This window comes from Thermobia domestica, chromosome 4, assembly GCF_964235325.1.
Source record: "Thermobia domestica chromosome 4, izTheDome1.hap1.1, whole genome shotgun sequence".
NCBI lineage: Eukaryota > Metazoa > Arthropoda > Insecta > Zygentoma > Lepismatidae > Thermobia > Thermobia domestica.
The window spans coordinates 246,674,240-247,250,955 of NC_137457.1; the positions used below are offsets into that span (position 1 = coordinate 246,674,240).

The 576,716-nt window shown below is 35.4% G+C and overlaps 7 protein-coding genes across 8 annotated transcripts in view; 5 read left to right on the forward strand and 2 right to left on the reverse strand.

The window, feature by feature from the left end:
- Positions 1 to 8,764: 8,764 nt before the first annotated feature.
- Positions 8,765 to 257,246, reverse strand: LOC145683956 (uncharacterized). Of its 2 annotated transcripts, none has more exons than XM_081755672.1 (7): positions 256,567 to 257,246; positions 166,475 to 166,589; positions 64,130 to 64,232; positions 41,787 to 45,262; positions 30,365 to 30,532; positions 28,754 to 28,960; positions 8,765 to 9,383 (listed from the first exon to the last, which is right to left on the reverse strand). In XM_081755672.1, exon 4 carries the CDS (start codon positions 45,158 to 45,160, stop codon positions 42,140 to 42,142), a length of 3,021 nt encoding a protein of 1,006 aa, XP_081611798.1. In that variant the 5' UTR covers positions 45,161 to 45,262; positions 64,130 to 64,232; positions 166,475 to 166,589; positions 256,567 to 257,246; the 3' UTR covers positions 8,765 to 9,383; positions 28,754 to 28,960; positions 30,365 to 30,532; positions 41,787 to 42,139. The 2 variants fall into 2 exon arrangements, with proteins under 2 accessions (XP_081611798.1, XP_081611797.1); XM_081755671.1 differs by having other exon boundaries at positions 64,117 to 64,232.
- An 8,306-nt stretch (positions 257,247 to 265,552) lies between these two features.
- LOC145683086 (uncharacterized) lies at positions 265,553 to 266,914 on the forward strand. Its single transcript, XM_081754444.1, has one exon. It carries the CDS (start codon positions 265,553 to 265,555, stop codon positions 266,912 to 266,914), a length of 1,362 nt encoding a protein of 453 aa, XP_081610570.1.
- Positions 266,915 to 267,442: 528 nt separating this feature from the next.
- On the forward strand, positions 267,443 to 268,144 carry LOC145683087 (uncharacterized). The gene has a single exon (XM_081754445.1). It carries the CDS (start codon positions 267,443 to 267,445, stop codon positions 268,142 to 268,144), a length of 702 nt encoding a protein of 233 aa, XP_081610571.1.
- Positions 268,145 to 268,201: 57 nt separating this feature from the next.
- On the forward strand, positions 268,202 to 269,254 carry LOC145683088 (uncharacterized). Its single transcript, XM_081754446.1, has one exon. The coding sequence runs from the start codon at positions 268,202 to 268,204 to the stop codon at positions 269,252 to 269,254; it is 1,053 nt and encodes a 350-aa protein (XP_081610572.1).
- Positions 269,255 to 443,307: 174,053 nt separating this feature from the next.
- Positions 443,308 to 458,330, forward strand: LOC145683089 (uncharacterized). Its single transcript, XM_081754448.1, has 4 exons — positions 443,308 to 443,422; positions 449,127 to 449,251; positions 454,632 to 454,734; positions 458,154 to 458,330. The coding sequence occupies exons 1-4, from the start codon at positions 443,351 to 443,353 to the stop codon at positions 458,328 to 458,330; spliced, it is 477 nt and encodes a 158-aa protein (XP_081610574.1). The 5' UTR covers positions 443,308 to 443,350.
- Positions 458,331 to 542,251: 83,921 nt separating this feature from the next.
- LOC145683958 (sodium channel protein Nach-like) lies at positions 542,252 to 554,843 on the forward strand. Its single transcript, XM_081755676.1, has 5 exons — positions 542,252 to 542,557; positions 544,540 to 544,593; positions 546,861 to 546,966; positions 548,050 to 548,156; positions 554,250 to 554,843. The coding sequence occupies exons 1-5, from the start codon at positions 542,449 to 542,451 to the stop codon at positions 554,363 to 554,365; spliced, it is 492 nt and encodes a 163-aa protein (XP_081611802.1). The 5' UTR covers positions 542,252 to 542,448; the 3' UTR covers positions 554,366 to 554,843.
- The window catches only part of LOC145683957 (uncharacterized), a 263,383-nt gene continuing 234,585 nt past the window's right edge, over positions 547,919 to 576,716 (reverse strand). Inside the window, exon 11 of the mRNA XM_081755673.1 lies at positions 547,919 to 548,105. The gene's annotated coding sequence lies outside the window, so the exon portion shown is untranslated. The remainder of the gene's footprint in view (positions 548,106 to 576,716) is intronic.

The following is a 576,716-nucleotide window of genomic DNA, read 5'->3' on the forward strand; positions in this document are numbered from 1 at the left end:
CAGTTCGCGCCAAGTGGGCTTTGTGGTTGACAAACACCGTGTGCGTGGGTTTTCTCGGGGTTCTCCTGTTTACTCTCACTTTCTTCATTCCACTATTTCACTCATTCCTCATCACACCGTCCCCCTTAGCCTCGATGCATAATCGTGGGATGTTAAACTGAATATTTCACTCCATTTTATTATTACAGAGCTATGGTTAGAAGGAAACATCTTTATATAGGCCTATACAGAATGATGATTATGATGACGTGTTCTGCCTGAAGGCAGGTCTTTGACCTGCAGCAGCTCCCTGTGAAAGGTTAACCCATGGTGGTTTGCTATTGCCTTCCATGAGATGAAAATGACGTCCTAAAGACGAGGTCTACAGTTTAAAGTGAGATCCGAACCACTCGTATCCCCATCGAATCTGGGATGCCTTGATTACAAGACGACGAGCTTACACATTTATCCACCGTGAACACCCTGCTTTATAGAATAATAAACTTAAATTTATATTTTTACTGAATTGATTAGTGATGCACACGACACAAATTTTGAAGTTGTCTCGACTCGAAACTATTTTGTAAAAGTGATATCTCGTCTCGAAAAATGTATGTTTCTATTGCAAGAATTTTGTATCGTCTCGAATCTTTTCGTAAAAATTATGTCTCGTCTCGTCTCGATCGTATACCTAGGGTGATGATTAAATCAAATATTTTAATTGTAACTGTGCCAAATATTTTGATAAGCACTTCTGGAAGAGGAACTAGCTGAAATAAAAGAAATCGTTGAACAAAGTTTTCTCTCCTAGTTATCATTGTTATAGTTTTTTTTTGTTTTTTTTTTTTTGCACAAGTATCTTCAGCCTTGGAAGGAGAATAATTATTCATTCTTACTGAGAAGGATGGGGGCGCAAAATGTTAAATATTATAACACTTGAGACATAGTTTGTACTAACAATAGACTGAAAGCAGCTTATTTGTTGTCTTATATTGACAAAAATACTTTTGTCAACTCGTCTCATTGAAGTAAGACAGAAATATTTCCCTTTCAGAAAGATGCGCCCCCGTTCTGTATTCGCCCCTGGTTCAGTATCGTAATGTTCTAGTAGGCTCGGCTGTCAGGTCAGTCTTTAATGTGGCATCTAGAAAATTAAGTCATTCGCCTTTTGGTTTCTCTTCGTTATAAAGCTTAATAACGAACATACGTGAATATACTACCGTAGAATACGAAGAGCTACCACCGCAACGCATTTTCAAAAGCGGGATTAAATGAAATGGACCACTGATATGAGAATTACGAGTCGGTACTCTAACGCTACATGGTAATATTTATTTTAGCAGGTGATATTTGTTGTAACATAAGTTTGCTGAGTTAGTATCACTGGAACTTTCAAAGCCAGACCAGTGGATGGAAGAGTAGTGGGGAGGATGTCGGAATACGAAGTGCTCCGTAGCGATCTGCGCATCTTGGTTTGAAACTTGTCGAGTTATAGGCTGCAACGTTCTGTTTACAAACTTGTTCACTTATAATTAGTTCTGATGGTAAAGTATTACCGCGTAACTCGTAGTAAATGACACCTTACTGATTTGTTAGTAATGTTTGTAACTATTAAATTTTTTAATGCTATGTCAAATGTTGCATGTAAATAGAACAAGTAGCAGGTCGTAAAAAAACCTAATCCGTATCTAAAGTTATTTCGTAAAACAATAGTGAAATCAGTAAACTACGAAACAGTGCGCCCCAAATCCTTCCCCTACGACCGGAAACATAACTATTTGTCATTCGTCAGTTCAGTGACTCGAATCTTTTGACTCCATGATCTAGACCAGGAATAAAAATTAGCGATCTTAATTTAAACTGAAATGTGGTTAATAATTCAGTGATATGAATACAGGACCTGAGATGGGTCCGGAAACCCAGCTCTGTGGAAGTGTCATATAATGGAAATATGTTCCCAATGTCTGGGACTGGATTCCATATTTTTTTTTAATCTTAATAAATTTTGAATGTTTATACCAAGTGCGTCAAGTGACGAAATGGAAAATATATATATTATGAAGAAACTATTTTTTCTTTCGTCTGTAGTTAAGACAAACGATTAAATACTCTCTTGGACACAAATCACAGTGCATAAAGAGAGTTGATAAAGGAGTTACTATCGACGTGAGAACAAGGACTCATAAAATTGTCGAAATTTCTCCTCTTAGGACAGAGACTCAATAAAAATGCTACCAAAGTGCTTTTTTTTAATGGTTAACCAATGTTTTTTATCTTCTTTCGCATTGGTATGTACTCGTTTAGTACTGAATCTGAAATATGTTCAACGTTGACCTTTGATTTGTTTTTCTCTTCGTCTTTCGTTTTGTCAATTTTTTTAAACGTAATCCAACTTTTAAATGTGTCTACAAAGAGAAATGTGTTATTCGATATTGTTGAAAGTAACAGATTTCTGTGCATGCTTATGAAACATGTTTTTTTTTTTTTTAATTCATGTATCAAACTTTTTCTGTTATGTCAAATTAAGTTTTCTTTTCTTGAAATGTAATAAATGTCTATAGAAATGTAGTTAGGTTAGTTTAATTCCACTAAATGCAACCTTAAGCATACATTGTCCTGTATGAATGTGTGTGTGAGTGAAATGTAGGTTTAGTATTAAGTGCACCAATTCTTTTGACATATATGTGTGACTTATTATAATTAATGGTAGTTGGCAATTAAAGTTGTTGAAAGTCAATACTAACTTAAGTTGGCTCTATAAAGGAAGCAAAAAGGACCGAAGTAGCTCGAACGAATGATCATCAAGGGAGAACTGTGAAAGTCAAAATCTTCGACAAATATATGTTACTCTGATTTTTTTTTTTTTTTTTTTTTTTTTTTTTTTTTGTGGTCGATTCTAGCATGCCGTCCACTTCATCGTTTATACTTCAAGTACTGGATACTCGTCAAGAATTTTGGCAATGTTTAATAAACTGTTAAATTAAACTTTTTCATCTATCTCGGAGCTAGATCGGGATAATTCGGTAGTTGGAGTTAAATGGATCTAGGTCTGAGAGGTATGGGTTAACGTGTGTCTGCCTTAGATCAGCTTAATACCAAATATTCACCCAATAGCTATTGGAAATGATCCCAATTCGATAATTATTCACTTTCCTTTACCATATTTCTCAAAAATATCCAGTAACAGTTTCCCTCTTTTCTCATCTTCTTACTTTTCCTCTTTTTCTCTCTTCTTTTTTTTCCCAACTTTCTCTTCTCTTCTTTACTTCTTCTATTTTTTAATAAAACTGAAAAGGGGGTCGTGACTGGGAATTCCATATATAATAAACACGGTCATGTATTTATTTTATGTTCTTCAGAAGTCCGATAAAGAGTTTTCTCATTTTGATTGAACCTTGTATGTTCAAAAGTAAGACATGAATTATATATTCCTATTAAATTAGACATAAGCTGATAGCTTCATGAATATCCCCCCCACGAGGGGTGAAGGGTTCCCACTCACGACTTACTCCATGCATCTCATTTGCACAATACAGGGTTTCCCAACCTTCTTTTGTTACGGAGTTTTCTTTTTCCTTTTCTTTTCTTTCCCTTTTCAAACTACTAAAAAAGAATTAACATCATTATCCTGCCATTACCTGATGGAAATAATCCATTCCTTATCCTGATCACCAAAGCGCGGTGGCATATCCTGTGAGCCATTTGATCTTTGTAAACATGAACCAAAAGTAGGCTGAATAAACCAAAGATTTTTTAGTAAAAATGTGCTGATCCTCTCTTCTGATTTTTTAAGTTGGAACAGAAGTGCGTCTAAGGAATGCCTAGAATGGCACGTGCCTCGATTGATCAATCAATCAACTTTTTGATGATTGAATAAAAAAGTAAAGAAATAAATATTAACATAATAAGTAGCGAAAATAACAAATAAATGACGATGCATGGGACGAAACACTTTTTGTCTTTCGTAGTACATAGCGGACTGCACCAGTATCGGGGAATGTATCATCTTCATTTATCAGCTTCGAAGTGCTTAATGGTTTCCATATAGGCGCTAGCACTCTTCTCTGTTTCTTCAAGCTCCTTAGTATAAACTCAATTTATCGAAACAGACTTCAAGTACAAATTTTGTAAGTATGAAATATAAATCTTTGATATGTGCAAAACTGGTACGTGATAGAATTTTGTTTCACTAGTTTTTTCCGACTTCAGCGCCCAAAAATACATAAGACTCAGTTGATCCAGCAAGCCTATGTAATTGATACCTCTGCTATAATGGACTGTATATAGCTATATTTATATACTTATACGCAAAGAAAAAAGTTAAATCTCAGACCATGTCTTCTTATATTGATACAGACACTCCTAGTAATAACACACGTTCCTAACAGTTACGAACAATCTACTTTATTATCTTGCAATATTTGGTTATATTAATTCGATTTTTACCTATGTTCTTATTATGAAATACTTACCTATGAAATACATATAGCATATATGTATTTCAAAGCTATATGTATTTCAACGCATAAAATTTACAGAGTAATAAGAATTTCGTAAAATAGATTATTAGAATTCCATAATGTCCAACATTTTGATTAGTTCAAAACTATATGGATTAAAATGTAGTTTGTATAAATTATGAATACGAAAACACAAATACCTAAACGGTGTTCATAAAGCAATAAATTATCGGAACCATCTGCAGGTAAACGCAATTAAGCAGAAATAAAGTTGTAGTATGGAATATATAAACTTAGTGACGGCACTACAGGGGGCGAGGAGGGGCGACTGCGAATCCAATATTTTTCTCGGCCCCCTTTGACCCCATTTTTCTATGTACAACCGGTGAATAATAATAATAATAATAATAATAATAATAATAATAATAATAATAATAATAATAATAATAATAATAATAATAATAATAATATGTACAACCAATAATAATAATATTGAAAGCAAAACAAGCGAAGTTGCCTCCCCAGCCCAAAATTTTTCTTGTCTCCCCTTCTTGCCCTCTACTATTATAAGCCTAGTACCGACACTGTGTAAACTTCAAATGAAATTACATTAATAAAAATAATAATATTGCCTGAGAGAGAGTGTATCAATAGAAAGCTTCTGTAATGGAACAGGCAGTTACACATGAAATATCCACAGCTTATTTCATCTCCTAACAGATCACATAAATTACTTTCATACCATTTTGTGTAAAAGTAAGAAATTAGATGTATTACAGTGTATTTTTCTCCAATTGTTCTAATTTTTGAATTGTCCTGTAAAAATATAATTTTATTTTTAAATGCTGATATACGAGATAAGTTAATAATGAAGTAGGTTTCTAAGGAGCAGGTAAACAAGGGTATGTCACAAGTATGCAATATTTCCAGAACCCAAACAACAGGAGTGTGTATATGCCGTAATCGACCGTAAGTAGAAGGTCAAACTAGCCCAAGATTTAGTATGGCAAGCCGACTATTTAATACGGAGGCCGCCACTCTTTCAGTATCTTCAGTCAGTTTTTAGTGGCAGTGACGATGAATGCTCAACTAGGTCTGTTACTTGAAATGTTACTCTATGAATTCGAACTTGGGCATAGCGCTGCTTGAGTAATCTAAAACATTTGTCATGCCAAAGCGGAAGGTGCAGTGAACTACAACACATCAATTCATTGCTTCCAGAAATTTTGTGCAGGTTGTAAAAATGTCAAAGATCAGCTAAGGTCCGGCCATCCTAGGCATCGGATTCTATGGTCATATGACATGGCATTGAGGAAATTCCATCCACCAGCATACGACGATTCTCAAGCAATTCTTCTTTTTCCGTTCACTGTAGTGCGTCGCCTTCATGGATTCGGAAAACCCACCAGGAGCTGCCGTATTATGCCACATAACTTGATCCCAATTTAGGCCCACACGAGAGTAGATGTGTGACAACTGCTGCAAAATCCGTGTTATATACATTTCCTGAAACAAATTGTTACATGCTATAAAAAGTAGATATTTTTTCGAAATTCAGGTGCGCAAAAACAGTAGTTAAGCAAAGGTCAACTTCCAGAACTGGTCGTCAAATAGGTACGTCTGCGGTGTAACTACGAAGGCGTAATTCAATTGGAGTTCATTCCTAACAGTCGTACCATCAGTACCGACCTTTATTCTGAACAGTTGGAGCAGATACACCAAAAATATTCTGCGGTGGTGAAACGAAGTTGCGTCCTGCTGCAACAGAATAACAGAAAACGACACTCGGTTCGAAAAATGCAACAAAAGATACAGAAACTTAAAGGCATTTAACTAATGGCACACCTGGCACAGAGTCCTGAACTTGTTCCTGGGGATTACTACAGTGAAACCTTCCTTAATAGACACCTCCATAATAAGGAGAAACTTTTTTTTATCAGAAATAAATATATATTATTATTAGAGAGAACCCACCCTTTTATGGATACTCTCAGATACGAACATAGTCTTTTACCTCAAGTGTTTTAGACACTTCTTTATAATGGAAAAGAATTATTCTCAGTTTATACTTATTTAGCCAAGAAAATACTTTCTACAATTTCAGAATAAATTTTCAATTGATCTCTTCAAGTAATCCAGCAATTACAAGCAAATTTCCATGAAAAAGAAAAGGTCCGCTGGACTACATGACAGGAAACTATAGCACACTTTCTGCAAGAAATTCATTTATTGTAATAATTAATTAGCATTACCAACATTTCCAGTATTATACAATATTGTTGCATGTTCTTATTGGGTTACTTTTACTTAGGGTTGGTAAGCGAATTAGGGAACTTTTATAGAAATATAACTTGAGAAAAAACATATCACACAAGCATTATTTTGCAGTATTGGTAAAACACATGTTTTACCAAAATTTTGTTTCTTTACAAAGGAGGATTTGCCTCTCATTCGTCCAGTAATTTGAAAACTTGAGTACACTTTTTCCATATAGCTGATATTTATATTTATAACCAATATATTTGCTGAATACTGCACACAAATGCATCAGCTGTAACTAATCTAAATCTGTCAAACCACTCTGTAATGGACACCTTTCGTTTACAGACAACTAATTATGTTCCATTGATGTCCACTGTACCTGTTTCGGCTCATGGCTTACTTCTTGAAGTCACGATGCTGCACTAATCAGTAGGAAGTGGAACTACCAGTGACCGACTTCTCTGCCTCTAAGAGCAAGACAACGAGGACATACATACAGGAGTGTTGTATACCAGAATATTGCAAGGCTTACGACCCACCTTGTATATACTGTAGATTCATATTGCATTCAATTTTTTTTCTTTCTGTTGTTGTTGAAAACTGTTTCGATTAGGGACTTTTTTTGCTTAATTATTTGCAGATGCACCTCAATTTGAATTTAGTTAACTTGCAAGAATATGTAAAATAATTATGTAATTATTTAATGATAATTTTCCTTTGATATCCAAAATAGGTTAAATTAACAGATAATTTTCAAATAACTATTTTTCTAAAAATCAGTCGATAAAAACTTCCAGGATTGAGGATTTTGGAACTTCTGAATAATAATTTAATATTTTGACTTGAAAGATTTAAGGGCAGTTAAATAACCTTCCAATGTTAGTATTTTTTTTTCATACACTCTTTAAACAAAATTATTATAATAAAATTAACGGAAATAAGATGTTTAAAAATATTCAATTTGTCGTTATTTTCAATTAATATTACAAAATAAACTTTTTGCAGTGTATGCCAGAGTTCCTTCATAATAGAACTAGTGTATAAAGAAAATACTGTTAAATTTGTTATATACACATATTACTATTCTTTCCTATTAAATAAGAAACATTTCATTATGTGCAGAATTTACCTTCTCAAAAAAAAAATCATGTTACTTTCTAAGTTTTGCTCTTACGTTTAAGAATAATTGACACTTCGAGGTTCGGCACTATGATACCATTGCCATTCTGAAGGATTATCAAAATACCTCGTATCAACTTTCAACCGAACTCTACCTATATCTGACACTTAATTCGATAGAAAAGACCATATTACCACTAAAGGACCATAAAAGTATCGTTACTGAAATGTTCGTGCAAACCAGAAACTTTGCATGTGTGAAGTATAATACGTTATTACATTCAAAACAGTGCTTTGATCATTTCACCTGTGTAGTTTTATTTATTTTTACTTTCGCATTGGAATGAAAATTGGTATTATATGCATATTTCACATATTACAATACAGAATGGTACAATTGTCATTCTATTGAAGTAGATATGTTAAGCGCTTAGTGCACAAAAACTTGTTAAACAGTAAGTACGCTAGTTGTAATACAAGTGCATAGTATCATATAAAGTTGCCAGGGCACAATCACAAAATGTTTAGCGCATTCGGCATTGAAGAGCATGTGATTCGGGCCCCACGTTAAGCATTAAGTTTAAGTCTTCATTAGCTTCGGGGCTGAAAGGGAGCTAAACTTTAATCACCCAACCAACAGAATTTTTAAATTTTTCAAAAGTACAAAGTAACAGTTATAATTCTGGCTACACTGCACTGGTAGAAAACATATGGTTTTCAAAGTTATGATCGTTGTGTTATTATAAGCACTAACGAGTTAAGACTCATGCGAATGAAATAGCAGACTAACAAGAAGTATCGAAAAGTAATAAGTCATCGTAACAGTAAAATCCAAATTAATGCCACATTTTATTTAAAACATTTTCACATTGATAAAATTAAATAAATATATATAAATAAATAAAATCACTTCTATAAAGAAAAAAAAACTATATTGAAGCAACTTCTTGTATTTTATGATTGAATATAAAATTTATTAAACTATAAAGAAATATAACTTCTATAAACACTTTTATTTTAATGCCACAGATCTTTCAAAATGTTGAAATCTGTTTTTTAAAATTACAATAAATTACGTACAGTTTGACTGTAATGTATACAAAATCTAAGGCCAGGCACTGGAGCCTCAATCAACTACAGTTCTATTAACTTTAAACACTAGTCCAGTTTATGCTTGTTATTAATACATTGTGCTTTGTGCGATGCGTAAATAAAACTGTACAATACACAAAACATTCTTGACAAATAATCAATGCAATGCTTCATAATATGCATTAATAGAATGTATAATGACTAGATTTGCACAAATCTTGCTTCATTTGTTTCAAACTGTGAATTCTGCTCAAAATTAAAATTTATTATTTAATGTATGTGTCAGCTTTCTACGATTCAAATAACTACTTTTGTTGTAGTTTTCCTCAATGTTTCAAATCCTCTTTCTGAAAGTATATATACATTTAATAATATAGTCAAGGTTTCGTTTCTTCTCTGAACATTCTCTTCGATGATAAACAACTCCAATTAAATATCGCATCTAAGGTCATCAATCTGGTGCAAAGAGATCTGAAAATGAAAATATTTTATTATTCTTCAATTACCAAAAGTAAAATACATATATGGAATGCAGATGACATGTCTAAACAGTGAAGAAAAAAACCTGATCCTGGAAGTCCGAACACTGGACATGAAATTGTGTAGGTTTTTTATGTTTAAAGATCTAGGTAACTATGCATATATTCTTTTGATCAATAATATTTAATATGAGTTCCCAATTTTGATTTAAATAACCTAGTACAGTATTTTATTTATTTGTTTATTTTTAAAGTAAAGTTCTCGCATTCACTTATACGTCAGGAACACATTTTAATATATACAGAAATTACTAACTTTCTTAATATTCCTATGTAGATAATGGTTAAAGTATCGAAATATCGAGCTGAAATATTTTCTGTACTGGAATACTAGGAAGATTAGTATTTTTTACATATATTCTTATTAAAGCTATTAACTTTCAGCGCTATTCTTCGGTTTGGAAAATGTCACTGCGTGATTACTGCCACTGCGTCATTTTTTTCCCCACAAGTGTACTTTCATTTGATGATTTTCTTTGTCGTATGGAGTAAAATAAGTGCTTCTTTAATTTCAATAACAATTTGTTTACCAGCATGCGCTTACTTTCTTTATATACCTGAGTATCCATTTGTTGCTTAATTTATGACGGCCAGTGTCTGTAAATGCCTAAACAAGTCCAATGATGTTTCGAGATAAATATTGGAGTTAAAGTTTGTGTGTTGTATTGTAGCTCTTCATATAAATTTTTGACAGCATATTGTTTGTGCAAACAAATCAGAGGAAGGGTATACTTCTAAATAGCGCTTGCCTTGTAAATACATAGTATAGAACGAATGAAAATCCGAGAGATTTTAAAATTATAATTATCACAAAATTACAACTGTGAATGATAAATTACAGAAAACAGCACCAATAATCTACAAATGTTTTTTTACTGTCGTTCTAATGCTTTTCTTTTACGATATTTTGGTGTTGCTGAAATTATTTGTACGCTTGTAAGTTTTGTGAAGTAGGGTTTTTATGTAGGGAATTCCTTCTTCACTCTTACAAATTACTTCTTCGTCATTTTATACAGAAAACGAAACTGTTGATTGAGAGAGATATTAAGCACTTCCTGAATTCTGGAGATTAAAAAAAGAAAGAAAAAATGAATAAACTGGAATTGTTATGTGTTATTTGTGAATTTTACTAATTTTTGGGAAACATAGAAACACGATTTTAATTAAACGGAAATGTTTTACCCATTATAGAATAAAGATTCGTGTGTTATGTAAGTATGGTTAATATTGTTTCATGTCTGTAGTTTATTATATTGCTTGGATACAGGAGTTCCATGTCAATAAAATCAAGTTCCGGAGAATCTACCTTAAAAGTAAATATGTTTTCAGCATGAAAATTAATTCTTCGCAGCTTTTCAAGATGAATATTACCTATGAGATTTTTTATATCCAATTTCCATTAGGTAAACACTGCAATAATAAAAATAAGTCTGTTAGCCAAAATTGGAGCAACTACAGGTAATTTACGACAATATTTCGTGAACCCCCGATATCTTTTCTGACTTAGCCATGGTGAAAATCGCAGTGAAAAAGACAATGGTACTTTTAGACTCCTTTTAAATTTTCAAGAGATCCTTTAATTTAGTACAAGAAGCACTTACTGCTACAACGATAACATCATATATACTTGGGCAGAAAGTGCTTTAATGTATGTACTTTCCCAAGAAAAGAAGAAAAAGAAAAAAATCGTTAATAATGATGACTTACTTGTTTTATACAGATAATTACAAAGAAAAGCTGAGATGGTGATGGAAAATAAACGTTTCCTGTTTACAAAATGAGGTTTGATTAATTTAGATAATACGAACCAGGTAAATAAAACGAATATTAACAACGAATAGTAAAACGAATTATTGTTTTCGTTTTACTGCTTAGGATAGAAGATATCTATAACAAAATAGCAACTGTGAAATACTCTGTTTCATTAATACATACCTGCTACTGAAGATAAATGAGAAACCCAGCAAAATCTTCTGGGAATAAGTGGAGGGAATTACGACTCTGCAAAAAGTGATTACTATTCAACCTAAATTGTACAGCGCAAATTTTTCAGCAATTTATGACCAATACAACCAAATATTTTGAAGGTATGGGTGGTCGGGTATTAAGATTTTCTTCTGATTTGGGGCTTTACGATGCAAAGTTTTGTGACAGAATAATCAGAAAGTTCGGAAAAGTCAATATATATATATAAATATTCCTTCAAAAGGTTTATGCAATTTATCTTCGAGATGATGCCGGAAAGGAGCAAGTTCTCACGACTATTAATTTTCCTACAAACATTTCTCAATTAAGATTTGTTTTGAAGATGGTCAACTTCTATTTGTCATCTTCCATTCCTTTCTAAAAGGATCGCATCGTTGTTTCAAGTTACTACGAAAAGAGGACAGTTGGGATTGTGTCATTCCATTCTTTTAGGGAGAAATGGGAGTGATGCTGATGACGAATGTTTCTTTGAACAAAATCGTAGAGATATTGTTCCATGAAATTGATTATCCGTTGTATACAGTGAATTCCTCACCACCTTCTTTTCTTCACCAAACAATTCAATTTGGACAAGAGGCTTTACAACGGTTTTTGAAATTAAGATGTTACACAGATTTCGTACGAACGTAAGTTCACGAGTTTGATTGTGTCTAAACTAGTACGATGAATTTTTGGGATGAATGTGAATTTACGGCGTCGAGAAAGGTTGTGAAATTATTTGTTTCTATTAATAGTTATTTCGATTTATTTTAAACCATGAAAAGTGCAGATTCCTGATTTTATTTTTCATTGTGTAAGATAAAGTGAGATTCAATCAGTTTTAAATGTCATTATTTTAAAAAAAAATCTTGTACACGATTTTTGAAAGCACGCGTGTAATACGATTGCGTATATTTGAAAGAATGTTCGAAAGAGTCATAGATTTTCTGTAATGAACGTACATTTACAACTTCTGTACAACGACCATTTCGATTTATCAACAAACACTATTTGCCTATTCAGAGATTTGGTGGCTTGATATAATGGAGACATAAGGGGTTTACTCAGAGATTGTAAAGTTAGGAACACATTATCGAATGACCTGAAGAAATACATAGAAATATATTTTTTTAAACAGTACTTAGTAGCAAATAAATAGATCATAGCACTGACTGCATTTAGACTGTAGTCAAACTTTTGGTATTTTGCTTATATCAAAAGATTCTGATACCCAACAAACAAGAATTTGAATACTGAACTTAACATAAACGAAATAAACGACCATATTTTAGATGAACTCTTTAGTTTTCTTGAATGTTTGAGTATCATCGTAGTTACTGTTAACAAACTATTTTTTAATGAAAGTACATTTCTGAATTTTAGTAAAACAAAAAGAATAAACCCCTTACACTAAATAAAACATTAACACGATATTGCAGTGCATTGTCCATGTGGAGGATGAAACTCATTTGCCATTTGTGGTCATTTCTCATTCAATTTTGGCAAAAGTTCTGTATCCAAAAGTACGAAAATAATCGCCTGTAACTGTATGACCTTTCGGAACAGGGTGTGATAATACCACTACCTTGAAATTTCAGAAGATAGCTTAACAGCACCTTCTCATTATATGCCACCTGCCGAATTTTTGGGGGGTTGGTGAATCTGTCTTTTTTCTCAGCATCGACTGTTTTTTTTTTTTTTTTCTAGGTTGAATAATTTGAATCTGTGATTCATCCATTGTCACAACACTTTCCAAGAAATTGCGTTCCTTTCTTCTGAAGCATATTAAATTTGCAACACTTCATCGAATCCTTGCCTCTTTTTGATCATCATTAAGTATTTATGAAACCCGTCGAGATGAAACTTTCCTTAGACCCAGTTCGTTTGTAATTATTCGTTTTATTGTTCCTATTTTTAGACCCAGTGTATCACAAATTTCCTGAAGATGACACTCCTTTCTTTACATAATAACATTTTCAACACAGGCAATGTTAGCGTCGGTTTATGCTGCTTTTATACGTTTAGACCACTGCTCATCTTTCACACTCCTTCGCCCTGCTATGAACTCACTTCTAAGAGTGCCAATATTATTGCAAGAGCACTATCACCAAACACACACACGCGATACATATCGGCTGCGCAACGTCCATCTGCGTTAAGAAATTTCACAGTTACCTGTGGCTCTTCAACTGAAAATTCAATGACCCCAGGCAGTAACAGAAACACGTCTTATTTGTTCAGGCACTGTGACTCAACTGCTACAGTATCACAAGTTCCGTTTAGATTCTATCATCTGACTACAAAGCTTTCATTACACTAAACACCCATCTGATATATTCATTACTGACTGGTATAGCGAGAATATGCTGCATTAGGTTAGGTCATCTGCTTTCTCGAGGGAACGCACTTCATAATTTAGCGTTATTATGATTTTCAATGTGAAATATCGGTATTACAGATTTCAAAACAGAAAACTATTTCTATGAGTTCCTTCCCATTTCCATTGAAACTAATTGTAAGTTCCATCCCAACCTCTGAAAAATCGTTCATTTACAACAAGAGTGTCGGTACTAGGCAAGAATATAGGCCCAATAATGAAAACAATTTAAACCTAACCCTATTGTTACAGAATAATCCTTGTAAATATCAACAACTAAGTACATATGTTATAAGGTACAATGATATAGATAATTAATTATGCTATATATAAGGTAATTTCATATTTAAATCTGCAGCAGATTTAGTTCATTGGTCCGTAGAATGTATTTTGAACTCTAACACTTTGAGCGGTGCCCACAGATCGGCAAACATAAGGACTTGGTTTAATATTTCTTGCAGTGTATTTATAAGGCGTTGGGAAACAGAAAAAGATGGTAAAATGAACAATTTTTACTTCGAATGTGAACACGTTTTATGAACAAGAAAGTATGATAGTATCTCAGCAATAGTCTGTACAGGATTATTAATGCGAATATTGTGTACAAACTTGTTCAAGGTAAAGCACGATACTTTATTTATTTATTTATTTATTTATTATTATTATTATTATTATTATTATTATTATTATTATTATTATTATTATTATTATTATTATTATTATTATTTACAAATCATGTCTTGATTGTAATTCTGTACTACCAGAAGCCCAGGAACAAAATCTTTACTCACGACAAAAGAACAAGAGTTGTTTTATGGACTCGAAATAATTCCAATAGTTTCATGAAACACAAATGTTATCTACGATACTTACGTGTATATATAATATATATGTATATATTAGTTGTTTTGTGTTTTTATGTTACACCAAGGTTAAGGAAGAAAGGACCTGACTATTAGCATGGGCTTCAAATGGGGACTGGAGATTGAATAGGTGCGGTTGGAAGCTGCATGATGCAAGAGAGGCCTTCATGGTATAAGCTACTAACCACCAAAACCATCTCACTTCTAAGCGAGCTAGATTATGGAAGTCCGCCACTGACTTCGATTTACCTAAAACAGTAGAGCCTCCGAAAGTATGTTTGGTATTAAAGAACAAGAAAAAAAAAACAGTTCTCTACTGAGAACACCCAAAAAGGATTAGGTTTCTCTTTTTCTTTCTTTTTTTAAAAGAAATATTATAGTTACAAGGGAAAGGGAGTTATTGATTGGGAAATGCTTTGTATTTAGTCCTAAATGATGAAGAGGATTGTATGTATCAATGATATGCAGATTTATAGTTAACCTGTTAAACAATTAACGTCTGATTAAAAATTAATAAATTACTAGCTGAACTTGCGCTGTCTACTCACCATATCGTTCTGTTATGACCATGAATCTCCTTCCCACTGTGCATGTCTCCTTACACAAGTAAAGGATAGGAGACTTACAAAGGAAGTGAATTGCTATGTATAGCTGTTGGAGTGAGTGTATCAAATTTGTAGAAGTAACACGATATCAAATGGAAATATTTTTTTCTAATAAATCCATATCCGTCCGAGTACGCCTTATTGTGTCTCTTGAGGTCCTTGAAGTTCCCAGCATGCAATAAGTTTTGCCATTAAGATTTGAGCATAGCGCTTGCGATGTGCGTCAACCCGCCATATATAACTTCTCTACTGGTTGCCTAACAACGTAGTTTCGGCCTACAACAATCTTAATCTTATGGGCTCAAAACTGACCCTAAAATGTTGAATAGAACAGTAACGACACGGTTTTTGAAATTTGAATGAGAACGGGACAAAATTTGGAATCGACCAGTGGAAACGGCACGTTTCTAGCACTTGTGGTTTTCGAGATCTCATTATCGAAAGGATTGCGGACAAACATGTAAACCTAACATTTTAATGTATAGATACGTTCTGTTATTTTTTAACTTAAATAATTAAATTTTGCAGGATTTAATTTTTAGTTGATAAACGTAAGAAAAATCCTAACGAAATATGAAGTCTTCAAACTGCCTGCACGTTAGCGGCCAAATAATTTGGAGTTAGGTACGAGTAGGACACAGTGCAGCTATCGATAGCTATTAGCCTAACTGTAAACTACTAGAAATTAGCGTAATTGAGACACCAAGACATCTTGCTTTTATAATGAAGATTAAAAATAACTGAAGTTTTTCGCCTAGATGTTTATGCAACTCAGAAGTCTTAAATGTTTTGAAGTTTGCATATTAGCGTTACTCACAGATTGATATATTTTTGCTTTATTATAATAAGGATTTTACATATTATTATTATTTTTTTAATTTATTAATTTTGACTTTTCAGCCCTATTTCCATATTTAACACATTTTTTCTCTGCATTTATTATTCCTTTCCTTTCCTGCACTTCTACTGACCTATTCGTCCCGTAAGTTCTATCTTGCTTTAATTAATTGCGTCTACTTAGAGTTCGGTAATCTGTAACGTTACCACGTGACCCTCCGTTCCAAACTGATGACAACCTGAATGATTCTCGTCTTTTTCTCCGTCATTTATTTCTTCTTTTCTTTTCTTCCTACTTTTAGGCTTTTTTTCTTATCTGATGAAGCATCTTAGCGAAGGTGCCCATAATGGAGCCTTTTTTTTTTTCAAGTGTTGTTGTTATGTTTTTACAATTTTCTGGTATGTTATGCACTATATATTCGATTTTCAAATATTTTCTATTGTGTATAGATATTTCTGTGAAATAAGTATTACTTTCAATGACTACTTGCACCTTCAAGCTATCATAGCTTTTATAACATAGGTATATGTCACAGTGGATCGACCTCTATCGGAAAACTGATTTTGTTTTCTTTTGCTTAACAGCTGCTGCAAGAACCCGTTGTTGTCGGATCCTAATTCAGAACCTGGATAGAAAGAGTAAGGACCCATCGTTGCTATGTCTTAATTCAGAATTTCGATTAAAAGAGAGGGGCAGAATCCTTACTCAATTCCCCGATATTTATCCTCTGCTGTTATATAAGACCGGAAAACCATGAGGTAATGAGGGTTGCATAGACGCAAGATGTTATCAGAAATCGCGAGAAACTTGTATGTTTTCGTATACATTTTCATCCATCCAAATCTGACCACCCCCTTCCCATCTCGAGCAACAACAACAACAAAAAAAAAAGAAAAGAAAGAAAGAAAGAAAAGAAAGAAAAAAAAAGATTCGTACAGGTTTAGATTTGGTGAAGATCTATTTGTATAAAATTTGGAGGTTCTAGGTCACTCATTTCTATGCGAGAAACTGATGACTGAAAGACAGATACACACATTATTATTATTTTATTATATTAATATAAACTGCAGAGTAATTTGTATAAATATACCGATGTATTTCTATGACTGAAATTATGCTTGATGTAATATTATATATATATACTAGCTGAACCTGCGCTATCTACACAGCGCATCATTCGCATATGAGCATAAATCTCCTTCTCATTCCTCACAATATATGTACATGTCCCTTTTCAGACACAAGTGATGGACGTCTTGATTTTAAAAAAATCGGCAAGAGGAGATTTTTTCGATTATTTTTTCTCAATATCTCGCACCGTTTGCAAGATTTGAGCCTACTTCCGGTTGTAGTTTCTAATTAATGTATGACCAATGTTTTCTTTCTTCTTGCATGCAGTATGTAATAAGCAAATACATTACATATACAATTAATTATGATGTCAGTTATATATGGTGTTCATTGGGCAAAACACTCAAAAAATAAAGATTTATCTTAAGACTCGAGAAATGGTTCTCCTTCCTTTTTCACTATTATTTGGCCATGGAACAAACGCCTGAGACATATACAGCCCCAATATACAACATTGTGGTGTTGGAATGTATAACGCATAGGATATGATGCTTTAGTTTTTTTTTTATTTCAACGTTTCCAGCGTACCCTAAAAAATGTAATAAAGAAATAATGGCCATGTTTTTTTTAATATTCAATTAGAATTGGACAATCTACGCAAAATTTCCAATCGATCAGTGAAAACGTCATCTTTCTAGAGCCTGTAGTTTCCGAGATCTCATTGACGAAAGGATTGACCACAAACATAAACATAGTTTAAAAGAATTCGGAAGATGGAAGCACAACTCACATGCATTGATTTTAGAGAAGGCTTATTAAAATACAAAGGCTTTGAACAATAATTTTATATCATAAACTCTATGAAAAAAAATATAGTTAACTAATTTAAACTATTTAAAGTACAAATACTTAAAATGTTTGTCTCTGTTAAACGTGAAATCACACACAACCGTAAATGAAAGATTTGAAAGCTAAAGTTATAGGTTGGAGCTCAGGCGCTTTTAATTAGCTGCAGAAACTTAACCTTCCAATCAGTTATTTACGTTTTATATATACCTTCTTAACTAATAGAATCGGATATGTTTACATTGGATCTGCCATCTTCCGTCCTATTTTTCCATACTCCGGAGTTCCACAGGTTTCTGCACTCAGCCCACTTCTCTATATAGTGTACGCCTCCGATATACCACAACCTACACAGAATGTGTACTTATTTCAATACGCGGATATAATACGGCGTTTCTAGTTCTGGGCAAGACCATGAAGCAGATCAACACAACCTTACAATCAACTCTAAATAATTTTATGCAATGGTGCAACACATGGCGACTAACTTTAAATGCCTCCAAAACACAAGCATTGGTATTTCTACCTCCTAAACGCCGCTCCAAGGTTCAACGTGACCCTCGCAACCTTAATATATCTCTACAAGGCCATCTACTTCTACCAACACCTACAGCTACATATCTCGGGGTTGTTTTTGACTCTAAATTAAGCTGGAAAGCTCATTAGAGAAAATAACACAAAAGGCCACTTTGCGGCTCAATCTTCTACGGCGTCTAACAGGAACTACTTGGGGTTTACACGCACCTCTCTTAATCAACACATACAAAATGTTCCTTAGGCCCATTTTAACATTCGGCCACATTGCTTGGTGCAATGCTCCAACAAAGTTTTACGACCGATTATTGATACTAGAACGCCATGCCATTAGACTTGCATATCGCATAAAATTACCATACCCGAACTTCATGACATACGAACACATCAACTTTCCTCACCTTATTCAACATCTTGCAGATCTCCGTTTGAAATACATACTCTCTCGCCTACCAGTTTCTCACCCATTACTCCTAGATACTTTACAAGCTGATGCACCGCATAAATATCTGCATACACCGTTAAACGTTCTCCTCACGCTATACCTAAAATCTGCACATCCTACAGCTGAAGAACACGACATCTTTCATATGTATCCTATACCAGATCATCTTCATAATTTGTTTCCATTTTAGGACTATGTCCAAATTCAATACTAACCTTGGGCTTTCCCCGTGTTTCAATCAGTCTCGAGTCGCCCCGAGACAGAAGAACTAACATGCATTCGTGTATCTAACACTATGTTTGTGACTGTGGCGTGTACGCACTGCATTTCATTCTATACTATCATGTTTATTTCATAAAAACACAACGCACTGCTTCCATGCCAAAGTTCCATTCTGTTTCTACCTGCATCATTTATATATGTTTTTGTTTACTTATATGCACATTTAAATTTACTCACTCACTTAATGTTTTGTTTATTGTTACTTTCAGCACTATTCGTTTATAAAACTGCACTTAGACCATCTTATATGCTATAAACCCACCAGTGTCGTCAATTCTGTGCCAAAGAGAGAGCGTACGGCTAGGGTTAGGAGACACTCTACAAGCATACAATTTTGAAATGAAAATAGATGAATAAAGCTTGCATTACCAATCCCTAACCCTGTAAACTTAAAAAAAAAAAAAAAAAACGATTTTAATTGCTATTGTAGCATTTATATATATATATATATATATATATATATATATATATATATATATATATATATATATATATATATATATTAAAAATGAAGGATATTTTTCAAGATATTCCGAAATTTCTTTATGAAAAAAGGCATTTCTATGATTCTCCATATCACTGTTTTGAAGTTAAATATTACAACGTTAGAAAAATTTTCGTAAAAGTGTTTATTTAAAAAAAAATGATAAACTTTAAGAAAGCTATTATAGAAAATAATTGTTAAAAGATAATAAAAGTACAATAGAAGAATCAAGAAGTTTGTTCGCGTCAAAAGTTTAGTTTTCTTTTCTCAACCCTGTAACTAATTAATTCTATGGCCTTTCCGCATTCGCAAAAGCTCTCCATTGATTTTTGTTCTTACGCAACTAGATCCAGTTTCTACTTTGTATTCTTATTTCTACATCCATCTTAATATTGTCGTCCCATATACGTCTAGGACTCCCTAATGATCTTCCGATTTTTGGTTTTCCAGTTGAAATTTTGAAAGAGTTTCTACTTTCTTCCATTCTGGCTACATAAGCTACTCACCTGGGCCTCCAAGACTTAATGACCTTAACTATGTTAGGTAAACCGCATAAATTATGCAGCTTGTCATTATGAAGTTTCCCCAATTCTTCATTCCCGTCTGTCTGCGGTCCGAATATTCACCTTAGGATTTCATTTTCAAATACTTCTAGTCAACCTAATATAGCTATTTACTTTGACGGTCGCGGGAGGAGGAGGACATAGAAAAAATAAATAAAACTTAATAACTCTTGAACCACTTGACCAATCTTGATCAAATTTTCAATGTAGATGAGGTTCGGGACCGGGATGATTTTTTATCATTTCACTTTGACGGAGCAACGCAGAAAAGGGGATGGAGGGGGATATATACAAAAATCAATAAATATAAAAACAAAAGTGACTCTGTTCGTGAATTAATCACTTTTGAACCACTCGATCGATTTCAATCAAATTTTCAACATATATGAAGTTTAAACCTGGGAAGTTTTTTATCATTTTATTTTGACAGAAGATCTTAGGAGAGGGGGAGGAGAGGAGGGTAAATATATGAAAATGAATAAAACTTAATAACTCTTGAACCACCCGACCGATATCGATCAAACTTTCAACATAGATAAGGTTCGGGCCTGGGATGTTTTCTTCACTTCATTTCTACAGTGCAGCGAAGGGGAGGGGGAGGGGAGATATATGTACAAAAAAAAAAATGAAAGTGATTTTCTATGTGACTTCACTCTTGAACCATCTGACCGATCTCGATCAAATTTTTAACATTGATTAGGTTTGGGCCTGGGATGGTATTTATCTATTCACTTTGACGATAGAACTTAGGGGAGGAGGTAGGAGGGGGAGATATATAAAAATAAAAACTTAATAAATCTTGAACCACCAGACCGATCTCGATCAAATTTTCAACCTAGATTAAGTTCAAACATGAGATGATTCTTGTCATATCACTTTGCCGATGTAACTTAAAGGAGGGGAAAGACATTTACAAATAATCGAAAATGACCGATATTAGTGTCGAATCTACAGTTTTTGATGTCGCTGAAATGAACAGTGACACTCTTGATGCCATTTAAATCCAAATTGAGCCCCGCAAAAATTGTGGGAGGGAAGAGGGATATATATATTTTATAAAATAAAATATATAAATATAAAATAAAAATTACCAATATCAGTGTCGAATTCATAGTTTTCGGAGTCGCTGAGATGAACAATGACACTTCTGATGCCATGGCCCGCAATATGGGGAGAAGAGGGGATATATAAAAATCATCGAAAATGAACAATATCAAGGAGCGCTTTAGTAATAGTAAAAAGTGACTGACTAACGAAACATTTTACTATTTTTTCTTAATTTAACCCAGTGAAGCGGATAATTGATGCTAGTACGTATATAAATTGATTTATATATCCAATTTAATTACCAAGTTATTAGAAAGGATTTTATTGAGTGGTTGCAGTTCAACTGTCGACTATTCCACCACTGTCAACTCTTTAACAAAATGGGCATCTCAGAACCTAGACATCATGTCTATGGCCTTGGATAGAGCAATTTACAAGTCGAAGATGATAACATGCCACCTCAGATCAATAGATAAGTTTTGGAGATTTTCACCTCTAAAGTTCATTTTTCCACTCTTTCGGCAGCCTGTGACTCTGAGCCTAAACGATTCCGAGGAAATGTTTACTAGATTTTTCTTCTTTCTGTACGTAGATTTACCTCCCAAGCGTTGTCAACTGTACATATTAACACTCTGTATTTACAAAATTACTATATATGGTAAAAGAAATAAAAAAGAATCATGTAAATTTCATTGATGTAGTTGATGTTATTTATAGAAGTATGTCGTCCAGTTGTATAAATGTTCAGTGTATCCTTTGTGTTAGAGAACAAACACCTTATCTAGTTACTTTTCATGTGTTAAGATGCCAAGAACCGACGACACGTTGCCACATTGGACAGCAATAGCATGCGTTGAATTAGGAAAGATGTTGAACGAACATCTCCAGTAACAATAGAAATGCGTCTGCCTACCTCTCTAATAAAATCAAGGCTTGTAAACCTCCAAGCACCACTAGTCTCAATGGCAATTGGAGCAAAACTGAATTTATCAAGGAAGTTGTTGTATTTTGTTTGGTTTTCTACCTTTCTACGACTAGCAACAGCTGCGGCATTCATTACAGCTAAAGGGAGACTTGAATGGGCAAATGTATTTGGACATGTAGTCCCATACTAGTGATTTGCCTCTCATCCAAGAAACTAACGTCATACCATCAGGTCTTTTATCATCTGAACGACAACAACCTGCAGGTCACGCATGGAAGGAATTCCAGCTGTGGTAAGGGCTCGTAAAATGAAATAATTCACAGAGGAGTGTCTAGCGTGTCTGCCCATGCTCTTCATGCATGAAAGGCCATGCAGGCCACGTTAGTTAACTTGATCCCTGAAATGGACAGCGATGTAGCGTACAAACAGCTGAACCTAATCTTAAGGCGACAGCGATTCGAAAGGTTTCATTAGTCATATGAAGACCTAATGGTGCGGAGGATATTGCATTCAACCATGCCCAGCATGTAGGGATGAGGCAGCAAGAATCCTGGCTTTATCTTCTGGAGCAATAACTGATTGTAAGAGAAGTTCATGGAAATGTGCTGCAATTGGTGTATACCAAGATGCCTGAGAACACTTTTTGTTAATTTCTGGAAGGTCTGTGTCTGTTAAATTTTTCTATTTGCTAGAGCCTTCATGAATTGTACCATCTGCGTCCAGGTGGTAACCTTGCGGAAGGAGAGCCTCGACTAGACAAAGAGATCCGTGGTAGGACGCTAAAAAGGTAGGAATCGCTATATCCACGGATCGTCGAATACCAAGATTCCCTATCCTACAGGTAAGGATGCTTGAATCCAAGATTCGTTGCTTAAGGAGCAGTTCAAAATTGACTCCAGACCCATTTTAAGGAAAATATATTTCACCAGTAGTAGAGTCTCATTCCAAGATGGAAAGCATCATAAAAAGTAGTTTAAACGAGGGACTGACAAAGAGACACGTAGAAGAAAAAAAGCTGCATGGGCAGAAATCGAAGCGAGATAAGTCAAAAAAAATTCTAACTTGGATATTTTGTTTAGCAGCACATTAGTGAATGCTTTCTTTGTGAAAGCGGCGCCTAGAAGACAAGCAACCTTGTTAGTTAGGAGACGTATTCTTGGGGCAGCTTCGACAAATTTTCTAAATAATAAGTCGAACGAAGAACAGAAGAGGAACTCTTGTGAAGGGAGAAGTCTGCTTAGCTAACTTAATAATAATAAAAATTGTAATACTTTATAAAGTAATTATCACATGTCCTGCTAAGATATTATTTTTCAGTCATACTGTGATATATTGTCAAATTATTTTTAATTAGTCATTATTTCAAACTTCAAATTATTATTATTTAAAATTTCCTATAACTAAATATTTTATTTTGTTTAATATTGAACGGAAATCGAAATCCAACAATGTACCTAATTTGAATAATTTGATAAAAATAATTTGAATAAAATAAATAAGAACTGAATCATGTAAATGATGGTCATTCACAACAAAACAAAAGCATATCTATATATATAAAAGAGAACGCACAAAATCCTTTGTCCGCTCATCACGCTAATACGGCTGAACCGATTTCTTTCATTTTTGGGGGGTTGTTAGGATTTGGACCCTAGATGGTTTTTATCATATCACTTTAATTTTCAATTACCAGTGTCTTGAGATAATTGACCAATCAGGTGTCAATACGTACAAAAAATCCTTTGTCCGCTCATCACGCTAATACGGCTGAACCGATTTCTTTCATTTTTGGGGGGTTGTTAGGATGTGGACCCTAGATGGTTTTTATCATATCACTTTAATTTTCAATTACCAGTGTCTTGAGATAATTGACCATTCAGGTGTCCATACGTACAAATCCTTTGTTATTAGTTCATCATAGGTATAAAAATAAACGTATTTATATGCAACCCGCATGACCCTGTGACTCGGCGGGTTAACATAACTGACAGGCGCTATAAATCACTTGAAAGCGAAAAAGTAAAAATTATCTAAGTAACAAAGTTTATTGCGTTCGGGGATGACCGCAGCGAAGCGGGGCGGGTTGGGGTGACCGCAGCGAAGCGGGGCGGGTTAACATAAATGACAGGCGATATAATGTTAACATTAGTGCAATCTTCTATGGTTTTTATCATATCACTTGAAAGCGAAAAAGTAAAAATTATCTAAGTAACAAAGTTTATTGCGTTCCGGGGTGACCGCAGCGAAGCGGGGTGAACGCTGCTATCTATATATATAAAAGAGAACGCACAAAATCCTTTGTCCGCTCATCACGCTAATACGGCTGAACCGATTTCTTTCATTTTTGGGGGGTTGTTAGGATTTGGACCCTAGATGGTTTTTATCATATCACTTTAATTTTCAATTACCAGTGTCTTGAGATAATTGACCAATCAGGTGTCAATACGTACAAAAAATCCTTTGTCCGCTCATCACGCTAATACGGCTGAACCGATTTCTTTCATTTTTGGGGGGTTGTTAGGATGTGGACCCTAGATGGTTTTTATCATATCACTTTAATTTTCAATTACCAGTGTCTTGAGATAATTGACCATTCAGGTGTCCATACGTACAAATCCTTTGTTATTAGTTCATCATAGGTATAAAAATAAACGTATTTATATGCAACCCGCATGACCCTGTGACTCGGCGGGTTAACATAACTGACAGGCGCTATAAATCACTTGAAAGCGAAAAAGTAAAAATTATCTAAGTAACAAAGTTTATTGCGTTCGGGGATGACCGCAGCGAAGCGGGGCGGGTTGGGGTGACCGCAGCGAAGCGGGGCGGGTTAACATAAATGACAGGCGATATAATGTTAACATTAGTGCAATCTTCTATGGTTTTTATCATATCACTTGAAAGCGAAAAAGTAAAAAATATCTAAGTAACAAAGTTTATTGCGTTCCGGGGTGACCGCAGCGAAGCGGGGTGAACGCTGCTAGTACACATTATATCAAAAATATTTGTATTTTTTTAAAGAAAAGATATCCTTCCTAGGTTCACTAAGCTGTACAATTAGTTCCCAACTTACTTGAATATTGATACCATACAGTAATTCAATAAGGAGTTGTTCAAATTTCTGTGTAACAAGTATTACCATGTCAACAAATAAAGTGTTACTATGTAAAATTAAGATAACAACAATTAGACTCAAATATCTCACTATTATATGACAATTTCTTTGTATTGGTCTGACTTCGATTGTGTACGAAATTGGATAAGTAAAAAATGTATAAATGAACTTAACGCTAACACGGAAGTCTCATATATAGGTATCAATATACAGTGTATTTGAAAAAGAACTCCCTAGTTTTAATGTATCCTAGAATCTGTACAAAGTGACATACACTATTCTAGTTTGTGTTGTTTGATTCATCAACTCTCCAAGTTTGGCTGCCCTGCAGTTGGCAGGTCTGCTTGACCTTGAGATGGCACCAGTGCTGTTTTTTTTTTCCTCAGTTCAGTCTAGGCAGGTGTGCAGGCGTGTAGAAGAAACAATAAACGGTGACGTTTACTATGACATGCTGACAGAGTACGTCTTTTTCCAAATGGACGATATTGAGGCGGAAAAGGGGTTTGTGTGTTTTCAACAAGATGGCGTCCCACCTCATTACAGTAACCATGTGCGTGCAGCTCTTGACACTCGCTTTCCAGGAAGGTGGATAGGCAGGGCTGGCCCAATACCTTGGCCACCACAAAGCCCAGACTTAACCCCACTGGACTTTTTCTTTTGGGGCCACATAAAAAATGCTGTGTACAGTGAAAAGATCAGAGACATCAATCATTTACGGGAAAGAGTTGTCACGGCGGTTGGGACAGTTACACCTGAAATGTTGGTGAATACGTGGCGAGAAGTGGAATATCGTCTCGACGTGAGCAGGGCCACAAATATATCCCACGTTGAAGTCTACCAACATTAAACAAAACTTGAAGAAATTCTCTTTCATATGTACTCATTGATGTAATTTTTCATTCATTTCCCAATTAAATTTATACTTAAAACTAGGGAGTTCTTTTTTTAAATACCCTGTATAAAGGTTAAATTCATTGTGGAAAATGTTTTTCTTTATTTATTTTTGTAGTTGTTAATACAACGCAAAGAATTGTTGTAATTTTATTCCAAATTGAAGGCGTAGAGTTACTAAAATTTTGCAGGATTGAATATTGATCCTTTTCTACTAGGGAACAAATATAATAATGTATGCCAACTTTAATTTAAATTACCTCCAACATTCCAAGATACAAAATTATCAGAATAAAAATCTTTACGCTTTACCTTGCTTTCTATAATAAAGAATGATTATTATGATAATTTTAGGTCCCTGGTGATGGAAGAATTGGTAGAATGAACATAAGCAGGAAGAAAAGGAAAACCCGAAGATCTCCATAGACACGATGCTTCACCAAATTCACGTGATTCACAATTGAATCAAGGACCCTTTGCATCAGAAGAATTGGTGGAATGAACATAGGCAGAAAGAAAAGGAAAACGCGAAGAAGTCCATAGACACGATGCTTCACCCAATTCACGTGATTTACAATTGAATCAAGGACCCTTTGCATTAGAAGAATTGGTGGAATGAACATAGGCAGGAAGAAAAGGAAAACGCGAAGAAATCCATAGACACGATGCTTCACCAAATTCACGTGATTCACAATTGAATCAAGGACCTTTTGCATCAGAAGGGAGCGGCACTCTATCATTGAGTAAAATAGTCATGGTTCGTTCTTGTTGATTTAAAACACTGTACTTATTTACATTTATTACAAAATTGTTATAAAAAATGTGCTTAGTTATGTACAGAGGTGAGTTAGAAGCTTTCACAGATGCTAAAGAAAATGTTTCTTAGATTTTTAAGAGCTGCGTCGAGTTTATGTTCGACAACTTCTTGTTTAATAAGAATGAATTTCAGTAATAAATGTTAGCTTTGTTTTAAGATTTAAAAAAGGACAAGCAATCTTTATTTATGACTTTATGTAGTTTGCAGTGTACATGGAATAAATATATTCTAGCCCCCATCAAAATGCTGCTTTCATTAGAAAACTAACATAGAGCACACCAAACTTAATATAAGCATTATAAATGAAGCATTTATAAGTGTCTTAGATAGATAAGGATTTCGTGCGATCGCTGTACTCACAACTAAGTTCCATAAGTAATCAGGCAAAGAAAAATAATAAGAGTAAAGCACGAAACACAACTTTAGAATTTTATTTTAAAAGTGAACTATATTTGCTCAGTTAATAATAGAAATATCGACAAGGGTTTATTTATTTATTTATTTATTTATTTATTTATTTATTCTTTACCTTCTTATACAATACTAAGGTTCAGAAGAACTGGACTTGGCATTTATGCAGATTCCGAATCACGCCGAAATTTGAATTCGGTGCAGTTAGCAAAAGCATAAATCATTATGCAACGTCATCTCGCACAGAACAAGGACTATCAAATCACATTATCTGGAGTCCAAGATAGCTGACGTAGAGGATAGTGCCATGAGGATTGGCAATAAAGATTTATTAAATTACAGTGGATATACATATGCTGCTTAACTTAAGCTTCTCGTCCAGTATGAATATTCTTTACTGGTGGGTAAATAGTGTAAGAAGATGTAGTAAAATCAAATATTAGTATGATCCATTTGTAATTGTCTCACTTCCTCTTCATTTCCTATGATAGTGAACACACATTTGCTACAATTTCTTTTCAAAATAAATTGATGAACATAAATCAGCATTTATTCAAAATTTACTTTATTCACAACTAAGCAATTTAAGCACATTCATACGTTTTTTTTAAAGCACATATTCTTATAGTCAATATCCTGGATATTAAAATTTTGATTCTCAAGATTCTTTGTACTGCATACAGTGATGTAACTAAAGGCTTAGCGGCCTCCCCGCAGACAGCGTAGAGTGGGGTCCCTTCTCTACGTCCCACTTCACGATTTGGCGCCCCTTGATCGCTTGGGCCTCCCGCAATGAGGGGTCTGCGGGGCCCTTATTTACACCCCTGACTACATAGCATAAAAACAAGACAGTATATTTGTATAAGTATATTTGTACAGTACATCTGTAATAAAGCTTTCCTGGTGTCGTGATGAATATAGTTGTTCTCGGACAATCAGCAAGGAGAATTCCACGTCGTCCAACGTTTCGAGAACTGACAACATTCTTCTCGAAACGTTGGACAACGTGGAATTCACCTGGTTAATGCCCGAGAACAACTATATTCATTACGTTTATAGTTTCAGTTAGAAATTATATTGATTACACAATATAATAAATATAAATAAAGATTAATGTTCAAATATAAACACTTGTATTAGTATTTAACAAATACTACCACAGACTCAAAATACATTTTTATTCATTATTTTTCTTTACTTATTTGTTTATTTTAGCTACTTACTTGTTTGTATATTTGCTTGTCAAATTTCAGGCAGAATGTATTTACCAGAAACAAAATAAATATCTTTGTAACTGTAATGTTATTTGTCCTTTTTCCTTCTAATTGGTACACATCTTATTATTACAGATCTTGATAACTTTGTTTCTATTATTTTCTTTTTTTATTAATATGTTCGCAATAATAGTAGCGAATGTTTTGCGTATGTGCCTGAAAAAGAATACATTTAAATGTATTATTTTCATCACGTAAAGTAAAATAAATTTTGAGTGTTAAAGTAAAATAAATTAAAAATACTGATATAGTGTCTTTTGTTGTCGGTGTATGTAAACACGTACATATTTGAGGACACACAAGGTTAGATTTAGAGCAGTGCTCCTGCATGGGATATATCAAACCGAAATAGGTACCAAAACCACTCAAATAGACACTATTTTATTCTCATTACTCTCTTTCAAATGTAATTTTGGAAGGAAAGAACATCAAATCTTGTATACAGAAAACAAGTGACCAGATGTTTAATCGACTTTTAATAAAAGAGAAAGGGATGAATAAGATATGCATTAAATTTTCTCTCTAAGATCAATATGAATAAGCGGAAGTAGGCTGAGTTCAAGTCCCAAGATTTCCGTGATCGTCAACATATACACATATATAAATATGATAGAGTCACACTGTTTAATTCATAGAAAAATTTCATATAGCTATTGTGAAAATGTGTGTGTGTGATAATTCGAATGACTTTTTTTCTGCAATTTGAAGAACTCCCGTTGTTTCACTTGATGAACTTCAGAAGATAATACCAAGAAATTTAATATTTTTTACACATTCTGTAGAGTTATTATTTATGACAAAATTAGGGCAATTTAAAGTTTCTATGTTACGAATGGGTGGAAATATTTGCATTTAGTTTTACTGGTATTCAACGCTAAATTGCTGTAATAAAACCAGTTTTTTAGTTCACTGGATATATTATTAATATTTCTTTGTAATTCTGTCATCTCGTTTCCTTTAACTATGATATTCGTATCGTCGGCATTTAAGATTAAATTACAATGTTTTTTTATGTTGTTCGGGAGATCATCAATATAAAGAAGGAAGAACCGATACCTATGGAACACCAATATTTATAACTGATGGCTTTGATGATGTTTTTTTGACATACATACTTTATCAATGTATGGAACTTCAACATTCTGTTTTCTATTTTTGAACGTATGATTGGAACCAGTCATTTCCAGTTCTTATGCCATACAAGTACAATTTAGATAGTAATAATCGGTGATTAACGGTATCAAAGACATTTGTTTAAAAAATCCCAAAAAAAGAAAGAAAATGATTATTCTTTATTGTCAGTAGATAATAATATATAAAAATTAAGAACATGAAGAAATGATTGGAAGGAGATATTACGAAAAATACGTAAGCAAGTAAGTTTTCATTATGTATTACATATATAAAGCGTTTAATTTTTTAATAAATTTCAATAAGTATTTTTTTCTTAATACATTTTAAACAAGCCACAGAATGTCAACCAACCGTATCGTGAAATAAGTCCCGAATTAATATAATAATTATATATCATTATGTTATTACTACTTCTTATTAACTTACCATCAACTTCTTACCAAGTTTTTATTGATAAAAAAAATCCAGCGAAGTGTTGTAAGGAATCACAAGAATTCCCACAAGACGACTGCATCAAAGTTGGACATGATTCTAGTTATGTATTCTTCTTACCTACACAGTAAGATAGATACATTCCAAGCTCTTCTGAATTCACTAAAAAAAATATGAAATTTATTACTCTACGGTACATGCAAAAAATACTGAAAATAGAATATATATATATATATATATATATATATATATATATATATATATATATATAACACATTACATAGAGATGTTTATCGTTGAGTGTATTATGTGTACTAATCGAAAACTATTTCTAATATAAATAATGTAATGTTTTCATTGTAATTGGAAACTAATTCTTGTTCTTCAAAGCTTGCGGATTTCTTCTGAAAAATTAGTAACAGCTTAAAAGAACAAATAAAATGAATTGAAACATCAAGGATATAAACAGATTCAATATTAAGGAAGAGCAGTGCAAAAATACCCTGTCCTTTTTTAGCAGCTGCAATTAAGCTGGTCAAGTGATAGTACGACTACGGAATGAAGAGGTCAGACTTTGTATTCATTTGTTCAGCACGCGAAGTTCGTCAAATCAGGTTGGTGATTTTATTATGCTAACATTTAATGAATTTTTAGTTACTGTTTTCCATTTGTTATTGAATAAATTTTTGGTTTTAAGACAATAAAAAAATCCTTTAAAAAACAATTTCTGAGTTTCAAACAATATTCTTAAATCCGAATTGTTGCACTGAATGTCTTTTAAAGTTGTTTTAAGTGTCCAAAAGCCGGGTGTTCTTGTGCTTGCATCCTCAACAGTTCTTTGAGCTTATTTTTAAATAACCTTCATGTTAGTTGCATTTTATGTTGTCAACCTCTGATTTTTTTTCCTTCAAATCTATGTAGTAGCTGGTAAAATAGATTTGTCTATATGAAAATTTGTTTTTAACTGATTATACAAATTCATTGAGTTGAGTTGATTTTGAGTTTAACGTCCCGTTCAGCAGCGAGGCTATATGAGACGTGGACCTACTGAGTAACGTGGAATCTGAACCACATGAGCTCCTGCCGGAAATCGATATACAAATTCAATAAAGCGTGTGTAAGATAAAATGTAACTGGTCACAAAGAATATTTTTAATTTCTTAAAAGACACTTTCAACACACTGCGTTAATTTAAATGTCCCGAAAGCTTACAACACTCAGATATACTTTCATCAGTCAATATTCAGAACTATTTTCATCAGTTAAGTGTGAATATGAAGAGAATGATTTCTTTTTGAGATTATTTACAATTGGTAATTGAATACACCTAATTACCTGATCAAATAATCACTATAAAAAGAAACAATTATTCTTACGTCTTCCTATACTTCTCTTCCCGTCAAATATTCAAATCTTGCCAGTTCTCGTGATCGATTTTGCCCTTGTTTAGTACTCCATTTTTAGACTGATGCGTGGACGATTATTTAAATATTAGATTTTTTGGGTTGCATTAAACTTCTGTTGTATTTGATTATGATAGTATGGAAATTTTTGGTTAGATTGACCTGGTCCAAATTTACTGTAGATTGTTTTATAGAAATGTGGAACACTTTAAAAACAGTTCCCTAAGTGGAGTTTTACTATTATGCCAAATATGTCCTTTTTCAATGACATGTTAGTTCTCTAATAAATCGTTTGTGAATTCTGATATTTCTGTGTTTTCATTTTCTCCTGCTAAGCTCCTTAAATAACATATTCCTCCATATCATTGCTATGAAGTTACATATGCATTAATATATGGCCTCGTACACCCTACTCACGCCCTTGTATTCTTGATAACTTCTATAATTTATAAAATGACATTTGTAACGTGTGTTAATGTATTTAAATAAAAATTTTGTATACCTAACCCGTCGTTATCCGGCAAGGCGTAACTACATAGCACACACCCCACATTTAATACTATTTATGAAGGTTGATTTTATACGTAATAATTAATTTTAAAATTAATCGACTCTCAACAAATATACTTCTAATTGTAAAAATAACCTCAAAAATAAATACTATACTTTACTTGCAATCTTACGGTAGTAGAACTTAATTCGATTAATTCTTCGGACCATCAAATGAGGAAAAAATGATAACATTCCCATAAATTCTTTCTAAACTCATGTATTATATATCTCAAAACTAATATATATATATATATATATATATATATATATATATATATATATATAGATAGATAGATAGATAGATAGATAGATAGATAGATTGATGCTACAAAGAAACAACTGAATATTAGACCCAACACTGAACTAGAAATATGAATATTAATGTCATAGAATAAATACATAAATTCAGCTTACCAAGTCACAGATGAATTTCTACATACCACATACGACTACCAGTAACAGACTTCCAATTATGTTGGTTCTATAACCATATAACGGAAATAGATTGTACCTCACTAACTTTACAAAACTATCAATATATAATACACAATGTAATTGATTTTCGTTCAACACCATGTACAATTTTCCTCACTCGATATAATAAGAATTAGATACTGCCGCGCAGATAACTAGAGTAAAAGTGAAGCTGCCCATTCCCTTTTCCATACACAGAGCTAACTAGTTCTTATAATTGCCACACTTTGAGCTACTGGTCTGAACAGCTTTACAAGTAATTGACTTTAAAAAAAATACAGTCTACTCATTATACATTTCAATTCTTTTTAGATAAAAGGAAAGAAGGGGGAACTAAGGTAGGTGAGATTTCGTATTTCAAAGATCTCCTTAAGGTGCTTACGATGGCTAGGAAAATTGGAATACCTGTTTTGATTTTCCTGATTTCTCTAATTTCTTCTCTAATGTGTTTTGATCTGGTGTTCCTGATATCAACAAGGATAAAAATGTATCGTTTTCTTTACCTAGTTTGTTCTTTTCATTTATTTATTTATTTACTTATTTAGCATCAAAGTGATTTTTAAAATATGCATATATTTCTTTATGGATAAACTGAGATATGAGGTAAGTTCCTTGTAAACTTTGGTAACAAACTTATTATCAATCTTGTAAATTCTTGAAACTAATAAATTCATTCTATTTTATTTTTATGATTTAACTGTTCGAGTAAATGTGGTAATAATGAATCATCCTGATATGAAAATGAAGTATCATCTACTATCGGACATATTATATACATTGTACAGGTAGAATTGTCAGTATGTTGCACTATTAAGGATTTATTACTATGTTGGTAAGTAAAAGAGACAAGCGATTTCTCATTGCGAGACCATCACTTTGTTAATGGAAAAATTTCTTTCAAACAAGAAACAATTTGTTTCGTGGCATACCTGTAGATTTTTTTTAAAAAATTTCATCTATTTTTAAATCACTGAACTTGTTTAATCATACTTGAGTGCACTAAAAAGTTAAACCTACTTATACAGAAAATACATTTATACTATGGCAAACTAATATCTTTTAACTGAGACAATACTACACAAGACAGCAAACTTATGTTGCTTAATCTTAACTATTGTTTAAGATGGACTGCAATTTTTATTTATTTATTTACTTCGATTAACATGAATTTGCACACTAGTAGCTAATTTGTATGTGGGAACCGTCTGCCTGAGATAATAAGTCTGATAGAGCATTATCTTGTGAATTTTAGGTAGACCTAAATGATTAGAAAAGTGAGACATGAAATAGTTAACTACCTTTTGCTCTGTTCATTAATTAAACAAAACTAGTCTAACACAATTTATCTTTTTTTTTCATCTCTTCAAGGGGTTTTTATTACAATTCTATACAACTCGAATTACATATATATATATATATATATATATATTTAGAAATTTTTCATTCAAATAATTTCCTTGTCTTTTTTTTATGCATTTACAATTATTTCCAACTCAATTTCAACATTTTAAAAGTTAACAGCAGCAATTTTTTATCCTCACTTCACCTTACAAATTAATAAGAAAATTACGGATGAAATTGATTACATTGACTTGTAGTAAATGCTTAGATGGCAAGAAAACAAGACTAGAAAGACGCTAAAAGAAGGACTTCTCGTTCAAGAATTATATGTTCAGAAAATCTGATATATTCAAGTACTTATTTGAGAATGTCCCCTCAGCAAATTATTTTCCCCTCACATCAACAACCGACTGAAGAAAACACTCGGAGTGCTGAAAGCTTTCGGTGAGTTGAAATTAATAAAGGGAAAGTAAATAAGCACAATTCTACGCCGAAGTAGTACATAGTGTCTTGTTAATACACCATATGGAGCTCGAGTCTAAGGTCGGTAATTGTGCATGAATCCCTCAGATCCTTCCGCGAGTGGTGCTCGGTGCTCGGTCCTATTCGCGGTTGCACCTAAAAGAAAAATGATTTTCTTGATATCTAGGGATGAAATTCTGAACGATTTTGTATACTGAAAGATGTCAGTTTTCACGTTTTCCGATACTTCTACGAGCATAGAAGAAAGTTTTTGTGTTAAAATCGGTTTACTTTCCTTCTGTAGTAATACATGAGGAAATATAAAAGATAAAGAACAAATAACGAACAGTTTTATCCAATGCTAACAATAGCAAGTAAATTTTTCACCATTTATATTTATGCTTCTGTAGTAAACTTTTCTGTCACGTGACTCAAAGAACACTTAATTAAAGTACTATTGTAGTAATTCCACTCAAATATCAATAAATGTTGTACTCATTTTATCTCAAAACAGAAGATTTAAAGATTTACTTGCCTTGTATTTCGCGTGTCTACTTCATATTAATAAATGTTATATTCGTTTTATCTTAAAATAGAATATTTAGATATTTGCTTGCCATATATTTCGCATGTCTATTTCATACCACATAACCAATAAATGTTGATTTTATTTTATCTTCAAATAGAGCGTTTAAAGGTTTACTTGTGATGTATTTCGCATGTCTACTTCTTTTCCTCTACCTGCTTTTCTTATAATAATAATAATAATAATAATAATAATAATAATAATAATAATAATAATAATAATAATAATAATAATAATAATAATAATAATAATAATAATAATAATACACAAACTGACAGGAAGCTGGAATTTACATTGCTGCATAAGCCCAGAAAGTGTTAAAAACTTCGATACACGATACAGGCCTCAATAAATAGTGAATCTCTATCTGGAGGTTTGAGTAGCTTGAGTGGATGGCCTATATGCACTTTCTTAACTATTAAAGATCAGATAATGGAGTTTTGCAACGTACAAGTCTGAAACCGAGAAAGCAAAGAACTCGTATATGACTTACTCATATTCTTCAGATTAGGAGCTAAAGTAACAGTATGATTATGAGTAGCATTATAAATTTGTACAGGAATATCATTCAGTTTAAGATATATTATGCAAATTTAAATGAAAAATGACAAGTCTATGAGATAAGTTCAGTGCCCATTAAGGTTATATATAGGTATGAAAAATAAATCTGAAAATACAGTCAAAAAACACTGAATCGTCTTCAAAGCAAAACATCCATTTTCAAGCGTTTCAAACAGCAAAACATCATGCATTAAAGAATTTTGTTAGGAGCCAAAAACAAAATTTAGAAACCGTTTCTTGCACAAAAAAAAAAAAAAAAAAGTTTAATAAACTTAGAAAGAAAGTACTTAACATAGATAAACGTTGCTTAAACAACAAAATGAGAGAGACTGCTTTAAACGTACAACAGTTGTTACTACTATTACTACTACTATCACTACTGCAACTACTACTATTACTACTAATACTATCACTACTACAACTACTATTATTATTACTACAACTACTACTATTACTACTACTACTACTACCACTAATAATAAAAATATCACATGTTGACCCAATAGAAACACCGAAATTAGTTACCAAACTTTGCCAAACAAAAGAATACAAAGCGTGGCCCTTTCTTTACACAGGAAGTCCATATTATGACGTTGACGATAGTTAACTCAAACTAACACATAGGTCAAGATATTTCTGCACTGCTCTTCCTCAATTAGTGTGCTCGTTTTTATATCCTTGATGTTTAATTATTTTTATGCCTATTTTTATCCTCCATGATTAAGTGAAAGTCGAAAGTTTGTTTAGCAAGTAAGAATTATGAAGAATTAGAAATTAGATCTGAGTGAATTAATTCATTTTAATTTAGTTTTATCTTTGTGTAGATGAGTTTGGATATGGTACTGTTAATCCTGCAAAAACATTTAAAAGTGACACTACATTTGCCTGCGATTTAGTTTGTATAAAGACTTTTAAAAAAGAAGAAAAAGAGATAAACCTTAACGTTGTTGAATACCTGCGCCATATTTATTTATCAGACGAATGACAGTATATGAGGGATTTTTTCTGTTTTCTTTGCAATTATCTGGAACTTTAATGGTTTGATTTTACTGTTTATTCTTCAAATCTATTTAAATAATCTTTGCTTGAATTGAACAGAAAGAATAGAATAGAATATCGTTATTGTGGTCAAGCCTAAGATTAAACAATGGGCAACGTTAAAGGATTACACATGCATGCTTTAAAATATTGCACTAGCAACTTTCATACTTTACAATAGATACATATTAGGGATGGCCAAAATTTCTTCCGGAATCGGAAATTTCACTTTCGGAATTTTTTTGAATTTTCGGATTTTTCTGAATTTATCTGAAATCCGGAATTTTTTAATTTCTGATTTTTCTGAATTCTGAATTTTTCCGAAATCCGAAATTTTTCCGAATTCCAGAATTTTCCAATTTTACTTTCCGGATTCCGGAAAGTAAAACTTCCGGAATTGGTTATCCCTAATACACACACACACACACACACATATATATATATATATATATATATATATATATATATATATATATAATTTAAAATATCACCAGTGAACAAATAATTCTTGCGCTTCAAAAAATTCATTAATATTATAAAAAGACAATGCCATTAATTCTTTAAAGACCTTATCTTTAAATTTATCAGGCAAATAATGAATATAAGTTGGTAACATATTCACAAAAGTTATACCAGCAATAACATAACCGTCTTTAACTCTAGATAATCTGCTGTAAGATGTATCGATTAGTTTGCTCGATCTTGTATTAAAGGGTATGTATGTATATCATGTCAATATAACATAGTTAGAACATTCTGTTTTGTGTAGATCAATACTAGATAAATATAAAGATTGATTACAGTCATTATCTTTAGTTCAACAAATGGTGGTTCACAATGTTCATTATAGAACACAACACTAATTATTCTAACAGCCTTCTTTTGCAATTGTAACGCATCATTTAAACTGCTGTTACCCCAAAATATTAAACCATGCGCAATTATACTTTAGAAAAAAATGTAAAATGCAGTTTCTAGATAATTTATTGGCACTGTAGTTCTTAAGGATCGCAACAAACATATTCTTCTTGATAATTTACGACACGTGTTGTGTATATGCTTCCAGTGCTTAAAGTGAGGCAGTATGAGCCGGTTATGCATCCGAAAGTTCGAAAAGCGGCTGGTATGGCATAAAGGTAAAAATAACTGATTTAAATTGCAATTTGCGTGCAAAAGACAACACAGTTTACACAGAAACACGATGTTAACATTGAGTCAACAAATATGTATGTACTTTCAAATATTTCGTTGCTGCTGCTTTGAAAGTGAATAACAATTCCCTATCACTCTATTCAATGACAGAATTTGTGTTCTTAATTTTTTTCAACATTTCGGGGAGCAATTCTACCCCCTCAAAAAAATCTAACTATCTTACCACTCGCCTAAGATGTTTAACCTGGATCCGCCCCTGGCATTGACAGGACTTTTTTTTTTAAGAAAAATCAAAATTATTCTTTTCGCATTGTCTGGACTTCTGTGTTCACAATTATAAAAAAACTAGTGTTGATCACGAGACGAGACGAGACCAGAAGAAGATTTTGAAAATGGAAATGAGATTGGAAAAAATTATTAAGTACTAGTGGAATACAATGTAATACAAAGCAAAACAATATTCATTGAATACTAGGCTGATGATACTGGGGAGTAAAATATTTACATTACTAGTAAAATATTTACTTATTATCTCTCTTTCTCTCTTCCCATAGATTCTCACGTCAAAAATGGTGCAAAAATGTCAGGAGTAGAGATGCTCTTTAGGGTTATGTCGAAAATACTGCTCTTAAATGGCCATATTTGTTCCATACCTTCACCTCATCTGATGTCACTTTAAGCACTGTATGCTTCCCAGATCAACTTACTATCTAACATGATGTCAACAACTTTTATGTTGTCCATACTAATGTTAGGGTAATCTGTAAGTGTACAAGAGCACAAGTGTTCAAATTAAATTTGGTGCAATGTTGGAACATAGTGTTTGAATAAATAAAATAGTTTATATACAGGGCCGGTTCTACCATATGTGCAACACGTGCATTTGCATGAGGCGGCAAGTTTCGAGGGGCGGTAAAATCTTGTCATAATTACATTATTTAATTTTTTTTTTTTTTTTTTTTTTTTTTGGAAACAGACTTCATGATGTTGGTAGTTAGTTAAATTTATTAAGTTGACCTTCAATTTGAATACTACATTTATAAATCATGTTTAGGTTGCATTAGTTTAAGGTCACATGGACAGTGCTACAGCAAATGTTCAAACAAATTCCAGCATGAAGTGCATGATTGTTGTCAAATACAGCAACTCAATTCTCGAACAATAGCGAACACCTGTTCCATTTAGTTAGTAATTGCAGTTTTAATATGAAAACTAGTCTTGTCTTAGTCACAAACAATTTCCTTATCATTGAAGGTGGAAAGTTTTTTTTTTCTAATTTTTTAACAGATGTAGAAGCAAAATCAATGAATAAAGATAGAAGAGCTAGTTGCACTGGAATTACGAACAGATATATTAAGATTGATGCTTGACATTGAATTCTATAAAAAGAATTACAATCTTTCCTCTGCAGATGTATTTGCTTTATCTTTCACTAACATAATTGATTATTATTTAAAGAAGAAAAAAGACACAACGAGATTGTATTTGTAGTGTTTAGGTCTTTCTGAGTGCAAGTGCACTTTCCCTCCCCTTCGTTATTCATGATGGGATACCACACTTAAAATCGTGGCTTTTAAAATTTGATCTTTCTCTAGAAAGGGGGACGGTAAATAATGCCACTGCACGGGGCGGAAAATTATCTAGGGTCGACTGTGTTTATATATACATAAATTTGATGTTATGACAAAAAAATATATATGAACTCCAATGTTACACATTATCTTTGTTTTTCTTTTAAATCTATATTTTTCTATATTTGAATTTTAAAAACTTAAGTTAATGTGTAATATTAGCATTTATTTATAATTTCTTGTGACAAATCAAATTTATACACAAAATATTTTATTTTGCCACAAATTACGTTCCAACAGACAAGCGATCATCTTATTCGTGTTCCTGTGCTCAGTAAAAATAATAATCATAATAATCAACCAATTTAAAATTTTGTCTGTCTATTTTAACTAATTAGAGACTTCTGAACATGAAAATAGCATTAAAAATTTCCGAAGTTTTGTGTGACAGATGCGAATTGGATTGTGAAAAAACTTTAAATTAATTCATTTTGTTGATACACAATTTTAAATACGTCACTAATTTATTTATTTACCAATGGAATCAGATTAGAAAATGGATTCATCTTACAGAAGGTAATACAGAATGTAATAAACCAATGTTGTTTTCTTAAAATCAGTCTTTGACCTAAATACGACTTAATAAATATCTATCTATCTATCTATCTATCTATCTATCTATCTATATATATATATATATATATATTTCTTCTGACAGTTACTTAAATTTGTTTTAATGTATTAGATAAAAATTGAAATGTTATTCTAAATTACAATTTTGATTTAAATTACAGCTTAATGCTTAGTAAGATTCAGATTTTTCACTATGATGTCCAGTCTAGAAAAAATGTTAATGAGAACTTAATTCTTTACAAGTTCTGTGCTACAGCTTTAATCAAAGAACGTATATATTCCGAATAATTAATGTACCCGTTCAGCTGGTGAGGATTCTTTCAACTTTGAAAGCAGGTGAGAACAGGTAAAGGTTTTATAGCGAACCGAACTTTAGGATACCTTATATTAGATTTTGTTCTTTTCGAATGTCCTCCAATTTGTGTTAGACAAAAACATGTCTTCATTTCGGAGGAAACAAAGATTGATTCCTATTGAAACCACTCGCCTAAGCCGAAATTTCCACAATAAATATCCGCGCCAGGTTCGTAGAACAATAAAGCGATAATATTTGCTACTGTAATATTCTCTTATCTTATTTTCCGTAGTTTGAAGCTGTACTTTTTTTTTTCTACTTGCCTATTCAGTTACATGTTATAAGGTAGAAAAATAACTTATTATGTTGCTTTCGTCGAAATAACTTCTTGAGTTAGTGGATCATACATTTGCTGACGCCGCGTCGTGTAAATATGATGTTATAAATAAATAAATAAATAAAGTGTTAGCAAATACAGTGCTGAGCTTCTCCACGACGTTTATTTCTTTGGAATAATTTCACCCTTGTGAAATTCTCATGTGGATCAGAAAGCAATGTTTCCACCTGGGATATTGTAATAGTTCAAAACAAAAATGGTTTCTCTTTTTCCTTGTATATACATATTATACTTTTGACTGATTCATTCAATGTTTAGAAGCTTTCTCGAGTCGATGGTGATAGAATAGATTAGGTCTTTTAGAAGGTAATCTAAAACCTGTGAGTACTTTTTCTTTTTTTTTTTAAGTGACGGGGTCCAAAATATTAATAATGATAAAAAAAAAGGTATGTTATCTTGCTGATTTCATACATTTCTCTCAATTTTCATAAAGTTTTCTCTTATTTACAGGTCGACTGACAGACCTTTGAGTCCATTGAAATGAATAAAACAAGGTACAATGCATTAAAATATAATAATTCTGCTAGCAGAGGTAGACAATTAAGTGAAAATGCCTGCATTTTGGATATATATATATATATATATATATATATATATATATATATATATATATATATATATATATATATATATATATGTATAATGAAGGGAGGTGGAACATTTTTATGTCCATATTCATCAACAGTTCATACAATTGATTTACTTTCGCCTTTTCCAGCCATGTGGCAAAAACCTTGTTATCTAGTGATATAAACATTTAGCTTTCAAGTCACGAATGGTTCGTCATCGGAGTGTGTACAAGAGAAAGAGAGAAAACTAATATTAAAGGCAATATAGTAACGTTCGGTTGTGTATTAGTATTTGCCATTTATAACGTATATTTCCTTTGATAAAGCACATATTACTTATATAATTTACTGAAGGTTGAAAAAATTAATAAATTGAACTTACCTTCCAAAAAATATTCCGTTCAGTCGCTGCATCATGAAATGCACATCTTTTGGTAATGCATTGACATTATTTTGGCTTTATAGATCAAATAATAAATGACAATGGTTTGGAATTTAAGGTTTATCCTCTTTGCTGTCTTTTACCGTAGACACAATTGTGCCAGTGCTAGAGGTGCTCTGTGAGAAACGTTCTCTAAATCTCTCCTGGAGAATATTTAAAAGACGATTGTTTTAGGAAGAGAAATTTAGAAACGTACGACGTCTCCTTTAATTTTTCTTTTTTAATAAAAGAGAAACTTGTAAACATTTCATTTATTATGTGCTGCAAAGTGAAAAATGTTTTTGGTTCTATGCTCAAGATTGCTCATTCGCGTCATCTTGAGAAGATTTAGCTAGCAAGAAAGAAGATTCTAAAGTGCTCTTAGTATCTTTATTAATGGTACGTACACTGGCATTTACTTGTAGATTTAATGTAGATCTATAAGCCTCTTTAAGCCGTGCTGATTGATCTTCAAGATTACGTTTCAAATTTTCAATAGTTTGCAGTAATATTTGTCTTCTAAAAATTGTTAATTGTTGTTGAAATTTCACTTTTTCCTGTTGCCTTTGTCGTTGTTCTTCTTGAGCTTCTCGAATTTTCGCTTCTACTTCTAAACGTTCTTGTCTAATCCTTGCTACTTTCTCCTCGAAACTTGATTTCACTGACTGTAAGGATTTTCTGGTCTCTTCTCGAGTGGCAAATGAATGATGTCTATACAATGGTTTGGTTCTAGTTTTAGACGGTGACTGAAATCTTCCTAACGTATTGCACGTGTAAATTTTTCTCTTGAGTGGTTCACTCTGAGGACAATAGGAAGAATTTCCGACGTTACTTATATCAATCGAACGAAAAGTCATCAACTGTGGTTGTTGAGTATTCATCTCTTTAACGTTATGCTTATGAGATTGCGGATTTTGCACACTAATGCGGTGACGACTAGATGATGATGATGATGATGATAATGATCTCTTTAATCTTCCCGAACAAGAAGCATGATGTATATTTAAATTCGCTCTTTCAGTGATGGTTTTCTCGTACCGTTCATTCACTTTTGGGCTCGAAAACTGTGAGGAAACAGATTGCAATAATTTCCTATCTTTAGCACGACACTGTCCATAGGATATCACTTCTTGTTTGTCTGTTTTATGATATTTATCGAAGTCTGTCAATGACTCTAATTCCAACCTGCTATGTTTCATTTTAAGAAGTATATTTTCCGCTTCACGAATTAGTTCCTTGTATTTTTGATCAGCTTCTTTGTCAGCTTCTATTAATTTTATTGTTTGGTCCACTGTAGATGTGTCAGACATTGTGTTAGAATGTACAGGCCTTAATTTATCGTTTGAATTAAATTTACTTTCACGATATATTTCATCTTTCATTTTTCTACTTTGACTAGAACGCTGAAAATCACTTCTTAATTTTCTCTTAGAGAATCCATTTCCCCCAATCTTGATTTCTGCAGCAATATCATGGTTTGTCTTCTGGAAAATAGACTCTATTTCCTTTGCAGCTGAAATTGAAAATAATTGTGCATCTGTGTCTCTTGATGAGGGTATTCTTTCATGTTCTACAGACAAGGCGATTTGTTGACATCCTGGCTCATGTTTTACAGAGTTAGAATTATTGACATCTTTCTTAATTCTACTTGGAACTACTTTATAATTTCTATTGATTGGTCTCTTATTATTTGACTTCTGAACTTCATCGTTATTAGTAAATTTGACTTCTATTTGACTAGAGGGAGATGTGTGAATATCTTTTCTATCTTTTGAATTACGTTTTCTTTGAAAAGCATTCGTTTCAGTTTCAGAAAAATTAACTTCATCTTTACGCTTTGACACTTGAATGCTAACCAGAGGAGATTCTCTTAATGTTCTCTTTCGAAATGAATTAGTAGTGGCTGAACGTTTCAAATATGTTCCTTGTTTATGATTTAATTCATTCTTTACCTCGCTTTTAAAGTTCTTTTCATATAAGGCTTCCTCACAATCAGTAGGTTCACTATCACTCAATATATCGGTCTCCTTCCCACAAATGTAATTTTCATCTTGTTTACTATCCCCAGTTAATATAGTGTCCTTTGTTACGTTACTAGAAGCTGATGTCATCGAAGAAAGACTGTCGTGTCCTTGGGAATTCGCTCCCGCATCACTACAAGTTCCAGTCTTTTCTAAACAACACCAAGATTCTTCCTCTTCTGGAACACTATTACATCGAATGAGTAACGAAGAACGAGAAGATTGACTCGCTTGTGTCAGTTCTCCACTTGAATTTGCAATATCTTGAGTTAAAAGTTCTGCCTGGCAAGGAAGAGTTACGTCACTTCCGCTATATGAATTTCGTCCACTCGATGAATAACTAGATCCATGTGAACTTTTGGAAGATTCATATTGTTTGCCACTGGCATCGCACTGTCCATCGTTCACAAAATCACCCACTTCGGGATAGGAGAAGTTAAACGCAGTTCTGTGTCCATGTTTTTCTTTCTCGTTACTTACCCCACCCATCCAAGGATTTGTTCTGATACGATTTCTTTGCCTAGGTGAGTAAGTTTGCTTCAAATCATGGGAGTTCTCGAGTTGAACAAAAGTTGTTCGGATAGCATTAGACCGTCGATTTTCTTCTACGGACTCTCCTCTAATGTACTGTGTAATTCCTTTATTAATTTTTACATTAGGATTAGGAACAACAACTGGCTTGTTTTCAACATCTGTTGTTATAGTTCGCAGTTTCTCAGTCGGCGTAGCACAGTTTGACTCACAAGATTTATGATCTACATAAACATGTGAACCAATTTTCGCCGCGCTTGCCTTACGTCTATCACATAATCTAGATTTAGTAGGAACTTCAGAATCCGTTGCTTTATCACAGAAAACAAAACGAGATACAGTTGGTGTATGGGACGATTGAAAATAGTGTGTTCCAGTTCGCAGATTAATATAATATTCAGGTGGTACAGAAGCATCTGGAGAATTTCCACGTGCTGACGTTCCATCCGTAGAATAACCAGTACAGTATGCTGACTCAGGAGAAGATAAATTGCAATAATTCTGAAGAAGTTCAGACGGCTGAAATGAGTTGGATAGGGAAATTAGTGTACAATCACCATAGGAATCAGCAAGTTCACTAGAAGACTTTGGCGATATCTTTGGGAACAAAGGGCTTGTTGGCGAATTGCCAGCAGAATCAAGAACAGGTCTGTCTGGGATGGACACCACAAAATCTGTTCCTTTTGTACACTTTTCCTTATTTGATCTCTTCTCTTTAGATCGTTTCTTTCTTGGTTTTACTATATGTGCTTCCATCCACGATCTTAACTTCATTCCAAACATTTCGGTTGAGCTACAAATTGCCAGTACTTTTAGTGGGAGAACTACAATCGTGGAGAATGAAGAAAGGTGTTGTATGTTTCATTATGTCCTTTAAACGAAAATCTGAAAAGAAAATGAAAGACACTATGAGTTCAATTAAATATTTCTATTAAACTAAAAAAAAAAATACTTTTTAAAGTAAAAATTCAAGAAAAAACTTAGCATATATAAAGCGAAAAGACAGTAAATAAAAAGTTATATGTACCTAGGTAAATCATTGAAATAATTTTCAGAATACTCCCTAAAACATATTTACATTGGCAAACAAAAGGAGCAATACAGTAATATAAGTATGTAATTCAATTCAAAATATTACTTTAAAAAGATATGCAGCTTAATGCATTCACAAGTGGAATAAAAAGTGTGGTAATTTTATGTTTTAATCACTATTTGTATTATGTTGCTATAGTCTATTTCTTTCTTTCATACGGACACCTATCGTAGCTTTTAAATAAACACATCAACAAAATTTTACAAATATTCTGAATTTACAACATAAACGTTTTATCTTATTTGCATGAAAATACATAGGTTGCCAGCCATGTTTCTTAAGTCGATATGGTGTTATTGTTTAGCTCTTTTCAATAATCCCCTCAATGCAGTATCTTCTTCAGAAATATTTGACACATAATCAGTGGTGCATTTAATCATTTAACATACGGTTCTATAATCAGTCTAGTAAACTGTCTTATATTTTTATTATAGATTATATTTTTATTATTATTTATTTCAATAAAACTAGTAACGGTGATTAGGATTAACCCATGTAACATATTAATATTGATTTTCAAAAATAGTACTAGAGAATTAATTTTCTATCATAGTGCTGGGTTCAAACGTGAAGAGACAACTTTAACAATCGGTTCGGACAAATCGACTGAATAACATCACGGTACATAAGAAATATCACAGCTTCAAGAGAAAAGTGCTATAGTGCGAGTACGGATACACAAGGATAAAGCAGCACATACTTCGCAATTTCTCTCCAAGGTGTGATTTTGTATTTTCGTAGGTGAAAATCGATTTCCTGTATCACCTCAGTTGCTTAGCTATCATGACAACTAAGAAATCTTACCACATTTTTTTATACGAATAATCAAGAGTTAAGTATCTGCGTGTCATTAAACTACAAATTAACAACTGCATGGTGCTCTAAAAGCGTATTTCATAGTACTACATTAAAAACTCTACGTTCTACATCAGGAAGGACATGAATGGAGAACATATAGTCAAACTGGATTATGTAATAACTATTAGGGGTATGTGAGTTCTTGGTTACCCTATATATATATATAAAACAAATATTGCAGATATGTTAATTTTTTCATGCATTAATTGACTGTAAGCGTGCAAATCATAAACGAAATGATGGTATTAATAAGAAAATAAAATAAATAACAATGTCAACGTTCCGTCACACATACTGGAAGCAAATAAACCTTGTCTACTGGATTTTTTTTAGATAGCCTTACTTTCTGAACTAATTTTGGAGGATATCGGAAGTTATGTTGACAAAGGAAATGATGTCGAAATTTGGAGGAATTCGGAAGCTCAGAATAACATCAAAGTATTAAAAAAAGATTCACTACTTTCCCCGAACTTTCAGGTCTCTAGAAGCCATCTTTGTTTTCTCCAAATAAAATATCGCAGTCAAGAATTAATCATTTTTAGTTATTGGTTTCTTTGAGCAGGAATGAATCATATAAAGCTATTATTTTCCTTGATCAACAATTAATCATTTCTAGCTATTGGGTTTCTAATTTGAATGTGCGACGGTTTCATACGGTATATTTAGCTATAATTCTAATTGATCCAGCGAGTAGGTCATTCTTGTCGGGCTATAACAGGAAACTGAATAAAAAAATAAAAAAAATAAAATAAAAATAATTGTAGTAGTTTTAAAATGATAAGAAAATAAAGACAAATAAATAAACAAGGCAAATAAAAAATGCATATAACAGGGCAGAAGTGCAACCATTAAAATTTGAGCAGAGTGGATGGTCTAATGGTTCTCTTTTAGAAGTTTGATGCGAGCTGTATGGAAGTTAAAATGAGTGCACATGTCCAATGGCCAGCTGCGACAATGAGAAATTGGCTACATTGCGATGCAATAGACACTTTGATCGTCAATTTTCTCAATTTGTGAACAGTTCATTATCGAAATGAAATAAAGAAAGCGAACTTTGACCCAAATGTTAATTATGTTCAAAACTTAATTCCCAATTCCCCAGTCGTTTTTCCATGAAAAAGCAATATGCAATGTCGACTTCATTTTTCTCTTTATGGATTAATTTTTCAAAACGACATTACATGAAGTGTGTATCTGCAGCTGTAATTAGAATCGTATATTATCATGACTAATAAATAAGGAGTAGAATGCATTTCAATGCACTAAATCGTTAGGATGCCATACCACCTCTGGTTTTCAGCGAAGAAGACATACCGCTTCTGGTTTTTCAGTAATCAAGACATACCATCACTGGAGAGCAGATGCTAAATATCTTTAGTAAATCTATTTTTATACACAGTACTTGACGAATAGCTTTGCACGTAAACAGATTTTATTTCTTATGTAGAAATAATTTCTAAGTTGACAACACCAACATTTTCGTTATCTTTTTCCTATCTTTTTTTTTTTTTTTTTTTTTTTTTTTTAAATGAGATCTAGTTTATATTTTGATGTGCCCTATTGAATTGTTTCCTTCTTATGTATGTGTGTGTCTCCTTTCTTGAATGCATATAAATATCGTGTTTTGAGCATAGGCGGATTTAAAGATTGTCTGCTAAGGGGGGCGGATATTTCGAGGAGTTTGGAATACCCGTTTCTCGAGTAGGGTCCGGGAGTTTTCCGCAGGAAGTTGTTAATATAAAAACTCGGTTTTTGAGCATTTTCGTGTATAATTTCTCTATAATACAACATAAAAGGATTTTTTTTTCCAGAAAGTTATTGGTGATAAATCAAAGTTTCTCCATGCCCCCCTCCCCCGTAACTACAGAAAATCTCTTCAGTGGTCTTCAGTCATTATGTAAATAGAAATGCAATCTTTTAGGCAACATACCCTCACTGTATTTTAACATTTAGATAGCCGGTATGTCAAGTCAAAATCGTAATAAAACATACCGCCTCTGTTTTTTTCTCCACTTTGAACACTGGTTAGCATGCATGATTTTTGTAAGCGTAGCTCCTGTTTCGATGCTTGTTGAAGGCACAGAGTTTTTGACCCAACATCTTAAGGCAATGGGAAACTACTTGAATTAAAGATAGTGAACTCGGGTTCAGAAACATAGTAATAACGATAGTGGAAACCGATTAACTTAAAATATTAGTGTAACTAGTAAATAAAAATTAGAATATGATTCTATGCACTGAATTGTTAGCGTGCATGATTTTTGTGAGTGTAGCCCTGTTTCGATGGTCATTAAGGGCACGTATCTTTTACAGTTATGAATCAGCATCTTGAGGCAACTGGAAAGCTATTTGAATTAAGGATAGTGAATTCGGGTTTAGAAACTCAGTAACAACAACGATGGAAACTAATGGATTGGCCATATGTTATCCAATTGAACACCTTTTCACATTCCGATAAAAGGAATGACTAAAGCAAGCTGAGAAATGTGATCCTTTTCTTGAAACTACACGGATATAGAGTTGGCACTTTCTAGAAAAAGAGACTGCGGAACATACGAACAATAAACAAACAAATGGGTTTCGTTTCACAGATGTAAAACTACAGTAGACTTCCAAACTATGCAAACTGAATACTGGAGTAGATCTATAACTTCCAATAGAGGGATAATATGAGAGATGGAACTTGTTCTTCTTACACTGAATTCATATCAACAACAATTTGTTTCTATGTCTTACAATATTATCACTATACGGGAACCAATATTGAAAACGAAAGTTCTATTTATTACTTCTCCTAATTCTAGCAGAAGAATAAAGCTAAGATAAAATTTATTCTTCAGATATTGAGCCCTTACAAAAATCGTTTGTTGCCTCATATCACTGTTTTGCTCTAGAATAATCAACATTAAAACCGAAAGTAATAGTAGATTTCTATTATTTCTGCTTGCAATAGAAGAGTAAAGTCGAACATGAAAACTATTTTTCCTCTATTTAATCCTAAACATGCTTCTTGCTATTTATTACCGTTTTTTCAGTGTAGTGACCGGTATTGAAACTGAAAGTCATAAATTTTCACCACGTCCAGTTTCAATAAAGGGATGAAAATGGAGATAAAACTGATCTTTGAGGCACTGAATCCATACCAGAAAGTTATTTCTCGCTATATTTTACTGTTTTCGCACTATAATGATATGTGTTAAAAGCAGAAGTACTAGTACATTTTACCACTTTCACTTTTAGTATAGTAATGCAGATCGAGATAGTATCTTCTCTTGGGACGCTGAATCGATTCTAAGAAACCGCTTGTCCCTATCTACTTCCGCTTTTATTTTATGAGAATCAACGTTAAAATCGGAAACGTTTGACTTCTTCTGGTTTGAAACCAGAAACAGTTAATTTGAACCACTTCCGGTTTGAACAGAGAGTTAACTGACGAGTTAGAACTTATTCTGGCGACGCTGAACCGATTCCAAAAATCAACTTCTCGATATCTCTTACCATATTTTCTCTGATACCTGTCAACAGGCAGACAGATAAACGGACGGAAACAGTCGTTCTGTAAGACTTTCGACACTGAATGAAAGGCATAATCCGGAAATCTAAAAATACATTTACTCAACAGTGGTGGTGACGACAAGATTGATTCCATGACATCGACTGAATATATAATTTTATGTTTTATTTTTTCTATTAGGTTTGAAACAAGAAAAAGACATTTAACTTTTCATTCAGAAGTCAACCTAGTATTCATAGGGTGCTAACTTTCACATATATGGCTATTCAAACGATATGAAAATCTGCTCAGAATACAATTCATTATGTTCACGTAATTATAAAAGTGTCAGTTTAATATTCAAGATTCTTGATTGTCCGAACAATTATCATGAGCCCACTCAAAACAAATCATACATTGAAGCCACGCTTGAAGTAATTAGGCTTATTGAATGGTAAGTTGACGGTATGAAATTACAGTTTTAATACACTCTAAAATGGCAAAATCTGTGTAACAAAGAAAACAGTATCGAATATAAAAATGTAAAGAAAGCACATGTGTAGAAACTGCCTACTTACATATGCACGAACCATTGAAAAGCTGAACATTTACCTACACAAATTGCAAGTAATCATGCAAGGATCTCGAATGTTCAAACAGTTTTCATGAGGCCACCTGAGACAAATCTTACACTGAACCCAGTCTTCACGTGAAGGATTTACATATTTCTCGTCAGAAATAAGACAATTATAAGTCATATCTGTAGAAGTGACCGTTGCATTGCATTTCTTACGTGTCTCCTTGTGAGATTTCTTCGTCTGGTTGGGCTGTTGTTCTTTAAGAGACTTCTTCACAGGAGTATTTATTAGCACTTTGGCGTGGTTTGCCTGACGTTTCTGTGTTGCCTTTTGATTACGTGGCACTGGTGTTACATCTGCAACACGAACGACTGATAGCGGAGAATCATTATGAGTTTCTTGAGATGAAGTACCTGTAATAGGTACAAAAGGCTCGGCCAGATTATTTTCCTGTTACAAGTTTTCTTTTACTCGAGTTTGATCCCTAAATGTGGAAGCTGAATCCTTTTGGAGAAAATTTCATTCTCAGTGACTGTATTAAGTGGTGCTAGACATCATTAAATACATTCTCATTTATTTAGTTAACTCCACACGTTGTCACCGAGCAATGTCTTCATCGGGTAATAAACTTCTTTCAATAATATTGTATTTCTGTATAAATATAGCCAATTAATATCTTGATAGATTTTCTGAAAGCAAACCTGCCATGAGCAAAATATGCCTCAATGGAGCATGTTTATTTACACGACCAAACATCTTTCGAATACTACTTACATTGTATGTCTGTGTATTGGGAGCGGGCAAAATGAAACAGTTCCACTTTGCCCGCCGCCGGGGACGCGGCACTAGTCCTAGTCGTCACGTAATGAAATAAAACATGCAATATTTAGATTGGGAGATTCCCGACGAGCATGCACGAAGACAACTCCATTCGACAAAAGTAACCGTTTGGGAATCGATTTCAAGTCATGGCATCATTATCATCATATCAACCTCTCTTTTGGTTTGATGCAGCTTTCCAGCCTTTCCTATCCTGGACCAGACATTTCACTTCTTTGTAGCTTTTCTTCCCCATATCTTGTACTATTTGGTCTATATATTTCAATCATGGCCGCCTTCTATGTATTTTCCTTCTGCAACTCTCTCCATAGCTAGTAACACGATTCCTTCATATCTCATAATGTGTCCAATCATTCTATCTCGTCTTCTCGAAATATTCTCCAATATACTCGTTTTTCTCCAACCAGTTCCAATACTTTCTCTTTTGATAAATTGTCCATCCATCTACTTTTCATCTTTCTTCTAAAGCTCCACATTTCAAATGTTTTTATTGTCCTAGTGTTTACGTCTCACATCCACATGATGACACACTCCACACATACGCTTTCCTCACCCTTTTCTACAATTCTATGCAGATGCTTTCGGTTAGAAATATCTAAGTTTTTCTTCAAATGTGTTCTTCGCCTGGGCTCTCTGGATCTTACATCTTGTTTGCATCTGTTATCCCTCGTTATTTTACTCCCTTATCATGGACCCTATTTCCCCAAAGAGGAAACACAACAACTGTAATAGTTAAGCGAAACCAAGAGCAGATAATAGTACGATTTCATGCAAATTACAGCCGTTTTGTGATCTGTATGATACTGATTTCAATCAGCAAATTTTTCAACAAGACAGAGCTACCACTCAGATAGGCCAGGGGAATAAATCAATGTTACAGGCACTGTTTCCAAAGAGACTAATTTTCCTTTTCCTCCTAGAAGTCCAGACCTAACAATAGGTGCTTTCCTGTAGGCAATGTTAAAAGAGAAATGCTTCAAGTCCGTCCCACGAACTGTGGAATATCCTCGTTGCGAACACTCAATCAGTAATTGTGGAGATATAACCCCTAAACAGTATTCCTGTATGTTGTCAGCAATCATAGAATGCGTGGAATGTACAATTATCCATGACGGGCGGCATGTAAAACATGTCATTTGGGATAAGTACTTGTATAAATAAACTAAAGGTATTACTCCGTCCTGTATAATTAAGTTTTATCTTAATTGGTAAGGCAATTATTTTAGAGCATCAATTTTTAGGTTTATAAAAACAATTCGTGCTTCTCGGTTCCCTGGAAAATTGCATATAAGGTAACTCCTTCCATGCTGACTCTGGATTTATTACTTAAATAATTAATATTTTCCTGACCAGAGTATGTACTTCTTTATTAAAATTTTACAATGCAACACTCCACACACTTGCTTTCATCAGCGTTTTCTTCAGTACTATCCTGATGCTTTCGGTTAGAAATTTCTGAGTTTCGCTTCAAATGTGTTCTTCGCCTGAGCTACTCTGGATCTTACATTCTGTTTACACCTGTTATCCCTAATTTTGCTAATAAATTTTAATAAAGAATATTAGTAAACAAGTTCATACTCTGATCTGAAAAAAAATATTAATTATTTTCTGCACATAAGAATTTACACTTACTGTCTGGATCAAACCTCTTGACGTTTAAGGCGTACCTTCTATTTTGTAATACCCATTGAGAGTTGCGCGAGGTTGTCTAATACTCGATGCTTAGGAGAAATATTATTTGCACTCAAATATGTCTTTGTTCATAGAATGTTAGTGTATGTTTAGGAAAAAAGAAAATTATTTCTAAGTAATTAGGGGAGAAAAGCAAGATTCTACGTACAGTGGTTCATTATTTTATTTGTAAGATTGTTTCTTCATACACAAGTCTATCTAAACCAGTGTTTTTACTTCGTTCTTCTATCTGTGTTTCATAATCGAAACATTTCACGTTATACTTGTACACGAAAGGAAATTAAATCCGACAACGTCGCTCTTACGTGCCATTGGCTTTCGCCAAACGTCAAAAGGTTTTGAATCAGTATACCTAGCTTTGTTCAGTTTTATGTCGATTGGTAATATGTATCATCTTAGGACAAATTGTTTGTTTCGTTAAACGCGAATAATATTCTATAATTATTATCATAACAAAATTATTAGCATTAATAGTACCGTAAGAGTATTACTTTGCACAAGATTTAAGCAATTTTAAATAAAATCGCAAAGATAATCGCATGTAACTTACAAATTTAGTGATTTAGAACACTCTATTTTAAACATATAATAGCTAGATGTATAAGGAAAACATTAGTACAAGTTAATTAGTAAACATTTAATATGATATGACCATAGTTATTGAAATATAAACTTTGGTGCAAAGTAACCCCATAGGTGGGGTTATTTTGCACAACATACAAAAATGTATGTTCAACATACGAACATAACGTTCCTATGCAATGTTTTCCCTTCAATATTTATACATTTTACTTTCTACACAAAACTGCATGCAGTCTACAAATATTGATATTAGAATGATGGTACTTGTCTGGTACTGGCACAGGAATCACATTCTAATAGTTTGGCATATGTCCCACAAAAATGCCAACTCAGGAAAAGAAAAAAAATTCCCGTGAACTGATTTGTCTTGGTTATTCCTTATGTCCAAGAGGACATCCCAACCATAATCAGTGGAAGATTTACGGGGTTTGGGACTTTCAGGCTGAAGCCCACCCAAATTGTATGATTTCTTTTCTTTTTTAAAAAATCTAATGTTAGTCATTCCTATGCGTATAAGCTTCAATCCTCCCTCCCCAAAAAAGTCTAGTGAATTCTAAAGAAAAAACGAAGCATTCGTAAGTACTATTGTGAGTAAAGCCCCTCTCAAACTGCTTTTCTGGATCCGCCACTGTTCGTAATTTATTTTCCAACAAGAAATTCATTCCGGCATCTACCTAAATAGGAAATTTACCTAAATTTAGAATACAGGAGGTTTCAGTAGTAATAATTTCCTATCTAAGCGGTATTTTGGACCGGTGCAAAGTAATCCCAAGTAGAGGTTGAAATCGCCTTCTCCCAGTTTTACTGTTTTATGACTTTAAAACGTTTCACATTTCAATTTCAACTATTGCATCAAAGTCTCATTATACACAGTAGTATTCTACGAAACTGACTTAACTTTGATGGAAATTTTTGTACGTGTTATCTTTCAAATTTTGGCGGCCTAGTGACTGCTTTCCATACCTCTATAACAACGAACCCTCCCCGTAATTAGAACTGATGTTAATCGCCAACATTATAGCCAAAATACAGTTATATGTTTTATCTTACGGTGGCAGTTGGAACTTCCTCTTTACTGTTCATGGTTTTACCTCCCGGTGGGAGCTCATGTGGTTCGGATTCTACGTTAATCAGTAGGTCCACGTCTCATATAGCCTCGCTGCTGAACGGGACGTAAAACTCAAAATCAATCAATCAATCAATCAAATGGTTTTACCGACAGGGATTGCGAAACTCTTTTCATATTTTGTGCAAAGTAACCCCTGATGTGCAAAGTACCGGTACCGGTATATGTTACAATTTAAACACCACTCTTCTGGAATATAACCTGACTTATATAAATTATTATTGATCTTTCTTTTATCGAAATAACAGGAAAAAAAGAAAGTAAACACAACCAAAAATAAAAAAGAACTACTAACTTTTACTCGTATTTACACAAAACACGTAATACTTAAATAAACTCACTTTGCAAGTAGATAACCTTGAAGACAATTTATGCCTGTGACATCTATTACCAGTTAAGAGAAATTAGCCCAATTTTTATTGAGCCATTTTATGTAAAATATAATTCCAATGTTGGCAATAACCGAACTCTCTATAACATTAACAGCCATTTATCTTGCAAAGACAGTTTTTCTTGTTTCTTTACTTGTCTCAGCAATAAGTTCAAGGTTAATTATTACCGAATTCTAAAAGGCCAGACGACTTTCCATTGAGTTTTCTAAGTTTGCTTATTTTTATACAAACTTTGTTCAGTAGGTCAGACAGAAGTGGAGAAAAAATATACTAAAGGTTAAGAACCAGACTAGGTTATTACTCTCTTTTTCTTATTATGAAAAACGAAGGTTAAATTCTGGCTCACCACTTTTAACCGTATTAACCTAGGAAGTTTTCATATTTAAAACTATTCTTGCACATAGAAGGGTTGTAGTTATAGCACAACAAAGAGGAAGCGGGGCCAAGGGCGCCGATTTCTCTGTCAAATTGTGGGGGCCCATTCAGATGCAAAAAGCATATAAGATGATTTTAAGACAAATTGTATTCAAATTATACCAAATATTGTAAATTTATAAATACAATGAGGGAACCCACATGAGCTTTGGGGGCACCGGGCCCCCTCGTCCCTCCCAGGATCGGCGCCCTTGAGCGGGGGTTCACTTTTGAATTATTTAATGTAAATTAAAATAATTTTCATTTTGAAAATTGAAAAGAACAGTATACTCGTGTCAAATTGCATGCAATATGGGCATCCATGGACATTACTAAATATACAATTAGGTGAATCGGGACTGCATAGGACAGATCGCGTGCAATGATTATACAAGGTGTAACATAAATTCATGGCCAAAAGTGACGAGGTGATTGGGGACATCCAAATTAGTAAAAATGTTCCTATAAACATGGGTCCGATGCCACTTCGTTTCCGAGATACAGGACGTTCAAATATCGAGTCACTCCAATAGTTCACTATGGGAAAGTGAATGGAAATGTTCAATATTACAGGACTAATACAATCAAGTGGAATTATGCCTGTGCAAATACATTTATACTAACATAGAGAATGAAACTAATAAACATTTGAGATTATTGGGTTGTCAGTGTTGCCAACCTGATACAAATGAAATGAAATGAAATCTTTAAGTTTTACGTCCCACGCTTATGCCGGTTAGACTAAAGGAGACGGTAATGATGAGAAATGAATGAAAGGTGGAATGAAGGAAGGGGAAGAAAACGGGAGAACCCAGAGAAACCCACGAGCACGATGTTTGTCCACCACAAAGTCCACACGGTGCGAGCTGGGATCAGAGTTGGCATGGGTCAGTGAAAACTTGACCCATGACCCACTGACCCACCACTCACGGTGACCCACGACCCACTGACCCACCATCCACCATGACCCACCACCCACCGTGACCCACTGTGACCCACTATGACCCATCACCAATGGTGACACGGTGACACACTCTGACCCACCACCCACCGTGACCTACTCTGACACACCGTGACACACTACCAACCATGAACCACTCTCATCCACTTTGACCTACTCTGACTCACCAAAATCCATCGTCATCAAATCTGAACACGATCCACGGCCTCTTCTGAACTGACTAAAGAGTTTACACTTGTAATAAAACAAGACTGTGAAATTGTCACTAATCGGATTTTGAATTTCTAGTCAATCGCTCAAGCACCACTCTGTTACAATAACAGTGGATCTGACCTTTACGATATAAAATGGTAAAGTGTTTGTCAGTGAGGAAATTGAAACAGTTCGAGGTGGGGGGAAATTAGTGTGTGCCTAAAATATACTTGTACTAATAGAGTATTCTTGCAAGTGTTAATTTCTGAACGCATTCCACAAGAAACTTTTATTCGCAGGAAAATACCCCTGTACAATATGGAAAAGATTATGATTTCTCAGTTCACAATATTTTTCTCACAAAAGACTTGAAAAATCAGTTGTTCATAGGGTATAAAGGTGTCGGGTACCCTATGGGGAGCATCTCCATAAAGCATGCTCATAATTATAATTTGTGTAATTACTGAAACACCACGCTAAATTTAAGTTACAAATATGCATAATTGCTATTATTATGAATATTTATTCAAAGTAGTTTACCTAAAGCAAAGAAGAGACTTACTAAAAATTAGGTACAAAGTTGAATAACACAAATAAGCCATTAGTAATACAAGTATACATTTTCCGTAACTCGTAATTTTGAACCTTGAAACAAATCTCAAATCAGATTTATTTCCTGTTGGTAATTTTTGGCGGTAAATCAACCGCAGTAGAATGATGTCCATCCTTCAGCCAAGAAATAACTAGCTCGTCTACTTTGAGCATGTCTAGCGGTGGGCCATTAACATTGATGAGCAACAAGTTAGACAATGTTTGAGCACTTAGTCTATTTCTAATATCAGTCATCTGTAAATTCATAAGGGGAAATACCCGTTCGAACTCTGTCGTGGAAATTGATAATACTTCTACCCGATTTCTGCAACTCCTCATCGACAATCTGCTTGTTAGACTTAAGTCTGATAACGATTTTTCTTGGTCAGGTTTGAAATACTCAGCAAGTAGTATCATCTCTCTATCACCATACATCTCTCCCATATCGACCATGTCAGTTGGCAATGTCGACCCATGTAGAACAGAAACTTCATCTACCACGCCTTTGATAGGGAATCTTGTGAATAAATTATCAATTAAAGCTTGATAAACTGATGATTTCTTATTTGTTTATAAATTTAATTTTTGTAATTACACATGAAGGTTTGATACCATTACCAAGTTCCCTCCCCCGTCTAGAAAGCGAAAGGGAACGAGGTTCCTGGAAAGTGTTCAGAGGTGAATGGGAATTTCCCTCCTTCTACAACTTCAATTACCACACTGCTTTTTGCCATGTGCCAAATTACGATGAATTTCAATTAAATTATCATAGCATAATTATTTCCTTGTTGAATTATCAATACTTTTCAGTGGAAAAAAGGATGAAATTTCAAAGTTTCAAATCAAAGTAAGTAGACCAACGTAAAGGGAAAAAAGTGTAAAATTTTCCGTACAATTATGCGTACAATCCAAGCTTCAAATTTCCGTGTAATTAAGCTTACAGTACAAATTTTATGCCTATTTTTCTCACAACTTTATGGGTTGATTGCCCTGTGCTGTAAGTGCTCCATATAATAAACATAAGCTTCAGCAATTATTATAGTAGAAAACAATGGATATATGAAGCCAAGCACTGTATTTTTTGTTTCTGATTTTTTCTTAAATAACATCGATCGTTTTCGATCATGTTTTACAAACCAACTCACTACCAATTTTCCATGTATAGAAAGTGCCCCCTCCCCCTTACATAAAGGAGAATTTAAAAAAATGCTAGGACATATTCTGTTTATTTTCAATAAAGAGTTAATACACTGAATTTTAGCTCCATAAGTTTAACAGCTTGCGAGATGCTTTTTTTGGTGCAAAAATTCGGATCCTCACTACCCCCTTAGGATATTATACATTATAATGAAAGCAATATAACATCCCAGTTTGGATTAAGGCCTAACTATATACCAAAAGTAATTTCATTTGACTTTTCAATTTGACTGTGATGATCAGGTACACATAGTTACATTCAATTTTTTATATAACAATTTATATATTTCAGTGATTCAAAAATTTATTTTTTCCAGTAGTTAGCTCTAAAAACTCACAGGTCTCGAAAGCCAAGTTGTAGTGTAAGTCCTATTCCTATTATTACTATTAAAAATATCAATATCCAAAAGTGTCTGAAGTTCTTTTTTCACTTGGTTCGATATAGTCACCTCAGGTAAGTAGACAGAAACAAGTGGAAAAGGAAGGGAAATGAAGGTCTTGAAAGTAAAACGGAGGCAAATTTACCAGTCTTCAGAAGATACTGTCTACAATGCAGTGAGCAGAGAGGGTCGGTAGATCATACTGAGTCGCTGGGTCACGGTGGGTGGTGGGTCGCAGTGGGTCATGGTGGGTCGCAGTGGGTCACATGCTGTTGACCCACGACCCACTGACCCACTCAGAAAACTTGACCCACTTGACCCACTGACCAACTCCATCTCTGGCTGGGATCGAACCAGGGACCCCAAGCACCGGAAGTGAACGCTCTACCACTGAGCCACCGCGCACCAACCTGATACAAAGTGTTATGTTTTCAAATAGCACTAGACGTTCACACGAAGTGGGCGACATTGTTACCCAATAATACTACTTTGTGGTTTTTAACATTTAATTACTTTGTGGCTTCATACGTAAGTTTATTCTCATGTGCATTCATTTGTAACAACACAATAACACTTTTATTCAAGAGTTGTAAACTATGAACCATTGTTTCTTATTGTGCGCCGTTAATTGACTTCATACTTGGACGCCTTGTCTTTCGAAAACGAAGCGGAATCTGCCCCATGTTTAGGAACGTTTAGATCTCAGCAATCATATGCTAACGTGTTGATTCTAGTGCTATTTGAAAAAAATAACACTTTGTATCAGGTTGGCAACACTGATAACCCAATAATCTCAAATATTGATTAGTTTCATTCTCTATGTTAGTGTAAATGTATTTGCACAGGAATACTTCCATTTGATTGTATTATTACTGTAATATTGAACATTTCCATTCACTTTTCCATAGTGAGCCATTGGAGGAATCGACATTTGAACATCCTGTATCTCGGAAACGAAGTGGCATCGGACCCCTGTTAATAGCAGGGGCGGATCCAGGGGGCGATCGCCCCTCCCAGAAGAGGAAACTTTCTTATTTTATATATATAAATAAAACCCATTCCAAAGTTTGGAGCCCTTGAAAGCAGCAGTATGATAACCCATCGCCCCACCCAGAAGTCAGTCCTGGATCTGCCCCTGGTTAATAGAAATATATTTTACTTATTTGGATGTCCGCAATCACCTCGTCACTTTTGGCCATGCACTTATGTTACACCCTGTATAGTGCGAAAAAGCTTTAAATCAAAATCAATAATGAAATTTTGAAAGCCTAACATTCTACACCATATGAAGTAGCTAGTATGAAATAGAATGACCATAACTTTGACATGTTTTCAACTCAAAAGTACCAGGTGGCTCAAAAAACTAAATACAATGTTTAATTGTGAATATTCTCAAACGGATTGACGGTAACGCTCTCGTTTTTGGTAGTATTATAGTTTAGTGTTCTGTTATTAAATTATATTCCGATAATAATTTCATTTTCTTCTCTTGTATAGGTAGCGTGAGTGAAGCAACACGGCTGAAAGGTGAACATTTGAAGAAAGGAAGGCAGTATTGAGGTGGCACATGAAGTACGAAACCATCAATAAGATGTAACAACAATGGTAGAATGAATTTGGAACACAGTCATCGACTCGCTTAACACCTACCTTAATTCGTGATAAATTTGAAGCCGGAGGTTGTATTAAGGGACCCACACACTATCAGTTTAACTGAAGCTAAACCTGATCGTGACGTAAGAACTGAATGAAAAACTGGGCAAACTGAATGAATTCGTTCAGTCCCTTCATGCGGTTTTGGACTGAACAAACGAACCGTCTTTTGCTACGATAACTGTGTTATTAACTGAAGGAAAAACATAGTTGTCTCAGTTTAGGTCCTGTCATCATGGCAGCTAGTATAAGTGAGGCATTGTTGGCTTTTATTGAAGCCTATCGTGCTCATCAGGGACGTACGGAAGGGGGGGACACGGGGGTCCGGACCCCCCCGAAATTTCGACTTTTTAAAAATTTAGCCTAATTTTAGGGGCAATTTTAGCAATTTTAATATAAAATAGCTTCATATTTAGTTTGAACCCCCCCCCCCCGAAATAAATTCCTGGGTACGCTACTGGTGCTCATCCCGAACTTTGGGACATGTAACATGTGCATTATGCGAAGAGGGGAGATGTATATTCCATTTACAAAATAAAGAGCTGGAACCTCAGGCGACACGCCATACTGTTATTAAAAAAAAGTAAACAACCTACGGTCGACATTTAGGAAGGAACTGCGGAAAGTGAGCGAATCGAAGAAATCGGAGACCGGGGGTGAGGAAGTGTACGTTCCAAAGCTTTGGTATTTCAAGGAACTTAGAAGTGCACTCCACAGAACATCTGATGAAACTGAAGCAACTGAAGGAATTGAAGAACTGAATTCAATTAACTGACGATACTCCACACACTATCAGTTCAGTTTATCGTACGATCAGTTAAGTGAGTTTCTAGCTCAGTTGGACTGATCAGTTTTGATAGTGTATGGGCCCTATTACAGGTATGCACATAAACTGTTCTGGACGACCTGTCTCAGCAACAAGCCCTGCTAACTGTTGTACTGTGTTAGAACAGTTTACTTGCTCACCATAGAAGTTTGTGAGATAGTGTATCCTTGAAACCAGTATGAGTCAAACTATCTATGGGGACAATAAGTTTTATCTCCAACAATATGGTGCCTCACCCCAATAACATAATCTTGTCAGGAAGTTTCTCAATGAAAGTTTACCCGAATGAGAGATAAATCAAAGAAGGTTTGTCAAAAGTATCCTCCACGTACCCCAATTCTCACTTCTCTAGACTTTACTTATAGGAGACAGTCAAGAACGTTGTTTATAGACACAATCCTCGTACATTGCATAACCTACATGCAACCATCCAACGTTTCTGTGCACGTTGGAGTCGGTAGTTCGTGCAGCAGTTCACTGTATTGATGCTAAGTTGCTTATGGTAAATACTTTCACACATAAACTAATATGGTTCTTCATCACTCATTGCAAGCTAATAACGTTCATGAGTTTTGTGCTGAATACTATTGCATGTAGAGTCTGCAGAAATATCCACAGCTATAATACTACTGGCATCATAGATTTATGGGGGTATGAAAGTTGAAGTTTGTGATTTTGATGCCATTTTTGGGACGTAATTTCTCAGGAGGGCAAAGTGCTAAAATTGCTGTTTACGCCACAAAAAATACTCTGTATGCTAATAAACTATTGCAATAATAATAATAATAATAATCTATATATATAAAAGAGAACGCACAAAATCCTTTGTCCGCTCATCACGCTAATACGGCTGAACCGATTTCTTTCATTTTTGGGGGGTTGTTAGGATTTGGACCCTAGATGGTTTTTATCATATCACTTTAATTTTCAATTACCAGTGTCTTGAGATAATTGACCAATCAGGTGTCAATACGTAAAAAAAATCCTTTGTCCGCTCATCACGCTAATACGGCTGAACCGATTTCTTTCATTTTTGGGGGGTTGTTAGGATGTGGACCCTAGATGGTTTTTATCATATCACTTTAATTTTCAATTACCAGTGTCTTGAGATAATTGACCATTCAGGTGTCCATACGTACAAATCCTTTGTTATTAGTTCATCATAGGTATAAAAATAAACGTATTTATATGCAACCCGCATGACCCTGTGACTCGGCGGGTTAACATAACTGACAGGCGCTATAAATCACTTGAAAGCGAAAAAGTAAAAATTATCTAAGTAACAAAGTTTATTGCGTTCCGGGATGACCGCAGCGAAGCGGGGCGGGTTGGGGTGACCGCAGCGAAGCGGGGCGGGTTAACATAAATGACAGGCGCTATAATGTTAACATTTACTGCAATCTTCTATGGTTTTTATCATATCACTTGAAAGCGAAAAAGTAAAAATTATCTAAGTAACAAAGTTTATTGCGTTCCGGGGTGACCGCAGCGAAGCGGGGTGAACGCTGCTAGTAATAATAATAATAATAATAATAATAATAATAATAATAATAATAATAATAATAATAATAATAATAATAATAATAATGACATATTACATGGAGAAAAAAGTGACGACATGATAAGGACGCGAAGAAAACACTCGCGTGACGATGGTCTTAGCCCCAAAGAAACTTAAATATTTTGATATGTTTGATGCTAGATCTCAAAAACTACGCATGGTTCAGCAGTTAGGCCCCCTCAATATTTTGAAGTACAAAATATTCAATATTTTATTCTAATTTATTTACTAACGACAGAATAACATATAAATAATAATTACGCTATTTGGAGTATAATATTCAGGCTATGAAAGGATTATAAGGATTATAACAGACTGTTGTTGATATACCTCAGGGGGTCCGTGAAGGTAATCAGAAAGCTAACAAATGGAATCGAAGATAATAAACAGGTTGGGCTTGGTAGTACCATTTAAATCACTTTCCTTGATGTCTCCCCCCAAATTTTACATGCCAGAGACGCCAGTGCCTCACTTTATTCTCCATGTAATATCAGTCATGATTTTTTTTGCAATAGTTTATTCACATAAAGAATTTCTTTGTGGTCTAAGCAGTTTTTTTTTTTTAGCACTTGGCCCTCCTGAGAAATTACATCCCAAAAATGGCATCAAAATCACAAACTTCAACTTTCGCACCCCCATAAATCCACGATGCCAGTAGTATCATAGCTGTGGATATTTCTTCAGGCTCTTTACATGCCACACTATTCAGCAAAAAATTTATGAACCTCCCACTTTATGCCATTCCAAAATACAGCCCCTTTAAATGTGTAATTTTCGGTACTTTTTCTAGTGATTTCATGTATTGGTTTGCAACCCTGCACATTTATTTAGAAGCAAGAGTATTTGTTCTCCGTGTACCTCAGTCTCCCCCCTAAACATTCGTTCTTGTTTGGAGTTCGTCTGATACGTACGTCCTGAGCAAATGTAGTTTTTGTAAACGCTTGCAAATGCAAAAAATGGCAATCCACCGACAACAAAGATGGCCGCCATTCAGGAACACTTGTGCATACGACATGAATGATGTTGTTGACCTTTTCATACACAAGGTTTGTCACACTGAAAGTTTTATAATTTTCAGAGATGGTCGAGCAACCACTTCTGGACCACTTCGTATGGATTGACCCATTGTGCTTAAATTGATTTTGTACCTAAATGTTTCTATTGCATCACTAAACTTAGCATGTACGAATGGTTACACAAATTTACATTTTTTAAAATTTTTTACAATATTACCTTTAATATGTTTTTGGAATAACAAATAAATAAATAAAAAAAAATACTTTATAAAATTTAGTAAAATGTGAACACACGTTTTGTTCTTACTGAGGATGCACAGAATTAAGAAGTAAGCAGGCTGCATATTCTTCGATATTCGTGGGATTTTTGATACAAGTATTGTCCATTTCTTGGAGCGAAAGGTCACAATCTGCAAAAAGAAAGGAAATATGTTTTCAGTAACAATGTAGTAACAGAAAAAAAAAACAATATTACAATTGAAAATATTCTGCTTTATGTTCTTTTTATTTTAATGAGGTCATAAAATATAACAAAAATATAAATAATAAAAGATGGTGCAAGGCACAATACTAATCTATTTATCGATTTCATTTCTTGATCACTAATTATGACATATTGTAGAATTGTTATTGAAGCATTTGTGAATATTCTTTGCCGTTTTAGGAAAAAAATCATTCAAAAAAACCGCAACAATCAAGACAATACATTTACTTATAATGGGGAGGGAGCTTCATTTGGATACTGTTTGCTAAAGAATATGCCCTGCACAAAAGTAACATGTAATCTCAGTTCATTTCACCACTAAGGGATAGTTGGTCAAATGGAAAATAATATGGCTTTGAGGAAAGAAATAGCGATTTGTGAACTTTTACTTACAAAACTCACTGGTGATAGAAGCATGTGATTCAATCAATAAAAGTGAAGAAGACAGACCTCCTAGAATCCTTCATCCGACGACCAAATAGAAGATATGTGAAGTATGTGTTGAGAACGATGGGGAAACTTAGCTGGTTGGAACGATAGATCAATAACTAATATTAGGATTATATTAGAGAAAAATATAGTTGAAGATAATTACAAAGACATTAGAAAATAATTGGAGAAAGATTTTTGTTCTGAGTTACGTGCCGTGATAGAAGTTATGGTTAAGAAATAGGATACTCTTCCTCAAATACAAATCCGAACAAAGACAATTTTCTCCCTATGCCTGTTGTTGTTGTCTGTAGTGATGTCTATTTATCAGAAAGTGAACCAAAGCGTGAATAGCAGACGGAAGTGTTCTTCTTCTCCCTTTCTGTCTCTTTGTTACATCCTCTAACGCTGACATCACTACCTCCGCTACTTTAATCATTTGAATTGGAGATTAGGGCTGAAGGTCTTATTCAATTCACAACAGCAAAGTGTGAGGGTGTATTATACATATTATACACGTGAAGCTTACTGAAGACGCAATAGTAACAGTAACAAAAATCAACAGCAGCGAAACTTCTGTGGACAGACCATCTGGCAAAGAGTTTCTTCTTACACCTCACCCGTCTGCAAAGATGCCATATAAGTTCTGGAGCAGTGGCGTAAAAGCCGTACCCATTTTTGCTGTTATACGTATTGATATAGCCCTACGTAAAATGTCACAAATTTTAGATATGTGCCCCCACAATGAAGAAATGCAATACAACCATGAGCCATTTAGGTCTGTAACACTGTAAAAACTTTGGGAACGTTGCAAGCTTTTCTTTTTCTCATATTTAAAAGTATATAAAAGTAAAATTTCATTATTCGTCTTCTTATTGATATTTTAAATAATTAAACTAAACATTGGAATGCAATGTTTTATTTGCTTATTTATTTATTTATTACAAAACTTACTTCAAAAGTGCAAAAATGCCTTTTATTTATATTATTATTTTCTGATTGTTATCGTCGACTAAAGAGGCTCCTTTCCTTAATTTGCACGTAGACATCCCAAAAGTCCGGATTACTACAGCTCAGCCCACGCAATAAGTCGTAATCTCAATGACTTACTACAAATACAGGATTGCCCACAGGATGAGAGGAAACAAAATTTTCGTGACGAGATACGGGACCAGAGGCGACTCGTGAGGGAAGTCACACTGGCAAATGTTCAAGTTTTCTTTCGCTTGAAACTAAACGAAGAAAACTTGCTTAATGCATTAATTATTGTATACAACAAGTAATGTCTCAGAGGATTTTTATTACCTTAGTTTCAAGCTACAAAACTTTACTTTCTACAAGTGTGACTTCCCTCGCGAGCCGCCTCTGTACGGGACTAGACGAACCCCTTAAAATAGAAACAGATACATTTTCCGAAAAGAGGCAACCTCAACTCATCTCTCACTCAAACGTCCGCTGCGCCACTGCCCAGGACCGTCTGATTAAGTTCTTTCAGAAATGTCGGGTTTTACATGGTTACTTTTGTCCATCTTGTTGCAGCAATAGCTATATCATTATTGGTACAATTCAGCTTGGTCAATAGCTCGTATTGTCAATGAGAACTTACAAATACTGGCGCCTATAAAACGTAATGAGACAAGGCTCTTGCAATAGACACTGATTAGTGTTGGTCTCTCGTCTCCTTTCTTAAATTTTGCAGAAACCTCGTCTCGACTCAATTTCCGAAGAACCTTTTCTCATCTCATTGTCTCGTTTTGTAAATTCATTAACAAAAGTTGCGCTATTTTTTTTAACGCATCTACTGTAGAAGTCATCAAAATCATTTCACGCCACGGGTAATCCACGAAGGATATGATACAAGAAAATTTAAACCATATTTATTACTAGCTGAAATACTAGGCTTGCACAAGAGCAGATTTATGGAACATATTTGATGGTATATTTGGACTCTCTTTTCTCTCTTACCATTTATATTTAAATAAATCTAAGTGAAATATACCATATAAAGAAAGGACGTTAACATGTCAACCGGACATCCGAATCAAACCTAGTCCATTCGATAAACACAACAAAGATGTGTTCATGCACAAAAAATTAGGTGCCATGGACAACGGATTAAGTCCCTGGGGCCCATTAACCCTGTATCTTCATTAGAAAATCGTATAGACTCGCAGTGAAATCGCTATTCCATCAACACTGTTCATTGGAAAGTCGCGGTCTATAGTTCATTCTCTTCAGCATGAAACAAGCTTCACAGAGGTGCTATGTATTGGGGCCCATAATGTACTTGATCAGGGAAAATCGGGAGAATGTCGGGAAAATTTCCTCCAGAAATCCCTCCCATCAACTTTGGACTCCTCTGGAGTGACTCCGGCTAAAAGCACACAATCCAAATGTATCTCTAAATATACTATAGGGGTTAGAAAATGTGTATACCAAGTTTTCTATTGATAGACGGAACAGATATGAGGGGAAAATGTATATTGCTATACAGGTAAACGACCTGCTGCAGATGGACCAAGCTCATAGAAGATCCAGATACTAGTTCGACGAAGGCTCTTTATAAAAGCCGATTTGTGTATCCTTTGTGAATTCATGTCAAACACATTTCGGGAATACATTGGTCGAATTTGAATTCAACGCGAGAAGCTGACCGTTTTACGTTAGTAGCATGCTCTTGTTAATAATAAAATCTCAGGTAAGAATAATGCATATTGTTTCTGGCCAGTCGTTAATCCGACATTTCGATCTCAAGTTATGACCATTTTTGTCCCGTTGCGAAAAATTTTCGGTGACCTCTATCTCCGAAACGTATTTCCGGATACTTGCTCCTATTCTGAAATTGCTTCTTTGGTCATCGTCTATCATCATTCTCAGTTTGTCCCCAGATCAGAGAAACACCCTGTATAGCTTTTGGTTGCAATATAAGGGTCATCAAAACAGAGATGGAACCAGTTCTTACGACGCTAAATCCATATTAAAACAATTTTCAGTATCTCATATATTACTTACAATTATTACTATATAGAAATCAATTTTAAAACCGGAAGTTGCACTAGTTTGTAGTTCCGGTTTCAGAAGAACAATAAGGGCTTAGATAAAATTTATTCTTGAGATTCTGAATCCATATCAAAAAACAATTTGTTGCTATCTCCTAATATTATTATTACACAAGAATCACCATTGAAACCGAAAGTTACTCTAACAAGGCAGGGTACCCAGGTGTAACATGCCGATTGTGATAAGATTGCACAGACATAAAGAACATCGAAAAAGAAGCGACACGTATTTTTTTATATCGGCCAACAAGTACATTGAAAGGGTAAAATAGAGGCATGAAAATGGGGTCAAAATCAGATTATGTGGAATATAGCGAGAACGAGAAGAGATATCGGAAAAGTTTAAATGTACGAAATACTACCCATAGTCAATGCAATTCAGTGAGGTAGAACGCACCCATGAGAAGAGAGCAGAACATCCGAAAATGGCCCAATCACGTGTACAACATTGTCACAATGTGTTACGGAAATGAGGGAAAAGGGTGATAAGGAGCAGGAAGAAAGAAGAAACGAAAACAGAAAATACGTGTTTTTGCTTTGGGTGCATATGTTACCCGTATTCGAAAGAGACGCAGATTTTTCTCAATGCCCGAAGATGGGATAACACGCAGGAAGGATGCTAACGCCGTTCATATAGACAGCCAGCAAGACAGCACTGCGCGGTGGGTTGCATATATCGCGTAATGAGAAGAACTATGAGATGCATGTTGGAAACGAAAATATGTGTAAGCAGTAGTAACACAAAAACAAAATTGTTACTATTACTGCTATGTTGTACGCGTATTTTCGTAGTGGTATAATGTTGATACTCATGTGTGGTATTGATATTAATGTTGTTGTTTATCTTACGTATGTGAACCACCTGCTATTATTACATTCTACTGTGCTATGAATTTTTGTTCCCATTACCCGATATAGTAGAAGAAATAAACGAGAAAAAATGGCCTAACCCGGAAATAATTGCAACACAAATGGTTTCTTTGTCTATCACTTCCAAATAGTGTTGCTAATAATATATTGAAAATCCGCTTTCGTAATGCTTGGGGAAAGTCCGCCATCTTGGATTCAACATGGCGGCCACACCGAGACATCGACTCACACTTAAATGACAATATCTACTCACAGCTTTAAGCTGAAAACTTCGTTCCTGCGCCATTTTCAAGATAATAGCATACCTTAAGGGATGCAAGTTTGCATGCCTCTATGTACCACCGCCATATTGAAAAATGGCGGCGATTATTAAAAATATAGTTTCTTTTTCAATTGGCAATAATGTTTTATTGGAAGATAACTCAGAAACTAACAGAGATATGCAGAAATTTCTTGAAATAAACGTAAAAGCTCATGATCTTAGCTTTCCAACGAGGGTACTTATGTTCGTTTATCTTACAAAGTAATGGAGCTAGTCGAATTTATGTGGCATTGGGTGTGCGATTTTCGATAATATGACTTTTTTCTCAGGTTCCTGCTAGAAGCTAAGTAGACGCAGTATACGGATTGACCAGTAAATAATTGCAACACAAATAATTTTTGAACCAGGATGTGTAACAAGGTGTATTTAGCTACATATTAAAAATCTTCTACTCACCTCCTTGGGGAAAGTCCTCCGAAATTTCGAAAAATATGACTTCTGAGATTTCGTTCAGATGTCGCTACAGATCGCGATAATCCATCATTGAAATGAAAGAAGATGTGAAAAATTGCTCAAAATTACGATATTTCTTCAGTCCTTGTTATGGTTAACGCTACATGTCTATTTGAAAGACAAGAATTAAAACAGTGTAGCAACCTCTTCACTGAAAAAAATGTCCTCGTCTTTACAAAGTTTACACCGTTTTCCACATTATCACAAGTTTCTTCCAGACAATTGTCACTAATTTATATTACTAATAGATCATGTTTCTAGCATGAATACTTCATGTCTCTATTGTTTTCATGTATGTGTATATATAATGGATAACAATTAAAACAGTGTAGCTATCTAATCATTAAAATGAATGATCATCTTCATAAAATTCTAGAATTTCTTTACACATTGCACAAGTTTCTCTCACATAATGCCCACATTCAATGTACAAACTATATCTACTTTGCACCGCATACGTGTATGTTCATACCTTATATGCATATTCAATACATAAAAACTACATTAATAACTAAAACCAGTGTGCGAATTAGATAATCTATATTGGGGGGGATAAAATTAGGCCAAAGGACATAGTCTGAAGGTTCAAATTTCAAAATGAGACAATAAATGCCTTACCTTCCATATATATATATATATATATATATATATATATATATATATATATATATATATATATATATATATATATATATGTGTGTGTGTGTGTGTGTTTGTGTGTGTGTGTGTGTGTGACATCTGTAATAATTAATTTAATAAATCTACCGACAATAACTATGCACATATATATTGTCTGACATACACACACCCCACTAAACCTTTCTGAACGTGTTTTAATATTGTACCCACTCTTGTCCCCGTAGCTCTCTAAGGTTTATTTATTTAATAATTTGGCTCGAGCGATAGCCATGATCACAAGCATATGTTAATTTTTCCACTCATATTCAAAGCTTCCACTTTGTATTAATATATACAGGTTGCGAAAAGAAACCTACTTCAGTCTTGTGAAAACCACTAAAATTATCAGTTAAACCGGACATTTTTTTTTTTAAAGAAAATCTAGATATTAGCCTATCAAATAAGAAATGGATTGTTGCTGGACCCGATTTCTCACATCAAGGTCAAATCGAAGGCCAAATATTTAAAATCTCTCAATTCAAATTTCGAGCTTGTGCTTCTACTTCCCGCTAAAGCTGTGCTCATCACGACTTTTTTCTCCAAATATCGATTCCGTGATGGGCACTGAAAGTCAACACTTAAAAATTATTTTACTATTAGGTTGAAGATGAGTTGATTCACTATGGGCTACGTAATTCAAATAAAGTAAAACATTACACTGAAGTTTTTCAGACAACATTAATTGCGTGGACAGCAAACTGTACAGCCAAAAGATGGAAAAATGAAGGGTTAACTTTGAAAAAAAAAAAACACTCCAGTTGAAATGCTTATACAGACACGGACAATGACACGGAGAACCAGTCGTATTAACAAATGCTGAAACAAATCTTGAATTATTCGCTTATTCACCTAAAAATCACCTTCCTTAACATGTCTGCTCACTAGGAGCGTATCCCCCAGCGTGTACGTTAACATATACTTACGAGAGAATACCTATATCTCAGATTTTGAGTACAGTTTCAAAAGTTCATTTCCGTAAACTGTAAAAGCAGTGATTACTATGCTAATTATCACAAATTAAATGCAACTTTTGAGTTGCATACACACAACCTACTAGGGAATGAAGACCATGTGCTAAAAAAGAGTACACTGGAAAATGAAATAACATGTTATAACAAAAATTAAAATAAGATGATAATCGATACAAATATAGAGGATGAATATGACATATCTGAACTTTGCCAAGTATGGTAGAAGAAGCTATTTGTTTACTTCTTCTTAGCCAACCGCTAAGAACATTTATAAATCTATATGTGGCTTTGTTATACGCAATTAGTACATTCAAATTCACAAACGATGACGAACTGAAGGGTACGAAGGTACAGTTGCAAGTAACAACCGTAGTCATAATAATATAATTCTACTAAACAACGTTGAAAATAGTGGGTAATTAGGTGGTAAGTAGAAATTACCAAAACTGAACAGTTTACATCGATCATTTCGAAATACAGCTAGAAGATTAAATTTACAAGAAATAACACAAATCAGTGAAATTTGGAGTTATACTAAGCATAGTTTGAGGGGGAAAGCGAGCATCCCCGGTGGGGATACTTCAGCTGACTTCTTTGGGGGGGAACAAAATGTGATTGAGGGGGAAAATCCCCCTCATCCCCCCCGGTAATTCGCACCCTGACTAAAACTAATAATTTTCATTTTCAAAAACTTCAGTTTTGTCTCACATTATCAAAATATTTAACCAGAAACTGGTCACAAATTGATGTACAAAACTGTCAATACTCCTTGCATCAACACACCATACTGACATAGTTTTCTGCGGATATGTATATTTAGTAAATGGCAAATAAGCAGCACACCAACTTAATTACTAAAACAAGTCGTCTTCATTGTCAGAATGTTCTGATTCCCTTTCTACATTATCACAAGTTTGTCACAGACACTGTCCACAAAATGATGTACAAAACAGACCATACTTCTTGCAAGAACACTTCATGCTTATACAATTTCCATGACAATTACAATGAATGATTTCCAATATATTATCAGGAGCAGGTTTCCTGTCCATCATCACTGGAAAATACATTCCCTTATGTAGTCGCCATCCCCAATCTTCTGGTCGCATTTGAGAGGATAGACTCTTCCATTCCATGATTTGGTAGTAAACACGCAGATAATGATATTTAAGTGCATCAGGAGTAGGGGGAAGGTTTTTTGGTCGTACAAAATCTGTTGCTGTACTGATTTTGCTAGAAAACATTCTTATTCTTAAAGCAACAAGAGATTCATCTTCCTTGCATTTATACAGCCTTGCTGTTGCCTGTTCTCCAGCACGAATAATTTCTTCTTTAAAGGCATTTTTAGAATTAAAAATAGAGATGGATTTCTGAAAGGCCTCGTCGGAATTAGCTAGTTGTAATGCCATTTGTTTTCCTTTTCCAAAAAATCGTGATGTTGTATCACAACCAAGAAATACGTGGATACATAGAAAATTGTTACAGAGTTCGCCAAGGTCTGTTTTCGTAGATTTAATGTCTCAAAGCCTAGTTTCTGTTTTATAAAACAAAGCATTCGTGTTTGACGGTGATAGACTTAGGAGAAGAATGAGCAGATCAGTATCATTTCCAACAACACAAGTATCTTGGTTTCGTGACTCTTGAATAGCTGTGTTGACTATCAGTGTGTCAGCATCCCTGTCTGAATACAAAACTTGAAATCCAACAGCAGAAAGCTCCAAATCCAATTTTCGAATTAGTCTCTCCCTTTTCATAGAAAGTTCCATTTCTGGAGAAAGGAGAACTTCAGGAGCGCTCAAACCTCTAGTTCTCCTTAGGTGTGTGTAATCTTTTATCGATGGACCACTAATGAAACCATCGAAAATAACTGAAGCGTCACTGAAGTGTGTCTTTATGTAAGAAACGTAGGACTCAAATACTGTTTTGAATGTATGATTCACTGGCCAATTGACCTGGTGGAGCAACCACCCACCGTCAATCACATATTTACAAGACGTTGGTGTATTTGAAGGTGAACTTGTCATTTTCCATAAAGCATTAGCCAGAGCTGATTTATTTGCTGGTCGTAGATTCTCATAATCTTCAAATAAAGTTCTTGGAACAGAACAAAGCTCATAGGAGAAAACGTCTTCTAGATTCATGTTTCCTATCATAGCAATAATTGATAATCTTTGGAAAAGCTTGTTATGTTCCATACTGATTGATCCGGTAATCGTATGTATGGATTTCTTGTCTGCCATTGTAATGGCTTTATCCTTCTTCGAAAATATGAATGAGTCTGACGAATTTTCCTTCATTTTCAGTAAAATATTTTGTCCAACACATTTTGCTTTATCAACATTGACACGATCTTGGGCAGTTAAACCGTTCGTAATATTAATAAGTTCCTCTTCAGTTCGGAACGGCTGACATAATGTTAAGAAATCAAGTTTTTTTTTTTAGTATCAGCTGCATCCCTACTCATCCTCTTCAATGAAATATCTCTATGCTGGTTGGTGTGCTGCTTATTTGCCATTTACTAAATATACATATCCGCAGAAAACTATGTCAGTATGGTGTGTTGATGCAAGGAGTATGGACAGTTTTGTACATCAATTTGTGACCAGTTTCTGATTAAATATTTTGATAATGTGATACAAAACTGAAGTTTTTGAAATTGAAAATTACTAGTTTTAGTTATTAATGTAGTTTTTATGTATTGAATATGCATATAAGGTATGAACATACACGTATGCGGTGCAAAGTAGATATAGTTTGTACATTGAATGTGGGCATTATGTGAGAGAAACTTGTGCAATGTGTAAAGAAATTCTAGAATTTTATGAAGATGATCATTCATTTTAATGATTAGATAGCTACACTGTTTTAATTGTTATCCATTATATATACACATACATGAAAACAATAGAGACATGAAGTATTCATGCTAGAAACATGATCTATTAGTAATATAAATTAGTGACAATTGTCTGGAAGAAACTTGTGATAATGTGGAAAACGGTGTAAACTTTGTAAAGACGAGGACATTTTTTTCAGTGAAGAGGTTGCTACACTGTTTTAATTCTTGTCTTTCAAATAGACATGTAGCGTTAACCATAACAAGGACTGAAGAAATATCGTAATTTTGAGCAATTTTTCACATCTTCTTTCATTTCAATGATGGATTATCGCGATCTGTAGCGACATCTGAACGAAATCTCAGAAGTCATATTTTTCGAAATTTCGGAGGACTTTCCCCAAGGAGGTGAGTAGAAGATTTTTAATATGTAGCTAAATACACCTTGTTACACATCCTGGTTCAAAAATTATTTGTGTTGCAATTATTTACTGGTCAATCCGTATACTGCGTCTACTTAGCTTCTAGCAGGAACCTGAGAAAAAAGTCATATTATCGAAAATCGCACACCCAATGCCACATAAATTCGACTAGCTCCGTTACTTTGTAAGATAAACGAACATAAGTACCCTCGTTGGAAAGCTAAGATCATGAGCTTTTACGTTTATTTCAAGAAATTTCTGCATATCTCTGTTAGTTTCTGAGTTATCTTCCAATAAAACATTATTGCCAATTGAAAAAGAAACTATATTTTTAATAATCGCCGCCATTTTTCAATATGGCGGTGGTACATAGAGGCATGCAAACTTGCATCCCTTAAGGTATGCTATTATCTTGAAAATGGCGCAGGAACGAAGTTTTCAGCTTAAAGCTGTGAGTAGATATTGTCATTTAAGTGTGAGTCGATGTCTCGGTGTGGCCGCCATGTTGAATCCAAGATGGCGGACTTTCCCCAAGCATTACGAAAGCGGATTTTGAATATATTATTAGCAACGCTATTTGGAAGTGATAGACGAAAAAACCATTTGTGTTGCAATTATTTCCGGGTCAAACCGTATATTGCCTCTACTAATATATGCAACCCACTGCGCAGTACTGACTCGCTGGCTGCCTATACGAACGGCGTTTGCATCCTTCATGCGTGTTATCCCATCTTCGTGTATTGAGATAAATCTGCGATTTTTTCACATATGGGTGATGTATGCACCAAAAGCAAAAACATGTATTTTCTGTTTTCGTTTCTTCTTTCTTCCTGCTCCTTATCACCCTTTTCGCTCATTTCTGTAACACATTGTGACAATGTTGTACACGTGATTGATCCATTTCCGGATGTTCTGCTCTCTTCTCATGGGTGCGTTCTACCTCATTGAATTGCGTCGATTATGGGTAGTATTTCGTACATTTAACCTTTTCCGATATCTCTTCTCGTTCTCGCTATATTCCTCATAATCTGATTTTGACCCCATTTTTATGCCCCTATTTGACCCTTTCAATGCGCTTGTTGGCCGATATAAAAAAAATACGTGTCGCTTCTTTTTCAATGTTCTTTATATCTGTGCAATCTTATCACAATCGGTGTGTTACACCTGGGTACCCTGCCTTGTAAGTTTTATTAATTCATGTTTCTACTGAAAGAATAAGAGGTTAGATGAAATCTATCCTTGAGAATTGAGATACTGAATCCATATTGGAAATAAAGTACTTTGTCGCCTCCTATGAGGATCAATATTGCAACCTAGTCGAATCAAGATATCACTGAGGAACTAGTATGTGAACTATCCAAATATCCATCTTTCAGACCTCCGGTACTTGCACAATCATTTTTAGAAAGGCTGTTTGGGAGTACTTGATCACTCTCTGCCTACCTCTCTAAAAATTGGAGTCCAAGTACTGGAGCATTCTTAAACATGGATATTTAAATAGTTCACATACCAGTTCCTCACTGATGTCTTGACCCAACTACAATAGGTCCCATACTAATGGAGCTATGAACTTTCAAAGTTCACTTCTTTCACGATTTCGGCACCCCGCAACTCCGAAACTTTTGAGCACAAGTCCATATGAATATGTTTTTTTTTTAATTTTATTTTATTGAGGAATCTATTCTCAAAATATTCTGACACATTTTTGTAACACCCTATATATATATATATATATATATATATATATATATATATATATATATATATATATATATATATATATATACAGTATATGTACGAGCAACCATCGCTTCCTTTGTTCTCTATACTGTTGAACACACTCAATATAGATATAATGTAAACAAAGCACAAGACTTAGGAATAAATTTCAAAGCCTGAATAACGTGTAATCTATAATGAACTCACTGTTTTCAACTTAGTTCTCTTATTTACAGTTCACTTGCTTATATCATGTTAAGTGTTGTGATTTAAATATTTAGAGACGCTCTGTCGTTTGCGTAGGCCAACTCAGGGTCAAAGACAAATGAATTACTACGTTGCTCTGTAATTTCTTGCTCTCTTATTTGGGTGGAGTTGCAGATGTTCTAATACTACATCTTATCTCATAAAATGTTGATTTGGTATAGCCTACAAGTAGAAAACAGTGTGGACCATAATATTACAATATTGCCTCTTGGTTTACTATGCAACAACAATAAAAAAAAATAAACCAATTCTGGTAAGGACACACCCAAACTCTTAATTGGTCTTCCAGCAGAGTTGTAGGATTGAGTTGCATTTTCCCACAAAGAAACGCTTTTCAGGTTGGAAGAAAGAAATATTAAAAAGTAGAAAAACAAAAGAAAAAGTATTTGACTCTAGATATCAAGTTAATAAAATGTGACTAATTTGCAAAGTAATGGGAAAAAGAATTGATTAAGTCATTAGCGAGTTGGTGTGCTAATTATCTTGGTGTGGTCTTTAGGTGTTAATATCAGGTGTTAGGTGTTAAATAAAATTGAATATGACATATGCATGTAATCAAAGAAAAACGGTGGAACTAGCTAATGTAAGTAATTATAAATGTTTAGCCACAACATAATATACATTAAATTGAATGTCCGAACGCCAAATAATTTTGGCTATAGCAAAGTAAACAAATACATAAATCTATACAAATAAATATGAAAGTCACTAGGGATGCGCACGAGACAAGATTTGTGGCTGTCTCGTCTTGAAAATGTGCTGTAAAAGTGATATCTCGACTTGAAAAATGTATATTTCTCTATTGGAAGAGCTGTGTCTCGACTCGAATTTTGTCAGGAAAATCCTGTCTCGACTCGTCTCGTGCGCATCCCTAAAAATCATTATGTTTGTGACTTAATAACACTTGAACCACGAGACCGATATCGATCAAAATTCCAACATAGAAGAGGTTCGGTCCTGGGATGGTGTTTATCATTTACTTTGACGATGCAACTTAGGGAAGGAGGAGGGGGTGAATATTTAAAAATGATCGAAAATAACTGATACTAGTGCCGAATCCATAGTTTCCGGGGTTGCTGAGATGAACAGTAATACTTCCGATGCTGTTTAAATCCAAATTCAGCCCGTAGGAGTCCCGGGTTCGATTCCCGGCGGGAGCTCATGTGGTTCGGATTCCACGTTAATCAGTAGGTCCACGTCTCATATAGCCTCGCTGCTGAACGGGACGTTAAACTCAAAACAATCAATCAATCAATCAAATTCAGCCCGCAACTTGGGGGAGAGGCAGATAGATATAAGAATGATCGAAAATGACCGATATTAATGTCAAATCCATAGTTTTCGGGGTCACTGAGACGAAACAGTGACACTTACGATGCAGTTTAAATCCAAATCCAACTCTTTATGTCCAAAATGAAATTATTCTCTCCGTGCGAAGAACGAGTATTTTCCTGGTAAGAAATAATTCACAAATTCCCAAGGATCATTTCCTTTTACATAATACTGGAACAAATTAGATAGACAATTTTATTGCTAAAGATACATTCAAACAAGATAATACTGCAGGCGAGACTTGTTTAGGTTAAACATGTTAACAATACAAAACTATTGTTACTGTTTAGTGAAGATCAAAATCAGAATTAATACGCAAGAGATACATAAATACTTTTCATTCCGTATGCACAATACTGAAAATTTAAAAAAGAAAAAAAAAAGACAAAGGAGAAAACTAAGAAACGAAAGGCAGATGCAAACGTAAAGATGGAAGAGAATGTGGAAAAGGTGTTGTTCACTATAAATGAGATGGATACTATAAGAATTAAGACCTCAAATTACACAAATACTTTATACGAGCTTCGTCACAAGCATTTCTATTTGCTTCGTGTTATTTTTGTTGTCATGATATACTTCATTAGCATCTACAGAAGCACTTCGGAATCCTAGTTATTTTCAGACATCGACTCCAGCTGTTCTGTAAACTGTACTGAAGCTTTCGAGGTTGGAAGTTGTTGCCTCTGCATGTAAACAAGCAGTTTTTCACACACATTCTGTAGGCTGACAGCCTATATCCGTCTTTTTATAGAATATATTAATTAAGTTTATTTCATTGAACACTAAGGATATGACTTTTTCACATTGTAAAAACTTAGAGTACCTTATATTGGAGGTGGAGAACTGACATGTGCAAATGAATATCTAGGGGCCACGGTGGCTCAGTGGTAGAGCAGTCACCTCTGGTGCCTGGGGTTCTTGGTTCGATCCCAGCTCGTGCCAATGAGCTTTGTGGTGGACAAACTGCGTGTGTTTTCTCGGGGTCCTTCCGTTTTCTTCCACTTTCTTCATTCCGCTATTTCATTCATTTTTCATCATCACAGTCTCCTTTAGCCTAGCCGGCATAAGCGTGGGACGTAAAACTTAAAAAGATTTGAAGTGAATGTATATAATGATTATGTTTTTGGTTGGTTTACTGTTTGATTTGAAGCTTAACATCTTTATCGGCACCTAAACTGCTGTCTCTGACGTGAGACGTGGATCTACAGCTTAAGTGGAGCATAGTTAGATAAAGTCCTCTAGGGATTTGAACAAGGGTATTCTAGTCACATAGCCACGATGAAGGTCTTGCTATATCATTAATTATCATTATCAATCTATTCCCTTAATCCAGGTCTTTATCTTCTAGGTTTTCGTTGTAATGCCAACTCGGAAAGAAATTTTCCCTTAGACTGTATCAAGTGGCGGCTTCTGAAGTGTAAAAGAAGTGGTCTGCATCCAAAAAAAAAATTAACTATTTTGGCAGAATATGAGGGCTACTATTTATATTTTGAGCGTTGGCAAGACTGATTGTAGTTAGGCACTTTTTTTTTTTTTTTTTTTTTTTTTTTGTTTACATACCAACATTTGACACTGTTGACCATAACGTACTTCAAATATTTGCGTGTGACAGAAAAATAGAATTAACTTGTGAACATTTTCGTGCGATGATTTATTACGATTTTCGACGAGAATTATCAAGACAAGAGTGCATCGATCAACTTACTTCCACATTTGGCGATGAAGCCCCATCCTTTGCTACTGTGAAACGCTCGTATAACTATTTTACTTTTGGCCGCCGTTCGCTCACTGACGAAATTCGCAAAGGTCGTCCAAAATAAGTTGTTATTCTAGAAAACATTGATGCTGTGCAAAACCTAATACTGCAAGATCGTCATGTGACATACTGTGAGATTGAAGCAACCCTAGGCATTAATCCCATCAGCATGTATAAAATATTACATGATCATTTACCTGTGAGAAAGGTTTGTCAAATTAGGTGGAATCCAACAAGAACACAAACTCAAAAAGAAGCTCGTGTCGATTGGTGCACACAAATACTCAAGAAATACAATGGAGGTACACCCATGTCCAAAATTATTGTCGCATGTCTATAAATATGTTGTTGTAGGAATATAATTTGACAACGAATTCGCCCGGTATTTCTTATAATATTAGTATTTGTATAATCGGCAAAGGCATGTATGTGGTAAATTTCATATCAAAAGAGCAGTAAATAAGAACAATAAAACGAAAATAAAACTTTCTTGTCCATTTAGCAACATTTTGGTTTATTCATTCTAATTTTCATATTTATAATTCTTTTCTTATGAAATTTACCACAAATATACATTTCCCGATTATACACATAATATCAATATTAAAAGTACCCTGAAAAATCATTATCAAATGATATTCTTACAAGAAGACAGTTATAGATATGCGACAATCATTTTGGACATGGGTGTACTTTAAAAGACGTATATAAGATTGTAACAGGTGACAAATCATGGATATATGCTTATGAGTCGAAACGTAAACAGCAGTCGACTGTATGGGTGTTTCAAGATGAACCAAATCCAACCAAAGATGTTCGCGCTCGAAACATATCGAAACAAATGGTCGCCTGTCTTTTCGGGAAAACTGGTCATGTAGCAACTGTACCTTTAGAGGGACATAGAACGGTCAACTCTGATTAGTACACAACAATTTGTTTGCCGGATGTCTTTGGTCAAATACGGAAAACAAACAAGCGCCGTCGGATCATTCTTCATCAAGACAATGCGCGCTCTCACACATCTCGTCCAACAACCGACAATTTGAACACTCAAAAATCGAATTGATGAGTTGTCCGCCGTACAGTCCTGATTTGGCACCCAATGACTTCTTGTTCCCGAATGTCAAGAATAAATTGCGTGGACAACGATTTTCGTCGCGGAAGAACCCGTTGATGCGCTCAAAAACCATATCACGGAGGTGTCTCAAGAAGATTGTAAAAAATACTTTGACAAATGGTTCGAACGAATGCAAAAGTGTATTGATCATAAAGGAGAATATTTCGAAAAACAATAAATCAATTTTTAATAACAAATTACAGTTTTTTAATTGTTAGGCTCAAAATATAAATAGTGACCAGTGAAAGTAGGTATGCGCATAAGGGAGAAAAACACGAGAAACAAGCACCAACGTGTGCTAGATTGTCACTACAAGCTAATTTTGAATTTCGATAGCATACTAATTAGCAACTCCAGTTCGTGGTTGAGAAAATGGACTTTCTGGTGCGTCAACACCGTATGCATGGGTTTTCTTCCGGTTCTCCCGTTTTCTCCCACTTTCTTCATTCCATCATTTCTTTCATTATCTTCATCATCACTGTCTCTCTTAGCCTCGGAGCTTATTTGTGGGAGTTAAACTAATAATAATAATAATAATAATAATAATAATAATAATAATAATAATAATAATAATAATAATAATGAGCGACACTGTTTCTATGTTTACAGATGACTTGCATGTTCTCGCTTACATAAACAAGTCCACTCTTCCACTCTCTACTGAATAGTGATGAGCAAATGCAAGACCAAGACCCGGGTGGTCTTGGTCTTGGTCTTCCATTGGAACGTTTGGTCTTGGTTTTGCTGCAAGAGTCTTGCAAGTGTTTAGGTCTTGGTCTTGCTGCAAGAGTCTTGCAAGTCTTGCTTTTAAGAAGTCTTACGCTTTTCATATGTAAATTTTACTCTGGATAAATTCTACAATGCGCCAACAGTAACGGAAATACAATGTATGTTTCTAAATGAAATATAGTTTACCTTCGTGTAAGTATGATGATAGTATACAACATAGGTGATAACCTTTATTTTTTTTTCAATGGGTCCCAACGCTTCACTACTTATAAGATAAATTACAACGTTTCGTAATCTTTATATATATATATATATATATATATATATATATATATATATATATATATATATATATATATTTGGGAAACGCATGAAAGAAAATCAAAACGGCACAGATTACTGAAATACCATAAATTGCTAAATTATTTTTACACTCTAAAGGCGTTAGATATTTTTTTTTTATTATTATTTTCAACTAAGATTAGCTAATCTTCGTATTGAACAAACTTCCAATTAAATATTGAGATTTTATTTTACTGATTCCAATATGTACTCTATGGAACAGAAACATGGACATTATGCAAAAGTGAGGAAAAAATATTGGAGGATTTCGATAAAAGGAGAGAATTAGCTGGGTTGAAAGGAAAACGAATGAGAAGGTGTTAGAAATAGTAGCAGTAGGGAAGAAAAGAAGAATTTTAGATGTAATTAAGAGGAGGAAAAGGAACTGCTTGGGGCATTGACTGAAAAGGAACTTTATCGGAGACGTGCTAGAGAATATGGCGAAGGAAAGAGAGAGAGGGGGTAAAGGAGACTGTAGTTGAAGGAAGCTGCTACGTCAAGACGAAGAGACTAGCTGAGGACCACAGTGTATCGAAGCTTCTGAGAATAATGGCAGAATAGCCAGCCAATAATGGCAGAATAGCTATGATGATGATATGTTAGCAATATTGGCCAAAAAAGAGAGAAATATTAAAATAATAATAATTATAATCAAATCTCTTAATATTTTAGTATAACTTGAGTAAAAACCGAAAACGACTCAACTGTTCATGTCTTTTGTGTAAACTCAACTTATACTTTTGACCTATATTATTATAGAAATACAAAAACAGTGTTAAACTCCGAGTTATTTGAAATAACTGTACAAAATCACTCTTACTTGTGAATATGGGTTATTTATTGTTGTATAATGTTATATCGCTCAATCCTCGTGTGCTATACACCTGAGGAGACTAAGGCACCCGCCTCTGAAATCAAACTTGCGGTCACATACACAAGTTTTTGTCAATGCCATGAAAATGTTACCATATTTCGATATTAATTTTTTGAGCACACATTAAAAATTTCCAACGGATGCTTGATCCTTGGAGCCAAGACCATACCCATGTAGTCGGTGCCTATGGTATACGGAATTACCGATGTTCAATACTACATTTCTCTTTAGTTTTAGAAGAACACCACTAATATATTTTGAAATGTAATATCTAATTTTACGTGCCACGATTATGCACCGAGGCTAAGAGAGACGGTGATGATGAGAAATGAATGAAATGGTGGAATGAAGAAAGGAGGAAACGGGAAAACCTCGAGAAAACCTACGCACACGGTCTCTATCCGCCAAAAAAGCTCACAAGATGGATCGAACCCGGAACCCCAGCACCAAAGGTGAACGCTCTACTACTGAGCCGGTACTTGTGCAAGACTCTTGCGCAAGATTCTTGGTCTTGGTCTTGCATGCAAGACTTGCAAAAACTGCAAGACCAACACTCTTGCGCTCATCACTACTACTGAATTAATAGGTTTTGTCGGTAAATTTTAATAGAAGTGAAAAATATGTTACAGAAATGGACTACCAGCATACCATATCCAATTTTCGACCTTTTAACAACAAATTTCTAGCGACTACGAGCGTGTTAGGGTGCGGTAAAATGGAGTAGAGTAGAGTAAGATAGATGTGATTAGGTTAGGTTCTTTTCTTTTTGACGCGTAACACTTTTTCCGTCCAAAAATGCTTATCTATTCTTGATATGCACCGTTTATTACAGGAAGTAAACTAAAATGAAAATGAAATGAAATCTTTCCGCCTTACGCAGGGTCATTTTGAAGTATGATTAGCGTCATACTAAAGGCCTGACTACTGCAGGAAACATATGTTAGCCGAACTCTTTAGTATGGCACGAATCACATGTCACAACGACTCTGCATAAGGCCCTTTTAGTTTTACGTCTGACGGTTATGCTGGCTAGGCTAAAGGAGACGGTGATGATAAGAAATGAATGAAATGATTGAATGAAGAAAGTGGAAGGAAACGGGGAACTCCGAGAAAACCACGCACATGGTGATACGGTGTTTGTCCACCACGAATCTCACTTAGCGCGAGCTCCGTGTGCGCAGGTTTTCTCGGGGTTCTCCCGTTTCCTGCCACTTTCTTCATTCCACTCATTTCATACATTACTCATCATCACCGTCTCCTTTAGCCTAACCGGCATAACCGTGGGACGTAAAACTCATGGATTTCATTTCATTTACTTAGCGTGAGCTGGGAAGGAAGTAGACTATCTCTCTCTCTCTCTCTCTCTCTCTCCATATATATATACCCATACTACAATTTTATATAATCAAATCCATAGCTGTGATTGGCTTGTAAGTTAGCCCTATTAGTCACTTATTCACTCATAAAAACGATTCACCTCAGTAACTGCAATCCGAGTATATAAAAAATGTAGTAGTTTATTGTATGATTTCGTTATATTATAGAATACATAATTTAAACTTACAAAACATATTAAAATATACTATACATCTACATAAATTACTAAACATCTTCCAGAACTTAAATAGGTCATTTTCTTGATTATTTGGTTAATAATCACTTTCTACAGGACTAAACTTATGACATGTCTTTATAATATCAAGACATATACTGTCCAACAACCGTTAGAGTGACTTCTATTACTGTCAAAAACATTAATTTTAATGAAACAAAGCAAATAGAAAACACGTAACAGGAACATTATCAGTATGCAATCAGTTGTGAAATTAACTACTAATTTTACCATAGATTAAGGACTATGGTTTGAGAAGATTTCTAGTAATATTTCAAACGCACCACCAGATTGCTTGTATATGATTCTACAAATAGGGATTCGTTCTGTTAGAAATTAAATTTGCATAGCTACTGTACTTTCTAAGTCTTGGATTATAACTGTCACAACATGTGTAAAACAAAAAAAAAAAAAAAAAAAAAAAGTCTGGAAGTGATCTTACAATTGATATTACAGATATTAAAATATACGTTTATATTAACTACCAAACACTTTCAAATACAATAGATACAATAAATAATTTATCTGCTTTTAATGGTCACCACTTCTGCTACAAGCTTAAACTTAGGTCACGTTTCTACTTTCAAACCATTTACTACGAACACGTATCGCACAATTTTGTGGTAAATCGTAAAAAAAATAAATGAAATGAGGAAGAATGAGAGAAGCGAAGGCCTTCAACTTCTGCAAAAGATTTGCCTTGGCATATACAGTGGAACAAGGCCCAAGAATTGTTTTAGGAGTTTTCTTACGAACGAAGTTATGAATAATGCTCTATAAATATTCTATTTTTGAGTGCCATACACGCGACGAAGATTTTCCTTAGCATAAAAGATAAATATACAAGCACACGCTTCGTTAGAGGGAAGGAGGAACATGTCCCACCCAATAATTTTATGTGTCATATCTAAGGTTGCCAACTGGCCGGTAAGACCGGAGATATAAACTGAAATACTGATGTCGTCATTTCCTTTCCGTTACAATGGTGATCGCCAGGTTTTTTTTTTCTATACAACCGTGTAAAACCAATGATCTATTTTAAAGTGTAGTACAAACAAGGACAACGGCTGTAAATTTATTTACAAGTAGTTGAATATACCCATGCTTCGCACGGGGGCTGTATTTGGAAGTCAACGCCCGTTGGAGTATCACCATTGATCTCAGCGACCGCGAAAACTATGGATTTGATACTAATATGTCATTTTGGGCTATTTTTACATGTCTCGGATTCCCCCCTACCCACTGACTCCCGGCCCTCATGCAATTGTAACTAAATTTGCAAGTCATCGCTAATGGAAGTGTCACCATTGATTTCAGTGACCGCGAAAATTATGGATTTGACACTAATATTGGTCATTTTGGATTACTTTTATATGTCTCGGTATCTCAATCCCCCCCCCGGTGACCCCCGGCCCGGAGCCGAATAGCGTGAATTTGGAAGTTGATGCGATCGGAGTTTCACCATTGATTTTAATGACCGCGAAAACTATGAATTCGACACTAATATCGGTCATTTTCTACTACTTTTACATGTTCCGGTAAACACCCCCCTGGTTCGAATTTTGACAAACATGTTTAACTCTGGTCTGAAGCCTGGACCAAGGTATTCGTGACTAAAATTTGGTAACTCTCAGTCAATTTGTCTGGTTCCAAAGCCGGTTCCGGTAAACGCCCCCTGAAACCCTCTAGTTCGAAATTTGAAAAAAGGCTTCGTCTTGATCTGGGGCCTGGGTCAAGGTACCCCTGACCAAAATTTGGTAACTCTCGGTCCAGTCGTCTGGTCTCCAGGCCGCACACAGACAAGACAGACAAACACACAAACAAACTCTTTATTTTATTTATATTAGATTATAAAATGTTTTACCGACTAATACAATTGGTGGGAAAGGGTACAGATTTAGAATATGAACATGCGTTTAGGTAATTACGAATAAAATCAAGAAAATTCATAAAGAAAGAGTAATATCTTAGGAACTTATTTCTAAAAGCGCCATATCTCTAAGTGATAAAGCAGAAATCAAATAGGCCTAATTAATGAAAACGTCATTATTATGTAATTCATCTTAAGCAATTACACACAATGTAAACTCCCTAACGTGCAGATTGACGAACTGTCGGCACGAGAAAAACTAAAAATATACGATTTTTTAAAAGAAAAATCTTTTAAAAGAACGTTAATTCTATAGGGACATTTACTTTTCTTATGTTCATTCTTGATAATGGAAGTACAATGTCTACAATGTTACAAACGAAAGGAGAAAAAAAAGCAAGCCTTCGAAAATTTTCAATCCGGAACATCAGTGGATGTAGGTCAGATATTTTCTTATATTCCCCATCAACTTTAGATTTTAAAAATAAAAAGCATTTAGAAACAGTACAATAAGAAAACAACCAATTATGAATGTATCAGCATATATTCTAAACAATTCTTAAACATTAATCCTGTTTAAGAATGCAATGTTATAATACTTAAATAATTGTGGAAAATTTTTGATTCAATAATATAATTATTATCTGATTATGAACAAGATTAGTAAGTCTGCAATTGTTTTCCCTTTTTCTTTTTCTATATCTCTGTTTCTTAGTTTCACTGATTCTATTTTAAAAAAGAAATATTTCATTCACTGTAATGTTGGCAATTCCGAAATATTTCATCACTGTTTTCGCTTTGCAGTTAGGTCCTTTAGGTATTTAGGCTACTCCTTGTTTAGAAAATAAAATGGCGATCGCCATGGCAACGAAAAGGATGTGACGTCACACTATTTCAGTCTATTGCTGCTAGTTTGATGAAGGCAGATCTTCATCATGGGGCTGGCAACTTAATTTTCACGGAAGATAAAGAAGAAGCCATTTGTATTCGATGTGTAAAAGGGAAAGTCGTCGTTGCCATAGAAACTACCGTTTCCATAACAACGAATCCTGTCACTGCTTGTCAGTCTAAAACTGTTTGAAGAAAAGAATAAGTCGTAAGTGGGAACCCTTCACCCCTGGTGGGGATGTTCATGAAGCTATCAGCTTATGTCTAATTACGTTGGAATATATTAGCCGTTTCTTAATTTTGAACATACTAGATTCGATCGAAACGAGAAAACTTTTTATCGGACTTCTAAAGAGAATGAAATAAAATAACTAAATACATGACCGTGTTTATTACATCTAGGATTCCCAGTCACGACCCCCTTTTCAGTTTTATTAAAAAATAGAAGAAGAAGATGAAGAAAGGAAAAGGAAAATAGAAAAGGAAAGAGGTAAAGTAAGAAGGTGATAAAGAGGAAGCTGTTACTGAATATTTTGAAAAATATGGTAAAGAAAAGTGAATAATTATCGAATTCCAATAGCTATTGGGTTAATATTTGGTATTAAGGTGATCAAGGGTAGACACATGTTAACCCATACATCCCCGATCTAGATCCATTTAACCCTAACTACCAAATTATCCCTATCTAGATCTGAGATAGATGAGAAAGTTTAATTCTACAGTTTATTCAATATTTCCACTAATATCCAATATTTGAAAAATAAACGACGAAGTTGATGGCATGTTAGAATCGACCACAAAGAAAAAAAAAATCAGAGTATTACATATTCGTAGAAGATTTTGACTCTCACAGTTCTCCCATGCTGATCATTCGTTCAGGCTACTTCAGTCCTTTTTACTTCCTTCATAGAGCCAACTTAAGTTAGTATTAACATTCAATGAGTTTAATTGATAACTACCATTAATTATAATAAATCACACATATATGTCAAAATAATGGATGCACTTAATACTAAACCTACATTTCACTCACACACACATTCATACAGGACAATGTATACTTCGGGTTGTATTTAGTTAAATTAAACTAACCTAACTACATTACTATATACATTTATTACATTTCAATAAAAGAAAAATTAGTTGGACATAACAGGGAAAAAATTTAATACATGGAAAGAATGTTTCATTAACATGCATAGAAATTCGCTAATTTTATCAAGACCAAATAACACATTTCTCTTCCTATATATATATTAAAAGTTGAATTACATAAAAGAGAATTTGACAAAAGGAAAAGGAAAAAAAATGAAAGACAAAAATAAAAAAATTCAAAGATCAATACATTTAGGATTCAATGTAATGAATATATATATATATCGTTGCGGAAAAGAAAGAAAAAAATAAATAAAAAAAATATATATATATATAATTGGTTAATCATTCTAAAAAAAAAACACTTTAGTAACATTTTATTAGGTCTCTGTCCCAAGAGGAGACATTTCGACGATTTTATGAGTTTTTGTTCTCACATCGATAATAGCTCCTTTTTCCAACTCTCTTTTCGCACTGTGGTTTGTGTCCATGAGAGTGTTTAATTGTTTTTGTTTTAGCTATAGACAAATAGTCGCTTCATATTACATATATATTTATATTTCTCATTTCGTCACTCGACGCACTCAATATAAAATTTCAAAGTTTATCAAGGTTAAAAAAAATTTTGAATCCAGTCACAGATATTGAGAACATATTTCCATATTCCGGTATTCACATTAAGTTATCAACTAAATTTCTCTTCATTAAATTTAAGACCAGTAATTTTCTTTATAGTATAGATCTTGTAGTCAAAAGATTCTAGTCACTGAATAGTTAAATTTCTGATCGTAGGGGAAGGATTTGTTTCAGAGTCTACTGATAGAAGATTCGTTGGTGGGGCACACTGTTTCGTAGGTTATTAATTTCACTTTGATCTTGCGAATAAATTTGGATGAGGATTAGGGTTATTTTACTTATCTTACGACCTGCTACTCGTTTTACTTACATGCGGTATTTAACATTATATTCAACTTTAATAGTTACAGACATCAGTAACCACTCAACAAAATGTAATTTATTACAATATACGCGGTAACACTATATGTCACAAATAGTTGGTAAAGGTCGGGTGTCAAAAACCTTTGGCAACCTAAACAAAACCAGGGTAAATACCGAGCCCATTACATACATACTCGTATATATATATATTCATATTACTCAATACAATAAATTTTACTTTAATATCCATCGTAGTATTTTGTCGACGTTTAAATTTTACATAACCGTTCATATTCGACAAGTATTCATATTTTATAAATATTTATATTTTATTGGCTCAAAGACAAAAAACAAAAACCCTGACTATCAAAAATTCACTTTTTTTTTTCTTTCTCATAAGGTTGCAACATTGTAATTTATATGTATAAACCCGATAACCAATAATCATTTTCAATTTACTAAAGATCCGCGTAGATATATAAAAAATAGTTAACATAAGAGGTGGAAATGCAACAAAATGAGCAGGCACGTAACTTTTAAAACTATGTAAGCACATATATAGATGTATATATAAAAAAAAAATCAATGTTATTGGAAACTAGTGGGCCCAGACTAATAATACATACACACTATATGACCAATCAATAGAAATAAAAACCAGTAATCAGTTGTCAATGGATATAATTTGTATGATCCATGAATAACGAATGTTTCTAGGAATCCGAAAGCATAGTGTACCTTCCCGTCAATTTCTCCAGTGGTGGATTGAATATCGCGAAAATGGTCCCGAGATGTGCTGCAATACCTCCACGAATTTCATCCCTCGATGTCTCAGTTAGTACATACGATCGAAATAAGTGATATGGAATATTGTACATTTTCATGAGTTTCAGAAACCGGGGGGGGGGAGGTTGAAATTTTAAAAAAAAAATCTCGAAGTAATGAAGACAGAGAGAGATAGAGAAGAAGGAAGACGAAGAAATAGTGGCGCCAAAGACTTAAGTGGGAAATAACTAACGCTACAAAGACGAAAGTCGAATTTCTATCTCAACAAATCCATAGCCAAAATATTCTTAACATGCCAAAAGGGTGGTCTACTCAAATACGTAGACTCAAGGAACGCCCTGCTGCCAAGGATGCAAGTTCTGTGTCCATCAGATCCCAATCCCACAAGAATTTGGTTGTAAGATTGAAATCCGATCCCCGTATCCGGCCCAAACCAGCAGGTTCCCGGAAATCGTCCGGAAGGTTAGAGAAGGCGCTAATTTAGAATTTCAAGAAAAAAAAAAAATCATCCGACCTCTTGGAAACTAGAAGATTCCAGAATAGTAATGAAATTAGAGTAATAGCTAAGATATCCCTAATGAGAATTTGCCAAAATAAAAAAAATTAAATAAACTGAATTTTGGATCGGTGACTTCTATTGCCAAATTTCACCGATGGCTACCCAGCGCAGACATGCCACCGTCTGGGACGTCGTTAATTTCCCTCATCTAATTAAACTAAGAAAAGACATGAAAATACTTAAGGGGACTAGGGGTCGACGTCCGGGTACGCTAAATTTAGTAGCAGTTAATTTAATCGGATAGTCCGAACTGAGTTATATGAACACTGCACAATAACTAAATAAGGTAAGCGACAAAAAAAAATCTCTGAGAGGCAATGAATGTTAAAGATATAAATGACCGAAACCTGTACTTTTCGATGATCACAGAATATAGCAGTTGGTTTTCTTAATTATCATTTCTGTCAACCTTTAGAAGTAATTCCCACATGATGCTACCCTATCTATTGAAAGTTTTAAGATTCCGGGGCTATTATCATGAGGTACATAAATGCAAAGTAAGACACAATTCCCAACTATAATTTACTATCCAAGTAGCAAACTCGGTTGGATGAATGCACTGGTGTGGAAGTCAAAACGCGAGAGATTTTTTTTTCTCTCTTTCTTTCTTCGTAAACATATTCATATTTTCACTATATAAAATTCACTAGGCCTATCCATTTAAATATAGGGGTCATCATTTCATTCATATTATATATCATATTATTAACATTTCATTACATTCATTCATTATCTACTAATTTCCGCACGAAATAATATTTTATAAACACCCTATTTCGTACATTTTCACGCAGGCCATACACATATTTACATTACGCAGTAATAAATATATATATATATAACTATCACAATCTATCACGCTCAAACCACCACACGATCACATTCATCGAACCACGTACTCTTTATTTCGAAGCACCCAAATTGTATTTACCTTGCAGGTTTAAAAAAAAATCATACATGTATTTACGGAAAGTTAAATTGTCAATGATTAATCTATTTCTGATTTGTTGATAAAACTGAAGCAACAATGGAATTTTCGACAGCCACGGGAAAAAAGAATTTAATACTACATTTTGAACCAAACAGTAACAGCATATGGGCTTTACTTCTATTAAGAAAATAGGTATTCTTTATTTCGGCGGATATTTCAATTTCTACTGACCCTAGCAAGCTGAAATTTTCAGTACAGTAAGATCTCATGCTATTTTATACGAAGGTATACTCATCTGACCCGAAATCCATGTCCAATGAAAGTAATTTTTGAATAAATGACTAAAATCCAACAACCTAGATCACTAAGTTATGCGATGTCGTATTGTCAACAAACAATTGAGTACCGAAACCGGACGCTGTGGCGCTGTAGTGGAGGCATAATTTACCGTGTACTGAAATCTATACTTGTACTCATTAATCAGAAATTTAATATTTACTCTGGTTTATTTCTGTTAGGAAAATGGTACTAAATTAACACATATTTATACACTGTCCAAATCGAAAATTCACACACTCACACAAAACTACTAACTACATACACCACTGCTAATACTATACATAAAACAACTAACTAAACCAAACATGCACCATTTAGTTACATGCATGTTGACAAAATAAATACTCCCTTCTGATATATACCGTCGGCTCTATTAAATTTAGAGGGGGCAAAATGAGAAAGGTAAACACTAGGTCCAATTGACCTGACCAATTGTTTACATAATGACTACCAAAAGTTGATGCCCGGGGGGCACCTTAAGGAGGTTTATGTAGGGACCCTTCCCCTGAAAGGGGAAAAGGCCCTAAAACGAACAATAACTAACCCATTCCCCCGCTAGAACCGGTTCAATTCAGAAAAGGGGATAGGAGCCCTTTTGAACTAACTTAAGCTGCCATTATGATTATTTACAGTACTATTAAACCTACTACATACATGCAATTACGAAATAAATAATAATAAATCACATTTACTTAATACACGACCAACATGCACTAATCAGGTCGTAATTTCCCTAATCCCTAATTGAATTTGGAATAACAAGAAAAAAAAGTAAAGTCACTCTTTCACTTTTGCTGTTATAGCTGGGCAGCAAACATGGCTTCCTGCAAACCGAAATCCTGAATCAGATATTTTCCCCTGGTTTTGCAGTTCTTTCAACAAAAATATGGGTTTCCTGGCTCCCGATTAATCACATGACGTTTACGATGACATTTAGTCTAAATTTTACCTGTTTTACACTCGAAATCCACGTCTTTACCAGCCAGTATAGCGTAGTTGATTTCCACGGCTGTGCTCGTAGAGTCGTTCTTGATTATTCCGATAACATTGCGCCGAAAAAGCCAGAGGTAGGAGAATTCCTCCAATCAGAAAGAAAACTTTAGCCGCGGAAATTACAAAGCGAATGGAAATTTGGTAAATCCAGATATAACCGGATCTGAAAGTGACTAAGGACTACTGAGAGGGGGTGAGGGAAAAGGTTAGGTACCTGACTAAATTCTACATTGGTCTGAAATTAAGAAAATTTATATCCAATGACAGAACTATGTTTCGGTATGACGTCAGAATGGTAAACCTTGAAACTTTTCAACTTATATATCAGAAAATGGGATTTACACTTAATCAAAATGTAAATAAATATATTATACAGTGGGAAATATGGTTATTAATGAAACCTTTCGATTCATTATATTTAATTCGAAGTAAAGGGAGTAAATAAATTGTGTAGCTAAACCGAAATTGAATAAAAAAAATTACTAGGTACAGGGTGCGTAAAAAAAAATTGCCATTACTTTCAACTGTAATGGTACATTACAGTTTTCCCCGGCCCATTAACAAAATTTTGTTAGAATAACAAAATTTTGCTAATTGGGAATACTAACTACTGATGCTTGTTAAATTAACACACTCATTCATCTCATTCAAACATTACCAGTCACACTAGGACAGTATATTATATCTACTTGGGGTATTGCGCGAGTAATTCATTACGTTTATCTTCTGTACAATTGAAAATCTTTAAATTTCGAAAATTGTGAGTTCCGATACTTTTTTTTTTTTTTTTCCAGTAGTGTTCATATAGCAATAGAACGGACAGAAGTTCTAACTGAGAAATCGACAGATACAACTCGTAAGGCTTCAGCCGTCGACTAGTATATCTGATGACATTAGTCCGCAGTTTCCCGTCTATCACTGCCATTTAATATTGTTCTAGGCTCACCGTTACCACGCACTTGCGAAGGGACTGAATTCTGGGGTCGATTTACATTATTGTTACTATTATTGTTATTATTATTGCCCTGACTATTACCGTTCTCCCTTCTTCCGTACGTCCTGTTAAAATTCCTCCTGGTGTTATCGCCCCTATCCGGGTTCGATGCCATGTTGGTACGGTCATAGGGACGATAACTCCGGCGATTGTTGAACATGGGCCGATTCCTAAATAGTCGCCGGCCATTATTGTTGTTTTCTGAGCCATACCCACTAGGATAACGAGATCCAGCTTGGGTATAACTCAGGAAATCTGTCTGGCAACTTGCCGTTACCTTCGTCTTCATCGGTTTTAGAATTTTTGCCTGTCGGGCGAAGTATCGTTTTGGTGGACCACCAACTTCCTTACCGCACAAGGCAGCTAAACGTGAGGTGACTTCTCGCACCGTTTGGCACAAGTGGGACGCTATGGCCCGGGACTCATCAGGTGGAAGAGCGTTAACTATAATATCTACCAGTTCGGCCTGAGAGGGATGTTCAGCTATCTGATAATATAGTTCAATGATTTTCCAAGCATAGTCCAAGAGGGATCCATACTTGGAGCGATCATACCGGAGTGATTGTAAGTTTCTTTTTTGGAGTCGTTCGATGTGCTCATTACAATATTCTTCTTTGAAAAGAATCAAAAAATCACTAAACGTTCGGATTTGGTATTTAACCGAAGCAAACCATGCGCCCGAAGCGGCGATCAAACATTTTTCAACTATCTGCAGGCGTTCCCCATCAGTAAGTTTATACATGTCTAAATATTGCTGTAGTCTCCGCAGGAAAACTCGAGGTAACCCGTTAGTAATGTTCCCATCGAAAGTGGGAAAACGTTCAATATCCCGGAGGGAAACTTTAGAGCTCATACTATACGGGGCAGGAAAATAATCCAGTGGAATCAACGCGTTATCCTGAGCAGTTGGGGTTGTCACCGGATTTGCCACCGACGGAGTGGTCACTGAACTGAACGCTCCCATATGACCAAGAGAGGTTTTGTAATTTGTGTTGACCATGTAAGGTTCAAACTTAGGACCCACCACGGTAGTAACCGACGGTCCGGCACATCTCCTTTCCCCTCCTGGCAGCACGCTGTACGATTGTACCATTCCAAAGGTAGAGTGAGCATTTACGCTAGTGACTGTTGTAGTCACAACACTCGACTGCATCGGTACATCAAAATTACTCAACCATGATTTCGAGGTTGGCTGATGCGGGGGGCAATACATTGCTGTGTCCCGTGCATCAGGCAACACTTGACTCTTACCCGGGAGGACGTTACTTGTTTCTGGGAAAATTTTCCCTGGAGAATCGCCATCAGGAAAAGGATAGGAGATATCAGACTTGGCGATTTGCAATTTAGTAATATTCCCCTTAATACTGTCTACTTCGGTTTGAATTCGACTAATTCTTTGGTCAACCGACTCTAGTTTAGATTCTATTGATAGGTCGGATACTACAACATTCAATCTACTTATTTCAGCCTGCTGCTGTTCAACTTTTTGTTCGATGTCACCAAATCTTTTGTTTGTACTCTCAAACCTTATATCTATTTCGTTGAATTTCTCATTTGTTTCGTCTCTGAGCTGCTCGGTGGACTGTTGGGCCCGGTATCTAACCTGCTCCAGTTCAGTAGATGTTTGCTCTTTCAATTTGCTCATCGAAGAAGCAAAGTCCAAACAGATCTGGTCAATTTTATTGTTTAATACCTCGAATCGAGCGTCGGTCTCTCGTTTCGAGGTATCAAACTTCTCATTTATTTCACGTCTCATTTCTGCATTCTCACGCCTCATTTCTGCATTCTCACGCCTCATTTCTGCACCGTTCTGTTCTATTTTAACTTCCATGTTAGAAAATTTTTCATGCATCATTTCCATCATCTGGCGAATTAATACAGACGCGTCAGACCCTCCAGATGACATTCCTTCCTTCGGGTTTGCCGTCTGATCCCGAGAATCACTTTGATTTCCACTCTTTTCCTCATCGTCGAGGTCAGATATCTCCGCTGGAGATATTTGGCCTCGGTCCTTTTCACAGTCCTCACAATATTTTTCTATTTCGCCGGTTTGAACTTTTTCTGCATTTTCAGCAGTATCGTCCAAATTGGAACAAGCAAAGTGGATCCATTTTAGTCCACAACCGGTACATCTTATAAGTCTCCGCGGGGCGCGAGATCTTTTCTCTTTTTCGTTTAATATGCATTGAGTGCACGTGACATCACACTCGTCCTGTGACACAACAACCTTTTTTGTTGCCATAGTTTTGAGACACTTTACACTTTACAAAAGACAAGATATATATATCAGAAATACACATATACTATAAAATACTTATTCGCTATCCAGACAAGTATTATTCATAAATTAAAGGACTCCCATTCTCTTTCCTTCCTTGACACCCTTCTAGCGTTTAGTTCTATTTTAGAAAAATTTTGACACTCCTTCTCTTTTTCCCCCTTAGAAAAGGAAACAAAAATGACAAAGTAGCCAACGACTCTACTTATTTCATTTGACTATAAAATTTCTCTTATTAATTTCAATGTTGTAATCAATTCAACATGCCTTCAACCTCACTCTTTGACATTCTAAAAAAAAATTTCAAATCTATCGGTTGCCATTCAAACTGAGATCCGTTGCCATGGAAACAAACGTTGCCATAACAACCATTCTTATCGCGGTTCACCAACTCAAACTGATTGGCATGATAACTGGTATTATTCAATAAGCATTTTCAGATCCGTTACCACAGTAAACATGGTTACCATAGCAACAATCCTGTCACGGTCGCCAATTTAAAACTGTAAAAGGGAAAGTCGTCGTTGCCATAGAAACTACCGTTTCCATAACAACGAATCCTGTCACTGCTTGTCAGTCTAAAACTGTTTGAAGAAAAGAATAAGTCGTAAGTGGGAACCCTTCACCCCTGGTGGGGATGTTCATGAAGCTATCAGCTTATGTCTAATTACGTTGGAATATATTAGCCGTTTCTTAATTTTGAACATACTAGATTCGATCGAAACGAGAAAACTTTTTATCGGACTTCTAAAGAGAATGAAATAAAATAACTAAATACATGACCGTGTTTATTACATCTAGGATTCCCAGTCACGACCCCCTTTTCAGTTTTATTAAAAAATAGAAGAAGAAGATGAAGAAAGGAAAAGGAAAATAGAAAAGGAAAGAGGTAAAGTAAGAAGGTGATAAAGAGGAAGCTGTTACTGAATATTTTGAAAAATATGGTAAAGAAAAGTGAATAATTATCGAATTCCAATAGCTATTGGGTTAATATTTGGTATTAAGGTGATCAAGGGTAGACACATGTTAACCCATACATCCCCGATCTAGATCCATTTAACCCTAACTACCAAATTATCCCTATCTAGATCTGAGATAGATGAGAAAGTTTAATTCTACAGTTTATTCAATATTTCCACTAATATCCAATATTTGAAAAATAAACGACGAAGTTGATGGCATGTTAGAATCGACCACAAAGAAAAAAAAAATCAGAGTATTACATATTCGTAGAAGATTTTGACTCTCACAGTTCTCCCATGCTGATCATTCGTTCAGGCTACTTCAGTCCTTTTTACTTCCTTCATAGAGCCAACTTAAGTTAGTATTAACATTCAATGAGTTTAATTGATAACTACCATTAATTATAATAAATCACACATATATGTCAAAATAATGGATGCACTTAATACTAAACCTACATTTCACTCACACACACATTCATACAGGACAATGTATACTTCGGGTTGTATTTAGTTAAATTAAACTAACCTAACTACATTACTATATACATTTATTACATTTCAATAAAAGAAAAATTAGTTGGACATAACAGGGAAAAAATTTAATACATGGAAAGAATGTTTCATTAACATGCATAGAAATTCGCTAATTTTATCAAGACCAAATAACACATTTCTCTTCCTATATATATATTAAAAGTTGAATTACATAAAAGAGAATTTGACAAAAGGAAAAGGAAAAAAAATGAAAGACAAAAATAAAAAAATTCAAAGATCAATACATTTAGGATTCAATGTAATGAATATATATATATATCGTTGCGGAAAAGAAAGAAAAAAATAAATAAAAAAAATATATATATATATAATTGGTTAATCATTCTAAAAAAAAAACACTTTAGTAACATTTTATTAGGTCTCTGTCCCAAGAGGAGACATTTCGACGATTTTATGAGTTTTTGTTCTCACATCGATAATAGCTCCTTTTTCCAACTCTCTTTTCGCACTGTGGTTTGTGTCCATGAGAGTGTTTAATTGTTTTTGTTTTAGCTATAGACAAATAGTCGCTTCATATTACATATATATTTATATTTCTCATTTCGTCACTCGACGCACTCAATATAAAATTTCAAAGTTTATCAAGGTTAAAAAAAATTTTGAATCCAGTCACAGATATTGAGAACATATTTCCATATTCCGGTATTCACATTAAGTTATCAACTAAATTTCTCTTCATTAAATTTAAGACCAGTAATTTTCTTTATAGTATAGATCTTGTAGTCAAAAGATTCTAGTCACTGAATAGTTAAATTTCTGATCGTAGGGGAAGGATTTGTTTCAGAGTCTACTGATAGAAGATTCGTTGGTGGGGCACACTGTTTCGTAGGTTATTAATTTCACTTTGATCTTGCGAATAAATTTGGATGAGGATTAGGGTTATTTTACTTATCTTACGACCTGCTACTCGTTTTACTTACATGCGGTATTTAACATTATATTCAACTTTAATAGTTACAGACATCAGTAACCACTCAACAAAATGTAATTTATTACAATATACGCGGTAACACTATATGTCACAAATAGTTGGTAAAGGTCGGGTGTCAAAAACCTTTGGCAACCTAAACAAAACCAGGGTAAATACCGAGCCCATTACATACATACTCGTATATATATATATTCATATTACTCAATACAATAAATTTTACTTTAATATCCATCGTAGTATTTTGTCGACGTTTAAATTTTACATAACCGTTCATATTCGACAAGTATTCATATTTTATAAATATTTATATTTTATTGGCTCAAAGACAAAAAACAAAAACCCTGACTATCAAAAATTCACTTTTTTTTTTCTTTCTCATAAGGTTGCAACATTGTAATTTATATGTATAAACCCGATAACCAATAATCATTTTCAATTTACTAAAGATCCGCGTAGATATATAAAAAATAGTTAACATAAGAGGTGGAAATGCAACAAAATGAGCAGGCACGTAACTTTTAAAACTATGTAAGCACATATATAGATGTATATATAAAAAAAAAATCAATGTTATTGGAAACTAGTGGGCCCAGACTAATAATACATACACACTATATGACCAATCAATAGAAATAAAAACCAGTAATCAGTTGTCAATGGATATAATTTGTATGATCCATGAATAACGAATGTTTCTAGGAATCCGAAAGCATAGTGTACCTTCCCGTCAATTTCTCCAGTGGTGGATTGAATATCGCGAAAATGGTCCCGAGATGTGCTGCAATACCTCCACGAATTTCATCCCTCGATGTCTCAGTTAGTACATACGATCGAAATAAGTGATATGGAATATTGTACATTTTCATGAGTTTCAGAAACCGGGGGGGGGGAGGTTGAAATTTTAAAAAAAAAATCTCGAAGTAATGAAGACAGAGAGAGATAGAGAAGAAGGAAGACGAAGAAATAGTGGCGCCAAAGACTTAAGTGGGAAATAACTAACGCTACAAAGACGAAAGTCGAATTTCTATCTCAACAAATCCATAGCCAAAATATTCTTAACATGCCAAAAGGGTGGTCTACTCAAATACGTAGACTCAAGGAACGCCCTGCTGCCAAGGATGCAAGTTCTGTGTCCATCAGATCCCAATCCCACAAGAATTTGGTTGTAAGATTGAAATCCGATCCCCGTATCCGGCCCAAACCAGCAGGTTCCCGGAAATCGTCCGGAAGGTTAGAGAAGGCGCTAATTTAGAATTTCAAGAAAAAAAAAAAATCATCCGACCTCTTGGAAACTAGAAGATTCCAGAATAGTAATGAAATTAGAGTAATAGCTAAGATATCCCTAATGAGAATTTGCCAAAATAAAAAAAATTAAATAAACTGAATTTTGGATCGGTGACTTCTATTGCCAAATTTCACCGATGGCTACCCAGCGCAGACATGCCACCGTCTGGGACGTCGTTAATTTCCCTCATCTAATTAAACTAAGAAAAGACATGAAAATACTTAAGGGGACTAGGGGTCGACGTCCGGGTACGCTAAATTTAGTAGCAGTTAATTTAATCGGATAGTCCGAACTGAGTTATATGAACACTGCACAATAACTAAATAAGGTAAGCGACAAAAAAAAATCTCTGAGAGGCAATGAATGTTAAAGATATAAATGACCGAAACCTGTACTTTTCGATGATCACAGAATATAGCAGTTGGTTTTCTTAATTATCATTTCTGTCAACCTTTAGAAGTAATTCCCACATGATGCTACCCTATCTATTGAAAGTTTTAAGATTCCGGGGCTATTATCATGAGGTACATAAATGCAAAGTAAGACACAATTCCCAACTATAATTTACTATCCAAGTAGCAAACTCGGTTGGATGAATGCACTGGTGTGGAAGTCAAAACGCGAGAGATTTTTTTTTCTCTCTTTTTTTCTTCGTAAACATATTCATATTTTCACTATATAAAATTCACTAGGCCTATCCATTTAAATATAGGGGTCATCATTTCATTCATATTATATATCATATTATTAACATTTCATTACATTCATTCATTATCTACTAATTTCCGCACGAAATAATATTTTATAAACACCCTATTTCGTACATTTTCACGCAGGCCATACACATATTTACATTACGCAGTAATAAATATATATATATATAACTATCACAATCTATCACGCTCAAACCACCACACGATCACATTCATCGAACCACGTACTCTTTATTTCGAAGCACCCAAATTGTATTTACCTTGCAGGTTTAAAAAAAAATCATACATGTATTTACGGAAAGTTAAATTGTCAATGATTAATCTATTTCTGATTTGTTGATAAAACTGAAGCAACAATGGAATTTTCGACAGCCACGGGAAAAAAGAATTTAATACTACATTTTGAACCAAACAGTAACAGCATATGGGCTTTACTTCTATTAAGAAAATAGGTATTCTTTATTTCGGCGGATATTTCAATTTCTACTGACCCTAGCAAGCTGAAATTTTCAGTACAGTAAGATCTCATGCTATTTTATACGAAGGTATACTCATCTGACCCGAAATCCATGTCCAATGAAAGTAATTTTTGAATAAATGACTAAAATCCAACAACCTAGATCACTAAGTTATGCGATGTCGTATTGTCAACAAACAATTGAGTACCGAAACCGGACGCTGTGGCGCTGTAGTGGAGGCATAATTTACCGTGTACTGAAATCTATACTTGTACTCATTAATCAGAAATTTAATATTTACTCTGGTTTATTTCTGTTAGGAAAATGGTACTAAATTAACACATATTTATACACTGTCCAAATCGAAAATTCACACACTCACACAAAACTACTAACTACATACACCACTGCTAATACTATACATAAAACAACTAACTAAACCAAACATGCACCATTTAGTTACATGCATGTTGACAAAATAAATACTCCCTTCTGATATATACCGTCGGCTCTATTAAATTTAGAGGGGGCAAAATGAGAAAGGTAAACACTAGGTCCAATTGACCTGACCAATTGTTTACATAATGACTACCAAAAGTTGATGCCCGGGGGGCACCTTAAGGAGGTTTATGTAGGGACCCTTCCCCTGAAAGGGGAAAAGGCCCTAAAACGAACAATAACTAACCCATTCCCCCGCTAGAACCGGTTCAATTCAGAAAAGGGGATAGGAGCCCTTTTGAACTAACTTAAGCTGCCATTATGATTATTTACAGTACTATTAAACCTACTACATACATGCAATTACGAAATAAATAATAATAAATCACATTTACTTAATACACGACCAACATGCACTAATCAGGTCGTAATTTCCCTAATCCCTAATTGAATTTGGAATAACAAGAAAAAAAAGTAAAGTCACTCTTTCACTTTTGCTGTTATAGCTGGGCAGCAAACATGGCTTCCTGCAAACCGAAATCCTGAATCAGATATTTTCCCCTGGTTTTGCAGTTCTTTCAACAAAAATATGGGTTTCCTGGCTCCCGATTAATCACATGACGTTTACGATGACATTTAGTCTAAATTTTACCTGTTTTACACTCGAAATCCACGTCTTTACCAGCCAGTATAGCGTAGTTGATTTCCACGGCTGTGCTCGTAGAGTCGTTCTTGATTATTCCGATAACATTGCGCCGAAAAAGCCAGAGGTAGGAGAATTCCTCCAATCAGAAAGAAAACTTTAGCCGCGGAAATTACAAAGCGAATGGAAATTTGGTAAATCCAGATATAACCGGATCTGAAAGTGACTAAGGACTACTGAGAGGGGGTGAGGGAAAAGGTTAGGTACCTGACTAAATTCTACATTGGTCTGAAATTAAGAAAATTTATATCCAATGACAGAACTATGTTTCGGTATGACGTCAGAATGGTAAACCTTGAAACTTTTCAACTTATATATCAGAAAATGGGATTTACACTTAATCAAAATGTAAATAAATATATTATACAGTGGGAAATATGGTTATTAATGAAACCTTTCGATTCATTATATTTAATTCGAAGTAAAGGGAGTAAATAAATTGTGTAGCTAAACCGAAATTGAATAAAAAAAATTACTAGGTACAGGGTGCGTAAAAAAAAATTGCCATTACTTTCAACTGTAATGGTACATTACAGATGGGTAGATAAAAGTTTTGAACCTAATGAAAACTTCGTGTTTATATATATACACTCGTGCTCATAAATTAAGGATAATGCGGATACATGGTGAAACAACGTTCTCGTGGGCGGTTTTCGGTTGGAAATCTCCTCGGGGTATGACCATGCGGTGCATTTGACCATTCGGTGCGGTGCATGCGGTGCGGTCGTCGCACGGTAGCGCTGGCAGCATTCCAAATACGCAGAGGTGTGTTGGTGGATGTCAGAGTACGGTGCAGCGTGTGAGTTGCAGATGTTGTCAGACGTGCTAATGGTGACTGTGTGTTGAAAATGGCTCAAAGAACACATATTAATGACGTTATGAGGGGTAGAATAATAGGGCGACTGGAGGCTGGTCATACACAGCAGGTCGTAGCACGGACCCTCCGTGTACCACAAAGTGTGATCTCAAGATTATGGCAACGATTCCAGCAGACAGGAAAGTGTCCAGGCGCTACAGTACGGGACGTCCACAGTGTACAACACCAAAAGAAGACCGATATCTCATCATCAGTGCCCGCAGACGGCCACGGAGTCCAAAGGGTAGCCTTGCTCGGGACCTTGCCACAGCCACTGGAACAGTTGTCTCCCGACACACAGTCTACAGACGACTGAACAGATATGGTTTATTCGCCCGGAGACCTGCGAGGTGCGTTCCACTGACCTCTGTTCACAGGAGAGCCCGTAAAGCCTAGTGTCAAGAACACAGTACATGATGAATGGAACAGTGTCCCAGGTTATGTTCACGGATGAGTCCAGGTATAGTCTGAACAGTTATTCTCGTCGGGTTATCATCTGGCGTGAACCAGTAACCAGATACCAACCCCATAATGTCCTTGAAAGGGACCTGTATGGAGGTAGTGGTTTGATGGTATGGGGTGGGATTATGATTGGTTGACGTACACCCCTGCATGTCTTTGGCAGAGGAACTGTAACAGGTCAGGTGTATCGGGACGTCATTTTGCATCAGTATGTTCGCCTTTTCAGGAGTGCAGTGGGTCCCACCTTCCTCCTGATGGATGATAACGGACGGCCCCACCGAGCTGCCATCGTGGAAGAGTACCGTGAAACAGAAGATATCAGGCGAATGGAGTGGCCTCCCTATTCTCCAGACCTAAATCCCATTGAGCATGTCTGGGATGCTCTCGGTCGACGTATCGCTGCACGTCTTCAAACTCCTAGGACACTTCAGGAACTCCGACAGGCACTGGTGCAAGAATGGGAGGCTATACCCCAGCAACTGCTCGACCACCTGATCCAGAGTATGTCAACGCGTTGTGCGGCCTGTGTACGTGTGCATTGTGATCATATCCCATATTGATGTCGGGGTACATGCGCAGGAAACATTGGCATTGTGTAGCACATGTGTTTCTCAATTTATCACCAATACCGTGGATATCACCAATACCGTGGTACCGATATGTTTCGTTTGTTCGTATGTTGTGTTTACTATGTGCCCATGCTATTAGCGCCAGTTTTGTGTAGTGCCACGTTAGGTAGTACCACAATCTGCAATTATCCTTAATTTTTGAGCATGAGTGTATATATATATATAGGGGAGAGAGAGAGAGAGAGGGAATTAGAGAGATGGCAATAATTGTTGAATTATTCATTATTGAAGATGTTTCATTAAATCTTCAAGTACCTAAGTCAAACCTACGAAGGCAATGATATCATGATGCTGACCATATGAGTGATAAAAAAAATGTTCAGTCTCTTATAGAAAAACAGCAGCTTGCACTGTACGTGTACTGCAGTGGCAGAAATTTGATTATGAGGGATAGTGTTGTTGCATCACATACAATCAAAAACTCAATGCAGTGGATTAATGAACTTGGCAATATTTTCAGTCCCCCAAAGCAAGAGCTAAATTTGATCATACTCAGGAAAAATGTATGTAGTCCTAAGAAAAACAGTTTGAAGATAAGTTCTCTATGTCGAACTCGGTAGCTGCGTAGAAAATATCAGATTGAAGAAATGAAATGAAATCTTTAAGTTTAACGTCCCACGGTTATGTCGGTTAGGCTAAAGGAGACGGTGATAATGAGAAATGAGTGAAATTGTGGCATGAAGAAAGTGGGGGAAACGGGACAATCCCAAGAAAACCCACGAGCACGGTGTTTGTCCACCACAAAGTCCACACGGCGCGAGCTGGACTCGAACCAGGGACCTCAAGCACCGGAGGTGAACGCTCTACCACTGACCAGATTGAAGAAGCAACATGTATATACAGTGACTCAAAAAAGTATTCATACGCACAAATTTTTTGACGTAGGATTATATAGAAAGGTTAAATAAAAACAATGTTACAATCATCTGAAAATATACATAATTTATTATGTTTGTTTGTACAAAAAATATCAAAAGAAGAAATATTTAGATAACAAAAATAAATAAATGTACTTTCTCAACTCAAAAAAAGTATTCATACAGCAACACGAACTACAAATCTCGACGAGTTCTAAAAATCTGTACTAGAAAATCGAGTGTTTAATACTCTGTATGCATACTTTTGAAACAAATCATTGCCTCGAGACGCCTTAGCATGGACCGAACAAGCGTCTTGGTCATTTCTGGGTAAATCTTAGACCACTCGTCCAAAAATATCTTTTGTAGTTCTTCCTTGCTTGAAGGACGGCGTTTCTGTACTTATGGGTGGTGTTGTCGAGATAATCCCACAAGTGTAAGATAGAATTGACATCTAGGCTTTGTGGAGGAGTCAGAAGCCGTTGTGGAGCTTTGTATAGTAACAATTCCCTAATTTTCAAAGCGGTGTGCTTAGGGTCATTGTCCTGTTGGAAAACAAAGACTCTGTCAAGACCCGACTTCTGCACACGGTTTGATAAGTTAAGGCGCAACATACTAATATACTTATTAGCATCCATGAACCCTTCAATAAAAACTAAGTTTCCCACTCCAGAAGACGCCATGCATCCCCAAACCATCACACTTCCTCCTCCATGTTTTACTGTAGGGATAATATGTTGCGTTTGCAATTCACTGTTTGGCTTTCGATATACCCATATTTTGTCATCTGATGCGAATATATTAAACTTCGATTCATCGGAAAATACAGCAGTATCCCAAAATTCGTTAGGTTTAGTATGGTATTCGTTGGCAAATTTTAGGTGCTTTTGTCGGTTTACTTCTGAAATGTATGTTTTTTATTTAGGCTGTCCTAGCATGAAAATTGGCACTATATAGTATATTTCATATAGTTTGAGGATTCACAGTACAAGTAGATGTTGACGCGATTTCTTCAGCCAAAGACACAGCACTTGTGAAAGGTGATTTTCGTGCTAAATTGACTACTTTCCGTTGGTCGCGGCGTTTAAGCACTTTTCGGCGTACTAATCTTCGTCTATTTTCTGTTGTTCCAGTTACTTTATACTTCTTATGATGGAACTACAGTACCAAAACTAATTGAGAGAGTTTTTGCAATTTCACGATAAGACCTACCTTCTTTATCAAGAGAAACAACCCCATCACGTTGCGGCAAGGATAGTTCACTTTTCTTGCTCCCCATTTTGACTACTAGCACTCACAACAAGAGCAGACTAACAGACATACAATGAGCTGCAGGTAACGGATAATGCAGGTACAAGTACGATTGCTCGAGTTGAAAAGTACAAGTGTTCAAGGCACAGAACAGGATAGCAGTCCCTCTGTATGAATACTTTTTTGAGTATCATAATTAAGTGATTCACATTGTGTTCGTCTCCTTATAGTCTTGGCTGATTTTCAATTCATGCAACTGTTAGTGCTCTTCCTTCTCTTTGTTTCAATATAACTTAATTTTCTGCTCCCTCATATAACTCGCTCATGACGAAATTTTTGGGTGTATGAATACTTTTTTGAGGCACTGTATATAATTAAAATGCTACAGTACCAATTAAGAGCGTTTTTTTTCACAAGGCTTTCATTCCCATCCGTGGATGGGCGGGCCGCAGACGGTTATGCCGTCTCTATGGCCAGTGATTGAAGAAAAGGTTTGACGAATGTATATGAGATGGTTCTCAGGCTGTTATGCAATTAAGATGCAAATACGTCATCTAAGAAAGAGTTGTAGAAGCAAGTCGATGATGGATGAGTAGGGAGTGGTGCATAGTTCGGGAATATGGTCGTGTTCAGACGGTGGAAGCTAAATTGCAGAGATATCCATGTGTGGGATCATGGATTGTGGATGTGGACATAGTGGTGATAGATACGGCGAAGTGGGTTGTGCGTCTCAGGCGAATTGTCCTGTTCGTAGATGACCAGGAGATGATCTATAGGCGGGTATGCGTATCTGGGTTGCGTAGGTGTTTGTTCCAAGAGCTCGTTAAGTAGAGGATGGGCATTTGAAATGCGTTGAAAGATGTAGCGGCTGCGGATGCGTCGGAGATGAGGAAGAAGTGTAGGCATAGTGGTGCGGCGGTAGACCTCGGCAGTAGGTGTGTGCTGCGGTAAAGAATATGCTATGCGGAGTGCACGGCGTTCGAGGATTTGGATGCGTGCATAAAAATTGGTAGTCGCTGATAGCCAGGCAAGATGGCCGTGTGTCAGTGCCGGTCGGACGAAGACCTTGTAGGTGTTGAGAAGCAATTTGGCGTTTAGACCCCATGCAGTGCCTTTGAGATGTCGAAGGAGATTAATTAAGGCGACGGCGAATGTTTGCTTCCAAAGTACGAAGGTGGGCGTTCCATGTAAGGTGTTTATCAAATGTGACACCAAGGTATGTTAAGGTATCGTGGACCGAAAGACGAGAATCTAAGAGGGTAATCGTGAGGCGCTCAGGATTGCGAGTAGGGCAGAACTTATTCCTCTTGAGGCCAAATAAGGTCATCTGGGTGTTCAGTGGATTTAGTTTAAGTTTCCATTTGAGGCTCCAGGCAACAAGATTATCCAGCGCACGTTGAAGGAGATGACTAATTTGGTCAACGGAAGACCCAAGTGCGAGATATGCCGTATCGTCGGCAAATTGGAGCATATGGACTGGAGGCGGAGGTTGAGGCATATCAGCGACATAGAGTAAATATAAGAGAGGTGAGAGCACGGAACCTTGGGGAACGCCAGCACGAAGTATGAAGGTTGGAGATTTGGTATTATTAATCTGGATATAAGCCAGTCTATGGTGGAGAAACTGAGCTATGATCCGCACGTAGGGAAACGGCAGAAGGGAGGTAAGTTTGTAGATTAGTCCAGCGTGCCAAACAGTGTTGAAAGCCTTTTCGAAGTGATACGAGGACGGATGGGAGGCGTTTATTAAAATGGTTGACCAGTAAGGAGGAAAGTTTGACAAGTTGATCGTTAATGCCAAAGGAAGGTCGGAAATCAGCTTGAGTAGGTGGAATGATCGCCCTTTCTGTAATGTATGGCTGCAGACACTTCATAAGAATACGTTCGAATGTTTTACTAAAAGCATTCGTGAGACTGATCGGTCTATATGATGCCACGGAGGAGGGGTCTTTTTGCGGTTTTAAAAAGACCACTATCTTAGCAAGCTTCCATGCCGTTGGAAAATAGCCGGTCGCAAGTATGGTGGAGTACAGATGAGCGAGTAAGAGCAGAAAGACTGCAGGCGCATGGAGAAGTTGACGATAGAAGATGTTGTCATTGCCTGGGGCGGTATTGCGACGGTATTTGAGGACGTCCAGGATTTCGGCGGAAGTAACGGGTGCCAGTAGTGGATCGTCGGGTTGAGGGAGTTGTGTGAAGTTTGGCTCAAAGCGTGCTTGTTCGAGATCACCGACTGTAGTTATGTGCCGATCACTAGGATGAGTAAAGATAGGGGAACAGTGTGTGGTAAAAACCGCTTCAAAATGGTTTGCAAAGAGAGTGGCTTTCTCCAAGTCTGTTGTAGGGGCAGTGCCATTAGTAAGTAACGGATATTGTGGGCTATGCTTCTGAAATGTTAGTCGTTTGAAGAGGTTTCGGAATCGAGTTGGGTTGCGCTCATCCCGTAGCTGGTTACATGATAGTCGCCAGTTCAGTCTCTTCCGTGCAATAATATAATGTTTTGCCATGCGCTGAAATTGACGATGTAAGTGTAAGAAGTGACGATCATGGGTGCGGTGATATTCGGTCAAATACTGATCGGATCGTGCGAGGATATCTAATACTCCAGAAGGAAGATTTGGACGGCTCTTAGGTTGTGAGTATTTTGGAACGGAACATGCAGTACTGTGGGTGATTGCGGTCTCAAGTGTAGTGCAAAGCTGATCGACGTTGGCTATGGAGTCCAGTGTGGGAGTGAGGTTGCCGAGGTCAGCTGTGATAATCTCTTGATAACGATCCCAGTTTGCTGCAGTAAAGTTATATTTAGGAGTTGAAGTGATGTCATCAGTTTTTGGTATAGTCTGGGTGAGAGTTAGAAGGATCGGAAGATGGTCACTGCCCACAGAACCAAGAATTTCCACGGACGTCCGAGATAAAAGATTATTGGACACTATGGCTACATCAGGGGTGGTATTGCTAGCTGGTCGAGTGTGTTGAGGTAGGGGAAGAAGAGTGCTATGGGTAGTTGCTAGGAAATCAGTAAATCGCTGTCGTTGCTCTGCAGTTCGAGAGGCGTAATTAATATCTGCTAGAACAATATAGGTACGGAAGTTCAAGTCAAGATAAGTGAGAAAATGGTACGGTAACGGCTGGGTAGAACGGACGTAAATAGTGGCAACTGTGAATGTAATAGACGGAAAGTAGATGGTTTGGATCACATGTTCATAGTAGCGTTGTGGATTAGGGGGTAGAACAGGACGCCGTGGAATAGAGTGTTTAACCGCTATAGCTGCGCCCCCGCGAGCTGGATGGGTCGATAGATCTGCGCGTGTAAGATGATAGTGGGGAAAATAATAACGTTCGCTGGACTTTAAGAAAGTTTCGTTGAGTAGGATACAGTCAACGGTATGTGCAGCCGCCATGGTTTCTAAAAGGACTCGATTGGTCCGTAATGATCGGATGTTTGAAAAGAGTAATTTAATTGGCCGTTTCCCCTGTGTGCGGATATTCATGATGGAGTATCAGAATGGAAATGAAAGTAAGTTGAAAGCCCAGAGTATGTAGCAGCCATATGGAGGTGGAAGATGTCATGGGCTGCTTTCGTGGCATGATTGAGAATAGCTTCCCGTTGATAGGGAAAGGTATTCTGGAGAACGAGAGAGATCAATTGTAACATGGTTTCAACTGTAGGTGGCGGTAGGAGTGAAGTTTGGGTGCCTATAGAGACCTGGGTTGCCGGATGAATACGAAGAGGCACTACGGTTTCCGGTTTATCGGGTAAAGGCTTCGGTTTCTGGGGGCATTGATACGAGTAAGTTGGATGAGGTCCACCACAGGTGTTGCAGTTAGCAGGTTGCTGTAAGTTAGGACAATTTTTCAGCTTATGGGTGCCTTTACAGTGTGGGCAGACGGATGGTCCTATGGTGGCAGCGGTAGATATAAACGCCATTCTGGAGAAGTTCGTCAATAAGCGTCTGGTCGTCTGTAAGTAGGCGCACCATGTAAGTTGGACCAGTAGCATTCTTAATACGTAAGGCTCGTGTCGGGTGGTAGCCGTCCTCTTTCAGTTCGTCCAAGATCTCTTTTTCTGTTAGGCTGGGATCTACACCACGAATCACCACGGATAATAGGGGTGTGCGACGTGGTGGCGGTGGAGTTTTCTGAGTGGGCGTTTTCAGAAGAGTAATCTTTGCATTGGTGCCAAACATAGCTGGTCCGACCTTGTAAATTAGATGGTCATATAAGCCAGGATTGGTTGTTTTTAGTAAGATGCCATTTTGGGTTTTGATTAGTTGCTGAAGATCAAGGCGTGTACAGTGTCGCATGAGCTGGAGGTACATTGGTTTGATGTTGAAATACTCTGGTTTTATATTACTGAAGAGAATGGTAAAAATAGAAGTAGATGATTGATCTATGATGATAGGCTCCTCAGCGGATGAGGTAGAAGCAGAAGCTACTGATGGTTGTGGCGGTTTAGGCTTCGGTGGACTGAGGAGAGCCTCAGTATATTTGAGCTTCTTGATGTGAGTCGGTGATCGGGAACGATCTCTATCTCGAACAGGAGAACTAAGAGAGACAGAAGATACTCCAGAGGAGGTGCGTTCTCGTTCTCGTGGCCGTGGGCGACGATCCTGAGGTGGCCCCATAACAGTTGCAGGGAGAGTATGACGCCCGGATGTATTGTCGGCAGGATTAGGAGGTCCCGGCATGATCAGTAATCGATAGGCGAGTGCGTAAACACCGAAGTGTTATGTCGCCAACTAGTTGATGTTAGTAGGTGCCTGGTGTTTCGCACACTAAAAGTGTAGCGTCCCATACAGGTATGAGTGGACTTGACAACCTCTGTTAGTAAGAACAAGCCCTAGCTATGAATGTGCGGCTCGGACCGTGAGGCCGATGTCGATTCTAAGAATCCTCCGCAAAGCGAATACCTAACTAGAACAAGAATCACTGTAGATAATTAGTACGACAATAGACCAACAGATGGCTATAGTCGCCATGTGAGTATCACCAATTAAGAGCGACCGAGCTCTAACCTATAACCTTAGCTTTCAAACCTTTGATTTACGGTTATTTGTGATTTCACGTTTATAACAAAGACAAATATTTTTAAAAGAGTGTACTTTAAATAAATTACTTAAAGAAATATTTTTCAGAAAATTTTTATCCTTTTAAATTATTGTTCAAAGGCCTTTGCCTTTAATAAGCCTTCTCCGAAATACATGCAAATGAACTGTGCTTCCATCTTTGGAGCTCTTTTAAACTACGTGTATATGTTTATGGCCAATCCTTTCGACAATGAGATCTTGGAAACTACAGGCTCTAGAAAGATGACGTTTTCACTGATCGATTGCAAATTTCATGTAGATTGTCCAGTTCTAATTGAATATTTAAACAACATGGCCACTATTTCTTTATTTCAAACCTTTGATTTACGGTTATTTGTGATTTCACGTTTATAACAAAGACAAATATTTTTAAAAGAGTGTACTTTAAATAAATTACTTAAAGAAATATTTTTCAGAAAATTTTTATCCTTTTAAATTATTGTTCAAATGCCTTTGCCTTTAATAAGCCTTCTCCGACATACATGCAAATAAACTGTGCTTCCATCTTTGGAGCTCTTTTAAACTACGTGTATATGTTTATGGCCAATCCTTTCGACAATGAGATCTCGGAAACTACAGGCTCTAGAAAGATGACGTTTTCACTGATCGATTGCAAATTTCATGTAGATTGTCCAGTTCTAATTGAATATTTAAACAACATGGCCACTATTTCTTTATTACATTTTTACTGGTACATTGGAAGTGTTGAAATTTAAAAAAAAACTAAAGCATCATATCCTAAGTATTATACATTCCAACACCACACTGTTGTATATAGGGGTTGTATATGCCTCAGGCGTTTATTTCATGGCCAAATAATAATGGAAAAGGAAGGATAACCAGTTCTGCAGTCTAAGATGAACCTTTTTTTTGGGGGGGGAGGGAGTGTTTTGCCCAATGAACACTATATATAACTGACATTATAATTAATTATGTATGTAATGTATTTGCTTATTACATACTGCATGCAAGAAGTAAGAAAACACTGGTCATACATGAATTAGAAACTTCAACCGCAAGCAGGCTCAAATCTTGCAAACGGTGCAAGATATTGAAAGAATAATCGAAAAAATCTCCCCTTTGTGGTACTCCTTGCCGATTTTTTTTAAATATCAAGAAGTCTTTTACTTGTATCTGTAAGGGGACATGTACAGATGTTGTAAGGAATGATAAGGAGATTTATGCTCATATGCGAATGATGCGCTGTGTAGAGAGCGCAGGTTCAGCTAGTATATATATATATACACATATATATATATATATATATATATATATATATATATATATATATATATATATATATATATATATATATATATATATATATATATATATTACGAGAAAGCTAGTGGTTTGCTTCAGAATTTCGAAAATGGAGCTACTTATCTTGGCTGCATTATAGCTCTTGAATTACTATCCTATCTTGTATTCAAGGAAGGATTGTTACCATGTCAGAAGTTTTAAAATCTGTGGAATTCATCTCAAAGTGACATTAGTGATTTGTATTCAGAAGTTCTCTGCGGTAGTTGCGAATTGCGAAAGAAAAAAAAAAGTTGAACTTCGTCTTTTCCCCGTAAAGAAACCACCAAAAAGATTTACAAGACCTCAACCTGTTCATGAATATAAATCTTCAGAAGACAACTATAGAGGAGAATACTATGATACGATGGACTCAGCTCTTTTGGAATTAAAGAATAAATCTGAGCAGTAAGGAATTAAACAAACTTTAATGATGGAAAATTCACTAACAAGGGAGAACTACGGTGATCCGAAGTCATACCGAAAATTGACACATCATCTTCGGTTGAGTTGAGTTGATTTTGAGTTTAACGTCCCTTTTCAGCAGCGCGGCTATATGAGACGTGGACCTACTGATTAACATGGAATTCGAACCACATGAGCTCCCGCCGGGAATCGAACCCGGGTATCCCGCACCACAGGCGTGTACGCTAACCACGGAGGAGCTCTACACATCAACTTTAGGTTTAGAGTTGTTTCTTTCCTGAAGAATACGGGAACATTGCCAGTATTAATAGAACGCAGTGGTTGCATTGCGTGAAATGAGCATTCAACAAAGAAGTCTAATTTCAAGGGCATGCTTCTTTCAATGCTTATGGTTTTACCAAATTCAAGCTATGAATCAGAATGAAGAGTCCGTGCTCTTCGCCACTTGGAAACATACTTGCGTTCTAGTTTGACCTAGAAGATTAAATCATGTGGCTGTTTCTTATACTTCTCAGTAGCATACCCACGGAAAATTTCGGAGTTTAAACACCCTCCGAAAAATGCGCGTTGTAAGATACATGTTATAAAAATCGCCCTTGTTCCTGAGAAGATTTCAAATTGAGTGATTGAACGTCCCATGCTGAAATTAGTTGTAAGCCACTGATACTCATCAAAATCTTTGACAGTGCTGACAACAAAAAAGTTGATGCATTTTTCTTTTTTGATAACGTAGATGAATGCCGATTGGTCTTTTGGTAAATTCACTGATCCTTTTGTATTGAGTGTATATTATTTTGACCTCAAATAACATGTTTTTCTTTCCAGGTAGAGCCTTTCTATTTGAACTGTGCCCTTGCTGGCGCTGCTGTCAATGTGTGATTTCCCGTACCTTCCTCAAAAGAGGGACAAGTTGCTCCGGCCGCGATCTTTCGATTATTCGATGCGGAAGCGTTGCCACAATGAATTATTTCACGGACTTCACTGTACTCTGTCTTGTTAGCCATTTTAAGTAGCCGACGATCTTCACTCGTCAAGACCAAACGACTGAATGACAAAATTGGCAACACAGCTGAGGTCATACACTTCTTTTCGCTACGCAAAGGGAGGGTTTCATCCGCCAGAGGGTGACGGGGGTGGGCCGAAGTATACTTTGAATAGTTTCCGAGGGCACAGGTGAAATAGACAAGCTCTAATACAACCAACTCCGTAGAATTGTGCTAGGCCTTGGAGACTATATATGCTGGCAGGAGCGAACCTAGGGTTTTATTTCAGGGAGGGAGTGATATTTTTCAGAACATCTCGTTTTCTATGTTTCTCATATTATATCTAATACTTTTAATGTCTTTTCCAAATTTCGAAGGGAGGAGGACATATCTGCCAACCCCTCCTGTGTACTGTGTACTTGTATGCTTATGAAAGACAGTTTTTTTTTTTTTTTTTGCACTACATGAGTTACAATCAATTAAATTTCTTCTATGAAATTAAGCAAAACTAAACCACAGTGTGCAGTTAAAATATGACTGTCGCATGTGAAGTGTAGTATGTTCCAAGACAATATTTAAAAGTTAACGATTTCAGTGCATACAAATTGAATTTAAGAAAGAAAGAAAATATTAAAAATGCTGGTTCAAAAATATTGTTTCATTAATTACCTCTTCGTTTTAAATATGTTATACACATTATACTTGCTTGACACACATGAAGCCGAGATAGATCACCACAAATATGTCTGTTGCGTTTAGTAGTGCCCACGATACAAGATTGTGACTGTTTAGTCTCGAGAAAGTGTCCTGAAACTGCATCGAAAACTATATCTGTTTCTATTGTAAGTCTTACGCTCTCACCCTTGGTGTCAGCGGTCCCGGGTTCGATTCTCAGTGGAGACACTTGATCGGCAAGGTGTAAAAGTCTAGTTTCAAGTGAGTGAGATTTTTCCAGCCATTCTGAGTGAGTTTTTCCCTGTGTTTCCCCTCATGTACACCAGGCAAATGTCGAGATGGTACCTAACACGAAGGTCCCAGGCTTCTTCCTTCCTTCTCGTTTCTCCACTTTTCTGGGTAGTGTGATCGTCAAAGGACGTCATCCCTCATATGTAACGGGTTAAAATGGCTACAGATGGCGAAAGCTCAGAAATACATATAATTGCTAATTCTATTGGAAGTCTGAGCTCCTTCGTGGCTAAACGGTTAGCATACGCGCCTTCGGCGTGGGAGACCAGGTTCGATTCCCGGCGGGAGCTGGTGTGGTTCTGATTCCACGTTAATCGGTAGGTCCATGTTTCACATAGCCTTGCTGCTGAACGAGACTTTAAACTCAAAAGCAACTCAACTCTATTGGAAGTCTCTGTCTCTTCTCGTATTACGATATGAAAATTACGTCTTGTCTCATCACCACTGGCGCAAATCTCGGGGGGATGAGGGGGACATGTCCCCTCCAATCTTGGAACTGGGGGGACTGTCCCCCTAATAATCCGATTTGAAATGTGTTGTTTGGGGGGGGGAGAAAATGTGATGATTTGTGTCCGATTGCCACAAAGGAAAGTAAGATGAAATTTATGATCCCTAGGGATGCGCACGAGACAAGATTTGAGACTGTCTCGTCTCGAAAATGTGCTGTAAAAATGATGTCTCGACTCGAAAAATATATATCTTTGTATTGGAAGAGCTGTCTCGACTCGAATTTTATCAGGAAAATTTTGTCTCGTCTCGTCTCGTGTGCCCCATCCCCCTAGAATAAGCCTGAAATCTACCCGCCTCCAATGTTGAAGACAACTCTCATGCTTGATCCTCCACAGGATTGTTTTTTAACTTCACAAATATTTTGAGCTTCACTTAACAAAAAAAAAAAAAAAAAAAGAGAGAGAGAGAGAGAGAGAAAGAAGAAACGGTCTTACTTGTCCCCCCCAATGTTAAAGACAGATTTGCGCAGCTGCTCATCACGTGGGCATCAGTAACCAGTAACTCTAAGAAAAACATATTTCCTACTGAATTTCAATCTCATCTTTTTATTAGGTGGATGTAACGAAATAATATGGATTTTTTTCTTTGACTTGCCTTCTTCAATAGTTAGTTTGAGCTTAATCTTGATGATGATTGATAATTAATCCTTCAAAAATAACCCAGAATACTTCGTTGACACATACCACTACTTCGTCCATATTGACACATACCACTGTTCAGACAATTGTTTTCGGTATATATGCTTCTTGACTCTAATCGAAATACTAACCTCTTGCCATTACACAGTAGGCTATTAGGAAATACTTGTCCAAAAGCTTGCAGAGGTCTTTGCACACCATGATTTCAAAATCCTAATTTTCGTCAACAAATTGTTATGTTGTGTAAAGAAGAGAGAGAGGTAAAGATGAAGGTAATCAAGTCACATAGATTAGAAAAATGAAATGAAATCTTTAAGTTTTACGTTCCACGGTTATGCCGGTTAGGCTAAAGGAGACGGTGATGATGAGAGATGAATGAAATGGTGGAATGAAGAAAGTGGGAGGAAACGGGAGAACCCCGAGAAAACCCACGAGCACATAGATTAGAATTATTATTACTCGCGATGCGTTACTTCATACAGGCCAGCGCTCATCTACCAATTTTAACTTGTAACAACTTTATTAGGCTACGAAACAAAAGGTAATGTACCTTCATTTTATACAGTAGACACTATTAGTAAACATTTTGGCAAGCATATTTTGAAAACAATGTATGCTAAATATCAGCCGCTTACACTGCTGAGGACAATGATGGAATAGTGCATGGTGCGTAGGTTGCACTACTGTATATCCCCTGAAATCGCTTCTACTTCACGACGGATTAATGCAGCGTTTCCCAACATTTTTCAACTTGCGGCACACTACGGGTGTAACTTAGATTCTCGCGGCACACTTATAGATATTATTATTTGGAAATGTAAAACACAGTGGTATTTTTTCTGTGATTACTGACCTCATTCTCACAGAGGTCATCACTGTTTTTTCCCTGTCGTAAATCATTATGCTTTTTTTCATTTTAATTTAAAAATAGAAAGCAATTGCAATGAAATACTGGACTCAGGTTTTTAAAAATACGCTTTTTTTTAAAAAAAAAAAAACTGTATCGAACCTTTATTAAGAAGGAAGTGCACTAAATAACGAACGAACAAACAAATCTCTTTTACTTTTAAAATACAAATGTAGGTAATTTGTCTTAAGGATTGAATGATATTTTAAATTTTCAAGTTACGAAATAGTCTGCAACAATAAAGAAACGATAATGGTCATAACAATGATAACAAATACTTTCTTCAATATTAGAAATGTACAGAAAAGTAACACGGTAAGAAACTTAAAATTGTAGATTCATAGTAGAGGTTCATAGTAATGTGGAATACAAATAAACATTTTTACCTACGTTTTGCAATTTGATTGCTATAGAATTAATACTTTTGTTTCGATTTCCTCGCGGTATACCAGCAGCCCATTCACGGCACACCGGTTGGGAAACACTGGATTAATGTTTGCAAATTATTGGCAAAAGCTTTATACTGCTACTGGTTAGTGATATCGTGATATAAGTATTTTATATTATTAGCTAGCATGATATAACCGCTCATGGAATTGCAAAGAATTTACACATTCTTTGTTGCCTAGTTGGAAGACCCGTGTTCGATTCCCGGCGGGAGCTCATGGGGTTCGGATTCCACGTTAATCAGTGGGTCCACGTCTCATATAGCCTCGCTGCTGAAAGGGGCGCTAAACTAAAATCAACTCAACTCAACTCTTTGTTGCCTAGAAGGTACGTGTAAACGTAGAAATGTGTAAGTTTCAACTTCACGCATGGTTATGTCTTGGTATCTGCTAATATAAAACTACTTATATTACGATATCACTGATCTTTACCCTACTTTCAAGTGCTAGGCATGAACTGCTGGCTACCGGACTATTTACGCTGTATTACTTCAGTCTTTGCTAAATATAATATTCATATTTTGCTGTTTATTTCTTGGAAAGTACGTAACAAGGTTGCCAAAAAGAAAACTGTCTTTATTTTTAATAATAGGTAACAAGAAAACCTTTAAAAACAGCTTTGACAAGATCTTTTTTACGTATTTACCAAGCTTCTTAGCTAAGAGAACAAAGCCTGAAAAATAATTCTTTAGAAAGGAATTTCTGGAAAAATATATATATAAACTGCCGGAGCAGGTTTATTATTTTTTTTTCTTTCGATCTTACAACATTTCTTTGGTTACATACATAGCTGTGAGTTATATTCTCTTACAATCTATTTTATGTAAAAACTTGCCCAGGCTTAGTTTATTTGTCGTTGAAAACAGCTTGATGTCACCTCTAGTCTCGTCTGTGTCATGGAACACATGGTATCGAATATCTCAGCCTTGTACGAAAAGCCATCATGTCACCAAGAATACAACCTGTTTTAACTAAAAGCCTGTGACGCTTTACATAACCTTTTTCACAAAACCTAAGAAATAAAAACCACAATTATACTTTATACCAACTATGGTACACAGATAACTGTGAAATGGCATAACTGAAACAAATGCAATGAAAATTTTGAAACCATCTTAACTACAATCACCAATTTAAGTTATGACACAGCTTTCAAGCAAGGTTGCCGATTTCTCTGTAACTATGGTGGGTCATTCAGATGTGTGTTTGGTTGCAGACAAGGGTCTAACAAGGGAATTATCTTATATTGATAGTAGCGTTGCCCAATCAAACAATGTGCAATCGATAGAGGAGTGAAAAAAAAGTGAGAAATCCAAAGTTTTACGAGCCGACACCCAGTAACACAGGAGATATCGAGGAAAAAAGGATCTAGAATCATGTGAAGTTAGCAATGTAAAAGACATACTGACACAGAAAAAACTTGAAAATGATTAAAGTAATCAAAATATCATTTGCACAACAGTAGAGTAAGCAAACATTGTACCCATCTTCCTCTCCTTCTCCCAAGTTGCAGTGCTGAATTAGAATTTAAGCTTCATCGGAAATGTCAGTGTTCATCTCAGCAACCCCAAAAACTATGGGTTCGACACTAAGATCGATAATTTTAAAGATATATCCGCACTTTCTTCCTACAAGTTGCACCTTCAAAGTGAAATGAAAAAAACATCTCAGGCCCGAAACTCATCTATGTTGAAAGTTTTTGTCGAGATCAGTCTGGTGGTTCAAGTGTTGTTAAGTTACAAATATAGTTACTTTCATTTATATATAGTTGCATTCTTTCATTTCTAGTCTAGTTAGTTACATTCAAGTATACTTTCATTTATATATATATTTATAAAAAAAACTCAGCTATTGCTTCTGCACTATTTCAATGGTTCGTACTTTAATACATCCCTTCCTCAACCATGGTTGCGGAATTGATTAAACGTAATGTTCTTGTATTAAATAAAGTATTAAATAAATTTATTTTAAATATATCTTTCTCATTAATTTCAATTAAGTTGCTTTTCAAAGATCCTTTATAATTTCAGTGACGCACTATGGGCTATAAGCCATTAACTTCTATGGCCACCCTGCTACAAACTACAGACTTAAATATTCGATAAAGTATTTCAGTAGTAAGTAGTTGCTCCAATACCAATATGAACGTATTTACTTCCAACGGTAACAACTATGTTAGTAACACTAAAATTATTATTAATAATGATAACGAGTAAGTAGTAGTTAATTACGAGTATGACAATTGTTTGCTACAGAAAGACTTCTGTACAAGAAATATATGTGTAAAAATAATTTACTTCAAAACAACACAAGGAAAGCAAAATTTATGACGTACATAACTAAAACATAATATTATGTTACTAATATAAGGTCAATGGTGTGGAAATAGAGAAAAACAGACATTATGAAAGATCTGGGAATCACATTTGGTAGAAAGTTAAAATTTCGTCAACATAGAAATATATCATGGAAAGAGCAAGAAAGGACAATAGGCTTCATTTATTTATTTATTTATTATTTCAGAACGATACAATATGTATTTATACAAATAACTTGTAAGAACTAAGGTTCTATAATATGAAACAGTATATCTAAAACTTTGACTAACAGATTGACAGTATTCTTCTTACGGACGCTATGGTAGCGCCACAAGAGATTTTTAGGACTTCTGCAGTTTAGGACTTCTGCCGTTTAGGACTTGTGCCGCGAAATGATTTTTAAGACTTCTGCCGTTTAGGATTTGTGCCGCTATATGATTTTTAGGACTTGTGCCTTTTAGGGCTTCTGCCATTTAGGATTTGTGCCGCGAAATAATTTTTAGGACTTGTGCTTTTAGGTCTTGTGCCTTTTAGGGCTTCTGCCGCGTCCCCTCCCTGCCTTGATTTATATGCGTCCCGGTTTTGAAAGTTTAAATGCAGACTGGTTATCTTATAATGGATCGGGGATCCTTGCATTACAAACTTAATCCGTTCTGTAACACTGTTCGGAAACGAAATTATTTTTCTCATGTAAACAAAATCCGTGCTATTCACAGAAACATTATACCATATGTTTTTTTAAAAACATTTTTAAGTGTTTTTCTGTGATAAAGAATATAAAATGAAAATGAAAATTCTTTTAAAAACAAGTTACACTAAAGTAAATAAACCAGTATGAAGGTTAAAAACGACAGAGTTTAAAAAAATGTAAAAGGTAGTTTTTGAACACAGAAGAATTCTCACAGGTAATGGTTGAGGCAAAACATGCGAAAGCACTACTAGGTGCTTTAAATTGTTGCTACAGGTACGTGTGTGTGCTAAGGATGGCCAAAAATTTTCGGATCCGGATGTCCCGGCTCCAGTGAGATCCGGATCCGGATCTTGCCGGATCCGGACCTAGCTCCAGATCTCGGATCCGAATCTCAGATCCGGATCTCGGATCTGGATCCGAAATTCGAATCTCAGATCTTGATTCGTATCCAAACCTACATCTGAAATTGTGATGATAAAATTGAATATCTAAAATTCGTTAAAACTTTTTTTTTAGGATTCACTGATATAGTAGGTCGCTATGCTTTTAAATGTTTCCATAACACGTTTGTGTTACCTTTGTTCTTTATTTTATTTTAACCTTGCAATATTTACATGTTGCATTTTCTGTCGAAGTATCTTTAGTAAAATGTTTCCCAGTTTGATTTCTTCCCATTTCAGAGTATAGTGAACTGTCTGAAAACTGATGTAAATGGTAAAAAATTCTTCTGTTTAGCTCCTCTTCGAAACTTAATGTTCCAGCTTCACATTGAAAATATTTATTTTATTCTTAGAAAATAAACTTTCTTCTTTTCTCATATATAAATGAAATATCTTTTAGATAAGGCCCTTCTAATCGCAGGGATAGTAGACAAAACAAACTCTTTATGAATAGTAGTTTCTGACTCACGAGTCCAACCACCAACAAATGTAATAATGAATATCTTTCACTTCGAAGGTATATACAACAAAAAATATAGACTGGTTGGCATGGAACAACAGTAGATTTTTAAACATGCACACGAGAATTTCAGGAGAGCGATATGGTTGTGTTCGTTGTATGACTTTATTACCTAACTTATGGCTTGCCCTTCTGAGGTCGAGAGTTTGTTGAAGGAGTAGATATGAAAGAGATTTCTGTTATTTTTTCTTCACCCTCCTGGCTTCTTTAATCATACATTGCAGGACGTAACCAAAACATATCCATCCATCGTATTATTGAAGCGTTTTGTGTTTTGTATATTAAAGTGTTCAAAAATATTTAACATATTCGCGTTTGTTCATGTGATCTCAGGTTCAATTCTCGGTGGGAACATACATGAGAAAATTGAAAGCTGGAACAATATGAAAATAGTATATAAAAGTCAGGAAATTGATATTAAAACTTTAGCTATCTGTTGGGACTTTAAGGCTGTAGTTAAATTAACCCACACGTTTCGTGAAGATATATTACGTCGTTATTGTTTATTTACTATAAGCTACCAGATACATCCTCAGAGGCCATTTTACACTGTAGTAATCAACAGATGAAAACATTGAAAAAGGAATGAAAGGAAGGACTCCGGAGTCTTAGATCAAGGTACTAACCTAGCATTTGCCCAGTATAACTGAGGAACAACCCTGCAAAATCCTCAGTCAGGATGGCTGGTCTCCGAATTCGAACCCGGTATCATCTAATTGCGAAGCAAGAATCCTAACAAGTAGCCTGAGCTCGCTCCGTATTATTATTATTTAATTAACGTAATGTTTTAAAATTAGTGCAAATTAAACCGTACTTTCTTTATTGCTGATGTTATAGTTAATAAGCCTACATGAGACATGAGTCCCCCATTAAGAAAGAATACTAGAACTGGAACTCAGGAAGTGAGGGTAAAGAGATTAATAAGGATGAGGAAAGTATGTACGATGCAAAAACTGAGTAATTATGACTTCGTCACAGATATATTCACTTACATACGTCAATTAATATTTCTCTGATATAGTGCACTCTTAATTTCTATAGTGGCAGGAAAATGGCCCTCTTTTGTAAACGAACGAACACACTAAGCACGTGCGTATAGGCGCAATGTCCGTGCAAAAAAACATAGGTAAACTAGAAAAAAAAAGGGAAAGCGAGGGGAAAATGATAAACCGCCCTTCAACTTGAAAAAAAAAAGAAAGAAAACTAAAAATAACTAAACTTAGAGCTACAAAAGACGCGAGGCGAATTTTATTGAAAAGATTGTTTTTCCTTAGTGATTAGTTGTGCTAACTATGAACATGAATTAAAAAGAAAACAAGTAGCTAGCTCTGAGTTTCCCAAACTAGTTGAAAAGAAAATATTGGATAAAATTTAATAATAAAGAAGCCATTTATAATAATTAAAACAAACTAAATTCTTGGCACGACAGTCCTTTGGTTCCTACCAGCGGGCTTACGTTGAAAGTGGGGATGTGTAATCAACGCATCGACACCCGGCTTTCTAGACTGCAGTCCGCTACATTTTACTTAAGATAACTCCCCAATTGTCCTCACGATGCTGGGTCAATATCGAAATTGTTGAGTGCCTCTCCGGGAATTGAACCCATGACCACGGGCACCTAAGTCACGCTCTCTGTCTTCTATAGACGAAAAGCTATAGTTACCCACATTGTCTAATACAGAAATAAGTTCTAATTCTCTAATAGCTGCTGATGGTAATAGTCAAGGTTCACCGAAGCATAATCCCAAACCCAAACTGAGATACTGATGTCACTGGAATGCCTGAAAAGTCATTGTGGGTAAGTGAATTGGCCACTTGTCAGGATGAAGGGCGATGGTGATGTGAAATGTGGGGCTGTCAGAGGTACTACTTATGATAATTGGATTTATAATATAATATGTTGCCATAAACCCTCTTCAGGAACAAAACTGTTAATCTTAGCATTGAAAATGTTACATAAGGAGTTTTATTGCTATCATTAGGTTGCATTAGGAATTATCGGATTTATTTTAACGCTTAACTTTTACATCTCTTCTGATTTACGAATATTTAAATCGCGATTATCCCCTTAAGGTCAATTAGTGATATTTTCAATCATTTCGAACCAACTTTATATATGGTTAGTCTTGTTATACGGGAATAATTGAGACCAGAAGCAGTCTACAGGCTATGTCCAAAAGAATCTTGGCCGACCTCCTGATAAACCACGTTTTTCAGCAAGGTGAATTGTGGCAATCCGATACCCACATGAGGAAATCTTCGGTTCAGTGTGAAAGCTTCCATAAGAACCAGCACTCTAATCAGTGAAATGTGCTTTGCTAATTTTTATTCAATGTGAAAGTACCTAACTTTATTGCTAAAAAAGAAAAGGCATTTATTTCAAACTAGTCGCCATTACAGTTTTCGTATTTGAACACAACACTTATGAAAAGTCATGTTAAAGCGCAACTTGTCCCTGAAAAAGAATATTTATCTGTTTTTAGCTTCTCGTGTTCCCCAAAGTACCGGTACATGCGGAATTAGTGCTCGCTTTCCACTCGCATTACCTAGGTAAAACGGCTACGATCTTGGTACTAGCACTTGTTTCGGTGTCCAGATCTCAAATATTTATCTTTCAGCCTGATTCTATGTATGAATCCAAAATTTCAAATCTAGATAAGGGACACCAAAATTCATAGTTTATTCTCGGTGCTCATATTGTGATTTACTAAATAATTATTAAATCTAATTGTAAGGTATACATTTGATATTTAGAGCAGACTGAGCATGATAAATATACGTAAAAACTAGTCAATACTTGTCTTAACTGTTTGTTTTCTTAACTGTCAATGAAATAGGTGTATTGAGGAATTTTAAATATTCGAGTTTTGTATTCCGGTTTCAAATATAAATATGTGTGTATTTCATCTCGGTCCTGCAACCGGGTGGACCTAGATTCGACATTCGAATTCTCATCCGGGTCAAATCAGGTTATTTTTAGTAAGGCAAGCATTTGATCTTTAGTGTAGAATGAAGGAGACAAATAGACTTGTCAATATCCGTCTTAATTTTCTGTTTTCTTCTTCACTGTCAGGACTTCGTGAAATTACTTTCGGTGAATTTTTGATATTCAAGTTTATCATAATTGGGATGTGGGTTTGGATAAGAATCAAGATCTGAGATCCGGATTTCGGATGCAGATCCGAATTTCGAACCAAGATCCGAGATCCGAATCCAGATCCGAGATCCGGATCCAGATCCGAAATCCGAGATCCTAATCCAGATCCGAAATCCGAGATCCGGATCCAGATCCGAGACCGGACCCAGATCCGAGATCCGGATCCAGATCCGAAATCCGAGATCCGGATCCAGATCCGAGATTCGAGATCCGGATCCAGATCCGAGATTCGAGATCCGGATCCAGATCCAAAGGATCCAGACCCAATCAGATCCGGATCTTCGGATCCGGCCAGATCCGGATCCGGCCATCCCTAGTGTGTGCTCGTATCCCCATATATTGTTCATCGTAACCCAAGGTGGCGAAAATTAATCATGATACTTGTTCGTAAACCAAACTTTTCACGAACCGAGGGTTTCGTAAACCTTAAGTTCACTCTACATATTTGTTTATATCCTAATTCTTCAATATTATAATCATTTAACAAAAAGAAAAGGGTAAAGATGATGATGACAGACTTTATGGAGTATAACAAAATGATAATGTGTGAATGTAAATCCCCATGGATACTAGTATCACATTGTAGAATTATCCGCATCCATGAAGGTTTGTCTTTCTTAAAAACTCATGAATACGGGATGTAGGCGAATGGAAAACGTGGGCCTACTTGAGAACATGCATCAATGATGAACTTGCTGACCATTCGGCCAATTAGTTTGAGAAAACCTGACATGCAAGTTACCCTGTAAACGATTTATGGTAATAAATACCAGCAAGAGATCGTTTTCAAGATATGCATTTATTTACAATAAGCTTCTACTACATTTACTCTTGGTTATCTTGCTGACATTACTGAAGACTCGTATATTTTTCCCGATTCTTCAATGTTTCCAGCTTATCTTAAGGCAGGAGAAACGACTAGAAGGTTCTCTTGGTCAAAGAAGAGCAAAACTGACAATACAAATATTCAATTTAATGTATTCAATACATCCAACTTGCTAGGTATCTGTTTATTTCTTCTTTAGTTTAATTTTCTATTCCATAATGTATTTCTATGTAGCTTAGATGAAATCCTAGCCACTTTAATACTAAAAGATCAGTCTTTCGATTCACGATCAATACAAATCATTTTCCTGTGAAACCATGATTTTCAGACATTTGTAAATAATAATAATAATAATAATAATAATAATAATAATAATAATAATAATAATAATAATAATAATAATAATAATAATAATAATAATAATAATAATAATAATAACAATAATAATAATAATAATAATAATAATAATAATACAGAAATGACCACAGCATTTTACAGGTAAGTTTGAGTTAAATTTTTCTGTTTCGCGCCGTTATGTCCGGTTATGAAGGGCAGCAGGCCATACTATAAACATAGACTCTAAACCATGATATAGGCTTGGGGTCAGTGAAGTTGGCGGAAGCAAAGACCATCATTCAAGCTCAATCCTCATGCACTCTGTTCCTCACCACACTTTCTCACCTCCAATAGAGTTGCATTAGAAGACAACGTCATCGGCTTCGGTATATTTGACACGATTAGCTATTTATTACAAAGCCTTGACTTCTCCGATAGCGGAATTCCGTTTGCTTATTTGATTTATGGTCTATTCTACACATCTTTTCAATCTTGACACTCAAGATTCTTTTTAAGTAGTATTGTTCATCAAGAGTTGCAGAGCTACGTAGGCCAAGTCAGGTTTTCCCCAACAGATGTGTCGCGCAGCCCCATAAGATGTGTCTCGAAGTTTTAGATTTTACAAATAAATTGTATGCTTCCGGAAGGCCTCTCAGTCTAGAGTGCCCGACACTTAAAATCAGTTTTGAGACAGGCTGTATCAGTCAATGTTTGCATTGGTAATAACAAACATTCAATATTAACGTGACCTGCTTATTTTGACAGTCAAGAAAGGTTTGGAAGCACTGGGTCAAGTAACGAAACCATTATGAAAACCTAAATATAGCTGTACCATTATGTCGCAAAAAGCTGATTTCATAAAACTGTCAAATTAAACTGCCACTCTCTGCTTCCTTCACTCAATTTCCGAGTATATGTTTGTATTATACGTAATGTAAGAGTATTCTATATTCAGAAGTACTCGTATATACTTGTAGTAATATAGAGAATTCCAGTTGAATTTAACAAAAGACATTTTACCTAATTAAAGAATTTTCCAATCTGCATTCTGCTCAAAAGAGAAGAATATTATGTTATTATACTAGTGTATTTCACTCACTACTTATTACTGTTGTTAGATGTTCCTTCGCAATCAGGTACGCACCCAGAATATTTTGTTGGAATGGGTCTAAGCTTTTCGAAGGGTTCCAATACTATAAGTATACAAGTCACTACGTCTATGTAATATTGAACGGATATTATTTTGCACCCGAAAAGACGGTAAGTAATTGTAAAACACTTCCACTTATATTTTCAGAAAAAAAAAATATAGGAACTATACATTGTTCGGCGTAAGCTCTAAACTGCGATAAACAAAGCCACGTGAAACTAAATCTCGCTGATTTGCGGTTGTCCTACCGACGCTTGTACTCCTCCGCAAAACAGTTCATGTGATTGGATCATTACTTTTATTATGAAGCTTCATATAAAACTGTTATATTATTATAAATGGCAAAAATATAATACAGATTATCTAATAATATTGCAATCGAGTGTGGCTCTAATGAAACAATAGAAATAAACACTAAGCATGCGCAGTAATTATGGCGCCAACTCAACTGTGGACGGGTGTTCTGCTTTTAAAGTCTGAAAGATGGCTGGCATGAATCTCGGTTCCGCGAGTGTTGTGGTGAAACACCAACAAGGCAAACCTTTACTCACTAAGCAACAATTGTTTACCACCGAAATTCAAATACTTTTTTTTTTTTTTATCTTTCGAGCTTTTTTCCTTTCTTGTCTCCTGCTGCTGTCAGTATCTGGACAACACGAGACAGTATTGTCAAAATCCATGTGCATAACTTGATCCTCCCCGTGGGGAGTGGGAGTGATATATCACTAGCCAATCATATTTGTGACAAGCGGAAGGATACAAATATTTTGTTTATCGGAGTTTAGAGCTTACGCTGAACAGAGATTAGGTTGTTTTTTGTAAAATGAACAGTGCAGATGAAGTGTATAACATCAAATTTTCAGGCTACACAAATCAATCCCGTGCTAAACAACGTATAGTTTTATTGAAAAAAAGTATACAAATATACGTTGAATTATAGTTTTTGGAGGAATTCGGACCCGGTGGGTCCCCCTCGTGGCTGCGCCCCGGTTCATGACCAATATTGTACACACAAAGAATGAAAACATTATCTAACACGAAGGGGAAGAGAAGAAGAAATAAACCTCACTGAAAGATGAAATGAAATGAAATCTTATAATTTTACGTCACACAATCATGTCCTATAAGTTGAGTGAATGATAGTGAAAGAGCTGATGGAATGCGAATGTGGGAAAAAACGGGAGAACACCGAGAAAACCATTGGATACGATGTTGTTCACCACAACTCAACATTTTATGGAGTCGAACAAGGGACCTGTTGCACCAGAGATAGCGCTCTACCGCCACTGACGGCATTCAACCACCGCACCCCTTAACTCTCAATAAATACACTTACAATGCAGTTTTATCTATTGTACGTAAACCTGACAATGTCTTGGTAGCCTGATCCTCAATTGTCTCCTAAGAATATAATCTGGCGTATAATAATTTATGTTTTAAGAAATGTGAAAAAAGCCGTTTAATCTATAGAGAAAACATTGACTAAGAAGAGAAAGATAATGCCTGATTTTCACATGTCTTGAAGATTTATGTAATACATTTAAATAGAGAAAATATGTACACCAGAAAGTAATAGAATTCCATGTCGTAATTGAACACAAGAGTAAATTTATAATATAGAAGGGAAAGGTTAAAATAAGCGTTGTATATCAACAGAGGAATATGTCATATGGAACTTTCCATAACAACATCCAGTTTGCACAACACCACCAGCCCACACAATTCCAATTTTCTTGTTTGCAATGATGTCAACAGGGAGAAAAATGAAACTTCTCTTTAACAATTTCGTAATATTTTCTCCTTTATTAAGTGGGACTTGCTATTCAATCTTGTTACTCTAATTTATTTATACTATCCAGTAACAAAGTGATATTTTCGCAAATCGTAGTGAAAGGGCAAAAAATTCTGTACTATGTTATGAACAATAAATATCATCTACATGTGATACGGACAAGCTACAGTATTAAATACAATTTTAAAAGGTGTGGTAATGCATTTGTGGCAGAAGTGTTAACACAGTTACTTAAAAATTATGTTAAAGAGATGTATAACAGACGATTGCTAATAAGTTAACTGTTTCTATGAATTCATTCGGTAAATTTTTATTAGCTTTACCAAACACTGTCTATAAACTAACAACACACTTGGTAGGTTTTATGTAGCTATTGGTTGGCAAGAAGTGGTAAAATGCGTTGGCTCAACTTAACTTAATGCAAGATGTGTTGGCCGACCAACAATTTACCCAACAGTTTCGACTGCAATTTTGGAGCTACGTTGTCAATTGATTTTTTTGGCGCTCAGGAAAGCAGTCAACATTAATATTTGGTTAGCTTGCGTTTCCCAGTACTGCCCCTGCTGTCTTTACTACTAGAGTATGTTCTGTCAATATAAAAATAATAATAAAACAATGGAATAGTTTGAAAGATACACATAAAATTTAAAAAAAAAACGTGGTACCTAAGTAGAACAATTGCTATATATTTTTATCAACAGTATTACAATATTTAAATTATCCCCAATGTATTATATATATATATATATCCGTATCCGTAATAATATCGACCACGCCTAAAGGAAAACAGCAAATATTCGCCAGTGTACCTTGCAATTGGAATGAGGTTTTGGATTTTTGAAGCGAAATTGTAGAATTCAAATTAAGTGTTAGTGAGAATACAAAGTAAGTGTTAGTGGTGACATCCATAAATTACATGTTGAATAGCTATAGCCGGTTTCTTGCGACAAACGATGGAGAGATTTCTTGGACGATCTAAGGCAGCGTTTCCCAACCTTTTTCAACTTGCGGCACACTACAGATGTAACTTGAATTCTCGCAGCACACTCATATAGATATTATTATTATTATTATTTGTAAATATAAAATACCGTGGTAATTTTTTTTCTGTAATTACTGATATTCTTTTCACAGAGAAGGAAGCTCGATCACTTGTTTTCCTCCGTGGTAAATCATTATGCTTATTTTTCATTCTAATTTAAAAATAGAAAACAATTACAATGAAGTATAGCACTCAGGTTTTTAAAAATACGCTTTTTTTTTTCGAAAACTATATCCAAACTTTCATTAAGAAGGAACATCATTAAAGAACAAAGAAACAAATCTCTTGTACTTTTAAAACATAAATGTAGGTTATTTGTATCCATGTTTGCTTTGTCGAAAGGATTGAATGATATTTTAAAATTTCAAGTTCCGAAATAATCTGCAACAATAAAGAAGCAATAATGGTGATAACAACGATAACAAATACTTTTCTAACATTAAAAATGTACAGAATATTAACAGAGTATGAAACTTAAAATTGTAGATTCATAGTAGAGGTTCATAGTAATGTGAAACACATATATACATTTTTCCTCATAAATATAATGCGAGACTCAATGTCTTGCAATTTGATTGTAATAGAATTAATAATTTTGTTTCGATTTCCTCGCGGCCCATTTGCGGCACACCAGTGTGCCGCGGCACATCGGTTGGGAAAGGCTGATCTAAGGAGTCGGTAACTGACATCTTCCACAACACCCACCTGCGGAGTCCGATGCTTCCCTGTTTCACTCAGAAGCGATCCTGTTTCTTTCAATTTATTCACTAGCGACCATAGTATGTTCCTGTGTGGGGCAGAACGTGAGGCAAATTTGTTTCTAAATGCCCTTTGCGTAGCAACAACAGATTCCGTTGTCCAAAAACTCTTAACGATAAACTCTTGTTGTTCCAAAGAGTACACTATTCTTATTGTGTCCTGATTATACTCACACAGTGGAACAGAACTGTACAGCACTATTCCCAATACAACGGTCCAGTTTCCTGTTCCTTAATGATGTTGGCGAGAGTGCCATCCAACGAAGAAAACTCAAATCTCCACACCACACCGCACCTCATTCCAATTGTAAGGTACACTGGCGAATATTTGCTGTTTTTCTTCAGGTGTGGCTGATATTACCCGGACGAATTTAAACCAGTAAATCTCCCATTTTTCCTTGATCATTTGTCACAAACCACATGAAAACTGGAATTCAGTTAGAAATTCTAGACCCAAATGAAATCAGTGAGTTTTTAAAAATCACTTTGTATATATATATCCTGTAATGATGCATGATATGTATAAACTATTGCCTAGTTTGGAGCCAAATTTTGAGCCTACGCTTATTAAGTTGATCTATGAATGATGAATGATTAAGTTAAATGAGTTCTGCGTTTATGGTTTTGTTCAAGATTTAATTTGTAGCAGCGAAGCTATATGAGACGTGGACCTGCAGCTTCACGTGGGATTCGAACCACATGAGCTCCCACGCCACAGGCGCTTAGGGTTTTGTTCAAGAAAATCGATTAAATCTCACAAGTACGGCTTTAGGTATACCCTTGAAATTTCTCACTTTGCAGTAACTTTTTGAATACCTTTCATAAATACACTACTTTAAAAAGGAAAATATGTTGTTTTTAAATAATAGCCTCTAGTTAACTTAACTCCGTACGAAATGAATACTGATGTGGATAAGTTCCCCTGCTGAAATTCTGTAATTTTCAGAATACCAAACTACAAGCCTTACTAAACAAACCGTGTTGGATGTTAACAATTTACACTAGTCGTCACTTTGATTTGTCCTTTAATCACAGGCATAGTATACCATAGCGTACGCCATCGGAGAAACTCATCTAATCTTCACCAAACTTCGCACGTTGGTTGACCAAAATTCATACGTTGAAAGATGTTGAAGAACTTACTACACACATGAAATATTACTATGTGTAAGACTTTGGTTCTCGAGTTATGGTCCATCAAAGTTGGAATTTGGATTAATCATTAAAGAAAAAATAATTAGAAAACGAATCTACATGATCCATGAAACTTATTTGACTTTGATCAAATTTAATGTTCTAACAAACCTTGGCAATTTTAGTAAAGATATGAAATATTATGATATACCAGTATTTCTCCTGAGTTAAGAGGTACAATTTGGGATTTGGGCTTATGAGTTAGTTTTTTTCTCTCTGTCTCCAAAAATTTGACTAATTTCTATTTAGAACAAAATACGTAGAACAAACCTGTTTTTAACGATAAGTATGAAGGGAGACGGTTGATTATTATGAACTGTCATAAATGGAGGGTGTATTTAGAATAAAAATTTACTAACAAAATCAATGAATTAACTTTTTTCCCGCACCGAGAAACTTAACTAGTTTTATGTTTTGTTTTCAAAATTTGTGTTATCAAATCCTGGTTATGATTTTAAGAATGTTATAATTCTCATAATGCAAAGAACCCCAGATACAGCTGAACGCCACCTTCCGTTCGAATATGTAACAAACCTAAGAGATTTAATAATAATAATAATAATAATAATAATAATAATAATAATAATAATAATAATAATAATAATAATAATAAACATCTAAGTAATAACAAGAAAGGCTGACAGTGATTGATAAAAATTTATCCACTAAAATGACGTCGTAGTGCAAAGTTATATGCAGTTTCAACATTAAGTATATCTATGGATGTATTTCATATTTCGCTGTATAACTTAGGAACCCTGTAGAAGAAAGAACGTTGAACTATTGACAGCTAGGTCGTACTATATGAAAAATATTTATGTTACGTATTTGTCTGAATGAAATTCGGAAATACTATTCTGAGAGTAGCATTTCGGACTTTAGGTGGCTACGTGTGAGTTTATACAGACGTTTGAGATCACTGATTTTACGACGAGTGCCAGGTAGTTGAATATTTACTATTCGTGTTTAGTCATCGTACGTGTGCGGGGTATCATAAAACGTATTATTACAAGGAAGCAGTTTATAACTGAGTTTAGCCAGGATAGGTTTGTAGGAGCTACCATTGTCCCGATAGGTGAACAATATTCCATTTTAGAAGAAATTGTTGACTTGTAAAACATTGTTAAGGAAGAGAAGGTTCAGTATTTCTGTTAATTTGTAAAGAAGTCCTAGAATGTGCATAGATTGTTAGTTATGAAATATGAATAATCATTGCAATGCTCCGATGATAAAAAAGCATAACTACCAGCACTCCCCCATACCTGCCTTAGACTCGGAGCACTATACGGAGTACAAACATGGATCTAAACTTTATATGATTGAATATTTACTACAAAATTATAAAAGCTAGTATTAGTATCAATGCAACTTAAAATCAGCATCATGATAAATGACATTATTATACTGTATTTCTAAAAAGTACTGATAACTATTCAAACACTATGTAATATAGTAGACTTACCTATTACTTCACAGGCACCATGTAATTAGTTATTGTATCGGCACAAAAGTAATTGCAAATTTATCAACAGTGGTTCCATACCAACGTAAACAGTAATTATAAGATAACTCCCGTTAAACTATGCTAACCTGCGAAACGGTACAGTATGAAATATCTCTTCCTGAAGAAAATATATTCTACAGCCACTGCTAGCATTACGTACCGAACTTCAACACAAAACCAAGAACTTTAAATAACTAAACTACTTTGTTTGCTAAAGTAAAATTCTTTTTCCTACGAAAGTTATAAAGCAAAGGAAATAAATGTTTCCTTTCGGAAGTCACAAAAATATCTTGGAATATTTAGGCTACCACTTGTATTTCGTATGTTAATTGTATTAAGTAAAAGCATTATATATTCCCCTTTTCATGTTACATTTGTTTATATTTAAAAGTATTCGCTTGTAACAGTATTAGCAAGTAAAATTTACTTTAAAAGGCACGCTTGAAAAAATACCTCATTAAGTTATTCTTGAGTTATATAATATTCACGAGTGCACTGGCGGGAAAATTATCTAATGGAAAACCTTAAATAACCATCCAGAGAAGACTACATTAATCTCGGTTTTAATTAAGTAGTATATATAAATATAAATCCTATCGTAACTAAAAGATTTAACATACTGTTGCGAAGATGGAACGAGTCACGAATTTAATGACCCGCAACCGGGAACTAATTTACACCAGTGACCCACTAGACTCGTTAACCCCGGACAGAATCGTGACAGAGTGACCCGGACGGGCCCATGATCAGCAAACGACGAAACATCGTCATATGCATGGAGAGTATGTATTAGGCTGGTAATGTATTTGTAACAAAACATGATTATTACTTCTTTCTTTTGTGTTCTCACTAAATCTATAATATTTTGCTGTGCGCCTGTGTGTGTGTGTCAAAGTATTGCACTAAAAGTTAACTACAAGGCTATAAACGCGTACGAATCACAGAAAAACAAAGCTATGTGTTTTCTTCTTCTTATGAGACATCGTCAAAACGTAATCGAACGAGTTAATATAATTTGCCGTGTAGATCTAAGATGCATCACTAAGTTAAAACGGTACTTTATTAAATCTTTCTGAATAGCCTGTGTTTAAAACTACTGCACTGTTTTCAAGACTAATACACACGAAATCATTTTTGAAATAATCATTATAAAATGCTGTTTTGATCAAAGAAATGTTACACACAGAATCACAGAAAACATGCGCATTAGCCACTGTGCCATGAGCAGGAAACTACATTAAAGGCTCACTGAAAACCAAACAACAAATTCAAATACCAAGTCTTCCCTTTTCAGCAATCGTTGACATAGTCCTCAAGACGTGGTGGGGAGGCCTCAAACACTCAATTTAGTATCCTTTCAGGATAATTGTGATCGAGGTACACATATATTAATATAGTAATCGTTTATTAGGCTCACACAAGTTACCGTAAGACTCATAAGATCGTAACATTGTTAATACATCTGCTGTCCATTGCTTCTTCTTGAGCGAAAGCAAAAGAAATTTTTTTTCAATGGATAGGTAGAGCGATTATCTCGGCCGAATTCGTTAATGAAGTAAAAATCCGTTACATTTTCACTGGTAACGATCAGTGCCGAATTGGCCAAGTAGAGGGCCCTTGGCGCAGGTTCTTAAAGAATCCGTATATATATAACAGTGAAACTTCTCTAAAGCGGACAGCCGTGGGGAATCAAAAATTGTCCGCTATAGAGAGGTGTCCGCCTTAAAGAGGTTTCAATATTTTCTTACGTAAATTAGTAATCAAGGTAATATATAATTAGAAAAAAATATTTTTGTATGAATCGTGTATTTACGAATATTACCAAAATGTTACGATATCTGCATTACCCTCCGCCATCCAATACTCTATGCTCGAGGCACAATATTGAAATAAGATGCTATGGTTCTCTGCACTTTGAACTTATCACTACTTACTACGTTTTCAGTATGTCGCTTTAATTTGTTGGTTAATTGCAGTCCAGAAGTGTCTTTTTTGAGACAATATGCATAACCGCGGGCAAAAATACCAAACTTGTCTTCTACTTGGTCAGAGATTCCAGAGGGACAGTAGCATAACATGTTATCCCAAAAGTCGGGCAACTGTCAATCACTTTTGTGTCTAAAATAGCTTGGGTGGGAGTGCGATGCATGCAAAATACATGAGAGTGTTGCTAAACAGAGACGCTTCATCTGGGTTGCTGAGCAGACAGTTGAGGAATCTAAACGTCACATTGCTTCTTTGGTAACATATATGAAAATGAATTTTTACTATACTTTTTAACTTGTTTCTAGAGAAAGTGTCCGTAATACGGAGGTAAATAATACCTATAAAAGACAGAAAAGACTGTCCGTGTCCGTACTAGAGTGTCCGCTTTAGAGAGGTTTGCCAATATGTTTTTCTCTATTGTATTGTTTGGGGATTACAAAACGTGTCCGTTACGGGAGGTGTCCGCTTTATAGAGGTGTCCGTTAGTAGAGGTTTCACTGTGTATATATATAACTTCACACGTCAGTTGCAAAACATGGTAAGTGACAAAATCATATTTTCTGTATAGAATAAATATTATAGTACAAAACAGATTGCTAAAAAAAAGTTACAATAATACTGAGACAATCAAACGTAATCTTAAAGTTACTTCAGTTACTTTGACAGTTTTTCACTTGATGACGCAATCAAATCAATGACTTTTTTCTTTGTCTACATTCTCAATAAATCTTTTTCTGTAAACATAAAAAGTAAACGAGACAAATGATTTTGGCTTATCGTAGTTTTAACAATTTTCAATTTAGAAAATGCCCTCTCACATGTGACTTGAGTAGATGGGATTGTAAGAACAAACTTGAAAGCAGTGTACACATTACTAAACAAATCATTCTGTTGTGGAAGCTGAAACAAAAGAGAAAATGTACATGATAGACATTTAAAGTATTTTGATGATTCACATTTTCATTTTTTCCACAGTCACTTTGTGTGTCGGATTCATTTCCGCTTTGAGACTCAGGTTCTCTATCATTCTGATTTTCATTAGGTTCTGGCTTTGGTTGGTAATGCTCTTCTCCACGTCTTTTAGAAGCTATCATATTGACTAGCACATGCTTCAATTCTAGAAGTAGACAATTCCGATCATTACCGGTGACTTCAGCAATTTTCACAAAAAAAAGGATCTCTAGGGATGTCAGAAACATCAATACTAGAATTTTCGCTGTATCTTTGGGGATCTAGCGAAATTTAAATCAAGAAGTAAACCTTTGTTTGGCATAAATCTTGCTAAGTAGGAAGTTTTACTGGCTCACGGGGCCGTATTGATATTAGCAAGGGGAGGGGGGAGGAGACTTGTTTCAGAAAGATGAACTTAGGCTTCCGCAACCTTTTTGGTAGGTAGACTCAAGAAAGCATTTACGATAGCGAAAAATCGACCAAGACCTATAAGTCCTGCGCCTCGTGATCCCTGAGGGATCCCATGGCAATCGCCAAGTAGCCAATGTAGCCAGTCCGGCACTGGTAATGGTCACCGTACTCTAAAGATGGCTATCCATATCCATTTTCAGCTACTGAAGCAAGAATTGTATAACTGTAGTGATAGAAGTTATACATCGCACAGTTAAATGACTATGTAAGTTTTACGTTTTTCTGGCATGTTATACGTTTTTTTCCTCTAAAACGAGTTCTTCCTGTTATTTTAATAAATAAAAGAAATAACAGTCCTGAACACTTTTAAAATGTTTTTATAAGTTAGTGGGAAAAAAAAAAGAGAAAACACATTGTCAACAACGCAACCCAACGATTTCACGTAGTAGTCAGAGAAAAAAAATACAAATTGCTTGTTTATCTTCTATCTAACTGGCAATTCAATCTTATGCTTCAGAGAATATTGGTTTTAGCACCTTAACCTTCGTCTATCAACACCGCTTCGATCATATCGCAGTTCTACTAATGACAGGGACGGAAATATTCAGCTATAACTACTGATACTTCTTTACTATAAGTTGTCTTAGGGGGAAATGAAGACTTTTGACTAGGTAATAAGTTATTTAAAACATATTTTTTCTTCAAGTTACGTCAACTGCTCATTGTTAAATGGGATACTGTCCTTACAATATTTAAGTCTCTTTAATAAATAGAGAAACATTAATTCTAGGCACTGCAACAAGTAGAAGTCTCTCGCCTGATAATTATATTTTGAGTCAGCATATCGACCTTATCAGTATTGTTTTTGCTTTACTAGAATGCAATCCAGTACACTATAATTCGAGTTCAGGTAATCTTTTAATTGCTTCATGATATCCAGTTCACATTGACAAGTTTGTACCCTATGGAATGCAAAAAAAAAATAATAATAAAAAAATAAAATAAAATAAAAATAATAATAATAATAATAATAATAATAATAATAATAACACGCACAGAAATTACGCGTTTTAGTCACTCACACAACTCAAAATACTGCAAAATGTTTCCCTAGACTGCTGTACAAATTCCATAGCTTGAGAAGCCAAAAATTATCGCCGTAGAAATAAAATTCGTCGTCATCTTGTCTTGTTCTATTATAAGGGAATCTAGCTAACATTGTTACTTTAAAAAAAAAAAAGTATTATAAATGAATTGCTTCTTTTAGAGTTCAAAAAACATTACATAGAAACATTTTTTGTCGAAAATATCATTTCATTAGAACATAATAAATGATAATGAGGAGTTACTTTATTACATAAGTTTTCGAAATAATTAATAATTAATTAATGGAGAAAAGTTATATTTAAAATTGAAACTGACATGATTATATAAAATATTGCTACAGACATAAAGGAAAACGGAGGTCAAAATATAGAACGTAATTTGAAAGGACACAAAATGCGAAATTCTCACTAAACTGTGAGAAAATTTTAATATTTTTCATACAGATAGTTTTGACCTGGAACCCTTTAATCACTAATCTATTATTGCTGAAGAATTTTCAATATCTTGCTTAAAAGAGATACGTCAAGTTTTGTGATCACCCATGCTTTCTACCTTGGCTAATTCCTCTCTCTCTCTCTCTCTCTCTCTCTCTCTCTCTCTCTCTCTATATATATATATATATATATATATATATATATATATATATATATATATATATATATATATATATATAATGTTAGGTTTATATGTTTGTCTCCAATTATTTCAACAATGAGATCTCAAAAACCACAAGGGCTAGAAACGTGCCGTTTTCACTGGTTGATTCCAATTTTTCTGTATATTGACCTGTTCTATTGGATATTTTTGAAAACAAAAAACATGGCCGTTATTTCTTTATTACGTTTTTAAGGTGTACACTGGAAGTTTAAATTTTTGAAAATATAAAGCATCATATCCTACGAGTTATACATTCCAACACCACATATTTGTATATAGGGGTTGTAAACCTCTTAGACGATTTCTTTCACGGCCAAATGATAATGATAAACGAAGGATAACCATTTCTCCAGTCTAAGATGAATCTTTATTGTTCAGAGTGTTTTGCCCAATGAACGCCATATATCACTGACAGTTAACTGTGTGTGTAATGTATTTGCTTATTACATACTGCATGCAAGAAGAAAGAAACAGTGATCATACATGCATTAAAACTCCAACTGGAAGTAGGTTCAAATCTTGCAAACGGTGCGAGATATTGAAAAAAATAATAAAAAAATCTATCTTTTACGACATCCTTTGTCGATTTTTATCAAGACGTGTTTCATTTGTGTCTGTAAAGGGACATGTACAGATGCTGTGAGGAATAAGAAGATTCATGCTCATATGTGAAAGATGCCCTGTGTAGAGAGCTAAGGTTCAGCTACTCTATATATTAAAATGCTAGATTTATATCTTTGTCTCCAATCTTTTCGACAATGAGATCTCGAAAGCCACAATCTCTAGAAACGTGCCGTTTTCGGTTACATATTTTGTGCCGATTACAAATTTTGTGTAGACTGTCCAGTTCTAATTGAATATTTAAAAAACGTGACCGTTATTTCTTTACTACATTTTTTAGGAGTACGCTGGAAGTGTTATTTTTTTTAAAAAAAGTAACGCATCATACCCTATGAGTTATGCATTCCAACACAACATAGTGGTATACAGGGGTTGTATATGTCTCAGGCCAATGATGGCCATGTTTGATGGCCAATTGATAATGAAAAACGAAGGATAACCATTGCTCCAGGGTAAGATGAATCTTTATTGAAGAGTGTTTTGCCCAATGAAAACCATATATCACTAACATGATAATTAATTGTGTATGTAATGTATTTGCTTATTACACACTGTATGCAAGAAGAAAGAAAACATTGGTCATACGTGAATTAGAAACTCCAACCGGAAGTAGGCTCAAGTATTGCAAACTGTACGAGGTATTGAAAAAATAATCTTAAGCAAATCTCCTCTTTATGATACCCCTTGCCGATTTTTATCAAGACGTCTTTAACTTGTGTCTGTAAAAGGACATGTACACATGTGAGGAATGACAAGGAGCTTCATGCTCATACGGAAATGATGCGCTGTGTAGAGAGAGCAGGTTCAGCTAGTTAACAGTTAAAAGTAATTGAACCTGAAAACCAGTAGTGATTCATGCTTCCCAAAGATTTCGTTCAAGGAATCAGTTACTTGTTTGATCGCAAACTGGACTGTTTTATGATAGTTGGTAAATCTTATCTACCTGTCAATGAGAGGTGATTGCTAAACGGATGAAAATTGAGTTGATCGAGAACTGGAATATCCCAATCATAACATAAATATGTACTTAATTGACACATGCACTCATGTATATTTCTTTCATTTTTTATGTAAAATGCTCTGGAATACAAAAGGGTAGGAAAGATTGCTTCCTCTTTCCCTCCCCCATACACACACACACACACGGCCACCACTAATTAATTGCGTCAGTTATCTAGTAGAGTATAAGATGCTATATTCGTGAGACTGAGAAGAGCTTTTCCGTGGCTAAGCGGTTAGCGTACGCTCCTTTGTTGAGGAGACCCGGGCTCGATTCCTGACGGGAGCTCATGTGGTTCGGATTTCACGTTAATCAGTAGATCCTGTCTCATATAGCCTTACTGCTATAAGGGACATTAAACTCAAAATCAACTCAACTCATGAGACTGAAGGACGTACTTTAATCTACTCACATTTTTTAAAAAAAAGAAACATTTGTTTAGGAAAATATATGCAATCTTTAGAACATTAACCGCATTGGACTGGTTTCTTATATTATTTACTTCGCGCCTTATACATTCCATATAACAATATTTTTGGTAATAAAGCATCCAAAACGATTAACAGAATTGCTCATCAGCATAGATACACAATTACTGTATACCTTCCTCACTTTCCCTCCGGTTTAAATAATTGACTGGACTTCGGATGATACAAATAACTCAGAAGCTAGAACAGAACAGGAATTCACGTTTTTCCTTTTTCCTTCTTTTTATATTTTCCTTTTCCTAAATCATTTAAGTTAATGCAAGGCTTGTGAAACTAAACATAACGAATTTAATATTTCCGCTCTTAATGTGAATGTTAAAATATTTAAATGTATTAACGCATTAGGGGAGTGAATTGATTAAAATTTTAAACTGAGCCAAAGACAACTTCGTTCCATGATCATGAGATTATAATTTGACTATTTAGTTTTAAAATTATAATCATTTTCAATGTTTATACATTATTAAAAACATGCAGTTTTTATTTTCGTTTTCCATGTCCAGTCCTTTCAACACTAAGATAATCCATTTTGACTGTGAGTGATAAGTTCTATTTCTAATTGCGCTGTTTCTTCCATGCTCTGTCATGGAATGCACTTTTTTTAAATACTTTTTTGATACTTTTCATCGAATTTTAAAAGTTCGTTACTACATTTTTCATGCCTGTGTGTGTCTGTTATTTGCGATTTTTTTTTTCAATTTTGAGCCCTCCATTCGACAGAGCATTAAAAACTATCTAAACAATGATGGAATTTTTTTTGCGTCTCTCTTACCGTTCTCCCAGATATTGACAAAAATAAGTTCCGAAGTCGGGAGATTTAAGGAGACATATCTGGGAAACCGTAAATCATAGAAAGATGATATTTTGCGAATTTTTCAATTTTGTGCCCTCAATTTTGAGCATGTGTCTTCGTAAAACAACATATCATAGAACGTTTTAACAGAACTCTTAAACAAAACATGTGGAAAAAAATTTAGTACTCAAGGAAAGTATAAATGGATAGATACATTACAAGAATTGTTTAAGGAAAATGAAATGAAATCTTTGAGTTTTACGTCCCGTGGTTATACTGGTTAGGATAAAGGAAACGGTGATTACGAGAAATGAATGAAATAGTGGAATGAAGAAAGTGGGAGGAAATTGGAGAAAACCCACGCACACGGTGTTTATCCACCACAAAGTTTACTTGGCGCGAGCTGGGATCGAACCAGGGACCCCATGCACCAGAGGTGAACGCTCTACCACTGAGGCACCGCAGCCCAAGAATTGTTTAAGGAGTATAATAATAAAGTACATAGAACGATTGGTATAAAGTCTGTAGAAGTTAACAAGAAAATTTAATTCTTTTTAAGTTCGCTCTGGCAATGCTCTTGAAGCATTCTCAACATTTAAAAAAAAAATATATATCGTTTCTAATCAAGAACACGAGGGCGTTCAAGTCGATCTAGTACACAGCAAAAAATGAGGTGTTGAAATACAAAATAACTACCACTTTAGCGTGTTACTTGTGTGTCAATTCAACACCAAACACATCGCCTTCACAACATATCAGAAATACCTAGTTACTACCTGTGAGTTTTTGCATTGTTTTTTATTGTTTGGTATGAGCAAAGCGTTGCGAAATATATTTCGCATTTATGGCAAGAAACTAATAACATTCTATGTTTTCTGTAATCGGTCACAATAATATTGTTGCAGACTTGTGAATCCTCTGACAACAGTTACACAAATAGCAATGCTTCAATCTATTTTCTTTATCTGTTATTCTTGTATCTTAGCAAGTGTGAACAGAAGATGGCAGAACTGTTGCCTATGTAACTGTAGTCAGACGATTCGCAGATTTACAAGAATGTTATTGTGACCGATTACGGAAAACATAGAACATTATTCGTTACTTAGCATAAGTGTCAAATATATATATTAAGAAAGGAAAGAATGAAACATGTCTTTTATTTTCCATATAACCTTTTACTACAGTTATACATTTATCCTAACATTTAACAGTTGACTATAAGGTTTCGACATAGAAAGATCTGTCAGTACCTCTGAACCATTCTAGGACAGTCTCTTTCAACTCAACATCATTGTGGATATGTTGATCTTCCAGAATTTCTCTTAGGGTTTCAAGCAGGGGGATCATTTGGCATTAACTTCGACTATACAGGGGATGTAGTAATAACTCCCAACAGAATGCGGAAAGCTCTTTTGGAACCAAATGTATATTCTCAAACAGAAAATGATCATGGATTATTGTTTTTATCGTTTCTAACGAAAGATTATATACCTTTGCAATTTCACGACAAGTTATGCGATGATTGTCAGTGATAAGGTAGTCAACGTGCTGAATGTACAGGAATAATATCTGTTGGCTGGTATCCACCATAATCGGTACCGTAACAAACGTACAGTCATCTTTGAAGCGTTTGCACCATTCAAATGTCTTACTGCGACTGAGTGTCTTATCTTCGTATTATAGCTGAAGTTCTCTGTAAATTGCTCTCATGCTTTCCAGCACTAAAATCCTCGTCACTTAGCGCTGTTCCGTTGTTGTGGCCCGCCATCTTGAATAGCGGTCTCTCGACTGGCGCGCGAAATGAGTGCAGCCTATAAGTAGCAGGACATAGCTCCCAGTTCGTACTACATACATTACTTCAACCCTGGGATTCGATTTTAAACCTGTGAAAATAAGTTCAGGACTGACTTGAAGGCCTCTCATACAACTAAGAGGGGAGAAGGTAGAAAAGGTTATAGTTTTCGGTACCTAAGTAGTACTATTATAGTTTTCGGTACCTAAGTAGTAGTATTAGTGAGAACATGAACAGTGATGTGATGCTAGAATTTTCGACAGGAATACGCTTGACCATTTCCAAAAATATAGCGCCCACCTCTGTATACGCTCGTTCATTCGTAAAATTAAGGTGAGTATACGCTGAACTATGCCCCCTATAAAAATATTGTGTGGGTGTACACTGTATACTTCGTAGACGCCTCTTTAAATCTCTGGACATTAAAGTGTGAATGTGAATGTGAAGGAATGAAAGCCAGCATAGAAAAAAAAATCAACTGAAACACCACAATTCTTAGTCCCATGGTTATGTCTTGCATGTTAAAGGAGACTGACAATTAATGGAAGTGAATGATCATGAAAGACTTAGTGGAATGACAATGTAAGAAATCGGAGAAAACCCGATCTTGTCCATCACATATCTACATGTCCGGAATCGAACCAGGAACCCCTCGCACCAGAGATGAGAGTTCTACCACTGAGCCACCGTACTCCCCTAAAGAATCGAATATAGGAATTACAAAAGAAATATTTAGAAAGAAAAATGTATTAAGTAAAAGAGTTAAGAAAAAAATACAAAATCTTTCGTGTTGAGCATTGTACTCTATGGAGCAGAAACATAGACACTACACAGAAACGACGACAAATGTTTGGTAGGATTGTGCGAGACACAAGACAAAACTCTTTCACTAGAAATACATACTTTTTTTTTTTTTTTTTTTTTTTTGAAACGAAACATTACTTTGAACAGATTTTCGATGCGAGGTTTGCGTCTATTGCATCAAAACTGGAAGTTTTCGAAATGTGGGTGATTGAGAAAATTAGCTTAGGTGGAACTGAAAATAAATTAGAAGAATGCCAGGAATAGTAAGAGAAAAAAATTAAGATGATATTAAGAAGATGAAGAGAAAGTGGTTGAACAATGGATGAAAATTAATTGTATTATGGTGCAGAAGATACAGTGGCACACAAAAAGAGAGAGAATACAGTTGATGGATAGTGCTAAAACAGAAAACTGCTCCTTCAAAACAAAGAGATTAGCTAAGAATCGTGGTACATGGAACCTTCACAGTTTGATTTAAAAGATCTAATAATAATGAAACAATACCTATACACAGGTTGACTCAGTTATATTGAGATGAATTTGAATGTGCCTGTTATCTATTAAATGCGTGTTTCCACCACCACTTGTGTTCAATCTGCAGGTCACTTCTACTGACTAGGATTGGCATAGAAGTTACCATTGCAAGATACTGCGTTAGCTGGACCATGGGTATTGTAATGCACTCCTCTTTACAGGCTTTCCACAGATCGATGATGATGGGGACTTGATCGAAGAACAGACGCCGCTTGAGCAGTCCGAAAGCACAGCAGTCCATTGAGCTGGAATCTGGTTTCTTGACAAAAATATCAGAGAAGAAAATCACTGAAATTCCAGTTTCCTGTTCCATACGGCAATTGAACTCCAGCGATGTTTTCGCCATGTGGCTGGATGTATTGTCTTGGGGCAGTCCAACCTACTTCAGCCTTGTTCATACTATACTGGGAATTCATGCTGATACATTTTAGCCAGGACATGACTCTGATAGTATGCAACACTGATTTTGACATTTGCTTCACCTTTCGAAGACGCAGTTTGTCCTTGTACGAGAAACAGGCCACAATCATGAACCTTCCAGGGAAAGGGTTCTAGCAGCTCGTATCGGTGTGGTGTGCCCAGGATTCTATGTCGCATATTTCCGTATAATACGATTTACAGTGCTGTGACCTACATCAAGATTACGCACTTCACACATTACATGTGACGATACGCGACGCCTGAACTTAGTGCTGGAAAGGGCCACAGTGAACTCTTTTCATAATTTGTTTCGGCAGCATCAGACGACGCTCGACCACTACTACTGAGTGTGAAATACTGTTGCTTGCCTCGTGGCAATCTCAAGACGATGGGTTGCGCATGTACGGTACAGTTGCACTGGAATTTGGCTCAATATAACTGAACCAACCTCTGTATTTTGATATTTTACCAAAGGACATGAGAACTATATGGAAGAATTACAAATTGAATATCCATTTAGACATATAAGTTCTACGTTAATCCAAAAACGTTAGCTTAGTTGTACAGCACTAACCCTTGGTGTATGGAATCTCTGCTTCGATTCCAGCTCAAGCCAAGTGGTCTTCGTAACAGATAAAAACACGTGGAATTTCTCGGGGTTCTCCCGTTTTCTCTCTCTTCATTCATCCATCATTTCATTTCTGATCATCATCATCGTCGTCGTCTCTCTTAGCCTCCCTGCATAATTCTGGACGTTAAATTAGATAATTTATGATGATGATCAGAAAATGATGATGATGATCAGAAAATGATGATGATGATCAGAAATGAAATGGTGGATGAATGAAGAGAGAAGAAACGGGAGAACCCCCAAACATCTTCTGATATTTCATATCAGAAGATGTTTAATTTTCTTACTAAAACAGTAGGTGGTGCTTAGACTATATATTCCTTTCACAGAAAAGATATTTTCCTTTCTACTACTTTTTTTGCGCAATTCGAAATGAGTTTTCTTTTCATCACATAAGAGTGTCAAATTTGAATGCAATGAACTCACATGTATTAGAATATACATTCTTTCCTTTCCTAACCAGCTTCCAAGCATTTCTCTCGATGTAGTGACTTACTGTTAATGAGTATGGACAAAAGACTCTCTGTACACACACACATGACAACTTCTTTTCTAATGCATTCACAAAACAAGCTTCTATGCTCTTCCTTCAATGTACAGCATCCCGGTATCAGAGATTTCTCTTCTTCTCCTACAGCGAAGCACTTCACTTGTAATTAAGGACAAGCTTGATGCCTAAAGACCTTTCAAAATGTGTGTTAGCATCAATGAAGCGAAAACATGTCTTCATTTATAGTTTATTTGCACAGAACAAAAGCTGTTTATTTATTTCTGTCTTTTATGTGGGTAACAAAATATTTACACACACGAGTTGCATTCAAGAAGTATAGTTTCTTTTTCCTGAAAACACATATTCTTTTTCCATGACTACACTCTATGATACTCTAACATTTTTTTACATTCTAAAAATGGGAATTGTTATTAAGGATTATTTATTTCCGAAAAATGTGTACTTCTCTTCTATGACTACCATCTATTCTTTACACTCTAAAAATGGAAATTGTTACGAAGCTTAGTTTAATTCTGAAAACCATGTATTCTTTTCCTACGATCTAAATTCTTACATCTTTAATTCCAGAAATGGAAGTTGTTGATAAGCATAGTTTATTTATGAATAGTACATTCGCTTGTCTCTGACCATCATCTATCCTTACATCTTTATATTCTAAAAATGGGAATTACTATTACATCGTCAATTGTTCTTACAAAATTGCCACACTAAATTCTGGGATATTGTAAAATCATGTTACAACAAGTCTGGATATGTTTGCGCTCTATTAATAAAACTGATTTTAGGATGCAATTAAATTTCGGAGCGAGAAGAAAAAACACAAATTCACTATATGATCTACTGTAAATGAATATAGAGGTAAATATCTGTAAAGAAGCCATGCATCTTCAATTCTTTTATACACCGAGCTCCTTCGTGGTTAAGCGGTTAGCGTACGCATCTTTGGCGTGGGAGACCCGGGTTCGATTCCCGGCGGAAGCTCATGTGGTTCGGATTCCACGTTAATCAGTAAGTCCCGTCTCATATAGCCTCCCTGCTGAAATGGCCTTTAAACTCAAAACCAACTCAACTATTTTAGACATCATATTTTCTTTCCTAATTTCAGTTCAAAATACAGACGAAATTCGGATATTTATGACGAGAAACGGTACGAAAATTGGATGAGAAACGTTTACGAGACGAGACAGGCTCAATTTTTTGTCTCGTGCGTCACCTTATGTTTCATCTAGCCCAGGGTTTCTCAACTTGGGGGTCGCGAAGATAAGCGGAAGAGATAAATATATTCAGAATCTAATACCGGAAATTATTTTTAAATATTAATTTGAGTTTTGTTCTGACAGGTTTTTTTTTTTATTTTTATACCTACTGTTAAGAACAAAAAAAAAAAAGTCTGCTAAACATTTTCAGCCGATGCTGAATTGCTTAAAAATCAATTTAAATGAAAAAGGTACGGTATGAAACTAATGAGAACTGCATATTGAAATACCAGAAAAATACAAATGTAACAAAACCTGCACATTGAAATACAATTAAAATTGAAAGCCTATGAGATACCTGAGCATGGTGTGATTTCACCAGTGCTGCAATGTCCGATTCAATCTTCGTGACGCACATTATCAAGTCATTTCAAGTCAATACTCAATAACTTTTTTTTTTAAATAACTATTCAAGTTTTTTTAACCAAAATTAGAAATCACTTTACTTTTTTATCATATGACCCAAAATTAAGGGTGTTATGAACTTTTAAAATTTTCAAACGGCCTTCATTTCTAAACAGTATGACGGATCGGATTCGATATTTGTAATATGAATGAACTGACCAAATTTGGTTTTAATCTATTCGCTTTTAGGGAAGTTACTCTATCCACAAGAAATAGATTCTACTATTATACAAATAAATGGATATCGTGAGATCTCCGCAATAGGTATATTAAAAATCCCATGCCAGCTTATTACAAACCAGAAATTATAACGGGGTCACTGGCAAGAGAATGTGATTAAATGGGGGTCATGATAGGAATTAGATTGAGAACCACTATTTTAGCCTCAAAATTTCGATTTTTCACGAACCTTTTTTTCGCAATGAGAGAAAAGCAACTGACCATCCTATCCCTGCTTTGTAGAATGACAGGTGTTCCGTCTAGTTGACAGGAAAACGAGCTAAAAACCTGGCTTCAGAAGAGACACTCGTACACAAATCAAAGCATATTTTTACTGATTATCCATGAACTAGAATATCTGGCAGTGTAGCTGAGTACAGTCAGATCATTCCTAGTATTGCAGACGAAGAATGCTAATACTTGAAGGCCATTTACCACAATGGCATTGAAGTTGAATGTTCTGATAAAAATCAGAAATATGAACAACTTGTTGTAACTTAATGAAATCAACATAATTGACATTTCTCACTTCTTACATGGAGAACAGAACATTTCCTTTAACAGTACAATATTCAATAAAAAAAAGTCCAGTATTTTATTTCTTGTGTTAAACAGTGTAAGTAGTCTTACTTTAAAAAAAAAACGAAAAAAAGACTTGTAGCTTGTAAGTTCTCAAGATGGTATTAACCTGAGATATCCTGTCCATTATCATTTGTACATCTCCTGTTAGGCCAGTTTCCATCGCTTATAAGTAAGAAATAAAACAAAAGACTACTACATGTGGGTTGTCAAAGTAGTTCAGATATACCAGGTTCGTATGTTTATCACGTCTTGTTCGTAGGAGGCGCTGAAATTTTACACGTTGATTGTTATCAAGCAATTTACAATTTTCTGCTAATATTAAAGACCGGAGATCAAGCTTGATCTAACGCATTAGCATGCGTAAATTCAAAACTTCTATTCTTGCCTTTGAACAGTGTGGCAAAAAAAAAAAAAAAAAAAGTCACTTTCACTTCCTAGATTAGCAAGAGTGTCTCAACATCGACACCAAATTTATTTGGTTGCTCGTTTATATGTCCGTGTTTACGATTTAATTAACTTGGTTGAGGGGAGGGGGAAGAAAGTTTATCCCCACAAAAACGAAAAGCCTTGCTATTGAATTACCATCCTGATTATAACATGACTCTGAATATAAGACGATCCACTGTTTCAAAGAGGCTTTTTGAGAATCCTTTTAATTTTAACAAAGTCTGAATAATTAAAATTACACTTTGTTTTATTGCCGACTAAAACTACACGCCGAGCAAAACAATATGTTTGTTGTAGAAAATTAATAACGTGTAACAGTTTCGGCAAACTATCCACGTGGCTTCACCAGACACTACCTAAAAAAATAGATATAGTGATAGTATCTATGCAGCCAAGTGGATAATTGTCGAAACTGTTACACGTTATTCATTTTTACAATAAACGTAGTGTTTTACTCAGCAAGTAGTTTGAATCACATTTAAGTCTACACTGTAAAAAATGAGGTGTTGAAACACACAAAATGACTACCACTTTAGCGTGTTACGTGTGTGTTAATTCAGCACCAAGCACAACGTCTTCCGAGCATATCAGAAATAACTCGTTACTACCTGAGAGAATTTGCATTGGTATTTATCGTTTAATATGAGCAAAGCTTTGTGAAATATCTTTGGCACTTATGCCAAGTAACGAATAATGTTCTATGTTTTCTGTAATCGGTCACAAGAATATTGTTGTAAACCTGTGAATCGTCTGACAACAGTTACAAAGGCAGCAGTTCTGCCATCTTATGTTCATATATGCTAAGACACAAGAATAACCAATAAAGAAAACAGATGGAAGCATTGCTATTTGTGTAACTGTTGTCAGATGATTCACAGGTTTACAACAACATTATTGTGACCGATTACAGAAAACATAGAACATTATTCGTTACTTGGCATAAGTGCCAAAGATATTTTGCAAAGCTTTGCTCATATTAAACGATAAATACCAATGCAAATTCTCTCAGGTAGTAACTAGTTATTTCTGATATGCTCGGAAGACGATGTCTTGGTGCTGAATTAACATATAAGTAACACGCTAAAGTGGTAGTCATTTTGTGTAGCTTAAACACCTCATTTTTTGCTGTGTACTATTTAAATTTTAAAGCAAAGCTTGTACAATGAAAAGCATTACAATTGTTTTATTGGTATAAAATATCTTAAGTACACCGAAAAAATTTAACAATACCTACTGTGAACTTAAGCCAATTATTATTGGTTGCCTATATAATGGTATTAAAAATACTGGGAAACGACGATATCGTGATTTTTTTTTAAACGGTAGTTTTATTTTAGGATACATGCATTTTTACTTTCACAACCTCTTTTTATCCTATTTAATATCAAAGTAACAATGTCTATACCAATTGGGTATATTTTAACATTCAGTATAAGCTATTATTATGCAATGTCCCTTCCTTTTGTATTGCCTTATTTTTTCAGAAGGTTCAATAAATAGCATATTGTGACAAAACGCTTTTCATATGTATTTACTTTTATAAAATGGAGCATAATAATCAAAACTGTTGTATCCCCCAACTGGGAAATACGAAAGTGAGGAAAATACCAAAACACGAATAGCAAAATTCTGACACAAAGCAGAAAATCAAGCCAGAACCACAAAGAGCCTATTCGGTTTCAATGATATAAACAAACTTTGGGGGTGTGGGGTGAAGATGGCTGAAATTCAGCTTAAATACAGAAGAGACTAATTAGATTCTATAGTTGAAAAGCAAATTGTCCTAAAATGGATGGAACATAGTCAAAAAACATGAAACATTAATGTCAATGGGGAATCAATGAAAACAGATAATGCCTCCACTTTTCTCATAAACCAAAAGAGGGAGATGGCTGAAATTCGGCTTAGACATAGAATAGACTATGTAGATGCCACATTCAGAAAAAAATATCCTAAAATTTAATGGAACATAGTCCAAAAAAGCACGAAACATGAACATGAAGTCGATGAAAAATTTGTGAAAAACATTAGGTCGTCCATATAAAGAGATATAATGAAGAGCTAATTGGAAAAAATATAATGAAGAGCTTAAATGATATATAACATGTAAGGTAAATATGGATAGAACATTGTCAAAAGTCAAGTTGTTTCACTATAATCAATAATAATGATGAAGTATATGCATCTTCTTCGAATTGTCAGGGTGTCCCGCGCGCAAGTTATGTACTTGAAATATCTCACATTTTGATTTGGAATCTCCAAACTCGATTTAGCACGCAACGTGACTTTTGACCTGTTCACGTGACATAGTCTGGTGCTTATGGCAAACAGGATAGGCCCTAACCATGACATTTTTGAGTCCTTTGTTTGCGATTGTTATTCTCTAGTATCCCAATCAGATCACATGAAAAACGAATCTTTGCTGGGCACTGTTTACATACAGATCCTTGCAAGCATAACACTTATAGTTTTGTCCCAAACATTCATATAGAGCATTCTCGTTTTATCTGGCATCGCTTATGCCCCAAACTTCTTCCAACTTGTTCTGGTTAAACAATAGTAACCCATGCGTCTGAAGCCCTTATTTTAATGTATTTATCCGGAAATTCTCAAAAATCTCTACGTGCAATGTCGTAGTTGATCCCAAGTCTATATAAAATCAAAGAATTTATACCAGCAAGTTCGAGTACATTATAGAACGTTTGTGCAGGCTAGTGTCTGGATGGTGCTTTTATTGTGTATTCCCTGGCCACTTATACTTCAATGTACGCCATATTTAGTTGTCTTATTTAAAAATTACTATATCAGGTTTCTTTTTCGTATCTGTACCGATTGTCATAATTGGATGTATACTGCTCAAAATTAAAACGTTTCGTTATCTTTGACCTGATATGGTGTTGTGGTCCTTTAATTAGGTTTTAGTACAACCTACTACAAACTCTTTTTGTGTTTCCATTGCACAAACCGGTACTTTTCGCCTAGGCTTATTACAATATTAACAAAACTCGAGCCCTCTTTCTGTACGCTTTCAGCTAGGGACAAATGAGTAAAGAAATTGTCATAAGTGACATTCCTCCCTTTGTTAATACAGTAGAGCGTCGATTATCCGAACGTCGGTCAACCGAACGACCGCTTAACCGAACTGTGTACTCGCTCGCACCTGTTTAGATACTGCCTTGCGATGGTTTGAAGCCCAAGATGAAAGTGACCACTTTCAGATATCTGTAATGAAAAAAGTACGTGACTTAGCTGCTCGTAAGCGTGTAGGCTTGCTTAGACAGACCAAAATGAAGGATTTTTTTTAAACGTTAATTTTGTGTACTGTGTGTATTGTTCATGCAAAATGCGTATGTAATATGTACATATTTTTGTTTAATAAACTGTACCACATACTATATATTCCTACTAAAGTTACCTTTGTACGTTACTTTGTAATACTTAAAGAGATGCCTGTTTTTATGAATAAATTTACTGTACAGTACTTCTTTTTGGCAAATAAACATGTACAGTTCGATTATCCGAACAAACCAGTTTTCCGAACACCCATGTCCCCCAATTACTTCGGATAATCGACGCTCTACTGTAGAATGATCAAAAAGCTTTCTTGTCACATAGCCAGCAAGATGTTCACTGTCTGTATAATTTGTCCTTTTGTAAGCATGGAAATGCGCTATTGCTTGGTGCATTGTGTGCCTACATCTCATAAAATAATATATTTTTTTGCCAATACTTGTTTGGCTTTCAGACATAAATTGTGTAAATTTGCACAAACATTTTGAAGAAAACAATTTTTCGTCCAGAAATATACGCACTAGATATGTACTAGCAAATTCAACTCCGATACTTAACTGTTCCACATCTCTGTTATGTGGAGAATTTGATAGTTTTCTTTTTTTCTTTTTCTTTTTTTTTTTTATGTTGTTGACTTCAAATCAAGCCTTAAAAATATACTAATAATAACAGGCTTTCCAATACTAATGAAAAAAATATAGGAAACCACGACGAAAAAATATAGGAGGTTTCGTGAAGCTGTGAAAAAGGAACATTTCAATTGTCCAATAGATAGAAATTTAAAAAATAATCACATGGAAATTACACCAATTGTTATATGCATTCTACTCTAAATATAACTAAATGGGTAATTATCTCATTGAAAAATTTTATACGAGTGTTAGTGTTCTCGTACGTAGCTCACCAGTACTAAACAACGACCATAAGGAAAGTGTAAAAAGGATCTGTATTAGAAAATTAGTGTTTGTAATTATACGTCTTCAAGACGTGAATAATTTTATCACTGCAGCTGGCGCTTTTAAGGTAAGATTTGACTATCTGTAACATATATTCTGTACAATTATTTACCTACATTTAGTGCAAAAAATATTGATACAACTAAATAAATTATTTATAAGTCTTTAACCCTTAACGAGTTTTCGTTACCATTTGGCTCAATTTTTTTGATCTTGCCTATTGCGTTTGAAGAGTATTATTTTCAGGTATTATTCGTTGTGGTTATTTGTGTAAATACTTTCCGCGATGGTAGAGCAGTTATTGCTCCCTGAAGACAACTCTGGTGAATTTTACGCGGGAAGTAGTCTGCGGATATGTTGTTTTGTAAGCAATGCCGGAAGAAGGGTTAAAATCACTACTCCATAGACATTTTTAATGATTATGACGAAACAAGTTTATATTTTGGGTATTTATTCCGAAGTTGATCATCCATCTAGTTTTTGGCTAAAAGATTAATAATTGGTTTCTTTCTGTACCAAACTTCAATATTTAATTCACATAGTATTGCCGAGCGAGCGTTAGCGAGTGAAGGGGGGTTAGAGCCCCGCAGGGCACGTTTTCTGTCTTTATTACAGCTAAATGGGAAGGGGAACATGCGTTATAGAACCCTGCCGCCATGTTGGTTATGTTACTTACCGTTACACTGAAAAGTACAGGGTGCGGCAGCGTTCATAGTAGGATATTAAAAACACACCATCCGGCAGTAATTGTAATTTATTTATTACCTCTTATGTCAATTAATAGTTAAAGATATGCCATTTACTAATGTGTAAGTCATTGTCCATTGCGTGGATTACTTTTTAAATATGACTTCTGTCAAATGATGCGCCTTCTCCACAACGCATTCATCTAGGCGGCGTTGGAAGCTTTCCATAGCTCGGCGTAACGTATTCCCTGGAACATTGCCGACGGCAATTCCGATGCGATCCTTCAACTCAGGAATGGTGGCACAACGTGTTTGGAACATTTCTTGCTTCATGTAGCCCCAAAGGGAAAAGTCTGCACATGAACGATCAGGTGAGCGAGGCGGCCAGGAAATGTCACCAAAACGGGAAATTACTCTACCTGGAAATGTCTGTCGCAAGAAATCCATGCAAATTCTGGCTGTATGCGAGGTCGCTCCGTCTTGTTGAAACCATAATTGTTCCACATCCACATCGACCATACCTAATTGGGGAAGAACGAAGTCTTGCAGCATCTTTAGGTAGCGTTCACTGGTGACAGTTACAGCCACACCGCTGTCATCCTCAAAGAAGTAAGGGCCAATAATCCCAAAGGAAGCAACTCCACACCACACTGTGACACGAGAACTGTGCAAGGGCTTGATGTGCAGTTCATGCGGGTTTACATCACTCCAATAACGCATATTCTGTTTATTCACTGAACCACATAACTCGAAATGAGCTTCATATGACATCAGGATGGTGTGTTCCATTTTGTGGATTTTGGCGAAGGAGATCACGCATGGTCAAGCAGAATGTTTCTCGTGAAACCCAATCGCGAGGCCTAATTTCCTGAATAATCTGCAGCTTATATGGGTGAAAATGGAGATCTTCGTGCAATATTCTCCTGAATAAACGATCGGACATATGCACAGTTTGCGAATGACGACGAGCAGATCTTTTTGGGCTACGCAATATTGCTGCACGAACATTTTCCACGGCTTCTGGTGTCCGCACAGTTCTTTCACTCCTTCCAGGTTTGCCATTGCAAACAGAACCTTTTGTTCGAAATGCACGTACCCACCTCACAATGGTCCTCCATCTGGAACTTTCCCATGACGTCCCAAGTTGAAATGTTACCGAAATAGACGCTGGGTAGCAATAACAGAGTAGTTATTCTTGAAATAATTTTCAATTGCAAAGGCACAATGCTGTGCACTTCACCGCTCCACATCACTGTCACCCTCGAAATGGGAGCTCATTAGTACACGAATGCGGCATTCATGCGGTACGTGATTGTACTACGCAGGTCAAATTACGCTATGAACGTTGCCGCACCCTGTATAACTTTTCCCACACTTCTTTACAGTAATTTGCTTAGCACATTTTCTACAATTTATTTTTAGATTTATTAAGCCATGATTTTTACTTACTTTTAATAGATTTTCGTGATTATCACCTTATTTTTCACAAACTGTAATAATGTTACTTCATATCCAGGGCTGTTTGTCTGTATACCTACAGCCATGTTTACAAAACAAATGCTCATTACATTCCCACAATCTATCATGTAATAACCTTGCGCCAAGTAGTTCCTTCCGCTTGCCGAATGATTTCATGTTTAGAACCCCTTATATAAGAAAATAAACACAACTTTCGCTCACCTTATACATTATCAAGCACACAAACAAGCAAATTATTTATTTCTTCCCAGTATATTTTCAAAATTTTGCTAGAAACGGACGACCAATTTTGGAACTTAACTCATTTTTTGTTCCATTTTGTAGGTGTATGAATACTTTTTGCGCTAACTGTATATTGTTTGGTGTAATTGAAAGGACGAAACACACAAGAGTCTCCCTTCAACCACCTTACTGTGGAGACAAAAGGCCCTCCAACCACCCACACCTTACTGCCTTATTTCCACAAGTGCAAGTAGCAATGCCACAAAAATATAGGAGGTTTCGTTAAAATATAGGAAATATAGGCGTTTATAGGAAGAGACGCAAATATATAGGAAAAATAGGAAATATAGGAACATTGGAAAGCCTGTAATAATCTATCGAAATCTATCACATGACATTTCTTTTTTGAAAACGACATTCTCCACTTGTCCTACTACTATCAATTTCTAATTTGCAAATTTTCCTTCACATTCCAATTTATCAATGTCGTTGAAAGAATCAGGATTTCTAGCGTCGTTAAATATTTCTTCTCTACAGACATGATATATACATATAAATGCTACCATTATTGTAATTAGCAAAAAAAAAAAAAAAAAAAAAAAAAAAACTAATAGCTAGTACATACTGTGTCGTAGACAAGACTAAAGAAAATTCTGAATGTTGGACCTCAACGAAGAAACAGACTGGATATTATGAGGTGAAGGTTTGACGAATTCAGTAACAGGTAGAAAATATATAAGGATTATACCAAGCTGGACTCTAAGACCACGGAGGTCTCTGGTGGAAGGGACACGTCCCCCCAACATTTTGAAGTACTAAATATTCAATATTTTACTCTAATTTATTTTATTTACTACCGACAGAATATCATATAAATAATTATATTTATTTGGAATATAATATTCAGGCTGTGAAACGATTGTAATCGAGTTCTTGATATACCTCAGGGGGTCCGTGAAGGTAAGCAGAAAGGTAAAAAATGGAATCGAAGATAATAAACAGATTGGGCTAGTAGTACAATTTAAATCACTTTCTTTGATGTCCGCCCCTTCCCCCCAAATTTTACATGCCAGAGACGCCAGTGTCTAAAACTGTTCTACAACAACAACAACAAAAATGGATTATATATTGGGTTAAAAATGACCCGGCCGCGTTCTAGTATAATCATAAATTATCTTAGCTTTTCACAAACAAAACAAACTGTGTGTATTCCTACCCAAATGCATAAAACTCATAAAATCCTATCGCGGTACTCAGGTGCGCACCCAGAAATTTTTCTTCGGGCGGGTTCAAGGTCTGGGAAGGGGATAATCAAATACTACAAGCCACTATACTTCTATGCAGTATTCAACGGGTATTATTCTACACCCGAAAAGATTATAAGTAAAATACTGTCACCTTTATTTTAAGATAAGAATGATAGATTGTTTTTATAAGAGAAAGAGTACAGACGAAATGTAAGATCAAATTTTCATGCTACATCAATCATTCTCCTGTTAAATAAGTATAGTTTTATTGATAAAGCCTACAAATATAATTTGAGTTAGGAAGTTTGGGATTCCTGTCCCGGTGGAACTCCCTTCCCTCTTCTGTGGATGCGCGCCTGGCAGTGTGAGTTATGTGAAAGGAAAGAAAACCGAATTGGGGAGAAAATGACCTATCCGCAGTTTTAGTTTTTAAAATACTGTAACTGTAAGTTTTTTTTTAAATAAAAAAGTATGTTAGAAATTCAACAACAAGCAAATGAAACAGGTAACTTTTATTTGTTTATTTTTATTGTTGCATCATCCAAACTATGTGTGCACTTTCTTCATTGAAATTCAATGGGCATGAACGTAAGAATTATATTACCAAAGTTGTATATAAGAAAAAGTTTACCGAGTCGAGAAATTCTCTTCATGCAGAAAAACATTTTTTAAAAAAATATGTTCAATGGTTCGTTTGTGATAGCAGAATCAAGAGATGCCTGTTATTTGTATATAGAGAGATTTGCCTTAATACAGTAATATACCAGTATAACGAAATTTTCGGGAGAACCTCTGAAATCAATTTATACTGAAATATTGTTATACTGAAATAAGACAATTCTAAAGAATTCCACTGTTATGATTCATCACAGGATCTTTGCGTATTACTTGATCATAAATTTATAGACACAAAGCATGAAATATATTCATATAAATTCAATAACGAAAGTGTGTGACAGTGTGAAGTGTAGTTTCTCAGAATTCATTCATCCACTCATTGTATAACTGTTTGGGACAAAGGCACATGTTAAACAATTCTTAAAGAGAGGAATATTACGTTAAAATGGTCATACACATAACAAACGCAAATCCTCAACAAGTGCAGTTAATTTTATAATAGTATAAGACTTAGTTCCTTATTTCTTGTATTGGAAGGAGTGCAATATTCACTTAATGAAAAAATGAAATTAACTCTTTAGGTTTTACTTCCCACGGTTATGCCGGTTAGGCTAAAGGAGACGGTGATGATGAGAAATGAATGAAATGGTGGAATGAATAAAGTGGGAGGAAACGGGGGAACCCAGAGAAAATTCACGCACATAATGTTTGTCCACCACAAATCTCACTTGACGCGAGCTGAGATCGAACCAAGATATACATACACCAGAGGTGAACGCTCAACTACTGGGCCACTGCTGCCCATGTACTTAATGGAATAATGCTCCTTGGTTATTTTCAAATCGCTATCCTACTCGACCGATTGTGTACATATATGAAAAATGACTATTATACCATCTAAATAACAATGTAATAAGAAACATATTCATATTATAAAACAGGATTAATATTTCTATATTTCAAAAAGAAATAAAGTTAAATATATGCAGAAACGCGAAACTTTCATTCGTTTAAGTCAAAGTTTGGAATTTGTTGAAACATTATAAAATGTTTACGTTAGTGGACAAAGGAAGATGCTCACAAATAATTTCCCAATTCCATATACTGTATTTCGTTTACTGACATGATCGTTACAGCGACGTTTTATTGTAGTACGTAAATTTCTGTGTTTTGAATCATCTTTATAGTTTGCACACACACAAACCCAACTGTTTTCCTCGGTCAAAATCTCGGTATAGATTATTCAAGAAAAGTTTGTGGCGGTCATCCTTGTGACGCTTGACAATGGGAAGTGGATAACGCGTCGCAGGAGGAAACATTACGTCCATTGACAGTCCGCTAACCCCTAGAGGCAGTTTGACTGCTGATAAGAGAAGTTGATTTAGTTTATGATTTAACTATATTGTAAGGATTCCCACATTACAACAGACGCACGTGTCAGCTTAACACGTGCTGATAATTATAAACAATCTAAGCAGATAACAAGCCGACACGGAAGACACCGAGGAACACCGAAAGCAGACGGACCTCACGGAAGGACCCGAGGAGGACAAATAAAAGGAGGCCCACCGAAAGACCCAGCATCAGTTAACCAACTGATCGCCTAACCTTTACCTTCCAATGTCGCTATGGACTAGGAGCACCTTTTCCTTACCCTATGTCGCACTGGACTAGGGATCCCATTTTAAGCTTATAATTTAATTCTAACCTACAACCTGCCAAAGTGTTTTGTTAACTACCATGAGTGAAAGGGGCACCCGGCAAAACATTTAGTATTCCTTCACTTGGTCATTGAGGAAGGAACATTGAATTAGAGACACTTGTATTTATTAAATTTTGTAATAAAACTTGGTGAAAGGGAAAAGACACCCGGTCTATCATTTAACTCTACTTCCAATATTATCAATGCAGAAAGATATATTAAAATACTTCTGCCAAGGATGAAACATTGTTTTGATTTGACTTCTGTACTGGAACGAAGGAGAAAGGCAATATAGAATACATATTTTTAAGAAGTGACATATATTACAGTAGATATCTATCCGTTCATTATACACGCCCATCATTAATGTAATCAGGCCTTTAATTATAAAACTCTTTTTCTTCTTTCTTTGTAAATTTCCTGTGAGAAAGTTGTTCGGATTCTCACGACTATAATATACTATCTCTCACTTTCCGAATACTATAATTTTAATATTCGTGCTATATACACATTACCCAACGCGCATCGCTTGCTTTATTAAAGGATTAGCTGTGAAATTAAAGACTTTTCGCTGAGTAAAGAACTATGATGAAATAATCTCAATTATTGTTATTATGCTGTTATTCTGCGGGAACATATTTCTGCATATATGGAAATAACATTTTTTTAAAAGTTAAGTAAGTATGGTAATAAATCTAAGCTTTGGTAACACGAATTTTATACTGGATTCTTGCATAATATGCGCGATTATTCGTAATAGATTATAAACCTTATTACTGACAGAAGTGGAAAATGTGTAATCGAAACACTACGTATTTGTTAGAATGGTTTAGAAACGCAAGTAACACTTTCCAGTAGATATCGAGAAAACACAAAATCAACCCAATAAAGATTTGAAACGCCGATATACGTATATCACAGAGTTAATAATGGTTAATTCTGAAATTATAGGAGTTTCAGTGATGCTACGTTAATATAGCTAACATGTACGTTTTATTGAGTATCCCACTAAAGAAAATTTCTACACATGAGGAAAATACGAGTACAGTAGTTAATGTCAATGGTTTTACAAAACATAAAGTTTTACATGTAAATGTTTTACACGTTAAAGTAGCCAATGATCTCAAAAGCAATTGCATTTACTTTTCTGCCTAATGTTCTAAATTGGATGTTCTAAAAATGGCATCCACAGAGGTGTCTTCCTGTTCTGCCTAATGACCCTCCAGCACTTTGTAACGCATTTTTTATTTAATCTTATCTGTAGGCACAACAGGAATTCCTGTTCTGCCTAATTCATGCAAAAAGGGATATTTAGATTTGAGGGAAATTTATTAGTACCTATTTCCCCTTGATTTTCAAATATCATTCAAGAACACTTTAATAAAACTTCAAGGCACGAGTGAGGGCTAGTTAGTTAGATTGAACACGTGAGTGGAACGAATTGTTTCATGTGTCCAAATACCCCTAAAAATCATTTTTAGTATAACAAATGTAGGGAAAATGTCCGGTATAATGTAAAAAGCAAAACACCACAATTACGTTGAATAAAATGATTACACAATTTATTAGAGATAAATACTTCCAAATATCTACAAAGGAAACTTTAGAAGAACAAAGTTTCCTCTAGAATAACAAATTAAAATATCGGAAAGGAAATACAGTTTTTAACTTCTTAAAGTCACATATATATCTTTTCAATTTGAGGGAGAACAAAACTTCGAAACTTCGAAACCCACACTAAACCCACATACAACCTTCATTGTTATAAATGTAAACTAAGCTACAGCGTCTACATAGGAAATCAAATCCAATTGACCCGACTCTAATCTACTTTGCAAGGACTTGATTCTCTGCTGAATACGCTTATATTTTAGTTTCTGTTCTCTTGGTTTCTTCCAACTTCTAGAAGCATCATTGATCTTTCATTTTCGTTCTGCTCTTGCTGTAAACGCTGGACAAGGTTAAACATATTCGGATGTTCCTTTATCAGCCTTTTATTAAACTACGAATGCCAGCCCTCCACTATATTGATTGTCCTTTCTTCTCCGTTGTCATAATGGTTCCATAGTTCACTAGAAAACATTTAAGAGAGCATTAGTATTGAAAAACACTAAACAAACAAATTATAACGTTTACGAATACATAATTGTCTGAAATATCTGTTGAAGTTTCAACGAGAAGCGCATCAAGTTTCCTGCCAAAATGTATGAAATTCAGTGTGCAGTAAACATACTGAAGGTTTTAACACAGGGTACAAAATCGCAACAGTCAAAGTGAGAAGAGACAGATGTACCAAAAAAAAAAAAAATCTCTTCACACTGAAATGTATCGACATAGGGAGCTCAGATATTTGAATATCCATAATTATTACACTTACACAGCTAACCACTACTTCAGCCATTAATAACATATAAAATGTAAGTAAATTACATATGAATTACTGTAATTAATTTGCGGGCTTTTGACAATGGTGTCAGTGTCACTTTATTCAGTGACAATCAGAGCAATTTTCGAAAACTATATGTTGAAGGAAACACTGGAATTGATCAACATAAGCAAACATATTTGTCTCTCTTTTTTTATTGCAATTTTTGGACCAATATACTAAACCCAAATCGGTAATGAGGAAAAAATATTGCAACATTAAATTACATGTGTTTTATATAATTCGTAAGAAAAAGTAAACCTAACTATACAGTACTTACGGTGTGAACTTGGCGTCTGCATCGCCCAACCACGTTTCAACCAAATAATCGTGAAAGTCTTCTCCATTCGTCACTTCTGGTGCATCTTCTTGTATATGTAAGTACACATCACCAATTTTATCAATGTGTACAAGTAGTAAAGCACTAGCTCGTCGTATCTACCTTCTAACTTGCATACAGTGGAAGAAACAACCACGAATAGTAGCATTAGAAAAAGATCTAAATAGAGCACTGATAGCAGCCCTTTCAAAGTCCACAACAACTTTGGCACGATGCAAGATGAAACCATTATCAACAGCCTTCTCCTTAATTAAGCACAGCATTCTGTAGTAGTCGTCCTCTTTTTGCTTGGCAGTAGACAAAATAGAAATGGAAAGACCTGTCCCAAATATTTCACGTGTAAGGTGTAAAGTTGATGAATTAGACGTGGAGCAGCTTTAAATGTACCATCCATAAATAATGTGTCCCCGCTTACAAGCTTCTGTAAATTTTCTGTAAATTCTTCCACTATACTCAGTGCATCTGAAGAAAAGTGCAGTCACTGGGTTTATCTTCATTGTACCGTCAAGATATGCAAGGTAGAAGGTGGATACGACGAGCTAGTGCGTTACCACTTGTACACATTGATAAAATTGGTGATGTGTACTTACATATACAAGAAGATGCACCAGAAGTGACGAATGGAGAAGATTTTCACGATTATTTGGTTGAAACGTGGTTGGACGATGCAGACGCCAAGTTCACACCGTAAGTACTGTATAGTTAGGTTTACTTTTTCTTACGAATTATATAAAACACATGTAATTTAATGTTGCAATATTTTTTCCTCATTACCGATTTGGGTTTAGTATATTGGTCCAAAAATTGCAATAAAAAAAGAGAGACAAAAATGTTTGCTTATGTTGATCAATTCCAGTGTTTCCTTCAACATATAGTTTTCGAAAATTGCTCTGATTGTCACTGAATAAAGTGACACTGACACCATTGTCAAAAGCCCGCAAATTAATTACAGTAATTCATATGTAATTTACTTACATTTCATATGTTATTAATGGCTGAAGTAGTGGTTAGCTATGTAAGCATAATAATTATGGATATTCAAATATCTGAGCTCCCTATGTCGATACATTTCAGTGTGAAGAGATTTTTTTTTTTTTTTTTTTTGGTACATCTGTCTCTTCTCACTTTGACTGTTGCGATTTTGTACCCTGTGTTAAAACTTTCAGTATGTTTACTGCACGCTGAATTTCATACATTTTGGCAGGAAACTTGATGCACTTCTCGTTGAAACTTCAACAGATATTTCAGACAATTATGTATTCGTAATCGTTATAATTTGTTTGTTTAGTGTTTTTCAATACTAATGCTCTCTTAAATGTTTTCTAGTGAACTATGGAACCATTATGACAACGGAGAAGAAAGGACAATCAATATAGTGGAGGGCTGGCACTCGAAGTTTAATAAAAGGCTGATAAAGGAACATCCGAATATGTTTAACCTTGTCCAGCGTTTACAGCAAGAGCAGAACGAAAATGAAAGATCAATGATGCTTCTAGAAGTTGGAAGAAACCAAGAGAACAGAAACTAAAATATAAGCGTATTCAGCAGAGAATCAAGTCCTTGCAAAGTAGATTAGAGTCGGGTCAATTGGATTTGATTTCCTATGTAGACGCTGTAGCTTAGTTTACATTTATAACAATGAAGGTTGTATGTGGGTTTAGTGTGGGTTTCGAAGTTTCGAAGTTTTGTTCTCTCTCAAATTGAAAAGATATATATGTGACTTTAAGAAGTTAAATACTGTATTTCCTTTCCGATATTTTAATTTGTTATTCTAGAGGAAACTTTGTTCTTCTAAAGTTTCCTTTGTAGATATTTGGAAGTATTTATCTCTAATAAATTGTGTAATCATTTTATTCAACGTAATTGTGGTGTTTTGCTTTTTACATTATACCGGACATTTTCCCTACATTTGTTATACTAAAAATGATTTTTAGGGGTATTTGGACACATGAAGCAATTCATTCCACTCGCGTGTTCAATCTAACTAACCAACCCTCACTCGTGCCTTGAAGTTTTATTAAAGAGTTCTTAAATGATATTTGAAAATCAAGGGGAAATAGGTACTAATAAATTTCCCTCAAATCTAAATATCCCTTTTTGCATGAATTAGGCAGAACAGGAGCTAGGCAGAACAGGAATTCTTGTTGTGCATAAAGATAAGATTAAATCATAAATGCGTTACAAAGTGCTGGAGGGTCATTAGGCAGAACAGGTATTAGGCAGAACAGGCAGACCAAAGGAAATTATTCCAGAGGCTACAATAAAGCGAAAATGCTACACAATGGTTTATTATCCTGAGATCTCCTTCAGATGCTACGTCCAACCAAAAATATTACTATATAATAACAATGTAGATAAATTTTGGAGCATATCATTTATCTATGAATCTATCTAATAGTCCTTCCATATGACAATTCAAGTCAGTGGATATAATGCTAGCAGCAGCTATTAACACTGATCTAAGTTATGTATATGAAAAGCTCTCTAAATAGCTTCTATTCATATACATAACTTATATCAATGTTAATAGCTGCTGCTAGTATTATATCCACTGACTTGAATTGTCATCTGGAAGGAATAGATGTGACTGTTAGATAGATTCATAGATAAATGATATGCTCCAAAATTTTACGAAAGCCAATTGGATTGGATACATCTTGCGATCAGAAATTGTCTTCTTCACACTGCCATAGAAGAGAAGATGGGAGGGAAGCGAGGAATAATAATAAGAAGAATACAGCTGATCAATGATTTGAAAAATAGGAGAAAATATTGGGAGTTAAAGGAGGAAGCTGTAGATCGAGAAACGTGGAAGAAACATTCCAAGCCCAAATCTAAAACTTAAAAAAAAAATCCTCATTAGTCCCAGGACTTGTCAAAAAGCAGAATACTTATAATAATAATATGAATATGAATATAAATAAACACAATTTAAATGCTACCATAGGAGCAAATAAACACATATACATATTGATAAAGATGTCACTTTTCTTAGACCATGATATAACTTTTACTGGTGTTAATAGATGCTGTTATAAAGGTAACCAAGAAAGTTCTGTCGCCTTTTCACTCACCACCTTCGAACATCGATATGTCACCTAAGATCAAAAACAGACCCCATGAGCATTGACGACCTTCTGCCAACGTAATGGAACGCCATGGATTCCATCGCGGTAGAACTTGGTGGGCTGTGAAGCGAAGAAGGTATCAATTTGCACCTCAACTATGGACTTGAACTGGCATCTTCAAAGGTGATTGTCCAAGGAATGGAACAAAAGATGCAAATGACGGTTTAGCTTTATAGTATCAACGTCTACCGGCTTTAGCTGTCATCTGGCGATAATCGATATAACTGCACGATGGATTCATAAAGCAACGCTCGGGTTTAAAGTTTATCTTATAATAGTGGTATATTGTCAAATTTTGGTTGGCCTTATACTTTGAAGGAGATTCTTTTTATTCTTCCTTTTTCATGTGCTTCTATTTACTTACCTGGGATAAGTATATCTTCAGGCGCTTTTAGTTATTGATATTCGTAACTGTACTAATAGCAACAAAACTTACTACTTGGTTTTCGGGCTGTAATTCAACAAGGAAATAATTATATGTGATAACTAAATTGAAATTCAAGGTAATATGGTCCACGAAAAACATTTTACCATTTTATATCGTAAAGGTCAGATCCACCGGTACTGTAACCGAGCGGTACTTAGGCGATTGACCGTAAAAATTCAAACTCCGATTAGTGATAATTTCACAGCCTTGTTTTATTAAAACTATAAACTCCTTAGTCAGTGGAGAGGAGGACATGGATCATCGGTCAGAGTTGATGATGGTGGTGGTGGGTCCGAGTGGGTCACGGTGGGCGGTAGGTCAGTTGTCACGGATCAAGTATTCATTGACCCACATCATCTCTGGACATTTAGCCTCCGGGTCACTACAAGTCCACCAACGAACTGTTCGCGTAGTCGTGACATCCTCACCAAAGGCTTGGCATATCTTCCGCCCCCGCTACAGCGGCGTTTGAACCCAGTTTGAACTAGTGGTGGGCACAAAAACCGGTTTTACGGTTTTCGGTCTTTAGAAAAACCGAAGCCGTTTTTTTGAAAATTTTCAAAAAACCGGTTTCGGTTTTCTCCAAGAAACGGTTCGGTTTTCACCGAAACTGGTTTCGGTTTTCTTCAAAACTGGTTTGGTTTTCACCGAAACCGGTTATCGGTTTTCTCCATAACCGGTTCGTTTTTCACCGGATTTGGCTTTCTTCAAAACCGGTTCCCTTTTTTTTAATTTGTTCTATTTCTGACCAGAATAGTGTTTAATTGCTCTCCGGAAACCGAATCCGTTTCCACAGAAATAGTTTTATGTGTTTTCCAAAAGTTTTCACTGAAACCAGTTTCGGTGAAAACCGATATGTCGGTTTTCAGGTTTCCGGTTTTTATAAAAACCGGTTTTGCCCATCCCTCTTTGAACTCGTGTAGCATACACACCCTTATGACGCACTATGGAGATCCCATGTTCACTCCGAGTCACCGGATTTGGTGGGTCATGGGGTTAATTGTCTTTGGGACGTCTAGGGATGACTAACTTCTGAACCCATTAGATCATTGATCATAGCACTTCACAAAGCGACAAGTATTTTGAAACTCATCATATTTACGCTCATAGAAACTGTTAGAGAAATAAGAATATTTCTAATCTAATGTAGTTAAATTTGCACCGGTATCTACCTTGACATCTCTCAGAACGACAGAAGTGTAACTCATATAACTGATTTTTGTATGTACGATACTCGTAAACCCAAGTTGGAACAATAAAAGTATCGTTGATTTCCAGTATTTAGATTTTCACTTATACGAACTTGTTACAATCACAAAACTGTGTTTACTATTTTGTTTTTAAGTTTATACACATTTTTTCCGACGACATGTGACATTGCGGCCGTCAATTGATTGAAGACATTATATAACGATATATACTCAAAAGAAACCAATAATCACTATCTTAAAATTATAAGAAAATTACGTCATAGCCTACCTGAACAGGAAAATGAAATGTGGTTATGCAGCAGTCTCCATTCATAGTTACAGCAGTTTTCTAATAATTCGACTGCATAGAATAGTTCGTTAATAGTCACAACGTTTAACATGATCTGAAAAAAAAATATGGTATCAATATTTTAATATTTACTCAGGTAAAATTAAAAATAGTAGCAAATAAAGCCACACTAAAGTATAGTATTATTAAGGACTAAAGTATCTTTTAATATCTGTATAAAACAAACCGCATATTTTCTAGAATGGGAATTCTTTTAAGGAAAAATGATCTGAAATCATATACGTTTAAGTGGCATACTAAAAATAAGATTATCTTCTTCCATAACACATAATGTGAATCGTTTAAACCAGTCACTTGAAACTGGATGATCTATGACGTCACACCCTGCTATGACAATACGTCACCAAGCTAAAAACTGTATGGCCAGTCACAGCCCTTCGCGGTTGTAACACCAGGAAGTTGGATTTTAAGTCCAATATTCAGTTGCTGGAAAACATTTAGGATGCAAGATCTATAAGAAAGTCGTAATATATATATATATATATATATATATTACAAAACATGTTACACGCTTCGTACATGTCCTCCCCGCTGGTTTAGTGGCTAGCATGAGCATCTTTGGTGCATGTGGTTCCCAGGTTTGATTCCCGGTGGGACAGCACAAAAAAATATTTCACAATCATTCATTTTGATTAATAATTCCTCTCTTTTTGCCTAAAAGGCATAATTGTATAAGGTTAAACTAAAAATTAATTTCATTTTACGCTTCGTACACTAGCATTTTCCAAACTTTTCCCAAGTGGGGACCATTTTTATTAATATGTTTTACCGATCACCCTGCTCCTGTCCCCTTCCGTAGCAAGTTTGTCATTTTTAAGGAATTTAGCTTATCAAAACTCCATTATATCTTTGTCCTCTGTATGTCCGTGTCCGTCCATTCGTCAGAGAGACAAAAAACCTTCAGGTTTGCCATCAATTTTGGCCACGCGTACAAGGTCAAAAGTCAGGAATACAGCTGGTTGATAAAGGTGATAATCAAACAGGAAGTAGGCCCTAGTTTTTACATTCATCACTATAGAACTAAATATACAGCGAGAAGCGGTTTCCTGGACTCGATTAAGGGTCCCAAAATATACATTTGATCTTCAATCATAATTCTCTGCTGAAATCTCAAGTGATGCAAATCCACTTCAACTTTCGGTTTCAATATTGATCTATATAGAGCAAAAACACTAAGACGTAGGCAGTAGCCACAAGCGTACTTTTTTTCGGAATCGATTTATCGTTCTAGTAGGTGCCACCCGTATCCAAACCGGACGTGTCAAGAATCTCCCACTTTAAGTTTTAACATTGATTGGTATAGACTTAAAATGGTAGAAGCGGTTTTCTGCAATCAAGAGTCCCAAGAATATTCCATCTCCACTCTACTAAAAACAAAAATATTTCAAAATCTATCACCACTTCCGGCATAAATATTAATTGCGAAAATATCACACCATACAAACCAAACGCTTTCGCGCGGTGTACTGCTATTTTTTATGATTTTTTGAAGGCATCCCAAAATACTTAAGTTTGAATTAATTACAATTCTCTTAATTTTAGAAGGGTATTAATGGAAGAAAATGCATATTAGTATTCTCCTTTTTGAAAAGTACGGAAATCAGAAGTTATCAATAATATGCCTATTTTATAAAAAATATATCTATATAACAATGAAAATTTATATAATTTTCATCTTATTAACTTATATAATCTACACATGTTTGAGATTCTCAACTATAGTTTGTGATAGAAAATCCATGAGCTTTTTTTTATTTATTTATTTATTTATTTTTATTTTTATTTTATTTTTTTTCTTACCTGTCTTTACTAATGTTCAACCCAAAGTTAACAATTTGAGGGAAAGGTCGCTAAATCTAGAGGATTTAATTTCAAGATATTTTATTCCGATTGGCGACTTTTTTTTTTTTTTTTTTTTTTTTTGAGTGAGAGGATTTTTAAATGGCGATTTGGTGATCCGCTACAAATCGAGAAACTTTTGTGCCGCGAACAATTTGTCCCTCTATAACGAAACATTGTTACTTTGAAGTAGTTTTGATATATTCTCCCTTTCTTTCGTCTTTGTTTTAATCAGCAGGCGCAACAACAAGTGTATAATTATACCCGTCTCCACCGTCTCGTTGTTTTCTCTTATCATTTCTCCTCTAACGGAGAACAATTAAGGCGTTCTGGGTAGTAAGGACGAACTCTACATCGTTTTCTTTTTAAATTTTATTTTATTATTATTATGTACCCAAAGTTTAATTTGATTTTCATTTTAGTTTTGTGTCCTTTTCAGCAACGCGGATATGAGACGTGAACTTATAACTTAATGTGAGGTCCGATACATCCCACATAGCACAAGTACGTCCACGGGATGTCCGAGACTGAGCCCGCAACAGACGACGGGACATCCCGGGATATCCGAATGTGCTCCCGGGACATCCACAGGATATCCGCGGGAGATCCAGATGTCCGCTAATATCCCGGGATACGGGATATTCAACGGGGCCACGAAGGGATGTCTATTTGTTTTCCCTCGGAACTCCTGTCCCATCTGGGACGTCCCGTGGACAACCTACATGGGAACCCTTCAGGACGTCCATGGGATGTCTTCTCATTGTCCCGATAATCCCGGGAACCGAATGGGATGATTGGGATCAAAATGGGACATCCCAGGGACGTAGTGTGCTATGTGGGATATGAGCTCCAGCTGGAAATCGAACCTTGTTCTTCCACAGCAGAAACACATACACTAACCGGTTAGCCACGAGGGAGCTATATGTACCAAAAGTAATAATAATAATAATAATAATAATAATAATAATAATAATAATAATAATAATAATAATAATAATAATAATAATAATAATAATAATAATAATAAATATAGGAATATTTTACTGATTTCCTTCTTTATGGAGATGGTCTAAAATGAATTTTTCACAGAACAAGTCCTTCTTGAATTCGCTTTTTCTACCCGGAACGCCTCAAGTCCAACCTTCAATCTCTAGTTTGCAGAGCTTCCACTATAAGCCACAAATAATAAAACACCATTACAGATAAATAGATAATAGACCGAGTAGCTTTAAAACCGTGAGTTAAAGTGAAGTAGAAGTTGAGATGTTTTAACCTTTGTGAACTTAATTTTTAAGCATTTTAAAAATAGTATAACGTAAATACCATACTTTACAGTGTTAATTGTGTCAAAACATTATGGATCCAGTTTTAGTGACTCAAAAAAATTGGAGTGATTCATCTCTCATTAAGTGACGTTGTGCCAACACTGGGCTCAACTTAAGAAGACCACAAGAGAATACCTCGAAGACCACAGTCTGGGATACGATGCGACTCCACTACCATTTTTCATTATTTTTTCAATGACTACGGATTAAAAATACAGGTGTACGCGCACAGACAGTATGTAACAAAACACGTATTGAGAAAGAAATAAACGCAGGTCGTACGAAATGTATAGACCATATGATGTTTTCTCTTTTGCTGAACAATAGTGTCCAACTATGCTGTGAAAGGAGTTTTCCTCCTATAAGGGACAGAATTTATCACATGAATGTTGACATTTATTGATGTCTCGGTTTGTAATTTGTCCAACTTCATTACTATGCAGGAAATAAGACAAGCTAACATGTCTATACAAGCTTGTATATTGTCCGAATGTTTTCGTAAGTATGCGTGAATGTGCGTATAAAAAGATGGCTGGCTCACTCTTAAAACGGTGTTTGGTTTATATGAATGTTTGTATACTAGAAAGTTAAGAAATAACATACATCTACAAAATAAGAAATGAAAAAGAAATGCGCCTCTTTATAAATAACATCTAATACAAAACTAACTTTTACTTTTAAACAGAATTCTTAATAATAAGCTAAAATATATATTTTCTAACTAATTAATCTATGGCCTATGGAACCCGGAGGTTCAATGCCGCGTTCACAAAGCTCTCCACTGACTTCTATCCTTAGCCAAATCGTCCAGTTTCTACTTCCTCGAGATCCATCTTAATATTGTCCTCCCCTCTCTGCGCCTAGTGTCTTCCTAATGGTCATTTTCCGATTGGTCTTCCAGTCAAGACTTTGAAGCGTTTCTACTTTCTTCCATTCTAGCTACATGATCTGCCCACATAAGCCTTTTAGACTTGACGACCCTAACAACGTTGGGTAAACCATATAAATTATGTAGTTCCTCGTTATGGAGTTTCCGCCATTCTCCATTCCCGTTTCTCTTGGGTCCAAATATTAGTCTCAGGATCTTTCAGTCTATGCTCTTCTTTCCAAGTTAGTGTCCATGTTCCGCAATCATACAGAAACAACAGACAGGATTATCGTTTTATATATTTTAAGTTTCAAATTCCTCGACACAATTCGCGACAAGATATTTTGAACTGAATAATAACACGAATTCCCCACTTTTTAATCCACATTTAATTTCTTCATGAATATGGTTTTGTCTGTTAATATTAAAAGATGTATTTTCGGTATACTTAATAATAATAATAATAATAATAATAATAATAATAATAATAATAATAATAATAATAATAATAATAATAAACCTTCCCAGCGAAAGCTCATGTGGTTCGGATCCCACGTTAAGCTGTAGATCCACTCTCATATAGCCTCGCTGCTGAAAAGGACGCTAAATTAAAAATCAAATCAAACAATAAACCTTCGTAGATAGTAAACGAAATCACGCATTAGAAGTTTCAATTTCGTCCGGTAGATGTCAAACTCTAAAGAATGCTTTCTATGATCTAACGGGGCGATGTGTAACTTCTACAACCTTTGTTTCAATAGTAGAAATTGGGACATGGCACATGGACATATACCGTTAAAGACACCGTTACCTTCGATGTTAATGGAATGGCTCTATTAACAAACTCTAGGTAAATAATCGCTCTAGTTATTTATTACAAAAAAAATCCAAAAATTCAAAATTATCGTATGAATAACGGACGGATGGACGTACTAACCTTATAATATTACGAGGATCATCCAGAAAATAAAGACCATTTAATTGTACAAAATGAAAACACAATATTTATTGGGGAAAGACAATTCTTTACATATCTGTAGCTTCCTTCACTTTTCTACATAATCACCACATTCATTTAAACATTTATCGCATCTGTTCACGCGGGTTCAGAATTCGCATCTTATATTCTTCTGCCGCCAGTTCAAGGTTAGTAACTGTCTTTTTTGATCGGATTGTGACTAGTGATGGATGAGACCTGGATGTCTCTCACCAACCCAGAGAGCAGCGCGCATCATTTGAGTAGCATCATACCTCACCACACGCACACACACACACACACAAAAAAAAAGAGAGAGAGAGAGAGAGAGAGAGAGAGAAAGTTCAAACAGACACTCTCAATACAAAAGATCAAGTGTTATTTTAGTAGATTCCATGCCAAAAAGTACTACGATCAATGCAAATCGTTATTGCTAGACTACGGCGCACCATCCAAAACAGTAAGCGAAGAATGCTTTCTGAAGGAATTGTGGTTCTTCAGTTGGAGAATCCAGTGATCACCTGATTTAATAAACTGGCAGCAGAATAGTATGTATAGAATGGTAATTTTGAAGCACGTGAACAGGTACAACAAATGTTTAAACAATGGTGGTGATTATGTAGAGAAGTGAAGGAAATTTCAGGTATGTAACAAATTGCTTTTTTTTTTCAATAAATATTGCGTTTTTCATTTTATATAACTACGGTCTTTATTTTCTGGATGAGCCTCGTGTAAGTCTCACTTGCATGATGATAATCCATACTATATTACAAGAGCAAAAGTGGCTCAGTCGCAAGAGCAAGACATAAAAAAGTTTTTTTTTTTTTTAAACAGTATCCTAAGGGAGAAAAGGGTTTATATTAGTTTTTAACAAAAAGAAAAAGAATGTATCACAAATCTCTGAAATTAGAGAGACAAAACTCGGTATATGAACTCAAAAAAAAAAACAAAAAAACAATAGTGTTACAATGTTTACGAAAATTCCGCTCCCAAGGGAAGGAGTTTCTATTAATATCAAAATGTCCGACTTTATATTCATAAAATCGTGAATGTTAGAATTTGCTGAAATTGGAGGTGTGAAAATTCAATATATAAACTTTTCCTTAGAAACGAGTTAACACATATTTGACCGTTTTCCAAAAGGGGGAATCTCTACAATATTCAATTAAAAATTTCATTATCTTTTTGAATTTCGGAAATGTTTCGGAATAAAATTACAAATTGGAGACAGAAAAGATTATCACTATTCTGGCTGTACTCAGAGGCGGATCCAGGACAGACTTCTCGGGGGGGGGGGGTGCGGGGGGTTGTAATACTGCTACTTAGAGGTACTTTTAAGAGCTCCCAACTCTGGGATGAGTTTTATTTATATATAAAATAAGAAAGTTTCCTCTTCTGGGGAGAGAGTCGATTGCCCCGATCGCCCTTCCCCCCGGATCGCCCCTGGCTGCACTGGCGATAATTATATACGTATTTATCAAAAGCATTCGACAAACGCTCAAAATCCAATTGCATATCAAAGTCTACTTGTCCTGTTGTGCTCTTTACCTTTTATTATGTAAACGCAAGATTATAATATTGACAGTACGGTCATCTGAACTTGATACAATTACAGACTATTGTTTGATACTTTTTTCTTAACGTACACATTCTGAGCAACGTAGTCTGTCAGATAAGAACGATAATTTTGTCTCTAAGCAAGTGAGCAGCTGCTATCACTACCCTATTTAATGAAGTCTATGTTGCCCTGCCAAGTGTTGAAGATAAGTTACTGTTATTTTCCAGCTGACCTGTAGCGCCCTAACCATACAATCGCTTCTAATTGTCGGCGCTTTGATCTCATCACACTAAAAAGCCGCCCTAATGCATATGCTACAGCAATTCCGGAAACTATAATTCAGTTGGAAGATTCTCAGAATCACCTAGGTGTAAAATAAAATCGGCTTTGGTGAAGCCACAACATACGAGGGCTATCCAGAAAGTAGATTACGTTTTCGTCTGTGTACGCTAGGGCGGGGCTAGCGCGGCCATCTTGGGGTCAGAGCGTTGCGCAGCTCAGTCGGCATCTAGCCGTGCTAGTGAGAGGTTCGTGCTGTGCTCCGTTAAGATACTGTGACGGTTTGAAATGTCTGCGTTAATTGAAAATCCCGCGAGCTGCGAGGTGCGTGCAGTAATAAGGTTTCTGACAGCAAAAAACTGTAAACCGATAGAAATCTATCGGCAGCTGTGTGAAGTGTATGGGGACAACATTATCACTGAAGGTGGAGTGCGACAGTGGGTCATAAGATTTAAAAATGGCCGAACCAATGTTCACGACGAAGATCGAAGTGGGAGACCCAGCAAAGTGACTGCCGAACTTGTCGAAAAAGTCGATGTTAAAGTCCGTGAAAATCGAAAGTTCACAATAACGGAACTTTCTTTGAGTTTTCCCACAAATTTCGCGAGGTTTGTTGCACGAAATCATCAGCGAAAAGCTTGGTTACCACAAGTTTTGTGCAAGATGGATTCCAAAAATCTTGACAGAGGACCACAAAAATCAGCGAATGGCTGCAGCGTTGCACTTTTTGGACGCCTACAATAAGGATGGTGACTCTTTACTCGATCGCATCGTTACTGGTGACGAAACATGGGTGAAACACGTGAACTGTGAACGAAATTGCAATCAATGCAGTGGGGGCACACAGGTTCTCCCCAAAAACCCAAGAAATGCATGCAAACAATGTCGGCAAGGAAGATGATGGCGACTGTTTTTTGGGACAGAAAAGGTGTGATTTTGGTGGACTTCCTGGAAAGAGGCACTACAATAAACGCTCAAAGGTATTGCCAAACTCTGCAAAACCTCAGAAGAGCAATTCAAAACAAGCGCAGAGGAATGTTGAGCTCTAAGATCTTGTTGATTCACGACAACGCCCGGCCCCACACGGCAAATGTCACGCGTGAAGTTCTTGAATCTTTTCAGTGGGAGTTGTTTCCTCATCCGCCGTACAGTCCCGACCTGGCACCGAGCGGCTTCCACCTATTCCCAGCAATGAAGAAGTGGCTGGCTATGCAGCGTTTTGATGACGACGAACAGCTGCAAGAAGAGGTAACGAAGTGGTTGAAGTCGCAGGCGGCCGAATTTTTCGACGAAGGAATTTCCAAGCTCGTACATCGCTACGATAAATGCCTTAATTTGAATGGTGACTATGTCGAAAAGTAGTATTTGTGTGTGGCTTTCATCTGTATATAATAAAATTTGTTTCCTATACTTTGTTGATTTTTTATTCCAAAACGTAATCTACTTTCTGGATAGCCCTCGTAAAATTGTGGACGAAAAATTTCCGGCTTTCTATTTCATTTAATATGTCTACATATAGATGCAAAGGAACTAACATACAGACGTTGCGGATAAATATGTTTTCTTTAATTAATTTTACAATGAAAGGTAAGAACTAGTGCACTCACCTACGTATTTCATTTTCATATTTAAAATTGAATCTTTGTAAACTTATTACTGATCTCGTACAGACGTACTGAAATATGTGTTCGAAGAAAATCCATTCAAATATTATATGTATATAAATCGAAAGAAATATTCCATATCATATTGATGGGTTAGTAATAGTTATTCAGGGTTTAAGGAATATGAATAAAATCGTTATAGACGTTTTCGAAAACAATAACTAAATAGAACTCGCCTCCCTTGAATGTGCTCTGCGGTAAGACTTAACGGAAACATTAATGAAATGAAATGAAATCTTTCAAGTTTTACGTCCCACGATTATGCCGGCTAGCTAAAGGAGAAGGCGATGAAAATTAAGAAAATGGTGGAATGAAGAAAGTAGAAGGAAATGAAAGAACCCCGAGAAAACCCACGCACACGGTGTTTGGACACCACAAAGTTCACTTGGCGCGAGCTGGGATCGAACCAAAGCTCCAGACATAGATGAACGCCCTACCACAGAGCCACTGCGGTCCCAGAGACACTGATGATGATGAACGAAATGGTGGAATGAAGGAAGTAGGAGAGCCCCAAGAAAATCCAGCTCAAAGTCAATTTTGAGCATGCTGGAATCGAACCAATTACCTCGCGTATTAGAAGTACGCGCTCTACCACTGAGCCACCGCGATCGCAATTTTTTTCTTTGGAAAATATAATTAACTTTATTGCATTATAAGTGTGTTCATGAAGTATTTATTCGCCTTCCCCGCTAGTCCTGTGGCTAGAACGCGCACCTTCTGTGTACCGAGTTCTAGGTTCGAGTGTCATTGGAAACAACGCAAATATGATGAAAATTACTAGGTTTTTAAAATATGAATGTAAAGAAGAATTAAGAAACTAGCCTGGTCGAGTGGAAAATGAGTGAGGAAGTGTTAGGAATAATAGGGCTGAAAAGAACGATTTTAGACGTAATTTAAAAAAGAAGGAAAACGGGTTGGGACATAAGCTGACAACAAACTGTGTCATAAGGGACATGCTAGATGACATGGTGGAAGAAAAAAGAGAGAGAGGTGATATAATATACATTTCATGGATTATATTTAGAGATAAAATTGCAAGATCAAGACGAAAAGAACTTGGAAACTTCTGTTCCTTACAAGTGACCTTATATACAACTAATAGTGGAACTAAAAGCGCATCAAAATACAAACGCGAAGGAAGGTAACTTATTATTTCCATTATCTGTATCATAAAAGTTTAGTTGTACAAATTATATTTTCTCTCTAGCCCTATGTCATTAAGAGGTTTCACGAGTAATATATATTTTTTTCTTCTGAAATCTAAATATATTCTCTTTTTCAAAGCTTTTCACATCTACATGAGGGTGGCAAAACATATGTCCCTTCTAGACTATATTCTGTAATAGATCAATACGAGGATGTCAGAACCTGAGAAGTCATTTTTATAGCTCTTTTTTGTAGTATGTTTATACGAGAATGGAGAAACATGAGATCACTTTTTGGATACTTTCTGTAATATACATATGTAAAAATTAGAAATGAAATTAAAAATTATCTGAGTGGGGGTTTTGGGTTCGTTTTCCGGGTGTCACCATTGCTATCATGTGCACCACCGTTAATGGCTCCTTTCTCTGAATTAACTGGTTTATGACTCGATAAAGACTGATTTCACGGTTTGGAAAATCCTATCTCCCCGCGGTATCCCAGGGCTTTAGGGAAATAAGATCCCCTAAACCGAGAGCAAACGAAAATTAATTTTATTCGCACCTGTATCCATGTATCCACATGCTGCAATGCTGAAAAAGAATCTTGCTCTAATTTCTAGTTTGTAGGGACGAACTAGACTGATTTTCACTTCCCATGAAAATTAAATAATAATAATAATAATAATAATAATAATAATAATAATAATAATAATAATAATAATAATAATAATAATAATATTGCAAGAAATAAACAAATATCTTGAATTTAAAATTTTGATTGAAAGATCATGAAAATCAGTTCAATTCAGTCCATGGCAGATAGAATTAGAAAATTGCCTATATTGCCTTAACAGTTTAACCTTAAAAAAAAGTGTTACCGTTTAGGTTAGGGATGTAATTTGTTTATGAAAGAAAAAGTTCACGAATTTTAGGTTAACAAAACAATAAAAGCTTTAATGAATAAAAACAAACAAAAAAATGTTTAGATAAAAAAAAATCGAGTATGATGAAAATTAACGCTGCATTTGGAATATTGATAACAAGTGTGAAAAATAAGGCAGAAGGCCTTAGCACCAAATTAATTTAAGTGAATTACATCTGTTTTCTTTCTTGATCTCCAGCTTGAATGACTTATTACCAGTAACTTGACATACATAAACAAACTAGTGAGATCGATATACATAAACAGTTATGTCTGAAATTTACGATTGATTATCCTTTCATAACGAGTACAATACAAGCTGGTTAATTTACGACCTTACATTTGAAAATACCTATTTACGTAACATTGGATAATAAAAGATTAGCGTTGATCAGCTGATATTTTATGACTAATAATATTCCTAAAATTATTAATTTAAGATTTGTAAAATGTGATGGAATCTGAATCTTAATTATCTACGATATAAGTAAAATTAATATAAATATTCCCGAATAAGTTGGAATACATTGAAGTAGCAATAAATCGAAATAAGTTGAAATAGGTTGAAATAAGTTGGACTAAGTCATGACTTTGATTTAGAATTTAGTGAGAAATTTGAGAGAAAAGTCGAATGAGCTAAAGAAAATGAGTAAGTCTAAGCCTGACTTCTAATTGTACTTAGTTATCACTGAAAATTAGAGATAATTACACCTGATATTAAATTTGATATCATCATAAACAACAAGAATATTTCATACATAATATCAATGTGATTAATATTGTGACTTAACCATGCATAACACATATATACACACATATTAGCGAATATAGCAAAATATAAAGACACAAATATACACAGATAAATCATAGATATACGTATGCATAAATACACAGAATACAATCTATACTAGAATATTCATAATAAATGCAATGACGTCATTTGAAAGAAATTTGTAGACAAATGTATCTATTTTTCATGATTTCTCTTATGTTGCAACAGTAACATACGAATGTATCCGTAGGTTGTCGTAATTAGTCTGGTCTATGCGCATAGACTCCTGATCGCTATATTGGCTTGAGGATCAGAATAATTCATTCGATGCGGCTTTGCTTAGCCTACTTCATGGTTATTGCCAATACATACTTTTCATGATAGAATCTAACAGCTGTTCCGTTCTTAATAACGGATTCCGTATCTAAAAAATAAATAAATAAATAAATAAATAAATAAAACTAATCGTGAGATTATTCGCGTTTTTCTGATTAGTAATTAACATTTAAGCTCTCTACGTCGAATACTTTCATTGAGACATGATACAGATTTTTATAAAGCTCCTATGACCATATTGATTGAAATGAATTTACTCAGTTACCAACTCCTTTGTAAATGACTCTACAGACATAATGATTCCATACAATTTAAACAATACACGGATTACACTTTTAAAAAAAACTAGCAGCGTTCACCCCGCTTCGCTGCGGTCACCCCGGAACGCAATAAACTTTGTTACTTAGATAATTTTTACTTTTTCGCTTTCAAGTGATATGATAAAAACCATAGAAGATTGCAGTAAATGTTAACATTATATCGCCTGTCATTTATGTTAACCCGCCCCGCTTCGCTGCGGTCACCCCCGAACGCAATAAACTTTGTTACTTAGATAATTTTTACTTTTTCGCTTTCAAGTGATATGATAAAAACCATTATAACGCCTGTCATTTATGTTAACCCGCCGAGTGACACGGTCATGCGGGTTGCATATAAATACGTTTATTTTTATACCTATGATGAACTAACAAAGGATTTGTACGTAATGGACACCTGAATGGTCAATTATCTCAAGACACTGGTAATTGAAAATTAAAGTGATATGATAAAAACCATCTAGGGTCCAAATCCTAATAACCCCCCAAAAATAAAAGAAATTGGTTCAGCCGTATTAGCGTGATGAGCGGACAAAGGATTTGTACGTTCTCTTTTATATATATAGATAGATATCAAGCTTGGTTTTTAATTATCTCACATTAAAAAGAGTGCCTGTCAATGGCTTAGACGCATTTTCACTGCTTACAAATTTAAACATTCTAATTTGAATACTTAATAGTCATATATTATCAAGAATTGCACAATTCGAGCCACTAAAAAGTCTACATATATTTTGTTTACATCTAATTTATCTCTTTTTATCCTCAATTATGCTTCATGAGTGACACAAAAACAAAAACTATAGGGATTAATATATCTTGAATGAGAATGATGCGGTCACTAATATCACATACTATATAAGTAAAATTGGCAAAGTGTCTCTACAGTTCAATGTAGGCTGACTTTAAGGTAAAAAAAAAAAAAATCTAATCGTTGATAGCTCAAGTTCGAATTATAATGTATATTCTCAATGCGATGGAATTATGTTTGGAAGTCTAAACTATTTCCGGTCTTTAATTTTCGTAGAGAGAACGTCTTGCATTCTTACTTAATGCTGAGAATTTTTCCGTTTTCTACAAAAAAAAAAAAAAAATAATAATTTAGATGGATCCTACCTTTCGCCGTCACCACTGCCTTGACCACTTTCGTTGCTTCCACGGCGCTGACCATAGATACAGAGGTCCTTACGTCTCCTCTTTCCATGCCTGCGCGTCGAATGTCTTGGATCCTGAGTCCTGTCCTCAGACTTCTCCTGAGTCTTCCTTCTGAACTGCCAGGGGCGACGTCCATCGGAATAAGCACTGTTCCGCTGATTCATCTCTCCAACAATGCACTTTTCTGCACTAAAAATTCCAATTATTACACTGCACCATCACTCTTTGTGTCGTGAGTGTTGTGTCGCACGGACTAATTATATGAAATGTTTTTATGAAGTGTTCTCGACAATTCAAACTAATTTCGTATTGTTAGGGCTAGTCTAATTGCTGTTGGAAAGTGTATAGGCAACGTTCAAGTTTGTTTTCACGTCTAGTTGGTAATCGTAGCGTCTTAGCGAAATCAGTTTATCAACGCGTGCCGTGCAAGATTTTTCAGAAATGTATGTGTAAAAATAATATCACTCACACAAAATGCATGTAAACGCTTACGTGATTTCGGAATTCAAAGTTTTTGTTGTTTAAAAGAAAATATAAGTATAAATGTCTATACCTTAGTGTTGCTGAATTGTCGGCCACCGGGCTACTTGTTAACCTAGCCTTGCATACTGTTTCTTAATTGACGTTTAACTTAGTGTAGTGTGTGTGTGTGTGTGTGTGTGTGTGTGTGTGTGTGTGTTCCGGGTAAAAGTTTTTTTTTTTTTTTTGAACACACTGCTTCTTGACTACGATTCACTGACTGACTGCAAATTTCGAATTCTCAACTTCTCGATTGTTTAGGACACGCCTCTAACTGCGTTTTTGCTCCCCCTAATTTTCTTTCATTGGTCAGATTATTTTGGTGTCCTCAATTTTTATTTCCTTGGTCTCCGCCTATTTACGGTATTCGAACGTCGTCTCTCCGACGTACGTGCTTTCTTCAAATTTCACATATTATATAGAAATTTTTTATAGGGGTTGATTCGGCGCCTCGTAGTCTCGTGCGTGCTTTTGAACCAAGTTACAGACCTGTGTCAAAATTTTATCTAGGTTCTACGCGGAGCCAAAGTGACGAGTACGCTAGGGCTGTTCCGATAATCGAGTAATCGATAACAATTCGATAAAATTTCAAAACCGTTTCATCGATAAAGAATTTTAATTTTATCGAATTATCGAACTTTCGAGACTCTCGAAATGATCGAGACTCCCGAAATGTTCGAGACTCCCGAAATGTTCGAGACTCTCGAAATGATCGAGACTCTCGAAATGTTCGAGACTCTCGAAGTGTTCGAGGCACTCGAAATGTAAGAAACATTAGACAACTTCGAGACACTCGAACTGTTCGAGAGTCTCGAATTGTTTGAAAGCAGCAAATACAGAAATATATCAGTATGATCGCATTTGTCGAGTCGCTTGAATATTTGAAAAGTTCGGGATTATCGGAGTGTTCGGAAGAAACAATGTATTCGAAGTTATCTTAGTTGTATATAATATGTATTACATATATGAAGAATGTTCATTTTAAAACTTCTCTCCTTAGCAATGAAGTGAAGGAAAAGTTTATCCCCACAGGGTACATTGCTTAAGCAGTCTGTCAGAAGAGAGAAAAAGGAAGAGAAAACATGCATCACCCGAATGGAGTTGGAATTTACCTAGTAAGACACCATTAGTCTACTAATAGTCACTTTGCCGATTGCGCCAATAACGGGACAGGCAGAAAAATAATTTTACATATGATTTCGAGGGTTTAATTTAAAGTTCTGTATAGAGACAGCTACTGATATAGGTAGAGGTAAGGAAATTCGATAAGGCTGAAGACTTATCAAACTCCCGTTTCGAAAATTTACTATCCGGCGCTCGGATGCCTTCGAGTATTTGAGATTATCGTGAAACAAACCTTGAGAATTTTGGGTACAAAGCTCCCTATTACAGGCCGTCCTGTCTGTCTGTTTGTATGTGGCATCCGACGATAACTTTGGGTTGCCATATTTTGAAATTAGAAAAGCGGGGGATTCTAAACCGTAAGTACTCATGTGAACTTGTGTATTACAAATACTGACGATCCTTCTGACAATTTTTTTTAGTGATTTCTTTGTTAAGTGACACTTCCAATGTACTTTTCTAACAAAACTAAAGTAAAGGAAATTTAGTTTTTGCCTTCAATGTTTTATTAAGTTCCACAAATGTGAGTCTCGAATTGTAAAGTAAGTATTACAGTAAGATATCTCTAATAAGGATATCTTTAAGACAAGTTTTTTTTTTTTTTTTTTAAGCAATATATGGCAGATGCTCATACGGTTTTCTCACTAAGAAATACAAAATAATTTTTAAACTTTTATCGTAAGAAAGCTAAACATATTTAGGAGTCTTGGTCCATCTCTTATAAAATTTCTAATCAATTTTAAAGATTGCTACTTGAAATCGTACTAACATACGAAATTACCACAGTTTCACAATATATGAAATACAGTATAAACATTTTAAAAGAAAAAATACTAATAATGAATTTAATCTAAATAAAATGCTAAGGATGCCGTAGTTCAATTTGCAATCATTTCTGAATATATAAAGACTAGTTGAACATATAGATTACGTAACAACATAGACCTGTTCAGTTGAACTGGACAGAATGTTATCAAAGAAATACGCACCCATCAGATCATATATTAGTATTCATGGGTTGAACCAAAATGTGTCTGATTATGCCAAATGTTTTTACATTTTTCATTCCCTTTAACTTTTTTTTTAAAATCTCGATTGCATAAAATCTTATCATAAAATTCTACGCATGATACGTCTTTCATATTGTACAAAACCAGTAGTAATAATTTGGCAATTTCTACGTTCATCTTGTTTCTGTCATCTGTCCATTCGCGATTGACAAAGAAATGTAGCGGTTTACGTTGAATATAACAACACTTTATCAACCAAGTCGTCTTAGATTTTTCTCCAATCCAAAAAAAAAAGCGGGTGCTTTTACGTGATTAAGAGATGATTAAGCGGGAGCCCAATATAAGACCTGAAAATCTGGTGGTATCCGCTAAAATCAGGTAATATGCAACCCTATGTCAGGAATCGCCTCCCAAACGTTGGCGGTGTTGTTTTGAAACACCCTGTATAAAATAATGCACCACGTTATTCTGAATTGATGCAAAACTCTTACGTTTTTAAAACCTACATTATTCGTCCAGGAAGCAATCTGCCTCCACCAAACGACGCTTCTGGATCCGTTAGTGTGTGGATTCATCATAATGTATATACAAACCGACTGTATAGAACATATGCTACCCATTCACTGTCGAGGAAATAGATTTATTTCCGTTTTTCATCTTCATTAAACTTAGTGATGATTTCAAGATTTCCCCCGGTAGGCTTACCATACGTCCTAGATTCAAGCTTGTGTCCGGAAAATTGTCTGAGATTAACTAATGCCCGAAATTTTAGGGAAAATGGAAGACTGGGAAATTTCGCTATGTTTGGTCAAGTGCTTGGCTTGCATTTCAGTCTTGTTCTGATATTTATGAAAAAAATTAAAATAGCGATAAGGTGTTCTTCGCAAGAATATTTACTCAGGAAAATAATTAAGACAATAATATAAAACTATATTTTAAGTATAGAAAATGAGCATAAGCATTTTTGGAACTTAAGATTATACTTTTCTTAACTTCTCAATAAACACACAACATTCTTAAAAATATACAGAAATTATGGTAATCCTGCCCCGGGAGATTTTGAATACACGGAGGGTGAAAGTAGCAAAAATACGGGTAAGCCACGGTGAACATGAACAGAGATATGTTTGGGGGGGAATATTCCTCCTGAACAACCACCTGAAATCACCACTGATTTGATTAACATTTATTTTACTGAAAGGCTAAAGGGGGAGTTTGCGCCGAAAGCATCAACATATCTGATTGCGACAATGTGTGAACTAGTGGCCATTAACAGAAAGCAAACACGACAGAAGATAACACATTTGGCTTAAAAATAAAATTTTGCTACAACATTTTAGCAACACCGTACGCGATTAATATGGTTGAGGTGTTGGGCGTATACTATATCGTATGAAGAGCAAATTACCCTATTTGTATACCCTATAAGACCGCATGTCTGACAACACTGATACCATATCTGTCAGCAAATAACAAACAAGAGATAAAATTCAGGAAGAAATTAAACTTCCTTTGTGTGCGTGTGCGTGTGTGTGTGTGTGTGTGTGTGTCGGACGAAAAAGCAACCCCTTTCTGTACGCTTTCCTTTCTTCTCACAAATACAACTTTGCAATAACTTATCAGATGAAAAAAAAAGTTTGACTAGTTTGGCTGCAAGAAGAAATCATTGGAGAGGTGAAGAAACCGAACTGCCCATCACTACTTTTGATAATACCCGAAACTTCGATAATACTCGGAATTTCGATATTACCCGAAACTTCGATAATACCGAACTTTCGATAATACCCGAAACTTCGATAATACTCGAAATGTCGATAATACCCGAAACTTCGATAATTTCAAATACTCGAGCGGTTTCGAGTAACCGATGACAATTCGATAAATTTTCACTCTCGAAGTTCGATAGGTCCTCAGCCTTATCGAACACCCCTAGAGTACGCGCGTTTGACAAATTCACAGAGATTATTTTCCACTTGGATTTCTATTCAATATGTGCAGACTTTATCTTTTTTTTTTTTAATTTCACAAAAAGATGCTAAAAGCTGTTTTGTTTTCCTTCTTTTGAGCTCACGGAGGGTCCTCTGTACTTTTTTTTTTTTTACGCATGTGACTTAGGCAGCGTGAGTATTAAGAAACAATAGAAAGGTCTTTCAAATGTCATCGCCGCAACGACAGGTATACAGAATAAAAAAAAGAAAACATCTTACTCTTGGATAATGACGGAAAATACAGAATGTCCTTTGCTTCTTTAAATACACAAAATGAAAATGATATTCACTAAACTTGTTCATAATTATATGCAAAATTGAATTAAAAAGATTTATTTAAAAATTAAATAATAAATGGTAAAGATGCAACTGTCACACATATCTATGCGAGAATGGTGAAACATGATATCACTTTTTGGATACTTTCTGTAATATATATATCTATGCGACAATGTTGAAACATGAGATATCACTTTTTGGATACTTTCTGTAATATATATTTATAAGAGAATGGTGAAACATGAGATATCACTTTTTCGATACTTTCTGTAATATATATATCTATGCGAGAATGGTGAAACATGAGATATCACTTTTTCGATACTTTCTGTAATATATATATCTATGCGAGAATGGTGAAACATGAGATATCACTTTTTGGATACTTTCTGTAATATATATATATATATATATCTATGCGAGAATGGTGAAACATGAGATATCACTTTTTCGATACCTTTTGTAATATATACGTATATCTATGCGAGAATGGTGAAACATGATACCACTTTTTGGATACTTTTTGTAATATATATATATATATATATATATATATATATATATATATATATATATATATATATATATATATATATATATATATATATATATATGCCAGAATGGTGAAACATGAGATACTCGTACCACTTTTTGGTTACCTGTAAACTGGGGTTACTTGGAAAATCTGGGGATATTTCGAAAACTGACATCTTTTGTGTTATAGATATGGTATAATAATGAGAGAAGTATGACAGACATCTCGTTTTCTTCTAGACCAATGAAAAGTAGGCACCTAAAAGAAACAATGTAAGTGCTGTGTTTTATTTATAGACTGGTTTAAAATTTCTCACAGCAATGATACATTTTTTGTGTTTATAACGATATTGTATATCTGTGCGATAAATTATTTCCAGTTTCTTGTAGTTATTTTGGACAACGCTGCTTAAAAGTGCACAATTGTTTTGATAAGAAGACGAAGAGGAAATGTAGAATATATGTTGATTTGATATTGATAATCAAGTAGTGTGAGTTGTTGAAAGGAAGAGAGCTATTTTGCTTGGTTGCTATGACAACATAATAATAATTTTTCATGAAGGTTACAACGACTCACCAAAGGTAGTCATCAACCCTGGTTCGGCTAATAATATAAGTATATCTTTAGTGGTAGTGATCGTTTACACCTTAAAATATCTTCCGTAATTATATTTACTAGTATTATCACCTTTTCTACTGAAATTACAAGTCCATGATAAGTATTAGATAATTTATTCGTTGATTCTCTTTTAACGTATATTCACACAAACTGACTTGCAATCAAAACATGTCCATTGAGTATCTATAAACAACTACATAGCAACCAACTATACAATAATAATGTATATTTCTTACATATTAAAAACATTCTTCTTTTGTTATTTTTTTAAGTAACATTATATCAGGTATAGTGCTTGTGTAGAAGCACTTTCTGCCCAAGATACAGGTAATTATCGACCGATACAAAGTATCTCGTTGTATAAAATGTCGCCCGATAATGGGACTAGATATAAAAGTTACAAGCGAGCTTGGCTTTTATATTTAAGAACCACTGGTCCGTTTATAATAATGATATTATATTAATTGTGTCCTTTTACATTTTGATCGCCCCTCGTATATAACTTCATTAAGTTTCCTTCATATAAATACATTTATAATAAGTCTTTTATTTCATTAATATTTATCTTTCATTACAAAAACGTCGTCGCTTACTAATATAATCAACGAAGGGTGCGAAGTCAAAAAATGTAAGAGATAATTACATTTTAAAACACATTACAATGATCAACAGTTTCAATCATTATTAAAAACGGTGATGTTAAAAAAAATTGTTTGATCTTTCCAGGGCGCATTATATAACAACTACGTTAGATGATGTTTTTAATGTATACATCGTATCAATGAGGCGTCAGAATACAGAAGAATCTTATTCGAGTAACATATAAGGTGGCACATGAAGACAGTCGTCGGATAATTAGTTTAATAGAATGAACCTTATATTTAACATAATCTTTGACAATTAAGTTTCAACACAAATCAATATAATATAAATAACCTTTGCTTTTTATCAATTATGAATCGAACTATAATTCTTCACATTAACAAGAAAGAATTAAAATCATTTGAAAATTATCATTTATTGAAACAGACGTAATAAAGTATCTACGGGTCCATTACCTACTCCTTTAATGTGTTGTACTTCAAAGTCATAAGGGTTGTTTTCATTATTGACATTAACACATAAATTTGAAGATAAATGTTCATAAGAATCTATAACTGATATGGGTTTAACCCTTACTACATCAATTGCAGTCAGTTTAAATTAGTACTTGCATATGATTCTAATAAAGTACATTGTACTGCACAATCGTGATTATGTTCCGCATTATTTTGTACATGAATTGCGTCATTGTTTTGATTTTGATACGAAGTGCCATCTCTTGAATTACGATTACGTCTATCCATGTAGTTTACTGTATTTCTGGAATTTCGCCATGTATTTCGTCTATTTTTGAATCTACTTTGGTTATATGGTCTGACATAAGGATTGTCACGATTAATTAGGTTAGGTGGATTCCCAACATATCTTTGCCTATTTTGCTCGTTCTGATTGTTTAAATTTGTTCGAATTAGGTTATGTTCCGTATTGTCTGCATTACGGATATTTAGATTCCGAACAGGTACAAGGTGATCTGAATTATTTTTAATTTTGCCTAATCCCGCTTGATGATTCTGTGCATGGTATTGAGTTTCATAACATTGGACAAGCATTAATAGGTGATTAAAACTCATGCATTGCGTAGAAAACAGGATTTGTTGTAATTTAAACGGTAGTAGATTTCGAATAGATGCAATCACTCTAGATTCCGATTGCAACGGATTTACGACTTTTAATTCGTTATACGTATTTACAACAAAATCAACAACAGATTTGTGCAAGCGAGGATTAAAAGGTTGGTTTCTAATCGTGGCATCTCTGTTTGCAAGTAAAAAGTCGTTTTCGTAATTTGCAATCAGCGCGGCTTTGAATTCCTCATATGTATTGACATGATCCCGTACTGCTTTAAACCATAAAGAACATGGTGGGAGTAATAAATGAGGGATTAGTTTCATATATTGAGATTTATCTATACACATTATACTGCACTCATCCTGAAATTTTTCTAGGAAAGAAGTAGCATTTTCATTACATTTACCACTAAACTTACTCATAGCACGTATTTCGCTCATTTTTACACTTAACTTTACATTCCTTTCACCGTTTCGTGTTCGTGTTGAGTGACAATTTCTACCTACTGCGTTATGCGTGGTTCCGCCATCTCTTTTCCGCCCATCTGTATTCCTTGGATGAATTCTTTCCAAAATAATGTCCTCATCGGATGGATTACTTGAAGAAGAGATAACGTAAGGTCCACGTTGATCTGCTGCGGGTGAATGCGAGGTCATCTCTTGTGAACAAGGGAACTCCAAACGATCATTAACCATGTTGTTGTGATATGCGTTGTCCTTAGTCTGTAACGTCCTAATTTCCTCTTGTAAGGTAGATATCAATTGAGTATTTGCACGTATTTGGTTAGAATTATCTGTGACCTGAATCTTTTGCTGACGAACAGAAGATTCTATTACTTCCAAATCCTTTTTTTACACAATTGACTTCTTGGATTACATGGTTGTAATTATCCTGGCAATCTTCAGATAATCTTTTTAGCTTTTCATCAAACTGTAATGTGATGTCTCTCACCGCCTGGATAATAGATTGTTTCGTCTCTTCTGATTTTTGATCTATTTGTTCCAATCGTCTACTTAATTCTTCATATTGTCTACTTGATTCTTCGGATTTTTGCTGGACCGTTTGTTTTAATTCGTTAGACATCTGAGTTAAATTTTGTTCCAGTCGTTGTTCTTGTCGCTGTAATGCCATTAAAATTTTGTCTTCTAATGTCAACATTTCGGGTGTAATGGGAGCTATATTTTGCTCGTTGTTAACACTGTCAACAGTTTCATTTTCTACTCTCTCACCGATCATAATTTTTCTTGTGATTACTCTGCCACTTCTGAGAATAGTTGAGTTCGTATTCATGAACCTTCTTACTGAGGTAAATTCACCCTTACTTTAGACTTCGGGATATGAATTTACAAGAGTCCCGGGTGAGGTAAACCAAAAATTTTACAACGACTCACCAAAGGTAGTCATCAACCCTGGTTCGGCTAATAATATAAGTATATCTTTAGTGGCAGTGATCGTTTACACCTTAAAATATCTTCCGTAATTATATTCACTAGTATTATCACCTTTTCTACTGAAATTACAAGTCCATGATAAGTATTAGATAATTTATTCGTTGATTCTCTTTTAACGTATATTCACACAAACTGACTTGCAATCAAAACATGTCCATTGAGTATCTATAAACAACTACATAGCAACCAACTATACAATAATAATGTATATTTCTTACATATTAAAAACATTCTTCTTTTGTTATTTTTTTTTAAGTAACATTATATCAGGTATAGTGCTTGTGTAGAAGCACTTTCTGACCAAGATACAGGTAATTATCGACCGATACAAAGTATCTCGTTGTAAGGTTTCGAGAATAAAAAGTTAATCGTGTTCTGCATTTGATGTGTCTAATTCTCAATGCATGCAATCAGTAGTTTTTACAAGTACAGGTAAATAAAATTAAGGTGTTTAGCCTTGTTGACTTATATTGCAAGTCGGAGTGTGGGCATATATAACGAAATATAAAATATAAACGTCATTTATCGTTATTTTTTTTTTTTTGAATTTTCTGTAAATTGTCCCTGTGTTTCCGTAATGAAAAGTGATTTTTACCTGGCTGTGCTAAATATAATTGCTTTCAGAAGTTTCCTGATGAGACGAATTAGTTTTACATTTATATTTCCTTTCTGGGATAATCTGTGTCCATTTTTTATTTCCTTTTTTCTACTAAATTGATGATATTGATAAGGGGATAGACAACGATATTGAAGTTTTGCTTGAACTACCTACAACCGCGGAAAAGTTGTTTTTTCCATATGACTGCAACAAAGAATTTCAATATGTAAATTTTTTTCCTTATCGTACTGTGTTACATTATTATTTTTATAACAGCACCATATGATATTTTTGCAAAGAGTTACGTAAATGTACACTTGTAAAAATGGTACCATTCGCCATTTTCTACCAATGTAAGGCCATTTTCTAAAGTAATGTAAGGCAATTACTTGTGATACATACATAAATTTCATAAAATTATGTAGAGCAAGTTTTAGTGTCTTAAAGAAGTCTCAAGAGCTTATGCATATATTGACATTTGCCAAGAATTCCCTTGCATTGTTTGAAAAATACCGTTTATAAAAGCATATTGCCAAAAAAAAAAAAAAAAATGTATGGGCCTTCAGGAAGACAAGCTTACCACTGTAATTAGTTAAGACTAGTTAATTTATTGTGTTTAACTAAAAGGTTGTAAAAAGAAATCTTTTTTAATTAAAAACAACCTAGGAGCACATTACTATGAAAGAAATATAGGCATGTTACATATCAATCTTCTCAGGAAAGTGTGATCTTGCCAGTGGTTCTTTCCAAATAGTCCCACCTTTCACACAGCTCTTACTACTATGGAAAGACATATTTCCCAAGTAGCCTTAAAAGCGAGGCTACTTGGAAACAGCATATTTTAGCTCCTGGATGGCTTCAGTCTCAGTAAAATTTTGTAATGACTGCAGGAAAAGGTAACATGGATTGAGCTCTAGAAACATCACAGGAAAAAGAAAACTTAATTGCAATAAATAACAAGGGGCAGTATGAAAAAGAAAAAAAAAACTTTCCAAGTAACCCCAGTTTACGGTAATTTCTGAAATATATCTATACGAGAATGGCAGACAAATAAGATGTTACTTTTGACTACATTCTGTAATAAACCTATATCTATACGATGATGACAAAGCATGTCATTTTATTGACTATTTTCTGAAGTGTGTCTATATGAGAGTGGCAAAACGTAAGATGTCACATTTTGACTATCTTCTGTAATATGCCTATACGAGGATGGCAAACTTATACCAATTTTGGCTTTTTTTTTTTTTTTTTTTTTTTTGTACTCTATCTGTAGGGGTATGGCAAAACATAAAATGGCACTTTTTGGCTTTTTTCCGTAATATATATATATATAGGAGGATGGCAAAACATGAGATATCGTCACTCTTTGGCTGTTTTCTCTAATATATCTATCCGAGAATTGCAAAATATTCACTTCCTGGATACTTACTAGGATGGCAAAACATAATATATCACTTTTTGGCTATTTTCCCTAATATATTTATAGGAGGATAGCAAAACATGAGATGCCACCTTTTGACTATTTTCTGTAATATATCTATACAAAGATGGCACAATATAGTTTGTCATTTTTTGGCTAGTTTCTGGAATATGAGGATGCTAGAACATGGGATGTCATTTTTTGATTATTTTCTGGAATATATCTATGCAAGTATGCAAGGATTGCAAAACTTAATATGTACATTTTTACAGGAGAGTAAAGCACCTTTTTTCAATGAAATTTAAAATACTTTTAGTTCGGCGGTGGAAGCGAAAACTATATATGTAGACTGAATATAAAATCCGTGCTAAGTTCCAAAATGAAAATACTGAGTAAACAGCCCAGATGTTTCTTTAGAACTGATGGAATATAATAGGCATGCGCATTCTTCTGGGGATTATTTGAACTACTTCCACAGTGAATAGGCCTACTAGATAGCCAGTTTTTCACTGAGTAGTGTTAAGTACATAGCATGGATTTTTTAATATTCAGTCTATATATATATAGTGGTGGATCAAGGATATGATCAAGAGAGGGGCTAAACCATAGTTTGCAGCTTTATCCAGTGTAAAGCACGATTGAAGCTCATTTTATCCTGTGTCTACCTGTGCGTCAAGGGGGAGGGCTAAGCCCCTATAGCCCCATTAAATCCGCCCCTGCAAATTCTGGGGGATGAGGAGGATATGTTCTCTCCCATAATCCGATTTGAATGTTTTTTTTGGGGGGGAGGGGAAGAGAAATGTGATGATTTGTGTTCGACTGCCACAAAGGAAAGTGAGATGCAATTGATGTCCCTTGCTGTATAACAGGTTCACATCAGAGATCAGATTCACCTACCGTAATATGAGTCTCATCTCTCCCCGCAAACTCAGAATAAGTCTCAAATCTGCCCGCCTCCTAATGTTGAAGACAACTCTGCTCCTCTGATCCTCCACAGCATTGTTTTTCAACTTCATAAATATTTTGAACATTGCTTAAAAAGAACAGATTACGAGAACGGTCTTACCCGTCTCCTCCCCATGTTGAAAACAGATTTGCCACCATGATAATACTGCTCAATAAGATTTTTTTTATTAAGCCTTTATCTACTTTTTTCCAGCGGATGTTAGTGTGGCTACCAAAGAGAAAAATCTGAAAATGGCCAAATTGGCATATAATGTTTTGGCATCCTCACCCCGACTAAGTTTTAAATTTCGTTTTTATTTTACCTTTTAAAAATGTTACCTTACATAAAGAAGTCGGACAGAAGGTGCCATTGTCTTAAAGAAAAGATTGAAATGGTGATGCCTGTTTGTGCAGAATAAATTTGGGAATTGTGGAAGTTGTAACTAACCCCAGTTTTCCACAAGTGCATCTTCATTGACGCCCATGACAGCCAATGGCGCCGATTTCTTTGTAAATTTGGGGGGAGCATTCAGATACAGAAGGTATATATATGAGGATTTTAAGACAAATTGCATTCAAATTTTGCAAAATATTGTATATTCATAAATACAACACGGGGGCCCACATGAGCTTTGGGCGGGGGCTCCCTCGGCCCCCCAGGATCGGCGCCCTTGATGACAGCCGAAGAATATAAAGGCAGAGAGTACTGTCATTGAAGTTGACTACTACGAAACTGTAATTCAAAATCAAGAAAAATAAAAGTAATATACTGTATATTAATCTTCCAAGTCCTTGATTAATCATAAATACTTGTGCCTTTAAGGAAATTACGTAAACCATTTAATCTTTTGATATATAGAGAAAAACAACATTATTCTATTAGGTCAAATCTCTTTTCTCTCTCTGCAAGCGTTTTGAACAACCATATTGAAGGAGACATGAAAGAAAGAAAGAAAGAAAAAAACCTGAATACGTTGATTCACTCACTCTAGTCTTTTTATGGCTATCAATACTGGTTGACCCAGTTTTGTTGCAGCGAACCAAACAAACCTTTTTGTGGGAAATAAAATAAAATAAAATAAAAAATCTTGGAGCACGACGAGATGTGGCAATCATGACACATACATAAGAACGAGACACAGAGAGATGTGAACCATGGACCCTCACGAATTAGCCTATATAAAAAATTAGATACATATTTAGAAAGTGGATACATTGAGGATTTTGAACAACAATCATTTAAAAAGTTAATGAGAATAATCCACTGCTAGGGAGCAAACACATTTCAGCCATTAATAAAAAAAGTGTAGGTAAGTGACCAATATACAGGGTGTTTCAAAACAACACCGACAACGTTTGGGAGGTGATTCCTGATACCAAGATAAGACAAAAAGTACAGACCAACCTAGGAGCACAAATGCTTCCTTTCGGAGTTATAGGCTGCCGAAAACATGGAAAACTTAACTATAAGGCCCATAGCTCCAAAACTATGGGAACTACCTTAGTCGGGTCAAGACTTCACTTAGGAACTAGTATATGCTCTATCCAAATATCCAAGTTTCAGAATCCTGCAGTACTTCCGCAACAATTTTCATAGAGGTAGTTGGTAGGTACTTCAAATTAAATACTGTAGCCGAACTCCTTGTATAAAAATTGTTGCGTGAGTACCTTAGGATTCTGAAACATGTATTTTTGGTTCTTGAAATGTACCCTTTTGATTCTTAGACTGAACATTAATCTAAAAGAGAATAGATAAAATTCAAGTGAACTGTAGGGGAGACCGGGACTGGTTGGCAGCAGGAGCTGGTTGACGAACTGCATATAACTGCTTCATTAATTAACATAATGAGCTGTTGCTGCTGTCATAAAAGAGCGACCTATGGATGCAGTTGCCACCTTCATATGTAATTTGCAACTTGCGGATTATGGCGTCTATTAGATAAAGAGTGTTTTTGCCAGTCTGAAGTATTTTTTTTTTTCAGTTCTCCGTTACAACATCACAGAATCGTCACAGAGGTAAATAATATAGCATTAGTTAGATCTGAACTTTGTTTTTATGGATATTCAAACAATAAAACGTAAATGCCAAACAATTGCTGAGTAATTACGACTTTGTTGCACAAAATGGGTTTGGGGTTGGTTGGCGTATAGCATTTGGGGTTGGTTGCCAAGTGCGCCAACAACCCCGTGTGGAATTTTATTTCATTTAACTTTCATTGTTACATTGTTTGTTTTATTGTTATGTTGCTTACAGTTCTACCAATCTTTTACTTCAATGTTATAGAATAGCATGCACGTATTGGATTACTGTCAAAATTTAGAAATCGAGATAAGACTGTATGCCGAACTCTGAATTTTCTAAATAGACCTAATTCTCAGGATCAAGAATATTTTGTATGTGCTCTTTTGTAACAAAAATAGAGGCCTAGCTATTACTTTTTCTTTCTTTGTGGAAAGTAGGAAATAAACTGCATTTCTCAATAATTCAGCTAAAACATATCTTAGCTTCTCTTAGCTACTTTGTGAACAGCGGGAAATAAACTACGTTTCTTGATAATTCAGTTATTTTAATTACATTTTGAAATAATATGGAGAATTAACCTACACCAAATCATATTAAAACTGATGTGGTTTGATAATCTTGTAGCTTTCAATGTCATGACAACCAAGCTAGAATGAAAGAAAGAAGTTTTCATATTTCATAATGCTGATTGTTTAAAACAGTGTGAATAAAAGTCATTTCAAACTTCAAATAGCCTACTTCATTGCAATATATATAATAGAATTTAGAAAAATAACGTTTATTTCTAACAAATCCATTTGTGTGTCTGTGTGTGTGTATGTGTATGTGTGTGTGTGTGTGTGTGTGTGTGTGTGTGTGTGTGTGTGTGTGTGTGTGTGTGTGTGTTTTGCTATATTTAAAAAGTATGCCAACTAGCTCCACAACTTACTACGGGTCAGTTGGCATACTCCATTTTAAAAGAAAGAAAAATTTATTTCTCAAAAACTGCAAGCAACAAAACAAAAACAAAAATTGAATTTATTAGAGGAAACATTGGTCTGTCCGTACACATCCATTGCAATACAGTGCACCATCTGCTCATAAAAAAATTAAGAATGAAAAGTTCACCAACCAGCCCCGGTCTCCCCTATATAACACACTGTAGGTGAGAATCTCACAAGGGTATAGATTATACCAGTGGTTTCGAACGTTTTTTGACTGACTACAAACTACTGAAATGTCGTGACAAACTATTTTTTTTTATTAATGATAATAAACATTAAAAACTAAGTTTCTATAAAGTTAGTAACTGGAAGTAGTAGTGAGAATTGTTGCTACAACTGGAAACTTTCACTGACACACACTGTCTCAAAATTGATTTAAACTAATTATTAAACGCTTCAATATTTTTAAATTCTAATATTTCACGACACACCCCATGAGACTAAGCAACACAGCGGTGGATTATACAGTTTAATAAGGTAAATATTTATACAAATTCTAATAATTTGTATACCAAGGTGGATGTACTATTTTAAAATATTCTTCAAAGTCTTTAGTTAGTAAAAAATACATAAATAATAAACTAGTATGTATTTTAGTATATTAATCAGTACTATTATATAAGGTTAAGATGTTCAGTGTTAAGATGTTCATCTTGTAATGTAATAGACACATAAATGGAAACAAATTGTAAGTTTCTAATTGTATTTGTTACTAGATACAAATATATACTCTGAAATGAGACCTCTTAAGGGTCTTCACTACAGCGAAATTAAACTACCACTAATTTTAGAGTTTTTCGGTAATATCTTCAAAACAAATAAAAAATATTCGAAAAGCATAAACGTAGTGAACTAGACAATACGATTTTGCATGTGGTACCGTTATCACAACTCATCTATCTGCTTTCGATTTGCAACTATAGATAATATAGCTTTTTTTTTTTTTTTTTTTTTTTTTTTTGCGGGTTCTGTAAATAGGGGCATACCAAAAGCAGATAGGTAAATTGTGGTAAAGGTATCACATGCAAAATCGTATTGTCTAGTTCACTACGTTTCTGTTTTTCGAATATTTTTATTTGTTTTGAAGATATTGCCGAAAAACTCTAAAATTAGCGGTAGTTTAATTTCGCTGTAGTGAAGACCCTTAACACCAGTCAAGTCCTGCTGCCAGTCTAATCCCAGTTTCATTAACTGAGGTTTTCGTTAGCTTTTTGGCATCTTTGTCTGCCATTGCTGAACTCTGTCTACTAGGGATGGCCATTTCCGGAAAAAGAGTTTTCCGATTTCCGTCTTCCGTTTTTCCCGGAAAATTTTCTGTCTTCCGATTTTCCGGAAAATTTTCCGTCTTCCGTTTTCAATTTTCCGGTTTCCGGAAAAAATATTTTCCGTTTTCCGGTTTCCGGAAAAAATATTTTCCGTTTTCCGGAAAATGTGGCCATCTCTACTATCTACTATACCTGTGGATGGCAAGAACTTTGCTCCTCGTGTGTGGTGTCCCTGGTTCGATCCCAACCAGCGCCAAGTGTGTTGTGTGATGAACAAACATCTTGTTCGTGAGTTTTCTCGAGGATTTCCCGTGTCACTCACTTTCTTCATTCCACCATTTCATTCATTCTCATCATCACTGTGTCCTTTAGTCTATACGGCATAACCGTGCAGGTGCGCACCCAGGAACTTTTTCCGGACGGATCTAAGCTTTGGAAGGGTCCAATACTACGAGCCATTACGTCTATGTAGTATTGAACGGGTATTATTACGGATACGCACGAGACGAGTCGAGACATGATTTTCCTGACAAAATTCGAGTCGAGACATCACTTTTACAGCACATTTTTGAGACAAGACAGCCACAAACCTTGTCTCGTGCACATTCCTAGGTATTATTCTACATCCGAAAAGACGATAACTAATTGTAAAATATTTTCATCTATATTTTCAGGGGAAAAAATGATAGGACTAGATTCTTTTCATAAGAGAGAGAGAGAAGATCAATTATAAGATCAAATTTTCATGCTACATCAATTATTTCCCGGTTAAACACGTAGAATATAGTTTTATTAAGAAAGTATACAAACGTATGTTGTGTTATTAAGTTTTGGAGGAAGGGGTCCAGACACGGTGGACCCCCCGTCGATACGTCCCTGTAATAGTTGTACGTAAAATTGTAAGATTTCATATACTATTATATAAAACAGTAGAAGTGAGTAATTCCTCATCGCCCAGGTCATATTACTATAGGGTATGAACATGAAACTTGAACAGAATATTTCTTTTGTTACGAAAGCAAAGGAAATATATATACTTAGAAAGCTAAAGTGAATTCAAATCTTTTGTTCCAGTATCACGTTTCAGTACCAGAATCTTTGTAGTTAGGAAGATTAAACTAAGCATATCAACTCCTTATTAAAATAATGTCATTTCCTACTTTTTTCTTTCTTCGCATTGAAAGAGATGTTGTCTGATGTTCGTTATCGCATCACGGGAAAGTAGTTGAAAACTTTGAAAGATAAGACAAAAAATATAGACCAACCTGGATGCACAAATGCTTCTTTTCGGAGTTATAGGCTGCCGAAAACATGAAAAAAAAATGAAATTACAGGACCATAGCTCGAAAACTATAGGACCTACGGTAGTCGGGTCAAGACTGTACTTAGGAACATTTTTTATAGAGGGAGTTTGGCTACGGGCATATAATTTGAAGCACTCACCAACTACTTCTATAAAAAATGTTGCGGAAGTACCTCAGGATTCTGAAACTTGGATATTTGGATAGGGCACATACTAGTTCCTAAATAAAGCTTTGACCCCACTACGGTTGGTCCCACAGTTTAAGCTATGGATCTTTAAAGTTTATTTCTTCATGTTGTCGGCAGCCTATAACTCCAAAAGGAAACATTTGTGCACCCAGGTTGATCTATACTTTTTGTCTTATCTTGGTGTAAGAAATCACCTCCCAAACGTTGTTTATGTTGTTTTGAAACACCCTGTATAAGAAGATTGGAAGGAGTTTCGATATGATGTCCTTAGTAAAAATAGGAAGAACATGAACCAGGGTTAGACTAAAGGTGCAGACGCGCCCACAAAAGAAGAAAGCTTCAAATTTCATTCGTACAGTTGAATCACAAAGTATTTTTTTCTTTTTTTAATCAAATGAGTGAATGGGCGTCATAGTACTATTAAAAAGCAGAGAACATATTCATCCAAGGAGGTAATGAAACGCGAGTGACAGTTGGAGGCACCACCCAAGAGGAGAGCAATGAATTATTTATGACTTCCGAGTCTGTCGATGGATCACTGAGAATTGAAAATTGTCTACGTACTACGCCCCGTTGTAAAGAAGGAAAGATATTCATCTGGGTGGTTCCATAACGTCCCATAATCCTCTCTTAATGGCACTATCTTCTGATCTTTGGCCTCCAACTTTACATTAACCTATAACAAAGCACAGTAATGTTCATATAGTAAATATAAGTGTGTTAATTATTAAATTCATGCTCTCGTTTCGTAAAAGGGAGTGTTCGTAGTGGTAGTAAGTTCGGAACCCCGGGAGCATGTATTTTTGGCGTTAATGTGACATCATGATACAATTGTGGAGCTATTCGAGTTAGTAGTTAATGAACTACGTCTAGAAAGGCAAAAATATTGTTGAAAGCCGCCGCACTAACCACAAATCTTCCAGTTAAATATAGGCATCACACTTTGAAGACTGTAGTGCCAGAGTGTTCGGTTTTTGTTTAGTCTCTATATTTAAGTCTCACGTTTATTTCTAGTAGTAGCAGGCAAACAAGAACATCGATAGTGTAGTTGATAGTATTTTAGGCATACGTACTACTCGTCAAACAAGAACATCTATAGCGTAGTTGATAGTATTGCAGGGATACGCACTACTCGTCAAACAAGAACATCGACAGCATAGTTGGTAGTATTGTAGGCATACGCATTACTCGTCAAACAAGAACATCACTAGCGTAGTTGATAGTATTGCAGGGATACGCACTACTCGTCAAACAAGAACATCGACAGCGCAGTTGATAGTATTGTAGGCATGCGCATTACTCGTCAAACAAGAATATCGATAGCGTAGTTGATGATATTGAAGGCATACGTACTACTCGTAAAACAAGAACATTGATAGCGTAGTTGATAGTATTGCAGGCATACGCGTTACTAATGAAACGAACATTGATAACGTAGTTGATATTGCAGGTATGTGCACTACTCGTCAAACAAGAGCATCGATAGCGTAGTTGATAGTATTGCAGGCATACGCACTACCCGCGAAACAGGAACATCGATAGCGTAGTTGATAGTATTGCAGGCATACGCACTACCCGTGAAACAGGAACATCGATAGTGTAGTTGATAGTATTGTAGGCATACGCACTAGTCGTCAATCCATGACTATGCGTGCACTGCCACTACTTGCTACTGCATTCTCCTCCCATTACTGTTTTTCTATGCTTTCAAAAAAGCGCGCCCTCTCTCAGTAGGAAAACATAGTTATATAATGTGTTTTCTTCCTTTTTATTGTTCCGTTCAGAGGGATTTTACGAGACATAACTTGCCAATTAATTGCTTTCAATTTCTGTCACAGTGGGGGGTTAAAAAATAAAAGGTAGCCTACTATTTTATCCCACAGTAAAGAAATTAAAGGAGAATTATGTCTCACAATCCAATGTACCTCATGGTTATGACATATCGAACTTTTATAACAATTTAATTAAAATACTGACCAACAACCAACTTACACTATTATAACAATTATTATCAATAACACTTCTAATTAAGGTGACTAAAAACCTCAACTGAGGTAATAAGAAGAATTAAGTTAAAATTCGTTCTTCTTGTAAACGAACGGGTTAATTGATAACAAGAATACAGGAAATTGACACATACCATTTAGTGGCGTAATTTAGGACGTGCTATTATCTAGACATCATTGCGCGTCGGTAGATACTTTTCAATGTTTTCTTTCTTTATTTGTAATCATTTCTATTTTGTTTATTTATTGCTTTCATGCAACTGTTAAAATATAACATTGGTAACAGAAGTGCCATCCTCTATGTCAAACTATTAGAAAATTTACAGAAAAGAATTTAATGAGTATAGGATTATACTTTATTAGGCCACGTAGTGATGAGCAAATGCAAGATCAAGACCAAGACCCAGGTAGTCTTGGTCTTGGTCTTGCACTGGAATCCTTGGTCTTGGTCTTGGTCTTGCACATCCAGTCTTGGTCTTGGTCTTGCTTGCAAGAGTCTTGCAAGTCTTGCTTTTAAGTAATCTTATGCTTTTCATACGTAAATTTTACTCTGGATATAAGGGAAAATAAATTCTACAATGCGCCAATAGTAACGGAAATACAATGTATGTTTCTAAATGTAATATAATTTACCTTCAAGTAAGTATGATGCTAGTGTGCAACATAGGCGTGACCTTGATTTTTTTTTCTAAATGGTGTCCACGCTTTACTACTTCTAAGATAAACCACAACGTTTCGTAATCTTCTTATTTCTTTTAACAGATCCAACACTCCACTTGTTCCCAAACTGGGGAGGTTACCTCTGAGACGCATGAAAGGAAATCCAGACGGCACAGATTATTGAAATACCATGAATTGCAAAATTATTTTTACACCCTAAAGGCGTCAGGTTGCTCTTTCCTTTTCTACGACGATTAGCTAATCTTTGTATTGAACAAACTTCTTTGGGTTGAACAGGAAACGAATTAGAAGGTGTTACAAACAGTAGTAGTAAGGAAAAAAAAAAAAAAAAGAATTTTAGATATTGTTAAGAGCAGGAAGATGTTGGCTGAGGATTAACTGTATTATGAGGAACGTGCTAGAGGGTATGGTGGAAGGGAACAGAGGGAGGGAAAGAAGGAGACTAGTTGAAGGAAGGCATTAAAACTGAAAATTGCTAAGTCAAGACAATGAGACTAGCTAAGGACTACCGTACATCGAAGCTTCTCAGTTGCAGCAAGTGAAAATGAAATGAAATCTTTAAGTTTTACGTCCCACGGATATGCCCGTTAGGCTAAAGGAGACGGTGATGATGAGAGATGAGTGAAATGGAGGAATGAAGAAAACCCACGAGCACGGTGTTTGTCCACCACAAAGTTCACTTGGCGGGGGCTGGGATCGAACCTGGGACCCCAAGCACCAGAGGTGAACGCTCTACCACTGAGCCACCATATAGGCTGGGAACACATTCACTCCAGCGACATTTTTACTGAAGCCAAGAAATTCATGTGAAAGATATAGGGTCTAGTGATTTTTCCCCTTTCCACATTCTATAAAAAAAATCAAGTAGTACCGGTACTTCTCCAAGACTCTTGCGCAAGTCTTGGTCTTGCAGGTATGGTCTTGGTCTTGCACCCCTTGGGTTTGGTCTTGGTCTTGCATGGGGATTCCTGGTCTTGGTCTTGATCTTGCAAAAACTGCAAGACCAAGACTTGCGCTCATCACTAATGGCCATGAGCAGGATAGGCAGGGCCGTAACTTGTGGGGGCAGAGGGTCAAGTGCCCCCCAGGGAAGCTCCCCACTGGTCGAGGGGGCCCCATTTTAAGACAAATTTTTCTTAGTCCATATACGATACCAACATAAAATTATAAATGAAGTATCAAACAGGTTTACTACATTACATAAACAAAACAGCACACACAACGTAAATAAGCAAAACTGAGTCGTGGGTCCGTTACAGTAGAAAAATGTCTACTATTAGGGGCTCTAGAAAAAATATTTATTCATATGGCTTTGGGATTTGTTAACATTGTCCCCTTAATTTGTCGTGTATGGAACGGACCCAGAGGAGTAGCTAACGACCCCGCAGACCTTGCTGAGCGGGAGGGCCCACAGACTTCGGGGCCCATAAAGAGTAAGAGAAAGTTGGAAAGAGGGGCCCAAGAATTAGAAAAACAACTTTTTCTACGGGGCCCAAATACGCGTATTAATGCTTGCCCCCCAGAAAAAATTCTAAGTTACGGCGCTGAGGGTAGGATTAACATACTCTTGCATAATGATGCTCACGAGATGACGCGCGACGAGAAATAAGGTTTTCTCGTCTCGTCTCGCAAACTTTGCAAAAGTATAATCTCGTCTCGGTTTTCCAAGAATTTTTTTTCGTTTCATCTCGATTCTCGAAGAGTTTTGCTTGCTTTGTCTTGACAATGTTCTCGTTTTCTTTTGTAAATTATGAATAAAATTTATGCCGTGATCTTAAAAGTTCGTCTAGAAGTTATCAGTATCGTTTCGAGTTACGAGACATTCACGAACGGCATGATATAACAACTTTTAAATCATATTTATTATTATAGTATATTATCTAATAACTTGCGAATCTTTAAACGTCAATAAATGTTTTTTCATTGTCTTTGTACAGTCATTTTTACCATTTTATAATTACTATGAAAAAATGAAAATGAAATCTTTGAGTTTTACGTCCCACGGTTATGCCGGTTAGACTAAAGGAGACAATGATGAATGATGAGTAATGAATGAAATGAAGAAAGTGGGAGGAAACGGGAGAACCCCGAGAAAATCCACGTACACGGTGTTTGTCCACCACAAAGTTAACTTGGCGGGGGCTGGGATCGAACCCGGGACCTCAAGCATCAGATGTGAGCGCTCTACCACTGAGCCACCGCGGTCACAAAGAAATTAGATCACAACACACACAGTGCAGCAACAAAATTACACGAAATACCAAGCGCACGAGCACACGTCAAGTAATCCCGTCGACCCACCAGAGCAAGTTGAAAGTTGTTACTCCACAGAAAGAAACACTACAGGTGGATCTTTCCTGCCAGAGAGCGACGTAAAAAAAGCGGAAAATATTGAAATTAAGCTTTAGGCGTCAATACTTTCCGCGCGTACTATATATATATATATATATATATATATATATATATATATATATAGACCCCCTATATATATATATATGCATATCTTGTTCAAAGGAAAAAGTTAAGATCTGGGACTTCCCTTGCGTACGCCGCTACTCCAAATACCACGTATACGGTAAATACACAGTAAGCACGTATCAAATATGAATTACTAGAAGTTGTTCTTTTTTTTCAATCAATTTTACCCTTATTGCTGTCAAATGAAACAGGTGTTTGCCACCTTTCTTTTTGTCAACCAAACAGGTGCACGATACACTGTACTGAACAGTTGACATATGTTTATAAGGACATAGAGAAAAAAAATATTAAAAGAAAAAAGACAGAGCAGACATTCTACATTCTCCCTCCTTTAGCTGTGTCATGTGGGACAAGAACAACCTGTCACGTGTCGCTTAACTCCTTGCATCAATATTGCCTGTGTTCGCGAGTCACACGCTGAAAAAAAAGGAAAAAATACCAGAAATGGGGGGGGGGGAGAGAACACACATGGCTTTTCAAAGATTGAAGATAATGTCATCCCAGCAGTTTAATTTCATTTCAACTCGAGTATTTGTTTTTTTTTCTTCTTCGCTGGATAGCTTTGTCACGGAGAGAGGAAATTCTTAACAGAAAATCTGGAAACACACTTTTAGTTGGAGATCTTATAGTTATTTATGTCCTGTATATGCTAAAGAAGACTCGTGATACATGAAAGGATTGGAGAATTTACGATTGAGGCAAGAATGGGAACAATACTGAGAAATTTCACAGACTTGATGTTATACGTTACGTACACCACAAACCTCACAGCCTGATTCAAAAACAAGTAACTTATTGCATCAGAATTAATCACTGTTTCGCTGCCCTTTAAGGCTTCTTTCTTATAAGCTGGCATTGAAAGAAGAAATAATGATCAGTGAACGTTCCCTCATAGCTATATAATTTGCGCATGCGCCTTTGGTGCAACAGACCCTGGTTCGAAACCCGGTGAAAGCTCATGTGGTTCGGATCAGGCCCTTATCCAGCCAAAAATGTAGAGGGGGCCCGGTAGAAGTTAGGGGAGGGAACAAACCATTTTATACAGGGTGTTGAATATACAATGCAACCCAGAATTTGGGATAGTAGAACTTCTGAACCTGAAGTGATACACGAATAATGGTTATACCAAACTGAAGCCTTATTCATGCATATTTTAAAACTAGGACACAACAATTGAAATGCACTAGGAACTACAGAAAGTTGCCAGATGTAACCAAAGTTGTAAATCTTTTTTCTTTTTTTTCAAACCATGTAAATTTACTCATACGTATGGATGTTCTGTTGTTAATTTTCAGTTTGTTTAATTGGAGTAGCTTGAAAACTATGGAGCAGAAAAAAGAATTTTTCATTTCCATCGATAGCTAATCGGATGAGGCCTCTGTAAGGGGGAACTAGGGAAATCGTAGTTTTCATAAATTAACCCTGTGAATTGGCAACTTTTATGATGTTTCAGTGCAACAAAAGGTGTATTAAGGATCTGTTTGCATTATGCAATTCCTGAAAACAGTGAAAAACAAAGTTTGAAATTATCATGATAAAATTTTTACTTAGTTTACATGCACCCGGCAACACTGCTATTCATTTCTATGGGGCTATTTAAAGCAAGAGGTATACAAGAACAATTCTCGAACTATTCAAGACCTGGAAACGAACATTAGCAGTACCATTGAGAACATTAACACGTCTAATCTTCGTAAAGTTGCTGTCAACCTAATGAAACGTGTGAACCAACGTTTGAATCAAAACACGGGACATTTCCAGCATCCGCAGTAGTGCTGGTAACTCATTTCTGATAGTAGCAGTAAAGTTAACGGAAAATATCTATGAATATTAAGATCAAGAACGAGAGATGATCTACTGTGAAATAAGGATTTAAACTTTACTTAGGCTCTTGTTTAGGATTAACTTGCGAAGTTGCCCGTCCGTTTTTATCAAAATTTTGAAAATTTACCTAGAAGAAATGAATAATGTGACTGCTTGTGTACTTGATAACATGTAAGTAAAGCGTAATTTATGTGTAATATCTTTTGATAAGCGGTATAAACAGTGGTGCCCACCCACCCCTCATGTCCATGACGCACCTCCCCTCAATTGCCTATTCGTAGGTGTTCTTCCATGAAAAAAATCTTTTTGATTAATTTTTACACCCTCTCAAACATATTTATATAGATTTTTAACCCCCCCAAATATTTCAATGACGCAGTTTGCGTCATAACGGTTGGATTGTGGATAATTTTCAGGTAAACATGGCCGAAAGTGTACAGGGTCTTTGCGCTGGATGTGAATTAACAGTACTAACATTTGTAAAACATGATGTTGATAGTGAGGTTAATCTTTTGAATATGTGTAAAATTCATGGGTTAATGAATGCAAGAACAAAGACCACCTCTATGTGCCTCCTGCGTGGGAGACCAGAGTTGGATTTTTAGTTAGAGTTCATCTAGCTGGAATCCCACGCTAGTTCAGGTCACATATAGCCTTAGTACTGAAAGGGATGCTAAACTCAAAATCAACCAACTAACCACTATAAACTGTAGGTTCCGTTTTATGCATCCTCGTTGCTGACAAAGGACGTAAATGCCAATCAAAGAATCATATAAATTTATCTGAAATACCTAGTACAATGCTCTTAGTAACAGGAAATACATTTCTGCAGAATATTTGTTATAATATGTGCAGCAAAATATTATTTTTAACATGATACACCTTAGTTGAATACACTTAACATCAGCGATTAACAAGGGTACTGACTCCATAGAGAAACAAACTCTTTTGGACGAGTGCGGTAACTACTCAAACACAGCTAAGTGAACTTCGTCATTCTGGAACTTCGATTCACTTTAAGTGGGCCAAATACTTGGATATCTGAAGGTGGGATACCGGGAGAGTATGAAGGGTGAAGTAATCAAACCAGAAGCCATCAATGATAGACAATGTGGCATTTGTAGTTTTTAGCCTCGCAGTGCCATGGAACAAAAGAATACCATTCGATACTGAACCACATCGTTTCTGCAGAATCGCTTGTTTCAGTTTTTCGCACAAAACTTTCGAGTAGCTCATAGTATTTAAATTATAACATTTTTTTAAAATGTAATTTTTAAAAATTGACCCCTTTTGGTCGCAAAACAAAATTCACACGACTTGCACTTTAGCAATGTTTCATTATATGAGTGTAGTGAACGAACCACCTGAAGGTGGAGTATCCTCGTTGTTTAAGCTTCCCACTCCACTTGTACACATGTGTTCGACTTATACAGTCACCACCGTATCGGAATGTCATGCGGTGATGAATTAAAAAAAAAACAAAAAAACGAAATGAAATCTTTGAGTTTTACGTCCCATGGTTATGCCGGCTAGGCTAAAGGAGACGGTGAAAATGAGAAATGGATGAAATGGTGGAATGAAGAAAGTGGGAGGAAACGGGAAAACCCCAAGGAAACCCACGGACACGGTGTTTGTCCACCACAAAGTTCACTTGGCGCGAGCGGGGATCGAACCAGGGACCCCAAGCACCAGAGGTGAACGCTGTACTACTGAGCCACCGCTGCCCCTCGTGACGAATTGCTATCAATCTCATAACTTAATAGAACTCTAACTACATTTCACTAATCCATATTTGAGCCAACCTGTAATGGCCCTACTATGTATATATTAAAATGCTAGGTTTGTATGTTTGTCCTCAAAGAAAAGTTTATATGTTTGTTTCCAATACTTTCCACAATGAGATCTCGAAAACCACAAGTGCTAGAAACGTGCCGTTTTTACTGGCCGAGTCCAAATTTTGTGTTAATTTTCCAGTTCTAATAGAATATTTAAAAACATTGGCAGTATTTATTTATTACATTTTTAGAGGTACATTGGAAGTATTGAATTTTTTTTTTCAAAAAGCATCATATCATACTAGTTATACATTCCAACATTACAAATGTGTATAAAGGAGTTGCATGTCTCTCAGGCGTTTCTTTTATTCCGAAATGATAATAAAAATGAAGGATAACCATTTCTCCAGTCTAACGTAAGTTGACTCTTTATTGTTCGGAGTGTTTTGCCCAATGAACACCATATATAACTGACATTATAATTAATTGCGTATGCAATGTATTTGTTATTACTGCATACAAGAAGAAAGAAAACACTGATCACACATGAATTAGAAACTCCAACCAGAAGTAGGCTCAAATCTTGCAAACGGTGCGAGATATTGAAAAAAATCTTCCCTTTATGGTACCGCTTGCCGATTTTTATCAGGACGTCTTTCAGTTAGTTCCGGAAAGGAACATGTACAGATGTTGTGAGGAATGACAAGGAGATTCATGCTCATATGTGAATGATGCGCTGTGTAGAGAGCTCAGGTTCAGCTGGTCTCATTGAATTGTTTCCCAGTGTCCCGTGTCTGATGAACGTGTAACAAAGCCTCGCCTGTCAATACTCTACAATGGCACCACATATAACAGTTACAGACATATTTTACAGTCCCTTTATACAACTTTTCTGGTTATTTATTGAGCAAACCATGTATTAACTAATTATTATTCATCTTGAACTCGAAACCATATAAATAATTTAATATATGATGCGTGTTATGTATGAAACGACGAAAAGACAGAATCAGTTGATTGTACGCTAGAATCCATAACGAACTTTGAAATACTTGTCCTTAAAAAGAAAAGAAATAGAAAGAAATGAAGAAAAATAATGGAGTGGAAATGGAAAGCGGTAAGGATCAAGATAGAGCTTCTTGGCTCGCAAGACGTGCAAGAAAAATGTCTTTTAGCTGAAATTAGTTATTCAACAGTTTTAGATTTCAGAAAAAACAAGGTTGATGAAAGAAGTCGTTGTTTCTGTGCAGTCACACTTGACATTCTCGGTTTTTTGTGTGTGTTCTTTTTCAGTGTCTATCTATCTAAAAATAAAAAAAGAACAGATTAAATAAAAAAAACTACTACTATGACACAATACAATCTTTGTCCAAAATCAGAAAACTTGAAAGTTCAAAACTGTAGAAGGGATTTTTTTTTCTAAATAGAGAATCATATGTCAGAAAGCCGTAAAAGAAAGGATATATTTAATAAAAAGAATTATATATATATATATATATATATATATATATATATATATATATATATATATATATATATATATATATATATATATATATATATATATATATATATATATATATATATAATCTCTATTATAGATCATATGAATGAACTAGCGGTCACATATGAAATATACATACAGAAGTCAGTAGCGGCTTTTTTCACGTTTGATGATACCGAAGATTGATAAACCAACTCCATTCACTATGTAAATAGGAAGAAAGTTTTAACGGAGTGGAACACTTCCCGTAATTCATAATTGCTATGACAAGCTGAAAAAAGCTTAAATCTCTTTGGAACTGAGAAAAGATGAGTGAAGTTGCCTCAGCAACTATATATATATATATATAAAATGTCGGGTTAATGTCTTAATACAGTGGTTCCCAAGCTTTTTTTACTGACGACATACTTGATATTGAAAACCCACGAAACAAACACAATTATTTTAATTAATCTAATAATTATATAAAATTGAAAGTGACTATGTTTGTGACCTCATAAATCTTGAACCACCCGACCGACCTCAATTAAATTTTCAATATAGATTAGGTTCAGGCCTGCGATGGTTTTTATCATTTTACTTTGACGGTAAAACTTACGGAACGGGTGAAGAAGATATATATACTGTATATATATATATATATATATATATATATATATATATATATATATATATATATATACTTAACTAGTGAACCATCTTACCGATCTCGATCAAATGTTCAACATAGAAGTTCGGGAATAGATGGTTTTTATCATTTTACTTTCACGGTAGAACTCAGGGGAAGGGGAGGGAGGATATATATATATATAAAAATAATCGAAAATGACCGATATTAGTATCGAATCGATCGTTTTCGGGGTTACTTGAGACGAAGAGTGATACTTCCGTGCTCTTAAATCCAAATGCATCCCCCATTAGTACTATATGTCCAAAATGAAACGTATTCTCCCTGGAGCTCCTTCGTGCTTAAGCGGTTAGCGTACACGCCTTTGGCGTGGGAGATCCGGGTTTGATTTCCGGCTGGAGCTCATGTGGTTCGGATTCCACGTTAATCAGTAAGTCCACGTCTCATATAGCCTCGCTGCTGAAAGGGACGTTAAACTCAAAATCAACTCAATTCAACTCAAGTATTCTCCCTGTGCCAAGAACTGGCAATCTACTAGTAATACTATACACTATAGTAGTGTAAGACTATTAGGGGTCTAAGTTTCTATGAAGTAGTGACTCTATGCTGCCACTGAGTACTCTATGCTGCCACTAGAGACGTTGACTGGTACACTCTGTCTCAAAATTGATTGTCACTAATTTATTAAATGGCTCATGATTTTTAAATTCTAGAATTTCGCGACACACCATATGGAACTTATTGATACGCAAGTGTGTTGCGACACACCGGTTGAGAACTAGTATTTGAATACATCAGCTATCATAAGCGAGCTTAAAGAAAATCAATAAGATGTTAGAAAAGCTGAGGAAGGGCTGTGAAAAATATGGGATGAAAATAAATGTTAGACAGACAAAAGCCATGGTGATTGGAACGAAGCGTGTCAAATATAAGTGGGAGGGGAGAAAATAGAACAAGGGAATAGTTTTCAATACCTGGGTAGTATTCTTAGTAATAACATGAAGTGCGAACGTGAAATAAAAGCAAGGATAGGAATGGCGAAAGAAGCCTTAGGAAATAAGAAAAGTTTGTTTTGTGAAACCTTGAATAAAAAGTTGAGAAAAAGACTCATAAAATGCTTCGTGTGGAGTGTTGTACTGTATGGGGTGGAAACGTGAACATTACGTAAAAGTGATGAAAAACGACTGGAAGCCTTCGAAATGTGGGTGTGGAGAAGAATGGAAAGAATTAGTTGGGTCGATCGGAAAACGAATGAAAGGATATTAGAAATGGTGGGGTATTATTGAGAAGAGTAAGAGAAACTGATTGGGACATTGCCTAAGAATAAATTGTATCATGAAGGACGTCCTAGAGGGTATGATGGCAGGAAAGAAGGGGAGGGAGCGAAGGAGACTACAATTAATGGATGATATAAAAACAGACAGATCATACGTGAAGACAAAAAGGTTAGCGGAAAACTGTGGAATATGGAAGCTTCTCAGCTGCGGCAGGTATAACACAGAGAACCTGAAAAGGTTGATAATTTGAAGTATTCTGACGAAAGACGCTTATTGCACCAAAGATATCAGGTCAAAAGTTGCCAAAACCAAAAAAATATTCAACAAGAAAACATCACCCTTAACTAGCAAGCTTAAGAGTCTTCATCCCGACGAAATTAAAATACCGCTAATTTTACAGTAATTATGTGATATCTTCAAATAGATAAAAGATAATCGAAATGTGGAACAAGAGCGTCCTAGATAATATTATTTTGCGTAAGGTACCGTTTTGGCTTTCTGTTTTCAGCTGTTTTCAAACGCGAAAATAAATGCCGATTTTCAAAATGGCTCGAAATCGAAAGCAGATAAGTGAGTCGTGATAACGGTTTCTCATGTAAAATAATATTGTCTAGGGCGCTCTTGTTCCACATTTCGATTATCTTTTATCTATCTGAAGATATCACATACTTACTGTAAAATTAGCGGTATTTTAATTTCACCAGGATGAAGACTCTTAATATTGGACTAAAGAGAAAGTTGGTCAAGTGCTATATACGGAGTATTGGACTGTATGGTTCAAAAACCTGATCATTACTACGGAAGTTAGAGAAGAAATATTCAGAGAGCTTCGAAATGTGGTGTTAGAGGAAAATGGAGGAGATAAAATGGACACCAACAAACGAAGATATTTTGAAACGGGTAGAAGAGAAGGGAACGCTTTTAGCTAGCATCCTTCGTAGGAAGGCCAATTGGATTGGACACATCTTGTGAAGAAATTGTCTTGTTCATACCGACATAGAAGGAAAGATGGAATAGGATAGAAGAGCCAAATGCTACATGACGTGAAAAAAATATGAAAACGTTCGAGATTAAAAGAGGAAGCTGAAAATAAAGAAACTTGGAACAGTCAGGACAGGACCGAACCGAAAATAAATAAATAAGTCTCATTAGTACCAGGTCCTGCCAAAAGGCAAAACACTTAATAATAATAATAATAATAATAATATAATAGTTACAACGAAGTTTAAGTACCCATCATGTCATACTAGTTAAAAGTAACCATATGCTTGGCTAAATTTCCAGTGGCGCATTCTATACTAATTTGAGGATGGTAGCTAAATCCAGGAAGGTTGTTAGAGGCGGGGATCACACGACGATGATCGTCAAACAACCTTAGAGTATGAGCTATAATTACAGTACTAAGGTTAAAAAATTTTTAAACAAACAATTTATACAAAATGTTTTCAACAATTGTTCAAATCATTTTAAACAAAGATTTGAACTTGATAAGCCTGCACTAAGAATATCCTTTCACCAATGACTTTAATTATGTATGGATTGTGGCTACAAACTCTAACGTTCAAAGTGTCAAAAAAAAAGTGTTATATCAATCAGTTTTAATATCAAAATATAACAAATTCTTGTTGTATAGAAAAAGTTGATAAGCAGATTCTACACTAGCTTCTAACGAAAAAATGCACATCATAGTATAATATATATATATATATATATATATATATATATATATATATATATATATATATATATATATATATATATATATATATATATATATAGTCCCTCTCGAGGCAAAGAGGCGTAGGCCCTATCTCATTTTCTTAATTTTTCCAGACGACAAGTTTAAACATTTTCTTATTGTTTATTCTATCGTCCTTTTAAAATTTCGTTTGATATCCTTCGTTCAGGTATATAACTTTTATATGTAACTGTATATAAGGTAGGTGCCGGTAAATACGCCACGTGAAGGATGCTGAATTGTTTACGGCCTTAATTTTCATGAAATACAAAGAACAACACATGTGCGTTGTAGAGTAGCCTTTACCGCGTGTAGAAAAATGTGTGGCAGTGATACCACTCACTTCTGTGTTGTACCCAAAGTAAAAGAAAAAAATGTGTAACAAAGTGCAGTATTTACCAACACGTGCAGGTAATTACGCCCAGTCTAAGATACTACTAGAAACCTGTAAGAAATCTTGCAACTGCTTTCATTCGTCTGTATTATGCGAACTCAAATATTACTACACAATATCGGTGAAGCAAAATAATGATAAGAAGCATTACAATAAAAAGCAAAGTGCGAGATGAAGATAAAAAGATGAAATGGAAAAACGATAATCTTCAAAGTTAACAAGTTCCAAATTGAAAAGTTTTAATCCATAAGAAGATTAAAAAAACAGTGTCGCTGTACTGTTTCTTTAAAAAAAAAAAAGAAGGAAAAACTACACCGATATTACATGGAACATGTGGGACAAATGAAAACATCTTTGTCTTCTGCAGTCAGTCCTACACATTCCTCGTGAACGTATTTTCCACACACACTACAAGCTCGCATAACCAGGACATCATCACAGTCACACATAAAACAGTACCACTCTTCTTTTCCTACCGAACTTGGAGAACTATACATATACATCTTCTCAAGCTTCTTTGCTTGTTTTCCTTTTCTCTGCGATTGCCTTTGTTCGTTTCCTTTCTTCATCTCAACACACAGTTGTTTTGTCTTGTCGAAAATCTTTTTTGATGACTTCCTTCTTCACTACGTTGTCACATTTGTTTTCATTGTCTTGGGCGAATATTAAGCGTGAAAGAATTAAGGCTCGGCTGTTCAGTATACGACACCTGAAATTCGTACCCTTTTTCACTCTAGGAGTCACCAGCATTGAAGTGAAGCTTTCGTCAGGGTCAAGGCCAAGAGATGGATCGGATTTTTCGGGTATTTTCTTATGTGATGATAGTTGACTTCAGTGGCGGCTGATGGATTGTGGTTTCGGGTGTTGCAGTATGAACGATAAGAGACAGAAGATATAAAGTTGACTCACTGACTAATCAGCATAACTTTAGATGCAAATGCTATGTGACATGTTATATTAAATAAAATTCTGTTTTTAAAAAATAAAAAAATGAAGAACATTTTATCCGATTAAGCACCTTAATTAATTAGTAAGTTCATTCTCCTCTCTCTGATTGGAGCAAATCTGTCTAATACATGCTGGTTGAAATCTGTCTAATACATGCTGGTATTCTTATTGTCAGGTCGTTTTCGATAGAAAGCATAACCAATGGTGATAACCTTTCTTGGGACATTCAATTTCTTGAAAGTGTCAATTCTTTTCGATGTGGAAAAAAGTTTTTCTTATTTTGCTGACGCCATAGGTAGAATTAATATTAATTTCAGAAGCTTTGTAGATTCACTAAATATTTTTTCTAGATTGTTGCGAACGATTCATTCTAGCAAACTCAATCCCTGACAGTGATCCGAATTCCTCTTCAGCGTTGTCTGAAGAGAGTTCGTAGCAGAGATTAGTGTTATAAAATAATGTACATTGAGCACACTTTATTCACAGTTTATCCAGGAAAATTGAAAATAAACTGAGGAAATGCACCTAGTGCAAACAACATTACTGCCATAAGATATCTTGTAAATTTAAACTGGATTTTTTTTTTCGAACACTCTCCTGAATTGCCCTTTGCTTGTTTTGTCTAAGCCTTAATTCCAAGTTTTTCCTGTTGAAAGCTGGTCAATGTTTTTTGTAAGTTATTTACAGAAGTCATTGTATACAATTCATTCAGAATTTGTAGGTTATTTACAGAATTAAAGCACACACAATAAAATTAAATCTAATAATTAAAAACCAAAACAGCTGATACAAAGAGGTACTGGTATATGAATTCCGAATGTCACATATTCATACATCAACACACACACACACATCTGCGTAAAAGAAAAAAACTACATTCCAAATCATCCGTCTTGGTTGTTACGCAATACACGATGAACATAATATACTTCCACATGAGACGAAACAATGCTTATTAATGTCATATGTTCTGGAAAGGAAACCTCGAAACCCGCCAGATGTAGGATCAGCATGTAACAGAAGCCAAAAATCAAAGAACATCAAAACAAGCAGCATTGCTAGTTCTACGCCCAGAAATGTTAGCTGGGAGGAGTCCAAAGTATTTGAGGAAGGTCCAATACGTCTACATAATATGGAACCTGTCTCATACTGCACCCGAAAAGACACTAAGTAATTCTTAATTACTGTCACCTATATTTTTAGAAAAAAAAATGAAATGAAATCTTTGAGTTTTACGTCCCACGATTATGCCGGATAGGCTAAAGAAGACGATGATTATGAGAAATGAATGAAATGGTGGAATGAAGTAAGTTGGAGGAAACGGGAGAACCTCGAGAAAACCCACGCACACGGTGTTTGTCCACCCCTATATTTTTATAAAAAATGATAGAACGATTATTTTTATAAGAAAAGAAAGAGTACATGATGAGGCGTAAAATAAAATATTTAGCCTACATCAATCATTGCTCTGTTAAACAAGTGTAGTTCGTGAGAAAAGCCTACAAAAATATTAGTCAAGTTTTGAAATTTTTCGGAGATCCGGACCCGGTGCCCCCCCCCCTCTCGTGGGTACGCCCCTGAGCTTGCTAACTAGTCCCAAATTCAATGTGGCGTTCCCCATCATACAGTTTTATATGGAAATTATCAAGAGTATAAAATATACTTATTTTATAAAAGAAATATGTATATACTAAAATACTATCCACAGGGGTGGGCGATAATACATACTGACTTATTAAAATTTGATTCACAAATTACTGTAGAAGAAGCCTTCATTATCAATATAAGCAAAGAATTAACTTGTAAATGCGGGTCTATTTTCATTTGTTTTCTACTCTACTAGGTAGGCCTATTTTCTTTCTTATTTTGTAATTCTGCAATCACTTTTTTTAATTGTCATTATATTGATTTGCTTCAGTATGGTCCCGTAATTTAAAAATATGAATGCATAAAAACAAATTTCATTTGTTAATTGCTAGTGAAATAAAATTCAGAAATCTTATTTAGCGCGAAAAACCTTCTCGTTCACTGGAAACCGTGCTGTGTTGCAGAAGCACTGCAACGACCAATCCCTTTAACTTCTGAGATAGGGGAAAGGAGACTTAACATTTGCTCCAATTGCCGCGCTGAAGGAATCTGGTCGTTGTATGCTCGCTTCAACATAATATAAATTAGAGACTCTGTGACGGATTATTTTTCGCTTTTTAAAACGGATTAACGGAACGGACAGTTACAGAAGTAAAAAATATGTTATTTAAAGTGTATATATGCGAGTATTAAAAAGTATTGTTTCTGTTCTTTACTACTATTGATAATAATATTTTTTCTTGAAATACTTTGGTCGTTGCGCAACGCTGCAACACTAACAATAGCCGCCACTGGTTGACTTTCTCCAGGAGCGAATTCAAGCCTGGAAGATAATCTCGTCCAGGATTTGCGCATCATCACTATTTTCATAGGTAGTGTCAGCCATCCGTTCTACTGCACTGGCTATGACAGCTGTTCATGAGATTCCAGAACAGCCAGGCTGGGTTCTGGTACGGCAAGTAATGGGGCTACAGGGTCTTCCTTTCCTGGTAGCATTTCAATCTCATGTGTATCGATGGCATACGTGCGGCGCGCACTGCGTGCATATCCCCTACATTGTTGTAAACAATCGGTAATGTTCTGACTTAGCACGGTGCTAAGAACAGATCATTACCTAACGCCTTCCCACGGAATCTTTCCGAAGCAAACAACGCTGCACGGTGTGACGGTTTCATCGCTGTCTGCCGGAGTATTAGTGAAATCTGACTTATCCAAGCCCGTTGCACATACTGGAGGCACATTCTAGCGGATTTTGTCGGAAACGTCCCAGCACTGAACACTTGGCGTATTTAGATGCACTGGCGTATATACGTGGAGTTACCTTATCAATCGATATGTCATCGATTGATTGATTGAGATTTAATTGGGATGTCAGCATCGAGGCTATTTGTCCCCGTCACGATCAACATGACTCATCAAAAATACGGACTGCCCCTAAATGAAATGCAAAAACGAACATATCAAAATATAACAAACAGAAAACTGCTGCAAGATTGAATTAAAAACCTAAGGGATAAAATACTAAATATATGAGAATAACAAATATTTAACAATACCAAGAAATAGGAAATATATATAACAATAACAATAAATAGTAAAAACAATACAAGCTAGAAGGAAATAAAAGTAACAACAATAAATAAAAAAAGCAGAGGACTAAAAAAAAGCTCAGAGAACGTGAGCAATATTACAAGCGCGCATAAAAGCAAGTACACACTCAATAGTATCAATGCACTGTCATGTGTAAGCAGTCGTCCCTGACGCTCTCTGAGATCTGAGTATTCAGAACATTCGACAAGAATTTGCTGAATACTCAGTGGGACAATACATTCCTCACAATACGCACGATTCAAATCACGCAGCAAATAACTGTGTGTCAGATGAAAGTGTCCGATACGGAAATGTGTCAGGAACACTTCATCTCGACGCCTAGGACGAGAGGATTTTTGTGTATATGACATCGAGATGAACAAAGAAACTCGAGAAAAAAATATTATTTTTTGTAAACCTAAAAATTGATGTTGTATCCTAACCACGGCACCTGTTAACCTTTAACGGTTCACTACCTTTTCTGTCTGCTTCCAGCACTGCTTGCAAAACAACATATCCACAGACTACTTCCCGCTTAAAATTCACCAGAGTTGTCACTAGGGGGCTACAGATGCTTTACCATCGCGGAAAGTATGTACACAAATAATCACAACGAACAATACCTGAAAATAATACTCTTCAAACGCAACAGGCAAGATCAAAAAATGTATAGCCAAATGGTAACGAAAACTCGTTAAGCGTTAAATAGACACTGACAAGGGCGCCGATTTCTCTGTAAATTGGGGGGGGGGCATTCAGATACAGAAGGTATATATGTAAGGATTTTAAGACAAATTGCATTCAAATTATGCCAAATATTGTATATACATAAATACAATAGGGGGGCCCACATGAGCTTTGGGGGGGCGGCCCTCCCAGTATCGGCGCCCTTGGACACTGATACTAAAGTATACATGAACCATACTTCTGATTATAACATGAGCAAGACATTATATAGGACAGTTAACAAGATGAAATTATGATTTTCTAAACTTTAAATTTGTGTTTAATTATAAGTGTCCAAAGACAAGATTTAACAAAATAACATGCTTGACGGTAAATTCTAATGCGTAAGTTTTGAGTAAAATTTTGATGGCGTTAAAAAGCATTTTGCTCGTTTCTAATCTTAGGGATTAGAGGTTAGGAATTAGATTTCTGGGCTTTCGGCATCTATGGCCACGTATAAGGGATGACGTCTCTAGGCGATCACACTATCCGACGAAAGGGAAGAAAGGAAGCGGTCTGGGACCTATAAGTTAGGTACCACCCCAGCATTTGCCTGGTGTGAATGAGGAAAAACCAAGAAAACCTCACTCAGGATGGTTGTCCTGGAAAAGCTTATTACACTTTTTCGACCGAGCGTCTTCACCGGAAATCGAACAAGGGACCGCTCGAAACAAAGACGAAAGTGTTGGCAACTACGCTACACGGGGCCTATGTAGCTAATCTGATACAGTTGGTAGTTTCTATTTTGCTAGAATATACTAAACACAATATATGAAAAATATACATTTTTAACTAGTAGATTATATGTATATATCTTCGATTTCTCCTGTGTTGCTCATACTACTTCTAACGATGAAAACTTCCAAGAAATTGATTTCACGAAACGCACTTTGCGTACTTATTGAAATTACATTTTTTTATCTCTATATTTTCTTCCTTTTTTAACCAGATAATAACAGACAGAAAACTGACACCTAAATTGCAGAGGGAAGAATGTTGATTTGCGAGTTTACTATGGCACGTGATGCATCTCCGAGCATGTTCCATACCCTACCTATCCTTATATGATGCGAATAAACTTCGTTATGGGAATATTATTTCTGTTTTCGCTCCACTGATGGTAGTTGATTCTTTCTTCCCATTTTTTTTTTCTTTCCATCCGGATAATGAGAAAGTCCTTGATTGTTTCCCTCAGAAAATTACATCTGTGATTCAGACTGAATATCACCTATAGGGACATAATTGGAAATTATATTCTTCTTTCCAGGCAAAAAAATAATATAGAACATTCTCACGTCACTATGTAATGTACACAATTTCCCGTGACAATACACGGTATTAACAAGGGTTCTTCACTGAATCATCCAGCTCACAATTTCAGTGTATTATATGCTTGTGTGTGTTTTTTTACCTTTATATATGAATGCTTTATCTCCACACTAGTTGAAATGCCTGTTCTTCACACGAGGAGAACAGGATTGTGCTTTTCTTTATATTTCACTTCCTCTTAGGAGAGCTATTTCGATGAAAATGTAATAGGACTTTTGACATATTAGCTGTTTTCCGAATCCCGAAAAAAGCTGACACTAATCTCTGAAAAAAATAGATTGGACACTAATCTTGGTTATTTTAGACATTTTTATTTTTCCACCCCTTTTTAAGCTCCCATATCAATGGGGCTGAACTTGGCCTTAAATGGCATTATAAATGTCACTATTTATTTAAAGATCGTTTTCGACTATTTTTACATTTCAAGCCTTCCCTTCCATAGGAGTGTCACTGGAGACTAAACCATCACCATCGGAAGTAGGGATGGCGTGAGTCAATAAAAGCTTGACTCAGCGTGACCCACAACTCATTGGACTCACCACTCACTGTGGCCCACTCTGACCTACCACGACCCACTGTGACCCATGATCCAGACCCTTCCCTCCACTGACTAAAGAGTTTACACTTGTAATAAAACAAGCCTATGAAATTATTACTAATCGGAGTTTTAATTTCTACGGTCAGTCACTCAAGCACCGCTCTGTTACAACACACGTGGATCTGGCTTTTACAATATAAAATGGTAAAGTGTTTCTCATGGGCCAAATTACGATGAATTTCAATTTAATTATCATTCATAATTACTTTCTTTTGAATTACATATACTTTTCAGTGGAAAATAGAATGAAATAGAAAAGTCTCAAATCAGGGTAAAGTAAGCCAACGTAAAGGGAAAAAAGTGTAAAATTTGACTGTGGCTCGAAAGCCAAGTAAGTAGAGTCCTGTTGCTATTAAATTACAAATATCAATATCCAAGAATGCCTGAAGTTCTTTTTTACACTTAAATATACTCATCTCAAGTAAGTAAGTAGAAACAAATGTAAGAAATGAAATAAAATCTTTGAGTTTTACGTCCAACGGTTATGCCGACTAGGTTAAAGAAGACGGTGATGATGAGAAATGAGTGAAATGGTGGAATGAAGAAAGTGCGAGGAAACGGGAGAACACCGAGGAAACCCACGCACACGTTGTTTGTCCACCACAAAGTTCACTTGGCGCGAGTTGGGATCAAATCAGGGACCTCATGCACCAGAGGTGAATGCTCTACCACTGAACCACCGCGGTCAACGTTTTGGACGGCCATGGATTCCATCGCAGTAGAACTTGGTAGGCCGTGACGCGAAGAAAGTATCAAGTGAATTTTGAACCTCTACTTGGGATTTGAACTGGCGTCCTCAAAGGTTACTGTCCAAGGAATGGAACGGGTTATAATCGGATAGTGTAATGTCCGGAGAGTATGGCAGATGCAATTAGTGTTTCCCATCCAAGGCGTAGAATGGTGTCCCGGGTCATCCTAGCCACGTGGGGTTTAGCGTTGTCCTGTAACAGGAGGACCCCTTTGTGATTCAGAAGTGCTGGCTCCAGAGTTTTTAGTTTTTCTTGAACGCGGCTCAACTGCTGACGATACACAGTTGCATTAATGCTCTGTATCTATTTTGCACATAAGTATCTATTTTGCACAATTTAACTCAATACATACGTAAAGAACTGAATGTAAATTATCACATTGGAAACTTGCGATCTCTTGTAAAATAAGAACGATAAAACATAGAACATAACATATAACATAGAACTATACAATGATGCATGAAACACAATTAAAAAAGAAAACACGTATGATTGGTTTCAGATTATTTTGTATTATTTCTCACACCTTTGGATAGAGAAAGTCGAAAATTATGCATCAGCGTCATTTTGGTTTCGGCTTCAGTCGTAACCACGTCTTTTAGTGCAAACCAACTATTGTTTAATACAATGTTTAATACAATTTCATTATCTTATAACAATTTGTAGGGCAGTATTCGATATGGCTAATAAGACTGCTGCATATCTTTTAAAACCACAAATGTGGTTATAAGACTAGAAAACAATGCGTCCTTGACACATAAATAATTAGGTAAATAGCTAGTTATTTTACTAACGTAGTTTTCTTTCAATTTCTTCCTAAGTACAATTTTTTGGAAGTGACGAAGGAGAGAGAGAGCCGGATGGCCTCCTGTTATAACTCGGTGTTCTCCGTCTCATCTCGAAAATATGAGTCGAGTCGATATTATACCTTTTTAAATTCGAGATGGGACGAGAAATTTCTTGCGGACAACGTTGTTTTAGTGTTACACGATTTATAGTGTTACACGAAAACTATGAATTGATAGAGTAACTGTACGAACACAATAAAGAACAATTTTCAATATTTCAAGATATGCAAGTAATTACACGATATACAGGGTGGTCCAAAAGTAGGTATACACCCCTGCATTGATCAGATATAACATTCTAACTTATGGGTTTATTTGCCACGGCTGTTCCGAGCTTAAGCTATAAGTAAAAAGGCTTTAAGAATAAACAATAAAGAAACTAAGTCTATCTGACGGATAACAATAAGAAAAAAAATGAAATGAAATCTTTAAGTTTTACGTCCCACGGTTAGGCTAAAGGAGACGGTGATAATGAGAAATGAGTGAAATGGTGGAATGAAGAAAGTGGGAGGAAACGGGAGAACCCCGAGAAAACCCACAAGCATGGTGTTTGTCTGCCACAAAGTCCACACGGCACGAGCTGGGATCGAACCAGGGACCCCAAGCACCGGAAACAATAAGAAATTATATAAAAAGCAATGAGTCAATCAGTACCGGGCTGTATACCTACTTTTGGGCCACCCTGTATTTCAACAATAAAAATGGTTTCAATGTTATATGACACCCTTCATGGACATCTCAAGACCTGGAAGGATTCTGATAGTTTCCAGATCAAATGAAGAAAAATAAATCAAGGCATTAATTTTGTACATAAATTTACAAAAACAAGACAAAGAAGTATTTTCGACACGAGACAAAAAAAAAATAAAAACAATTCTTCTAGAATCGAGGAGACGAGACGAGACTTTTACAAAACTCAAGAGACGAGACAGACTTATTTCTTGTCTCGTGAGGAACACTAACCTCCCTACATGGACGCCCATGATCAGAAGTCCACGAATATTAAGTTAGTACTCACAAAACGCCGCATTACCATTAATTCGAAACAGCACTTCACCCTATTGTAATAGTAATTAGTGAATCTGAATGTGTTGCAAGCGACCAATTAATTTGTACGGTCACTTGATTCATATACAATTGCCTATGAATAAAACAATATAGCAAAGAAAGCAGTGGTACATACATACATAGCAACACACATGCAATAAACTCACTTTTACTACCTAACAACAACCTGACAATTAAATGGTTGTATAGGAACAATCCAGGATATAAATTGCATGCACCTCATTAGAATTCACTGTCTGCTCAAGACCTGAATTTCAATACGAACGACGTCGTATTTCTTGAAAATCTAGGACAAATCTAACAGCACAATAAAATGTGGTTATTATTGCTAAATGGCACATAAGAATTAAATACATGATATGAAAATACTGTTCTTAGGCCCAGATGGCTAGTTATATATCTCCGAGATAATTTTGATGACGATGACGTATGAACACATGTCACTACACACTCTGGTATGATGAGAAGACACTCAAAGGCGCTGGACGAATGAAAGTAAACATAATTGGCCTTATGCAGAGTCATTTTGACGTATGATTAGCGTCATACTAAAGGCCTGACTACTACAGGAAACATATGTTAGTCGAACTCTTTAGTATGACACTAGTCACGCATCAGAATGTCTCTGCATAAGGCCCAATGAATTCAGTGAATAGGTCTACTATATGAGTTGGCTTTTAAAAGTAGAGACAAAAGTCAAATCTTTCAGGTTAACGTCCCATGTTTAGGTCCATTAGGATAATGGAAACTGATGATTAAGGGACTTCAATGACGGGGGCTCAACGGTAGAATTTTCACCTCTGGAGCGTAGGATCCCAGGTTCGAGCCCAGCTCGCACCAAGTGAGCTTTGTGGTGGACAAACATCGTGTTCGTTGTTTTTTCAAGGTTCTCCCGTTTCCTCCCACTTTATTCATTGCACTATTGCATTCATTCCTCATCATCACCGTGGGACGTAAAACTGAAAGATTTAATTTCATTTGCAAGTGAATGATGATGGAAGAATCGATGGAACGACTCCGGAGTACCCCGAGAAAACCCATGGATATGATATTGTCCACCAAACACTTCCTTGGCCGGTGATCGAACCAAGAATCCTACGTACCAGAGGTAAGCACTCTGCCACTAAGCCATCGGGTTCCCTTAAAAAGTAGTGAGACCAATGTTCTTGTGTCAAAGAGGTGTACCTCAGCACTACAAGAGTTCCACAGCTGAAATGAAGTGTGGTGAGTGATAACGACTGTGTATTATTCGGTTAAAAGCAGAAATGCTGCAAAATAAAGGATGAAAGTGGAAAAGCCATAACAATACAGCAGCGATTCCCAATCTTTTTCAACTTGCGGCACACTACGGGTGTAACTTGAATTATCGCGGCACACATAGATATTATTATTATTTGCAAATATAAAATACCACGGTATTTTTTTTTCTGTGATTACTGATCTCCTTCTCACAGAGATGAAAGCTCGATCACTGGTTTTCCCCTATGTTAATTCATTATGCTTATTTTTTATTCTAATTTTAAAATAGAAAACAATTGCAATGAAATATAGGACTCAGATTTTAAAAAATACGCTTTCTTTTTCGAAAACTGTATCCAACTTTTCACTAAGAACGAAGATCACTAAATAACAAACGAACAAAAACAAATGTCCTGTACTTTTAACTTTACTGTTTTAACCAAAACCGGTGCATATTATTGCAATCACACAGCTTGCGATGTGTCGAAGTTAAAACACAGCTGTTGAACAAAGTGTTGTTCTGTCATTCACGTGCGAATGAGTGTTCTATGAACGTTCACTTGACGCGTATCGTACAAGTGCTTCCATTTCTCGGTCTTAGTATGACTCTCAATTGAAGCGTAACATAGCAGCTAACCGTGGAAATGTGTACGAGTATTACAATTACAGTATTTTTTTCCATGGTGGAAATTCATAGTAATGTGAAAACAAAATTATACATTTTTTCCTGTCTTGCAATTTGGTTGCTATAGAATTAATAATTTTGTTTCGATTTCCTCGCGGCACACCAGTGTGCTGCGGCACACCGGTTGGGAAACGCTGCAATACAGCATGATTCAGAAAGACAAACAGCGTGAGTGGACTGAGTGGCACGTGAGTGCACTGTACAACAATATTTTTAGGGGCTTCGTAACGGTCTCCCCAGCAAAATAAAGTTTCCTTTAGTGCGAAGCACCATGACACAAGAGAACTTCGGAGAGCACGGTGGCTCAGTGGCAAAGAGCTTACCTCTGGTGCGTGAAGTTCCTGGTTCTATACCCGGTCAAGTAAGTTAGTGGTGGACAAACCGGCTATCTACATGTTGAAATACAGTGAGGGTATGTTGTCTAAACGATTGCATTTCTGTTTAAATAATGACTGAAAACCCTAGGATAACTTCTATGTAGTAACGGGAGGTAGGAACATGGAGAGACTTTGATCCCCCACAAACAACTTTCTGAAAAAATAAAAAATAAAATCCCCTTATCTTGTATTAGAGAGAATTATACACGAAAATACTCAAAAAAAAATCGAGTTATCTTAATTTCCTGCGGAGAAAATCGCGGACACTCCCACTCGACTGAGGAATATTTCAAATCCTGAAAGATACGCCCCTCTACAGCAGATAACTCCTAAATCCACCCACGCTCAAAACATGGCATTTATATGGATTAAGACACGAAGATACACACATACATAAGAAAGAAACGGTTCAATATGGGACATCAAAATATAAACTAGATGGACTTCTTTGAAGACACCTCATTTTAAAAACAAAAGGTAGGAGAAAATATAACAAAAATATCGGTGTGGTCAACAGAAATTATTTCTATATACGAAAATACAATTGTTTTACGTGCAAAGCTATTCGTCAATTAATAGTCTATGAATAAAAATGGATTTATTAAAGGCATTTAGTATCTACTCTTCAGTGACGGTATGTCTTGGTCACTGAAAAACCAGAGGTGGTGCCTTCACAGAAAAACCAGAGGGGTATGGCATAGTACCCCATACCGTGTCACTTCGACCACCGGAGGGGACGCGGTGGCTCAGTGGTAGAGTGTTTACTTCCGGTGCTTGGAGTCCCTGGTTAGATCCCAGCTCGCGCCGTGTGGACTTTGTGGTGGACAAACACCGTGCTCGTGGGTTTTCTCGGGGTTCTCCCGTTTCCTCCCCATTTCACTCATTTCTCATCATCACCGTCTCCTTTAGCCTAACCGGCATAACCGTGGGACAAAAAAAACTCAAAGATTACATTTCATTTCATTTTTTCGACCACTGGATTGAAGAAGTGTAGCAGGTATTCTACTATGCATACAGCCACTTACGAATTATAATAATGTTGCCATTCCTTTTCATCCAACCCCTGTACCTAGGTATAATCAAGATGATTCATTATTCAGTTTTAAATTATATCAACCATTGTCAATCCACTGATGGATGAAGGTCTCTCCAACTCTTCTCCGCAGACATCTGCCTTAGGTCATACCTTGCAGTGATTCTTGGTTTCGTCATACACCTTTATGTGAACGTTTTCTACGTCTGCCAATCAAGAAGTGCTTTTATCCATCGATAATTATTTGTTCTTGCAACATCTCCAGTCCACCGCCACTTTAATACCGATATTAGAATAGGCAAATGAAATCTGCCCAACAGTTCTTCCGTCCATCCGTTATTCTACACCACAACTATTGAACGAAAGGATTTTTTAAAATTTTTTCTTGCAATAGATAGTTAAACTCATTATCTAGACCAAGTTCGTGAATGGAGATATTCCGTCGTCCGTCCGTTACTCCACACAATAATTCTTGAACAAAGTGAAGTTTTGAATTCTTTTTCTGCAATAGATAACTAGAGTGATTTTCCCGGTTGAGTTCGTTAATGGAGCCAGTCCATCAACATCTTAAAGGGCAACGGTGGCTATCCAATCCATATTTTATTCATTCACTATCGCGTGATCCTCTTTGCTGTCTTTATCAGGAGTTTATTTTCATATTAATTTTCGTCAGTCCTGTTCTCCTTCTGACCTGTGTAATTCTTTTTCCTATCTCTGTGAGTGATTTTTAACACACACTTTTTCACACTTACTATATTGACATTAAATGATATTGTTTAGGTTTTCACATCTCCTATGTGCTTTTGTTCCTCATTTTAATAAGCATAAGAAACAAAGGAAAACCTATTGTAGCATAAATCTCGCGTCTGAACTAAAGGGTAATGTTATTTCAGAAAAAGAAATACAATAGTCATTTGAATACCAATCTTATACGGAAGGTGACGTTCTATTACCAGAAATGCTATACAGTGTGTTATTGGCTCATAAATTTACAGGAACAATAAGAATCTTTGTTGTGGGAAACAAATCGAACTTTCGTATTCAATTTTTTTTATATATAATATTTAAGTTTTCCTGGTTGAGAAAGTATACACAATGCATATTCTGTATGTTGTGCATTCTTACATGGTTTCCATGTAAAGATATTCAAATCATGACTAACAATTTTTATGTTGCGTATTTTGTAACTTTCTATTGAATACTTTTATTCACGGAAGATATACATACTTGCATAGGATTATATCTACAGAACAACTGACATTCACTCCACCACTGAACATTTTTCCCTTTTTAGTAGAAGAGGAAATGTTTGGGTACAATTATAGCGAAAATTTCCTATTTCACCCCTACCTTTTCAATTTTCCTATCTCGAATCATCCTTCATCCTTCAAAGAACAGCGTGTTTATCGCGAGTTAAGCAATTAATTTTCTTCACTTACATGTCAGAGGCAAATCAGGGTTGGCAGCGAAAACGGGGTGCGAAAACTTACTTGTGAGTAGACCTATGTTCTGACTTTAGCGCAGTGCAAAAAATTAAGCACATTTGCCAAGAACAACGATATTCTTGATACTCTGACAAAGTGCTCCGTAGAAAGATCTAATATACTAAAAACGAACCTATTGATTTCCAAGTCACTATCAAACGACTTTGTTTGTGGTCCTTGACGGATCATAATATCGAAGAGCTAGTGCCAAACATTGAACTAGTTGCATCTGTGGATAGTGTTTTACAGGTCCTAAAAGATTGCAGTTTGAATAGGAAGGGCGGTTCCGTGGGTGGAGCAAGTGGGGAGTTTGCCCCAGACCGCAGCCTATATGGTGTCTCAGTGGTAGAGCGTTAGCCTCTGGTGCATGGGGTTCCTGGTTCAGAGTTGGCGTGGGTCAATGAAAACTTGACCCACGACCCACTGACCCACCACCCACCGTGACCCACGACCCACTGACCCACCACCCACCATGACCCACGACCCACCGTGACCCACTCTGACCCACCGTGACCCACTGTGACCCACCATCCACTGTGACCCACTCTGATACACCACCCACTGTGATCCACTCTGACCCACCACCCACCATGAACCACCCTCATCCACTTTGACCTTCTCTGACTCACCAAAATCCATCGTCATCAACTCTGAACACGATCCACGGCCTCTTCTGAACTGACTAAAGAGTTTACACTTGAAATAAAACAAGACTGTGGAATTGTCACTAATCGGAGTTTGAATTTCTAGTCAATCGCTCAAGCACCACTCTGTTACAATAACGGTGGATCTGACCTTTACGATATAAAATGGTAAAGTGTTTGTCAGTGAGGAAATTGAAACAGTTCGAGGTGGGGGAAAATTAGTGTGTGCCTAAAATATACTTGTACTAAAAGAGTATTCTTTCAAGTGTTAATCTCTGAACGCATTTCAAAAGAAACTTCTATTCGCAGGGAAATACCCCTGTACAGTATGGAAAAGGTTATGGTTTCTCAGTTCACAGTATTTTTCTCACAAAAGACTTGAAAAATCAGTTGTTCATAGGGTATAAAGGTGCTCGGGTACCCTATGTGAGAGCATCTCCATAAAGTATGCTCATAATTGTAATTTGTGTAATCACTAAAACACCACGTTAAATTTAAGTTACAAATATGCATAATTGCAATTATTATGAATATTTATTCAAAAGTAGTTTACCTAAAGCAAAGAAGAGAGTTACTAAAAAGTAGGTACAAAGTTGAATAACACAAATAAGCCATTAGTAATACAAATATACATTTTCCGTAACGTAATTTTCCACCTTAAAACAAATCTGAAATCGGAATTATTTCCTGTTGGTAACTTTTTGGTGGTAAATCATCCGCAGTAGAATGATGTCCATTTCTTCAGCCAAGAAATAACTAGCTCGTCTCCTTTGAGCTTGTCTAGCGGTGGGCCATTAACATTGATGAGCAACAAGTTAGACAATGTTTGAGCACTTAATCTATTTCTAATATCAGTCATCTGTAAATTCATAAGGGGTAATCCCCGTTCGCACTCTGTCGTGGAAATTGATAATACTTCTACCCGATTTCTGCAACTTCTCATCGACAATCTACTTGTTAGACTTAAGTCTGATAACGATTTTTCTCGGTCAGTTTTGAAATACTCAGCAAGAAGTATCATCTCTCTATCACCATACAACATTTTTTCCATATCGACCATGTCAGTTGGCAATGTCGACCCATGTAGAACAGAAACTTCATCTACCAGGCCTTTGATAGGGAATCTTGTGAATAAATTATCAATTAAAGCCTGATAAACTGATGATTTCTTATTTGTTTATAAATTTAATTTTTGTAATTACACATGAAGGTTTGATACCATTACCAAGTTCCCTCCCCCGTCTAGAAAGCGAAAGGGAACGAGGTTTCTGGAAAGTATTCAGAGGTGAATGGGAATTTCCCTCCTTCTTCAACTTCAATTACCACACTGCTGTTTGCCATGTGCCAAATTACGATGAATTTCAATTAAACTATCATAGTATAATTATTTCTTGTTGAATTATCAATATTTTTCAGTGGAAAAAGAATGAAATTTCAAAGTTCCAAATCAAAATAAGTAGACCAACGTAAAGGGAAAAAAGTGTAAAATTTTCCATACAATTATGCGTACAATCCAAACTTCAAATTTCGGTGTAATTAAGCTTACAGTACAAATTTTATGCCTATTTTTCTCACAACTTTATGGGTTGATTGCCCTGTGCTGTGAGCGCTCCATATAACAAACATAAGCTTCAGCAATTATTATGGCAGAAAGCAATGGATATATGAAGCCAATCACTGTATTTTTTGTTTCTGATTTTTTTTTCTGAAATAACATCGATCGTTTTCGATCATTTTTACAAACCAACTCACTACCAATTTTCCATATATAGAAAGTGCCCCCCCCCCACATAAAGGAGAATTTAAAAAAATGCTAGGACACATTCTGTTTATTTTCAATAAAGAGTTAATACACTGAATTTCAGCTCCGTAAGTTTAACGGCTTCCGAGATACTAATTTTTTTTTTCGCAAAAATTCGGATGCTCACTACCTCCTTAGGATATTATGCATTATAATAAAAGCAATATAACATCCCAATTTGGATTAAGGCCTAACTATATACCAAAAGTAATTTCATTTGACTTTGCAATTTGACCGTGATGATTAGGCACACATAGTTACATTCAATTTTTTATAACTAAGCGGTTAGCGTACGCGCCTTCGGCGTGGGAGACCCGGGTTCGATTCCCGGCGGGAGCTCATGTGGTTCGGATTTCACGTTAATCAGTAGGTCCGCGTCTCATATAGCCTCGCTGCTGAACGGGACGCTAAACTAAAATCAACTCAACTCAACTCAATTTTTTATAAATAATTTATATATTACAGTGATTAAATTTTTTTTTCCAGTAGTTAGCTCTAAAAACTCACAGGTCTCGAAAGCCAAATTGTAGTGTAAGTCCTATTGCTATTATTACTATTAAAAATATCAATATCCAAAAGTGCCCGAAGTTCTTTTTTCACTTGGTTAGATATACTCACCTCAGGTAAGTAGACAGAAACAAGTGGGAAAGAAAAGGAAATGAAGGTCTTAAACGTAAAACGGAGACAAATTTACCAGTCTTCAGAAGATACTCTCTACAATGTAGTGAGCAGAGGGGGTCGGTAGATCATACTGAGTCGGTGGGTCGCAGTGGGTCACGGTGGGTGGTGGGTCACAGTGGGCCACGGTGGGTGATGAGTCGCAGTGGGTCACATGCTGTTGACCCACTGACCCACCGACCCACTCCATCTCTGTCCTGGTTCTATTCAAGCTCGTGCCAAGTGATCTTTGTGGTCGACAAACACCGTATTCCTGGGTTTTATATGGATTCTCCTATTTCCTCCCACTTTCTTCATTCCACGATTTCATTCATTTCTCATCATTATCGTCTCCCTTAGCCCCGGTGCATAATCGTGGGACGTTAAACTAAATATTTCATTTCATTTTTTTCCTAATCTACTGTATATGAGTGCGATGCCACAGCCTGTTTAAGAAAAGTATTTTTTTTCTGATTCATTCTTTTAAAAAATACTTAATGATGAAACATCATTTTATAAGGCACTTTTACAAGTGTGTCATCATTAACACCATTAATAGAGTGAAATAGTGTGACATTACATCCTTCTTGTTGCTATGGTGATCGTTATTTTATTCCAGGGAATGGAACTTTTTTTTAAAAAAAAAAAGAAAGAAATAGAAACAGCAATTAGGTAGACAAAAAGGTATCATAGTAGCTACTACGTACTATGTATATGACAAACCTTGAAAATGAAATCAGTAGACCAGATTCTATGTGAAATGTTTCTCGTAATATTGTAGATCTTATTTACTTATAAATTTTGAGGTTACAATAAAATGTTGAAGTGCACCTACCTCCTCACCTCGTTTATTGTCGGATATTAGGCCTAAATGTAAATAGATTTGAAAAATTTTGATTTAGTATAATCAGTATCCCACATTAAACTGCACAGTTGGTTTGTGTTGATTCAGTCATAATTGGATATTTTTTACTGTCAATATATAGTTATATACAGGAATACATATATATATATATAAAGTTAATAAGGAGTAAAGGCAAATATCTCATGCATATCCACTTATCAGAAATTGGTTCAAATTGAAAATGACTGCCACACACATAACCTAGCAGGCCTAGAATTTTTTCGGCACACATATAGCTACTAGCCTAGTATTATTTTGTAATTTTGTAGGTATTATTAATTATGCATGTTCATCCTGTAAAAAGTGGAAGTAAGAAATGTAATTAGAATTACTCTAAAAGTAATGATTTTTCCTTTAAGAAGATGTGATATTTACTTTATTTTATGTGCGTCGACAAGTCGTCAATCTGCCCGTTGGAGATAGAGTTCATATATGTGTATAATTGCTTTTCCATACAGTGTATTACATGCTACCGTTAATTATGCTATCTTTATCTCACTCTACTTAGAGATGTAAGAATATATATACTATAGAAAGTATATTCCACACATATTACTCTCTTCCTTTATTACTAGGTTCCATTCATAAATTTTCTAAAGAATAGTTCATATATTCATAATCTGTAATCCTCCCACCCGTAGTTTACTTCTTCAAAAAAAAAAAAAAATCTAAAGATCTGAATGACTTTTCATTTATTGTTCTCCTTATTCTAGACTTCACAATACAACCTATCAATTCACGCGTTTGTATAAAAAAAAAAGAAAAGAAAAAAAGAAAAGAAAAAACGGCAATCAGCATGGAAATCGAGAGGAAATGGCGTCACTATTTCAGTTTATATCGCAAAACTTACTCATAACGTTAACAATGGCTACGTTAAAGATAAATGTGATACATATCCATTTTAACCTTTAACACGGCGAAAGTTTGTTGTAACATTCATGTGGATTATCGGGTACATTCTGTAACGGTTTGCGTCAGTGCAGCCCAAAATCTGCGAGCCAATTTGCGTCTTGAATGTTTACCATTCCGTTGCTGTAAGGAGAATTTTGCGAAGACCGGTACAGAATGACCCCCTAGATTATAATCTGTAGGGCATTAAGCTCTAAACCTGGTTGTCCTGTATTCAATAAAATTATTTTGATTATTTATACACTGATCTATTAAAATATTATTAGAAATATGTTCTGCAAATTTTCCAAATATATGGATCCGTACTGTAAATCTGCACCTTATTTTCTTCAATGCGTCCCTTACCATCGCTCTATTGTAATTTTGATGCTATTTGTTCTACATTACGGGATAATTATGAATAAAATATATTAATTTTTTTTCATGTCATGAATTTTCAGGCCACGATGGTTATATTCACTTTACAAGTGAAGAAATTACAGCAGAAAATTATCTTAACATTGGAGTAAAGAGAACTCCTGGAACCCTGTTTTCTTAAACGTTATTGAGCAAGCAGAATTGGTTTATGCATTTGAGTTTGAGAGAGAGAGAGAGAGAGAGAAGAGCCGATCAGCGCACTATCCACTGGAAAAGACAAACACGTTTGCTTTTTGAAAAATGAAAGGAGATATGAAGCTTGATTCAGCATGTGGTATAACCAGGTTTCATTTAAAACAATGTGTTTGTGTTGCCTTTTCAGTCCAGTTGAAGGAGGAAAAGGGAAGGATGAAATATGAAAATTTCGGTATAACTGTACCCTTAGATTTTTCTTTCTTAAATACATTTAACAATTAACTGAAAGCACTTCCATTGCTTACACTTGCAAGTTCACTCCCACTTTGTTTTTTTTAAGGAGTATGATTTACTAACCAAAATTCCTTTTGGCGAGAGACCTGGGTTCGATTACCAGTGGGAGTTCATGTGATTCGGATACCACGTTAAGCTGTAGGTTCACGTCACTTAGCCTCGGTGCTGCGCGGGACGCAAATCGCAATCAATTAAACAACCATCTAAATTTTGAATATGCATTGTAATGAGTGGGAAAAGAATGAAAGTAGCAATAAAACAACTTTGGAAGGGAATGGAGGCCTACTTTTGAAAATAAGAATAAACAAAAGTATTCCTAATTGCTCCTAGCTGTAATATGATGACTTGGATATCTTCAACTTTCATTCCTTTTGATCTGAATTGATGATTTGACCGATTGTATGGGGTATCTGCTTCGATGCTCGTCCAAGTAAGTTTGTGGTGGACAAGATCGTGTCTGTGGGTTTTCTCGGAGTACTTCTGTTTCCTCGCACATTCGCATTGCACCAAATTTTCCATCATCATTCACCGTCCTTAATTATCCGTCTCCCTTAACTAAAGAGAATAATAGTGAGTCATTAAACAAAAAAAATCATTTCATTTTGAATTTGTGTAGTCTTTAGACTTCTAATATTTTGATCTAATTTGATAATAAAATAACCTTTCAGTACAATCGTTTCATATTTTCCCGGAGGAAGGGGCGCGGGGGTACAAGATTGTCCACTGACACATACTAATAGTTTCATGTTTTCTATTAGTGTAATAGTACGTAATTTATTAGAAAGTGTATGTTCTAAGCCCCAGCAAGCGCAATTGCTCCACGCACTTCCGAAATGATGTTCCTGGCTGATATATTTCAAGTGTCGGTAATGATAGAATTTTATAGATGATTTGTAGGTGTTTTAAACTAAGAGAATAGGTTTTCTTGACGCACTAATTTTATGTAGGCTATATAATAAGTATCTTACTCATTTTATTACTGTTTTTTGTCACTTGCTAAACTTATTCCTAATTTAAAGTAAGAAACTCTTAACAGTATTCCCTAAGGTGTTTTATACGATTATCGACAGAACGCCCGAGATGTGACGTTACGCCAATAAACAGGTCGTTTTTTTATTCTGTGACGTAAGCAGACAATTTTTGCATTGTTTGGTGGCTTATATATCCTGAACTGAGGAATATTAATGCTGATATACGGTGTGTTATATTGAAGACCAGTTATACGCCATATATCATTTAATTAAAACTTTTGGTCAGAAAAGAAATATTCATTATACAGGAAAATACTGCTTTTTCTTTCTACTCAAATTAAATTAGATTTATAAATACTAAAATTATACACTAAAGAGTTTAATTTTCATAAAGTAAGGGACACTTAAATAATTTATGTAGAATAAATCAGTAAAATCAAAACATTAAATTTGCAGCTCATTAAACAAAGAAAAAAAAAGAGAAAATACTTTCGCATATAAATCAATAGCATATTAAAGTAAGTTGGAGCAGGTTTTCAACGCCACTACAAACGAAATATATACATTCGTGCATTAAAAAGCTGTTTTGCAAGAAAACTACACAAAATTTGCAGGTATCCATGAAAAATAAATTGTGAAATAGTCAAGTTGGAGTTACGAGAGATGAATTCCCACGATAAAGTACGAATCATAGCAGACAAAAAAACAAACGCACGCCTTGCTGAACCCACAAAAAACACCATTCCTTTGTCTGTATGGTTTGTGTACCTGTACCTTCAATTAAGAAGTCCTTTGCTGGTTTCGCTTTGAACAAACAAAAAAATCTGGTCTGTCCAGATAAATATCTGTTAATGAAAGATTACTCTCGTCTTAACTACTGGGATTACTCAAGTTCTTTTAAAACAAACTACTGTTCGTGTGAAGTCTTACTTGAAATCTTCCAGTAGTCGCTCGTTGCAATTAAATAAAATGCACACGGCAGCGTCAGGTGGGTTGGTAATCGTTAAAAAACCACCTGTCCTGTCTTGTTTCTGGCCTTGCGATAAAAAAAAATAAAAAACAAAACTGGATTCCCTCCCCCTTTTTTTCGCTGCTGCTTTAGCAAACTGACCAATAATTTAGCTTAATAGCTCTTGTTGCAATGTAAGTTTGTAATACCTTAACAAGTTTCATTGTCAAAAATAAATAAATATTAAAAATAAATACTAATATTCATGAGATTAACGATGTTAAAGTGCGTAGCCATCTTAGGTTTTAGCTCACTGACTTGTATGGAAAATTATTATTAGTAGTAGACCCCTAGTATTTATAATATTTTCTATGAGATGATCTGGAATTTTAATAAATCTGCTTTTACTTATTTCTTTTTCAACTTTACTTAAATGCCCCTTACTTTGTGAAAATTAAATCGTATTATATATAATTTTACGAAACTGATTGTAATAATTACCGAGGAATTTCTTTTCTGTCAGCATCCTATAAAATTCTCTCAAACATCCTATTAGCAAGATTGACCCCATAGGCAGAAGAAATTATTGGAGATAGCAGTGCGAATTTAGACGGAATATATCAACTATCGACCAAATATTTACCATTCGACAAATACTCGAAAAGACATGGGAATACAATATCCCGGTACATCAATTATTTATTGATTTTAGAAAGGCTTACCACTCGGTTAGGAGAAAAACATTCTACAACGTTCTTACAGAATTTGGAATACCGTAAAAACTGGTTAGATTAATTCATATATGTTTAAATGAATCCAAAAGTACAGTCCGGGTAGGAATTTTTTTGTGCACGAGCTTTCACGTCGAGAATGACCTGTAACAAGGAGATGCGTTGTCGCCATTATTATTCAACTTTACCCTGGTGTACGCTTAAGGAAAATCAAACATACCAACCAGGGCCTAGAGTCGAATGGTATTCACCAGCTTATGGTGCATGCTGATGATGTAAATTTAATAGGGGGTGATAGGAGAACAATAGAAACAATTGCAGAGATCTTATTAGACGCTTGCAGGGACATGCTTTTAGAAGTAAATGCAGAGAAAACCAAATACATGGAAGTTCGTCGGGATTGTAATACGACAAATGATGGATGCGTTAACATATCAAATAATACTTTTGATAAAGTGGATACTTTCAAATAGGCCTGTCTAGGAACAAGATTAATAGACAAAAGCATATTCACGAAGAAATTAAATGTCGACTAAAAGCAGGGAATTCATGTTATTACTCAGTTCAAAATCTCTTGTCGTTCCGAATTCTGTGGAGGAATTTGAATCTCAAAATATATAAAACGATAATCATGCATGTTGTTCTGTATGGTTGCAAAACATGGTTGCTTACTTTGAGGGAAGAACATAGACTGAAAGATTGGAGAACAAGATCCTGAGACGAATATTCGGATCCAAGAGAAACGGGAATGGGGAACGGCAGAAACGTCATAAAGAGGAACTACATAATTTATACGGTTTACCAAACTTTATTATGGTCATCAAATCTAGGAGGCTCAGGTGGGCAAGTCATATAGCCCCACTGGAGGAAAGTAGGAACGCTTTCAAAGTCTTAACTGGAATACTAATCGGAAAACAACCATTAGGAAGATCTAGACGCAGATGGCAGGACATTAAAGTGGATCTTGCAGAGATAGGAATACAAAGTAGAAATTGAATCCAGTTGGCTAAAGATAGAAGTCAGTGGAGAGCTTTTGTGAAGGCGGCACATTCAAACTTGAAGTAGTAGATCTACATCTATAATTACAAGTTGCAACAGAGGAATAAGATCAGAGACAGAACCAGTTCTTGGGACACTTAATCCATACGAAAAAGCCATTACTTGGAATCTCTCACTGTTCTGGCTCTATGGAGCTTAACATTGAGACAGGATGTGCTAATTGAAGATTATTACTTGCTGTTACAATGAAGAAATAAAATCAGATGAAAGTTATTCTTGCAGTACTGAATATATACTTTAAAAAGTAATAATAATAACTGCTTGTCTTTATAAGCACTTGAATTACAGATATCTGGCTACTAGCGTCCAACATACCCTTTTATCTCGATGGCGGCAACGATGTGGCATGGAATAGACTCCACAAGAGCGTTGGGGAGTCATACTAATCCATGACTGCTGTATAATCTCCCATAATCCACGAAGATTAGTCAGAGCAGGATCCAGGTCATGAACATCCCTCTCGAAAGCATCCCAGATATGCTCAATGGAACTGAGTTGATTTGGAGTTTAACGCCCCTTTCAGCAGCGAGGTTACATGAGACGGGACCTACTGATTAACGTGGAATCCGAACCGCATGAGCTCCCACCGGGACTTGAACCCAGGTCTCCCACGGCAAAGGCGCGTACGCTAACCGCTTAGCCACGAATGAGTTCCTCAATGGGATTGAGATTGGGGAACTAGGCAATCATATTTACATTCGCGGAGTGCTCATCGAACCAGTTAGCCACAATTCGGGAGTGAAGAGATGAAGCATTGCCTTGCTGTAAGTACAAGTCGCCTGCAGGGTGTTGGAGGCAAACAAAATGGTAAACATGATATACCAGAGGCAGTGTTGGGTAAGTTACTTGTAAAAATGTAACGCGTTACAAGTTACTTTACTTTCTCTTAAAATGTAACGTGTTACTAACGCGTTACTTGCCCCCAAAAAGTAACTGTTACTTTACTTCGAAAGTAACGCGTTCCTAACGCGTTACTTTTAGGTTCGAAACTTTGAATATGTGAAAAAATCTTATTACTTCAATTTTCCGTACTACTATTACTACCGCTATTATTATTATTATTATTCTCATTATTATTATTATTATTATTATTATTATTATTATTATTATTATTATTATTATTATTATTATTATTATTATGTAAATGCAAGGACAAATTTTTACTTGACAGGTACAGTATATGAACATTTTCATATAATGCAACATTGACTAAAATGCCATACTGCGTTACTCGTAGGGATGGGCAAAAACGAGTTCGAGCGAGTTTTTTTTTTTTTTAATTCGATTCGACTAGAAGCAGACATCTTTGAGCTCGACCCGAGAACTCGGCTCGAAAATTTTCTCCAACTCGACTCGAATTCGGATCGAATTTCGAGTCAAGTCCAGTCAAATCCGGTGTGTAGTTTCGAGTACTCTCTTCAAGTACCTTACATAGACAGTATAATTATTATCAATGATACCACTACTACTACAACTTATATTATTATTATTATTATTATTATTAAAATAATAATAATTAGAACAACACTGTGTATAAATATGAAGGATAGGCGATTTGTATTTGAATACTAAAAAGCTAGTTGATTGCCAACCTCGGTAGTCGTGAAGTCTAGGAGTCAAGGATTGTTCACGAGCTTCTGAATTCGGGTTGGGGTTTAGATTGAGTATTCGGGCACGAGCCAAACATTGTTAAAAGTTATAGGCCAATAAAACTGCTCGGCCTGGGTTTAGAATTGTCAACGACTCGAGCAGAGCAGCTCGGCTAACAGCTCATTCACTATCGACCCGAACTGGGAAGTGAGCCGAGCCAATAGCTGACCCAAACGAGTCGGCTAGAACCGTCGGCTCAGTTGAGACGAACCGAGCAGATGGCTCATCCCAACCAAGCCAGCTCGAGCCGATGATTCTCCCCAAGCGAGCCAGCTCGAGCCATCGGCTCAGTTGAGCCGAATCGAGCTGAGCTTGTTATAAAAATTCTCTTGTGGTCTCGCTATCGAGACGAGACGAGATGCGAGCAGTGTCCCCTCTCGTAAGCAACACTAAAAAAAATAAATCTTTAGTTTTACGTCCCACGCTTATGCCAGTTAGGCTAAAGGAGACGGTGATGAGGAGAAAGCAACACTAAAAGTATTCCATATTACTCTTTAGCTTACATTTTTCATGGCTTTCGCTTTCCAATGTAATCATGACATAATTTCAAAACGAGTGAAAACAAGCTGAACGAGCGAGCTATTTATCAAACTCGACGCCAAAAACAGTGAAACGGCTCGGAACTCGACTCGAGAATATTACCTTTGACTCGACTTGAATTCGAGTTGAGTTTTAGCTTGACTCGTGCCCATCCCTATCCGTTAGAAAAAATGTCTGCTTATTATTATTCTGCTAAACTAATTATATAATAATAACAATGTTATTATGTGTAATTTAAAATACAGAATATAGAGAAGCATTACACTACAAATAAAAAATGAGGACACATGAACTGAGGGTGAATCAAAACTTGACAGTGACTCTAATGTCGATACATGCTTTTTAAAGTAGTTGTTCCAAACTCTATAATCAACGGAACTTTAGGATACGCAAACTGATCTAAAAGGATTCTAATATTACATACCATCGTCATTACATCAATAAAGTAGGCCTGCTCATCAGAACACAGTTTATTCATATTAACCCCTTACTGTATATCGTTAATTATGGCACCCTAGTTGTTGATAAATATTTCCAGCCGGGGTACCACTTTACTTTTAAATTCTGTCCACCATCATCTTCAGCTTTTAAGAAAAAGTATGCTTTCAAATGTTCGAACAATAAAATATTTTCTTCTCCATCTTTACAAAAACAACACCAATCCAAGTAAAATAGACTACCTGTACCATTGCACTCGTAGTTCACTCACTGAATGTATTGATTTGGAGCTGTCAAAGTCTACAATAAAATCTTCCAGGTGCTTGCAATCAGTACACGTGATTTCCCTGAGGCTGTCCTCATCTTGCAAAAACAGCAAGTGGTACTATGATCTTATTTGTTTCTTTGTGTGTCGGTGACTGACTGTCGTTCACTGACATACGTAGTTCATGATCCATTGTTCCATTCTGAGAAATTAACTTACAGGAAATAAACATTTGTTTCCGAAAAAATACACATATATTGTAGTTACTCATCCGAAATGTAACGCGAAAAAAGTAACGCAAACTAGGTACGTTACTTAAAATTTTGTAACGCGTTACCGTTATAGTTGCTTTGAAAAAAATGTAACGCGTTACTAGGAAAAGTTACTTAAAAAGTAACGCATTACAAGTAACGCGTTACTTGCGTTACGTTACTTCTCAAGACTGACCAGAGGTTCATGTAACTCTAGTCGACGACGACCCTTGTCATCAACGCATCGCATACCATGACAATTGACTTTGGTGGCGGTGGTTTTGTCCGAATCCATGTACTCACGGTAATCTTGAAAGTGTAGCTCTTGGAAATTCCAGCGTCTGCACAACTTCAGAGACTCAGTGGCATGTATGCCTGGCCGCGATCAAATCTGATGAGGCATTGTATCTTACCCTTCCTGTTGTTAACTGTTTGTTACTCATACGGTCCATACGTCTTCGCTGTTGCATGCAATAACTTTCTAATACTACCTTCGCCAGGTCAAGTACAGCATAATTTCCTCAGAACAGCATCTATCGCGAATTTAATTGCTTATAAGTGCAGGTTATCACGTTATTACAATTACTGTAATCTAAATAGCAGGTAACTTTTTTTCTATTCATTTTTTTGAAAAAATATATATATTTTCAACAATGACGGCACATAGCCTATCTCCGGTTACCAAAAGTCTGCACAGGTTAATATTGTACATGATTAGTAAGCAAGTTAAGTTCTATATCCATTCTAAGTTGGTTAAAGTGGGCATTCTGTAGATCACACAGAATGTGTAATGAATACGTACTTCATGAATTCCATATGGCCACCAAGTGATTTAACAACGATCTTCTTTAGTAGATTTATCTGATGATTGGTATATTTCAGCAACTTTTATCTTCCAACCCACAGTTTATGAAATTCATTGCAAAATAACGTTCAAATTCCCTAAACACTGTAATGTTACAGAACTTTCTTGAACCAATATAGTGAGAATACCCAATCTGGTATGGCATTAAAAAAATTGAACTGTCGGAATTAGACAGCGTAATATAGGACAGATGTGCGTCCTTCTTACAGGATAGAAAAAATAGATTGTAAAATAGAGGGCAATTCTGTATATACAGGACGTCTGCAGCCCTATCTATCAACCACCCAAACTTGGGGTAAAAGTGGATCAATACGGCAGGGGGACGCATGACGTCGTGCCGTGCCCCGTGCCTATCTTTGCCCATTGTAATATTTAGGAAGTGGAGGGACGCCATAGATATTTTCTGGAAGTGGGGGAATGACGTTTCCCTGCATTCCCCCTTACTTTTACCCCTGAATTGTATATACTACTCATGCAATTATTCAGACTTCATCATAACACAAAAATATGCTGATTTGAATGATTGAGTAGCAAGGTAACATCTATTAGCACAACTATTTACTATTAGGAATTAGAGTGACGCACTAACTGTTAGACTGAGACGTTTACCTTTTATTATTAGGATCATTGTCATTATTTAAAAACTAAATAGAAGGACGAAAATCATGACTCTATAAACTGTTTACATCTACATCATCTGAAGGTCTTTATAAAAGTTAGTCTGTCAATAAAGTGTTATGAATCATGAAATAATTAACGTTATAGCCTAATTAAATTAGTTCCTAATATGTACTAAACATATACATTAAAACCATTTGTGTTCCACATTATCAAGAATAACACTTTTATTAATAACAAAATCGCGTGTATTTTGTTTGCTTTCAAATAACATGCTGCTCCTTCTAATTAAAACGTGAAGACAACAACAATGGTCGATGGAGTTCAAGGTCAGCAGGCCCTCATCCATGAAGCAAGTTAAGAGAAAGGAAATCCACAGGAGAGGGGTTCACAGCACCACTTTGTTTCGCAAAACATCTCTATTCACTAGATCCCTAACCACAACGCTGTGCTCCTAACCCTTTATCTACAGTACATCCTGGCGAAAATATACATAACTGGAAAACGGACGCGGATAGCTTTTTTACATTTACGAATATTACCTCATTGTTTCAAAGAATTTCAATTTGGCAACTTATCACTACATAAATAAATAAACCAATTTTACAATATTAACAGTAAAGAATATCAAGGGACCGGAAAATCAAAAAGAGTTCCTGTTAAAAAAAATGTCAACGGAACGATCCAAATCTTATTTTTCGAGTAAAGTTTTTCCTATACATACGCACTACAATATATTATCCATGTCGTCATAGAAAACACTACCGTACCTCTATTTCCTTACCTTGGAAGATTAAAAAGAAGGTTTATGTTATTTGCATACGTACACCAATTCTCTTTTATAGCAGGGGCCGCGGTGGCTCAGTGGTAGAGCGTTCACCTCTGGTGCTTGGGGTCCCGGGTTCGATCCCAGCCCCCGCCAAGTGAACTTTGTGGTGGACAAACACCGTGTGCGTGGGTTTTCCCGGGGTTCTCCCGTTTCCTCCCACTTTCTTCATTCCACCATTTCATTCATTACTCATCATCACCGTCTCCTTTAGCCTAACCGGCATAACCGTGGGACGTAAAACTCAAAGATTTCATTTCATTTCTTTTATAGCATCGGTTTGCAACATCACAGAAAATCCACTTGAGAAAATGCATTACAATAATACTGTAACTGTACTGCAACTTGAAAAAATGTACTCGGAGATCATTTTCTGTTGAAAAATTCCTGTATACAGCATTGTCTTCCCTCTTGGCCATGACTACTTTTGTACTAGCTCACTGTTAAACAACAGAAAAGCACGTCTAAACACAGAACTTCACTTGTCACAGTTCATTCGAAAATTGTTCGAATGTCCGCACCTTAACTTCACAGATGAAAAAAAAAAAAAAATCCCCAATATTGTTCACACCCGAAAAGTTGAGTGGTGGAAACAGCGAGCATAAACCACGCCCGCGAACTCCAATTATTCGAATTTTCATGCAGAAAAGCCAGGCCAAGTTATAAAATTCGGAACTTGTTAATAACGGAAAGGTATATTCATGTCCAAATTCATTGTCGCATGTCTATAAATATGCTGTTGTAGGAATATAATTTGCTAACGAATTCGCCCGGTATTTCTTATAATGTTAGTATTTGGACAATTGGCAAAGACATGTATGTGGCAAATTTCATGTCAAAACAGCAGTAAATAAGAACAATAGAACGAAAATAAAACTTTCTTCTCCATTTAGCAACATTTTGTTTTACTCATTCTAATTTCCGTATTTATAAATCTTTTGCTATGAAATTTAGCACAAATATACTACATTTCCCAATTATACACATAGTATCAGTATTAAAAGTACGCTGCAAAATCATTAACATATTATATTGTTACAAGAAGACAGTTATAGATATGCGACAATCATTTTGGACATGGGTGTACTGTACATATTTATGATTGCTGTCACCAGTTTGCAGCCACAAGGGCGTGTAGACGGGTTTTTTTGGCTTGTGTTGTCATCAGTTTCTCTGCCAAGCAGCTGTAGTGTTCAGCGCTTGAGAGAGGAAAGAATTGACATGTCACAAGAAAAGAAAAAAAAAATATGCATTTCTTGTTTCTCTCTTATTTATTAAGCAATTTTGTAGTAAATACTGTATTGCAAAAACTGATCTGGAGTAAACAAGAAAGTAGTCTTGAAAGTTCATGTTAAATGAAAACCTCTAATGACGTAACGGACTAAAAATGAGTTCGTTAACTTGTGCTAACCGAAATTCGTGTTAACCGATAAAACTTCTTATATAAGATAACGTACATTGCTGCCGGGACCGAAATTTTGTTCATATTAACCGAGTGTTCGGCATAAGCGGGTTTGTCTTAAGGGGGGTTTACTGTATTAACGTTTAACGAAAAAAAGATGTGATATGTACTAATCGATATAGCTCATCAACCTGAACAAAAAGATGTAGATTATTGTAAAATATCATGCGTAGCTTTCGAGAAATTCCACATTTTGTAAACTTAAAATTTGAGGTTGTACGATTGTCACTCCATTTATTGAGATAAAACTGATACCGAGATACATTTTCATCACGTTTTCATAATTACACTAATAAGATAATAATAGGTTACACAATTTAGTTAGTGAAATATAGTCTAAAACTATGATTAAAACTTTAATTTTTGTCTAGAACCATAATATCGTGCAAAGATAAGACATATAGCTGATTAGTATTAATGATGATTGAAATGCAAACGTGAAATAACAGTAAATATAGAAATGGTGAAAGAGGCCTTTAGGAGGAAGAAAAGTCAGTTTTGTGGACCTTGAATAAAGAGTTGAGAAAAATATTCATAAAATGCTTCATGTGGAGTCTAGCAGAAATATGGACATTACACAGAAATGATGAAAAATGACTGGAAGCTTTCGAAATGTGGGTGTGGAGAAGAATGGAGAGAATTAGTTCGGTTGAGTGAAAAACGAATGAGAAGGTGTTACAAATGTTGGGGGAGAAAAGAACAATTTTAGATGTTATTGAGATGAGGAAGAAAAACAGGTAGGGACATAAGCTAAGAAGGAACTGTATCATGAGGGACGTACTAGAGGGTATGGTAGTAGGAAGGACACACTGAAAAAAATGTATGTAGAATACGTAAAACCGTGTGCTACATTTGTAAATCCTGTAGTTTTTGGACTTAACTTACACAAACGTATAATTGAAAATGCACGTTTTTTAATACTTTCTGTATAAGTGTTCCATCTGTACTCACTTTCCGCATGAAACACGATAGGCACTCACGATCTCACATACAAATGGACGTATATAACATATAGCTGACGAAGGTAACATACATATATGCAGGGGCGGATTCAGGATATGATCAAGGGAGGTGCTAAACCATATTTTGCTGTTTTATCCAGTGTAAAGCAGGATTGAAGCCCATTTTATCCAGTGTATACCTGAGCGGAAAGGCGGGGCTATATTCCCCATACTTCCCTTGGATCCGCCACTGGATATATGTATGTATCTAATATAAGGAAGACTGTTAGATATCAGACATTCTGCAATGGCATGCATGATGTAACATCTAGGGCAGTGCCTATGTAGCATATGGATAACGTATGCTTCATACTGATTTCTGTAGTAAGCAAGAAGATTCCGTATATTCATACAATATACCGCTGTCCGGAGAACGGATTTTTCGCAGTGCAGGGAAGGGGCGAATGAGGCTACATTGATGGACGATATCAAAACAGAAAAATCATACACGAAGACGAAGAGCTTGCCAGAAGACCTTGAAACATGGAAGCTTCTCAGTTGCACCAAGTGACCTGCCAATAATGGCAGAATACCTATGATGATGATGATAATCACATCGAGCTGATCCTCCCACCTTGCCTAATCACATCTCGCCTAAAATGGTGACTAGAGAATTTCTGTACTTAAAGAGTGAAATTTCTGTACTGGATTATGAACCATCAGCACTACGAAATTCAAGAGAAATGTAATCGTTCGTTCCCGATATTGAAATGTTGCATACAAACCACAGGTAAGTACTCCAAGCGAAGGACGTAACCCTTTAGGGCACTAGCGTCCGTGCTAGCAGTAATATATTCACAACTATATAATGGAACATTTTGATATAGCCAGAAGAAACATATCTTTCAAATCACAGTTAAGTTTGATCACAGTTATAAGACATAATTCAGGGATATAGAAGCAAACCCTGCCAAATCCATTTTTCAATTTTGTCAGGAGACGAAACAAAAGTGACTCCCTTATGTTTCAGAATTGTTGAATAATTGTTTTTCTTTTGTGGTAGATTTCACTCATCTCCATTAAGTAGTGACCACTAAACAAAACAAACAAAAAAGTAACAATTTTGAAACATAAGGAGGTCATTTTTGTTTCGTCTCCTGACAAAATTGAAAAATGGATTTAGCAGGTTTTGCTTCTATACCCCTGAATTGTAGATACACATATGAATAAAGGAATTTAGCTGTATAAGAGAAATAAGAATGTTGGAGGAAACGAAAGTACCCCGAGAAAATCCACGAACACAATGTTGTCTAACGCAAACTTACTTTGTCGGGATCGAACCAGCGACTGCACGGCACCGGAGGTAAGCGCTTTACCAATAAGCTACTGTGCCCCCTGGATAGTACGGAGGTCAGACAGTCGAAAGTCTTCTGTATATAGTAACTACATGCAGCGAAAGTCAACTTCTAAAATTAAATCCTTTAGTCTGGAGTTCCATCGTTACGACCTGTAGGCTAGAGACGGATTCTATTAATGAAACTGGATGATTATGAAAGAACTGGGAGGATGAGAATGTGGAAAGAAACTGATATATGTAGAGAAAACCATAGACCCAATGTTGTCTACCACAAACTCAGCCTGGAATTGAACCAAGGACCTTCTTACACCCACTGAGCCAACTTTGAATTTGTAGCTTCGTTTCTCACCGGAAACACACACATGCTTCTCATACTCCATTAAATTGATATGTCTGCTTCTCACACAGTATATGTGCTTAAAAAAGTGACTTTAAAACTCCCAACATGCAAATATCTTCTAAGTAATAATCTAAAATATTGTAGAAAAAATAAAAAAATACCGGATTTTCGTAAACGATGTTCCTCCTGAAGTAAATGTTAAAAAGATACACAGGTAAGAGATCGCTAAAGTGAAAAGTGCAAAATTAAAAGGAGAAAACCCTGAATGCAAATAAATAAAACAATATTATTCTATCTGCAAAAAGAAATTATAACTGAAGCTACTATAAGTATACAGAATTCCACCGATATAATACATGATGTTATTAAATCTCTCTCATGCATAGGCACATTCAAGGACAATATGTACAGTGTAAGTACAATGTACGAGCAATTCTTCTCTGTGGCGTCAAAATGTCTGCGTGTAATTACTTTACGCAATTACACGCACTTCTGTTACATGGCACTCCCTATTTCACAACATCAAAGGTTATTGGATAGCCTTTCCGTTTTAGTGGCCTACTACAGGTAGTATACGATATGTAAAGTTTGTGTCAATAACCAGTTTGAATTATTGAAAAGTTCATGTTTGAATCATAGTTATGTAAAGGCGCCACCTACATGGGTGTACTGGAGCTGAAGCACCCATTGAAGGGTTTTTTGATTTAATTTCAATGACGTAAAAAGAAAAAAAAATGGCATATAATGTGAGGTTTAAAAATGAATATAATCGATTTTATTATACGATGCAATCTTAAAACTGTGATAAGGACGGACGCATATTGATCAAAGGTAGGTCAGCCAAGCTAAGACCGAGGGAGGCAGGAAAGAATGCGGAGAGATAGATAGATAGATAGATAGATAGATAGATAGATAGAGAGAGAGAGAGAGAGAGAGAGAGAGAGAGAGACAGAGAGAGAGAGAGAGAGAGACCTGAGTACATACATTGAGTGTTTTAGTCCCAATCAGAGCCATAGCTAGGGGAGGGCGAGCGGGGCGGTCACCTCGGGCGCTGATAGCAACGGGGCGCCGAACGAGTAAGAAGAAAGAAAACATGTTGGGAAAGAACGACGCGGCGCCCCGTATAAGCATTGGCGCCCTATTAAATCAATATTGTTGTCAGTTTACCAAGAAACAAATTCGTTAAAAATTTTCTTGCTCGCTCTGCTCGGAATTCACACGCTTTAATAAGAGTCACAACACGTTTTTACTTATTCGCTGATAGCAAGAGGGCGCCGAACGAGCAAGAAGAAAAAAATGTTGGAAAAGAGCAAACGACGCGGCGCCCCGTAGAACTATTAGCGCCCTATTAAATCAATATTGTTGTCGGTTTGCAGAGAAATTCATTTGTTAGACATTTTCTTGCTCGCTCTGCTCGCAATTCAAACGTTTCAATAAGGGTAACAATTTTTTACTTATCACCTTGATTTGTTAATGACAATTCAATATACAAAGTGCCGAGTAATCACTTATAGTATACGCAGGAGCAATTTCAAAATCGGAAACGGTCGAAGTCTGAAATACGTGTTCAGCGTAATACGAAATACGTGTTTGCTTCTCTATCCAATCGGATTAATCACGATGGTGAGAATGAAGGTATGATAATGAAGGGAGTGTAGAGTCACACGCAAGCTGCTTTTAGGGCAGGAATATTAAAAATGAACGTAAACAAGAGTAATAAAAACATATTCGAATTTGTAGAAAAGGAGCTTAAGGGGTCAGAACTCAACCCAATGAATTTCGTCTTTTTCAAAGACTGATAACTACGAGTGATTTTTCTTTATTCCATTGACATATAAAATGCTTCCAATTTGAAGGAATTCATTTGGGATTATTTCTCCAACTACTTACTTGTATCGCCAGGATATTTTTTTCAGTGCATACGTATCTAGTTGTGTTTTGTTCTATCTACATAATATATATATATATATATATATATATATATATATATATATATATATATATATATATATATATGTGTGTGTGTGTGTGTGTGTGTGTGTGTGTGTGTTTGTCTGTGTGTGAGAAAGAACGTGTTAGTGTATAATATGTTAATAAGAAGTAATCTTAAATTCAGAACTTTCATTCATTAAGAAAATAAGTAATTACTATAATTTCAAACATGTGTAGTAGCCAAACTATATTTTGGATTTTAAATACAAACATTAAACATATTCATCTGTATCGAAATTCACAAAGAAGGCTCCTTTTGAATTTCCGTTATACTTCAGATTTTTTTTTTTTTTTTTTTTTTTTTAAGCGTAAAAGAACTAACTCTATGGCCTGTGGAACACGGAAGTTCAATGCCGCGTTCATAAAGCCTCTACAATTACTTCTATCCTTAGCCAACTGGATCCAATTTCTAATTTGTATTACTATTTTCGCGAGATCATCCTAATATTGTCCTCCTATCTGGGCCTAGGGTTTCCTAATGGACGTTTCCCTACAGGATTTCCAGTCAAAACTTTGAAAGCGTACCTACTTTCTTCCATTCTCGCTACATGACCTGTCCCCCTGAGCCTCGTAGATTTGATGACTCTAACAATGTTTCGCAAAAGGGTATAAATTATGCAATTTCTCGTTATCAAGTTCCTGCCATTGCCCATTCCCGTTACTTCTGGGTCCGAATATTCGTCTGAAGATTTTATTCTCAAATACTTTCATCTGCATTCTTCCCTTAAAGTAAGTGACCATGTTTCGCAACCACATAGAACAACAGGCATGATTATCGTTTTTATACATTTTAAGCTTCAAATTCCTCGACACAATTCGCAATAAGAGATTTTGAACTGAATAATAACACGAATTCTCTGCTTTTAGTTGACATTTACTTTCTTCTTGAATATGATTTTGATCCTAGATGCTTGAAAGTATCCTCTTTATCGAAAGTATTTTATTTGATACTTTGACGCATCCGTAATTTGTAGTATTACGGTCCCAGCGAACTTCCATGTATTTAGTTTATTCTGCATTTCCTTCTAAACCTACAAGAGTTTAATAAGGCCTCTGCATTTCTTTCTATTGTTTTCCTATCAGATTCACATCAGCATACACCATAACCTGGTGAATACTATTTAGCTCTAGGCTTTGGTTGCTATCTTTGATTCTGCTTATAGTATACTCCAGAATAAAGTTGAATAATAATGTCGACAACGAATCTACTTGTTTCATTCCATTCTCGAAGTGGAAGCTCGTGGACAAGAATGTTCTTACTCGGACTTTTTCTTCGGGATTCATTTAAACACATCTTAATTACTCTAACAATCTTGTTCGATATTCCAAATTCTCCAAATATGTTTTACAATATTTCTTTCCTAAAAGATTCGTGAGCCTTTCTAAACTCAATAAATAGTTTATGTACCGGGATGTTGTATTCCCATTTCCTTTAGAGTATTTGTCGAATGGTAAATATTTGGTCGATAGTTCATCGATTTCGTCTAAATCCGCACTGATAATCTCCAATCATTTCATCTGTGTATGGGATTCGTCTTGCTAATAGAATGTTTGAGAGGATTTTTATAGGATGTTGACAGAAGAGAAATGCCTCGATAATTATTACAATCTGCTTTGTTGCCTTTCTTGTGAATTGGAACAAAGATTCATTCTTTCCAATCTTCCAGATAAGGAGAGTGCGTTTCTGTATCTTGCTCCATATTTTTTCGCCTCCAGCTAAAATTAACTCAGCCTGAACTTCGTCTATACCAGGAGATTTTGCTGTGTGAATTTTACTTTCCCCACGAACATTAGTTTTTGGCTGTGTGCTAAGCAAATCGTCAAAGAAATCTTTCCATCTATTCAAGATGTCATTTGTGTACGAGTGAGAATTGTTCCGTCATCTCTCTCTAAACTATACGCCCAAGGTTCATACCCTATTTTAAATTCGATGATGCCCTTATACATGTCTCGATTTTTTTTTTTTTTTTAACCATTATCTTCAAGTTCATTAATTGTAGCCTTCAAAATATTGCAATTTTTTGTTCTATACATTTTGAAAGTTTCCTATCTGATGTCAACGAAATTTTGTATAGTTATAGTGCGTCCAGTAAGAGAACGTCTCTGACAGCTCGCAGTGACATTGCCACTACTCGCGTGTCGAAGTTTTTTCGGTGCAACTGTAGTGGCAATTTAATTAATTGTATACGACAGAGTGATCGTGGTTGGTAACAATGGTATCAAAGTAGGGGCTGCAATGTCCCACCGCATATGTAAGAACCGTCAGAGACCATCTCTTGTTGACCGTGCTATATATTCTTGGAATTTTGTACCCAACGCAGTTTCGCCTGTTTTCCCTTCTCCGCTAGTTTAATACATTCCTGGTCGAACCATGGTTTGATCCTACTTATTTCCGCGTGCCCCATTTTTTTCTCTTGCTGAAATATTACTGCACTGCTATTCTTAATTTGAACCCAAGTATCCTGAACACTAGTGCTCTCAAAACCTTCTAAAACCGAGAATCTATTCGACACTTGAATCTGGTATTCTTTTCTAGCCTGGTTCCTCTCTAATTTCTTTAAACTAAACCTCTTCGTTTTTAGATGTTGAATATTTCCTTTATTCAACGAAATTCTCTCTTATTATCGCTGCTACCAGATAGTGATCAGTAGAGACCGGATGTTAGGCAAAATGCCTATTCTTTAATATTAAAGATATGATCAAAAATAGCGTTTTAAAGTTTATATGGGGGGTTATAGTTTCGATTTAAGCCAATTTAGTTTGCCTATTTTGCCTATTTCGACCTTTACTGCCTAAATAATTGCTTTAGTGCCTAATATTGCCTATTCCATGCATTTTCTTCAAAATAAGCCTTCATTGGGAAAATATATAATTTATGTAACATAATACACACATATTTACTTATATTATGTGTTGGTAAACACAAGCTCGTGGTACGTTACAATATATATACAGTACGTTACAATATTCCCTACAACAACATATTTATAGACATGAGACAATAATTTTGGACATGAGTGTACGTATGTAAGTTGAGGGAATAGAAACTGAAAAATTTAAAGTGCACAACACAGGTTAACAAGGATGAAATATCCAATACTTTCGCGACTAAGAGAAAAAACAAAATCTTTGATTTTAGCAAAACCTATATTATATATAAATACCCACTGTATTTACTGTGACGACCAGTGACGGATCTAGGCTAAGGCCTGGGGGCCTAGGTCCCCAGATTTTTGAGAGACAAAAATTGTTTAAGCTATTATTTATATATTTTTGAAAGTTTATAGTAAACTCATGATATACCTATCTTAGTCTGAGTTCTGGCTCCCAGTTTTTACCTTCTAGGTCCGTCATTGGTGACGACACTAGAGGTAGGACACTGAGCAAACACCCCAGTGACACTGTCTGTCCCTCGACTGCGCTCCCAGACATGTACTGTAATGTAGGTCAATTATATAAAACTATTATTTTTAATATACAAAAAATTGCTTCCCTCCCAAATGTGTCTCTTCCCTTCCGTTTACCCCCAAGATGTTAAAGCCGACGTCGTCACTTCATCTACTTACCGTTTAAGTTAACTTTTAAATTTTATACCATTTGACGGGCAAATAACTCGAAAACCAAAGATTACTTATTTGTAAGCAATTAAAGGTCTACCAACGTGCCAAGTTTGGTCAAGACATGTTAAGTTCCATAGATCGCGTATGAGAGGGCCCGGAAATTCCTACACACTATAGGTCGCCATGGTGACTGGAAATATGAATCTGTCGCCTAGATAATTTTAGGTCAAAATTATTACATAAATGCACTGTAATACGTTAAACTTATTAGAACTTACTTGTCAAACCTACAAAAAGCAGGCAGTCTGGTCTAATACCATTCATTGCGACTCTGGAACTTACACAATGAATAAGAAACCTTTCTGATCACAGCAATGCCTTTATTTATTCAAACTGTTACAGAATATTTCAGTTTTAAGGAAAACTGGTCAGAAGTGTGTTTTAAATCATGTTCTTGTCGTTAGAGATCAAAACAAGACACAGATGAAAGTGGATAGACAGAAACAAGAGAAGTTTAAGGAAAACATTTAGCCACAAGTCGTTAGATCAAGCGGTAGAGCGTTGGCTTCGCATCCGGGAGGTCGTGGGTTTGATTCCCGCTGCCGAACATCCTGACTGTGGTTTTCCAGGGTTTCCCTCAGCCCAACTTTGATATAGAAAGGAACCTATCTAGCTACTAACCTATAGGGAGGGAACTATGTTCTAGAACCTTCCAATCTGCTTCTTCAGGTTTCGTAGTATTAGATCTGTATCGACTGCTCTAATAGAACAGTGTTTTTCGTAGTATTAGATCTGTATCGACTGCTCTAATAGAACAGTGTTTTTCGTAGTATTAGATCTGTATCGACTGCTCTAATAGAACAGTGTTTTTCGTAGTATTAGATCTGTATCGACTGCTCTAATAGAACAGTGTTTTTCGTAGTATTAGATCTGTATCGACTGCTCTAATAGAACAGTGTTTTTCTAGTTTTTCTCGATTTCGGTCAGTAATCTAAAGATCTAGGCGAGAGGGAATCGACCATATTCATCACCTACATACTGATCTATAGCTTACAAAACTTCGTGGAAAGTTCTAGAACTCGAGGGGGAAATATTTTTCTCCTAACAGGTCTGGATTTAAAAAGAAAACAATAATATATTTTAAAATGTCAAAAAATAAAAATACGTTGCTTAAATACAGATTTAATTATCTGTAACAACAAGCTTTGGCATCTAAATTTCCTCTCTCTAAATAATTTAATTTTAAAATTATTTATATTTTCATAATATGTAGGCATATGCAGTGGATTAATTGGACCAAAATGCAATCGGAGCGTAATTTAGGAAAATATTTGTCTTAAATATTCAACAGTTCAAGAATAAAACTGACTCGTGAGTCATGTGCATTGTAGCCGTTCCGGTAAACATTTTTGTTTTCAACTAAATCGCTGGGTTTATGAATCGAATTAGATTTGTATTATTATTATTACACCTAGATCAGAAGAAAATTTGCTGAGGACTGGAATGTGATATATATACTTCCTTGTGGTTCTTTTTATTTAGAAATATCAAATGAAGGATAAAAAAAGAAGAAGAAAATCTAAGATTGATATCAGTAACCACCAAGTGTAAAATTCACATTGAGTGATTAGATTATCTTTTTACATCTATGTCTCAAGCTACATGTATTAAGATTAACCTTACATCTCACAAGATTGTTTTTTAATACTTCCTTAAACACAATACTTAAGGTTTCATAAATGTTATCAGCAGTACCACTCAAATTTTATATATTAAATCGTGGAACATAGCAACGTCCTCAGCAGCGTGCTTACATTTTCTTTTGGGGCGTATTCACTCTACTCTTGAAGATATGGACTCTAACACAAAAGAGAAAATTTTTTTTAGCTGCAGAACCATCATATTGACACTAATCTCAGTGCGTCACACTCCTTAAGACTGATAAAAAAAAAGCCTTAATTTGCCTTTGGTGACCCTTAATGTTTAATCAAATGTTTCAACGTTACTCTAAATCACAATACCACTATTTAAACTGATATATTTGCTCTTTAATATCAACGAACACTCAACAGCGTCATTTCAAATTTTGCTACGGGGGAGGGGTCAAGATTGTCCATCAACTAGTTGCCAACTCTCCGATATTGTACCGGAGAGTTCGGCTTTTGATATTGTCCCGTGTCAGATGCGATCTCAAAACCGAACGCATATTTAGTATTAAGTATGAAGTTAAAACAGAACTTATAATTTGCTTTGGTGTCTACCTGTCGAGCGCGAAATTTGCTGAAGAGTCGAAGGCAGGAAAATTTACTGAACTTATCAAAACTATTGGGTCGATGCCTAAGTCCGTGCGGTTTTCTTTTGGATTGGCAACAAAGCGGCGTGAAGCGATTGTTTATCTTTATTCCATTGTTTTACCGTAGTTTGGAGTTTGTATGTTGTGAAACACGGTTTTTCTTGATTGTGAACGTCTTATTGTATATATATTTTAGACAAACTAATATGGAATGTGAAGTTGAGAAAAGTGATCATTTCCGTCACATTTGACCCTTCAAGTTTAACCGAGGATCAAGTGCAGCAGAAGCTGCGAGAACAGTTTGTGCAGTGTACGGGAATGAAGCAATTACTGAAAGAACAGCACAGAAAAGCTTCTCTTGACCAATTGCTAACATATTTCTTCCAGTCAAAACCAAAACAATTTACAGGCGCGGCATTGAACTGCTACCTGAACGTTGGTAGAAGGTCATAGATAATGGAGGTGAATACATCACGGAGTGATTGTGAGTGACAGTAAAATGTATGTAATGTATTGTTACACTCGTAGAATACGTTAATGTTATGTCTATGTTGTATTTATATTTGAATTAACAGAACTGCAGAATAAAAATGAAACATAAAATATAAGAACCGCACGAACTTACGCATCCACCCAATACTAAAGATCAACGAAAGTACGTTATCAAGAGCGCAGTTAGCTGCATACTCAGCTACATCTTCCATTATGAGACATTACCGATCTCAGCGAAGCTGCTAAGACATTTTTAAAGTATATTTTATGCATGTCATATATTATACTGCCAATTACATTTGCTTTTCTGTTTCAAATAAGATGTATTATAGATGGTAGACTAGAAAACTTACTTGTACCGACTCAACTCAAAACTGGAATAAGTAAGTTTAATGAATGCTTCAAAAGTAACTAAAGTTATTAAATTTGAACTCCGAATCGCTCAATTTTATGTGAAGTAACCACTCTCAGGTTGTTTACATTTTTGATGAGCAATGATGCCATCCCGGCGAAATTAAAATACCGCTAATTTTACAGTATTTATGTGATATCTTCAAATAGATAAAAGATAATTGAAATGTGAAACAAGAGCGCCCTATACAATATTATTTTGCGTGAGGTACCGTTATCACAAGTCACCTAGTGGCTTTATGTTTTCAGCTGTTTAGAAACGCGAAAATAAATGCCGATTTTCAAAATGGCTCGAAATCGAAAGCAGATAAGTGAGTCGTGATAACGGTTTCTCATGTAAAATGATATTGTCTAGGGCGCTCTTGTTCCATATTTCGATTTTCTTTTATCTATTTGAAGATATCACATAATTAATGTAAAATTAGCGGTATTTTAATTTCGCCGGGATGAAGACTCCTAAGAGTACGTACTCCAGGAGGGTGTCCGGTATTTTCATTTTCAAAGGTTGGCAACTCTACCATCGACATACAATTTTCACGTTATTATTAGTATATTAGTATACTATTTATTAAAAAGCATGTTAGTCTCTACATCAGGGAGGGGCAATTGCCCCGCTACCCTCCCTAAATGACGACTCTGCTAACATTACTGACTTCCAAATACAATAACCGAGACACTCTCTCTTATTCACCGTCACCAACATCTAAAAACATGTTTGAATGTATATTAACACGTTGACTGCCAAGGCCGAAATTCAATTCCGACCCCCGGAGCCATCAAATGTTTTATCCTGAATGAGTTCGCATGAATTTGCATACGTGCAGAAACAATACTTCTCATTTGCGCCGCAGGCCATTCACAGGTATTTTACTTCAGGGCCGCATGGCCACATAAAATCCTTTAACAAAGCCAAGACATAGCTTCAAAAACTATGTGAAGACCATATGCGGGCTTCACGGCAGTCAACGTGTTAAATAATGATAATAATAATAATAAAATTAAATTTATAATTTTCCATCCCATGGCTATGTCATTTGGACTAGTGGTTACCAACATAGAAGGCGCGCCTTCTATGGGCTTGCGGTGAGTGGGGCGGGCCGCAAGCTTTAGACAAAAATAAACTACATTCATAATTACAAATTTTACGAATGTCGTAACAAAAAAAGGCCGTAGCTAAATTAAATGATGTTTAAAACGGCAGTATTATTTGAAATTTCGCTTGCGAGCAAACCCTTCAATGTAAATAGCTACATTTTCATGTTTTTCATTATATTCTTATATATTCATTAAGATGTAGCTATATAAATCTGAAACCAGGAGGAAAATTGGTCCTCGTGGAGTTCCAATTGACGTCTCTCAATCTCAAACAAACACAAATTAACTATGGAGAAGAACAGTGGCGTACTTAGGATTTTGTTTCGGGGGGCTATGTACATTCTCCTAAGTGGGTATATATACTGGGTGTGCGTAGGTATATATTATATATAAATTTATTTATTTTGGGGGGCTTGAGCCCCCCAAAATACGCCACTGGTGAAGAACTGAGTTCCATTAAGAACAAACTAATAAAAAAGAATATTCACTAAAATGATATGTACACTTCTTGCTAATAATAAAAATGGTGAGGGTATTATTATTATTATTATTATTGAAGATTTGAGACTAACGCTGCATCTCAAATCGCAGAAAGTGTCAGACAAAAAATATTTATGACCAATCACTGGGAAGGAGGGGCAGGCGTGATGTATGCAGGGCTTACGTAAAGGGTCGCCACGTAAATGGAAATCATTGCTTTACACTAACGAGACAAATGGCTAATGAAGGGGAATTACTGTGAATGAATTGATGGAATGAAAATGTAGGAGAAAGCAGGAAAATCCGAGAAAACCAACGGATGCGATATTGCCCACTACAAATTCATATTGTTTGGGATCGAACCAGAGACGCCTTGCACTAGAGGTGAGCTCCAGGCCGGTAACCAGCCCAAAAATGTAGGGGGGGGGGGCGACCCAACCATATTATAGTTCATCACCATATTATAGCTCATTTAGAAGCTTACCGTGAAAAATTTAGGGGGGCCCGGCCCATTCTAGCCCACCCGTGGATACGGGCCTGGTGAGCTCTACCACTGAGACACTACAATCCAGTCCGCCCAACATTAACAACTTCGGTTATCAACATCCTATATCTTTTTTAACATAAGTTATATTGTCATCTGTCGGATTCTTTTATGGCACTATAAATCCCGCATTCTTATTGTTCTTCCTTTTCTTACACCTGTCTAAAGCGAAGAGTCCCTCGTTTGACTCCAGTCCGATGATCTTACTGAGCATAAATCGTATTCGTGGGCTTTCTCGGAGTTCTCAGTTTATCCTTATTCTATTAATTTCTGTACCTCTCATAATAATTCATTAGTATTCTATCTACAATGAAGGTATAGGCAATAATGGCTCTCCACACACTGCGATGTGGGGGAGCCCTCTCAAAAGTTCCGAAACTCGAGTAGCACTCGGTTTGTCTTTTAATGGACCCAGAGCCGGATTCTACAGGGTATCAATTCTTAATATTAACACAATATGAAATTCTAGATTCTTACCTTCAAATGCGATTAGCTTTTCCTACAATTCTCTGATTTATTTGTTGCCGAAAATCATTCAAACTTTTCAAAACAATGAGACAATCACAACACTAATAAGCATTGTATACAAACAGTGTAAAAACAAATCAGTATCACACTTGTCACAACATAAATCAGTACACAATGGGAAGCAATTTAAACTCTTATTATCATGCCCATCAAGTTGTCGCGGTTAATTTTCATCACTCAACAGAAAGCACGCACACACGCATCACACAGAAGGCAACAACAACACGCAACATTGTAAAAACGTAATGGCACGAGATTTTAAACAGCCCGACGCTTCCAGAGTGCTTCGTAGCGGCGGTAGCAATCGAGAAGTCACGTCTGTGCCACAGCAAAGCATCCGGAGGTCGCTTCAAGAGCCACACGAGATGGCACCACGTGCATTTTAATTTGGTCCGCCTCTCGTCCTCACAACATAACACTTTGCCTTGTGCTACACAGTAATTATTGGGTTGGTCTGCTGTACGTACTCCTCTGTAAGTGAACCAACACTCTCATTATCCCTTTCCTCATATCCTTACTACATTACAGACAGCTTTGTTTTGATAGGCAGAATGAAAAAGAAACAGGTTTTGATTTGGTTCTGATACGAAAAGAAACTACAGGTATTGTGTCGTCTGCTGCTTGAGTGCAACACTGCAAGTGGTTTCCCCTTGCAGCTTCAAGCTCGCTGCAACAGCTGTCAAGGATTTTTAAAAAGAAATGATAAAGAGGAAAATAAAACAAGTTAGGTTGCTGAGCCATATGAAAGCTTGTCCGATCTGTTATCTTTGCTGGAGAGCAAAACAAAGGTCCGGTAGACATATAACTATATATCATCACGTAAGAAAGGGCATAATATACCAAATAAAACTAGCAGAAACATATTGTTTCTATAAATATAAAAGAATGTTAGAGCTGGTGGAACTTGGCATGCATTAAGGTTACAACTTACGATCATGGCTTCTCGAAGTGAATAGTTAATTCTTTTCACGGACTAAGCAATTACTTTTCTTTTCACTGAAATTAAAAGAGGCAAGCATGCAGACGAAAGAATGCAGTATAAGTCAATTATGTAAGATAGTGAATAAGATGGCTGCTGGTTTTTTTTTCTAATATATACTAATTGCTTTATTTCTTTGTGTTGTTTACCTGTAGTCAATGTAATGCATCGGCGTGAAACAAATCGCAATACGAATTCAGAATTCGTGAAATCAAATTAAATAAAATATTCACTACTTATTAATTGCTACTGTAGTACTGTCCTACTCTTATGCTCTACAGGCTTAAACAAGGTGATGACTAACCGTAGTAGAGCAGAGCAGATAGTACACATTGTCACGTGTCCTCTCTTTATGACTGAAAATGCAGTCATTATTGAGAAATTTGAACTCACACTTTCTATCTAATGAACGTTGTTTTTTCACGCCCATAATTAGTTTTTTCTCCCCTGATGCATAAGCTTTAAGGAAAGGCTTCAACAAACGAACGAAGAGCTCTTCCCGCTGGTCTAGCGGATAGCAGCGTTCGTAGCAAGGGCGCCTATAAGGGGGGGCAAGGTAGGGCGCTCGCTCCCCCTAGAGGAAATTGTACTTCAGAATATCGAAAACTCAATAGAATTTTTACATTACTTACAGCAAAATTTGAAACTATATTTGAAACGTCGCTTATACTTGCCCGCCCTTGGAAACCACAACATGGGCGCCCTAGGTTCGTAGGCATAGGTGGAGCTAGGAATTGTCTGCTGGGGGTCAGTGGGGGCAGACCTTTTAGTCGGTCTCGGAGGTCTTGGTAGGTGGCCATCTTATAGGTGGCATTTTTATTTTTTGTCAAAAAGTTGGGGAGGTAATGCTCCCCCTATAACTCCGCCCATGTTCGTGGGTTTCCTTAAGAACATTTCCCTCGACTGACCAAAAATTTCCCTTTTCTTATTAAATTTCCCCTATTTGTTGAAAATGAAATCTTTGAGTTTTACGTCCCACGGATATGCCGAGTGGGCTAAAGAGACGATGATAATGAGAAATGAATGAATTGGTGGAATAAAGAAAGTGGGAGAAAACGGGAGAACCCCGAGAGAAACCACCCACATGGTTTTTGTCCACTTGGTGTGAGCTGGGATCGAACCAGGGACCCCGCATACCAGAGGTGAAATCTATACCACTGAGCCACTGCGACCATGCTAGTTTGTTGAGTATGCCTATATCACAGGAAATGCCAACCACTCTGTTTTATTCATTTGCCTTTCGCTTCTGTGTTTTGCTTTACCATTTACTTTCTTTTTCTTTACACAAATAAACCCACTCAGGGTGCAATTTATGCTACTTTGCAGTGGGAGCATAGTTGCTCAGTGGTAGAGCGCTTACCTCTGATGTGTGGGGTCTCTGGTTCGATCCCCGCCAAGTAATGTTTGTGGTGGACAACATCGTATCCATGGGTTTTCTCATGGTACTCCCGTTTTCTCCCATATTTTCATTCCATCAATTAATCCATGCATCATTATTCACTTGCTTTAATCACCCGTTTTCCTTAGCTTAAAGGGTATAATCGTGTGACGTTAAAGTTCTCATTCATTTTATCTGTTACTTTGTACTAGTGGTGGGCTCAAAAACCGGTTTTTTCGGTTTTTAGAAAAAACGGTTTCGGATTTCACCAAAACCGGTTCGGTCTTTCACCGGATTCGGTTTTCTTCAAGACCGGTTCCGTTTTTTCAAATTTGTTCTATTTCTGACCAGAATAGTGTTTCGTTGTTCTCCTGAAACCGAATCCGTTTCCACAGAAATAGTTTATTGAAGATCGAACCCACCAGTGAAAATCGAACCGGTTTTGGAGAAAACCAAAACCGGTATTGGAGAAAACAGAAACCGGTTTCAATGAAAAACCGAACCGGTTTTTGGAGAAAACCGAAACCAGTTCCGGTGAAAAAACGAACCGGTTTTGGAGAAAACCGAAATGTCGGTTTTCGGGTTTCGTTTTTTAGAAACCGGGTTTACGGTTTTATAAAAACCGGTTTTGTCCGTCCCTACTTTGTATCCCTACTTGTCCATCCCTACACACACACATGCAAACATACAAACCATTGATATTGTATTGATTTATTTCTGAAGAACGAAGAAAAATGTAACCATTTATAATGGTCAGTTAGTCAGCGCAAGAATTTCTCTTTATCGGAGAATTCCATTTTTCTCTTTTTGCTAAATCTACCTACAAAATTTTCCTAGATTAGGGAAATTTCCCTCGAACTACAAACACTATTGGCTGGCATGCGTTTCACCGGTGCACGCAGTGTTTCTTCCAGGTATAATTCCGAGGGACGAAAATTCCCCAACCGTTCCTTATCTCCATGAAATGGATAAATTAAAATGCAATTACATATCACTCTTTGTACAGTGCGGGATCACGTCTTTTAGTATGTGAGTGCAGTTCCCTCACATTTTGATTCCCTCAACTGGACAAAATTTTCTGGTTAAAGGTTGTGTGTATGGGGTCCCTGGTTCGATCCTCGGTGGGAGAGTGTTGGGATTTGAATGAACACCAGTGGTTCAAATTCTACCTTGAACTGTATGTTTATGTCTCATTTGTACCCTCGGACGGTCCTAAAAGGGACACTAAACTCATATTAAACTAACCAAGAAGAAGAAGACTATTTAATTATCTGGCTCTAAATTCTATAAAGAACAATGGCAATCCAAATGGCGCATAGTTAACTGGGAGATGTGTGGTTAACAGATATGGACTGTTTATAAGTCATTTAAAAAAATAGGTCCCATCAGTACCCCTTGTAATCTTGTTCATTAATTTGGCAGAAAGGTACAACCTGAAAGGATAGCCCGGTTATTCACAAGTCTTACAATATTTCCACAACTTCAACTGCAGCTGCGTGTATACACCATGGTTGACCGTAAGTACAAGACCAAACTACCCAACTGATACTGTGGCAAGCGAATTATTTAACATGTAGGCTGTCACTTCGTCAGTATCTTCAGTCAGTTTTTAGTGGGAGTGGGAATGACGACGAGTGCTGAACACCTGATAGCTGTCAACTATTACTGTATAAGTTCAATCTCGGGTATAACGCTGAGGTAGTAATCCAAAATATTGTGAAAGAAGAAGGTACAGTGAACCACAGCACAGTATCATGTTGGGTCCAGAAATTTTGTGCACGTAGTGAAAATGTCGAATATCAGCCAAGATCCCAAAGTTAGAGATTCTGAGTTCATACGACACACCATTGAAAAAAATCGATCCACTAACATATGACGATTGTGAAATAAACTTGCCATGTCCTAGACCATGTGCTTCACCTCTACGAACTCGAGAAACTCATCAGGAGCTGCTTGCTACATTATGCCACATGAGTTGACCCAGAAGAGAATGAATGTGAGCCGACAGCTGCTCAAGATCTAGTGATCTGCATTCCCTGCAACGAATTGTCACATACGATGAAATTGTGGAAATTGTGGAAAAGTGTTTTCCCGAAACCCGAACGTGCAAAAACAGTGGTTGAGTAAGGCTCAACTCGCAATGGACAGGACCGTTTCGAGTATAAAATCATGCTCTGTGTGTAGCGAAACTACGCTTCATTTGATGCAACTTGTTCTCTTAGACAGTTGCTTTCCTTTCCTCTGTTCTCCCTTACTGCACGTGGTCATAACAATCAGGCAAATAGAACTATTTCTGTGGCAACAGCACGTTCAGCCAAGTAAAGCGGCTCATTTCTCCCAGCTCTGCAGTGGTAAACATTCCATCCTTTCCGCACGTTGCAAATTTGAATATAAACAAATGTACACTACCAACTTGAATAGTCGAATGGTAATTTGAGTAGTGGAGCTGTTGGTTATTGAAAGCATTCTTTTTAGTACTCTTGTGTGTCATTTGATTTTATAAAACTGAGATTTCCTTGCAGTGAGAAGCTGGCAACACAGCATTGAGCACCACGTGCGCGCAGTGAGATGCCAGAAAGGACAAGTATTATCAATTGCAGTTATAAGAGAGGATAATTTACCTCGATTTTATTCCTAAGGCTCGTACCATCAATGCCAATCTTTACTCCAAACAACTGGAACGGATGTACGCCGTTACTACGCCAAAAAATCCTAAGTATGTCCTGCTGCAACAGTATAATGCAAAACCACACTTAGCTCAAAAAGCGCAACAAAAAATTCAAGAACTTGATGGCATCGAACTAATGGCACACCCTGTATATAGTCCTGACCTTGTCCCTTTGAATTGTATACTGTTTCTGTTACATCTAAATTACTACATGTAATAAGAAAAACATAAATTCACCCCATTTACTTAGCAAAACCGTTAGGCTCGCTTGCTAGATTAAATTTAAATAAAAATCGTGTTTTTCTATGAGACGAGAAATTTGTCGTCTCTTTTCAAAAACGAAAGGAGAGTTAAGACGAAAATTTCCTATTCAAGTCGAGACGAGAAGAGAAACATGATAATTCTCGTCTCGTTTCCTCGTTTCCAAGATGAGAAATTTCTCAAACTCGTGGCCCACACTAGTTCATCCAAATTGTAGATCTTAAACACTTCTTTTGGACGACTGGAAGCTTTCAAAATGTGGGTGTGGTGAAGAATAGAGAGAGTAAGCTGGGTCGAGCGGAAAACGAATGAGAGGGTGTCAGGAATGGTGGAAGAAAAAGAACAATTTTAAATATATTAAGAAGAGGAAGAGAAACTGGTTGGGACATTGGCTAAGAAGAAACTGTATCATGAGAGACATGCTCAAGGGTATAGTGGCAGGAAAAATAGGGAGGAGACGAAGGAGACCACAATTAATGGGCGATGTCAAAACAGATAAATCGTATATGAAGACGCAGAGGTTAGCGGAAGACCATGGAACATGGAAGCTACTCAGTTGCAGCAATGGACTTGCCAATAATGGCAGAATGCTTATGATGATGATGGTGATTATGGTGTTACACAGTAGAAAAAGTGATTATACAAACACAATAAAGAACATTTGTCAATTTTTAAAGATACACAAATCATTACACAATATATTTCAATAATAAATATGGTTTAAATGTTGTTATATCACACTCTTGCTGGATCTCTTTCGTGACGTAGAAGAATTTTGATTTCAACATGATATTAAGAAAAGAATATCTGGGTATACACTTTACATAAATTTACAAAATGAAATGAAGAGACATTCGAGAATCGAGACGAGACAAGAAAGTATTCTTTGGAAATCGAGACGAGACAAGACTTCTATATAATTTACGAGACGAGATTAGAAGGCCTTATTTCTCGTTTTGTGGATGACATTAACTAGAAACCAGAGAAACGACCAGTTTACTTGTTGCACACTACTAAAGGCAAACAATTTGAGGAAATAATTTGATCGTTTATGTTTCGTTTGTTTTAATGTTTTGTATTTTCTAGTGCTCAGTGAAAGTAAGATGATTGTAGTTTTCTTGCAAGTCATTCATTATATGCGCCATTGCTAATTACAAAGAACTAATTGAGACAACGTTCAGTGTACATATATGTACACACACACAAACATGCATTCTTAAAATACTGAAGTGAAAGTCACTAATATTTGCTCTTAAGCAAACTACAGTACTTTCTAGACAGTTGGAAATTTGAAATGTTAAATCTTGATGTTTCTCTCTTATGTATTCTATATGGAAACAAGCCAGGAATTCATCCACAGCAATGAACATGATTTTCCTTTCTAAATGTTAGAGGTAATAATCAGGCCCGTATTTATACGTATATTGTGCCTCTAAATAATTTGCCGCCCCCACACAATCTTATGTCTCAAACAAGAAAGATGTGATTATGGAAATATACCAGCTCTTGTTGAGTAGCAGTTTAGGTATTACAAGTTACAACGTAATTTTAAATAGCTTAATTCACTCAATGATGATTACGATGTGGTATTCTGTCCAAAGGTAGGTGTTTGACCCGAAGGTCCTTGGACAAAGTGAACCGATGGTAGTTTGCCATTCCCTTCCATGGGATGATGATGACGTAATAAGGACGAAACCTACAGATTAACTTGGGATCCGAATCAATTGTGTCTCCACTGGGAATCGAACCTGGGATCATTTGATTGCAAGGCAACAAGATTAACCACTCATCCATCGAGGACACATTATCTTAATACTGGCATGTAATTTATTCAGGTAAGTTTTAATTTACTGTCCGGAGAAAATGCATTCTATTAATTTTTAATCAACCGTTATGCCATTTTTATACAAATATTTCGTAATTTCACTTGAATTATGATTGAATTTTTTAAATATTTACTCTTATCATTGTAATGGTAAAATATGGAATTTAAGAGAAAAAAAAACTAGACAGTATTTTGACATTGCTTATTTTGAACTTATCACATAATTAAAGATTATACTGAGTTTTGTAAAAAGCATTTTATAAAACTTTATATGTAAAAAAACTATTAGTTTGACCATGGCTGGATTAACTCATCTAGAGACCTGGGGTGAGAAAAAATATGTGGCCTCTGCTAAGTACAGTAAGAAAGTTAAGGGGATATGTTTTATATTTCTGGTCATATTTTATTTTATGATGATAATTATATCTTCATGATTCTTTTTAGATAACCAGTTGAGATTTTGGTTAGAGTGGAGGTCCCTGTCTACCTGGAGCCCGGAGCTATAGCCCCCTAAGCCCCTCCCTTAATCCCGCATTGAGCTTGACTGTGAGCAGTCATTGATTATTTCGTCAAAACTTAGTCTGTTAGTTATATCTGACTCAGTAGCAGTACATAGAATGCTACATTTACAAGTCGTTCTTGCGTTTGATTTGATCGCATATATTTCTTCACTCTTCTTAAAAACGAAACTATCTCAGTTTAATAGTTGGTCGCAACCATTCAGTTATATATTTTCAGCACAACACAAATATTCGAATAAAATTCTTGTAAGTTTTTTTCAACTAACATTTTGTTCAAAGTTGCAAACTTTGCCGTCTGTCTTTCTGCCTGTATCGCTTTTTAACTCGAGAATCATAATAGATAGAAACATGAAATTTTAATAGTTTTAAAGCTCTCAGAGAAATGATCCAAATGACCTGTTAAGTCTTATATTATGTAGTAATATTTTTTAAGAACTGGAAACACTGTTTCTACGAAATTTAGATTTCAATTGTTATTCAAGATGGAAAGTGTTGAAGAGAGACGGTGCATAAGGCACGAGGCACGAACATTTCTTCCAGAATTTTCAAGTTAAGTTTGTTATTTAAGTGCAGTGAACACAGTGCAGTTATTATATGTACTTTGTGGTTTATTTTAAGTGTTAGTTAAAAACCAGCGATTAGTAAGGTGCAATAAAAACAAAAAACAAGTATTGGAAGTTTCCATTGTTAGAAGACAGTCCATTATCAGTTAAGTAAATGGCGAACATTTAAGAACATAAGCATAAACAGTTTTTTTGGTCCTCCAGTGCCGAATGGAGGAAGTGTTGTGCCAAGAAAAATAATAAGTGAATCATTCAAACATTCATATTGACTATGTGTGTGTAAAGACAGTGAGTGTTACGAATCAGAAGCAAAATTGACCTAGTGGACTTATCACGTACGCGCCTACGCATTCAGCTGTGCATTGCAATCTGAAGAAAAACAAAGGCGCAATGTAGCAGTCACGTAGCTAAGTATATTTTTTTTGTTTCTTTTACTTGTGTAAAGGTCTGTTGTTATAAGGACTTCAGGTAGATATATCACAAGCAATGGATTCAAATACAAATTCTCTTATAAAGGCAAGAGGCCTAGCTAAAGCGTCCCTTACAAGAATGAAAACATTTGTTGAACAATTTGGAGCAGATGGTGATGTAATGCAAATTAAAGTTAGGTGTGCATGTTCACCCAATATATTCAAAGAGTATGATGAAATGCAAAAACAGCTTGAATTAAAGGACGAAAACGATGAATACACACAGGATAGAGAGTATTTGAAGCTACTTACTACGATACTCTTACAAAAATGACGTCAATTGTTGAAACAGCTGAGAAGGCTAGTAGTAGCAATAGAAGTTCGGCAGGTGATTCAGTCGCGAATACAGGGTGTCTAAAATTACCAGTCATAAAGTTACCAACATTTAAAGGTCAAGTTATAGATTTCAGACATTTTCATGATACTTTCAGTAGTTTGGTTGTAAACAATCAAAGTTTAGATGATATTCAAAGATTTAATTATTTGTTGTCATTATCAGGTGAAGCAAGCAAATTAGTTGAGAATATACCAGTGACAGGTGAAAATTTCAAACTTGCTTGGGAAATGATACGCAAAAGGTATAATAATCCAAAGCTAATAGCAACTGCTCATGTAAAGGCATTGTTTTCATTACCGACTGTCAGTAAAGATTCAGTGGCGGACTTAAGGACATTATTAAATCAAACTATAAGTAACGTAAATGCACTTAAGGCGTTACAGTTAGATACTCCTTTGGAGGATATATTGTTATCGCACGTAGTTTTGGAAAAGCTAGATGAACAAACACGTAAAGACTTTGAAAATCAAACAAATAGGGAACAGTTTGCTAGTTTAGAAGAACTTCATGTCTTTTTAGAAAATAAATGCCAGGCCTTAGAATTGGTAAAATCTACGCAATCAAAGTCGCATCTTAGTAAATCTAATATTGTCAAGGAAGTAAAAAATGCTAGACAATCTTATGTGAGTACTAATGTTTTGTGTTCGTTTTGTCAACAAAGACATGCGTTACACAAGTGTAATGATTTTCAGAAATTAAGTGTATCCAAAAGATTAAGTTTTGCGAAACAGAGCAAGCTTTGTTTTAATTGTTTGAAAGTTGTCAACCATGTAGCGAAAGATTGTTCGCTAAGTGCATGCAAAATATGTAATCTCAAGCATCACACGTTATTGCATAGTGATTTTAAGAAATCACAGCCTAATCATGCTGCAAGTGTTGAAAATGATTCTGTTACGGAACCTGTAGGGGAAAAGTCAATGTCTCAAGGACAGGAAGTTGTTAATACTAGTACTTATTGCTCTGTGAAGCCTAAAAGTAATGTGCGTGTTTTACTTTCAACTGCAGTTGTTCAAGTTAAAGATAGCAATGGTAAAGTACATATGGTTAGGGCTTTGCTTGATAGTTGTTCCCAATCTCATTTTGCAACAGAATCTCTCATTCAAAGGTTAAAATTAAAGAAATTTCCTATCAATGTTCCTGTACAAGGTATTAATAATGTAAGTTGCAACGTTAAATACGGAAGTAAGTTACAAATATTCTCTGCTGTAAGTGATTTTAGTGTAGATGTTGAGTGTTTTGTATTGCCCAAAATAGCGGGAAACTTACCTGATACTGATATTGACATTAAAGAATGAAACTTTCCACCGAATTTACAGTTAGCGGATCCTAATTTCAACAAGTCTGGTAAGATTGATTTGTTGTTAGGTGCTGGAATTTTCTTTAGTCTACTCAAAGCAGGACAACAGGTGCGTCCAGGAGCATTTCCAGTTCTCCAAAATACAGAGTTAGGATGGATAGTTTCAGGACAATATCAGATGCCAAAGCACAACAACTTCACGCCAGAACATCGAACATTCTTTTTGCACAACAACGATGATTTAAGCCATCAGCTGCAGAAGTTTTGGAAAATAGAAGATATTCAAGAAACTCCTCTATCCAAAGAAGAAAGGGAGTGAGAAGAACATTTTATCGCAAACACTAAAAGACATTCAACAGGACGCTTTATAGTGAGACTGCCATTCAAACAAGAAGTGATCCAAATAGGTGATTCTTATAAGACAGCTGTTCAGCGTTTACAACAACTAGAAAAAAGGTTAAATAGATGTCCCAAGTTACGCACAGATTATGTGGCATTCCTTGAAGAGTATGAAGCTTTGGAACATATGAAGGAAGTGGAAGGCAACTCTAATATTACTCAAGGATATTACTTGCCTCATCATCCAGTTATTAAGGAAGCTAGTACTACTACGAAGACTAGAGTAGTATTTGATGCATCCGCATGCTCAACTAGTGGCATTTCACTCAACGATGTTCTCAAAGTTGGTCCAACTGTGCAAGACGATTTGCAGTCAATTATATTAAGATTTCGCACCTATCCTATAACTTTTACTGCAGATATAGAGAAGATGTATCGACAGATTTTGATTGATGAGCGTGACTGTAAATTCCAGAAGATCTTGTGGAGAAGATCAGAAGAAGAACCCATTAAGGTATATGAGTTAAAGACTGTTACATACGGAACAGCCTCAGCGCCTTTCCTTGCTACTCGCTGTCTCCAGCAATTAAGTGCAGAAGAAGCCTGTGAATATCCGAAGGCAGCACAAATTCTCAAGAATGATTTCTATATTGACGATTGTATTTCAGGGGTTGAAAGTTTGGAGGAAGCTTTAAAGATAAAGGACGAATTAATACAAATGCTACAAAAGGGTGGTTTTTTGCTAAGAAAGTGGTGTTCCAACAGCACTGAGTTATTGGAATCCATCTCTGAAGAATTGAGAGAAACACAACTTCCATTACGCTTAGACGATAAGGGTCAAATTAAAACATTAGGATTACTTTGGCATCCAGCAACTGATCAACTTTAAGTGATGAATGGATTCACTCTAAATCAAAGGTCGAATAATAATTTAACAAAACGCAAGATGTTGGGTATTATTGCTTCAATCTTTGATCCGTTGGGAATTGTTAGTCCAATAACAATCGTATGTAAGATAATTCTTCAAGATCTGTGGCAAGCAGGATTGGACTGGGATGAAATACTTCCTAAAGAACTACATCAAAGATGCAAGACAATACTTGAATTCATTCCTTCATTATCAGATATCAGTGTAGACAGAATGGTTCTTCAGTCAGGTACCTTGATAGACATTCAAGTTCACGCTTTCTCAGACGCTTCAGAAAAGTCTTATGGGACATGTGTATATTTAAGATCCGTCAACAAGGATGGTCAAGTTACTTCGAAGCTATTATGTGCTAAGTCCAAAGTGGCGCCCATAAAGAAGATTTCCCTGCCTCGCTTAGAGTTATGTGCAGCAGTGTTGTCATCAAAACTTGTCAAGAAGGTAACTAAGGCATTAAAACAACGAATATCCCAGGTATACATGTGGACAGATTCTATGGTGGTCTTAGCATGGTTAAGGGCAAGTCCAAATAGATGGAAAACATTTGTTGGCAATCGAGTTGCTGAGGTACAAGAAGTGGGAGGAGAATGGAGACACGTCGCTTCAAGTGACAATCCTGCGGATATTATATCAAGAGGAACAAGTCCTGACAAGTTAATACATAATAGTTTGTGGTGGAACGGTCCTCAATGGTTACAGTGTTCTTCAGTTGATTGGCCTAAGACGGAGCCTGCCTCACTCAGAGAGATTCCTGAACAGAAGAAATTAAAATCAAGTTACTTAGTGACAACTCAAGATAATAGTATAATCGAAAGATTCTCTACTTTGAACAAACTTCAGAGAGTCTTGGCTTATTGCATGCGGTTTTCCAAGAATGCTAAAGTAGAAGCATCAAGAAGAAATGTAGACGCTCTTACTTTGGAAGAAATTGAAGAAGCTTTAATCAGACTAATCGAGAAGTTCAAAACTCAGTTTATGTTAAGGAAATGTCTGATCTTAAAGAAAGTGGAAGAGTTAGCAATAAGAGCAAACTCTTGTCTCTCAATCCTTTCATATGTGATCAACAATTACTAAGAGTTGGTGGAAGATTAAAGATGTCTGAACTTGAATTTGATGCTAAACATCAAATTATTCTACCACCAGATCATCACCTAACAAGACTAATTATAGAATATGAACACAGGCGATTGTTACATTCTGGATGTCAGTTAATGCTAGCATCACTAAGGCAAAGGTATTGGATACCTAATGGTAAAAATGCCATCAAGAAGGTTATTAGAAGGTATATTACATGTCAAAGATTAAAGGCGTCTGGACCAGAACAATTAATGGGACAACTACCAAAACATAGAGTAGAACTAACAAGACCTTTCACAAATTCTGGAATTGACTTTGCCGGTCCTATTTACATCAAAACTGGTACCAGAAAGTCAAAAACAAAGGTGAAGTGCTACATTGCAGTGTTTGTGTGTTTAGCAACAAAGGCTATCCATCTCGAAGTTGTGAGTGATCTTACTAGTCAGGCATTTTTAGCTGCTTTGAGAAGATTCATATCTCGTCGAGGTAAATGCAAGCATATCTATAGCGACAATGGAACTACGTTCATTGGTGCCAACAAGGAACTTCAAGAAGTCGCAAAGTTGTTGCATACAGCTGACCATCAAGAAAGGATTAAGAATTTTGCAACTACTGAAGGAATCCAATGGCATTTTATTCCGCCATATTCGCCCAACTTCGGTGGTCTTTGGGAGGCTGCAGTTAAGTCCTTTAAATACCACTTAAGAAGAGTCATGGGAATGTCATATCTCACGTTTGAAGAATTAACAACATTAATCACACAAATAGAAGCTTGCTTAAATTCGAGACCTCTTATAGCATTATCCAATGATCCTAATGATCCAATAGCATTAACTCCGGGTCATTTTCTTATTGGTCAACCATTGACAGCACTACCAGAACGTGACTTACATCAGAAGATTAGTTCAATTCAAAGATGGCAAAGGATCCAACAACAATTTCAAGAGTTTTGGAGAAGATGATATATGGAATATTTGTCACAATTACAAGGAAGAAATAAGTGGAAGAGAAGCTGTGCCAACATACAGCCAGGTCAATTGGTGGTTCTCAAAGAAGATAAGCTACCTCCTCTATCATGGAAATTGGGAGTCATCACTGAAGTGCATTCTGGACCTGACGGTTTGGTTCGAGTGGCTACTGTTAAAACTTCCAATGGTTTATATAAACGCTCAATTAGAGGACTTTGTGTTCTACCAAATAATGATGAATCGTAATGTCATTCATGTTAAAGTATATTTATTTCCTGGGTTAGTCTATTTTATTTGTTGTTATGTGAAGTTACTTTTCTTTTCTTTTTTTTAAAAAAAGGTCACTAGCCCTTTTTTGGCGGGCGGCATGTTAAGTCTTATATTATGTAGTAATATTTTTTAAGAACTGGAAACACTGTTTCTACGAAATTTAGATTTCAATTGTTATTCAAGATGGAAAGTGTTGAAGAGAGACGGTGCATAAGGCACGAGGCACGAACATTTCTTCCAGAATTTTCAAGTTAAGTTTGTTATTTAAGTGCAGTGAACACAGTGCAGTTATTATATGTACTTTGTGGTTTATTTTAAGTGTTAGTTAAAAACCAGCGATTAGTAAGGTGCAATAAAAACAAAAAACAAGTATTGGAAGTTTCCATTGTTAGAAGACAGTCCATTACCAGTTAAGTAAATGGCAAACATTTAAGAACAAAAGCATAAACAGACCTAATCAAGGTCCCTAGATCACACCTAAGCTGAGATGTGGGAGTGCAAAGTCCCCAGACATTTTAAAAATAATAATTAAGATATATTAGTGTTGAATTCATAGTTTTCGAAGTCGCTGAGTTTAACGGTATCAATTTTCATGATGTTCAAGTTCAACCTCATCCTTTGGGGCGTGGATGGCAGAGGATGATTTTTTTAAAAAAATAATCAGATAAGCTAACTAATTAGTAACTCTGTAATTATGCCTAGAGCGAATTAAACACATTAACATATTCTCGCGCTTGCACGGGACTTTGTGGGCTGCTAGTTTTAAATATTACTTTGTTGTGAATCTTTAAAAATCCAAAATTTTCCCGCCTCCTAAATTCTGCGCCCTGTGCTCGAGCACAGAGGCACTTACCTAGCATAGATAGCACTTACCTAAATACGGGCCCGGTAATAATAATATACAGGGTGCGGCACGTAAAACCGGTTCGTCGTAATATTCTGGTATATTGTGTTTTTGGCAACACTTAAATAATCTACCTTCCCACCAAGAGATGGCGTGTCGAGGACGGGTCGACTTACTTGACCTGCAGCAGTCACGTGCAGCCGCAGCCAGTGAAACTTGTCGAAACCAATTGAGAAAAAGGCCTCGTTGTGTTAAGCCGGGTGGGTGTCAGTTTACACCAGAAAGGACAATCAGCAAAGGCTTGTGGCCTCCTCGGTCACCAGACTTGTCCACGTGTGACTTTTACTTATGGGGACTGTTAAAGGGAAGAGTATACGAAACAAATCCACACACAATTGAAGAACTCAAGACCAGGATCCAGGATGTCACCAATAGCATTACAACACAAGAACTGACAAGGGTATATATGAATCTCCTCAATCGTGCTCACATGTGTGTTGAAGTGGGCGGAGGACACTTTCAGCACCTGCTGTGAAGGCTGCTGTGAAGGTAAGTAGTCATATTCAATACATTACATTTCATTTATGTGTTGTAGTTAATCATATTCAATACATTACATTTCATTTTATGTGTTCACTTTACGGGCCGGTTTTACGTGCCGCACCCTGTATTTACAGTAAGACTAGTAAAAGTTTCCACGTGTTACTGTGGGCAATATTTTAGTTCTTCCTTCTGCTAGTAATAAATTTACAGTAAGACTAGCAAATGCTCCTACGTGTTACTGTGGAAAATATTTTACGTTCTTTCTTGTGCTTCTAATAAATTTACATTAAGATTAGCAAGCGTTCCTATGTGTTACTGTGGGCAATATTTAACGTTCTTCCTTCCACTTCTAATAAATTTACAATAAGAATGGCAAATGCTCCTATGTGTTATTGTGGAAAATATTTTACGTTCTTTCTTGTGCTTCTAGTAAATTTACAGTAATAATAGCAAATGCTCCCCCATGTTACTGTGGGAAATATTTTACATTCTTCATTCTACTAGTAATAAATTCACAGTAAGATTAGCAAATGATCCCATGTGTTACTGTGGAAAATGTTTTACATTCTTCCTTCTGCTAATAATACATTTACAATAAGACTAGCAAATGCTCCTACGTGTTACTGTGGGCAATATTTTACGTTCTTTCTTGTGCTTCTAATAAATTTACAGTAAGACTAGCAAACGTTTCCATGTGTTACTGTGGGCAATATTTAACGTTCTTTATTCTGCTTCTAATAAATTTACAATAAGAATAGCAAATGCTCCTACGTGTTACTGTGGAAAATATTTTACGTTCTTTCTTGTGCTTCTAATAAATTTACAGTAAGACTAGCAAACGTTCCCATGTGTTACCGTGGACAATATTTAATGTTCTTCCTTCTGCTTCTAATAAATTTACAATAAGAATAGCAAATGCTCCTACGTGTTACTGTGGAAAATATTTTACGTTCTTTCTTGTGCTTCTAATAAATTTACAGTAATAATAGCAAATGCTCCCCCATGTTACTGTGGGAAATATTTTACATTCTTCATTCTACTAGTAATAAATTTACAGTAAGATTAGCAAATGATCCCATGTGTTACTGTGGACAATATTTAAATTCTTCCTTCTGTTAATAATACATTTACAATAAGACTAGTAAATGCCCCTTCGTGTTACTGTGGGCACTATTTTACCTCCTTCCTTCTGCTAGTAATAAATTTACAGTAAGACTAGCAAATGCCCCTATGTGTTACTGTCGACAATATTTAACGTTCTTCTTCCTGCTAATAATAAATTTACAGTAAGACTAGCAAATGCCCCTATGTGTCACTCTGGGCAATATTTAACGTTCTTCCTTTTGCTTCTAATAAATTTGCAATGAGACTAGCAAATGTTCCTATGTGTTACTGTGGGCAATTTTTTACGTTCTTCCTCCTGCTTCTAATAAATTTAGAATAAGACTAGCAAATGCTCGCACTTGTTATTGTGGACAATATTTAACGTTCTTCCTTTTGCTTCTAATAAACTTGCAATGAGACTAGCAAATGTTCCTATGCGTTACTATGGGCAATATTTAAAGTTCTTCCTCCTGCTTCTAATAAATTTACAATAAGACTAGCAAATGCTCCCACTTGTTACTGTGGGCAATATTTAACGTTCTTCCTTCTGCTTCTAATAAATTTACAATAAGAATAGCAAATGCTCCTACGTGTTACTGTGGAAAATATTTTACGTTCTTTCTTGTGCTTCTAATAAATTTACAGTAAGATTAGCAAGCGTTCCCATGTGTTACTGTGGGCAATATTTAACGTTCTTCCTTCCACTTCTAATAAATTTACAATAAGAATAGCAAATGCTCCTATGTGTTATTGTGGAAAATATTTTACGTTCTTTCTTGTGCTTCTAATAAATTTACAGTAATAATAGCAAATGCTCCCCCATGTTACTGTGGGAAATATTTTACATTCTTCATTCTACTAGTAATAAATTCACAGTAAGATTAGCAAATGATCCCATGTGTTACTGTGGAAAATATTTTACATTCTTCCTTCTGCTAATAATACATTTACAATAAGACTAGCAAATGCTCCTACGTGTTACTGTGGGCAATATTTTACGTTCTTTCTTGTGCTTCTAATAAATTTACAATAAGACTAGCAAATGCTCCCACTTGTTACTGTGGGCAATTTTTTACGTTCTCCCTTCTGTTCCTTTTATACATCCGAAATATCACACAAAATTCCAACATCTTGTACTCTATGTGAAGCATATAACTGCATTGAAACACATGTTTTAGTATTTTAGATTAAAATTCCAACAGAGAACTTCATTTCTTTAACCTTAAGGAATTCCGAAATATTGATATTTTGTTATAACAATTGCAAACCCACACTTTTTTTTAGTTCCCCTTAGCGGTGGGGGAGCGGATCATGACACGATTCCCGTCCGGGTCACTCAGTCTCGGTCTCGCTTCTCAGATCCGATTCGACCCGATCCGGAAACCCAGATGGACCCGATGACCCGGAAACAACTGAAATATCTACTCTGCAACATTGTTTCAGAATTCCATATAAGCACTTGATTAATACTGCTCACTATTCAAGCTCGGATTTTCATTGTTTGACCCTGATGTGGCATTGAAGATACTATGCCTCGAATATTTTAAATTTATGTAGGTAATTTCATGTTTATTCGTCTTCCCATACAGTGGTTTTTAAACATAGACTATACAACACAAGCTTTTACCAAACATTTTCTGGACTCAGCGGCATCTTTTACATTCTAAACGACAAATTTTACAGGTTCGCTCGATTAAATTTGAATGATTAACCCCTCATAAGAAAATAAAGTAGCTTAACTTTTCTGTGATTCTCGTCCGTTTATACTCTGTTAAATCTTGTAGTTATCTTTCAGTATAACGCTTTGTCACAGACGCAAGCAACAAACGAAAAAAGAATTTGTATACTTAGTGAGCATTCAAAAAAAGGGAGAAGAGATTCGTACTTCGTAGAATTATATTAGCAGACTCATATATACTTCTCATGTGTACGATGCCTTCTCTGGTTCATACCGATTCATGACTCTGTTCGCCTCAGAGCTGGTCACCCAGGTCATAGGTCTGTTTGGTCACCAACTATAGATAGACCTAATTGCCATCCTGTATCAGGATACTGGCATTGACAATATTGTTCTGAAATTTAAGTATGTTGTAGTATTTTTTTCGCCCAACAGATGTCGGCATTGTCAACTGTTTTCAGTTAAAATTATGTTGTAGTACGGTTTTTCGCTCAACAGATGTCGGTACTGTCAGCCCGGTTAGTGAGATAAGAAAATGACAGGAGCACGCTTGGCGCTCGAGCAGCGTAAGTAGCCTACGTTTTGAAGTGTTTTATCAGGTTTGGGAATGCCATTGGAGTGCAGCGTCAGTAGAGAGGGGAGCTTGATACTGAACCACCAACCTGATAAAACACTTCAAAACGTACTTACGCTGCTCGAACGCCAAGCGTGCACCTGCCATTTTCTTATCTCATTAACCGTGCTGACAGTACCGACATCTGTTGAGCGAAAAACCGTACTACAACATAATTTTAACTGAAAACAATTGAAAATGCCGACATCTGTTGGGCGAAAATAATACTACAACATACTTAAATTTCAGAACAATATTGTCAATGCCAGTATCCTGATGCAGGATAACAAAGAGTGTATACATTTTTCTGGTAGACTCTGTACTTCACTATGTCTTGCCATTGTAATATATCGTTTATTTCCATATTATTTCGCATCCTCCAAATGTTTTCTTGTATATTTTTCTGATGATTTTTCTTTCAAACTTTCTGTGTTATTCTTAATGTGCTTTAGCAGTGGTGCCCACCCCCCTTATGTCCATGACGCACCCCCCCAATTGTCTACCCAATTGTAGGCCCCCCCAATTGTAGGTGTTCTTCCATGAAAAAAAAATCTTCTTTTCGATTAATTTTTACACTCCCTCAAACATATTTATACAGATTTTTACCTCCCAAATATTTCAATGACGCACTTTGCGTCATAGCCCCCCCCCTTGTGGGCACCCCTGGCTTTAGACATTGCCCCTACCTCATCGTCATAGGTTACGATTGGTCTCACTGCAATCTTAATAGTTCGGAAATATTGAACGAAAATAGTTTATCATTTTGTTACGTGTTTAGAAACAAAAATGGAATAAATTACAGCAAACGTTCTTTCCTCATAAATAGTTAGTGAGGTGCGTTTAGTAACAATAAAATATCAAATTCCTCATTAATCATGTCTTTATAACTTCTAGTTGCCTCAATTAAACAATTTGCACTTTGTTTTAAAGGAGTTCTTGGAAATGGCATACACACTGCTTTTTCCTTCTATCTTAAATTAACTTGTACAAACATTCGCATTAATTTGTACCCAATTACGCTTAATTCAACTTAAGCAGTTGATTACACAAATATGATCATTTTGTTCAGCTCAACAAGATTCATCAATTTGTACATGTCTCATCTTTAGAAATTGCTTTCCCCGTTAAACGATAATATTTTAGAATTTACTTATAATCACACGTAATTATCGTAATTTTATTCTAACAAACATATCTAGATAGACATTTAACATTATTTATGTTTTAAAGTATTATAAATGTACCGTATTGCAACAACTTCTTTTTGACGGCCACAGTGGCTCAGTAATAAAAGGGTCATTTCTCGGACAAGATGTCCCTAATTCAAATCCAGATGATATGACTTTGTGGTGGAAAAGATTGTATCCGTGGGTTTTCTTGATTATTTCCCGTTTTCTCACACTACCCCATTCCGCCAACTTTTTTCATGGTCATTAATTTTCATTAATCATTTGTGCCTTTGAACCTATAGGACATAACCGTGGAACGTTAAATAAATAAATAAATACTTCTTTTATACAGCTAGCGTATAAATTTTAAATATTTCTAATCACGCAACGTAGGATTTGCATACTGATACAGAGTTTGTTATAATTTAGCGCCCTTTTAAACACTGAAGTTATAAGAAACGTGACCCTACAGTTTAAGGTAGAATCCGAACCCTTGTAATCCATCTAAGGTTCTGTATATCCATTTTCTCAACTTTATGGCTTGATTGCCTTCTGCTCCATATAATAAATACAAGCTTCAGCAATTATTATTATAATAGAAAGCAGTGGATGTAAAAGGCGAAGCACTGTAGTGTTTGTTTCTCAATTAGTAACTGTTTTTCAATTTATTTCTCAACTAATATCGGTCGTTTTTAATTATTTTTACAAATCAACTCACTACCAATTTCCTGACCCCCATAAAAGAAGATTTAAAAAATGGTAACGCACATATAATTACATTCAATTAGGTCTACAGGTGATTCAAAAATATATTTTTCTAGTAGTTAGTTACTCTAAAATCTTACAGGCTGTGTCTCGAAAGCCAAGTAGTACGTCCTATTGTTATTATTACATTTACAAATATCAATATCCAAAAGTGCCTGAAGTTCTTTTTTCACTTAGATATACTCATCTCAGGTAAGCAAACAGAAGCAAACGAAAAAGGAAGAAAAATGGAAAAACGTAAAGAAATTCACCAGTGTTCAGGAGATGCTATCTGTAATGCCCTGAGGAGAGTGAGTCGATGGATCGTAGTGGGTCCGTGAATCACAGAGTGTCAGTAGGTCTGAGTGAGTCACGGTGGGTGGTGATTCGCAGTGGATCTCGTCCTATTGAACCACGATCCATTGACCCACTCACAAATCGTGAACCACTGACCCACTCCATCTCTGAATCATCAACTAACAACATAATCAACAATAGTGTGAAGTAAACTAGGAGCAGTCATCTAGGGACTATATTTAAATATATCATCCCAATATTCGCTTGGTAGACCTAAGGAAGAACACTAAAAAAAACCTCCGTCAGAATAGCTGGCCAGCGGATTCGAATCCGGGCCCTCCAAATTGTAAAACATAAAAGTTAGCCTTGGTTTTCATTCAATACCAATAATAATAATAATAAAAAACCTAATGTCCACGTTTGAGTGTTCTGCCCGAAGGCAGTTTCTAGTGTAGAACTATCATTTGTGAGCGAGCCTTCGTTTTGTCTGTTATGGTTGTGAGAGGATGGGTGGAGCGGATTCATACACATCTACACCAGTTTCTCGCCAATTCCTTTTTGCTTGGCACTACGCGCTAGAAACTGTAATTAACATTATGAATTTATAACAATATACACTAGCCTTACTCCCGTTTATCTTAGGATTATTATTTGTTAGTAAATTGCGAATTTTACGTCCTATCCTCGTATGTAAAAGGATTTTGAATTTATAGCAGATTTGTAAGAATTTTAAGATCATTATTTGAATTTTACAGCAGATTTATTAGAAAATTCTATATAATTATTCAAATTTTATTGTAAAGTTGTTCAAATTTACCAGTTTGTTTCTCAAATTTTACAATAAAGTTGTTCGAAATTTTAAGTTTTTTATTCAAATTTTTGCAAATATGCCGGCTCATTATTCAAATTTTGCAGTAAATTATACAGTAAATTTATTGGAATTTTCTAGCACACTATTAAAACTATACAGTAAATTTGTTCGAATTATTAATATTTTACAGTATATTTGTGCTGTGAAATAAGTTTAAAAAAATATTTTGTTTTAAAAATTGTATTATTCTAACCGTAAGAGTTGAACAACTTAAAATTACTCTGAAAACATTCGTTTTCGGCATTTGGTTATTCACTGAAACCAAAGAGTTATCCGAACAATGAACAGTTAATTGTTCGGCTAACTTACAGAGAGGATGCAGTTTGAATGCAAGTACAAGAACTGACCGGCTGAGTCACTGTTAGCATCAAACGCATTGACTTGTCAGCTATGTTGAACTAAAAGTGGATTACACTTCCTGCTTTCAAGAATACACAGTTTAAGTATATTTACTCTATGCAATCAACAAAAAGGAACGGATGAACAAATACAGGTTATGTAACGCAGAACGCCTCCGGCAAGTACTCATCAGCGAATGCATTCTGGATTGTTGAATTCATATATCATCTAAAAGGCATGTATGCACTATGTATATAGTCTGACCATTTTTAGTATAACCACAACGACTAGGGTTGCCAGACGTCATGTATATATAGGATTGTCCAATATTCTACGGTATTTTCCTGTTTGTATAAAATTTGTACATGAAAGCACGCTTGCCTTATATTTGCTTAGTAGTGTTGCAAGAGAAACAGTTGCTGAATTTTAGATTGAAATTACAATTTGATACCTATTTCTAGTGTGATTTACGCTAGTCTCAGCAGTCATGATCTCATCAGAGAACAACAAAACAGTTTGTGTCATGATCTCAAGCTACTCATGTTAGACATATGCAGGTTTAGCGAGAACGGTCCCAGATTTACATAATTTGTCTTCCGGAAAAAAAAAAGGAAACTCGAAATATCAGAGTTTTTCTTCGAAACATAAAATGATTCGCGCCATATTTAGAAATTACCGCTTTTATTGGTCATCGATACTCAGCTACTAGGAATCGATACTCTCTCTGGTTGACGCACGTGCCTTCGGTAGGCGAGCCCCAGGTTCGTTTCCCGGTGGAAATTCATATGGTTCGGATCCCAAAATTAAGCTGTAGATCCATATTTCATACAACCCTCACTCCTAAACGGATCGCTAAAACTCTACAATCAACCAATCAATGGCATGTGAAGTTACAGTTTCATTCTCAGAAAGTTCATAGATAGGAGAAGGACGATTGATTTTATTTGATTTTGAGCTTAGGGTCTGTTTCAGCAGTCAGGCTATATGAGACGTAAACCTACAACTTAGCATGAGACCCGAACTACATGATCTCCGGTCGGAAAGGAAAAGGGGAAGGACGTGGCAGTTCACCTGACGCTCAAAAGATTAGATTAGGATTAGAAATTAGATTTCGGCATCTATGGCTATGTTAGCCCGTCCCGTATGAGGGATCACGTCCCTCAGCGATCACACTATCCGAAGGAAGAAATGATTGAGGAAAGAAGGAAGCGGTCTGGGACCTGTATGTTAGGTACCATCCCTGCATTTCCCTGATGTAAATAAGGAAGATCCAGGGAAACCTCACTCAGGATGGTTGGCCCGAAAAAGCTTTTACACTTTTTCGATAGAGTGTTCCCACCGGAAATCGAACCCGGGACCACGTTCAAAAGAGACAGTGGTGAAATTCGAACAAGAGCATCGATAGCATGGTCTATGGTTTTGTAGGCACGCTACTGATGGATTAATAACTATGCGTACACCGCCAAAACTTACTTATTCCATTCTGTTACCTGAATTACCTCCTTTCCTTATTGTGCCCCCGCCAAGTGAACTTTGTGGTGGACAAACACTGTGTGCGTGGGTTTTCTCGGGGTTCTCCCGTTTCCTTCCACTTTCTTCATTCCACCATTTCATTCATTGCTCATCATCACCGTCTCCTTTAGCCTAACCGGCATAACCGTGGGACGTAAAACTCAAAGATTTCATTTCATATTCCTTTCCTTATTGTATTTCTTTTCTGCTTTCTTCGGATTATAAAAGAGCGCTAGTACGTCATACATCGGTCAGCTGCAAATGACTCATTTAAGTGGTTACAACAGGTAAATTTTAATACAAGACGAACAATAAACGCTACAAAAGGCGTTAGTATTATCCATTCTCACTGCAGTAGGCGTCTGCTTGTTACAGAGACAGGCTTATCGTCAGTCGGTGTTTACAATGACCATGACGGATGTTTGTTCATGTTGCAGTTGAATTGTCATGGGTTTATGCACCCTTGTCACAGGCAAACACGTAACGTCATGCAAGCATTGTGATAAGAATGTATTGTATATACTTTGCATCTTAAAACCAATAAGAAAAAAAGTTAATTCTGTCTATATTTCATTTACAAGTAGATTGTAGATCACTGTAAGGATTGTCTCACTGTTTGGAGTATGTGCATTACTTTTAGGAGTAGATCTATATGTATAATCATTAGGAGAATCGAATAATAATATATACAGTATGCTACAGAATGATTGACAAAACAGTTGACCCTGGGAAATTATATGGAATGGAAATCAATATAGAAAAATCGAAAGTTATGAGAATATGTTATGGGAACACATCCTTACGGGTCAGGGTAGAACAAAGAGAACTTGAAGAGATCAATAATTTCAAGTATCTGGGAAGTATTTTAACGAAAGGCGTTTATTGCACAAAAGAGATCAGGTCAAGTATTGAAGAAGTATTCAACAAGAAAAAAAATACTCTTAATTAGTAGACAATATTGGACAAAGGAAGAAATTTATCAAGTGCTATATATGGACCATTGGACTGTGTTTCAGACGTGTACATTACGGAAGTTAGAGAACAAATATTTAGAGAACTTCGAAATGTGATGCTGGAGGAAGATGGAGAAGATAAAATGGACAGAGAAAGAGAGAAACAAACGAAAATGTTTCAATACGGGTAGGAGAGAGGACACATTTAGCCTTCCTTCGTAGGAAGGCCAATTGGATTGAAGACATCTGCGAAGAAATACGAGGAAGAAAAATAGAACTGATCGATGACTTGAAAAATAAAAGAAAATACTAAAAGTTGAAAGGAAGAAGTTAAAGACCGAGAAACGTGGAAGAAAAATTTCCGGGCCCAAACCTAAAATAATAATAATAATAACCTCCCAGGACTTGCCAAAACGTAGAATTCTTAATAATAATAATAGCGTAGATATTCTTTACATATACAATACATACACAGAAAAAAAATCTATTCCAGTAGAATATAAAGTATCAACTGTAACACAGTGGCAATAACAAAAGACATACAGACAAATCATATAACATTTAGTTTTTTCAAAAATTACACATGAAAATTTAACCTACTTTCATGCACGTTTTCTTTCCCTTTTTACAGCTTATTTTAGCACTTATCAAAACTATCCCTAATAGTCCTTACCTTGGTGGTTATATGTCACTCATTTGCAGGAAACGCCCTTTAGCAAATAGTGTTTCAGTGTAGCCCCTTAACACAGGGTTCTATTAATTTGGTGCGTGGGTTTTCTCGGGGTTCTTCCGTTTTTCCCCACTTTCTTCATTCCACGATTCAACTCATTTCTCACAACCACCTTCAGCTTATTATACAGCATAAGCATGGAATGGAAAATGAAATATTGCATTCATTTTCATTTCAATTTGGTCCTAATTCGAACAAAATCCTGCAAGAAAACTTGGTGTTTAAGGATGAGGTCAACCATTTATTGTAGAAAAATTGGTAATAACAATATTAAATTAGATTGGTACACGATAAGATCAATAGTAGGTCTTTTTAAATTTCTAAGGCGATGAACCATCAAGTTAGCTCACATACAGTGAACGTCTGGACTAGGATTAATAATACTTATACTTAAAAAAGTGACTTGGTACTTGCTTTGTTTTCCTCATGCCGAACCAGAAAGGAAAGTGTTCACAGAATATAAAAATCAAGTACTTTTACTTTGATAACAACTTAATAATTACATAATCAATATTCATTTCTTTTATAAAGAACAGGAAACATACATTTAGAAAGAAAAATACTTAGTGGAACATAAGCTGAACTTCAAAATGATGATTTGTCTCACGCGAAAACCTCTCAGTTATTCAAATTAGTTCACATAAGAAAAGGAAGAAAAAGAATATATATATCATTGTTATTATAAATTGTATTACTAGCATTGCTTCAGCATTACATAACATTCATATGATATGAACAAGCTACTGGAGATTTCCAGCGTTCCAGTTGCGTGTTATGCACGATGCACGGTTTCGTGATTTGTGATTGCAACTTTCAACAGCTAAACAAACTATTTTACAATTCTCTTATAGCCTGTTTCGGGTCCTATATTTATGATGACAATGCATGCAATGTTTCGAAAGCAAGATCATCGATCAACAATTTTAACAGTTACAAGGTATACGATTTTATGTTAAGTGTTAACATTATGTAAGATGCTGATGTTAATACAGAAACTGCTCTGATAGAAATGCGATGAATTATTTAAAATTTGAAGGTTATTTAAATATTATACAGTTATAACCTTATTTCATGTTTTTTATATGATGTTTCCCTACTATAAACTTTAGTTCTCAAAACACTATTGAAGTAGTATGATTCACCAAACTAATTTATGTATTTACCTTTACTTTGCATGCGTTTTCGCTCACTAAAACTCCTTTGTAACCAGTAACATGTTATCCCCTCCCCATATAAGCAAATTTGATTGGAATTGAGCTAGATCGTTTGATCGTCGTTTGATCGCGTTTGATTGCCAACAATTATCGTTTCATTGCAACGCGTATTGACGTAATACAAGTACTTACGTAGAGGGTTAACAGATTAACCTGATAGCCCCCCCCCCCATCGAACCAGATTTGATCGGAATTGGGTCAAATCGTTTCATCATCGTTTGATCGCGTTTGATCGCCAATAATTTTATCGATTGATCGCCACGCATATTGACGTAATACAAGTAATTATGTAGGGGGGCTAATAGGTTAACGTGTTAGCTCCCCCATCGAAACAAATTTGATCGGAATTGGGTCAGATCGTTTCATCGTTATTTGATCGCGTTCGATCGCCAACAATTATCGTCTGATCGCCACGTGTATTGAGGTATCGAACCAAATTTAATTGAGATTAGTTCACATCGTTTGATCGTCGTTTGATCGCCAACAATTATCGTCTGATCACCATGCATGTTAACGTAATACAAGTAATTATGTAGGGGGACTAACAGGTTAACATACTAACCCAATCGAACCAAATTTGATAGGAATTACGTAAGATCGTTTCATTATCGTTTGATCGCCAACAATTATCATTTGAAGACTACAGGGGAAAAGGGAGGTAAGTCAGTAACTGGGATAAAATTAGTTAAGGACAAGACCATATAGCGTTAGCGGTGTATTTTGTATGGGCTAAATTGCAGAGCAAAGGGAAGGCTAGTCAGTGAGAAATTTCATATTGAAAATTGCACCTACAGGGAAAGAGGGAGGTAAGTCAGTAGTAAACAGGAGAAAAGGGAGGTAAGTCATTTTATTGCAGCTGTTAGAATGTAGCTCTCTGGAGTGTGGATGGCCATTTATATGCTGCATTGTTGTGTGTGTTTGCGTAAGACAAAGGTCTACATCTGCATAGTGTTTTTTTGGCAATTGTAGTGTGTGTTAGTTAACTTACAACATGGATTCAAATACCTGTGCTGACAGTGATGGTGAACAAGAACCGTGTGTATCGTATCAAAGTAGTAAGAAGAGGAAGATTTTGGTAAGATCAAGGATGTAAACAAAAATCTGAGAGCCCAGTCTCATGAGATTGGTGATCCTTGTAATTGTAGGTTAAAGTGTTTCAACGGTATTGAAGCAGCAAAATAAAATCATCAATGACTTCAATGGTTTACAGTGTTGGGAGAAACTAACTTTACATTTGGCTGGTTTAATTACATCCCACGATATTAAAGAGAGGAGGCCACGAAAAGATGAACGAGATGCCATCCTTCGAGCTAAAAGTTTCACATACAAGGTAAGGGTTTCAGGTGGAAATGATGCAAGAGAAATTGAAGTGTGTCAAAAAAGCTTTCAGGTCTTTGCATGGCATTTCTAAAAAGAGACTCGAAAATATCCAGAAATCCATAAAAAGTAATACACAAATAGGCATCGACATGCGTGACAAACAGAATAACCGGCACAATAAATTATCAGCAGAAACTGAAAAGCTAGTTGTAGGTCACATCGCATCATTTAAGGGCCGTGAAAGCCATTATAGTAGAAAGAGGACACAGAAGTTGTACCTTCCTGAAGAACTAAGCATTATTAAAATGTATAACATGTATAAGGAACGGAATCCAGACAATCTAGTGTCCTATGAAACATACCGTATGATTTTCAATACACGGTTCAATATCTCCTTCGGGTATCCCAGAAGTGATTCATGCAGTACTTGTGATGAGTTTCTTGCAAAAAAGAAATAATTCTTATCCCAGCTGAGTACAGCAAATGAAGAGGAAAAGCAACAGTTAGAGAAGAAGATCACGTTTCTCGAAACTCAAAATAAAGTTCACATTCATAGAGCCGAGACTCTTTACAATCGCAAGAGAGAAGCAAGGAAGACGAGTACAAAGGATCCTCGGACTGAATCAGTTTCCTTAGATTTCCAAAAAAATCTACCCTGCCCAAATATTTCTACTAACATGGTTTATTATAAGCGACAATTGAGCGTTTTTTCCTTCAACATTCACCTACTGTCTGACAACAAGGCTATTTTCTACGTATATCCTGAAACTGATGGCAGGAAAGGAGCCAATGAAGTAACATCTTTTCTTAATGAATACATTACAAACATTCTAAGCCCAGAAGTCCGGCATTTAAATATCTTCTGTGACTCTGCAGCTGGGCAGAAGAAAAATTACACCCTGTTCCAATACTTACACTATATTGTTCATGAGCAGAAACGCCTACAGTCTGCTCAAGTTACATTCCCAATACGAGGGCATTCATACCTGGAATGCGACAAGGACATGGGACTGATAAACACAATAACTGTAACAGAAATCCCTCGGGACTGGGTTGAAGTGTTCCGAAACCTGGACCACTCACTGTTATAGAAGTAGACGATGGAATGATCAGAGATTGGAGTAGCTTCCTTGATGACTACTACCTTCAGAAGTGTCCCATACCAACCAGACCAATAAGGGAATTGAAAGTTGAAGCACACCATCCACGCCTGATCATCCACCGGGAATTGTACTATGCTGCATGGATCTCCACTGTTGTGTGCAAGAAGAGATCAGGAAGAAGGTGATATGAACCCCAATGAATTTCTCTATCCTCCTAGAGCATACCAGGGACGTCTGCCGATAACAGAAGAAAAGTTCAAAGACCTCCAAGAACTGAAAACATTTTGTTCTGACGACGCTCAAATCTACTACATGAATCTCCCTCATGAACCAAAATTACGAAGCAAACAAATGTTGAGACAATAACGTGATTACTTGGCTACAACCATAACAGACTTGTTGACTTACCTCCCTCTTCTGCTGTAAAAGCTTACACTTGGAACTATTTATTTTAATTGTGTTGTGATTCTATTGACAACAGTTACGTATTATTGCATTTCATAACAAAGAAATATATGTTTTTTCGATTATATGCAGTCATTGTAAGATATCTAAAGACAAATGAAGGTTATTTGGTTTCAAACTTTAAAATTCCTCCCGTGTAAAATTATGAAATCATGACTTGCCTCCCATTTCCCCTGTAATCTTCATTTGACAGCTACGCGTATTGACGTATCGAACCAAATCTGGCCGGAATTGGGTAAGATCGTTTCATTGTCGTTTGATCGCCAACAATTATCATTTGACAGCTACGCGTATTGACGTATAGAACCAAATTTGACCGGATTTGGGTCAGATCGTTTCATCGTCGTTTGATTGCCAACAATTATCATTTGACAGCTACGCGTATTGACGTATCGAACCAAATTTGACCGGATTTGGGTCAGATCGTTTCATCGTCGTTTGATTGCCAACAATTATCATTTGACAGCTACGCGTATTGACGTATCGAACCAAATTTGACCGGATTTGGGTCAGATCGTTTCATTGTCGTTTGATTGCCAACAATTATCATTTGACAGCTACGCGTATTGACGTATCGAACCAAATTTGACCGGATTTGGGTCAGATCGTTTCATTGTCGTTTGATTGCCAACAATTATCATTTGACAGCTACGCGTATTGACGTATCGAACCAAATTTGACCGGATTTGGGTCAGATCGTTTCATCGTCGTTTGATTGCCAACAATTATCATTTGACAGCTACGCGTATTGACGTATCGAACCAAATTTGACCGGATTTGGGTCAGATCGTTTCATCGTCGTTTGATTGCCAACAATTATCATTTGACAGCTACGCGTATTGACGTATCGAACCAAATTTGACCGGATTTGGGTCAGATCGTTTCATTGTCGTTTGATTGCCAACAATTATCATTTGACAGCTACGCGTATTGACGTATCGAACCAAATTTGACCGGATTTGGGTCAGATCGTTTCATCGTTGTTTGATTGCCAACAATTATCATTTGACAGCTACGCGTATTGACGTATCGAACCAAATTTGACCGGATTTGGGTCAGATCGTTTCATCGTCGTTTGATTGCCAACAATTATCATTTGACAGCGACGCGTATTGACGTATCGAACCAAATTTGACCGGATTTGGGTCAGATCGTTTCATTGTCGTTTGATTGCCAACAATTATCATTTGACAGCTACGCGTATTGACGTATCGAACCAAATTTGACCGGATTTGGGTCAGATCGTTTCATCGTCGTTTGATTGCCAACAATTATCATTTGACAGCTACGCGTATTGACGTATCGAACCAAATTTGACCGGATTTGGGTCAGATCGTTTCATCGTCGTTTGATTGCCAACAATTATCATTTGACAGCTACGCGTATTGACGTATCGAACCAAATTTGACCGGATTTGGGTCAGATCGTTTCATCGTCGTTTGATTGCCAACAATTATCATTTGACAGCTACGCGTATTGACGTATCGAACCAAATTTGACCGGATTTGGGTCAGATCGTTTCATCGTCGTTTGATTGCCAACAATTATCATTTGACAGCTACGCGTATTGACGTATCGAACCAAATTTGACCGGATTTGGGTCAGATCGTTTCATCGTCGTTTGATTGCCAACAATTATCATTTGACAGCTACGCGTATTGACGTATCGAACCAAATTTGACCGGATTTGGGTCAGATCGTTTCATTGTCGTTTGATTGCCAACAATTATCATTTGACAGCTACGCGTATTGACGTATCGAACCAAATTTGACCGGATTTGGGTCAGATCGTTTCATCGTCGTTTGATTGCCAACAATTATCATTTGACAGCTACGCGTATTGACGTATCGAACCTAATTTGACCGGATTTGGGTCAGATCGTTTCATCGTCGTTTGATTGCCAACAATTATCATTTGACAGCTACGCGTATTGACGTATCGAACCAAATTTGACCGGATTTGGGTCAGATCGTTTCATCGTCGTTTGATTGCCAACAATTATCATTTGACAGCTACGCGTATTGACGTATCGAACCAAATTTGACCGGATTTGGGTCAGATCGTTTCATCGTCGTTTGATTGCCAACAATTATCATTTGACAGCTACGCGTATTGACGTATCGAACCAAATTTGACCGGATTTGGGTCAGATCGTTTCATCATAAGTTGATCGTGTTTGATCGCCAACAATTATTATTTGATAGCCACGCGTATTGACGGAATACAAGTAATTATGTAGGGGGTTAACAGGTTAACCTGTTTAAGCCACTATCGAACTAAATTTGATCTGAATTCGGTAAGATCGTTTCATCGTCGTTTGTTCGCGTTTGATCGCCAACTATTATAGTTTGATCGCCACGTGTATTGACAATAAATATGTGGAAGAGTTAACAGGCTAACCTGTTTGACCCCATTGATCTAAATTTGATCGGAATTGGGTAAGATCGTTTCATCGTCGCTTGATCGCTTTTGTTCGCCAACAGTTATCGATCGCCACGCGTATTGACGGAATACAAGTAATTATGTAGTGGGGGTAACAGATTAACCTCCTAGCCCCCTCTCGAACCAAATTTGAACCAAATAACGATGAAAGGATCCGATCAAATTTCAAACCCAATTCCGATCAAATTTGGTTCGATACCTCAATACGCGTGAGGATCAAACGATAATTGTTGACGATCAAACGCGATCAACCAATCTCACCCAATTCCGATCAAATTTGGTTCGATGGGGGTGGGGGCTAACAGGTTAACCTGTTAGCACTCTACATAATTACTTGTATTACTTCAATACGAGTGGCGATCAAACGATAATTGTTGGCGATCAAACTCGATTAGTGATGAGCAAATGCAAAACCAAGACCAAGACCCAGGTGGTCTCAATCTTGATTTTGGTCTTGCACACCCAGTCTTGGTCTTGCTTACAAGAGTCTTGCAAGTCTTGCTTTTAAGAAATCTTACGCTTTTCATAGGAAAATTTTACTCTGGATATAAAGGATAATAAATTCTACAATGCGTCAAAAGTAACGGAAATACAATCTATGTAATATAGTTTAGCTTCATGTAAGTATGATGATAGTGTACAACACAGGCGATGATATTTTTAAATTAATGTGTGCCCACGCTTTACTACTTATAAGATAAATCACAACATTTCGTGATCTTTTAATATTTTTAACAGATCCAATGCTCCACTGGTTCCCAAACTGGGGAGGCTGTCCCTGAGACGCATGAAAGAAACGGCATAGATTACTGAAATATCTTGAATTGCACAATTATTTTTACACGCTAATGGCGTCAGATTTTTTCTTTTCAACCACGATTAGCTGATCTTTGTATTGAACAAACTTACAATTAAATATTGAGATTTTGTTTTACTGATTCCATTGTGTACTCTATCGGACAGAAACATGGGCATTACGCAAAAACGATGAAAAAATGAAGGCTTTCGAAATGGCATGGAGAAAAAAGGAGAGAATTAGCTGGGTTGAACGGAAAACGAATGAGATATTAGAAATAGTAGCAGTAGTGGAGAAGTAATTAAAGAAGGAAGATGAACTGGTTGGGACATTGGCTGAAAGGAAGTGCTAGAGGGTACGGTGGAAAGGAAATAGAGGGAGGGAGCAAAGGAGACTGTAGTTAAAGGAAGATATTAAAACAGAAAATTGCTAAGTCTACGAAAACGAAACGACTAGCTGAGCCACTGTTCGTCGAAGCTTTTCAGTTGCAACAAGTAACCTGCCAATAATGGCAGATAGCTATGATGATGATGATGATGATGATATGTTTGGCAATATTGGCCAAAGAGGGAGAGAAAATTAAAGCAGTAATGATTATAATCAAATCTCTTAATATTTTAGAATAATTTGAGTGAAAACTGAAAACGACTCAAGTGTCTATGCTTTTGTATAAGCTCAATTTATATAAATACCTTTGACCTACATTAGAAATACAAAATAACCGCATCAAACTCCAAGTTATTTGAAATAACTGTACAAAATCACTCTCACTTGTGAATATGGATCATTTATTGTTGTGTAATGTTATATCGCTCAGTCCTCGATATGTCCTATACCTAAGGAGGCTAAATTTATATTGATAAACAATTATTCAATGTGTAAGCATCAACCCATGAAACCAAACTTGCGATCACACGCACCAAGTTTTTGTCAATGTCATGAAAATGTTATTTCGATATTAATTTTATAAGTACACATTAAAAATTTCCAACGGATGCCTGAACCTCGGAGCCAAGGCTATACCCATGTAGTTGGCATTATAGTGTACGGAATTATCGATGTTCATTACTACATTTCTCTTTAGTTTTGGAAGAACAACACTAATATGTTTTGAAATGAAACAAAATATTTAGTTTAACGTTCCGCGTTTATGCACCGAGGCTAAGGGAGACGGTGATGATGAGAAATGAATGAAATGGTGAAATGAAGAAAATAGGAGGAAACGGGAAACCCCGAGAAAATCCACGCGCCCGGTTTGTCCACCAAAGAAAGCTCGTATGGCACAAGCTGGGATCGAACCAGGGACTCTATGCACCAGGGGTAAACTCTTTATCGGTGAGCCACCTACGCTATAACATATTTTAGTTTACGTTTCGCTTATCCGCATCTTATGGACACAACTATTCTTCGTATGATTTTCCAAAATCTAATCATGGGCTATTGTAAATGAATCAAATGATGATCAAAGCAAATCAGACACTGAAGTTATTATACCTTGTAACAATTCATAGAATTATGCTCTCGTTCGTCTTCTAAACACAGAAATGCATCGTAATCCAGCACCAATGACACATTTCTTTGTGTACAATAAGCTTTGATTAGAATGAAGCCTATGTGGCTCGAAAACAAGTAATAACTACAGAAAACACGACAACTTATTCAGTAAACGACATACTGTAGCTATATGCTACAGGAGCAGATCAGCTCACATGAATGCATAGCTATTGGGAACACCTTCACTCCAGCACATTTTGGGGGGGGAAGGTGGCTCCGTGGTAGAGCGTTCACCTCCTGTGCTTGGGGTCCCTGGTTCGATTCCAGCTCGCGCCGTGTTAACTTTGTGGTGAACAAACACCGTGCTCGTGGGTTTTCTCGGGGTTCTCCCGTTTTCTCCCACTTTCTTCATTCCACGATTCAACTCATTTTTCATTATCACCGCCTCCTTTAGCCTAACCGGCATAACCATGGGACGTTAAACTTAAAGATTTCATTTTTCCAGAGCATTTTTACTGAATGCTAAGAAATTCAAGCGAAAGATGTAATGATTTTTCACCCTTTCTTTTTACATTCTATAAAAATATCAAGTAGTACCGGTAGTTGTGCAAGATTCTTGCGCAAGAGTCTATGTCTTGGTCATGCAGGTATGGTCTATGTCTTCGTCTCGGTCTCGCACCCCTTGGTCTTGGTTTTGGTCTTGCATCAGGATTCCTAGTCTTGGTCTTGGTCTTGGTCTTTGTCTGGCATGCGAGATTCTTGCACAAACTGCAAGACCAAGACTCTTGCGCTCATTACTAGACTCGATCAAACGACGATCAAACGATCTGACCCAATTCCTACAAAATTTGATTCGATACCTCAATACACGTGGCTATCAAATGATAATTGTTGGCGATGAAACGCAATCAACCGACGATAAACGATTCGACCCAACTCCGATCAAATTTGGTTCGATGGGGGGCTAACAGGTTAACCTATTAGCCCCCTTCATAATTACTTGTATTACGTCAATGCATAAAGAATGTATTGGTTTTGATTTAACATTTATTAAAGAATAAGTTAATTATTACGATGCGTTGACTACATTCACCCCCTCTTCCATTCTCAGCTCTCGCTCTTTATCTATATAGAAATATATCTTTAGCACATGCATTGTACTCTACTATAAAGGTCAAAAGACATCTACTAGTTGAGCAAATTCGGTTAAACAGGGCACTAGTCTAATGTATCTTAGTAAAAAAAAAAAAAAATAATAATAATAATAACTTTTCCTTGAAGTGTTATTTTATTTTCAAAACCGTCAGGACCCTGTTCTGAATTTTGTTTTGAATTAAATAGGGATGCGCACGAGACAAGAATTAAACAATATAGTATACAGGAACACCTTATATAACGCGATTTTGAAGAGATGGAGTTTGCTCTCGCTATGGTGCATGGGATCCTTGGTTCGCTCCCAGCTCGTGCCAAGTAAACTTTGTGGTGGACAAACACCATGTACGTGGCTTTTCTCGGCGTTGTCCCGTTACCTTCCACTTTCTTCATTCCACCATTTTATTAATTCCTCATCATCACCGTCTCCTTTAGCCTAACCGGCATAACCGTGGGACGTTAAGCTTAAAGATTTCATTTCATTTTCTTGATCTTTTAAAACTGAAAATGAATTTGTATCGTGTTCTTGATGAAATCTTAATACTAAATCTAACTTTACATTTTACCAGACAACACGTGCTGAACGTTACGTTCTAAATAGCTACTTCAGAATGGACAACTACTATATTTACGTTAAGTGTTAAAAAGTATATATATATATATATATATATATATATATATATATATATATATATATATATATATATATATATATATATATATATAAAAGCATTTTCTTTCTTGCCTAGTTGACCATTCGATACGTTTGAAGAATACTCAATATTCAGTAACATGCATTCTCTGTCCATTTGAAAGCAAACATTTCATTAGCGCCGAAACCTAACAAAAAGGAGCTTGTTTGGCCGTGGCCCTTGAAATTCAATGTCCGTTACTTTAGTATTACGTATGTATACATGTGTTACTCCTATAAGTACCTGTTGGAAAAGACACAATATGCCTCAGAGACATTTAGGGACAGGATACAAAAGACTGCGCTTGTGAAAGACGTAATTTATATATTTTTTTTTTTCATTTTTTATCACTTCTGTTATTGCTTTTTCAACTGTAAAAACATTTTTAAAAAATAGGGAAGAAGGACAAAACTCGAGTTGAATTTTAAATACTGAACACTTGTAACATTTTTCCAAGTACATTCAGCTGATGTTTCTCTTTTTATTTGCTGAGATGCATACTGGAAGAGTATCTGTATTTCTTTTCAAATAGTTGGAAAGCTACCGTCTTGAAGAGATGTACTACTTTTATTACAAGAAAGCTTGAAGAGGGAACTATGACAAGATTTGATTATTTGCAGCCTCCGTAATCAACACTTTTTCGGTTTACGGCCTCCTTAGTATATGCCTACTACGACAGTTCAAGTCAGAATTTAGGTGCGCCAGAAACACATGGGGAAGAGTGGGGGGGGGGCGAGGGGTATCCTTCAGCAGATGTATTTGCAAAATCCTCATTGGTATCTTGTTTGATGATATCTGACAAACCTGCGTGCCTCCTCCCAAAGTTATACAGAAATCAGCGCCATATATATAGGGTGGCCCAAAAGTAGGTATATACCCCTGCATTGATCAAGTATAACATTCTGGTCTATGGATTTATTTGCTTTGACTATTCTGAGCTTAAGTTTTAACAAATACTAAGAAATAATAAAGAAACTAGGTCTACCAATAAGAAATGATATAAAATACAGTGAGTTGATCAGTACGGGACTGTATACCTACTTTTGGGCCACCCTGTATATATATATAGGGTAGAAGGGGGGAATTAGGAGGTATGTTTTCTTCAATCTTCTTTTCGTTACAGGTTATAGGTGTTTTTCTAGTTTTTAAGAACTGATTGTATGTTGCAGATTCTTCTGTACCTATTGTGCTAGTGGTAAGCTTTCAGCATCTTTACTTTTGATATTGCAACATTTTTATTGTTGTTGGTCTGATTTCCACCCAATTACCCCCTTGGGGGTTAATTGGATACAAAATGATTACAACCATTGCCGGTGAACAAAAACTCGGGGAGTGGTTGGATGTAAATGAAGAAAACTCAAGCTTTCATTTGGTGTATATAATTTGTATTCCACTTAAAAACTAATAGTTTTATGTGACCTAGAAAAAAATATACCTTTGTTTACGCAAAATAAGGAATAATTTATTTCTAAATCTCAAAGATATTTGAATGCCTTTTCGTGCCTTCCAGTTATTGCTTATAGCATAGTACAGAAGGTCGATCCGCGTATGTGTCCAATTTTGAAATAGCACTAACCTTATGAAAATCCATGGGACCACCATCGGTTGGCCTCAATGTGATGGCCATGTGTTCTGGCAATAGCCCTGCACCGTAACTTCCACTGTAGAAGACTACGACCAAGTACAGGAAGTGGAATCTTCTCCCATTCCTCCCGGCAGGCTTTCCACAGACCCCCGCGAGTAGTGACACGACGAGAAGAAAGTGCCCTTTTCAGTAGACCAAACCCGGAGAAATCCATGGGACTGGCATCTGGTGATTTCACTGGTATATCGTGAAATGGAATAGCACGAATACCGGTGTCTGTCTCCATCTGCTTCAGAAAGTTCTGGGTAGAACGAGATGTATGTGAGGAGACTTTATCCATATGCACAGACACTTGCTTTATGGCATGCCCATACAAACGAGGCAGATCTTCTGTATAAATTGGGGTCAGTATATGTTGCTGAAAGAATGCAGAGTTGATTTTACAGTTTTTAGGGGCCTGACGAATTGTTAACTTGCCCTGATAAGAGTAACCGGCGACAACATAAATCCTTTCAAGAAAGTTGCTTTGCAATGACGGATGAACGCAGGACGGCTTTTTGCATCTCGCGAAGTGTAAGTTATCGAGCGAATTTTGCAACAATCTGATAAGATACACCCATGCTTCATCTAGTGTGGCCACAAACTTCCACTTTTCCCTAGATACATGGCGTTCATAGAGGCGCCTGCTGTTGGTCTTTCTCTCTCATAGTGATGGGCCGCACTTAGGTAATGTCCATGACTTTTAAAGACCCTCCGGAGGTTTAATTTCCCACTTAGGGCGCGGTTAATAGTTGACTGTGGTATGTGTAGTCGAGCTGCCATCACACGTTGCGGAGGGGGATTTTCTTGTAAGGCCATTCGCCCCAACTTCTGAGCTACTTGTGGATCACTGTGGTACACGCTCGCTTCCACGACCCCTTAGTGGGTGAATGCTTACCTGGTATGTCTTCTTTTTTATACTGCTTGATTATGTTCTTGATAGTCGTCGAACCCAATGCATAACCATTTTCTTTGCACTGCTTTTGAATTTTAGAAACTGAATATTTGGCGTGGAAAAGTCCAATTACGTAGCCCTTCCAAAAACGGTTCACCTTTGGAGCCATGATACACACGATACACAGTTTCGCTTGGCAGACGATAGAATGGACCTCCAGGTATAGCACACGCGTTTAACCACTTGGTTCGGTCGCTTCTGTGGTCAGGGGTACGGGTGTAAAATTGGACACATATACGCGGATCGACCTTCTGTATATTGTCCTGTGAATTTAATCCAAAATGTATCACATACGAAAACAACTATAAGCGGTCAAAACTTTGACAAAAAAAAAAAAAAAAAAAAAAAAAAAAAAAAAAAAACAAGAGAACAGGCCCTGATATTCAAAAAAAGATAAGAGAAGGTAATACGACTAAGGGTAAATAACTATAAACAATTACAATAGAACATTTGATGGAACTCTGGATTGATAAACAGATCCTATTTCAGCATCAGCACTATTGGCATACGCAACGGCTAAGTTGAACAAAATAGCTTAATAAGCACAATACACTATGAAACAAAAGTGTACATCTAAAAAGAAAAAGATAGCACAGCATTTAAATGAATTCTAAGCAAAAAATGTTCACTTAGGGCATTCCACCCATTTACCCCCACATCATGCGCCCAGTTATAACGTGTGGGTAAATGGGAGGTACAAATTTTAAGAAAATTTTAACTGCCTCACAGTGAGGATTCAAGATTGCTGTTTTTCATGGAACCATCCTTATGATGTTTTTAAGCAGCAGTAAAAGACTCAGAATCAAAACATTAACAGATGCGCGATTTATTGTGACTCAAACCAAAACACACACAAACCTGAAACTCGGTTTCATATATGCCATTTCTAAATCTTTTTTTTTTTTTTTTGTCATTATTACATGCTTTCAAAAATCACCTAAGCTATTTTTTTTTCTAATAAACATCAACCCACCCAAAATTTGGGTGTAATTAAATTCCATAAAAATATACTGAAATGCAAAATATAAACTTTTAAAAAATTTTCCGCCCAATTAATCCTTCTACCCTATACATGTCCCTTTTAAGATCTTATAGTACAATTTGTACTAGTACTGTCGAAATCGGTTTTTGAAAAAAAACGAAAACCAATTTTTGAAAAAGTGAAATGTCATAAAACCGAAATATCGTTTTTGAAAACCGCATTTGCGGTTTTCGTTTTTCAGAAAACCGGTTTTCTCAAAAACCGAAAACCGCAAAAGTCTCAAAAATTCGACAGCACTAATATCAAGTAAAGACTAGAAAACAGCAAAGAATCTTTCCCCCACTTCGGCATCACAGTTGCCAGATGGAGGAAAATTTGCCTCGGCGTAGGGAAAAATGCTCAAAATTTGCAAAGGGGAAAGAAGGTATTTTTTTCTTAAAATGTCTTAAAGTGTAGGGAAATTCTTGTTGAGTATACTTTTACGATTGGCAGAATAAAAAAATAAGTTCAATTTCTCACAAAGAGGCACGGCTATTGTTATTGGGAAGTAAAAAAATACAGAATAAAACATGATCGTTGTTTCCGTCACGTATGAACTATTGCAGGTGTCTGGGACTTGCGATAAGAAACCAGTCAACACATGCAAAACAACAACATTCACATTTATGGGAGTGGCAACAAATCAACAATACAATTGTGTATTGCGATCTAGATTTTCTTTCTTTCTTTTCTTTTTTTAAGAAAGGGAGGTGGTGCTTTTTTTTAATCAAAGGAAGAGTGGTAGTACTATTTTTAAAAACAAGGGGAAAGAGTAATATAAAAGAGTAAATAAAAGATCTAGTGTTGCCATATTACCCGATTGTAGCGGGTACCACTCGATTTTCAGGTTCTATATTCGTCCCCTTAATCTTAATCACGAAAAACACCCGTTTTTTGGGATTGGAGAAAAATCAAAGACGACTTAGTTCATAAAGTGTTGGTATATTCAACGTAAACCGCTACACCTCTGACAATCTCAATAGCGATTGAGTTAAATTTGGACTCGCGCTCAGGTTCAGGCTGTGGGCTATCTGAACAGTGCGTGTGACAGGGTCATTTGCTAATAAGAGATCTGCTCTAATGCACAATGGTTTTCTTTGTTTAGTTCATAGGCTTTTAATGTAATGTATTGGAGGTTCTATACAAATGAATATTCGTTTGTAGATGTTGTGACAAACATACTTGAATTATTCATGCCTTCATAAGCTACAAGAATGCCGAACGACAATTTCAAGAGTAACTTTAAAGACTTATAGAAGCGAATTTACGTTTGTTAGCCAGGGCAGAACTCAGTTTGAAGCAAAATGTACACTCTGGAAAACTCGGTTTCGTTTGAAAAGTAGGCTGCAGGGAAGCAAACTGGACCCCACCTGATTTTTATATATTTTGTAAATTACACCACGAGGAACACGAATCTGAAGGAATATTGACATTCCGAATTTCGGAACTCGAGATAATCGAACATAAAGTGACCACGGAAGTAAACCGGACCCCAACTGATTTTTATATACATTGTAAAGTAGATCACGAGAAACACGAATCTGAAGGAATTTTGACATTTCGACTTCCGGAACTGGAGATATTAAAACAAAATTTAATATAGACGCTATGTATCTATATGAAAAAACACAATACTCTCTATACGAAACATATTATGTCCTGAGATATATAAAGGTAACCAAGAAGGTTCTGTCGCTTTTTGTGGAGGTCTGTGTTCAATTGCTCCTCACACCGTGAGTTGAATGCGAAAGGAGATAAGGCGAAAGTCAGTTGTTAGTGTGGATATATCCAACATTCTACCTGGTTGTGACAATTCAGTTGCAACGTGAACTTGTGTAAGGACAGTGAATATGGAACCTCCACAGAGCGTCATAAGGGCGTGTATGTTGTACGAGTTCAAACTTGGGTCAAACGCCACTGCAGTGGGGCGGAAGATATCTCATGCCTTTCGTTAGGGTGTCGTAATTACGCAGACAGTGCAGGGGTGGTTTAGCAAGTTTAAGGACGGCAACAAAACACGAAAGACGCACCACGTTCCGGAAGATCAACATATGTACAAAATGAAGATCTTCAGTTAGCAATTGAGGTGAACAATGGACAGACATGTGAGGAACTGGGGCTAACATTCAATGTGAGTGGAAAAACCATTCGGCAGCACCTCCACAACTTGAGTGGCACTACAAGTTGGGTCTGTGGGTCCCACATGATTTGACTCCGGGCCAGAAGGCTACCTGAGCAGACACCCTGTGTTTCTTTTCTGTCTTGTCTGAGGAAGGAGCCATTTCTTGACAGGATGTTGATATGTGATGAAAAGTGGTCCTGTACGAAGCTCCACGGCGTCGTCATCATTGGCTAAAATCCTATGAACCGGTTCTACAACAACTGAAACCAGTAATACAGCAGAAAATCCTACTGTGTGTTTGATGGACTGCTCGCGACATTGTGCATCGGGAACTGCTACCAGCTGGTCAGAGCAGAACATCAATGTAATTGTCTACTGCCAGCAGTTGAGCCGTGTTCAAGAAAAGCTCAAAACCCTGGAGACAACACTTTTCAATCGCTAAGTAATTCTCCCGTTACGAAACAACGCTAAGACCCACATGGCTAGAATGACCCGGGACACTATCCTACGCCTTGGATTTGAAACATTATTGCATCCGCCATACTCCCCGGACATTGCACCGTCCGATTATCATCTGTTCCATTCCTTGGACACTCACCTTAGACGACTTCAGTTCAACTTTGTATTAGAGGTGCAAAATGCACTTGATACCTTCTTCGCTTCACTGCAAACCAAGTCCTACCGCGAAGGAATCCATGCCGATCCCGAACGTTGGCAGAAGGTCGTTGATACTGATGGGTACTATTTTTTATCTTCCAGGTATATCTTAGATGCCATATCGATGCTCTAAGGTGATAGGTCAAAAAGCGACAAAACGTTCATCGTTACTTTTATACATACTATAAACAACCACTGTTTAAGGGTCTTCACTACAGCGAAATTAAACTTCCGCTAATTTTAGAGTTTTTCTGTAATATCTTCAAAACAAATAAAAATATTCGAAAAGCAGAAACGTAGTGAACTAGACAATACGATTTTGCATGTGATACCTTTACCACAATCCACCCATCTGCTTTTGATATGCCGCTATTTACAGAACCCGCAAAATATGTTAAATCTATCTTCAATTCGAAATGGAAAGCAAATAGATGATTTGTGATAACAGTATTACATGCAAAATCGTATTGTCTAGTTCACTTCGTTTCTGCTTTTCGAATATTTTTATTTGTTCTGAAGATATTACAGAAAATCTCTAAAATTAGCGGTAATTTAATTTCGCTGTACTGAAGACCCTTCAGTTCTAGTGTCTCAAGTTCGGGAAGTCGGAATGTCAAAATTCCTTGAGATTCGTCTTTCTCGTGGTCTACTTTACAAAATATATAAAACTCAGTTGGGGTCCAGTTCGCTTCCGTGGTCACTTTATGTTCGAATATCTCGAGTTCCGACATTGGAAATTTCAAAATTCCTTCAGATTCGTGTTCCTCGTGGTCTAATTTACAAAATATTTAAAAATCAGGTGTGGTCCAGTTTGGTTCCCTGCAGCCAAAAAGTATATTGGAAGACTCATCAAAGAAAAAAAACTAAGAAAAAAAGAGGTCAGTATTTGTAACACACAAGTTCACATCAGTACTTACGGCTTAGAACCCCCCACTTTTCTGATTTTTAAATATGGCAACCTTAACCCTTTCACAGAGGAAGTCGACTATAGTCGACAGGTTAAAATTTGTTTGTTCGTATCTTAGCTTTGTCGAGAATAGTCGCCGAAGTTGTACCGTTCAATTTTTTGTGTTCTATTGTTTTCGATAAACAATAGAAATCACACAGAAAAACTTTGGTGACTATAGTTAACAAAAACAAAACCAAGATACAGACAAATTTTAACACGTCGACTATAATCGACATTCGCAGGTTAGGGAAATTTCTTTCCGGCGCCTTCCACAGTGAAAGGGCTAATTTAGCTGTGACTTGTACAACCATCGAACTATCCCTTTTGCACAGTGCTGCACATAATAGTCTTGGAGCAATTAAAAAAAGTTAAAACACATATAAATCAATACAATTGTCTCGATTGATAGATGCTTTCACAATTGATAAAAAATGTAATTAAAAACAGCATTATTTCTGCTTTGAAAATGACAAACGTGGTTTAGCTTATAAAACCACCAAACACGGTTCCGAGCGGCATTCGCTTTCGAAAACCGCCTTTGCGGTTTCGGTTTCGAAAACCGCTTTTGCGGTATCGGTTCCCAAAACCGCATTTGTGGTTTCGGTTTCAAGAAAACCGGCTTTCTCAAAAACCGAAAACCGCAAATGTCACAAAAATTCGACAGCACACTAGTGATGATTTAGGAAAGTACACGGTAAAGGGATGCCGCCCTAACGGTACTTTAATGGGTTTCGCACGATAGACAAAGCGTGTGAGGTTAATTAGCCACATGGTTAAAGTAGTTGAAGGTTTTTCCTGTAAGGTGATTGACATGTATCACGTGATTTTTATTTCTATTGTATTTTTAATTTCCTCGAATTACTTTCCTGTAAGGTGATTGACATGTATCACGTGATTTTTGTTTCTATTGTATTTTTAATTTCCTCGATTACTTTTAGTGATCGAATGCATAGCATACCCGTTATTCAAATTGATTATGATAATATAAAATTAAAATACTGTTAAAATATACGCAGGAAGCTTTGGTTACGTAATAATTTTAATTGGTTCGTATCTTTTATTCTCTCATAATGTACTCGATGAACAATCTTTGATTGTGATTATGTTAAGACCTCCTGGTTAAAGGAGGGTACCTGCAGTACCTGACCCATATAAAGAATGGTCCTGAAGTCCCTGACCCCTGTATAGAATGGCACCTGACCCAACTGACCCTTGTAAAGAATGGTACATGCATATGTGTTGGTTGGTATTATTTATTTTAAATTGGATCGTTTGCTTTTTGCAAATTCAGAACACTACGTGCTCGATGAAGAATCTCTGATTCTGATGTAATAAAATTTAAAAATAGTTGTTAAAATTGTAAAGAATGGTCCCTGTACCACCTGACTTCTGTAAAGAAGGGCCCCTGTGCAGAACCCATCCTTAATTATTGGTTTTCTACTGTGATAGATGAACAATCTTCGATTGTGATCCAATTAAATTATATGCTGTAATCAAATTTTTATAGTTCGTTTGTAAAACAAACTCAGTGTGTGTTGGTTCGTATCTTTTAATCCCTTGTAATGATTATTCGAACACTTCGTGTGAGCATACTAAAAAGCTCGATGTTAAAAATGTTTCGAAGTACTGAAAACATGGGAGGGAATAAACTTTATTCATGCGTGACATTTTTTAACTCCTCGTAGTGATTACTCGAACACTGTGTGAGCGTACTAAAAACTCGTATAGGGAGTACGTATATTTATGCATATAGAGAGTATGGTCTTCGTATGTCCTTGGCCGAGGTCTGGATACTAACAGGTTTTCGCGCGCTTTTGGAACTCGGATGGAAAGACGGAAGTGAAAGCTGTTGGTGTGTGGTATTGACCTTATTACTACGTGACATTAGAGAAAGTCGCTGACGCATTAACAAGCAACTTTGGCGCCACGGCGAGTAGACATCAAAGAAAATCGCCGACTAATAGAAAAGAACTTTGGAGCCTGGATCAATAGGCTGAAGTGAAAAGCTTGCGGTGTGTGGTATTGACCTTATTACTACGTGACATTACAGAAAGTCACTGACGCATTAACAAACAACTTCGGCGCTACGGCGAATAGACATCAGAGAAAGACGCCGACAACATGATAGAAAGGAACTTTGGAACCTGGATCGATAGGCGGAAGTGAAAGATTGCGGAGTTGATTGATCTTACCATTACCCATCATCACAGAATATTGTTGACGCATTAGCAAATAACTTTGGCACCGCGTCGAGTATACATCACAGAATACCAACAATACAATAGCAAAGAACTTTGGAATCATGTTGAGTACGCATTAGAAAATAATAAAGTTTAACATCACAGAATAGAAAAACAAATTTGACATTAGAGAATAATGACCTGGAATAGTAAAAATATGTTTTATATTGTAAATAACTTATTTACACTTGAACAACAATATTAATGTTGGACATAGATTTCCTTTTTGAAAATATGTATATAATTTATTTCCAAATAGCTGACATCTGAATGATGATGTAAACAACATTATTAATGAAATATTGTTTGCTCAAAGCAAATGTGAATGAACGGTATAATTACATGAATAACAAATGGCGAATCATGATTTTTTCAGAACATAATGCTATGTTGCTGTTCTTTTAAGAAAATAACTGATCACTTGAATAACATATGCTAGTATGATTTTCCTTATAACGTATATTTATGAAATTTTCGAAAGTGAAAGTTGGTAGTTTTTGAAAAATATTTGAAATGTAGTAATAGGGAACAGTTTCAATAATTCGATTTAAACTATCACGTGGTATGACGTAGTTGGTAAAATTTTCTTTATATATGAGGCTTGAAGAGAAAATGAGCATATAATCGTCATGGGATCGTTTAACATTCAAGTACAGCGAGAAATTGAGCTTTGTAACGAGCTAGAGTTGAATTCTTCATTTGATACTATTGAATCTCCAAAGAAGAAGAAGTTTAAGTCTTCACGGGATTCTCTCGACCTTTATATAGAAGAAGAAGATTTGTATTTTTCACCAGCATCACCAGATAACATTATAGAGGAGGAAATTATCAATCTAATGGATGAACCAATTTTAATTTCATCATGTCCTGACGGATCACCATCAATATTATCAGTAGATGGTCCAGTTGATGCAGTAGTTGCAGTTAAAGATTCTGTTGAAGATTTGGCAAACACAGTGGTTCCAGTTGAAACAGTGGCTTCAGTTAAAGGCCCAGTTGAAGCAGTGGCTGCAGTTAAAGGTCCAGTTGAAGCGATGGTTCCAGTTGAACCATTAGTTGCAGTTAAAGATCCTGTTGAAGATTTGGCAAACACAGTGGTTCCCACAATGAGATGGAGCTTACTGGAAAAAACACCATCATCATCTCCAGACATATTTAGTGAAGGTGATGAAGAAGAAATTCTTCAGTTATTTTATGAGCTGGATGAAATTAAATGTGATTCACCAGAAGCATCACTTTCACCTGAACATTTTTCAACAGACTTTTTAGGTTCACAACAAAAATATCCATTAGATTTACCGGTGCGGCATAAAGAAGAAGAAGAAAAGTGTCAGTGTGAGTACTCACATGTATTTGTAGATAAAAAATTTGTCAAAGAAAGTATTGTAAAGCGGAACCCTAATTATGTTTTATTATGTGAGGGTTGCGTTTACGATTCTGCCCAACAAATGTCCCATCGTTGTCTTTATGTGGATAGTCAAACATTGGAAACTGACACATGGGGCATCATGATAAAAGAGAATGTAAAAAATACTGTTTGATATATTTGTGAAATTATAAACAAAATATAGTAATACAAATGTATTTGAAGAACAATGTTTCAACTTAATTACAAGCCCGGTCTATTTGCAAGAATTAGTAGATACCCTATTAACAAAAGATGTCATTTTAATGTATAATTTTGTCGATTTCATATATAGCTTATATTTTGTTTACCTTTGTTTATCTTTATATGTATATATTACCTTTATTATTTTCTATACTTGTATATATTTATTGTATATACTTGTATATGTTTTGTTTAATATATGCAAATAAATATATAAAGAAATTTTATTTCTTGATTTTTATTTAATAATAAAAAAATTTTCCTGAATAGTGTTCTATTGTTTGTTATAGAAACTCTGCTTCCTTTTTAACTTAACACTCGCAGAGTTTGACACATTAAATAATTGTTACACAAATTCGTTTGTAAATTCGTTTTTACCATTACCACTACTTTGTATTATTTAAAAGTTTGATGAGTCTTTAAAATTTCTAATCAATATTTGACTAATCACACTACAATCAGCTAACAGCGAAGTTCTTGCAGAACCGAATGAATAAATAAAATTAAGACAAAATGATTGATTACACTACATTGAATTGACAAAAGATCTTTCAGAACTGAATGAATTTTGAATGATCTGTTAAGAAAAAATGTTGTATTATTCAGACAACTTAAATTTTTTTGCACGAGGTCATTCTTCATAGAACTTTTTCAAGATTGATAGTATAAATTGTATTCACACATAAGATATTAAAAAATAAAGCAATATAAGGAAATAATAATAATAGAAACAAGAAATATATAAAGTAATAAAAATTTTATTTACAAATTTCAATAGCATATTCCTTAAAATATTGTTTAATACATTCAATATTTATAATATTACATGTACAATTACATACTGGCCAGTTTAATGCTGAAAGTCTTTTACTTCTTTTTTCGTTAACTTACACACATTGGTTTCTAATTGATTTACAGAAGATTTTTTATTTTCCATTATTATTTACAACTTTTAAAAATGCATATTATATTGTAAATTATTTTGTAAGAATAACTCAGTAATTAACTGAATATTTTCTCCGCTTAACAATGTGTTATATAATGCGTATGTAAATGTCCAATCATCAATTTCAATATCTCAGTGCACTCTTGCAAATTCTTCATATAAGTCATCAAACGTTTGCACATTAGACAAAACACGCTACGTATTATAACATAGTGTATCATAGTCTAAAGTAATGCATTCATGTTCATCTAAATTACTGCGATTTGCAAAGCAATCATAACACAAATGTTTACGCTGTGGTTTCCATACAGAGTACACAGTAACACACATTGTTCATCTATAGAAAAACAACTGCAATGCTAATCGCAATTATCATATGTATTTACCGAATTACACTGAAGATCACACTGCGGATTGTTGAAACACATTTTTATCCTGTTCAAGATACGTTTCTCTTAAATCAGAAATATGATAATTGTTAAATGTAATTTCTTGATAAGTATAGTTAAATTTGTTAATGAGATATGGTATGATATTTACGTCTATACATTTTATGTGCGTTTTAAGATATTGTTTTAATATTTGATCACGCGTTGATTTTCTAATTAGGAAATTTCACATAGCTGTATTTAATTCTTCATCAGTTTCAGATAGACATTTATGCACAGTTTCTTTCTCACTATGAATGGAACACCCTTCACAAAGTAGAGGTTCAGAAAGTTTATAACTTTCTAAAAATTATTTTACACAAAGTTCACTTACTTCATTGGGACTACATTCACACTTAAGTTCATTAAATATTAGAATGTCATTAGAAATTGTATTTTGACCTACAACTTCCTCTTCAAATTGTATTTCATATGAATATCTGAAATTTCGTTTAAACACTATATCTTCCAGCAATTCTTGTGTTGGATATATTATTCTACATGTCTCATCTTCTTCAGGATTATCACGATCATTTGGATGAACAAAAGTAATTTTCTTTTGTGTTTCAAGTTGAAATCGTTTTTCACGTGGTGAAATATACTTGGAGTCTGCACATTTACTTTGAGAAAAGGTAAAATTAGTTTGAATTTCACCTTTCCTTTCCTTATTATGAGAAGTTGAAAATGGTCTTATATGTAACGCTGTATTTATTTTGCGTTTCGCATTCGTTGAAACACCTGGCTTTTGATTGTACATCTTAACAGCATGTAAACTGCTTTATAGCAGTACCATAACCACACCCACATCTTGATTTATAGTCAGAAACCCTGCGCAGAATGTATAGTCAGGAGTACACGCAGAACCACACCTATTGCGCAAACTTATAGTTGGATTCATTGCGCAGAAGATATTTAATTCGGCACGGACCTCACTTGTTTTTTCATTGATTACGATAACTTAAGAAACATATTAACCTTATGCATATTTTGTGTTAGGAAATATATATTATGTATTGATGTAATAAATTACTATTTATATGTTATGAATATTGTCTTAGAAAAACAATAATAATAATACAAAAACTAAGGAAAACATTTCAATACTTTACTCAGATATATACATGTAATAGTAGACTTGTATCTGTGTTATACAGTGAAGCTTTTACTTGTCACCAGACATTTGCAGACATTGTAATGTTTTTAATATACACGTATTCCACTCGTGAGCTGCACAGACCACTAAAGACTGGATATAAAATACACAGAATAAAAGAAATTAGGGAATTCAAACTAAAGGAGACCAAAAAATAATAATACGTTGAAGAGTATCTTTAATCAGGAAGGCATATAGCTAAATGAAAACCATGACCATAGCTAAGCTGTTCCTGAATTCGCTCTACGGCATGGAAACAAAAGAACGGAAAATCGTTAATTGTTGATATACTGGGAAAATTTTTGCATTATCTATGTGCACCACAATACGAGGTGCAAAACATATTGCCCGTTGGAGATGAACACCTTATTCTTTCGTATCATAATACGGAAAATAAGAATAAACCTTGGAAATTTTCAAACGTTGTTCTTGCGGCGTTCATTACGTCATGGGCGAGGCTAAAACTGTTTGATTTGATGACAAGTGCAAGCCCTGAAAATGGTTTGTATTTGTAATACTAATAGCATCATGTTCGTACAACGGCATGATGAGAAAATTAAGCTTGCGTTGGGTTCCTACCTGGGAGAGCTAACAGACAAAGTTCCGGAAGAGTGGAAAATAGACAAATTTATAGGTTTGGGGCCGAAAAATTATAGCTATCGGATGAAAGAAGTTTGAACGGGTAAAGTAAAGACAATAGAACGCGAAAAGAAATAAATAAATTTTGAACATTTTTATGATTTAATCCGCGGAAAAATTGAAAAGAAGAAGCTAAACATCCCAGGGAAGACAGTACGTAAGACTGAGTTTTCCATTGTTTCACGGCCTAAGACAAAGACACATTGACAAGTCAGAACAAAAGACAATGAGTTGTGACAACTACATGATATCATTAGATAAGACAATTCAATTTATATGATGAGGTCGTAGCGAAAGCACTAGTTGAACCTAGCAGCGTCAATTTTTCTGCAAGTTTCTAAAATCACTTTAATTTCAAATAGTAGATACAGAATTCTGAGAATATATATTATGTAAACGGTCCAACGCTTATCATGTGAACCCAATATATTAAATGCTAAACACATACGTTGGGATTACTAATGAGATCTCAAACTCATCGATAAACAAACCAATATACATCACATGACGTCCAAAGAAAATATTGAAACCAAAGGTCCTCTTGTTGTGTGACCTCGATTGAAATGAAAAATGTGAGAATCGAACTCAAAGACATTCTTCAGAACAACAGAAAACATGCTTATTAGTAATTTTTAGAGCACTAATGTAAATACTCGCAAGGGGAAAAAGTAATTTGTGTACTCCTACTATTAGTAATATTTATTGACAGCAGAGTACCATCCCATCGAACAAAGATGTATACTAGTATTAGTACATCTCAAAGAGCAATACTCTTGGAATTGCAATGGTTAAACAATGTTATAAACAAATATATGAATTATATAAGCATAACCACTGACGCAGATGTAAACATCTATGAGCAGTACGTCTGTACTATTGATGATGTGAAAAATTTCAGTAATATCAGATACAAAATTACCAAAATCTCATATACGAACGAAATAGTCTGAACTGAGAATGCTAACTACAAATTAATTAAGGGTATCACAACTCTGATAAGTAAACAGAACTGATGTAAGGATTGTAAGATGGTCAGTAAAATCCTTGGAATAGGGTTAACAAGATAATTATAATCTTGTCCTCTGATTTTCATTACTTACATATTTGAAGACAATATTATTATTAATACTATTTATTGACTATCTCCTTTAAAAATATATAAACATTTATTCATCGTTCACTAGTATATTGATTGTTATTCAATCATTGTCTTAGGAAGACTCTATCTTTTATATGTACAATATTTACACATCCTCTTCCTCCTTCTTATTAAGAACTGTCCAGTATTTTACAGTGTACACAATTCATTTTAGACAGCTATAACCGCAAGAATCAGTTGTTATCAGTTGGAGTAAAAATATTAATAAAAATAGTCACTTCATCGAAATGTACTCACCCCCTCCTATTCAGAAGAAGAAGAAATGTACCACTGCACAGCACTGCCCAATAAACTTTTAAACAGCTATATCAGTTTTACGATGTCAAACACTATAAGCATTGAAACATGTTCTATCAACACACATTTTATACTTCTAAGCACTTTGAGTTTTACTTGTAAACAATATTTTCAAGTATATATCTTTTAGTCCTTTTCTAAGAATATTTTTATTAGTTCTTTAATAAATTCGTCATTTTCAATCGCTTTTTCGTATATATTAAAAATTGCTGTAGTTTTGTGAACGTTTTACCGTGCGATTTTTGAAACTGGCTTAAAATATCGTCTTGGATTTCGATATCAGTGATTAAGTTTATTACATTTGCTTTTAAATTATCCTTATGAATCACCATACATTCATGTCTTATACTTTGTTTATAATTTTCTGAACAACCATTGCATAGTAACGAACTTCTTCTCTTAGGCTGCTACAAATGGAACGTTTTTATTAAGCATTCAATGTTTATTTAATTTTCATTGCAATGGCAAATTTATACTGTTTGATCGGACATTTTCTATTTGCCAGTATGTAGAAAAAGGCAGAAGCGGAAGTAGAAACAGTTTTTTTTTTGTTTTCAAAACAAAGTACTTTTTAAATATTGAATTTTTTCTTTTCTTTTTCTTTTTATTTAAATGTATATACACGAAAACGAAGACGAAGAAGAAATTATCGGGTAAAACTATGGTATTATTTTTCAATCACTAGAAACGACAAATAAAGAAACGAGGAATGACTAGAATATCACTAGAATACGCACACACAGTGTTCTCTTCCTTTTAACGGTGGTATTTATATACATTGTCATGAACTCATTACAGCATTAAGCAAATTTTACCGGCACCTTTATATGAAACGCTTAGTTAAAAATAAGTTTTCCTGCAACCAATAGATTTCATTCTTTTATGCATGGATTTAAAATGTAATCTTACGTTTTGTTTTCTAAAATCTGCACCACTCAACATTTAAAAAAGAATTATACATTATTGATTTTCACCAAATCTCTCTTATAACAACAGAATAACTAACTCTATGGGACCCGGAAATTCATTGCTGCCTTTACAAGAAAAAAAAAAAAACTTTCGTTGGATCTAGTTTATACCATATATTCCTACTTCTGCAAGGTTCGTCTTATCCCTGATCTTCCTAAATCTCTATTTTCTCATTTACCGGTTAAAGTTTTGGAAGTGTTTGTACTTTCTTCCAGTTTGAGTACATAATTTAACCTACTGACTTTCCTACTTTGAAATCCTAACCCTGTTTGATGCATAATATCATTATAAAATTTCAGTCATTCATCATTTATCCGTCTTATGAATCTATGTTCTTGTTGTTTCAAAGTAAACAGCTAATGTTTCACAAGCATATACAAACAGACCTGATTATCAATTTTTATATATTTCAAGCTTCAAAATTTTGAAAATTTACATCATTATTTCCGAACTGCCTTGCTTTTAGTCGTCATTTAATTTTTCGTGAACCAGTCTCAAGTTTTCCTAATAGTCATTTTTCTTACTTTCAGCATAGCTAACTCTTTTTTAGTATTCATTTTTCTAGTTTTGACTTTTACCCATTTTAAGAAATATAATAATAATAATGTTTACTGGTATGTCTTAGTGGTTAGCTTTATGGATTTACTGTATATGATGATACTCATCATAGGTTCACACCAACTATTTATGGCTTTGCTAAAACCATTTGTCAGGTTCAGAAAATTTACTGTTGATAAATTTCAAATATTGTCTAACCTTAATTCATAACTTACTTCATCATTATATCAGCATACCTAATATATGCTTAAATGGAACGATTCCAGAATTAATTCCGGACAGAGGCAGTTTATGAAAAACACAAAAGTGTACTTTTCCCATCTTCTTTTATCTTGCTTGTTAGTGCCTGTACTTCTGAGTTACACATTATGACTGGTCTTGTACTTTCGGTATTTCTAAATACGTGTTTCACCTTTAGTATGTTTCTTAATGAGTGTTAGCATTTGTTTCTTGTTATTTTTGCTTTTATTTCTGTTTTGAATTTTTTAATTCCTGTACTTTTTTTTTTTTTTTTTTTTTTTTTTACAATTTTTGTTATAATTACTATGACGTGATTCATATATAAATTGATAAAGTAATTGTACGATCATTATAAAGAAGAAGACCATTTTTTCAACGTAAACAAATTATTACAGAATATATATATTTTAGTAACAAAGATGCTTTACATGTTATATTACACTGTTTGTGGACTTTTCGTAATCATATGAAATTAAAAAAGAAAAAATCAGACCATACATTTTTCACATATATTTAACGGGCTTTTCCTGTGCCTCCCTTCTAATCTGCAAGGAGCGAGACGCTCTCGTCTGTCCTTGTCCTCGTCCTCGTCCTTGTCGATCCATCTCTTCAATAATGCACTTTTCTGCACTAGTACTTTCAATTATCTCACTGCACCACAATCAGTGTTTCTAATTCGGGTGAAGTGTTGCACGGATAATTTTATTTTGAAGTGTTTTCAAGAAGTGTTCATTGTAATGCAAGCTAATGGTGTATTCTAAGACTAGTATAAGTGCTTTCCGGAAATATGGAAGCAACTTTTAAGTTTGTTTTTCTGCTCCTTACTAATTTTCGTTAAACATGTCCGTTGACGCTTGTTGTCTGGGGTGTTTGTAGATATATGTATATGCGTGAAACTGTATCACTCACACAAAAATGTATGCAAATACTTTAATCTTTTTCGAAGTTTTAAAAGTTTTTACTTAAAGAAAATCTACATATAAATGCCTATACTTTAGTGCCACTGAACATCGTCCACTGGACTGTTTCCTAAATTAACTAGTCATCTTGCGCTGTAGTTCACGTGTTGTATACCTTAGAGTGTAGTGTGTTTGGAATTTTTGTGTATGATTGAATTCTAGCGACACACTTGTTCTCGGTCATCAAGTAACTACTACTGACTTGGAAGTTTGTATTCTTCTCTCGTCGATCTTTTAGGACACGCCTCTAACTGCGTTTTTGATTTCCTCCTTTTTCTCTCATTCGTCAAATTATTTTGCGTCATCAATTCTATTTTTTATTCGTGTCCGCCCATTTACGGTACTCGAGCGTCGTTTATCCAAACTGCGTGCTTTCTTTAAATTTCACATGTTATATCGAAAATTTTTTGGAAGTTCATCTGGAGTCCTCTTGTCTGGTTTGTGTTGTTGGACCAACTTACAAACCTGTGCCAAACTTTTATCTAACTTCTATGTGGAGACATCCTGACGGAAATGTAAGTTTAACAAATTCACAGGGATTATTTTGCATTACGATTCTATTCAATTTGAGTAGACTTTACTATTTCTCTCCTCTTTTACAAAGAGATGTTGAAAGCTCTTCTGTTTCTTTGCTTGGGTTCATAAACGGCCTTCTATATATGTGGTCTCGTGTGGCTCAGACGTTCACCGAAGCATTGTTCTGGGGACAAAAGAAGGGTGGTTTGAATGTCCTTGTCGCAACGACAGGTACACAGAATAAAAAGCATGTTACATGTGGATAGGGAAAGAAAATAAAGGATACTGTTTCAGTTCCCTTTGCTTTTTAACACACAAAATTTAAAATGACATTCGCTAAAGTTGTTTTAATCACATGCCTAATTAAATTAAATAAATTTTTTAAATTAAATAAAAATGAATATGAGGCAACTGTCACATAACTTGTGCATAAATAATAAAAATACATAATAAAGCAAATACTGTATTGTACTACTTACGTTAGTGTAGAAGATTTTCGAAATGAGCTCCATTCACTTCTTGACAGTGAAACAGACGGTTATAAAATTCCTTTCGTATTTGTCTAAATGTTTCCTCGGAAATGTTATTACAGGCTGCTGTTATCGATATTTCAGGTCCTCGATAGAAATGGGTGGTATTTTGTAAACAATAGATTTTACGACCCCATAGAAAAAGGTCATTTCGACATACATCGGGAGATCGCGGGGTCATTCAATGTGGCCACGACGACTTATCCATCTATCGGGGTAGGTTCCGTTTAGATATTCACGAACTCTGTGGTAGTAATGTACAGGACATCCGTCGTGCTGAAAAACTACAGTGTCCGCGTCAGATTCAGCTTCTCCGTATTGATCCTTTACATGTTCCACTAGATCACTTATTAAAGAATTCCATTGTATCCCGTAGACGCTGCAAGTACATACCACCTATTAAATTTGTATCGATAAATAAAGGGCCAGTTACATGTTCCTGACCATATATTTATTTTCTCAGGTCGTTGACTGAGCTCTTCCCTATGCGGATTCGAATCTCCCCAAAATCGAATATTATGTGTATTTAGCATTCAGATCAACGGAAAGGAACTTTCGTCACTAAAACAGATTTGGTCCAAAAACTTCCCATTTTGTGCAGTTTTTTGGCACATGATTTTGCAAAACTCACTCCTCTGTCAAAATCATCTAGCTCTTGTGCCAGGTGCATTTTGTATGGGTGGAATTTATGTGTTTTTAGAACTTTGCTAATTGAGCTCTGTAGGATGTTACTTTCTTTCTCTACCTGTCTCACTGAGATTCCTGAGTTCGCAGTGACGCATCCTATAACTTCTATCACTGTCTCCTTATCTAGCTTTGCCAGTCCTGAACGAACTCGGTCCTTAACGGTTTGTGTTTCATGAAACTTGTTTACAAGTTGGCGCACATACTGATGACCTACACTAGTACGTTCGGGATACAATTCATTAAGTTTTAGCAGTCGCACGACAGTTTGGCCCACATTCTCCGAAAAGAAAAATAAGTTCAAATTTTTCTTCAGCAGAACGTGCTCCTTCGATACGATTCATTATGAAAATCGTAGGAAAATCTTCAGCTAATAACGAACAGTATCGCACACAACCTTAATCAAACTGCCCTCGAGAAAATATCTTACAAGGAACATCACCCAGTTGTCCGACTCCGATGTCAATGATTTTTTTTTTTTCTGATAGAGGGCATGTATGCATTATTTGTGATGACAGAAATTTTTGCCATGGTGCATGTTTTCTATTTTTCAATAATTTTTAATAGTTGTGATGTGGTTATTAGAGATTAGTGCAGAAGTCCCTTACTACCATTTGTAAACGGATTGTTAATGAAAGAGCAGCCATTTAGATACATATAAGGCCTAGGGGGAGTCGTATGGTAGGTATGACCTGGACGGCATCCATCTTGAAATCCGCCATTTTGTGTTAGGTCAAGTTTTTTAAATGGGAATATGGCAATGTGATACATAATTTCGGGCTAGAATTTAATCAGGAAAGCAATGGTGAAGTTAGTTTTAAGATATGCACATTTGGAGAAAAGTTACAGGCATATTAATTGTTTATATTTACTATGTGCATAAGTCCCTTACCTCCGCTTCTAACCCGCGTATTAATGATAATAAGTGGATAAAAGCTTCGGTAATACCTAGAGGGAAGTGGTACGGTAAGGGTAACCTTGACGGCAGCCATCTTGAGATCCGCCATTTTGAATTAAAGTTTTAAAAAATGAAAACCATAGCATGTGACACCTCATTTTAATTGCAAAGCTTCCCCAAAAGTCAATGGTATGCTTATTTTTGTTCTATAGTTAACCAGTATGAATTTAGGACTGCTTCTAATGTGTACCAAACGTCCATTATTCGATCTTTCAAATTGATAACACTCCTAATTTTCACCTCATGTTTTAAGATTCCAACACGCACTTTGCAATTGTTGCCATGGCTCATGTTTTCTAAATTTATTACATTTTTTAAGAGTTGCGATTTATCAGTTCATGAATATGTAGTGTTGGAATAAGGGTCCAGCAATCTTGCTGAATTTTGAAGACTTGCAATGTACGTAATTATTTATTTCAAACCAGAATACACGAGAAGCCTATGGACCTACGTGACGTAAAGAAATACAAATGAAAGTATAACAAATTGTTGTTATATGAACAAAAAATTATCAAGAAATGCAACCTACATGTGCAAACGACAAACATTAAAATATTTTTAATAAATACAACTTTAAAGGTACAGCAGCAATGATAGAAAATATCAAAGAGGCATAATATGACTGTTACCAACACACTGTTTGTACCATGAACATAATATGAAAACAGGTAACTTGTTTATAAAGAGGTGTAACTTAATCGAGTTCCCAATCAAAACTAATTATAAATCTTACAAATATGAACCTTCGACAACAATCGCTAGAAAACGAATGACATTTTGTCTGACTAGCTAAAAAAAATATCATAGAAAATAAATAAATAAATAAATAAATAAATAAACAATAAAGAAATAATTGAATAGTGACGCTCCTAATAGCGCGCCATAGACGCACGCACTTGCATTACCAACATGTATGAAAGGTTTCTTTCATCATGCATCTTGAAAGAATTTTTTGCCCACACACGTATCAACATGATGTCCAACTTACTGAAAGTAGTTTGAGAAATGTGGAGGACGAGGAAACGCGTGCTTTTTCTTTCTGCAACTGCATGACCTTGGCATGCGACGGAGGAGAGAGTCACGTGATTTCTTCCGCTATCGTGATTGGCGGACCTAAATATAAAACAGCCACTTTGCATGAATGAGCCCATACACGGTAAACATGCATGCAGAACGGCAAAAACATCAAACATGTTTTCAGAAGATTTTGAAAACTTTCAACATGAATGAACGAGACCATACACGATCAACTTGCCAGTGGTTTTATCATTTTTCATGCAAGTCGGGCTGTTTCTTCAGGCATGTGTTTACGTGTATGGGCCCCTAATGACGTTTAAGTCCAAGTTCATCAACATTTGAAGAGGGGGAGTAGGGGAGGTGAAAATGACAGATTTGTATTTAATTCATAGTTTTCCGAGTCGGGAAAACGTCTGACCCGTTTGAAATTACTTTTGGACAGGGGCGTCATTTCAGGTTTTGCTTAGGGAGGCAAGATCCTTCATATATATACAGGGTATCCCAGGAGGAAGGGGCAATATTTTGGGAAATGGTATTATGGGTAATTCAAAGCAAAAAAGTTCATATGAATATTGGTCCTAATCTCAACGGTTTGAATTATTATTCTATTCCTATTCCATGACTATTCCAACGGTGTGCAACATATGGCAGTGGTGTCTTTGAAAAGGGGGGTCATTGAGGTAAAATTAAGATTAAGTAAGGGAATTGGATGGCAACACTGATTCTCAAATTTCCTTCAATAACTTCCCTCCAAAGCAGTAACGACGCCAGCTTTAAGTTCTTAGAGGGGCAAAGGAGGCTATTTGCCATACAAAAAATGACATATTTATTACGTTTGACTTATTTTACATTACATTGTGTAATTTCGTTGCTGTTTTCATATTAGACCTATATGATTATAAATTAAACTTATTTCAAGTAAAATTTGTAACTAATAAGTAACGTCTGCACATGAAATATTTTTCAATGAAACTTTTGAAGCCTAAACATAAATTGAATTACTTTCGCGTATGCTACAAGTAACACATTCTTCTAGTACTATATGCTACGTCTCTCTCCCCCCTCTCTCTCTCTCTGTCTCCATATATATATATATAGAGAGAGAGAGCGCGAGAGAGAGAATTTACCAGGAGCTGTTGAAAATGTCCTAGTCCAATCCAGAAGGAGTGTAGGGTGTAGGTACCAGGTAGAAAAATGAAACCGTAGTTTAGAAAAACATATCTCTGTACGTACAAATACAAATTTTCATATTAATAATGAAATCCTTATTGTTTCTCAGACCTCTGAAGTGATTATGTGTGCCCAAACAGATAATTTCACGAACATCCAGATCCTAACTGTTATAACATTTTGCCACCCCAGTTTTTGAGTGACAAAAATAATTTAAGCTATTATTTATATAGTGTTTAAAGTGTATAGTAAACTCACGATATACTTATTATAGTCTGAGGTCTGGCTGCACCCCGCTTTCTCAGTTTTTACCTTCTCAGCAAAACTTGTGTCAGAGATTCTACGCATTTCTTTGGAACTCGTCGGTAGCATAATTCAGAATGGCTTGGGTATGCTCAAGTTCTCGACATAATGAGTTCCCAAAATATTTGTCAGGTGAATAAAAGAGTGACGGCATTAAGAGAAGTCTTCTTCCAATTTGACCGTAATGCTGATCAATTTCGCTCACGAATAGTAACCATAGATGACATATTGTTGTACCACTATGATCCTGAATCGAAACAACAGTCAATGGAGTAGTAGCACTCATTTCTCCATCGACCCAAGAAGTTCAAGACACAGAAGTAGGTTGAGAAACTTTTGCAACATTCTTCTGGGATAAGTGTGGAGTCGTACTCATAGACTACCTCCGCAACGGTCAGATATTTAATCCAGAATCTCTACATTACTTACAAAACTGAAAGAAAAATTCGAAGTTCAACACCGTGAAAAATGAAAAGAAAGGAATTCTGTTCCTTTAGAAGAATACATCTGTCCATCAAGCCTCTGCGAACACAACTGACATTGCATAATCTAGGATTTCAATGTCTAGATCATCATTCTTATTCCGCAGATTTAGCTCCGTCTAACTATTACGTGTACTTATTTCCCAAACTTAAATAACACTTGAAAGGACGTCACTTTAGATCTGATACGGATAGTGCTACGAACAGTGGTAAGAGGAAGTCTTCAGATTTTTTAATTTTTCTGCAAAAACTGGAGCACTGCACAAAGTAGTATACTGACTCTCGGGAGAAGTGTAGAAGAAGTAAAACTTCACCATTCCACGTGCACTCCTTCTGGGTTGGGCTACGAATTATTTTCAGCAGTTCCTAGTCAATATGGTAGACGTCACGTCTGTACTTTGAAACAAAATATGTAAGGGAGAATTAGTATAAACCAATTACTAACAAAAAATCAGCACTCTGACAATACGTTTTATTTTGAATCAATTTAATTCCATAAATTTATTATTATCATTTGCAGGAAGAGAAAACACAATTCTTTTTATCCCCTTCAAAAAATGAAGCCCTGGTAGTTGCAAACTAAGCTGTTATAAGCCCATCTTCTGAATATTGAAAGCCGAGAATAATGTTTCAGAAAAAAGAAGTACAGAACCTTTAAATAAAACAAAATATGAAACTGAAAACTTCAAACTTGGATAAATACAAATAAGTTACGTAACTGGTTTTACCTTTCTTTTGTTTCCAATCGAAGTTGATCCAATGAGAAGAAAACAAGTCGACCAAATCTACTGATGTTCGCTAGGCACATTAATTAAAAATCATAAGAAAGAAGTATAACTAAAATTTACTCAAAAGGCGCTAAATTAGAAAACAGAAATATGCGTGGATACCCAGACGCTCAAAGGAGAAAGCTTGAGGACTAATCTGCCACATAGTAAATGCATGGAAAGTAGACTATAATTTGACAATGAGATTGGTTATGATACTGATATAAAATACTACATGTAGAATGTTTAAAGATTGTAGGAGTCTGGAGGGGGCAGTCTAGGTGGCAATCAGAGGGCAGAAGTAGCTACTAGGGGGGCGCCCGCCCCCTTGTCCCCTCTGGCGTCGTCACTGCTCCAAAGCCACCACTGTCACATGTTGCATACCGTTGGACAGGCACTGCCATCACCTTTCAAATTCGCTATGTCCCACTTCTGTAGAATAATCACAGGGTGAACAATAAGCAACATAAAGTAAAAAATGGCTCACGACCTGTAGCTCTCAAACCGTTGAGGTTAAGACCAATTTGAACTTTTTTGCTTTGAATCACCCACGCCACCATTTTCCGAAGTATTGCTCCTTCTTCCTGGGACACCCTGTGTATACGTATATATAGATAGACAGAGAGAGGGGGGGTAAATCGATGTATATCTCCACTAGTCTAGTGTGTACCTTAGCGTGTGTGTACAAGGTTCTGGTCACATCCCCAATAGGGGTACAGTGAACGTAGTACGATGGTTAGACCGTTTGTGCCAATAGCTTTTATATGTACTCTGGGCATCTAATGTTATCTAACTTAATGTTTAGATACAATAAATATGTAAAGAAAATATTTGCACCATTCATATGACTGTAAACTTCCTCTTTTTTATTATTTCTTGAAAAATTAAAAAAAAAGTTCATCTACGCTCTGATCTTTTGGCGCTGTACATTTTAAAATTATTTTAAAGCTACTGTATATATCTGTGTGTTAGCTATATAAAGTATATTACCCGTGGTTCATATTGTGGAGCACAAATGGAAAAGCACAGAAGTGTATGCCTATATTTACTAAATACTTCAATAATAGTCATACAGTATTGATACATTGATCTTTTTTCTGCAATCTTTTAAAATCAGTAGTTTAAAGAACAAACAAATTAACAATTAACATCCATCTCTATTCAGTTCCAATCATATTTTCGTGTATGTTATCTTTATAATAGGTGTGTGTGAAACTCGGGGGGGGGGGGGAGTTGACCGTCCTATTCCTCTAAATGACGCCGCTGCTTTTAGAAAATAGTCAGTATCCAATTCAGGGTGGGAGAAAAAGGGGGGAATGGAAAGATTTTAACATTCCGAGCAGATTATACAAATCTATGATACAACAGCAATTCGTCGAGTACTAACTTCAGAATGAACCCTCAAATGAATTGATGGAATGAGAAAGTAGCGGGAAAGGGGAATATTCCGAGAAAGCCCACGGACACGACGTTGTCCACCACAAACTTACTTGGCTGAAGATCGAACCAAGAACCCCACGCACCAGAGGTAAGTCTCCACCACTGAGCCACTGTGCCCCCCTCACTAATCGCTTGAAATCACAAATTTTATATTTGTAAACTTCAAATATTATTGTTCCTCGATATGTCTTAGGAATGATTAAATACGGTAAGTTTTGTAATGACATACAAATATAATCATTGTTACGCTTTTTCATTGATATCAAATCCTTACATGTCATACATAATTAAATTCCATTGAAAATATGAGTAGTATACCCAGATAGCACAGAAAAATTTTTAAAAATGTTTAAAAATTTGCAAAGGCAAACTAAAAAGTTTGCAAAAAACTTGCCTTTTCAAATGAGAAAATTTGCCGAAAGTTCAATGCAAATAACGAAGTTGACGCTGGCTGAGTTTGCAGCAAAGTTGCCTCAGAAAATGAAAACATCTGCCAATACAAACAAAATGTTTGCGACTGCACAGCAAGAAAGTTTGCCAGGACTTTGCTGCAAATATTTTGTGCAAATTTTCTTTGACAAAATTTCCGAAAATGAGCTGATAAATTTGGTGAAAATATTAAAGTTTGCAGCAACATTGCAGAAAGTGTTTTCACGGTCGCAAGATCATGTTTGCTGCAAATGTATCAGGTAATGTTTGCTGCAAATTTATAAACTGAAACCTAACTCCATGAAACATCAAAATTTTTATAATTTGGATCCGTCTTTTCTTAGTGGCAAGCATTCAACATCTTTAGCTACTTGCCAAAGATAAGAAACTTTCGAACGATAAACGCACAGACAAAGGATATCGCAATTTATCCACTTACTCAACGATCATATCTCTCACACACATTCACAAAATAACGTCAGGCTGCCTGGGTCAATAAAAACATCTAATAAGAGACCAGTGAGTTTATTCTGGAGTCCTCTGGTGCATTGTTTTTTCTCGATTCTCACTTCCCGCTTGTTTTGTCACAGTTGATGTAGCGCAGTGAATTCTGGGTACGATGCGCGTGCACTCGGTAATATAATCACATATTTGCTTTCAGCAAGTTTTTCGAAACAAGTTTTTTACAGAGTTGCAAACTGTTTGCGACGGCAAACTTTCAACGCTATATTTTTAAAAAAGATGCAAGTTAATTGCAGTGGCGAATTTATTTTTACAAATCAGCGAAAATTTGCAGATCATATTGAAAGCTTTTAATAAATATTAAGAAATGTTGCCTTCGCAAACTTTCAGATTGTTTGCTCCACCAAACGAAGCAAAAATTTGGCGCAAGTATTCGTGCTATCTGGGATACGATATACATTTTATAAACGTCTTGTAAATATTTGCGTTAGACACTTCAGCTGTTTACTATTAGAGTTTTTAAAATTTTAATTCTTTTATTTTTCTTTGTTACTATTTTTTTAATTTCAGGTTTCGCCGAAAAGTAAGCTGTTCCGTTGCAGATGAGGAAGATATCCTACATGTGCGGTAAATGTAATTTCGATCTCATGTATTTTACTTTCATCCACGTTGTATACATATATCGTAACTTTTATTACACAGGATTACCACACAATTCGTAGTTGACGGGCCACCATCACATAGGGGAAAGCTAATCATCGCTTGAAAGATACAAACTGGGATTCGAAGTCTACCGGGGACCAACAATGTACGAATTTGGGTCTTATAGGAAATGGGCTGTACTTGGGACGATTTTGTGCTCCTGGATATCTGTCTAGTGACACTTAGAAGCACCCCTCTAAATTTTAGCGTGATTACGTTGGTCCCGGCCCCTAATTTTGGGGAGAAGATTGTCAAAAACAAAAACAAAAACAAACAAACAAACAAACAAACAAACAAAAAAAAAAGTAAATATGCTATAGAATTACAGTATATACCTCTATAAATTTGAGTGGTCCAACTTATTCCCTTTGATGAATAGGAAAAAAATGTCAGAACTATACGTAATCAATACATTCTTTCAGATACGAGGCTTATGTCGTAATTTATTCTCTAAGATGAAGCTTTATCATAATACATAGTCTTATGGGTTGCTACATTGGTTCATTTTCTTGAATAGAAGACGAGTACTACATCTCTTAACTACTATATCTTCCACAATCAGAATTGCACAAACGCCATATAACTCTGCAAGTAAACAACACTTACTTCAGACAATCTATGACAAATCTTTGTTTCAGGATGTTATCAATGTCTTACCGATACCATAGTGTTGAAGATTTATGTGCTGGATAAAGAGACTCTACCAAATACTAAGTATAGCATCAGGAATTACTCCTTCTGTTGAGTGGCACGTACCAATGGCAGGAAGCTGTTTTTTCAAACATTGTCACACAACAGACAAGAAAATGAAAAGTAAGTACTTTCGCTAAATAATTTTTCAGATAAGAAATGGAATGAAGAAAACATTAAAAGAGTGGAGAAGTATTTCCATAGAGTATCGTTTGGTGCTATATTGGGTGGTACTATTGTCGTGTACGTATAAAGGCATTCACAAGTTTAACTATGAATTTTCAAGGAAATTATGTTAGAAAAGAACGTTTACCGGGAGGATTTTCATTTTCAAGCGACACGTTGAAAGATGGATGTGTACACGAAAAATACGTTTCTTAAATTATCATTCGTTTGTGTCTTCCTGAACCATGTCTTGAACACATAAGTTTCTCCTTTTCACAGCTGTTAATTATCCCAGCTTTCGTAGTTAATTTAATAATAAAACAGATATTATTATGTATGTATATTTATCCAGTGATAATTTCAAGAACTCTATTGTTCCCGTCATTTGTCAAGATATAGATTGAAAAACCTTATGGCAAGAACTCACATATTTAGTGCGTCAATGTTAAATGTACAGAAAGTACAAGAACTTTACAAGAAAACAAAATATTATCACTGTTTAGTAAGAACTCACATAACTGTTTTGTCCGAAACAAGACGCTGCTTACTAAACATCAACAAAATATTACCCAGTTACTGTGGTACTTAAAGTTTTCCAGAGTCCAGTTGCTGCTAAGAGAATACTTTGAGCGTATGCATTTCCAGGAGAGCAAAGTGTAATACACATCATAGTAAGTGTAAGTTCTTGAGCGAAACTCTTGATGACTATATCCCAACTTTTACCTAAACTCCATTCAATTAAATTTAGTTTTTGCTTTGTGATCCTCATATTGTAAGATTCATTCACATTGTTTTCTATTGAAGAAGTTGTTTGTGGAAAATCTCGGTATCTTTTTAGTATGAAGTTGGGTTTCCCGAAATGCTTGACAAGACCGAAGTACCGTAAATATGTTTCTTGGCATCTCTTATATGTTCTTTAAATCTAGTATTGATCTTCCTTTGGGTCATCAAAAGTATCACATTGACAGAGAGCTTTATATAATCCTGCATGAATGGATCTATTGAGAGTACTTTCTAAATTTAGTAACTGTTCTTTCATATTAAATGGCGATTTCTTAGTTAACTTTGGAAACATACTACTGTACAATGAATACAACAATATTTACCATACAAATCAAAAATCATACAATAACATCTATGATTGCTTTGCTTTTTATGTATGAAATTAGGGAGTTATTTCCGATCCACACTGTAGAAGGCAAGAGTGGGAAGGGAAGAAGACCAGAATTAGTGGAGGATATAAAAGAGGATATTTCTTATACGGAAATGAAGAAATTAATAGGAGATTGTAGTACATTAAAATTCCTATCTTGTATCCTTTCTATTAAGTAGCTTGTCAACGATGGGAGAATTTAAATGATGTTGATGAAAGAAAGGATGTTTAGGCCCTAAAAGCATGCACAATAGAAAGACCAATAAGTATTTCTAAATCAAACAGGTAACATGCCACATAAAGCAATTTATTTTTAATTGTCTGATATTGAAACCGGAAATTGTAATTGATTTCTATTGATTCCAGTTTTAATCGAGAGATTAGAGTGGGCATGGAATATATTCTTGAGACTCTTAACAGTTTGAAGAAAATATTTTCTCACTTCTATTACTGTTTTTGCTCTGTAGCGATCAACTTCAAAACCGGAACTGATTGATTTTTACCGTTTCCAGTTTGAATAGAGGCTTAAGAGAGAAAGTAGTACTTATCCTTTTGAACTCTAAATTGATTTAAGAAAAAATGCATTTCTCTTTCTCTAATCGATCTTGTTCTACGTTGGTAAATATTGAAATCCGATGCTGTAATGATAAACTATTTACAACACTTTATTACAGTAGTGGAAAGTTTCTCATTACTTCACAAACTACAGCCCAAATAAAGAAATTAACAGGTTGACTGCCAAGGTGATTTGCGGGTACTGGTCCCAGGAGGCCATAAATTTCTTCTTGCCTTTGGCTCGATTATGGATAGTCATGTCACATTTTTGTCGCGATATTTTGCTTCTCCCGAAAATGTACCAATGAGAGCCGAGCACCATATGTCATGCTCATGTTCTCACAGTAATTTGTGACAATGAGCATCATATATGATGCTCAAGAACCTGAATAGGTTAGTAATTTGTAATATCAAGCATGAACATCATATATGGTGCTCATGGCCCCACAGAGAAATAAGGTGAGCACCACGTATGATGCTCATGGCAGTCAACCTTGGTCAGTTTAAACTGAGTAGGCAACATTTAACATACCTAATTTAATTGGTGACGGCTCTTAAAGGAAGCTACATGTTAAGAAAAGGAAGCTAATGTAGTAATATCTTTTGTATGCTTTCTAAAGATGTACGTATGAAGCTTTCTTCATCTATAGCGATAAAATTTAAAGTTTTCTCAATGTAACTTCCCTCAAGAATGGTCACTGAATTTAATACATTTTAATAGTCTGCACATTGATCAGTAATTACAATTGCACACTTTCAGCATTTTTATTGTGGTAATTCTGACCTCGAAAAAAGTAAGTTTTTGCTATTTTTAAATTCTTTGGAAGAAAACAGAAACCGTTCGTGAAATAAAAATACTATGTAATTATACCAATCCTAATTTGAAGAAAATGCAAAGAATAGGCAGAATTATGCCGAGTTTTGAACGTCATAACAGGTTGTTCTACATCACATTAGTATTTTGGAACCAGAACTGCTGAATGGACTGCATTCAGCCCTGAGAAATTAAGAGGAAAATCATCTCATATTTGTTGTGTACCTTCTCCCATTCTGTTTCTACTTATGGACGAGAAATGATATTGCACAAGAACCAGCGAAAATCACCGCATATTTGTTAGAGCCAAAGAATCTATTTTTGAATATACACTCCAGGAAACTGCGTTAAAAACCTAATATATATATCTGTCGTTAATTGAATCATAAAATTTATTATTGTCATTTAACACATCCTCTACAAGCGGTTATTTCTAGTAATAGCACCAACCATTTTGTCAATGCCATCTAGGTCCAGTCATGAGTTAGGTGGGATCCCATGTGTATTGTTCGCACTACTTACTTTGGTGAATGACTGAGCCAACTGACATAAAACTAAGTAAGAATTATGAAATGCTTTCACAAAATTTACTAATATAGTTTAAAGGTCACCAAATCATAAGTCGACCATGTCATTTTGAAGCCAAACATGCTTAGACCAAGCACGAGTTAAAATGTGTTGGAAGAAGGCAAAATTCAAGTGATAGTTCGAAAAATATGAACTGCTGTTATTTCGTCGTAAAGACAAATAGCTTTACATGTGCGGAATGAATTCCAGTTTATCATTTCTAAAGCATTACGACGATAACAAGGCCTTAAAAGAACAATCAAAACAATGATTTAACATTTTTTTTTAAGTATTATCAATTTGTATATTGTTGAGTGTTATTTCTATATTTCTGTGTTTCATTATCAATAAATATCATGGCATTGGCCCTCACAAGGTCCAAAATCTTTTGTCATTAAATAATGCAAAAATCAATAAAGCTCTACTACTTTTCTTACAAATTAACAATGTCAATATTAAAAAAAAAAAAAAAAAAAAAAAAAAAAAAAAAAACCGACTAAAAAGACTAGAAATTACAATAATGACATATAAACTTCATCTTTATGTACATTATATTTTTGCTGTAATTTTAATCCGGTGAAATAATAATAATAATAATAAATATATAATATTTCAACCACAAAATCTTTGGTAACAATCCTATAATTAGTCATAACAATGTAAGGGAATTATTTCACCGGATACTCAACAAGTGTATAAAAGTTTGAATAACTTAGTGTAAGCATCTTTCTAGTGTTGATGGTGAGACGGATTTTAACATCTGCGCCAGTATAAAACACCTCTTTGGAGGTGATCAAGATCAAGATCAAGAAGAAGAAATATCATTATACATCATCATTGCATTCAACTACAGTTCAGTCCCAGCTCAAATGGCAATCTTTTCATGATTTTTTTTTTACGTTAACATTGTACCAAACAGTGGGACTATATTTCATTAATTTTATACTAGTAAAACTTGTTTCCACGTCATCAGTTCACATCATCATTCTGACATCTTAGTTCAGAGACACGAGTCAGCATCAGCAAGGTTTCTGCTGAAGGTAAGGATTCTACCCTAACTCGCATGCGTTAGCCTGTAGGATACCCTGTTCATAGCATATGGGCTATCGTTCAGGATCCCATTTTCATCTTTATAATATTTGACATTCAAATGATAACATAGAGTAAAATAAGCAAAATTATTTTTGCTTCAATAATAGTAAATTTGTAAATAAACTTTAGAACGCTTATTTGTATTACAGTAAACTACCGAGTATCCGGTCTAATGTGACGGAAGGGCATACCGGATAACAATAAAGCCGGATAGGCCGGAGTACTACAAACTAATTTCTTTATGGACATTAAGCATACCCCAAGAACAATTTACGAATACAGTACTGTACGTACTGTACAGTTATAATCAGGAACAGCGGCAAGTGTACTGTATTGAGGTCCGTTATACACTGACGAAACAATGAACAAGGAGTAGAACGCTGATCTTTTCCTGTCACAACTTGTATTTTGCACACGACACGTAGGAGGATCGTAGCAGACGTCAGCTTCCAATGCCTTGGCAATGTTGCCAAGGCAACGTCTTGCCTTCCTCATTGAATTACGATAAAAAAAAAACTAGGCCGGATAGTCGTGTGTCTACTGTATATTTATAATACTAAGAAATTAATATCCAGTCTTTAATGATGATGATGTAGTTTTCCAGTTGAGAGAAAAATAATTATAAGAATATTAAATAAAAGGGGGGCATTTTATTTTGAATGGCTTTTAAGGCCATAGAAAAATTTTAGAAATACTTACTATGAATTCTAATTGACTCAACTTGTACTTCATATAGAAGCAAAATAAACACCAGGAGAGGTAGGAGAAGTGGAAAAAGTGCTAGACCAGAGAACAACCTGGGATTGTACTAGTGTAAAAGGAATCAAAGGTCTTGGAAGAGTTTCTTGCATTCAAGTAGTGAAATTCACCAGGTCTGCGAGAAAAACCTTCTTTGCCTATGCCACAGGTACATCTCTACGTACCGATAATGTTTTATGAAGTTGTAATTGGAGCCAAGAGATGTGACTTGATATTTCAAATTATACCGCCGATGAAGATAGAAGTTAATCTCGAAAATTTCGATAATTTACTATCAAGACTATTATAAGATAAACTTATTATATATAATCTACTTGTATAATATTGAATCATGTGTCAATTCGTTGTAGTAAGTAATTAAACCAGAGAGTAATTTCAGGTAATTACTTATACCATTGCAACTTGTATATTGTGTAGGTTGCTTTGGTTACACAAAAGAGAAACAATCAACTTCCGCAACTTTTAGGTTAAATTTTCAAGTTACTGCTGTAACATTGCATAGTTCATACACCTTATCTAAATGTGAAGAAAGATTCCATTGAAGTGGAGTGTATTGTTCTAAATACGTATCACATCTCCAAAGAATAATAACAGAGACCAGAAAAGTTACTACTAGAGTACTCGGCACGATGTTGACTGAAGTTTCGAAATAATTCATGAACATGGCTTCATATCCAGTTGTCGGTAATTTTTTTCAACTTCTTCACTCTTAAAAAACAAAACAGGTATTTCTTAATAAAGTAAGGTACGCGTTTAAACTTTTAACGTTTTAAACAAGAATTTGAGGAAATATTAAAAAAAAAGGACCAAAAGATTGCGATCTTGACCAAGAGTTTTAGGAATGATCCAAAAAATGCATCAAAAGATTACGATCTTGGTTAATAGTTAGTTTTTGGATCAGGGGCTACAAGATTTCTGAACGACTCCTAAATCGAATTTTCGTATTTTCTGTGGAATAAGCACATCATATTGAGTTAAGTGATAATTTGAGTTTGGCTACACTATATATAGTTCTCAAGGTGTAAGGCCTACAAGAAAATTTTTGGCTGAAATAGATTTTATCTTTTGATCCATTCCCATAATTTAGAAAGTGTATCCGAATATTATTCGTCATTACTACATATCTATTATCCCAACTGTTAACTAATATTATTCCTCATCCGAATAATTTGTTCATTCTTACAATAAACTGTATGGATCAGGATATTATAATCATTTTTCAGATATTAACAAAAATGAAATTAATATATAAAAATTCAGAAGTGGAGATTACAAATTTTGAAATGTACTATAGCAGGTTGTTTTGGTAATAAAGGAGAGCAAAACAACAACGGACATTTGTCTTATTGACATCTGAAGAAAATAGTGTTCAATCTTTTAATATAATTCATTATTAAATACTCTATTTTATCCAACATACAACATGGCTTCTTGAAAGGTAAACTCACCGAGACAGCAATTTTATTTTTATTGAAACATGCAGGAAGTCATTAAGTTATTGGATAAGAAAAAAAAATACGTATAGGAATATTTTTAGATCTAACAAACGCCTTTGACTTAGTAAATCATAATATACTTGCTAAAGAAATTTCATTACTATGGTATCAGGGGTCTAGCAAATAAATGGTTGGAATCATATCTTAAAGATCGGAGGTAAGTAACTGAAATCTCAGAAAAAGTTAACAATGAAAATAAAAAATGTGATTCAAGTGATGAAGTTATAAACCAGGATGTACCGAAGGGATCAATACTGGGACCACTTCTTTTTCTTCTATATATAAATGATCTTTCTGAAAATATTAACAGTTCAAGTGTGGCTTTATATGCAGATATTGCGAACATATAGTGGGAAAGAGGAAGGCGAATAACTTCAATTTGCCAACTGGCAATGAACCACCTTTTTAGTTGGATTAATAAAACTGAACTAATAATTAATACTAACAAAACATGTGCCTTAAATTTTCGTAATGTTAAAAGTAATCAAACTAACACAGAAAAAAATAGATAGTAAAACAATTAAATATGTAGAAACTGTTACTTTGGTGTAAAAAAAATCAAATAAATTCAATTGGTAGCCTTATATAGAACATAAAAGAACAAAGTTATGCACACTGTATTATGCAATTAGACTTGTAAGAGATAAGATTAATGTAAAAACACCTAAATGTATTTATTACTCAAATTTTCATTCGATAATAAACTATAGGTTGATGTTTTTACGAAGTAGCCCCAAAAGTCTTGTCATTTTATGACTACAGAAGAGAGTGTTAAGGATACTAGCAGGAGTAAAATGGAACTCCCCATGCAGAAATTATTTTAGAGAACTTGAAATAGTGACTCTTCCTTCGATGTATTTGTTTGAAATGTTAACATATCTTAAAGATATATATATATATATAAATATCTTATAACATATCTTAAAGATAGATATAAAGATCTTCTCTTGCATACACACAGAACAAACATACATAATAAATCATTCATACATAAAGGTAATCTGTTGCCACCATGTATAAAAAATCAAGTTTCTCTTAATAACTTTAAAATCAAACCTGAAAGGTATTTGATAGAAAAATGCTTTTATTCTATCGAAGAATATATTCAAAATAATTCATGTATGTTAAAAAATATGAATTTAGAGTACTCTAAATGTAATAGATGCATATATGTTTATGTTGGCTTTCAAATTTATATGTCCAATTTCGGGTTGTATGACGATTAACGGATGCAATAGATAAATATTGAGTAAATAATAGAAAAATAGAAGGCGTGAGTTAAGTTTGAGTACTTTCACATGATGGAAACGATTGTATTACTGCTATAAATTTAATAGAAACTACTAATGGTTCAAATAATAAGAATAACGTAAGTTAGGTAAGAACAAGATTGCTACAAGTCAATAGACTATGAAAAAGCTTGTAGCGTTCCCATCCGCCGTCAAAGTCAGGAAAATTGCCAAGCGTCCAACATACATGGATTAATTAAAAGTCGCAAGATATGTTGATCAATCAGCAACACCCCCCAACCAACTACAGAGGGATCTACGCGAGCTGATCTTCTTGGTATCCAAAGCAGGAGTTGGCAATAATAGATAATTCAGCATTCACCAATAAATCAGAAAAATACCACTGAAATAAACTAATAAGCTTAAATCTAATAAATAACAACAGACACAATTCAACTTAACAAATATTTATTAACAATTTATTTACAGAGTGATATCTGATCGTTCAGATATCCAAAAACAACAATAAATTCGTCGTCGAAAGATACTACGTTGTAGATTCTATTTTTCAGTTTCAATTTAACTGCGTTCAATATTAGTATAAGTTGATAATAAGTCAAATAGTCAATTCTCAAAAGTTATAAATAATATTCAAATATTAAGGTATTTATAATACTTGATATTCTATTAAGGAGAGAGGTTAAGATTCATAATGCCTCAGAATTATCAACGTCAAGCGATTCATTAAGTACTTTCAAAGTAATCTAAACTCTGGGGGGAGTATGAATTCTAAACACAATAACAATAATTCTAATATATTTAAAGTTTCAACAAGGGTAATAATTAACAAGAATTCAACGTCGAATACGATCACGCCGTATCTCACCCCGTAATCTTTCTTATTAAATCTCTATCTAATCTCAATATTAATAATACTCTGAAGCAAAATTTCACGAAACGAAATGTATTAATGCAATAACAAACTCTCACAAATATGAAAAATAATATAAGCTCACAGCCAAAAATGTTAAATGCTGAATTATCGATATCTTGGTAACTATAGACGTATTGGTGACGAATCGAACCATTAACGAGCAAAAATGGATGCGAATAGACAACCAACCAACACAAAACACACACAACGGACAAGCCAAAGAAATAATAAATAGTTCAACACTCACCTCAAGCTTCACTCGGTTTTATAATTACCTCCTTGTACATTGGTCCTGGGACTGCATGTCGTCTTGCAAGTGAAAAAGAGGATCGAGAATAATTTGTTCGTTGCTGTATAAACTGAACAGGAAATATTGAAGTTTTGACTATCCTCAGTCAATTTGATGGAAAACGCAGTTTTCGGTCAGCATACAAGTTGCTGCACTTTGCAACACTCCCTTGTAAATAATTGCAATTGAATGGCAAACATTCAGAATTCTAAATAATTCTTTAATTGGGCCCAATGAGGATATTTCCAATATAGGTACTCCTCTTTCTGATCAATTGAATAAAGTTCTGCCTCGAGACTTCCCACATCCGCATTCCACCGTTTGCAAAAACGTCAGATTCATGTAAAAGTAAAAGCACTTTCTTGAGATGGTGGGAATAAACCTTATTAAGACTAACTAAAGGTTTAATTGCCATACGCACTTACGTCTCCCACATCCCCATTTCACCATTCCAAAAATGAATCTATAGTATCTCATAGAAAACAAGCATTGAGTGAGTTGCAGTCAACAAATAACTCTTTGGAATGCTTAAACAAACTAAAGTGGGATCTTTCAGAATCCTCATGTACAAGTTACCCACGTTCTCATTCCACTAAAAATAGAGAACTGAAATATAACATTCAGCTAGGGATTTCCTCGAACAAGGTAACTGGGCGGTTTGACCAGACTTAGTCAAATATATATTTTTTAGTATTCATTCGGAACACGGCAGAAAAACTAGAAGCAAAAATAATGAAATCAACTGAAAGAGCGGAAAAGAAAGAACTCCACTCGAATGGAAAACACAATTGGGCACAAGCAAAATTGAAACCACATTCACATAGTAACACTCTACTTGTACTTTTTTCTTTTACTTCACTTCTTTTTTGAAATTTTTGAGATTCGCGTAACGTTCACGGCCTTGAGGCAGTATGACAGAATACCTCTCCCTCTCTCCTTAACTCCAGCTGATAAACAGCTTGCAATTTACAAATTCTTTTCTTCATTTCTCTTCTGTTACCTTTTTTTAGTAATCAAGACGGAAAAGATACATAAATTTACATTCTCTTTCATGAGGAAAGTATGATTTACAATGATAAGATGTTATTTTTTTCTTTTCTTCTTATTTTGTCCTCCTTCCACAGCTCATCGTAACGAGATCGTTACAGGCTGGCCACCGATGGAAAAGAAAAATTCTTCATCCAGGAATTTTTCGTCATGACAGAACAGCGAGGCTACGAAATATACAAACATCATAAGTACAAACATAATTACATACATACAAATACTATATAAAACCATAAATTATATACAATATTATATATATACAATTACTCTAATAATTTACCATAATATACAATAAGTTCAATAATCCATATGTATATTTTTTTTGTTCATCATTGCCATGATGAAATAACAAGGAAATAAAACGTTATGACACACTAATATAATGACAAGTAATATAGCCTCATAATTACATATATATATATACAAAGTTCCTATTCATGTCTGACAAACGGTCCAAACTACCATTATTAATTACGTCTGCTTCGATAAACCTTAATCTCAGAAACGTGCGAACGTCTATAAGAATCTGCAGTATCGTTTTCATCCGACACTAAAACTGTATTCGGAGTGAGAAACCTTCTGATGACAAATGGTCCATACCATTTGTCACTCAGAGACTTAGCTATCTTGTCCTTAATCGACGACTTAACATGCGCCTTCAAAAGTACCTTGTGCCCAACGTCTAGATTAACGGGATTTCTCCTCTGCAGCATTAACTTACGTCTAGATGCCCAGCTTTTCTCCATATTACTTATTGCCTTCTTCCACAGTTCTGCAGACGATTTACCTCCGAAATCGGAATCGTTGACGCACCATCGATTCTCGAGCGGTGCATTATAAGGACGTCCATAAAAGACCTCGATTAGTGATATCTTCAATCCCGAATGTTCGCTAATGTTTAAGGTAAATTGTAGCTCTGGGATAAGGGATGACCATAGATGTTGTTTGGTAGAAATATAAGCTCTGAGAGAAGCTTTCATCGTCTTGATAAATCTTTCCGCTGCGTTACCACCAGGGTGATACGGTCTAAGCCTTATGTGTTTAATACTTAGGCCAAACAAGAACTTCTTAAAATAGTCAGAAACAAATATAGAGGCATTATCAGTAGACAGGGCCTCCGGAAAGCCTAATCTACTAAAAATTTCCATCATTTTGTTGGCCACCACATTAGAACTCAAACTACGAAGACGTTCAAGCACTACAAATCTGCTTGCATTGTCCACCCCGATGAGAATATATTTAAACCGCTGGAATTAGGTAATGCTCCAACAATGTCATACATCCAGTGTGCGTTAATCCTTCGGCTGAAGTTTGAAGCTAAGTGTCCCATCTTTTGATTTGATTCCTTCACTTTCTGACATATATCGCAGGTACTTACGAAATTTTTAACATCTTCTTTCATACCATCCCACGTGAATTTCTTCATCAGCTTGCCCAGTATCCGAAAAACACCAGCATGGCCGCCAACTAGTGCATCTTCGTGATGATACGCTATGAGTACTCGTCTTAAATCCTTAGGAATTACAATCTTATATGGATTGATAGCTGAATTAGTTCTTTCTAACAATACATTCTTGTTCAGGATATACCCATTAATATCCTGGCCATTTTCCAATTTCTTAATGATATCCTCCACTTCTGGATCTTCTCTCTGCAGTTTATCAATGGGTTCCTTCACCAATGGTAAATCCCACTGATGCGCTAATTTCATATTTTTCTTAAATGCCGCCAATCCAACTGGGCCGTCTAAAACACTAAACTCAAAGGGATCATACATCCGCGTTAGGAAGTCAGCGATGATGTTCTCCCCTGATTTTATGTGTCGGATCTTAAAGTTGAATTGACAAAGTGTCTCCACAAAGGGACCATATTTCAGAAGTCTTTTACTGTTGTTAAGAATACAAGACAAAGCTTTGTTGTCGGTCAACACATCGAATTCATTGATAAGATAGTGCCTATAGCTAGAAATGGTTTTAACTAAACTAATGAATTCAATCTCATAGATGCTGCGATGTTTATCAGCCTCTGACAATTTCTTACTATAGTAACACACTGGTTGAAGATCCCCGTTCGCATTTCTCTGAGACACGCAGCCCGCTATACTTTTTCCACTACCGTCGACATGGACTACAAAGCGTTTATTGAGATCTGGAGTTTTCAATACAATATTCTCAATCAAAATACATTTTAACTTCTCCAAGATCTCTTGATGTTCGGGTGTCCAGACAAATTTTACCTTCGGAGATTTAAGAGCACTAAGAGGAGCCATCAGCTCTTGTAACTCTGAGGCAAATTTCGTATAACTGAATACACCTAATATCTTTAACAAACCACGCCTGTTACGAGGAGGTGGGATATTCCTAATAGCGGACACTCGGGTCTATCTCCATCTGGTCTCCCTCAATTATATATCCTAGATAATTTATCCTCTTATAAAACATAAAACACTTATCCGGAGATACTGTAATATTATACTCCTTGAACCTTTGTAGAACCTTTTCCACCATTTGCTTATGTTCTTCTACTGAATTACTGGCTACTAAGACGTCATCGAAATACACTTTGACGCCCTTATCAGCGAGATCTCCCATGACTCTCCATAGCCCTCGATAAAATATTACTTCCCGTCTTTATACCAACGGGTACTCGTGTATACTGATAACACCCTTTAGGTGTAACAAGAGTATTGATGTCACGAGATGCTTTATCGAGGTATATCTGATTGTATGCTCGCTTAAGATCAAATTTGCTGTAGAATTTCTTATCAGCTAATCCAGTTAAACATGCCTCTAAGTTTGGGGATGGATACACATCATTCACTATTAAATTATTGGCCTTGATGTAATTACCTACTATTCCAAACGTATTATTCTTGTTCTTGACAAGAAAACAACTACTACCATAGTTAGAATGGTCCACCTCTTCCAATATCCTTTCTCGAACAAGTTCATTAATTTGTTCATAAAAATATTTTTCCTTATTTTTGGGAACTGGGAAAGGCGTATCCTTAAATGGTCTATTCTCTTTTAAATAGAGTCTACCTACAAACCCTTTAATGCATCCAACCCTTTCCGAAATAACATCAGAATACTTAAGTTTCATCGAGGTGATAAATTCAGAAATCTCAGGGGTTTCGTACTTCCAAGAAGCCTGACCCATGCTGTGATATTTCACCTGTGCGTTTAAATGGTTAAATACCTGTGTGTTATTCTGAGCACCATTAGATGAAACCAAGCAATGGTCAATAGGCTGGAACTTTTTATTGCATTGTAAAAGTTTATGAAAGTTCTCGGACTGTTCAAAATCCACGTCTGACGCTTCTGATCCACTGCTACACAGATCTGGTGAAATACACTTACGATTTGCATCATCCACCTTATCACTCTTATCTGGATCACTATCACCACAAGTTCCTTCAAATCCATCTTCCCGACGTTCACGTCTTTTCTTGCAGTACTTCCCGGATTGTCCAGTTTTCGAAACGTTTCTTGTCGTTGAATCTAAATTGTGAGCAATAATTACATTATCCAAAGGTTGAGCACCATCTGATGTAGGATTACCACCAGACACAGATTCTAAAGTTCTTCGAACATTATCTTGCGTTTCGGTATTCAAAACCCAATTCGATGATTCACTATCAGCAAAAGTTCGATGACTATTGGACATTCCACTCGCACCAACTCCATTATCGGAATGCGAAACTTCAATATCACAAGATCCCCCAGTAGAATTCACAGGCGTCACAATTCCTGCAGTGGAAGATCCTTGGTAGGACATTTCACTTGCACCACTAAGTCTATCCGAAGTTCCAGAAATCCAACAATTCGGATGTCCCATGTTGGAATGCTCATGCACACCAACTTGCATTCCTTTTGAAAGAGTACTCTTTTCAAAGTTCCATTCAGAATTAACTGAACCTAAATTTTCACAACGTTGTCGAGATCTGGATGTACCCTCAACTCCCTCTGTACTTCCAAATTCTCCTGCTGGAACTGTAGTACATCTAAACGCTGGTCTGTAGTTCTGTACATTAGTACTCAATGGTCTCCTCCTACATGTCATTCCACTAACACCAATTCGCCCCAACGAACTCCTTGATGTAGTACTAGGATTTCCTGAAGTTCTTGTAGTTGAATTTCTTAATGGTGAAAACTGGAATTCGGACACTTCATTCACTCCAACTGATCAACTGGTCGATGATTCCATGCGACAAGCATCAGCCATACAAGCCAACGTATCTTCTATAGGTCTCCCTAAGTCCACCTCGGAGTCGATCATAGCTCTAATTTGTCCCAATTGGATGTCATCCGGGACTCGAATCTCCAACAGTCTCGATTCAGTATCTGAAGAATCCAGATTACATTGGATTCCCTCATCATGTAATCCATAGTTGAAGATATCCTCGTAAATGAAAATCGAAACCATACCATCTTTGGTTTCTATTTGATTCCTTTTCCGATGCTCCTTAGTATCGTCCGAACTCGACTGGCCATCTCGAGATACTGACTTAAATCCCTTGGGATGAAATTCGGGTTGACGAACCGTCTTCTTAAAGTTCAATAATATACGTCGTTTTCCATTGCGGAGCACTAAAACATTCTTCGAATAATCTATAACGGAGCATGTAGCACGCAAAAACGGAGTTCATAGTAAACATTTGCATGGTAATTGTTCAACAACCTTGAACCCTACTCTTTCAAAGTGACCCGAAAGATTCAAAGTCAAAATAATTTCTTGGTTCGTAGTAAAATGCAGACCCGAAGGAGCATTTACATGCTTTTCTTGCGTAATCACTATCTTCTTCTCCAAACCGCAGGCGCGAACCAAGTCCATCCGAACTATGTTGAAACTCGAACCGCCATCTATGCATATGTCCGTCACTTGATTATGAACTTTCCCCACAATGAACGAAGCAACTGTATTGTTCATCTCAGATGGAATTTGCGTTTGACCTAGTCTCTCGTCTCGTCTAGGCTCAGATTTGTAAAAATGACCCTTGGAATTCCGAAAATTCCCTGAGTTTCCAATTAATTTGCCCAATCTATTTTCATTAAGGGTGGAACTACTTTTATTTTCTGACAAAGATTCATTTTCCTTTAAATTATTATGATATACACCTTTAGACTGATAACTGGATACAAAAGTATTCACCTTCCTTTTATTAGTACCCATCTCCTTATTATAATCAAATTGTTCTCGGAAATTCAACACGTGTCTATCGACTATATCTAATAACTCCAAACGAGTTGCTGGAATATAGTTATTAAGCATTCAAAACCTTTGATTGGGGTTTATACCACAAATTATAATATTTACTAATTCCGACTCTGGACCTGAAAAACCTAAGACATTCATTGCGACAATAACCGATCTTACATAATCGTTTATTTGTTCGGATAATTTTTGTCTTCTATAAATATAATCCGAAACAAATGCATGACGACTAACAGGAGTAACAAAATTATGTAATAATTTCTCTCTTAAATTCTGCCAACCTATATTGTTATTAATAGCAAATAATATTTCCCTCAATAAGACCCCTGTACATTTGGCAACAATCACAGTTAATATCATACTAAGGGAATAACTTGTTTCTAAGAGAGTATCTTCGATCTTAAATAACAATTCAAAAACCAAATTACTATTGCTCCCATCAGCCACAACTAAATTCTTGAATCGTAATTCAAGAGATTCACTATTTCGTTTAAATGCATACTTAATCATCAGATTATGTTCGACACCATTCAGATCAGATCTGTTACTACCACTAGAAGTACCAGGTTCTAGGTTATGTGTCTCTTTAGACTTACCAATAGGCTGAAAAACAGGAGAACTCACAGGAGCTTTAGGAGTCGAATTCGGAATTTGAGACACTCTTTGATAATAATTTCAAAGATTTAAATATCTATTTGAACCGTTACATTGACTATTACCAATAGCACTCTCGCTCAAAGAAATTCTATTTCCCAAACCCATTCGCATGGGTTGATTCATCGGAGCTTCAAAGGCAACCTGTCTCATATCCCTGTGTGGTTCTCGAGAACTAGAAGCATTTGCTAGCCTACTGAAACCATAATTTATTGAATTTGAATTCTCATTCACTCTCCTAAAATTACTATTATTTCCTAAAGAAACTCGCCTAGCATATAGGCTTCCTTGCATAGTCGGAGTAAGAGACATACTTATATTTCCAAAATCCGAATGCATATCCGCTTCACAATAACCCGTTCTGTAACGTGTGACCAATTCCGAGTATCCTTCAGGTATATCAATACTAATATATTCAGATCGATTATTCATAGTAACTAGGTACTCAGTCAAAAATTCAACAAACAATAAGATAATAACACAAGAAATATTACAAGTTATTAATAAATAAACCTTATATTAAACTATCTACGGACACTACACAAACCAAGAGAACCAGAATGGATCCAATCGAACAAACAACCTTTAACCTTAATTCCTCCAATTAATATATATATATAATGTTTTTTTCCCAATCGATGGCAGCCTCACAAAAATACTAAAAATTTGTAATAATTGACTAACATCAACCAACACGACCGTTCAAATTAATTGTAATTAGAAATTACCAATATTATTACAACAATTTTTTTTAAGAATTTTGAACTGATATCATTTATCAAATTCTGAACTAATTGAATATTTCTTACAAAAAATTTTTAGGACTCAATAACACCTTTCAAAAAATATTGGAGCAGAGAGGAACCCCTTAGGAACTGATTTAAAAAAAATTGTAACCCTTCTCTTAAAAAGCGGAACTAATTTAAAAAAATCTAACCATACACTAAAAAGAAAGCGGAACTAACTATGTAGCAAATTTTGTAGCGTTCCCATCCGCCGTCAAAGTCAGGAAAATTGCCAAGCGTCCAACACACATGGATTAATTAAAAGTCGCAAGATATGTTGATCAATCAGCAACACTCCCCAACCAACTACAGAGGGATCTACGCGAGCTGATCTCCTTCTTGGTATCCAAAGCAGGAGTTGGCAATAATAGATAATTCAGCATTCACCAATAAATCAGAAAAATACCACTGAAATAAACTAATAAGCTTAAATCTAATAAATAACAACAGACACAATTCAACTTAACAAATATTTATTAACAATTTATTTACAGAGTGATATCTGATCGTTCAGATATCCAAAAACAACAATAAATTCGTCGTCGAAAGATACTACGTTGTAGATTCTATTTTTCAGTTTCAATTTAACTGCGTTCAATATTAGTATAAGTTGATAATAAGTCAAATAGTCAATTCTCAAAAGTTATAAATAATATTCAAATATTAAGGTATTTATAATACTTGATATTCTATTAAGGAGAGAGGTTAAGATTCATAATGCCTCAGAATTATCAACGTCAAGCGATTCATTAAGTACTTTCAAAGTAATCTAAACTCTGGGGGGAGTATGAATTCTAAACACAATAACAATAATTCTAATATATTTAAAGTTTCAACAAGGGTAATAATTAACAAGAATTCAACGTCGAATACGATCACGCCGTATCTCACCCCGTAATCTTTCTTATTAAATCTCTATCTAATCTCAATATTAATAATACTCTGAAGCAAAATTTCACGAAACGAAATGTATTAATGCAATAACAAACTCTCACAAATATGAAAAATAATATAAGCTCACAGCCAAAAATGTTAAATGCTGAATTATCGATATCTTGGTAACTATAGACGTATTGGTGACGAATCGAACCATTAACGAGCAAAAATGGATGCGAATAGACAACCAACTAACACAAAACACACACAACGGACAAGCCAAAGAAATAATAAATAGTTCAACACTCACCTCAAGCTTCACTCGGTTTTATAATTACCTCCTTGTACATTGGTCCTGGGACTGCATGTCGTCTTGCAAGTGAAAAAGAGGGTCGAGAATAATTTGTTCGTTGCTGTATAAACCGAACAGGAGATATTGAAGTTTTGACTATCCTTAGTCAATTTGATGGAAAACGCAGTTTTCGGTCAGCATACAAGTTGCTGCACTTTGCAACACTCCCTTGTAAATAATTGCAATTGAATGGCAAACATTCAGAATTCTAAATAATTCTTTAATTGGGCCCAATGAGGATATTTCCAATATAGGTACTCCTCTTTCTGATCAATTGAATAAATTTCTGCCTCGAGACTTCCCACATCCGCATTCCACCGTTTGCAAAAACGTCAGATTCATGTAAAAGTAAAAGCACTTTCTTGAGATGGTGGGAATAAACCTTATTAAGACTAACTAAAGGTTTAATTGCCATACGCACTTACGTCTCCCACATCCCCATTTCACCATTCCAAAAATGAATCTATAGTATCTCATAGAAAACAAGCATTGAGTGAGTTGCAGTCAACAAATAACTCTTTGGAATGCTTAAACAAACTAAAGTGGGATCTTTCAGAATCCTCATGTACAAGTTACCCACGTTCTCATTCCACTAAAAATAGAGAACTGAAATATAACATTCAGCTAGGGATTTCCTCGAACAAGGTAACTGGGCGGTTTGACCAGACTTAGTCAAATATATATTTTTTAGTATTCGTTCGGAACACGGCAGAAAAACTAGAAGCAAAAATAATGAAATCAACTGAAAGAGCGGAAAAGAAAGAACTCCACTCGAATGGAAAACACAATTGGGCACAAGCAAAATTGAAACCACATTCACATAGTAACACTCTTCTTGTACTTTTTTCTTTTACTTCACTTCTTTTTTGAAATTTGCACAAAACTAATTCACAGCAACGACTCACTATTCTCATTCCTGTAACTTTACACACAACGATGAAATCCAACAAGGACTCTAGTAAGAATCAAAGGATGAATCAAACGTCCCATTAACTGAAGTCCGCTTATACCACATCGATCGCTAACAGAATAGCCATTCTCCTTCCCTCGAACAACCAAACCAAGACATCTACACGCCTCGGACACTACATAGTTAGTTCGCCGTTACTAGGAACGAGCGAACCCACCAAAGTACCTGGCGCCACAGTCGCGTCATGTGAGATTCGCGTAACGTCCACGGCCTTGAGGCAGTATGACAGAATACCCCCCCTCTCTCCTTAACTCCAGCTGATAAACAGCTTGCAATTTACAAATTCTTTTCTTCATTTCTCTTCTGTTACCTTTTTTTTAGTAATCAAGACGGAAAAGATACATAAATTTACATTCTCTTTCATGAGGAAAGTATGATTTACAATAATAAGATGTTATTTTTTTCTTTTCTTCTTATTTTGTCCTCCTTCCACAGCTCATCGTAACGAGATCGTTACAAGCTGTAAGACATATTTCACTAAATTCTATGATTTGAAAATTAGAAAAAAAGAAAAACTTCTTATATCACAATATGATATTCATATTGAAGAAGTTGTTTTAAGGATGGCGTTTATGGAATTAGATTCAACTCTCATTGAAAACAATGTGAACTCAAATAAACATTTTATTTTACAAGTAGCTCATTCTATTTATAAACAAATTTAGAAAATATCGATACACTCTATATTCATAACACTCTCAATGCAGGCGAATATTTGCTAGATCTTTTGGTGTTGTTCAAATGTCAATCGTAACTATCAGCTCTCATCGTGTGAATTTATTTCTTTTTTAATAGTATAAACTATACCTACCAATTGTTTACTATTACAACTAAGTCATTTCAACTATTTCTGATATATCATCAACTCTTCTGATATATCATCAACTCTCGTGATAACCTTCACGAGATAATCTTCAAAATTTTTGGGATTCCGGAGAAGTCAAATAAAAATATTGACCATATAGCACTGCAATTGGTCAAAGACATGTTTAAGGTAATATTTGAACCAGATAAAATAAGCAGAAGCCATCGTATGGCGCAGAAATCAGAGAGCAGACCTCGTCCCGCTATTACAACATAATTGGTTATGAATGATTCCCAAACTTTTTTAAATGATATTTTATTTTGGTGATGATCTGTTGATAAATACTTATTTTAAGCTAATTCTGGAACTAAGCGTGCGCTAAGAAACACTACTGAAGAAAATAATTATAATCAGATTAAAGTTATTATGTCAATACAAGTTTTGAAATATACCTAGGTATTTTAGGAGGTGGGGTTTTTGGGTTTTATTGTAGATTTTACCTAAAACCACTTTGGACTGAGAAAAATTCTAACAACCCTGGTTATCAAAGAGGGCTTAATACTATAATAGAAGTCTGTTAACAAATAATCTCAAGTGCTTAAAGTGTGTCATAAGTAGTCAATCTCTTTTAAACACATTCGACGAATTTCTTACGATATTCCTTCCTCTCAATATGCACTGAATTTTGGTTAGTGAAACATAACGAAATCTTACCCAAATGACAACGTGGTTGAATTATTAAATATATCTTATATAGAAGTGATATAATCACTAACGAAGGAATGAATTAGGTATTTATATAAAAGAGAACTTCCAGGTAAAGTTTCTTTCTAAATCAGGCAATATAACACCTAATGAAACAGAGTATCTATTAGTAGAAGTAACATTCGATAAACAACAAGTATTAGTCTCAGTGGCGTATCGGACGCATTCGTCATCATATATTTTTTTTTTTTTCGAGATATGTCTATATTTCTGAATGTTCAACGGCATATCTTTATTACTACAGATTTGAACTATGATTTTCAACAAAATACAGAGGATATAAATGAAGGTCGAGACATCATTTCATTATATAAACTACAAATTTTAACCTTTGAGGAGATCTGTCATAAGCTAAGCAGAGAACTATGGGTATACAGTATGTTGTATTAACAACTAAATCGGAAAGAATCATTAAAGAGGGACAAACATCGGTACCTGGCCTAAAAATACCAAACAACGCGACATATTTTTCTTATGATCTATCAGTTCATAATACTAGCTGAAAATGATTCAGTACAGAGGCTTTAAACGAATTAATATTGGTGCATTGAATCGAATGCAGCATCTATTCCATGGTTTCTTGTAAGTTTATTTTCTTGTGTAGAAGATAAATTAAATGTGTTGAATTGATAAATACTGGAATTATATAACAAACATGTCTCTTTAAAAAAGAAACGTGTAGATAGACCGCGTTCATCTTGGATTGATTCTGACATACTTTGGCTAATGAAAAACATGACTCATTGTATAAAAAATACAAACAGCAGGTAACGAATTCTCTTTATCAACAATATAACACTATAAGAAATAGGTATATTCAAGAAATGAGAAAAGCAAAGGTTAACATTCAGTCAAATATCCAAAACAATTCTGGAATAAGCTGAAGTTTTTAGACATAGGATTAAAAATCCAAGCAAAATATTTTTCCTACTTTAAACTTATGATTAACGAATATATTTGCAATATCCCTAATATTGACATAAACGTAAAAAGAAATATATAAAATCGAATAAATCTAACACAAGTAACATAATACCATAATTTAAGTTTTCAATTGTTTCTACAGCTCAGGTTGAGTCACCAGTGTCAAAAATAAAATAAAATTCTAGTGAACCTGATGAAATATCAGTTCTTATGATAAAAATATAATGCAGTATATTGTAAATCCCTTGTATAATTTATGTACTACAATTACTACTTCAGCTGTATTTCCTAATCAATGGAAAGCAACTTTTGTGAAACTTTATAGCATAACTTTTCTCTCCTTCATTGTATTCAGATTATAGATCATTAAATATAACACTAGGCATTCAAAAAATTCCAGAATGTTTGATTCAATAGTAGACAATAAGTTTCTTACAAGAGAATAAACTAATAAATTCTTTCAGTCTGGTTTCAGAAAACACCATAGCACAGAAGCAGCCCTTATCAAGGTGTCCAATGAAATAAAAGAGGCATTCAAATAAAGGAAAATAACAACTTTGGTATTTTCAAAATTTTTAAAAGCTTTCTAGAGACTTGATTTTGATATATTACTAGCCAAGCGAAGTTTTTATTTCAATTTCTCATGCAACACTATTACTTGGATTCACTCATACATTTTTCAATCGTAAACAAGCTGTAACAATAGATGACAATTTATCTGAATATATATATTCACAGCAAGAGGTATCACAAAATATAGTACTTGGTCCTTTCTTCTACTTATTATATACTCATGATTTTTCAAAAAACCATACATCATGGAAAATATTATCTATACGCAAATAACGTACAACTTTATATCTCAGCAATTTCGTCAAATACTCAAAAAGCTTTAGCTAAGTTAAATTATGACCTACAAAACATCAAAATTTGGTCTAAAGAAAATGCATTCGAAATCAACTCGAATAAATCTTACTTGATTTCCTTGGTATCAAGAGAATTAAGAATCAAAAACAAATTTTAATGATATCCTAAATGTGCCCGTAAATAATCTATTAATATCTGTTGTGGATAAAGGGTAAAAAAAGGGCTTATTTGTGAAAAATATTTAAACTGCGAAGGTCAGATTGATTTATACGTAAAACAGCTTCTGCCTCTCTTCATTCTCTAAGTAGATTTAAATATCTATCTCTTTCTACATATATATCTCTATCTCTATCTATCTCTATCTATCTATCTATCTATATACATATAAATACATACATACATACATACATACATACATACATATATATATATATATATATATATATATATATATATATATATATATATATATATATATATATATAAAGAAAGCTATTAGAGGGCTTAGTACTTTCTAGAATACAACATTGCAATACAGTATATTTAGGTCTAAGCAAACATATATCGAATAGATGGCAAATAATTAAAATTGTATGGTATACTATGTTATTAATTTGAAATATTCGTATCACTTAACCATATACTTTAAAAAGTTGAAGCTGATGAAGTTAGTTATCATTTTATCACGACGTAGTTATCATTTTATTTACAACCTTATTTAAAATATTAACACACAAAAAAAACTAACTCTTTAATATTGCGTTTCCAGTCAGTACGAATCTCATCAACGGATAACTGAAAGTACAAAATGTCACTATTGTCTCTGCCGAGGTATAAAACTAGTTCTGTGTCAAATTTGTTTACTTTCACAGCTGCAAAATTGTAAAATGACTTTCCGGAAGATATTTGGAAGTCAATTTTGATAGCCATGTTTAAAAACCAACTCAAAAATTATTTTTATTTCAGACTTACCAGCACAAATAAATTGAATAAATACTCACGGCATATTTTTGTGTGTATATTATCTAAGACAAAGACATTATTTTTCATTAGTATTATTTTCGTTATTTTCTAATTTATTGTTTTTATTGTAAAAATATATTTTAAAAAAGCTTTTTCCTTTTTCAATATATTCACCATGCTTCATTTTCTCTTTTCTTTCTAATTTTTGTATTAGACAGAGTGGAAAATAAGGTATGAGCCTTAATTCAGTCTTCAGTAAATTGAAAAATTGAATTAAACTCTTGAACCATATGTATATGATAGGTGAGGCTTCGAGAAGAGTGCATGTGATCCGAAAAATCGGGTCTTGTCCGTATATTAAGTTTAAATTCATTATAACTACTCATCCATAACTTTTGCCGAGATAATATTTTTGTGTAATTGTTTAACAGTCCTAAGAGAATGTCATTGTTCTCGAAAAGCTGACAACTTTGGGTTTATAGGGCAAATGCTTCAAAAGATTGTTATTGTTACTGGAAAGGCAATACCGTCAATTTGTAAAGAAATGTCAGTGTATATCAACAACTGAAATCATTAACTAAAGTAACCATGTGTTAATGTTGTCTGAAGAATAAAGTATTTTATTATAAAAATATTGATAAAATATATCACTCCAAGTGTTCTCTATTTACGTAATACAATTTTTTGGATAGCGCCTTCTATCTACGACAATTTTTCTAACTGTTGACATAAATAGAAATAAAATATCAGCTTGAGACTGGGTAATTGGAAATATGCTGAAAAAAAAAAAAAAGCAGCATCCGTTATCGTTGTTTAAAGTGTTGTAAACCTTGCCAAAAATAAAATATACACAGAAATTACATCTAGAAAGCTTTATGCATTGATGGTTTAAGAGAATAGATGTTAAAGTTTGATAGGTGAAAAAATTGGAATAGGGTTAATTGCTTCGTAACGGTCCAATACAAGGCACCAAATGACTTAAGCCCAAAACGAAACAACTGGATACCACTAAGATGCTTTCGCCTCAAGGATGTCTTAGAAGTTGCAAAGCAATAATTTAAATATTTTCAATTTTGTTCTTACATTATACAACGTTCTTACAGAACTTGGAATACCGAGAAAGCTAATTAGATTAATTAAGATATCTTTAACTGAACCCCAAAGTAAAGTCCGTGTAAGAAAATTTTTGTCCAAGAACTTTCACATCGAAAATGGCCTGAAACAAGGAGATGGGTTGTCGCCATTGCTATTCAACTTTGTTCTCGAATACCTATAAGGAAAATCAAAGAATTCATCCAGGGCCTAGAGTTGAACGGTATTCACCAGGTTATGGCATATGCTGATGATGTAAATTTAATAGGGGATGATAGGAGAACAATACAAAGAAATGCAGAGATCTTATTAAACGCTTGCAGGGACATGAGTTTAGAAGTAAATGCAGAGAAAACCAAATACATGGAAGTGCATCGGGACCGTAATACAGCAAATTATGAATATGTTAAAATGTTAAATAATAGTTTTGATAAAGTGGATACTTTCAGATACCTAGGATCAGTATTAACAGACGAAAATCATATTCACGGATAAATTACATGTCGACTAAAAGCAGGGAATTCGTGTTACTATTCGGTTCAAAATCTTTTGTCGTCGCGAATTCTGTCGAGGAATTTGAAGCTTAAAATATATAAAACGATAATCATGCCTGTTGTTCTGTATTGTTGCGAAACATGGTCGCTTACTCTGAGGGAAGAACATAGACTGAAAGTATTTGAGAACGAGATCCTGAGACGAATATACGGACCCAAGAGGAACGGGAATGGAAAATGGTGGAAACTTCATAACGAGGAACTACATAATTTATACGGTTTACCCAACATTGTTAGGGTCATCAAGTCTAGGAGGCTTAGGTGGGCAGGACATGTAGCTAGAATGGAAGAAAGTAGAAACGCTTTCAAAGTCTTAACTGGAATACTAATCGGAGAACGACCATTAGGAAGACCTAGGTGCAGATGGGAGGACAATATTGAGAAAGATCTCGCAGAGATAGGAATACAAAGTAGAAACTAGATCCAATTGGCTAAAGATAGAAGTCAGTGGAGAGCTTTTGTAAACGCGGCATTGAACCTCCGGGTTCCATAGGCCATACACTTAGTTATAGTTTTTTTAGTTACTCAATTTTGTTCTATCAATTTTTCAACTAATTTCTATTCTGGTCAGTAATTTAAAGTTATATAGTGTTTTTCGTAAAGACAAGGACGAAAAGAACAAATTAAACAAAATTATTAGAGAGTACACCAAATGTTACAAACAAATTTTACTATTTGCAGTAATTGAACTCAAAATTAAGGTGCTTTAAAGCATGTTCCAAGTTAGCTTTATATATATTTGGTATTTCAGTATATCTTTATCCTTATTAAGGCACTTGCAAATGTAATTCTTCTCTAAATGTAATAGCGTTTTCACTATACAAAATTAAGTTTCAGTTTACTTACAATCTAACAGCTAGTGTATACAACGAGAAAATTAAGTGTATTTCTACTTGCCACTAGTTATGATTTTTAAGTACTGGAATAGATTAACAAAATATAATAAATTCGTTAGAAAGTTCAAAAATTCCAATTTATCTTAAGTTTTACCATGAATGGCCCATCTTTAGAAGAGTTCGGTACATCCAGAAAAATAGACAAATGATATTTCGGTGCTCAAACCACAATATATGCAAATGAACATAAAAACAGATTGCTGTTTTATTTTTTCAAACTTCACTTATAATTATGTCTTTAATTGCTGTTATCTTTGAGGAATAGCCTGTACTATTTATACCAGTAACTATACTTTAACATCAAAAGATATAGGGCAATATGGGCGGTGTTATGCAACAACCATTCAACCCACAACGAGTCAGTTCTGAGAAAATCGCAGTTATATGTTTCTCGACTCCATAAGATATTACCGTACGTGCGTTGACTTTTCTCTTCATAGATGGCAGACTGATCGCAAACGCGTTACCAAGATTTTCTAGTATGTTCCTTACATATGTTTGAACCCTCCAGCAGGGTTAATTCATTTTTTTTTTTAAATTTTGTGGGTTGACTGGTTGTTGCATAACACCGTCCATATATCAAATTGCATTTTCAGTGCATGGTGCATGATTTTTAGGATTGGCGCCTAGGTTAGAAGAAATTTTTCCAAACCCTACCCATTACCACTTACTTCATTTGCCAAAATGAACCAAAATTGAAGAAAATTACAGTTTCTAAAATAATTTTGTTGTTTCTTGTAAATAATAGTTTAAATCTAATTCATTTTTTCATAGACGAATGTTGGGTTTCTTCTACTACATCTACAAGACGCATTTGAAAAAAAAAAAGAAAAAAAAAAGAAAAGTCAGAACTAACTCTGAAATAGACAATAATATTTACAAAGAACCTAATAACTAGAAAAGGAGAAAGATAACGAGAACTGCTGGAAAAATTTCTGCAAACAGGATGGCACCAAATTTTCCTGACTTTTCCAGGTTTTCCAGAATATTTCTTGAAATTGATATGAAAGGAAATATTTCACTTTAACGTCCCACGATTGAGAATATTTTCTAAATTTTTTTCTGATAAGTAATTAGCCATACAGACTTTCCAATTAAATAAGAGAACTCTTCTTAATAAAAATTCACGCACAAAGCAAGAAATTACAGCGAAGGGGGAGAGGGGGATGTTGGAGCGATTGATTGGGAGCTAATAGATTTTCGGCACGATCCTCTTCCGCACACGTTATCCTGAAACCATTAGTCACATATAAAACCTTGAAATTTAACTACCAGCTCTGACGATCGGAGCACTAACAGGTTTTTCTTTACAGGTAATTGGTTGAGCCATGGCGCAGCCAAATGTGGAATTCACTAAGGAGGAATTACGAGATGTCGTGAAGCTGTTCTTCCTACAAGAAAACTCGCCGTCGAAAATCCGTGGTTGCATGCTAGACACATTAGGTGTACATTACCTTTCATACTACATTATGGAACTATGGTATTTTTACTTTAAGCTTGGTGACATTTCAACAGAAAATGGTGAAAGATGTGGGAGGCCAGTGTCAGTGTCAACTCTGGAAAAAATGGATCAACTTCATTACCTGATTTTGAATAACAGACGAATTTCACTTTAAGCGATAGCTGAGATCTTGCACATACCCAAAGAACGTGTCTGTTCATGCTCAGTTGGACATGAACAAGCTTTCTGCGAAATGGTGCCAGAACGTTTGAACGTCGATGAGAAAGACAAACGTATGGCATCTTTTGAGTTAATTTTGCGGTATTTTGTGAACTCTAAGGATGACTTTTTAAATCGGCTTGTTACCCAAGATGAAAGTTAGTTTCACTATTTTGATCCTGAGAACAAACAGCAGCCATGCGAGTGACTCCACTCAGGATGTCAAAGGCGAAAGAAATTCAAATCATAGACGTCTGCACCCAAATTGCTTGCCTCAATATTCTGGGATAAGGATGTTTTTATTATTACTAATATTATTTTACAAGACTACTTTTCAGAGGAGCAAACCGTAACATCGGAGTATTACTACAGTTTTCTGGCTAAGTTAAAGAACATTATTAAAGAAAACCGCCTGGGAAAGCTGCTAAAAGCTATGTTGTTTCAGCAAGATAGTGCCTCCGCTCACACTACTGGAAGAACAATGAATTTTCTCAAAGACCTAGGATTTCAATATATTGACCACCTACCTTACTCGCCGGATCTTGCACCCTTTGATTATTATCCCTTTCCTAGACTAAGAAAGGAACAGAAATTTAGCAGTATTAACGAGATTTTTAGCAGCTGCAGAGCAGTTTTTTGGAGACCAGAAGTTTTTTTTTTGGCGGGGTGGGGGAGGGGTTAGAGAAGTTGGAGCAACGATATGCTAAGTGGTTGACCTTCGAGGAGAATGCGGTGAATAGCCTAATACTTTCGTGCCTGTAGCTAGATCGGGCCGTGAACTTATCAGCCCCTTCTCGTAATTATCTTGCCTGAAACTTGAATCTGTAACTTCAGTTACATAGTGAAGGTTTTCATCAAATATGAAAGGAAAAATCTCATCATGAGATACTCATCGGAAAAGGGTGGATGTATGTACATAAAACTGGCTGTAGTATATTAACGATAAATCTTTAGGAAAAAATCAGTAGTTCTATGGAATTCATTTAACTTTTTTCAAACATTTTATTTCCTTGTCAATATTGTGCACATTTTCCGTTATTTTAGCCTTCTTAGATTCAAGCTTGTTCTACATGATCTTATTTTGCTGCCTTTAGCTTTCTATCGTTTCTTACCCTATTCCTCTCGTCGTTGATTTGTTGCTTCTGTATAACGAAACGGGCATTTCGTGCAAGTTGAATTATGGATTTAGTTATGGATAGTTTCCCAAGGCCACTTAAAGAAGGTATTGAATTGCACAAATCTGTGTGCTACTAAAGGTTCTTCTTTTAAATTATCTACTACACATTTCGAATTGACTGAAAATCCTCTTTCCAGTAGAAAATCAAGTCTATACTGACTTATAATTGTTTTATAATTTGCATTTAAACAAAATTCTTTGAACTGCCTCACAACTCCATCTGGTCTATTATTATCTAACAAATTATTTTTAACTAATTGACCTGAAACCGATATAAAGGATAAAAAAATGGATTGGATTGCTGTTTTATCCCAGATTGACAACCGCATTAAGTAGAATCTATACACAATACGGTTTTCGTACAGCCTTAAACACCCCCCCCCCCCAAATAAATAAATAAATAAATAAATAAATAAATAAACAAGTAAAAACTTTAGACAAGAACATCACCCAATTTAAGAGTTATTATACGGTTCCCAATGAAAAATCGGATATTTACGAAATAAAATGCAGTTGCCAAGAGAGTTACATAGACAAAACGAAAAGAAATTTAAAAATACGAGTAAAGGAACACATTAGAGATTCAAAAGCGGAAAATCTGGTGTCAGGTTTGTCGAAATATTTAAAAGAAACCCAACACAAAGTAGAAGATTCAAATATTTTATTTGGAGTTAGAAATGAAGTAGAGAGACTGTTTTTTGAAAATTTATTTATTCGTTTAAGGAAAGCAAAGTTAAATCTAGACAAGGGATGGTTGAGTGACGAATGGGAGGCGGTAATTAAATTTTCACAGCACTGGCATGACAATAAAAATAATAACATGAGTTGGCAACCTTCCAACAAGGAACAGAAAAGGCGCACAAATTGACTCCACCATATTTCAGTTTGCTTCACCTCAACTGGAGATCGCACTGGGTAACGCAGCGTTTCCCAACCGGTGTGCCGCGAGGAAATCGAAACAAAATTATTAATTCTATAGCAACCAAATTGCAAGACATAGGAAAAAATGTATATTTTTGTATTTCACATTACTATGAATTTCTACCATGAAAAAAATTACTGTAATTGTAATATATTATTCTATATCTATTACTGTGTAGCAGACAGTATTTCGGCTCGTACACATATCCACGGTTAGCTGCTATGTTACGCTTCAATTGAGATTCATACTAACACCGAGAAATGGAAGCATTTGTACGGTACGCGTCAAGTGAACGTTTGTACAACACTCATTCGCACGTGAATGACAGAACAACACTTTGTTCAACAGCTGTGTTTTGACTTCGACGCATCGCAAGTTGTGTGATTGCAATAATATGCACCGGTTTTGGTTAAAACAGTAAAGTTAAAAGTACAAGACATGTGTTTGTTTGTTCGTTATTTAGTGATCTTCGTTCTTAATGAAAGGTTGGATACAGTTTTCGAAAAAGAAAGCGTATTTTTAAAAATCTGAGTCCTATATTTCATTGTAATTGTTTTCTATTTTAGAATTACAATAAAAAAATAAGCATAATGAATTAGCATGAGCAGTAACGTACACAGGAATTTATTTTGGGGGATCCAAACTAAATATGGGGGTATTTTATATTAAAATTACTAAAATTGCCCCTAAAATTAGGCTAAATTTATACAAAAGTCGAAATTTCGGGGGGTTCGGACCCCCAGGACCCACCCCCTGCGTACGTCCCTGAGCGTAGGGGAAAACCAGTGATCGAGCTATCATCTCTGTGAGAAGATGATCAGTAATCACAGAAAAAAATTATTATGGTATTTTATATTTGCAAATAATAATAATAATAATAATAATAATAATAATATCTATGAGCGTGCCGTAAATTGAAAAAGGTTGGGAAACGCTGGGGTAACGTGTTTTTGTACAACACGGCTCTTCCCTTGGTAAGTCCATTCCTTTTTATTCCTTGATGTTTCTATTCTTTTTCTTCCTGTTTTTAACCTCCGTGACCAAGATTCTCTAAGAATTCAGGAATTACAGAAATCTGTAAGTAGAGTGAAATTTTTTAAGCAGTTCACCTAAAAGAGACTTCATGTGATTTACCTCACCATCAGATCCTGCAGAAACATTAAACCTAAACATTAAGAGCTCTAGTCAGTTTCTAATTTAAAGGTGACTTCTCCAAAAGTTTAAGAACAAACTTCTGAAGACATTTTCTGCAATTACGGCGTAAATTGAAAATGTCTAAGTCCGTTATTAGTTGATGTTTCTTAAATTGTTCATTGTCAATGCTTTTCACAGGAAGATTTTCTTCATTTTCCACATGAAACCGAAGAATGAAAGCTTTGGGTTTAACAAATTTCTATATTACATTTTCTTCACATTCGATAAAATATAAAGAAGTGGACCGGGAGGAGCGTTAGTCTGGAATTTAGTAAGGAAAGATCCTACTTCTGAAACGAGCGATTTAAAAACGTAAGTATAGAAATAAGCATCTGTTTCCAATATACTTGATACGAATTGACAAATAGAAAGCTAGGAACTTTCTTATTTTTCCTTAAAGTTTGAATATAAAAAGGATCGGATAAATGTCAAAAGGCTCGCTGAGCAACACCGCTATTTTCAAACAATCAAGAATAAAACTTCACTGAAGAATTATATGAAACGTGCTGGAATATCCTTAAGTAAATTGTGTAGAGCTCTTAGAAATTCAACAATTCTCCAATTCCTTACCTGAACTGTAACTTTAAATGCTCCATGTAAAATTAGTAATCTACAGCTTCCCATATCAAGTACTACAGAGTCATTTGGCGACGTCTTGACATCTGACTTGAAGGCATGGATGGAGTAATGTAAAATTTCCATTAGGACCGTCCGTTGAAATTTGAATGATTTTGTTAAAGTTCAACAGTGAATGCGTGTCTTTCAAAGTGATAAAAATTAGAAACTGTAGAATCAGGGTTTCTACTTAATAGGGGACCAGAAATTCCCTGACTTTTCCAGACTTTCCAAATTACAATTTACAGATTTACAGATGTATATAAAATGTAAAAAGACATCTAAATTTATTCTACAGAAAATGGATCCACATTATTTTCCTTGGGATAAATTGGTTAGTTTAAGCATAATGACCAACTACAATACTAACACACACTGGAGAACAGACCAAATTGGCTTTTCTGTACCCATAGTAACAGCTATATTCTTTTCATAAGCATAAAGTATTTGATGTAACAGATTATATGGAAGAAGTGGTTTAGAAGTTGTAACTGGTATCGGTGTTCTCTTTAAACTTCTATTGTGTTTTACAGTTTCAATTTTTCATCCTCACTCTCAGGGATTTTTTTTTTTTAAATAGAAAAAGATTTTCTTCACTTTCCACATGAAATCGAATCTCTAAAACCTTCTGGTTTTATAAACTCTTTCGCATCATATTTCTTTTTATTACACCCAATAAACTATTGTAAAGAAACGATGAAGAAGAACATCAGTCAGAACCTCATTAAGGAAAGGTTCTCTTTGTGAAGCAAGTGCTTTGAAAATGCAAGTCTAGGAATAAGCATTATATCTTTTTTCAGCATATCTGACACGAACTAACAGCTCGAAGAGCTGGAAACTTTCTTATGCTTCCTAACACTTTTAATATACAATAGAAGTTAAAAATAAATGTCAATTACTATGAGAAACACTACTATTTTCAAGTCAACATAAAACAAAATTTTACTGGAAAATTTCCTTAGTCTCCACAGGTGCACTTAGTACGATATGCTTTAAGATCCTTAAATAAGTTATGCACAGCTCTTAGAAATTCAATGATTTCCCAGTTCGTTGCCTCAGTTACGGCCATAAATGCTAAACAGTTTTTTTTTTTAAATGTTATTTTGGACATTACTTTTATTTTAGTGAAATATAGTTATTATGATAACTTTTTTTGTGCATTAAAATACTTTTGTGCAGTGAAATGCTTATCCTAACTTTTTTCTTTATTTATGTATTATAGTAGTGTATTGTTCTTAGTAATCACTGAAACTTTGAGAAATCTTTCAAACAGCAGATCTCAGGTTGGTCTCTGCAGACGAACGAAAAGTCTAATCAATAATAACGCATCTGCAGTCGATGCTTGAAGGAAACTACATAATTTGAGGAAGTGAAGATTGCGCTTTCGAGTGAAAACGCACAGGGATCTGAAACTATGTGCAGGCAACAAATTCGCACGCACAACCCCGGTTGTGCAGCCGACTTTCGTGTACTCACACATCCAATGTTTTGAACTGGACAACATATGTTTTCAATTATTTTTTTTTTTACTTCATTGTATGCAATATCGAAGTACAAAGTATAGAAAAGGGAGTAATATTAAATTTAATTTACCTGAATTTGATTTCTATACATATAAATTAACCCATGTGAAAATTGAATTTTTTTTCGCATACGTTTCTCGTTACTTAGCATTTTCTCCATTGGAATGAATGTCTACTCCTTGGAACCAGTTAATCATAGCATTATAAAAATGATTTGACATTCACCTGGAATCTTCCCGTAACCTTTTTACCTGTGAAGGACTTTTATAAAAATAACGCAGGATGTTGTAGAAAAACTACGTGACCAGGCACGTAGTCAGGATTTCGTAAAGGGGGGCTCCGTGATATAAAATACTGTGATCATCACACCAGGGGCTCGATCATTCTAAACTATTTTACTGGAACATATATTGGTTCGTTTAGCCAGGATTTTGTAACGGGGGGGGGGGGGGGGCATGATATGAAATTCTGAAGGTTCAGGAGCTTGATCAATGTAAACTACTTTACTATCAACATATATTGGTTTGTTAGGACAATAAAATGAGGATATTTTTGTAAGTATTTTAATAACAAACTATGAAGGAATCTCGAATAACGAAAGAATTAAAAAAAGTATTGAAAAAGATTTTACAATATTTACGTTCCTTTCTTTGTTCATTCAGATATAACAATTTTCCTTTAATTATGATCTCAACTATTATGAAAAGTGCATATTCACTATTATAAAAAGTAAAATACTCAATAACGTCTTGTAAAACATTTTACAATATCCGCGTTCCTTGTTTTGTTGAATCAAATGCTGATAGAACTCCTTTTCCACATAAATTTTTATTTTTATTATTCTGTGAACTACTGCCACTTCCAAATGACAGGTTAAAGGAGCAGTAGAATCTTTTTTTTTTTTTTTTTTTGAAATAACATGTTTGATTCTGCAAGGATGCGATGACGAAAAATTATGATTAAATAAATGTCCAAGCTGTTACTCAACGGCACTATGCTTTCGGAAGCTTCAAATCTCCCTGACTAGTAGCAGAAATTCTGAGAATTCTGTAACTTTTCTAGAAATTTCAAATTCCCTGACTCTTCCAGGATATCTCACTCACCTCGCCACCATGTATTGTAAGTAATATACATCTCCTCATAAGAAAGAATGACCAAAAGCTTCCTGTAGTTTTTTTTTTAAATTTTTACCGCTGATTCTTCTTTTCCTCATTTCATTTTGTTCCATCCTTCCTTATTTTTTCATTTCTGGTCTCGAAGGGGGGATCCGGACCCCCGGACCTCCCTTGGCTACGTGCCTGTACGTGACCTTTGTTCCTAATGAAATTTTCCAATTTCGTTTTCTTGATTTTTTGTAAATTTTTGTATCGTAACAGGAAGTAGACAAACGTTCATTATAATACCAGTCCTATCCTGTATAATTATAACAACTATAAGCCTACTGTATTAACGATTTTTTTCTTTTCTTCTCTTATGAATCGGAGAAATTTTTGTTGTTTAAACTAGTGACTTTACGGAAGTGCATTTTTTCTTTTCTTTATGAACTGACAGCAAACTCTAAAGTGGAAAACTCACCACGAGGCCTATATAAAACATAAACCTAAATACTACAAAAATTTGTTATTATCGAAGCCATATAAGTTCTTACCGGAAATCGAATTTAGGATTTTCGTATACTAATCATAACCAAAAGATATAACCGTAGTCTTCAATACCGAAAAGGCCAACTTCATACATCATCCTAGACATCCTTTCATGAACATAATACAACCTACTAAATTTATTCATAGAACCATAAAGCCTTAACTTAGAGGATAACAAAAACTACCAAATTTGAATTTTCGGGCCATTTTTTACCTATTCAAGGAAATGAAAGGTGATAAAATCCAAAAATTTAGAGAGGTTAGTCGTGGACCATGACATCAAATTTGAGCAACAATGACATATAATCAGAATTCAGCAAAAGATAAAACAAGAGGAAATATGACGTCATAGTGCTCAAAATTTCAAGCTAGAATCAGGATCATCTTCCAAAATCTGATTCCGAGGATACATTATCATTAACGTACCATTTTATCCCCTAAAAATAAAGATCTAAGGGCACAAATTGGTACTGTTAAAATTCACAAGTTAGTTTAAAGAGATACTTCTACTGACCTTGAACTCTGGAATTTTAAAACTTGTCAAATTCACTCATCCCTCCAAATTTATTCATAGAACTATAAAGACGTACGTTAGAGTATAAAAAATCCTGCAAAATTTGTATTTTTAAAGCCAGTTTATACCCATTCAAAGGAATAAAATGTAATCAAGTGCCTACATTTAAAAATGTTAGTCTTGGGCCATGACTCCGGGCCAAGACTTTCTTGCAAAAATTTGACCTTGACATCTTGATCCCTAAAATTATGTGTCTCTCCTAAAACTTCACCCTGCTCCTGCTAAGATATGACGTTGACCTCTGATCCTCAGAATTAGATATCTCTCTTAAAATATAGCTTCGGGTTGGAGTACGTTGGCCCAGGTCAAGGTACCTCCGAATCGGTGATTTGACTACATATACATCTTCCTTGGCGGAGCTTATGTGATTCGGATTCCACGTTAATCAGTAGGTCCCGTCACATATAGTCTCGCTGCTGAAATGGGCGTTAAGCTCAAAATCAACTCTACTAGATATACACCAGGAAATGCTACTTCTAGGCCTGACATCCGTCAGATCTCGGAGAAACACATTTTTTAACAAACAAATAAATAAATAAAAACTCTAGAACATATAGGATGTGACTTTTCGAATTTTAACTACTTTCCATTATACTTTCTAATTATGAATCTCTATACATACATATCTTGTAGCCTCATTTTTTCTGCCGTCCACACAATTTTGCATTGCATAAACTAATAGGAATATAATATATTATGGTATGAAATATGGGTTATTATTATTTGGACCAATTACATTTGCCAATAGTGTTTGTTCAAACAAAACTAGTTCTAAAGGTTTCGTTATGTTTCAACATGATTGTCATGAAAAAAAAGTACAATTACAGCCAAATTTACGAGGAAAAGCATCGTGTTATTCGTTAATTTTCTTTATAAATACTTCATATATGTAATTAATACGATAACACTTTCAAACCTGATTTTACTTATATTCTTTAAAAACTTGTATTTTAGAGAATTGTCAAATTATCCTATTAACGCTACAACTTAGTATGCATCTAAGTAACCAAATGTTCTAAACTAAACCATTCCATTATAAGAATAAGAAACGACACTATAAACTATATCGATTGTAACGGATATTGAGATAGAACAGGTTAATATAGCAAGAAAGTGGAGAAAACTCGATGTGGCACACTTCGATGGGGGCATAATTACCAAGTTATCACAAATACGTGCTCTAGGCCTGATATCTGAGAGATTCTGAAGAAACACATTTTTCGTAAAACTTCCAGAGCAAGTATGATGTGATTAATTGTGAGTCTCTGTGTTTACATGCTATTTAAGCTCCTTTCTTTTCCGTCCATGAAGGTCATTTACCACTGTAAAAGCTAGCGGTAATATAATAAAGTACGACATAAAACAGGATTTAGTAACTTGAACCCATTACATATATTGATAATGCTCTACCAAACTATATATATATATATATATATATATATATATATATATATATATATATTTTACTTCGTTACATAGGATTGTCATAATAAAGTACAATAACGACCAAATTTACAAGAAGGAAAATCGTGTTTTGATGGAAGTCTTTTCGTAAATATAGTAGAAATGTCACAAAACAATTGGTTACTTACCAATATATCCTCCCATGAGTAAACAAAATATTCTTTAGACGTATATTGGAACAATAAGGTTTTTTTCGGTCTTCTGTACTAAGGTAATAAGGATAGAAACCAATAAGAGAAATATGGTATGAGAACAATAATACATACCACCAAATGAACGCAACGTAAAAAATGGGTACTGAAAAGAACGATCACAGCACAGTGAAACAAAGAAAGAGTTAAGTTTGAAGGAAGCGTGGTGTCTATGCTACGTCACTATTACCAGAACCAAAATACACATCAAATATAGGTAGCCAGGTTTTATCAATGTTGCCAAAATCCAGATTTAAAGATGGTTTAAACTTATGAATGAAGAATGATTCTTTAATCTCTCGTTTTTTTTTTTTTTTTTTTGTTTTTTTTTCGAACTTGTTTTATATTATTGTATGTTGCTTTAGATGAAGTAACAATCTCGGTACATCCTCTTATTGGGACTTTTTTGATTGTCTAATGTGTTCTTTAATTTGGGTGTTAATATTGCACTTGATTTGACGTATGTATGAAGAATCACATTCACACTGAGCACGACAAATACCTGTCTTATTTAGTGGATCAATAAAATAACTTAAAGTCACTGAGATGCTTTTCTAAACTTTTCGGGTGGGATACTGGAAGCAGATATATTAGCTTTGCAAGAATACGTTGAATTTTTGTCAGTAATTGTAGAAAGTAAGGAATTCTTATCCAAGCTCTTCATTGTTGGGGATAACTGTTTTAGGGCTTTGCACCGATCTACGTGTTTGATTAAACCATTCTTGTAAAGTACGCAACTTACAACCATTCTTTTGTCCTATTTGATACGAAAACTGTATTTCATCATTGAGATCATTTGGACGATCACAAATTAGTAACGCCCTACCAAAGAAATTCTTCCAAATATTGGCCTTGTACACCCTGGGTGGGCTGATTGTTGATGTATGTAAGTAGTAACTGTAGTGAGTGTTGGACAAACTTTCGTTATAAATTTATTGCACTATCGAGTAATCAATAAATCTAAAAAAGGAAGACAGTTATCAGATTCATGCTCGAGAGTGAACTTCAACATAGGATGCTGATTATCGAACTGTTCAAATATTTGTAAAAGAGTATTTTCATCACGTACAAGTAGTAAAACGTCATAGGCATAACAATAATATCTAATATACTTAAAAATATCCTGTACAAAATAGAAAATTTTGTCTGATTTACTTTTTTTTTTTTTTTTTTTTTTTGAGTGCAATTATTAGGCTAATCCTTTCGAATTTGATTTTACATGCATCGTCAAAAATTCTGTATTTCAGGAACTAAAGTATAGCATAAGGATGTATAATTTAATAATGATAGAATTACTTGATTATCACAAACACGTGGTCAAACACGTGGTAAATTGTAAAAGAAAAAAGCATGAGATTACACGTTATTCTATTAATACTACAATCATGAAGGCAAGTAAGATATAATAATAATAATAATAAAACTATTTATCATTGTAAGAACTATAACGAATGTAATACATTGACATTTAAGTAGTAATTCATTACTATGCAATTAGATGTGTAAGAGATAAGATTAATGTAAAAACAGCTAAGTGTATATATTACTCAAATTTTCATTCTACAATAAAATATGGCTTGATGTTCTGGGGAAATGCACCTAAAAGTATTGCTATCTTTAGGTTACAGAAGAAAGCAGTAAGAATACTTGCAGGAGTAAAATGGAACTCTTCTTGCAGAAATATTTTTAAGGAACTTGGAATAATGACTCTTCCCTCAATGTATTTGTTCGAAATATTAATGTATTTGAAAAAACATAGTAGTGAATTTATTGTTAACAAAGACATTCACAGTTATAACACAAGAAGTAAAGACGACATTCACTTGCATGCACATAGGACAAATATATACAATAAATCAGTTACGCACAAAGGTACTCTATTATACAATCTACTTCCATCATGTATAAAAAATCAGGTCTCTGTCAATAGCTTTAGATCCAAACTTAAAAGGTACTTGATAGAACATTGCTTTTACTCGGTTGAAGAATATGTAGAAAATAATTCGTATACGTAAAATTAAATGTATAGTAAGTAAATTAGTGAAACCATAAGAATCTATATGTAATAATAGTATGTATGTTTATGTATACTGCAGTGGCGGCCGGTGGATTGTGGTTTCGGGTGTTGCAGTGCGAGCGATAAGAGACAGAAGATATAAAGTTGACCCATTGACTAATCAGCATAACTTTAGATGCAAATGCTATGTGACATGTTAAATTAAATAAAATTCTGTTTTTAAAAAATAAAAAATGCAGAACATTTTATCCGATTAATCACCTTAATTAATTAGTAAGTTCATTTTCCTCTCTTTGATTGGAGCAAATCTGTCTAATACATGCTGGTTGAACTCTGGTATTCTTATTGTAAGGTCTTTTTCGATGGAAAGCATAACCAATGGTGATAACCTTTCTTGCGACATTCAATTCCTTGAAAGTGTCAATTTTTTCTCATGTGGAAAAAAACTTTTCGTCTTTTGCTGACGCCAGAGGTACTGTTAATATTAATTTCAAAGCTTTGTAGATTTACTAAATATTTTTTCTAGATTATTGCGAACGATTCATTCTAGCAAACTCAGTCCTTGACAGTGATCCGAATTCCTCTTCAGCGTTGACTGAAGAGAGTTCGTAGCAAAGATTAGTGTTATAAAAAAAATGTACATTGAACACACTTTATTCACAGTTTATCCAGGAAAATTTAAAATAAATTGAGGAAATGTATCTGGTGCAAACAACACTACTGCATAAGATATCCTGTAAATTTAAATTGGATTTTTTTTTTCGAACACTCTCCTGAATTGCCCTTTTCTTGTTTTGTCTAAGATTTAATTGCAAATTTTTCCTCAGTTGAAAGCTGGTCAATGTTTTTTGTAAGTTATTTACAGAAGTCATGGTATACAATTCATTCAGAATTTGTAGGTTCTTTACAGAATTAAAGCACACACAATAAAATTAAACCTAATAATTAAAAACCAAAACAGCTGATACAAAATAGGTACTGGTATATGAATTCCGAATGTCACATATTCATACATCAACACACACACACACACACATGTGCGTAAAAGAAAAAAAAACTACATTCCAAATCATCCGTCTTGCTTGTTACGCGTACCGTAGGACGTAAAACTCAAAATTTCATTTCATTTTCATTTGCTTGTTACGCAATGCACGATGAACACAATATACTTCCACATGAGTCGAAACAATGCCTACCAATGTGATATGTTCTGGAAAGGAAACCTCGAAACCCGCCAGATGAAGGACCAGCATGTAACAGAAGCCAAAAAAATCAAAGAACATCAAAACAAACAGTACTGCCAGTTCTGCACCCAGAAATATTAAGTGGAAGGGGTCCAAAGTATTTGAGGAAGGTCCAATACGTCTACATAATATGGAACCTGAATTATACTGCACCCGAAAAGACGATAAGTAATTCTTACTTACTATCACCTATATTTTTAGAAAAAAATGATAGAACGATTATTTTTATAAGAATAGAAGAGTACATGACGAGGCGTAAAATAAAATATTTAGCCTACATCAATCGTTTCTGTGTTAGGAAAGTATAGTTTATTAAGAAAGTCTACAAATGTTAGTCAAGTTTCGAAATTTTTGGGAGGTCCGGACCCGGTGGACCTCCTGGTGGCTACGCCCCTGAGCATTGCTAATTAGTCCCAAATTCAATGTGGCATTCCCCATCATACAGTTTTATGTGGAAATTACCAAGAGTATAAAATACGAGTATTTATAAAATAGTATACTTATTTTATAAAAGAAATATGTTTATACTAAAATACTATCCACAGAGGGGGGGGGGGGGGCGATTCTACATACTGACTTACTAATATTTGATTCACAAATTACTGTAGAAGAAGCCTTCATTATCAATATAAGCTAAGAATTAACTTGTAAATGTGGGTCTACTTTCATTTGTTTTCTCCTCTACTTGATATTTTCTTTCTTATTTTGTAATTTTGCAATCACTTTTTTTTAATTGCCATTATATTGATTTACTTCAGTATGGTCCCGTAATTTAAAAATATGAATTCATAAAAACAAATTCCATTTGTTAATTGCTAGTGAAAGAAAATTCAGAAATCTTATTTAGCGTGAAAACCCTTCTCGTTTACTAGAAATCGTGCTGTGTTGCAGAAGCACTGCAACGACCAGTCCCTTTAACTTCTGAGATAGGGGAAAAGAGACTTAACATTTGCTCCAATCCCCGCGCTGAAGGAATCTGGCCGTTGCATGCTCGCTGCAACACAATGTAAATTAGAGACTCTGTGACGGATTATTTTTCGCTTTTTAAAATGGATTAACAGAACGGAGAGTTACAGAAGTAAAAAATATGTTATTTAAAGTGTATATATGCAAGTATTAAAAAGTATTTTTTTTCTGTTCTTTACTACTATTGATAATAATATTATTTTCTTGAAATACTTTGGTCGTTGCGCAACGCTGCAACACTTACATTAGCCGCCACTGGTATACTGGTATATGTATAAATGTCATGTCCAATTTCGTTATATGACGATGAACGGATGCAATAAATTATGATTATGATTATGATTACAGCTGTTTGAATGTTTCTGCTTCAAAATGGTGTCCTTTAAGAACTGCTTTCACTTTTGTGAAAGAAAAAAAATACACGGGGCGATATCCGGTGAATAAGGAGGGTGTGGTAGCACTGTAATGGATTTTGATGCCAAATACTGCTGAACAGACAATGCAGTATGAGCGGGTGCATTATCGTGATGGAGGATCCAGATCAGTAATCTCTGGACAAACAGGACGGACGCGTTTCCGAAGTCTTTCGAGAATTTCTATGTAGAAATGTTGATTTGCTGTCTGTCCTGGAGGTACCCACTCTTTATGGACAATTCCCCTGGATTAAAAAAACACACAAACATGCATTTCACCTAGGACTTCGATATGCGGTTTTTTTTTTTGGTTGTGGCGTATCTTTCGAACACCATTGCGCACTTTGATGTTTCGTTTCAGGGTCATATTGAAAATATCAACTTTCATCACCAGTGATAATCCTGTTCAGTAAATCCGGGTTAGATTCCACTTGGTCCAACAAATCAGCCGCCACAGTCCTCCGGTCATCTTTTTGTTGCTGTGTGAGATTTTTCAGAACTAGTTTGGCACACAATTTTTGCATTCTCAAATTTTCAGTTATCAGACGCACTGTTTCTCGATTCGTGTTCAGTTTATTCACAATCATTTTCACGGTTAATCGTCTATCCGCTCTCACAAGTTCCCTCAACCTGTCTGTGTTTTCCGTTCGTGTTGTTGTGGATCGTCCACTGCTGTGTTCATCTTAACTTCCGCAGTTTGTTTTAACTTCAGCAAACATTTTGTACCAACGATACAAGATCCCAACGGTACCATTGATAAAACTTCATTTCCAAAGGCCTGCTGAAGCTTCGTTACCGCGGCAGTCTCACCAAGTTTCACACAGAAGTAGACTGCGTAGTGCTGCTCAATATTACTTGCTTCCATTGTTGTGACGGGGGTCCAACACACGACCGCACTCTTCAACCTCTAACTCCATAACGAATAATATTTCGTGAGTGCCACGTGCTGTGCTAGTGGAGCAGGCCCATGGTCACACGCTGGCGGCGGTTTCAGTTTGCAGGGTTGCCAGCATCAGCTGAAAAAAATCTCATTATTTTATTGTCGGATTTCGTATATTATGATATGTATTTTAAGAACTGTGGACGATCTTCATACTACATTTTGATAGCACTCATTTGAATAAAACATTTTTCAAGCTTGTTCCGCTTTGAGCAACATTTTCATAGTATCTACAATTACAACCAAATTCATAAGAAACTGTTCGTACTTTTATGGGATTGTCGTTATAAAAACAGTATACATGCAGTTAATACTGTATTGTATTCATTTTAAAGTTGATATGTCTTAAATTGTTAATATTATTTAAATATTTAATTTGTAATAGAGGTTAGTTTATATAAGGGACAAGTTGGAATATAAAATTTAAAATGGGAGACTTCTGCAGGGACTATTAGCTCCATATTTAACGCCAGATAAATGGCAAAAGGAATCTTCAAAGTCTTAAGCAGTAGGCTTCCTTTCACTTATGTGTGTGCCTTAAGTTATTTTGTAGATCGTTGGATAACAGTTGGGAAAATTTCTTGATTCTCATTTATGCTTAAGAGTCTTCATCCCGGCGAAATTAAAATACAGCTAATTTTACAGTAATTATGTGATATCTTCAAATATATAAAAGATAATTGAAATGTGGAACAAAAGTGCCTTAGACAATATTATTTTGCGTAAGGTACCGTTATCACAAGTCACCTAGCGGCTTTCCGTTTCCAGCTGTTTAGAAACGCGAAAATAAATGCCGATTTTCAAAATGGCTCGAAATCGAAAGCAGATAAGTGAGTCGTGATAACGGTTTCTCATGTAAAATAATATTGTCTAGGGCGCTCTTGTTCCACATTTCAATTATCTTTTATCTATTTGAAGATATCACATAATTACTGTAAAATTAGCGGTATTTTAATTTCGCCGGATTGAAGACTCTTAAGTTAAAATTGATCGAATATAAATGTTTGTTCTATAATAGAAAATATCTGTTTTAAAGGATAAGTTCGTAATAATATAATTCCTTTACCGTATTGAAAATATATTGATTTATCACGCAATTAGGTCTTTCTAAAGCTTCCGTCTTCTTGCTTAGAAAGGTATTGATCTTTTCTCTGAATAATTCTTCGCTTTTGGATTGTCATGTATTCCTCAATAGGCGATACCAGACTTTATACTTGTATATTACCCTTAATAGGAAACGCTATTTTCTTTGCTTACAGGAAATTTGTGTCTGTGAGACACGGACATGTATCAAGTAATATTTTTTTAAGAAAAACATATGTGTAATGTTAAATAATAGGAAAGTACTAAGAAAAACGATACCTTGAGTGAATCAGTGTTGCCAATGTAATACAAAGAAAAACCATACGTGTCTGACAGACACATATTTCCTGTTAAGGGTTACTATGACTTGATATCTAAGTTGAACTGCCTTCTGAATTTCGTAATGCACGCTTGTATCATTACGTTCACAAATGTCTTTATTGATTTATACCGGGTGCGTCATTTATAATGTCAAACCTTGATGACGGAGAAACCAAAAAATAGTGAGAAGCGAAACTTTGCACGAAGCAACTATACAAAGGGGCACATTGGTAGACGTATTATTTGACATCACCGCATGAACAGTGTTGCCAACCCAATATAAAGTTATGATTTTTTAAATGGAACGACCTAAATTGTATTTCATAATTAAATTCAACACTAAAAAGGAAGACGAAAGATATGACACCCGCAGGCCAGTGTTGCAAACTTCTCGAGAAATAACGTTAAATATGTGTCACATTTAAACACCTTTTGCACACACAGGGAGTGAGGTACACACCAGTTTTGCACAATAATTTAAATCTTGACCAGAACGGTTTAAATTGACACCAAGTTTAGATGGGTCCGTTAAAGAGTATTGACAACAGAAAAGACAAAAGTCGAGTTTGGATATGGTGCAATAACTCGAAAAAGGCCATAAGTACGACCTTTACGTAACCTCGTACATTACGGTTTAAAATTTATAGGATAACTTGGCATGTCATAAGAAGCATTCTCACGTTTATTTGAAGTCTATAAGTGAAGTACTTACCGAGATATTCGGAATTTTGTAAAAGCTGACAGCGTAACTAACTTCTACAGCACAAAATTCTATAAATTCTCACAAGTATTTATAGAACAATAATTGAAATAACAACTTGAGATACAGACATAAATTATACATTATCCAGTACGAGGGGCAGTCAAAAACTTCCCGGAATGTTGTAGTTCGTAATCACAATGAATCTTGTACAGTATACTTCTTAGGTTGCCTATTTATGAATCTAACAAGTGCCAACACGTCTTAAAAGGCACTATACGAACACGAGTAGCTGAATGTAAGAGTGTGTGGTGATCAGTTGGCCCAATTTCACAGATAGAGCAACGCTCAACTATCAAGTTTATGGTGCAAATGGGGGAAAAATCGGCTTCAGAGACTCTGATAGCCTTAAAAAATAGTTTAGCACACCAAGGAACGTTTGGCTGTTCCCAAAGCTACAAATGTTCCTCGAAGGTACCTATCAAAGAAGAGATCAAAACGAACGCGACAGCTAGGACTTTCACCGGTGTTTCCAGGAATCGCAGGATCGCTGAAACAACTATATGTGTGTTCTGAAGGTACTTCTTTTGAAGACGATTAAGTAAATGTTTTGGTAATGAAGAGTCACAACAATATTCCGTGAATTTTTTGATTGCCCCTCGCATGTATAAAATATGATTTTTTACTCATTGTAGTAAATACACTCATACTCACACATCATACAATAATCAAATCAATCAAAATAGAAAGAATCAGTGCAACCCCGTACGTAAAACTACATATTTTCACATCTGCTGTAGCTACATGATGCAAAAGGAATTAATTTGATTCAACTGCGTATATTATTAATAAACACTTAGTTGGATCTACATATACAGAATATACTTACATTGACTATCTTGACAAGTAAAATTGAGGAAGGAAATACCTAATGTGTTTCTGCTAGCGTCGAAAGGAAGAACTCTTTGTATGCTGATCAAATTGACGTTCATAATATCAGCATTCCATTTTAGGACAAAAGTTGTTAGTGAGAAGCAAAAAAATATCGACGAAACGACAGCAAAGAGAAGAAAATTTACGAATTATCTTGAAACAAAGAAAAGTATATGTACTTATTTAACTATAAGTATTTGATTTGCAATTAAAGAGCTTTAGAAGTTTCTTGAAGAGAAATTACAGTTAAACGTAAATAAATTTAAGTGTAAATATATTACAAAGTTGACTTAAGAGGGGATTGAACTTCATTCGTAATAATGTAGGATCAATTTAGCACCTCAAGATACTATCTCTGGGAACAAGTAAAGACATTTTTAAAAAATCATAATACAATCTGAGATTTATTATTCATTCATATCTGGATTTCTCCTAATTTTGGGCATACTCTTTCTCACAATAGTACTTCATTCATCAGCTGCTAGAAAAGTATAATTTAATGGTCAGAGTGAAGTAATTTGTAAAATAAATTTAAGTTTTCTCACAAATTGCTCCGAAAGCACTGATTTCCGAACCACAAATTTATTTGTTTCCAATTGTTATTGATATATATCTGAGCTGAATTTCTCAGATGGGAAAAATCAACACATTATTTTGAAATTATGCCAGCGAAAGCAGTCTTTTCTATAGCTCAACTTAATACGCGAATTATAAAACTTCTGTTTTCAAGATATATATATCTATTATATTATATCTATTTGACATCCCATAAGCTAAAACCAAATGTATCTTTTGAGAAACACTAAGCGCTAAGTGGTTAATTTGAGCAAAGTACTAACAGACAAGTCCGAATCAATAGATACCAGTATGAATAATTCAACACGTATAGTTGAATAAAATTGGTACATTAAATTGCATTTCTTGAAATATAACTTAACCAGTTCTTTTTCCAAATATGATCGCTTCATACGGGAATCCAAGTTGAAATGTAAGGAAACAAATTACTATCTTAAGAGTAAATGACAGTTAAAAGATATTTGAGGCACCTAACCAAAATCCGCCACATCCATTTCGCTTAGTTTCGAGTAATCTCGCAAAACGTACAGTGAAGCTCCATATACACGCGTAGAAAGTTCCATATTCGAACTATTTTTTTTTTTTTTTTTTTAGTATGAAATATTAAGCTTTTAAATAAAATTCTGTTTCCATGGAATTCCTTTAGATCAAACATATAACAAGCGATATATAACTCAATTTCGGTTTTAAAAAATGGATTTGGCGGCTTTGATACTAGACGCCTCATTTAATCAATTTCAAGTACGGTATTATTTTCTCTTTAATACATTCTTTGTCTTCGTTTTTCATCTAGTTGGTCAGCAATTAGCGTAGAGTAATCGTCCCTTTTCTCTTCACAGGTGCTTTGAAACCTGATTTAATATGGTGGAGTACGTAACAATTTAGTGTTGTACTGAAATGTAAATAATTAACATGTTTGAACAATTACCAACAATTAGTTCTATATTTATTTGAAACTACGTTGTTCCCTTGGAAACGTATATTTTTTATAGACTGTAGATTGTATTATTAATATTGTTGGTATCATTACTTATGCAAACGTACTAGTACAAATTTATCTTATGAACAGTAAAAATGTGACCAGTAGTAAAAGACTGCGAGAAAGTAGACTTCGATGGTTTGAACATGTAAGGCGGTAGCCTTTAAAATACGGGGATTGTGTGAATAACGATGCAGTGCAGTTTGGTGTCACAGTGAATAAGACAAGATAGAAACAGCTGAAGGACAGCAACCCGAGTAGATAAAATTATTTTCGTTAATAAGTGACCATGAGGGAGATTAGGAATGGAAAGGCAACCGGGATAGATAATATACCAATAGAATTCATTAAAAATATAGGAGACAAGGGAAAGAAAGAATTGTTCCGACTATGCAATGAAATACATGAGACAGGGGAGTATCCAAAATACTTCCTGAAGACGATCATGATACCGATGGCTAAGAAATCGAACTCAAAGAGATGTGAGGATTATAGATCTATTAGTCTCATATCTCATGCAGCTAAAATTTTGCTCCGAATACTGAACAGAAGGTTATATGGAAGAACAAATGAAGAAGTTGAGGAGGAGCAGTTCGGGTTCAGAAGAGGTAAGGGCACAAGAGATGCTATTGGATTATTAAGGGCGATCGGTGAAAGCTTTATAGAAAAAGGGAAAGAGGTGTATATTGTATTTATCGATCTAGAAAAGGCTTTTGACCGCGTGAATTGGAAATTGTTGTTGGGAGTTCTAACGAAGATAGGGTTAGAATGGAAAGATCGAAAACTCATAAGAAATTTATACATGAACCAACAAGTAAGTGTTAGGATAGGGGAAGAACTGACGGAATAGAGTGCAATTGGAAGGGGAGTTCGGCAAGGATGTTGCCTCTCGCCAACACTAATGTCTATCTAGAAGAGATAGTGAAAAAGAGCCTATATGATGATGATGGCATTTCGGTACGAGGTAGAATGATTAGATGCATCAGATTTGCAGACGATATGACTTTTGTTGCAGAATCTGAAAAGGAAATCAATAAAATGTTAGAAAACCTGAGGATGGGCTTTGAACAATATGGGATGAAAATACATGTTAGAAAGACAAAAACCATGGTGATTGGAACGAAGAGGTCTCTGTGAAATATAAAAGTGGGAGGGGATCAAATAGAACAAGTGAATAGTTTTCGACATCCGAGTAGTATTCTTAGTAATGACATGAAGTGCGAACGTGAAATAAAAGCAAGGATAGGAATGGCGAAAGAAGCCTTTAGGAGTAAGAAATGTCTGTTTTGTGTGACCTTGAATAAAGAGTTGAGAAAATGACTCATAAAATGCTTCGTGTGGAGTGTTGTACTGTATGGGGCGGAAACGTGGACATTGCGTAAAAGTGATGAAAAACGACTGGAAGCATTCGAAATGTGGGTGTGGAGAAGGATGGAGAGAATTAATTCGGTCGAGCGGAAAACGAATGAGTGCGTGTTAGAAATGGTGGGGGAGAAAAGAACACTTTTAGATATCGTTAAGAAGAGGAAAAGAAACTGGTTGGGACGTTGCCTAAGAAGAAATTGTATCATGATTGACGTCATAGAGGGTATAGTGGCGGGAAAGAGAGACAGAGGGCGAAGAAGACTACAATTAATGGATTATATAAAAACAGAAAGATCATAGGTGAAGACGAAGAGGTTAGCGGAGGACCGTGGAGCATGGAAGCTTCCCAGCTGCTGCAAGTGATCTGCCAGTAAGGACAGAATACCTATGATGATGATGAATAAGTGACTAAGTTTTCTTCGCCAAGACTTTAAAAAAGGGTTATTCAAAAAGCGCGCCCGTTTTGGATCGTTTGGCAAATTTTTCTTTCTCGGTTGCCGACATTGATTGTATTGTTGCTCTACTCACAAACATTCCAATTGCCGCCTTAGTCTGAATTTCTCGAATTTCTTCAGTCTATGTCTAGCCATGGAGTACAGCGCAATGTATGCTAATTGTGAAAACTTTTTATCAGAACGGAGAAAATTATGGAGCAACTGTCAGGCGACTTTGAGCGGTTCTAGTTCGAAATGAGGCACCAAATGTATCAACAGTTAGCAGACTTATAAAAAAGTTAATTGAAACTTATTCAATAGTGAATATTAAAAGACCTGGGCGTCGTCGTAGTGGTCATTCTGAGCAAAACATTGTGGTGGTTCCTGACAGTGTGGCTGTAAGTCACGCAGTAATAGCGAATTTCACGAACAGAGTTATTGCATGCCAGCACAGTAGAGAAGGTCATATGTCCGACGTCATTTGGCCTCATTATTTAAACTATAAAGTGGGCCTTTTTCTTTGTTTGGAAATTTTGAGTTTTCTCTTACTATACTTCCCTAGAACATGTTGTAATCGAACCACAGAAGAATATGTGGATAACTTAACTTCGGAAATGTAATTGCAGATGGCAGCTTGTTTGGTATTTGTCATTGCATTGAATTGCATGGGAACGGTCAACCTTCTTTTCTAGTTTACTCGAAAGTTAGAGAAGGTAACATACCATTATGTTCTTCCGAGCCGCTCAACAGAAATAATCTATTTAAAAATAATCCTAATGAAAGGATTAGTTCTCTTTAGTTAAAAGTGAAGTGGAAAAGGAAGTAGTTCATAGCCTCGCTTATATTTTGATCTGTAGACTTTTGGACAGCAGAGGTTATATCTCCAGAATCTCTAGAAACAGAAATAATTAAGGTCTAGATCGTTCCGAAGCCATTCGCGTGTAGTCAAATATTTTCATAGAAATATATAAAATTGATACAGTTTCGCAACTACTATTTTTTCACATTTATAGAAATGAAATGTTTTAAGGCTATTTAAAAAATAACTTCCAAGAAAAGGTCCTTAATTTTATATCAAGTAAATGAAAATTCTGAATTTAAGGTTACTTATTATTAATATATTAAAAATACACTAACACACATACACATATACTATATGATGTGTGAATATGTTTTGTTTGTATGTAAATAGATAAGAATATTACAAAACTAGATAGGAATACCCCTCCCCCTACACACACATACCCTGTACATTGTCTGAAACGTACACACCACACCTAACCTTTCTGAACGTGTTTAAATGTTGTACACACTCTTGTACTCGTAGCACTCTAAGGTTTATTTTCTTAAAAATTCAGCCCGAGCGATTGCCATGATCACAAGCATATGCTACTTTTTCAGCTCATATTGAAATCTTCAATTTTGCGTTATTACACACAGACTTGTAAAAGAAAACCTACTTCAGTATTATGAAAACCACTAAAATTGTCAGTTAAACCGGACTTACTTTAAACAAACAAACAAACAAAAAAAAAAAAAAAAGTCGACGTATTAGCTTCACATAGGGTAAGAGGGTACAATTTCGAACACTTTAGAAACTTTTTTTATTTTCGGACAAACTAGACGTAGTAACAGGACAATTTTTGGTAATTACAAAGTTTGTAATCAATGTGTTTCGTTACAGAAATATTAAGAAAAAAGCTCTGTTACAATGTCCATAAACATATTTTTTTGTTAGCACAGAAACGTTCAGATTTGCACCACATCAGCTACAATTCCGAACACTGGTAGGTACAATTTCGATCACATATATTTTCCACAACTAAATTGTTTCGTACCTTGTGCACTTACACACACTTCATGATATCACACTTGGCAAGATTGGCATCGTATCCAGTCGCCTTTCACGACGGACTCTTCACTGTAATAGCTCAACTTGCAAAAGTCATATATGTCCTCATTTGTTGGAGTTAATGCCCTGCTTCTTTGCGACTGTTTTGCAGCTTGAAGCTTCTTTCCTGGAGTAGGCCGGTTAACAACACAGAATTTCATAGCCTGTACTTGAACACTGTGAGCGTTGCTTGTAAGATGGAGCGAGGTTAGAAGTTTTCTTTTACGTGTAGAAGGTTTCTTCTCAAGAGTTTTGAGGATGTTACGAACCAAAGCATTTTTCGGAGAATCGGAGGGTTTTTGTGTAGGTAAGAGAATGATAGATTTGTCTTAGTCTTGTGGTATAGGAGAACCTGAGGTATTTGGTGTAGGTGAGATAATAGTGGGTCTATCTTCATCTTGTGATGTAGGTGAATCATCAATTTTCGATGTTCCTGGTGCACAAATGTCATTAGTTTCAGTGCTATTCCTAGACTGATCTTTTTCTCCCGAAGACGATACGAAATGGAGGAAAGGAGCAAATTTGGACTTTGGAACAGTGTCGTCCGAAAAGGGCATGATTCCAGTACACGCAAAACCTTTTATGGCCGAGCCAACAGAAGCTGCCTCGATCCAAGCCTCGCAACAGAGAGGATTAAATCTGAGCTTCGACAGAGCCTCGTTGGGATGGCGATGTTTCCAGTTTGTTGCTAGTGTGCCTTCAGAGACTTGAACAAAGTTCTATCTAAAGGTTGAAGAACGTGCCTACTATGAGGTGGTAAACCCACGAGGTCGATCTCATTCTTCTGGCAGAATTTCAAAGCATTGAAATTGGTGTGGCTTAAATGATTGTCCAGTGTAAGCAAAACTTTACCAGGAGTTTTGTATATACAAAAATGTTCCAACCACCTAAGGAAAAGCCTTTCGTTGATGTAACCAGACTCGATCAACTCCACAACTGTGCAAGGTGGCAAACCATCATTGAATTAAGGGCGCATTCTGACACCTTGGAAAATGATCATCGGTGAAATGTAAGAGCCAGAAGCATTGCAACAAGCAACGACTGTCACGTTTTCCCCCTTTTCAACGTTGGTTAGTGACATGATCTCACGCTTTCCTTTTTGACTTACTATTTTCATGGGTCTGTTATTCAAGAGAATCTCTGTCTCATCCATATTGTATATGCATTGAGGTTTATCAAACAAATTAAAGTCATTCATTACACCTTTCAGAAGTCTAAAGTAGTTCCTCACTTCTTCTTCATTCATACCTGCAGCTCTAGCTCTCGATAGTCCTTCTGGTTTCCTCAAACTTATATTCATAAAGGCTTTGAACCAGTCATCACCAGCTATCTTCACATCTGGATTCCATGGGTGCTGAACTCCACAGGCCACATCCACATCAAAAGCAGCACGTTTTACTTGCAAGGGTGTAAGTCCTAATCCTCTGTTCTCGAAATACACTAACCTATTCACCAAAGCCTTCTCTGTTTCTTCCGATAGTACTGTGAAATGTCCAATTTTGCCTGTTATCGGTGGAGTAAGTGAAATCTGCCTTTCCTTTTCCTTGTCTACACGGTCATCAAGGGTGCCTAGTGGAATGTGATACGATGCCGATGCCCTCTTAACGATAAATCACCCGATAAGACGCTCTTCACTGCTGTTGCCATATTAGAAGGATCCCATAAAAGAAGCTTCTTCTTTTGAGTTTTCCGTAGTGGCATCTGTAATGACAAAACACGAAAGGCACACTGAAAATGGTAGCACAACTGGATGATATGTACCTTCAACCTAGTGTTCAGAATTGTCCTTTATTGGTGTTCGAAATTGTACCTTTCGCTATACTTTATCTGCGACTAAACAGTTACAAATGCTGCTCGTAGATGGCATCTGGTGTACCATGCTTGTTTCCATCATGGACGGTGCAACATACTACAGTAAACTAACAACCAACATTTCGCAATTTAAAGCAACAATACAACGTCAAACAATGAGCTATTTTATAGTACGACATTTTCTAAGGTTGATATTCACACCTTTGCTTGAAGAATAATTTCTGTACGGCCTCAACAAACAATTAAACACACAACTCTATCAGAAACAAACAAGCACAGGAGTCACTGTCAACGCCATATTCTTCATTCAGTGTTGGAAACTGTTGTATTTCGAAAAATGGTGCAAAAGCTTAGTGTGTTCAGAATTATACCTGTTCGAAATTGTACCCCCTTACCCTACAAGAAATTGATTGTATTGGTCCCGATTTGTGATCAAAACGAAGGCCAAATATTTAAAAACTCTCAATTCAAGTTTCGAGCTTGCGCTTCTACACCCTGCTAATGCTACGCTGTCCACGCTTTATTTTCAAATATTAATTCCTACGGAGCTTAGGAAGTCAAACTGTTAGGTTACAGCCGAGTTGATTCACTATGTTACGTTATCAAATGAAGTATATTCAAGTTGTCTAGACAGCGTTACTGGCGTGAACAGCAAACTGTACTGCGAAAAGAAAGATAAAAAAAATAATAATAATAATAAAATAATAATAAAAAAATGAAAGATTAACTTTAAAACGCCCGCTCCAATTGAATTGCTCATACAGATACGGACGATGACACGGAGAACCAGTCGTACTAGCAAATGCTGAATCAAATCTTCAATTATGCGTTTAATCACCTTCACTAACGTGTCTGCTCACTATGGACGCATCCCCAGCGTGTACGTCAACATATAGTTACAAAGAATGTATAACTCAGGTTTTGAGTACAGTTTAAAAAGTTCAATTCCGTAAACTGTAAAAGGCAGTGATGTCCAGGCAATAACAGTCCACTTATGTTCTATTAAGTGAACTTGTTCTATTTATTGGGTATTATGCAGATTGCTAGTTAATCATAGCCCTTCATAAGTAGTGTAATTCTTTCGTGAAGAATTACACCATAAGAATTATTTTCTTAGAAATAGCTATTCACTCAACTTTTTAAACAAATAAAAAAAAATGGTACAGACATATCACTCCGAATTGCCTTAAAAAGATTATTGTGATGTACGGGCACATTCCATATCGGTGTCCGTAAAATTTGTGTATCGCACCGCAAAAATTGCATTTAGTCAAAATAATTACTATGCCAGTTACCAGCAAATTGAATGCAACTTTTGAGTTGTATAGACGCAAACGACGGTGCATAGCGGGGCAACGGCCCTTGGCGCGAAAGTAAGGGAGTAAAAAATTCAGTAGGAAAAAGGAAAAAAGAGAGGAAAACAGAATTTACCTTGCACAGAATGTATGATAGTTTTCTAAGTTGAAAAAACAATGTTTGATCAAGAAATCGTGGTTAGCACCATTGCTGGGAGGCTCACCGAGCAGTGTCTCAGGCAGCAGTAGAACTACCGCCAAGTTACTCAGAAAATCCCACGAGAGAACGTGTTGGTAATAACCTGCGAAAGAGACCGGCCTCAGCGCTTATCGACTTTCGTTCCTATATGAAACGTTTCTCTAGAGACATTCGATTTCGATTCGATATGTCAAACAAATAAAGAGCAAGAGAACGTAGGGCCCTATTCCGTACTAACTTTGCTTAAATTTGTGGACTCTAACGCCACGCAAAAGCTGGAACAAGCAATTCTAAAGGTGGTACGCCTATTATCGCAAACTAATACCCCTTTATTCCGTTACGTTGGCGCAAACCTGTACGAAATCAGATTCGTTGGGTTCATTAATATTGAGTTGAGAATTTATGTTTGAGATATTGTGAGTGACTTTTTTTTCTTACATTTGCAAAAGTGAATGAGAGAAAATGTTAGTAAGTGGAAAATATGAACATAATATAATTCCTATTAAATAATCTTCTATGTCAATGGTCTCTTGAAAATGAATGTGTTTTTAAGGAACGAAGATCAACGCCTGTGTTGAAAATAGAGCAGAGGATAAGAGAGTTCTGCATGCATAGGTATTTGGAGTTGTTGACATATAAAGAGCATAGTATGAAAGAATATTTAAGTATGATTCTGCTTTTAAAGAGGAATTAAGTGACACAAAATGACTTGATTGAATGCTTGTCATGTGTTTTGAACAATACAATTAACGACGAAATTTTACAAGCAGAGTTTGTCTCAGTACAAGTAGACTAAAACACATTTGTTCCTTGCAAAGCGCAGATAATGTGATAATCCATCTTCCCCACCCGATCACACCCAATTAAAACAGTTAAATTGCATTACGGCCATTTAAGATCAGCTATGAGTCACATACGTGAATTTCATTATGAAAATTGAGACCCGGATCGAATAAGTGCTGTCGATGGACTACAATTACGTTAAATTGATGTGAATTTGTCTCCTTGTGTTTCTGTAGTAAAATATTTATGTCTAATCTGTTTCTTCTTCTTCTTCCTTTTCTTCTTCTTCTTCTTCTTCTTCTTCTTATTATTATTAGTAGTAGTAGTATTAGAACATTGGGCCTACCCTCTTGAAACTATCACTCTTCGCCACTGATAATGTGTGATGTGATGTCTTGTTTCATGTTATGTTTCACGTTTTTCTTATATCTGTAAGCGTGAAATAATACATCGCACCACGCGTTATTTCCAACACGAGGAACGTGCATTTGGTGTTCTCAACACTTCTGACTTCCATTGATGAATTTCGTAATTACTACTATTAAGGCTTATCACTTGTCTACTTTAGAGCAACCTTCGAGATCATAACTGAGAATTCTCTTGGGGGCATATCTAGAAACTATGGCCTGCATGGAATCCTTTGCGCTTTTGTTGCATATTGCTGCAATATGCATTTCTGGATAACATATGCGTGACGTTCTTTTATATTGATATGAACGGCCAATCTATATCTTCTCGTGTTGAGAATAACGCATGTTACAATGTAGCTTACATCTGGGCAGTCTTAGCTATGAGACTAAGCATTTTTTCCCTATTACGGATTTTTTTCTAATCTTGGTGTTTCGGTGTCAGGAATTATCTTTCACACGCGTCGTCGGTGTTATTTTGAAACACCCTATATATATATATATATATATATATATATATATATATATATATATATACGCCTAGTTTCTGGCTATACCTCAGTTTCCCAGGTTAGTTTGTCACCTGATCTTAAGTGTGACAATTCTTTCGCACCTACCTACTATTTCATAGAGAGTTTGTTCATTCAGGATTTTGTCAACCTTTGAAGCATATGATAAGTTTCCTTATGAAAATTTACAAATATATGGTCTTTAATACTGCATGATGTGTATCTTTGTTTCCTCTAAAATTGTGTAACAATCGATTATATCTAATCAAGGCTAACTATCTAAGTTTATTACTATGTGAATTGTCGCTTTCTTATTTTGGAACGAACTTGCGTGTTTCGAAACTCTGATAAAATCTCTAGGGATCATTTTTCCTTTTATATTTATTTGGCATAATCATTATATGATAGCATGATTATGCCAAATAAATGAATATTTAGTAGGTACTGTAAGCTAGCTTAGCTTTGGTATATTTTTCCCTGTTACGCAATTTGTAACGAAATGCATTATATAAAGAATTATTTTTCTACCTAATATTGATAAACTAAATATGTGGTTATATATCTGTTTTGTCATAGCTACTTGTCTGGTTGGGTGATCTTTCTTTTTATCTGAGGAAGTAACAGTTTCGTAAGGTTATAATTTATCACGATGTAATATATTTGTAATAAGCTTGTGTATTAATCCTAGTGATGTTCTATTTTAAAAATTTGGAAGTACAGAATCGCAGAGACGCTGAAAAATAATTATTTAGCAAATTATTTATGGTAAGTAATGATAGTTCATACCTACGTAGTAGACAAAAGTTGTGGTGTGAATGAATTGTGTTATGAATTAACAAATTTCTCCCAAATATATGTTTTTTTTTTTTTTTTTTTTTTTATAAAATTTTAGTGTTGTTTACAAAGTGGTGGACCAAGTGTACAAAGGAGATTCGGGATTTTAACCCCCTTGAGCTAGATATCATTCAAAAATAAAAATGTAGTCTAATAAAGTTGTATACAAACACCCTAATTATGTAAACTTAGGAATGTGAAACTCCCTCATTTACGAACTTCTGTGTATATTTCTGTATGGTCCAACAGTTCCATGTGGACCTCAAACCGTACCGTAATATGTTCAAATTTTAATGATTTTCACACTGGGAATTGAACCCGGAATCACGTGTACCAGAAAAGCATGTTCTAGTCACTTTTATTGCAGTATTCCCATGCTATTCTAACAGTATTTGGTCATCTGCTTAATACACTACTGCACAAAGAAAAAGTCCGTTCTCCGGACAGCGGTATATTGTATATACAAATATACGAAATCCTCTTGCTTACTGCAGAAATCAATACGGAGCATACGTTATCCGTATGCTACATAGACACTCCTCTTAGATGTTACATCATGCCGTTGCAGGATTTCTGATGCCTAACAGTCTTCCTTATATTGCACAGGGGTGGATCCAGGACGGATTTCTGGGGAAGGACGGTGGCTTGTAATACTGCTACTTAGAGCTACTTTTAAGAGCTCCGAACTCTGGGATGGTTTTATTTATTATATATAAAATAAGAAAGTTTCCTCTTCTGGGGAGGGAGGGGGACGATCGCCTCTCCTGGATCCGTCCTTGATATTACCTACATATATGTATGTTACCTTCTTCAGCTAGATGTTATATACGTCCATTTGTATGTGAAATCCTGACCGCCTATATTGTTTCATAAGGAAAGTACGTACAGATGGAACACTTATACAGAAAGTATTATAAAACATGCGTTTTCAGTTATACGTTTGCTGTACGTTAAATCCAAAACCTACAGGATTTACAAATGTAACATATGATTTTACATACGCCACATGCAATTTTTTTCTCAGTATACTCAGACACGAATCTAGACATTTCGAGAACAGCTAAGAACCACCACACTCTTCAGTGAAAGTCGAACTCATGATGGATTCGAGATCAACTACAAGACCAACCTACTAAATCAACGATGAGTATTATACAAAAGAAATCGGTTTTATATTTGTTAGCAAATTTGATTTTTACTTCTCCGGAATAAATTACACTATAGACTATTGATTATCCAGGTCACCACTATCCGGCTTAGTTAAAAAAAAAGTAAAAATAAAAATGTTGAATAATTTTCTTGAACGGAGGAAGGCACAGTGACTCAGTGGTAGAGCGCTTTTCTTTAGTGTGTGGTATCCCTGGTTCGATTTCCGGCCAGGTAAGTTTGTGGACAATAACATTGTGTCCGTAGGTTTTCTCGCGGTACATCCGTTCACTTCCACATTACCATTCCACTAATTTTTCCATTATCATTTGCTTGTTTAAATGATTATCTCTCTTAGCCAAAAGACGGAAGTTGTTCCATCTGCATTAAAGGTTATGGTAATAACGTTTTTTGATTGTAGAGGAATGATTTATTAGCGTGTAGTTCCCCCTCACATTATTGTTATAGGGGCATACTACACTTCCGTTTTGGCCACACTGAGGAAACACATTGCAAAGAAGCGACCTGAACTTCATGAAAGTGGTTGGAGACTTCATCATGACAACGCACGACCTCACGTCGCAGTTCCAGTCATGGAATATTTAGGTAGATTCAACATCACTTGCCACATCCACCTTACACAAGTAGTTCCGATCTCGCGTCGTGCTATTTTTTTTGTTTCCATCTCTTAAGGGAAAGCTCCGCGATACTCACTTTGAGAACTCTAAAGCAGTAGTGAAGAAGTGTGAGGCACTGAAGGACATGTCAAAAAATGACATGCATCACGTGCTTCAGGAATGGTAGGAACGTTATAAAAAGTGCATTCATTCATGAGGGGACTACTTTGAAAAAGATCATGTGAACATAGAGTTTTGAGTAACAAACACATGTTTAAAAAATCAGTCTCAGTCTTTGTTTATTGGCCCTCGTATAAATTTTACCTCTAAATGTGTGCAATATTTCCATTGTTATATTTCCTTTTTGTATTATAATAACTTCTTAATATGTACAATATAGTTCATAAGAAAACGGGAAAATACTGATCTAAAAAGCAGTTTCTTTATAAAAGGTATGTTTGTAACGATAAAATGGGGGATGGAAGTGAATAGTTATAGAACTCCAATCTATTCAACTGTTTTGTTATCTGGCCTTCCCTTTAGGCTCGATAATTGGAAGTCTAGTATATATAATTTCTGATTAATTATTTCTATTCAAGAAATAAATATTTACTTCTATAATAATTTTTATACACAATTTGTTTAACTACGATTCAGGAAATACATCCTATTGAGTAAACAACGTTGCGTGAAGCTCCTCAGCTCTTCCATTTTCTATCAGTATGCTCTTCTGTTAGTAAACTTTGCATGCAGAAAAAAATATCAGAAAGACAATCATATGAATATCCAAATAGAAGCAAAATCTAGAAGGTATACCTAATTATTGGCTGAGTAGATACGTGTACTTTGTATTCAAGTTGTGGAAGTAATAGTATATATATTGAAACAGTCATGTATGAACGAAAGGAAAAAAATGTATACACAACTCCAAAAGTGCATTACCACCTGCAATTCTCGTTTTCCTGCTATAGCAGGCAACCCAAAAAGCTCGGCGGTTGGGTTGGTTCCGAATTCGAAAGGCGTTGGACCAAACCTCAATTCTCCTAAAAATATATCAGTGTGGCAAACTGAAAAATAAGGAAATAAAACAAATTGTTAAGAATGACAATTTTATTATCGTAACGGAGTTGGATGACATCAAAAGTTACAAAATGATCTTAGTTAAGCACCTCAGAAAAGATGAATGGCAAAAGACATATATCAGAAAAAACATTTCTCTCCTTCTCCCCCCCAAAAAAAAAGAATTTTAAAAAAGAAAAAGTTACATAAAGGAAAGCTTTAATATAAAAGCCTCACCCAAAATTTTGAAAACTGACACGCGAAAGGCAAGAATAACTGAACCGAAGTGAATAAAATTGTGCACAGATATTGCAGACGTAAAATGGCTTCATATTTTCCTTAAAAAAAAAAACGGTAGGGTGGGGCACGCACCCCCTCCAAACCCTTGATCACGAGATATAAAAAAATGCTAGTAACAGTATGTCAGACGTGTATAAAGGACATGAAGAATTGTAACGAAACTTTTTCTATGGACAACTCGCAAAAAATAAAGGAATAAGAGTTTTTACTGTTCTGCGGAAAACAGTTTTAGGGGGCAAAAGCCCCCACGAAAAATTTTGAAATTTGACGCCCGAAAGGTAAGAAGAAGTGAACCGAACTGAATAAAATTCTGCACATATATTATAAACAAAAAATGAGTGAATACGGGTTTCTTATTTTCCTTTAAAAACGGTGGGGTAGGGCACGGACCTCTCCAAACATTTGAACACGAAATACCAAAAGTGCTAGTAACAATATGTGAGATGTGTGTAAAGAACATGAAAAATTGCAACGAAACTTAGTGTATGGATAATATACAAAAAAACATACGGATACTGTTTTTTTTTATTTTCTGCGTAAAAATGGTTTTACGGGGAAAAGCACCCACCCAAAATTTTGAAAGTTGACGAACGAAAAGGAAAGTCAAGTGAATCGAAATGAATGAACTTGTGCACTCGAAAGGCGTTGGACCAAACCTCAATTCTCTTAAAAATATATCAGTGTGGCAAACTGAAAAATAAGGAAATAAAACAAATTGTTAAGAATGACAATTTTATTATCGTAACGGAGTTGGATGACATCAAAAGTTACAAAATGATCTTAGTTAAGCACCTCAGAAAAGATGAATGGCAAAAGACATATATCAGAAAAAACATTTCTCTCCTTCTCCCCCCCAAAAAAAGAATTTTAAAAAAGAAAAAGTTACATAAAGGACAGCTTTAATATAAAAGCCTCACCCAAAATTTTGAAAACTGACACGCGAAAGGCAAGAATAACTGAACCGAAGTGAATAAAATTGTGAACAGATATTGCAGACGTAAAATGGCTTCATATTTTCCTAAAAAAAAACGGTAGGGTGGGGCACGCACCCCCTCCAAACCCTTGATCACGAGATATAAAAAAATGCTAGTAACAGTATGTCAGACGTGTATAAAGGACATGAAGAATTGTAACGAAACTTTTTCTATGGACAACTCGCAAAAAATAAAGGAATACGAGTTTTTACTGTTCTGCGGAAAACAGTTTTAGGGGGCAAAAGCCCCCACGAAAAATTTTGAAATTTGACGCCCGAAAGGTAAGAAGAAGTGAACCGAACTGAATAAAATTCTGCACATATATTATAAACAAAAAATGAGTGAATACGGGTTTCTTATTTTCCTTTAAAAAACGGTGGGGTAGGGCACGGACCTCTCCAAACATTTGATCACGAAATACCAAAAGTGCTAGTAACAATATGTGAGATGTGTGTAAAGAACATGAAAAATTGCAACGAAACTTAGTGTATGGATAATATACAAAAAACATACGGATACTGTTTTTTTTATTTTCTGCGTAAAAATGGTTTTACGGGGAAAAGCACCCACCCAAAATTTTGAAAGTTGACGAACGAAAAGCAAAGTCAAGTGAATCGAAATGAATGAACTTGTGCACACATATTGTAGGCGTAAAATGAGTGAATACGGGTTTCGTATTTTCCTTAAAAAAACTGTTGGAAAGGGCACGGACCCCTCCAAACTTTTGATCACGAAATATCAAAAAGTACTAGTAACAGTATGTGAGGTGTCTGTAAAGGAAATGAAGAATTGCAACGAAACATTTTGTATGGAAAATAACCATAAAATAAATCAATACGAGATTCTTATTTCCTGCGGAAAAACTGTTTTAGGGGTCAAAAGCTCCCACCCAAAATTTTGAAAGTTGACATCCGAAAGACAAGAAGAAATGAGCCGAAGTGAATGAAATTTGCATAAGTACTGCAGACGTAAAATGAGGATAAGGGTTTCGTATTTTCCTAGAGAAAACAGTTAGGTGGGGCGCCGACCCCTGCAAACGTTTGATAACGAAAAATCAAAAATACTATTAATAGTATGTGAGATGTGTGTAAGAAAATGAAGACTTTCAACGAAATTTTTTGTAAATACGGGTTTTTCATTTTTACGGAAAAACGGTTTTATGGGGCAAAAGACCCCATCCCAAAATTTTGAAATTTGGCGCCAAAAGCGAAGAAAAAGTGAACCGAAGTGAATAAAGTTTTGCGCAAATATTGTAGACATAAAATGAGCGTATACGGATTTCGTATTTACCTAAAAAAACGGTTAAGTGTGGCACGGACTCCTCCGAATCTTTGATCACGAAATTTCATAAGCGCTAGTAACAATATGTCAGATGTCTGTAAAGGACATGAAGAATTGCAACGAAACATTGTGTATGGAGAATACGCAAAAAGAAAATGAATACTTGTTTCTCATTTTATGCGGAAAAATTATTTTGCGGGCAAAAGAACCCACCCCAAAATTTTGAAAGTTGACGCCCGAAAGGTAAGAAGAATTGAGCCGAAGTGAACGAAATTGTGCACATATATTGTATGAGGGAGTACGGGTTTCGTATTTTCCTTGAGAAAACGGAAGCGTGGGGCGCCGACCCCTCCAAACCTTTGATCACCAAATATTAAAAGTGCAAGTAACAGTATCTGAGATATGTGTAAAGGACATGAAGAATTGCAACATATCTTTTTGTATGGACAATACGCAAAAAATAAAGGAATACGGTTTTTTTATTTTCTGCGGAAAGACTGTTTTATGGGGCAAAAGAACCCACCCCAAAATTTTAAATTTGAAGCTGGAAAGGTCAGAACAAGTGAACCGAAGTGAGTGAAATATTGCACAGATATTGAAGGCTTAAAACGAGGGAATACGGGTTTCTTATTTTCCTGGAAAAATGGCTTGGGTGAGGCACGGACTCCTTCAAACATTTTGATCACGAAATATCAAAAGTACTAGTAACAGTATTTGAGATATGTGTAAAGGACACGAAGAATTGCAACATAACTTTTTGTATGGACAATACGCAAAAAATAAAAGAATATGAGTTTTTAATGTTCTGCGAAAAAACGGTTTTAGGGGACAAAATACCCTATCCAAAATTTTGAAAGTTGACGCCCTAAAGGTAAAAAGACATTAGCCGAAGTGAATGAAATTCTGCACAGATATTACAGACGTAAAATGAGGATATACGTTTCGTATTTTCCTGAAGAAAAATGTTGGGTGAGGCGCCGACCCCTCCAAACCTTTGATCACGGAATATCAAATGCGCTAGTATGTCAGATGTGTGTAAAGAACATGAAGAATTGCAACGAAGCATTGTGTATGGAAAATAACCAAAAAATAAATGAATATTGGTTTCTTATTTTCAGCAGAAAACTGTTTTAGGGGTCAAAATCTCCCACCCAAAATTTTGAAGTTGACAGCCGAAAGAAAAGAAGAAATGGGCGGAATTGAATGAAATTTGCACAGATATTGCAGACGTAAAATGAGGATACGGGTTTCGTATTTTCCTAGGGAAAACAGTCGGATGGGGCGCCTACCCCTCTAAACGTTTGATAACGAAAAATCAAAAGTGCTACTAACAGTATGTCAGATGTGTGTATAGGACATGAAGAACTGCACCGAAACTTTTGTATGAATAATGCGCTGAAAACAAATGAATACGTGTTTTTTATTTTTGCGGAAAAACGGTTTTATGGGGCAAAAGAACCCATCCCAAAGTTTTGAAATTTGACGCCAAAAAGTAAGAAAAAGTAAACGGAAGTGAATGAAACTTTGCACAAATATTGTAGACATAAAACGAGGGAATACGAGTTTCGTATTTACCTAAAAAAAAAGCGGTTAGTTGGGGCCCGGACTCTTCTGAACCTTTGATCACGAAATATCAAGAGTGCTATTAACAGATTGTCAGGTGTGTGTGAAGCCCACCAAGAATTCCAAAGAAACTTTCTGTATGGACAATACGCAAAAAATAAAGGAATACGTTTTTTTATTTTCTGCGGAGAAACAGTTGTAGAGGGCAAAAGAGCCCACCCAAAGTTTTGAAAGTTGATGCCCGAAAGGCAAGAAGAAATGAGCCGAAGTGAATTAATTTGTGCACAGATATTGTAGACATAAAATGAGGGAATACGAGTTTCGTATTTTCCTGGGGATAACGGAAGCGTGGGGCTCCGACCCCTCCAAACCTTTGATCACGAAGTATGAAAAGTGCTAGTATGTCAGATGTGTGTAAAGGACATGAAGAATTGCAACACAACTTTTTGTATGGACAATACGCAAAAAATAAAGGAATACGGGTTTTTTATGGTCTGCGGGAAAACGGTTTTAGGCGGCAAGAGACCCACCCAAAATTTTAAAAGTTGACGCCCGAAAGACGGCAAGAAGTGGACCAAATTGAATCAAATATTGCACAGATACTGTAGGTTTAAATTGAGGGCATACGGGTTTCGTATTTTCCTGAGAAAAACGGTTAGGGGGCAGGGACCCCTCCAAACCTTTGATCACGAAATATAAAAAATGCTGGTAACAGTATGTCATATGTGTGTAAAGACCACGAAGAATTCCAATGAAACTTTTTGTATGGAGAAATACGCAAAAAAATAAAGGAATACTTTTTATATTTTCTGCAGAAACCAGTTTTAGGGGGCGAAAGAACCCACACCAAAGGTTTGAAAGTTGACGCCCGAAAGGTAAGAAGAAGTGAACCGAAGTGAACGAAATATTGCACAGATATTGTAGGTTTTAATTGAAAGCATACGGGTTTCGTATTTTCCTGAGAAAAACGGTTAGGGGGCAGAGACCCCTCCAAACCTTTGATCACGAAATATAAAAAAATGCTGGTAACAGTATGTCATATGTGTGTAAAGGCCACGACGAATTCCAACGAAACTTTTTGTATGGACAAATACACAAACAATAAAGGAATACTTTTTTTCTTTTCTGCGGAAAGACGGTTTTATGGGGCAAAAGAACCCACCCCAAACTTTTGAAAGTTGATTCCCGAAAGGTCCATGTTGTCTCAAAGGTCGAAGGCATTCTTTATTGCTATTTTGAGGCAAAAATTTTCTAAGTCCAGCTTCGGGTATATTCGGGGAAAAGTAAACCAGGTTCGAACCTCGGGGCAAATCTTTGCAATCGGGAGAAATTTTGCAGATGTGTTTTTCTTCTTTTAAATATAATAAGATTTGTTATTAATAGTATAAAAAAGCAACATTGATTGAAATACTTAATAATACAATATTTCGAAACTTTGTATTAATATCAGCACATGCTTGTTTGTCATTTAGCTCTCCATACGTAATGAAACATTTAGATACGTAAACAAATCTTTCCATATGTGAAAGAATGCAGAAAATTAAGACATAGAACACAATTCTCGCCTGAGTACTAAAATAAAAGTCAAAATAGAACAAAAACAGCGTTTGCAGTGGATATGAATCAGAGCCCTGCAGGGGCTGGGCGTGTCCTGTTCGGCCCGGACACAAATGCTATAGGGCCGAACCGGGTGCATGTATTTCCGGGCCGAGCCACGCCGGCCCGGCTCGGCCCGGACACACAAAGACGGGTTGGAAACTAATGTTGTCATTTTTTTCCTTAAATGTCCTCCACTACCCCTGCCTACGGTCTTACTGTCAGTCTATGTTAATCGTAGTGTGTTTGGGAAACTGACTCTTTATTCAAGACTGCAAAGTACTTTAATACTACTAATATTACTACTTCTATTACTACTACTTCTATTATTACTACTACGACCACAGTTAATACTACTATAACTGCTACGATTTCGCGTCAGAGTTGACATGTCTGGTGGTACAGAATTTACCTTCTAAGTTCAGTATTTTATAACAAGACGTTTTAAACAGGGTGAAATATTCCTATTTTCATTTTCCAACCATTTTTGAACATACATCGACTTTTGCGAGGTGAAAAAGGGAGATTACGACAGAAGAAAAACAAAATTATTGTAAAAGCATTATCATCAATATTTTGCATTCCAAAATACGAAACGTTTCTTAAAAAGACATAACTTTAAAAGAAATATCTTCTAAAATGAAAGAACAAATCATGGCATTTTAGGCGTGTGCGTAACAGTAATATACAAAATAAATAAATAAATATTACAATACTTTTGACTGAAAACGTGATTTTGAATTATATATATATATATATATATATATATATATATATATATATATATATATATATATATATATATATATATACAGACTGTTCCATAATTCGTGTAATTTTCTACAGCACTGGGAGATGATGAAGTTTTCACACCATTAATATAAAATTTGGCACTCTTATTGAGAAATATCTGAATTTTTCGAATTTTTAGGGGAAATAGGAGAAAATTGCTGTTTAGCCCCCCTTTTGGGAGTGTAAACACAGAAGTTCATTTTCCTTATGGGAGATTCAATGTTAAATTTTGGAAGCAGTTTTTTTCGTAAAGATCTTGGGGCAAATGAGTTGTATTTGTTACGAAATGCAAAAACACTCATTCACAAAGCTAGTAAAGCCGTCTCAAACATTATTTTGGGAAGCCCCCCTTTCGGGGGGCAAGGGACGTAAAAAGATGGTGGGTGATGTGTTATCAAAATCCCAAAGTTTATTTTCGGAGTGCCAGTAAACGTCAGATTAATCACGAATGTCACAGAATCAATGCTCCTTACATGTAAGAGTGACTGATAATGGGGCTACAGCCCCCTTTCAAAAGTAAGAAAATCACCATAAATATCCTTAGTAGGGACATACGAGAAGAAGTTATTTTTTGTTAATCAATGTGAAATTTGGCGTTATTGTAGCAAAAGGGTATGCATTTTTGAAATCTGGAATGCTATTTTGGTAACACACCGCCTTAGGGGGCACAGGGGACGAAGCATTAGATGATGTATCTTTATAAAAATTCAAAATTTTGTTCCGGAAATGCCAGTGAGCGTCAGATTTTTCACAAATGTCACAGAATTAATATTCTAATGCTCCTTGCATGTGCCAGTAACTTATGTGGGGCTATAGCCCCCTTTCAAAAATAAAAATATCACCATTTATATCCCTAGTAGAGATACGAGAAGAAGGTATTTTTAGTCAGTTAATGTGAAATTTGACGTCGTTGTAGCAAAAAAGTGTGCATTTTTCATATCTGGAATGTTATTTTGGTAACCACCACCTTATTGGGCACAGGGGGGAAGCATTAGATGATTGATCTTTATAAAAATTCAAAATTTTGTTCCGGAAATGTCAGTGAGCGTCAGATTATTCACAAATGTCACAGAATTAATATTCTAATGTTCCTTGCATGTGCCAGTGACTTATATGGGGCTATAGCCCCTTTCAAAAATGAAAAAAAATCATAAATATCCTTAGTATTGACATACGGGAAGAATGTTTTTTTCTCAATTAATGTGCAACTCGGCGTCGAATTAGCAAAAAGTTATGCGTTTACCAAATCTGGAATATTATTTTGGTAATGTACCGGCTTAGGGGGCACAGGGGTAAAGCATAAGCTATTGGATCTTTTTAAAGTTTCAAATTTTATTTTGGAAAATCCAGCTTGTGTCAGATTGATCGTAAATAATGCCACAGATTACGGCATCACAGATTACGGCCACAGATGCTATGAAAACGGCCACAGATTAGGCAACTATTCAAAGATCACAAGTTCGACGAAATTCTCCAAGGTGAGGAGAAAGCTGCGTGGGAAAGCTTGAAGAGTGTTTGTTCAGAGTTCTTGGGAAGACACCGAGCAACAAATTACAAACAACTGGTAGCAAAGTTGTTATTGTGCTACGAAAATCTTGGTTGCAATATGTGTCTGAAACTAATATTCCGATGCTCTTTGCATGTGCCAGTGACTGATATTGACCTACAGCCTCCGTTTCAACAATTACATTAAAAATTTATAATAAATATCCTTAGCAGGAACATACGGAACAAGCTATATTTTGTCAATTAATGTGAAATTAGGCGTTGTGCTAGTAAAAATCTGGGATATTATTTTGGGAATAGGAGGCACAGGGCACGGAGGGTAATTTGGTACTTTTGGGGATCATAGGGAGGGGGCTGATAGAAATTCCAAATTTTATTTTGGGAGTGCTCATGAGTGTCAAATTAGTTGCAAGATGCGCAGAATTAATACTCCGTAGTGCTTTTATGTGCCAGTGACTAATATGTTACTACAGCTATCTTTGAAAAGCATCATAAATTCAATGCAAAGACTTACGCAAAGACTTACTGGCAGAAGCATTTTTTTTTGCAATGTGAAATTTGGCATTAATTTTTAGAAAATAAATGTTTGTGACAATAAGATAATACTCATATGTGGATTTCTTTTAGGGGCGTGGACTCGGAATTTCTTTTGCCTAATGGGAGTGTGACATAGGTAAATTTGCATTTTTAGTTACAAAATACAATAACACTCTTTCGCTTGTATCTATGATGGTACATGTGTCTGGAATTTTATTACGTCCATTCCTCCTTATTGGGCAACATAAAACAAAGAATTGTCCAGAGCATAGTCATCCAGATATGTTGGAAAAGGTGTTCACAGTGGTTCGAGTAAATCGCATTAATTCATTCATGTCTTGCTCGTCTACGAGAGCATGCCGAATAAAGTAAGTTCATTTTATCTGTCTTACACTTAGATTAATGAAATATTTAAGCAATTTAGTTAATGACAACTGAGCCAAAGAAAAGTATTGTTTTTAGAAAGGGATAATATGTTTTCTTGGATTTAAGGTATAGCCTGACTCAACCTAATCCTTATCCCTCGCGAGACATTTGTTTTTACTATAACCATGTTTCCATAGTATACGATTTCCTGACGTGCTTACATGTGCAGTATACGAGTAGGCTAGTACGTGGAAAGTGGGATCATAAAGTTATTGTGGAAGAAGTAGGGAAAAGATACGCTTTTTCTATGAATAAAGAAAACAATATTTTAATTTTTAAAATATTACTTGTCTTTTCGTTCGTGGTACCTGCGGCATTTTCCATTGTCATTTTGTGTTCTATTTCGAGCTGGTTTGCTTAAGTGTGCAAAAAATATGCTGGTAACTTTATGTATGATTTTATGCTATAAGAAGAGAACAATTTACTTTTTAAAAACGCAAAATTCTTTGATTATATTCCAGTGATGCCAAAAAAAAAAGAACAAACAAACAACGAAGCTATATCCTCAATCTGTTACACTGACAAACGATATTCATTAACACTAGATTCGAAATTTAAAAAGAAATTAAAACATTTTTCTACAATAATGACAAATTGCACATTAATTGTAAAGCATATTTACCTCCTTCCCGCAGTTCCTACTAAGGATATTTACCGTAAATTATGTGATTTTTGGAAGGGTGGCTGTAGTCTAATATCAGTCATTGGCACATGCAAGGAGCATCGGAATATTAATTTTGTATTATTTGTGATCAATCTGACACACATTGGATTTTCCAAAATAAAATTTGAAATTTTAAAAAGATCCAATAACTTATGCTTCACCTCCTGTGCCCCCTAAGGCGGTACATTACCAAAACAAATATTACAGATTTGATAAATACATAACTCTTTGCTAACCCGACGCCGAGTTTCACATTAATTGAGAAAAATCATTCTTCTCGTATGTCTCTACTAGGGATATAAATGGTGATTTTTTTTATTTTGAAAGGGGGCTATAGCCCCACATAAGTTACTGGCACATGCAAGGAGGATTAGAATATTAATTCTGTGACATTTGTGAAAAATCTGACGCTCACTGGCATTTCTGGAACAAAATTTTGAATTTTTATAAAGATACATCATCTAATGCTTCGTCCCCTGTGCCCCCTAAGGCGGTGCGTTACCAAAATAGCATTCCAGATTTCAAAAATGCATACCCTTTTGCTACAATGACTCCAAATTTCACATTAATTAACAAAAAATAACTTCTTCTCGTATGTCCCTACTAAGGATATTTATGGTGATTTTCTTACTTTTGAAAGGGGGCTGTAGCCCCATTATCAGTCACTCTTACATGTAAGGAGCATTGATTCTGTGACATTCGTGATTAATCTGACGTTTACTGGCACTCCGAAAATAAATTTTGGGATTTTGGTAACACATCACCCACCATCTTTTTACGCCCCTTGCCCCTCGAAAGGGGGGCTTCCCAAAATAATGTTTGAGACGGCTTTACTAGCTTTGTGAATGAGTGTTTTTGCATTTCGTAACAAATACAACTCATTTGCCCCAAAATCTTTAAGAATAATTATTGGAGAAAACTGCTTCCAAAATTTAATATTGAATCTCCCATAAGGAAAAATGAACTTTTGTGTTTACATCCCCAAAAGGGGGGCTAAACAGCAATTTTCTCCTATTTCTTTTAGAAATTCGAAAAATTCAGATATTTCTCTATAAGAATGACAAATTTTATATTAATGGTGTGAAAATTTCATCCTCTCCCAGTGCTGTAGAAAATTACACGAATTATGGAACAGTATATATATATATATATATATATATATATATATATATATATATATATATATATATATGTGTGTGTGTGTTTGTGTGTGCGTGTGTTATAGTATTTTGACTCAGTTTTCTGACCACCGTTACTTTACTTCTTAGGAATCTACAATTGCGTCACTTTTGAACAAAGAGACGTTTATTCTTGTTTTCCCTATGTAGTTCATAACACTTCATAATTTTAGAGAAAAATACCTGTAATGTGTATCACTTCTACTCTGCTGATTTACATAAAGAACCAATTATCGGTTGGTCGCAAACTGGAATTATTATTTTCCGCTGAGGAATCTTAAACTCTCAATCACATTTGGCCGACACATGAAAAGTAATGGCCTTGTCGCAGAGGAATGATCACAAATTGCATGAAATCAATAAAAGTATATCCACAGAAAGCTATATTGGTCCGTTTATCCACTCAAATTTGTTGATGATTTGCGAATGAAACATCGCAAGCAATATCTCACGGCCCAGAATCTCGCCTGGCGAAAATCTCACATAAAGAAAATCTTGCCAGACGAAATCTAGCCTGGCTAGATCATCGAGGGATAAAACTTAGCCATCTAAACTCTCGCGGGACCAAACCTTGCAGTGGCGATTTCTTCTGTATAGAATGTTTAAAATATATATTTAAAATATTCACTGTACACTTTGAAAATAATAATAATTATCATAAATATACTACAAGACAGAACATAAGTGATTTTATTAATTTTTAAAAGAGGAAAAGAAAGATAGATAAGTAGTTACTTCCCGGCTTATTAACACTTGCGTCGAAAATAGATCTTTACATTTCACGCTCACCAAATAATTTAATTAAATAGAGAGACAGAACAAGAATTAGGTGGCCACTTGTTTTGGAAAATTTACGGATAAAACCCGTCAACTGAAAAACGAAGAACTTATTTATGTAGGCGGATAACTTGTAACTCATGTAACTGAGATACAGCAGTAGAAAGTTTGTTCCATCACCATGATATTGTTCTATATGAACAATGCAATGAACATACGTATTTAGCAAAATTATGAAGTGAATTTGTATTTAATGACTAAAAATTATGAAAAAAATCTTTTGACCAGTGGCGTATTTAGGGGCTATCGGGCTAATACCCACAGAAATAATTTCATTATTACGTTTTCGCATCATACGTACAACACAAATGATGATATAAAAGCAATATGAAGAGCATTTATCTACGTTTAAAATATCCTAGCCATTACCCAATTTACTCCAATAATAAATGTGGTTTAAATGTTCTTATATCACACTATTCGTGGAACAATCGTGACGCGGAACGGTTGTGAAAACTCCTAATTGAAATTAAGAAAAAATAAGACATAAAATTTTTAAACATAAATTAACAAAACTCAGCAATAAAATTTCGAGACAAGAGCGAAAAATGTTTTCAGTGATCGAGACTAGACTAGACCTATTAAACTTAGGAGACGAGACGAGAAAATCTTATTTCTCGTCTCGTCTCATGAGGAACATTATCTGAACGAAGCAGATATCATTCTTGCTTGTAGTGACTAGCTGGGAGATGTTGGTGCATTTTTTGCATAAATAGTCGATTTTATGGCATATCAATTTCCAAGCATATCATCAATCTGTACGCTATTATTGGTTATTAGCCATGAATAGAACGCTGTAGAATGCATTAGGTTATTATTTAGAAATGAAATGAAGTCTTTTAGATTTACATCCCACTCTTATACCGGATACACTAAAGGAGACTCTGATGATGAGAATGAACACGAAATGCTGTAATGAAGAAAGTGAGAGAAACGCGAGTACCCCAAGAAAACCCCACACATGGCGTTTGTCCACCACAAAGCTTACTTGGCGCGAGCTGAAATCGAACCTGGAACCTCATACACCAGAGGTGAGCACTCTACCACTGAGCCACTATGGTCCCCGTTATTATTCAGGGCATAATAACTGATGCAAAAAGAATTCTTGAAATTCCCATATTTTTAATCTGCACGAAAATAGATTTAATAAATAATATTTCTTCTTTCTGTGTTTATTATACTTCCAAACTATGTTATGCATAAGTATTGGAAGTCTAATAGAACGGCTCTGCCTGTTGACAGGTATCAGACCAAAAGCGGTAAAAAAAAAAAAATATTGAGAAGGATTTTCCGGAATAGATTTAGCGTCATAAGAATAGGTTCCATCTCCTCCGTCAATCTTCTATATAAATCGGAAGTGATAGAGATCGACTACTTGCGGGTCATAATAGCTAGCGACAAGCAAGTTTAGGGAATTGATTCAATGTCCCTCAAAAATGTGCCATTTCTACCCCTATCTTTCTATCAAAACCGGAACTGGTAGAAATTTACTACTACTTCCAGTTTCAATGTTGATTTTCATAGAGCAAAGACGATAAGATATATCGAGAAGCAGTTTTCTGGAATCCATTCAGCACCCCAAGAATAGGTTCCGTGTCCGTCTCCTCCAACAACCTTATATTTAAACCGTAAGTGGTAAAAATCGACTACAGCCAGTTTCAACATTAATGGCCACAAATCAAAGACGGAAATAACTAGGGACGAGAGGATTTCGGAAATCGATCAAACGTCAAGAAAATTTACCACCTATACCCTATCTCATTATTAAAACCGGAAGTGGTAGAAATTTACTACTATTTCCGGTTTCAATATTCAGTTTCATAGAGTAAAAACTGTCAGAGAGGTCGAGAAGTGTTCGGGAATTCAAACAACGTCTCAAGAATAACCTTTCTTTCTTCCGTTAATCCTGCATTGAAATCAGAAAAGGTAGGAATAAACCGTTTTCTTTTTTAACATTGATCGCCATAAAAATAAATTGGTAGTAGATAGCGACAGTTTTCGAAAATCGATTGAGCATCTCAAGAAAAATACCATCTTCACCTATTTCTCTCTACTGAAACCGGAAATGGTAAAACAATTTTACTCTTCCAGTTTCAATATTGATCCCTATATCTCCATAGAGCTCCCTCAGGCCTATGTGGATAGCATACGCGTCTTTCGTGCGGGAAACCCGGGTTCGATTTCCGGTGGGTTCGTATTCCCTCGCTGTAGGTCCATGTCTCATATAGCCTCCCTGCTGAACGGTACTCGAAGCTGAAATCAAACTAAAATCAAATCCATAGATCCATAGAGCAAAATCAATAATGGATATCAAGAAACAATTTTTTATTATTATTAAAGTTCACCCACAATTTTCTTCTGTCCCACCAGGCGAATATCACCAGGATGATGTAAATGAAATCTTTGAGTTTTACATCCCACGGTTATGCCGATTAGGCTAAAGGAGACGGTGATGATGAGTAATGAATGAAATTGTGGAATGAAGAAAGTAGGAGGAAACGGGAGAACCCCGAGAAAACCCACGCACACGGTGTTTGTCCACCACAAAGTTCACTTGGCGGGGGCTGGTATCGAACCCGGGACCCCAAGCACCAGAGGTGAACGCTCTACCACTGAGCCACCGCGGCCCCCAGGATGATGTACTCCCCACATATGCTCTGCCTGATTTTTACATTTCTTTGCCTTTGTTATTAATGTTTCGGTATAAAATGGCCTTTCGGCTCCATTTGACATTTCGTTTTCTAAAATAAATATTAATTAATTAATGCATTTAAATTTACTCGCCAGTTGTGTGTGTGTCTAACACAGCAACGGTCTATTTCTCAAAACTACTCGTCTTGTAATGTTTTTTGAGAATCCATCAAATATCATGACGCAGAAATACTAGAATAATAGTAAAATTCATTTCTAAGTACTATTGCTGACAATTTTAATTTGCCGCTTTTTTACAGTATATACAAGTGTAAAATATTTGATTTTGAGAAGTTTCACTAACATTACAAGACTAGTAGTTTTGCAACGTAGGCCTCTGTAGTCTCAAGTTTGATTTTTAAAAAAGGTTCTCGATGTCATTCAAAACGCAGATATGTAAATAAAATATATATAGTAAAAGAATCGTACGGACCGTTCTTTATTTTTACTCATTTCTAGATTTATTAGAAAATTTTGATATAAATATACCTAACAGACAGTAAGTACCAGCATTTAGTATGTCGTCCGTTTTTCCTAAGACTTCTCTTTGATCTGTATATAAACTTTTGTCAGTTGATGCAACAAATAAGCGAGTTTGCTCTACGCTCTACAGTTCGAAACTCATTTTATAAGATGAATAGACTTCCCTCACTTGAAAACAACATAGACAGATTTTCTGAAACTGTCGTACCTTGTTAGCTGCAATATTCATGTACAGCGGTGGACACTTCTAAATGGTACACCTTAGCCGTAAATCTCCATATGGCTGTACCATTTAGAAGTGTCCACCGCTGTACAGGTAATTATTCGCGGAGATGTTTACGTAGAATCAAGGAAATCTTTACGATCTATGAAGAGAGACAAAACACACTTTGCTCTTATCTTCTGTCAATGTGCATTCCATCGGTTTCTTTTTCTCCGCGGACAACCCTAAGTTCACGCACGTGACCTAGCGAGGGCAGAGAAAGAAAGAATTCTACCTGGTTAGCTTCCTATCTGCTGTTCTGCACTGTTGCAAAATGCGGCCAATATCTTAAACAACTTTTAAATGGAAGAAAGTTAATTTTTTAATTAGCGCGCTCTAATATTACCTTAGCAAGAAAAAGTAAAAGTTATCATGCAATATTAATACTAATAAACATTTGGCCGAATTTTGAACTCTATAAAATAAGTAGATTTTATAAAATTTTGGAAAGAAATATGCTATGTTATTATATATATATAACGTTCCCATCGCGTTCCCCCTAAGTTTTACCCCCCTATATATGAGAATTAACATTTCCCTTTATACTTATTATGGAAATAACAAAATGGATACTCAGAACAGTTTTGGTTTTCAAACACTTAATGCCAAGAAGCAAGCATATCTCCATGAAACAAGCATATCGTTTTGTTTATTTCTTTCTTCACTCTTTTAGCTAGGTATCTAGTCGATCGCCTGAAGGCAAAACATCGTACAGCAAGCAAGCTGATTCGACACGTGCCAACGACAGAACGAAAGTCTTGAATGCCCGCAGGCTTCGGTGCCTTGTAACATTGTGCTAAAAAAAAACAGACACATGGTCAGTTGTGAGTTCCTTAGGTGTGAAACACCTAATAAGACTTTTATACAAATCGTTGTTGTTTGAAGCCTCTTTATTCCTCATAAAAACAATACATCCAGATTCGCGAAAGCCCACAGGGATTGTATTAGAAGTTAAAAAAATATATTTATCATTCTGATCCTTTATTATTATTATTATTATTATTATTATTATTATTATTATTATTATTATTATTATTATTATTATTATTATTAGTAGTAGTAGTAGTAGTAGTAGTACCACATAATAGTTTTCGTTAGTCCTTACAGCAATTAATACTTAGCAGCAGAGGTAAAAGTGCTTGGGAATGCAGGGACGCCGTCCCGCACCTCCAAAAAATGTGTACGGCGTCCCCTCAGTTCCTAAGAAATTACAATGGGCAAAGATAGGCATGGGGGACGGCGTGACGTCATGCCGCTACCTACCGTTCCCCTACCTTTTCAGATTCACTTTATCTTTGCTTAGCAGGAAATCGATACAAGAGTTAGTAGGAGAGCTACTCTTTATTGATAAAAATCGTAATTTGGAGGTTATTAAAAACAATATTTCTGTGTCTAGAGGTAGAAGAGAGGGGACCATGAAAGTTACTATTGCCACATACAAAAATGAAACCTGTATTCAACACTGACTACGTATAATTCAAGGATTTTTTTTTAAAAAAAAGCAAAATGCTTACACCTTTTCAAAAGTAAAATTAAAATAATTACCAAGAAATACATTCATTGAAAAACTCAGAGGTGGCAAGTTAACCGTCTTAAATCCGCTTGAGGGGCCGCGGTGGCTCAGTGGTAGAGCGTTCACCTCTGGTGCTTGGGGTCCCGGGTTCGATCTCAGCCCCGCCCATTGAAGTTTGTGGTGGACAAACACCGTGTGCGTGGGTTTTTAGGGGTTCTCCCGTTTCCTCCCACTTTCTTCATTCCACCATTTCATTCATCACTCATCATCACCGTCTCCTTTAGCCTAACCGACATATCCGCGGGACGTAAAACTCAAAGATTTCATTTCATTTTTTCATTTCTTCTCAAATCCGCTTGAGAGCGCTCGATTCCAAATTCAAGTAAAGTTAACACATGGAAGACCCAGGTTCGATTCCCGGTGGGAGTTCATGTGATTCGGATTCGACGTTAATTAGTAGGTCCACGTTTCATATAGCTTCGCTGCTGAAAGGGATGTTAAGCTCAAAATCAACTCAAGAAAAGTTATAACAATGAGAATGTTTTCTACTGTTTTGGCGTATGCAATTCTACGTTAAATAAAACTACATACACTATTTGATAATGGAAGCATTGTCAGAAATACAGTATCCAATAAATCAAACTTTTCGAGGAGGGTTTATCTGAAGATACATACAAATATTGAAAATAGTTTAAAAAGGTGCATAATGCAGAAATACTATTTTATCGCGTATGAACTTGAGGCTTCTAGAACAGCAAGTTCTGACCAGATATTAACACCGCAGAACCAGGATATGATCAAGGGATGGACTAAACCATAGTTTCCAATTTTACCCAGTGTAAATAAAGTAGGATTGAAACCCACTCTATCCAGTGTGTACCTAAGCGTCATGGGGGGGGGGTCTGTAGACCCTATAAAATTCCTCTTGGATCCGCACCTGTTGAAACCAATTCATATTTCATAACTTCATACACGGCACGATCAAGCACTGAATCTATTGAAATCTTACTATGTAAAATAATTATCTAGTGTCTACACTTTTTCTATTAAAGCTCATAGTATATTCTATCATAATATAAATTGACACTCATGTAGTGTGTGCTAATGTAACTAGGGATGCGCACGAGACAAGATTTGTGGCTGTCTCGTCTCGAAAATGTGCTGTAAAAGTGATGTCTCGACTCGAAAAATGTATATTTCTCTATTGAAAGTGCCGTGTCTCGACTCGAATTTTGTCAGGAAAATCCTGTCACGATTCGTCTCGTGCGCATCCCTAAATGTAACTCATGACAAAAATGTTTCGTTTTAAAACAAAATGAAACGGTTGAGGTGGACTCTGCCGAGTAGAAGACATCCAATTTATTAAATCGCCTCGCAACCCACTTGGCCGCACACTTAGGTTACAGTCTTCACCTTTTCCCCATGCTATCTAAAGTATTGGCTAATCTTAAATTTGCATTGCGACTCGGGTTTACTAACAAGAATTATTATGTTCCAACTTAATTTGGATGTGAAATCCTGACTTAATTAGCATTTAAAAACTTCGCAGTGTGCATTAAAATCATGACAGAAATATAGTTAAATCTCTGTTTTAAATTTCATGTCTACCTTGCATCCAAATACTTGTGCTGTCATTTCTTTCAATGTTGGTAGGAGCCGAAAGTTCCAATTTATCCCAATTTCTCGCTTTAATTCCCTCTATTTGTTCATACAATTTTAAAGAAATATTATTATTAACAAGCAACACTTCTGAAATGTAACACTCCGATTTTGATAAAATTTGGAAGGTAGATACTACACATGAAATAAACGAATACGTGTTTCTTATTTTCTGCGGAAAAACGGTTTAAAGGGGCAAAAGACCTCACCCACAATTTTGAAAGTTGACGCTCCAAAGGCAAAAACCAAGGAAACCGAAGTAAACGAAATTTTACACACATATTGCAGACATAAAATGAGGGAACACGTGTTTCGTATTTTCCTGGAAAAAACGGTTAGGTGGGGATCGGACCCCTCCAAAACTTTCATCACGAAATATTGAAAGTGATAATAACAATATGACAAATGTGTGTAAAGGACACAAAGAATTGCAACGAAACTTTGTGTATGAACAACATACCAAAAAATAAAGGAACACGGTTTTTTTATTTTGTGCTGAAAAACGGTTTCAGGGGGCAAAAGCTATCACCCAAAATTTTGAAAGTTAAGGCCCGAAGGCCAGAGGAAGTGAACAGAAGTGAATGAAATTGTGCACAGATATTGTAGACATAAAATGAGGGAATACGTTTTTCTTATTTTCCAGAAAAAAGAAAACCGTTTAGGTGGGACACACACACCTCCAGATCTTTGATCGTGAAATATCAAAACTGCTAATAACAGAAGTGTTTGAAGGACATGACGAATTGGAACGACACATTGTGTAGAGACAATACGCAAAAAATAAACGAATACGGTTTTTCTTTTATTTTCTGCGGGAAAAAACGGTTTTAGGGGGCAAAAGCCCCCACCCCAAATTTTGAAATTTGAGGCCCAAAATGCAAGAAGAAGTGCACCGAATTAAATGAAATTGTGCGCGGATATTGTAGACGAAAAATGAGATAATTCGGTTTCGTATTTTCGGGAAAAGCGGTTGAGTGAGGCACGGACCTTCTAACCGTTCATTACGGAATATCAAAAGTGCAAATAAGCATACGCAAAAGTTCCTAAAGAATATGGAGAATTGCAACGAAACTTCGTAAAGGGACTATTTGCAAAACAGTATATGAAACATGTTTTAATTTTTGCGGAAAAACAGTGTTGGGGCCTAGGTCCCATCCGAAAAAAAGAAAATATTACCGTAATAGCTCAGAAAGGAGTGGACCTAAGCAAATCAAATTGTGTGTAGATATTATATGTAAAATAAGGGTTCTCGTGTTTCTCAAGTGTTCCTATCCGTCTTGCTTCAAATTTGGCATATCAATAGCAAACTGGAAATAAATGGATATGTGTTTTTCTTTATGCTGAAAAAACATTGCAAGGATTAAAGGTGCCTCCTGAAATACTATAAAATACGCTATACTGTTTGTGTTTGCTTTTACTTGATCTGCCAAATTTGAAGAAATCGGATGGAGGCACGACACTTGTGAAACACGGAAGGCCATATTTTACATATCCAATATCTACATACAATTGCTTTCGCTTCGGTCCACTTCTCCCGCAACTCAACGCCTCGGTTCACTCACAATTTTTTTTTCTTTCAGGAAAATACGAAACACGTATTCCCTCACCTTACCTCTACAATATTAGTGCACATTTCATTCACTTCGGTCCACTTCTTCTTGTCTTTTGGGGTCAAATTCCAAAATTGTAGACGGGAGCTTTTGCCAACCAAAACCGTTTTTAACCAAAATTTAAAAATGTATTCGTTTATTTTTTGCGTATTGTCCACACACGCAGTTTGATGCAATTCATCATGTCCGTTACACACATCTAATATACTGTTACTAGATATTTTGATATTTCGTGATGAAGGGTTTGGGGGGGTCCGTGCCCCACCTAACCGTTTTTCCAGGAAAATACGAAAACCATATTCCCTAATTTTGTGTCTACAATATCTGTCCAAATTTCATTCACTTCAGTTCACTTCTTCTTACCTTTCGCGGGTCAACTTTCAAAATTTTGGTCTTGGGTTCTTTTGCCCCTAAAACCGTCTTTCCGCAAAAAAGAAAAAAACATATTCCTTTATTTTTTGTCCATACAAAAAGTTTTGTTGCAATTCTTCATGTCTTTTACACACATCTGACATATTGTTACTAGCATTTTTAATTTTTTGTGATCAAAGGTTTGGAGGGGTAGGTGCCCCACCCAACCGATTTCTCCAGGAAAATACGAAACCCGTATTCACTCACTTTATGTCTACAATATCTGTGCACAATTTCACTCCCTTCGGTTCGCTCCTTTTTGCCTTTCGGGAGTCAACATTCACAATTTTGTTTGAGAGGTTTTGCCCCCCAAAAACCGTTTTCCCGCAGAACATAAAAAAACATATTCCTTTATTTTTTGTCCATACAAAAAGTTATGTTGCAATTCTTCATTTCCTTTACCCACACCTGACATACTGTTACTATTACTTTTGATTTTTTGATAAAAGGTTTGGAGGGGTCTGTGCACCACCCTACTGTTTTTTCCAGGAAAGTACAAAACTCGTATTCAAATTTCACGTCTGCAATATCTGTGCACAATTTCATTCACTTCGGCTCTCTTCTTCTTGCCTTTCGGACGTCAACTTTCAAAATTTCGGGCGGTGGCTTTTGCCTCTGAAACCGTTTTTCCGCAGAACAAAAAATATTTTTTTTTGCGTATTGTTAATACACAAAGTTATGTTGGAATTCTTCATGTTGTTTGCACACATCTGACATACTGTTGGAAGCACTTTTAATATTTCGTGATCACAGATTTTGAGGTGTCCATGCAGCACCCAACCCTTTTTTCCCAGGAAAGTAGGAAACCGTATTTCCTCATTTTACGTCTACAATATCTGTGTAGAAACTCATTCACTTCGGTTCATTTCTTTTTGCCTTTCGGGCGTCAATTTTCAAAGTTTTGTGTGGGAGAATTTGCCCCCTAATACCATTTTTCAGCAGAAAATAAAAGAACCCGTATTGCTTTATTTCTGGCGTATTATCAATACAAAAATTTCATTGCAATTCTTCATGTCCTTTATATACTTTCTACATACTGTTATTAGCATTTTAATTTTTTGTTATCAAAGGTTTGGAGGGGTCCGTGCCCCACACGACCATTTTCTGCAGGAAAATATGAAACCCGTATCCTCATTTTATGCCTACAATATATGTGCACATTTGCACTCACTTCGGTTCACTTCTTGTTGCCTTTCGAGCTCAACTTTCAAACTTTAGGGTGTGAGCTTTTGCCCCTAAAACCGTTTTTGTGCAAAACTTAAAAAAACCTGTATTCGTTTACTTTTTGCCATACACAAAGTTATGTTGCAATTCTTCATGTCCTTGACACACATCTGACATACTAGCACTTTTGATTTTTTTGTGATCAAACGTTAGGGAGGGGCCGTGCCCCACTCACCCCTTTTCTCCAGGAAAATAGCAAACTCATATTCCCTCATTTTATGTCTACAATGTCCGTGCACAATTTGATTCACTTCGGTTCACTTCTTTTTGCCTTTCGGGCGCCATCCTTCATAATTTTGTGTGAGAGCTTTTGCCCCTAAAACCGTTTTGCCGCAGAAAAAAACCCTTCTACATTTTTTGCGTATTGCCCGTACATAAAGTTTCATTGGAATTCTTCATGTCCTTTACACAAATCTGATATACTGTTACTAGCACTTTTGATATTTCCTGAGCAAATGTTTGGAGGGGTCCTTGCCCCACCTAACAGTTTTTTTTCAGGAAATACGGAACTAGTATTCCCACATTTTATTTTCACAATACGTGTGCAAAATTTCATTCACTTCGGTTCGTTTCTTCTTGCTTTTCCGGCGTCAAATTTCAAACTTTTCGGGTGGGTTCTTTTGCCCCCTAAAACTGTTTTCCTGCAGAACATTAAAAAACGTATTCTTTTATTTTTTGTGTATTGTTCATACACAAAGTTTCGTTGCAATTCTTCATGTCCTTTACACACATTTGACATATTGCTACTAGAACTTTTTATTTTTCGTGGTCAAATGTTTGGAGGGATCCGTGCCCCACGCGGCCGTTTTTTCCAAGGAAATACGAAACTCGTATCCTCATTTTACGTATGCAATATATGTGAAAATTTTTATTCACTTCAGTTTACTTCTGCCTTTTTAGTGGCCGTGGTGGCTCAGTGGTAGAGTTCACCTCTGGTGCTTGGTGTCCCGGGTTCGATCCCAGCCCCCGCCAAGTGAACCTTGTGGTGAACAAACACCGTGTGCGTGTGTTTTCTCGGGGTTCTCCGTTTCCTCCCACTTTCTTCATTCCACCATTTCTTTCATTACTCATCATCACCGTCTCCTTTAGTCTAACCGGCATAATCGTGGGACGTAAAACTCAAATATGTCATTTTTTTCTTCTGCCTTTCGGGCGTCAACTTCAAAAATTTTGGATGGGAGCTTTTTCCCTCTAAAACCGTTTTTCCGCGGGAAATAAAAAACAATATTCATTTATTTTTTTGTCCATACATAAAGTTTCGTTGCAATTCTTCATGTCCTTTACGGTTACTAGCACTTTTGATATTTCGTGATCAAAGGTTTGGAGGAATTAGTGCCCCACCAAATCGTTTCTTCCAGAAAAATACTAAACCCGTATTCCCACATTTTATATCTACAATACCTGTGAAAAATTTCTTACACTTCGGTTCACTTCTTCTTACCTTTCGGGCGTCAAATTTCAAAATTTTGAGGTTGCCCCCTAAAACCGTTTTTGCAAAGAACATAGAAAATCCTGTGTTTTTTTATTTTTTGTGTATTATCCATACAAGAAGTTTCGTTTCAATATTTCATGTTCTTTACACACATCTGACTGACATACTGTTACTAGCACCTTTCATTTTTCGTGATCAAATATTTGGAGGGATCGGTGCCCCACTCAACCGTTCTTTCCAGGAAAATACGAAACACGGATTCCCCGTTTTGTCCACAATATTTGTGCAAAATTTCATTCACTTCGGTTCACTTCCTTCTGCATTTGGGGCATCAACTTTCAAAATTTTGGGTTTGAGCTTTTTCCCCTTAAAACTGCTTTTTCACAGAAAATTTAAATAAATGTTTTCTTTTATTTTTTGCGTATTGTCCATACACGCAGTTTGATTAAATTCTTCATGTCCTTTACACACATCTGACATGCTGTTACCAGCACATTTGATTTTCCGTGATCAAAGGTTTGGAGGGGTCCGCGCCCCACCCAACCGTTTTTTCGAGGAAAATACAAAACTCGTATCCTCATGTTACGTTTGCAACATCTGCGCTTAATTTCGTTCACTTCGGTTCACTTCTTGTTGCCTTTCGGGCGTTGTTTCAAAATTTTGGGTGGGACCTTTTGCCCCTAAATCCGTTTTTCCGCAGAAAATTTAAAAAGCCCGTATTCCTTTAGTTTTTGCGTATTTTCAATACAAAAAGTTCCGTTACAATTCTTCATGTCTTTTACACACTTCTGACATACTGTTACTAGCATTATGATATTTCGTGATCAAAGGTTTGGAGGGGTCCGTGCCCCACCCAGCCGTTTATTCCAGGAAAATACGAAACTCGTATTCCCTCCTTTTACGTCTACAATATCTGTGCACAATTTCATTGACTTTGGTTTATTTGTTCTTGCGTTTCTGGTGTCAACTTTCACAATATAGAGTGGGGCTTTTATATTAAAACTTACGTAACTTTATGTAACTTTTTCATGAGATTCTTTTTTTGGGAGGTGAGGAGAGAAATGCTTTCCTCTGATATATGTTTCTTGCCATTCATCTTGTTTGAACTGCTTAAGTAAGATCATTTTGTAACTTTTGATGTCATCCATTTCCGTCACGATAATATTATTGTCATTTTTAACAATTTGTTTTATTCCCTTATTTGCAGTTTGCCACACTGATATATTTATTACAAAATTGAGGTTTGGTCCAGCGCCTTTCGAATTCGGAACCAACAAAACCGCCGAGCTTTTTGGGTTGCCTGCTATTGCAGGAAAAGGAGAATTGCAGGTGGTAATGCACTTTTGGAGTCGTGTATACATTAAAGTCTAATAGTAGGAAAAAATGAAAGTTACTTAGATATTAATAATTTACTATGAACTTGTATAATACTCCAAATCTACTCTCGAATAATAAAATATTTAGAACATGAAGAAATTATTAAGAAAAATAATATTATACTTCAGTATGAATTCTAGTTCCGTTATGTGATGTGGCTAGTACTAATTGAATGTAAATTGACTTTATTAATATTAAGGAAAAGACGGAAATAAACAAAGGTCCAATACTCTAATGCAGTGGTTCTCAACCTTTTTGACTAACGACACACTTTACTGAATGTCAAGGGCATATATTATTAACGTATATTATAAATAATAACAAATAATAACATATATTGAAACCAATTAGTTTTTATAATGACTCTATATAGCAATAAGCATTACTGTTATCGCTGGAGGTGTTGAATGGTACAGTCTGTCTCGATTTTAACTAATTATTATTAAATTCTTCATGGTTTTTTAAATTCTAAAATTTCACGACACACTAGTGTGTCGTGATCCATCGGTTGAGAACTACTGCTCTAATGAATGTGTAATCCGAGAAAGTGACAAGATATTTCTTCAAGAATACAACGAAATCATGGCAAGGAAGCTAAACACAGAAATTTTTTAAAAAGAAAATGACATATTATACAAAATATTTGGTCTAGGAATTAATTCGTGCGGTTGGTACGCACACATTGAAGCTGTAGTACAAACACAAAATACATAAATACCTTAAGAAAAATATTGTCCATCGCTAGCCACCACTTTCGCCCATCTGTCAGGCAATGTACGGATTCCGTGGCGAAAGAAGTCCTCATCCTTGGAAGCGATCCAGTCAGAGACCCATATTTCGATATCTTCTGAAGAAGGTAACCGCTGTCCAATCAAATCGTTGTTCATGCAATCGAACAAGTAGTAGTCCGAAGGAGCAACGTCTGGTGAATACGGCGGGTGGGGTAAAACTTCCCATCCGACATTTTCTAAATAGGTTTTGACCGGTTTTGCGACATGTGGGCGAGCGTTATCATGTTGAACAATAAGTTTATCATGTCTGTTCTCCCATTCTGGTCGTGTTCTGGCCAAAGCTTGCTTCAAACGGATTAATTGTCGTCGATAACGTTCTCCATTCATAGTTTCACCCGGTTGCAGCAGCTCATTGTACACCACACCTTTTATATCCCACCATATGCACAGCATAACCTTTGCACAATGAATATCTCGTTTTGGTTGTGATGGACCTGGTTCACCTGGTTTCACCCAGGCCTTTTTTCGTTTAGGGTTCTCGTAATGGATCCACTTCTCATCACCCGTAATAATTCGATGCAGAAACCCCTTTCTGCTCTGTCGTTGAAGCAGCAATTCGCAAATGGTTTTTCGTCTTTCAACGTCTCTGTCTTTCAATTCATGTGGAACCCAATGTGACATCTTTTGAATCACTCCCATGGCTTTCAAGCGTTTGGAGACTGTTGTTTGATCAACGCCTAATGCTGCTACAAGTTGTTCCTGCGTTTGACACGAATCCTGCTCGAGCAATGCTGTCAATTCTTCGTCTTGAAATTTTTTTGGCTGTCCAGCTCGCTCTTGGTCTGCCAAGCCGAAATCACCACTTCTAAACCGTGCAAACCACTTCTGACACGTTCGCTCAGCTAGAGCATGGTCACCATACACTTCCACCAAAATACGATGACTTTCAGTCGCACTTTTCTGCATGTTAAAGTAATGCAGCAGGACACCCCGCAAAAACACTTTATCAGGCACAAATTGCGCCATGTTCACTTAACTACAAACTGGTGTTGTTGACGCTTTAATCCACTGCCCTATACTACGAACGATACGCGATGACAGGGGTTTGCAACACATGTGTGGATACACGGAACTGTGGGACGCTCCGTTCGTTGCGCCATCTCTTGTCCACCCGCACGAATTAATTCCTAGACCAAAATATGATGAACTATTCTTTAATATAGACAAAATTATTCACGAATGTAAGAGGAAAGCAAGTTCGGATGATATGGACTGATACTAGGCTTGTTAGGACTATTGAATCCAGAAAGTTTTGAAATATTACTGATAGACAAAAGTGTAATTTGCATGTAGTTAAACACTTAGATTATTTCACCAACTTTAAATTCTATGCATTCGTAGACATGAAAAATATGGGACAAAGAAGAATTCTATTTACCACATATTTCAAGAATGTGTAGAGAATAGAACAGTAGATTATTTGGGAATGTAGCTCCGGAATGTATTAGAAGTGATGGCCTTTAGAAATAGTAACCAGAGACAATTTAGAGAGATACGTTATAATTAATAATACTAGTTGTTCCCCCAGGCTTTCGACTCACTGTACATTTTTCTAAATTAAAACGTTGAATTCATACAAATTGAAAGAGGTTGCTTGCATAGAAATTCCTTCATATCTTAGAGTAACAAGGCGATGAAGTGTTGGGTCTGGATTGTCATCATTCCTTAATACTTCGAAGAGAACAACTATGATGTAACTTTTTAATATATCGCATCATTGCATCATGTTTGAAACGTTTGTTCGATCGAAACACCAAAGAATAGTACCTGGTGTCAAGTGTTTTTTTTTTTAAACGATAGTGCTTTAACACATTTACCAAAAGTAATCAGATTTGTTCTTCAATCGATGTTTGTCAACCTTTCCTTAACACGTTTCAGGAGAATTGAATGATAAGCTTGATCTTCCGACCTAACGCCCCTTAACTTGTTTCTGTGGAAAAAAGAGCTTAATTCAGCATGTCTGGTACTCGATATACCCATTGTGTGTTAAATTTAATATTGCATCTACTTATGACAAACTTTCACATAAACTGAATGGTTGCATGAAATAAAATCACAAATTATATGGCAACCGTGAACCTAACAAGCTGCTGTAAAACTTCGTCATATTTTTAAAGTATATGCGTGATTCTAAGGCCTATTCCTGGTAAGACAGTGTAACTTTAAAAAAACGTTTAAGTTATGAATCATTATTAAGAACTCTACCTTTTGGCAGGTCCTGGGACTAATGAGTTATTACTATTATTATTGTTGTTGTTATTATTATTATTATTATTATTATTATTATTATTATTATTATTATTATTATTATTATTATTATTATTATTATGCAATGGATTTTGCCTACTATGCAATGAAAAGTAGATCACAAACTGATATATACATTGACATGAGTAAAGCTTTTGATTCAGTTGACCATAGATTCTATTTTTTAAAAAAGTGTCAAACACAGGTGTAACACCCTTGTATCTAAAATTTTTTGAAAGCAATTTGACTGGTAGAACTCACCAAATTAAAATTGGAAATATCCTGTCAGATTCAGCCAATATTAGTAATGGTGTTCCTCAAGGTTCTTCTCTGTGCCCATTACTTTTCTCTACTTTTATTAATGACTTACCAACAGTCTTAAATCATTTCAGTGTTTTACTTTATGCTGATGACGTTAAGCTTTTTAGAGTAGTAAATAATATTGAGGGCAACGTTAGGCTACAAGATGATTTAAATAGAATCATTATGTGGCGCAAAGATAACGGTATGAGTATCAATTGTCTGAAAACCAATTGCATGACCTACAGTAACAAATCACAATACTATGTGGGTCAATACGAAATACATGGTACTGTAATACAGAAAGTTGACACAATAAAGGATTTAGGTGTAACATTTGATAAGTCACTACGCTTTGGTGATCATATACAAAATGTATGTAATGAAGCAAGAAAAATAATTGGTTACCTGTTTAATCAATGGCCTGCTTTCTGTCAATCAAATACATATGTACTCTTATATAAATTACTGGTAAGGTCGAAACTAGAATGTGCATCGGTGACTTGGAACAACCTAACAAATACTCTCCTAAACAAACTTTAAAAAGTGCAAAAGTGTTTTATTAGAATACTTTGTTTTAAGTTAGGACTTGACTATTACTCCAGCATGTATGAATATTGGAAACATATTTTAATTTGGAACGATTGACTGGCTGACAGAAGAAAATTGATTGAATCTGTATTTGTAGAAAAGTTACTTGACAACCAATGTACCTCAGACTATATTTTAAAAAATGTAGATTTTAAAGTTTCAACATATGGTACTAGGGTAAAAATTTTATTGCAACCGCATAATAGAAAACATTTTAATCTGTAAGATTTTAAAAGGCTATAATGAATGCATATTTTAAAATATGACTTTATTTTAGAATTTTAAATATAACTTAGTAGTTTTAGTTTTTACTTTTAATTTTTGACAATTCTTTGTTCTAATAATTGACATAATATACTGTCAGTGTTTTTATTATTAATAATTTTTGTTAAAAATGTAATCATAATTTTATAACTTGTACTATATTATAGTGCTAAAATAATGTAAAATAAGACAAAGTGCTGTATTTTAACTGTTCGCAGCACAAAAAATAGAGTTGTTTTTATTATTATTATTATTATTATTATTATTATTATTATTATTATTATTATTATTATTATTATTATTATTATAAGTTTAGGCTCGGAAATATTTCTTTCATGTTTCTTGATTTTCAGCTTCCTCTTTTAACTCTCAATATTTTCGTCTATTTTTGAAATCTTGGGTTAATTGTGTTCTTATTATTATCCCTCGGTTTCCTTTAATCTTTTCTTCTATGTCAGTGTGAATAAGACAATTTCTTCGCCTGCTGTGCCCATACGAAAGATGTTGGTTAAAATCGTTCTCTTTTCTCCTTTCTGTTTTAAAACAACTCTGTTATTCTCTCTGTCCATTTTATCTTCTTCGTGTTATAAATTTCGACATAAAATAAAATGTCTTTTAATAACAAATTAAAGCAGTAATTTTCCTGTGAAGACTCCCCCAGGAGAAAAGTACGACTAACTAATACACTGACGTGTAGAAGTTAAGAAATAAAATGTAATTAAATGAAATCTTTGAGTTTTACGTCCCACAGTTATGCCGGCTAGGCTAAAGAGACGGTTATGACAAATGAATGAAATGATGGAATGAAGAAGGTGGGAGAAAACTGTAGAACCCCGAGAAAATTCACGCACACGGTATTTGTCGACCACAAGGTTCACTTCTGAATAGTGATTCTGCCTGTACATTTATCTGGCAAGAAGCGGGAGCACACAATGAACCTAGGAACATCGTTCAACATGATCGTTTTGGTGGTTCAAGTGTTTTTGCGTGCAGAGGCATAGTGTTGCATGGATATACTGACCTCCATTTCTTTTAACGCGGTACACTCAGCAGTCAGTGTTGTTGTGAACTGTTCTCGTGCACCACGTGAGTGTTTTCAGGCTACTCCAGATTTCTCTTTTATGGTTGACAATGGCAACCACAGCGAGCAGCGCAGTTGGTGGAGCTGTATGAACGAAAGGATATTAGGAAAATGTATTGGCCTTCTCCTTCCCCGACCTGAATCTCTTCGAGCACGTTTAGGATGGTATGGGAAGACGTCTTGGAGCACACCTATATTTACCAAGAACCCATCCAGCCGAGATTTACCATCCAGCAATTGTGAATAACGGTGGGGGAGGAATGGAACTGTATACCATAACAAATTATTACCAACCTTAAGGACAGCATGGGAGCACATTGTGGAGTTGAGTTAATTTTAACGTCCCGTTCAGCAGCGAAGCTATATGAGACGCGGACCTACTGATTAACGTGGAATTCGAACCAGTTGAGTTCCTGCTGGGAATCGAACCTGGATCTCTCGCGCCACAGGCGCGTACGCTAACCGCTTAGCTACGAAGGAGCTCTAGCACATTGTGGATTATGCGTCGTTGTTCATGATGATCACTGACTATTGATCATTTCAACGCTCATTTCACTCCATCTGTATCGTCAGGAGATATCATGAACAGTGGTATAAGTTAATGTTCGCGTATAAAAGTGTCATTTTTGTTGTAATCAGATGTTTCTTTCTGTTGTTTCCTGTACCATATTGTAGCACTACTTTCTATGCGTGGTTCAAGTTTCACCGATCTATGCCACTTGGGAGTGTCACGGCATGTGAGACTCACTTTCGTCCTTAAGTTTTGCTTAACAATTTAGTTTTGAATACAGAGATAGGAGACAAAGTAGCAAGTCATTTCAATATTTTGACACTAAATACAATTGTGTTGATTGCACATCTTTTTACCCGGGAGGAAATATGAACTTTTAGAAAGATAGAGGAGCATTCTTGGAATCATTCTTGTCTCATCATAAATAATAAATCCAAAGCTCAGATCTATGTTAAACCTTATAAGATTTTATTTCCTTTGTAACGGTAATTAAGTTGCAATATAGTAAACTGAATAACGTATTTTCATCTCTGTTTCTTTATATTTTCTTCTATTTAATTTCAATGTAAGTAAGGAGTTGTGTATGTATTTATCTAATATACTTTTGTGAGCAATTTTGAAGAAACTACTAATCACCTCAGGCCAAAGCTGAATCTTTAAACTTCCTGTATAAATACAGATATGAAAACTTAGTTCTGGAAGAGAAGTATCATAAAGTACATGAAGCATATTTGTTCATATTTTTTAGGAGGACCCTTTGTGCTACTTATAATTATAATCAAGGAAAGATGTTTAAGTGCCTGTCTAATACTATTCCCTTCACAACACTTCACGGGCTCAGTGAAGCACTAAGAGAGGATAGATCAAGAAGTGAAAGGTAATTATAATAGTAATTGTAATATTTTTATATAATTTAAGCTAGAAATACAAGTACTTCTAAGTGGGTAAGAGTAATATTTTTAATATAATGACTGAGCACCGTTAATATGACTTTGAAGTCTACGATATGCTATTTATTAATGTTTCTTGGTGTAGAGCGATGATCCTAATTATTATTGACCGCGTTCTTCATCACGAGTTACGGACAAAGTTCGGAATTATGGAGTGATATTCAAACCGGAAATGATACAAATAAACTGTTTCCGGTTTTAACGTTGATCACTATTGGTGAAAAACGGCAATAGATAACGAGAAGAAGTTTTCAGCAACAGATTAAGCGTTCCGTGAATATGTTTTATCTACATTTTAAACTCTACTTAAATAGAAAATGATACAGATATACTACAAATTCCGGTTTTAATATTTATATACATAGAGAAAAATGATAACAGTGAGAAGTATTATTTTGTGTGTGTGGGTTTAGGGGTGTAAGAATTGGTACCACTTTCTTATTTAACTTTTCATTCAAACCGGAAGTAGCAGAAATCAACCACTTTCGTTCCTAACGTTTATAAATTGCGAGAAACAGTTATTTTTAGAACAGATTTAGAACTCTAAGAATAAACAATATCTTCTTTCCTAACCTTCTATTCAAATCGGAAATGGTACAAAGCAACCATCTTCTGTTTCAACGTTAAATACTATGAAGTAAAAACGGTAATATCCAGCGAGAAGCGGTTTCTTACAATCAATTAAGCATCACAATGATATGTTCCATCTCGACTCTAATTTCCTCCCCGATAAACCATCTCCACTACTGCAAAGACACTTATGTGTCGGGTGGAGGAGGATTGCGTGCTACAGTGAAATTTAGAGCTATGTAGGCGATGGTTCACTACCAGAAGGGCCACTCTTATCGAATTGGTCTAAATGGAGTAGCCAGACGAAGAATGTTCTGGGAGACGACAGCAGTTCTCCAGTAGCCAAGTTGGCGGAAATCATACTGATTGGTACGGCAACTTGGACATTTAGTCGCAGGCGTGGTCAGAGTGACTTTAACGGCTGGGATACTGCAGGGTGAAAGGCAACGGGAAACTACCACTCTATTTTCCCTAGTTTGCTGGCGGCAAAAAGAGAACATAGCACAATGGTCTTTCGCAGGTCAAAATATAGTTCCGGAGGTAAAATATCCCCCGTTCGGATCTCCGGGAGGGGGATGACTCGGAAAGGACTAATGGACGAAAAAGTAACAAAGTGGAGAAGATAGATACGAAAAGTAAGACATGGAAGAGCAAAAGGTTTAGGATAGGGACAAGGAACGTACGTACCATATTATACGGAGGGAAATTAGAAAATCTTAAAGAAGAAATGAAAAAGAATAATCTAGATTTGGTAGGAGTTTGTAAAGTCAGATGGGAAGGTAATGGGGTGTTGAACAGCGAAGGATATAGAATGTTTTATTCAGGTAATGAAAAGGGCGGTCATAATGGTGTGGGAATAATTCTTGGTAAGCGCTTAAAAGAGAAGATAGTGAAAGTATAATGTGTTGATAGAGTTAAGATGTTAAGCTTTAAAGGAAAAAAGAAGGATCTAGTATTGATACAGACATACGCACTGACCACTTCATATGCAACTGAAGAAGTAGAGGAAAATTATGAGGAATATAGAAGAAATTATATACAGGGAGAGGAATAATATGCCATCTCTGCATCGGTGAATACAATTACCCCATCAATGTTGCAGCGTGTGTTCAGTAGACTAGCACCGCAGAAACATAGCAACTCAGCTTGGATATGAAAGAGTCATGTCGGACTGCTGTGATTTCGTTGATTTACGGTGTCTTCTTTAATATTATAAGCACTTAATCTAAATTCAAGTGGTCCTTTCCAGAAATGGTTAAGGACTTCTCGGTCATCCTGCACAATCAATTTGTAATATGTGAGACCACTCTGCATGTCGGCATGCATAAACACTTTTTTTAAAAAGTAATTTTCTTGAAAGCAGAATTGTTTCTTTTCTACTTTTTAGTAAAATTTCTATTATTACTATTATTATTATTATTATTATTATTATTATTATTATTATTATTATTATTATTATTATTAGTAGTAGTAGTAGTAGTAGTAGTAGTAGTAGTAGTAGTAGTATGATTTGTTTGGTATTTAAGGAAATATTCATTTAGTTTAATTAATTATGCTATCAAGATATGAAACCCCTACCTTACTCTCAGTTTTGCATAGTTTTAGATAAAGAAAGAATATTATAAGACTTAAATACTTGTTCAAAATGTTCTTTACCTAAGTGTGTATATACTGTACATGATGCATGCCAAATATTTACTAATTTGAAGAAAAAATATATATTAATTACGATTAGTATCAAAATTATAGTCAATAATGTGATTATTGATTTTTAAATTACAGATTATTGTGGATATCATTGTTCCTGTTTATGGTCGTTTTGACAATTTTCATAAACTACCAGTCGTGGATAAAATTCCAGGAAAATCCAGTTGTTGTAACAATTGAGAGAAATTATAATGAGTGGAAAATTCCATTGCCAAGCAATACTTTATGTCCCCCGAAAGTGCTCGTACGTGGATACAAAAAAACAGTAAAGAAGTAAGTATTGCTAGTAGGTTGTAGACAACTATTTTTTTCTTTTTTAATATTGAAGCCAGTGGTAGCAAGCGTTTGTGTGTGAAAAAGAGTCTTTGAGTTTTACGTCCCACGATTATGCCGGATAGGCTAAAGGAGACGATGATGATAAGTAATAAATGAAATGGTGGAATGAAGAAAGTGGGAGGAAACGGGAGAACCCCGAAGAAACCCACGCACTCGGTGTTTGTTCACCACAAAGTTCATTTGGCCGGGGCTGGGATCGAACCCGGGACCCCAAGCACCGCAGGTGAACGCTCTACCACTATATATTTTAAATTATGCTTTATTTTCCAAAATTATGCTTTTAAAATTAGTTCCTTCTGGACCCTTAGACAACCACAACCATGTTGAAGGTACCAACCATATGTGTAAATTGCTGTTATGCTTTTTATGCTTTTGTGTTGCCTTAGTCATTGCAGTACTCTGTGCTTTTCATTTTTGGTGTGCTAACATAATCTTCCAGTTGCTAGCAGTTGGAGTAAGAGGTTTCTTCCTTTGCTCGATGACCATCTATTCGAAGTATACTCCCGTGCTGAAGCCTTTTCCGCAGCCGATTTGATTCAGCTTTACAATCAACTTGAGCGACCTATTTTGAATGTCAAATATCTGAATGCCATCTATTGTAGAGACTCCATTCGCATTGATGATGGTGATCATCAGGTAACGAAAGTTCTTGTAATATACCATTACAGTTGAAAGTAATGGCAATTTTTTTTACGCACCCTGTACCTAGTAATTTTTTTTTAAATTCAATTTCGGTTTAGTTACACAATTTATTTACTCTCTTTACTTCGAATTAAATATAATGAACCCAAAGGTTTCGTTAGTAACCATATTCCCACTGTATAATATATTTATTTATATTTTGATTAAGTGTAAATCCCATTTCCGGATATATAACTTGAATAGTTACAAGGTTTACCATTCTGACGTCATACCGAAACATAGTTCCGTTATTGGATATAAATTTCCTTAATTTCAGACCAATGTAGATTTTGGCCAGGTACCTAATCTTTCCCTCACCCCCTCTCACTAGTCCATAGTCGCTTTCAGATCCGGTTATATCTGGATTTGCCAAATTTCTATTTGCTTTGTAATTTCCGCGGCTAAAGTTTTCGTTCTGATTGGAGGAATTCTCCTACCTCTGGCTTTTTCGGCGCAATGTTATCAGAACAATCGAAGACACCTTCCAAGGAGTAGCTTGTAAATTTTGTGCTACATATTTTTTCGGGAAGAATTCCAATTTCCAAGGACAACTAAGGTAACATATAATGTAATTCAATAGTTAAAGATTTACAACGGAATAGGAGCCCGGAAAATCCACAAATTTTGGTAAAGAAGCTGCAATTCAGTGAAATAACAAATTCCAGTTCTGTTTACTAGGAAGCCATGTTTGCTGCCTATCGAGAATAGACAACAGTGAAAGAGTGACTTTACTTTTTTTTTTATTTCAAACTCAAGTAGGGATTAGGGAAATTACAACCTGTTAGTGCATGTTGTTCGTCTGTTAAGTAGAAGTGACTTTTTATTATTTATTCAGTAATCGCATGTACGTAGGTCTGATGGTTGTAAAGTGAATAATCATAATGGCAGCTTAAGTTAGCTTAAAAGGGCTCCTATCCCCTTTTCTGAATTGAACCAGTTCTAGCGGGGGAATGGGTTAGTTATTGTTCGTTTTAGGGCCTTTTCCCCTTTCAGGGGAAGGGTCCCTCCATAAACCTCGTTAAGGTGCCCCCCGGGCATCAACTTTTGGTAGTCATTATGTAAACAATTGGTCAGGTCAATTAGACCTAGTGTTACCTTTCTCATTTTTGACCCCCTTTAAATTAAATAGAGCCGACTGTATATATCGACGAGGGAGTAATGTATTTTAAATCTAATGTGTTAGGTTATTTTCGTCAACATGCATGTAACTAAATGGTGCATGTTTAGTTTAGTTAGTTGTCTTTATGTATAGTACTAACAGTGGTGTATGTAGTTAGTAGTCTTGTGTGAGTGTGTGAAATTTCGGTTAGGACAGTGTATAAATATGTGTTAATTTAGTACCATTTTCCTAACAGAAATAAACCAGAGTAAATATTAAATTTCTGATTAATGAGTACAAGTATACATTTCAGTACACGGTAAATTATGCCTCCACTACAGCGCCATAGCGTCGGTTTTCGGTAGTCAATTGTTTGTTGACAGTACGACATCGCATAACTTAGTGATCTAGGTTGTTGGATTTTAGTCATTTATTCAAAAATTACTTTCATTGGACATGGTTTTCGGTTCGGATGAGTATACCTTCATATAAAATAGCATGAGATCTTACTGTACTGAAAATTTCAGCTTGCTAGGTCCAATAGTAAATGAATAATCCGCTGAAATAAAGAACACCTATTTTCTTAATAGAAGTAAAGCCCATATGCTGTTACTGTTTGTTTAAAAATGTAGTATTAAATTCTTTTTTTCCCGTGGCTGTAGAAAATTCCATTGTTGCTTCAGTTTTATCAACAAATCAGAAATAGCTTAATCATTGACAATTTAACTTTCCGTAAATACATGTATGATATTTTTTTTTTTTTTAACCTGCAAGGTAAATACAATTTGGGTGCTTCGAAATAAAGAGTACGTGGTTCGATGAATGTGATCGTGTGGTGGTTTGAGCGTGATAGATTGTGATAGTTATATATATATATATATATATATATATTTATTACTGCGTAATGTAAATATGTGTATGGCCTGCGTGTAAAATGTATGAAATAGGGTGTTTATAAAATATTACTTCGTGAGAAAATTAGTAGATAATGAATGAATGTAATGATATGTTAATAATATGATATATAATACGAATGAGATGATGACCCCTATATTTAAATGGATAGGCCTAGTGAATTTTATATAGTGAAAATATGAATATGTTTACGAAGAAAAAAAAAATCTCTCGCGTTTTGACTTCTACACCGGTGCATTCATCCAACCGAGTTTGCTACTTGGATAGTAAATTATAGTTGGGAATTGTGTGTTACTTTGCATTTATGTACCTCATAATAACAGCCCCAGATCTTAAGCCTTTCAATAGATAGAGTAGTATCATGTGGGAATTACTTCTAAAGGATGACAGAAATGATGATTAAGAAAACCAACTGCTATATCCTGTGATCATCGAAAAGTACAGGTTTCGGTCATTTGTACCTTTAGCATTCATTGCCTCTCCGAGATTTTTTTTTTTTTTTGTTGCTTACCTTATTTATTTATTGTGCAGTGTTCATATAACTCAGTTCGGACTATCCGATTAAATTAACTGCTACTAAATTAATATTCATGGATAGCGTACCCGGATGTCGACCCCTAGTCCCCTTAAGTATTTTCGTTTCTTTTCTTAGTTTAATTAGATGAGGGAAATTAACGACATCCCAGACCGTGGCGTGTCTGCGCAGGGTAGCTATCGGTGATGTTTTGGTTATTGAAATCACCGATCCAAAATTCAGTTTATTTAATTTTTTTTTAATTTTGGCAAATCACTAATTAGGGATATCTTAGCTATTACTCTAATTTCATTACTATTCTGGAATCTTCTAGTTTCCAAGTGGTCGGATGATTTTTTTTTTCCTTTGAAATCCTAAATTAACGCCTACTCCAACCTTCCGGAGGATTTCGGGGTCTGCAAGGGTGTTGACCGGATACGGTGAGTGGTGGGATTTCCCTAAAGCCTTTGTCTTTCCGAAAATCCCATTGTGGACACAGACTTGTCTCATCTTCGCAGACAGTTTTATCGGCTATTTATTTGGTAAGCCGAACCCTTTTTGGCATGTTAAGAATATTTTGGCTATGGATTTTGTTGAGAGCGAAATTCGACTTCTAACTTTGTAGCGTTAGTTATTTCCCACTTAATTCTTTGGCGCCCCTATTCTTCGTCTTCCTTCTTCTCTATCTCTCTCTCTGTCTTCATTACTTCGAGATTTTTTTTCCAAATTTTTCAACCTTCCCCCCCCCCTGGTTTCTGAAACTCATAAAACATACAATATTCATTTCACTTATTTCGATCGTATGTACTAACTGAGACATCGAGGGATGCAATTCGTGGAGGTATTGCAGCAGAACTCAGGACCATTTTCGCGATATTTAATCCACCACGGGAGAAATTGACGAGAAGGTACACTATGCTTTTAGATTCCTAGAAACCTTTGTTATTCATCGATCATACAACTTATATCAATTGATTACTGATTTCTGGTTTTTATTTCTATTGATTGGTCATATAGTGTGTATGTATTAATAGTTTGGGCCCACTAGTTTCGAATAACATTGATTTTTTTTTCCTGTATATACATCTATATATGTACTTACATAGTGTTAAAAGTTACGTGCCTGCTCTATTTGTTGCATTTTCCACCTCTTATGTCAACTCATTAAATAACACCAGCTATTTTTTTTATACGCGGATCTTGAGTAAATTGAAAATGATTATTGATTATCGGGTTTATTCATATGAAATACAATGTTGCAACCTTATGAAGGAAAAAGGGTGAATTTTGATAGTCAGGGTTTTTGTTTTGTCTTTGAGCCAAATAAATATAAATATTTATAAAATATGAATACTTGTCGAATATGAACGGTGATGTAGAATTTAAACGTCGACGAAATATTAAGATAGATATTAAAGTGAAATTTATTGTATGGATTAATATGAATATATATATATATATGCGAGTATGTATGTAATGGGCTCGATATTTACCCTGGTCTTGTTAGGTTGCCATAGATTTTTGACACCCGGTATTAACTAACTATTTGTGATATATAGTATTCCCGCGTAAATTGTCATAAATTACTTTTTGTTGAGTTGTTATTAATTTTTGTAACTATTAAAGTGGAATATAATGTTAACTACTGCATGTGAATAAAACAAGTAGCGGGTCGTAAGATAAATAAGAATAACCCTAATCCTTACTCAAATTTACTTTGCGAGTGAAATTAGCAACCTACGAAACAGTGCGCCCCTCCCACGAATCTTTCCATCAGTAAACCATGAAACAAATCCTTCCCCTACGATCGGAAACCAAACTATTCAATATTTAGAATCTTTTGACTATAAGATCTATACTAGGAAAAAAATTAGTGATCTTAAATTCAACGAACTGAAATCTGTTTAATAATTCAATGTGAATACCGGAATATGGAAATATGTTCCCAATATCTGTGACTGGATTTGATAAATTTTCTTTAATATTGACAAACTTTGAAATTTTAGATCAAGTGCGTCGAGTGACGAAATGAGAAATATAGATATACATATATGTGATATGAAGCAATTAGTTGTCTATAGTTAAAACAAAAACAATTGAATACTCTCATGGACACAAACCACAGTGCGTAAAAAGAGAGTTGGAAAAAGGAGCTATTATCGACGTAAAAACAAAGACTCATAAAACTGTCGATATGTCTCCTATTGAGACAAAGACTCAATAAAATATTACTAAAGTGTTTTTTTTTTTTTTGAATGATTAACCAATTATTTTTTCTCTTTTGCCTGCAACGATATGTATTCATTGCACTGAATTTTAAATATATATTGACCCTTGAATTTTTTTCTTGTCTCGTCTTTGGTTTAATTCTTTTCCATGTAATCCAACTTTTAATATATATATAAAAAGGGAAATGTGTTATTTGATCTTGTTGCAAGTAGCGAATTTCTGTGCATGTTTATGAAACATTCTTTTCATGTATTAAATTTTTTGTTATGTTAAACTAAATCTTCTTCTATTGAAATGTAATAAATGTCTATAGCAATGTAGTTAGGTTAGTTTAATTCAACCAAATACAACCCGAAGTATACATTGTCCTGTATGAATGTGTGTGTGAGTGAAATGTAGGTTTAGTATTAAGTGCACCAATTATCTTGTCATACATGTGTAATTTATTATAATTATTGGTAGTTATCAATTGAACTCATTGAATGTTAATACTAACTTAAGTTGGCTCTATGAAGGAAGTAAAAAGGACTGAAGTAGCCTGAACGAATGATCATCATGAGAGAACTGTGAAAGTCAAAATCTTCGACACATATGTGATACTCTGATTTTTTTTTTTTCTTTCTGTGGTCGTTTCTAACATGCCATCAACTGCGTCGTTCATTTTTCAAATATTGAATATTAGTCTAAAACTTCTGGAAATATTAAATAAACGGTAAAACTAAACTTTCTCATCTATCTCCGAGCTAGATTGGGATAATTCGGTAGTTGGGGTCAAATGGATCTAGATCGGGGATGTATGGGTTAACATGTGTCTACCTTTGATCACCCTGATACCAGACATTTACCCAATAGTTATTGGAAATGATCACAATTAGATAATTATTCACTTTCCTTTACCATATTCCTCAAAATATCTAGTAACAGCTTCCCCTTTATCACCTTCTTACTTTACATCTTTCCTCTTCTATCTTCTTTTTCTTTTCTTCATCTTCTTCTCCTTCTTCTAATTTCTTCTTAATAAAACTGAAAGGGGGGTCGTGACTGGGAATTCTATATGTAATAAACACGGTCATGTATTTATTTGATTTTATTTTCTTTAGAAGTCCGATAAAAGGTTTTCTCTTTTCGATTGAACCTAGTATGTTCGAAATTAAGAAATTAAGAAATGGAAATTATATTCCAATATAATTAGGCATAAGCTAATAGCTTCATGAACATCCCCACCAGGGGTGAAGGGTTCCCACTCACGACTTATTCTGTGCATCACATTTGTTGCAGCTTCCTTTTTCCTCAATCAGTTTTGGATTGATGAGCGGTGACAGGATTCGTTGTTATGGCAACAGTGGTTGCTGTGGCAACGACCCCCCTTTTCCAGTTTTAGAATGGCGACACGTGACAAGACTGTTGCCATGGTAACGCATGTTTACTGTGGTAACGGATCTGAAAATGCTTATTGAATAATACCAGTTATCATGCCAATCAGTTTGAATTGGTGAACCGCGACAAGAATGGTTGTCATGGCAACGCTTGTTCCCATGGCAACGGATCTCCGTTTAAATGGCGACCGATAGATTTGAAATTTTTTAAGAATGTTAAAGAGTGAGGTTGAAGGCATGTTGAATTGATTACAACATTGAAATTAATACGAGAAATTTTATAGTCGAGTGAAACAAGTAGAGTCGTTGGCTACTTTGTCATTTTTGTTTCCTTTTCTAAGGGGGAAAAAGAGAAGGAGTGTCAAAATTTTTCTAAAATAGAACTAAACGCTAGAAGGGTTTCAAGGAAGGAAAGAGAATGGGAGTCCTTTAATTTATGAATAATACTTGTCTGGATAGCGAATAAGTATTTTATAGTATATGTGTATTTCTGATATATATCTTGTCTTTTGTAAAGTGTAAAGTGTCTCAAAACTATGGCAACAAAAAAGGTTGTTGTGTCACAGGACGAGTGTGATGTCACGTGCACTCAATGCACATTAAACGAAAAAGAGAAAAGATCTCGCGCCCCGCGGAGACTTATAAGATGTACCGGTTGTGGACTAAAATGGATCCACTTTGCTTGTTCCAATTTAGATGATACTGCGGAAAATGCAGAAAAGGTGCAAACCGGCGAAATAGAAAAATATTGTGAGGAGTGTGAAAGGGACCGAGGCCAAATATCTCCAGCGGAGATATCTGACCTCGACGATGAGGAAAAGAGTGGAAATCAAAGTGATTCTCGGGATCAGACGGCAAACCCGAAGGAAGGAATGTCATCTGGAGGGTCTGACACGTCTGCATTAATTCGCCAGATGATGGAGATGATGAACGAAAGATTCACTAACATGGAACAAAATAATACAGAAATGAGGCGTGAGAATGCAGAAATGAGGCGTGAGAATGCAGAAATGAGACGTGAAATAAATGAGAAGTTTGATACCTCGAAACGAGAGACCGACGCTCGATTCGAGGTATTAAACAATAAAATTGACCAGATCTGTTTAGACTTTGCTTCTTCGATGAGCAAATTGAAAGAGCAAACATCTACTGAACTGGAGCAGGTTAGATACCGGGCCCAACAGTCCACCGAGCAGCTCAGAGACGAAACAAATGAGAAATTCAACGAAATAGATATAAGGTTTGAGAGTACAAACAAAAGATTTGGTGACATCGAACAAAAAGTTGAACAGCAGCAGGCTGAAATAAGTAGATTGAATGTTGTAATATCCGACCTATCAATAGAAACTAAACTAGAGTCGGTTGACCAAAGAATTAGTCGAATTCAAACCGAAGTAGACAGTATTAAGGGGAATATTACTAAATTGCAAATCGCCAAGTCCGATATCTCCTATCCTTTTCCTGATGGCGATTCTCCAGGGAAAATTCTCCCAGAAACAAGTAACGTCCTCCCGGGTAAGAGTCAAGTGTTGCCTGATGCACGGGACACAGCAATGTATTGCCCCCCGCATCAGCCAACCTCGAAATCATGGTTGAGTAATTTTGATGTACCGATGCAGTCGAGTGTTGTGACTACAACAGTCACTAGCGTAAATGCTCACTCTACCTTTGGAATGGTACAATCGTACAGCGTGCTGCCAGGAGGGGAAAGGAGATGTGCCGGACCGTCGGTTACTACCGTGGTGGGTCCTAAGTTTGAACCTTACATGGTCAACACAAATTACAAAACCTCTCTTGGTCATATGGGAGCGTTCAGTTCAGTGACCACTCCGTCGGTGGCAAATCCGGTGACAACCCCAACTGCTCAGGATAACGCGTTGATTCCACTGGATTCTTTTCCTGCCCCGCATAGTATGAGCTCTAAAGTTTCCCTCCGGGATATTGAACGTTTTCCCACTTTCGATGGGAACATTACTAACGGGTTACCTCGAGTTTTCCTGCGGAGACTGCAGCAATATTTAGACATGTACAAACTTACAGATGGGGAACGCCTACAGATAGTTGAAAAATGTTTGATCGCCGCTTCGGGCGCATGGTTTGCTTCGGTTAAATACCAAGTCCGGACGTTTAGTGATTTTTTGATTCTTTTCAAAGAAGAATATTGTAATGAGCACATCGAACGGCTCCAAAAGAGAAACTTACAATCACTCCGGTATGATCGCTCCAAGTATGGGTCCCTCTTGGACTATGCTTGGAAAATTATCGAACTATATTATCAGATAGCTGAACATCCCTCTCAGGCTGAACTTGTAGATATTATAGTTAACGCTCTTCCACCCGATGAGTCCCGGGCCATAGCGTCCCACTTGTGCCAAACGGTACGAGAAGTCACCTCACGTTTAGCTGCCTTGTGCGGTAAGGAAGTTGGTGGTCCACCAAAACGATACTTCGCCCGACAGGCAAAAATTCTAAAACCGACGAAGACGAAGGTAACGGCAAGTTGCCAGACAGATTTCCTGAGTTATACCCAAGCTGGATCTCGTTATCCTAGTGGGTATGGCTCAGAAAACAACAATAATGGCCGGCGACTATTTAGGAATCGGCCCATGTTCAACAATCGCCGGAGTTATCGTCCCTATGACCGTGCCAACATGGAATCGAACCCGGGTAGGGGCGATGTCACCAGGAGGAATTTTAACAGGGCGTACGGAAGAAGGGAGAACGGTAATAGTCAGAATAATAACAATAATAGTAACAATAATGTAAATCGACCCCAGAATTCAGTCCCTTCGCAAGTGCGTGGTAACGGTGAGCCTAGAACAATATTAAATGGGAGTGATAGTCGCGAAACGGCGGTAAAGTCGACAAACTAACGCCGCAGTTACCTGATGAAATGGGGGAGGATAACTGCGGGTACATACACCCCATTAACTACAAAACGCAATATTCTAATAATAGTAAATCCGAGTTTCAGATACAAGAATACCCCTCACCAAATTCCTTAGAATTTATAATAAAATTCGTAATCGATGAAGAGCCATTTGCGGTGGGGGAAGAACGTTATTTCTCGGCATCTCCCAGCCTAAAAGGAAGTATCGGTGGCGTTGAACTTGTTGCTACCATTGATAGTGGTTCGGAGCTCTGCCTAATGGACTGGGAGGTGTGGAGAAGATTGAAACAGCGCTTCCCTTCTGCAAAATTAAGGCCGTACACTGGTCTTACACTGGGTGCATTTGCTGGGAAGGAAAGTTTTTCAGTTCAAGGGGTTCAGAATTTCAATCTTAATATTCAAGACCATATTTTTGAAATAGCTATTTTTGTTATTAAGTACTTGCGAACGGATTTAATCTTGGGTTGCCCATTCTTAGATAAGTTCCATTGTATCATCGACCGTGAAAAGAAAGAAATTCGTATGAAAGATAGTCTCGGGAATGCAGTTATTGTTTCAACTAATAAACCAAATGTAATGTTAGTGGGAATACCGGAAAGAGAGATTGCAATCGGTGAGTCAGGGCGGCCAGTGATGGATCAGCCCATGCTTGACCCCAGGTTTATCTGTCAAGCTGCCTGTGTAGCGACACCTCTCAATGGGGGAGAGGTTAACAGGGACGATCAGCTGGATCCATTCCTGAATGCCGAATGCAATGTCTCTCCACAAGACATCGACACTTACATTACTACTCGGGATGATTTACCACCACCAATTAGATCAGGTCTCCGTAAACTATTATTACAGTACAGATCTCTCTTCTCCGAGTACCCACGTCGTGTTAATGCGCCTCCATACAAAATTCAACTAAAAGATAACGAACCAGTTGTGGGACCTTGCTATTCTGTCCCACAAGCAATGCAACCCGAGTTTGAGGCCGAATTAAATAAATGGTTACGGTTAGGAATTGCTATAGAACAGATGTCCCCATACAGAAATCCTATTCATGTTGTCAGAAAGGCCTCTGGGGGCGTACGTCCCGTTTTGGACCTCAGGGCTACCAACTCAAAAATTATTTCTCCACAAGCACAGGTTGAACCAATAGACGATTTATTACATCGTGTTTCACAAGCCACTTGGTTCTCATCTTTTGATGCATCTAGTGCCTATTATGGGATCAGTTTACACAAAGAATCATATCAGTGTACTAGCTTTGTGTATAAAGGAAGGCAATATTGCCTTACCGTTTTGCCACAGGGATTGAAGAGCAGTCCTGCTGTTTTCCAATCCGTTATGACTAATTTTTTCAACGACTCAACTCGTTCTTTTGTAGTTTTATACCTTGATGATGTTATGGTAAAATCGGTCACGGAAGAAGAACACTTATCTCATTTAGAAAGAACCTTTGAAATTTTCAAGAGGGCAAATTTTTCCTTAAATTTTCAAAAATGTAAGTTCTTCGCACGGGAGATAAAATTTTTAGGTCATATCATTAGTGGCAAAACGATAAGGGTCGACCCTAAATTAAACGAACCCATTCGTTGTTTTCCGGTTCCGAAATCAAAGAAGGCATTACAAAAGTTCCTAGGTCTCATAGGGTGGAGGAGAAAGTTCGTACCAAATTTTTCGGGACTTACCGCTAAATTATATCAACTACTAAAAAAGGATCAAAAATTCACATGGAACGATGAAACATTGGAAACTTTCCATAAGTTAAAAGAGCTTATTAGCAATCCGCCTGCTCTAAGTCAGCCAGATTTCTCCCTGCCATTTCACATACACAGTGATGCGTGTATGGAAAATCTGGCTGGCTATCTTGCACAATATCCAGCAGGTCAAGAAGATCCTAATGTCATCGGATATGCTAGTCGACGGGTAAAGCCTTACGAATTGTCTCTGTCGATCTCTCAGTTGGAACTACTGTCCGTTCTGTTCCTATGTGAGCACTTTGAACAACATATTATGGGTCGTATCACGTATGTTCATACCGACAATGCAGCAGTTACTCATGCTTTCACTCAGAAGAACCTTGAACCAAGAACCACCAGGATCTTACTTAAATTACAAAAATTTGACTTAACGTTTCAGCACTGTCCAGGCCGCGAGAACCTTATCGCCGATACACTTAGTAGGTATCCGCCCGAGGTATTGCTTGAACCCGAAACCCATTATGTGCATTTCCTAACGAAAACACAATATGCTGACATCGATTTAAATCATATCAAGAAAAATCAAGAAACTGATGAATTATGTCAAACGTTCTTAAGGCAATTTGAAAATAGTGGTAATCAGAATAGAATCGCAATGCATTGTGGGTTAATGTACATAAAACCGTTGCGAGTTCAAAAATGGCTTTTAGTAATACCTCAGGCTTGTATTCACCAAATTATCAGTATTGTTCACTCCACAGGTCATTTTGGAGTTCAAAAATGTTATCGCTTTTGTCGCGCAATCTTTTATTGGAAAAATCAAAAAGCTACCATAAAAAATTTCATTCGAAACTGTATCCAATGTGCGGAAACAAAGTTCGCAAACCGAACCATAGCTCAGCAAGAATATCACATAAGAGCAAATGTACCCCATGAGACTCTGGGGGTGGACCTTATTGGGAAATTACCACCTAGCCAGGGATACTATTATATTTTATCACTAATAGATATTTACTCTCGTTTTGTTACTTTTCTTCCGCTCAGAAAAGCACATACCAAAGAAATAATAACGGTACTAGAGAGAAGATATTTTCACCTTTTACCATATCCTCAAGAATTCTTAAGCGACAGGGGCCCACAGTTCCAGTCCAAACTGTGGCAGGATTTCTGTGCTAAGTATAAAATTAAACACAAGAAAACAGCTAGCTATTCTCCTCAGGGTAACAGCATAACAGAGCGCAGCCATAAAGAGCTCAATAGGTTAGTTCGGTTATGGTGTAATGAAGATCAAACCACCTGGTATAGATATCTTGTAAAAATACAGGACCTTCTTAATAATTCTTATTGCTCAAGTATTGGTTGCACGCCGGCGGAACGCTTTCTGAGTTACTCTGCTGTTGACAACTACCGGAAGGTGTTCCCATGGCCAAAACAATTAGATTCCGTTGAAAATAGGTTTAAATTTACGGAGATAGATATAAATTCACGAAATTCTAGTAAACGGTCAACACATTCTGTTACTCTGGAGGAAGGTCAACTAGTAATGCTGAAATTACACAACTTATCGTCAATAATAAAGCAGGAATCCGCCAAATGGATGAAAATTTTCACTGGTCCGTTTATCGTGAAAAAATTATTAAAAAACTGCGCTGTTTTGTATAATCTCAAAGGTGAAAGTATCGGAACTCACAATTTTCGAAATTTAAAGATTTTCAATTGTACAGAAGATAAACGTAGTGAACTACTTGCGCAATACCCCAAGTAGATATAATACACTGTCCTAGAGTGACTGGTAACGTTTGAATGGGATGAATGAGTGTGTTAATTTAACAAGCATCATTAGTTAGTATTCCCAATTAGCAAAATTTTGTTATTCTAACAAAATTTTGTTAATGGGCCGGGGAAAACTGTAATATACCATTACAGTTGAAAGTAATGGCAATTTTTTTTTACGCACCCTGTACCTAGTAATTTTTTTTTTAATTCAATTTCGGTTTAGTTACACAATTTATTTACTCTCTTTACTTCGAATTAAATATAATGAACCCAAAGGTTTCGTTAGTAACCATATTCCCACTGTATAATATATTTATTTATATTTTGATTAAGTGTAAATCCCATTTCCGGATATATAACTTGAATAGTTACAAGGTTTACCATTCTGACGTCATACCGAAACATAGTTCCGTTATTGGATATAAATTTCCTTAATTTCAGACCAATGTAGATTTTGGCCAGGTACCTAATCTTTCCCTCACCCCCTCTCACTAGTCCATAGTCGCTTTCAGATCCGGTTATATCTGGATTTGCCAAATTTCTATTTGCTTTGTAATTTCCGCGGCTAAAGTTTTCGTTCTGATTGGAGGAATTCTCCTACCTCTGGCTTTTTCGGCGCAATGTTATCAGAACAATCGAAGACACCTTCCAAGGAGTAGCTTGTAAATTTTGTGCTACATATTTTTTCGGGAAGAATTCCAATTTCCAAGGACAACTAAGGTAACATATAATGTAATTCAATAGTTAAAGATTTACAACGGAATAGGAGCCCGGAAAATCCACAAATTTTGGTAAAGAAGCTGCAATTCAGTGAAATAACAAATTCCAGTTCTGTTTACTAGGAAGCCATGTTTGCTGCCTATCGAGAATAGACAACAGTGAAAGAGTGACTTTACTTTTTTTTTTATTTCAAACTCAAGTAGGGATTAGGGAAATTACAACCTGTTAGTGCATGTTGTTCGTCTGTTAAGTAGAAGTGACTTTTTATTATTTATTCAGTAATCGCATGTACGTAGGTCTGATGGTTGTAAAGTGAATAATCATAATGGCAGCTTAAGTTAGCTTAAAAGGGCTCCTATCCCCTTTTCTGAATTGAACCAGTTCTAGCGGGGGAATGGGTTAGTTATTGTTCGTTTTAGGGCCTTTTCCCCTTTCAGGGGAAGGGTCCCTCCATAAACCTCGTTAAGGTGCCCCCCGGGCATCAACTTTTGGTAGTCATTATGTAAACAATTGGTCAGGTCAATTAGACCTAGTGTTACCTTTCTCATTTTTGACCCCCTTTAAATTAAATAGAGCCGACTGTATATATCGACGAGGGAGTAATGTATTTTAAATCTAATGTGTTAGGTTATTTTCGTCAACATGCATGTAACTAAATGGTGCATGTTTAGTTTAGTTAGTTGTCTTTATGTATAGTACTAACAGTGGTGTATGTAGTTAGTAGTCTTGTGTGAGTGTGTGAAATTTCGGTTAGGACAGTGTATAAATATGTGTTAATTTAGTACCATTTTCCTAACAGAAATAAACCAGAGTAAATATTAAATTTCTGATTAATGAGTACAAGTATACATTTCAGTACACGGTAAATTATGCCTCCACTACAGCGCCATAGCGTCGGTTTTCGGTAGTCAATTGTTTGTTGACAGTACGACATCGCATAACTTAGTGATCTAGGTTGTTGGATTTTAGTCATTTATTCAAAAATTACTTTCATTGGACATGGTTTTCGGTTCGGATGAGTATACCTTCATATAAAATAGCATGAGATCTTACTGTACTGAAAATTTCAGCTTGCTAGGTCCAATAGTAAATGAATAATCCGCTGAAATAAAGAACACCTATTTTCTTAATAGAAGTAAAGCCCATATGCTGTTACTGTTTGTTTAAAAATGTAGTATTAAATTCTTTTTTTCCCGTGGCTGTAGAAAATTCCATTGTTGCTTCAGTTTTATCAACAAATCAGAAATAGCTTAATCATTGACAATTTAACTTTCCGTAAATACATGTATGATATTTTTTTTTTTTAACCTGCAAGGTAAATACAATTTGGGTGCTTCGAAATAAAGAGTACGTGGTTCGATGAATGTGATCGTGTGGTGGTTTGAGCGTGATAGATTGTGATAGTTATATATATATATATATATATATATTTATTACTGCGTAATGTAAATATGTGTATGGCCTGCGTGTAAAATGTATGAAATAGGGTGTTTATAAAATATTACTTCGTGAGAAAATTAGTAGATAATGAATGAATGTAATGATATGTTAATAATATGATATATAATACGAATGAGATGATGACCCCTATATTTAAATGGATAGGCCTAGTGAATTTTATATAGTGAAAATATGAATATGTTTACGAAGAAAAAAAAAAATCTCTCGCGTTTTGACTTCTACACCGGTGCATTCATCCAACCGAGTTTGCTACTTGGATAGTAAATTATAGTTGGGAATTGTGTGTTACTTTGCATTTATGTACCTCATAATAACAGCCCCAGATCTTAAGCCTTTCAATAGATAGAGTAGTATCATGTGGGAATTACTTCTAAAGGATGACAGAAATGATGATTAAGAAAACCAACTGCTATATCCTGTGATCATCGAAAAGTACAGGTTTCGGTCATTTGTACCTTTAGCATTCATTGCCTCTCCGAGATTTTTTTTTTTGTTGCTTACCTTATTTATTTATTGTGCAGTGTTCATATAACTCAGTTCGGACTATCCGATTAAATTAACTGCTACTAAATTAATATTCATGGATAGCGTACCCGGATGTCGACCCCTAGTCCCCTTAAGTATTTTCGTTTCTTTTCTTAGTTTAATTAGATGAGGGAAATTAACGACATCCCAGACCGTGGCGTGTCTGCGCAGGGTAGCTATCGGTGATGTTTTGGTTATTGAAATCACCGATCCAAAATTCAGTTTATTTAATTTTTTTTTTAATTTTGGCAAATCACTAATTAGGGATATCTTAGCTATTACTCTAATTTCATTACTATTCTGGAATCTTCTAGTTTCCAAGTGGTCGGATGATTTTTTTTTTCCTTTGAAATCCTAAATTAACGCCTACTCCAACCTTCCGGAGGATTTCGGGGTCTGCAAGGGTGTTGACCGGATACGGTGAGTGGTGGGATTTCCCTAAAGCCTTTGTCTTTCCGAAAATCCCATTGTGGACACAGACTTGTCTCATCTTCGCAGACAGTTTTATCGGCTATTTATTTGGTAAGCCGAACCCTTTTTGGCATGTTAAGAATATTTTGGCTATGGATTTTGTTGAGAGCGAAATTCGACTTCTAACTTTGTAGCGTTAGTTATTTCCCACTTAATTCTTTGGCGCCCCTATTCTTCGTCTTCCTTCTTCTCTATCTCTCTCTCTGTCTTCATTACTTCGAGATTTTTTTTCCAAATTTTTCAACCTTCCCCCCCCCCCTGGTTTCTGAAACTCATAAAACATACAATATTCATTTCACTTATTTCGATCGTATGTACTAACTGAGACATCGAGGGATGCAATTCGTGGAGGTATTGCAGCAGAACTCAGGACCATTTTCGCGATATTTAATCCACCACGGGAGAAATTGACGAGAAGGTACACTATGCTTTTAGATTCCTAGAAACCTTTGTTATTCATCGATCATACAACTTATATCAATTGATTACTGATTTCTGGTTTTTATTTCTATTGATTGGTCATATAGTGTGTATGTATTAATAGTTTGGGCCCACTAGTTTCGAATAACATTGATTTTTTTTCCTGTATATACATCTATATATGTACTTACATAGTGTTAAAAGTTACGTGCCTGCTCTATTTGTTGCATTTTCCACCTCTTATGTCAACTCATTAAATAACACCAGCTATTTTTTTTATACGCGGATCTTGAGTAAATTGAAAATGATTATTGATTATCGGGTTTATTCATATGAAATACAATGTTGCAACCTTATGAAGGAAAAAGGGTGAATTTTGATAGTCAGGGTTTTTGTTTTGTCTTTGAGCCAAATAAATATAAATATTTATAAAATATGAATACTTGTCGAATATGAACGGTGATGTAGAATTTAAACGTCGACGAAATATTAAGATAGATATTAAAGTGAAATTTATTGTATGGATTAATATGAATATATATATATATATGCGAGTATGTATGTAATGGGCTCGATATTTACCCTGGTCTTGTTAGGTTGCCATAGATTTTTGACACCCGGTATTAACTAACTATTTGTGATATATAGTATTCCCGCGTAAATTGTCATAAATTACTTTTTGTTGAGTTGTTATTAATTTTTGTAACTATTAAAGTGGAATATAATGTTAACTACTGCATGTGAATAAAACAAGTAGCGGGTCGTAAGATAAATAAGAATAACCCTAATCCTTACTCAAATTTACTTTGCGAGTGAAATTAGCAACCTACGAAACAGTGCGCCCCTCCCACGAATCTTTCCATCAGTAAACCATGAAACAAATCCTTCCCCTACGATCGGAAACCAAACTATTCAATATTTAGAATCTTTTGACTATAAGATCTATACTAGGAAAAAAATTAGTGATCTTAAATTCAACGAACTGAAATCTGTTTAATAATTCAATGTGAATACCGGAATATGGAAATATGTTCCCAATATCTGTGACTGGATTTGATAAATTTTCTTTAATATTGACAAACTTTGAAATTTTAGATCAAGTGCGTCGAGTGACGAAATGAGAAATATAGATATACATATATGTGATATGAAGCAATTAGTTGTCTATAGTTAAAACAAAAACAATTGAATACTCTCATGGACACAAACCACAGTGCGTAAAAAGAGAGTTGAAAAAAGGAGCTATTATCGACGTAAAAACAAAGACTCATAAAACTGTCGATATGTCTCCTATTGAGACAAAGACTCAATAAAATATTACTAAAGTGTTTTTTTTTTTTTTGAATGATTAACCAATTATTTTTTCTCTTTTGCCTGCAACGATATGTATTCATTGCACTGAATTTTAAATATATATTGACCCTTGAATTTTTTTCTTGTCTCGTCTTTGGTTTAATTCTTTTCCATGTAATCCAACTTTTAATATATATATAAAAAGGGAAATGTGTTATTTGATCTTGTTGCAAGTAGCGAATTTCTGTGCATGTTTATGAAACATTCTTTTCATGTATTAAATTTTTTGTTATGTTAAACTAAATCTTCTTCTATTGAAATGTAATAAATGTCTATAGCAATGTAGTTAGGTTAGTTTAATTCAACCAAATACAACCCGAAGTATACATTGTCCTGTATGAATGTGTGTGTGAGTGAAATGTAGGTTTAGTATTAAGTGCACCAATTATCTTGTCATACATGTGTAATTTATTATAATTATTGGTAGTTATCAATTGAACTCATTGAATGTTAATACTAACTTAAGTTGGCTCTATGAAGGAAGTAAAAAGGACTGAAGTAGCCTGAACGAATGATCATCATGAGAGAACTGTGAAAGTCAAAATCTTCGACACATATGTGATACTCTGATTTTTTTTTTTTTTTTCTGTGGTCGTTTCTAACATGCCATCAACTGCGTCGTTCATTTTTCAAATATTGAATATTAGTCTAAAACTTCTGGAAATATTAAATAAACGGTAAAACTAAACTTTCTCATCTATCTCCGAGCTAGATTGGGATAATTCGGTAGTTGGGGTCAAATGGATCTAGATCGGGGATGTATGGGTTAACATGTGTCTACCTTTGATCACCCTGATACCAGACATTTACCCAATAGTTATTGGAAATGATCACAATTAGATAATTATTCACTTTCCTTTACCATATTCCTCAAAATATCTAGTAACAGCTTCCCCTTTATCACCTTCTTACTTTACATCTTTCCTCTTCTATCTTCTTTTTCTTTTCTTCATCTTCTTCTCCTTCTTCTAATTTCTTCTTAATAAAACTGAAAGGGGGGTCGTGACTGGGAATTCTATATGTAATAAACACGGTCATGTATTTATTTGATTTTATTTTCTTTAGAAGTCCGATAAAAGGTTTTCTCTTTTCGATTGAACCTAGTATGTTCGAAATTAAGAAATTAAGAAATGGAAATTATATTCCAATATAATTAGGCATAAGCTAATAGCTTCATGAACATCCCCACCAGGGGTGAAGGGTTCCCACTCACGACTTATTCTGTGCATCACATTTGTTGCAGCTTCCTTTTTCCTCAATCAGTTTTGGATTGATGAGCGGTGACAGGATTCGTTGTTATGGCAACAGTGGTTGCTGTGGCAACGACCCCCCTTTTCCAGTTTTATTCTGGACGAAAGTAGATGTTCTTCTATGATGACAGTAGGCTTACCTCTTTTCTATTTATCCGATGCCTACTCGTGCTTTGATCTTTCCCTGTCCAGTGTTTATCTTATGGTTTCTCTCACATGTAGAGTGCATCCGATAACCAGTTTCCATAAAATGAAATGAAATCTTCCAGTTTTACGACCCACGATTATGCCGGCTAGGCTAAAGGAGATAGTGATGATGAGACGTGAAGAAAATGGTGGAATGAAGAAAGTGGGGAAGAAACAGGAGAACCCCGAGAAACCCCACGCACACAGCATTTGCCCACCACAAGTTCACTTGGCGTGATCATTTTCCAGTGATCATTCAAGGTCAACCTATTAATAAATGATATCATCTTCACGCTTAACTTGAAGCGTTCCGATTAGCTTTGTGAGCTCATCCTTCCGACAATTTACATGTATGTGCTGCTGAAGGTCTAGCAGGTTGTTATGGATATTGTTTATGATTACATTCTAGAATGCGAAGGCGATGGTCCACGACGTGGGTTCTATGGTTATGCGCCGAAATACGAGAAGTTATCCTGGCTAGTTGGTATGGTTGGTTGGTTGTACCCCATATCGGCATCCAACTGCTAATAATCGACAATTTTGTATTGTTCGTGTCTGTGTTATATATTTGAAGTAAGAAATATCACGTTAACCCTTTATTTACTAACGGTACTTTACAAAGTACCATCGGAAAGAAATCATTATGGGAAGGACTCGTACGTTGTGTTCTAAAGGTACTTCTTGGAAACAATTTTCTCTGTTACGCAAATCGACTAATAGCTGGCAGCTCCATGTAGAAGAAAGATACAGTATTTCCAGCTCACGCTATTTTGTTTCAGATAGGCAAAAGGGCTGAGTCACTGTTTTCACTATCCAGTGTTTGAGAGACCCGCTAACTTAATCTAGTAAAGTTAGGTGCTTGGATATTTTTTATTTTTATTTACACTCTCGGTAGTCATGTATTCATTGTTAAGTTTCGGAATCCTTTGAGTGTTGTGTGTGAGGAAGCCAATGCTTTTTTTTTTTTTTTTTTTTTTTTTACTCAGAAGTACCGGCCGGCCGGAAAGGTATAATTTATGGCTCTTTTTACTTTCTTTTTTGATATTTTTATGAAGAATATAGAGTACCCTTCTCCACGAATTGTAGTTGAAACTGTTTTGAATAATTGAAGCAAACATATATCTGACTCAGATGTAAGCAGTGGAGCACTTAGGTAGAGATAAGGGGTCATATCTCTCCAAAAAAAAATTTTAATCACGTAATGTATATTTGGAAATAATCTGAAAAATGGATACCAAACATGTAATGTGAAGGGTTTCAAATAAATGAAAGTAAATATTCATATTATTTAGTCGTAAATTGATGCATGTGATAGAGGGTGTGGTGGGGCATTCAGCTCCCATATTTTATTATAGGCCCTTTTCCTAGTCATCAGATTGATCCAGTGGTATGAATGTAATTTGCCATTACTTTTGCGACACGTTTGTACCGCTGGATCCATCTGATGACTTGTGGGAATTGTTAATACATTTGGAAATAATTGTAATCTCAAGAAGTGTTGCGGTGTACCATACATTATCAACTTACTGTGAAGAATGGTAGGAACTTACAGATGTGTTCAAATTATTAGACTCAACATTCAGTTTCTGAATATTTTACTGTTCTTACAATATTACGTGAGAAAATATTTTCAAACTTAGTCCAAATTACTACTTTGTAACTCTGTCCTAGTTTCTAGTGGGTGTGGCATATGCTTTTCAATATCAATAAAACAAATGCGTACGTAACATTCAAATATAATTACTATAAAGTGTGCATATCCAAATTGGAAACTAAAAATGAAATGGAATACTTACAAGAAAATGATCTCTCACTCAAAGATTAATATTTCTTATGAAATCCCATATTCTTTATTAAGTTTTTTTTATCCATTCTGGCATCCTATGTACGAGTTTAGCACATTTTGTCTTCAATTTAGCATCGTGATACCACAAATTGTTGATCTCCTTGATCAATTGAAGTTTAGTTTTAATGTGCTTCTTTTCTAGCTTTTCTTTCATGAAGCTCCAAAAGTTTTCAATCGGGTTCATATCAGGACTAGTGTCTGGCCACGGAAGAAAACTAATTTCGTTGTCCTCGAAGAATTTTGTCACAGCTTTGGCCCGGTGGCATGGGGATCCATCATGCATAAAGATGAATTGTACGTCATCAAACCAGAGTGCAGTCTGGGAAAGTTCTTGAAGAACTTGTAGGTATTGGTCGTGCTTCATTGTCCTCTCTACTATATACAGTCTTCCAGGCCCGAAGACAGAGATCACACCACAGACCATGATTGAAATAGCCTGCTTCACGGTTTATTAAAGACATTCCAACTTGAATTCTCCCAGGTCAAAGTCGCACATAGTCGCACATTCATCAGACACAAAGATACATGATTCATCACTGAAACACACTATTCTCCAATCGTCAGCATTCCAATATTCTAGGCCTCGTGCCCATTCGAGGCGCTTCTTTGCCATGATTGGAGTAGACTCAAATTTTTTCTTTCTTGATCGTGTGCTTTTATCCCCTCAGCACAAAGAATCCTTGCTTATCAGGCCAAAGGTCTGCACCATACTCAGCCATTTTTATGCTTAAGTCTATTAGAAGTTGCACTTCAATCTTTTTAGTTTTCTGATATCTCTTAACGATAGCTTTGGTTTTTGACCACATTTACCAATCCTATTTTGGCTCTTGTTCATTTCATCAGAGATTCTACTCACATAGTTTTATTCTATCCCAACTCTACTAGCAATGTATTGCCGTGTATATCTTATTTCCACCAGAAGTATTTTGTTAACTTCCATTTTACGCGGAGAAAGGTCTTTTGCTTTTCCCATTATGCTGCAATTACAGGACTACACAGGATAAAAGATTGATACACGAAACACGTCATGGTCATTTTAAACTGGCCCATTCGAACTGCTGAACTCTTTGAATGTTAACTTCTTACGACAGCAACCACAACACTTCAGACTGTAACTTGTTGATAGGAACCACAATAGCTACAGTATCTACAACTGAAACACCACTTTCAGAATTTCCTTTCTTTACTAATAGCATCTGCTGTTCAACGGTGATACCACCACTTCAACTGTACAGTAAACAAATGAAGGATCCTGTATGGGTGGTTTAACCATTAAATTAAATATTCTAGAACTCTGAAATTAGGACTCCTACATCAATTTTGCATTTTTCGAGCGTCAGTCTAATAATTTGAACATGTTTGTAGGCCTAAGAAAAGCGTATTTATAGGAGTATGGAGCTAGCTGAGAAAAGCTGAGAAACAAATACCGAGCGCTACTCACGTCAGTATTAAATATTCCAGTCAATTGTTAAAAATGGCATGAAATATATGTTGCATTGTTTGTTAGGAATCAAAATGACATGTGGGAGCAAGCGGAGGGGGTGGGGGAGGAAGGGCAAGTGGGAATATTTAGCAGTATTTGAATGTCCAGTAGCTAAATAAATTTACTTAAACGATATTTATGTAATTCTTGTAGGGTCGAAATATGATCGAAATTAATATTGATGTATATATTAAGGGTGGCGAGCACCAAACTAGTATAAATTACTCTTTTAGTAACTCTTACTTCTTTAGTCTGGACTACTTTAGTAAATTACTTCCATAGTAATATACTCTTTTAGTAATTGTTGGAGAGCTCAATTTCTATTTACTTCCTTAGTTGTAACTAAAGTAGTAACGCCTTTTTACTAAAGAAGTAAGCCATTTCTGCACACTGCAGGTACATGCATTTCGTTTCCTGTCGAAATATATTGATTGTCGGCAGACATACCTTTTGACAATAATATCGTATTACCGTAATTTATGCTAGAAAGGATTAATATTTAAAGAAATTAAATGCTGTTGTATTAATGATAAGATCGCTGTATTATGAAAAAGAAAAGTGGTATTAATATAGGTATGAATCTATTGTTCAATGCTTAACCCCATCATCTACAGGAATCAGTCCCAGGAGCGACAGTCCTATTAGCGACAGGAACTGTTATCTGTCCTACGAGCGACCGATTCATTTACATTGAGATGATGGAAGATGATATGATTCCATCTCGTAAAATATGTTTGCCTCTGGCGTTATTAGCGCCCGAACAACCTTGGTATGAAATATGCACATGCCAGTGATACTGTTCGTCAAATATATTTTTCCTCTACTGTGAGTGCAAATAAAACTTATTTTGAGTTAGATTTGACATAAAACATCAAATAGCTTAACGAGACAACAGGGATATTTCCATGAAAAGTATATTCCTATGTAATTATTGAAAATCCAGTTGTAATATCCCCTTTCTTGAAAAGCTCTGTTTTCTGTACTTAATTTGATTCAAATCTAATTACTCACTGAGCACAGTAATATATATTTTATTTTGAAAAAAAAAATAACGTGTAACAGTTTTGCCAACTATCTACTTTTAGACTTCCAAAGACTCTATGAATGAAATGAAAAAAAAAATGTCAGTGATAAAAGACAGCTTTTGAGATCCCTTACATCTGATTGGCTATTCTCAACCAATCCCACCAATTACAATGCAGTTCACTCTAAACAATCCAAAAGGTAAACAAACTCTTTAAATTACCTTCCCTCCTATTGTAAGCTACTAAAACGTAAACTAATTGCTTAATTTGCCTTCTTCCCTTGTTTTGACTTATACATAAAAGCTTGTCGTGTAGCAATCTGAAATGATCCCTTATAACTAGACGAACTGTTAAGTCCTTGCTAGAGATTTGTAACCTGTGTAATAATTTCTTCGAATACACCGTGTTTTTAGATTTCTTTGATATCCTCAAATGGTGAACACCTTTTCCCCATGGGCACCCGATGGGAAGGCAGAGGTCGCCCCACTGGCTCACAACAATGTATACGTAATATAACAAACCACGTATATCAAATACCAGATATATCAGACGTGATACAGCAACCGTGGAGATGCCCCTCCCTAGAAATTTTCTTTGAGCGCCCCTACCTCTTTCTGATTTCTTTCTTATGCCATAAACATATTCAATCTAAACTTATGCTCCGTATCATTTTAACATGAAATTTTTAATTATATTAGAATCATAGACAAAGGGGAGCTATTCTAAATATTTAATTAGTTTTACCCTTGATAGAGTCAATGTATTCATAGAAATTAATTCAAAAATATAATATTAGGAAAAAACGTATTAAATATTGTTAATGTAATGAGAGCATTCTCACTTACTAAATTCAGGTAGAGCAAAATTTTTCATAGTACATTTTGTTTGGTTTTAAGTCTCATTAGCATAAAACAAGTTACAGAAGAGAGAACCTTATCTTCTTAGTATGAACGAATCGGTGACTCATAGGACAATTAACAGATCGAATCGGTCGCTCATAGGACAGTTAACAGTTCCTGTCGCTAATAGGACTGTCGCAAGTGGGAAGACACCCATCTACAGCTACCACTGTTCATTATTGGTGGGTGACACATGTTAATTTAAGCGGCATCATTTGCAACTTGAGATACAAACGAACAGCAACATGGAGGTAGTCGAGGACAATTTAAGTGTTAAGAAACGTTCAAAAAACATACCAGAAAGTGAAAAAGAGCGGTTTGCTGAAATAATGAAAAAGTACATAACTATTATTGAATCTAAAAAGCACGATGTCAACATCCTAAAAAGGAAAAAAGATGCCTGGAAAAAATACACGTTGAATATAACGCAGAAGCTGTTACACAAAGATCACAAGAGCAGCTTAAAGTAATTTGGAAGGACATGAAAGCGAAAGTAAAGAAACTGAAAGCTAAATGTCATCGAGAACAGTTCCAAACCGATGGTGGAGTAGCTGAGACGAAGATGGACGATATGAGCCAAATGGTAGTTGGTATGATCCCACAAGTTTTTGAGGGGATAACTGGAGTTAACGACAACGATGCAACTGAAGATAATGTGGTCCTTTCAAGCAACATCGATGATGATAAATACTCTGAAGAAGACAATGAAACTGCTGAAGGTGAAACTTTATCCCATAGTCATGAACCTCGGCTTGTATTCTCTGGTGGAAGCTTATCAGAAGATGAACCCATGAAGAAAGGCAGAGAACATGCGACTGTTGTAAAGAACAAGAAGTTGTTGGAGAAAGCAGGCGAGCATCATTCGTTAAAAATGCGCCTAATACGAGAAGAATACAATGCAAAAATGTTGTTGATTGAAAGACAAAGAGAAATAATGGAAGAGCATAACCTTAAAATGGAAATTTTGAATAAGTTCAAGAATTAAATGCATCAAATTCCAGGTTCCAGTTCTTCAGGCAATGTGTTCTAGAAATTTGTTTTTGTGAATAAATAATTTTATATGTATAAACATATTTTAGTTTTTTCGATATTTTTCCAATGGTTAATATGTTTTTGTTTTTCACATGACATAATATTTGTGTTTATTATTTCAGTATAAGTACATATATTTTTTCTAATTACCATATAATATTATTGCAAAATTTGCAAAATTATAAAAGTAGACATCTTGTTTTTCTTAGAAATAATCAAAACATTTTTATTGTATAACTTTGTGTACTGAAGTAAAAAAATAAAAAATAAAATGTAAATGTTAATCCCCTAATTGAAAAAAAAAAACTAAAAAGAGAGTATAACTCAAACCTAAAAAAACTATACATAAAATTATCCTAAATAAAATGGGTCACATTTCACTGCAGAAGTGACAATCCAGTGCCTTATTTATCCATTTAAAAAGGAAAAGTCTTTACACTAACTTGTTATTTTAGTAGGAAATTAGGTGCAATTTTAATTAAAATAATTAAGTATTATAGACCTTCTGACAGCGTGCCCTGCAGCATCTGCTGGCTGAAGTGCATATTGGTCGATGTCATTCACATCCACAGCATCAGGGTTTGGCATTATTACTGTTGGTACTTAGGCTACTTTGGCCTGTTAGTAATGTGCAAATTTATTTCTGAGTGCTAATAAAGGTTAAAAGTTCATTTACAATGTCATAGTTTATTAAAGAAATACAAAAAAGTAACGTTTATAACAATTTATTTAGTATTTTAGACGGTTTTTTTTCAGTCAAAGGGACGGCCAAAAATTCAGGAATGTTACGCAAAATATTTTATTGTGGCCCAATTGAAGCAAAAGCACAGAGTTTTACTACTGAGAGGTTTAACACTTTATTTACGACATTTTGAAATAATGGAATGAATGAATGAATAAGGGGATTAATGATGACGTTCCCATTAATCCCCCTATTCATTCATTCATTCCATTGTTTCAAAATGTTGTGAATAAAGGGTTAAGCCTCTCAGTAGTAAAACTCTCATTAGTACTGTCTGGCGTCGGGTACGCACCATAAATGGGCACTGATCTAGCACTAATGTGCCTGCTCTATCAGCAAACGGCGTTCTGAACTCTTCAATACCCAACATATATACCAAACACTCCTCGTCTATCTCTGACTCTGCACATTATTTCAACGATGTTAATCGGTTTCATGCTCGCATCGTTAGAAAATATTTAAATAAGTGTAGTGACAATTTGATGGATTATAACATACTCTTCACGGCTCTCGATTTGTACTCTGCCTTACGTGAGTCGCTAAACAGTCTCTAGGAATTAATCGTATATCTTATGGTTTGTTTCGCAACGTCTAGCGCAAATCACAGTTTTCATTGTTGCAACGGATTGACCATATCTTGCCATACGAAACCCAGCGCGAGGCTCTTCTCACCTTGAAACCAGGAGATGGCTTAACAACTACAATGAACTACATACAAATTATTCTTGCGAGTTCATTCTGTGGGCTCTTTTAGCGGATGGTTAACAATGTCTCGTTACTAATTTTGAATCAAATTTCCTATTGACGAACTTTCAATATGGCTTTCACTTTTTCCAATCAATTATCGACAATCTTGCTAACCTAGAAAGCAAGATTCAGGAATCCTTCTTCTATTGTGAGCACCTTGTTGCTACATATATTTTTTTCTTGGAAAGGTCTTATACACAACATTATAGAACATTAAAACAGCTACTGTACATAACTGAGATCTTCCGTGGCCATGTGGTTAAATTCTTAAGTACAAGCTCGTAATTTGTTTGATTAATGCAATTTTAGGATGCACGTAGATGCTAGTATTTCAGAGCGATTTTTTAAAGGGAAATTATGTCCCACGAGTTATACCAAGCACTGAATTTGCTTCATACCCTTTCCAACCATTTGTGTTTGACATGGACGAGGTTCGTGTGATGATTTTTTTTACCTCCTTCGGAATGATTCTGACCTAATTCAAGACAGTTATTTTGGAGATACATACATACTTCATTATACTTAGTTTTCGTTTGTCTGAACACCTCAGCGGCTTGATAATCTTCACACTAAGAAATTGGATTACTACATGTTCATCTTGTTTAGAAGGATTTCGAAGAGATAATGCCATATTTACCTGTCTATTTCTGACGAAATATAAAACATAGAAAATTTATTAGTACTGTACATTAACATGCATGCTTGGTAGCATACAACATTGAAAAATCACATCTATGTATCCACACGCTGTACTGATCAAACGGATTTCACTTTAATGGCCCATATATTTTTCTAGATAAATTTTCATTCTTGTTATATTGGATTTATGCCTAAAATTTGTAGTATTAAAAAAAAAAAACAACAGTAGGTTCACTAAACGAGGCACTGCGGTTGGTTTTATCAGGAATCAGGATTCCCTGCAGAGAAATGGGAAATTTCTATACTGGAAAATTACTTGCTGGAATATGCCGATTTTACAAAGGTACTTTTTCATACGATACACTGGGGAAGGCAAAGAATACTTTAAAGAGCCAGCGATGACAGTTGTGGGGAAGCTAGAATTGCGTTGGTATAGAAGGATCCCTTTTACGGTATTAATCAAATCACCACTAACAGAGAATGAGGCATTCCATGTTTAACGTAGTTAAAATATCAGTTATAAATGAACTAGAAAAGTGGAAGTAAGAAAGTGAACAATATGTATAATGCAATTACGGCTTTAAAGTCTTATATTATGTTTTAATTTCTTTTTGCACCAGTACTTGGCCATAGGACTACCCCAAAATTGTTAGCTTATTTAACATTTTCTGAAAAAAAGATACACGTAAAATAATTTTCATAATTTAACGTTGCAAAATCATTCACGGTACATACAAGAAAACTATAAAAAATATACAAAATATTCCATATTTCAGAGTGTTTGGAAACGTGAAGAACAAGAAATTTTATGAAAACTTTGTAATATCCGTTTATAATTATCCACGTGAAATAATTTTCATGAGTTAACGTTGCAAAATCATTCACGGTACATACAAGAAAACTATAAAAAATATACAAAATATTCCATATTTCAGAGTGTTTGGAAACGTGAAGAACAAGAAATTTTATGAAAACTTTGTAATATCCGTTTATAATTATCCACGTAAAATAATTTTCATGATTTAACGTGGCAAAATCATTCACGGTACATACAAGAAAACTAAAAAAGATATACAAAATATTCCATATTTCAGAGTGTTTGGAAACGTGAAGAACAAGAAATTTTATGAAAACTTTGTCTCCGACCTTGCACACCTCAGTGAATCAAACATGAAGAATATGATTATGTATAATAATGATGAAAAAGTACAACTCGCTAATTTATCAGATTTGCAGGACAAGGTTAGTAAACTCTTTAATTTTACTTGTTTAAGGTTTGTAGTATTTATGTTTAAGAATGAAAAATGTTTAATGTAAGAAGTAGTAACTTGAATGTTCCATTTACTATTGAATTATATAAGGCATTTGCACTATTTTTCTTCTTCAATTTCAGTCGATTTTAAATATTAAACTATCACACGTATTTTGTTTTCATTATGTTTCGAATCTCTTTGAACTTATGCTCAAATTAACGTTCCACAGTTAAAGACAAAACGACAATAGTTTAAACGAAAAGGTGCAAGGACAGACGATAGTATTGGATAACGTCGCTGCGCCTCGAAGAACCGCTATGTGTTAAAAGCACAACTTTTCAGGAGAAGCAAAAAACATTTCGAACTCTAAAAATTTTGCCAAATACACGGAAACACTTGAAAAATATAATAAAATTGGATCTGCGTATATTATGCACTGGACATTGTTGTAGCTTGCTTCAACAGTACTATATTACTATTTATGTGTTTACGTAGCACCTTTTGCGCCTTTATAAGCACATAGAGGATGTGTGTATTGGTTAGAGGGAAGCAAACTGGGCCCCATGTTTTTCCGCTTGATTCTTGTAGTATGTGACAAGACAAACACGCTGGTACCAAAATTACCAAAATTGCACCGGGGAACATGGGTAATTTCGGTAATTTTGTAGTCTTATATGTAAAACGAATGAGACGGACCAAAATGGGCCCAATCTTCTTTCGCTTGATTCTTGTAGTATGTGACGAGACAAACACACTGGTACCAAAATTACCGAAATTAATCAATGCGTACATGATGAGAACCAGAAACTTTTAATTGCAATCTATAATTTTTCATTGTTGTGGCGAAACAATTGAATATCAACTTATGACATTATAAGGGACGCTGCCTGACAGCTTTCTGGTTTAATTTGCACGACATAATCATTTTCGACAAAAAAATGTCATAGTGGTTCTTCGAGGCGCAGCGACGAAAGTTGATTGAGAAACATGATTTAGAGAAACTAGTGACGAGTGTTGAAACTACAAACTACTCAACTTTAATAGGCAATCCAACCATACTTCTTAAACAAGGAAGCCACTTCTTCTGCAGGACAAACGAATCCAGGGCAATCTCAGGAAAAGCGAAAGTCATGCATCAGACTTCATTTAGATTTTACAGCCTGATGTGTATCACAGTGCCCTGTTTGAAATCCTCTTAAATGAAGTCTGATGGTACTGTGAGTCTTTAGTTAGTTCAGTTTTGTTATATTGATTTCTTCAGATGCGGTTATTTCGAAATTTTAAAGAAGGAGTTTGTAAGAAACACAATTCTTCTCAACTTTTCTGCTGAATGTCTCTGGACCCGTCATCTCTCCGTTTAAGTACTCAAATAAATGTCTAAAGAACAGCCCGTTGAAGTGAAGTAAACCACGCTGAATTTTGACCTCGATATTTCGTCTTGTGCTTTTTGCTGTACCTTCGCAACTGATCGCTTCCCAGATTATTAACATTACAATCATTATATTTTAGACAGTCTAAAGTCAAGTTGGTTATTTCGTTTCCAGTTCCATTTACCGGTGCAATGTGACCGATATATTGCCCACTTAGCACAATAACCATGCCAATGATCCTCTTTATTTATTTTGCCGTATATTTTAGTTCCTATTTTGCTTCGGACAAAGCTATTGTCTGTTTAATTATAAAAATGCATTTCTTTCTTACAATAAGCCTGTGCAATTCTTATACATCAGTATCTCGTGTCTTCTGTATTTCTTTCCTCGCTTTAGTTTTGTCGATCATAAGCGACGGGATAATCTTGTATAATATAGAGCATTAAAAGCGATTGTAACTGTGGCTAGTATTTCCATGATGAACCAATGGGAGAAAGAAGTTAAGAGGAAAGTAGAGCATAAACTGGTATTCTTTAGTAGATACGAGGGGGTTTCCAAAAGTTTTAATTATCACCATGAATGAAAAAAAATACAATACTCACTATAATTGGTTAAGGGTAATTCTCCACGCAGTCTCCCTGTAGAGTCACACATTTTCCCCAGCAGTTCTTCATCGTTTTTCAAGCCCACTTTGTAGGAGTCCTCCGATTTGCTCGAAAACCACTTTTCCACTTTGAAAATGACATCCTCTATGTCATCAAATCGCCGACCACGAAGTGGTTTCTTCATCTCGGGAAAGAGAGAAAAGTCACTTGGCGCAAGATCAGGCGTATAAGGTGGACGCGGCAAAAGTTCATAGCCTAACCGGTGGGTCGTGGCAAACTCATGGCGAGTTTGCTTCTGAAGAGGTGTAAACGATGATGTAGACATCTTATTCATGTGTAGTTTCTCATGAATAATCCTCCACGCACTTCCGTAACTTAGTCCAATTTCCGCCATCACTATTTCCACGTCTGATATTCTGTCTTCGAGGATAACGGCCTCCACTTTTTTTCATCACGGCAAGTTCATCCTTGATTGAAGATCTCCCCGCTCATGGCTCGTCTGTGAGGGGCATGTGACCACTTTGGTAGTTCCGCTTCCACCTCACAACCATGTCATATGATGGGCTTTTATCCCCACAGACAGCTTTCATTTCGCCGTGGAGTTGGCGTGCGTTGTTGCCCTTCAAATGGAGGAACTTTATGATACTTCAGACTTCAATTTTGTTTATCTTGCAGTTTGATTTGGAAAAAAATATACTGATGTGGACACAGGCTGTGGAAAAATATACTTTAGATACATATTTGATATTTGCACAAGTATGCATAGAAATGACATTGATTATGCAGAAAAAGTTTCTTGTAAATATCCGTATAACTTCTTTATGGTAATTAAAACTTTTGAATACCCCCTCGTATGTTTACGATTGATTCGGGATATGGAAGGATACTCAGAGATAGCTAATCGAATTCGTGTAAAACAGAAAACTAGGAAAAAAAGGCATAGAACTAGAATTAGAAGTAGATAAAAGGCGGAAGTTGTGTTCCTGGATTGTAGGATAAGGAGACAAGTTGGTCACGAAATGCTATCAGAAGAGTTGTACACCAGGGATCTTCTGTCATAAAAGGAATGATGTTGATCATTCAACAAAGAACTTCATATAGAAAAATGAAGTATTAGGTTAGTAAATTGTGACAAAGTGAAAGCAGAAGATGACAGATGAACTTTACAAATAACTGGAGACCAACAGATATAATAAAGGAAAACTTAAAATGGAAAGGAGAAGAAGAAGAAGAGAAAAAAAAATCAGTATTGGATTTAATTTCGATTTTTGATTATCTTTAATAATTGCCCCTGTATTTATCGTCAATTGATATTTTTTTTCAATGATTTATTTTAGAATTATGAATTATTTTCGACTAACAATTCGATTCCAAGTCAGGTATAATATGTCTAGATTTAATTTTTGAAGTAATGTAAATATTCTCAGAAAACACTTGTTGAGATTTTGTTTAAATTCCTTATAAGATTGGTAATTTAACGGTAAAGTTGTGTAAACTGAAACGATCTGTAACAAAAATAAATACGAAACGTGTCCTGAAAGTAACTACCATTTTGAAAAAAAAATAATACTGAAACAGGTTTGTTCAAGCCAAAATTATTTTTACATGAAAGAACACACCTCAAACTATTTTTTCATATAGTTTCCACCAATGTTCAAACACTTGCCAGAGTAGGTGATCAAGTTGTCCAAAACTTTCTCAACGAAATATCCCGCCAAGTACGCACCGTGTTATTTGAATGCCGCCAAGTACGCTTCGTGCATGCTCGCTCGTTTCAGTGGTTAGTTGCCTCTTCACTGACTCCAGTACGGTTGAGATGTCGCGAGTGTACTGTGCCTGTGATCGTCCTCATACTAGTGGTGCCACCCGAACGTTAATCCAACAGTTCGGTTGAAACACTTTGACTACCAGCTATACAGCCCCAACTTGGTGCCGTCTCACTACCCGAAGCGTGAGCTCGGCGCTAAGCACTTTGAACGTGACGACGCGAAAAACGCTGTGAAGTTATTGTTGTCTTCACTCGCAAGATGTTTCTTTGATGAAGGTTCGGACGAGTTGATCACCCGTTATGACAAGTGTTTGAACATTGGTGGAAACTATCCCTCGAAAAATAGTTTGAGTACTCTTTAATGTAAAAATAAATTTGGCTTGAATAAACCTGTTTTAGTATTTTGACAAAACGGTACTTACTTTCCGAACATGCCTTGTATATAAAAAAATATAAATAAATATTGTTTTATAGTTATATTTTCCTTTGATATGTTTATTGTGATATTCCTTTGCGGACTAGATTGTATTGCTCTAAGTTGAGTTTGGATCTTTTGATCCTGTTGAAATAGAACTCAGAATTTTTTTCTGTAATAATGGAATGTAGGTATAAAGATTAGAACATGGTATTCCATGTTATGTCCTGTATCTTGCATGTTTCGAGGAACAGGAAGACCCTAAGACCCAACTCAACCTAGATAAGAGTAATCTAAACCACAGATGCTATAACAAATATATCAAGTAAAAAACATAACTAAAGAACAATATTTATTTATGTTTTATTATATATTTATATTTTTGTTACAAATCCTTCCAGTTTACACAAGTTTACCGTTAAGATCATTACTAATTTTATAGGGAATATAACAAAATCTGAAGAATTGTTTCCTGAGGATATTTACACTATTCCAAAAATTGGATCTAAGCACATTGCCTCACTTGGAATCGAATTTTCAATCAGAAGCCAAAATAAGTTTCAAACAAGTTTCCTATGTTTTGACGTAGAATCTGAAACAGCGATGAAACGTATTATATTACATGTAAAAAATTCAACTTCCGGTTTGAATAACATACTTACGGGAAAAACTGGAAGCTGAAAATAGTACGATTCGATAAAGTATAGCCAAATACCTTAAATACAATATCATATTTAAAATTTAATATAATTTACTTATTTAGATTTCTAGATAAATATACGGCTGGTGTAGAAATTAAAACCACGTTCAGGAAACAACCGATTTCAATGGTCATTTAAAGGTCTTTTGAAGCATTTTACACAAAAATTTTTCAAACAGAAGATTCCTATGTTTTAATTAGAATCTGAAACCACGATGAAAAGTATCATGTTCCACTTTCGGTCCAAATAGTGTAGTAAAAACCGAAAACTGGAAATAGCATGATTCAGTAGAACATAGCGAAACAGATTAAATCCTTTCTCTGACATTTTATTTAATTTACTTCAGATTTACATATTGGTGTACGGGTGGTCTGGAACACCCGGTATATTTCGTGCTTTGATCAGTTTCGTTTTATTAATACTGTGGAATATTTCCAAAATTATAATGAACAAGATAGAAACTAATAATAGTAAAATTAAGTACAAGAAAAGGAACAAAAATAATGTAGAGAATATTATACCTACAATTTAAGATGAATGTTCTTTCTACAGTTCATGCAGCTCATATGCAATTATTGAACAAAAAGTCAAAGAAATTTATACACACGAGGTCCGAAAGACAAAACTGCTCTTTTGACAAGACTCTGATCATCGTAAGAAGTTTTATACCGTTTCAGAAATCACTTTATCAAACAAATGTTTTGAGATCTTCTGGTTTAACACGACGTATTAGACATGTTAAAAGAGCATATTCTGAGATTACATGTTTAAGGATTATGATGGACCAAATTATTATAATACTTCTAATGTCAAATAATGATATTACTTTTTAAGGTAAGAAATATCCCGAAATGGACAGTTTTCAACATGAACACTGACGAGAAATTTCAAGGAACATTTCTCAAAACTATATATGGTTCTTGCATTACATACAACTCAGCTCTTCCAGCAATTGAAAGGTAGGTGGAAACATTCTTCTTAGAAGAAACCACAAAATAAAGTTTCATTTCAAGAACATATGTTGATCTCATTTTGGAAAATATGGAACTTATTTATTTTATTTGTACCTATTTCTGGCTACAACTGGCAAATACGTCTTAAGTCCGTCACTTGTGAAGGATGAGGTCGCTCTAAGAACACACTTTTGGGGAAGGGAGAGAGGAAGGAAGCGGTCTTCGACTTGTATGTTAGTTGCCAGCCTGGTATTTATCTGTGGGTGTTTTGACATTTCTTGAGTGTGAGGGTTTTGGCTGTGGGGGTTTTGACCTAGACCCGTTGCAACTAAGAAAATCACACGAGAAACCTTACTTATAATGATTGGCCTCAAAAAGCTATTACACCGTTTTGACCGAGTGTCCTCACCCGGAATCCATCCTGGGAGCGCTCACACTAAAACACGAAATATATTATAAATAATTTAACCTATAAATATGAATATGTTAATTGCTACTAAATTAGACAAAGGAAATTATAGGTTACGGTGAAGGAAGAAAGTTCTTAAAATATTAGATGTCAAATGTTTTAAGGTAATATATGGTACATTTGTATTTTTCCTGTGGCTATTCATGTACTTTATTTCTTAAATACACTTTGTCTTAAAAATTTGGAGTTATATGGAGATTTCATTAAATGGAACGTCAACGCAAAACCAATGTTATTATGTTATATTCGATAGTAAACATCCACTAATCCTGCACACCAAGGAAGCAGGGGTATCCGTTGTTCCTTAAAAATCCTGCATATACCGAGATAGTTATGAATACTGTTTTCCTGAAATATTCTCCCCAGAGTCGTCTAACGCAACAATATGGCTTTTCCCTTTAGAACGTTCCTTTTGTATTGATAAAGTTGAGATTTCAGTAACTGCGTAACAACAGAGATCGTTTGTAGTAACGATTGGCGTTTCACACTTAAAACTTTCCATTATGCTATTCTACAATAATCTCTGGCAGATTCCACTCATCACGATAGCTTCTAACGGGTGTACAGTCATCCCTGTAGGAGAGGATAAAGAGCTACTCGTCCAAAACATCGAGTGTGTGCCACTCAGAAACCTATGCACAATGTGTTATTTGATGAATCCAGGGGGATTTAATTCAAAAAATTGAAGTCCGTGAAAAGACGTGATATTTAATAGATTGTAAGACAAGGGTTCTACGAAGAAGAATGTCAATAAGAAATGTCATTATCTGCGACAGAGAAATCGCATAAAGGCTCCAAAGTCGACCAAAGTAACTCATGGTGTGTAGCATTGAAAATGACAGTCAGAAACTAAATGTATTATCTCCAAACATTGCAGTATGTTTGGAGTGACATTGCTATGTATTTTTGAACTAAGTTTTATATGTACGTCTAGCAGTGTCTTGTGTGTATGAACCATCAGTAATAACACCTGATCTGTAACAATGTCATCATGTCTTATTTAATATTATCATTAATGTAGTATAGATTGGAAATCTTTTATACAGTCGTATACAGACGTCAGACTGATTTTAGTCCATGCACTAGGATGTGTACTAAAATAATATGAAGAAAAATTCTGCGCATGTTTGCGCTTCTAATAATTAGCTATTTTTTCAGGATGGCGTCCTCAAACTCCCAGCAAACAATATTTGATGTTTGGTCGCGTCACCGGAAATCTGAGCGTTTTGAGAAGGTGTATGAACTTGTTCCGAAAATAATCAGCGTGGAACACCTCCCTGACGATGAATTTAAGGGTATTTAAAGGTATTTGTAAGAAGCTTATGTCAGAAAGTTGAGTATAGATGGGACAAATCTCATCGTCATCGTGAACGATTCCTTACATTGAATGCAGACTGGTTATGCGGAAACATAAGTTTACCAGACACTGTTCTAAAGCTAATACTGAGTCTTCTCCATCCACTGACAAACTATCTACTATTTCTGGCATCCAAGACATTCAGTAAATGTTGCGAGAAAACCAAGAAAACGAAGCTCAGAGACTTCGTCGCATCAAATAGCTTGGAGCAGATATCTACTGTTGCGGAAATGAAGCTTCGAGAAGAGGGCAAAAAGGATTCTGCTATCATAGTGAAAGAACTATCAGAAGCGTCACCTCGTCGAGGTATCAGTATGAAAAAGATGGGCAGTTCAGTGTCTAATGACGAAAATAAAAAGAAGAATATATCTGCAGATCAAGCTCTGGCACTCATTGTTGGCGCAAATCTTTTAACTCAACAATACATTATGTTTTGAGGTTTATGGAATGCATATTGCACATTGCATACCTATAGATTAGATGTAAAAGTGTGGCTAGTAACAGGACCCGAAATGAAAAATAAATCAGCCAGTAGGAAAAAGTGTATTCAAGAAAAATTGCGAAATGAGATGGCCTTTTGATTGATATACTTACACAACAGGGAGGAGATACCAATTATGGTAATACAGCCCGAAGGTTTTTCAGAAATCCTGAACTGTCTGCTGACATTACTGTTAATGTCGAACTCACTGAACATTTTCATGTAATTTTAGAATGCAACAATTGCGGTTTTCTCATTAATGCAGATGTTTTCGAGCAGTATGCAGCAGCAACTAAACATTTGTACTTACGAGATTATAAATTTTATCACATGCCAAGTAGCGTGCATAAGATTTTGTAGCATGCGAAAATTGTTATTGCCTCTTGTATTCTTTTGATTGGCCAATTTTCGGAAGAAACACAAGAGACAAGGGACAAAGACACTAGAAAGTACGAAAAAACTCACGTGTGGATAGCAACACAGATCTCATTCATAGACTCTTGATATTCTCTGATCCGTTAAAGATGCAAACCTCGAAAAAAGGCTGGCCATATAAAGCGTGAAGTTCTTTCGTTACTTTCATTGCCTGCTTTGAATACAGATGGCGTTTCCTTAGATGATGATAAATGGGATTCTGAGGGCCCATAAGCATACTTTGTTTCTTGTTATTTCCTAACAGCCATTTTAGTGCTTTTCTTTATAATTTTGCTGTTAATACATTATATGTTTTTTGTGCATCGTAGAACAAAGTTGCCACAATAATTGAGATGTCAATGTTGCAGCTATCTTTATTTATGTTAATTCATTATGTACAGAATTTTGTTTCATATTCTAATAAATGTCGATAAGGCGTATAAGTTTACATTGTGTCAGGGGGATGATAATTAAGGGACAGTGTAATGCAAAGATTATTATATAGCGAAATTTATATCATTCTCAATTTCTTTGAACATATTTTACTAACATGTGCTGCAGTACAGAGGGAAAGGGTGCAAAAGTCACATGACATAGGATAAGGTAATTTTCTATTTCTGTATCCTCTTAATTTGTAAGGTGATGATAATCCTTTACAGCATCTGCCTCAATTCTTCCAAATATTAAGCATCTTTACATGTGTTTGGTAATTTTTTAACGTTTTACATCCTAACTGTGAATGCTAATATATTGGTTCGAAATGTAGTTCATACGTTTTTGTTACTAAAACCCGTTCATTCAAACACGTTTCTGTTTCGGGTTGACAATTGCCCCCTCCTACTACCTCACATGACGCCCTTGATGTCAATACCTACTGGTTTTTATACTCCACGACAAAGAAATAGCCCACCAGTAATCACGCATATTGGTTCCGAAATTAGCTTCTCAACAATTTCGTCCCGCTAGAATTGTCATTTGTCACACTGTGCTATGTTATCTCGAACCCCTTGTAGTTCTAGGTCAATGAAAACTAATTACAAAAACAGGAAAGATACTATTTCAGCATTCAACTGCCAAAACAGGTAAATTCACATACGTTACCAGACTCCAGCAATAAGTAACATTGTGGTCAACATTGTACAGCATGTCACAGCCATGTGTGTCATACTAAGGGGTCTACGGCCCAATTGTCGCTTCCAGCGATTTTTAAATAAGTTAATTACTTCCAGACACGCACCACTGTTGTAGTGACATTTCATTGCACGTGTACCAATTTTGATGTAAAATGAATAATTTCATAGTATGCCAAAAGCAGGCCATTCAAACGATTAAAGTATGTACAATTTGCTTCGTAATATCATGCTTTTCCTCATAAATTAGGTTGGCTTATTTTCTCAGTTAATATGCAACGTACTCTGTAATTCAGGAAATTACGTATGTGCCTATAATATTATGTTGAAATATAACTAATAATATATATTGTGAAATATGTTAACCTGTAAACATCTTTTAATGTTAGATATTAATATTTAGGAAGTAATTTTATCAAACATAGAATTATCAACTATTTGTATACATAAAAATTAGTTTTTAAATTTTTTCATTCATTTCTTTCAGTTTTAAATACTAACTAGACATAAAATTAATAACATAATGCAAAAGTTTTTTTTCTTATAAGTCTGAAATAAACCTATTTTCGATAAATTGTAAGATTTTTGTTTGAAGTAACCCTAATATATCTGAAAGTAATTTGAACCAAGAAATTGAAGAGAGTAAGTAAGAGTAAAAGTCGAACTTAAGTTCTTTCGTGAGATAAGCAAAGTTTATACAATAAGTCACACTCTGCTGGAAACGGAATAACGATTACTGTTGTACCCAGTTCCAACAAAGACAAACATTCAACTTTATTAAAAGGAGTTAAAAAGTGTGACGCAAAATGGTATGAGACATTTTATTATTTCCTTACAGTTTTTTTAGATTGTGTATCAGGTTAAAAATTAGCATATTTAAAATCTATGAATTATTAGAAATATTCCCTTTCGCGATCAAAGAACATGTTTGACACATTACTTTAAACTGTCCTAAAACTGTACGGATCATTTTAAGAAGTTTAAATTGTCGTGCACTAGGTGTTAAAGATATAGGAACTACCTAATGAAACTCAATATAAATTAATATAAATATATATTGCTCTGTAATAGTTTTGTAATTAGATTTTGGTTTTATATGATTTTATAAGCTACTTATGGATTCGTGATGGATATAGTAAGGCTACTATTGGCACACAGAAAAATTAGAATTGCTAACACTGTGTAGAGGAATGAAACATTATGAAACATCTATAATAGGTTGAAATGTTTATGTTTGTTTATTTAAAAACATCCTTATTCACCATGAAGCTGAACTGTAAAAATGTTAAGTTTGAAATATACCATATTCACCATGTTTTCACTACGCCCTTCAATTTGTCCCAGACCATAATTAGGAAATCGCTAAAGTGTCCAACTTGTGACGGAGAAATTTGGGATTGCATGTCAACGATAGCTTGGTTAGTTCGACAATATTTTTCTCTTAACCTCTAATTCTTATGGTATTGAAGGGGGTTAAATAGTTTAGTTATTAGTATGTATGTGATAAGTATTTTAAAATATTATGCACTTTGCAGCAATGGCTATGAATATGCAGAAGAATTAATCAGGAACAAGTCAATTGGGAGTAGTGACGAACAACTAACAATTGCCATTGGATTCCCATTGCAAGGAACAGAGGTAGGATTATATCATGTAAAATACTTACTTGGTTAAATTGCATTTTAAATTAAGGACCTGAGTTGGAAAACACCAATTTCTTTTCTACGAAAAACAGGGATTGGTGTTTTCCAACTCAGCTCATTTTTACTTTTTTTTTATTTATCGACATGTATTCACTTGCTATTCATTTGCATACTATTACATTGTAATTCCAACTCAAAACCTTTCTTTTAATATAAAAATATCAGCTGAATAGAATAACATTCCAAGACTAAGAACATGGGACGTTAATCAATTCAGTTGAGGAATTTACTAAATTTTTATTCAGTAGAATTACTTGGCGTAATGGAAAGTTAATGACTAAAAATATTCGACATTCTTTATTTAACTTTAATCGCAAACAACGAGAAGTTAAAGCTAGTTGCCTCATAGACATTTTCTAATGGTGCAGTACCTAATAAAACTAGCTTATTCAACAAAATTAGATACACATCTAGCATTATTTACTCACGAAACGTCTTTCGCTATATGATACAAACTTTGCAGAAACAGAAAAATAAGACGAGAGAATGGATAGGAACTCTAAGAAACTGATAAAACAAGTAAAGAAAGAAGACGATTTTTATGCTATACATATGAATGATAAAAACTTCCACGAATGCAAAGGATATCTCTGTCATTGTTTTAAACTGTCAGTACAGGCGAAAAGACTAAAGATTCTCTGTTTGACTTATACCCAAAAGATTTAAACACTTGTCTAAGGAACATTGAAAACTCTTGGTTGCAGAAAGTATGGAAAAATTTCAATTTTTGAAGTATTCCTTTAAAAAGAAATTTATCAGAAAATGTATTATTCAGCAGTGTTCTACTATACCATTCAGCATTGTCAATAAAAGTTTCTAAAAAAAAAAAAAAACCTAGAAAACTTAAACCAGCTAGTGAAGCATTTATCATCAGAAGGGGAATGGAAGAACTTTTTACTTAGGCTCATCCCTTCAAGGTGAAACAAGAACTTCGATACCATATGATTCCGAAGGAGAAGAAATAGATGAGATTTTTGTTTGTATTAATAGCAGCAAAGTATTAAAGGAATACTCTTTTCAGGGTATTTCTACTTATTTTTTACACACACACAAAACATGACCAATTATTCAAACTTTTAATATGTTGGCAAAACGAAAATTTCATATTTCATGTTTCATATTTTATCATAATCGTCCATGTATTATTATAAAAAAAACCCTAAGTAAATAGACATATACGTCGATATTTCTCTTTTACGCAGTTGAAAATTAAGTGGAAGATACAGAGAACAGGAATAAGATAATCTTCCAAATAAGCTTACAAACAAAAACATTAAATATTGTGTAATGTTTTCATTTTCTCGTAAACAAAATAGAATTCGGAACTTCTGCAATTAAGATTGATTATGGTAATTCACAATTTTTAAACTATGATGTCATGTACTAACATTTTTTTTGTAAAAAAAAATACCCGTATCTGAACAAGTTTCATATGCCTCATAAAGTTTTAATTTTAATCCTGGTACATGGTTGAGGCTTGATTCATATGTCACCAGTGGGACTATATAACACAAAACCTATAGCTTAAGTTACAATTCGAATTTGATTAATGTTTTGTCATAAATATCTAGCACACATTATCCTGTATCAAAGGTGAAAGTGCTAGAAACTAGAGCACCGAGGAATACGTACAATCGTGATATTAATTTAATATCGTCTGATGGTACGTGCATCCTTTTATTATGGTTGCACTTAGACTTGTGTTGCAAAGGATATATAATTGATTTTTTAAAGCGGAAAGCCTGAAATATGTGTTAAATATTGGGCTTGAAATTGGTGTTGCATATGTAGAAAAGTATTATATTTCACAATAAAAATATTCATGATTTTTGTGGAATACTATCTTTTGCTTCTTATTATGATAATTAAATCGGTAGGATGCCTACCTTTCTTCATCATTGCAATCTAACTAAATAGTTTAAAGCTTTGAAAGGTGCAGTTCCCAACAAAATCGAGAAATGCATTATACTTGTATTCCTATTTGAAGTTCACACAAAACACTACAGAATTGTCATGATACTTAATGAAAAGAAGAAACTAAAACTATGTTGTTTGACAACTTAAATCGAAACTTGCGACTATTGCAATATACGTATTTACAGAGTACACAATTGTTGTTATATGCTGTTCCGTGGCTAACTGGGTCCGTACTTGACTACCATTCATGAGGTCTGCGTTCTATTCTTTATTGCCTCTTTCTTATGTATTTTTTCTTGATCAAGTAGAAGAACCACAAAAGAGAATTATCCGATCACAGTTTTAAGCATGCTTCAACTTTTTGCAAATTTCTTTTTAAGTGAAGAGAAAGAAGTAGAAACCTACAACAATAAAGACAGTTATAGATATATCCATTAAGAAAAGTAGAAATAGTTTTACAGATTAAAACTAAATTGTCTTCCCTTAGTCCGCAGACAGCTATAGCCAACATGATGGATGTCAGTTATTTGATGTTTGATCAGTACATTGGCTTGCTCCATATTTATTGCTGAAATTAAATATAATAAAATTTGTTTTTTTTCTTTTGAAATAAAATACTTAACTTTAGTTCTAAACGATTTAAAGAACATACTTCAAAATACTACCCCATTATGTTTCATTACATAAATGGATGGAACAAAACAAGTATGAAATGAATACTTTTATACTTGAAAATGTCAATAGTAGGGCCTAATGTGAAAAAAAAATATAATTTAAGAAATAGTTCACACTGAAATAAGCTGCAATGAAATGTAAATTATTGGAAGTTACCAAAAATATTCTTTCTTATATACTGAAATACAAGTATCTTTAATAGGTACGTGAATTTTCATCTTGAATTTGATTCTTGACATAATCTAAAAAACAAGTAAAAAGCTGTAAGTCTTAAGGAATGTAACGCAAGTTTAACGGCATTAGCCTGTCTATAATATTAGCATTACAAACTGATTATAACAGTGATAAATCCTCAGGTGAAAGAACAAGAGGACCCTGAGGTGGAAGGAAACAAGATCCAGAGAAGTGAAATAGAAACATTAAAATTAGTTTATGGCAACGAGAAACAAATTAGATCTTACCGTTTTCGACGTCCCATTAAGGATGCGTTCACAGAGAGGAAATGAAATGACGCACATGCCTACCAAGCGATCGGGAGTTAGTCTAACCATCGATCTTCAGTAATAGAGGCATGTTGTGGTATATACAGCACTCATAGTTTGTCCAGCGTCGAAGGAAACGGAGGTATTGAAGCAGTTTATTCGCGTGTGTTTGTGGTATTATAATAAAGTGGGCCTGTCAGTTTCCGCATTAAGTTGTCGCATATACCAGATGTTTGGGGAGAATGCTGTAAACTAATACACTGCTCAATATTGGTTCCAGGAATTACTTTCGGAAGATGTGAGCCTTTCGGATGAACCTCGTTGTGGACGACCACATGTGTTTGATAGTGAGGCCCTGAAAGCAGCCATCGAGGAGAATAGTGGTCTAATGTGTGACAAACTTGCAGAAAGGTTCCATGTTTCAGTTGAAACAACCAGACTGCACCTGCACGGATAGAGAAGTCGTACAAGTTAAGCAAGTGGGTACCCTATACATCCAACAAGGAACAACGAATGACAGCATGTGAGTCTTTACCCATTAGGCAACTGAACACACCCATCTTTCATCTCTTATTTACTGGTGACGAAAAGTAGGTCCTCTATGAGACTCTCAAACGCAACGGACACTGATTGTCGCCACGAAACTTTGTTCCTTACACCTCAAGACGACCTATGAGCTCTGTATGGTAGAATTGTCGGCAAGTTGTGCACTAGGAGCTCCTTCCACCTGATCACACCATCATTGCTGACGTCTCAACTTAGCAGTTGGAACTGTGTATTGCAACTGAAGAACCTGGCATTGGTGAATCGCAGGTGTACTGATCCTGCATGACAATGGCAAGTCACATGTGAGAAAGAGAACCATGAGACTCTTCAGCAACTCGGCTGGGAGACACTGTGCCGTGCACCGTTTTTTACCTGATCTTGCGCCAACAGATTACCACTTGTTTCATTTTCTCAACACCATCTTCGTGGGAGATCCTTCGAAAATTTGGGAGACCTGTGGAACACACTCATGGACTTCTTTGCATCCATGACCGCCGTTTTATCACCAGGGTATTGTACACTCCGCATCACAATGCGACAGCTAACGCCGTGCAGTTAGGCCACACAATATACACATTCTTATCCCATATTCGTGTCAGATAAAGATACCCCCACTCTCTCCTCCTTTCTTCTCTCCCATACTAAAATTAGCTAAAAACATGAGCGCAATGCTAATTTCAAACTACACAAGTATTAATTTCGATAAAATAAAATAACAAAACCGAAACGAAACAAGAATCGTAGGTTAATGTAGGGAGAAACTGAAACACACACAATGAAAAATTGAAACCAATGGATGTCTATTTCACAGAGATACAGAAATGAGGCAAAGAGAGAGAGAGAGAAAGAACGAGACAAGAGAAGAGAAGAGAAGAAGGAAATGAAAAGGGAGAAGAGATAAAAATGTGGAATTCAAATGTAGTAAGAAAAGAATCTAACATTATAATGTTCCGTTTCCTGAAATCCAACAGTAATATATAAATAACGTTTGTTTTTACATATTTTTCAGAACTATTTGAATATATAGAAGATGCTTTAAACATTCATTATGTCACTTTCATAATGAATAGCAAACTCAATTTCAAGTAGAACTTTAGATCTCCGAGACACATCTATGATAATGTCAAAACTTTAACACACATGCTTTGTTTCCGCGTGGTTTGATTGCAAATTCGTAGTGTTCATTGGACGTACTGATCCAAAATACATTCTAATATACCCAGTAGATAGCGTTGGTCATATCCTCCATTTTAGACTACTAATGTAAACTGAACAAAAAAAGAAAAAGAAAAAAACGAAACGAAAGGAAAAAAAGAAGGAAAGAAAAATGGAAGAGTTATATTTTACTGCTAAAATTCTATCAGAAATATCCTATATTAAAAGTCCAAACTGTATCGTAATGAAAAGTTACAAATGTTCGAAAGGAAAAGTTTATGTTCCTCATAGATGTAGCATGTTTCAAATTTGAACGAGAATAAAACATATTGGATTATAGAATGGAAACAAATTTCGTGTCGAACTAGTCTAAATAAGATTTTGTTTTCAAATAATTACCATTTTCTAGTCTTTCCGAAGATTTATGTGATCCGAACATCCAGCATTGATTTAATCTTTTCCGGATATAACGTAATTTGCACAGATGGGATGAACGCGCTAAGAGCTCAAACTGATCATTGTGTCAGTCGGATGATGTTGGTTAGGTTATACACCACCACTGGGTCGAGGATTCAAATCCGTAGTGACCCGGTAATTCGACTGAGATTCGGTAACCCAGAGAATAATAAATAGATTTTATTTATTTCCTTGCGTTTAAACATAATTTCTGTCAGAGATGAGCAGGACTGGAAATGTTATCCCCAGAGCACGAAAAACACGACGCCGAAGTTCCCAGTTAATTAGATTCTCCAGACCAGGTATATCGCGCTCTTGCTTCGGTTGAACTTTGGAATATGAAGTGCACGTAGGTGACACAGGGAGAGAGAGGAGAAGTGAAAGATGCAAAGACAGGATAGGGAAACGTCAAGAAAGAGAGAGAGAGGGGGACGAATATAAATATGAAACAAACTTATCATTGCAGTGTGTGATGTAGAATTCACACACTATTTACTCTAAATATGGCCAGTGATGCCTTGTAAGTCCTCCATCAGAAGATGAATCTCTATTTGCAGCCATTATTTTATGCGAAAAAATCATACTACCTGAAAGGGAATCGAACCAAGATTTTCCATTTGGAAGTCTAGCACGTTACCACTACACCACCGATTACTTTAGCCAAATTTTGTTTAACAAATGGTGTATTGTTTCTTTCTGAGATCGATAACACGAAGTGTATACTGCTGATCAATGATATCTTTGACCTTTCCCAACCAACATTTGTAAATCGTCTATATCATGATACAGGTGCTAGCTTCCACATTCTTATGTATTTCTTGTCCAGTATGATAAATCAATTCTTCACAATCACTTTGTAAAAAATTAACTTTGACGTGAACAGAAGTTGAATCTATGTTAGATAGCTCAATTATTCACAATGCCATTACGTTACCCCTACACTATCATTCCACCTGAAATTATAAGCCAAATATTACTTATTTTAGCCCTGATCTTTGAAACTAACAGGCTTCTTCCTGTAACGTTATTTGCACCAAAGTGTACAACGAAATTCATTTATTCCACGGCCTAGAGATAAATTAGTACCTACTAATAGAGGTAAAAATAGAGTAAAAATAGAGAAATAAAACATTTGCAGTATTTGCGTGCAAGTTCAAAAGTACGTTAATAATAATAATAATAATAATAATAATAATAATAATAATAATAATAATAATAATAATAATAATAATAATAACCTATATTATAAATTGAAAGTAACTATGTTTGTGACTACGAATCTCTAGAACCGACAGACCTATCTCTATCAAACTTTAAACATAGCTAAGCTTCGGATCTGGGACGACTTTTATCATTTTAGTTTGACGGTGTAACGTAGGGGCCCGAGAGAGGGAGGAATATGTAATGAAAATTAAAGTGACTGTCTTTGTCACTTCATCACTCTTGAATCACCCGACCGATCTCGATTAAATTTTCAACATAGATGAGGTTCGAGCCTAAGATAGTATTTATCTATTTACTTTGACGAAATAACTTCGGGTTGAGGGGAGGGAGGGAAACAAAGGATCAATCTCGATCAAATTTTTAACATAGGTGAGGTTCGGACCTGAGATGATTTTTATAATTTCACTTTAACGAGAGAACTGGGGGAGGGGGATGGGAGAGGGAGATATATAAAAATAAGTAAAACTTAATGACTCTTCAACCACCAAACCAACCTAGATGAAGTTCGAGCCTGAGATGGTTTCTGCCATATTACTTTGACGGTGTAACTTAAGAGATGGGGAGGGGAAGCGACATTAAAAAAACAAAAAAATTATCTGTATTAGTGGTGAATCTATAATTTTTGGAGTCGCTGAGATTAGCAGTGACACATCTGATGCCGTTTAAATCCAAATTGAGCTCCTTCAACTTGGAGGAGGGGGAGATATAAAAATGATAGAAATAACCAATATCAGTGTTGATTTCATAGTTTTCCGGCTTGCTGACGTGAACAATGACACTGCAGATGCCGTGACCCACAACATAGGGGGGGGGGGGAGGGGAAATATAAAACTCATCGAAAATGACCGACATCAAAGAGCGCTTTAGTAATATTAAACCGTGACTCAGTAACGGAACATATTAATACTTTTTCTCAATTTAATGAAACAAAACAAATAATTGATAATAATAATAATAATAATAATAATAATAATAATAATAATAATAATAATAATAATAATAATAATGGAAAACTATACTGTGTATGTGAACCATTATTATTATTATTATTATTATTATTATTATTATTATTATTATTATTATTATTATTATGCACGTCCTTTTTACTTGCACGGCGAAATTACTCCAAAATAGGTTTTATTTCTGTATTTTTTCTTCGATTGTATGTTTTACCTTTATTAGTGGGCAGTAATTTCTCTCTAAGCCGTCGTATAAATGAATTTCGTTGTGCGCTTTGGTTCGTTTCACAGATCAGGGCTAAAGTAAGTAATATTTGGTTTGTTATTTCAGGTGGCATGATACTATATGGGTAACGTAATGGCATTATGAGTAATACAGCTACCTAACAAAGGTTCAAATCCTGTTCACGCCAAAGTTATATTTTTACAAAGTGATTGTGAAGAATTGATTTATCATACTGGACAAGCAATACATAAGAATGTGGAAGCAAATACCTACATGATGAGAGAAACGATTTACGAATGTTAGTTGGGAAAGGGCAAGGCAATTACTAGAACATTCCAAAGACATCATTGATCTGCAGTATACACTTTTCGTGTTATCGTTCTCAGAAAGAAACAATACACCATTTGTTAAACAAAATTTGGCTAAAGTAATCGGTGGGGTAGTGGTAACGTGCTAGACTTCCAAATGGAAAATCTTGGTTCGATTCCCCTTCAGGTAGTATGATTTTTTCGCATAAAATAATGGCTGCAAATAGAGATTCATCTTCTGATGGAGGACTTACAAGGCATCACTGGCCATATTTAGAGTAAATAGTGTGTGAATTCTACATCACACACTGCAATGATAAGTTTGTTTCATATTTATATTCGTCCCCCTCTCTCTCTCTTTCTTGACGTTTCCCTATCCTGTCTTTGCATCTTTCACTTCTCCCCTCTCTAACTGTGTCACCTACGTGCACTTCATATTCCAAAGTTCAACCGAAGCAAGAGCGCGATATACCTGGTCTGGAGAATCTAATTACCTGGAAACTTCGGCGTCGTGTTTTTCGTGCTCTGGGGATAACATTTCCAGTCCTGCTCATCTCTGACAGAAATTATGTTTAAACGCAAGGAAATAAATAAAATCTATTATTCTCTGGGTTACCGAATCTCAGTCGAATTACCGGGTCACTACGGATTTGAATCCTCGACCCAGTGGTGGTGTATAATCTAACCAACATCATCCGACTGACACAATGATCAGTTTGAGCTCTTAGCGTATTCATTCCATCTGTGCAAATTACGTTATATCCGGAAAAGATTAAATCAATGCTGGATGTTCGGAACACATAAATCTTCGGAAAAAGACTAGAAAATGGTAATTATTTGAAAACAAAATCTTATTTAGACTAGTTCGACACAAAATTTTTTTCCATTCTATAATTCAATATGTTTTATTCACGTTGAAATTTGAAACATGCTACATCTATGAGGAACATGAACTTTTCCTTTCGAACATTTGTAACTTTTCATTACGATACAGTTTGGACTTTTAATATAGAATATTTCTGATAGAAATTTAGCAGTAAAATATAACTCTTCAATTTTCTCTTTCCTTTTTTTCGTTTCGTTTCGTTTTTTCTTTTTCTTTTTTTGTTCAGTTTACATTAGTAGTCTAAAATGGAGGATATGACCAACGCTATCTACTTGGTATATTAGAATGTATTTTGGATCAGTACGTCCAATGAACACTACCGAATTTGAAATCGAACCACGCGGAAACAAAAGCATGTGTGTTAAAGTTTTGACATTTTCATAGATGTGTCTCGGAGATCTAAAGTTCTACTTGAAATTGAGTTTGCTATCCATTATGAAAGTGACGTAATGAATGTTTAAAGCATCCTCTGTATATTCAAATAGTTCTGAAAAATATGTAAAAACTAACGTTATTTATATATTACTGTTGGATTTCAGGAAACGGAACTTTATAATGTTACGTTCTTTTCTTACTACATTTGAATTCCACATTTTTACCTGTTCTCCCTTTTCGTTTCCTTCTCTTCTCTCATTCTCTCTCTCTCTCTCTCTGCCTAATTTCTGTATATCTGTGTAATAGACATCCATTGGTTTCAATTTTTCATTGTGTGTGTTTCAGTTTCTCCCTACATGAACCTATGATTCTTGTTTCGTTATTTCATTTTATCGAAAGTAATACTTGTGTAGTTTGAAATTAGAACTATAAGAAGGTGTATATTGGGTGGTCTAACTGCACGGATTCAGCTGCCGCATTTTTTTTGATGCGGTGTGTACAATAACAGGAAATTGGCAAAATGTATTGGATTGTAATGGAGATTACGTCGAAACCTAAAGGTACATGTCGTCCACTATATTGCTCCTTGTTCATAATTGCTTTAGAGCAGGGGGAAGATTTTGTTACTTTCTATATAGACCATAGAAATAAGTCTAATGTTGCAGTCACAGAAGCAACCCCCATACAATTGCAGATTGAAACGGTATAGTATAATGTTAGTTGCAGATTGCTTGCAAATAAGATCAGCATTCTGCATTTTTCCCGATTTTAGAACTCAGAAGCATTCCTTAGGAGACTACATAAATCCGTTGCGAGGGAGCATGTGCATACGAAGAAAGAAATTTCACGTCACACAATATCGTATGAGTATTATATCACTATTAACGTCATTCATAGAATTTTCAAACAGGCTTTGGTTAGTTTCTTTTTAGGAAGTAAGGTGTACAGAATAGATGGTTGTGTTGAGCCAACATGAAAAATGTAAGGGAATTCTCAAATCGATAGACTAGGAAAGCTTAGCAGCAGACCAAACAGGGTGCCCGAAAGGAAGAAAGAGGTTGTGGAATTTATTTTCAAACTTCCCCGTTAGAAAAGTCACTATACACGCAGAGACATAATTCATACAGATATTACCTACCAATGAATTAACAATAAGAAAACTCCATGAACTATACGTAGACGGGTGTATTAAATCTGCTGAAGAAACAGTAGCTTTTATATAATTTTCTGACACATTCACTAAGGAATTGAACACACATTTCGGCTATCCACACTTGGAGACCTGGAAAAATTGTGATGAATAGAAGATTGGGGATAACCACGAACCATTCTTCTATAAGCTTGGATACTTCCACGAAGCTTATTGTCCAATAGCTAAATGGACAAGCACTCAGATACAGTGTTTATCTGTCACAAAGAACACTTGGCGCAACATTTCTCTGAAGAAAGTGTATACCATATTTTATTGAATCTAATAATTTTTACATAGTTTGTGTAACATTTTTTTTGTCTACAGTTAATTACCTTTTACTATCTTATTCTTGATGTATTCTTGCTACAACGAACAATAACGATATTTTGAAAGACTAGAGGAAATGGGCATATGCCAAGTTTCATTAAAATCGAATAAGTTTTGTGAGAAATAGATTGAAAGATACACCAAATTCCAGTTAAATATGGTAGAAACTCACTACGATCATTTCGATTACGTGGTTATTTAGTTTCGGTAGCAAGCCAATTACTGTATAATATTAATGGAACAACAATGTAGAAAAACCTTGCTTTTGGTCTAAAATTATAGTTGCTTACTGTATCTTAGCAAACAGAAAAATACAACAGTGAAACCAAATCTCAACTGTTATATTATTTCTATAGTTGTTCCTTCGAAGAAAAACAAAATAAACGTAATGAAGACACGAACACGAGTCGAGCGACTAGCACATAAAAAAGACAATCACTACTACAGCGTGGTCCAGAAGTGGGAGTAACCCTAATTGTACTTCATCGAAGACAATGTTAATGGGCATTCATACCTGGAGATGCTTAATGAGTGATTGGTGCCTCAACTGGAAGATATCAAAGACACAATGTCGGATCTAGAATGTCTGCACTATTGTGATACAGCAGGATGGAGCACCAGTACACTTCGCGATTCACGTGCGTAATTACGTGAATCAGATGTTTCCTGGCAGCTGGATTGGAAGAAGTTGTGCATCTTCATCAACTCTCTTTTCCTGGCCTCCAAGAAGTCCTGATCTGACGACACCAGACAATGCTCTCTGGGGTTTCATAAAGCAACAGGTAAGAAACACTCGATATCACACAACGCAGGAATTACGAGCAGCTGTGGAACACGCCTTTAGCCTCGTGACTCCGGAGTATGTCCGCAAAACATCTGCGCGAACTTGACGCAGAATTCAGCTGTGTTACGAAATGGATGATGATAATACCGATGTTTATGACTCATAAGATTCTTAAGACTTCAAGGTAACTGTAGAGACATTCTGCCATAACTAACATTATACTGTTGAAACTAAAGGGGGATACGCCCATTTCCGAACCACCCTGTACAAACATCTACATATTGGACTTGATAAACGTCCAGTAACTTTTATATTTCTGGGATGAAACGTACAGAATATTCTAGCTTTTTTCTGTGCTTGCTACTATGTTTCTTTTTATTTTGTATACTACATAAAATGCATTAACAACCACATACTTTGTTATTTTATCACGATTCATAACTTGAAAGTTATAGTAAGATCAAATAAAAGATGAAATATACTGATTGTATAGTATTTTCCATTCCTACAAGAGGCAATGGATTTGGCAGATCCTCAGAAAAACTTTGTTCCTTTCTGTGACAGATATTGCTCTTTGTCGGGACATAAGGAATCTAGAGGGGCCGCGGTGGCTCAGTGGTAGTGTTCACCTGGTGCATGGAGTCCCGGGTTCAAACCCTGCTCCCGCAAAGTGAACTTTGTGGTGGACCAACACCGTGTGCGTGGGTTTCCTCGGGTCCCCGTTTCCTCTAACTTTCTTCATTCCATTATTTAATTCATTTCTCTCATTATCACCGTCTCCTTTATCCTAGCCGGCATAACCGTGGGACATAAAACTCAAAGATTTCATTTCATTTTTATAGAGAAACCTACGACTACCAAAAACTGTATACCTACAAACACACTTCGGATCTAGAATGCCTGCGCTTACGTCGGACGTGACTTAAATTTAGATTCCTCATATTATTCAATAGGTAACAAGGTGTTTTTTGCATCCACGAAATGCGATACATCAACATGACATTCCAAATAATTTACTTCGAATTCTCCTCTGTCATCATTACATAATTGAGACGATTTCTGATCAGAATAGAAACTATAGTACGTCTTTCACGTTGTGTTTAGTCAAAAGTGTAAGTTCAGTCCTAACAAGCAACGTACAGAACAAGGCAGTATCAGATCCGACTCAAACTTTGCCCAGAGAACACATAATAGAAAAGAAGAAAATATGTCAAATTGGAGCTGCCCCCATCCCAGAAACACCAGAGATATGCTCCGCAAGATAACGCACCACGCGAGAATATGATATAGGGTAAACGTCGCAAGATACCCATTTATGTCGAAAACGGAAAGGATAGGCAGCACAAGGATGGTATGAAGATATTTGATATGCTATAACAGTGACTTGTCAGCCATCAAGAAAGTCGCGATCTTTTATATAGCGTAAGGTATTAAAATGAGAAGTGGTGTGTGTGATATATCAATGTAAGGTACAATGCAAAAGGAAAACCAATGATATAACCGCGATAAACATATGTGTACTGTGTGGACGGGGCGAAGTGTGGAAGACTCGGACAAAACAAACGTGTATTCGAAGTACAGAATAATAGGGCAAGACCCCACGAGAATGGTACGCGAGAAGTAACTGCAACATCGTCTGTGCATAGAAGTGCATCCAACTTGACAGATTATGCCTTTCCGGGATATTGGGATTTCGTTTGGGACAGTGAAAACCACAGTTGCAACCCCCGATACGAGCGCTCGTTTGAAGACTACATAAAGCACGAAGGAATATCTCTTATGGAACAGCAATTCGGCAGCTCACTCCGGAGTATAGGAGATATCATCTTGGATTGGTGATCAAAAACACGACCTACCTGGGATTGAAGCCCACTCCTGGACAACGTTTTGTACGTTTCTTGTTCAATTTTCTTGCTGTTTCGTGTAAACAAAGGACATTTCGGCTCACGTTTGTTTAAACAACACTATCTGAAACAAAATGTGTACGGATGAGAAAGCCCAGTCATGTTCTACCTTACATTTCCTTTCCTTTGTGCGGTTTGCTACACTGTTTCGCGACGGTCCCAAACAGTCACAATATCAGGGAAAGGCAGTGCTCTGCATTGACTCGATAAATTCCATGAGTTGTTCCAGTCTCCCACTAGAAGGCTAGTTTACCACAAAATGAGAGGACTCGAATTGTGTCTACTGGTTTCGAGAGTCTCATCCACATTCACTTTGTTACATCGTGATTGTTCAAAATCTCCAGCATGTATTCAGCTCCGCAAATGGGTATCTTGCGACGTTTACCTTATATCATATTCTCGCGTGGTGCGTTATGTTGCGGAGCATATCTCTGTTGTTTCTGGATGGGGGCAGCTCCAATTTGGCATTTTTCTTCTTTTCTATTATGTGTCCTCTGGGCGAAGTTTGAGTCGGATCTGATCCTGCCTTGTTCTGTATGTTGCTTGTGAGCTACAAACTAACTAAATTTTAAAGTAATGAAACAACAAGAAAGTCACGTTTATAAAACACACACATACACCTCTGACATGTTGTGAATGACACATTACATGCTAAGAATGATCAGATTATGTTATGGTAATCACGTGATTTACTTCAAATTTATTCATTTCGTTCTTTCCCTAAGGTAATATTACAATGTACCAGTGCATTACATAGTTCCTACATACATAATTTGTATTTGGAATAAATAAAAATGTACACTTTTATTAAGAGCACAAATGTAGGTAGTTAATGTGTTTGAAAATTGAATTCAAGAGTGACATAGTAACTAAAGTTAGAAACTTCATGTTAAGTATGAAATAGAATTAACTTAGATGTTTTAATGAAGACATATAACAAATTTCCTTTCATTTTACTTTTAGATATTTCTACATTCGCCTAATGACTATCCACAAAAGCTGCGTAGTTATCACACATACAAATCTCAGGGTGTGAAAAACGTAGCTGTGTACACAATGGAATTGATTTCTACCGTGAGTAAACCAACTGTAAGGAAATTAACCATTTATCAGAGGAAGTGTATATTTCGTTCGGAACTTAAATTTGATATTAGTTATATATACACAGTGGAAGCATGCAGAGTGCAATGCAAATATGGAAATATTATCAAATCTTGCGATTGCTGTCCTTTAATATTTTACAACGCAGGTAAGTAATGTTAATAAGTTTTTAATCTTGGAACGTATTTAGCTTTGTTTTAGTACAACATATATACGAGGAACATACTGAAAGTCGTGAGCAACATTTTTTCACAACCGTAATCTTTATTTGTAAGTCAAACTTAATATATCATCTCAATCTACAGAATTTTATTTCACTTTTCCTCATAGTCTCCGTTTTCTTGCACACATTTTCCCCATCGTTCTGCAAGTTTTAAAATACCCTTGCGATAGAATTCCGTTCTAGCTGCCCTTAGACACTGGCGCACTGCTTGCCCAATATCCTCCAGCTTCTCGTAGCTATGGCTTCTCTTTTGTTCCTTCACAAACCCGAAAAGATGGTAGTCGGAGAGTGCTATGTCGGGGTTGTAGGGAGAATATGGAAGTGTTTCCCATCTGAATCTCCTGATCTGCTCCATAGTGGCACGTGCAGTATGCGAACGCGCATTATCCTGTTTAAAGACGATCTTCTTTCTGTGACGTTTATCACGCAAGGCACGATGGTGCTTTAAAAGTGTCTGGATGTAGCGGACAGAATTTATGGTTTATCCAGGCTCAAGAAAGTCAACCAGAATGCAACCCTGTGCAATCCAGAAGACGCTCCCTATAACTTTTCCTACCGATTACATGTCTTCTCTTTCTTCCTCGATGGCGAATTCAGGTGGTGCCATTCCATATTCTGTCGTTTTGTTTCAGGTTCATAATGATGGAATCAGCGTTCATCTCCAGTCACAATACTTGTCAAAACTCATCACCTTCATGTCGAAATATCCAGAAGGGTTTGGACAATGGTTAGTCTCTGACGTTTGTGGTTCTCGGTTAATAAACTTGGGACCCAACGGGCACAAACCTTTCGATAACCTAAACTATAAATTATTTCTTGCACCACAAAACATCCAATACCAACTTTTGCAGCTATTTCATTCAGAGTGATACGCCTATCTCCCCTAGTCAGCTTATCAACCCTTACTTTGTTGCGTTCCGTGAAGGCAGTTCGAGGGCGCCCGCCGCGAAGCTTATCTTCGATACTCGTGTTTCCATCCTTAAAATGTTTCAACCATCTCCTAACATTGATGGCACGCATGCACACATCTCCATAGGTACGCTGCGGTCTGCGGTGAATTTCAGAAGCAGATTGGTTCTCTTTAACAAGGAATTCAATCACAGCACGCTGTCGAAACGAAACAGTTGCCCGCCATTTTGGAAATCCTGCCTGTGGTCACGTGCTAGCAATAAACAGCGTCAACGTCTGGAAACAAAGAAAGAAAGAAAGAACGGTCTGTAAATGAATATGAAATATTTGGTTTCACTTACAACTAAAGATTACGGTTGTAAAAACATGTTACGACTTTCAGTATGTCTCTCATAAATATATAAAATCGTTATCATAAGTGTATTTAAGTGTGAGTATGATAACTCGATACAATTCATGTATTCTTATTTTATTCCTACACGTACAAGAAAAGTACACTATCTCGATATTAAAACAACTTGTAATTTAATGTATAAAAAGGGAACACATCTAAGAAAACACTTCAGTTTCACGAATCTGGCCCAGAGTTGACTCATGAAATGAAATAGTAAGTGATACTGATTGTAACTTGTAGTTCGTGTGACATACCAAATGTTTGATACAATGTGTTAAAAATATTCATGTTAATAACGTCTTCAGCTCCCACAAAGACATCGGTGTAGATAACTAATCGTGAAAGTGGTAAATCTCTTTGCAGAGCATGTTATTCCATGCTTCAAGGTTTGGCATAGCTGAAAAGTAGTCATTTTTGGTTGGCAGCTACTGAAATGTCGTTACACAACGTATTACACGTGGTCATTGCCGCAATAGTCTAGAGTCCTAAACTAGTCAAGAATCAAGATAATTTGCTCGGGAGGAGAGGAGAAGTCTCTCCGATATAAGCATTTTCAAAATTTTCATTTGTACAGAAACAGTTGTTTCATCTTACTCCATGTCGGCAGCAGCATCAAAGGGACATTTGCTTTTGGGTTATGCTTTAGGTCAGGGCGCAAAATTTCAAAGTCAGATGCACTCGCCAATCCAAAAATGATGGTCGCCAAGTATCTCACGTAATTTTAGAAACAGACAATTAGATTCAAGATAATCAATTTGAATTGGACATTTTATAAAATTAATATACATTTAAAAAATTATCTTACCTTAAGACTTCATTTTGTGTAACGCTCTCTCTCTGGACTGGAGTACCAGTTGTCGATGGCAGTTTTCGGATCAAAGTCCTTACATGAAGGGCCACTGATGGAAATTATCAGCAAATCATCCAGTGTGCCAGTCTTAAGTGGTTTCCTGTAGGCAGTCTTAACTCTTGAGACTGCTGAAGCCTCTCTCACATGAAGCATTACTCGCAGGTAAAACTGCACAAAATGCAATCATTTTAATTGAGGGTTGGGAAAGGAGGGGCGAATTACAACGTTGTGCAGATTTTGCTTTCCATGCCCGTTGTGAAGACTTCACATTCCGTGTTTTCTATCACTCAGTGACAATTAGTTTTGTGCGAAACAGACTGCGCAGCCCTGTGGGTTTAGGTAGAAATTATTCCTACTGAACAATGGTCACCAGCTCTAAATTTCTAGTTGCCAATGGTGACCTGGCGACCGGAAATTTTGCGCCCTGTTTAGGTAATAGTTTTCAACTTTTGGGCATAAATCCATGCATACTTTAAAGGGTTTTTTGGCCATATATATATATCCAAGCCCTAGATCATGATAGTAAAGTAAATAAACGAAAGGAAGAAAGCACTTAAGCAGCTAAAAACTTCGAGAAACCCAACTCACACTCTCTTTCTACACCGCAATGTCCAATGGGCTGGAACTCGGATCGAACTGGAAACCTCATTTAGCAGTGACGATTGCTCTGCCACTGTGTTATACCTGGCCCTCAAGTTAAATTTTAGTTACACTTAAAACACAACATATTCTTGAATTTCAATGTACATTTTCATAATTAATTAAAAGAATTAAGTAAATCTTAAATAAAAAAAATTTTTTGATTTTTCAGGTAATTACAATTCGTGTGGTGTAAGTGGTCTGTCTTGTGTTTCAGAGAAGATAGGTAAGTTAAATAGCATCAACACAGTGATATAATTTTTAGCTTCCTAAAAGTTTTACATCAAACTAAGAAATGTATAGTCGGCAACAAAAGTACTCGAACCACTGATCTTTATAGCTTGTATGACTCTGATAAGTACCTTTGCTGGTATTACAAACTTCTGGAGATATGCAACCTAGCTTCCACATAACTTTCTAATCAGTTAATACTATGGAGCACTGAACAGGACATTGATGTTCAATTAAAACACGAAAAATTCTCCATGATTAATATCTATTGGTTGAAGCATATTATCCAAAGAGTGACATATATCAAAGTCATTGTAACTCCTGTGTATAATGTATTATTTCACTATATATTGCATATAAGAAGAATATTGATCATACATTAGTTAGAAAATGGTACATAAACTAAGATATCAAATGTGGATCACTTGAAAGAAATAAGTTTGTAAATCTTTGTCTTCATTCATTCATTGTCCTACTCCAACTTCCTATCAACTTCATTCCTTCTTCAAAGGAGCAGATCTTGTTTATCATACTGGGTATGGATTGATATTGAAATTGAAGCAAGTTAAGAAGTTCGAGCTTTCCGATATTCGAATCGGGTGTTCTCTTTTCAAACTCATGTGTTAAGCACTTACCTACGCTAATCAGCTTCTTGAATTTACGAAAAAACAGTTAACTAATTAAAGTTATGTGTTAGTGTGAGTTTAGACGGGCCACTGAGGCTTTATGAAGAGATAATCATTATTTGAGTAACCGTGTTTACTCGCGCAATAGTCACCCTCATAATATCTGTGCCTTAAGTTTGAAGTAAAACATTCTCCAAAAATTTTCCCGCATAAAAGTCGCAGTATACGGAATTTTTGTCTTGGTGAACGAGATTTTCTTCGAAATTGTTTAGCTTGCCTGAGTTCGGGCAAAAGAACTTCTCATATTTACTGACACATAATATGGTGATCCATCTGTCAAAAGAGACCAGGCAACCTACTTCTACTCTCCATTCTGCGTGCCCCCTCCAATTATAACTCATCCCAGTATGGCACCTGTTTACAATCACCTTGTCTGTTCTGGCATTCTATCGCATTGCCTCGAGGGTTTCAAACATATGGTTGTGATTCAAAAAAATCATTTCTGGCTGGCAGACAGCCTCTGACGCCAAAGCGACACAAACCATCTTCATGGCTAAGCAACTTTCAGTTCATTGACGTTTATCGTTACGGTAGTTGGAAGAGAATATGGTCTGGCCATTACGTGTTCGAGTGCGAATTACCGGACCGGAAACTTTGGGTATTCATTTACCGTATTTAATATTTTAACGTATGTAGGCTATATTTTATTGTTTGTTGACACAATGCTGTATGTATCAAAATTCGAAATTGTTTAGATCGTAGCGATAACTGAAATGCGTGAAACGCGTGGCAGCTTTCCTCGCGTAATAGTCGCAGTTGGATTTTCGCATTAAAAATTGGTACAAAAAGTGCGACTCTTAGGTGAGTAAGCACGGTATTTAATTTTCTTCATGAAAGTTTATTGTTTAGGTATTTGTAATTACACTAATACTATTGTTTTATTATTTCCGATAAACAGAGTATTATGTGGACTGCTTCGATGTCATATAGTGTAACGTCAACAATAAACATTTTCAGAGAAGGACTTTGAACTTCAACATCTCATTTAAATCGCATCAAAAGAATATTAGTCACTATCGGCATTAGGAAATAAATTTCGTGTTTTGTTTTCGATTGTTATCATAAAATAAATGTCTCATGAGGTATTGCAACTCCAAAGCTCTATTCTGATAAAATTCTATTTTGGAGTTATACTACTTTGTATCTAAGCGGTCGAAGGATATTCGCTATTCTTTAATGTTCTTTTTAATGCGAGAGACCTGAGTTTCATTCTCTGTAGGAGCTCATGAAGTTCGAACCGCACGTTGAGTTATGGGCTTATGTCTCTAAAAGGCCAGTTGCTTAAAGGGACGCTAAACTCTAATCAACCAACTTGGTCCTTATGCAGAGTCATTTTGACGTATGATTAGCGTCATACTAAATGCCTGACTACTGCAGGAAAAATATGTTAGTCGAACTCTTTAGTATGGCAATAATCACGCGTCAAAACGACTCTGCATAAGACCCAATATGTCTATCTTTAACTTTTCTGATCAGTTTCTCTTATGTTGTTGTGAAAATTTTCTAACGTCAAATAAATTGTATACATATATACGTATATACATACACACATAAGTATACATGTACATACAAACATAAGAAACGCATGTATACTATTCATCTCACGTTGGAGGAATATTTCATACTAACGCAAATTGCTTAATACTTTGGGAACTGTTTTGGCATTTCATGATTTAAACCTAGGGTCTATGGTTGCTGCGAAGAATATATTGGCTTCCGTAATTAAGATTTCGTAACAAAATATAGAAACAAACAGAGGGAATCTTTGTCTCAATAGTCGAAACGACGTGCTGTGGCTAGAAAACGTAAATGTATGGTGTAAAACGTAATGGGTTAATTCAGTTGAGTAAATGTGATGTAACCGATACTGCTACTGCCCAAACTTGAAATAAGGTTGCTTCCCGGATAGAGTTCCAGTGCTATTGCTGATATTTTATTTTCTATAAAATAGTAAAATATATTTTCAATTTAAATTTGATATGAACTGAAATAATGCGATATGGAAGGTAATGCTACTTAATTTTCTATTTAAATGAGATAAATTTGATCATGTACCCATGTATTTTCATCAATGTCTAATGCTATTAGTCTTTAGAATGAAGATGAATTTGTGATGTGAATCACTATAGCCTATAGAGTTAAAATCGAGAATGGAACAACACTTCAAGAATGTGATTTTATTAAAAGTTTATTGATGTAGGGTTTTATTAAAAGTTAATGATTTTATTACTTTACAATTCGCTAATTGCGTGAACGATAGTAGTTACTCGGATCCCAGAAAACACGTGGTTTGTTTGTAAAAGAGGCCCAGTAGCATAGACAGTAAAATGCTTGCTTACTAACTGGGTGACCTATAGTAGTAGGGGTCCCCGTATGCGCGAATGACTCATCCTCACTCTCTTTTACGACCAGGATATTTGAACTTCGTTCCCTTTTACGGCTAAGATGAGTGCTTTGGTACCTCGATTCTGATTGGCTGAGAGAAGTCACGTGACGTTAGGCCCCGCCCACGCGGGAAATTCAAATTTTCAGGTCACGTGGTATGACGTCATGAGTCACCCCGACCTCACCAGGGGTTTTTGAAATTTGTTCCCTTTTACGGGTAAGATGAGTGTTTATGATTAGCTGATAGAGGTCACGTGATCTTAAGCCCTGTGACTTTTGAAATTCGTTCCCTTTTTACGAGTAAGATGAGTGTTTTGGTACCTCGATTCTGATTGGCCGACAGAGGTCACATGATCTTAGACCCACCACACGGTGAACAGAATACGTGGGAAAACCCCTCACTCATTTGTTTCCTTTTATGGGTAAGATCAATGTTTTGGTACATCAATTTTGATTGGTTGATAGAAGTCACATGATCTTAGCACCCCCCCAGCCCATGAGTGAAATATAGAGCGATATGTCGGTGATCCTGGATTTTAGAATTTAGTTCCCCTTTTTGGTACCTTAAAGTTCCCATGGAGGGTTCAACCACATCCTTAAATAACCCTTTTTTAGGTATCATGATATTGTACTGAAGTTTACCTTAAATATTATCGTTCTCTTTGGTAGATAAGATGATTACCAGCTTTTTTACCTTGATGGAGATCCTGTCCTTGAATTAGTAGTCTATGTCTCTGGAAGTAACAATGGTGAAAGAGGGGTGTCGCTTGTAGATTTCTTATAACACATTGTTGTGAGTTTAAGTGATTTATTGCTCAGTAAGCGCTTCATTAATGGAAACAGCGTTGCCAGATTTTTCTTATCTAAACTGCTCCGATTCTTTTCGAAACGGTTCCGCAGAGTACAAGAAATTTTAAACTAAAAAATTTTTCGAACTAAAAAAATTTTGTAACTAAAAAAATTTTAAACAAAAATTTTCAAACAAAAAATTTTGAAACAAAAAAGTTTCAAACAAAAAATTTCAAAAAAATTTCGAACTAAAAAATTTTGAAACAAAAAAGTTTCAAACAAAAAATTTTCGAACCCAAAAAAAAATTTCGAACTAAAAAATTGAAACAAAATTTTGTCAAACTAAAACATTTTTAAAAACAAAAGTTTCGAACTAAAGATGTAAATCACATCTAAAAATTTTCAAATCAAACTTTTTATCGAACTAAACTTTTAAAATTTTCGAACTAGAAATTTAAACCAAGTTTAAGAAAAAATCGTAAGAAATGTTTTTTTCAGGAATCGAACTCAGGTCTTTCAAACCAAAGATGTGTATGCTAACCGCTTAAATGAATTCGGTTTTAATCGATCTTGGTGGGTTTCGAACCATGGTCCTTGAAAAGGATACACATATACTTTAAGAAAATAAATCTGACAGTGTAACACTTCTCAAATCAAACTTTTTATCGAACTAAACTTTTAAAATTTTCGAACTAGAAATTGAAACCAAGTTTTAGAAAAATCCTAAGAAATGTTTCTCCAGGAATCGAACTCAGGTCTTTCAAACCAAAGATGTGTATCCTAACCGCTTAGCTATGAATGAATTCGGTTTTAATCGTGCTTGGTGGGTTTCGAACCATGGTTCTTGAAAAGGATACACTTATACTTTAAGAAAATAAATCTGACAGTGTAACGTGGATTAAAATAAAATGCTGATAGACTTCTTTGTGTGACGACATAGAAGTACATATGATTGAAAAAATGCAAACGTCAGCGAATCGCATTACTTTAGTTTTACTACGAACGTGTCAGCATGATTCATGAAAAAAGCAAACATTGACATTCTCGTATGGAATATGAGGAAAATGAAATGTCGTCACAGTTACGACAAGTAGTGACATGATCCTGACAGAAAGCATTTGGGATCAGAACTGTGATACTAGATGTTGTAACTATTGAGAAACGTGAATGACGTCACGATCGATTGTTACACATCGTTTTGGTTCGTGATTCATGACGAAAAGCAGCGAGCGTTTTGATTGGTTCGTTGTGATGTCATTTTATAAATTTCCTCGTTTCTGATTGGCTGACGGTGACGTCGTTTTCACAACGACCTAAATAAAAATCTAAATTTCATTTTTCAAATCCTACATCGCTCTCAACTATCGTGTGAAGAAGATCTGTTCTTGAAAAGTGTCTTCATTTAAGAAGCTTTACTACACCGACTTTTTGTTCATTGAATTTGAGGTAAGTTCAGTGAGTCACCCAAGATTCCAAAATCATTTTTATTTTATATTTGTGGGCGGATCACGAATACACTGTTTTACTTTTAGTACGAAATATTTAGACTATGAAGAAATTAGTGGAATGGTAAAGTGGGAGTACGAATCAGGAACCCCCACACATTAAAACTAAGCACGATAAATGATATGGTTTAGCGTCCCTTCAGCGAGCACCCGTCGGGAATTGAACCATGGCCAGAAAAATGTGTGCGCTTAGTTTTGAAAAGAATGCATTACAAAATTTCAGAAACTATGTCTGAGAATAATATGGTTCGATTCCCTTTAAAAGCATTAGCGGCCCCTTCAGCTTAACGTGATATTCGAGCAACCGCCCGAGATTGAACCTGGGCCAGAGGCGTGTACGTCAACCATTTAGCTTAGTTTTGAAAAGAATGTATGATAACGCATGAGAATATTAAATTTCAGAAAAGGCTTGACAGCGATCCGATGTGTGAAAGCAAACCCCACCGAGGATTGAACCAGGGCCTTCCACGTCCGAACCATGTACGCTAGCCGCTTAGTCACAATAATAAAAAAATACGCTATACAGATTTTGTTTCGACAATTACGTATGTGTATCGTTAATGGTTGATGAATCTCTTCAACTTGCAAACGCATCATTTAAAGGTCGTTGTGAGTGGGGAAAAAAATGCTTACGCGTACTTTCTAACATCTCAGTACTGTTGAAACATTCATTCATTCATGCATTCTTTTTATCACTATAGAATGGTAGGTCAGTTACATGCTGATGTAGTGCTCTCGAGTTTGACAGCAATAAAACACTCATTTCAGTAACATAATTATTTAAAAAAACTTTGATTTTTAGTACGCGTGCTTTCATAATGAGATTCTGAACGTCACCGCCAGGGAATCAAACTCAGGACCTTTACATGAATTGCTTAGTTAAGAATTTATCATGAATGTTATGATTTCCCGAACTAAGCAGTTAGCATACGTACATTTGGCGTGGGAGACCAGGGTTCGATTCCCGGCGGGGAGCTCATGTGGTTCGGATTCCACGTTAATCAGTAGGTCCACGTCTCATATAGCCTCGCTGATGAAAGGGACGCTAAACTAAAAAATCAAAAAATCAACTCAAATTCACGCTGCTCAATTCCTTTTTTCCCATTACATATTTGTTTTACCGTAACTGTTTGTTTGTTTTCATTTTTTAATCATGGTCCAATCGGGTTTTACTGTTTGTAATGAAATCACTCGTCATTATAGACGATTTATGTACGTTTATGTATTATGAGGGGGTGCACGTCAACCATTTAGCTTAGTTTTGAAAAGAATGTATGATAACGCGTGAGAATATTAAATTACAGAAAAGGCTTGACATCGACCCCGACGTGGAAAAGCAAACCACCGAGGCTTGAACCAGGACCTTCCACGTCCGAACCATGTACGCTAACCGCTTAGTCACAATAATAAAAAAAAATACACTATACAGATTTTGTTTCGACAATTACGTATGTGTTACGCTAATGCTTGATGAATCTCTTCAACTTGCAAACGCATCATTTAAAGGTCGTTGTGGGTAGAAAAAATGCTGACGCGTACTTTGTCACATCTCAGCACTGATGAAACATTCATTCATTTCATGCATTCTTTTTATCACTATAGAATGGTAGGTCAGTTACATGCTGATGCAATGCTCTCGAGTTTGACGACAATAAAGCACTCATTTCAGTAACATAATTATTTATTTATTTTAACTTTGATTTCTAGTACACGTGCTTTCATAATGAGATTCTGAACGTCACCGCTAGGGAATCAAACTCAGGACCTTTACATGAATTGTTTAGTTAAGAATTTATCATGAATGTTATCAAGTGATTAAGATTTTTCTTTCTTCTTTTCTTTTGTAGTAAATTCACGCTGCTCAATTCCTTTTTTTCCCCACATTACATATTTGTTTTACCGTACCTGTTTGTTTGTTTTCTCCTTTTATTAACATGGCCGATTCGGGTTTTATTGTTCGCAATGAAATCACTCGTCATTATAGACGATTTAACATCGAGGGCAGAATGCTCGAAGTTCAATTTAATGCACCGCCCGTAGGAACCGATATCATACAGTACGTACACAACAGTTTCCAAGCAATGCTAGACCATTTGTTAGCAAATGTCGACGATGAGGCGATGGTTGGTTTATCGGTAATATCACCACGGAACACGAATAAACCGTTTTGGGTGAGTTTTCGCCAAGCACGAAACTTGACACTGGAAACGATGTGGGCCTCCTTTGAAAGAGTGTTACAAAGTAACAATGCATTTCTTCTGCATGAGCCATTCACCGTTCATTTCCATCGTGTGGATATACCACGTGGCTATGGCGGTTTGCGGCAAGGAGTACTTCAAAATGAAGAATTGTTACGTTGCAAAAAAGGGATTGTACGTGTAAAAAATCAAGATTCAAGGTGCCTGGCGTACGCCCTTGTTATTGCTATTGGTCTGAAGGCATACAAGAATGTAGATATGCAACGTTATTGGCAATATCAACGCCAATCGAAATGTATTGTGGACGATGAAGTGAATGCGTTATGTTCAAATGCAGGAGTGAATTTGGATCATGGTGCCAGTGTAAATGAAATTCGGCAATTCCAGTCATACCTCAAAGAATATAAAATTACTGTTTATACTAGTTTCACAGGCCATGACATCATGTACGAGGGACCGAACGATGAAAATCGCACTCCCATAAATTTGATTTGTTTGGCTGGCCATTTTGACATCATCCAATCTTTAACTGCTTGTTTTGCAACCAAGTTCTACTGTGAGGCGTGCCATAAAAAATACAGTGAACGTAACAGACATGTGAAAAATTGTCCTGTAACGTGCTCCAAATGTCTACAGAGACCTCTATGCGACAAGACTCAAACGCTAGTGCTGTGTAACGACTGCAATCGGCAATTTTACGGCGAAGAATGTTTTAATAATCATCGTAATATTGTATATCATCAAGGGGAACCTATATGCAAAATGGTGAAGCAATGTACTAGATGTTACAGAGTATATTCCTTTGTACGAAGTGGACAACGACATCATGATTGTAATGAGATCTTTTGCAATGTTTGTAAGAAGATTGTTCCAGGATCCCATCAATGTTTTATGCTTCCTGATCGACAATGCTTGAAACCTGGTGTTCCTTCACTCATGCACGCAAAGAAAGCCTTGTTGATATTCTATGATATAGAATCTATGCAGGACACGAATATTGGCGATAATACGTATGTACACATTCCAAATTTATTGGTTGCACAACAAGTATGTTATGCATGTGTTGAAAACGCTAATATCCAGCAGTCTTGCAGTACGTGTGGTCAGCGCCAGCATATTTTCCAAGGAGAGGATCCAGTTTATAATTTTCTTCAGTACTTGCGGGAACGTCGTCCCAATATAAATAGGATTTTCTGCGTCGCGCACAACGCTAAGGGATACGATGGACATTTTATTTTAAAGGCTATGGTAGAACAATGCCAATGGAGACCTGACGTCATATTAAATGGGACCAAGATACTGAGTTTAACGTTGAATAATCTGACGTTCATTGACTCATTGAACTTCCTACCTATGGCATTAAGTAAATTGTCAAAAGCGTTCAATTTACCCGCAACCAAAGGCTACTTCCCGCATTTCTTCAACACCAAGGAGAATCAATCGTATATTGGACCACTTCCAGAAACGAAGTATTATGGTGCAGATGAAATGGCCGTCGAAGACAGAAACAAGTTCATGCAGTGGTACAACGATCATCGTAATGACACGTTTGATTTTCAGAAAGAAATTCTCAAGTATTGTATTCAAGATGTCAATGTACTGCGACAAGCATGCGTTTCGTTTATGACGTCATTTGAAACAGAAACCAAAGTGAATCCCTTCTTGGAGACGATCACGATTGCCAGTGCTTCCAATTTAGTATTCCGCCGGAATTTCCTTAAACCCAACACCATTGGAATTCTACCGGCACATGGCTATCGATGGAGAAGTACCCAATCGATCGCTGCAATGCAATGGCTGGCCTACATTGAAAAAACCGAAGAAAAACAAATCTTACATGCGGCCCGACAAAAAGAAGTGTTTATTGCGGGATTCCATGTTGATGGTTACTACCAAGATCCTGAGACGTTAGAGGAGCACATCTACGAGCATGCCGGCTGTTTTTACCACGGGTGTAAAGTATGTTTTACTACAGGCCGTAATCAGCCCATCTACAGCAATCCAGAAGACACCATGGAATTCCGTTATGAACGAACGCAACGCAAAAATGCAAGACTGCGTGAATTGGGGTACATTGTACATGAAATGTGGGAGTGCGAATTTAATCAGTTCTTAAAACAAAATCCTGCAATGGCGACGTATCTGAAGAATCACCCGTACATGAACCGCAGACCATTAAATCCAAGAGATAGTTTTTTTGGAGGAAGGACCAATTGCGTGAAATTGTACCACCAAGTCGACGAAAAAGCGGGGGAAGTAATAAAATATTTCGATATTGTCTCACTTTATCCTTATGTAAATAAGTGTGCTAAATACCCTGTAGGCCATCCACGAATTTATCTACAGGGTGATGAAAATATACCACCAATAAATAAAGTCAATGGTCTAATCAAAATGACGATATTACCAAGTCGCCATCTTTATCATGGTCTCCTGCCTTACCGATGTAACAAGAAACTACTGTTTCCACTGTGTGCTGCGTGTGCCGAAGAAATGAACCCAAACCCTACAGCAACGTGTACACACAACGATCAGGAGCGGTGCCTCACTGGAACATGGGTATCATATGAAATCCAGAAAGCAATAGAATTGGGATATCAACCAATGGAAATTTTTGAAATTTGGGATTATGACATTGAACAATATGATCCCATCACGAAAACAGGTGGCTTGTTCACGGAATATATCAATACATTTTTACAATCAAAAATGGAAGCGTCTGGCTGGCCCAGTTCCTGTGTGACCGAAGAAGACAAATCAAAATTCATACAAACCGTCCTGGAGCGTGAAGGTATTGCATTGGATCGGTCCAAAATTGAAAATAATCCTACACGAAGAAGTTTATCTAAGCTTTGTCTTAATGCTCTTTGGGGAAAACTTTCGCAAAGATCAAACTTTAGCCAGACCACAATTATTGATCGGCCGGAAGAATTTTATGAAAAACTCACTTCCCCCGACATTAAACTCCATCAAATTGTACCCATCAATGATACGATGTTGTATGCGTTCTGGGAGTACAATGAACATGTGCCTGTTCAAAACCGAAACACCAATGTCGTGTTAGGTGCATTTACAACATGTCAGGCACGTCTGGAACTGTACAAGTACCTGGAAATGTTGCAGGAACGTGTTTTATATTTCGACACGGATTCTGTAATATTTACGGAGAAGCCCGGGGAGCCAACCATTGAACCTTCAACGTACTTGGGATGCTTATCGGACGAGATGGAGTCTTACGGACCACGAGCATACATCAAAACATTTGTCAGTGGAGGACCAAAAAATTACAGCCTAGAAATATACAATCCGGATACCAACGTCACCAGTTACATATGTAAAATTAGAGGATTTACATTAAATTACAATGCAGGACAACAATTAAATTTCAACACGCTAAAAGAAATGATTACAAATCAATGCCGTGGACAAGTCACCATCACTATCCCCCATAAGATATGCAGAACCAAAGACCATACCATCGTCACACGCAAAGAAGAAAAAATGTACAGTATCCAGTACACAAAACGTCGATTTAAAGAAATCAATTCTTATGATACGGTTCCGTACGGGTACGTTAAAAAACAGAAGATGGAACTGGAAAAAGAAGATGAAGAAGAAAAAACTGTAAACACCCAATAAGGCCGCCATTTCTTTTTTTCCTTTTCCTTTTTCCACTCCTTAACCACAAAGCAGCAACACCAAGAAGAAAATGAAGTACCCACAAGAGTTCATAAACCATCAACACAACCATCAGTGGAAGAAAATGCAGTTATCTCGTATCCAAGGAGGAACCTTGACCGTAAAGGAGCAACACCTAGAAAAATGCAGTACCCAGAAGAGTTCATAAACATCCATCGGTGAAAAAAATGCAGTGATCCTGTACCCGAGGAGGAAGATGAACCTAAACAGATCCATCATTTACGAGTAAGTTTTATTTCTCTCTTATCAATATTGACTCATTTTTATTGTTTCAGAAAAAAAGAGAATTCATAAAGTAATCCGTCGTTTCTTCTTTTTCTTTACAGGATACGTCTACAAGATTCGAAGATGATGACGCGTCCAACATATTCATTAATTAGATCCTGTATTTATTATGTTAATAAACATGTATAGGAAGAGCACATACTTTTCGTTAAAATACAACAAGTTGAAAAAAAATATGTTTTATTATTTCTTGAAACCCTGAACACTTGTTTTCAAATCATGGTAATCTTGAAAATTTAAGGTGGAAAATATATTCAAGATTTGGTTTACATGATTTTGTTCGAAAAATAATTAAAGAATTTTTTTAGTGTCCAAAATTTGATTTTTAATTTAGTTCGAAAAATTTTTAATTTGAAAATTTTCAAATGTGGTTTACATCTTTAGTTCGAAACTTATTTTTAAAAATTGGTTCGAAATTTTTTTAAAATTTTTAGTTCGAAAAATTTTGATTTGAAAATTTAGTTCGAAAGTTTTTAGTTTAAAATATTTTTCGAAAAATTTTTAATTTTTTTTTAGTTCGAATTTTTTTTGGGTTCGAAAATTTTTTGTTCGAAAATTTTTTGATTTGAAAATTTAGTTCGAAAGTTTTTAGTTTAAATTTTTTAGTTCGAATTTTTTTGAAATTTTTGTTTCAAAATTTTTAGTTCGAAAATTTTTTGTTTTAAAATTTTTTAGTTACAAATTTTTTTTTAGTTCGAAAAATTTTTAGTTTAAAATTTCTTGCACTCTGCGGAACCGTTTCGAAAAGAATCGGAGCAGTTTAGGTAGAAAAAAATCTGGCAACACTGTTTCCATTAATGAAGCGCTTACTGAGCGTTTAAAAAATCGCTTAAACTCACAACAATGTGTTATAAGAAATCTACAAGCGACACCCCTCTTTCACCATTGTTACTTCCAGAGACATAGGCTACTAATTCAAGGACAGGATCTCCATCAAGGTAAAAAAAAGCTGGTAATCATCTTATCTGTCAAAGAGAGAACGATAATATTTAATGTAAACTTCAGTACAATATCATACCATAAAAGGGTTATTTAAGGATGGGTTGAACCCTCCACGGGAACTTTAAGGTACCAAAAAGGATAACCATTAAAAAAAAAATCCAGGTCGAGGGTGATCACTGTCATACCACTCTGAATGTCTAGCATTGGGGTGAGGGTAAGATTATGTGACTTCTATCCTCCAATCAAAATTGAGGTACCAAAACATTCATCTTATCCATAAAATGAAACAAATGAGTGAGGGGTTTTCCCATGTAATCTGTTCACCGTGTGATGGGTCTAAAATCATGTGACCTCTATCAACCAATCAGAATCGAGATACCAAAGTATACATCAGAAAGGACACCCTAATTTCAAAAATCCTAGGACCTAAAATCACGTGATCTCTATCATCCAATCAGAATCAAGGTACCAAAGCACTCATCTTACCCGTAAAAGGAAGCGAATTAGTAATGGATTTCCCCGCAAGGGTAAAACATGACGTCATACCATGTGACCTGTTCAGCGTGTAGCGGGTCTAAGATCATGTATCGTAGTACCAAAGTACTCATCAAAGAGGATACCCAAATTTCAAAACCCAGGGTCTAAGATCATGTGACCGCTATCAACCAATCAAATTCAAGGTACAGGATTCATCTTACCCGTAAAAGGGAACGAATTTCAAATATCGCAGGGTCTAAAATCACGTGACAGCTATCAACCAATCAGAAACACACATCTTACCCGTAAAAGGGAACAAATTTCAAAAACCCCTGGTGAGGTCGGGGTGACTCATGACGTCATACCACGTGACCTGAAAATTTGAATTTCCCGCGTGGGCGGGGCCTAACGTCACGTGACTTCTCTCAGCCAATCAGAATCGAGGTACCAAAGCACTCATCTTAGCCGTAAAAGGGAACGAAGTTCAAATATCCTGGTCGTAAAAGAGAGTGAGGATGAGTCATTCGCGCATACGGGGACCCCTACTACTCCTATTTTCGATTTCATTGTGGAAACATTTTGTAATTATATTTTTATTTCAATGCGGGACTAAGATTCACCCAGCCAATCTAATTTTTTTTCTTTCGATAGTCTCGAGAAGTAAAATTGCCAATGGAAGTTGTTAACTATGTAAGTTTCGAAATCTAGAACAATATGTCCGTCTGAGAGTGTGCCGCAGCAGTGGACATGTTGTAATAAGGACAGAGTGAATAAGTTGTACAAAGAAACAGGATGAACAACATGGGTAGAATTGAATAAAACTGGTGTTGTTAAAATTTGGCTTCACATAAATACTTGATTAGTAAATACGAGATATATGACATTGAATTATTCCTTCACTCAAACAAATCTTGAACAAAGAGTTTAAGATTCTTGCTTTGCGTTTAGTTTAAAGCAAACTTAAAAACTATGCGTTTTGGAAAGTTTCTCAGATTCATCCACCTATCTTTTGAAATTTTAATCCCTAATTTTGTGGATCTATAACTGACACGCTCTTGCTTTCTTCAGAATGATTTTATTTCAATTTTGGTATGTTTCAACACGAAGAGCTCAGCAGACATACATTTGACTGTGCCAGAAGAGTAAAAGGTCTCTTTTATAGGGATTTTATCGATATTAAGTTGCTGATATCAGAACACTCTAAAGTGTAACTCAGGTCTCCCTTTTTCCTCACAGTAACATTGAATTTACATTTGAATTTATTAAAGTATGAAAAATTCTAATAGAACCTATCCATTGACGTAAACTAAGTACTAACATGATCAAAAATGGTTCGTCCATTTGCCATATTTTATTTTTGAAACTCAAATATCTACAAAAGTATCTACATTAAAAATATCAAGTAAGTAAAGAGTATCAGAATTTCATTTGTGAACGAAATCTCAGGGTACAGGTCGTAGCGTGTCAGGACTAACGCCATTTCATAGCTGATAACTTTTGCTAGTACATATATACGTAAGAAAAACATGTTGAAATTCATGTCATCGGAGGAAATGTATTGCACCATGCAGATTTGTGAACTTTCAACAGAACTGTACCATAGAATGTTTTACACTTACAATTCGATAAACACAGATGCTGCTCAGCCCCGTGAAAAAAAAAAAAAAAATGACATGTTCATGGGAAAGATACGTTACCGAAAAGCAATAGCCAATAAATGGTTATTTTTGGCTCTGTAAGAATTTCGAATTTTCGATCCTACTACACGTAAACGACCAATCTCAGAAAAATGAATGATATTCTGCAAAAGCCCATTAATACTGGCGTTTAGGCAGTCATGATATTACGAATAACTTAAACATAGACAATGGCAAACTCTTTCGACATTATTTCTATAATTCTACGACTCAGTATCCCATATTTGTTGGTGTGTTAGGTTGGTTGATTTGGTAACTAATTGCGATTTAATATCTTTTTTAGCACTATTTTCATGTGAAAGGGTAATTTAAGTACAATAGAAAGCAATACACAAGTTTTAATTACACATCGGCATTTCTACCTTCTCCAGCGAAAATCGGTGTTAAACACAGTAATTATAATATGAATAACGAAAATATTTCTGAATTCATTTCCACAAAAGTTGTGACTTTGTCCTTTCAAAATGTATAAGAAGAGACAAATGAACTATATTTTTAAAGAAAACTTTGCCGAATGATTTTATGTTACGCATCTGAGGATAAGGGCTAATTAATTAAAGTTTAACTTCCCTTTTCCTCAGAGCAGCTATATGAGATGTGGACCCACAACTCAACGTAGGATTCGAACAACATGAAACTAAGAATAGAACCCTAGTTTCTTGCAATGTAGAAGATAATAATGTAATCGTAAAGATACTTTACCCCGTGTTTCTAGGGTTGACATTATATATATTTCAATATTCCTATGTGAAAGAATTTGTGAAGGAAAGAAGGGAAAATTTTAATAAAGAGTTATTCAAATAATAATTCTCATTCTCCCGGTTAGGTTTGCTAGCAAAAAGAGTTATTCCAGTATTTGAACACATGATATGCATGATATGATTAACAAACTATTTACCCACTATGCTGGAGAATTTTATAAGTTACCGGTACTTCAAGTGTGCTTAGTGTAGAGCACTCCTTGGCTCACACTAGGTTTTGTTTACATTCAGATACGACTGAGTCTTTTGCAAATCATTAGAAGCTACATCTCTTGCAATGTAAGAACGTACTTTTCGAGGAATTCTCAATTTGTTTTGCGGCACAATAACTAAAGTAATGCAATTGAAATTTGTGAAATAATAATGATTACAATGATTATTGATAGTAATAAAGCAACAATACAATTGCAGTGATAATTACCTAGGCAATACTTGATGAAGAAAATTAATTCAAATAATGATTATCTCTTCAATAGAGCGTTATTGGGACGTCTAGTCTTGCATGAAATGATTTTAACTAGATAGCATCAAGAAATTGATTACCAAAGGTAAGTGGTTAACGCATTGGGTTTGAAAGTACAAGAATCTCGGTAGTTTTGAACTTTTTGACATACTTAAATTTCAATTTTAGTCCATACTTAGTGTGATATGCAATATCGTCTCCTGTAGAGAAGGAAAGATATGCTGAAATGGCGGGGAATCGGAGTAGGGCCACGAATGGGGCCAAAAATTTACAACCTTATTTCTTGCAATTGTTCCAAATTAAATATTTTCAGTGTATTTTAACAATTTTCTAACTCATGTTAGATCAATGTTTTTTTTTCTTTTCATATGCAGTATGTAGTGAAATAAAACATTATACACAGAAATTATAATGTCTTTGACGTATCCAACTCATGAGACAATATACTTCAAACAATAGATATTAACCTTAGAGTTGGTATTTTTATCATGTGTTTATCAACTGTTTAAAAATGACATTCTTGCTTTGTTACGTTGTTAAATTGGGTTGTATCTATTCGGGTGTTTATGGTACCAGAAGAGTATTGGATCCGAGTTTTTACAGTTATAGTATTCAGCAGTTCAAATATGTTTGTTTCTGTCTGCACTAATAATATAGTATCTAAAGATGCTACAAAATAGAGGATCTGCCCATATGTATTTTCATGCTATTATCTCATTGGAGCCAAAAAACAAACGAGCCTCGGCACGTCTAAATGGCTACTCACGTTTCTGCCATGAACGTTGGCTCAAAACACTGCGATCTTATTTGACGGAGTGGGCAGAGTAAGGTGGCGAAACTGTGACTTATGGCTTCACGATCTTGATGTATAGGCAGATCCTCTATTTTATAACATCATTGGTAGTATCACAATTTAGTAAGTATGATGAATGAAATGGGTATCACCACTAACTGTGGAACACCAAGTAGCGATGCATAGTTAGTAGTAGGTAATTTGACTAGTTTTAATTTTAGTACCTTCTCTTAGGTTTTGTAGTTTAAATGATGGAATATAGAGAAGAAAACAGAAAGAAGTTCAGACCTTTGAATTTAGTTCTCATTTCTTGAACAATTCCGTCTCTTAATTGATGTATGATTGCAGTAATTGTAAAACCAAGGATCAGAGATTTCAATCCACGTTTGGAAAACATTTTCTTCATAAATAAAATTAGGCATTAAGAAAAAAAAATAATGATTGATTGGAAATTTAACATATTTATTCACAAGCTGTAATAGTTTCAAATTAATAAATAATGTTTGTGAATATTAATAGGAACATCATGAAAGTATATGTAATGTTGATGGATCTCGAAAGATCATCACAGTAAGAAAATCCCTAAGTAAACTTATTCTACACAAAGACAACTTCCGTAATTCTCTTGAAATCTATCTATACATCTCTCTCTTCCGTGAGAAATAATTTAGAACTAGTCAATAATAAATGAGCCTGCCAATCAAGATCATTAGTATTTGTAGGGATGTGCACTGGACGAGATGAGAATTAAGGCTTTCTCGTCTAGTCTCGTGTTGAATTTCCAGAAAAATAATATAAGTTAAAGCACATAATAAGAAACTAAAATGTTGGAAATTTGCAACATTCTGATTGCAGTTCTGGTTAGCAATTCTCTACAACTGCACATACATTTTGAAGTAATCAATTGTTTTACAGCAAGTAATAGTGGCTGCCATAATATTCGAAAAACAAAGCTATCACATTTTGCTACTTTAGTCTCCTCTCTCAGAATCTTAGAAATTGATTTTTAAATCAATATGTACGAGATTATAGAACACAACAGAATAACATTGTCTCAGGTATTGTTCTAGTCATTAACAGTGGACTGCAACAGATTTAATCGCTGAGCCATGTAACGTTGCGGAGATGAATTCATCTGGCCTACCAGTTGAACGAAGCGCCTCCAAACAAATGATTTTTCCGACACTATTTTGCTCTTACAAGTAAAGAGTCCAAATGGATGAATCGAGTTGCGGGATGAGACATAGTGCGCCTGATAGAAAATGTGAAAATATGTGCATGTGCAAAGTTATAGCGGCTGAGCGACATAAGGAACGCAGGGGGAGGGGATCAAAGTTGGTGGGAGAAGGCTAAGCTATGTTATAGAAATACATCAGATAAACTGTTGAATCGTAAAAATAGTGAAAGATGGACAATGCAAGTGGTGGTAGTTTCACAAATTGACAAAAGAAGATTAGGCAGAGTAGACCACGAACCTCCGCCGCCATTTTGAAATATGTGATAGTTTTTTAAATGGAAAGGTAGTCATGTGCTATATCAATTAGAGCCAGCATGTTCTAAAACGTCAATTATGAACTTTAGTGATCGTTATCTTTACTTATTTGGAAAATTTAGGATCATCCTTTCAGTTATTTACGAAAATCTAGAAGAGGAATATTCGTATATTGAAAGTTTAGATTATCACGAAAACAAATATAAGTTATACATATCTACAAGCCAAGCAAATTAACAGTGAAATTTGATACCCAAATTTATATTATTACATTATTTTTTATGACATTCCAATTTGCTTCATATAGTGCCGAAGAGAACTGTTCCGATCTAGAATAATCGTTTCCGCTTTTTCTTGCGCATTTGGTCGAAAACAATGTGGATTTTATATACCTACCTTTTGTTAAATGACATGCTTACTAATATAGACCATAACAGAATAAAATCTGATAGATTGGAGTGCAATTATTACGTACTGTACGAAGACCACTATTTTTCCACCCTTGCTATATTTTTCAGTCAACTTTCTTTGTCGACCTTCGTAAGCAATAGCTACTTGTGACGAACGTGGCATGTGATGTCTGGATGAAAAGTGGACTACTGCAGTTGAATGTGTTTTCATGATAATCCAAACTTTTAACATGCAGCATCACTCTCCTAAATTTTCGCAAATAACTGTAAAGATGATCCTAAGTTTTCCAAATAAGTAAAGATAACGATTACTAAAATTCATAATTGACTTTTTAAGAACATGTTGGCCCTAATTGATATATCACATGACTACCTTTCCATTTCAAATAATATCACATATTTCAAAATGGCGGATTTCAAGATGGCGGCGGGGGTTCGTGATCTACTCTGCCCATTTTTCTTTTACCAATATATGAAACTACCACCATTTGTATTGTCCATCTTTCACTACTTTTACGATTCAACAGTTTATCTGATGAATTTCTATAACATAGCTTAGCCTTCTCCCACCAACTTTGATCCCCTCCCCCTGCGTTCCTTATGTCGCTCAGCCGCTATAACTTTGCACATGCACATATTTTCACATTTTCTATCAGGCGCACTATGTCTCATCCGGCAACTCGATTCATCTTTTTGGACCCTTTACTTGTTAGGTGAAAGAAACATGCGGGAAATAAACCTTAATATACCCTTGAAAATTGCAGATCAGTTTGGACAATACTTCACTAGCTCTAACATAAGACTCTGACACCAGAAGGCTAAGAAATCTCGCTCATAACGACAATAATAATCTCGCTGTTCTGACGTAACTACATAGGTAAAAGCAACGTCGTTGTCAAATTGTTCTGATATAAACAAATATGCCTTCCTTAATCCATGTGTCATGTTAAATTATTAACTGAATCAACTTTTCAATAAAATTTTCGTTTGTCTCTTGTACTGAAATTCAACTTATTTCCATTCTGAATTCACTTTATCTTTTGTTCTTTTACAAGCACACTCAATAAAAGAAATATCAATAAAAATGGAAATATATCATAGCTAACATTACTCGCACATAGATATGTAATTGGAGCTTTTTAAAATTAGTAATTAAGTTTCACATTATAGTTTAATGTTGCTACAAGAAACTGTAATTAGCAAATATGATACTGCAAATTATCATTTGTATAAAATTTATCTTCCAGAAAAATATTCAAGATCGAAATGTAAGTGCCTGGCTGCATGCGAAGACGAAACTTTTGAAATGCGTATACTCTACTGGATACGGTAATAGTAATTAATTTATAATAATATTTTGTACATGGTTGACACTAAACTTATGTTCATAGAACATTAATGTTTGATTTTTTTTATTTACATCTTCTGTGGAGCGTTTTCTGTTCATTAAAGAAATTGGTCTAAGAAAGTAGTAATAATCATAAAGCAGTAATTTACAAATTCCAACGAAAGGTTCTTCTTCTTCTTCTTCTTATAATAATAATAATAATAATAATAATAATAATAATAATAATAATAATAATAATAATAATAATAATAATAATAATAATAATAATAATAATCCACTTAAGTTTCAATTAACTTTGATGTCTAGCATTGTATTTGATTCTAACATTGAACCAATTGTGTTCTTTCATTACAGAATGGCACAACCAGCAATTGTGTACCAAATGAGCACATTCCCAAAGATGAGATATGTACGTGATGTACTATTTGGTGATCTTGAAATCCTAGGTACGTGAATTAATCTTGCTTAATAATAGTTACATTTATTGCTAATTAACGAAAAGTTAGAAGCAATTAACTGAAGTATACATATACTATGTGACATAGGTAAGTAATCGAATCTTTTCTATATAATGCAGATTGAGTTTAACCTTTATTTTTATGGGGCATGTCATTCCGCCTAACACAAGATAAAACCATACTGAAAACCACAGGCTATAAAACTAGGAATTCTTGCGTCGTCGTTTCCTACACTAACAATTTTTACAAAGGGACCAACATAAACATCATCATCATCTCACATCTTAAACTGCACGTACTTATAACCACTATGTGTAATGTGATATATTGTGGAATACTCGTATCGTGATACAACCAAACATTTTAATGAAGATTACGCAACATTATTAACGTATATGTTGTTCTTACAGAATTTCTGATTCATCGTAAACCCTCATGCACACACGCTAAATTTTAGGACTTAAACACATGCGTGGTGTGTTTTATACCCCATTTGTTATACGTATTTTGTTTACATAAAAAATATTGTATGTATTTGTGATGTAAGATTAAAATTATGTAAAATTGACCTTTTTTAATGAGATTTGATATTTTTCGGTAGATTTTTTTTATTCCATCGCCATTTTTAGAGACAAATATTTTTATCTTGTTTCTATGTTATGCTTTTTATATGTTGCTATAAAATATTTTCATATATGTGTTTAAAGTTTTAGTGAGTGTTTCGAGTATTTGTATGTGTTAAGAGGACGAATGTATTAAATAATCCCATGTGTTTTTTCATACGTTCATCTCAAACTATTTTCAGAAAAATACCATTAAACTTTCATACTTACAAATGTTTAAAACAAAGTGTACTTGATTTTTCTCCACTAAATGAATATAAAAATGTTCTTTTAATATCATGTAGAACGAAAATATAATAATATCATATGGCATTAAAATGGAAATTAGGCATTTTTCTAACCACATTACACATTTACTTTCATTTCTCCCACGCATTAAGTGGAAGAACAGTCTTAATTACGGGCACACTCTTCACAATACACAAGGCTATGCTTCCTGCAGATCAATTTGTTGCAATCGCAGGATGATGATTGAGTTTTCCTGTCCATTTGATGCGGGCATATTTCACACCGTTCAGAAACTCTTTTGTATCTCTTTTTTGGGTTCATCTTCAAGACTAGTGATGTGCCTGACTGCTGTTTTCAGATGAAGGGGCAGAGAGAATGTAGAGATAGCCTAGATGCAATATGTGGCCTGCAAAGTTCCAAACCCACTTCCTTCAGGAATACTCTTCTGAGTACTTGGTTTTGTACTCCACTGTTGTTTTTGGAAATTACAAGACCATTTATGCCTGCAACGTTCAGCATGCTAAAAACAACACTGTAAGTGGCCAACGCTTACACTTTCCTGACACAGTATACTTCCGCATAGCTTGTCAACAATATCAATGCCGCCTTTATGTAAATTATAATCAGTTATCGTAACATGTTTCTTTTCCTCATCTGTGTCTGGATCAATTTTGTTGTCATATTGCATTGTTCAAGCAACAACTCTTCTGGGCTTGGGAGCATAAGAAGTAATGATCATATCCTTACAAAGGAGCGTCACGAAGTGGCTCCGCTGAGATCCGAACGAGACAATTGTGTTTGATTTGATATAACTAGACGAATTCCAAAGTTATAGATGCCACCGGGCGCGATATCGTGATTTACAACATATTTTGTAATGTAAAAGCTACAAAAAATTACCTGGTAGAATAGTTTGAACCGAGTTATTTGTTCGAAAACAGTTGGGTAAATGGAAAACTCGGCGAACACATATCCTATCATTTTCAAGGACACACTTTTTGGGATAAAAAAAAGTTTGCTCCAGGGTCCCCCACAGGGTCCCAGGCGGGGTCCAACTCAAAAGTTTCAAATAGCAAGGGGTTTAAGTATTACACCATTTGAAAGCTACTGTAAAATAAAAGAAAATAGAACCAGTCCCGGCTCTCTACGACAACCCTGTGCAAACTGGCGGCTGGTCAAACTTAATTGAAAAGTCCACGGCCACCCCTATAAATCTGAAACGGTGAGACAAATGTGAAAATAGGAAAGGGCGTGTGGCATTAATTTCAAAGTACAACAATTTAAGTTAAAACATCTTGTCTCAGGGCCACCACAGGGTCCCAGGTGGAGTTCAACTCAAAAGTTCCAAATGGCAAGAGGAGTTAAGTAGCATATCGTTTGAAAGTGTTGTTAAATGAAAGAAGACGGAGTTAGTCTCGACTCTCTATAACAACCCTGCGCAAAATGGTGGCGGGTAAAAATGTAAATAAAAGCTTAATTGAAAAAATCTATGGCCACCTTGAATCCAAGATGGCCGCTTAAATCCTAAGTCAAAAGGATATTCATACCAAAGTGATGAAGCTAGGAAAACCAAATTTGGCATGCATGTTGATCAGTAGCTGACAAAAAGATGCGAAATATGCAAAAACGCGACATCTTGAGTTCAAAATGCCGCACTATGTACCGAATACATGTCCAGCTCAAATGCTGGTGTTGGAGAAGCGAAATATGGTATTTACGCTTGTGGTCAATAGTAGATATCCACAAAATATGAAAGAGTATTATCTGTCATCCAATTTGGCTACCAACTTGAAAAATGAGTTTGTATGTAAATATTCTATTTCTTGGAATATTGTGGCCAAACCAACAAAGTTTGAAACAGCTCGATGTACTGAAATGATTTACACGTTGTTTGGTACTGCTCGCCAATCTTGTAAATGAATGTTTTCTTTTTTTGTATCCGCTATTGCTTGAAATATTCCGATCAAACCAACGAATGGCATACAAATGTAAACATCACGAATACGTTAGAATAGAGCCCCTAACCTGACTGATGCTGCAAGTCCTTCATGTACGAACTACGTATGATAAAATTAGAAAAATACTCGAAGGTATTCAACTGTTGTTTAGTAGTATGAGTAGGAAGTTAGAGTTGTGTGTTCATCGAATATTCGTTATATTCACGTAAATGATATCGAGAGAGGCGTGACGAACGTGCGTTAGGAACAAAACATATATAGGTTGTTACGGTTGTTTGAAACAATAGTTGAAGTGAGTCGAAATTCAATTGTTCTTTAGTCTTCCTATTGTTTCAAAATACATAATAGGGAAAAATTGGGATTTAGATTTGTACTGTTATGAATGACATAGATTTTAAGAGGGCATCTTGGATTCAAGGTGCTCATATACTTTTCGATTAAGTTTGTGTTTACACTTTGACCCGCCGCCATTTTGCACAGGATTCGTAGAGAGTCGAGACTTGCTCCATCTTATTTCATTTAACAACAGCTTTCAAACGATGTGCTACTTAATCTCCCTTGCCATTTGAAACAGTTGGACTCCACCTGAGAACCTGTAGGGGTCCCGGGACAAGACCTTTTAACTCAAATCGTTGTGCTTTGAAAATGATACACACACCCTTCCCTGGTTTCACATTTGTCTCGCTGTTTCCGATTTATAAGGGTGACCGTGGACTTTTCAATTAAGTTTTTGTCTACAGCTTGATTCACCGCCAGTTTGTGCAGGGTTGACGTAGAGAGTCGAGACTTGCTCCATTTCCTTTCAATTTACAACAGCTTTCAAACGATGTGCTACTTAATCCCCACTGCCATTTGAAACTTTTGAGTTGGACCACGTCTGGGACTCTGCGGGGGACAATGGGGCAAACTTTTTTATCCCAAAAAATGTAACCTTGTAAATGATGGGATATGTGTTCGCCGAGCTTTCCAGTTATCCAACCGTTTTCGAACAAATGATTCGGTTCAAACTATTCTCCGAACTTTGTAGCTTTTACATTACAAAATATGTTGTAACTCACGATATCCCGCCAGGTGGCACGTATAACTTTGGGATTCGTATAGTTACAACATATCAAATGCAAATACAATTGTTTCGTTCGGATCTCAGAGGAGCCATTTGGTAACACTCCCTTGTTCGAACAGGCGAATAGGCTTCAATACTTCTCCCTTACTCTTTTTGCTGTTAGTTCCTGCGGATCGTAGCCGTACAAATTAGTACTCTTGTTCAGTATTTGTATCATGTCCACTTTCATATATATTATCTTCTGCGTCACAAGAATTGTTAGGAATCAGTTCTTCATCACTCTCAACATAATCAAAGAGGTTCCTTACTCTCCTCTCGTCTTCCACAACACTATTCATTTTGTGACCTCTGCCTTACTAATTTTTTTTGAAAAAAGTTTATCAGAATAATATTGGCCTAGTAATTACATATATACTGCACATATTAAACACACGGTTTCTGAAAACTTAAGTTGAAAAATAGGCAAAAAAAAAAATATATTACACAAACACACGCGCGGGGTGGATTTCACCCCAGCCAATGTTTTATGACCCACATGCCGCGACCGGTTAATGAAAAATAACTGAACTTTGGGTGAATACAATCAGGAGGTGCAGCCAGAAAGGTACCTATAAGCAGAGGGTGCTACAATCATTTTCCTTTTTCTAGCACAAAAACGAAATGGTTTAGGGTAGATTTTACCCCAGTGCGTGTGGGGTCATTCCACGTCAGTTCATCCAGCGAAAAACCGAAATGTCACCCACCGACTCAGATTTTAATGATATTTGGTACACTTGGTCTACAACCACCAAAACTAACTTGTGCAAAATTTCAGAGTTCTCGCTCAACCCGTTCCCATGTTACGGTCCATCAAAATTTGGACATGGTAGGCAAAAATTTCTACACGCGACAGCCGGAAATGGTGCATCGAGGTTTAAAATTTCCCTCATAAATGCTGATATGAATCCTTTGAGACAACAAACCTATCCATTCTGATGCAGAATTGTCTGTATATTTCAAATCTGTGGTCAGATTTGACATAACATCAACCTAAAGTGCACTTTTGTACAAAAAAGTAGTAAAAGGTATGCTTGAAAAACAAGCCTCAACTAGAAGTACAAAAATGGCTCTATTTCAAAAAGTACCAAATTCACAGAAATAATTCCTACATATTCTGAAAGAGGATGAAATTTCCTATACAATGAAGTAAAAATTGTGTTGGGTATTTGAGCATGTGATGTACTACATTTAAAAATGTCAAAATGAATGAAAAGAATTGTTGAAATTTTCCTCCTGCCTCTTTTAGTTGACATGGCTGTTACTATGTGGCAGCAATTAGAAGTACCCTGGGTGAACAAAGAGTACGAAACAACAAAGGAGAAAATTTGAAAAGCAAAAGTTTCATAGTTTGTGACACATTTTGAATTACAGAATAGCATCATTGGCTGCATAGTTTGCAATATTGCGATTTGTAGTTACTAACGTTTATAAATTAATTAACTAATGTATACAGTAATTAATTAATTATTTATTTTCTGATTTCATTTTTAGGATTGAAATGGAAGGTGAAGGTTCATCTGAAGTTACTGAGACTGATCTACCTCCTTGCAGCATAGGTTGTGCACATCCAGACTCAAAATGCCACCAGACTACATATGGTTCTACGAAGGAAATTCTGCCAGTTAATAATGAAACTTTTGCAGAGAGTGAAATTGAACTTATTTTGTGGAGGTCTAAATTACAAGGTACCAATGAGAACCTGACTATTTGTTTTCATCATAAACAGTGGTATTTGCATCACTATGGACTAGCTCACAAGAAATGTTGTGATCCTTTTACAAGACACAAGAAAATGGTGCGACGTGATTTGCGAACAGTGACGCTGGAACTTGCTAAAACCGTCAGGAAACATCTGGACATTATCGTTATCCCAGGCCAAAAAATGTGCTCCAACTGCCGCAAAAGAGTGGAAAAGGAAATCGCTACTGTCAAACAAGGGAAATCGTCTTCAGACACGCTAGAGTCAGCATCTGCACACAAAAGTTCAGACAGCGAATTCAAATTTGATCCGGATACAAGAGAAGCTGCAGTGGAAGAAGAAAAAGCAAAAATTGATGCAAGTTTAACACATTTAGGTCTTTCACCTTTAAAACTACATGCTGTTCCTGCACATCAGCGTGTAGCAGTTGGGCGTAAAAAAATCAAAGTGATGCACGAAGTAGCGAAGTTAACAATGGAACGCAGTTTACAGCTTGATGACACAGAACACTTGTTATCTGACACCAGTGATTCGGACTTAGGAACCAGTGCAAATGAAGTAAAAGAAAAAGCAGCAGACCTGGACCGCTTAGTTCTGTTAATGAAGCAGAAGATAGCAATAGCAAATAGACGTGAAAAACTTCAAATTCTCACTATTGCTCCAGAGTCATGGTCCCGCAAAAAAGTGTCTGATGTTTTTAATGTTAGTGAATACATGGTTAGGCAGGCTAGGGCATTAAGTAAAAGCAAGGGTATATGCTCCTTACCAGAACACAGATTAGGGAAAAGACTACCTGAAGAAACTGTAACTTTAGTACAAAATTTCTATCAAGATGACGAATTTAGTCGGATACTTCCTGGAAGAAAAGATTTTGTGAGTGTTAAAAGAAATCTCCACATGCAAAAACGACTAATATTGTGCAATCTAAGTGAGCGTTACGTTGCTTTTAAAGAAAAACATCCTGATATTAAAATTGGGTTTTCCAAATTCTGCTTATTAAGGCCTAAATGGTGTGTTGTTGCAGGTTCAACAGGTACACACAGTGTCTGTGTGTGTACTACTCATCAAAATGTAGATTTATTGTTGCATGCCATTAGTTTAAAAAAGGAAGATCTTGATCATGCAATTTCACTGATGGTGTGTGACAAAACTAATAGAAATTGTATGTTAGGAGTGTGTGTGAAATGTCCCCAGGATAGCAGTAAAATAACAGAATTTCTCCAAAACAAAATCGAGGAGTACTGGGATGACGAGCAGCTAAGCTTTGCAGAGTGGGTCAATGTCGATCGTAGTCAGTTAGTAGAAAGAACACTACCAATTCCAGAATTCATTCATCATTTTGTTCAGAAGCTCCAAGGATTAATACCTCATTCTTTCATTGCTAAGACGCAGGCAACTTACCTAAAGGAACGTAAACAAAATCTCTCTCATGATGAAGCCATTATATTGATGGACTTTGCAGAGAATTATGATTTTATATTGCAAAATGAGATACAGACTTACCATTGGAGTCATGTGTCAAGTTCCTTACACCCTGTTGTACTTTATTTTATTGAAACTAACTGTTTAACTAAGAAGTCCCTATGTTTTTTATCTGATGTCTTACATCATGACGTGCCTTTTGTGTATAAAGTCCAATCTGAAACCATGTCGTTCTTAAAGAGTAAATATCCACATATTAAAAGGGTCGAATATGTAACAGATGGGTGTGCTGCACAGTATAAGAACTGTAAGAGCTTTTTAAATCTGTGCCATCATCTCCAAGACTTTGGTATATCTGCTTGTTGGTCTTTCTTTGCCACCAGCCATGGCAAGTCACCTTGCGATGGGATTGGTGGCAGTGTGAAACGATGTGTTACAAAGGCAAATCTGCAGAGGCCATTTCAAAACCAGATAACAAATCCAAAACAAATGTATGACTTTTGCAAGCGTCAGTTGTCGAAAATTACATTTTTTTATCTACCTGAAGCTGAGATTAACAATGTAAGAAGTGTGTTAGCAATCGTTTCCAGATTGCTCAGACTGTAGCAGGCACAAGAGGTTTTCATAAGTTTGTACCACTGTCAAATACAGTTATAACAGCAAGACGATTGAGTACAGATGAAACACCAGATTTAGAATTTAACTTTGCACCAGGATATGATCAGTTGGAAAAGTTGGCTTGCCAGGACATCAAAGTTAATTGCTTTGTAGCATGCATCTATGATAATAAGCGGTTCTGTCAGTAGTAGAAGTAGATGCTGACAATGCGGATATAAATATAAAATTCATGCACCCAGCTGGACCTGCAGCATCCTTTTATTGGCCTAGCAGAGCTGACACATGTTGGGTCCCAGTACAGCACATTTTATCTGTTATTAAGACCCCATTTACTCGTAATGGTAGGCAATACCAATTGAGTAATAAATGTAAATTATTAATTGAACAGAAATGGAAAACTGTTGCCAAAAAATGATATGTATAGTCCTATGTAAGTGTGTTTGAGTGCTAGAAAATATTACAATTATCTGCACATTGTATAAAACTGCATTTTTATTTCTTCTTTAGCAATAAGTCAAATACCCAAAACGATTTTCACTTCATTTTATAGGAAATTTCATCCTCTTTCAGAATATCTAGGAATTATTTCTGTGAATTTGGTACTTTTTGAAATAGAGCCATTCTTGTACTTCTAGTTGAGGCTCGTTTTCCAAGCACACTTTTAACTAGTTTTTTGTGCAAAACTGCACTTTAGGTTAATGCTATGTCAAATCTGACCACAGATTTGAAATCTACAGACAATTCTGCATCAGAATGGATAGGTTTGTTGTCTCAAAGGATTCATATCAGCATGTTATGAGGGAAATTTTAAACCTCGATGCACCATTTCCGGCTGTCGCGAGTAGAAATTTTTGCCTACCATGTTCAAATTTTGATGGATCATAACATAGGAACGGGTTGAGCGAGAACTTTCAAATTTTGCACAAGTTAGTTTTGGTGGTTGTAGACCAAGTGTACCAAATATCATCAAATTCCGAGTCGGTGGGTGACATGGCCTGGATGAACGGACGTGGAATGACCCTGTGTTTAAAGGTAAAACAGTAAAGCGACGGCTTTTGATTAATAGTTTCAAAATTGCGCATTTCTACTTCATAGAAAACATATTTCATACCTTACATTAACAGATTGACTGCCCAAGTGATTTGAGGGTACTGGTCCCATGAGGTCATTAAGATTTCTGCTTACCTTTGGGTCGATTATGGATAGTTATACCACATTGTTGTCGCAATGTTTTGCTTTTCCCGAAAATGTACCAATGGGAGCCGAGCACCATATGTGATGCTCATGCCCCCTGACAGCAATTTGTGAAAATGAGTATATGCTCAAGAATCTGGTTGAGCATCATCCATGGTGCTCATGGCCCCACAGAGAAAAAAGGTGAGCATCACATTTAATGCTCATGGCAGTCAGCCTGTTAAAATAGTTTAGGGCTCATTAGTGAAACACGGGTGTGAAAGATTAAAAATACACTTTTTTTCTGTTGTTCACTTTTTTCTGTTGTTCTTTGGAGTGTTAAATTATTACGAAAACAATATTCTATAGTCAGGAAACATGTTTAGAGGATTATCGTAAATAAAACGATATAGACATCATTTCAGAGCCATGCAGTTTACGGTTTTTATCACAGAAGGTCATATCCCGTTGCAAGCTATGGTACTCATTTTAAGTAGAATTTGTTTCAGATTAATGAACTTTCAAATTATAAACCGCGTTTGGACAGTGTAAAATGGGAACAACTACTCCTCAAGCCATGAGGTCTCCATGGTGATGAAGGTTTGAATACTTCATTATACTCTCTTCTTACTAGAACATTCATTATACTCGAATATTATCCTATGCCAGTTAAATCATTCTGTTAATTAGACCATTTTGCGTGATTCAATCTACAACTAATCTATTTGCCTTTTAGTAATCTTCTCTGTTCTTATGTGCTTCTTAAATATAATCAAGATTATACATAAATTCCTTAGCACTTTAAATTCCTTATATCATCTCACCTACGTTTCAGCAGTACATCGACTAAATTGATTCAAGTTGAAATAACGTTTTGTTAATTATGTGTCTCACATGAGAGTACTCAGTTTAACTCACTAAACACTCTGCACTCCTTTTGTTACACAATAAATATATTTCGCACAATATTGAAACCATTTCATGTTTTAAGATGCATTCAGAAATTGTTTCCTTTATTTTACTTCTAAAGCGAAGTGTACATTTTATGTAGTCTTAATGCTGAAGACAAGGTTAAATTTCATTCTAAAATACATGTGTATGCGTTTGTGCTTGTTTCTTTAATCTTGGAAATAAGTTTTGTTCGTAATTTAGTTTCCTCTGACAAGTATGAAGATTGAATTATAAAATATACAATTGGTAGTTTTAAAAAGCCTAGAGTATAGTTTACAGTTAACTGGAGATACTCACATTTTGACTATTTTTCATCTTTTTGTTTGGTTAAAGTTAATCTGAATGTGTCTCAAGCAAGCGAATTATTATAATGGAGCAACAGCTATTGTAACAGAAAGAGGTTAGTTCAGTGTTTGCGTAGGCATGGGATAGGTGAAGTTCAAACCACGTAAGCACAAAAACTGTTCAAGAAATCATAATATAAGTATATTGAAGGACTTCTTCATTCATTTCGAGTTAATTATTAGAAGATCATGTGCCAACTGGAAATGAATATTAACAAATTAACTCTAATATCTTCATTTTGTTGATTTGAAATTATCACATTAGGAGTACATAATAACAATGGATCCTGCGTAATGTATTTTGGCAAATGTAATGCCATATAAAAAAAACATTCAGTAAGGAAGTAACAATGCTGAAAATAACATGGTATTGAAGTATTGTGGGAAATGTAATTAATATTGATTAATTTAGAGATACATTGTTTATTATCGAAGTTTCTAGAATATAATGTTCTATTGTTCCTCTAATCATTGACGTAATTATTTTTAAAACCACATATTTACAATTTCAGAAACAAAATCTTATGACTTGATCATCCTTCGCGTCAAACCTTTCAAATATGGCTTTTGTCCCGCACCTCCTTGATCACTTGCGACTACCATATTCTTGTCTTCGTACAAATACTTTTCAACGCAGTTTTTAGAAAGTATTTCCAAAAATTTAATATAAGTGTTCTAAGGTGTTACACTTAATAGAAACAATTAGGAGGAAATACGTTGAAATCTCTCTCCCAGTCAACGTAAAATTATGAAACTAGTTTTAATTTCTTGAGTTTCATATCAGATCAATCCTAAACATATTGATTCTTAAATATTGTACGACTTTGTATTAAATATATATTTCTTAAAAATTAAACTTTATTTTTTTTGAAGAAAATGTAATATTGTTTTCTAGTTTCATTTGGTTGTGTCGGAAGTTTGTTCTTTGGAGGAAGCTTAATATCAATTGTCGAAATAGTTTACTTTTGTGTTCTCAAAGTTACAATGAGAATAGTCAATTCGTGTTCGAGAAAATGCTCCATTCACAGTATATGTGGAAGAATTAGGAAGGGAACGATAGTACACCCACTTAAAATTGGTCAACATGTTGAAGAAGGTGCTTATTTAGACGCAACGAAACACGTGACTTATCGTATGACTCGAAATTCAAGGTAAGGTTCTTATTGCAATTGCTCTCGTAGTTTAGAAGTGTTATTATTTAAAACGGTATGAAGTAGATAGCTATAGATTTAGATGAGGTTCACAAAGAAAATTTCGATCTTTAGTTTATCCTGTACCAAAAGGTTTTTGCATAATTTGATTGTCTAAATTGATTTGATTTGCATGTATGTCTAAATGATCACATATATTTCATAACTAGCTCAAAATACCTATTCTTTGCATGGGGGCTGAAGTTGGAAGTCAATGCCTGTGGGAGTATCATCATTCATTTTAGCGAAAACTATGGATTTGACACTAATACCGGTAATTTGGATTAGTTTTACATGTCTTGGTAACCCCCCGCAGATGAACCCCTGACCGAATACAATAGTTTGTGAGTTCACAAGTCATCGCAAATGGAAGTGTCATCACTGATCTCAGAGACCGCGAAAACTATGGATTTGACACTAATATCGGTCGTTTTGGATAATTTTTACGTCTCGATAACCCCCGGTGACCCCCGTTCCGCAGCCGAATGGAGTGAACGCGATCGGAGTTTCACCCTTGATCTCAGCGACTGCGAAAACTATGAATTCGACACTAATATCAGTCATTTTCTACTACTTTTACATGTCGCAGTAAACGCCCCCCTTGAGACCCCCTGGTTCGAATTTTGGCAAAAAAGCTTCGTCTTGGTCTGGGGCCTGGACCAAGGTACCCGTGACCAAAATTTATTAACTGTCGGTCCACTCGTCTGGTCTCCAGGCCGCAAACAGACAGACAGACTGACAAACACACAAACAAACTTTATTTATATTAGATTAAATGCGTTTAACTTACCGGAATTGAAATAATTATATACCTTTCTTTTCATTGATTTACGGCATTTCTCCCATGCAGTTTGCGTGTGCGAAATTCGTTATTTGTACTTCAATGCCATTACAAAGTAACTATTTCATATCATTTCTACTTCACAAATAATCAGTTGGCCCCTATCAACTGTAACAGCTCATCGAACTACAATCAATTATCATATTCAGTGTACTCTAGTAACAAACCTCTCTTAACCCCAGTTTTATGTCGTGGGGTCTCACAGACCCCAAGGAATCATACGGCTCGATTATTTCCTTATTTTGATAGTTAAAACATAGTACGTTTCTGACATCTTCAGAATTTCAATTTTACAGTATATTTTATGACTATAAAAATTTTCTTTCGCCTAAGCCATAATTATCTGACTTATTTGTAAACAACCCTGCTTTTTCTGTCGTGGGGTCTGTGTGACCCCAACTGGGAGCCAGTTTGCTAATAGTTATGAAGAAATTTTAAAATATATTAGTGAGACTTTCTGACAATTAACCTCGTATAAAATGAATTCAAAATAGTTCGTACTTGTTTGTTGATGGCAATGGCGGATCTAGCCGGGGCTGGGTGGCCCAGGCCTCCTCAAATATTTGAAGGTCAAAAACAATTGAAGCTACTATTTATATATATTTTTCAAATTAAAATGGTTTGAGTAAACTAATGATATACCTATCATAGACTGGAATCTGATTCCCCCCTTCCAATTTTACCCCCTAGATCCGTCACTGGTTGATGGTGCTAAGGGGAAAAAAAGAGCGAATTGTCTGTTGCGAGGAGGAAAGTACTCGCAAAAGGCAATTTATAAATTTGTGATTTTAACTTTTCTTTTATCTAATAATCACAGAATGTTTCCATATAAGGCTGATGGGAGAACGTTTGTCTTCTTTCAGCGTATTTATGTGTATTCGTTTACTACCAAATCGACCAAGTGACCGTACCTTAGTTAGGTAAGTTAGATATATTCACCGGTAAATCCAAGGTATATTCATTTGTAGGTAGCACAGTCCTACCCTCTACATTATCACTGGAAAATTGCGGGGTGTCGTAACTATGTGTGACTCGCCAGTTTATCATTAACAATCTAGAAGATGGGACTTTGTTATCTACAAATTGAATATACCTTGCATCCACTGGTGAAGTTATTTGATCGAATTAGGAATACGCGCATCCAGAATTTGATAAGAAACAGAAAGTTTGGTAGTGTATAACATATCTTAGTTGATCGCAATTTCTTCCAATCTGAGAAGAAAAAGTTAAGAATTTCTTCATTTGTCAGTGTGACCGCTGTTTTCGTCTCTCCCTGTAAGCAATCATTGTAGTGTAGTGTATGCCTAATTAGTTTTCCAAACAATTAGCTTTTCGGATGAAATTATTTGTTCTTCTTTATTATGTCTGAACCTAAGAGACCTCGAACTGTTATAACAGACGAAAATAATAGCTCTGTACTGTGGAGAAAATTCTGGCTCAAAACCTTGTGATGAAACTTTCAAAACATTTGTTCAAGAGTGGAAGGAACATTACTATGGAAAATTATTTTACAAGTGTTGAACTTGCTCAGTTCCTGCTAACTCAGAATCTCAATCTCGTTGGAACCATGAAGAACAACAAACGTGAAATCTCGGACTTTATGCAACCTAGTAAATCACGTAGTCCATTGACATCTGTCTTCGGATTCAACGGAGACCTCACGATCGTAAGTTATGCACCTAAGAGAAGCAAAGCTGTCATTTACTCAGCATGCAGCATCATGATACCGCTGTATCTGACACAGGTAACAAAAAGCCAGATATAAGAAGACCAATGGGGCGGGGGATAAATTTGACCAAATGGTGAGAGAATTCACAACAAAACGGCAAAAAAGAAGGTGACCACTAGCTGTGTTCTTCAATAAGGTAGATGCTTCTGCACTGAATGCATCTATAATTTTCAAATTCAAAATCCAGATTTATGCAATAAACTCAATGCGAGGCGTAAATTTTTAACCAGCCTTGTCGAGGACATGGTAAAGCCTCACATGCAGCGAAGATGCGAGATATCAGCACTGTTACCAAAATCAGTGACTGAAGCAATGAAACACTTTGGAATCTCCAAAACTGAAAGGACTTCAACAATTTCAGCGTCATATGCAAACAGAGGAAAGCGTTGTCATCTTTGTGATAATAAGAAGGACAGAAAAAGTAGACTAGTTTGTGAAAAATGCAAAGAACTTTTTTGTGCAGAGCACCAAGCAGTTATTTGTTGCAACATGTAAATAAACGTCAAAACCTTAGTTCTCTTGTAATAGTGAGAAATAGGTTGAAATGTACCAAATGTGAAATTGTATTTTGAGCTTTAATAAAGATTAAATTGTAAAACAAAAGATGATTTGCTTTTTAAATAAATATTAAGCGAAATAATAAATTGTTAAATTAGGTTAGGTTAGTGCTCATTGTAAATGGTAACAGTAAATTGTTAGTCGTGAGTTTCAATATAGATACAATCTACGATATTAGGTTAGGTTAAGTTAGTTGTGATTGTAAATTGCAATAGTAAAGTGTTAGTAGTCTTTTTCAATATAGATATAGTCTAAGATGGTCATTATAAATTGTAATATTAAATTGTTAGTGGTAATTTTCAATATTGATACAATCTACGATATTGGGGTCTGTGAGACCCCACGACAAAAGAATACGAAAAAAATTACGACAAAAATAGGGGTTAAACACTATATAGATAAATGTTCTCACTCCTGCCTTCTCTTACCTTAATGTTAAGTTATGTAAACAATTTATGGCTTGATGTCTCTATATGCTCCAAATGCTCCAAATAAGTCTCCAAATGCTAACACTCTACCTTAAACAATTTCCCAATCATCTGACAAAATCACACTAACATCAGACAAGGAGAACTATGATAGTATCTCGAATTCAATTAAATACATATAAAATTCGTTAATCCTTAATTTCTATCATTTATACAATTCCAACAATAAGCAACAATTTGATGAAATGATTGTATAATATCCTAATTTAGCACGAATTTAAGGTTATGATAGCTGGAGGCATTAACTTAATTCTTTGATGCCATATTGAAAGTGCATGTCAGTTCCGCATCAAAGAATTTGTTTCTCGTTTCCGAAATATCGTACCTCAGAAAGCAGAAAATGTTAATAATATTTCCCTTATTTGTTTTTTAATAAGTACAAAAGAATATTATATAAGATAATCAATGATTTGCAGATTATGTTCAACCTCTACAATATTGCTTTCCAAATACCAAATAATTAAACTGAAAACTAGCAACTTCAATGTAAGTTTTTGAATGTGAGAAAATATGTAGAAGTTCGGGAGCTCTTTTGTGGTTAGCGTACGAGCCTTTGGCGTGGGAGAGCAGCGTTTGAATCCCGGCGTGAGCTCATGTGTTTCGGATTCCACTTTAATTAGTAGGTCCACGTGATACATAACCTTGCTGCTGAAAGGGGCGTTAAACTCAAACTCATGAAGAAAACGGATGAGTACCTAAAAGGACTTGCTGAAAAATTAAAGAATGTTAAAATTCTTCAGTGAACAACTACATTTGGATAAGTACAATGAAAGTTGTGTCTAAAGTCGTTTAAGTAGTTAAACTACGAACCTAAAAACACTTAGGGTAGAATGGCCATATCTTTCCGCTCATACTTCATAAACATAATGCAAGCTTGAAACTAATGAAGCGCATTAGGGAATAGATTAGAAATAATGACTCTTCTACTATATGAGCACGTTTTTAGAAATAGCCTGAAATGAATGTTTTATTTTCCGACATTGGGGTTTAGAATTTTAAATTGTGAAGATATTATTTTGCTATTATGCGGAACGATTGGAAACTGCCTTTGTCAATAATATAAGAAAATCATTGTCTAAATTTTGATCAGAAATCATTATTTGGGTACACTTGGGCCACAGAATAACCAATTACTAGATTGTATATTTAATGAACTCGAGGTGAATGAATACCTGTTTAAAATTAAGCAATATACAAAATTATCCCTAATTGCTTATACTCGTAAAAACTTCGCTTATGTGTAAGATCCTAATCAATGAATTTACAATTTATAGTGACTTGGGTCAATATAGTACAGACTACATACAAGAATTAAAAGTAAATACTCTTATCTGCCTGCGTAGCCTCTTGATGAGGAGAAAGTTGAGTTTGTTTGCACTACCACACACACACACTGAATTGTCCAGTCAAGGTTCGACGAAATCTGCACTCACAGTTAGGGTACAACCATTCGTGATTCCGAGTACCGTTGGTGTCTGCTTTCGTTAACCTAGGTTGAAATGTCTCATCCTTGAAATCGATTAATGTTAGGTAACAGCATTACACAGTGGAACTGAAAGATAGTGCTAAGTCTTCCCAGAATACATCTTATGATATTCTGGATCTGAAGTTCGAATAACAATAACAACTTGCTGAAAAAAGCAAGGCACACATTCACAGTATATGTTTATTAGCTTTAACTTCAGACCACGTCTAGTCACAATGTTCTGTCTTCCTACCTCACTTCACACCAATCTATAATTTGACTTCAGTTCTCCGAACTTTTCTTAGGTGAAGTATTTTTAAAACTTTCTAGGGGACTTTGAAGCCTGGACTCTCATGAATTCGTAGCCTAGAATTTATTTTCTTCTTAGATCAGCTTATAACAGGAACCTTTCACACTTCTTAGTTCCTCTTCTTAGTCAATTTGATCTTTGGTTTAGGTCATTTTGGCATATATTGCAATAAGAGTTTGATGAAATTTACGTAAGGAAACGAAGTATTTGATTATTTCCTGCTTGGACCACATCTATTGGTAACTATGTGATATAGAGGTTCTAATTATGCCAGCTAATTGTTGACTTGATTTATGTCTCTTTTATTGTCAGAATGACAATTGAAACACATACAACTATACAGAGGTTACAAAAAGGATTATTGTCATCTGTCTCCTTTCTGACCTCCGAATGAACGAAGTTTATTACTTTTTTAAGAATAGTCAATTTCATGCTTAAAATTCTCTTAGACAATGCTTCATTTTTTACCCCTCTTTGTTAGGACCTGCAGGTGTATAGAAAGAATTGTCAAATTTATTTCAAAATGAAACTTATTGTGGATTTTATTTTTAAATACAATGTGTTTATTAAAACAGATTAATCGTAATCTTCAAACTTACCATGTGGGTGATTTTGATATTAATCTCAGTTACGTCCATGAACTTAAACGTTTTGTGCCGAAGTTGCAAAAAATAACATTTTTTAAATTATTGAGTGAAAAAGCATAGTTTGCGTGTGGATCTTTGTTTACAATATATGATTGTGTCATGAATTTGGACAAATTCAATAAGGTAACATAAATATATAGGGTAAAGAGAATTTCAGGAGTGTACAATACTGAGTTTTGGTCGAGATATTGGCATAAAACAAAAATACAAATCACTGGTTGATTTTCATCGTTATATGATTGGAACTCTTTGACTAAATCGTTATGCTCAACTCATAGATTACCCTACTAAAGAATATTCTAAAATGCAAAATTGAAAGTGACTGTTGAAAATGGGTTTCCACCAACATAAGTTTTAAACTGTCAAAAATAATTAAGTATTTCAATATCAAATTTTATATATTGAATATTTCTGTTAATTATACTTTTTTTCTTATTACGAATGTTTTTTACCATTTGCGCAAGTTAAATACGCATGATGATATAAATAAAGGCAGAAGACGAGGACATTTATTTTAATTGTTTGAAAAATAAATATTGAATTGCTCAAATTGTTTGCAGGACTTTCTTCTCTCGATGCCCTTCTTGTTTTGCATAATTTACTTACATTTACTTGCAGAAGGGATAGAAGTAATTTTATATTATTTCGGTGTATTGTTTATTTTTATTTCTATATTTATACGATATTATCCAAGTGTCTTGTCTGTTGTTTTCTAAGGTAAAATTACAAAACCATAAAGTACACGAATTCTCTAATCAGCTAAGGCGAATATAGAGTAGGTCAACTGTTGCGATAGATATACCCGGTACATCATCTATTGCGAGAATGATGTTATATAACTATGTAAACTTCCTGATTGACTTTTTATGAAGTGAAACAAATTCGTGATGCATAATTTGAAACATGTACAAAAAACATAATCAGTAGTACATTCATCCAAGACCTAACTTTATTGACCTCTTTAGATTCAGGGGTCCAGATGACTTCACTTCCTTCATTTTAGGGTCGTATCCGTAAAACATGATTATTTCTCGGTAATAATACTGGCCATGAATGTTGGGTGTGTAGCAATAATTTCCTGCAGTTTTTTGCCGATACTGACACATGTGGCGTGATCTTCATTTGTCATAATATTCTGCACAAATATAGCCTATTTACAGCTCAATCCTAGATCTTCTTGGAAGATATGGCGATGCGACTTATTGAAGTATCATCGGATGCCACTTGCAATGTTTCATAAATCTATGTAGCCGTGCTACGAAATTTCGAACAAACTTTAACATTGCTTCGCTATTCCTTTCGACCACCTAGTTCATAATCCAAAACAAATCAAACAACACTTTGCATGTAATCACGCCTCACTTAAGATTTTAGCACTGCCTGAGATCAGATAAGCAAAACCATCATGATATTATTGTTAGATATTGTCACATGAACATCAGTGAGAGTTCTGAGCTACATTTAATATTTAAAAAAAAATAGACGCAAAATATGCAACTTGAATGAATAATAGGAGAAACGGTGGCTCAGTGGTAGAGCGTTCACCTCTGATGCTAGAGGGTCATTAGTTCGATCTCAGCTCACGCCAAGTGAGCTTTGTGGCGAACAAACACCGTGTGCATGGATTTTCTCTGGGTTCTCCCATTTCCTCTCACTTTCTTCATTCCGCCATTTCCTTCATTTCTCATCATCACTGTCTCCTTTAGAATACCGGCATAACCCTGGAATGTAAAAATTAAAGATTTCATTTAATTGCATTTGAATGGATAATAGTTGTAAAAAAAAGTTGTTCACTTATACAAATCCGATTTCCAAGAGCATAATGTATCACAGAAAAATATACAAATCCTTTCAGATGTGTGGAAGTATCTTCATTGCGTTTGGAAGCTACTATGTTGTAATCAGAAAATGATTTAGCGAACTGCGTTAACTGTCCAAACAATTGATTGATTTTGATGGAAGATACTATAAATAAGTAAGGTATTAGTAATTATAGTTAAGTTTCAGTCCTAAGTCAGTCTAGAGTCTACAAAAGATGCATTACGGTTTCCTTGTTGCTTATGTATAATTGGATTTAAAAAAAGAGAAAATATGGATTTAATTTACACCAATTATAAATATGTATATTTTTATTTTTGTTGCTTTACTTATTTATTTTCTGCTTCTTTGAAATACTCTATGCGATGTAAGTTAACATTTAGACGTAATTAAATCTACTTTTAAACGTATAAGGATGTGAGAAAGAGCATTATGGCAATAAAAAAAGTATTAGGAAGACTCGAAAACATCTGGTAGTTTGAAGGAAACACAACAAACAATACATATTTCTAGAGAGAATACAGATCTGGAAGTCTGAAACATTTATTAGAGCAGGCTGACGATAGTCCACGAAGCCAGAAAAATGTAAGTAAGTTAGTTATGATTCAATAGTTAAGTGAAGACACTGTATGCAAATCCTATTTTGCAACTAGAATATCGAGATAACTTCATCAAATGACGGGTATTGTGCAAACATGAACTTTGAGGATGAGATTATACTATTTCAACAAAACTCTGGCTGGAAGCTTCATCGACTACCTATTATCGTGAATTGTATAAATTATCTGATTATTCAGTGGCGATCAAAGGGAAGAAGATAATTTTTACAGCAGAATGGCTTATCTAAGTGTCTGTGAAACATGGAAGAATAGCTAGACAGAAGAATTGTTTTGGACGCCCTACTTAACAAGACAGTAACTGGAAGTACAATTGAAGCCAACACAGCACTCCAGGTAGCACAGAACACTGAATAACCAATTGTTGGTTTAAACTCTACACTGCAGAGTATCTCTTGCAGGACTACACCTGACAGTTGATCATCAGCAAAAACGTAATCAGTGGTGTCAGAATTGGCTGCAGTAGCAAGGCGATGGAAAACTTGCGTGTACAGTAATGAGAGTTATTTCTGTTTTGAACAAAACAATAGTCATCTATTTCTCTGTAGAAAAGCAAATGAACGTCCAAAGTATTGTGCTCTTTGTGATAGACAACAGATATTTTATTCTAGTATGATAGCAATAATCTTTGAATCCCTTGGCTAAAGTTTTCATTTGTTGCGAGTATGAGAAATGTGTTATAAATTCGAGACTTCATAATCCCTGTCCACTAGTGCTGTTGAAATCGGTTTTAGAAAAACCGAAAACCGGTTTTTGGAAAAGTGAATTTCATAAAACTGAAATGTCGGTTTTGAAAACCGCTTTTGCAGTTTCGGTTTTGAAAACCGCACTTGCGGTTTCGACAGCACTAATATCAACTAACGAATAGAAAACAGCAAAGAATCTTTCCCCACTTCGGCTCACAGTTACCAGATGGAGAGAAATTTCTCCCGGCGTAGGGAAAAATCCTCAAAATTTGCAGAGGGGAAAGAAGGTATTTTTTCTTAAAATGTCTTAAAGTGTAGGGAAATTCTTGTTGAGTGTACTTTTACAATTGGCAGAATAAAAAAATGAGTTGCAATTTCTCACAAAGAGGCACGACTATTGGGAAGTAAAAAGATACAGAATAAAACATGATCGGTGTTTCCTTCACGTATAAACTATTGCAGGTGTCTGGGACTTGCGATAAGAAACGAGTCTTCACATGCAAAACCACAACATTCACATTTATCGGAGTGGCAACAAATCAACAATAAAATTGTGTATTAGGACCTAGATTTTCTTTCTTTATTTATTTCCTTTTTTTAAAGAATGGGAGTGGTGCTTTTTGTTAACAAAAGAAAGAGTGGCAGTACTATTTATACAAACAAGAGGAAATACTAATTATCATATGAAAGATCTCAGCCTAAGTGGATGAGATTTCAAATTGAATTTCATGAGTTGAATGTGTAGTGATTTTAAATAGGGATTTACCTTATTTTCTATTTAGCTTAGTGTTACCATATTACAGGATTTTAGCGGGTACCACCCGATTTTCAGGTTCTATATTTGTCCCCCGCTTAAACATATCTTAATCACGAAAAACCACCCGCTTTTTGGGATTGGAGAAAAATCTAAGACGACTTAGTGGGTAAAGTATTGGTATATTCAACGTAAAGCGCTACAAATCTGACAATCTTAACCGCGATTGAGTTAAATTTGGACTCGCGCTCAGGCTCAGGCTGTGGGCTATCTGAGCAGTGCGCGTGGGCAGGGCCATTTGCTAATGAGTGATCTGCTCTAATGCACATTGGTTTTCTTTGTGTAGTTCATGTTTTTTTAATGTAATGTATTGGAGGTTCTATACGGATTAATATTCGTTTATAGATGTTGTGACATACATACTTGAATTATTCATGCCTTCATAAGCTACAAGAATGCCGAACGACAATTGCAAGTGAAACTTTAAAGACTTTTATAGATGCGAATTTACGTTTATTAGCCAGCGCAGTACTCAGTTTGAAGCATAATGTATACTCTGGAAAACTCAGTTTCGTTTGAAAAGTAGGCTGCAGGGAAGCAAACTGGACCCCACTTGATTTTTATTTTTTTTGTAAACTAGGCCACGAGGAACACGAATCTGAAGGAATTTTTACATTCCGAATTTCGGAACTCGAGATATTCGATCATAAAGTGACCATGGAAGCAAACGGAACCCCACCTTATTTTTATATGTTTTGTAAATTATACCATGAGGAACACGAATCTGAAGGAATTTTGACATTCCGAATTCCGGAACTCGAGATATTCAAACATAAAGTGACGAAGGAAGCAAACTGGACCCTACCTTATTTTTATATATTCTGTAAATTAGACCACGAGGAACACGAATCTGAAGGAATTTTTACATTCCGAATTTCGGAACTCGAGATATTCGATCATAAAGTGACCACGGAAGCAAAGGGAATCCCACCTTATTTTTATATATTTTGTAAATTAGACCATGAGGAATACGAATCTGAAGGAATTTTGACATTCCGAATTCCGGAACTCGAGATATTCGAACATAAACTCACCACGGAAGTAAACCGGACCACACCTGATTTTTTTATTTTTGTAAACTAGATCATGAGGAACACGCACCTGAAGGAGTTTGACATTCGGACTTCCGGAACTCAAGATATTAAAACTTAAAGTTTAATATAGACGCTATGTATCTATATGAAAAGAGAAACACAATATTCTCTATACGAAACATATTATGTCCTGTGAGATATATAAAGCTAACCAAGAAAGCTCTGTTGCCTTTTGTGGAGATCTGTGTTCAATTTTCCCTCACACCGTGAGTTGAATGCGAATGGAGATAAGGCAAAGGTCAGTTGTTGGTGTGGGTATATCCCAACATTCTACCTTGTTGTGGCAGCTCGGTTACAGAGTGAATATGGAACCTTCACAGAGCGTCATAAGGGCGTATATGCTGTACGAGTTCAAACTTGGGTCAAACGCCACCGCAGAGGGGCGGAAGATATCTCAGGCCTTTCGTGAGGGTGTCGTGATTACGCAGACAGTGCAAGGGTGGTTTAGCAAGTTTAAGGACGGTGACGAAACATGAAAGACGCACCACGCGCCGGAAGACCAACATATGTACAAAATGAAGGTCTTCAGGTAGCAATAGAGGCAAACAGTGGGTCTATGGATCCTACATGATTTGACTCCGGGTGAGAAGGCTACGCGAGGATGCACCTGTGTTTCTTTGCTGTCTCGCCTGAGGAAGGAGCCATTTCTGGACAGGATGTTGACATGTGACGTAAAGTGGGTCCTGTATGAATCTCCACGGCGTCGTCATCATTGGTTAAAATCCCATGAAACGGTTCCAAAATAGCTGAAACCAGCAATGCAGCAGAAGGTGTGCTTGATAGACTGCTCGCGACATCGTGCATCGGGAACTGCTACCTACTGGTCAGAGCAGAACACCAATGCAACTGTCTGCTATCAGCAGTTGAGATGTGTTCAATAAAAACTCAAAACCCTGGAGCCAGCACTTCTCAACCGATAAGAGGTTCTCCCGTTACGGGACAACGCTAAGCCCCATATGGCTAGAATGATACTGATGGGTACTATTTTTGTTCTTCCAGGTACGTGTTAGGTAACATCGATGCTCTAAGGTGATAGGTCAAACAGCAACAGAACTTTCTTCGTTACTTTTATACATACTATATAAAACTACTGTATAAGTTCTAGTATCTCGATTTCTGGAAGTCGGAATGTCAAAATTACTTCAGATTATTGCTTATTTTAGTCTAGTTTACAAAATATATAAAAATCAAATGGAGTCCTTTTTGCTTCCGTGGTCACATTATGATCGAATATCTCGAGTTCCGAAATTCGAAATATCAAAATTCCTTCAGATTCGTGTTCCTCGTGATCTACTTTACAAAATATATAAAAATAAGGTGGGGTTCCGTTTGCTTCCATAATCACTTTATGTTCGAATATCTTGAGTTCCGACATTCGAAATTTCAAAATTCTTTCAGATTCGTGTTTCTCGTGGTCTAATTTACAAAATATATAAAATAAAGTGGGGTACAGTTTGCTTCCTTGGTCACTTTATGATCAAATATCTCGAGTTCCAAAATTCGGAATGTCAAAATCCCTTCAGATTCGTGTTCCTCGTAGTCTAATTTACAAAATATATATAAAATAAGGTGCGGTCCAGTTTGCTTCCCTGCAGCCGAAAAGGAAGTGTCATCATGTCATCAAGTACATTGGAAGTGTCATCAAAGAAATAAGTTTAAAAAAAGTGCGAAGGATCCCAGGTCAGTATTTGTAACACACAAGTTCACATCAGTACTTACGGTTTAGAACCCCCACTTTCTGATTTTAAAATATGGCAACCCTAATTTAGCTGTGACTCGTACAACCATCGAACTACCCCTTTCGCACAGTGCTGCACATATTACCATAATAGTCTTGGAGGAAATAAAAAAAAGTTAAAAGACAGATATAAATCAATACAATTGTCTCGAATAGTAGATGCTTTCACAATTGTTAAAAGGTGTAAGTAAAAAGAGCAAACATTGTTTCTGCTTCAAAAAGGACAAACATGGTTTTGCTTATAAAACCGCAAATACGGTTTCGGGCGGCTTTCGATTTCGAAAAGAGCTTTTGCGGTTTCCGTTTGGAAATCTGCCTTTGCAGTTTCGGTTTCGAAAACCACTTTGCGGTTTCTGTTTTAAAAACCGCATTTGCGTTTTCTGTTTTAAAAACCGCGTTTGCGTTTTCGGTTTCCAAAACCGTATTTGCGGTTTCGGTTTTGAAAACCGCTTTTGAGGTTTCGGTTTCGAAAACCGCAAATGTAAAAAAAATTCGACACCATTACTGTCCACATTATATTTCATCGTATTTTCTTAACAAAATAGGGCATGATCCACACGACAAAGATACTCCAGAGTGCTGTAGGTATGCAATATATATGTATGCAGATTTCTTATGCTAAATCTCTGGACCTAATTCAGGAGAGGAGCTCATTAACCCTTTTAAGATCTTGGGTTTTTGGGGTATTTCTTTTAGACTTTTAGTCAAGCACCTACTGCATCGTCACTATTTATCCTAGGATCATGGTTTATATCTCATTATCTTCAGGATGGAGCAGTCTTTCAAATGGTACCACTTACATGCCCATACCATATACTAAAATAGGGAAAATTTGAGGGGAAAGGAAAAATTTCCGGGAAATTCTTTTGTCACACTTTGGGCCCCTCTGGAACTGCCTTGTGTAAACGTAGAGACCACAAAATTACTTACAAAATACTAAGAGGTGTAGTAAACACTTGTACCCAAAATCATTGAGATTCCTTGTAGACTAAAGACGGGAAAAAATATTTACCACTGTAAAATGCGTATAAAATAATAAACCTAACCGCTCCCCAAACAGAGGACGTAATGTAAAAATTTCCTGATAAATTCCTGTTTATCGTAGGATCATGGTTCATACGTCGTTCTCTTCAGAATAGAGCAGGCGTTCAACTGGTGCCACTTAAATATCCATACCATATACCAGGAAAGGAAAATTTGAGTGGAAAAGTGAAAAAATCCAATTTTTTACTCTTTGGAGCCCTCTGAACGTATATGACGCCACTATACCTACGTGACGTACACATTCGCTCTAAAAGGTAAAGAAACTTACTTTGCAATGCTTCTGTGGGTGAAAAACAAAAGAAACCCATACGAAAAAGCTTAAATAGGGGAATTATAACGCAAAGTTCCAGAAAACATCCGTGCAGTAAAAACAATATATCATCAAGGCGTACGTATTCGCTCTAAAACGTAAAGAAACTAAGTCTGCGATCCTTCTGTAGCTGAGAAAAAAAACGGACGAAAAAGCTCAAATAGGAGAGTTTTAACGCTAAGTTCCAGAAAAAACCCGCATGGTACAAATTGTGCCATAAGATCTCATTAACATCACACGGCTTCTAAACCCCAAGTGGGCTGTTCGCACAACTTTTGCAATTACTACAGAATGTATGAAAACCTCACAGGACATTTTATCTATGAAGAACTCGGTTTGTGTGTCCACTAGGGTTATTATGTGTTCTACTTAACTCAAGTGGTAGAGCGTTGGCTTCGCATTCGGGAGGTTGCGGATCGATTCCCGCTGCCGACCATCCTGGTTGGGGTTTTCCAGGGTTTCCCTCAATCCTACCAGGCAAATGCCGGGATGGTACCTACTAAAACAGGCCCTGGCCGATACCTTCCCAAATCCTTTCCATTGATGTTGTTAATGTTATATATCCAGTATAAAATGGCCTCAGAGCTGTATCTGGTAATTGTTAAATAAATAAATAAAATTACGTATATGTTTTTAAAAGTCTGTGTAAGTGTTTCATAATGCCGCATGATAGTCAATGTTTAGATCACACGTATTATCACCTTATTGTTGCGTAGCAACTTTAGACTTTTCCTGCGAATCCTTACAAGGCGATTTCGAATCTCCTGTTATCAATATATATGCAATAACCTCTTTTGAAATGTGTATTTATTTAAAATTACATTATAATTTTATTTTTCTGTTTTTCATAGGCCTACTTAATATTGTAAAGAAATTTATTTTCAGATTGAAGGGAAGTGGAAATTTTACAAAATTTATTCTTCTATTGGGATCGTCAGTGTTTGATTCAATTCGAGAACTTATGAGAAACAGTTCGATACATGGCTTGAGACATATAAAAGAAGGTCAGCACTGGATACTAAGGTAATCCTAATTTTTGTATTAATTGGTTGTAATTTTTGTATATTGGTGCAATCTTTCTATTATTTAGCAACACAGGGTGACCGTAAAGTTTCTTGGATTGGAAAGTGTGTCAAATTCCGAATATTAAGTTGCCTTAGAATCAAAACCATCAACGTCAAAGATTTAGTTGTATCAAGTTAAGAAATTCTCATTATTATAATATAACGTCATTATGTATCAAGTAATAATTAGTCTGTTAAAATATGACTACAATCAGGGTTGAAAAAAAACATGTTTTTTTTAAAAAAATCATAAAAAACGTTTTTTATGTTTAAAACATGTTTTTTTTTGTTTAAAACGTTTTTAACGTTTAAAACAAAGTACTTTGTTTTAAACAAGAAAAAAACATGTTTAAAACGTTTATTTTGTTTAAAACAATAATCTACATAAGCATATATATTACATTTTTACACTCTTAGGTACTGCTTGCCATCTATATTCAACCGCTAGATCAAATTTCGGGAACTTCCCTAATCTCGATCCGCCCAAATGTTCAATTCCGGAGAAAAAATCGGGATTTTCCCGATCTCCGTTCACAGAATATGTAGTTTAGTTTCTTTGTGTTACGTTCTACTGGTCGTCTGCATTCTTCATCTTTAAACTCCCATTGACGCAACTGCTGTGTCAGGGCTTTAAACCTCAATGGCTCAGTCTTAAACCACAAATTAAGGCTGGAAGATGGTTTTGGTACTAATTTATTCCTCAAAGATGCAACTTTCCTGGTGTGCATTTTATGTATGTGGGAGGAGGGTATATATCGTGTTTTTTTTTTTTTTTTTGTTTTCAACAGTTTTTGGGGGCCGTTGCCCCTCTTGGGGGATAGATTCATAAAAATTGTTACATGAAGCAATGAAGTAGGTTACTACATGGTAATATCGTGTATTTGTACCAGGGTTGGCTGGTTTAAACCAAAAAACGAAAAATGTTCCTAAAAGTGTAAGTGTTTGTAAAATCTTGATGAACACACGTTTGTGGGTTATCACGTTTCACTCCCGTATATTATTCGTATTATATTCAGACCTAAATTCCCCATTCATTACTCAGAAAGATTATACTGCATAAGCAACTTTATATATATATATATATATATATATATATATATATAAAGTTTATAAATGTTTGTTTTGTGATTTTTTTGTAGTTGTTATTATTGTTTTTATTTAATTGCAATCAAAGAAAAATTCTAAATATTGTTTCGTTTCAATGTTTACTATTGATAAAATACATCGAAATGCCGTACTTTTTGTGTGGGGGGGAGGGGGGTCAGACCCCACGAGAGACATTTAGTGAAATGAGAAGTCTCTTTGGTATTTATTTATGTATAAATGAGTCTGAGCCAAAGTGGACTCAAATAATTCGTATCTTTATTCACTTTTCTTACTAATATGCAAATTAAGTCGTTGTATTTCTTTAATTTGGACCAATAAAAGTTGCTGTTAACTAACTCGAACTAAATTAGTTCTTCTGTACTCCGTAGTACTTTGAAATTGTCCATATGTAATTCTGTATAATGGTTTCACTTGTGCAACTGTTTATCTTTTTGTTCTTCTGAAATGACTCTTGACAGTTATATTAAGAAGCATGTAAAGATCAGTGCAACGTATTTTTATCAGGATTCCTTCGTGAGTGAGTCGGCAGACGTATCGCATTTGTGGCCAATTAGTCCTGGTTCCGAGTTCAAATGGAGGACAATTTCTCTCGGATGTAACTCGAGAAACGATTTTTATTCCGCTTTAAGCTTATGTGATCCCTTCCAGCATAACCCGGTTGTTGCATAATAACATCAAGGCGAAACAAACTTATTTCTGTCCATATATGATATGAATATATAGAGCAAATTATTTAAACCAAAAGAACCTGGTTTAAACCAAAAAAACGGTTTTTTGTTTTTTCAATAAAAACCATGGTTTTTACCAACCCTGATTTGTACTTCTTGCTTATTATGGGGAGCAGGGAGGGGACAAAGTTAGCCAATTTTTGGAGTTTCAGTTTTTCGACGTAAATTACATTTATTTTTACAACAAGCATCAATAGCTCAGTCCTTAATTAAGCTAGAAAGGTGATTTGGTACCAAAGTATTTTTGAGAGATAAAGCTTTCCGTCACTTGCATTTTATGTATATACGGGGTACGTATGTACGGCCGAGAGAGGGAGGATGAAGTTTTTTTTTTCATCAGGTTTTGGCGGGTATTCCTCCCCTCTGTGTGGTACATCCATAAAAATTGGTATGTGAAGCAATGAAGTAGTCCCCTACATGATAGTAACCTGTATGTGTACTTGTTGTTTATAGAGGAAGAGGGGGTCAAATTTGGTTAATTTACATTTATTTTCGGGACGGTCCCGTATAACACAAGATATATTTCACTGAAGTGGTCTAGAAGCATAATTCTTGTTCGTATACATGATGTGTGCAGCAAAAATGATTTGCATATGGACGTGGTACTATAGTGGGGGAGGGGAGAGAATGTCTAATTCAATGAATGTTTTTCTGCGCATATTTTTTTTTTAATATTTTTTTTCCTACATAAAACGAATTCATTACGCAATGGCAGCAATGGCTACCATTTCTTATATTATTGTCACAAATATGTGGCCTACACATTAGCATCATTTTGTCAGCGCAGGTAACTGCAAGGGTTGCCAGGGCCCCGCAAAGTCAATATTTTCATATTTTTAATGATTTTTTATGTCTGTTCTTTTTCTACGAATACGGCGGGAATTTCACGCATATTATCTCGTTGGAATTTGTGGTCTATAAGCTTTTCAATGGTATATATCTCATGAAATGTTCAAATACTTCACTTGAACTTCTGTTGGTTTAGTTATAAGCACACTGATGTGCAGAATTTCGTTCAGTAATTGCTGTTATAATAAGAATATAACTCTGCTTGTAATTTACTCCATGCACAAACCCTGCGGAGGATGGGTTGTTTGTTAGAAAATTAAATTAGCTTCTTCAATCTGATATTTTAGTTGTTTTAAACATGTCCAACCAGCATCGAAAAAAAACACGTTTAAAACAATTTGTTTAAAACGTTTAAAACAAACTGAATAAAACAACAGCCCTCGTTTTAAACATGTTTTAAACACTTGTTTTAAACATTTTGTTTTAAACATATCAACCCTGACTACAATTCATATAAAGATGCAATGTATTTTGTCTTTTTGCTGAGCTTAATTCTTGTGTGCCGAGAGCTCCAAGAAGTTTATAGATTACAAGTTCTAGATTACCTAATTATCCAATAGTAGTTTATTACTATGTATTCAAACAAAATTGTAATCTTGGTTTTTGAACCTTAACAAATCTTCAAACATGATAGATTTTTTTTCGTTTAGTGAGGAAAGTGTTCTCACAGACAAAGTAAAACTCCGGGAAAGAGGTTGTTAGCCAACTCGAAAAAATGTAAACCTACCAGGGAAATTACAACTAGAAAAATGAAACATTGCGACAATAGAAAAATTGGAAATATATCCTATTTCGTCAAGAGACGTCCAACAACTAGTTATGTCTTTCTGAACTCTATCTGAAATTATTACCAAAGTAATTGCGTAATAGTTCCCAATTTGTCATGTTCAGCAATCAGGTTCAATATTGCAATATAGTTATTTTAGTCATTTCTTTACGTCTTCTACGTAAATGTCAATTCCTGTTTTGTTAAAGAAAACGCTTGGTAATGATCAGATGCTGTACATTTCTGTTCTGTTTTACATTTTTATTATTATTCATAGTAATTTCATAATTATGTTACTCATACACTTGAGTCACGATCCGAATGCCTTTAACATTGTAATTTAATAAAGATGGGTTTAAGTTTCTTCATAGCGCCAACTATTTACATAAATTTTATTTATATCACCGAGTTCTGAGACATAGTGTAGGCACACCAAGTGAAAATTAGGGTCAATTTAGAAGTAATTGGTATAAAGCTGAATTTGGTGTCATTTGATACAGAAAACTTCCAGGATTTACACATTAATGGCCCACCACTAACCAAGTTGAGATAATATATACAAGGTAGTCCAAATTTGCTGAAATTACTATGTAAGTTGCATAAATGATATTTCATAGAATTACTTTATGTAGTAAACAAAAATATAACGTACATGAGAACATTAATTCCTTCAAAGTGGAAGACGGCACAGTTTTACATATATACATCCCCTTCAAGTCACAGGTCTATGTGCATATACAGGGTGGTGCAAAATGTTATTGTTCCTTCACGTAATACAAGCAAAGATGTAGCAAAACACATTCTGTCGAAGATACATAACGATTCTAAATATTACAATTTTCGATAATGAACTACGTTGTTTGAAATATTTTGTAGTATAAAAGAAATACACGCTTATCAATGTATAATTACCACTGTTTGACATATTTCTTTCTGGTACTTGGAAATGTGTGTTATGTAATTTGGTGTGCTAAATCCATAATGTGCTATGACATCAGAAATTGGGTATCAGGAATAGTTGTCGGGTTATGGCAATAAGTGAGGAACGCAGTGGCGTCGCAGAAAAATCTCCCGTTGAGTAATGGGGGTTCCACATGGAAATGAAAGGAGAAACACTCTTTGATGTTAAGACCCTTTTAAGAAATACGAGACTTTGAGGACACCGTGTATTTGAAATCGCACCGTTTGCCAATTGCACTAGCACCTTGGAAGGTCAACATTAGAACGGAAACTGTGAATTAAGCAGTAATAGACCAAGTTTAGCAAAAGAAACCGCCCAACTCACATGTTCGCTTGCGACACGTCGCGCCTTGCTTGTCAATGTCGCTTGCTGTGCATGTCAGACTGTCATTTTGCATACACGATTTGTTACCCACGAACAGCAGATTCCTACGACAGGCTAATCCAAGTACATTCGAAATCACCGTTGGAGATGCGTACGCCGATCACGTGATGCACAAATGAAACCTTAATATCCGCCGACAGTCATAAGTCATAACGGATTATATACGGAAGATCAACATCCCTGGTTACAATTTCTTGCTGGACTCGGATTACATAGTTGTCTTATGTTGCATTCTGTTTTGCATCACCCTGTACACCTCATAAAGTACGCAAAAGCGAAGGGAATCGAATGACTATTTCCACGTTATTCACTGACCTCAAATTAGTATCTATACGAAATTTCGTCCAATTCGGACTCGGATTACATAGTTGTCTTATGTTGCATTCTGTTTTGCATCACCCTGTGTATCTCATAAAATACGCAAAAGCGAATCTAATGACTATTCCCACGTTATTCTATGACCTCAAGTTAGTATCTATACAAAATTTCGTCCAATTCGGGCGTGTCAGGTTGGGACCATTTCTTTGTTAGCAACAGATATGATCAACGTGTATTAATCCTTGGGGTGTAACATGTCCGTGAAAGTACACTTTATTCACTCTCATCTGGATTACTTCCCAGCTAATTCCAGTGACTTTTTGGATGAACATGGTGAGAGATTCCATAAGGACATACAACAGTGTTATGTACATGAACTTCCACCATAGGAATTAAATCAGGCAAAAGGAAAATAAGAAACAAGATATTAATATCTCACCCTTTCTAAATAAATAGGCTGCTTTAATTGTAACTTAAATTGGACACAATGTTTATTTGTAGTAAATCTTATCACATAATGAACGTATTGTACACAGTACATTTCGTTGTCAATACCTTTATCATTATTGTTCACCTAAATCGATAATATTAACATTGTAACATGATCTACTGTAACAGCGAGCATATGATAACATACACTTCAGTTCATGCTTCCAATTTGAGCAAATATTTGTATGCACGTATTTTTGGAAGAATATTTACATTCGCAACGGATCACCTTCAGAAGGGCCTCTTTCGCTGGTGCCAGATCGGTTTCAATTAAAATGTAAGTGTTATTGTCAAACATCCATCCAAACTTAGTTGGATCGGGAGCATTGCGGGTAAGTGTTTTCGTACGCATTACAGGGTTGTTATAAAGTCCTTGCTATGAAACAAATGCTTTTAACTTTTACTAAAATAATGATATTGCAAATAAATGAATGTTAAGATCTTGATTGAAACTTACATCCATAGATATAATCATCATCATCAGATGTCATTATACGAGTATCAACATCCATAGATACACTACTGTCATCATCGTCACACCTCCAGCTGAGCTCCATTGACAAGCATACATTTCTGCAGCCTTCGGCGAAATCCGTGAATGGTATTCCGTTTGTCGTTGTCAAAAATGTCATTGATCACTTCACTACTGTTAGTTTTCAGGGCATGCAAATCCTTTGGCTTTTCCGCATACACCTGTGTATTAATAACCTTTAACCAAAAGTCACAGGGTGCAAATCGGCTGACCTTTGGGGTCAAGACGTGGGGCCTCTGCGCCCAATCCACCTGCCAGGTCGCTCACGGTCAAGGTGGTCCCTGACGACTTCTGCAAAATGTGGGGAGGGCCTCCTTCTTGCTGGTAGTGGATGTGATCCTTAATCCCAACCTAATTAACTCGGACATCAGGAAATTTGTAAGCACTTGAAGGCATGTCTCCTTTGTCACAGTGTTTTAGTTGAAGAAAAACGTGACTATGAGGTGGTCCATCGATACGGTACAGCACATAGTCACTTTTTGGCTGTCTTTCATGCGTTTCATACTCATGAGGGTATGCACAAATTACCTCATGTGAGTACCCTAAACAAGACAGTTGAGCCTATTTGTCCTCCTTTAAACATGGAAAGTTGCCTTTCTGAGAACATGAGCAACTGAAGAAGTTCCCTGTCATCATCCAGTCGATTTACACCTTTATTTTAAGCAGTTATTATAGATTTTTATTTAGGAACAGTGTCTAAACTAGAGTATGTCTAGAACTAAACTGCTGGTATTAAAATATTATGTACTGTAAATAATCTGGATATTACTGTGAGTTGTGATATTCTTTTTATAGTATTTTGCTACTAAGTAACTAACTCTATGACCTATGGAGTTAAATACCATACCGACAAAAACTCTCCACTGATTTCAATCCTTAATCAAATGGACCCGGTTTCTACTTTGAATTCTTTTTTCTACGAGATATATCTTAATATTTTCCTCCAATCTGTGCCTAGGTCTTTTAATGCTTTCTTCCAATTGAGTTTTGAAACTTATTGTTTTGAAAGCGTTTCTACTTTCTTCTATTCTGTTTATATGATCTATCCTCCTAGACTTAATGACCTTAACAATGTTATGTAACCGTATAAGTTAAACAGTTTCTTGTTATCAAGCTTCTGCTATTCTTATTTATAATTTCCCGTCCGTCTTGGATCCGATTGCTTGCCTTAGAATTTTATTTGCAAACACTTTTAGTCTGTGTTCTTGCCTTAAAGTAAGCGACCATGTTTCGCAACCGTACAGTACATAATTATCGTTTTATATATTCCAAGCTTCAAATTCTTCGATAGGATTCGCGCAGATCAAAAGTTTGGACTGAATAATAACACGAATTTCACAATCCAGTGGAAATTTATTTCATTCATTGATATGGTTTAGATCTGTTAATGTTGATCCTATATATTTGAAAATATCCACTTTGTCGAAAGTATTATTTGATATCTTTTAACGTATCGGTAATTTGCATTACGGTCACAGCGAACTTCAATGTTTTCTCGGAATTTACTACCAATCCCTTATTCCGACAGGCATTTAATAAACTATTTTATTCTTTCTAACGTCCTCATATCATCCCCTATCAGATTTTCATTATCAGCATAAGCCATACCCTTGTGATTGTGTTTCAGCTCAAAGCCTCGATTGATATCTTGGATTTTCCTTATTGCATATTCTAGAACAAAGTTGAATAATAATGGAGACTATGTATCTTCTTGCTTCAGACCATTGTTGACCTCGAAGCTCGTGGACTAGTATTTTCTACTCTTACTTTACTTTGGGATCCATTGGAACACACCCTACCTTTTTTGTATTCCAAATTTGGCAAAAAATCTTATACAATGTTTCCCTCCTACCAGTAGTGGGCCTTTTTGAATTTATTTATTTGTAGTTGATATACTGTAGTATTGTATTTAATTTATTTCCGAGTATTTGACGAATGACAAAAAATGTGGTCGATAATTGATCAATTTAGCGTAAATTTACACTGATAATCTCCAATACTTTCTTCGGCATACGGCGCCAATCTTTCTAACAGTATGTTGAAGAAAATTGCATACGGTGTTGAGAAAGAAAAATGCTTTGATAATTATTATAATCAGTTTTATCGCCTTTCTTGTGAATTAGAACAATGATTAATTGTTCCTACTTTTGTTTCAATTTCTTCTTGTTTCAGATGAGAGAAGGTTGTGTATGTTGTTCCACTTCTTTTTCTTTGAGGCAAAATTAACCCAGTAGAAATTTCTGCTGCACCTGGAGATTTGTATCTCTTTAAGATCTATAGCAATTTCTATTTCTGGTTGTTTATGGTTTGGAATACACCGTGTATATAGCTTTGCTGTATTTATTTCCCTTTCTCCACATACATTAGTTTTTAGCTAATTATGTTGAGGAAATTCTCATAGAGAAATTTGTGTTTATATAAAATACTGTCCGTATTCAGGAGAATCTTGCGTCCGCCTTCTTTAATATACATACAAAGTTGATATCGTTTCTTAAATTGCTGTCTTTATATATGTCCAGAATATTGTTTACTATTATCTTTAAGTTCAACAATTTTAGCTTTCAAAATATCACGTTTCTTTGTTCTAATTATTTTAAAGTTTCCCGCTTGATATCAAATTTTGTGAAGTTCTATCGTTCGAAATCAGTTGTCAGCGTAGAATTACCTGTTTTCTCATCTTCGCTAGTTACGTGCATCCCAGCTCGAAGCGTAGTTTGTTCATACACATTTCTGTGTTCCGTATTTTTTTTTTGTGTGTGTGTGTGTGAAATTTTAATGCTATTCTGGGTTTTAACGTAAGTATCCTGAACACTAGCGATTTCCAAGCTTTCTAAATTCAAGATGCTATTCGACACTTCAATCTGTTTTTTTCTTCTTGTCTGGTTCTTGTCTGCTTTGTAACATCAAACGTTTGCCATTGTTTTTTTTCTTTTGTTGAATATCTACAAGATTATAATCTATATCGCACGAGGTCTCAGGAACTCATCCGGTTTTATTCATACTTTATACAGTTTTTAGTTCTGACGTTGTGGTTCACCAACATAATAACTCACTTCATTCACCTATTGACTAAACATTCATGCTGATATTTCTGGTTAGGATATATGATAAATATTCGAACTTTGATATATTTGGGTCATGAGTTTTTGGCTATGAAAGTTAGGATTTGTATTTAATCTGATGTTGCAAACAAATTATTACTATTTGGTTGAAAAACTAGGAGAACTTGCAAGGAGCAAATCGAGAAACATTAGCTAGCGTTAAATATCAAGAGAACGTAATGTACAATGACAACAAAGTTATTCTAAAACCAGTGAATGGCGGTATTTTTCCTAAGAAGAAAAATCTTTAATATTTAATGAGTACTGTAGTTACCAAGTTAATAATTTAGGCTCTTACTTATGTGTTTAGTAAAAATAAATTAAGTTTAGTGACTTTGTGTGTAGCATTACAGTTGAGTAAACTATACAAGCGTAGCATTTATGTTTTTTTTTTTGTATATATGATCTCTAAACTCGTACAATTGTCTGTAAATACAAGAACTTCAACGAGCGTTCGTAAACTACTGCTAATTGTATGTTATGTAAAATAGAAACCTGTATACCAAGTAAATCATTCGTGCTATGTTCAATGAAATGCGTAGATTATAAAATCATGTTTGTACTATACTTTAAGCGTGATGATCTAACAATTATAAATATATATGTAAATTATATAGCTTCTATAAAAACTTGTAGTTAAATGGTGGAAAACGTTTTAACAACAAGAACACACTTGTTCCAATATATGAAATTTGTCGATGAACCACGAATAAATGTCCAGGACGCATGACCATATTAATCTTTTCATTGACAAAGTATGTCTATAACCAGTCACTTAAAAAAGTAGAAATAATACCGTAATAATTCTAAATTTGCTCGTACTCTAAATCTGACTAAACTACCTAACTAACTCTGTATAATAAGCTTACTTATTTCCTTCTATTTTCAGGATATTTTGGCTTTGTGTGTGGATAGCTCTTTGTTTCTTAGGAATTATGACAACGATGTTTCTTGGTAATAAGTACTACTACAGTTCAGTTTATTACGAGGTGGAGACTGCTAAAGATATATGGAAAGATATAAACCCAGCCATTGCTTATTGTTCTATTGGAATTGAATGGAACAAAACGTAAGGAAAATACTTTAAATTAAAGAGTAACTAAATTTAATTTTATTCCATGTCAATTTGAAAATTTAGGGAATCACACTGTCACTTCTCCAGATGCGATTTTGTTTTACCGTTTGCGATATGCATTTTCTTAAAAAATATAAGCATTCAAAACTACAAAATAAAATTCTTCTCACAATTGTGCTCTATTTTCTTGTCACCATTGTTATGCAAGGATGCATTGATTAAATGAAATGTATAACAACTACCATATACATTACACAAATGAAATGTATTCATCTAATTTTTCATAAAATCATTCATGTTACTCTATTGACATATATCATGATGAAATGCGTTACTATTGCATCTTTCAGCAAAACCGTGTGCAAATGTGGGTCCTGAATGAAAGTGGCTCATCCCCAAACTAATATCTAAAATTAAGTTTCGAAATACACGTTCACGAATACATTAACTGTCAAAAACTTCAAGCATCTTGAATGAAATGGTTCAATGTTGACGTAATTTCGTACGCATGAGTACCAAGGGCGGGTATAAAAACGATTAGAGTTACAATGATCGATGACGGTTAACATAGTCAGCAGAGTGCATTAGCGTTGTCACCACGTGACTATACTATCGGACCTGGTAAGGTATATAAGAGGCGTGCGCAGGATCAGAGGGTTAGTTAGCACTAGAAATAACTACTGAGAATGCCGAGTATTCTGTGAGACAACGTTACCAGTATCTGGTAGGTTTTGATAGAGGTCTCATCGAGGGTCTGTACGTGGCCAGCTAGTTGAATAATTAATATACAGGCATGTGAAGCATCGGACATGTGGCTGGTAGATGTTTAACTGAAATGCATTATGATAGTAACCACGCGCATCATTAAGGTTCCTGTTTGTCGAATCTAATCATATTAAAAGATGATCACTATATTGTGCGACACGCTTCTTGCAACACTTTTAGATGTGCGCCTGCCGTCTGAGCACAATAATTGGCTCTCTACAACATCTCGTGTCATCCTACACAATGAATTGGAGACTAGGCGCAGTCGTACTACTAAATCACCGTCAAATATTACCATTAACACTGCAACACATACAGATAGGTGGTGTGGTGCCGTAAGAGGAACGCATGGACTGCTGATGAATGACATTGCATCACTTTCTGCGGTGAATCTACAGTAGGTTCGACACTACCTGTGATGATAGTAATTTGCGAGTGTGACAACACCAAGATGATTAGGCACATTTTGTCAGTGTTTTGGAGAATCATAGCACGGATATCCTGCGTCCTTATGCGTTACTTCTCATGGGATAGTAGCCTGCTATCATATTTAAACAGAACACTCGTTCACACATAGCATGTGACGCAATAAACTGTGTGTATGATGTTGAGCAACTTCCGTGGTTAGCAAGATAACCCGCTCTGTCCCTGATAGAACACGTGTCGAACCAGCTCAAATGAGAACCCTGTTTCAGTAACATTAGCAGGATGGGAGGCTAGGAAAAACAGTTAAGAGCTAACTAACTTCGGGAGAGGATAAGACACATTAATGATAACCTTTTCCAACTAAATACGTTAATGCATTCTAGACCGATGAAATCACATTTTGAGATGATGCACGACTAATGTACTCTGGTAGCTGTTTTAGCCGTCATACATCACTGTAATTCTAATCGTTTACAAAAATACGTCAATATTGGACGATTCGTTCCAGAGGCTTAACTTTTCTTATCTTTCGGCGTACAAGTTTTGTTCGTAGTACTTCCATAAAAATTGGAGTCTGTATTTCACTATGTTAAACGCTTTGTTAATCATGTCATCTTTTCATAGATTATTGTATGAGATGTAAATATATAACACATTATTTGCCTTTTATCGAGAATTTACCTACCATATACATTTTCTGCTCTACAATGAACATTAGTTCACTGTTGTTGTCTGTAGAATAATGCATTCATAGAACACTCATCTCAGAACTTCCGAAACCTTTCAAAGGGTATTTCACTATATTTCAGGCACATCTCTATGTAATATTTTAATGAATAATCAAACAGTTTTAACAGTACAATTCAATAGTTTACATTAGAGTAATTTCCCTATATTTAAGAGAGTTTTCTATTCATCGCTACCATCTTGAAGTGTGTGTATACGTGTATGTGCTGTTTTGAGGGCTATATGCACTGACGCTCAACATACCTTTGTTTTTGTACAGTTAAATCTTTCTGACAAGGTAGGGAACGGTACCACTAAAGTGGTTTTGATCTCTGCAGGGTCCGTTCCTGACTTAAGAACACCCATGTAATTATACCAATAATATCACATTTTACATATGTATTTTACATAGACAAATTCCATGAAAAAGGAAGTATTGAGGAAAAAGGTAAATCTAAAACCGCTACTGTTGAGGAAATGAAAGCAGAGGTTGTCCTGGTAGCGTTAGAAAAGAGATAAATACGCAATACACGCTATTTTGTTAGGGTGAGCATACAACAAATTCTGCATATTCTGCGAACAACTGGCACATCTGCTAGTACACCTATGGTTTTAATACAGTCATGTTCAAAGTCAACAGCTATTTTGAAAATAATGACTGAGTGTGAAAATGTTTCTTCTTTACTATCTTCTTAATATATATATTACATTTTGAAGCAATAATTTATTTTTGACACCTACTAACTCTGTGAATAAAACATCGTTATTCGCAAAACTCTGCATTGCAATTATATTTCTCAGATATATTTAATTTAATAAAAGACGTGTGATATTAACTTCAAGTATATAATACTAATTTTAAAATATAGTACACACCCTTGTCTTAAAATTTCAGTGCAAGTACTCCACAACATAGAAGAATTGCATTGGTTAGTGGAAGGCTAACATTAGTTCAAAATTTTACTTCATGAATATTTTAATAAGAAAATTATGTTATGCTCTATTACACATGCAGTTGATTTTTAAATTAGCTAACAACTTGGGAACTGTTATATCAGTTACAGGAATGTGCTGTTCTATGCATTCGACAATTATTTTGGAATTATGTTAGATTTAGTGTTTTTTTTCACTCAAGAATTCAATTACATAATCGAACACTGTTATTGTTTGTCAAGCGCCGGACAGCGACTGCGGCAAGCGTTGAATCGAATGAAGAGTCTACACAACAACTTAATAATCGATATAAATATAGGTTCACTCCTATTGCGACTGAAAAGAAATGACATGACTAATTAAGATAGAAGTAAAATGATCAATTTGTTGTTTGAATTTTTATTTCGGATTTTGGCCATCCTTTTGATCGTTACACTGTAATGTTAGTCCTCACCGTTAAGTTTGAATATGTAAAAATTTTGAACTTTAATGTTGTTTTCGTTATATCTTGAAGTTTTACGATTCTTTTTTCTAACATATGTACATCTGTTCTTACAAAACGCAAAGCCATTTTATGTAATGTCCACACACCGTTTTAAAAATGTATTCTAAAACTCAGTTATAATTAGCACATAATTCCATAGACATAATAATATTTATAGTTTGAAATTTGGTCGAATTCAAAACTATCAAAAGGATTAAAAGACTTCTGAATTTGGTGCAAATGAGGGTGTTTGAATATTAGTTCCTTCGAAGGTTAATATTCAATTTTATAATACAATTATCGTATTGTCGTATAAATATCGAGGTATTCATCTTAGTTGTTTCGTAGGTCGAAATCGGACAAAAACTAAATGAGATGCTTTTCATAATATTAACTAATTGACGTCAAATCACCAGTGACAATCAATAATCCAATACATACATTTGTTAGTACTACTTTAACTTTATTTTATAGATAAAAAGTGATAAGTACCATATAAGATATATGTGCAAGATAAAAATGACAATTTTTCTTTGTTTTGCTTTTTAATAATTTTAATGTTCCTATTAAACGAACAATAGAAAGTTACTGAATGTAACTTCAACTTTCCTTATACTAATACTAACTGATATATATTTTATTCTCTTATGTAGAAACTGTCATAATATTCTAAGTAACTGTTCAATAAATGGGAAAGCTTTCGATTGTTGCACTTATATGGTTCCATTTCCGTCTGATATGCCCAACTGTTATATGATTAATTCATTGCAAACAAGGTAAGGCAAGGATAAACAATTTATATGAATTCCAGAATGATGCTTTTTTAATATATAAATATTTTAAGACAATATTAGTATTAAAAATATCAAACGTAGAAACATCGTGAGTGCGAAATTTCTCGGGGATGATTTTCCCATTTTGTCACATTTTTCTCATTCCAACATTTCGTTCATTATCATCATCATCGGCTTACGTAGCTTCTGTGCATAATCGTGATAAGTTGAACTAAATAAATGAATGAAGTAATCACGCAGCTACATTTTAGTGATTCTTAGTCAATCTTATCTTTCTTAAAGGAATTCATTTTGCTTAGTAGACAAAGAAGATGTAACTTCAAATGTACCAAATAGTCCTGGATTTAGCCAAGGATCTGTAGGAAAGTTTGAGTATGGAGAATTTTTCTTCAGAAATATTTTACAGGTGTCTTACTAGTTATTTTTTTTATTTGGGTGGACATCCGACACCTTGTACGTTTTCTGGATATGTCGTCATCAAAGATGGCAGCTGCTTATTTACAAAAATGTTCATATATGAGATATGAACATTTTTGTGATTAAGCAGCCGCCATCTTGAATGACGTCATACCTAGAAAATGTACCAGGTGTCGGATGTCCATCCAAATAAAACGTAATTAGTAAGACACCCACTAATCATTTCTGAAGAAAAATTCTCCATACTGAAACTTTCCTACAGAACCATACACATATTCAATACAATATAGTCTTTTCCTTTCAGGTAAAAGCACTTTAATTATGTGAACTTAGGTTAATTGGCATCTAGAAATTTCGAATAGAATGGTACTTATTTATCTGTAAAATAATCATTTTTGAATACTTTTAAGCCTATAAATAATTCTATATAAACAATAATATAAATCTGCAAATATGTATTTTAGACTTCCAAAATGTGCTATGCATAAGTAAAGCAACAACTATGTTCTCGGTTTGTCCGTTTGTCCTTTTGGTAGTAGAGCAAAATCAGTATGGGATAAGAACAGTTTTTTATCGACGATTCAGATTCCATCTTCTACATTGACCCTCTATCAAAACAACTAGCAGTATAAATCAACCAGTTACGTTTTCGATATTACTCACCATAGAGCAAGATTGGCAATATATATGGTATCAAATTGTTTTTGAGCTATATTCATTTTTCAAAAGAATATATATATATATATATATATATATATATATATATATATATATATATATATATATATATATATATATATATATACCATTTCCACCCTTATCTCTATACTATGACTAGAGGTTGTACAAATACACTCTAACTTCCAGTTTCATTATAGATCTCCATACAACAATATCGACAAGGGATACCGAGAAAAGTCTTTTAGATCTTTTTGACATGGCTTCAGGGTCCAGAGTCTAGCAGATATCTCGACTTTTGCCACAATAGAAATTGGAATTGTAAGAAGTAAATCAATTTCTGTTTTAACACTGGCAACAACAGAACAGAGATGGAAAAAAGATTGTGAGACTTTTTTAAAAATAGATTCAGTGTCCGAGCAATACGTTTTATTTCCTGATTTGTTTCTGTATCAAAATCAGAAATAGTATATATATATATATATACTACAACAATCGGTCTTAATATTGATCACCATAGAGAAAAAAAGACAATATACAGCGAAAAGCAGCTTTCTGATACGAAATAAATACCTCAAAAATAATAAGTTATTTCTTCTAATTTTTTATATTGCATTCAGAAATTGTAGGAATCTACTACCGCAGTTCTAGTTTCAATAGTCATCTCTATCCAGCGGTTAACAGGTAAAGAAAGCAATAAATGGATTTTTAATATGAACTAAGCATCCCAAGAGTAAGAATATATCTAGACCTTTCTCTCTCTATTTAACCAGCAGCGTCGGAAATATATGATTTCCTGTTTCAATACAGAAGAAAATAGTCATCACAAGATTTTAATATAGTTATAATATCACAATAATAGGTTTCATATCTATCTCTTCGTTGCAATCGGAAACAAGAGAAACCCAGTACCAATTCCGATTTCAATATCTGTTTCCATAGACCGAAGATGGTAATAGGAGGCGAGAAAAGGTAGACTTTCTGGTATGAATTCAGGATCCCAGTAATAGATGTAATTGAAACCGTAACAAGTACAAGATAGAATAACCTACGGTTTCAACATTGATTCCCATATTATTATTATTATTATTATTATTATTATTATTATTATTATTATTATTATTATTATTATTATTATTATTATTATTATTATTATTATTATTATTATTATTATTATATAAGTCTAAGAATTGTTTTTTCATTTCGATTCAACGTCCGAGAAACAGGAATGGTCTCTGACCTTATCATTTTATCGAAAAAGGAAGTCATAGATTGGTTTCCTCCGGTTTCCGTATTAAAATCGCATAGTTTGGAAATCTGTCTTACAGCTAGATTCACCATATGAGACGGAAGTCACTCTAATATTAATATTATTTCAATGTAATCTCTTTTAAAACAAATCTTTGCCGCTAAACTTGCTTCGAAATGTCATATTCGTGGAACCGACACAAAAAATTCTAAGATTTTGCTTTAGCTCTAAATCTTCTTAATTGATCAAAGGAGATCCATATTGAGCTTCTCCGTGGCTAAGCGGTTAGCGTACGCACCTTTGGCGCGGGAAACCCGGGTTCGATTCTCGGCGGGAGCTCATGTGGTTCGGATTCCACGGTAATCGGTAGATCCCGTCTCAGGTAGCATTGCTGCTGAAAGGGACGTTAAACTCAAAATCAACTCAAGAAAGTCAACTCAAGATCCATATTTGGTTTATTTTCAAGTACGGGTAATAGTACAAGGGTTTCAAACAGATATGAGTGGCTATATTTCTAGAGAGACTATGCAATGTATATTTTGATGAAATTTCAGGACTTTTGCTGATCACCCGATACGAAATGTTCTACAGAATTAACTGATAAACTTCCAGTTTGTAAACTTTGATCTTGAAAGATGACTTTTAAAATCTCTGGTAGAAACTATTACGCTGAAGTTATGCAGGACGATAAAAAGTTTTTAAACTATTCTTAAGAAAAAATGATTTATATGAGTATTATCAATTCATTTTGTTCTACCTAGGTATAATTGTTTAATCCACTATTAATTAAATTTCCAATTATAAATAAAATATTGTTAACGAACAAAATGAAAAATAAAATGCACACCTCAAATGTAATGTATAACCGCAAACTGCAAAAAGGCTTTTTACTACATTTTGCAAATATTAATAGAAGCCATTTTTCCTAAAAAATTAAAGGTTCAACAGTAATTTTTTTTATCTAAATTACATACATAGTTCAGAATTTTTTTACATACAAATTTTACATTAAATTTTTATTAATTTTGAATGATATTTTGTGGATTTTTTTTGATGGAACAAAGACTTAATACAAATAGTGCTTCATTCTCGCTTTATACATTATACAAGTGTCACATATACACCTCGTGATGGTTATTATTATTATATAAAACACGGAAAATGACCATTTCTTTAGTAAATAAGACTTAACCATTATGCCATTGTGGTCGTAGTAACAATGACCTAATTGTAGAATTTTTTGCTAGTTAGTACACATTACTTGCTGGTTGCTACATTTACTTTAGAAAATAAATAATAAGGATAATGACAGTAACAATGATGGAATTACATACATATATTTTTTCAAATACATAACAATACACATAGGTGTGAGTGAAATATTTGTAAGATATTCAAAAGTAGTCGTTAGATTAATACGAATGTGACATAATTTTTAGACTTATCAAAATAAATGTATTGGTGTACAAAGTTTGTAAAATTTATTTCAAATTTGTTAACGTTTAACATAAAACTAATCTATTTTATAGGGAAAGAAGAATACTCAACTCAAACTGGTTGCGTACAAATGAAAGCCTAGAATTAATATTTCATTATCTTTGGGAAGGTCAAAGAATTATAGTAAGTAAATTTTTTATTCACTAGAAGAATGCTAATTTGAAAAGCTATATAGGAAGAATTAGAATATATACATAAGACACACCTCCGAAACATCTCTGCCCAGAATCCAACATTTCGCCTGCCAAAGCTTCGTGGATCAAATCTTACTGAGCTAAAGCTAAAAAGGCCGACATTTTACCAAAACAAAATCTTACTATAACGATATGTACAGTAGTTTCTGGGATCAAAATAATAAGAAGAAATACTTAAGTAACATGGGAAGAAATTCTTAATTTAGACACTAAATTTAAAAAAAATAACGGGTTACAAAATTAATGGATCTATAATCGTAAAATAAATTCGAATGGAATATATTTCAATCAAATCCATCAGCACTCTTTTGCCTTGCTTTGGGGTGGAACAAGGAAACGTTCTGAATATAAACAAAATTATAAAAGTAACCAAGAAAGTTCTGTAGCTTCTTGTGGAGATCTGTGTTCAATTGGCCCTCACACCGTAACTTGAATGCGAATGGAAATAAGACGAAGGTCAATTGTTGGTGTGGGTATATCCAACATACTACCTGGTTCTGACAATTCAGTTACACAGTGAACTTGCGTAAGGACAGAGTGAACAAGGATCTCCACAAAGGTACGCTGTACGAGTTCAAACTGGGGTCAAGCGTCGCTGCAGCGGGGCTAAAGATGTTAGGCCTTTCCTGAGAGTGGCGTGACTACGCGGACAGTGTAGCGGTAGTTTAACAAGTTTAAGAACAAGTTAGAAACATTTGAAGACTCACTACGTGTCGGAAGACTAATACATGTACATAATGAAGATCTTCAGGCAGTAGTTGAGGCGAACAGTGGCCAGACATATGATGAACTGGGACTACAGTTCAGTGTGAGTAGAAAAACCATTCGGCAGCACCTCCATCAACTTGGGAAGCACTACAAGTTGTGTCTATGGGTTCCCCATGATTTGACTCCGGGTCAAAAGGCAAAGCGAGCAGACACCTGAGTTTCTTTGCTGTCTCGTCTGAGGAAGGAGCCATTTCTGGACAGGGTGTTGACATGTGGTGAGAAGTGGATCCTGTACAAAGCTCCACGGTGTCGTCATCATTGGTTAGCATCCCATGAACCGATTCCAAAACAGCGGAAACCAGCACTGCACCAGAAGAAGGTCCTTCCGTGTGTTTAATGGATTGCTCGCGACATCATGCATCGGGAATTGCTACCATCTGGTCAGACAATCAATGCAACTGTGTACTGTCAGCAAGTGAGCCGTGTTCAAGAAAAACTCAAGAATCTGGAGCCAGCACTTCTGAATCGCAAAGGTGTCCTCTTATAGGACAACGCTATGTCCCACGTGGCAAGGGTGACCCGGCACACTATTCTACGCATTTGAGAAGAAACACTATTGCATCCGCTATACTGTCCGGACATTGCACCGTCCGGATTATTACCTGTTCCATTCCTTGGACGATCATCTTAGAGGACGCCAGTTGAAATGCCTAGATGAGGTGCAAAATGCACTTGATACGTTGCTGGCTTCATGGCCCACCAAGTTCTACTGCGATGGAATCCATAGCCTTCCAGAACGTTGGCAGACGTCGTCGATGTTGATGGGGACTATTTTTGATCTTCCAGGTACGTTTTAGATGACATATTGATATTTGAAGATGGTGGGTGAAAAAGTGACAGAACTTTCTTGATTATCTTGTTGTTCATAGTTGTATTACTATAATATACAAATCCCAAAGTCAGGGGCTAGTTCCTCTCTCCGGAACTCCTATTGACAATTCTGATGGAAGCTATTTCATTTACATTGTTTTGTCAATGTGATCTGGGAATTCTGACGGAGTTCAAAATTTATACCAAGATCTTAGTATCTCTTAAATCACATAAGTCAAAAAGATGAAACATTATACCTAATTACTAGTTGAAGCGTTGAAAAGTATCATTAAAAATAAGGGAACATATATCTCAAAGTTTCCGAGAATTCCTATGTTAAGTTCGGACAGGGCAACTCATATATCTTTACTCTACATTAAATTCGATATTGTATATCTTACCTTCACGGGAAAACGACTGAACCATTTTATATTAATTTACTCTCTACTGTAGTCAGATTTATTTTAATATTGCAGAAAGTGTATTCTGTGTTAAAATCTTTGAATTGAGAATAGTTCCTGCTCGTAATGAACGAGCGAATAAATATTGGATGGGGAAATAAGACTGTCCACATTCGTACCTGAGTCTCCGTGAAATAGAGGAATATGCCTCGAAACATTACATATATTTTTGCCGAGGCAAAGCAGTTTATTTGATGGAGATGCCCATTACAGAGAGGTGTATGATAATGGTGGTTAGATTGCTCAAGTTAGTTTTAATAAGGGTTCCATATATTGCATACAGCAATATCTTAAACGTCCTACACTTGGGAAATCGCCTAGGCGGGATTTCGCACCACGAGGTTTTGGGCACCAAGATGTTGAGCAGGCGAGATTGTGCTTTGTGAGCTTTTCGCTGCGAGATTTCGACCAAGAGGTTTCATACCCAAACCATAAAAGAAAATATATAAGGACGGACCATACTGATCCCTTCTTCTAACTTTTAAAATAATTGGTAGAAGAAGCGTAAAGTTTGTAGAAAGTAAATATCAATAAGTAAAAGTAGATTGATATACTCCGTTAATACCTTCCATATTAGCAATGTTGTCAACCTAACATATAATAGTAGTTTTTTTTTTTTTAATTAGCAATCTCTCAGGTTATTACGTGTATTTCAAATCTACATGCAAAACGAAAACTTTATCAATCTTTAAGGAGGATACCTCCTTTGTTTATTATTGTAAAGGATATTAGTGTTTATAATTTCTGGTTTTTGATTACATAGTTCTCAATTTTCCTTACCATCACATCACTCTGATATTTAATTTTCTCCGTAGTAACTTATTAAAACAAATGAAAGAGATTAATTAAATTTAACGCGTAATTATTAGATTTATTTTCTAGTCTCATACTGAGCATGTTGGAGGTAGTCAGTCCTTGTAGAAGAATTTAATTAATAGCAAATTGATGTAAGGAATGCAAACTGACCCCTTCGAGATTTTATTTAAAGTCTGGAATCAAAAGCATAGCACTGCATAAATAAAATATAAAGATAAACATATTGATGGAAAGAAAGGTAAAAGGTAAGTAAAAGAAAGGAGGAATTAACTTGGGAATGGATCACTAGTGCACAATAATTATTGTGACATGTTTTTTTTTTTCAAGGACAGTTTTGTTGTCCTCTCGATATTTTCGGGCAGGCGGTGTCAATGGGCTATGGCCGAACGAGTTAGTGTTCGACACTCTACATAGGTGTCTTTGAATGCCATTCATTCTAGCTTTGGAAATAGTTTGTCTTAATTAGCAAATAAACTCTGAGGAAAGCAAATCATTTTGAATATGTAATGAAGTTAAAGTTTCGGCAATGATACATGAATTAATGAAGATAATACAAGGTAACTTAATTAAGGCAAAACAAAGCAATTGTAAGACAAAACAGTTCTTTTGGGTGTTATCTTTGAATGGCAAGGTACGAGCTGACAACTGTTCGGGACAACCACTTGATGTTATGATTGGCCAGACAGCTCGAACTGTCTTGATTTTTCTGTTCTTCCACATTTGAATTTTTGGCGTTCATCGTTCACGACCAGCTCAAAAACTGTCTTTCTGGGCACTTCTGCCAAAGCTTGGGCAGCAAACTCTAACTCGGTCGATTCTCTCAAGTACACTGTCCACGAACCAAAAAATCAGTTCCCCCCTCGGGTTCTAAGTCTTGATAGTTTTATTCAATCCGCAATTCTGAAAAATAATATCATGCTGATCAACCCAATAAAGATAAAAACTTGTTCTACTAGAACAGGTAGTATTCTCGCGCGTATGAGTAATATGGTTATAAATGAGATTGTTTGTATTTTTTTTGTCTTTAATTACAGCAATTATTGGAATATTAATTCACAAGTTACGAATTATTTATAATTCGACTGAAAGTTAAGAATGGGTATTTGGCAACTAGAATGGAAATATAAATTATGGCTTTGAGAATAAATCTTATAAATACATATGGTTAATTAAAGGTATTGCCTGATCTCTTCACAATAGACACGACTTGAGGATAATTGGAGCCTTAACAGTACCATTTGAAGTCAGATGAAGTTTCAACTGATGACTTTGTGTTTATAGTAAGAGTATGTGTGAGAAAATAATTCAACATATATGATTACAATGTTATATAGGGATGCATAAAGTAATAACAAGTGCTTCAATAACTAAAGTGAATAAATTATCTGCATGAAGGAAATGATCTAAAATACAGAACTATGATATAATTAGTCTATTTATTTTGCCATAGGGTATCTCTCTACACAATTATGAAGTTCCACTACAGCGAGGTTTCGGGACATCATACGCCAGTGAAAGTCCAATAACAAGTAAATACCAATACGGACTTGCCCTGTTTGTGCAAGAGGTAGCAGATGATGATGTCCGAAGTATTCCTGTAACCTCAAGAAAGTGCAGATTTCCAGACGAGAACGAAAACATGTGGACATTCCCTTTTTATAGTTACTCAGCCTGTATAGCACAATGTAGGCTGGAAGAAAAGTTAAAATTATGCAATTGTACCGACATATTGGTAGGATACAACACTGGTAAGACACTGGCAAGATAATAAACATGATAGTAAAGTAGATAGTAAACTTTACAATTTATTAAATGTGTTATAAGTAGAATTTTCTAATAATATTGACAGGCAACGCATAATGAAATATATACGAGATACGTAAAATTAGTGAAATTTCACAAAAAATAACTTACACATTGATTTGAATATAAGATTTGTCCACATTTTAGCGAAATCTGGGATAACTTCAGTTTGTGTTCTGATCTCATTATAGTTTATGCTTCAAAAATTCAGATAATATGAACATTAGAGTTAATAATCACACTTTCTATACTTTTACAGTAGTAAAAGTCTTCAATGTATTCACATACAATTGTCACCATGTTTCTTTGCTGAATACATTGTCATTTTAGATGTGTAATATATTATCAATAAACGTCGCTTTCACGTAAGCAACTTGGACTGTGAATTCCAATCAGTGTTCACATAGATGAGAGTGACCTAATGACCTCATGGTTGAGCGTTCATTCCTAGTGCGATGAACTCCTCATTCCATCTCAATTAAATTTTTTGGTTCTTTTCTCCTTCCTTATGCTTCGGTGTTTAATTATAACTATTGGTAATTGAAATATGTAGTGTATGTTTCACTTTACTATATAAAAGCTAATAATTTAGAGAGGAGGAGGGGAGTATATAGTTTCGTCTCATTTTATTTGAAACAGATGGTAGACATATGATTGCCTTTCTTCTGATTCAACGTTTACCAGGTTATTTTATCATTCCTAGAACTTAGGAATGTATATTAGTTACCTCTTGTACCCGATGATTCCTAATTTTATCTCTTCATTGTTCGAATATCTGATTTTCTTTATAATAACAAGATGTGGAAATTATTTAAATAATCATATCTTTTACTTTTCTGTTACAATAGACGTTATTTACATTGAAAATATTATTGTCTAGATACAGCCTTTAAGCGCCCTTCAATCTTCTGTATACATAAATACATCATGTATTTCCCTATGAAGTATGATACATCTTCTGTATCTACGATGGTAAGCAATAATGTTTTATCGGAGGCCGTTAAGATTCTCATTTCGTGATACTTGACTCATAACCACATTAACGATTAGTCCATATCTGTAGATGACATTACACTTTTTTTCTTTTCCTTTAAGTCGATGCCACTCTCTCTCTCTCTGCGAACATTCTTTCAATTTGAAATTGTAATACATATGTATGAAAAGCGACAATTGCTACCAGAAATTAATGTAAAATGTGAACTGAGAGTTAACAAATGCATATACATAAACAATTATAACTCATTTTTTTTTAAAATTTTAAACAACAATAAAACAAAGCTAGTAACTTAGTACTTTCTTTTAAATATTCCAATTTATGTCCAAATTTTGTGTAAGTAGAAAGCTCTCACTTATTGTGCGAGATTTTCCAGGTTTGATCCGCGTTCATATGAGTTTGTGATGGACATCATCGTCTCCACAGTATTTCTCAAGGTTTAGCAGTTTCTCTTCATATTTTTATTCCAAAAATTATTTATGATCGTTCACTTTAGTCAGTCATCCATTTCCTTTAGCGTGCACGGACTAACCGTAAAAACGCAAAGTGAGAAATTTCATTTCGTTTCCATTTCGGTTCAGTGCACGGATTGCTTCTAATAAGTACATCCACATTAGGTGTTTCAGTCTACGTTGATAAATTATAACTATTTTAGCTTTCACATCAATATATATAACAAGATTATGAATTCTAGAACTTCCTTTTAGTACAGTTCAAATATTTAACTTGTGCCCTGTTGAAAATGACTTCAATATAATATTTATTGGATGCTTTCCAGTTGCTCGGTCAGAGAAGCACAATGAAATAACATAGTTTTAGAAAATTAATGCAAATAATTACAAATATAAAGATAAGAAGTCAATTAACCAGTAACTGAATATAGATACAATATATATTGTTTCCTGAGTAACTTTAAAATCCTTTTCCTTACAGAAAACCAAGTTTTGTGTGATTATGCCGGCAGAAAATGTATTGAAAATATAAAAGGTATGTTTCGTAGTATTAAAATAAAATCTAAGTAAGTGTTTAGCCTAACTACGCCAGAAATTTTTAAATCCATTTCACATGATTTAGAATAAAGTGTGTCTTACATATATTTCTTACAGCTATACTACAAACTAATGTTTAAACAACACTATTCGGTTACATTCATAATATGAGGTCTTAAAATAGTGTGAAATTCAATTGGAAGTAATAAACTGTTACGTTGTGGAGACAATTGAAGTTATTATATTTCTTGCTTCTTTTTCTGATTACGAGTGGTAGCAACACATTGAAGAAAACCATTAGTCCATTGAAAGCGTCTCAAACTGTGTGTTTAGTTATATTTTATACATATTGGATTTATTACTTTCAGTTTTATCTGTTAAATTTATTAAATGAATACCTTATGATAGTTACTATGGAAATAATAAATTAATCAACAATGAGGCAATGTCACATAAGTTTATAAGGTATCTTGAATATGCGTTACCGTCATGCATATAGTTTAGGTACTTGTGAACTATCTCCATTACTAGTTTTGACATGTTGTGTTAATAAGTTTGAGGGTACTCTGCATCACTCAAACGTCTTTTTCAAAGATAATACAAAACATATATTCTTTTATTTTACGTCTAGTATATATGTGTGCAATTTCGTTCGCCTCGGATTATTTGTGTCGATTTTCAAACAGATGGATTGGGACTTTTCCGCCCAGAAACCAGTCTTCCGCAGAAGATAGAAGAAAAACATACATTCGTTTCTTTTGTACATAATATCTCTGAACGCAGTTTCGTTACAGTCCTACATATCGACTACTTTAGAAGTTTTAAACTTCCATCATTACTCATTTTGATGAGGGGGAGGGCACAGTGCCTCAGTGGTAGAGTGCTGATACGTGGGGTCCCTGGTTCGATTCCCATCCAAATACGTTTGTGGTAGACAACATCGTGTCCATGGTTTTTGGAGGGTACTCGCGTTTCTTCCCACAATCTCATTTCACCAATTCTTCCATGATAATTCACTTGTCATAATCAACTGTCTCCGTTAGCCTAACGGACGTAATTCTGGACGTTAAACTGAAAGATTTCATTTCATTTCATTTATTAATTTTGAAATTTGGTACTAATATGTTTGGAGAGATCTCTGCTCCACTGAAATGATTTTTGAAAGAAAACATGAAACACGCATTCCCTTGTTTTACGTCTAGGCAGCGCGGTGTCGTTTTCACTTGGTGTCCATTTTCAAAATTTGGACAGGAGCTTATACCCCGAAGCTAAGTTCTTACGCAGAAAATTAAAAAAAACAACATATAATCGTTTATTTCATGCGTAGTATCTGCCTGCCAAATTTTATCGAAATCGGCTTGAATCACTGAGTTGATATTCCTTGTAAGTAGTATGAGCATATAACCTCTGGTGCGTGGGGTCCCTGGTTCGATGCCAGCTCGCGCCAAGTGAGCTTTGTGGTGGACGAACACTGTGTGTGTGCGTTTTCTCGACGTGCTCCCGTTTCCTCCCACTTTCTTCATTCCACCATTTCATACATTTCTCACCATCACTGTCTCCTTTAGCCTAACCGGCATAATCGTGGGACTTAAAACTTAAAGATTTTGGTATGAGCATATAATAATAAATGATAAAGTAAGTCAATAATTATTAACTAATCTACTAAATTTGTGTTGCTATGGTAATTTTAAAATAAAATCAGTTTATGTTCAGAAACGTGAACTGAACCGGTTTCTCACCTCTTTCTTCTTGTTGTTATTATTATTATTACTATATTACTAACGAATTAGGTCTTTAAGCATAAACAACCACAATGTGAAGACTTTATTTGAACTAAAGAAAGGCATGAGTCAAAATAACAACTGTCGGTATTTCAGATAGGCACAGATTGTCATCCTTTTAGTATTAAATGTAACAAAATAAAGTACTGTTAGAAATGTTATACTATAATTTATTCTAAATGACAGGAAAGCCAATATCGAATTTTGGATTTTTAGCTATTAAATCCTTAAATTTGTAACAAACAATTTCCTTTCCTTTAAATGAAAAAAAATTGAACTTCTCTTCCTCAATGACAAAGTATTAACTTTATTTTAAGGTTATCCAGTGTTAATAACATATAAAACAATATTTAGTTTTTCTGTCCTAAAGAAGGAATGTAAATTAGCACTGAGATATTGTGTTAGGTACCGTAATAAAGTTGATTATTAAATAAGTCTATATGTTTGAAAACACTATCTTGAACTATTTATAATTACTTTTCAGATAAATTAGAACCAGTTTACGCATTTGAAGATAGTGAAATTGGACTTAATTGCAAATGCCCCTTATCTTGCCTTCAAGTTGATTTAGTGCTTGGTGCTGGTGTGAGGTATGTATACTATTCGTAATTACCGTGGGACGTAAAACTTAAAGATTTCATTTCATTTCTTTTACTATTCGTAATTAGCAATATTTAACGAGGACTACACGTAACTTAGCGTAGATATTAATAATGGAAATAATAGTAGCGGGGAAGTAAGTAGCAGCTATACACCACTTTTTATGTTAAATACTTAAATACACAACATATTTTCATACCTTGATCTAGAACCACTAAATATTTTAAACTAGTTATTTTAGTTTAAACTAAAATAACTCACTAGTAAGTAAATATTTTAGATATGAATATCAGAAAATTCATATATGTTTAATGAAAACGAATTTCATAGAACGAGTAGAAAAGCATATGTATAATGCTGATACATAAAAAATATAATAAATATTTTTCATGTAATCTTAATCCAATTTTCTGAAAGTACAAAGATTCATGAATTGCTTCCAAAGGGAATTAATCCCAAATGCGCCCCTTTACTATATATAACAATATTTATACTTCGATTGTCTTTTTCGAAATATGCTCAAGTATAGAATATACCTTCTCAAGAAATTAACGACTTGTTAAATAGAACCCTACAATGAACCCCACAGTTTGCGTACTCCTTTATATTTGAAAAAAAAATCGTAATAACTATTTTATAGGTTGCAGCAAAATTTGTTTGCAATAGAGAAATTAAGTTGTTGTAGAGGCTTATACCTTGAAGTATACATCCAAAATTATATTAGAAAATATATAAAGTTAAGAATAGTACATCAAAAGCGATAAGTTTCACAATAAGAATTTTCGAAGATTAATTACGATAAATTAATTGAATTACATTTAACAAAATAGATAGCTAGCAATATAATGAATTTTTAAACAAATTTGTATATTCATTTTAATCTGTTATATTATTACAACATAATAGATATATTATTGGTTTAAAACTTTAACATAGCTTCCATGAGATTTTCAAATTTTCTTTTACCAAGACACCAAGTATTGTCATTGATATTCCTTCATTATAAATGTCACAAATTCAATTAATTATGTCACATTTTCTATTATACTTAAATGTGTCTTTTTAAATTGTAGTGGTGAAAGTGCCTCTCCTGGAGATATTTCGAGAGTCCATTTTCGTGTTTCACTATCTAAAACAAGAAGAAGAATGAGAGTTATTAGAGGAATGTTCACCGTTGTGGGTAAGATTATACATACATTTTATTTCGTTCTTTTAAAGGGTCATAATATTTGAGGAGAATTTTAACAGACTCACTGCAATGATGCGCTTTTTATGAATACAACCAAATGTGAAAGGAATTTATTTACAAATCGCATATATTGTCAAATCTCTTTCTACTAAAATAACGTGAGATGAAGTATACTTTCTTTATCAAATATCCATCAAAAGCATTTTCTGAAAAGGTAAAAAAAAAATATTGTCAACAGCAGTTAGTGCTACTTCTGACTATTGATTTAATATTTAATAAAGAGGAGAAATGTAATGAAACATTTATTTGAATGTCCAATGAATATAATTCAAAAACTAAAGAAGACATGATTAGAAAGCGAATATTTATGGAGAATCGACGTAGTGAGCATATGGCAATAAACAGAATTAATTGATTACTGTAGCTATTACGGCAGCGTCAGCAGAAAGACAGATTAAAAAAAAAACATTCTGTAGAATGCGACGAATGTTCAGTGAGTGGAAACACTTTTAACAGTAGTAGGGTTTTTGTTACTAACTAAACAGGAATAGGTGAGAATAGGTGAGTGAGTAACCGATACCAAAACGTGTCAGGATCACTTCATCTCGGCGACAAGTACACGACGGCTTCTGCCAGTTGCATGCTATAGGTTTCACTGAATGAAGTTTATTTTCATTAGCATGGGCCCACTCTAGTTGAAAAGAAGATGTCATCCCTTGAATGAAATAACTATTAATGTTAGAGTACGGAGAAAAGGCCTCCAGTTAATTCCTTGCCGAAGTGACAGTTTTGATTTGCATCAGGACGTTAGCTTCCCTGGATACCAACATATCTGGCACTCAAAAAAGAGCGATGACATAACGCTGTTGCTGGCATTTCAAAAGTGTGTTTTTGGGAGTTTTTACTGTTAAAAGTTTGCTAATTTACAATAAGGCTTTGCGAATCAGTGTAGATAAGAACAAGTTTCACGAAAACTGTAGAGCATGGTCGAGCGAACCTAAGTCATGCCTTGTCAATAAGCATTGGTGGAAGAGCAGAAACATATAAAACTCAAAGAACTACATACGAACGGACATACGATTCTTCTTCCAGGAGATTCTCCTAGGAACATACCATGCGGGGGAGTATCCCAAAGACATACAGCAGAGCGGTATTAAATCTAGCCACCGCGCAACGGAAAGATTAAAGAGTGGTCCAATTTTTGTTATAATTCTTTCTTAAACTGATATATATATAGCTATAATGTGCTGGAGGTAGAATAATTCTTATTTTGTGTGAGTTGTGCAAAGTTGGCAATGGGTAATTGTAATGAGCGAATTTCACATTGAAATTAGATCAAATGAGAGGTTGACTCTAAATATAACACCATACACTTGTTCAATAGTACTTAAAGTACCTACAAACATAACTGAGAGAGTGTCTGTAACACTTCTTTTCCGGGAATGATATGGGTGGGTGCCATCCTCAAAGGCAAGTACCTGTCGTCGTTAAAACTCGGCTTATATTTGCTCAGATTCACATTGATAACTCGTTCCAATTTATGTGACTCTAAAAAAAAGAAATCATATCATAATTAGAGAAATGGATTATTCCATTTCACTATACGCTGGAGAATATTTCCCAGCTATATCTATTGGGGAAGGAAACTAAAACTTCCATTACATGGTATTACTAATAAGCAAATGGGGCACGGCATTTCACTGATCAAGCGCTCATTTCTGGTGCGTAGGATTTCTCGTTCAATCCTGGCTCATGTCCTGATAGCTTTGTGGCGGATAACACAGAGTGAGTTGATTTTCTCGTGCTTTGACAATACGATATGTTTTTTAAAAATCTTCGAGCCCATGGAGGTGATCGTTCCGTCCTTAATACTGACCTGCTAGCAATTGTCTGCAATTTGGCATTGCTGACACTATTGATTAGTCAGCAGTCATGTTGAAAACTGTCATATATACAAGGAGTGGTGCTGTTTGGTCCCCTTAGCTGTGATACATAAAATGTTGGTATTTGCTGGAAATGTACTTGTTCATGATGTACGAGATTTCGTATTTGTAGCTAGTACTAAACGAGTAAACTATTATGTCAAGCAGTTAGTCAGCTATGAAAAACTATCAGCTATCAGCTGTATTTGGGGCTTATTTCTCAACTTCTATGGTCCCACACAAGGAAGATTCCTTCTATGGTACCTTTGTACGACGTATCATTACTAGTAACTATGCATTGATGACGTAATTTGGTGTTGCTGACGTTATTAATTACTCTTCACTGATGTCTTGAAATTGACAATTTCAGTCTAAATGGTGGTTAATGGCATCATTTGATTCCCTAGCAGTTATAATAAAGGTGTTAAAATTTTCTGGAGATGTACATAATATCCCCTCTCATTGTACAATATTTCGTTTTCATGAGCTAGTCCTGAACATACCAACATTTATGTCAGTGAGTGACTGAGGCAAAAAAAAAAGTAATTTAAAGGAATTCACATCTCAACCCCCTATGGTGCTTACACTTAAAATTTGAAACTTTTGTATAACTTGTTATTGCTAGTAAATGTGTGGAATTTGGTGCTGCTGACATGATTAGTTGCTAAGCGGTAATATCTCAAAAATGTCCATTCGTTTGTATAAAGCAGTCGTTCGTCGTTCTATGCAGTCGTTCGCATAAAGCTATTTTATACTGCCAAGGAAACTTGGTTGTGTGCACTGTCGCGAGTGCTGATAGTTCATAGGATTAGTAGAACATAACTTCTTCAGTATTGTTTATCTTGGAATGGTGCTAATGTATTTCCTGTGACATTCTATTTTTGGGATATCGGCATAATGTGATTGAAACTGGTATAATATGGATAAAATGTGATAGCTAACGGGATGGAAAAAACCTCTTGTATAGAACTTAAGCCCGATTTAAAAAAAACTGTTTTATTGTAGTATCGTTGAGCTCATTACCAATCAGTCAATTACCCTACAACTATTGTAAAAATATTGGCAACCAAGGTTAAAATGTTAAAAACATGGCGAAGGGTCGAGATGGTCTGATGCATGTTGCCGGACCACCATGGTGTTCATCCTCATCTGCTCTCCCCTCTGTATTTTGGAATACAATAACTGTCAAATTCTATTGTTCTCTGTTCAAATAGAAATGTAGAATCAGGAACAAAGAGGTCATGAGGAGAGTAAAATTCCCTCAACGCAATATTTGAACATCTACACGGTTCGAAGTAAAAGTTTTAATATTTTATAGACTGTCAAGAGCAGACCCACAGTATATATCGGATAATTACTACTTCCAGAAAAATATGAACATACACTCCACGATAATCAGTCAATTACAGGCAAAATAAGGTCAATACACTAATGTGTCCCAGGGCCAGTAGAGAAGTGAGAAGGACTGTTGTCACTTACATCGAGCATTCCACTTTTCTCAAAAGAAATCAATTACCTGGCTGTCACAACCTTCTATGTGAATGGAATCCTACAGGTGGTAGTAGGCAGTTATATCTCCAACAGTCAAAAAGAGCCAATCAACTTGATAAAGCTGAAGTAGATGGGCCACCGTAATTTTTTCGTATTGAGAAATATATGAAGAGAAAATCTGAACATGGCGAGAGAAAAGAATGCACCGCATTGTTTTGTAATCGGGAATATAGGTTGCTATGGCTGCAATGGAAGGGTCCTTATGTAATATATAACAAAAGAAATATTGAAAATGAAATGAAATCTTTAAGTTTTACGTCCCACGGTTGTGCCGGTTACTCGAAAAGAGACGGTAATGATGAGAGATGAGTGAAATGGTGGAATGAAGAAAGTGGGAGGAAACGGGAGAACCCCGAGAAAACCTACGAGCACGATGTTTGTCCACCACAAAGTCCACACGGCGTGAGCTGGGATCGAACCAGTGACCCCAAGCACCGGAGGTGAACGCTGTACCACTGAGCCACAGCGCCCCCCAAAGAAATATTGTATTGGCTGGAAAGTTTTCTTTCGCAAATTGTTACAGTTGATGAGTTCTCAGATATCAGTTGTTCCAATTCCTCGAGGTGATTGCTGAATTCATTTATTTTCCATTAGAAAACCCCATAGACAGATCAACCCAATAGCTAACCGTACCTTGTAAACAATTCACCCTCCAGTCACCATCCATCAGTTAGTCTTCCATCATATTGATTTCAGCGAAATTAAAAATGATTTCAAAACTGATGAATATTTCGTTTTTTTTTCTAAGGATTAATTTTATGCCAACAATTTATGGTGAATGACGATCGTGTCATTAATTTGGAACCAGTGTGTGAAGAAGAAATTATGTTTTCAGAGGTTTCTTCGGTAAGCGTATCACGGACGTTTTCGTTCCAGGTTCTCAGATGAAGAGAGTACATATTTAAATATTTGAAAACATTAGATATCTTTAATACTATAGCTTTGCAAGAAACAGACGTAATGGAGTCAAACGAAACAGAGAGGGTTATTTACATGCTTTGTTTTAGGCTGCATTTAGCATGTACAAAACACTGGGCGTTCACAGAATCAATCAGGATAGTATACTTTACTGATCAACCTCTTCTAGGGCTCTCACAAATCACCCGCAATTTTTACAGCAGTGTTCACAACTGAAAGAGAGGCAAGACACATGTGGATGTAAAGGTGATGTAATAAATTATATATAATCCACCTTCCCAACTTCAGTTTTTTCTCTGCTACAAGAATTCATTGCATGAACTAGGATAGCCTGATATCAAGTCAGAATAAACATATTTGGGGTTACTAAGATGGCATAAGATACTTTTTCTTGGAACGATGTACACACACATTTGTAAATGATGCTGTCTGTTTCCACAGTAGAGGGATCGGTTTTGACACTAAGGATGAACAATATGGCTTTCGAGTATATATATATATATATATATATATATATATATATATATATATATATATATATATACATATATATATATATATATATATATATATATATATATATATACATTGTCATTGATCCAGCTTTTTTCTGAATTTTCTTCTCAAGTTAAGTTTACCTTGAATTCCCTCGTGGTTATATTGTTATTCTACGTGTTTTTAAAGTGGAAGACATAGGTTCGATGTCTGCTGGGGTTAAGCTGTAGGTCTACAGTATGTTGATATAACCTCGCTGCTGAAAGGGCAGCTAAACTAATTAACGAGACAATAACGTCTCATTCATGCACATTCCTGCGTTTAACACTTCAAGTCTCTTTAGTAATCGGAAATATTTAAATACTTCTCTTAATCTATTCACTCTTTTAAAGTTCATGTGTAGTTGATTGAACATTTTATCCAACAAGCATTTGTATATGAAAGTATTGAAAATATGTTTGGTACTTATTTCAATGTGAATATTATTAAAGTCGAAAGTACTTAGTGAAAAACTTTAGATGAGTTTTGCATTCACATTATTCTGAACTTCACTATATAGAATTAAATATACTATTAAATATATGTTCTCTCAGAAAATGTATTTTCCCACCAAGATGTGTTAACATAAAAGTGAAACATGAGTTGCTTTATTTTGCTAAAGTGTATAATATTTGCCTTTAAATTACGTTAGGTATGATTCATTTCTGGCGCTTATACTTTTTCAACATTGATATTTTCTTTTTCATCAAGCCTAGAATTGGTTAACTTTAGATTAACTAGATTAATTTTGGTTATTATTTATTTATCTATCATAAACATAGGAATATACAGTTCCAATACATTGTATTCGTAACTTAAACTGAACAAATTAAAATAATATGAATTCAATATAATATAATTTTATATTAAATTGGAGAAGATATATTGAAATAATACAATATTTTCTGAAATACGCTAATCATCATTTTTTTGAATGTACAATCTTGTTGCAAACTTTTGGTAACCGACTTTGCTTTATAATACTATACTTTGTCAACTACGCGTAGGAAACTCGAACACTTGAGTTGTAAATAAAGATGGAAATTGACCATAGAGCACTCACATGTACGTATTGATCATAATCAAAATGCATATGTTATATATTTAATAATTTTCAAATGTACTTGTTCAATAATATATATTTTATTCTTCTTTTCAGCGTCTTTGGGTGGTGTTTTCGGCCTTTTCGTAGGAGCAAGTATGATGAGCGTAATAGAGTTGTTTTACTACATATTCCTCAGACCATTATTTATTTTCTATAGTAGAATGAAGTAATAGAAAATTACCTAGCTTGGGGTTGAATCAATCACTTTCTCCAACTCAAAAGGTTTCAAGCCTGGACTTAGTACTGGATTAGTACTAATTATTGCCCGATTCAGAAAATTAATGTTAGTCTCGTTGAGAAGTTAGGGTACAACAAAAATAACTGGACCAGCTTTACATTGACCCAACCACTTCCTCTGAATTGAAAAAGTTTCGAGGTAGGAAATAATGCTAGTTAGTATATGATTTCCAGAATTAGTGGTGGTATCGCTGATAGAGCACAGAAAAAATATCTGAATCAACTTTACAGTGGTCCAACCGTCTTCTCCAAATCGAAAAATTTTAACTTCGGGAATGAGTACCGTATTAGTGCTAATTAATGTCCGATTTCCATAATTATTGCTGGTCTCGTTGAGAAGTACAAGCACAACAAAAATGGCTGAGCCAATGTCACATTGGCCCAATCACTTTCTCTGAACCGGAAAATTTAATGGCAGGAATTAGTACTGAATTAGTGTCAGTTTGTGTCTGGTTGTCAGAATTAGTGATGGTCTCGTTCAGAAATTAGGGTCAACAAAAGTTGGTGGACAACTTTCTCTGATATATACACACAATTTTCTCGATTATAGATCATTATATTGTTTCAGTTGAAGATAAGGAAAATGAAATTCAAATAACATCTAGTTTTGTATGTTTATGTTACCTCTTTTATTAAGGTAGACCCAAGATATCTTCATCTTTAGATTCCGGCTTAAGACTTTAGAGATTAAACCACGAGTAGAACATTATTCATTGCGAAACCCACGGCGGCGAAACTCCTTGACAGGCAAAAACTACGAAATGCAAGATACAATATTTTCTTTCGTGCAATTTTACATGACAAATGGAACATTCGTAATTCTATAAAGTAAATATAAGAACTTTGTAAACTACATTCTTCAACCTTTATTACTTTTCTAAAAAAGAGAACATCAACACGTATCACCATATCTCCAACTATTAGTAACTTCATATTTAACCAATAAGCAATTTGAAATATTAGCCGGTCACTATTCGATTAGGTTAACTCGTTATATAAACATTAACTCTCGACACACGAATGATAAGATTTATTTTTTAGTTTCAAGTTTGTTCTTAAACAATGGGAAAAATATATCGAAATGTATGGAAAATAATTAAACAAAGTACTTACATAGCACCATTATAACATCGCTTATTCATGTACTTTTAGTAGAGCTGATGATTTCTAGCAATTCTTTTCCACTGACTTCAACTCCGAATACTAGGTGATAGGCGAATGTGAAACACATACATGTTATTGTAATAAAATGGATTAACTATTGCGTAGTAAACCGCAGAACATTTTTTTTTACATATAAGGAGTGTTCGGTCTCCCGTTGTAGATTGATTTTATCCCCAAAAATAGACCTATACACTGTATTGCACTAAAATTGTTTTTTATAATAATTGTCACGGAGTTTATATTCTTTAATTGAAGTGGCGGTATAAACCCTATATAAGGTAGGAAAATTCACCATGTCTTTTCACCTTTCTCTTTCTCTTAATTTAAAAATTTGGAGCCACAATATTACCATTAATTCTGGAAATCGGGCATTGATGGGCAATTTGACAGTGATTTCTGGCGCGAAGGTTTTTGGACTCTGAGAAAGTGATAAGTTGGACAAGTGTGAAGTTGTCCCAGCTGCTTTTGTTGTGACCTAACTTCTTAACAAGACCATCACTAATTCTAGGAATTGTTCAAAAAATAGCACTAATCCCTTGCACTAATTTTTTTGATTTGGAGAAAGCGGTTGGGTCAGTGTGAAATTGACCCAGTCACTTTCGATGGGTTCTAACTTTTCAATGAGATCAACAGTAGTTCACCACTAGTTTCTGGGAGAAAAGTTTTTAATTCGAAGGAAGTGGCTAGGTTGAAGTGAAGTTGGCCGAACCAATTTTTCTGGATCGTAACCTCTCAACAAGACAACACTAATTCTGGAAATGGAACACTAATTAGCACTAACCCTTGAAGGGAAAGTATTTCGATTCGGAGAAAGTGGTTGGGTCAACTTGACGAATGTAGAAAATTATGCTTGATATTGGAAAGCAAGTTGATTGGATGTGAAGATATTAGTGATATATATAAAATATTCAAAGTTGGTTAAATTTTAAATTGAACTACAGGAGGCTCTCGAAATGGTAACTTAATCAGTAATATGTTTGTTTTCATGAAGACTAATATGTTGTTTTAAAATTCACTCTGTTAGAAATGTAAAATAGGGAATTGATTCTAAGTTTACTTTTTCCATCGAACACTAGTTTCCTGTAGCAACAGCACATCATTTGTAGACAGAGTTTCTTTATTGCTAACCTTGCTGTCATAAGAAGACAACATTTATCAGAAGATACAAAATATCTATGTACACAAGGTAAATCCAAAATTTTAAAGCATAAGCAAGCTGATGCAAGAATGATTCACATTACCGTGTAGGCAACTTTTATATATAAAGAAATGAAAGCGAAACATTAGTTTTCACACATCATGTTTTTAAAATCAGTTCTCAATTGAATTATGAAATTGTATTTTTAAGGAAATAGGTTGGTGGTTTTTATTTTAGCAACAGAACAAAATTACAAATACATCATTGAAAGAGCAAGTTTTGTATAAAATGATATTTTAAAGGCAAATTATAGTAGACAAAAATGCCGTTACGTAAACATCACTAGTTATACATATGCAACGTAGTACTTATTCAAATTTAAATGCAAAACTACGGGAATTCACTAAACAGTGTGCATTTAATATACTATACTAAGCACGTGAGCACAAAAACAAAAACATACTACGAAACATAAGGAAAGTAAAATGACTACTCAGTGTAAATCAACTTCAAGGAATATTGTTTTATATTATAAATTCAGTACTGCAGTAAAGTGTAATTTACTCTAATGAAGACGCTTTTTCAAATATTTGATATTCAACAGTGTCACGCTTGTACTAATTTGGTTACTCTTGTTTTTCTTCAGTAGTTTCATTAGAAGTTTTATGTAGTAGTCGTTATATGTTAACGTTTCTCTTGTGTTTGTATATATAGTATATTCTGACGTTTATATTGTAATTTTAAGAATAATTTCCAGGTTTAGTAGTTTCATTTTGAATTTCGAAAATGGTAGAGCCATTAAACATGTAAGGAAGCTATTCTATCAAACAATAGTTCTAATATGTAACAATAAATTTGATAAATTTTGTTAACTAATTGTTGTTTACAAATTTTAATATTAAAGATGATCTTAACAGTCATAAAATATCTTTCACGATGTTATGTTTATCTATATGAGTTCTCCAGAACAGAATAATGGTCACAATAAAAGAAACGGTTAATACTTAGATAAAATGTTCTCATTGTAACAAGTATCTGCGATGCTAATACCGCCCATAGCCTTGTCATAGACAGTGAATATAGGTTGAAAATCAATATGCCCACACAAACTATTAATAAAATATAAACAGAAGAATGGCCCTACCTAGATCACGTGTGTAACAAGTGGAAAGAAGAAAACACGTATAGTCTAATTACAAATACATTGTCAATCGCATTATAGCTCAATAGTATCAATATTATACTAACTATTTTACAAATATTCAGGTTAAATGAAAGATTTCATTTTTAAGATTTTGGTATGTAGTGCCAATTCTCAACGATGCAAAATATGTTGAACAATAAGTAGAATAATAATAAAGTTAAATTTAGTAAAGACTTCGGCAATAATGTATGAAAATACCGGTATTAATCCAATATTAAACATCTTGGGTCTACAGATAATATTGATCCCTTTAACAATTAAACAATTACTAGAATTTTATATGAAATATCCAAATGAGATGCTCATAATCTCAAACAACAAGTAATCTTTGAATAAACAAATCTTTAACAAATGCGAATGTGAACTCAAAGAAAGTTTTCAATATATATATATATATATATATATATATATATATATATATATATATATATAAGGACTTACTACCATTTTATACTTGCTAATTAAATATGCTCTGCAACTATCCCTTGCAACAGACTCAATTTGACTTAACGTTGGCTCTAGAATACAATTACGTAGTGTTTTTAACAAATTATCACGATATTTAATTTTCAAGCAACATTTTAGGCGTTCAAGGGGAAGAAACTTCATACACGTCACCAGCAAAAATAACTGTATTTTATCAGTATTTCAACACATTGAAATTAATTAGATCGGCGTAATATTAAACTTGAACACAATTTCATTGTAACACGACGGTCAACATGAAGGACGAAAATAGTACAATAAATTAGATACATTTTTAATATTAGAATTTTCAATATAAATATGCACTATTAAGAAATACTTGCTGGAAAATCACTGTAAAAGTCACAGGTCATTGGTTGCTATATTATGGCATATTAGTTAAATATTATGGCATAAGAAGTCCATTTCAACACGTTCTTTATATTAGAGGTTGTTCTTTTGTATCATGTGCTATCATTACCTTTATGTTTAAGCGAAATTGCCTTGTCTGACTTTTCTTCCAAGTATGGAAGCACATTTCACTCGGTGTACAATCTCAGCGCTTTAGTTTGGAATCCTACCACTAACAGCAGACACGCTAGAACAAGTATTCGTTCTTTCTGAAAAATACTCTTTTTTTTCTTGTAGACAAATAACTAGATTCCATCAATGTAGAGGAATTACATAAATTTCAAGAACACTAAATATTTCTGCACACCCCAAATCTTTGTCACATATTACTTAAAATCAAGGACATTATTATAAGATAAAATTATTATTGTATTAACATGACGTAGGATGATTTCGTTTAAACAAGTATGGTGTAAACCATTTGTTTTTAATATAAAAGTCGTTTATTTAAATTGAATTTTGATTATATGTTTTTAAAAAAGAAAATATGAGAAAGGCTGTGTTTGTTATTTAGCTATTATTAATAGATGCGTATAACAAAATATGTAAATGAAACTGACACTTATTTCTGACTAAACAACTTCTGTATTTGTTTAGTATTAGCCTTCTTACTGTATTTGTTAGACTCACACAAATGTATCATATTTGTGACTTACGTAATACGTGCACACCATATAAAAGTATTGTCATGTATCACATGCCACCAGATCCACGCATTTAAAATACAATGTCGTTTTAGAATTTTGTATTGATGTTTATTTACGAGTAATACATTGATTTTTTAAGACTCAAGATTTTCTGTAAAACATATATGATAAGACATTTTGATTTAATATATGATCGACTTAAACTAATTCATAATGATCATAAACTCTTAACAGATTTAATAGAGAAACAAATACTATTAAGAGAAGACGAAATTATGGCAAAATAACAAGAAATGCTAAAAGAACAAGAAATGATGGCAAAAGAAAGATATACATCAGAATCAAATTAGGATAGTAAACGTGAAAATGAAAATGCATCTTTCAATGACAATGACAGTTATGATGAGCTAAATATTTAATTTAAGAATAAAATTTCTGTATTAAATGTTTCTGGTCCGTATATCAGAAAAGACATATATGGATATAGACATTTTGACACTGTGTTAGAACTTAAGTTTTGTTAATCTGTTTCTTTTTATTTAGAAATACCTTAGAAGCCTTTTCCTTAGAAGCCTTAGAAGCCTAACCAATTTCTTATTCAGAAATAAACTACGCTGAGGGTGCCAACGTTTCTACTCTCCTAATGAAGCAGAGGTGATTAGAAGCTGAACTACCAATTCTAGCATGCTATCATCAAATAGTTTTTTTTCTTTCTTTCCATTTCCGCCAATCTACTGTAGATACATTTTCTTACTTTTTTGAAATATATAACACATGAAAATGTTCTATCCTTAGCTTGAAAGTTCACTAAGGTACCTAGTTATTTAACAAGGAAATATCACCCTATGCGTGTTTTTAACAAAGTCCATAGCGAAATGATACTTTTCTGCAATAAGACTGTAATTCTAGACCATTGAATCCAGCATGTAATTCAACAAGTGGGCCGTTGTTAGAGTATGCTTATACATTTCTTCTTTTTCTCTCTTTTATAGTCAAATACGTCATTCAACATTCGTTCCTATTTGTATTGCATCAGCCATTATTACATTGTTTCTTTATATTTGGTCTAAGACAACTAATATCGATTTATTTTAAATGAAGATACCCTTTGTCTGTCCTTTGATTTTGAATTTTTTTTAATGTTTACATTATAATTACATCAATTTGTGAACGATTTTAATCTCAAATTCGCATGAAAACTGAAAATTTAAATAAAACTCTAAAGAGTAAACTACGGAATTCTATGAAATGTCTGCATGAATAGTTAAACGACCTACACCTCTTCTTACTTTTCCTAGACTGCAATTCGGTACTTCTTGAATCAAGTACCGCCTAAACCGTAATTTTTTCATGATGCTGAATCAATATCGATACTACGTGCTCATTCTCAAGAATAGAACTTTGAAGCCACGCATCGAAAGCAAGTATGCTTCCCAAGCGAGAGAACATTATTCTTATTAAACTTTCAAATTTAACCACTGCTCGTTGAATTTTTCTTCAGGAAAATGTATCCAGAATTTACTTATTTATTTATCAACACAACAGGCATTACTGCCCAATTACAGTGTGTACATATGAACTTTAAATACATAATGTTACAGTATAACATAAAACTTGAATACCAATATATATACAGTATATATATATATATATATATATATATAGAGAGAGAGAGAGAGAGAGAGAGAACCTGATGCCTGAACACAGAATACTAAATTGGAATAATACATTTTATTTTATTTTATTTTATTTATTTACTTTTTTTTTTTTTTTTACAAAACACTCAATACTAGTTTTTTGAATGATTTTTCTGAACAATGAAATATATCTACATCTTCCTAATCTTTAATGATTTTATTGTATGTAGCACAAATTCTCCATGTAGGTGACATATTCAGTGCATTTGTACGTGCCTTTCTTCAGTAGAATAGGCCACTATTTCCCTTGCGTGTTTTGATGGATGGAACCTGTATAACTATTTTTGTAGTTATGTCTATGCAGTCTATTTTGTTGTGCAAAAGTCTGTGTAAAGAAAGGAGGTCGTTCAACGTCCGTCTTTGTTCAAGTGTCTGAAGTGTAAAGTTATCAAGTAAATTATTATACGGTTCGTATTTTGGGTAAAGTCCTGTCCTCTTGTACGTGAGAAAACGTATGAATTTGCTTTGTATCTGCTCTACTTTTTGGCTACGTGTTTTCACAGAAGTGTTCCAAATAAGTGAGGCATATTCAATTTTTGATCTTACGTAAGAAAAATAAAGCAATTTTAAAAGTGTTACCATTTATAAATTATTTGGTCGTTCTGATAAGAAACCCAAGATTTCTATATGCATCTTTGATAATATTTGCCACAAGATGCGCAAAGGTTAATTTTTTTATCAAATATCACACCCAAATCTTTAATTGTATCTATTTTTTCTAAATTTATTCCATTTATCGAATAAGCAAAGTCATACGTTTTTTCACGTTTAGTGACATTTCCAGCCTTTAGCGCTTTACACTACTACAAAATGTACTCATACTTTTATCACATCTGATAAATAGCACTAACCTAGTACACAAAGCGTTGGTGTTATCTTCAAGTGGTCATGTGTTTAAATTCGGCGACCGGCCGTTCTAACATATGTTTTTGTTTTGCGTTATAGATTTTTCTCAGTTCTTTCCTGTAAGATCAGAAATTCGGATACCACCAAATGAATCTAACAGAGATACTGCTGTGCATTTATCCTCCACTTCTTTCTACTACTAAAATATACCTAAAATATATAAATAAGTAAATACCAATAAACAAATAAATAATTAAATGCATAAGGATATTGTGGTAAATAAAACCTCAATTTGGAATTTAACCCATTAAAGGAGAGAATTTAATTCTACTTGACAGTTAATTTTTCATAAGTTTATGATTCATATTATGAAAGAAGAAACGGCTGAACTAATAGACATTAACATAATAAAGTATTTTTAAAAAAGATCATGATATTTTTCTATTCTATTATGTCAAATAACTTGTTTGATCTGACCCAATGGAAACATTGAATATCATTGTGAAAGAAATACGTAACAATTAGTGATATTTTCATTAATGCAGGGGTAAAAGTGAGGAGGAACGCAGGGGTACGCCGTTACCCCATTTCTAAAAATTACGAATGATTTCCACCCACTTCCTAAAAAATTACAATTGGCAAAGACAGGCACGGGGGACGGCGAGACGTCGTGCGTCCCCTACCTTTTCGGAACGACCTTGACCCCTGCATTAAAGTCTTCATAATTGGAGCTCTAAATAAACAGTTGGAAATGAACTCTTCGCGCCCGAAGTAATAGTGTCAGAGCCTCTAGTTCAAATTCTTGTTAATATGAATATAGATATGAATTTTATTCAGTATGGCATTGTAACTAATTCACTATATTTCAAGTAACATACGCATTTTATGTACCTATGGTTATTTATGAAGTCATATTAGAGTAGTTGAAGAGCCAGAGCCAGAGCCAGAGCCAGAGCAAACCTGGTTTAGTAGAACCAGCCAAACTTGTTGCACGGGAACACTTTAGAGAACACATTAATAAAGTATTGCTGCCGGATCGTAAGAAAAGGTGATTGGCTGATTTTCAATAATACTACTATTTTATATTCCGCTAACATCAATTTCAACGGTATGTGTTTTGACAGTTTCATCTGAATGAAACGCACGGCGTTGTCCATTGCTGGGGAAAGGCGGACTACAAAATTTCTGCTAGATCTAAACATCTACCCATATTTACTAATAGATTATTCAAATAAAGCAACTGGAAATTCTGATGGGAAATCATACTATTGGTATTTTCACTGGCCCAGATTATTTCCTGAACACTTATTAAACCATTGCCAAGTTTATATTAAAATGTTAAAACCGAATTATTGACGATGTGAGAATTGACTGTTTTATTGAATTTTAAATAAATGGTGTAAACTGCTGTGTCAGTTGTAACACACATATTTGTTAAAAAAAGTATTCAGGAATAGCGTAACCACTATTGATATGTGGCGATTGAATTTGAGCCAAAGAGTTTGGATCTTTTGTCAAGCACTAACTTAATTTGTCATTTCTAATCTGCGTAGTTAAATGATCATCCTTTTTCAGTCTCGATCGTTGATTCAATAATTTTCATCTCTTCCCAGAACCAATATTCACTGCCAGAAGACCAGTAAGTTGCGTATACCAAGTAGCCAAAATAAAGTCTGGAGGTCTGGAGATCCTTATTCCTTCTTCTACAATATATATATATATATATATATATATATATATATATATATATATATATATAATCAAATAAAAATTTAGTTTAAAAAGTCGTTTATTTATTTGGTAATAGAGTATAATTCGCACTGTACTCCATAATATATTTAAAAAAAAATTCACAGGATATTATTCTTTATTAAATACTAGGCGTGTTTTAAAAGTAAGTATCCTTTTCAAGTTCGGCTGCTGTCGGGGTCCTGTGCATTCATGCCGTGTACTTACATCTGATGGCAATCCACAAATGCCTTTACGAAAACATTCGACTTTGTTTACGTTTGTTTGTGAATATTTAAAATGCTTCCGCTGTTTTCTCAGTGCCAAAGGTGTGAAATCAGCTGAAATTCACCACCGGATTAGCAAAGTGTATGAAGAAAACATTATAAGCGATGGAATGGTACGCAAATGAGTTAGAGAGTTTAAAGAAGGCCCTACAAATGTTAATGATGATATAAAAAAATGGGTGACCTTCTTCATCACTGAATATTTGTTGCAGAAAGTTGACCAAAACAGTGAAAAGAACATATACTTAACGATTTCGCTTTATCTGTTAAGTTTCCTCAAATTTCAAGAAGTATTCTCTACGAAATTTTGACTGAACGCATAAATTATCGAAAGTTGTGCTGACGGTGGGTACCGAAAATGCTGGCAGAGATGCACGAATTGAAATGTTTACCAGTGCGTTACTAGTGTTCACCAGTGAGTAGCAAGGAAGGTGATGATTTTTAAACAAAGTTGTCACACGTGACGAAACATGGGTGGCTTACATTACACTGGAATCGAAGCAATCATTCATGGAATGGCGGCAATCATCATCAACCAAGAAAGTGAACTTCAAGGAAACAATTTCATCTCGTAAAATTATGTGTCCTGTGTTTTGTGAGAGAAAGAGGGTGTTCTTGAGGATTTTTGCCTCGTAATGACAATAAATGTTACGGCGAATTGTGACACATTACGAAAACTGAGCAATGGAATTCAAAACAAAAGGCGTGGCATGCTGAGTAAAGAGATCGTTTTGCTTCATGACAATCCGCATACTCACGCGGCAACTTAACTCAAAATCTCATCGCATCATTTTCCTGGAAACAACTTGGTCACACTCCGTACAGACCCAATAGCTACCACCAGGGCCGTGCTGGGATACTAATGAGGGCGGTGGACAGGTCCACCAAAAGGGCGCCTATGCAAACGATAATACGTATTTAATATATATATATATATATATATATATATATATATATATATATATATATATATATATATATATATATATATATATATATATATTGTAACTTAATTAATATAGTAAACATCAGGAGGCGATTCCCGTCTCCGAGATGAAAAGGAGGTATGACCAACGGAAAATTTTCCGGAAAAATGCAAAAACAGATATACTCGAAAACAAAATGTCGGATCGAAATCGGGCAAAAGAGAATGTCCATTATTTTTAGTCCTAGATTCCAATAGTGTACAGTCAGATACAGTGGCGGTGCAAGGTGACCTCCCAAAGAAACTGGAATATTCCTTCGAGTATTTTATCAAACATTGAATGAGGAATATGAACAACAGTCAAGTACAAGATTTCAACAAATAAAAAGTAATAGTATATCGTTCAAATTAGAACACTTAGAATTCGGAAAAAGATATACCAGATTGTGATTGATCTATTTTGTCTCAGCACAGAATAAACTCTCGGAAGAATTTAAATGGAAAGAAGTCTTTAGCGTATTATAGTTATATCTTCTAGGATAATGATAACGGATGATAAATGAACGGCTTCCTGTCCGAGTTATGAGTGTATGAAAATGGAAAACAATAACTTTGATACAGATTGGGTTTATAACAACTGTGTATAAGAGTCAGGCGTCAAAAATACGTATGTATATTGAACGAGAGTAAAGGGATTTTTCTCGTAACAGCAGTGATTCCCACAAATTATGTGAATGCAATTTGGTGGAAAGAAAGATGTATTAAACAATTTCCTCTCTGTAATACGTAATTCCGTGGAAGATAATAATTCCCAGCACAGAAGCTATGAAACTCGACGAAACACAAGCTGTTACTCGTGTTTCACAATGATGCAAAAAATACAGCTTCAAACTATCGATTTATTCTGTTTTGTACAAAGTAGGACAGCTGTGCAATACTCAGAGGTACCTTGTATAGCACCTGTGTAATGCAGTATGTGTACACGAGATAGTTGTGAAGAATAACAGTTCACTGTCTGATATTGACCGTTGACAGCGTTGCAAAGATGACATCGGTCAAACATATCCGAAATTTCGAAGATGATTATTAACTCGAGCAACAAGTTCTTCGGTTGTCGTGGCTAGTGTTGCATACAAAAGGCATTTCAACCTCTCCCTCCTCAAAGAAAAAAAGAAATCGAGTGGTGTGAGATAGTGTGAACGAAATGTTTATAACTCACGTCCTTCTTTCCCAAGCTAACAATCTGGGAACGTTTCATTTATGTAGGTCTGCATATGGCTGTCAAAATATGAAGTTGCACTCTCATACTGGGAATCACATCTGCTGTCTTATGTTCAAGGGCACATGTTCTAACAATTTTGGGAAAACATAACGTAAAAATTAAAGATACTTACTTCCACACAAGCGGGCCGGCAATAAATAAGGTCCTACCACAAAATTATCCAACATACCGCACCGCATGCAACAATAAATCTCTGCTGCTGATCGTTCACTAAAGTTGCATGTGAATTTTTACATTCTGCATATGGCTATTGCTATAGGACTGTCTCTGATCATTCTCAGTATGCTGTCTTGTAGGATAAATTGAAGAGATCCTATCTCTAAGGCGAATATGAAAACTCGGAAAAATACAGGAAAATATAATCTCCTTTGAGGGTCACTGTCACGATATAAATGGCTCGTCTCTGGGTTACTACCTGTTGCCTCTCCATAAATAAGGTGCATATCTGCCAGCTCGTGGACAGGATAATCTGTCATTGCGCAGCACGTACAGATTAACAGAAACAATTTTACTTAAACACGAACGTCTACGCTTTTACACGACCTTGAATACCTGGACATAACCTACTACCGTTGAACGCAGTACTCCCTATCCTGTTTTACAGCAATTCCACACGTAACACCAGAGCATTGGACTCACTCACAAGTTGCATAGATGCCTATTACAACACAGCCACGCTAATTGACGCCATTTCACAATAAAACTGTAAGACATCCTTCTGCGACCCACTCGCAATTGACACACAAGGGACGATGTGCGACCAAAGCATCGTGCCCTCAGTGAAAGTACTATGAGATACGTCTTGCTGTTATGTGTACGCAAAAGTTCTACATTCTCTTTCCTCCTGTTTATTCTATCCAGCTCCAAAATACATTGGAATGTCGAAAAAAGATCTTTTCTCATTTTTTGAATGTAATTCCAACGAGCTTTTTTCTAGAAAATTTCTGTAGAAGCAGTGAGAAAATAAAAATGTAAATGGGCTACACGAGGACTCTATTTTGGTATATTCACAATAGCAATGTAGTTTTTCGTAGCTCAGGGGTAAGGAGCGGTTTGCCAACTCCAAGGGAAGGGAAGGGAAAGGAATACTCCAGTTTTTTGGGAGTAACCCTTGCGCCGCCACTGCACTTGGAATCTACGACTAAAAATAATGGACATTTTCTTTTACCCGACTTCGATCCCACGTTTTGTTCTTGTGTTATGGCTGTTTTTACATTTTTCCAACAAATTTTCGGGTGATCAAGGCGCCGAAAGCAGGCGCTTTTACATCCAGGTTGGTGTATACTTTTCGTATTATCTCGGTGTCAGGAATCATCTCCCGACATTTGTTATATTAATTAAGTTATACCCTTTATATATAGGGCGTCACTTTATGTATTAAAACCACCAAAGTTATTTAGTAAGGTAAACTGGAAAACTTTCTTACTAGAGAAAAAACATTTTAATTCTTGTATCTTTTTTGTGTGTGTGTATGTGTGTCAATCAATATAGCTATAAAAGCAGACACTGATTATTCGAACACTCCTCTAAAACACAGAGGAACAATCAATTTTTTCAATAAAGAGCTTTAAAAAACTTGAATTATTTAAACTGCACTATATCGATTGCGCTTAGCTTTTGAAAGTATTTTTTGGTAATAAATGAGTAGCAGTACGAGACACTTCTATATTATCTTACTAAGTAGACCTACACGTTAATTGCTTTACTGGCTTTATACATATTTTTTTGAAAAGTGATTGCACTCTTTAGCTGTTCTCTGCCAATAACAACTGTATGAATGTATGATACGAAACTGGTATACAGAAGAATTTAAAGCATTTTTATAATGTGCTATTTCGCAGGGTGCCTTTTATAAGGGCGAATTTACTATACAGAACAACAACTAAAAAAACTTATCTATAATGTGATGCTTCGCAGGGCGCTCTATGCATAGGGCGCACTGTACCTTTCACAGGTTCTTTATCAACAGTAGCTAATAATATGTATTTATTGTACAGAACGGTTCCTATACAGAAGAATAAACAAAACTGTTTATCTTTGATGTGGTATCGCAAGGGCGCCTTACGTAAAGGGCGCACTGTACTCTTCACGAGCTCTTTACCAACACTAACAGTATATGTTTATTGTACAGAACTGTGCCGTACAGAAAAATAAATAAAACCGTTTCTTTGATGTGGTTTCGCAAGGGCGCCTTATGTAAAGGGCACACTGTATTTATCATGGGTTCTTTACCAAGAACAAGCTTAAGAATTTACTGTAACATAACTTGAAACTTTATTTATAATGTGATGTTTCGGAGGGCGCACCGGGACATGTCCCGGTGTCCCGGTGGGCCAGCACGGGCCTGGCTACCACATGTTTCTGCGTTTGAAGAAGCATCTGGCTGTTCAGCGCCACGACGATGATGATGAGGTCAAAACGGCTATTTGCAATAGTTGTCAAATCAGGCGGTGTCATTTATGAGGATGGCATTCAAAAGCTTGTGGTAAGATCCAATAAGTGCCTTAATATTGATGGCAAGGAATGTAGATTAAGGTAGGTTTTCATGTAATAATAAAACTGTTACGAAAATATACTATTATTTTTAGTTCAAAACAGTATTCACTTAAAAGACACGCCTCATATATTGTATTATCTTTGTGAAAGATTGCTACTTTTACATTTCTCAGGTACTTGTAGAGATCGTATCAGGTATTTAAATTTGTTGACTACTCCTTGAAGAAGTCATGGAAGTCAAAAGAGGGTTCGTTTTACTGGTAAAAAATCCTACAAAGGAAAGAACATACGCATATATTATTTAAAATTTATGTTAATCTACACTGGAATTATTTTCATTAATCTCTAGTTAGCTCTGCAGTTTAATTGTTGTATCAAACGAATGGATATACACAGGTATATAAAGGGTGTCTTAAAAGTCCCCTGACGGGATAACTCTGTTATTATCAGAGTTACAACAAAATGTAAGAGAGGAAACCGTCTCCAAATATGATGTTTTCAGTTTAAAGTGAAGGATTTTTTTTTTTAATCGGAGGAGGCATTTGGATTGTACACTCTTTATGCGCCTAATGTTAAATGAAAATGCAACGTTGCCATTTACCTAGAGCCACAACTTAAGTCAATGAAGTCACTGTCTTTTACGTTAACATGTCGATGGCCAGCCCCCATTTTAAACATGCCCCTATTCAACGTCCATTTAGACAGTCCCCCCACCTTGTCAAAATTGTTTGTGCATCGTTTGTGCAGAAATGTGCAACACAAATTTTCGTTTGTGCAACAATGAATAATGAGCTAGAGCGAAATCAAAGTGAGTGCCGTCTAAACGGTAGCCCCCCACCTTGTCAGAATTAGTCGAAAATGGTGAAATCGTTTGTGCATCGTTTGTGCAGAAATGTGCAACACAAATTTTCGTTTGTGCAACAACGAACAATGAGCTAGAGCGAAAACAAAGTGGAGCGTTGTCAAAACGGTAGCCCCCCACCTTGTCGGAAGTAGTCGAAAATAGTGTCAATCGTTTGTGCATCGATTGTGCAGAAATGTGCAACACAAACTTTCGTTTGTGCAACAATGAACAATGAGCTAGAGCGAAAACAAAGTGGGGGCTGTCTAAACGGTAGTACCAACCTTGTCAAAATTCGTCGAAAATTGTGTCAAACATTTGTGCATCGTTTGTGCAGAAATGTGCAACACAAACTATCGTTTGTGCAACAATGAACAATGAGCTAGAGCGAAAACAAAGTGGGGGCCGTCTAAACGGTATACCCCTACCTTGTCAAAATTGGTCGAAAGTGGTGTCAATCGTTTGTGCATCGTTTGTGCAGAAATGTGCAACACAAATTTTCGTTTGTGCAACAATGAACAATGAGCTAGAGCGAAAACAAGGTGGGGGCTGTCTAAACGGTAGCACCAACCTTGTCAAAATTAGTCGAAAATAATCTTAATCGTTTGTGCAACGTTTGTGCAGAAATGTGCAACACAAATTTTCGTTTGTGCAACAATGAATAATGAGCTAGAGCGAAAACAAAGTGGGGGCTGTCTAAACGGTATCCCCCCTACCTTGTCAAAATTGGTCGAAAATCGTGTCAATCGTTTGTGCATCGTTTGTGCAGAAATGTGCAACTCAAATTTTCGTTTGTGCAACTATGAATAATGAGCTAAAGCGAACACAAAGTGGGGGCTGTCTAAACGGTAGCCCCCCTTCCTTGTCAAAATTGGTCGAAAATTGAGTCAAACGTTTGTGCAGAAATGTGCAACACAAATTTTCGTTTGTGCAACAATGAACAATGAGCTAAAGCGAAAACAAAGTGGGAGCTGTCTAAACGGTAGCCCCCCACCTTGTCAAAATTGGTCAAAAATTGTGTCAAACGTTTGGCCATCGTTTGTGCAGAAATGTGCAACACAAACTTTCGTTTGTGCAACAATGAACAATGAGCTAGAGGGAAAACAAAGTGGGGGCTGTCTAAACGGTACCCCCTACATTGTCAGAATTAGTCAAAAATGGTGTCAATCGTTTGTGCATCGTTTGTGCAGAAATGTGCAACACAAATTTTCGTTTGTGCAACAATGAACAATGAGCTAGAGCGAAAACAAAGTTGGATCTGTCTAAACGGTAGCCCCCCACCTTGTCAAAATTGGTCGAAAATTGTTTCAAACGTTTGTGCATCGTTTGTGCAGAAATGTGCAACACAAACTTTCGTATGTGCAACAATGAACAATGAGCTAGACCGAAAACAAAGTGGGTGCCGTCTAAACGGTAGCCCCCCACCTTGTCAGAATTAGTCGAAAATGGTGTCAAACGTTTGTGCATCGTTTGTGCAGAAATGTGCAACACAAATTTTCGTTTGTGCAACAATGAACAATGAGCTAGAGCGTAAACAAAGTGGGGCGTTGTCAAAACGGTAGCCCCCCACCTTGTCGGAATTAGTCGAAAATAGAGTCAATCGTTTGTGCATCGTTTGTGCAGAAATGTGCAACACAAACTTTCGTTTGTGCAACAATGAACAATGAGCTAGAGCGAAAACAAAGTGGGGGCTGTCTAAACGGTAGTACCCACCTTGTCAAAATTGGTCGAAAATTGTGTCAAACGTTCGTGCATCGTTTGTGCAGAAATGTGCAACACAAACTTTCGTTTGTGCAACAATGAACAATGAGCTAGAGCGAAAACAAAGTGGGGGCTGTCTAAACGGTAGACCCCTACCTTGTCAAAATTGGTCGAAAATGGTGTCAATCGTTTGTGCATCGTTTGTGCAGAAATGTGCAACACAAATTTTCGTTTGTGCAACAATGAACAATGAGCTAGAGCGAAAACAAAGTGGGAGCTGTCTAAACGGTAGCCCCCCCACCTTGTCAAAATTGGTCGAAAATTGTGTCAAACGTTTGTGCATCGTTTGTGCAGAAATGTGCAACACAAACTTTCGTATGTGCAACAATGAACAATTAGCTAGACCGAAAACAAAGTGGGTGCCGTCTAAACGGTAGCCCCCACCTTGTCAGAATTAGTCGAAAATGGTGTCAAACGTTTGGGCATCGTTTGTGCAGAAATGTGCAACACAAATTTTCGTTTGTGCAACAATGAACAATGAGCTAGAGCGAAAACAAGGTGGGGGCTGTCTAAACGGTAGCCCCCACCTTGTCAAAATTGGTCGAAAATCGTTTGAATTGTTTGTGAATTTTTTGTTCCTAAATGTGGAAGGCAAATTTACTTTTTTGCGATTATGTATAATGAGCCCCCCACTTTGTTTTCGCTCTAGCTCATTGTTCATTGTTGCACAAACGAAAATTTGTGTTGCACATTTCTGCACAAAAGATGCACAAACGATTGACACCATTTTCGACTAATTCTGACAAGGTAGGGGGCCACCGTTTAGACAGCCCCAAACTTTGTTTTCGCTCTAGCTCATTGTTCATTGTTGCAAAAACGAAAATTTGTGATGCACATTTCTGCACAAACGATGCACAAACGATTGACACCATTTTCGACTAATTTTGACAAGGTGGGGAGCTACCGTTTAGACAGCCCACCACTTTGTTTTCGCTCTAGCTCATTGTTCATTGTTGCACAAACGAAAATTTGTGTTGCACATTTCTGCACAAACGATGCACAAACGATTAACACTATTTTCGAATAATTTTGACAAGGTGGGGGCTACCGTTATACAGCCCCCACTTTCTTTTCGAACAAGCTCATTGTTCATTGTTGCTCAAACGAAAATTTGTGTTGCACATTTCTGCACAAACGATGCACAAACGATTGACACCATTTTTCATCAGTTTTACAAGGTGGAGGAGGCTACCGTTTAGACGGCATCCACTTTGTTTTCGCTCTAGCTCATTGTTTATTGTTGCACAAACGAAAATTTGTGTTGCGCATTTCTACACAAACGATACACAAACGTTTGACACAATTTTCGACCAATTTTGACAAGGTGGGTGCTAACGTTTAGACAGCCCCCACTTTGTTTTCGCTCTAGCTCATTGTTCATTGTTGCACAAACGAAAATTTTTGTTGCATATTTCTGCACAAACGATTAACACTATTTCCGTCCAATTTTGACAAGGAGGGGGATACTGTTATACAGCCCCCACTTTGCTTTCGAACTAGCTCATTGTTCATTGTTCCACAAACGAAAATTTGTGTTCCACATTTCTACCACAAACGATGCACAAACGATTGACACCATTTTCGACCAATTTTGAAAAGGTGGGGGGCTACCGTTTAGACAGCCCCACTTTGTTTTCGCTCTAGCTCATTGTTCATTGTTGCACAAACGAAAATTTGTGTGCACCTTTCTGCACAAACGATGCACAAACGATTGACACCATTTTCGACCAATTTTGACAAGGTGGGGGGGCTACCGTTTAGACAGCCCCTTACTTTGTTTTCAATCTAGCTCATTGTTAATTGTTGCACAAACGAAAATTTGTGTTGCACATTTCTGCGCGAATGATGCACAAACGATTGACACCACTTTCGACATATTTTGATAAGGTGGGGGGCTACCGATTATACCGCCCCTACTTATTTCCTCCTCTAGCTCATTGTTTAGTGTTGTACAAACGAAAATTTGTGTTGCACATTTCGTCAAAAACGATTGACACCATTGTCGACCAATTTGGGAAGGTGAAGGAGCTACAATTTAGACAGCCCCCAATTTGTTTTCGCTCTAGCTCATTGTTCATTTTTGCACAAACGAAAGTTTGTGTTGCACATTTCTGCACAAACGATGCACAAATATTTGACACAATTTTCGACCAATTTTGACAAGGTGGGGGGCTACCGTTTAGACAGCCCCCACTTTGTTTTCGCTCTAGTTCATTGTTCATTTTTGCACAAACGAAAATTTGTGTTGCACATTTCTGCACAAACGATGCACAAACGATTGGCACCATTTTCGTCCAATTTTGACAAGGTGGGAGGCTACCGTTTAGACAGCCCTCACATTGTTTTCGCTCTAACTCATTGTTCATTCTTGCACAAACGAAAATTTGTGTTGCACATTTCTGCACAAACGATGCACAAACGATTGACACCATATTCGATCAATTTTGACAAGGTGCGGGTCTACCGTTTAGACAGCCCCCACTTTGTTTTCGCTCTAGCTCATTGTTCATTGTTGCACAAACGAAAATTTTTGTTGCAAATTTCTGCACAAACGATTAAGATTATTTTCGACTAATTTTGACAAGGTGGGTGCTACCGTTTAGACAGCCCCCACTTTCTTTTAGCTATAGCTCATTGTTCATTGTTGCACAAACCTAAGTTTGTGTTGCACATTACTGCACAAACGATGCACAAACGATTGACACCATTGTCAACCAATTTTGACAAGTTGGGGGGCTACCGTTTAGACAGCACCCACTTTCTTTTCGCTCTAGCTCATTGTTCATTGTTGCACAAACGAAAATTTGTGTTGCACATTTCTGCGCGAATGATGCACAAAGGATTGACACCACTTTCGACATATTTTGACAAGGTGGGGGGCTACCGATTATACCGCCCCTATTTATTTCCTCCTCTAGCTCATTGTTTAGTGTTGTACAAACGAAAATTTGTGTTGCACATTTCTGCACAAACGATGCACAAACGATTGGCACCATTTTCGTCCAATTTTGACAAGGTGGGAGGCTACCGTTTAGACAGCCCTCACATGGTTTTCGCTCTAACTCATTGTTCATTCTTGCACAAACGAAAATTTGTGTTGCACATTTCTGCACAAACGATGCACAAACGATTGACACCATATTCGATCAATTTTGACAAGGTGCGGGTCTACCGTTTAGACAGCCCCCACTTTGTTTTCGCTCTAGCTCATTGTTCATTGTTGCACAAACGAAAATTTTTGTTGCAAATTTCTGCACAAACGATTAAGATTATTTTCGACTAATTTTGACAAGGTGGGTGCTAACGTTTAGACAGCCCCCACTTTCTTTTAGCTATAGCTCATTGTTCATTGTTGCAGAAACCTAAGTTTGTGTTGCACATTACTGCACAAACGATGCACAAACGATTGACACCATTGTCAACCAATTTTGACAAGTTGGGGGGCTACCGTTTAGACAGCACCCACTTTCTTTTCGCTCTAGCTCATTGTTCATTGTTGCACAAACGAAATTTTGTGTTGCATATTTCTGCACAAACGATGCACAAACGATTGACACGATTTTCGACCAATTTTGACAAGGTGGGGACTACCGTTTAGACAGCTCCCACTTTGCTTCCGCTCTAGCTCATTGTTCATTGTTGCACAAACGAAAATTTGTGTTGCACATTTCTGCACAAACGATGCAGAAACGATTAAGATTATTTTCGACTAATTTTGACAAGGTGGGGGGCTACCGTTTAGACAGCCCTCACTTTGTTTTCAATCTAGCTCATTATTCATTGTTGCACAAACGAAAATTTGTGTTGCAGATTTCTGCACGAATGATGCACAAACAATTGACACCACTTTCGACATATTTTGACAAGGTGGGGGCTACCGTTTAGACCGCCCCTACTTATTTTTCGCTCTAGCTCATTGTTCATTGTTGCACAAACGAAAATTTGTGTGCACCTTTCTGCACAAACGATGCACAAACGATTGACACCATTTTCGACCAATTTTGACAAGGTGGGGGGGGCTACCGTTTAGACAGCCCCTTACTTTGTTTTCAATCTAGCTCATTGTTCATTGTTGCACAAACGAAAGTTTGTGTTGCACATTTCTGCACAAATGATGCACAAACGACTGACACCATCTTCGACCAATTACGGCAAGGTGGGTGCTACCGTTTAGACAGCCCCCACTTTCTTTTCGCTCTAGCTCACTATTCATTGTAGCACAAACGAAAATTTGTGTCGCATATTTCTGCACAAACGATGCACAAACGATTGACACCATTTTCGCCCAATTTTGACAAGGTGGGAGCTACCGTTTAGACAGCCCCCCACTTTGTTTTCGCTCTAGCTCATTGTTCATTGTTGCACAAACGAAAATTTGTGTTGCACATTTCTGCACAAACGATGCACAAACGATTAACACTATTTTCGACTAATTTTGACAAGGTGGGGGCTACCGTTATACAGCCCCCACTTTGTTTTTGAGCTAGCTCATTGTTCATTGTTGCAGAAACGAAAATTTGTGTTGCACATTTCTGCGCGAATGATGCACAAAGGATTGACACCACTTTCGACATATTTTGACAAGGTGGGGGGCTACCGATTATACCGCCCCTACTTATTTCCTCCTCTAGCTCATTGTTTAGTGTTGTACAAACGAAAATTTGTGTTGCACATTTCTTCAAAAACGATTGACACCATTGTCGACCAATTTTGACAAGGTGAAGGAGCTACCGTTTAGACAGCCACCACTTTGTTTTCGCTCTAGCTCATTGTTCATTGTTGCACAAACGAAAGTTTGTGTTGCATATTTCTGCACAAACGATGCACAAACGTTTGACACAATTTTCGACCAATTTTGACAAGGTGGGGGGCTACCGTTTAGACAGCCCCCACTTTTTATTCGCTCTAGTTCATTGTTCATTGTTGCACAAACGAAAATTAGTGTTGCACATTTGTGCACAAACGATGCACAAACGATTGACACCATTTTCGACTAATTCTGACAAGGTGGAAGGCTACCGTTTAGACAGCCCCACTTTGTTTTCGCTCTAGCTCATTGTTTATTTTTGCACAAACGAAAATTTGTGTTGCACATTTCTGCACAAACGATGCACAAACGATTGACACCATTTTCGACCATTTTTGACAAGGTGGTGGGCTACCGTTTAGACAGCCCTCACTTTGTTTTCAATCTAGCTCATTGTTCATTGTTGCACAAATGAAAATTTGTGTTGCAGATTTCTGCACGAATAATGCACAAACGATTGACACCACTTTCGACATATTTTGACAAGGTGGGTGCTACCGTTTAGACTGCCCCTACTTATTTTTCGCTCTAGCTCATTGTTTAGTGTTGTACAAAAGAAAATTTATGTTGTACATTTCTTCAGAA

Coding starts and splice junctions, on each gene's coding strand:
- LOC145683956 (XM_081755672.1), bottom strand. CDS start 45,160: ATGTTTGGAATGAAGTTAAGATCGTGGATGGAAGCACATATAGTAAAA.
- LOC145683088 (XM_081754446.1), top strand. CDS start 268,202: ATGTTGGGTATTATTGCTTCAATCTTTGATCCGTTGGGAATTGTTAGT.
- LOC145683086 (XM_081754444.1), top strand. CDS start 265,553: ATGACGTCAATTGTTGAAACAGCTGAGAAGGCTAGTAGTAGCAATAGA.
- LOC145683089 (XM_081754448.1), top strand. CDS start 443,351: ATGAAGAATATGATTATGTATAATAATGATGAAAAAGTACAACTCGCT. Junction 449,252..454,631: donor GCTCTTCCAGCAATTGAAAG/GTAGGTGGAAAC, acceptor TGCACTTTGCAG/CAATGGCTATGAATATGCAG. Junction 454,735..458,153: donor TCCCATTGCAAGGAACAGAG/GTAGGATTATAT, acceptor TATTGGTTCCAG/GAATTACTTTCGGAAGATGT.
- LOC145683087 (XM_081754445.1), top strand. CDS start 267,443: ATGAAGGAAGTGGAAGGCAACTCTAATATTACTCAAGGATATTACTTG.
- LOC145683958 (XM_081755676.1), top strand. CDS start 542,449: ATGTGGACATTCCCTTTTTATAGTTACTCAGCCTGTATAGCACAATGT. Junction 544,594..546,860: donor ATGTATTGAAAATATAAAAG/GTATGTTTCGTA, acceptor ATTACTTTTCAG/ATAAATTAGAACCAGTTTAC. Junction 546,967..548,049: donor GTGCTTGGTGCTGGTGTGAG/GTATGTATACTA, acceptor TTTAAATTGTAG/TGGTGAAAGTGCCTCTCCTG.